Source organism: Mixophyes fleayi, chromosome 1, assembly GCF_038048845.1.
Source record: "Mixophyes fleayi isolate aMixFle1 chromosome 1, aMixFle1.hap1, whole genome shotgun sequence".
Taxonomy (NCBI): Eukaryota; Metazoa; Chordata; class Amphibia; order Anura; family Limnodynastidae; genus Mixophyes; species Mixophyes fleayi.
In genome coordinates, this window is record NC_134402.1 from 432,396,451 (window position 1) to 432,973,166 (window position 576,716).

At 41.6% G+C, this 576,716-nt stretch overlaps 7 protein-coding genes and 1 long non-coding RNA gene across 15 annotated transcripts; 5 read left to right on the forward strand and 3 right to left on the reverse strand.

The window, feature by feature from the left end:
• Positions 1-180,850: 180,850 nt before the first annotated feature.
• LOC142109692 (uncharacterized) lies at positions 180,851-341,550 on the reverse strand. Of its 2 annotated transcripts, XR_012680436.1 has the most exons (4): positions 340,989-341,550; positions 286,256-286,361; positions 193,850-193,917; positions 180,851-181,674 (listed from the first exon to the last, which is right to left on the reverse strand). It is a non-coding gene; the product is annotated as an uncharacterized LOC142109692 (long non-coding RNA). The 2 variants fall into 2 exon arrangements; XR_012680435.1 differs by lacking the exon at positions 286,256-286,361.
• RANBP3L (RAN binding protein 3 like) lies at positions 292,704-327,799 on the forward strand. Of its 3 annotated transcripts, none has more exons than XM_075184251.1 (15): positions 292,704-293,163; positions 308,324-308,382; positions 308,710-308,746; positions 309,179-309,256; positions 310,045-310,119; positions 310,848-310,919; positions 311,678-311,793; positions 314,213-314,304; positions 315,284-315,368; positions 316,886-316,985; positions 317,575-317,699; positions 318,827-318,947; positions 324,158-324,300; positions 324,860-325,058; positions 326,626-327,799. In XM_075184251.1, exons 1-15 carry the CDS (start codon positions 292,917-292,919, stop codon positions 326,667-326,669), a joined length of 1,593 nt encoding a protein of 530 aa, XP_075040352.1. In that variant the 5' UTR covers positions 292,704-292,916; the 3' UTR covers positions 326,670-327,799. The 3 variants fall into 3 exon arrangements, with proteins under 3 accessions (XP_075040352.1, XP_075040369.1, XP_075040361.1); XM_075184260.1 differs by lacking the exon at positions 292,704-293,163 and adding an exon at positions 300,528-300,573; XM_075184268.1 differs by lacking the exons at positions 324,860-325,058; positions 326,626-327,799 and adding an exon at positions 320,480-320,580 and having other exon boundaries at positions 324,158-324,245.
• An 8,437-nt stretch (positions 341,551-349,987) lies between the features above and the next one.
• NADK2 (NAD kinase 2, mitochondrial) lies at positions 349,988-375,549 on the forward strand. Of its 3 annotated transcripts, none has more exons than XM_075184281.1 (12): positions 349,988-350,464; positions 355,178-355,266; positions 357,578-357,666; positions 361,599-361,680; positions 363,603-363,686; positions 364,730-364,866; positions 366,440-366,521; positions 368,456-368,599; positions 371,510-371,565; positions 372,632-372,685; positions 373,305-373,428; positions 374,806-375,549. In XM_075184281.1, exons 1-12 carry the CDS (start codon positions 350,228-350,230, stop codon positions 374,942-374,944), a joined length of 1,317 nt encoding a protein of 438 aa, XP_075040382.1. In that variant the 5' UTR covers positions 349,988-350,227; the 3' UTR covers positions 374,945-375,549. The 3 variants fall into 3 exon arrangements, with proteins under 3 accessions (XP_075040382.1, XP_075040389.1, XP_075040399.1); XM_075184288.1 differs by having other exon boundaries at positions 349,989-350,464; positions 368,504-368,599; XM_075184298.1 differs by lacking the exons at positions 349,988-350,464; positions 355,178-355,266 and having other exon boundaries at positions 357,578-357,632.
• A 9,656-nt stretch (positions 375,550-385,205) lies between these two features.
• On the reverse strand, positions 385,206-398,184 carry SKP2 (S-phase kinase associated protein 2). The gene is made up of 10 exons (XM_075193734.1): positions 398,112-398,184; positions 395,083-395,339; positions 394,876-394,987; positions 392,991-393,134; positions 390,453-390,587; positions 389,343-389,441; positions 388,385-388,512; positions 388,190-388,241; positions 387,005-387,112; positions 385,206-386,858 (listed from the first exon to the last, which is right to left on the reverse strand). Exons 1-10 carry the CDS (start codon positions 398,117-398,119, stop codon positions 386,648-386,650), a joined length of 1,254 nt encoding a protein of 417 aa, XP_075049835.1. The 5' UTR covers positions 398,120-398,184; the 3' UTR covers positions 385,206-386,647.
• An 8,676-nt stretch (positions 398,185-406,860) lies between these two features.
• Positions 406,861-429,231, forward strand: LMBRD2 (LMBR1 domain containing 2). Its single transcript, XM_075184308.1, has 18 exons — positions 406,861-406,996; positions 409,600-409,830; positions 410,379-410,512; positions 412,706-412,816; positions 413,710-413,877; positions 415,264-415,474; positions 415,616-415,690; positions 416,057-416,170; positions 416,615-416,795; positions 417,265-417,446; positions 418,164-418,297; positions 419,069-419,174; positions 419,267-419,364; positions 420,300-420,403; positions 420,582-420,628; positions 424,538-424,643; positions 424,743-424,869; positions 425,190-429,231. Exons 2-18 carry the CDS (start codon positions 409,657-409,659, stop codon positions 425,254-425,256), a joined length of 2,139 nt encoding a protein of 712 aa, XP_075040409.1. The 5' UTR covers positions 406,861-406,996; positions 409,600-409,656; the 3' UTR covers positions 425,257-429,231.
• Positions 429,232-441,990: 12,759 nt separating this feature from the next.
• On the forward strand, positions 441,991-475,552 carry LOC142100636 (UDP-glucuronosyltransferase 3A1-like). Its single transcript, XM_075184320.1, has 7 exons — positions 441,991-442,503; positions 455,664-455,765; positions 461,054-461,168; positions 463,313-463,847; positions 467,160-467,391; positions 470,768-470,987; positions 474,193-475,552. Exons 1-7 carry the CDS (start codon positions 442,410-442,412, stop codon positions 474,467-474,469), a joined length of 1,575 nt encoding a protein of 524 aa, XP_075040421.1. The 5' UTR covers positions 441,991-442,409; the 3' UTR covers positions 474,470-475,552.
• A 7,108-nt stretch (positions 475,553-482,660) lies between these two features.
• CAPSL (calcyphosine like) lies at positions 482,661-500,623 on the forward strand. 3 transcript variants are annotated; one of them, XM_075184332.1, is made up of 6 exons: positions 482,661-482,727; positions 492,275-492,411; positions 492,542-492,719; positions 494,387-494,596; positions 497,997-498,100; positions 500,187-500,276. In XM_075184332.1, the coding sequence occupies exons 2-5, from the start codon at positions 492,275-492,277 to the stop codon at positions 498,096-498,098; spliced, it is 627 nt and encodes a 208-aa protein (XP_075040433.1). In that variant the 5' UTR covers positions 482,661-482,727; the 3' UTR covers positions 498,099-498,100; positions 500,187-500,276. The 3 variants fall into 3 exon arrangements, with proteins under 3 accessions (XP_075040433.1, XP_075040451.1, XP_075040442.1); XM_075184341.1 differs by lacking the exon at positions 482,661-482,727 and adding an exon at positions 484,103-484,168; XM_075184350.1 differs by lacking the exon at positions 497,997-498,100 and having other exon boundaries at positions 500,187-500,623.
• A 13,872-nt stretch (positions 500,624-514,495) lies between these two features.
• On the reverse strand, positions 514,496-549,803 carry IL7R (interleukin 7 receptor). The gene is made up of 9 exons (XM_075184361.1): positions 549,633-549,803; positions 538,796-538,928; positions 537,401-537,540; positions 534,407-534,561; positions 530,285-530,326; positions 523,095-523,287; positions 521,552-521,642; positions 518,828-518,903; positions 514,496-516,831 (listed from the first exon to the last, which is right to left on the reverse strand). The coding sequence occupies exons 1-9, from the start codon at positions 549,712-549,714 to the stop codon at positions 516,331-516,333; spliced, it is 1,413 nt and encodes a 470-aa protein (XP_075040462.1). The 5' UTR covers positions 549,715-549,803; the 3' UTR covers positions 514,496-516,330.
• Positions 549,804-576,716: the final 26,913 nt, after the last annotated feature.

Consider the following 576,716-nt stretch of genomic DNA (forward strand, 5'->3'; position numbering starts at 1 on the left):
TCCACCATTCTCTCCCAGATTGGAGGCTGCAGTTGCATTTGTGCAATAAATTAAAAGCATTTTTTTTAACAGTATATTTATTTTTTCTCACTATTCTATTTTTCAATTAGTAAGATTGGCCAATTATTGACTGGGGTCCTTCACTTGGATAACAATACCAAACTATTGCTCTTTAACCTTTTTGTGGGTCATTGGTCCCTTTGATGATCCGTTCAAAGCTATACCTAGAAAAATGTCAATAAGCACATAGACATAATGGGTCTGATTCATTAAGTAAAGTAAGGCAAAATAATGAGTAGGGTTTCTCATGGACAAGCCATATTACTTTGTATGGGGTGCAAATAAGTTTATTATTTTGCACATAAGTTAAATACTGGCTGCTTTTCATGTAGCACATAAACACATGATACCTTTATTTTTATACTGAAACTTAAGGTTGATCTAGGACATGCCCTACCCCAAATATAAATCTGTCCCCACATTTTAAATTTACCTCCCTCTCCAATGCAACATAGTTTTGCAGAGGTGCAAAGTTACTCCTTTTTTTTTAATATACTTTCCTTAATGAATCAGGCCCCACATGTGTATATTCAAAGTGTATTTTACATTCCACGAGATAAGAAGATGGACTACTGATTTAGTGCTGCAGGAATATTCCTACCTGATCTCCGTCAGCATACATAGGTTCTCAGCCTGGTATGACCATTGGCTGGTCTGCAGGCTGATATGGGAATATGAAACCAATATCCCTACTCTTATATTTAGACTACCATTTTAATTACAACATTTGCTTTTTTTTCCTACTGAAATACTTGTTTTTCAAGCATCATTTCTATGTTAAATGAATCATGAGATTGGACGTCTTTATTACATGTATCACATTTGTATATTTGAATGTGTTTTATTACACTGTCGTTTGTGTGCATAACAATGCTCTTTCCCATATAAATTATACATGGATAGCGCATTCCTTCTAAATATAGACTGATGACCAACCCCCACCACTTGGTATTCTATCTATCTATCTATCTATCTATCTATCTATCTATCTATCTATCTATCTATCTGTCTATCTGTCACATTATCTATCCATCTATTATCTATCTATCTATCTATCTATCTATCTATCTATCTATCGTTTTATATCTTACTTATCTCATATATATCTATATGTCACATTATCTATCTATCTATCTATCTATCTAGCTATCTATTTATCTATCTATATATATATCTATCTCTCTCATATCTATCTATCTATCTATCTATCTATCTATCTATCTATCTATCTATCTGTATAATTTGTCCTCTAATATCATCTGTATAATAGTAATACTAACTAGCTGGTCAGGTTCCATCACCTCACATGTATATTGAGGTGATCTATATACATGTGTTTGACTACATACCATTTGAATTGCTATGTTTGGGAACTGACTCTTAATTATATCACAAAGTAAAGATTTTTGGAGTAAAACTACTGTAAACATTGTGACTCACATTGTAACTCATTAAAATCATATCAATTGTTCACATACGTTGAATAAAGTAATGTGTTTGCTGACTGTAACAAACCACAAAGTCTCGTAAATTTGGACTGGACATAAACATGATATTTCCTCTACAAAGCCCCTAATTTCCTCTATTTTAATTGTCACTGAAATAAAACAGAATTAATAAAGCCGATTATTTTACGCCTAATATACAAAATCATATGCTTTAAGGGTTTATGTTCAACTGTTGCAGACATGTTGCAACAGTGATATTAATGCTGGCAGGAATACATAATATTTGTGGTAAGGTGAAGAAAGAAAAGACAGTCTGTAATGCTACAATTCTGCCGCCCTAGTGGCCTTTTCACAAATTCGGGCCTGACGAACCATCATGCAAACTACGTACTTCATGTGCAGTGCAGAAATATATTATGAATAATGTATAAACTCGGGGTAGGTAAATGTATACTTGTATTCATGTGCATGTAGCAGTGCTGAGACATTAGGCTAAATTTGTGAAATAGATTTGAAACAGCTGGTACTTCAGTAAAATAAATTAAGCTGATTTTAAAAATTAAGTCAACAGTTAGAAAAAATGTTTGTGAGGATTTTGTTTTTAATTATCATGTGTTACTAACCTAGTGCCTCACCTGCCTCTTAACAGAATGTAAATCTGAGGTAAACTTCCAAAATACCCTCTGTGTAACTGTATACTCATTAAAATGCAAATTACTCCTGTCACCTACATACAATTATGGCAGCCATTTTTTGGCCTGAATTATCATATATAAATGTGTGCCTATCAGTTCAATAGGAAGAAGAGCCTTCACTGAGACACATCTTTGGCTCCTAGTGGCTGCTTTCGTAAAATGGCTGCCTTCGTTGTGTATGTTTGATGACTGCACTTAAATGCACAGAAAACTACTGAAAGACTTGGGGGTTTATTTACTAAACTGCTGGTTTGAAAAGTGGAGATGTTGCCTATAGCAACCAATCAGATTCTATCTATCATTTATTTAGTACATTTTGCAAAATGACAGCTGGTATCTGATTAGTTGCTATAGGCAACATCACCACTTTTTCAAACCCGCAGTTTAGTAAATATAGCCCTTGATGCACTTTTATAATTAGGGATTATTGATCTGAAATTCATTATTGCTATGTGAATCACAGCACCTATGATAGACGGGCAAACACAGGATCTTGCGGAAACATATATGTTGTTTTTTGGTTTTTTTTGGACATGTAAAATGATTCAGAATAAGCCCTTGGAACTGAATTCCAAAGTAGTTACTAAACTATTAATGATATACTAATATATAATGATAATATACAATTAAAACACATACACATTTGTAGGGAATACTGCAAGAAATGCATAGTAGTTTATAATTCTTATTTTAAAAAAGATTATTGTTTTTGTGGGCAACATAGTAGATATCAGTATTACACCCCCTGCCATGTTTCTGCGCTAATTCCCATGATATGTATCTGTTTTTTAGGGCCCTACAATGTGATGTTCTAGTTAAACCTAGTTGAATATTTATCTCTGTTTTTTAAATAAAATTTACAATAGTTCCATTGCTGTAACTTAGCACACCTACCATAATACTGCTACTTTTATACTAAAGTGATTTTTATATTTAAGTCTGGAATGTTTTAATGTCCTTCTAGTGCTCGTGAGAGTATATGGTTTTTCTTATAATGCTTATATTGTTCTAAAGAACAATCAAGTAATGCAATCACAGCTCACCATTTACATAGATATTGTCTATATGAGTTTCTATATATATATATATATATATATATATATATATATTAATATCTCAATTAGGATACCATGCTGCTAAAAATCCCTGTGATCATATGAGACAGAGATAAAGATTTTACAGGATAGCTTGAGATATGGGCAAATACTGTTCCATCTTGGTGTTCAGAATTAACAGAGACTTATATAAAGAGATTACTATCTGGAACAGCTACATGATTAAAAAATGATGCATGAGATAGCTCCGCCCCTTCCTCACAATGGACGAGCTTGTATAAAGGTTCAGCGGGTCCAATATGGAGTAGACTTCTAAGAGGAACGAGCTCTCTCGCTGCTATTTTAAATAATATTTCTATTGTATATAGTCCCCTCAGTACCCATCCATCATGCTTCTCACTCCTGTTCCTGTGTGACTGTGTCTTGTGTTGCTGCACTGGGATCTAATAAAGCTGCGGTTGAATTGAACAGAGGTGAAGTCCTAACTCCACCTCAGTCCTCCACAATGGGCTCCGAGAAGATGACTCACAAAGAAAAAAAAAGAAAAAAAATCCTAAAACAATTAAAATTCCAGACTGTGAGATTCTTAAGTGGGAACAAATTGGTGAATGCTTTATCAAAGCACTGTATATTTAATACATAGTGTGGGTGATCTCACAAGTGCTGGCAATGCTCATAGCTAGTATAGGTGGCCATCATCATCATCAGCTATTTATTTAGCACCAATAATTACGCAGAGAACTCACATAGAATTAAGCTGGGTACACACTACAGAAATTTGGACCAACTTTTTATGCAGAGCGATTTTACATGCGATCGATGTTCCGATCGCTCGGTCCATGGACTGCATACACACTAGCCTTGTTTAGGACGATAAAGGGAAGAGCGGACCTCCCTTTAGCGACTTTTTACAGCCATGTTGTCGTGAGCAATGACTGTAATTTCATACTGACTGTTGTGGATCGGTCGGAAGTTTATACACACTACACAGCGGAAACGAGATTGGAACGAAATATTAAACGGAACGACCAACCAAATGAGACGACAATCTTCCATTTGGGCAGACTTTCGACCATCGTGTAACTGCACACACTGACCCGACTTTTGAACGAGAGGTCGTATGTCGGCTGATTTAGCCGATTATTGGATGAAAACTGTGTAGTGTGTACCTAGCTTAAGTCCTTGCCCCATTGGAGCTTACAGTCTAAACTCCTTAACATACACACAGAGAGAGAGAGAAAGAGACTAAAGTCAATTTAATAGCAGCCAATTAATCTACTAGTATGTGTTTGGAGTGTGGGCGGAATCTAGAGCACCCAGAGGAAACCCACGCAAGAACATACAAATTCCACACAGATAAGGCCATGGTCAGGAATCAAACTCATGACCCGAGCACTATGAAGCAGAAGTGCTAAACACTAAGCCACCTTGCTACACCCATGATTGGTTGTGTACCCTTCTTTGTAAAACACAAAAACTATGCATATTAACACATATAATGTAATAGAGCACCTAGAATGTAATAGAGTACCTACAATGTAATAGAACACATATAATGTAATTTAGAATTTTTGCATTGTGTTTTTTGAATCTTGAACCTTGAGCGTGAAGTACTTTTTTATTATTTAGAAGTATTATCTCAATAGTGTGTTATATAAGTTAAAAACACTCATCTTAACAAGAATGGTGACTCTCAGAGGCAAACGACTAACGTGAATTTGCTAAAATCAAATGCATTCGACATCGAAAGCAAATTGCGCAGTTGAGCTTTAAATGGAGAAAGCAAGCTACAAATTTCTAACCTGCAGTTCCAATCATGGTCTACTGGTGATTGTACCGCAAACATTTTCGGTGAAGTACGTTTGGATTTCTGATTGGTTTGAAAAGTTTGTGCATCTCTAAGGGAGTTGAGACATGAATATGATTTATTATTCTAGAATTCTAAAAATGTTTGTATTTCAGTGTCAATGTAAATGTAAAATGCAGCTGTAAATACCTTTCTCACATATACAACAGACATAACCGTTGAGGCTAATTTATCCCACAACACTAAGTATCACTGACCACAAAGGTATCCCTGTTTACTTGAGAGGCGGAAAAGCTTTTTATGTTGGCATACACTAACACACACTGAAAACAAGGGGTCTTCTGTCACGTGGGACACCCCCCCACCCCTCCCCATCTCCTTGTGTGTAAACAATTCACTTCTTTGTATCCACCAGGAGTTTTGGCTGTAGGCAGTGAACAAAGAAAGTGTATAACTAAATAGATGCTCACTGGGAAAATACCCGTAGAATTTCTCAGACATTACAATGGTCAGGAATATCAGTTTTACCTGTCCGGTATTAATGTATGCGTCATTCACAAGGTTTTTAAAAGTTGTTTTAACTCATACAAATATAGCACAACTATGTGTTCTAGCTTAGGATTATTCTGAGGCCAAAAAAATACACCTCAAAACAGTTATAGGACTATATTATTGATTATAGGACTGTTTTAGAGACTATATTATATCTCATTTTCAAAACCATAGTTGCTACATTAAGGATTTGAGCATTGATTTTTCCACACTTCGCTGGCTGGTTTTGGTCTTAAGAGTTCAATGAAGAATTTCCCCCCTATCGTTTTTGTTCTACCCGTAATTCCCCTAACATTTCCTTCTATCATTTTTATTCCGCCCAGGCTTCTACTTTTTTATAGCCCAATTAAACCACAGAGCAGAATATTGACATCATCACCATCCCAGCTATATTTACAGGCTATGAATTCGGAGAGATGCAGAATTTACATTTGCATTCTGCAGAGTGACGCAACAAAAGTGGAGCCTGAAGATTGTATGGGTGGAACTTTGCATTTCTGCTAAATGGTCTATTCTGCCGCAAAATTTGCTAAAATTTGATAAACATGAAATTTCGCTACCAACTTTGTTCATCTCAAGAGTATATCCTTATCCTGGTAGCTTGTGTACATCAGAAGTATGAATTATGGTAAAATAAGTATTGTGAACTCAAAAATTAACATACGAAATAAGTGAAATTTCCTCTAAACCAAAACAAACAGATTCCCTGGTGTTTATCCAAATCCATCAAGACACTGAATTTTAGAAATGTAACAATTATAGAATCCCTTTCAATGACTATAGAGATTTGCGCATATAGTCACGAGAAGGGAACATGTATCATGTTTCGGTTTGTTTGCATATGTTAGGGTTGGTACACACTACAGTGTTTTCAACCGATTACTGGGCAAATCAAACGATAAACGACCATTCGGCCCGATATCGCATTAGTGTGTAGGCTGCTACGATGAACGATTATCGTCCCAAAGTTCATCGTATCGTTTCATTTGATTTTTAAACTGGCCTAAAAATCTTTTTTAATGATGAAACGCTGTTGTTCCAATCCTGCAGTGTGTACGCACTCACGACCAGCAATGTCCATAGATCTCTATGGAGTGTGCAGAGTCAGGATCTTTTCAGCCGATGGTTATGACAAATGAAGAGCACAGATCTGAAGGAAAATCGTGTAAAATGTGTATAGTGTGTACACATGAATCAGCATGTCGATCGGGACTTATTTTTTTAATCAATGGTAAAATCGTTAAAGATATCACATCGGGAGAAATTTTGTATAGTGTGTACCCAGCCTTACCCTGTAACTAGATATAAAGAACTAAGGACAGGGATTCCTGATTCATTAAGGATCTTAACTTAAGAAACTTCTTATTTCAGTCTCCTGGACAAAACCATGTTACAATGCAAAGGGTGCAAATTAGTATTCTGTTTTGCACATAAGTTAAATACTGACTGTGTTTTCATGTAGCACACAAATACTTGATAGCTTATTTGTACACTGAAATTTAAAGTTGATATTTGTGTGCTACATGAAAAAACAGTCAGTATTTAACTTATGTGCAAAACAGAATACTAATTTGCACCCTTTGCATTGTAACATGGTTTTGTCCAGGAGACTGAAATAAGAAGTTTCTTAAGTTAAGATCCTTAATGAATCAGGCCCAGGGAGACCTTCTATATATAACAATGAGAAATAAGTTGCCACTATGCAATGAACAATAAAATCGGAATCATGAAGATGATGATGATGATGATGATCATCATCATCATCTCATCATCATCTTTATCATCATCATCATCATCATCTGTAACTTGCAATTAAACAATATCAATCTCATGTAGGATGTTAGGCAATTCATAAACAATATGTTCTAGTAAGATGACAATAAGTAATTAATAAGTAACAACAAAACAAAACACAATACGTTGCCATTGGTGATGACGGTAGACTTGTACTCAGCTACCTTATGTCTCCAGGTACTGTGGGACTCCCATCAGGCTTGTTGCAGAGACTGTGATTTCCTTCTTTAAGCATGTGAGATTATTTACAAGCAAGATAATTTGTCTGTCATTTAAGGAACTGAGACATCAGGGTTAATGGTTGTGTAGTAGTAGAACTCCACGAGACGTGTGGTGGGCGGGATTAGTTATGTAGTGATACAAAGGGGCGAGGATCCATGCTCCTGGTATGGAGGCACATGCTCTGCCTGATTAACTTTCAGATATGGTCATGGATTTTTTGTTTCAGCAGCCATGAACAATACAGCAGTGAGTATAAGGTCAAGTAAAGCCTCTTCTGGGCACTCATTTAAATCTGATTTGGTGTATCACCGAGCTATACATCTGAAATAACTGATGCATTTATCATTTGCGTAATCTGTCCAGCATTATTGTCAGTTATTTAATTTAGAGAAAGCAGGTTTTTAAAATAAAGCAAATAAAATGGAATGTATGTGCAGTATGCTTGAGTGACTGTACACATTGCAGATTACTGGGCTTCACCAGCCGTAGCTTAGCAAGAATCATTGAATGCAGCTTAGGTCTCCTTTATCCCTGTGTCCAAAACACCTAAAATACAAGCAAAATACACACTTATAATACACATACAAAAAGTGCAGCCTATAGTCCTAGGATGTAAAGTAATATAACGATGCTAGCACTTTCACTGGTTCACTGGGGAATCATTGCCACCGCGAAACAAGGACCAGGAGTAGCTCTTTGTAAATGAGCATAGTGTAATTATAGTATAGTACAGCACTCAAGTCTTGTATTCAGCATCTATGGTGCTTTGTCTAATCTGTAATGTTCTGTGAATACACCTATATATCATACCTACATTTCCTTTTCATCTCTCCCTGTTACCTTTTATTTCCAGGTTGTCGGGGCTCCGCCCCCTCTCTGTTGTTTCCACCCTGGCTTGATTCATGCTTCTATTACCTGCCCTCTTCTATTCTCTTTCCCTCATATCTGTCCACCTTGTCTATTGTCTATACCAGTGGTTCTCAAACTTTTTCAGTTCGTGGCACCCTCAGAGTCTCCATAATTTTTTCAAGGCACTCCTCCAAAATAATTAGCGAGCAGTCCCGTTTTATAAGTAGTTGGGTCAAAATAAAGTAATAAGTATTTAGGTCAGGACAGAAATACTTAATAAGTTGTTTGCAAAAATAACACACATAAATCCAAGGGAAATTAATATTTTTATGTATTTTTTTCAATTATATTTCTGTCAAAGAATAATTTACAGCTAATATTAAGAGGAATAAGATCATACAAAATAAAACAACAAGATGTAAAAATAATCATCACACTGTGCCCATTCACGATCACACTGTGCCCTCCTTCGTCCACACACTCTGTGCCCTCCTTCGACCACACACTCTGCCCCTCTTCATCCACACACTCTGCCCCTCTTCATCCACACACTCTGCCCCTCTTCATCCACACACTCTTCCCCTCTTCATCCACACACTCTGCCCCTCTTCATCCACACACTCTTCCCCTCTTCATCCTCACTCTGCCCCTCTTCATCCTCACTCTGCCCCCTGCTTCATTCTTTTGCTCCACCATTGCTGTATCCTATTACCATTCCCCTCCCCTTTCTTTACTTACCATACTTGGCCTTCTTTCTTCTATCTTTTCTTCTGTTTTCTCACCAATCCGGCGGCACTTGGGACCCAGCATCCTCCTCATTCCTGTTGCTTCTCACTGAATATGTCGTCATCACGCACGACATTAAGTGAGAAGTAAGGAGGGAGGAGGATGCTGGGTGCCGCCGGATTGGTAAGTATTTTTTTTTCACTTTCCTGGCCTCGGCGGCACCCCTGTGACAGCACCCCTGGGAGCCACACACTTTGGGAACCACTGGTCTATACTAGAGATGGTCACTGACCCCCTTGTTTTGGTTTTGGATTCGGTTTTGGATCTGGATTACCGTCGTATTTTGGTTTTGGTTTTGGTTTTGCAAAACTGCCATTGCGTGTTTTGGTTTTGGTTTTGTTTGGTTTTGTTTTGCTATTTTTTTGGAAAATCCATGTTTTTGGGCCTAAATTAACCCAATTTAGTGCTCCAACTGTTTTAGAGACAAGTAATCTAATTGTTGAGGTAATAAATCATCAAAAAAACAGTTTAATTCTTCGTTGGTAGGCCTATTCTACACACAAAACAGATTGTCTTCCTCTCCATCTATGCATATTGGCAATGCAGCCATCGTCTTTGAATGTATATTACACCCTACACTTATAGTTAAATATGTAAAGAAATGGAAAAAGCCAGTTTGGTTTCTGTCTCTCAAGGCCCCCCTCCACTTGTATAAAATACCAAAAAATTCAGCCATTATAGACTGTACAATATTAATTGACATGGAGAAAGCCAGTTTGGTTTCTGTCTCTCTAGGCCCCCCTCCACTTGTATAAAATACTAAAAAATTCAGCCATTATAGACTGTACAATATTAATTGACATGGAGAAAGACAGTTTGGTTTCTGTCTCTCTAGGCCCCCCTCCACTTGTATAAAATACTAATAAATTCAGCCGTTATATACTGTACAATATAAATTGAAATGGACAAAGGCAGTTTGGTATCTGTCTGCATCAGATCCTCTCTCCACTAGGAGTAAAATAGAAAACTATTCAGCCGTTATATAATCTAGAATATAAATAGAAATTGAGAAAGGCAATTTGGTATCTGTCTGCATCATAATCATCAACATCATCATTAGCGCCCTCGTCGCCTACACAAATCTCCCCCTCATCCTCTTCTAATTCCAAAGTGGCATCCTCAATTTGGGTATCACCGGCTACACTCGGGCTATTAAGGCACACATCAGCAGAATGCTCACGATTAGACATCCCACTGTTGGATGGACTCTCCACAGGGATTGTTGTCATTTGTGAATCAGAGCAAATATTCTCCTGTAATGCCTCACTGTTATCTTGCAGCTCGGCTTTGACGCGTAACAGTAGTTGTGCACCAATTGTAGGCTGGGTAACTTTTTGGGATCTGCCACTAATAGCCAAAGGTGAAGGCCTCATTCTCTCTTTGCCACTGCGTGTGTAGAATGGCATGCTTGCAATTTTTTTTTTATCGTCACTTAACTTTTGCTCAGTTACACTTCTTTTTCGCTTCAATACAGTAAATTTTTTTTTGGTTTTTGTTTTTTGCACTAATTTGAAAACACTCTGTTGTTTGACATCGCCTTGACCAGATGACGTACTGGGAACACTAACATCGGGACTGGTGACAGAACCTGGTTGCTCATTCAGATCATATGTGGACTGCTTTGAATCCATTCTGAGCGCAAACCACTGGGGAGTGCTAAAAATTATTTAGTAGATACTGCTGACAGATATGACTTTTGACAGCCAGAAATATTAATGCACAATTAGGGAGGACACCCCAAAAGCACTGAGGAGTGCTAAAAATTATTTAGTAGGTACTGCTGACAGATATGACTTTTGACAGCCAGAAATATTAATGCACAATTAGGGAGGACACCCCAAAAGCACTGAGGAGTGCTAAAAATTATTTAGTAGATACTGCTGACAGATATGACTTTTGACAGCCAGAAATATTAATGCACAATTAAGGAGGACACCCCAAAAGCACTAAGGAGTGCTAAAAATTATTTAGTAGATACTGCTGACAGTTATGACTTTTGACAGCCAGAAATATTAATGCACAATTAGGGAGGACACCCCAAAAGCACTGAGGAGTGCTAAAAATTATTTAGTAGATACTGCTGACAGATATGACTTTTGACAGCCAGAAATATTAATGCACAATTATGGGGGACACCCCAAAAGCGCTGGGGAGTGCCAAATATGAAGAAAAAATAATAAACCTCTATCCTCCTCTCTGCACTAGCGATTTTGGTTAGAGCAATTGCAAGAACAATATTGTATTCTCTGTCCCTGCTCTAATTAGCCTATGACTACACCCTGCTCTCTCCCTCTGTCAAATGGCGATGGATTGCTGTGGAGGCGTGTATTTATAAAGTTGAAGTATCGCGAGAACCGAGCCCCGAGATCCGACGACGTCACAATGACGTTCGGCCTCGATTTGGATTCGGAATGGGCGGGAGAGTACCGAGCTGCTCAGCTCGGTACTCGGATACCCAAAGTTCGGGTGGGTTCGGTTCTCGGAGAACCGGACCCGCCCATCTCTAGTCTATACCCTTTGTTTGCTGTGTTTGTTGCCTGTCTGTGACTCTCATTTATTTCCACCCTTGTCCCTGGTTTGCAGTCTCTCATCTATTTCGCTTTGGTTACGCCACGTGTCTCTTTGCACCCTTTCCCCTATGTGTGTTTATGAGGTCTCTTTTTCAGCCACTTTGATTGTTCTCCTTGCCTCTTGAATGTGCCTCTTTTATCCCAAATTCTTGCTTGTACCGCCCCTCTTTGTTTCTCCCCATTGGCTGCATCTGTTTTGTCCCTTATAGGGTCTTTTATGCCATCTTTCTTTGTCCCCTATTGTGTTTTGTCTTTCTCCCCTTGCTAGGTGGCTACCATCTAACATATGCTCTATTTTATGTATTCCTGTCCCAAGTCTTATTTTGTCCCTTCACCCTACGTCCTACATTTATCCCTGACCACATAACGACAGGCAATTCTTATGTCAGTATTTCTAATTATTATCACAGTGTTGTCTAGTATGTTGCTAATATTGCAAGATGATGCTCATGTATATTTACTAACATACCTATTTCCCTAATCTCCCATTCTTTGTAACACAGTACAGTGTTTTCAGCAGATTATCGGGCCAATCAGATGGTAAACGACTGATTGGCCCGATATCACAGTAGAGTGTATCTTGGAACAGTCAACGATTATTGTTCCAAATCACGTGAAATTGTTGATCGAGATTTTCAAGCGGATAATCTCGTTCAACGATGGAACAGTGTCATTCCAATACGCCAGTGTGTAGTGTATATGCACTAACGATCAGGGTCTCCTTAGAGTTTACCGCGTCACTATGTTTTCAGCAAATGACAGACGAAGAGCACAGATCTGAAGGTAAATCATACAAAACGTGTTAAGTGTGTACACATTATTGACATGCAGATTTTTTTTATCAGTCGTTGGTAAAATTGTTATAGATAGCACATTTTTGAGAAAATTTCTGTAGTGTGTGCCTAGCCTAAATCATACATAATAAAATTTGATACTTAAATTGGACCACTCAAGATGATTTGAGTGCTACAATTTAGCTGCATACTGCATAACCCGGAGTCTGCTCTGCCAGTCAGGTGTTCACTGGAGCCCCTAGTGGTGGAGACAGACTTGGCCGCAGACTGACAGAGAGTCGTGAAGTGCGTACCGGCTGGGGAGAACCCAGGAAAGTGGAGTGAGGTCCAGGCACGGGTCACGGGCCGGCAGCAGACAGCAAATCCAATAAACCAAGCCGAGGTCAAGGGTCACGGGCAAACAGGAAGGGCGAAACACGCCAGAGGTCGGGGTCACAAGAAGCACAGGCAGGGTCCAAAACCAGGCAAGGGGTCATGCACAGGTAATCCAGCAGAATATCACAGTATAGGGACAAAGGGCAGATCAGGTCAGCAAACTGGTAGCAGGAAGCTATAACCGGCAGTGAGTCTGCAGACCTCACTGCCTTAAGTACCAAAGGCCACCAATCAGAGCCTAGCTCTGAATCATGCACAGCCCCCTATACTAATTACCTTAATCAACCCACAGGCTGACCTGTCAGACATGCGCCCGGGTACTCAGCCTCCCGGAGCGCCTACAGTCTTTTTTCGGCGTCCGGCCATTGCCCTGGCAACGGTCGGCCCGAAATACCAGCCGGGACGTCGGAAGGAGGCAATGGGTGTCGCGGTGACCGTCTAACAGTACCCCCCCCTTGAGGAGGGGTCAAAGAACCCCGACACCCAGGTTTCCTAGGTAATTTTTTGAAGAATTCTTTTAAATGTTTGGCAGCATGAAGCCGTCTTCATGGAATCCAAGACCGCTCTTCCACACCATCCAAGGTAGTATTTTCGGAAATACTACCTGTGCCACGCGCTAGTCCAGGGAGGCAGCGGGAGATTAGGGAGGTTAATGCGTGGCTAAAAGATTGGTGTAGGAAGGAGGGTTTTGGATTCTTAGAGCACTGGGATGATTTCTCGGTCAGTTGCCATCTTTATTGTCGTGATGGATTGCACCTGAATGAGGAGGGGGCTGCAGTGCTAGGGGAGAGGATGGTTAGAAGGTTGGAGGAGATTTTAAACTAGGCTCCGCGGGGGGAGGGGCAAGCAAGTATTTATGGGATAGACATTGAGAGAAGTAAGGAGGAATTTAACAAGAGTAAAGGGGGTGGAGAGGGGGGAAAGGGAAGCATAGCCGATAAGGAGCGGCCCTTTTTAAAGCAAAAAGAAATACCTAAGGGAGGCAATAGACTTAAGTGTATGCTTGCAAATGCAAGAAGCCTGACAGGCAAAATGGGGGAGTTAGAACTAGTAGCAATGAATCAACAGTATGATATTATAGGTATTACTGAGACCTGGTGGGATGATACACATGACTGGGCAGTCAACTTGGAAGGCTATTCTCTCTTCAGGAGGGATAGGGTAAATAAAAGGGGAGGAGGAGTATGTCTTTATATTAAGCCAGAATTAAAACCAAGTATTCAGTAAGTTATATACGAGAATATTGGTGATAATATAGAGGCATTGTGGGTGGAAATATCCAGCGGAGGAAAAAGTTCAGAGAAGTTTCTGATAGGGATATGCTATAAACCGCCAGATATTAGTACGATTGAGGAAGCCCAACTTCTACAGCAAATTGAAAAGGCTACACAACTAGGTCAAATTTTAATTATGGGGAATTTTAATTATCCGGACATTGATTGGAGTACTGAGACCTGCGGTACAGCTAGGGGAAATAGGTTTCTGAGCACGCTAAAAGACCATTACATGTCCCAATTAGTTGAGGAACCAACTAGGAACCGGACTATACTGGACCTACTAATAACAAACAATGTAGACGTAATATCAAATATTCAAGTAAAGGAGCACTTGGGAAACAGTGATCATAATATGGTCTCATTTGAAATTAGTTTCCAGAAACAACAGTATAAGGGATCAACTAGGACTTTAAACTTTAAAAAGGCAAATTTTAATATGCTAAAGGAGTCTATAAAGAGCATAGACTGGGACAAAGCCTTTGAAGGAAAAAATATGGAAGAAATGTGGGCTGTCTTTAAAATGTTGTTGGAAACATACACGTATAAGCTCATTCCTATGGGAAATAAATGTAAAAGAATTAAGTCTAAACCAATGTGGCTAAATAAAAAGGTAAGGGAAGAAATGCAAAAGAAGAAGCGTGCATTTAAATTGTTTAAGTCTGAAGGGTCAGAGGAGTCCTTCCATAGGTACAAGGAATGTAATAAAACATGCAAAAAGGAAATTAGATTGGCTAAATTAGAAAATGAAAGGCACGTTGCAAAAGAAAGTAAGACAAACCCCAAAAAGTTTTTTAAGTATATAAATGGCAAAAGGATTAAAAAAGATAATATAGGACCCCTAAGAACTGAGATGGGTGAATTGATAAATGATACTAAGGAAAAAGCAGAGATATTAAACACGTTCTTTTCTTCAGTATTTACCAGAGAGGAACAAATGGCAGGAGTAATACATAAAAATGGAAATGAAACCATGCCATTAATTAATACTTGGTTGTCAGAGGAAGAAGTCCAAAGGCGACTGAAGAATATTAAGATAAATAAAGCTCCAGGTCCAGATGGCATACACCCAAGGGTCCTTATGGAGTTAAACTCGGAAATAGCTAGACCGCTATTCTTAATTTTCACAGATTCAATCTCATCAGGCTCAGTACCAAGGGATTGGCGAATAGCAGATGTGGTGCCGTTGTTTAAAAAGGGGACGAGATCACAACCAGAGAATTATAGACCTGCAAGCCTGACATCAATAGTGGGGAAACTACTGGAAGGTATTTTAAGGGACAGTATTCAGGATTACTTGGTACGCAATAAAATTATTAGTGGGAATCAACATGGATTTGTGAGGGATAGGTCATGTCAAACTAATCTAATTCGTTTCTACGAGGAAGTTAGTGGGAACGTAGACCAGGGCAGGACAGTAGATGTGGTCTACTTAGATTTTGCAAAGGCCTTTGATACAGTGCCACACAAGAGGTTGGTTTACAAAATAAGGGAACTGGGTCTAGAAATCAAAATTTGTACTTGGATCGAAAACTGGTTAGAGAATAGGGAACAGAGAGTTGTGATAAATGGAACATTTCCTAATTGGTCAAAGGTCTTAAGTGGAGTACCTCAAGGTTCCGTGCTGGGACAACTCCTTTTTAATATATTTATTAATGACCTTGGTGATGGTTTAGAAAGTAAAGTTTCTATTTTTGCAGATGACACTACACTCTGTAAGGTAATAAAATCAGAGCAAGATGTAGCTTCTCTACAGAGGGACTTAAATAAACTGGAGGATTGGGCGGCTAAATGGAATATGAGGTTTAACACAGATAAATGTAAGGTTATGCATTCAGGGATCAAAAACAAGAACGCAATTTATAAATTAAATGGAATTAATTTGGGAGAATCTATAATGGAAAAGGATTTGGGAGTGCTCGTTGATAAAGGGTATGGAGTCATTAGGTTATGAGGAAAGATTAGCCAGTTTAGGCATGTTTACTTTAGAAAAGAGGCGTCTAAGGGGAGATATGATTACTATGTACAAATACATTAGGGGTCAATACAGAGAGCTTTCATGGGAACTTTTTACCCCAAGGACCATACACAGGACACGTGGTCATCCCCTAAGGTTAGATAAGAGGAAATTTCAAAACCAGCAAAGGAAGGGGTTCTTTACAGTAAGGGCAGTCGAGATATGGAATTCATTGCCAGGGAAGGTTGTGATGGCAGATTCAATAGATATGTTTAAGAAAGGGTTAGACAAATTTTTAGCGGAAAGGTGTATCCAGGGATACGACCGTTAATTTAAAATAAAGGATAGTAGTGGATATAGGGTAAAAATTGGATTGCAATATTGAGTCTGGGGGGATTTTCAAAATTGAAACAGATGGGCGGTTGCCTACTCTGGATTAATTTCAAATATAAGTGCAGGATCGCAGGAGATCCAAAATAGGTTGAACTTTATGGACTGGTGTCTTTTTTCAACCTCATCAACTATGTTTCTATGTTACTATGTTACCTCGATTCTTCCATTGTACCAGAAAGTGCACCTGACCCTGTACCTTCTTAGAATCAAGAATCCTTTGAACAACAAATTTTCTAGGTCTGTTCCGACTCTGTCCATATGGACTTGGAAGCTGGGATTGACTTGGGTAAAGTACAGGTTTGAGCAGGGAACAATGGAACGTGTTGGGAATTCTCAACGACCCAGGGATTTTTAACCTAAATGCAACAGAATTAACCTGCTTGATGATGAGAAACGGACCGATGAACTTAGGGCCCAACTTCCTGCAACGCTGTCTGAGCCTAATATTTTTTGTAGAAAGCCACACTTTGTGGCCCACTTTGAAGGAGCAGGTGGTACGGTGGCGATCCGATTTTTTTTGTGCAGAGAATGAGGCCTGTCTTAAGGAGGATTGAACTTTTTTCCAGAGGACCTTGAGATCAGCGGCCGTGGAACGAATCTCCGGGATACCAGCAGATTTGAGGGAATATAGAGAATTGGACCTGGGATGAAAACCAAAGTTTCAGTAGAACGGAGAGGTTTGAGTAGATGAATGGGATGAGTTATTGTAGGCAAACTCTGCCCAGGGTAACAAGGAAGACCAGTTGTCATGAAATTCTGAAGTATAACACCATAAGAACTGTCCTAATGACTGGTTAACCCTTTCAGTTTCAGAATTTTTCTTTATATATGACCTCGAAAACGGATGTTATGTATAAGTGCCTCGTATGTCTTTTATAGACTCAAACAGTGCAGTCTGAGGGTAATAGGAAAAAAGGTAGATACCAAATTAGTATTTCAACCAACCAGAGACCCTTTTCATTTCAATCCCATATCCACAGATATCAGATTTCACCGTGCACAGACTAATAATTAGCCAAAGCACCACCACGCGTGCACCGTGTAAAGGAAATTAACTAGATCACTTACACATAGAAGTGAGTACGCTGGTTGAAACTGAATCCACACTGAATCACTTAGCCCAATCGCAGTATATGCAATGAGAAAAGTATACAAAAAAACTCTGGCATAATACCTTCGGGGTTTAATTCACATAATATAAAACACCACAATAAAAACACATCATATGCGGAATCCCAACATAGACAACTAATGGACTCGTACCGGACGTGAGAGAAGAGTCAGCGTGTAGATTAAATCCCGGGCAATCCCCGCTGAACGATCCACTCTCCTCCGGTTCGTGTAACACTGTTGATTAGTGGGTGGATCTGTGTCAACCGACGCGTTTCGACTCCGCCTCTGGGTTCTTTGTCAAGACATATGATGTGGTCATATATAAAGAAAAAATTCCGTGATTGGACTGATAAGAAGCTTTATATATGGATGTTTTGTGAACTTTGAACCTGTGGTGAACTTGTTATATGCGCCTTTATACCTATTGTATTGTATTGTTGATGTTCCATTGAATGAAGTGGCATTTATGAGGTGTTAGGCAGCTGTGACAGGGAGCACTTTTTTTGATTCACTTATTTATTTTGTATTGCTATCTAACCCTTTCAGTTTGCCCATTAGACTGAGGGTGGTATGCAGACGACAGACTAATCTTGATTCCGAGAAGGGTACAAAAAGATTTTCAGAATTGTGCTATGAACTGGGAACCACGATCAGAAACTATATCAGTAGGGAGTCCATGGACACGGAAAATATGTTGGATGAATAGGACGGCCAAATCCCGAGTGGTAGGAAGCCTGGTTAGCGGCATAAAGTGTGACATTTTGCTGAACCGGTCTACGACGACCCACATGGTATTGTGTCCCGCAGAGGGTGGCAGATCGACTATAAAGTCCATGGACAAGTGTGTCCAAGGTTTTGCAGGAATAGCCAAAGGGACCAACTGGCCTACTGGCCGAGTCCTGGGGATCTTATTCCTGGCACAAACCTCACAAGAGAGGACATGACTTTTGACGTCAGCAGACAATGATGGCCACCATACAGTGTGGGAGAGGATTTCCAATGTTTTATAAACTCCAGGATGTCCAGCAGTCCGACTATCATGTGCTTCAGCAAGGACCGCTTTCCTTAAATGTACTGGGACAAATAAGCATCCTACTGGAGTATTATCAGGAGCTAATCTTTGAAACCTTTGAAGCGTGATGCTCAGGTCTTGGGTTAACCCAGCATGGACCATGGAAGAGGGAATGATAGGCTCTGGATCTGTAACTGGAACATGATGTGCCAAGAAACTTCTAGACAGAGCGTGTGCTCGGACATTCTTAGAACCTGGTCGGTAGGTAATCACAAAATTGAAACGGGTGAAGAATAGCGACCAACGGGCCTGTCTGGGATTCAGGCATTTGGCCGACTGTATGTATTGTAGCTTTTTGTGATCCGTTATAACGGAAATTAGATGTGTAGCGCCTTCGAGCCAATGTCGCCACTCCTCAAAGGCCCATTTAATCGCCAACAGTTCCCGGTTGCCCACATCATAGTTGGTTTCTGCTGAAGAAAACTTACGGGAAAAGTAGGCACAAGGATGCAAACAATGAGTATGACGGTCCTTTTGAGATAAGATGGCACCAGCACCGACGTCGGAGGCATCGACTTCAAGAATGAAAGGTACTTCAGGATCTGGGTGTCTAAGGACTTGGGCAGATACAAAAGCTTCTTTCAAGGTTTCAAATGCAGTTACCGCTTGGGGCGACCAATTAGTTGGATCCATCCCCTTGCGGGTCAGGGCAACAATAGGAGCCACAATGTCACCAAAGCCATGAATAAACCTTCTATAATAATTGGCGAAGCCCAGAAACCTCTGCACCACCTTGAGATTATTAGGTTGCACCCAATCCTGGATGGCTTGGACCTTGGTTGGATCCATGGAGAATCCCTCAGAAGAGATTACGTATCCCAGGAATGATACCTTCTGCACCTCAAACTCCCATTTTTCTAGTTTGGCGCACAGGTGATATTCTTGTAGTTTCTGAAGAACTTGTTTGACGTGACCCCAATGCATAGGCAATGATTGAGAGTATATGAGATTGTCGTCTAAATAGACAACCACAAATTGGTCAAGGAATTCACGAAGAACTTCGTTAATTAAATCTTGGAACACTGCAGGTGCGTTGCTAAGAGCAAACGGCATGACCAGATATTCATAATGGCCAGAATGTGTGTTGAACGCCGCCTTCCATTCATCTCCCTCTTTGATTCGGATGAGGTTATGGGCACCACGAAGGTCGATTTAAGTGAAGACAGTAGCGCCTCTTAGTTGATCGAACAACACAGAGATGAGAGGAAGAGGATAGGTGTTCTTGACTGTGATGAGATTCAATCCTCTATAGTCGATACAAGGTCTTAGTCCCCCATCTTTTTTGGATACAATAAAACATCCAGCTCCTACTGGAGATTTAGATGGCCTGATGAACCCCTTTTTCAAATTCTCCTCAATATAATCCTGCATGGATTTGGTCTCGGGACCAGAGAGAGCATCCCTTGGGCAATTTGGAACCAGGAATAAGCTTGATAGTACAGTCAAAGTCTCGATGAGGTGGTAAAGTGTCAACAGCCTTTTTGGAGAACACATCCCAGTACTCATGGTATTGTGAGGGAAGTTGCTCCGGAATAGACTGAATCACTCGCAGAGGCAGGGTCAAGCAAGACTGTGTACAATAAGAGCTCCACTGGACAATTTCTCCTTTTGCCCAATCCACGACAGGGTTATGATGGGAAAGCCAAGGGTGGCCCAGGATCAATGGAACTGACGGACAATCGATAAGTAAGAAGGTCATTGACTCTGAATGGAGAGCTCCGATGTTCAGTTGCAGTAACGGGGTCTCCCAAGTAACCTTGCCATCAGGCAATGGACTCCCATCTAAGCCACAAATGGTAATGGCAGATTTAAGCTTCACAGTCGGAATTCCAGCGGAGCGGGCAAACTCGATGTCGAGGAAGTTGCCTGCAGCTTCACTATTAATGAAGGCCGACAGGTCCACGGAACGGGCACTGAAAGTGACTTGTGCGGGAATCAGGACAGCATTCTTTTGGGAAACAACTTGTAGACCTAAGTGGACCTTTCCCAGACATGCTCCTTTTTCATGTTTGTAAGGGTAAGAGCAGGAGAAGTGGCCTTTAATACCCCAATAAAGGCATAGGCCTCGTGACCGTCTTCTGTCCCTTTCGTCAGGAGAGAGGCGATACACCCCTGACTGCATAGGCTCCTCCTCCTCCGTGGGAACCAGGATAAATACAGATGAAAAGGAGGATGCCTCTTTCTCTGTCTTCCTCTCCTTGAATCTCCTGTAAATTTTAATGGCAAGTTGCATAAGGTTTTCCATCGAGGTAGGGGAAGAATACTGCACAAATGAATCTTTGATCTGCTCTGACAGTCCTAGGCGAAACTGACTGCGTAACGCTGGATCATTCCATTCACTGTCAGACGACCATCTGCGGAATTCAGCACAGTATTCTTCTGCAGGACGTTGTCCTTGCTTTAGAACCCGTAGATGAGCCTCAGCGGAGGCAACTCGGTCAGGGTCATCGTAGAGCAGACCCAATGCATTAAAGAAGGCTTCCAAGGATTGCAAGAAAGGACTAGACTGAGGCAGGGTGAAGGCCCAAGACTGTGGGTCACCCTGCAGGAGGGAGATGACAATCCCAACTCTCTGTTGTTCTGAACCGGAAGACTGAGGTTTCAGCCGAAGGTAGAGCTTGCAACTTTCCTTAAAGTTCCGGAACAGGGCTCTATTTCCCGAGAACCGGTCCGGCAAATTTAACTTGGGTTCATTGGTGGAACCGGAAATGGCTAGTGTAGTCCTGGTACAGGGTCTCAACATGACCCGCTAGGGCTTGAAAAGGAGACGATTTGGTTCCGCTTTCATCCATCCCAACTTCGTCATCCGGAACGTCTGCTTATGGGCGGTTATAATGTTAGAAACCCCCCTAGCCGATACTGCACAACCCGGAGTCTGCTCTGCCAGTCAGGTGTTCACTGGAGCCCCTAGTGGTGGGGACAGACTTGGCCGCAGACTGACAGAGGGTCGTGAAGTGCGTACCGGCTGGGGAGAACACAGGAAAGCGGAGTGAGGTCCAGGCACGGGTCAAGGGCCGGCAGCAGACAGCAAATCCAATAAACCAAGCCGAGGTCAAGGGTCACGGGCAAACAGGAAGGGCGAAACACGCCAGAGGTCGGGGTCACAAGAAACACAGGCAGGGTCCAAAACCAGGCAAGGGGTCATGCACAGGTAATCCAGCAGAGTATCACAGTATAGGGACAAAGGGCAGAGCAGGTCAGCAAACTGGTAGCAGGAAGCTATAACCGGCAGTGTGGCTGCAGACCTCACTGCCTTAAGTACCAAAGGCCACCAATCAGAGCCTAGCCCCCTGTACTAATTACCTTAATCAGCCCACAGGTTGACCTGTCAGACATGCGCCCGGCTACTCAGCCTGCCGGAGCGCCTACAGTCTTTTTTCGGCGTCCGGCCATTGCCCTGGCAACGGTCGACCCGAAATACTGGAAGTGACGCCTCGGTCGCCATAGCGACCACGGCCGCGACATCGGAAGGAGGCTGCCGCGACCGTCTAACACTTATTACCCCTTTTTAACTGTTATGTGATGTTATCTTCAAACGGATACACATCACTTATTTGTCGATATACTGCTGTAATCGCACATACTAACAAAGCATTGGTTCAATAATTTTTTTTTATTATCTAATCTGAAAATGTTTGCCAAATGTAATGTAGTATCTTTAAATGTTTACCAATGCCCTTTTTTGTTAGTGATCATTTGTGTATAAATGAAAGTGGATAAAGTGGATCTCCACCCAAAATTCAAAATATAGTACTAGGTGGAACTCAGTGAGTTAAAGTCAGGGACTTAGTGTACCAGCGAATAGTAAGCAAATATCTGTCTTTTATTTTAACTGACTGAATTCCACCCAATACTCAGCAGCGAGGTTATCACTGGCAGCATTTACCGGTCAGCTGCAAGGAATGGCGAGAAGCAGCAGTTGCTACGGAAACCCTGGGATAATGGAGCCTCTTTCCTAACCTCCGATGCACACACCGTCCAGCTGCTGATGCTGGGAAACAAAATAAGAAGGACATTTAAGCTTCTTCTGTGATATAGTGGCAATCCAATGTATCATGGCTTGGAAAGAGGACGTGAATAGTTTTATGAGCTCTTCCAGAATACATAATCTGTGTTGCTTCCATCAGGTGTTAGTTACATAAAGAGACCACATAACCTGTCCTGTGTCTTCTATTGGAAGTCTCAGAATTCCACAGATAAGTGGAAGGTAAGGAGTCTCTCTAGTACCCAGGTACAGCAGGATTCTCTCTTTTCTAATTGGTCCAGCAAAAATTGTACATGAAATTCCATTGGGAAAAGCATAGTTTTGTACTAGAGATGTAATATTCATATATATGACAATGATTACTTACACTGTAGATGGCTAAGGATGTAGGATATTCAATGCCCTGGCACGCACCAATTGCCTGGAAACCCCACCCTCCAGCCAGTAATCGTAGATAAGCTGGTACCCTTCCTTGGCATAAGTGTGGGGGGAGGGCTCAGAGGGTGGATAATAATCATTTAATAGTGGGTGGGAAATGTTAATTTATTAGTAGGAGACATTTTATTTCATGGTGAGGACTATTTAATTTAGTAATGTCTATTAATTTAAGGAGGTGTGATAACATTATTTCATTAATGCTAGGGTGGTTTGGGGGCTATTAATATAATGTGGGGCTGAGTCTAGGGAGAAGGAGTGCTATTTATCAATTGTGAATACCAATTGTTTAATATTGGGGCGGTTTTGAGGGGGAAGGTATATTTATTAAATGTGAGTACCATTAATTTAATATCAGGGCATGGTGGGGGGAAATAGATCTATCTACTAATTCTGAATGCTATCAATTTAATGTTGGGGCTAATTGGGGGGAAATTGGTCTATTTATTAAATGTGAATACTATTAGATCAATGTCGGTGCTGGTAGGGAGAAAATTGGTCTATTTATTAAATGTGAATACTATTTAATGTTGGGCTAGCTTTATTATTGATTATTAAATGTAGGTACTATTGATAAGTCAGGGAGGGGGGGGGGAGGCCTAAATGGATTTACTCACTGCTAGACTTTTCATATTTTTTGTTTCTCCCTTTTTTCAAAAAAGGGTCTCAACATTCCAGGATCCAGACAGGCAACAACTGAGCTTAAGAAACCAGGACTTTGCCCCGACTGCACCGATAGTTGGGATGTTTGTCCAGCTTCACACTGTACTGCTTGTTAAGGGCAAGCAACATGCACTACAATTAGATGCAAGCAGCTCGTCCTTAATGAGTAGTGCATTGTGAATCAGGGGAATTTATCAAGGAGTGACTTTAGCAAGTTGCCGGTTTTCTGCCAAATTTTTAGTCGAGTTACAAAAAGTCGAATTTATTTAATGTTAAACTGATGGAAAGTCGCTGGAAAGCCACGTTTGACAAATGCAACTTTCCACAAATCACTAGCTCAATGTTTTACATTTTCTGAATGCAAAGCGCCAGATGTATTAAACTGCGGTTCACTGGGAAACCCAACCAAAAACCTGCCAATCAACAGAGGCACCTCTGGCAGGCAAGATGGCACAAATCGCACATCTATGGGCTAATAGCGTTCAGGAAGCCTATAGTAAACTACACACAACCCCTTTCAATTGTTGCTGGGAATTGTTGATCCGTTTGGGAGTTTTCATTTCAAATAGCAGCAAACAACTTCAAAACTTTTCATATGTCCAGTTGCTGAAAACATAGTTGCTGAATGTTTTCACGGACAGACTCAGGTTTTCAGGAATGGATCCTGGAATTATGCAACCTGCAAATGTCTACATTAGCTTTGTTGGTAGATTTAAAGTCATAATTTTTGTGTAACCCCCTGTTTGATTGGTGGGTGGTGTTGGTGTTGTCTCTTACTGACGACACCAAAATACCAATTTTTAAAATATCTCCATCACTGAGGTCCTCCACATAACTGAGGAGGAGGAGAGATGCAAGAGGGGGGGAGGAGCCTCAGGCCCTGGACTCGTTCTCAGAGCAGGAATTGGTGCGGATGTTTCGTCTGAATCGCACAAACCTCTTGCAGCTTGAGAAAGGGAAACATTATTTAGAGCCTGTAACATCAAGGAGCTACGCCTTGCCTGGACTGCAAAAATTATTGTGTTGCCTTCACTTTATGGCCACAGACTCTTTCCAGTCTTTGAGCTCACAAGTGTTAGGGATTACACAACCAACATTTTCCAGACACTTAAGCCAAGTGTTAAGGGTTCTTATAAAACTGCTGGCGCACATATATCTGCTCCACCCCCCTCCACCAGGAGTCATGACCTTAAATTAGCATTTTATAGAGACTCAAGGATACCTAATGTCCTTGGAGCCATTGATTGTACTCATATTGGCCTGAGAGCACTTCACTTGAGGGCAGAGGTTTATGTCAACAGACATCATTACCACTCTCTGCCTCGTCTGTATCCTGCCTCTAACTCTTGCAACCCTATAAACTAAGGCTGGGTACACACTACAGTGTTTTCAATCAATTATCGGGCCAAACACATGATTAACAATCGGTCAGCCCGATATCGCATTAGCATGTACGCTATATTAAAGTTATTTTATCGTTTACCAATAATCATTGTCTATGCTATTTGTGTGGTTCCAAAGCACAAAGCGATTTATTAGCAAAAGCAAAAGAATAACAGTTCAGTAAATAAGTACAGCCGATACATACGCTGCGCTGTGCTGCGCCCTGTTGGATCCAGCTCTACAGTCATTCAGTCCTGAAGTCTGTGGTCAAAATGACTGCATGCTGGTCCCAGAGCCCCTACTTATATACACTCAGTGATACAGTGAAAACAATACAGATGATTTGGCATGTTTCCATAGGTTCAGGCTTCAGGAAGGTCCAGTGTAATGCAGGTCATTGGCCAGTTCAAACGATGCCATTCAAGGGTGGGGGGCAGCTCTCCAGAAGATGTATACTAATCTTTCCGCCAAGAATTAGTTCAAACTGATCTATTTACATTATACAGACAATACCATTCTGGTCATTTATTCCCTATATTCCATATCTAGCATACGCAAGGTGCGATCCTTTAGGCGATTGAACCGGACATCTGTGGATAAATAGGGGATTAGAATGATACCAGACATGATATGTTTCCTGTGACCTGAACCTTAGATCTCACTAACGTGTATATAACATTATTAGAATATTTCAACATAAACTCTGCTACATTTGTTCATAAATGACTGTGGATTAAAACTATTATAAATATAAAATATATATAAGTGAATGTGTAAGTGTAAGTGTATGCGTGCGTTATTTATCGTGTGATTGCGTCATGACACGTGGCGTACTAAACGCAATCGCACAGTAAAACAATATTAATCAATATACTTTCTTTCATCCAATTATTCGACTTTGACAGCTGCAAAGATGAACAATTGTCGTTCTAAAGCTCATCATATTGTTTAATTTACTATTTAAACTGGACTCAAAATGTTATTTAGTGATGGAGGAATGTCTTTCCAATTCTGCAGTGCATACGCACTCAGGAATGGCAGTGTCCATAGATCTCTATGGAGTGTGCAGAGTCACCATCTTTTCAGCTGATCGTTACGGCTGGTGAAGAGCACAGATCTGAAGGTAAATCGTGTAAAATGTGTATAGTGTCTACACTTGAATCGGCTGCTGATCGGGACTTTTTTTCTCCTGTCGTTTGTAAAATCGTTAAAGATGTCGCATCAGGATAATTTTTCTGTAGTGTGTACCCAGCCTAAGCATAGCAGTAGGCAGACTTAAATCATGCAGATTTCTGTTTGTTTAAATCAGCCATAAAGGATCCAGCATTTGTTTTAAAATCGCTGTATTTGCTTCAAGTCACCAGTGGTTTGGAGTATTTGGTCGCATATCGTCACCCATCGCTGGTGATTTTAGTTTTAATTCTCCAAATTGCTGCATCATAAATCCAGCGACTTGGAGGCTAAAATTACAAGCGATTTGCTGTGAGATGCGACTTGTTCAAACCCACAGGAAAAAAGCGACCTTTGATAAATTCTCCCCTATGAATTTGAGGATCATTTGCAAAAATAACACAGTTCCCCCTCGTGATGTCACACAAATACTTTTATGCCAATCGCACCTGGTTTGTACCACAATGCACGGATTTGTCAGGCGAGATGTCACGTTTTGCACAAGTTCAATAGTTATTCTCAGTGGCGGTTGGATTTGAGCAGTTTGGGCCCATATCGGTGGACTCATGTTGATGCTTAGTGGTGCGCAAAACAGGTAGAGCATACCTTCCAACTTTTCCGATTTCAACAGGACAGTCCCAAATTTAGGGCTCTGTTTGTCCCATGAGTGGGAATGCTGGGGGGAAGGGAGGTAACTGCTTTTCCCAAAAACTCCCCAAATCAAAATCTAAATTCAAACCTTGTTTCTACAATGTTCACTCAACCTTACTTTTAGACTCCTTATGGAACACTGCACTATAGAGCATAGCGTCTCTACACTAGAGTTTTATCCACTACAATTAAGATTTATGTGAGTACTCACACAAGTGACGATATAAGCACATATACTACAAAGGATATGATTATAACACTGACGATTGTATAAAGGACTAAGGACTGATTAGAAGCTGCATATTTATGCTACTGTTTTTAATTGATTACTATTTAATAGATCAGTTTTCATTGTTGTGAATATATACAGTCATTCCTTGCTTATTCATCCAATTGCTTCATTCAATGTGAGAGATGAAGTCGGGGGTATTGTTATCACTTATATGATTAAACTGAAAATACCAATTTTTGATCCTAGATGTTACATTTTTCAGCAGAACCTTTCGACGTATGTTGACCTAAACACTTTTCAGGGTGTGTAATGATGACATCACCAACCCTAATTTGGTGCACCCAGATTTCCTCCAGTGCATAGGTTGGTAGGGCAAAATAGCAGCATTTGCACCAGCCAATAGGAGAAGTTGGGTGGAGCGAGGGCATCCGTTGCTTTGTGAGCTATGCACTTAGTTTGGCGGAGCAGGGCAAAATGGCAGTTTCATTTTGCAGAGCAAGATTACTAAAATAAGAAAAAAATGGGAAAATTGCTAATTTTAGGTCTGTTCTCTGCTTTTCAGAAAGGTATACAGCCTTTCCACTGAAATGTGAAAACTGATAGTGGAAACAGAAATAGTGAAGTGGGATCTGAGCAGTGTATGATTTAATTAGTTAATTAGTTACTTTTGTAGCCTCATCACAAGGTAAAGCTGGGATAACTTCTAGCAGAATAAATATAGCATAACACCGTTGCATACCTGCTAATAGAAGTGGTATAGGATGTACTGCAATATAACCTACAGACCATCGGCTTGTCTGGCTAGACTTCTCCAAGCTCTTCCTTTATGGCAATAATGGTGTGCTGCGGGTCACACATGTCTTTGATCTTAACTTGCACTGAAGACATAGCATGTCAGTCCCAAAACTCCCTATAAAGACACTTAATGAGGGAAATGTGCTTGTCACCTGCCCAACATATGGACCAGATTATCCCTTGATATATTTGTACCTGGAAATTAATTTTCAAAATTGACCAACTGCACAAATTGCACTTTTTTTTTATTTATAGCTTATTAGATACATTTCTTGCTGTCTGTTCTTATTTTCTTCTCTTTATATGTATTTTTAAATTGGAGTATTTAAAATGCAAAAACATTATATTGTGATGAATTTAATGAAACATGTCAATATGGGACTTGTGGTCCACCTAGGCAGCATCAAACCTCATGTCTGAAGAAGCGCCTATCCCAGCAGACAGGTGTCCCTGAGATTTTAAAATGTTGTCAACTATGAATAACCTAATTAAAGTTGTTGTCTCTTCATTTTGACCAGTTCCCCACATGCAGCAAATTGGGGGGAGGGGATAATGTAATGCAAGAGTCTGAATCCATCCAATGCTCTACAATAGCGCTGGATAGAGATCCATATCCAGTGTTATTAAAGGGGATGAATCTATTCCTCCCACGCTTAATTAAATAGTCTGTTGCGTGGCTGGATGGTAATTAGTTTCATATATATATATATATATATATATATACTTTATAACAGGGCTGCGGTAGATAGTGTGATCTTTACTAACTAAAGGTCTGTGTTATAATATCATTATGAAAAGAATATTATTGTAGCTGTATCTATATGAACTCATCTCTAACGCGGCTTTTGAATAATAAAACTTATGCCACAATCTCATTGATTAATCTGCCGTGTGCCTGTATCTTTAGTAATTAATATTTTGTTTTGCTGTATCTTAATTTAATAATCACTTCTGTTGCTGTATCTCTATTACATAATATCATGTGGGATTATAGCTTTGCTATATAATTTCTACTGAGTGTATCTTTATTATATAATCTCTTGGGCGACTACATCTTTATTAAAATAAGTTTTTGCTTGACTGTAATTTTATTAAACAATGTCTTGTGTGGCTGTAGCTTCATGAAATTGTCTCTACTTTGGCTGTGTATATATTGTGTGGCTGTCTCTGTACTAAATAATTAAAATGTATCTTAACTAAATGTAGTTGGCTATATCTTTATTTAGTAATTTCTTTTGTGGCTATATCTTGGTTAAATATCCTCTTGTGTCGCTATATATTAACTTAATAATATTTTATGTAGAGATGAGCGCAGTGGTGCTGTGTCCTGTGCTCTGTCCTTCTGAGTTCAGTGGTGCTGCTGGGTCCTGTGCTGTGTCCTGTTCAGTCCAGTGGTGCTGTGTCCTGTGCTCTGTCCTTCCAAGGGCATTGTTATTTCCCCATTATTCCCAAATTATAAAAAATTTCAAAAAAAGTTATAAAAAAAATAACAAAAAAAGTAATTATAAAAAAAAAAAATATCCCAAAACAATCCTGCAGTATAAGTCCATTGGTACTGCTATATTACAAATTTCACTGATTCTGCAGTATAAGTCCAGTGGTACTGCTATATTACAAAGTTCACTCATTCTGCAGTATAAGTCCATTGGTACTGCAATATTACAAAGTTCACTCATTCTGTAGTATAAGTCCAGTGGTACTGCAATATTACAAAGTTCACTCATTCTGCAGTATAAGTCCATTGGTACTGCAATATTACAAAGTTCACTCATTCTGCAGTATAAGTCCAGTGGTACTGCAATATTACAAAGTTCACTCATTCTGCAGTATAAGTCCATTGTTGTTACTGCCATATTACAAATTTCACTGATTCTGCAGTATAAGTCCAGTGGTACTGCAATATTACAAAGTTCACTCATTCTGCAGTATAAGTCCATTGTTGTTACTGCCATATTACAAATTTCACTGATTCTGCAGTATAAGTGCAGTGGTACTGCTATATTACAAAGTTCACTCATTCTGCAGTATAAGTCCAGTGGTACTGCTATATTACAAAGTTCACTCATTCTGCAGTATAAGTCCATTGGTACTGCAATATTACAAAGTTCACTCATTCTGCAGTATATGTCCATTGGTACTGCAATATTACAAAGTTCACTCATTCTGCAGTATAAGTCCAGTGGTACTGCAATATTACAAAGTTCACTCATTCTGCACTATAAGTCCATTGTTGTTACTGCCATATTACAAATTTCACTGATTCTGCAGTATAAGTCCAGTGGTACTGCAATATTACAAAGTTCACTCATTCTGCAGTATAAGTCCAGTGGTACTGCAATATTACAAAGTTCACTCATTCTGCAGTATAAGTCCATAGGTACTGCAATATTACAAAGTTCACTCATTCTGCAGTATAAGTCCAGTGGTACTGCAATATTACAAAGTTCACTCATTCTGCAGTATAAGTCCATTGTTGTTACTGCCATATTACAAATTTCACTGATTCAGCAGTATAAGTCCAGTGGTACTGCTGTATAACTCCAGTCCCCCCCTACAAAAAATTTAAGAGAGTTATGCTGTCAGCAACAACACAGCAAACAACTCTGCCTTCTAAAGAGAAATTATCACAAATCCCCAAGGCGAGTCCAAGGGTGTTGGTGGTTGCGAAGCCTGACCTTCCCATCACTGTACTGGAAGAGGTGGCTCCTTCCACCATTTGCAGCACGCCCTCTGCATATGCTGGAAGGATCATCCACAGTCCAGTTACAGATTTGGCTAATGAAGGTGTAAATGTTGTACACCGGGAGGAGGATATTGATGTAGCTGGCGCTGAGGAGGATGTTGATGATTATGATGCAGACAGATACCAAATTGCCTTTCTCAATTTCTATTTATATTCTAGATTATATAACGGTTGAATAGTTTTCTATTTTACTCCTAGTGGAGAGGGGATCTGATGCAGACAGATAACAAACTGCCTTTGTCCATTTCTTTGTATATTTGAATTACTAGTTCTACAGTCTATGCAGGCTGCTTTTTTTATATTCAACTACAAGTGTAGGGCAGGGGGGGGGGGAATAGATAGCCACCAAAGTAACGTGGTCCATTTAATTTCACTTTCTAGCTTCACAGTCTGTGCAGCCTGCTTTTTTTATCTTCAAAGTATTTACAAGCCTTGCAATCTAAATTAACAAGAGGTAGTGACGTGCTAGAACTCCACCCTCTATATGCTGCAGAGGATGGAGGAGCATCAAAAGGCCATTCAAGCCTACACAGCCACCTACGACATAGGAAAAGGAGTGGGGATGCGCCTGAGTCAAGCGCACTGGAGAATGATTTCCGTGTTGTACAAGGTTCTGCAGCCATTTGAACTTGCCACACGAGAAGTCAGTTCCGACACTGCTAGCTTGAGTCAGGTGATTCCCCTGATCAGGCTTTTGCAGAAGCAGCTGGAGAAAGTGAGGGAGGAGCTAGTACACCATTGCGATTCCACCAAGCATGTAGCTCTTGTGGATGAAGCCCTTCGTACGCTTTGCCAGGATCCGAGGGTGGTCAGTCTTTTAAAGTCAGAGGAATACATTCTGGCCACCGTTCTCGATCCTCGGTTTAAAGCGTATGTTGTGTCTCTGTTTCCGGCGGACACAAGTCTACAGCGGTGCAAAGACCTGCTGGTCAGGAGATTGTCCTCTGAAGAGGACCGTGACATGCCACCAGCTCCACCTTCATTTTCATCACTGTTTGTGCAGTTCCAAAAAAGAGGAACTGCCATTTCTATTGCTACCTTCTTTCTTTCTGTATTTCCTGTGTCCTGTGGTCTGTTCTGCTAAGGGCATTGTTATTTCCAAGTTATCCAAAAGTTCTAAAAAAACAAATTTAAATTTATATAAAAAATTATAAAAAATGAATAAAATAAATAAATAAAAAAAAATAATAACACATTTTCCAAAAATAATTGTAAAAAAATATTACAAAATTTAAAAAAATCTAGCTTGTACTGCTATTTAAAAGTCTAACTACGATCATTCACTGTTGCTGTACCCAAAAATAATAGGTACTGCTATTAAAGTACAGTCCAGTGGTACTCTCCTGTGCCGCAGATAATTTGTAAAAGCTTTGCCGAGTGTGTGTAGTTATGTATCACAGGTTTTAAGAAGAGGCACAACACTGACAACCTGTTAGAGAAACTGAGGGAAATAATCTCTCTGTGGCTCACCCCACTTAGACTCTCCTGGGGATTCGAATAACTGCCATTTCTATTACTACCTTCTTTCTTTCTCTATTTAAAAAAAAAAAAAAAACCTGTCATTTCTATTATCAAATTGGGTACCGGGGCCACTCCACTACACAGTCCAGATACTTTTTTGGTGGAATTCAGAACAATTTGTTTTTTTTTATTATATTGTGGGGACCACTCCACTACGCAGTCCAGATACTTTTTTGGTGGAATTCAGAACAATTTGTTTTTTTTTATTATATTGTGGGGACCACTCCACTACGCAGTCCAGATACTTTTTTGGTGGAATTCAGACCAGTTGAGGGTTTTTTTATTATATTGTGGGGACCACTCCACTACGCAGTCCAGATACTTTTTTGGTGGAATTCAGAACAATTTGTTTTTTTTTATTATATTGTGGGGACCACTCCACTACGCAGTCCAGATACTTTTTTGGTGGAATTCAGACCAGTTGAGGGTTTTTTTATTATATTGTGGGGACCACTCCACTACGCAGTCCAGATACTTTTTTGGTGGAATTCAGACCAGTTGAGGGTTTTTTTATTATATTGTGGGGACCACTCCACTACGCAGTCCAGATACTTTTTTGGTGGAATTCAGACCAGTTGAGTGTTTTTTTTATATTGTGGGGACCACTCTACTACGCAGTCCAGATACTTTTTTGGTGGAATTGAGACTAGTTGAGGGTGATATATTGTGGCCCCGGTACCAAATTGGGTACCGGGACCACTCCACTATGCAGTCCAGAAAGCTACCTCGGTGAAACGTTTTGGACTAAAAACAATATTGTGAGGAGTGAGGGTGTTCAGAATAGACTGGAAATTAGTGGAAATGATTGTTATTGAATGTTATTGAGGTTAATAATAGCGTAGGAGTGAAAATAAGCCCAAAAACTTGATTTTGGAACTTTTTATGCTTTTTTCAAAATAAATCCGAATCCAAAACCTTAAATCCGAACCAAAACCTTTCGACAGGTGTTTTGCGAAACAAATCCGAACCCAACACATCAAGCAAATCCGAACCCAAAACACAAAACACGAGACACCAAAAGTGGCCGGTGCACATCCCTAATTTTATGTGGCCATATCTGTAATAAATAGAGTGTGCTGTAATTGTATATTTACTATATAATTTCACCTGTGATATTATCTTTATTATAAAAAAAAAACACTTTTGCTTATAAACTTTATTAAACAAAGTCTTGTGTGGTCCTACTCTTAAGAAATCATCACTATTGTGGGTCTTTATTAAATAAACTTTAATGTTGCTGTATCTGTATTATATAACTGCTTGTGTGCCTATATCATTATTTACCACTTGCTGATTTCCTTTGTCTATTGGAAGAGCAGTCGCCTCAGATCTGTGAACCCCAATTTTAAAATGGAACGCAAGAAATGTTTCTGACACCGCTGACACCCCTACAGGGGCAAACGCAGGATTTGTAGAGGGGGGTTTCCACACCACGCCGCCAGTGGGCGTGACCAGCATGCATGGGGGCATGGCTATAATATTAGACAGTGCTTGGCTGCTCTTCACTGTGTGAAGCGGGGGCAGGGTCCAGCCACCTCAATTATACAGTGCCCCAGGCTTGGAGGGGGGTTTCCAGGCACTAGGAACCCCCCCCCCCCCCTTCCTTGGTGTGCCTATACTCTAGTCCTAACTGTGAAGCTCATCCGAGGGATCCAGCGAGGTTGCCAAGAATCGTCTAATTCAGTTCCTGACACTCTGTACACAGTATATAGGGGTCAATTGAATTAGGAGCAATAGTTCCGTAGTTGTCTCACGCAGGGCTGTAACTAGGGCTGCACGATAGGGGTGACCGACCGATGCTGAAGGGGGGTGCAGTTTATGAATATTTAAAGTTCATTTGGTTAAAATTGAGGGCTAGAGGGGTGGCATTTTTGGTTTTCGCCCTAGGTGCTAAAACTTTAAGTTATGGCTCTGTTCTCCCGTTTTCTTTTGCCGCTCAAATTTTTAGTCAATTGCTGTAGTGATCACGTGACAATATATTCTTAAATACGCTCATTTTTGCGCACACCCTTAATTAAGCTTATTTTGTTGCGCGATCAGTACTGAAAAAATAACACGTGAAGCAACGACGGACAGTAGGCTCCTGATTGAATTGCCCCGATAGTGTTCAAAGTAAACCCATGAACTAGTTTTTTTGTACTAGTTAATCCCTATATGATAAAAAGATGTTTACCCAACTATAATACAAAAAAACATTCAAACCCATCTAATTTGCTAATGGAAAGTAAAAAAAAATAAAAAATTAAAAGGTTAATACCCACAAAATCGATGGAAGATGAAAATGCCAAAAAATTGTTTTGTCTCCTGGGGTGCATTTTTGACAGTGAAAGGGTTAAAGATGGAATGATCCAAAAGTATATAATGACAACTCTTCCGGTGTCCAGAAAAGCAAGTCCTGGGATAGAGCCACAATAAAGCTAATATAAGAAAACAGCAGTAGAAGTACACGTTGTATACTAAGAAAGTACAATTATACACTGAATCAAGGATAGACAAAAACATTCCAGAATTAAACTGTGAAAAGTTCCGTTATACGCAAACCACAGACTACTGTAGATTCAACAGCAGAACTTTGCAAGGATTCGGTGATACTGATGTTAGACAGTGATTAGAAGCTACTTGTTACTAACGATCATTTTGATAAATCATAACATAAACAATTATTACAGGAACTGTCCAGCAGTTGTAGCTACCCTCTGTCAGCAGTATAGCAACTGTCTCTTGCTGTATACATATGGATATATGTAGAGAATACCTGCAAAACGCGTGGTGTGTAATCATTTCTAAGTATAGCAAAAGAGGATTGTGCCCATGTCAGGATGAATCAGCAGTGTGGTCTAATTTGTCTTGGTTCTTGCATTGGGAATGCTTGGAAGAATGTATGTTGGGGCATGTAATGTTATATGAAGAAATCTTAAAATCTAACATATCTGTTTTATTAAACAGGGTTTCCACCTTCAGATTACTTGAACATGTGGATTTGGATACATTAGCCCACGACTTTGACTAAAAGCATTGCTTTCAATGTTTGTCTTACATTTGTGTTTTTAGCTATGTCGTAATATTAGAAACAAGAATTGCTTACTCTTATTGTAATGGTATATGACACAAAACCCATCTCTGTATACAATTATTTTCAATGCAGATTTCAGAAAACCCAGAGCAAGGAAACTAAATATCTTAGCCTGCTGCTATATTGACATGGCTAAAAATATAGAAATTAGTTAGAAAGAAAAAAAAACAGTGTATGTTGCAAAAGTTGTAGGAGGACACGTATAAGTTAATACATTAAAGTTATCTGAAGATGGCCAACTGTCCCTAATATTGTGTTCATATCTATTTAATGGTCTGTCATTTTTGGACACTTTAGGACTCATTACTTCACATTCTGGGCCTGATTCATCTGGACACGAATGTTCATTTTGTAAATTGTACTCAAGTACAAGTGGATCTTAAGAAATGCTTCCATTAGAATACAGGTATAAGTTTGCTCTGGTTATATGGTATTTGGCATATGCAGATAGACAGAACAGACTGTAGGATACTTACAATGAATATGTCCAATATAAAGTCCTATCAGAACGCATGGAAAAAAAATATTAAATATATTAGCTCTTAATACCATAATCATCAATAAAAAAAAAGTTGTTTTTCAAATACATAAATCAGGATGTTTTTACCGTGTACTGTACATACAATGCATATTTACAGTTTCACTTCCTCGCAAACACATGTGCTGGCATGGATACATGTCCGTCATCACTATCAGTCGGCACTTGCTCCTCCCATGTAGCTGGTGAAAGTGATACAGTTAACAAACACGTACCTCAGAGCTTGAATCGGACGAAAGTGCGTGCGCTCAACCTTGGCACACCCTTACTGTACATTGCCTACCGGCGTGCGCCGTTTCCCTGCCCCGTTCCGCCCTTTAAGTCGTGGGTAGTCGGGAGTGTAATTTGTTGTTGTGTTTGGACTTGAATTGCATGCAATTGTGTAGACTGGCGTAAAGTCCGTTTCTGAGCATGCCCTGAGCAATATCCCGCAAGCTACGGAACCCAATAGGACTTACGCCAAGCCCTCTATGTGTACTTTCATCCATTGTTTTCCAACAGATTAAACTGAAACACCTTTTTATTCAAAAACAAAAGAAAAAGGTACATGTATTTAGCTTTTTTAAATATATCTATAATTTTGAAACACAGAAATTACATCACAGAGAGTTCATCAATACAATTGGTTCATCTAATAATTTACAGACTGTATATGTAACATCAAAATAATTGTCCATTGTGCGTTCTTTACTAAGTTAAAAAAGTTGATTATGAAATGGGTTGTTTATTGGGAATTTGTTTTTTATATTTTTATGAGGAAAGGTAAGATAGAGAAAGGAGCAATAGGGGAGGAGAAGGGTAATCAGAGTACAAAGTAGGTAGCTCTGAAAGAGTTTATGGGTAGGGGGTAAGAAAGGGAGGAACAGGAAGCGAAGTTCTTATTGAGGGGCATTGAGTGGAATAAGCACCATGGACTCCAAGGGGTATTTTTACTAAACTGCGGGTTTGAAAAAGTGGATATGTTGCCTATAGCAACCAATCAGATTCTAGTTATCATTTATTAAGTACATTCTGCAAAATGACAGCTAGAATCTGACTGGTTGCTATAGGCAACATCTCCACTTTTTCACACCCGCAGTTTAATAAATCTAGCCCCAAGTATTGTGGAATTTGGTCAGGGTATAATTTTGTAAACTGGTAATATAATCCCTTGAGAAAACAAACTAGATCCAATTCATCACCTTTTGTTTGAGGGGCATTTGTCTTTTTTATAATTATAGACTATATAATATTTTGAGGCATTGCTAATGTGCACAATCAATTTGTCTGATAGTTTATTAATGGATCTTATGAGCAACAGTATTGAAGGATAATTTGTGTGGGATTCCTCCGGGTGCTCCAGTTTCCTCCCGCGCTCCAAAAACACACTGGTAGGTTAATTGACTTCTGACAAAATTAACCCCAGCCTGTCTGTGTGTGTGATTGGGAATTTAGACTATAAGCTCCAATGGGGCAGGGGACAGATGTGAATGGCATATATTCTCTGTACAGCGCTGCGGAATTGGTGGCGCTATATAAATAAATGGTGACGATGATATACACTCCTGTGACCTTTTCTATAATAATACCATCCCAGAAACTTGCTATCATGGGACAATCCAAATATCAAAAAAAAAATCCAAACAAACCACATTTTCACCAAAACTGGTTGGATGCATTTGGTTAAGTGTGTTTTTTTTGCATTTAAGTACTAAATACAGTAGACTATAGATTTTTCATGTCTTGTCTTTGATAGCAACATGAAATGAGCCATGGGAGAGTCAAGGGATGAAATGAAGGGATTGTGCTCAAGAGGTAATTTTTAATATCTACCCACCTCTCTCTATTGGGTTGTACCAAGAAAAACGTTGACCGAGATGTATAGTGGAATAAAGAGAGGCTAAATCCTCTATTGATTGTTGAGCATTCAAAGGTTTTATGGTCCCCCAACCCAAATAAATATCTGAGCTAGCTTAGATCCTTTTCCATTCTAAGATGGTCTTAGATTTGATCTTTATTGGTGACATTGCAAATTATTGAAGGGAAAGTATTATTATTATTATTATCATTTATTTGTTAGGCACCACAAGGTATCCGCAGCGCCGCACACAGTACTAACAGTAGACTATAAAGGGTGAAACCATACAGAACAATGAACAAAAAGTACCAATACTTCAGAAATTCGAGCCAGTCATATGCAGTAAAGACTGAGCGGAAGAGCAGGTATGGAGACAGGAGGGGAGGGGGCTCTGCTCATACGAGCTTACATCCTAAGGGAGGGTAAACAGACCAGGCACAAGAGGAGCCAGTTGAGGCAAGAGGAGAAAAGGGAGAACGAGCTAAGAGGAGGAGATGGGGGTTAAATAGATGGTTGGTAGGCTTTGAGGAAGAGGTGAGTTTGGAGTGCACGTTTGAAGGAGCACAGAGCAGGAGAGAGATGGATGGAACGAGGGAGGTCGTTCCAGAGAAGGGGGGCTGCATGGGAAAATTCTTGGATTCTGGAGTGGGAAGAGGTGATAAGAGTGGAGGAGAGGCGGCGGTCGTTGGCCGAGCGCAGGGAGCAGGCAGGAGTGTGAATGGAGAGGAGGTTAGAGATATAAGGGGCAGTAGAGTTGGAGAGAGCCTTGTAAGTGGTGGTGAGGAGTTTGAAAAGGATTCTGTAGGGGAAGGGGAGCCAGTGTAAGGCAAGGCAGAGAGGGGAGGCAGAGGAGGAGCGGCGTGAGAGGAAGATGAGTCTTGCGGCCGCATTGAGTATAGAGCGGAGGGGGGAGAGATGGGAGTGGGGGAGGCCAGTGAGGAGGAGGTTACAATAATCGAGGCGGGAGATGATGAGTGCATGGATGATTGTTTTGGCGGCATCGTGAGAGAGAAAAGGATGGATGCGGGCGATGTTGCGTAGTTGGAAGTGACAGGCTTGGGCAAGGGAATGAATGTGGGGGGCAAAAGAGAGAGAGGAGTCGAGGGTGACAACCAGGCAAGCGGAGTTGGGTGACAGAGGAGATGGGGGTGTTATTGACAACAATAGAGAGGTCATGGTGGGATGGGAGTCTGGGCGGAGGAAAGACAATGAGTTCAGTTTTAGAGATATTGATTTTGAGAAAGCGCTCGGACATCCAGGAGGAGATGGCGGAGAGGCAGTCGTATACCCGAGCGAGGAGGGTGGAGGAAAGATCAGGAGAGGAGATATAGAGTTGAATGTCGTCAGCATAAAGGTGATACTGAAGACCGAAGGAGGAGATGAGAGCACCAAGGGAGGAAGTGTAGAGTGAAAAGAGTAGAGGGCCAAGAACCTACGGGGAGAGGGTAGGGGGAGGAGGAAGAACCAGACGTGGATACAGAGAAGGAGCGATTAGCGAGGTATGAGGCAAACCAGGCATGGACAGAACCAGAGAGGCCGAGAGAGAGAAGAGTTTGCAGCAGGAGGGGGTGGTCCACGGTGTCAAAGGCTGCAGAGAGGTTAAGGAGGATGAGAACGGAGAAGTGACCCTTGGATTTGGCTGATAGGAGATCATTAGTAACCTTGGCCAGGGCAGTTTTGGTAGAATGGAGGGGGCGGTAGCCAGATTGGAGAGGGTCAAGGAGGGAATTGTCCGTGAGGTGCCTGGTTAGGCGGCTGCAGACAATTCGCTCAAGTAATTTGGAGGCTTAGGGGAGAAGAGAGATAGGGCGATAATTAGCAAGAGAGGTGGGGTCAAGATTGGGTTTTTTGAGGATAGGAGAGATAAGATAAAGTATGCCTTTTTGCAGATGACATGAAGATATGCAACAAAGTAGACACACCGGGAGGGGTAAAACAAATGATCGATGATCTAGGTAGGCTAGAGGAATGGTCAAGAGAGTGACAACTTCAGTTTAATGCCAAAAAATGCACAATCATGCACTTGAGAATCTGAAACCCAAAGGCTAATTATAGTATTAATGGCACTTTAATGGAAGCTACTAAGGAGGAAAGGGATCTAGGAGTCACTATTTTAGGTGACTTAAAGGCAGGTAAGTCATGCAACAAAGCAATGAGAAAGGCAAGTCAGATGCTTGGTTGCATAGGTAGAGGAATCAGTAGCAGACAGAAAGAAGTAATAATGCCACTGTATAGGTCATTGTTATGGCCTCATCTAGAATACTGTGTTAAGTTCTGGAGGCCGTATCTCCAGAAGGATATAAATACATTAGAGACTGTGCAAAGAAAGACAACTAAATGATGCATGGCCTACAGCACAAAACTTACCCGGGAAGACTAAAATATCTTAATATGTATAGTTTGGAGCAGAGAAGGGAAAGGGGAGACATGATAGAAACTTTCAAATACATGAAGGGTCTTAACAAGGTGCAGGAGGGAAACATTCTTCAAAGGAAGAGAAGTATTAGAACACGAGGACATGTACTGACACTGGGGGGAAGTAGGTTCAGAGGACATTTGAGGAAAAGTTACTTCACAGCAGGGGTAGTGGATAAGTAGAATAGCCTCCCATCAGAGGTGGTAGAGGCTAATACAGTAGAGCAGTTTAAACATGCTTGGGATAGACATAAGAATATCCTTACAAATAATTTAGCATCAAATATGGTTTGAAGTTACTATAGGTTAAAAAATAGGCAGAGTAGATGGGCCAAGAGGTTCTTCTCTGCCGTCAAATTCTATGTTTCTATGTTTCTATGTAACAAAAGTGATACGGCAGAAAACCAGAGTGCTTCTGTGTTCGCCCGACCGTGACTTGGAGTAGCTGCACGAAACACCCTTACTGTAGACTGCCTACGTGCATACGCCCACCCTTCACCTCAATCCCTCCCCGAAATTGTAGGCTGTAATAAGTGTCGCTTACGCTGGAAGAAGACTTGGACGTAGCTGCACTCTGTGCGTATATAGTCCGGTCTGGAGCATGCGCAGAGTGATGTTAATGACTCAGATCCATTGTGTGAAATGCCAAGATATTTACCTGTTCACTGTATCACCACTGTTAATTGCATTTATTATTTACAATCAAAGTCAATTGAGTCTGCTATTACCCCTTTGTATTCATACCCCTATACTTACATTTTTTTGTACCCCATAAATTGTAAAATAAAATAAAATATTGGAAATTAAAAATGACAAAACTTACTGTTTTTAAGGTTTGGCTCCACTCTAAAGATGATCCAGTATTATCATGTATTATATGACAACAGTAGAGATTTAGTATAATCAAGCTTTAAATGATTCTTGACTTTGGCTAAATTGCTAGTAATATATAATGATACAATTATCACATTAATAACATGATTCCTACACAAGCAGTGATGTACACAGACAATCTTCACTTACATAAAACAAAGTCAAAGAAAGTTGTCCAGTATTGTCTGTTATGTATTGGAACTGTTTCAATTGATGACTTGTGTTGTGTATTTCACGGTTCTTTTAACCTTAGCAGAAAATAATAAGAGTGACAAAGATGGCTCGATCTTTGCTTTTATCCTCTCCGTTGAAAGAACAAAGCATTTCAAAACAAAAAACTCCCTGTTCTCTGACCCTTAGCAAAAAAATAGTTCTGCTACCACTTGGTTTGCCCTTGCTGCTAAATTGTCCTCCCATAGGAGGTCTACAGCGACAGTCTTGCAAAAATAAAATGATTCAGTGCTCTATTCAGTCTCTATCTGTATTCCCCAGATAAAAGCCCCACAAACGAGGACACATTCAGCCGGCCTGGTAGGGTATCTCTTCCTTATAATAACCTCTCCCACAGTCCTAAGATCCAGTCATTCACTGCCCACTGGCACATTTTACGCAGTACAATAAAAGACTTTGAAAGTCCCAGCTCTCCGCTTCTCAATGGGAATCCAGAATTCAGGATGCACAGCTTCTCGTCAGAACAGAGACATTCTATTATTGGCCATAATGCAATCACCCAGTTTTGAGGATCACAGGCCTGTTCCACATCGTAGACTGAGCAGCTGTGTAAACAGCAACCTTCTTCAATATAATAAGCACTTGCAGTGCATATATATAAACTCAACGTGGTATCATAGGCACATCCTGTCACATGCATCTGTTACCTTATTAAGGCAACCTGGAAAATGATTGCAACAAATTAGATGCAATCAGGATTTTAAACAATTCTTGGACTGAAACATTTTCCTATGTACCTTTTGCTTGTTAAACTTTTCATAAGGTATGTTCATGCGTTTTGTATGTTTACGCAACTGCATGTCGATAGAAAACAGAAATTGCTTTTTATTCTGGTATAACATCTTTAACTATATCACTTCCTGTGATATATTTATGAGAGGATATTCAAAACTAAGGGGCTTGTTGTAGTTTGTGCTCTGAAGTTCAAATGTAAAGAGACTGTTTTATTTGTTATTTCAAAAATATTATTCAGTCTCTATCAATTTAGTGGGATAGCTATATGAAGTAGTAATCCCCATGACCATCCGCAATCTCTATGTGGTTTACCTGCATCACACTGTGGAAAATATTGTGGAACACTTTAAAAAATAAATCTCCCCATAAGTGTAATTTAATTTCCCTACGAATGAGCCTCTAATCTGCGGTTGTCAATGCCAGCGATCTACATGCAATCTCAGTACGCTACAGCTTGTGCTTAGCAATTTCATAATTACAGATGTTCAAAAATTTCGAACCAGGTTGGAAATTCAATTGAATTTTTGTTCTATTCCCATTACAATCACTAATTAACCCTGATTTAAGTTTGTGGTTCGCTATTTGCATTAAAATGATTGTTTTTCATCATCACCATCTATTTATATAGCGCCACTGATTCCGCAGCGCTGTACAGAGAACTCACTCACATCAGTCCCTGCTCCATTGGGGCTTACAGTCAAAATTCCCTAACATACACACACACACACACACACACACACACACACAGACAAAGACTAGGGTCAATTTGATAGCAGCCAATTAACCTAACAGTATGTTTTTGGAGTGTGGGAGGAAACCGGAGCACCCGGAGGAAACCCACACAAACACGGGGAGAACATACAAACTCCACACTGATAAGGCCATGGTTTTTAATTCATTTTATTATCACACACTATTTAAATTATATTTATCAATAATAGAAAAGTATTTCAGCCAGTTTTTAATTTGAACAGCGAGCGCAACTGTTTTCAAAGTTTCCCAGTTCGGTTTAAAGTTCTTCATTCACTGTTTGCAATTAAAAAAGGATAAAATGTGTCAGTTTAAGCAGGAAGATGGTCCAATCTGTTCAACTTTCTCCAATTTAGCTTAATTTTTTTTAACTCAAGCAAAAAAAATTGACAAAATCAGGCAAATTTTAATTTTTTTTAACTGATTTGAGGAATCAGTTTGAGAAATGAGAAGCGGCTAATTCAAGCATCTCGAGCCCAAGTTTAATTTTAACAAAATAAAAGACTAAGGACCTGATTTAATAAGGAAAGTTAAGCAAAAGTAAGTAAGTAAGGCAAAACCATGTTGCATTGGAGAGGGAGGTAAATTTAAAAGGTGATGGCAGATTTATATTTGGGGTAGGGCAGGTCCTGGATCAACTTTAAATTTCAGTGTACAAATAAGCTATATATTATTCGTGTGCTCCATGAAAAAGCAGACAGCATTTTCCTTATGGGCAAAATAATGAACTAATTTGCACCCCTTGCATGGTTTTGTCCAGAAGACTTAAAAACTTACTCAATTTTTTGCTTAACTTTCCTTAATAAACCAGGCCCTAAGTGATGTAAAACAATTATATTTAGATTTAGAGTCAGCAAAAACTTAAGAGTATTTATAAGGCACATAAAAATAGATTATTACTTGAAGATAAACTTGATGAATTTGCTGTTAACAGTAATTTTTGAATCGAGTTATGCTGATCTGGAGCATTTTCAAAATATAATTTAGCAGATTTCAATGCTCATATATCCTTTCTCTAAACATGATTTGTCATCTAAAATACCACTAAACTTAGATTGCAAGTCAATTTTGTATTAAAGTGTTACTAAGTGTTTTATCACAGGAATGTTTTTCAAATTTGAAAGTACTATCGAAATACTAGAGTAAATAGTAAATAGCACCGATGAGTGTGAGTAATGCTATGGGGACTCACATGGAGTGCAGTAAAATACATGAGAGGATGTACAAGGGAGTCAGACATTGGACAGACAATAGTTAAGAAGAGAAATGATGAGTGAATGGACCAGGATTTTGGTTGCTTGACAAGATTTGGAGAAGGACTGGATATGGGAGGTAAATCTGTGGGTTGAGTCAAAGGTGACTCCAAGAAAATGGGCTTGGGTGACAGGAGAGTGATGTTGTCAACTAACAGTGAAATATTGGAAGGGATAGCAACATTGACAGGAGGAAAGATGATGAGCTCAGATTTGGAGATGTTGAGTTTCAGGAAGCGCTGTGACAACCAGGTAGTTAAAGTCAAGAGACAGCTAGATTCCTGGGTTAGAAAGGTAGATTTGCATGTCATCAGCATAGAGGTAGTATTGGAGGCCAAATGATTGAATGAGTTGACCAAGAGAGGTGATGTAGAGAGAAAAGAGCAGAGGCCCAAGGACAGAGACTTGTGGGACTCCAATAGAAAGAGGAAGAGGGATAGGGGAAGAGTCAGAAGCAGACATGCTAAAAGAGCAGCCAAAGAGGTAGGAGGCAAACCAGGAGAGAGCTGTTTCACGAAGACCTAGGAAGTGAAGGGTGGTGAGGAGAAAGGAATGATCATCGGTGTCAAAAGCAGCAGAGAGGTCGAGGAGTACGAGAAGGGAAAAGTGACCTTTGGACTTCACTGAGAGTAAGTCGTTTGTTAGTGTAGTGAGGGCAGTTTTAGTTGAGTGAAGGGGACGTAAGCCAGGCTGGAGAGGGTCAAGAAGAGAGTGGGAAGAGAGAAAGTGGGTCAGACGATTGAAAACAAGTCGTTCGAGAATATTAGAAGCAAAGGGAAGCAGAGATATGGGGCAATAGTTGGAGAGAGAGGATGGGTCAAGGGAAGGTTTCTTAAAAATAGAGGAGATGAGAGCATGATTGAAGGCCAAGGGGATGATAGAAGAGGAGGAGAGAAGAGAAAGGATCTCCAGAACAGTTACAGGAGAGTAGGAGCCAAGGATGGCAAAGTGAGTGATAGACAGGACAGGTTGGGGGAGGCAAGTCTGACAAGAACAGATATCATTGTGGGTAGAGTCAATTTGCCTTTGAAGTGGCAAAGTCAAAAGCGGTAGAGAATTAATAGTAGCAAAGAGGCATCAGGATTTATTGCACACGGAGGAGACGAGGGATGTGAAATAAGTTTGTTTGGCAAGAGAGATGGCAGAATAGGAGGAGGAGAAGATGAATTTATAGGCGGTGAAGTCAGCAATGGTATTTCCTCCATTGGCATTCAAAGGAACGGGAGCACTTTTGGGCTGGGGTTTAGATTGGCGGGGGGAGGGGGTGGCGGGGGCTGCAGTATCAAGAGCAACAGAGAGCATGGAGTTGTAAAGAGAGACAGCAGCATTGGGACATGATAAGGAAGAAATGGGAGCGAGGAAGGGTTCGAGGGAGGACGCAAAGATGATGGGATCAATGCTATTGATGGGACCTAGAGTGCGAGCAACTTTGGGGGTGCCAGGGGGTAAGGTTAGAGTAAAGGAATGAAGATTGTGGTCAGAGAGGGGGAAGACAGAATTGGAAGAGTTGGAAATGTCACAGAGATGGGAGAACACTAGGTCCAGGTAGTGACCATCACGGTGGGTGGTGGAAGTTGTCCATTGGGAGAGGCCATGGGAGGAAGTGAGAGTTAGGAGTTCAGAGGCAGAGTTAGTAATAGGAGAGTCGGTAGGGATGTTAAAATCCCCAATATTAATAGTGGGAGGATCAGGCGAGAGGAAATGGGAAAGCCAGTCGGCAAAGTTATCAAGAAATTGGGAGGAAGGGCCAGGAGGGCGATAGATAACAGCAACATGAAGGTGAAGAGGAGAGAACAGGCGGATAGAGTGAACTTCAAAGAAGGGGAAGAAGAGGGAGAGGGAGAGTTCATGGGGAATAATACTGAATTCAGGAGACAGTAGAACACCTACACCAGCTCCTTGGCGGTCCCCAGGATGGAGAGTGTTGGAGAAGGAGAGACCCCCGTGGGAGAGTGCTGCAGGGGAAGTATCAGAGGGGGAGATCCACGTTTCAGAAAGGGCCAGGAGACCAAAGGTGTGGGAGAAGAAAAGGTTATAACTGGGAGTGAGTTTGTTGTAGACAGATCTTGCGTTTCAGAGTGTGCAGGACAGGGGAAGGTGAGTAAGAGGATGGGAATAAGGTTGGCGGGATTGGATGATCGAGGGGGACAGGGTGATATGTGGTGGAGGAGGAGCGACAGCGGATAGAGGGGATAGGCTTGAGTCTGTAGTATGGAGTAATGATGTCAGAAGCCATGTAAGGGAGTGGGTGGAAGTGTTGAATGGAGAGTAATAAGGTACAAGAGATGTAGTAGTTGAGACCTTGAGGAGTCATGAAATAGGAGAGTTTGCTAACGTCCAGTCCAGATCCAGTTCAAACTCAGTTAAAAACTCATCATATTAGTGATGGATGGCAGATAAAGCCTTGAGTGGGCTCAAAAAAACAATGAATGAATTAGATAGAAGACTGAAACAGCTGTTACAGGGCGAGGGAATGACTGACCAATTAGAGCAGCAGGCTGGTTAACCAGAGGGGATGTTGCAGTGAAATAAACTGACAGATAAAATGAACTTTCCTGAAGTGAGAAGGAAATAAGCTCATAGTTCAAAACAGAGTTCTAGAGGTGTGAAACTTGCAGCCAGTGAGAGATGGAGACATCAGGAGTAAAATAAGGAGTTGCAGGTGAATGCTGAATGTTGTCTTCGTGTAGCTGTGTTTCCAGGTAGAATGTTCCCCTACAGTCCAAGTCTTGTGGATGTTTGCCAAGATGGTGTATAAATATGTAACAAATATACACTGGCTGACACAGCCTCTGTCTGCTCAATAAGTGAATAAATCCCTACTAATAGCACATTACAAAGACAGTCAAAAATGATTAAGCAAACAAAAAATAAAGTAATTAATTACACCTCAGATTTGTAGAATTATCACCTGCTGTAACAGTGGCATTGGGTAGCATGTTCTTCTCCTTTTTATCTCCATATTAAGCTACATAAATTCTAATATGCTTAGACCTAAGCACACTTCCTAATGCAGCCACACTGGCTTGCAGCCATTCTACAATGATCATATCATACTTGCCAACTTTTCCTGGTTGGTTTCAGGGAGATCCCAGGGGAGGTGAGCATGCGGGGACAGGGCTTGATGAATTGCATCATTTTGGCACCGCCCCCTAAATGATTTCCACAATTTTGGCCAATTACATCAGGGGGAGGGGCTAAGATGATGCAATATTTGCCCTGCTCTCCTGGGAGGTCTCCCAGAAATGGCGGAGTCTCCCGGACATTTTGGGAGAGTAGGCAACTATGCGTTAAAGAAAAGCAGCTAATGAATCTCTAGAGACTGAAGTGTCTTTTACATTTCTGTCTCCATTACTGAAGTCATGTTGTCTTACCTGTCAGTCTTTGATTAAATCTTGGGGCTAGATTTACTAAGCTGCAGGTTTGAAAAAGTGGGGATGTTGCCCATAGCAACCAATCAGATTCTAGCTGTCATTTTGTACAAAGCACTAAATAAATGAAAGCTAGAATCTGATTGGTTGCTATAGGCAACATCCCCACTTTTTCAAACCCGCAGCTTAGTAAATCTAGCCCTTGGTCTCCATGAAAATGGCCACCTCCATAGGCATCAATACATGAACACAATTTCTGAACTGTGTCATCATGCCACAGATGGCGAAGCCCACCACAACTTGTACTGACTCAGCATCAGGGAGAATGCCAGACTCGTCAGGGAGTGAGGGAGATCACCCCTATTTCAGGGAGTCTCCCTGATATTCAGGGAGAGTTGGCAAGTATGGATTATATATGGTTAACCACATCAGTGACAGCAGTCAGACTCCCAATAACTCACAACAAAGGCTGTTGTGCAAGTATGGGATGACAATTACCATGAATTAAAAAAAACACTTTCTGATATTCAGCTTTAACACTGCTGTGCAGGTATGGGATGACAATTACCTGTAGATGAGAAAAGGATAAAGAGATTAGTCACTTCTCATACTCTCTGTGCCTGATGCAGATATAATAGTAACTCCGGGAATAACTTCGCATTAAGCTATATAAATTCTAATACACTTGTAACTAAGCACTTAGAACTAAGCACTTTTGCTAATATGGCATAAATAGATAAATAATACACTGACACATATTTTAACAAGACACTTTAATTGAATAATAGACTTCCTAAAAACTCTATGACCCTCCCGTTCAATTGAGGGCCCAGGCATTCAGCATCGCGACTCTGATTGGAGTAGTTCTTGTCATGTTCTTGGGTTTTTAATTTTATTCTCTGTGGACTATCAAAAAATACGTAATCATATTGTACTATGTTGAGATAGAAAATTATATTTTTTTGTAATAAAGTGACAGAATAGTAGTTTTGTGTTGTCCGTGTATTATTTCCTTATTTATTATATATGTGTGATAATGGGCAGGGGATGCATGTGTCTTTTTGTAGCGCAATCTGGCCAAGCCTTCGTAGTGTGATGCTGGTTTCCAATATAGCAGGGTGACCCCACACTTGTTCCTCTGATTTAGTAGAAACCACCCCAAGAAGATGGGTTGGTGCTGGTTGAGGTTTTGAGGGGGAACATGCTCTTTGTATTTTGCTTTGCTTTTCAATTTATTTACTTTCATAATGAATTATATAGCAGTTATCATTATCGACTGTCAAATGACACTCTAAATGTGTCCCACATTGGGGCTTACGGGGGTGGTATGTACGCCAGTTTGTGTAGCCTATCTTGCGTCAAATTGGTCTGCACTTGCCCAGAAAGTGGACGCATGCATATGCGCCTATGCAGACTTGTGCAGATCGCCACTTGCGTCCATCTGTAGCTGGAGAGACAGAACAGGCAAGTGAAGAAGTGTTGTAATGTTTGCAGAGTACAGTAAAGACATATTTACGCAAATACGGCTCATGCAGACCTGCAGAAACACGCAAATATGCAACTTAGAAGATGTTTCTTTTACACTTACTATATGGCAAATTGAAATACTCGCAGATGATGATGCAATAAGCAGCGACAGGAAATCTTCACTATCACAGGGTCATGATGTAATGTATCATTTGGCTGATCTGTGGGCTACACAAAGTCTTCAAGAGTGCAGGGCTGTTGTGTTCTCTGCTTCAATGGCAATTGATGCCAATACGCCTCACCTGTGACGTTCCCAATGTCATTAATCAGAAAGCTGAGCAGTATTGGACTGGTGAAGCCTTCGGGGTGTCCTCTGGGATCAGAGGTTTGCTGCAGCACAAGTAGGGAAGAAAGTTAAACGTTGCAGTTTATTTTAACCTAGAGAACTTCACCCAAAGCTAAATTGAAAACTTTTGATGGCGTTCTTTAACTGGTAAAAATAGGGAAGCATGAAAAAAATAATGGCAGAGTAAGTTTCATCAAATTAATCTATTTTTTTAACAATATTTATTTTGCCTCAACATTTCATGCTATAAGGTTTAAATGATAATAATAATAAAACAAACTAACAAGGAAACCCACATGTTTTCTGGAAAAAACACAGCCTATAATAATCTGAGATGAGCTGTACTATTTGCCTCTTTGTAAGATTCCCCATAGGAAAGTGACTTCAGTGGGTCATATTTCCCAGTAGCCTGTGACTAACCTCAACCTTTGACCTTTGTAGAATACCATCCCTGTATGTAAGAATGAATCACCATCCCAGGGCTACATCATCTGTTATTCAGATAAAATGCTTACTCTATGCTAATATTTGTCTATACTCTTCAATTACAATCTTGAGTAGAATCTAAATGCATTATGAGTTGTATTACATGCTTAGAACATAGCATAGTCATCATCATCTTAGAACATCAATCAAGGGTCATCAAACAGTTGCTGATTTATGAATCTCATCAGCCTCTAGCCAATGCACGATGCCTGTGAGAACACTTGCGATTCCATGACTCCTGGTTTGGAACTGGGACAGAAGTCTTTTGTGCAAGTAGAAAAAGTCAACTCATTCATGCTATAGAAACAGGCCTCCGAAGGTGGTGAATAGAAGACCAGGCTATATTTTATATACCATACTTAGGAGCCAATTTAAAGAGAATCTGACATCAGGTTCCAGATTACCATGTTTTCAATCATCCTCATCTTCCTCATCCGCAGCACCGCACAATCAACAAAAAAATAAACTAAAAAAATAGTAATGCACAAGAGAAACAATAGAATCAGTAAAAATTAATACTAGAGACTATATAGGTAGCAACTACATAAAAAGACACAACTAGAATAAAGAAAAATTACAAAGTGAATGAGGAGATAGGAGGTAGTGAGGGCCAAACTTGTTAGAGTTAACATTAAGAGGATTCAGGTAGTAAATGGAGATGACAGAGGTGGAGTGAAAGGAGCAGGTGGAGCGTAAGGAGGGAATTGTCTTAGGATGGAGCCAGGTAGACTATAAAGGTGAGTTTTGAGGGAGTGTTTGATACATTTGAAGTTTGGGGTGAATCTGATTGGGGTCTGGAAGTTCTAAATGTAGGAAGCAGCGTGGGCAAATTCCAGAAGGCGGGAGTTTAAGGTAGTGATAAGGGATTAGAGAGGCGAGGAACATTTACAGGACGTAATGGGTGAATAGGGGAGCATTTCTTGACATGGTTTGAGATGTAGGAAGGGGAGGCACTAAAGGGTGTATCACAACTATCGCCGCATCTCTCCTAGGTGTCCAGCGGCCACTTTTAAAATGATGGGTACTATCACATCTCGGTTCCGAGCGCCGTGTGTCACCGATGATGGTGGCCGTCTTGGTTTCAGGTCTGCGCATGCGCAGACTCATCCTGCTATTTGACACCTCTTCTCTGCCTCCATTTGCCAGTCCTTCAATCTGCTCACTATTTAAAGCACCTGTGCTGATACTCAAATTGCCTGTTCTTTGTCCATCCTGATTGCGTGTCGACGTGGCTCTTTGCTTCTGTCTACCTGTTCCTGTATTACTTCACCGCTACTCAGTGCTATGTTGCGAAGATGGAGGCAACAGGAATGGGCATGGGACTGGATATTGGGAATGAAATTGAGGACGGAGTCAGGGATGCCACCAAGGCAGCGTGCGTGGGGAACAGGGGAGAGGGGGACATCATCAAATAATTAACCTTTAGGGAGTTCAGAGGAGAGGATGTGACGCTAGGTGGTGCAAAGATGATAATTTCAGTTTTGAATATGTTTAGCTGGAGGTAGCATCCAGTCATCCAGGTGGAGATGGCAGAGAGATAGTCAAATAAATGAGAGAGGAGTCAAGGAGATTTCAGTGTTATTATCATAGAGGTGATATTGGAAGTGAAAGGAGTAGATTGTCACGGGCACTAGGAGTCTTTGCCCAGGATATCACCAGATGATGTACTTACCAGAGTAATATAGCTGGTACTATGGTTCTCTGGTAGCAGGGTGACAACGGAAAAGGAGAATAGGCAGATGGTGAGAGAATGCTCAAAGAAAGTCTATGACTAGCAGCAACTGGTAATGAGTAGATGAATGTACACGAGGAACCAGATGGACAAGTAAACGTGAGGAGAGTCAGTGGTCTGCGTACAGCAAGTTGTACCACTGTTATAGTGAGGAGGAATGTCCAGGAGTAGCGAGGAGGTAGTGAGAGTCAGTGGTCTGCGTATAGCAAGTTGTACCACTGTCTATAGTAAAGGAATGGATTCCAGGTGCAAGTAGGTAACGGGGAAGTCAGTGGTCTGCGTATAGCAAGTTGTACCACTGCTTATGTGAGAGGATACTAGAAACTGGTGTCACAGGGAAACAGGAGTCAGTGGTCTGCGTCAGCAAGTTGTACCACTGCTATATATATGTGAGGAGGGGCACGAGGAGATGAATGTAATGCAGAGGATACACGGGGCACACGGAACTTGATCCCACGATGATATCCACAATACAATAATAACTGACAAGCGCTGCTTGAAGTCTACAAAGTCACTAGAGCGATCCAGGTAATAGGACACAAAGTCAATAGTCACAATAGCTTCAGAAGATAGAAGACTCAAGAGATGAACACAACACAGTCCAGACGGATAAGCAATACAAAAGCAAAGTCAATGGAAGGTATGCATACCGCGGTTCAGGAGAGCAGGCTGTCAGTGAGACGTGCAGGGATGGCTAAACGCCGGCAGGGGGAGAGACCACCGGAGGATGGAAGCGGTAATCAGGTTGGTGCAGCGCACGGCAGGTAACCAGTATCAACGGAGCATACTCAGGAAGCAGTAGTAAGTAAAACTGGAAACATGATGAACACGGGAGAGTTGAGGCTGTCTGGTATCCGACAGTAGTAGCGGAGGCAGCGGAGGGAAGACACGCTGAACACGGGAGAGTAGAGGCGGTCTGGAATCCGGTAGTAGAAGCAGATAGGAATCAGTGGAGAGCTGACAAGATGAACACAGGAGAGTTGAGGCGGACTGGAATCCGACAGCAGTAGCAGATAGGAATCAGCTGAGTGAAGGCACGATGAACACAGGAGAGTTGAGGCGGACTGGAATCCGGCAGCAGTAGCAGATAGGAATCAGCTGAGTGCAGGCACGATGAACACAGGAGAGTTGAAGTGGTCTGGAAACCACAAACGTAGAAGACAGGAATCAGCTGGAGCTGAATACACGAGGAAACACAGGAACACCTTCAGAGGCTCATGGGGAATGAGACTCCAAGATCAGGCAACCAGGTAATGATCACAGGTGGTTTAAATAGGGAGGGTTGCCTGATCATCCAATCAATTAAAAGCAACAGGTACTGAAGGTTTAATAAGGACTGCACATGCGCAGACCATCTGGATGACGGTCCGGTGAGTGACAGAACCCCCCCTTTTAAAGGTGGGCACAGAACACCTGGAACCGGGTTTGTCCGGAAACTTGGAATAAAACTTCTTAAGAAGAGCTGGAGCGTTGAGATCTTCTGCTTTAATCCATGACCGCTCTTCAGGACCAAAGCCCTTCCAATGAACGAGGAAACGAAGAACTCCTGGCGAAATTTTTGCATCCAATATGTGAGTAATCTCAAAGTCCTCCTCTTGATGAACTTGAACTGGCCGAGGTGCTGAAGGAGGGACCGAAAAACGGTTGATGATAAGGGGTTTGAGCAAAGACACATGGAAGGCATTGGAAATACGAAGGTTCTTAGGTAGTAGAAATTTGAAACAAACTGGATTTATCACTTGAATGATCCTATATGGACCAATAAAACGAGGAGCGAACTTCATAGATGGGACCTTCAAACGAATATTTTTGGTTGATAACCATACACGATCTCCGATTTTAAGTGGTGGAATAGCCCATCTCTTTTTATCTGCAAAAGACTTATATCTGGCAGATGTCTTCTTTAAACAGGTTCTGACCTGAGACCAAATATTTTTGAAGGTCTGACAAACAGTCTCTACAGCAGGAACTTGGGTGGGAGGGAGGGCAGGAAATTCCGGAAAATACGGATGGTGACCGTAAACCACAAAGAATGGAGTTTTAGAAGATGATACATGATACATGTTGTTATGAGCGAATTCAGCCCATGGAAGCAAATCTACCCAGTTGTCTTGATTAGCTGAAGAGAACATCCTTATAAAAGTCTCAAGATCTTGATTGACCCTTTCGGTTTGTCCGTTTGATTGAGGATGGTAGTGATAATCGGATACCCAAGGTCTTACAGAGGGCCTGCCAGAATCTGGAAACGAATTGTACTCCTCTATCTGAAACAATCTCGGAAGGACATTCATGAATACGGAAGATTTCTTTGATGAAATAATCAGCCAGAGTAGATGAAGAAGGTAAACCGGTCAAAGGAACGAAATGTGCCATCTTTGAAAATCTGTCCACCACTACCCAAATAGTATTGCACTTTTTACTAGGAGGAAGATCAGTAACAAAGTCCATACTAATATGGGTCCACGGCTTGGAAGGAATGGGTACTGGTTGAAGCAAACCCGCTGGAGTTCTGCGGGGAGTCTTAAACTGGGAACACAATTCACAAGCAGCCACAAAATCTTTGACATCTCTCCTCATAGAAGGCCACCAGTAACTTCGAGAAAGAATTTCAAAAGTCTTGCGTTCACCAGAATGTCCAGAAAAACGAGAAGAGTGAAACCACGAAAGGATTTTCTTCCTAAGAGCAGGAGGCACGAGGGTTCTCCCAAATGGTAGCACCTTAGTGGAAGAAGCAGCCAGAGAAAACACATTTGGGATCTAATATAGAGTGGTTGGGACCATCTTCAACGTCTGAGGACGTCACAAAAGCTCGAGATAGGGCGTCTGCTTTTTTATTTTTCGCAGCTGGTTTGAAGGTTATGATTAGTTCAAAATGAGAAAAGAAAAGAGACCATCTTGCTTGACGAGGATTCAAACATTGAGCAGACTGTAAAAATGACAAATTTTTATAAACAGTAAAAATTGTCACAGGATGACGAGCTCCTTCCAACAAATATCTCCATTCCTCTAATGCTACTTTTATAGCCAACAACTCCTTGTCCCCGATGGTATAATTCTTCTCCGCAGGCAGAAGACCCCGAGAGTAAAAGGCACAAGGATGGAATTTTTGTTGCTCCGATCTTTGGGAGAGAATGGCTCCTAAACCAACATTAGAGGCATCTACCTCTAGGAAGAAGGGAAGCGTCTCATCAGGCTGTCGAAGAACAGGAGCGGAGGAGAAGGACTCTTTGAGAAACTGGAAGGCTTGAAGGGCCTCAGAGGACCATTGTTTAGTATTGGCCCCTTTACTTGTTAGGGCCATAATAGGAGATGCAATCGAGAAAAAATCTTGAATGAAGCGTCTATAGTAATTGGCAAAACCTAAAAAACGCTGAATTGCACGAAGAGTAGTTGGCTGAGGCCAATGTAATACAGCATTCACCTTTTCTGGATCCATCTGAAGACCAACTCCGGAAACAATATATCCCAGAAATGGAATCTGGGGCAACTCGAATGAACATTTTTCTAATTTGCAGATTAATGAATTTTTCCGGAGTCTGGAAAGGACCTCTGCCACATGTTGATGATGAGAAGGCAGGTCCTGCGAAAAGATCAATATGTCGTCCAGATAGACGACGACACAAACATATAACAAGTCCCGGAAGATCTCATTAATGAAACCCTGGAAAACAGCGGGGGCGTTACATAACCCGAAGGGCATTACTAAATATTCATAATGCCCGTCTCTGGTGTTGAAAGCTGTCTTCCATTCGTCACCGGACCTGATTCTAATTAAATTGTAGGCACCACGAAGATCCAACTTGGTAAAGATCCGGGCTCCCTTGATACGATCAAATAACTCAGTAATTAATGGAATGGGATACCGATTTTTGATAGTTATGGCGTTAAGTCCACGGAAATCTATGCAAGGACGTAATGACCCATCCTTCTTTTTTACGAAGAAAAACCCCGCTCCAGCGGGAGAGGTAGAAGGTCAAATAAATCCTCGCTGGAGATTCTTTTTGATGTACTCAGATGTAGCTTGAGTTTCAGGTAATGAAAGTGGATATACACGACCCCTGGGAGGAGTCTTGCCAGGTAGAAGATCAATCGGACAGTCCCACGAACGATGAGGAGGAAGACGTTCAGACTGAATTTTATCAAATACATCTGCAAAAGAAGCATACTGAGGAGGAAGTCCCGGTGAACAAGGTGAAATGGAGGATTGCTGTATTTTGAGAGGAACGACTTGAGAGAGGCAACGATGATGACATTCAGGCCCCCAAGACGTAACTTGAGGAGTGTGCCAGTCAATCTGGGGAGAATGACGTTGAAGCCATGGAAGGCCTAATACAATCGGACTGGTAGTAACAGGAAGAATTAAAAATGAAATTTCTTCCTGATGTAATACACCAATTTGAAGGGTTACTGGAGACGTACTCTGGGTGATAGGACCATTAATAATGCGTGATCCATCGATAGCAGTCACAGTAATAGGTATTTTCAAAGTAATCACTGGTAGGGACCATTGATTCACGAGGGATTTAGAAATAAAATTTCCTGCAGCTCCAGAGTCAATAAGTGCTTGGGACTTGAACGATTTGGTAGCAAAGGAAACCGTAACATCAAAAGCACAAACTTTTAATTTCGTAGAACATGGAGAGGACTCCAGGGACCCTAACTTCACCTCTCCAGAACTGGTTAGGGCCTGGCATTTCCCGATTTTTTAGGGCATGAATTGAGCATATGAGTAGAATGAGCACAATAGATACAAAGTCTATTTTTTACTCTTCGGTCCCTCTCCTCTGAAGTTAATTTGGAGCGACCTATCTCCATGGGTATCACCGGAGATGAAACTGGGCGAACTTGAGGACTTGAGCGAAGAGGTGCTTTAAATGAAGTTGTTTTTTCAGACTCTCTTTCACGAAATCTCATGTCTACACGGTGGCAAAGAGAAATCAAATCTTCTAGAGAAGTAGGTAACTCTTGAGTAGTCAGTGCATCTTTAATTTTATCAGAAAGCCCCTGCCAGAAGGCGGCAATTAACGCTTCAGTATTCCACTGAAGTTCAGAGGCTAATATCCGAAATTGAATGACGTACTGGCCTACAGTACGAGAACCCTGACGTAGACGGAGGATGCTGGATGCAGCGGAAATAACACGACCAGGTTCATCAAATATACTTCGAAACGTGGAAATAAATTTGGCACTATCTTGTAATAATGGATCATTCCTTTCCCACAGAGGGTAAGCCCATGCGAGAGCTTGTCCGGAAAACAAGGAAATGAGATAGGCCACTCTGGAACAATGAGTAGAGAAATTGTGAGGTTGAAGCTCAAAATGAACTGAGCATTGATTTAGAAAACCCCTGCATGTTTTGGGGTCTCCATCATACTTTGAAGGAGTAGGCAGGTGTAGCGTGGAAGCAGTAGACACCTGGGATGGCACTGGGGAAACGGAGGAAGGCACAGGAGCATCAACAGTAGCTGTGATATTTTGCGCAGACGTTCTTTGGGAGGCTAACGCCTGGCAATATTGCAGCAATTGTTGTTGGCGAACATCCTGTTCTTCAATACGGGTAACCAGATACTGCAGCATCTCTTTAGCTGTAGGTTCCGCTCCTGGGTCTGTCATGGCCTGATCTTACTGTCACGGCCACTAGGAGTCTTTGCCCAGGATATCACCTGATGATGTACTTACCAGAGTAATATAGCTGGTACTATGGTTCTCTGGTAGCAGGGTGACAACGGAACAGGAGAATCAGCAGATGGTGAGAGAATGCTCAAAGAAAGTCTATGACTAGCAGCAACTGGTAATGAGTAGATGAATGTACACGAGGAACCAGATGGACAAGTAAACGTGAGGAGAGTCAGTGGTCTGCGTACAGCAAGTTGTACCACTGCTATAGTGAGGAGGAATGTCCAGGAGTAGCGAGGAGGTAGTGAGAGTCAGTGGTCTGCGTATAGCAAGTTGTACCACTGTCTATAGTGAAGGAATGGATTCCAGGTGCAAGTAGGTAACAGGGAAGTCAGTGGTCTGCGTATAGCAAGTTGTACCACTGCTTATGTGAGAGGATACTAGAAACTGGTGTCACAGGGAAACAGGAGTCAGTGGTCTGCGTCAGCAAGTTGTACCACTGCTATATATATGTGAGGAGGGGCACGAGGAGATGAATGTAATGCAGAGGATACACGGGGCACACGGAACTTGATCCCACGATGATATCCACAATACAATAATAACTGACAAGCGCTGCTTGAAGTCTACAAAGTCACTAGAGCGATCCAGGTAATAGGACACAAAGTCAATAGTCACAATTGCTTCAGAAGATAGAAGACTCCGGAGATGAACACAGCACAGTCCAGACGGATATGCAATACAAAAGCAAAGTCAATGGAAGGTATGCATACCGCGGTTCAGGAGAGCAGGCTGTCAGTGAGACGTGCAGGGATACCTGAACGGCTGAACACCGGCAGGAGGAGAGACCACCGGAGGATGGAAGCGGTAATCAGGTTGGTGCAGCGCACGGCAGGTCTTGTTCAGTTTGACCACCTATATGTGTACCTGTATTGGGCAGTAGATCGGCATGCACCCACCTTTTGTACTGTATGATGCGATTGGCATGTTAAGAACACTGTACAGCAGTTTTGCACTCTAAACAACAGTTCATAGGTGGTCAAACTGAACAAGACCAAGTATCAACGGAGCAATACTCAGGAAGCAGTAGTAAGTAAAACTGGAAACATGATGAACACGGGAGAGTTGAGGCTGTCTGGTATCCGGCAGTAGTAGCGGAGGCAGCGGAGGGAAGACATGCTGAACACGGGAGAGTAGAGGCGGTCTGGAATCCGGTAGTAGAAGCAGATAGGAATCAGTGGAGAGCTGACAAGATGAACACAGGAGAGTTGAGGCGGACTGGAATCCGGCAGCAGTAGCAGATAAGAATCAGCTGAGTGCAGGCACGATGAACACAGGAGAGTTGAGGCGGACTGGAATCCGGCAGCAGTAGCAGAAAGGAATCAGCTGAGTGCAGGCACGATGAACACAGGAGAGTTGAAGTGGTCTGGAAACCACAAACGTAGAAGACAGGAATCAGCTGGAGCTGAATACACGAGGAAACACAGGAACACCTTCAGAGGCTCATGGGGAATGAGACTCCAAGATCAGGCAACCAGGTAATGATCACAGGTGGTTTAAATAGGGAGGGTTGCCTGATCATCCAATCAATTAAAAGCAACAGGTACTGAAGGTTTAATAAGGACTGCACATGCGCAGACCCTCAGGATGGTGGACGGGCACGGTTCCTGAACACAGGAGAAATGGCACTCACCGTCCCGTGAGTGACACAGATGAGTTGACCTAGAGAGGAGGTGTAAAGAAAGAAAACTAATGGGCCAAGAACAGAGCATTGGGAAACCCCAACAGATAGAGGGACAGTATGGGGAGCAGGTACCGGAGGAAGAGACACTGAAAGAATGATCAGAGAGGTAGGAGATAAACTAGGAAAAGACAGTGACACAAAGGCCAAGTGAAAGGTGTCCAGGAGGAAAGGATGGTCACCTGTGTCAAAAGTGGCAGAGAGGTCATAAAGCAAAAGCAGGGAGAAGTGGCCCTTTGACTTAACCAGTAGTAAATTATTAGTCACCTTGGTGAGGGCATTATTGATAGAGTGGAGAGAGCAAAAGCCCTATTGTAATGGATGAAGAAGGGAGTGAAAAGTGAGTAAGTGTGTTAAACAGTTGTAGACTGGTCATTCAAGAAGTTTGGAAAGGAATGGGAGTATGGATTTGGGGGAAATAGAGAGAGAGGCAGGGTCGAGAGATGGTTTCTTCACAGTGGCCTTAATGAGCGCGTGTTTGAAGGCAGAAGGGAAGATGCCTGTAGAGAGAGACATAGGTTGAAAAGGTGAGCTAGGTGACTGCAAGTGTTAGAGTAGAGAGAGTGGAGGAGGCTGGATGGAGCATAGTCGAGAGAACAGGTTTAGAAAGAAAAGGAAGGAGTGAGAGCACCTCAGAGTCCATGACAGGAGTTAAGGTGGACAGAGTGGCCGGGGGCTTTGGAATGGGCTGGGAAGGGGCAGTGGGAGGGGAGAACTGTAAGGAGATGATATCATGGCAGATGGAGTTGATTTCCTCCTTGAAATAAAGTTGTGGGCAGTGAGGGTGGGTGGAGGGGGTGGAGGCGTGGGGCAGAGAAGGGAGTTGATGGTGGAAAATAGGCGATGGGGGATTTTGGACTAGTAGGAGATAATGGCTGTGAAGTAGGACTGTTTAGCAAGAAAGATGGCAGCATAGTAGAATGACAGGATGAGTTTTAAAAGAATAAAGTCTGCGTGTGAGTAAAATTTTCTCCAGAGGCACTCAAACGATTGGGACCATCTTTGAAGGTAGCGAGTAAACTTGTAGTGCAAAGGTAGGGGCTTAGAATGACGGAGGTAAAATGTGGTGGCAGGGGTGGCTTCATCTAGGGCTGTGGAGACGGCGGAGTTGTAAAAGTAGACTGCTTAAAGGGTGGCAGAGAAGCAGGAGCGGTCAAATCACACAGGTTGCGTAATGTCTACACGGTTTAGGGTGCAGGAGGGGGAAATGGAGGTAGGGAGAGGTGGAGGGAGAGGAGGCTGAGATCAGAAAGCGGGAATAATAAATTAGGGAAGTCAGAGAGGTGAGCAAATATGAGGTCAAAGAAGCACGTGTGGGAGAAGAGGTTCACTGGATGAAACCATGGGCACATGTGATGGAGAGGAGTTTGGAGGTAGATTTACCATTAGGGGTAATAACGGGGATGTTGAAATCTCCAGGGATGAGGGTGGGTAGCTTGGAGGATAGGAAATGGGAGAGCCAGGCTGCAAAATTGCAGAGGAAGTGAGAGGTGGGGCCAGTAGATTACTGCAATGCGGAGGTTGTAAGGAGAGAAAAGGCGTATGGTGTGAGTCTAAAAAGAAGAGAAGTAGAGGGACAAAAGAAAAAATGCTGACGATGCATGGAATATCCAAACTAAAGACCTAACATTTGCAATATCTCCATTATAACCAAAACAGCTTATATGGAATTAATATATAGAATGTTAAAATATTGTATTTTGTCTGTATACCATACATCCTTTCTCTCACGAGCTAGGGAGTAGTCACTAGCTGGTATTTGCGCTGCTGAGCAGGGAGGTGCGGAGTCTAAAGCACCCCCGGCATTCACCATGGGACTCCCGTAAGGGAGTTTGGGCTTCTCTGCAAGAGGGTGCACAGGTCGCGGTTCTCCGAGACAACCACCAGCGTAGCGACAGGAGTGGATGGGCGTAGTCGATCAATCCGGGTCAGAACCAGCCGAGTAGTGAGGTACGAAGGGGAGATCCGAAGAATAGTCAGAGTGAGCCAAGAGTCAGAAAACTGGAACTAGCAGTAAGGTACCAAAACGTAATCCAAAGGGAAGTCAAGGAGATACCCGGGTCACAACAGGAGCAGAATCAGGATGTAGAACAAGGTGCTGGAGCTGGGGTGTGCCAATACTCTGGCACCCTAGTAGTGCCAGAGGCTGCTTTATAAATATAATGGTGAGTCCTGATAGGTGGGCAAGGTAATTGGCAGAAATACAGTTCATATATTTTTAATAAATAATTTTTTAAATGTTGGCACCACTCTATATGCAGTTAGAAAACTACATTTCCAAATATATTACATACATGTAGACAATAAAGTTCACAATTACTTTCTTTACAATTTTTCAATCTATGTAAATGGAATTTTCAATCAGTTAGGCTTAGTAGTGAATGATGTAACAAACTGAGGACAAGTAATGTTCCCATCATTTGATCAGTCATAGCTTAGAAAGTGGAGGTGTAGATTTATTAAACCTTCTAAAAAAGGAAACTGGAGGTGTTGTCAATAGCAACCAATCAGATTCCAGTTATCAAATACCTAGTACATTCTAGAAAATGATAACTAGAACCTGATTGGCTGCTATGGGTCACACCTACACTTTACCGTTTTAGAAGGTTTGATAAATCTTCCTGAAGTCTTAGTTGTTTCTGATAAATGAGACCAAATATAGACTAGATTTTAAGATCACTCTGGTTTTAGTTATTATAGAGTAAAATGGAACAAATCAGAATTAATATTGTACATTTGGTTATTTGTTTGGTCGCTTTTAAATTTCAACTCTTGGCACACACAATTTTACAGCATGATTTACACAGAAGTTTCTATTGTATGCCTAGGAGAGATGGGTGCCAAGAAATCATGCCCCACAAGGTGCTGGCAATGACATTATCCACTGAGCTACCTCTTTCTTGAGGTACTTTATATTCTACCAAACTTTTTAAAAATGTCCTGAGCTAAGCATGAACCTTTACATGCCTGGTAGTGTATGGGCAGGATCATGTGTGCACAGGAACGTAGGATCATGTATGCACAGGGGTGCAGGATCATGTGTGCACAGGAGCATGGCTGGTGCTACCATGTTGTGTGCCCACCTGCAAAGAATAAATTTGCACCCTCCCCTTTTCTAAATTTTTTGTTCTTTTAATATCTCTTTTTTTGTTAATGCAAATCATATCATACACTTAATAAAGAGAGTAATACAAATAAATACGTTAAACAGCAAACATGAATTTCAATATGAATAATAAATGAAGAATATGTATTCTTTGTAGTAAGATTTTAAATTTTTGGCTTATTAGTTTGGTTGTGCCCTCTCCTTCATCATACTGTGCCCCCTTTTGATCCCATTGTATCCTTCATCATCACCACACTGTGTACCCTTATCACACTGTGCCCTTTCATCCATCACCAATGTGCTCTCTCTCCCTCTATCACCACTGCGCCTTCTCCTCCTCCAACACAACTGCTGCCCTCTCCTACTCCACCATCACCAATGTGCCCTCTCCTCCTCCATCACCACTGCTGCCCTCTCCTCCTCCATCACCACTGCGCCTTCTTCTCCTCCAACACCACTGCTACCCTCTCCTCCTTCATCACCACTGCTGCCCTCTCCTACTCCACCATCACCAATGTGCCCTCTCCTCCTCCATCACCACTGCGCCTTCTCCTCCTCCAACACCACTGCTGCCCTCTCCTCCTCCATCATCACTATGCCCTCTCCTCTTCCATCACCACTCTGCCCTCTCCTCCTCCATCACCACTGTGCCCTTTCCTCCTCCAACACCACTGTGCCCTCTCCTCCTCCATCGCCACTGTGCCCTTTCCTCCTCCAACACCACTGCTGCCCTCTCCTCCTCCATCACCACTGTGCCCTTTCCTCCTCCAACACCACTGTGCCCTCTCCTCCATCAGCACTGTGCCCTTTCCTCCTCCATCACCACTACTGTCTTCTCCTCCACCATTACTACTGTGCCCTTTCCTCCTCCATCATCACTGTGCCCTCTCCTCCTCCATCACCACTGTGAAGTTTACTCCTCCAACACCACTGTGCCCTCTCCTCCTCCATCGCCACTGTGCCCTCTCCTCCTCCATCATCACTGTGCCCTTTCCTCCTCCATCACCATTGCTGCCCTTTCCTCCTCCATCACCACTGCTGCCCTCTCCTCCTTCATCACCACTGCTGCCCTCTCCTCCTCCATCACCACTGTGCCCTCTCTGCTATTTACTAACCTTTCTATGACCTTCTTTCTTTCTCTTCTTCTGTCTTCTTCTCTTTAGTCTTTTTACTCCTCACTGAATGTCAGGACGTGATGACGTCACACCCGACATTCTGTTAGAGATGCTCACTGACCCCCGTGTTTTTGGTTTTGGTTTTGGAACTGGATTACCGTCGTGTTTTGGTTTTGCCAAACCGCCCTTGAGTGTTTTGGTTTTGGTTTTGTTTTGCTATTTTATAAAAAATAACCTAATTTAGTGCTCCACCAGTTTCTTGGATAAGTGAGGAATTCTAAAACTGATAAATTATGAAAAAAGCAGTTTAATCCCTGGTAGGCCATCCATAATTCTAACACTTGCCTGCAAATTATACAGACAAACCTGGTTGTCTTCCTCCTCCATCTTTGACTATTGGCAATGTAGCCATTGTCTTAGGGTGTATATTACCCCCTCCACTTGTAGTTAAATAGAAAAAAGCAGCCTGCATAGACTGAACAATAAAACAAATAAATGGACCATGGTAGTTTGGTGGCTGTCTATGACCCTCCCCCCCTCCACTTGTAGTTAAATAGAAAAAAAGCAGCCTGCATAGACTGAACAATATAACAAATAAATGGACCAAGGTAGTTTGGTGGCTGTCTATGACTTCCCCCTTCCTCCACTTGTAGTAAATAGAAAAAAGGCAGCCTGCATAGACTGTAGAATTAGAATATTAAAATAAATGTACAAAGGCAGTTTGGTATCTGTCTGCATCAGACCCCCTCTCCACTAGGAGTAAAATAGAAAACTATTCAGCCGCTATAGACTGTAGAATGTAAATAGAAATTGAGAAAGGCAATTTGGTATCTGTCTGCATCATCCTCATCAACATTCTCATTAGTGCCCTCAACGCCTACACAAATCTCCCCCTCATCCTCTTCTAATTCCAAAGTGGCATCCTCAATTGGTGTATCACCGGCTACACTCGGCCTGTTAAGGCACACATCAGCAGAACTGCTGAAAGGGCCCTTCTTTATGGGTACACTAACAGAATGCTCACGATTAGACATACCACTGTTGGATGGACTCTCCACAGGGATTGGTGTCATTTCTGATTCTGAGCATACATTATCCTCTAAAGCCTTACTGTTTTCTTGCAGCTCGCCTTTCACGCGTAACAGTAGTTGTGCACCACTTATAGACTTCAAATTACTTGGTCTTGCTTGGTCACGAGTGAACGTACAAGAAGAAGGCTCAGTGACATTTTTTGATCTGCCACTAATTGAGAAAGGTGAAGGCCTCATTCTTTCTTTGCCACTGCGTGTGTAGAATGGCATGTTGGCAATTTTTTTTATTGGCACTTAACTTTTTCTCAGTTACACTTCTTTTTCGCTTCAACACGGTAAATTTTTTTGGGTGTGTTTTTTTTCCCCTGATTTAAAAAGACTATGTACTTTTACATAGGCTTTACCAGATGACGTACTGGGAACACTATTATCAGGACTGGTGCCAGCACCTGCTTGCTGATTCTGCTCATATGTGGACTGCTTTGAATCCATTTTAATGAGCCCAAAGCACTTGTAGTGCAAAAAAATGTATAGATACTGCTGATAAATATGACTTTTGACAGCCAGAAAAATTATTGTTTTACACTGGGGAATATGGGACACCCCAAAGAACTTGTAGTGCAAAAAATTGTAGAAATACTGCTGCTAAATATGACTTTTGACAGCCAGAAAAATTTGTGTTTCAAACTGGGGAATATGGGACACCCCAAAAGCACTTGTAGTGCAAAATATTGAACAGAGCAGAGGGGAGGGGAAGGAGGGCGCCACACCGCATACAGGTTTTTTTCATTTTTTTCTTTGTTTTACGTCAGCGGACAAGTGGGGATAGTTGCTTACTCTGCTTTCTGTGGTCCGCCGGACCTGCACAGGCGTGCAGGATCATGTATGAACAGGAGTACAGGATCAGGTGTGCACAGGAGTGCAGGATCATGTATGAATAGGAGTGCAGGATCATATGTGTACAGGAGCGCAGGATCAGGTGTGCACAGGAGTGCAGCATCGTGTATGAACAGGAGTGCAGGATCATGTGTGTACAGGAGTGCATAGGAATAACAGTCAGGCCACTTTATTGTAGATTTACTTCTGTGCTATATAAGCCAGACATATTCTCTTAAATGTGAGAAACTTACACTCCCACCCATGGACAATCACCTGTTAATCAGCTGTTAAAACATATTGTAAAATAGTTGGCAAGATAAAAAGGAGTCCCTGTGGAGTGGGAGAAAACAGTCTCATGTCTTGAAAAAATAATGCTAAGGAAACAGCGCTGAACATTAAAAGGACAGATAGAAATTTTATAAATAAACTCTGCAAATAAAATGCATATGATGTCTTTACAAATTATTATTATTTTTTTTACTGCTGTAAATTTTTATCACAAATCATATTGCCTGTCTAAACAAAATAAATTGACTCACAAATATATAGAAGAATTATATATATAAAATATTTTTAAGAAATTCTTAATCTTAATGTCTTAAAAGGTAATTAGTTATATACATATGAGGTATAATACCAATATTTGCACTGGACAGGCTAACCAAGACCCCCCTACCCCCTTCCTTTAGTGATAAAGTTATTTTGAGGTCAACAGATCATCCAAACATGCACAATAACTTGAATTATATCATCTGTGTCATTCCCCACTGTTGGGCCCTCTCCCATAGGAACTGCCCTGCTCCCATTTTTATTTTGTGATGAATGGGGGTGGGGCTCAGTGCAGCCCATCACCAACATGGAGAAGCAGTACCCAGCAGCTTCTCAGGCACTCACTGAGGGGCCAGCATGGTTAAGTAAAGACACCTAATGAGTGACTTTATCTCACTCTTTCAGTATTTTAAGCGCTCTCTAAAACCTGGCATCCCAGGCAAAAGCTCCTCTAGTGGTAGCGCCAGCCCTGGCAGATTGTCATTTGAATGGTCAACCATGCAAACTGATATGTTTGTATGTATCGCATAGAATATAGATTCTCAGATGCAATTGCTGTGGTTCCAAAGCACAAAAGTTTTATTCGCAAAATAGATTATAGGGCAAAGTATCGCATGCAAACGCTTGCGCAGTCGGCACCAACAAAAGCTTCAATCAGAACACTCTGGTTTCCAAATCCAGAGGTGAACAATTTATACACTGTACAATCATAAAAAGCAGTCACATCACAAAGTTACACAGTTAGAGTATTCAGGTCCACATTCATGGGTTGATGGGTCATGACCTCCCAAGAACTCGATGCCCCATTGGTTGATAACTCTGGTCATTGTACCTTGAGGAGGGGGTCAACTTTCCATGTGGTCTAGGTGTTCTTCCTCAGGCTCCCACCTTTAGACAAAGTAATATTAGTTATAATTATTGTTCGCAATGTGCGAACGCTTCATAAATACAACTGGAAACATTCTCAAGCGAATGCGAACAGAATGAGACCAACTCGGTGCCATTAACATGCTGGAAACATTGCTCAGCTTTTTCACTACATTAAATGTTATAATAAATGATAGAAATACATTATTAAACTTATTTACATGTACTATGATAATGATTAAGTTGCGTATTAATCGCATCGCAACCAATTGTATTGTACAGTAATTATTGATTACCACCTTTGTCCAATTTTTAAACTTCAACAAAACTACAATGCCAAGTCCAATTTAGTAGAAAAGTTACTAAACTGCAAACCTCCCAATTGTCCCAATTTAACCAGGATAGTCCAAATTCTAGGGGAAGGTCCCTCTTTGCCCCAATTGGACTGTTGGGAGATATGTACCACTTACTGGCACTAGCAGAAGTGGTAGCGCAGGGGTGTTTTAGGAGATGGTAGGGGGGCTGGTGGCGGTCTAGTGCTTCAGAAGTGCTAGACACCCCACTATAGGATGTGACATACCCCCAGTGTGACCACGTCCCCCCTTGTCCTGAATGACAAAGCTCAAATGTTAGGAGGTCTGAAATGGGGTGACATCACCTGTACCATCTTTAAAGTACAAAGTAAACATTAGCAAAAATATCAGTGGCTACTGTTGGTAAGTTTTTTTAATTATATATTCCAATTGTAAAGTGCTACAAAGTATGCTGGCACTATATAAATAATTGTTAATAATAGTAATACTATAAGCACAGTGGAGGCCTGAATTCATTGTTATCCAGGTTAGTTATACAAATTCTTCTTCTAAGGCTGGCATGTATTAGGGGATGTCCTTTTGTATTGTGTGTTTAAGAGAACATCTAACTGGTGAAGGGGGGTTAGTGCACCCACCGCTTCCTTCTGGAATGCAGGGACATGTGGAAGAGGTTAAATTGTTAGTATAACAATTGAAAATATATTACCATTTTAAAGAGGAAAAGACTTTGTTTCTCTAAGTGCTGTTCTTCCATAATCTTATATGCTGGATTTTCAATAAAAAAATAGAATTCAGAAAATGCAAATATACATAAAAATATTTGCATATTAAACCAGTAACAAGAATCCTGCAAGGACGTAATGGATAGCCTAAATAAATAATATTTTCTACCCATTTCCATTTGAAATAAATCAGCAAAATGATTAACGTTGCACAAATAACACAGCCTGCTATAGAGAGCGCCGTACTGTACATAAAGTATTTGTTTCCTTATACGATCAACTGATGATTAAACACAAAGTTAGTTGGTATCATTTCTTATTAGCTCCGGGGATCATTTGTATTCATCTTTTGAATACTTCTAGATGTTCTCAGGCTCTTTGATGAACTCTGGCGTTTGATACAATGATGCTCTCCCCTTTCAGAACCTGTCATGTATACAATGTCATTTGATCATCAGCTTCAGGCCATCCAGATCTCAGTCTACATTTTATCAGCAGCAGCAGTGATACATTAAGGAGAGGAGCAGACGATTTCAACATCTGCCCCAGAAATCTGAGAGGAAAGAACACTGTGTATGGCAAAATTAGCAGGATATAATGTAAAGCAACAAGATATCAACTTACATGGAAATATAAGATTATTGAGATGGGACAAGACGGAAATGGTTTGTGTTTTTAATGTAAAGTATTTTTTTCCCTAAAAGATACATGATATAATTAAAGGTTGAGAACATCTAAGGTCTTTAATTTTTTTTCTATACTATTGCAGCACTACACATTGAAATATTTATACATTTTGGCACTCGTTTTTCCAAATGTGCTCTGTTTTTCATTCTACGCACAGGTCCTTGTATATTCTAGCACACCCCACACATTTTTATATCTCCCTTGGCCAAATCATTGTTCTAAACTGATTCTGACTTGTACCTCAAGAGAGAACAACCCTGTTAAAGACGTTGGCTTCTAATAATCCACAATAGTACAGAAAGCATACAAAAGAGATAATCAATTGTAAGGCTGTCATATTTTTTAAAGGACACCCCAGTAGAATGAGGCTTGCTCAGTTCAAAAAATCCACCACGTGTCACTGTATTGTAGGTCTCCATATCAGTATGAATTCTGAAGTAAGCTAAATTCTTCAGACAATTCGCATGGACAAAAACTGAAACTAATGTGGATAAATGGGCCAATGGGATTCCTAATATCACAACACAACCTAGCTATTAGTATGTTTACTGTGACTGATGCAGTACAAACAGTTAAGCTAGGTACACACTACACGGTTTTCGTCCAATAAACACGATGGTCGAAAGTCTGCCCAAATCTACGATTGTCGCCTCATTTGGTTGGTCGTACCGTGTAATATTTTCGTTCCAATCTCGTTTCCGTTGTGTAGTGTGAATAAACTCCCGACCGATCCACGACAATCCTCTACGAAATTGCAATCATTGCTCACGACAACATGGCTGTAAAAAGTCACTAAAGGGACGTCCGCTCTTTCCTTTATCGTCTAAAACAAGGCTAGTGTGTATGCAGTCCATGGACCTAGCGATTGGACCATCGATCGCATGTAAAATCGATCGGCATAAAAAGTTGGTGGAAAATTCTGTAGTGTGTATCCAGCTTTAGTCAGTGCGGATTGGTAGTAAGTTGGATCATGAACTTTGCTTATCATAAAGCTATGCCTGAAATCACAATCTTCCCTGCATCTATTTGGCAGGTACTTGTGTGCTGATGGGAGACCCTGCTCCTTCTACTACCCAACTCTCAGTCTATGTTTTCCTGATTGCCTTTATCCCCTTGTTTAAAATAGATCCATATCAAATGTAATCCTGTTCACCTTTACACAGACACATAAGTGGACAGGTAAACAAAAATCAGCAACATTCTAATGATCTGATTGGCTACTGATTGTTCTGTCCTTACCCACTTCCAAACAACTCCCTTTCACCGGCCAAGCTGGGAAAATGCTGGTGATTGACTGATGGGTTCAGGGAAATCACAGAGACTCTAAACTTTAATAATTTACATTGGGTTGGTGCCTGTGTTTTTCAGGTGTATTTTTTAATGATGATGTTTATATTTTGTTTTGTATTTTTTGTTCTTCATCAAAATATTGCTTTTTATGATTTAACAAGTGTACAGAGGTTTACTCCCGCTCTCACAGCCCAAGTATTTTGGGAGAATGGCCATTTCTCGATTTTTGGAAACCTCCAGGTAAAAGGGTGACATTACTATTTTTGCACATATTCTAGAAAATAAGCAGAAAATATGTTGTAAAACTAGATGTATTGCTGGTAAAAGTACGTGCATCACATGATAAAGAGCTTTTGTACCGTGCTATGTTTAAGTTAAACAAGATAACAATCTAGTTAAGTCTTTTGCTTTCACCGTGAATTGGAACGGGTCATTAGTTTGCAGATCTACAGTATACAGAGTTTTGTATAATAATATTCATAGTTAATTAGCTGTTTAGCTTAAAAAATGCATATGACTATTTAATTCAAACCTTCATTGACAAAATCTCCAGATGATATAAAATTGGATCAAAACAACACAAACAAAACAAGAAAGCATTGTTCAGTTTGTCTTAAAAAGGGGAAAAACTCATTCTTGACTCCATGGGCTAGATTTACTAAGCTGCGAGTTTGAAAAAGTGGGGATGTTGCCTATAGCAACCAGTCAGATTCTAGCTATCATTTTGTAGAAGGTACTAAATAAATGAAAGCTAGAATCTGATTGGTTGCTATAGGCAACATCCCCACTTTTTCAAACCCGCAGCTTAGTAAATCTAGCCCCATATCTGCATTTTGCCACCTCCCTGGTTCACTACCCTATTGTGTGTATTTGAATGCCAGTACCTCTGTATGATATTTTGCTAAGCAGTCCATTACTTTCTAAAATGTATCTACAGTGTCTACCAATAGCAAGTATTCCGGAAGTGCATTCCAGAGTTCCACTACTCTTAATACAAAGAACCCAATTCACTGGTGGATATTAAATACTTTTTCAGCTATCAGGTATGTCATTGGGTCTGATTCATCAAGGAACGTAAATGCCGATTTTGTGTGTACATAATAGACAAATTTGATCTGCCCAGGCCCAGAACCAGATCATATGCAACTAAACGCAGCAATATTAAATTCATCTTCGTGCGCAAAGGACACTTACTACAGCTTACGATTTCTGGAAGGGAATGGGGCCTAACTCAAGCTCATGCAGCCACATCCGATTCAAGCTTTGGGCATCTAAAAAGTACTAACCCTTAGATTAAATGGTAGAGTTGTCAGCCACTTGCTATTTAAATTTATGAATGTCCATGGCGCTCTGTTTGATGACGTACAACTGAAGTGCCGGCATGCTGTATCTTCGCAATTTATAGCAGTCTGCATGGAGACTTGTCGGAAATGTGCTTTGAGTGTTTTCTCGTAAGTCTGTATTTAATCATTGTCGCTCTTCTTGTAACTACAATTTCTTTGTCTATATAGTGGTTATTATAAGTTATATGCACATCAGTAAAACATATGGTACAGGTAAAAGATATTGTGTCATGTGTGGTATCATATTAATCCCCTTTACATTTCCGACTGTTCGGTGCACTCTGCGAAGGGATCGTAGAATGCATACGCAAGTTATTAATGTTAGGGAATTATGGACTAGTAGGACTAGGAATCTTGGCGGGAAGATCGGAGCATATCCCCTGGAGAGATGACCCCCACCTTTGGATTCTTTAGGTTGAACTAGCCTATGATTTGCAACCCCCTGGACCTCCCTGAAACCTGGACCAATAGAAGCAAGCCACACCATCTGCATTGTTTTACTGTATCTCTGTTTGCATATAAGCAGTAGCTCTCATCTAGTGTTCAGTCATCTTGACCACAGACTTCAGACCTGAATGACTGTTCACTGGATCCAGAGCGCCTGCGATAAGTAACGGCTGTACTTATTATTATTTCGCTTGAATATATTCTGCTACTTTTTGAGAATAAATATTTGTGCGTTGGAAACACAAATCGAGATTCGACAATCGTTATTGGATAGCGACAAAACGCTCTTAACAAGATGCTACTTCTCCTTGAGCCTCCAGCCCTTCTCTTCGTTGGTTAATTTGCACCCTTAAATCTTCATCTGAGACCTTCCTCTGAATGGAGGCCAATGTGGGGGTTGATTCAAGTATCTTCTATGCTATGCATTGTTGAGATGTTTATGTTTTCTTTATTTGACCTGTTCTAACTTTGTACAGTTGTGCTTCTCTACATGTTTATTCAGTGGTCGAAGTGGAAATTTAGAAGCGGCAGTATGAAAATTGTAAAGAGAATGGAAGTGATTAGCATTTAATAGTTTTACAATGATGGCAGTAGGAGAAGTGGCGGTGTGGCATACCACTTCAACCACTGCCTGTTATGATATGACAATTAATGTCAACACTTTATATATCTGTTATTAAATGGTGATCACATATAGCATTTTTGACAAACAAGAATACTGATCCAATACAGGTCATTCAAAATCTGTACTTGGTAATTTCTTGATAGAAATTTTTCAGCCTAACCTAATTTCATTACACTCCACACAATATTGATTACACAGGAGAGGAGTACACTCTCCTCACCTTTCTATACTGTTGTCACACACCACACTCGCACACATCCTAATTTCACCCCGCGCCTGGGAACTTTTTCTGCAGCATGACTATTGGAGGACTTGGATCACCCTCTTTTTCGTTCCATAAGTGTCAGCAAAATCTTCCGACCACATAGGAAGCACAGATTACTCATTTTTATTTGAAGCTAAGTTCTTTATTCTTCTTTAAACTGGCGGGAAATAGCCTCACCTATATGGCAAGTGGTCCTAGCAGAGGTTTTGGACTTGGAGGGACAACAAAAATCCTCTAAAAAGGATGTCCCATTGAGCTTGCACAACATTTATCGCAACAAGTCTCCAAATATCTCTGACAATGTTTAATTTTTATGAAAAGTAAATTTATTCTCCTGGTGTCAATGTAAAATAACTTTAAAAGCAATTTGTGTTTGATTTATTTGTAGCATATCAAAGTTAGGTATAGATTTTTATTGTAAACACATAAAATGTTGCTGGGGTTCTAGTTTATAAATGACAGGTAATCATTTTCTATTTCATTATAACCCAAACCACTTAATTCTGCACCATTGTCCAAAGGATCACTGGAAATTCACATAAAAAAAATATTACTTCCTATATAATATATGATAACAATGTATGACAGCCATGGTGTATCTACCACGGTGAAACCACGGAGGAATTATATAAAGAGTATATCTTTCTCCTACATATAGTGAATGCAACATTTTGTGCAGTATGCTAATATAGATGACAACATGGACAATCAGGTCTCTGATGAACCCCGTTGTGTCGCTGTGGCCAGGTTGGTGTACAAATCAGGGCTCACTTCCTGGGCTTTTAGATGTTTGGTGCCAGAGCGAGCCAATCAGGGTGAGCTGCATCATAAAGTGGTGTCATGATGATGCCACGTGACACCAGTTTGCCGTCGGCAATTTAAGCCAAAGGGCGCGCTGCCATTGCAGTCAGTCATCGTCAGAGACAGAAATAGACAGACGGCTGAATCAAGTTGGCGCAGGAAGGAGAAGAAGCAAGCAGACGTCACACAGAAGAAAGAAGACCAAGAAGAAGGCGCGCAAGAAGCTACTCTGCCCCCTAAAAAAAACAAAATCAAGAAATGAAGAAGAGTTGGATGGTCCTGGAACCCTGTGGCTGAGCGGCGAGGACAGTGGCAGAAAGGGGGAGAAGACCCCTATGAGCACCCTTTCTCCCAGGTCCACACCCGCACCACTATATTCTCTTACAGCAGGTCCCCTGTAGGGCTCCAGGCCCTTGAATAATTCAGACACAAGGTCTGGGGGCAAGTAGGGGGCACAAGACTCATTAGGGATAGGAAGGAGCATCTAGGCAATAAACCCATAGGTAGCACTGGGCACTAGGTCCAAAGGAGCACATTAGGTCCTTGCAATTAGAGGGGCATTATGTCCCTGTTGTTAGCAGGGTAGTAGGTCCTCAATGTTTAAATCACAATTTAAAAAAAATAAATAAATAAGATTATTTCTATTTAAATCAGATGTTTTTTTATTTAAATCAGATTTTTTTAAAAATGACCAAGTAAACAAATAAACCAAGTAAAAACAATAATACAAAGTTCTTTTAAAATACTGTAATCAAGGCTGATGTGACCCAATTAGGAGCCAGAATGGACCAACTTGAACATAGGATAGAACTTGTGTCCTCCCACAACGACTTCATATCTGCTCATGACCTTCTGAAGGAAGAAGTTGCTGAGTCTAAGGACAAACTGGTGGATCCTGAGGAGAGGTCACGACGCAACAACATCAAAATTCAGGGTATCCTTGACTCTATCGCTAACTCAGACCTCTATGAATATGCCACGGACCTGTTCCATTAACTATTACCAATGGCCTCGACTAATTACCTTCTCATAGACCGTATCCACCATCTACCTAAATCCCAGAATGCCAAGGACTCAGCACCTAATAATACCTTATTACAGGTTCATTTTTACAGAACTAAAGAACACATTCTACAAGCATCTTTGCCCTTTTCTCCTACTCAAGCAGAACTGGGCAATCTACGATTGTATCCAGATATCTGCTGCTACTTTGGCCAAGTGCAGGTCCTTTTACCAGATCACGGCAGCCTTACAATCGGCTAATATCCAATACCGACTAAATTGCTAGTCCACAGGAATGGCACTTTTATGGTTATACCGCCCCCTGACAAGGCCATGGTGTTGATGAAAGATTGGAAAATCCAGATACAAGACCCAATTCCCACTCTAAGTCAACCTGAGTCACCAAGGTATGGTCCACAGTTACCACGTAAGACTGCTCCTGCTCGCTTCACTGGTTGGAGCTGAAGCGTTTTATACTCATTCATGTTGGTATTGATACAAACTCTGCATCCTCAAATTTGTCTGTCGCCTAAGGTAGATCAGTTGGGGAATCTCTCTACCCCGCTTCTGGACACTTTCTTCTCCTTCCCCATGAGGTACTTCAATATCCTCAACTGTAATGGTCTATTATGTGTTGAACTTTGGTTACTGCTGTTATGGTATAAACTGCTATGTTATTGATGTTATGCACTGCATTCATATGTTTTACTCTTAGACTTCACGCTACATTATATCTATGGCACAGAGTTATCATGTGACGAGCACATATATTTAATTGTATATTTAATGGTTTTGTTTAAATATCTTGCTCAGATTTCACTAGGTTAGAGTGCCCATGGTCCTGACAATCGTCCCCATACATACACTACCTTTCTGCCACTTCCTTTCCTTCATTAAGTGGCATAAGTGTTAGTTCCCTTTTGGGTACTCTCTCAGTTGTTTCTGTACTTTCACTCCAATCTTTTCTCACCTGTCCTTTCCTATCTTCTCTAATTTGTCGGAGACTGGAGGTGTACATCACCCAGATCAGATTTTTGGGTGCGTGGTCTTAACCAATTCTACGATCAAAGATAATGGTTACATTTGTCTCTATAAATGCTAAGGGATTGAACTCCCCCAATAAATGAAGAATTGCCCTCAACAGCTTTGCAGGCCAAAAGGCAGATATTATAACTATCCAGGAAACTAACTTATTTCTTCATTCCCCTCCTCAATTTCATAATCTTAAATATCCAACCTGCTATTCAGCCTCTGGTCTATTAAGCGTAATGGGATAGCAATTTTGATTAGTGCTAATTGCCCTTTTAAATTGGAGAAACAAATTACCGATAAAAATGGTAGATACCTGATACTGGTAGGAAAGATAGGTTGTAAGTTTATTACACTAGTCTCTCTGTATGCCCCACATTCCCATCAACTCCCCTTCCTTAGGAAATTATGTCAGGCCATACACAATGTAAATCTAAGAACGTTATTATGTATGGGAGACTTTAATGTAGCTCCTTACTACAAGCTAGATCGCTCCTCTAGCCCCTCCAAACAATATATGGCCTCTTTTGCTTCTATCCCCTCTAGCTTCTCACAACTCCTAGTGGAGTAAGATCTCTATGATGTGTGACGAGCTCACCACTCTGGAGAGAAGGATTACAACTCCTAGTGGAGTAAGATCTCTATGATGTGTGACGAGCTCACCACTCTGGAGAGAAGGATTACAACTCCTAGTGGAGTAAGATCTCTATGATGTGTGACGAGCTCACCACTCTGGAGAGAAGGATTACAACTCATATTCTCGAATCGACCTTGTGCTGTCTGACAAATGGTCCCTTCAGCGTGTTACAGATGTTAAGATCTTGCTCATAACCTGGTCTGATCACGCTCCTATTGGGTGGCAGTTGGAGCTTATTGCTGGAGATCACCCTCTTAGGCCCTGGAGACTGGCAGATTATATATTGTCTGACGTTTGTGGGGTTCGGATTATGCAGGATGCCCTTGACTCTTACCTAGAGACCAATAAACCTGAGGATACCTCAGTTTACACCCATCGGTGTGCCCTTAAGGCAGTCATGAGAGGAGCAGCAATTTAAGCTGCACCTGCAATTAGAAAAACGCAGTCCGAGGTACAGGCTTATTATGAGTCACAGTTAGCGTCATTAGAAGCCCGGCATAAACATACCCCTTTAAACCATAAGATTAAAGCAGATCTAAATGCTTTTTGTAGGAAAATTAACAATCAGTGCTTCTACACCCCAGGCAATAGAGCAAGCAAATTACTGGCTCGCAAACTTTGTGGAATGAAACACTATCAACCGGAATAAGGTTCTGCGTAATGCGCAAGGTACCTATATATCTAACCCCCTTGTATAACTTAAAAGCTGACACATCTCTGACTCAACCATCCGCTGAGTCTGTTAATAAGTTCCTAGTATCCATCTCACTTCCGTCTCTTTCCCCTGATGAGGCTTCGGCCTTTGTGTTCGGACTGGACAGACGATGAGGTCAAAGTAGCCATAAAATCCATGAAACGTGACAAGGCCCTGGACCCTAACTGCCTTACGCATGACTTCTACTCCTTCTTCCAGCTGGAATTGACCCCTGTCCTTACTACGTTATTCAATTCGGCTACCCGGGATACGTTCCTTCCTGCAGAAATGCTCGAAGCACAGATAATAATCATTCCCAAACCAGGCAAAGATCCATCCCAAAGCCATAATTATCGTCCCATAGCATTCCTTAACTCTGACCTCAAGATCTTCGCTAGGCTAAGCGCTAACCGACTAAATCCAATTCTACCCCAACTGATCCATTTGGATCAAGTTGGATTTGTGCCTGAAAGACAGGCACCAGACAATACAAGGAGAGTATCAAACATTATTGAGATACATACTGCTAGCTCTGTACCTCTGCTGCTACTATCACTAGACGCTAAAAAGGCATTCAACAGGATCCGTTGGGAATATATGTCAGCGGTCTTAATCAAATTTGGGTTTAATGGATTCTTTCTCTAAGCCATCTGCACTTTCTACACTACTCCGTTAGCCAGGGTCTTCAGCAATGGGTTCCTTTCCTCTTCCTTTCCGATCACCAATGGCACTAGACAAGGCTGTCCTCTTTCCCCGTTAATCTTTGCATTGGCTATGGAATCCCTGGCCACCAAGACCAGAATGACTGATGCCATTAGTGGGCCTATTATTGGTACCACCTACCACAAAATATACCTTTTTTTGCAGATGACATTGTGCTATTTGTTTTACGAGACCTGAGTCCTCACTGCCTGCATTATCCAAAATTCTACAGGATTACTGTAGGGTCTCTTACTATAAACTCAACACCTCTAAATCAGAGGATCTGGGGTTGATTCTCCCACAGGACTCTTTAAGGTCACTAACGTCATTATATAAATTCCAATGGTGTACTACAACTATCACATACCTAGGTATACGTATCCCCCCTGAATTCAGCTTCAGTCATCAAGTGCAATTACCAACCGCTCTTGAGATATTTTGATACACTCAACAAAAATTGGGTAGACTATGAAATCTCTTGGCTGGGGAGAGTGGCCGCCCTGAAAATGATGTTGCTCCCGCAGATCCTGTATTTGTTCCGCTCTATCCCCTACCTTGTTCCTGGATTTCTCTTACACAAATTTGACATTATAGCATTTCACTTAATTTGATGTAATAAATGCCCTAAATTGGAAGCTTGCCAACATGTGCCCCTACTAGACCAACTCAGAGATTAGCAGGCTCCTTCCCCTCTCAAGCCCTGGGTTGCCATTGAACACCATAATTATTTCCCATTCCCACTTGCAGACCTTCTTTGGTTAGATAAGCCTAGCAGGCCAATCCCTGTAACTCCTCTCTGGATTATCAAAGATTCCCTTACTGTTTGGCACAAGATGATGCTCTTATCTCCAGATTCTCTTCTACCTATCTCCAATCTTTCTATCATTGCCCTGTCACAACTGATTCCAGATCTCCGTCTAGATTTTTGGCATAGACAATGTAGGATCTTCTAGAGGGCGAATCACTTCCCCCATTTTCCTATCTCCAAGCTAAGTATGACATTCCAACCCATGATTTTTAAAAACACCTCCAGATTAGACACTGGATACAATCTTACCCGTCACATTCCCTGACATTGAAGCCTCCCCCGCATATGTAAGAATGTCATTCTCCTGTTCACATGCGGGTGGCATCTCAATATGGAACCAGACCCTTCTGTCCCCTGTTGACTCTCAGGATCTCCTGGTTCCAGCTACCTGTGATTCCGATTTGGGGATTACTATCTCAGCAGAAGAGTGGGAGAAAATCTTTCAGAATATTTATAAAATGTCCAAGTGCATTAACCACTTGAAGATGATGATTAAGATTATACACAAGATATATTTTACCCAAGATAAGCTTCACAGAATCTGCCCCTCAGTATCAAAACACCGTTGAAAAGAATGTGGTGATATTGGTACCCTAATTCATATTTTTGGTGCATGTCCCAAAATCAGATCACTATGGGGCGAGGTCTTCCACCTGATATCCCAGGTTACTAAATCTAATATCCTCCCTTGCCCTGCTGTAGGATTACTACAACTATACCTGCCTCATCTCCAACGCCATAACCACTATGTTAATAGTGGTTATGTTCTTTGCCTCTACCTCTACCTCCATCCCTCTCAAAAATTATTGTTAAAACACAACGTAGCTATGAGATGGAAACTATTGGCATCAGATATTCTACTTCTGTGTCCTCCCCCCTGATCAAGTGGTTCCCATGGTATGAATAATATTCAGAGAATCTGACCCCTCAAGACCCTTAGTAACTATTTTAGCCTTCTAGAGCTTTACTTTTCTGAAATCTACAAATGTTCCTCTTCTATATGCTGCATGCCTCTAAATATGTCTCCTCCCTTCCCCATTTGCTCCCCCTTCCCTTCCCTATCTATTTCTGGATTATGTTTTTATTTTTGTATGGTGTCTTTGTTAATTATACAAATCTCGAATATTATTGATTGTAATCAGTATACATTGTTATGTCTGTTTTCCTTTATCTTATAAATACAATAAAAAACTTTACAAGTTAAAAAAAAACATACTGTATCTTTAATATAGTCAATTTAAATGACTTGACAGTGTCACCAATCAAGGCATAACACAGCAAACTACACACAAATCACAACACAAACTGAAAAAGGAAAGAAACTGCGATGATGTTAAAAGTTACAATAGTTGGCAATTGCCTTGCCAGACTTGTAAATCTGAATGAGCCTACATATTAGGCTTATTGAACACCTTAAAAAGAAACATAAGTTTTGCAGCTTTGTCAGTACCCGAGCGGTTTCTCAGTTTTGACTGCACCAAACCAAATGGGGAAAATATTCTTTCTACTGAAACTGATGATGATGCTGCTGTTGTTAGCAATTGCTCTGCTGCTACCAGTGTCGGACTGGGGCATGAAGGGCCCACCGGGGAACTGCAATGCTAGGGGCCCACCAGAGGGGGTGTGGCCAGTCATCATAGAGGCGAGACTAGACGCTAGAGGGGGAGTGGTCAGCCCACGAAGGACAGCTAGCACCATAGTGTAGTATATAAAGAATGCAGTGTGTGTATAAAGAGTACACAGTCTGACCTGCCCCTTAGATTGGGCAGAACAGTCACCATAAATCGGTATTGTCCCACTAGACCAGGCTTGGCTAACCTGTGGCACTCCAGGTGTTGTGAAACTACAAGCCCCAGCATGCTTTGCCAATATATAGCAGCTTATTGCTGGAAGGGTGTGCTGAGACTTGTAGTTTCACAACACCTGGAGTGCCACAGGTTAGCCAAGCCTGCACTAGACTCAGAATTTTTGACAGACTGTCCTACCTGTTGTTGTCACTTTTACCACCTGCAGCTGCTGGTTTCTTTAGTTGCTGCTTGTCTGGATCTTGGAATGTTGAGGGCCCTATTTGGAAAAAATAATGGGTACATTTAGAAGATTCCAACCAGCCCTGGCATTAAATCAATAGGACCAACAATTAATACTTAGGCCTTCCTCCAGCCACAACATTAAAGTTATAGTATTCCCATTTAATAAACCTATTTCCCTCCCCCCAGACAGCCCCTGCAATAAATCGCATTTATGTATAATACGTATAATAAATATACCTATTTCCCGCAACCGTCACTGCCATTAAATAATTCATATTCACATTTAATTAAAAGCCCCCAAACCACCCCATCTTAAATTAAATTGTCCCACCTTCACCCTACAAAGAAAATAGCACCCATTATTTAGCTACCACCTACCACACACACATTACATTGCCACAAGCCCGCTGTGCCATCACACACACATTACTGTGCCCCTTAATCACCATGCTGGGCCTCCTTATGATCAGACTGCGCCCTCCATGCTGTTTTTGCCCCCCCTTCATCACCCTGTGTCATGCTGCTTTTGTTTCCCCCTTCTCCTGGCCCCCCTTAACTCTGCCATCATGCTCCCCCTTCACTCTGCCTTCATGCTCCCCCTCCACTCTGCCTTCATGCTCCCCCTCCACTCTGCCTTCATGCTCCCCCTCCACTCTGCCTTCATGCTCCCCCTCCACTCTGCCTTCATGCTCCCCCTCCACTCTGCCTTCATGCTCCCCCTCCACTCTGCCTTCATGCTCCCCCTCCACTCTGCCATCATGCTCCCCCTTCATGCTCCCCCTTCACGCTCCCCCTCCACTCTGCCATCATGCTCCCCCTTCACTCTGCCTTCATGCTCTCCCATCATGCTCCCCCTTCATGCTCTGCCATCATGCTCCCCCTCCACTCTGCCATCATGCTCCCCCTTCACTCTGCCATCATGCTCCCCCTCCACTCTGCCATCATGCTCCCCCTTCACTCTGCCATCATGCTCTCCCATCATGCTCCCCCTTCATGCTCTGCCATCATGCTCCCCCTCCACTCTGCCTTCATGCTCTGCCTTCATGCTCCCCCTCCACTCTGCCATCATACTCTGCCTTCATGCTCCCCCTTCATGCTACCCCTCCACTCTGTCTTCATGCTCTGCCTTCATGCTCCCCCTTCATTCTGCCTTCATACTCTGCCATCATGCTCCCCCTCCACTCTGCCTTCATGCTCCCCCTTCATGCTCCCCCTTCATGCTCCCCCTTCATGCTCCCCCTTCATGCTCCCCCTTCATGCTCCCCCTTCACGCTCTGCCTTCATGCTCTGCCTTCATGCTCTCTTCTTTCTTCCATTCCCTCACTTACCTTTTCTATCTGATTCTTTATTCTCTTCTGTCTTCTGTCTTCTGTCTGCGGCGCTCCTCACTGAATGTCGGGCGTGATGACGTCACGCCCGGCATTCAGTGCGCACGGAGCCAGCGCCGCAGACACGCAAGGTTTTTTTTGTTTTTTTTTGTCTTCAGTTACTCGCTCCCCCACCAACGAAGAGGGGAGCGATCAGGGTCGGGGCCTACCAGGGGATAGACCGGTCCCCCGGCGGGCCAGTCCGACCCTGGCTGCTACCATGATATTTTCCTTACCAGTTATAGTTTCTGAACCAATGTGCATTTTCCACCAGTCTATTGGTGCCACTGTTGACACAAGATCGTGGTCAAACAAAAGGTCATTAAACAGAGTTGCTTTCAACTGTCCTTTCTCTCTGAATTTGAAACACTGGTGTGGTGTGGTGTGGTGTTGGTCTTTCTCTCTGGATTCTGGCATTATCCGTTTCTTGTTTGGACTTGTCTGTTGCCTGTGCCTCTTTGTACCACATGAGTCATAGATAAATTAGGTCGGCAAGCAATAGCCATTGATACAGACCTTTTATTAGTAGAGCAGCTAATAAAAGGTCAAAGGATTATGGTCCATATTGCACAATATGCCAATTATCATTAAAAGCTTGTTAAACCCCTGGATTTCTTTAATGGTGATTTAAATCAATGATTTGTTTTAAAAAAAAATAATGCGATTTAAATCATGATTTAAATCGTGATTAAAATCAAGTTGATTTAAATTGGCACACCCAGGAAGGGTACAGGCCCTTGTTGTTAAGAGGGCATTAGGCCCTTGTTGTTAGGAGGTCACTAGGCCCTCTGTTGTAGCAGGACCGTGGTAAAGACCCTGGGTGAGTGCAAAGGCAAGTGGTCTTTAATTAGGTCCAAAAGGGCACCAAGTCCTTTGTTCCTTAAGCTGGGTACACACTACAGAATTTTCCACCAACTATTTATGCCGATCGATTTTACATGTGATCGATGGTGCGATCGCTCGGTCCATGGACTGCATACACACTAGCCTTGTTTTAGAAGATAAAGGGAAGAGCGGACGTCCCTGTAGCGACTTTTTACAGCCATGTTGTCGTGAGCAATGATTGCAATTTCGTACACATCGGTCGGAAGTTTATACACACTACACAATGGAAACGAGATTGGAACGAAAATATTACACGGTACGACCAACCAAATGAGGCGACAATCGTCCATTTGGGCAGACTTTCGACCATCGTGTCACTACACACACTGACCCGACTTTTGAACGAGCGATCGTATGTCGGCTGGTTGAGCCGATTATTGTACGAAAACCATGTAGTGTGTACCCAGCTTTAGTAACAGATCCAGGCAACAGGCGGAGGCCTACAGCGTAATTAGGTGCCAGGTGGATATTGGTAATTCCGCGTAGAAAAAAGCAGCCGATTGATGTGCGCTTATTCCGTATTGTAAGGCGAGGTGAGCCGATGAGCATTTGTGAGGTGGTCATGGGCAGGTACCATATTGAACTATATGCTGTTGTTGTTTCCTGTGCCCTCTGTCTGTCTACTGCAGTCTTCTCTGCTGTAGGCTCTAGGAGTCAGGCCTGGATCAAAGTTTGTGCTGAGGTGGAGAGCGGTTGGAGTGAGTACATGCGAGTGGAGGTCCCTGAGAGGAAGGTAGGACAGCTGTGTGGGTCTGTTCTGTTCTCATAGGGGCATCACAACATCACTGAGGCACGGATCATAAAGTGAGGGCACTAGTCCCTAGTGATTTGTGAAGATTAGTTCAACCCACACAATGATTACATATTATCATATATACTTCAAATTGGGCTGCCGCCACTTTGTAGGGACATAGCTCTGGCCAAATGTCTCATCATCAGGCTGGAACATATTGATTGATTATACATGTTTATTGTTTGCAGCAAGTGTATTTTCGTTCCAAGCTTTGGCGCTCTCAAGTAAACGTACATACAATGAGGATTACGTGACCGCACTTAGTCTGTCACATAACAATAATTATACAAGCACTTCTATTCGTGTTGGTAACAATAGTATGATCACATTAATTATTCTACTGCAGATCATATATTATATAAGCACTGCTGCTCGTTTGAGCTCTTATTCAGATGTGGCAATATTACCATCCCACTATCTGAGTGCAGTATGTTCCGCTATTGAGGCTCTCAGGCTCTGCCCTTTGTGGAGGATTGTCAGTTCTTAGAGATCTCCGCCAGCAAGTAAGTTAAATACTGACTGTTTTTTCATGTAGCACACAAATATCAACTTTAAATTTCAGTGTACAAATAAGCTATCAAGATCTTTTCTGAATTTGAGATGGCAAGTGAACCAGTGAAGAGTCCTACTGGAGACCGCAGAGTTGGGGGGAGAGAACTAACACCCAGGAAGGGTGTCAGAGGGAGACCAGGAATGCTCTGTAGCCTTTGGGCAACTCTGGCGAAATGTTAGGGCTCCCATGATGCTAGATGACGACCATTTAGGAAAGGGCTATTGAAGTGCCCAGTATAGTTCATGCCTATTGGGCCTACTGCTGGCCATACATTGGACCCTCCTACAGTCAGAGCAGATGTTTGTCAAGGCCAGTGTATCTGTGTTAATAGACAGGATGTATTAAGCAATGTTCCTTTTCAGGGTGTAGAACTGGCCCATTCACTGATCAGTGGAGGACCAGCCCCACAGGGGAGGGTGCAGTGCCGGCAGACATGATGGCCCGCACATATGCACCAATGTCAGGGTCTGATACAGCTTTGCTCACAGTGACATCACTGAGACCAAGGGAGCGAGAAAAAAGTGACGGTTAGGTGAGAGGAATGACAGGATACTGGCAGTTGATGTATAGCAGTTGGAAGAGGAGAAGGAGTACGGAAGAGAGGAGAGGAAACATGATTGAACAAGGGATACAGTGGTAATGAGAGAGACCAGCACTGTATAGAAAGAGAGAGTTCCATAACAGGAGACTTTATAAGCTGGACTGCTGTGAGCGATATGAACAGAGGAGCAAATAGAGAATGAGAGAGGCTGATAAGTACCCATGTTTCTTGTATTATTCAAGTGATTGGACTGAGCCATATTCGTTATCAAGATAGGGATAGTTAGTTATATCAATTGGACTTAATCAAATCAAGAGAAAGCAGCAAAAATGTTCTGTTATACAAGTAATATTTACAGAGAGGACATTGTCTTGCACTCCAGGCTGCAAACGGCTTTTTATTGGAACTGAAAGAAGAAGGGGCCAATATTCCAACTGGCTTGTGAAAAAGCTGCATATCCATAGAGATATTTATGTATTTGCTTAATGAGGACTGTATTGCTATTTTAACTTTATATAGAGGTTTAAAGTCATCTAGATAGATATCGTATATAGATTTATATCGATGTTTTAGTATAGGAAGTATTATGTAAGTGGTAATATACTAGAGAGATCTGTTTTAGGTGCTATGCACAAAATGTTGTAGTTTTTTGTTTGTTTTGGTATGATTATGCAATTGTATTGTTCACACTATAGTAGTATAATTTCATATTAAAGTAGAAAGACCAATCAAAGTGTGAGAATATTTCCTTTGTGTGTGCCTGTGGGGGGTGGAGCGTTCCTTGGGCTGTCTGGTGTTGCTAACTCCAGAACACTACCCCATGAAGAGCCTACAGTACTTACACCAAGGTGGAGGCACTGTGCAAAACTGAACACAAGGTAAAGAGTCCATTTGCAGACTGGACACACAAAGATTAGTACACACACCCTAACCAAGGAAAGGGGGTGTTACATGTACAAAGGAGTGCTGCCTCCTAGAGGCAGCCACCTAGACAATGCATCCTGACACATTATTTATATTCATTTGAAGTCAGCTATTTTCTGTCTCACCATTGATCCCAATTTTGACTAAGTGAATTGTAGGTAAAGAATGTTGAGTTTAATTGCCAGTTTTTGCTGTCTGACATCATTGTCTCTTTTCCCACTATTAGGTTATAGCATTTGATTAATGCTGGCTATTTACCATAGTTGCCATGGCGATTGTACACAAATAGAGTGTGAAAGGAATCCCACTGAAAGACTGGGAAAATCTGCTAACAGAAACACTCTTTTAAACCACTAAACTAAAAGAAAATACAAAAGTGTGTGTGTGAGTGTACATGCGGGTGTACTAAGATAATCTTGCTGATGCATTGAAATATTAATTGGGACCTTTAACATTTTGGGACTAAGGCAATCAGTTACCTTGCACTACAGAATATAAGAAATGCACAAGAAATGCTGTTTTGTTTTTTTTTTTTTATGGTCTGATTCTTAATTGAGGCACAGTCCACCTTGATTGAATTCTCGGAATGAGTGCAGGTTTTTCAATTCATATTGCACAGCACTCATACAGTGAGCCCTGTCATCTTCATCTACCGTGTGCGTGTGTATGTGTGTGTGTGTATGTATGTATATATATATATATATATTTTATTTTATTTTTTAATTTTTTTTCATACTGAAAAGATCATGACTCTGCACACACTATGGAGATCTGCCTACACAGCTGGTCGTGAGTGCTCACACACTTCAGAATGTGACCAACATCGTTTTGTAGTTTATAGAGATTTTTTTAAAAATAAAATAGTAAATAAACAATTGAAGGTTTTGACCATACAGAGAGTGGTGGAAGAAAATTCTAAGATTCTTTTCCAACAAATAATTTGTGTGTGAATACCTGGAGATGCTGCTACAGTGATCTTAGCACTTAGGTAATACTGACCCTCCGGTGTCATATAGGTAGGAACTATTGAAAGATATCAATGCTTAGGGCAGACCTGGCCAACCTGTGGCTCTCCAGGTATCGTGAGACTACAAGTCCCAGCATGCTTTGTCAATAGATAGCCACCCAACATCTGGAAGGGCATGAAGAGCCGCAGGTTGGCCGGGCCTTGCTTAGGAAGGGAAATGCCATGTCAGCTCTTTTCATACTGATGCTGCATTTTAGTAATAGTGGTACAGCAGAGCAAGAAAGTGAAGATTGTTATTCTAAATTTGATTTTATTTTATTCATTCGACTACGAAGGATCTGCAAGATTGCATAAGGAACAGTATGCACACCCCCCCCCCCCCCCCCGCTTTATCCAGGCAAGAAATCAGACTGCTGCCAGGCTGCCTATCATTTCAGAGCATGGCCGCGGAGCTATCAGCCTCTAGAGATGAAGTGAGTACAAGGTACTGCAGGGTGGGGGTGTTATAGCCTGGCTTTGTATGTTGAATTGTGTGTGTATGTGTATGGCATTATGTATGTGTATGGAATTATGTATATGTGACATTTTGTATGTGTATATGGTATTATGTATGTGTATGTATATGGCATTGTGCATGTATGTATGTGGCATTGGGCATGTAGGTATATGGCATTGTGTGCGTGTGTATGTATATGGCATTGTGTGCGTGTGTTATGTGTCTGGGGGGGTGACTTAATGGGTGATGTGGCAGTGGGTGGCGTGATGGGTGATGTAACTGAGAGGTGGCATGATGTGTCTGGGGGGTGACGTGATGGGTGTATGTGGCAGGGGGTGGCGTGATGCGTGATTTAGTTGAGGGGTGGTGTGATGTGGCTGGGGAGGGTGTGATAAATGTAATATTTTATTATAATGTATGTATTATATACTGCATGATCTGTGTTATGCGCAGTGTTCACTTATTGCTTAATTTTCCGTATTTACATTTTCCAACAGCTCCCAACATTCCAAGATCCATGCTGCAATAACAGGTAGGTGAGAGTGCCACCATTTTAATACATAATGGGGGAATTCAATTAGCCACAAAGTGTCTCCAGAACGTCCGCGAGACACTTTGAGGTGGATATTTGACAGAAATCTCCTCCCATTTTTCCTCGCACCTCTATGGGGTGCGATGGAAAATGAGCAGAGATTTCTACCATAGATGCTGCCAATGTGCGCTGTGCGATATCTGCATGTCACATCGCTTGCAATTGAATTGCCACCAATATGTCATGTCTAAAGAAGTGCAGCCATGCCTATGTTCACCACGCACATTATGTGACCACGCCCCTTTGGAGGGCAGCATACAGCACCCTTGCTGCTTGCCTGTGCAAGGGGAGGGTCCCAAAACATTTGCTGTACCGGGGCCCAAAATTTCTCTTGGCGGCCCTGCCTGTGGGGCCCATCACAGCTCTGTTCTAGGGTCACTACTATTTCCCGTATTTATAGAAACGACTTTATAGCCTGTTAATCAGCTCCTATCCATATGTACGTAGGTCACGCTATCTTGTATGTATGCAGCTCACTGATAACCAATTGTTTATTAGCACTGATAAAACAGTATCCATGTTATTTGGGACAGAGTTACACAACATTATACCTGATCTACTGGTTAGAATAGAACACACCCCAACACTTACATCAGTGTCTAAATATATAAATATCTGGGATATGGTTTGATCCTCGAGTTCCGTTTCCTTTGCATGTAGACAACTTCATATCCCAAATATTCCAAACTGATTTTGCTCTAAACAAACAAACCCTGTCTAACACCCAGGGCCTGAAAGTACATCTTGCTACTGATGCTTATGTCTTCATAGACTGTGCTGGTACTTGTAGTGCTCATATTCCATATGCTGGTTAGTAAACTTCCCCAGTGGGAAATGAGTAGTACTAGCTGTTATCGCGCATTTTTAATAAGAAGCTAATGGGGTCCTGCTCACCATAATATATGCAGGTAAAGTGCATGAAAGCACATATTTTAGTGCACTTTAAAGCATGTTTTTTGGTGCTTTTCACAGACGTTTTCTGCACTGAGCAGGATTCCATTCATTGAACTGAATGAAGCCCGTTTAGCCTTCGCTTCTCTTCCTTTGAACTTCTTTCTCAAGGTCATCTTTGAATCAATCTTGCTACCCATGGTTCGGAATTTAATTGAAGAGAATCTGTCACTTTTTTTGTAAAATCATTTTTTACACCGCCTGGGAGAAAGCACATAGACCCACTAAGAAACACTGAGAAACACTGGGAAACACTGGGAAACACTGAGAAACACTGGGAAACACTGAGAAACAGGGCACATTTATTAAGTTCTGAAGTGTTTGATTTTTCAGTGTTTTTCCCATACTTGCAAACATAGGCAAGTTGTTTCCCGGGAGGTCTGGGGGGCAGGTGGGTGTGCCGGGGCGGGGCTCGAAGAATCGCATCATTAGCCCCCCAAAACAGACATCACTATTTTGGACCAATTAAACCAGGTGGCGGTGTCACGCAGGGCTGCCAAGAGGAATTCAGGGCCCGGGTACAACAAATTCATGGGGAGTAAGCGCAAAATTTTTCATCAAATTTTTTTGGTGTGTAGTAATACATTCAGGGGCGTGGCAATGCGCCGTTGGGGCGTGGCTAGCCTAACGGCAGTGCAAATTTTTTCGGAGGTGTGGTTATGCATTTGGGGGCTTGGCAAATGCGCCATTGGGGTGTGGCTAGCATCGAAATCACTAGACTCTCAATTCGCCGGAGTGTCACATATGTTCAAGCACTCCTGACTTTCAGGACATCTACCACCACAGTGTAGTATACAATATTTTGTCCTTCTTGCTTAAATGTATTCCTTGTTGCTCCTCTGGTTAGATCAATTACACACAATATTCTGCTGTTGTTATTTTGTTTACAGCTGAGTTTCCTATGTGTGTCCACCTGTCCTCAATTACAAAAAAACAGACGTTACACATGACAGGTAAACTGTATTAGTATATAGTTCGCAAGTTAGTCCCCCAAGGTAAAATGCCCATTGGTTTGTTCTTTAGATTCACCTGTTATGAGATATTTGCCTATCGACGCAGCTCAGCATATTGCTCTTTACTTCAAGATATTTGTAGAGGATTAACAATCAAAAAACAAATCTAATGATTCAAAAATGTATATATCTGCTTTACATAGAAAAACCTATATCATTTTTCCATATTACATTCAAATGTCTCAACCCGATATTATTTATTTGCTTTTATTCTATATACTGTAAGGGGCTCTCTACACTGTGGACCTGATTCATCAAAGCCCCTATCTGCCGATTTCGAGCGTATAATCTGTAAATTTGAACTGCGCATGCCCAGAACTGAACCATATGCAAGAAAATGCAGCCACGTTCAATTAATCTTTGTACGCAAAAGGATACTTACTACAGCTTACAATATGGGACGGGGAAGGGGTGTTCACTCACAGTCAATGTACAATAAAGGCGTGCCAAACTCAAATGCACGCGGCTTGATTTTCTGCTGTATCTCTTTCTCCAGCTACAAGGCTAGTTTAAGTCCTGATTACTATTGACGACAGTCAGGTATGCATGCTATAACATGTGTTTGCAGTCAGGACAACTGTAAAAATATATTTTATGGTCAGTAGACATTAAGAACATCCTAATAAATGTATTTCATGGAAAAAAATACATAAATAAACAGGTTGTTTTATCACTAATGTCTACATTATTAACAGGAGACATTTATTGTTTTTTTTTTTTTCTTCTGTGCATTCTTATGCAAATTTACATTCCACATAGGTATTGGGCATATCCTCCGGTGTATTGTGAAGGAGAGCTGAGCAGGCCTACACCCAAATTCATCAGCGCACGTATCTTCAGATCTGCTCCTTGTTGAATTTTGGTGTGCGTACACCCGAATTAAAACAAACGCTCCGTATACGTGACTCGATGAATCAGGCCCAGTGTGTTTACATAGTGGTACATTTACACATATGTACAAAACAGAATGCTTAATTAAGTTGCAACCTGGCAATAGAAATCATATTAGATGTAGTCCAGTTATTTTATGGACTTTTACCACAAAACGATGTACCCCATGCTCCCAAAAGACTCATCATTTGTGATTTAAAGTACAATCCGCTGTAAATGAGTCAGTTCTCAGGTCTGAGTTAATGCAGCCTGGAGAACAATGGCACAGTGGTGTTAGTATGCAGATCAGAACATCTCCTACTGAAGAACACAACATTGATATTCCGAGCACATGGGGCCCCTGGCTCTAGATAAAGTACTGGAGTTCACTCACACAATGCTGCTCGTTAATCCTCTTTGTAATGGTCAATTTACATGTTAGAAGATCTAAAAGACAGGAAGTGCCTAGTTTGGCTGTGAGTTTTATTCTTTAATCCAAACCCCTCCATTGCTCCATTTGTAAAATAGAGAGCCTCTAAATTTACTGTTGGCTGTTATGAGAACTACCATGGGGGCTTTCAAACATCTCAGAAGAACGGCAGATCTGGCGACAAGAGGAAATATGTGAGACCCGGGATGAATATTCATACACTTCATACTTACAAAACAACCTTTCATCACGAACAAACAAGTGTTTTCATACAATGATTCCAGTGCTAGACAGAAACTCTGTTTTTTCATTACAGAGTTCAGAAAACACCTTTTGAGATGTTGTTTGTTTTTTTAATTTGTGGTTCTATTATTTTTTTTACTAGTAAGCAAAAAAAGGCTATACTACTGTGGACAGATATTTGCAAAGCGCAAAGTAGCTAAGTCGCAGGGTGGAATTCTTTTTGGTGATGTCGAGTGCTTCCATCTTGTGCGTCTAGAAAGTGCATGATTGTTGTGTTTACAGAGGAGCAGATGTTTGTACAGGATAATGAGAGGAATTGGGTGGAACGAGGGCATTCATTGCAAAGTATAAGGTAGGTGCAGAGCCTCGTTTTGCAGTGAATTTTGCTTTGTGAAGCAAGATTATTGAATTCAGATAAAGGGATTGAGTTGGCATATTTGAAATGGAAGCATTTTGCACCTTTCAGTTGGCCTTCAGCGTAGAAGAACTTTCTAAAGGTCCCCCATGAGGGGCGTACTGGGGGTACTAGGGGAAGGGGCCTGGAGTCACCTGAGAACCATCCTCAGACAATGACCATGGTGACAGTAAGAATCTCTTCCCTTCCGTGTTCTATAAATCACCACACCAGCTGGGGAAATCTGCTCCGCCCACACCACATGGGCAAACAGTTAAGGGATGATATGACCTGACGTCATACTCTTCCTGCGTCCGCTGTACAGTGAAAGGCAAGGAGTACTGTAGCTGATTGCATTGCTGCAATCTTTGCCTGCATTGTATCGGCAGTCTTATTTAATCTCACCAATCTGGAGTAGTCTCAAGGATTGTCAATGTTTAACTTTAAGTGGGCAGTTTGATGAACTGGAGTGAGTGGCTCACTGGACGATGTACAGTCTAGTAGGACCCCTCTGTCTCGCTGCCACTGCACCGGGTCGGTGAGCCACTCATGGCTCACCTTCCAGCTGTTTAGACATTTGGCGCCATGGACCATTTTGGCAGTTCGATGGCGGCAATCGACGGAGACAGACGTCGGGAGACCGGGGGCGCGGAAGGAGAAGAAGAAGACGACTCAGATAACAGAGGAAGAAAGAAGACGCTGGAGAGAGTGGAAGATGCTGTGGTCAGGAAACGAACAAAGAAGACGGCGGTTAGGCGGAAGCAGAGCTGAGAGCTACTCTGCCTCTTGAAAACCCAGCGGGATCAACAGAAGAAGATGCCAGCGATGGACCAGCGAGAGCCTGGCAAGAAGGGGAAACACTGGAGGAAGGCCATGAAGACGGTGGAAACGAGTAAGACCCTTGTGGGAGCACTTCACACTTCTCCCAAGCCCCCACCTGCTCCTCTGTTACCTTCTTTCTTTTTTATTCGGGAATAAGACCCGTGGGCACAATTCAGGCATTAGACCCGTGTCACACCAGTGGACACAAGGACCAGCGACAGTAGGGCTGATTAGTTGTGAAGACCCTTGAGTGGACACCATGCCCAACCTTTAGTTAAATAGTTTGGGCATAAGGCCCTAAACTTATTTAGGCATAAGGCCTTATAGTTAGCTGGGTATAAGTCCCTATAGTTAGATGGGCATTAGGCCCAAAGAGTTTAGCTGGGCACTTGGCCCTGAGGTATAAAGAGGCACTAGACCTCTGAGTTTAGGGGGTATCAGGCCCCTGATTGGTGGAGCAGGCACTAGGCCCTGGTAGGAAAGGAGGACAGTAGGTTCTTGTGAGTAGAGGGGCGTTAGGCCCATATGTTAGGAGGGCAGTAGGTGCTTGTGTTAGAAGGGTTTTAGACCCTTATTTTAGAGGGCACTAAGCCTGGATTGTTAGCAGGCATTAGGCCTGCATTGACAGAAGAGCATTAGGCTCTGATTAGCAGTACGTTAGATCCTCATGGTTAGGAGGGCTCTAGACCTTCTGTTGTGGTAGAACCCAGAAGAAAGACCCTTTGTGAGTATGGAAGTAATGGTCTTTCATCTAATCTGGAGGGGCACCTAAAGTCCTGAGCCCCAAGAGAGGTGGGCTTAAAAGCCGGGGTTCAGGCAGCAGGCGGAGGGCTGCTGAGTGGCTGAGTACCCTCGGACACTGGTGGCCCAGGGCAGGCAACGCAGCTAAGGGTGAGCAGATAAAATATCGAACCATAAGCTATCGTTGTTTTCTGTGCCATCTGTCTGTGTCCTTCCGTATATATTCCCCTGTAGGACCCAGAAGTCGGCCCTCAGCAAATTCGGTGTGAAGCTGAAGAGCAGCTGTGGTGGGTCTGAAGCAGATGATAGGTGGTCCATCATGAATAAGGTAAGACATCTATGTGCATCTGTTTCGTTCCCTCGCAGGCATTACACTAGCATGTGAGGAGGTCTAAATGGCATGTAAAAGGCATGTGGGGAGGTCTGATGACATATGGGTAGGTCTGATGGGCATGTAAGGGACATTTGAGGAGGTCTGTAGGGTATGTTGGGAGATCTGAGGCATGTAAGGGGTATGTATGGAGATCTGTGGGGCATGCGTGGAGGTCTGATGTTGTGTACGGGACATATGTGGAGATCTGGGGGGCATGTGTGATTGTCTAATGATATGTAAGGGACATATTTGTACGTCTGATGGGCATGAAAAGGACACATTAGAAACTTTGATGGGCATGTAAGGAGTACTCAACACTCTCATTTGCAGGATGTGCTTAGAGGACAGTATGGTGGCTTAGTGATTAGCACTTCTGCCTCACATCACTGGGGTCCTGAGTACCATTCCTGATCAAGGTCTTATCTGTGTGTGTATATTAGGGAATTTAGGCTGTAAGTTCCAACAGAGCAAACACTGATGTGAATGTACAGCACTGTCATCAATAGGGATGAGCGGGCTCGGATTGCAGAAATCAGAACACCCCCCGAACAGTGCAGATCCGAGCCTAATCTGAGCACTGTTCGGGGATTCCCGCCGATCGCAAAACTCAAAACGAGGCAAAACCTCATAATCCCGCCGTCGGATCTCGCGAGATCTGGATTCATATTAGTCCCTGCTGCCCGCCGCCATCTTCACTTGGGCATTGATCAGGGAAGAGGGAGGGTGTGTTAGTGGTGTCCTCTGTCCTGCTCATTCCTGTGGTTCTGTCCTGGTCAGTCCAGTGGTAGTGTCCTGTGCTCTGTCCTGCTCAGTCCAGTGGTGGTGCTGCCATAATTCCAGTGGTGCTGTCCTGTGTCCAGTACAGTGGTACTGCTATATAAGTTCACTGATCCTGCAGTATAAGTCCAGTGGTAATGCTATATAACAAAGTTCACTGATCCTGCAGTATAAGTCCATTGGTACTGCTATATAACAAAGTTCACTGATCCTGCAGTATAAGTCCAGTGGTACTGCTAGTCTGCTATATAACAAAGTTCACTGATCCTGCAGTATAAGTCCATTGGTACTGCTATATAACAAAGTTCACTGATCCTGCAGTATAAGTCCAGTGGTACTGCTAGTCTGCTATATAACAAAGTTCACTGATCCTGCAGTATAAGTCCATTGGTACTGCTATATAACAAAGTTTGGTAGGCCCTGTCGCTGAAATGATTGGTTTGTTAAAGTGTGCATGTCCTTTTTACGCAACATATCCAAGGACAATTCCATCTTGCACCTCTTTTTTTTCTTTGCCAGCTCGTTTTGTGGGGGTCCAAACAAACCAATCATTTCAGCCAGAGTTTTGTAGGCCCTGTCGCTGAAATGATTGGTTTGTTAAAGTGCGCATGTCCTATTTCACCAACATAAGGGTGGGTGGGAGGGCCCAAGGACAATTCCATCTTGCACCTCTTTTTTTGGCATTATGTGCTCTTTGGGGCCTAGCTTTTCAAACTGCCATCCTGTCTGCCACTGCAGTGCCACTCCTAGATGGGCCACGTGTTTGTGTCGCCCACTTGTGTCGCTTAGCTTAGTCATCCAGCTACCTCAGTGCAACCTTTTGGCCTAAAAACAATATTGTGAGGTGTGAGGTGTTCAGAATAGACTGGAAATGAGTGGAAATGAATGTTATTGAGGTTAATAATAGCGTAGGAGCGAAAAAAAAAAACAAAAAAAACCCCAAAAATCTGGATTTTAGCAGTTTTTATGCTTTTTAAAAAAAAAATCAGAACCCAAAACCCAAAACCTTAAGGGAGGTGTTTTGGCAAAACCCATTAGAACCCAAAACCTGAAGGTAATCAGAACCCAAAACCCGAAAAGTGGCCCATGCACATCCCTAGTCATCAATCATAAATGATGATGATGAGGGAACAATGGTGATTATTTAAGAGGAGATAAATGTGTCCTTGGGCAAAACAAAGATAAAGGGGTGTTTACTTCTTTGTACAGGGCACCACAATTACTGATGGCAGCCCTCACTTACCATGTGCACTTTGCCCAATGTATAAAAATAACAGCTTTAAACACAAGACATGTGGGGCAGGCGGGTTCCAGTCACCAGAATGCTCAAATCACATGATCTGTCATCTTCTAGGAATATCCCAGATAGTGTTCCCAGTAAATAAGCGAACACATTGTCATAGCTTTTGTGAGTACCTGCCTATGTTTTAAACATACTTGCCCACTCTCCAGAAATCTGGGTAGGTCTCCCGGACTCCCGGGGGTGCAGACAATTCTCTCTCATCCTGCCCACTTCCTACTGGGCAGGATGTAAGCCTCAACGACACGATTTATTGGGGAATTGTGTCATTTTGGTGCCGCCCCCCTATGAAAAAATGGCAATTTAGTGGCTGGGGCAGCGCCAAAACAGCGCAATCGGGCCCCACGACACCCCCTCCTGCCCTCCCGCCATGCCCCCCTCGGAGATCTCCCAGAATTAAAAAATTTAAAGTCGGCAAGTATGATTTTAATGAACATTGTTCTCAGCAAATGGCCACTGTCACTGGTCTTACTTAGTTTATGGCTCCAGTGTATTATCTTTACTCAGGTTTTGGATCAAGTGCTCCAGTGTTTTTCTGATCTACAATAACGTAAATGTAGAAAGTTAATGACCTGCGTTCCTCTGCAGTGTCCTGTGAAGCACTGGGTGAGTACCTTTAACCTTAATATTAATATTTTTTATTTTAGTTGGATGTGAGAAGAGATTATTATCAATTTTAGAGAGTAGTAATAATATGGTTAGATGGTCAGATTTATGTTAAGAAGGTTTTACATTATTATACAGCTTATTTTATGACTTACTCGTTTTTAAATTTAACAATATATTACATTTAGTGTATTTTAAAATTCTAGTTTTTATGTCTATTTCCTCATTTCTAATCTGCACACAATTATGAATTGGTTTGTATATTTTTGAGTACAACGTGCAGAATTTTAAGAATGATATTAGTTACTAGTTGCTACTTGATAACATCTTACATTTGTGAATGAGCAACACTGCGTGACTCAACCGAACTTTCTATTTACAATAAATCAATATGACTATAAAAAAAATGGTCTGTTGCAGGATTATTGCAGCAATTTTGTTTTGGTTTGTTCTGAATATAAGTATTTGCAAACCCCCCTATATAAACCCTGTGTTTGCCCTGATGTGATGTCTTCTCACTGACATGATTAATTTCACGCATAAATTGTAGTAATTTAGGCGAAAATCATTTGCGCAGTGCGCAACATCAGATTTTTACACTGTCCGCGAAACTAGAGGGTATATTTACTGAACTGCGGGTTTGAAAAAGTGGAGATGTTGCCTATAGTAACCAATCAGATTCTAGTTTTTATTTATTTAGTACATTCTACAAAATGATTACTAGAATTTGATTGGTTGCTATAGGCAATATCTTCACTTTTTCAAGCCCGCAGTTTAGTAAATATACCCCTTTGAAAACTTTAAAGTAGACATTGGCACAGTAGTCATCGTCGTTTGCCTTGCACATACTTGGAGGCATGGGAACAAAACGACTTCCAGTATGTGACACTGTTGTAGGGTGTGGACATATTTTCAGTTTGAAGGGTAAAAAAGTACAAAATACCTATAAAATTCCATGTGTAAGAAAGCATGTTTTTTAGAATGATAAAAGGGTAGTATGTACTAGCATGCATTTCTTTCATTTTATTATAACAGTTAGGAGGAATTTTCTGTATTATTTGATTAAGTTTATCAGGATTAATCTGTTAAAGATGCACATACAGTGGAGGCAGCCATTTTGTACCTTGAAGTAATGTACATGCGAATACGACCTATCAGTTACTAATGAATTTGAGTGTCTCAGTGATGCCTTACATCACTGCTTTTATGTGCCGTTAGCTATACCTCAGCCTCATTTTTACATTTTCCCCTTCCTAGATGGGAGGTCAGCTGGCAAGTGTGAGGGGGAGCAGGGTGATGCCATCTTGTCATCATAGCCACACCTCCTTTGGGATTTGTGACATTGTGTGGCGGGTGTGGGACTTAATGACGCGAGTCAAGTAATTCGGGAGAGTGCCTGCTCTTCCTGGAGTTTGGGAGGACTCTCCAAACTTCATGAGTCTCCTGGACATTTCAGGAGTAGGCAGGTATGCACTAGAAACCATAGTTTCTTGTGGCACCATACCACTGTCACTACAGTTACTTTGGTGTTCCTGTAGTGCTCCATATGTGTTCCGGTTTTTGTACATATCTTGTTCCATCCATATGTGCTTAACATACTTGAACGCATTGAGGAAGTCTACAGTGAGCTCCAAATGTTATTTAAAATGCCAGTAACAAACAATGGAAACATTTAGGGGGAATTCAATTAGCCACGAGGCACAGTGATGTGTTTCCGGAACAGTCCACATAGACACATCACGCTGATGTTTTTACTCAAATCTCCGTTGATATTACGTTGCATCGCATGGAGATATGAAAATAAAAGGAGTGGAGATTTGTTACCGTATTGGCAGGCACCGGGCGCAGCCGGACATTGAGGTGATGTCCAGCGGCACTTCATGGCTAATTACATTTATTTATTTATTTTTGTAAAGAACACGTTAACAGAAAATAATAATAATAATTAATAATTCTTCTTTATTATGATCCACGCACTATTCAATCATTAGTCTCTAATAAATAATCCAACCACTAATCAACCACACATGTTTGGTATTCTTATAATCGCTTCAAGTCGTAGAATACATTTTGAGGTACACATTGTGGGCTGAACTAATTGTGTGAAAGAAAGAAAGAATTGTGGAAATATGTATGGGGTCCGAGGAAAATTAAGCGGAGATTCCATCCATAACATTGGTGCGGTCTCCGCGGACGTTCTCGGAGATACATTGCACTGAATTAGACCTCCCCCATAAACTAAAATTACCCAAGTAAGATACCAATTGAAAGCTATATCTATGTAGATAAAGGCAATATAAAACTTACATGCATAGAAACAAAATGTTTCCCGGCGAAATTAAAACAGCGCTAAATAGTAATAACGATCCCAGCAAAAGTCAGCTGAAACCTATGGTGCTGAAAGCATGAAAGCAGCAGGTGTAATACTGCTATATAAAGACAGGTACAATACAATGAAAGTACTGTGATCATACATACAAGTGGGTGAATGCTGTAGGATTTTTGGTTTTCTATGGTTTTGTTGTTGCCGTTAGCAACCAATCAGATTCTAGCTATCATTTATTTAGTACATTCTACAAAATGACAGCTAGAATCTGATTGGTTGCTATAGGCAACATCTCCACTTTTTCAAACCCGCAGTTTAGTAAATATACCCCTAAATCTCTTCTATTCAGATATTTAAACTCCACCCATCCCCACTCTTTAAGGTTTGTGGCCCTGATTCATTAAGGGAAGTAAAGGAAAAAATGAGTAACTCTGAACCTTGGCAAAACCATGTTACAAATTATAATACAAGTGGTGCATTTTATTATTTTACAGATAAGGAAAATAATGGCTGTTTTTTCATGTAGTACACAAATACTTGGTAGCTTTATTTGTATACCGAAATTTAAAGTTGATCTAGCACAAGCTCTACCCCAATTATAAATCTGTCCCCACATTTTAAATTTACCTCCCCTTCCAATGCAACAATATTTTGCCAAGGTTCAAAGTTAATCTTTTTTTTTTTTTTGCTTTACTTTCCTTAATGAATCAGGGCCTGTGTGTTTGATAGATTGACACACAACCAGATACCTGTACTATTTAGTGTATTTTATGTACTTTTGAAATGCAAGTAGTTCTTATTTTTGAAATACTACTAACGGTGGTCATGTTATCTGTATTGTCGAAGCGCAATAATTATGTATGGCTTTCTTTTAAGTATTACACAATGACCAATAATAGCAAATATAACCAATTTTTTGGGGGTTAGCCAATAAAGGTATCACTCCTATAATACTTTAGTCTTTTTTGACACAAAAGTACTTAACATCACATACATTTAAAGAAGAAAAGGAATCTGCATATCTACCTGGCTATATAAAGGGTTTGTCCAGATTTTGACAATCCTCACCGTCGAGCTGATCTGCCCTGTTCATGGAACAAATAGAGGGGCCCTGTCTCCGGTATCACCAATCATTACCTGAGGGCAGGATTCACCAATAATCAAAATGTTACTCAGCTCACAGAGCATAAGGACTCCGCGTTAAATAGAGGTGAACCATGGAGAGGGAGGCAGGTCAGAAAGAGGGTGGATTCTCCAAAATTGAACAAACTCATTCAAAGACAGGTGCAATATAATATTTTTAATTCTACCCTAGTACTCATCACATTTTCAAACACATTAATGCTATAGGGTTGCGCAACATGAATTTCTATATGGTAGCATAACTCTACATTGTTGCTGCCGTGAGGGTTGTTCATACTTTTTTTAAATAAAATAAGCAAAGCTAGAATGGATCTCTTGCAATACGTCAGGGCAATATACTGCTACTTGGCAAAGCATGCTGGGAAGTTTGGTTCAACAAATCGAGCATGAGCATTAGTGTGCAGGTGGCTTACACATAAAGTAAAGAAAGACACCTAGAAAGTTATGTCTTTATTCTTTCAAATATCCAATAGCTGACTGGGCGTTAAAGAAGGAAAATATTCTGTGCTTTCAAGGCATTTTATTTAGCAATAATGTATCACACTTGTAGAGAATATGATTATAATGCAACTCTGGGATCAGCTTGGAACAAGTAACCAGAAGCATTTAGATAATAGAATTCTCCAGCTGGACACATGAATTGAGCTGTCATCTCTTCAAGGGCAAATTCATTCTTAGAAATAGAGACATGTCACCATGGAGGAAGTAGTCATGGAAGGGCTTCCCATAATGGACCATTCATACATACGTAACTAATAGCCATATTATGCCAGTTCCGGATTAATAAAACCCTCTCTGAATAGTGAATACCGTGAGTGGCAAGCTAGCTGAATGGACACAGTTTTACTAATTACTCTGCTTCACTTGATATCAAATAGTGAGAGACAGATAAAACAACAAGAGAGTCTACAAGTCTGACAAAAGAAGAACATGATGCACTTGCAAAGCCTGGATAAAGTGACAGGATGCTACAGAATGGACAGTACCCATGGCTTTCTAACGCCGTTGTCCGGTAGAGTAACATTCGTCTTCTTGGGACATTCTTGTGAAATCTTTCCGTCTTCCCTGTTAATCTGCCATATGGAGTCACTTTAAGACGTTAGTGGACTCAAACATCTCAAATGGGGCAAGAGGAGTAACTTGGGATTGTATTCCAAGAGTAATTTCCCAAAAGCTGTATAAAACAAACAGTCTTTCCAATAGCAACAATGAATCTACCTTAGGACCACTTTGATGCAAGGGGCCTTCCTAGGACACCAGGGGGGTAGGATAGATGCTATCTTGTGTGTAGTGTACTGTTGTGCCCCCTGTCCGGATGGACTAAAGGTGAATGAACTCTGCCTCTTTATTAATATGGTCCTGCTTGCCTAAATAGGGGTATAAGTGAAGGATGCTATATAATGCACAGTGACTGAGAAATGTAACTATTGTGCATCAAATTGATCTAAAGATAGAGAATATTTTGTTTGGATGAAGTGCACAGTCCCACGGTATACCGGTCACACCGTTCACATGTAGACCTGCCACCAGTCCAATTATGTAGAATGTATGTTGCTTGGTTATTGCCACGGAGCTTTTGGGGTCACTGGAATGCACTGTTAGTTCAAACAAAAATGTACTTAATGTATATGGTTTCCGTTAGAGTCAGGTGAATCTGCTGTCTTCTAGCTCAGGGATCAGGTTCATAAATTGCTCTGAAAACACATAATGGGGCATATCGCTCTTCCCTTCTCCCCCTTCCTCGACTCCGTCTTCGTCTCTCCCGTCTCATCCATGTGCCTGTCTGTCTTCCCCTCCCTTTAGATTGTTCGCTCCTTTGAGCAGGGCTCTCCTACCTCCTGTTTCCATCACTTTTAACTGCGCTCTCCAGCTACTCAGTTCACCTTCTCTCTTACCCTCTGCCCTCTGTCTCCTCTCGCTTCTCTCCGCTCCCCTCAGTGACTCTTTACCTGTCATCCGTGCCCACCCTCTTGGGCCATAGTTACCTGCCTATACTCACTTTTCCCCTCCCTCTCTTTCATGCTGTGCCTGAGCCCCCAGAGTTATAGTGCTTACTGTTACTTGTACTGTGCTGTTTCACCTTGTACTGTGCCATTGTTTGTCCTTGTATGGCGCTAAGGATACTTTGTGGCGCCCTATAAATAAAAATTGATAATAATAATAATTAATAATATTCAATTGTTTGTTTTCCGCGCCGTGGAAAAACTATTACTGTTAATACGGTAATAGTTAGCTGGATTTCAGCTCGCGGCTCAGGAAGCTGCGAGCTGAAATCCAGCGAGAAAATTACCGTATTAACGTCTTTTCCGCGCACTATTACCGTAATAAAGGTAATAGTGCGCGGACCGCGGGATTTTCGGCGTTTTCCGCCGACAATTGAATACGCCCCAATAAATCAATGTGACCATTGTAAAATATCTCCTGGGATCACTTAGAAGTGGACACATTTGCGCTCCGTACAGGTGGGCAGATTTTGAGCCTCTATGATACGATTCTCTGGGAATCGCGTAATTTTGTCACGTTCCCCGTTCCCTCCCCCCAGTGGTAAAATTACACATTTGCATCATCATGGGGGGGGGGGGGGGGGGGTCAAAATGCCGTGATTCGCTGAGCCCCATCCCCTCACCCCCCGAGAGAAGGAACAGGTTGGCAACTATGACATCAACCTATTTGTGCACAATATACTGTTGTAATATAGTGTTATATACACAAGAGAGAATAGTGTCTTGACAATTGTTAACAAATGCGCAAATGTCGTATTTTCCTTATAAAATGTAACTAAATACAAACCAGAATACAAATAACATTAAATACAAATATATGTTGTTTCCCCAGCAGTCTGAATGTAAATGTCATGACTTCCTATAATATAGCACAAAGCTAATGAAATAAGTACTCAGCTTATTTCCGTCAGCTGGAGGGGTCAATACGCAATCAGCCAATCAGAAGCGGCTACTGATCGTCACCATAATCATACACAAACAAAAAGTATCAATGATTAGTAAATGAGCCACCCTGTGTGTAATATCAGCATCCACATGCATTATGTACTGTACTTCCTAAATATGAGAGGAGATGCTGTAACATTTGAACCAGAAAGATCTATAGTCAAATGTAATGTGAAAGATGCATTGCAGAAATGAAATGTAAGCATTCTCCATAGCTTGCTATCTGGACCAAAGTAGTCCACTATGGGACTGGCGGACGCCCCCCTGCCCCTGCATGTTGAATATGTTTTATTGCAGTTTTCTGCCTTATTTTTTTTAAATACGGGGACAATTTGGTGCATATTATTAGTTAAACATTTCATTAGCAAAACTTTTAACCGCCAAGTTCTCATGTTCTTGAGGCACTGCTGAATATATATATACTGTGTATTTAGGGAGAACGAAAAGTTTCAGCTTTGGGTTGATTAAAGATGGAACTATTTCCCAAAACAATCTTGTGTATGCCCAACTGACTGTTGAATGGTAACTTGCAGGAAACAGATACAACTGACTAGTAAACGGTTCTAATAATAAAAACATGTATATTATTGTTTATTATCATTGTTAGTTCTCCGAATCATTCAGGGAAGTTAATGAAGTAACAGTCATTGTATTACTGATTGGTGGATTCTATTCCTTTTGCTCACATCCTTACTAGCCCCAGAAAGGAAATGAAAAAGCTCTGACTTCACAGTATCTCTCTCTGAGAAATGCTGACCATATACATACCGCACAGCATTTTAGTTTTAGTATCTGACAGCAGGACAAGGAGTGTGACAATTTTATGATAGGGGTGTGGCCAATCTCCCAGAGGGCCCCTTAGAATCCTCCCTTCCTTCCATAGTAACCAATCAGATTCTAGCTATCATTTATCTAGTACATTATATATTATTGGTAGCTATGGGTAACATCTCCCCCTTTCTTTTTTAGAAGTTTTAGTAACTCTACCCCACAGTCTTTCCTCTTCAATGTGCTTATTTCCCACAAGCACATGTAGGTTTATTTGACGGAAAGTAAATAATCGGTTATTATTGTCTGTTACAAATAGAGATGCTCAGGCTCGGTTCCTCGAAAACCAAACACACCCGAACTTAGGGGATCCGAGTCGCGCGCCCTGGGAATTGAAAACGAGGCAAAACGTCATTGTGACGTCGTCAGATCTCGGGAGTTTTGAATTCCTTTTTAAGATCCAACATAGCGAGTGGTGGGAGGGAGGACGGACCCCCATTTTTCTTTTCTGCCACTGCTGTGTTCCAATGTGTCCTAGATGTGCTAGGAACTGCCGTGTGTTTGTGTCATTGCTTTACCATCCAGCCAGGTCGCTGCAGTATTTGTCCGAAAGTGTATGAAAATAACATTGTGACCTGTGAGGTCACAAAATTGACTGCATATAACTTGAAATTAGTGCTATTGAAGTTAATAATAATGAAGGAACAAAAAAAAAGAGCAAAATTTTGTGATTTTAGCATATTTTAGGATTTTTTCTAAAAAAAATCCAAAACCAAAACACACGAGGGCGGTTTTGCCAAAGCCAAAACCAAAACCAAAACACAAAGCTAATCCAGATCCAAAACCAAAACCAGATCACGGGGGTCAATGAGCATCTTTAATTACAAATGAGGCTACTTAATAACATTTAGTAACAGTTTGCTGATTTTTCTTTAATTGTATTTGTTTGAGAACATAAATGTAACCAAGACTGATAAAAAATAACCTTTTATGTGCAGCTTTCATAGTCTTTTAAATAAGCTCTAAAATATAAAGTAGTGTTTTACCTTATAAAGAATACACCTATTTTGAAGAGAAAAAACAATTCTATTAATTATCTAAATGGTTGGAATAATTAAAATATGATTTTAAAATTGTTGTGTAAAACAAATATCCATTTTAAATTGACTTTTTATTTAATTAGAAAATAATACACCTCCTCGTTATGATTTTAATGAGTTGCATGTACCTATGTTTAGCCTGAAGGTACCACTATAGCAATTGTTTTTTTATAGAAAATATTTGGCCAACGGCTGTGTGCGCGATTAAATATGTGTCTTACAAAATTTGTTAATAACCTTTAAATCAGGGTTGTCCAACCCGCGGCCCGCGGGCCGCATGCGGCCCAGCACGCCTGTAAATGTGGCCCAGAAGGAGTTTTGGTTGTGGCAAGGGGGCAGCGCTGTTAATGGAAAAAAAATCCTGCAAAAAAAAGAAAAGAAAATACTTACCTTGCGGTCACGTCAGCTGGTACTCCGGCTCCCTCCCTTGTCTCTCCCCCTCCGTGCGGTGCTCGCAGTGAATGTAGGGCGTGATGTCATCACGCCCAACATCCATTGCGGAGCGCAGCACAGAGGAGTCATATATATATGTATATATATATATATATATATATATATATATATATACACACAAGTTAACCCGTGCATGATACTCATGCATTCTAGTCAAATCAAGCTACTTAAGGTGTTAAAAAGGTTCTTGTCATGCATTTGGGCCTAGCCCAGGCCTCAACCACCAACCACTCCCCACTGTCACCCCCGGCAACCACCAACCACTCCCCACTGTCACCCCCGGCAACCACCAACCACTCCCCACTGTCACCCCCGGCAACCACCAACCACTCCCAACTGTCACTTCTCCTTCAAGAAATATATATATATTTTTTTAAAATCTTTATAAACACTTTTAACAATTAAAAAATTAAATTAACAAATTAAAAACATCTTAGTATACCAAATTTCAGCCCTTTCTGAATTTTTTTTTCCACACACACTAAGAATTTAGTAGGTCAGTGTATAACTCCGCCCAGCAGGTGGCGCTGCAGCTTGGTTTTATTTTTTCCACACACACACAGACAGACTAACACACGCCACTAGACATTTATATTATAGATATCTCACTTTTTTTCTCATATATATGTGTTAACTATGTTTTCTATAGTTTTTTGGATGATCAGCTATCGTTATTGTTAGTGTATCTTATGTGCGGCCCAAACCAACTCGTCGTCTTCCAATGTGACCCAGGGAAGCAAAAAGGTTGGACACCCCTGCTTTAAATGATGTATCACACACCCTCAAGACACAGTTTTTAATGCGATCATTTAGAGAAAATGTTTTTTGATTCTATTTATTGATTTGTTCTTACACCCTTCCCTTTCAATATTTTAATCTTTTATAATATGTAGGTATCAGGGTAGCTATTCATGCAAAGGTTTAGTCTATGATTAAAATCTCCCCATTAAAAATGACAAACACATAAATATATTGATTTTGTACATTCTTATATATGGAATAGAGTAAATATTATACTATTATAGTCTCTTCTACATAAAACGTAAGTAAGTGAATTTCACATAAATAGTTTTTTCGAGATGGAAAAATAGAATGTCACTTAAAAACTTATAAATATGAAAAAAAGAAATGCTTTTAACCAGCATCTTAATACTGTTTTGTTTTTGTTCACATCTCGGCTATTGGCCTTTTGATGTTATGTTTGAAAAACGAGCGCTCTGTGAAAACAGTATTTAAATTCATGTCACCAAAGCACTCAGCTCACTGCAACAAAGGAGAGTTTAGCATTCTGGTGAGAGCCAGGCAGTAATACATTCTGCAGATATTAACTCTTCCTTATCCTTTTAAATGTTCAGATTCCCTTATATCGATATCACAAATCAGGAGAAACTATTTTCTTAATTAACAAAATTACCTTTTGGTGTGTGAGAGAGTTTAATCATCAATAAAGGGTACAACAAGAAAAAGTAAATTTCAGTTCTGAGCTCTTCAGTTTAGCAAATACTGTTGCAGATGTCATAATTTGTAATAAGGTCATCTCAACATAATGTGGGATTCATAGAGGACTGTATTTAAAAATGTTTGCCCCATTAAGCACTTTTCCTGTGCTTCCCTTCACCCCCTAAAATGTCCCATCTAGTTTAAAAATGTATTCTGCCAGTAAATTAGATCTGTAATTATTATTTTATGCAGCCAGTTATACATCATCATCAGCAGCAGCTATTTATATATCGCCATTAATTCCGCAGCGCTGTACAGAGAACTCACATCAGTCCCTGCCCCATTGGGGCTTACAGTCTAAATTCCCTAACACACAAAAACACACACAGACAGAGAGAGAGAGAGAGAAAAACTATGGTCAATTTGATACATCATTATTAATATTATCATAGTTGTTTTGTAAGGTGCCGCAGCGCAACGCAAACGCCAGACAGTGGGAAAAACAGGACATACATAAAATAGGGACAAATTAGACAAAATAAATACAGACATAGAGTACACAGCTGAAACAAAATATTGAGTGTTGTTAGGAGTGTAGATTGGGACAGTTGTGAGGGTGCTTTAGCATGGATAGTTTTTGTGGGTTTCAGGTAAGCTCTAATAAAGAACTGGGTTCTCAGAAAGGGTTTAAAGATTTGAAAAAAGTTGTTTTTGTTTGCATATATAAGAAGCAAGTTGGTTGTATGGACTTTGTTTCACAGAGATGCGTAAGACACCACAATCTTGCAACACTAGGAGCCTTCCATCCCTGAGTAGATGTCTTACCTAAGCAGCTATCCACACTTATCACCTAAGATCAACCTCCAGAATCCTGCTAACGGTTTTAAAATTCAATAAGAAACCTACGGGTTTTCTCATTTCTAGAACTACCTATTTGAGTAACTTGGATTTTATTAATGAGGACAGATGATTTTATTGCAGTGAAAGTAAATCAGCCCTGTCACCAGATCTTAATAAATAGACCCTTTCGTTTCAATACTTGTGGGGTTGGGAAGTACTGGTGGATGCAGAGATTATTTCTGGAAGATATAGCAAATACTTAACCAGATCCTTCTCTCTCACAGTAAGTCCCAACCCACTGGGTAGTGTAATTAACTCAGATAATACCTGCTCTGAAATGACCAGTATAAATCACTGCTATAGTAGTTCCCACCAAGCTATTGGTATGTTGAAGGTTTGTAAAATGTGACATCTATTTAGCATAAGGGAAGTTGAATGTCTGCAAGGCCAATGAATTAATACCATTTTCAGTTTGTCCCACTATTTTCAACTCCAGAAATAGAGGCAGACTCTGTGTAACTAGTCAGAATCTTGTATAAACACAACCTAAAGAAAACACGTTCCTGACCTGTAGTTGTATTTTAACAGCTGTCTATCTACAGGAGAATCGGATCTAGAAAAAAAATATCAGACCCTGCAGGCATGAGTGGAAAGGCCATCATTGTACAGGCCACACATTTCCAATGCTAAATAAATCCTCTCTGTATATATTTTCTTAGTCTCTTCATTACATAAGATTTATCTTGATCATGAATCTGTGCTGCCATAAACAAGACGTTTCAAAAACCTTTCTTTTGTCACTGTCAACAATATGTTCAGTATTTCCTTAATGGGAATAATAGTACAATTACACACAAGTAAATAACTGTATAAATTGTGAGTTCAGACCCCGTTTATTGTGCTTGTGAGTTTGGAAGCCATCATATTAGTTTTCATGATCATAACTCATACTTGCCCATACTACCGGAATTTCTTGGAGATTCTCGAATTCCGGCAAGGTCTCCCAAACTCCTGGGAGAGCAGACAATTCTCCTGCGCCCTGCCCACTTCCTAGTGAAGTGGGTAGGATGAGAGTCTCATTGACGCAATTTGTGGCGAATCGCGTCATTTTGCCACGCCCGCCGTGACAAAACGTCGCGTTTGTTGAGGGAGCGGGGCCAAAATGACACGATTTGCCATGACCCACCTCCAATGCCCCCCTCCCGGAGGACAAGAACTCAATGTTGGCAAGTATGGCATAAGTTAAGTCACCTTAGATTTCCGGAATCTGTATAAAAGGGCTCAGTTCAAGGTCTTATGTCTGTATTCGGTAGTGAAACTCCTATGTGTCTTATGGATACATTATTAGTATTATTATACTAATCACCTTAACATCTTTCTAACTGAAGGTGGCTAACACCGCTAAGACCAGGTCATTTTCATAACTTGTTCATGATATGTTCTTTGTTGGGTTTAATGGGAATTTATATCTTAATTTCTCATTATATCCAAGCAAACTTTGTAATTTTATTTTAAAAAAATACAATGGATATTGTGTAACATATTGAAATAGTTATCTTTTTATTTTCCAATTAGGCACAAATCATTACAAAATATATAATTTTCCATATTTTTTCCCATAGCTACAGAAGTGACATTTGTAAATATAAATATAGTACTTTGATATGATGTCAGTTAGTGGTAAGTGTACGTCCTCATGTTAGGCTGTAATTTATTCCAGAGTTCTGTATGTAGTAATCTGCAAGTGGCACGTTTCATTCTTTGTATTCTTCATAACATTACAGGCAAACAGATTTTACTGGGCATGTAGAACTATTCAGCCACTGTCAACTTAAGACCTAAGTGCTGTAAGTGATACAGTAGACCATAGCAGAGCTGTAACTTAAAATTTCAATGCCTGGGGTGAGGAGGGAAACTAGCCCTAGCCCTCAATTTTAACCAAATTAATCTAATATATTTATAAACTGGGCCCCCCCCTTCAGCATTGCGCCCTGGGTGATCTCCCCCCCCCCCCCCCCCCCCTCTAGCACAGCCCTATTTACAGCCCTGGACCATAACATCTTAACAGAACGCTTAAAACAGTTTTGTAGACTGGACAGTACAGAATTCAACTAGTTCAAGCTCTTCTTGACAGACAGATAACAAAAGAAATCATATTCTAGTATCACCAGTGGTGGAAGTGGGTGGCTTAGTGGTTAGCACTTCTGCCTCACAGCACTGGGGTTATGAGTTCGATTCCCAACTATGACCTTATCTGTATGGAGTCTGTATGTTCTCCCAATGTTTGCGTGGATTTACTCCGGGTGCTCTGGTTTCCTCCCACACTCCAAAAGCATACTGGTAGGTTAATTGGCTGCTAATAAATTGACCTTAGTCTCTCTCGGTCTGTGTATGTGTGTTAGGGAATTTAGATTGTAAGCTCCTGTGGGGCAGGGACAGATGTGAATGAATTCTCTGTACAGCGCTGTGGAATTAATGGCGCTATATAAATAAATAGATGATGATGATGATGGTATGCCGTACCACCCATTACATTTTTCATACGGCCACTTCTCAATTTCCACTTCGACCGCTGTATATCATATTACCACTGTTTTATGCTGTTTTAGTGCTTGGTTATATCACCAATGTTTGCAGTATATATGTTGCCACTGTAAAATATTATTCAACATCACCGTCTAAGTTACTATTGCAATGTCAAAAACACTTAATTCTATGAAGCTGATGCAGAGTTGGATGCAAAACTGGAGTAGCTTACGTTTGAAAAAAAGAGCACGCAAAATGAGTGTTTTTCTTTCCATAAGTCATCATCAACAGAGAGTATTTGCACCTTACATACACCTCTTAACAAGCATATATGCTCATACCTCCCAACATGTCAGTCCCCGATAGTGGGCCAGGGGTTGTGGCATGCCACAATGGGGGTCTGACAATGTCCTCAGAGGGCTGCCTAGCGCTGTAAAGCTCTAGACTACCCATTAGATATCTCCTTTACCCCAAATATTCCCAACCACAGGACAAACATGTCCCCAGGTGGGATAGATCCTTAAAATCATGACTATCCCACTAAAATTGGGACCATTGGGAGCACATAGGAACAGATGTGTGCACCCCCTTCCTAGGTATGTGCAGAGCGATTTAACACCAGATACGGGACAAAATCTGCCACACGTCCTGCATCAGCCCCTATATGTCCTTTACACCAAACTCTAGGGACTCTTCATCAATCACACATTCTTACCTATCTCTTAGGCAATATTTGATGAATGGTAACTGGTTGAAATTGACATTATGGTATAGGCAACATCTCTGCTTTTTCAAACCCGCAGTATAGTAAATATACCCCTGAGAGTACTTGATGCAATTCTCAGTATCACTTCTTATTACATATTGCATGGGTATCACTTCTCTTATTCTGCGTGTCAACAGTAGTTCTTAGTATCTGTTAATACTCTGTTGTTTAGATTACAATTTATACCTTTGCCTAATAGCAAAGTATCCAAACATCTCCAAGCATTCTTGCTAAAATAAGGGATGGTATAAGACTACTGGCTAACTGTGGTACTACAATACCTAGCTATCAAATACATTAGATCATTCCTGTGATCCTAAAACTCTTTTGAAGTATGCAGCAGGAAAATACATGAACAAGACGGCATGTAAATCAATCTAGCCTCAATTATTCAGCCCGCTTACACTGCCCTGAGGTGGATCAGGGAGGGTCTATCCTCCTGGGACTGCCAGCATTCATCCAAAGACATTGATATGACCCTCACAAGGTTATCTGAGGGACACAAACAATGACACTGGGCTGGAATTATGGTTGTTATGGCAATTCACAAGGATTAAGCAGAAAGTGAGCAAAGGCACTCCCGCCCCGGCCACCTTTCCCTCTTTGTTCCCCAGATATATCGATCTCATATCCAACTGAAAGCAAAATCTGTTTTGCATAGTTCCATTATGTTATTTTATTGCAAATATTACAATGGACAAGTACAATGGGTGCTTAGAAAGAAACTAAAAGTTTAAATTAAATCCTTTATAAAAGGAACATTGGAGTGAACATTATTTACTGAGAAAATGTTGAACAGCTTGTGCTAAATTAAGAAGGATATTGTGATGTGTAAGAGATGCTTAGTTCAAAAGATAATACCTGGTGGCACAGTAATTTATTTGGCTATTTTTCATGTTTTGGCCACAGGGGGGCAATGTGTCCTTGGATTTGACAGTCAATATCTAATTTAACCCTGGCACCAAGCCAATAGATTTCACAAACACTAATACCTAGAAATAAGCCAATATTCTCTGAGCAGATTGTTATTTATTTAGACATTGTTACATTTAAAGGATGACTCAGTGCTGTAACTAGAAGTTTTGGTGCCCTGGGCGAGACAGGGCACCGGCGCCCCCCCATGTTATTGGGAGTGTCATTTGACAAGTGGGTGTGGCCAACCTAATGTGGGTGTGGCTAGCACTTTACTGAAATAATTCATATATATATATATATATATATATATATATATATATATATATATATATATATATGTATAGTGTGTCATTTGATAGATGTGGACATAGAAAGAGACAGCTGGACTGGATGTACACAATATGTTTTTCTCATATAGCTCAGTAAATAAATTTTATTTTCTCATAAATTTTACCATAGCTGATGTATTGAAGAAAAGTATATTTTTTTTGCCATAAAACTGCAATATGTACATATTTTTCTTTTTTCTTTCACCAAACCATGCATCATGTCAGGTATATCGTGTTTTGTACATGACTCACTGCATGTCACTTAGTTGTCATAGCTTCATAGCTCAAAATCAGTTGTACCACAATTATTTTGCAGTGTGTGGTACAATCATTTATCTATATGTAAATAACATAACAGATTGAACAGTAATAACCTGTGTCACCATGATCTAAGCAGCCCTGTCACAAGCTGCCCCAGAAGAAAGATGGCGGTCTCCAAGTGTGCACGCCTGTCAGGGGAGCTGTCCCGGCGTTTCCTGGCCTCGGTGGACACGGTGCTGTTTGACTGCGATGGGGTGCTGTGGCGGGGGGACGAGGCCGTGCCCGGTGCACCCGAACTGGTTAACGGGCTGAAGCATGCCGGGAAGCGGGTGTTCTACCTGACCAATAACAGCACGAAGACCTGCTCCATGTACGCGGAGAAGCTCGGCCGCCTGGGCTTCAGGGCACAGGCCGGGGAGGTGTTCGGCACAGCCGTCTACCTACGGGACACTGCTCGCCTGCGGGGCAAGGTGTACCTAACCGGGGGCGAAGCCCTGAGCCAGGAGCTGGGGGTGGCGGGCATCGCCCACCTGGGCAACGGGCCGGACCAGGTCACCGGAGGAATGAAGGACTAGGCAGCGGAGAAGGGGGACCACGAGGTGAAGGCATTTGGAACGCAAACTGCGTTCCAAATGCCGAACTTCCTGTCAGTGGAACGCACATGCGTTCCACTGAGGGACTTAAGGGTTGAAGCTTATAAGTAAATGTCTCTCTCTGGAGGCAGGTAGCGGGTGGCTGCTGCGCCCCCTTGACCTTGCGCCCTGGGTGACGGCACCGCCCGCACCACCCTCGTTACGGCACTGGGATGACTACCAAATAACTCCCACTGCTCTAGTTCTCCCCTGGTTGCATTTCTATGGGCTAACACTGGGATTCATTAAGGAAAGTTAAGCAAAAGTAAGTAAGTAAGCCAAAACCATATTGCATTGGAGGGGGAGGTAAATTTAAAATGTGATGGCAGATTTATATTTGGGGTAGGACATGTCCTAGATCAACTTTAAATTTCAGTGTGCAAATAAGATATCAAGTATTTGTGTGCTACATGAAAAAACAGTCAGTATTTTTCTAATGTGCAAAATGGTTTTGTCCAGAAAACTTAAGTAAGAAAACTTACTCATATTTTTGCTTAACTATTCTTAATGAATCAGGCCCACTGTGTATATCATCATGATAGAGACTGTGAAATGTCTGCACTTTCTTGGCGGTATATTTACTAAACTGCGAATTTAAAGAGGTGGAGATGTTGTCTATAGCAACCAATCAAATTCTAGCTGTCATTTTGTAGAATGTACTAAATAAATGATAACTAGAATGAATCTGATTGGTTGCTATAGGCAACATCTTCACTTTTTCAAACCCGAAGTTTAGTAAATATACCCCCTGGTCTCTTAACCAGAGGGAGGAGCTACTTGGCAGCTCTACAGCTCAACAGGGTGCAAAATTAGACCTTCTATCCGACTCTAAATGAACTTATCAAACCTTCTAAAAAGGAAAAGTGGAGGTGTTGTCCATAGCAACCAATCAGATTCTAGCTATCATTTATCTTCAACTCCCTCCTCTCTCCCCCATCCTCCTGTCCCACTTTCCATCTCCACTGCTGACTGCCACTTTTTTCTCTTCCAAAATTGAGGCCATCAGACTGAACCTCTTCTCCTCCCAACCTTCTCCCACCAGCCTTATCAATTCACCTCCCTCCAACAAACAACTCTGGTGCTCCGTCTGCCCAACATCTGGTGAAGAAGTTTGCTCCCTTATTCTTTCCTTTCCACCCTCTATCTGTCCTCTTGATCCCATCCCCTCTCATCTCCTTCGTTTTCTCTCTCCCACTGCCTGCTCTTACCTTGCACACCTTTTCAACCTATCACTCTCCTCTGGTGTAGTACCCTCCTCATTTAAACACGCTCTTGCCAATTATCGCCCTATCTCACCTCTCCCCTATGCCTCCAAATTACTGGAGCGGATTGTCTGCAACAGACACCTCTCGGACAATTCCCTCCTCAACCCTCTCCAATCCGGTTACCGCCCCCTCCACCCCACCAAAATTGCCTGGCCAAAGTTACTAATGATCTCCTATCAGCCAAATCCAAGGGTCACTTCTCCCTACTCATCCTCCTCAACCTCTCCACGGCCTTTGACACCGTGGACCACCCCCTCCTTCTGCATATTCTTCTCTCTGTCAGCCTCTCTGGTTCTGTCCACGCCTGGTTCACCTCATACCTCACCAACCGCTCCTTCTCTGTTTCCACATCTGGTTCTTCCTCCACCCACTCTCCTCTCCCTGTAGGAGTCTCTCAGGGCTCTGTTCTCGGCCCCCTACTCGTTTCGCTCTATACTTCCTCCCTTGGTGCTCTCATTTCCTCCTTCGGTCTTTAGTATCACCTTTATGCTAACGACATTCAACTCCTAGATGTCCTTGCGCTTTCTCAAAATTGACATCTCTCAAACTGAACTCATTGTCTTTCCTTCCTCTAGACTCCCCTCCCACCATGACCTCTCTATTGTTGTTAACAACACAACCACCTCCTCTGTCACCCAACTCCTGTTCTTCCACTCCATCTTTACTGCATTTGCCTGTCTGGAGTCTCTGAAGTATTGGTACTTCGTGTTTATTGTTATGTACTGTTTCACCCTGTATAGTGTACTGTTTGTACTGTGTATGGTGCCGCGGAAATCTTCTGGCGCCTAACAAATAAACGATAATAATAACAATAATAATAATCTAATACATAGAAAATAAAAGCTAGACTCTGATTGGTCCACTTTTCCTTTTTAGAAGGTTTGATAAATCTACCCCTAATGCGGGGAGTCTGTGTTTCCCCAGCAGGGTTTATATGTGAAGCCTTGTACAGCCATGGGAGAAGGAGCAAGAAAAAGTTATTTAACACTATTTCAAAAAGACAATTAAGCACAATATGATTAGGTTAACGCCATAGTTGTCTACACTCCTGGAATGCCAGAGAAAGCTCTGGAGGTACACCAAAAAAGACTCATTGGCCTGCTAATTGTTTGGGGATGTGGTGGCTGGTGCAAACATTGCATGCTTTCCCAGTGAGAACAAGGCTGTAGTTTATTAATTTGCAATTCAATTTCACTGGCTTATTGGTTTAATTTATATTAATTACAATCACTGCAGCAATAGTAAACATTATATTATTTATGTTATGTAGAGGCCAGAAGCCCTCTAAAGCAGAGGCTGGTAATGCATACATAGATCCTTAGCCTGCAGTAATATTACTGTATTTTTCAGTTTTATCTACAACCATTGTATTTTCGACTCCCATGCTGCACGGACGTGCGCGCGAGCTCTCCACTGGGGTCCAAGTCCTGGGCTCCTAATTCCTATGAAGTAGCCCCAGCTATGCTCTGTTGCCTGCCTATCTCTACTCACCTCCAGCTGAGCTCCAGTGCCTGTTTGGCGTCGCTCTCCACGGGTCCCTCCGGCGGATTCTCCTAATCGAGCCCCCAGCTCTGGCCTAGCTGCATCCACCGATCCCACCTGACTCTCCATCGATCCAGCCTCAGTCTCCAGCCTCTCCTGGCCCTGCTGTGCCCACTCCTGAGGTCTTCTATTCGGCGGGTCTACTGATCCTCTGTCAAAGCCTTCTTCTGATGACTTCAACTCCTCTACCCAGCGACTTTCCTGGTGCCAGCTATTTTTTCGGGTCCTCCTGACGACCGCTGCACACTTTCGGTTGAATCCCCAGTCTCTGGTGCCGCACCTCTCCTCGTTGCTGCCACCTCTCAACGTTGCTGTTCTTCACTCCCTTGACCTTGTCTTCTCCCACCTATGCAGTCTGTCTAACTTCTTTATCTCCCCCTCTCCACTATCTGATCACCATCTCCTCTCATTCTCACTCTCCTCTACTCCTGCACCCCTCCCCTCGACCAAATCTACCCAGTGCAGACGCGACCCTAACGCCTTTGGTCCTGTAATTCTGTCCTCTTCTCTCAAAATTCTCCTCTCTCCCCTTTTTACCCTGACCTGCCACAATCAGGCGGCCTCCCTCTATAACCACACCCACTCCTCCACTCTTGATGCGGTCGCCCCTGCTCAGTCCGTCCACCTTCGCTGTTCCAATCCCCAACTCTGGCACTCCAAATTTACTCACTTCCTCCAAAAATGCACCCGTACCGCTGAATGCCACTGGAGAAAATCTTGCTCCCTGGCTGATTTCCGCCACTTCAAGTTTATCCTCTCATCTTACAGTTCTGCCCTCTCACTCGCAAAACAATCCTTCTTTTAATCCCTCATCTCCTCCCAGTCCTCTAACCCTCGCCATCTCTTCAACACTCTCCTGTCTCCTTCTAGCTGTTCTCTGGATCCTATTCCTTCTCACCTCCTACGCTCCCTTTCCCCCTCCACCTGCTCCCACCTCGCTCACCTCTTTAATCTGTCCCTCTCCACCAGCATCTTCCCCTCTTCTTTTAAACATGCTCTCGTCTCACCCATTCTAAGGAAACCCAATCTTGTCCCCAACTCACTCTCTAACTATTGCCCCATTTCCCTTCTCCTCTTTGCCTCTAAAATATTTGAGAGGCTCGTCTGCAACTGTCTCACCACCTACCTTTCTGAACTCCTGGCTAAAGTTAATAACGATCTCCTCTCGGCTAAAGCCAGGGGCCACATCTCCCTTCTGATTCTCCTAGACCTCTCAGCGGCCTTTGACACCGTTGACCACCCCCTCCTGCTTCACACCCTCCAGTCCATTGGCCTATCCGGAACCGTCCTTTCCTGGTTCACCTCTTACCTTGCCGACTGTTCCTTCTCTGTTTCCACCTCTGGGTCTATCTCCCCCTTTTCCACCCTTCCAGTTGGGGTCCCACAGGGCTCTGTTCTTGGACCCTTACTCTTTTCACTATACACCTCCTCTCTGGGAGAACTCATCAGCTCCTTCGGCCTGAAGTACCACCTTTATGCTGACGACACTCACTTCTACCTATCATCTCCTGATTTCTCTCCCTCCCTCCTCTCTAGGGTGTCCGTCTGCCTCTCTGCCATCTCCTCCTGGATGTCCTCTAAATTTCTTAAACTCAATCTTGATAAAACCGAACTGATTGTATTTCCTCCTTCTCGTACCTCCTTCCCCTCCGAACTTACTCACTGTCAACAATTCATCTATCTCTCCTGTTCCCCAACTTCGCTGCGTGGGTGTCATCCTCGACTTCACTCTCTCCTTTTCCCCTCACATTCACTCTCTTGCCAAATCCTGCCGCTTCCAGTTACGCAACATTGCACGCATTCAGCCCTTCCTCTCCCCTCTCGCATAATCTCTCATCCACTCTCTGATTATCTCCCGCTTGGACTACTGCAACCTTCTCCTTATCAGCCTCCCCCACTCTCATCTCGCTCCTTTGACCTGTACTCAACGCTGCTGCTAGGCTCATCTTCCTTTATCGCCATTCGACTTCTGTCTCCCCACTCTACCAAGCCCTCCACTGGCTCCCCTTCCCCTACAGAATCCTTTTCAAGCTCCTCACTCTGACTTACAAGGCCCTCGCCAACTACACTGCTCCCAACATCTCCAACCTCATCTCTATTCACACTCCATCCCACCCACTGCGATCAACCAATGATCATTGCCTCTCTTCCCCTCTGATTACCTCTTCTCACGCACGTATCCAAGACTTCTCCCGTGCCGCCCCCCTTCATTGGAACAAGCTCCCTCGCTCCATCAGAACATCCCCTAATCTGTCCAGTTTCAACGGACATTAAAAACCCACCCTTTCTTAAAAGCCTTCCAGTCACCTGCTTAACCACCCACCTGTCGGCTACCTCTCCCTCTCTTTCCTTCTTCCCCCCTCCTCGACTCTGTTTCCGTTTTACCTGTTTCACCCTTGTTTATCTGTCTGTCTACCCCTCCTTTAGATTGTACGCTCCTTTGAGCAGGGCTTTCTCTCCTCCTCTCCTCCTGTTTCCACCACTTTTAGCTCTGCTCTCCAGGTACTCAGCCCACCTCCTCTTGGACCTTCTGCCCTCCTCTCGCTTCTCTCTGTTCCTCTTCTTCCTCTTAACCTGTCATCCGCACCCACCCTTTTGGGTTCAGGTTATCAGCTTGTACTGAAATCCCTCATCCTCACCCTTTCTATCTAGCTGTGAGCTCCCAGAGTTATAGTGCTTACTGTTACTTGTACTGTGCTGTTTCACCTTGTACTGTGCTATTGTTTGTTCCTGTACGGCGCTACGGACACTTTGTGGCGCCCTATAAATAAAAATGAATTATAATAATATCTGGAGACATTCTTAAAATACTTTGCTATAGAAGTCTTTGTATTTATGTTTACATCACAATTGTTTATTTTCTATTCAAATGTGAAATCTCTGAATATGAAAAATAATCTGCAAAACCAATAGCAGTAGGCAGCTTATCTGGGCCAAATGTATATTCACTCAACTTTGCTGTTTGGTTACAGTCTTTATATAAAGTGGTTACTAATATTATTCTGAGTCCCCTGTTCTGTGCATTGGGTGGCAGGTGTATAAACAACCAAGCCCAGTTCGGACGTGCGGGGGGGATGGAAGTGTATCTCTGGGCTACTAAAAGTGGGCTATAGGGCCCAGCGAGTCATTTTATGAAGCTTTTCACGCGTACTGTATTCTATTCAATATTTATTTGAACCTCTAATATTTATGTAACCCCTGCCTAGCTGGATGGATGGGGGTGGGAACCTATTCTGCAGCACCCATGGCTCTTTGACCCTGCTGTAGCTCAGGCTCTCCCATCACACAATCCTGTAGGTTATTAAAGTAACAAACAGATGTCCCTGCACATAGATAACAGTAGGAGTGATGTAAATCAGCGGCAGCAGCTATAGCAATGCATAGTACCTCTTGTGAGAAGAACGACGGCCATCATGATCGAATGAATAAATAGGCTAGTAACAGTAAAATAAATTATTATTCACAAATGCATATTAAAAACTTTAAGGTACTTATCAGAACATAAGATATTTATAATAATGTTTTGATTATAGGGGAAATTTTCCCTATAATTGAATCACATCTTGTCTTTAAGCCAATTTAAAGTTGCATAAACTAGGGGGTAGAGTTATCAAACCCTCTAAAATGTAAAAGTGGAGGTGTCTCCCATAGCAACCAATCAGATTCTAGCTATCATTTTCTAGAATGTAATAGAAAAATGATAGCTAGAATCTGATTGGTTGCTATAGGCAACACCTCCACTTTTCCATTTCAGAGGGTTTGATAAATCTACCCGATAGTGAAAGCGGGTCTTTCAAAACTAGCAAATTTGCACAATACTCCATAGGCCTGAAGAGGCAATGGATTCTATTGTTCTTCCTTACCCTGCCACCACTAAAGTAAGATTGTAAGCACTGGGGAGGTAGCTGATAGGATGGAGTGTCATAATCAAACCATTTGCTGGGATCCACAATAGAGGACAGAGCCTCCAAATGTGACTATGCAATCAATAACCCCTTCCTCGGTCTTCCTCCTACCTTTCTTCCGCATATAATTAAGAACATACATTTCAGCTCTGTTTCCAATATTTAGTTTGTTTTTCCTGAAACGTAATGTCAGACATATGATTTCTGCTTTTATAAATGAATAAAATCTGTGCTGCTACTGTAGTTGTATTAAATGAAAAGAACTACTTAAGGACATTGTTTGTTTTCCCCTAGCTGCAGAGTGCATACAAAGTGAATTTGTCCATGTATACTTTTAAGATTGCATAGAGTCTACTTTACTACCAGCTGTTTTCCAGACTTTCATGAACGAGATATTCCGGGATCTCCTGTACCGCTTTGTAGTAGTTTACCTAGATGATATTCTCATCTTTTCACAGAATCTCCGATCTCACCGGAAACATGTAACTGAGGTCCTTACCCAGGACTAATCATCTGTTTTGTAAACTTGAGAAATGTCTGTTCGAGCAGGATCAATTACCTTTCCTAGGTTACATTGTCTCTGGCACTGGCCTACAGATGGACCCTGCTAAACTCAAGGCTATTATCGATTGGCCTCAACCTCTTGATTTGAAAGCCACAAAGCGTTTCCTGGGATTTGCTAATTACTATCACCAGTTTATCAAGGGATATTCTTTTATCCCATTACCTCTCTTACCAGGAAAGCGGCCTGTGCTAAGAATTGGACTCCTGAAGCTAAACAAGCATTTAAGGAAGCTTTTTCCTCAGCATTCATCCTGCAGCAACCTGATTGCCAATGCCCCTTCTTTTTAGAAATTGATGCCTCTTCCTACGGAGTAGGTGCAGTTCTCTCCCAACGAGACTCTTTAGGGAAACTTCACTCCTGTGGCTTCTTCTCCAGCAAACTTCTACCTGCGGAGAGGAACTATGGCATAGGTGATAAGTAGCCCTTACTGAATGGAGACATCTTTTAGAGGGTGCACAGTTCCCTGTGACAATTTACACAGACCATTAAAACCTGTTATACTTACAGATAGCTCAGTGATTAAACCCTTGTCAAACGGTGTTTTAAATAATTATGGGGCATATGTTCAAAGTTTTTTGTGGCCCACCACCACCCCCGGAAATATAGTTACCGGCACTCTCATTGAGTGTGGACAAGGGACTCAAACCAGTCAGTGGTACTGACTGGTCTAACTGCCCTTACTGTGCCTGGAGAGAGAGACAGAAATATGGCACCAGTTGTAACTGCTCTGAGTGCAGGGGGGGCAGTTAGTGGTCCCTTGACTCACGGGCCTGTGTGCACTACACCCATTATATTTACGCAGTTGCATACTACCAAAGAATGAGTGATATAAGTTTAATTTCTTCTTCACTATCACTTTCACAGTACACAGTAGCAATGTGATTACCTGACGATAAAATATGTAAAAATGTAGCAAATGGTCTGTGTCCTATAACAAACACAAACTGAAAGCTTAATTCTTGATTACTAATACAAAAATGTTTTCTTTTGTAATTGTATGCTGTGATGCGCTACCTCCACCTGCTGGCCAACCAATGCATTGGATAAAAAAATGTATTGGAGTAGTAGGAGTAAAATCAAAAACATGTTAAAGAGGTTTTCCAACTTCCTAAAACATATATTGTTTTAAGACCTTATAAAGTATGCTATCAGACAGAATGGAGCGGAGTATATATACAAACATATATTCAATATAAGGTCACATGAGAACGCATGCAAAGACATTTATATTATAAAATAAATGAACATCTCTAAACTCATTAATAAAAAATGGTTTAAAAGAAAAAAAATTTTTAAAAAAAATTAAATGAAATATAAAAATCAAGATGTTTTTAATGTGTACTGTGTATACAATTTGTTACAATAATACAATACAATTTATGGTCTATCCTAATGGCATATACATTTTCTGTGCTAGCTACTGGCACGCAGGTACTGCCCTGTAGCTGGTGCAAATGATACGTATGAAAACAAGCTTAAGAGAAGTCCAGGACTGGAATTATGGGTGTAAGTACGTTCTGCAGAATACATACCAGGCATATGTATATAAAAAGACCCATCAGAATGCACAGAAAAAACAATAAAATGATTAAATACATTAACACCCGTTAATAATGTAATCATACATGAAAAAACATTGAGAAAAAAGTGTTTGTTGTTTTCCAGTTTTTTATTAACATGGAATACATTTACCAGGATGTTATTAATGCCTACTGTACATAACATACATTTATTAGGACGTTATTAATGCCTTCTGTACATAAAATACATTTATTAGGACGTTATTAATGCCTACTGTACATAAAATACATTTATTAGGATGTTATTAATGCCTACTGTACATAAAATACATTTTTATGATGTTATTGAGCCACTCTACAATGTATTATGCCGTGATTAGTGTATACAAACTGTACATGTGGTGCCCCAAAGCCCCGTTGAACAGCACAGAGGAGTGCATAAGTGCTTTTAAAATGCAGGCTTACAAGGGGTTAATTGTGCTCCCGGAGACTTGTGCCCAGGAGTGATTAACAGGAAGAGGATGTGCAGGAAGGAGGAGGAAGTGAGAGTGGCATGGTAGGAGAAAGGGGAGCTGATGTGCAGCCGAGCAGAGAGGAGACTGAGCTGCTGCCGGAACAGGTGACATTGCCAGCACAAGCGGACGGAGAACGGCTGGGGACACGCAGTGGGGTGCCAAAGACAGTCTCCACTAACTGCAGAACCCTCTCAAGGTAAAACCTTAGCCTGCAGTGTACTGCACACACCCCAGTGTCAGAGGGAAGAGTGATGAGAGAATCTATCCAAAACTGACATTGCATTCTTGTACAAGGAAGAATACTGTTCCCCTTCTTGGGAGCTTTTCCCCCAGATCATACCTTTACACAGGCTGCAGGGAACAATTAAGACTGTCATTTCAGCTATATCCTGTGTGTGCTGATATCTGGTCCCTATCCCCTGTTTCAGAGCACATGTGCTAATAGAGATGCATTGACTTGTGAGAGAACAGCGCCATCTTGTGGCTGAACTGAGCAACAGTCCTGTATTTTACTATAATATTCAACCCAGCCTACAGATTTAACAGCTCCCCTTTTCAGAGAAAGTATAGGGACTTAACCGGGACTGTTAACCTTTCTGGAAATCTCTGCAGGACATTTGAATACTATCAAATTCCTGTGCACAGGTCGGCCCAGGACCGAGTGGAAAATATGGTAACGTTACCGGGGATAATATTGGTGCACCAAATGTTTTAGATGGATGTTAATGTTATGTGATTTATTGATATTGAAGGTGTGACATTCAGCGTTAGCGGTACCGCTGCGATTCAAGTTAACCCAGAGGGAATAGCACGGTACCTCAAACAGCTGAATTGGAAGGAGCCCTCTAGTGGGCGCGGTAGTGACCGTAAGAGTCTTGATGGGTTATTATTGATGGTTCTTGCATCATCACCAGTCAGATATCATTAACTTGAAAGTAGTACCTGTGATTACCAGTGTGCCTTATTAGACAAAGTGCATTGTAGATGTTATCGCTATTGTGCCTTATACTTACCAGGTGTATGTTATATGTTAAATGCTATTGTGCTCTATGCCGACCAGACGCATTATTTTGTCATTACTATTGATTGAGCTGAGGGGGTCAGTGGCGCGGTGTCTTACCAAAACTATCCTTACCGCATTCTCAATAAACCAAGTTGTTTGATCAATCCTTGTCCCTTTCATTGAAGTATTTATCTCCTGGCCACCGGATATCCGAAACAGAAAAGAACCTGACTCGTATCTGGAAGACAAGGTAAGGGAAGGATTTCCCATCAGTACTCAACCACTACATACAATGGTTCCTTACAAACACCTCTGTGCTAGATAATTGGCACCCAAGGCAAATCTTTAGCCTACCGCCCCTCCTCCCCCCAATACTCCCTTCCTTGTCCCTCACACACTAGACAGTTGTAAAATAAAAATAATAACTCTTACCTCCTCCTGGCTGGCTGGCAAGGCTGCAGTCCACTGATGTCTAAAGCAGAATGCTGTCCAGTCTTCACTGCTGCCCAGGAGCAAACGCAGGATATCTAGAGCGGAGAACCCAAATGCTAGATTTAATAATACAAAACAACTGGACATGACTCACCTGTTACACACTGACATGTCCCCTGCTGCCTAATATCTTTTCTCACATATGTCCATTAGCTATTCTCACTGCTATTCTGCCCCCTCATTTTTCTGTAGCCCTCTCGTTCTGCACCCTCATTTTTCTGTAGCCCTCTCTTTCTGCCCCCTCATTTTTCTGTAGCCCTCTCGTTCTGCCCCCTCATTTTTCTGTAGCCCTCTCGTTCTGCACCCTCATTTTTCTGTAGCCCTCTCTTTCTGTCCCCCTCGTTTTTTTATAGTTCTCTCTTTCTGCTACCCCTCCCCCGCTTTCTGTAGTCTGTACTTACCTTCTATGCTTCTTTTCTCACTTCTCTGCTTGTTTGATTGATCACGGCTCCTCACTGGCAGCATCGTGATGTCACGACGCTGCTGGAGCCGAAACCCAGCAGGACACACACTAAGATGCAGTGCTGCATTGTAGCAGCACCGCAAAGAAAAAAAAATAAAATGATAAAAGTCCATGGAAAATCAGTCGAAAAAAGGTGCCGGAACGCCATTCCGGTGCGTTCTATGACAAAAAAAGCACTGCATATAGGTTTTTTAATTCAAAGTGTATACTATGTCAGCTATCTATCAGTCTGCATATACACCTGTCCTGCAGTGGGTGCAAAAGACACAGCTGAAGGTGTGCACTTAGAGGGGTTTTCAGTTGTCCGGAAACCCCCCACTTATCCTTTCACCTTTTAACAGCCATTACTACGCCCACGGCCGCTGTACTGACTCTACAGAGAAGCGCAGCAACTGCTTCACTCGCATTTAAGTGCAATTCTCACCAAGATGGCTGAAACGAACTTGCTACTCATGCCCTCCTTCAATGATTCCAGCTCAGACTCAGTCTGCAGACTTCAGAGGCGAGTCGCACTTTGGCAAATGGAGACTGCCTACATATGTTTTATTGATATATGTATATTTAACCTTATGTTATACGAAAGCACAGAAAAAGTTTAGAGACAACTTAGCTATGTGGCTTCGCTGTGTTAGCAGTAAATATAAAAGTCGCATTACCCTATTTGTATAAAATATAAGACTGTAATGAAGTGTACACTGGAGAGATTAGTGCCTTGGCACTGTTATTCATAAATGCGAAATTCAGATTTTCAATATAAAATATATTTAAATAGAAACACAAATGCGAAATATAAATTAAATGCAAACATCTTTTCTACTTTAAAAAGCAAATCAGAATCTTCTGTGCTGAAGAAGTAAAAATGGAAATACCACTTAACTAATGGGAATAGAAAGCTGTCATTTCATATAATATAGCAGCCTCACTAATGAATAAAGTACTCTCAGTTCAATTAGAGGGTCAATCCACAATCAGCCAATCAGAAGTGGCTAAATAGGGCTAGTCATCATCATCATTTCATCTCATTGCAGCAGCCCTCCAGCACCATCAAGAGGTATGACTATCAACAGGTGCATATGCGCCTGCGTCCTGATATACTTCAGTTGTTCCCGTCACCCCCCTCATTCAGAACTCTGCCCACTCTTGCAATCCAGTAACACCAACACTCTCATCCATCTCATATTTCCTCTTCCCTCTCTGAATGTCTGACCAGTATGTAACAAACAAAACTCCATCTATGATCTCTTTATCTCTTGCTCATTCAATCTGATTGACATGACTGAAAATTAGAGATGGTCACTGACCCCCGTGTTTTGGTTTTGTATTCAGTTTTGGATCTGGATTACCGTCGTGTTTTGGTTTTGGTTTTGCAAAACCGCCATTGCGTGTTTTGGTTTTGGTTTTGTTTGGTTTTGTTTTGCTATTTTGTTGGAAAATCAATGTTTTTGGGCTTAAAATAACCCAATTTAGTGCTCCACCTGTTTCATAGATAAGTAATCTAATTGTAAAGCTAATAAATTATAAAAAAAAACATTTTAATTCCTAGTAGGTAGGCCTTCATTTATTCTACACACAAAACAGATTGTCTTCCTCTCCATCTATGCATATTGGCAATGCAGCCATCGTCTTTGGATGTATATTACACCCTACACTTATAGTTAAATATGTAAAGAAATGGAAAAAGGCAGTTTGCTTTCTGTCTCTATAGGCCCCCCTCCACTTGTTGAAAAAAACAAAAAATTCAGCCGTTATAGACTGTACAATATTAATTGAAATGGACAAAGCCAGTTTGGTTTCTGGCTCTCTAGGCCCCCCTCCACTTGTCGAAAATACAAAAAAATTCAGCCGCTATAGACTGTACAATATTAATTGAAATGGACAAAGCAAGTTTGGTTTCTGGCTATCTAGGCCCCCCTCCACTTGTCAAAAATACAAAAAAATTCAGCCGTTATAGACTGTACAATATTAATTGAAATGGACAAAGCAAGTTTGGTTTCTGGCTATCTAGGCCCCCCTCCACTTGTCAAAAATACAAAAAAATTCAGCCGTTATAGTCTGTACAATATTAATTGAAATGGACAAAGCAAGTTTGGTTTCTGGCTCTCTAGGCCCCCCTCCACTTGTCAAAAATACAAAAAAATTCAGCCGTTTTAGACTGTACAATATTAAGAGAAATGGACAAAGCCAGTTTGGGGTCACTCTGTCTATGACACCCTACCCTTAAGGAGAAATTACCCAAACAGCAGCCTTTCAAGACAGTACGTGATATGGAAATGCCACAAGTCCCTTTCCTCTTTGGGGGAAGATTGCACCCTACACTTACATAGAAAGTTTTAAAAAGATGTTATCGCCATCATCTTCAGCTTCATCCTCACCCTCATCAGTGTGTACGTCATCATCACAGACTATCAATTCATGGCCGCTTGAATCCGCCATTAGAGAACAGTCAGTGCTTGGATGTCTTGGATGGTGAAGGCCTTCCTCGTGGAAGATGTAGTTCATTTTTATAAACATCATTTTCTCCACATTTTTGGGAAGTAACCTTCTACGGTGATCACTGACTAAGTTCCCTGCTGTGCTGAACACTCGTTCAGAGTACACACTGGAGGGTGGGCAGCTTAAGTATTGCAAAGCAAGTTTGTACATGGGTTTCCAAATGGCCTGCTTTTCTTCCCAGTAAGGAAAGGGACTGTCTGACATTTCCATATCAACTACCTCTTGAAAGTAATCCTCCACCATCCTTTGCATGTTTATACTCGTATTGGATGGAGTTATGGGCAAAGTGACACATTTTTTTGAAAAATCCTTCAAACCAACCCAGATGTTAAATTGTTCTGGTCTGCCCCCTGCGTCTTCCCTGCTTCTTTTTGGGAAATTTAATTTTTTACGAGTAGCAGCAGCTTGAGAAAGTGAAGGAGGACACGTCGTAAAACCGAGGCCCAGTTCAGCGGCCAATTTGCTGAGCAATAGCTCCTTGCAGAAGTTCACATCTCGCTCATTTACAAGTAAAGACTCAATGTAGGTCTTAAACCTTGGATCAAGCACAGTGGCCAAAACGTACTGATCCGAGTTCAAGATCTTAATAATTCGAGGATCATTGTGAAGCTAATGAAGTACTTGATCGACAAGGCCAACACACTTTGCTGAATTGCTTGCTTTCAGCTCCTCCTTCATTTTCTCAAGCTGCTTTTCCAATAGTCTAATTAAAGGAATGACTTGGCTCAAACTAGCAGAGTCTGCACTCACCTCACACGTCACAACTTCAAATGGTTTCAGCACCTTGCACAGCACTCAAAGGATTCCCCACTGTGCAAGAGTGAAATACATTCCCCCTCCTTTCCCAATGTCATGGCTTGTGCAATATGCTTGGATGGCTTTGCACTGTTCCTCCATTCTCTGAAGCATGTACAGGGTGGAATTCCACCTAGTTACCACCTCTTGCTTAAGTTGGTGGCAGGGCAAGTTAAACTGCTCTTGGAGCTGCTGTAATCTCCTACATGCTGTGGCTGAATGCCTGAAATGGCCTGAAATTTTACGGGCCACCGAAAGCATCTCCTGCACCTCACGGTTATTTCGTAGGAAGCTCTGCACCACCAAGTTGATGGTGTGAGCAAAACAGGGAATGTGTTGCAAATCAACCAGCTGTAATGCTCGCACTATATTGTTGGCGTTATCAGAAATGACATATCCTGGGGAGAGTCCAAGTGGTATAAGCCATGTATCAATCACATCTCTCAGTTTGCGTAACAAATTGTCAGCTGTATGCCTGTTAGTGAAGCCGGTGATACAAAGAGTGGCCTGCCTGTGACAAATGTTACGTAGTGGTGTAAATGCTGCTGCTGTTCCTGCTGGTGAAGGTGAATGACCAACCCAGTGGGCTGTCACAGTCATATAGTCTTTGGTTTGGCCACTTCCACTTATCCACATATCTGTGGTTAAGTGGACAGTGGGCAGAATGGCATTTTTCAGCGCAATCTCTACATTTTTACACACGTTTTGGTATAGTTGTGGAATTGCTTTATGGGAGAAATGGTGTCGCGATGGAATTCTGTAACGCGGACACAAAATTAATTAACTGTGAAAAACCAGCTGCGTTTATTGTGGAGATTGGACGCAGATCTAACACTAACATTGCAGCCATGGCGTCTGTGATTCGCTTGGCGACTGGGTGACTGCTGTCATATTTGCTTCCCCCAGCAAATGATTGTTTCACAGTTAATTGCTGAAATGTAGGACTGCTCATTTTCTTGACCTGCCTCTGGGCTGACGATTCACCCCCAGCAGCAGCAACATCAGTAGCAGCAGTGGGACTAACGCTTTCTTCAGAGGAATCAATAATAGTGCAGGAGTCATCCAACTTTAATAAGTGGGATGCCGGGCTAACTCCGAGCGCTACTGAGGATATTGATGAGGATGGTGTGGTGGGTGTATTTTGTAGCCGTCGGGATGTCGTTGAGCGGAGGGTCTTAGCTGATGATGGAGTGCTTGTAATTTTTTGGGAAGAACTTTCAGCTTTTCCCAACACTTTGCCATAAACTCTCGTTAAATGGCGTAAAATAGACGAGGTTCCAAGATGGTTAAGGTCCCTCCCTCGACTGACTGTGGCTTGACAAACACTACAAATGGCTATACAATTGTTGTCTGGAATTGGGTAGAAATAATTCCACACATAAGAAGTGGATCTTTTTTGTTTTATGCCAAGGCATGACAATGGCCTTTTTCTTGTCACGTGCCAGAACTGCTGCCACTGGTGCAGGACTTACACAAACAACCTCATCCTCATCAACATCCTCATTAGCGCCCTCGTCCCCTACACAAATCTCTCCCTTATCCTCTTCTAATTCCAAAGTGGCATCCTCAATTTGTGTATCACCGGCTACACTCGGGCTATTAAGGCACACATCAGCAGAATGCTCACGATTAGACATCCCACTGTTGGATGGACTCTCCACAGGGATTGGTGTCATTTGTGAATCAGAGCAAACATTATTCTCTAATGCCTTACTGTTATCTTGCAGCTCGGCTTTGACGCGTAACAGTAGTTGTGCACCAATTGTAGGCTCGGTAACTTTTTGGGATCTGCCACTAATAGCCAAAGGTGAAGGCCTCATTCTCTCTTTGCCACTGCGTGTGTAGAATGGCATGTTGGCAAAAAAAAATTTTATCGGCACTTAACTTTTGCTCAGTAACACTTCTTTTTCGCTTCAACACAGTAAAAAAATATATTATTTTCGTTTTTTGGACTGATTTCGAAACACACTGTAGTTTGACATTGCCTTGCCCAGATGACGTACTGGGAACACTAACATCAGGACTGGTGACAGAACCTGGTTGCTCATTTTGATCATATGTGGTCTGCTTTGAATCCATTCTGAGCCCAAAGCACTTGTAGTGCTAAAAATTATTTGGTAAGATACTGCTGACAGATAGTAGTTTTGACAGCCAGAAATATTTATGCACAATTATGGGGGACATCCCAAAAGCGCTGGGGAGTGCTAAAAAATTATTTGGTAAGATACTGGTAATTTTGACAGCCAGAAATATTTATGCACAATTATAGGGGACACCCCAAAAGCACTGGGAAGTGCTAAAAATTATTTGGTAGATACTGCTGACAGATAGTAATTTTGACAGCCAGAAATATTTATGCACAATTATGGGGGACACCCCAAAAGCACTGGGGAGTGCTAAAAATTATTTGGTAGATACTGCTGACAGATAGTAATTTTGACAGCCAGAAATATTTATGCACAATTATGGGGGACACCCCAAAAGCACTGGGGAGTGCTAACAATTATTTGGTAGATATTGCTGACAGATAGTAATTTTGACAGCCAGAAATATTTATGCACAATTATGGGGGACACCCCAAAAGCATTGGGGAGTGCTAAAAATTATTTGGTAGATACTGCTGACAAATATGACTTTTGACAGCCAGAAATACTTATGCACAATTATGAGGGACACCCCAAAAGCACTGGGGAGTGCTAAAAATTATTTGGTAGATACTGCTGACAGATAGTAATTTTGACAGCCAGAAATATTTAGGCAAAATAATGAGGGACACCCAAAAAGCACTTTGAGTGCCAAATATTGAAAAAAAAACAAAAACTCCTCTATCCTCCTCTCTTCTCTAGCGATTGGAATCAGAATATTGTATTTTCTGTCCCTGCTCTAATCAGCCTGTGACTACAACCTGCTCTCTCCCTCTGTCAAATGGCGATGGATTTCTGTGGAGGCGTGTATTTCTAAACTTCAAGTATCACGAGAACCGAGCCCTGAGATCTGACAACGTCACAATGACGTTCGGCCTGGATTTGGATTCCTACTCGGCTCGGTACTCGGATACCCAAAGTTCGGGTGGGTTCGGTTCTCGAGGAACCGAGCCCGCCCATCTCTACTGAAAATAGCAATCCCCTGACAACATTTCTCTTTCTGCTCTCTCATTTGGGGGCTTGTGTTTTCCTTACACATTCAGACCTAGGAGCTGGCAAGGTGGAAACGTAAGAATCCTTTCCCTACTGCTCACCTCCGCGTGACCATTATCTTCCATCCTCCTGGTCTCATCTCTCAATTCCTTGATCAGTTCGCCACTTGGCTCACTCACTCATTCACTCATTTTCTCTCCTCCTACCTTCCCTCCCTCATCGTAGGACTTCATTATCCCTCTAGATAATCCCTGCAACAAAACTGAATCTAAACTGCTCTCTCTCCTCCTCCCTCAATCTCTTTCAATTGAACTCCTCTCCCTCCCACAGCAGTGGCCACTTCCTTGATCTGGTCTTTTCCCACATCTGTACTGTCTCCAACTTTATCTTTCCCCCACTCTAACTACCTTCTCCTCTCTTTTAACATCTCCCCACATCTGTCACCTTCCACATTCCCTAAAGTTACTCTCACCCGGCGTAACCTGTACATCATTGATCCTATCACGTTCTCCTCCTCCCTAGTCTCACTCCGCACCCCCATAACCACCCTTTCTTTGCCCAATCAAGCTGTATCCTTCTATAATCACACTGCTACCAATACACTTGACTGCCGCACTGGCTATCTCTATCAGCCTTCATTGGTCCCCATCTCAACTTGTGTACTCCAAACTTACCTGCTATCTTTAAAAATTCACTAGGAACCAGTGACCTCATTGAGGCATTTTAGTGTTGTCTACTGTCCATAGTAAAATGATAGACTACATTGTCCTGCTACAATCCTGCTGCTTACACCGTGAAGACAAAGAGTACACTGTAAATATCAGATGGAGGCCTAGATGTGATAAAGTATGACATTTATATGTGTGACCTTATTGTTGTAGGATGCTCCATACTGGTGATGACAGTGTGTATACCATTCCCCTGCCGATTCCATCCTCGGAGACTTGTCCATCAGACCTCCATCCGGAGTATGAAGAAAGATCTTGGTATCTGTCATCCTGGAACATCATCCTTATTAAGATCAAGTGACCCTGCTGAAATATAACGACGTGGGCGTCTTTATGTAGTCAATAAAATCTGACTCATGAATAAAACAGGGTGTGAGTTGTTTTATACATACACCTATTGCTTCTCCAGGTGAAAGATAGATCTGTGAATATAAAAGAAGGGGCATCCAATGGTGAAGTATATATGACAATATGTAGTTATTTTGTGGGATGAACCAATATATACTAATCTCTAAGGACTAGTGACATCACTTTGTGACCTGAACCTCAGTGATGTCACCATTTCCTAGTGAGCTGATTGGCCATGTTGTCATCTGTATTAGCATACTGAACAAAATGTTGCCTTCACTGTATGTAGGAGAAGGATATACTCTTTATATCATAGTAGTCATCCTTTAAACGTAACAATGTCTAAATAAATAACATTCTGCTCTGAGAATATCGGCTTATTTCTAGGTATTAGCCGCTGTGACAGCTAGTGGTTTGGTGCCAGGGTAAAATTAGATATTGACTGTCAAATAATTTTTCTTTATCTTGGTGCTCACACAATCTTAGAGGTAAATTTATAAAAGTGCAGGTTTGAAAAAGTGGAGATGTTGCCTATAGCAACCGATGAGATTCTAGCTGTCATTTTGTAGAATGTGCTAAATAAATGATAACTAGAATCTGATTGGTTGCTATAGGCAACATCTCCACTTTTTCAAACTCGCAGTTTAGTAAATTTACCTCTTAGACTTTGATTATTTGGCCCAATTGGGGTTTTGAGTTTGACAAGCCTGCTTTAGACAATAGTGCATAATAAATTAGTTTTGAGTATAATGAAATATAAAATGATGACCTGTCATTTATAACTAGAACCCTAGCAACATTCTATGGGGGGTATTCAATTGTTTCTTTTAACGCGCTAAAACAACAAAAAACGAGCGCTCGAAAAAAACTTCATATTATACGGTAATTTTGCGCGCGTAAACAGTTAATACGGTACTTACTCGCTGCCAGCGGGCTGAATTTCAGCTCGCTGCTCAGGGAGCTGCGAGATGAAATTTAGCGAGTAATTACCGTATTAACGGTAATATTTTTAGAGCGCTCGTTTTTTTTTGTTTTAGCGCGTTAAAAGAAACAATTGAATACCAATAAAAATCTATATCCAACTTTGTTATGCTACAAATAAACCAAACACAAATGGCTTTTAAAGTTATTTGACATTCCTGATACCCAGGAGAATAGATAAACTTTTCATAAATATTAAATATTATCAGAAATATTCAGAGACTTGGGGCTAGATTTACTAAAGGGTGGTTTGATGAAACCAGCAGTTTTCAGCCGTTTTAAGACCGCTGGATTTGCTAAAGTCCAAACCGCCATTAAAGCGGCCAAAACAGCCATCCAAAAGATATGGTCGTGATAGGCGAGATTGCTGAAACTGCATGCTGTTTGTGCTATCTGGCCATTTAGAACATAAGAGGAGGAACCATTGACATGTAAATTATGGGGGCAATCAATATTTATTGTTTTAGGGGCAAAATTAATTCATAATTAACTTATGGGGCAAATTTTATTTTTGATTATATTTGCCCCATAAGTTAATTATAAATGCATTTTGCCCTTTAATCAATAAATAATGATTGCCCCATAATTTATATGTGAATGGTGCTTCCTCTTATGCTCTGAATGGTAAGATAGCTCAAAAGCATGTGTGAGTTATTATTATTATTATTATTATTATTATTATTATTATTATTATTATTATTATTATTTATTTATAAGGCGCCACAAGGTTTCCGCAGTGCCAAACACAGTACAAACAATGGACAGTACAGGGAATAACAGTACAGAACAATAAATGAGTAATACCAAGACTTCAGATGCTCCAGGAAAAGCAAAAATATTGAGGTTGGAGCAGAAGAGAAGGTAGAGAGACAGGAGGGAGAAGGGCCCTGCTCATTAGAGCTTACATCCTAAAGGGAGGGCAACAGACAATCGGCACAGAGGGAGTCAGAGGAGGGGAGCAAGCGCACCCTTTTCAAAGGAGGATCCAGGAGATGAGAGCGAGCATGGAAAGAGGGTTAAGTGGAGGGCTGGTAAGCTTTGTGGAAGAGATGAGTTTTGAGTGCACGTTTGAAGGAGCACAAGTTAGGGGATAGACGGATGGAGCGTGGGAGGTCATTCCAGTGCAAGGGGGCAGCTCAGGAGAAGTCTTGAATTCTGGAGTGGGATGAGGTTATTAGAGTGGAGGAGAGGCGACGGTCATTGGCCGAGCGCAGGGACCGGGCGGGAATGTGGATGGAGAGGAGATTGGAGATATAGGGGGCAGTAGAGTGGGAGAGGGCCTTGTAGGTGAAGGTAAGAAGTTTGAAAAGAATTCGATAGGGGAAGGGGAGCCAGTGAAGGGCAAGGCAGAGAGGGGAGGCAGAAGAGGAGCGGCGAGAAAGGAAGATAAGCCTCGCCGCCGCATTGAGTATAGAACGAAGGGGGGCAAGGCGAGAGCGGGGGAGGCCGGTAAGGAGAAGATTGCAGTAGTCCAGCAGAGTTATCAAGTCAATTAGAAAGAGGTATTAGAAAAACCTGTATTTTTTATGGTGTTTTAACCAAACTTCCGTCGGTTTAGATGTTTGCAATCCGCCAGACATCGCCAGGGATTTTACATTGCAGCCTCAAACTGTCCTATAGTATTCCCAGGGTAAAATTAACATGTGATTGAGTGTGGTGCTTGACAGCAGTATAGCATCATTATCATCATCATCCGCTATTTATACAGCGTCACTAATTCCGTAGCGCTGTACAGAAAACACACTCACATTAGTTATGTGATCAACTATTAGCATTTTATACTCTCTTACTTATGACTGAAAGCAACTCCACTTCCTTATGACTGAAAGTAGCTCCACTTCCTCATTGAACAGTGTCAGCAGAGTTCAATCATGTGTTTTTTTATCGGAAGATTTTTATAACACAAACAAAAACGAAAACAAACACACAAAAAAACAACAACTGACATATGTTATGTTAACAAGCATTTGCTAATCTAATCAATGAATTGACATCAGTTATCCAGGTTAACAATATAGTCAGAGCCGTAACGAGGCCGGTGCGGGCGGTGCCGCCGCCCCGGGCGCAGTCCCAAGGGGGCGCAATGGCCGCCCGCACCTGCCTCTGTGTGAGGAGTGAAAAAAAAAAAAAATTAAATAGACCTCAGATTCAGACTGCCGGCCGCCCGGCGCATCCAAAATGGCGGCCGGCACCCGGCTCCACCCCTTCTGAACTCTGCCCTCTGCCTCAGCGTCTGATGTCATGACGTTGCTAGGCAGCAGAGGAGCAGAGAACCAGAGAGGAGCCAGGCAGCGACGGCTGGACAGGAAGAAAGAGGAAAAAGGTAAGTTTCAAAGCAGGGGAAAGGGGATGTGTGTTGCTATTATGGAGGGAGGGGAGGGGATGTGAGCTGCTATTATGGAGGGAGGGGGGGGGATGTGAGCTGCTATTATGGAGGGAGGGGAGGGGAGGGGGGGATGTGAGCTGCTATTATGGAGGGAGGGGAGGGGGGGATGTGAGCTGCTATTATGGAGGGAGGTGGGCATGTGAGTTGCTATTATGGAGGGAGGGGGGCATGTAAGCTGCTATTATGGAGGGAGGGGAGGGGAGAGGGGCATGTAAGCTGCTATTATGGAGGGAGGGGGGGTGTGCTGCTATTATGGAGGGGAGGAATGTGTGCTGCATCTTGCTATTATGGAGGGGGGATGCTGCTATGCTTTATGAGGGAAGGGGGGGTATGCTGCCATAATGTGTGAGGGAAGGGGGGGATGTATTAATGTGTGATATGAGGGTAGGGAGGTTAGGTGTCTTAGTACATGGGTGGGAGGTAGGCTATTAATTTAATGGTGACGTTTAGGTGGGGGCTAATTATTTAATGGGTACTATTTTATTTGTGGGGTGCTGGTGGGTCAATTAAATTTATTGTTGGGGCTTTTCAATTTAATGGTAGGGTCTATTAATTTCAGGTGAGGTATTTATCTGTTTTGCAGTCACAAGAATGCTCTCTGTATTGTATAGTGGTCATAGGAATGCTCTCTGTATAGTATGGCAGTCATAGGAATGCTCTCTGTATAGTATGGCGGTCATAGGAATGCTCTCTGTATAGTATGGCGGTCATAGGAATGCTCTCTGTATAGTATGGCGGTCATAGGAATGCTCTCTGTATTGTATGGCGGTCATAGGAATGCTCTCTGTATAGTATAGCGGTCATAGGAATGCTCTCTGTATTGTATAGCGGTCATAGGAATGCTCTCTGTATTGTATGGCGGTCATAGGAATGCTCTCTGTATAGTATGGCGGTCATAGGAATGCTCTCTGTATTGTATGGCGGTCATAGGAATGCTCTCTGTATAGTATAGCGGTCATAGGAATGCTCTCTGTATTGTATAGCGGTCATAGGAATGCTCTCTGTATTGTATGGCGGTCATAGGAATGCTCTCTGTATAGTATAGCGGTCATAGGAATGCTCTCTGTATAGTATGGCGGTCATAGGAATGCTCTCTGTATAGTATAGCGGTCATAGGAATGCTCTCTGTATAGTATGGCAGTCATAGGAATGCTCTCTGTATAGCATGGCGATCACAGGAATGCTCTCTGTATTGTATGGTGGTCACAGGAATGCTCTCTGTAAGGTATGGCGGACACTAGGAGGCTCTTTATATTGTATGTGTGTATGTCTGTGTGTATATATATATATATATATATATATATATATATATATATTCATTTCGTGCGATGGTGACAAGGGGGCACGATGGGATAAAGATGGCTCCATGGCACGGTGTGATAAAGAAGAAACTGTGATGGATGGCACAGTGGGATGAAGGGGCAGTGTGATACAGATGGTACTGTTACATTTGTTTTAATTTGTTTCAGTGAGTTTTATTTCAATAACCAATTCATTTTTTATACAGCTAGCATGTGATAGCTGCATTTAAAGTACTTTGATCTATGGAGGCTTATTACATAAAGATCCTTACAAAGCCAGACCGAGAAGAATGGGGAGGGAGGTGGTTTCAGTGTGTTCTAGAACTTGTAAAGAGCTAGCTACGCCCCCCACAGTAGGTTGACCACGCCCACTCGACAATTGACACTCCCACTTAGATGGGGGGCGCCGCTTCCCTATCTCGCCCAGGGCACTAAAATGGCTAGTTACGGCACTGAATATAGTAACAAGTTAGGTAAATAGTGAACTATAGGATATAAGCAGTTATTAATGGAAGGGCTGACATAATAACAGTTCTTCCAATACAGAGATTTGAAACATATATAGTTGTCAGTGAATAAACTAACAATGCATATAAAATAAAATTTCTGTACATTTAATAATATATCTCAAGACAACATATAAACAGGTCGATGTGCAGGATAATGCTAACCAGGGACCCAGAAAGAGAAGCCTGTGGATATACTAGTTAGGAGGCACATAAACTTTCTTGTTTCCACAATGTATTCTATACTTGGGGATATATTTACTAAACTGCGGGTTTGAAAAAGTGATGTTGCCTATAGCAACCAATCAGATTCTAGGGCCTGATTCATTAAGGATCTTAACTTAAGAAACTTCTTATTTCAGTCTCCTGGACAAAACCATGTTACAATGCAAGGGGTGCAAATTAGTATTCTGTTTTGCACATAAGTTAAATACTGACTGTTTTTTCATGCAGCACACAAATACTTGATAGCTTATTTGTACACTAAAATTTAAAGTTGATATTTGTGTGCTACATGAAAAGGCTGTAGTAAAGTTTTTGATACACACCCTCACCGCTGGAATGGAATATAATAATTTAATCCTACTGATAAAGGTGTCCCTTAGACCAAAGTTGCCCAGCATCTCCCATAAGTAGATTCATTTGACCGAGTCAAAAGCCTTGGCCGTATCATGAGACACCACCACTGCCCACGGCTCAGCCCAATGAACCAACTGGAGATGCATGAACAGGCGGCGTAGATTAATTGTTTTGGACTTTCCTGGCATAAATCCCGTCTGGTCTTGGTGCACCAATTGGCCAATAACAGAATTAAGAAATGTGGCAAGAACTTTGGCTCGAGTTTTGATAGCTGAGCTCAGGAGTGAAATTGGACGATATGAGTTGGGAAGTAAAGGATCCTTACCTATTTTTAGGAGCACAACTATCAATGCCTTGGACATGGAGGGGGATCTAGTGGAGTCAGACGAGGCGCATGGTTGAAGACAAGATATACTGCTGGGTCACCAATGGACTATAGGCCACATTGGGCCTCTGGGAACTGGGCAAATTATGGCCACAGTCCACCACCAGGGATGTGCAATATATGGACACACTGAGCCACCAGGTACTGGGCAATATATGGACACACTGAGCCACCAGGTACTGGGCAATATATGGACACACTGAGCCACCAGGTACTGGGCAATATATGGACACACTGAGCCACCAGATACTGGGCAATATATGGACACACTGAGCCACCAGGTACTGGGTAATATATGGACACACTGAGCCACCAGGTACTGGGCAATATATGGACACACTGAGCCACCAGGTACTGGGTAATATATGGACACACTGAGCCACCAGGTACTGGGCAATATATGGACACACTGAGCCACCAGGTACTGGGTAATATAGGGACACACTGAGCCACCAGATACTGGGCAATATATGGACACACTGAGCCACCAGGTACTGGGTAATATATGGACACACTGAGCCACCAGGTACTGGGTAATATAGACTACAGGAAATTAGCTCTGTATTTTACACTAAAGAGACTGGACTCTCTATGGTACAATCAATGAATGGTTCTGTATGGTACACTGAGGGATTGAACCTTGAAGTGCACTAATGCTGCTTTACCACTAGATGGCTGTAACATAGCAGCAATATATTGTGTGATAAATATGTAACATCAGTGGCATCATATGTTGATTTTTGTGTTAATTTTTGATTGTTTTCCCTGCTTTCTGTGCAAATATAAAATCCTATGCATCTAAATGTTTGCTATTTCTGACAAAAAGATATTGGCTTGGTGGGGGATTTCAGTATAGTGAAATAGTAATAACTTTCTTCATAAGGTGGAAAATGCAGAACTTGATGTGCTCAGTGCGGGACCTGTTGGCACCACTGTGTAGCATGTATTGCAAATCCCTGGTTACCATTAACAATCACACAAGGAACCCTACACAAAGGGCGACTATAAGGATTTCCCTCAAATGGTGCATCGTTCAATTAATAGTAATAACATAAAAACATATTTACATATGATATAACCAACACAAACTGAACAGATTTTATCAGAACTTAAGTGAATTTGAGCCCATTTTCGGGAACAGTATAAAATACAGATCCCATAATCTAGTGGTTAGTGTACAATGAAAATCCTATTTTCCGGTGACTAATATTCAATACAGAACCCATTCTCTCCTGGCTAGTCTGTAAAGCAAAGTCAATTCCTTGGTGAGCAGGGCACAATGTCTACCCTAATCTCCTAGCACCTATTCTCTTGTGACTACTGTCAGTACTGTTCCCATTCTCTGGTAGCTAGTGTACAATACAGAACCCATTTTCTTGTATATAATATGCCATTTGGACCACATTTTCTAGTGACTAGTGACCAGACCCCATTTACTGGTGCCTAGTGGACAATGCAGAGCACATTCTATGACAGCTAATATCCAATATCTAATATCTAATATCCAATATAGAACCTGTTTTCTGGTGGCTTATTAATAGTACAGACCCATTCAAATAGCATCCATTCTCTGGTGGTTGGTAAATAAGGCAGAACGTATTCAATTGCGAAGTATTTACCTTCCTCTGTATCTGGTATTCTAAACCCTTCCCCTGGGTTGGAGTTGCTATCACCTGGTACTTACGTTCTAAGAGCTCCATTTCTTTCCTTCATATAAAAGAAACAGAGCTGCTATCTGCCAATAATCTCAGAGACTGACAGCAGTTTAAGTGCTCAGACTGACCTGGTTTAAATGCTCAGACACATGAACCCCTAGGGCTAAAAGACCCTGCCTCCCATAGCAATGTACCAAACCCTTGAGACTAGGTAAGAGTGTGAGCAGAAGAGGAGCAGATGATTTAGCGATATGTATTTGCCATACACAGTATGTCACTGTCAATCTGGGAGCAACTTATCTCAGGAAACTTTGCAGTAGACAGAAGTAGGCAATTTCAGATGGCTACTGTAACCATTGGGGGATAGCTGTTGTAAAACTTTGCATCACACTGATGATGGGATTGTACTTGTGAGGGTATTGCTGGTGAACTCATGAGAGCAAACTGGTTTATTCAGACGTGGTTGAGTTTTTCTGGTGTAATTAATATGTAGAGTGCAGCGATGGTGCAGTCATTGATTTGGGAGCAATGCTGTTGAAATCAATGAGCACTGTTTAATGTAGTCAATGTGTGGTGTTCACTGTAGAGACCGGAGGAGGGACATGACTTGCAGATCATTAGAATGGTAGCTCACTAGTAGAATTCTGTCGCACTCTACTATCCAGGGGCCAAATCCTCCTCACCCCGGTGCAGGAGTCTCAACAATTTTGCACAGAGCAAGGCCTCATTGTGCCCCCTTAGCAGGGCCCTCTTAACAACACTTTAGGCCCCCGGGCAAAGCAGTGCACCATGCGGCGCTCGCAGTGCATGTCGGGCGTGACGTCATCACACCCGCCCGACATCCATTGCGGAGCGCAACGGAGGAGGAGACCAGGGAGGGAGCCAGATCGCCAGCTGACCGCAAGGTAAGTATTTTCATCTTTTTTTTTTCAGGTCTTTTTATTCTTGCGCTGCCTCTGACGGGCCCCCCCTGGGTTGCAGAGCCCTCGGGCACCTGCCCATTGTGCCCAATGGGAAAGACGGCCCTGCCCCTTAGCTGTTATGAGATGATGTAGGTGCAATGTTCCCTCAACAATTTGCCTGGTTTCGCACACAAGATGGCAGGCCAGGCTCAGCAGAAGGAAGCCGCTGACTTGAGTCTCTCCGCTGGCCCCAGCAGAGTCAAGACAGAGAGCACTGCCAGATCTAGCAAGGTTTCCACTGCTTTGGTAGCCACTGGCAACATTGATGATATTCCTATTGGCAGATGCCCATTAGATTGTAACTGGTGTCAGCAGATGTGAATAAGGAGGTTAATGCACACATTGTCTCTTAACCAGAATGTTGGTTTATTGAATACAGGATACAGGTTAGTGTATATATAGTAAAAAAGCATGTGGAATCAGGATAATACAGAGGGAGTTAAGTACTGCCCGTCCGTGCAGCACTGCGGCACTCATACGCAGTGAAGAAAGAGCATTATGCATGCACAGTGGACACTCAAGATGGACTTGATGGCACCGCTGATCCGGCACCCAACCACTGGATACCAGCGACATTACTCCTGGGCCTGAATTATATATTATTTTATTAAAAGAGGTTGCCAAGTTCTGTGCTGCCTCTTCCCACCATCTGGAGGGTTCACTGGCCAAGAACAGTAAAGAAGTGCCGAGCTATAGGGCAGGTGCAAATATTCGATGATGATGATGACTTATTGTAAACCATGCGCAGGAGCTGCTGATGTGGAGGTGGACGTACCCAAGATGTGTACAGCTCTGCCTATCGCTGTAAATATGTTCGTTTTCTGTGCCCTTTTTTACCCCCATTTACTCTCATTTTGCGGCCATCTCTGCGTCAATCCCAATGTCCGCTTCATTGGTTTCCCATGCTCTCGATGGTAGCTCTGAGATACTTTTGGCCGGGATGAATCCTCTTCCCGAACACCTGGTTGAAATAGAGCAGCCTGCTGGCTAGTGACTTACCGCTCCGCTTACTTATGTAATGGTTTGCTTCTATAGAACCATGACATTGTTTTTCACTTAGATATTGTTTGTTATTATAACATGTCTAGGATGTCGCCTAGAGTTTTAGATGTTGTTTGTATTCCTCTCGTGATGCATATAGCTTCTCTCCTTAGTTACTTGTTAAGGGTTACAACCTAAACTATCTTCTCTAGGGTGGGTGGAGTGGTAGACTGCTTTCTTTGGGATGAGACCTTACCACACCCTAAACTACATTAAAGTTTTATCTGATTATCTATCAGTTGGATAAATTATACTGACAGATACACTGGAGGAAGACTACCGTAAAATGTGTTGCTGATATGTGGGTTTAACTTAAGGCTGACAACTTAATTTGGTCAACACTTGGGGGTAAATGTACCAAACCTTCTAAATAAGAAACATAAAGGTATTGCTCATAGCAACCAATCAGATTCTAGTTGTCATTCTACAAAATGATAGCTAAATTCTGATTGGTTGCTAAGGGAAACACCTCCAGTTATCCTTTTTTTGATGTCAGTGGTAAAACTGAGCCGCTCAGGCTACTAAATATTGGGACAGATTGCTGCTAAAAGTCTACTATAAAATGAAAAATAAGGTTTTAGGTTTAATTCTACTAAAAAAAAAAAAACACTATAATATTGTGTGGTCCCTAATTTCTAGATAAAACTAGGAATAGTTACCAAAAGTATATTGATAAACGTGTGGATTTAAGTGACCCCTGGGGAGTCAGGCATTATTCAACGTGACACAGGATTCTAAGGCATTAATTAACTGCACACAAACATACATATAACTCTACAGACAAGTGATAGGAAATTTCCACAGCACATTGATAGCACATGATCATCCTGTTTACTGAAAATCGCTGCAAGGAGGTTTTTGTGTTTACACTGTACATTCTTCAGTAGGACAGATAACAGTGCTGCAGTCTGTTTTTTTTTTTTTTTGACAGATTCTAGATTGGTATCTCCTACATTCTCTTGACTTCCTGCTAACCCTGCAAATTTACCTAAGTAGAAATATTTCCCAATGTGTGAAAATGGCTGTATTGTATTTACAATCCATGCACCCAAACAAAGCTTGATTTGTCTTGGCGTAAGGTGACCACTCAACTCTTCAAATACAAGCTTCAAAGTAATATACTATAGAATGTTGTGCTGACATGATCCAGGCCTCTCCTGTTTGCTATTATTTAAAATGTGCATAGATTTATTATGGTGTGAGATCAAATTTAGAGATTGCTTGGACAATAGACTTTCGTTTACTATATTTACCCCCATGACACAGAAAACTTTCAACAATTATTGAATTGAATGTAGGAGAGTCCACTATAGTTTTGTGTTTCTTTTTTTAAATGAAAGCTGACACAAGAAGATCATCATCATCATCATCATTTATTTATATAGCCCCACCAGTGTATCTGTCAGTATAATTTATCCATCTGATAGATAATCAGATAAAACTTTCATGTAGTTTAGGGTGTGGTAAGGTCTCATCCCAAAGAAAGCAGTCTCTCACTCTACCCACCCCAGAGAAGATAGTTTAGGTTGTAACCCTTAACAAGTAACTAAGGAGAGACGCTATGTGCATCACGAGAGGAATACAAACAACATCTAAAACTGTACAGAGAACTCACTCACATCAGTCCCTGCCCCATTGGAGCTTACAGTCTAAATTCCCTAACATACACAGACACACGTACACAGAGAGACTAGGGTTAATTTGTTAGCAGCCAATTAACCTACCAGTATGTTTTTGTAGTGTGAAAGGAAACCGGAGCACCCGGAGGAAACACATGCAAACACGGGGAAAACATACAAACTCCACATAGAGGGACATGGACAAAGACATGGTTGGGAATCGTACTCATGACCTCAGTGCATGTGAGGCAGAAGTGCTAACCACTGAGCCACGGTGCTGCCCACAAGATACGGATACAGTTCCAGAAAATAGCACTTATGTGGTAGTGTAGCCAATTGCTGGGTTTCACTGACCTATACTAGTTGTCAGGGCCACCATCAGGGGGGTTCAGGCAGTATAACTGTAAGGTAGCCCAGTCAGACTAGGGCACCCTAGTCTAACCGCTATGACTCTGCTTCCCTGTGCGATGCAGACGCTCCCAGTAACTGATAGTCTGGGAGTGTGTGGCGCGGTGACTGGGGTGTGCTCCCAGTCTATCAGTGTCAGGAAGCCGCCACATCACCTCAAGAACAAGGTAAGTGAATTCAAGCAATGTATTGTGCAAAAAGGGAGGGGGACATGTATTGTGCAGAGAGAGGTGGGCATGTAATTGTGGTACCCCAAAGCCCTGTTGAACAGCACAGAGGAGTGCATAAACACTTTTAAAATGCAGGGCTACAAGGGGTTAATTGTGCTCCTGAAAACTTGTGCACAGGAGTGATTGACAGGAGGAGGATGAAGGCCCTGATTGGCTGGGGGAGTAACAGGAAGAGGTTGTGCAGGAAGGGAGAGAGAGAGAGCAGCATGGTAGAAGGAACAAGGGGAGGATGTGCAGCAGAGCAGAGAGAAGATAAGCTGCTGCCAGAACTGTGACATTGCCAGCAAAGCGGACGGAGAACAGCTGGGGACACGCAGTGGGGCGCCAAAGACAGTATTCACTAACTACAGAACACTTTTCAAGGTAAAACCTAGCCTGTAGTGTATTGCACACACCCCAGTGTCAGAGGAAGAGTGATGAGAGAATCTATCCAAAACTGACATTGCATTCTTGTACAAGGAAGGATTGTGAGAGCTTTTCCCCCAGATCATACCTATACACAGGCTGCAGGGAACAATTAAGATGGTCGTTTCAGCTATATCCTGTGTGTGTGTGCTGATATCTGGACATTATACACTGCTGCAGAGTACATGTGCTGATAGAGATTCATTGACTGTTGAGAGAACAGCGCCATCTTGTGGCTGAAATGAGCAATAGCTCTGCTTTCTACTATAATACTTAACCCTTGATGGAAACATCTGCAGGACATTGGAACACTCCCCAAATTCCTGTGCACAGGTCAGCCCAGGACTGAGTGGAAAATATAGTAACGTTACCGGGGATAATATTGGTGCACCAAATGTTTTAGATGATGTTAATGTTATGGGATTTACCTAAGCATTGATTTATTAATATTGAAGGTGTGACATTCAGTGTTGGTGGTACCGCTGCAATTCAAGTTAACTCAGCAGTAGATGCTAAAAGTGGAGCGCCTGACCCATAGCGAATAGCATGGTACCCCAAACACCTGAATAAGAAGTAGCCCTCTAGTGGGCGCAGTAGTGACCGTAAGAGTCTTGATGGGTTATTATTGATGGTTATTGCATCATCACCAATCAGGGGGTAAATGTATCAAGCTGAGAGTTTTCCGTTGGGTTTGAAAAGTGGAGATGTTGCCTATAGCAACCAATCAGATTCTAGCTGTCATTTTGCAGATAGTACTAAATAAATGATAGCTAGGATCTGATTGGCTTTTCAAAACTGCTGGAAAACTCTCAGCTTGATACATTTACCCCCAGATATTGTTAACGTGAAAGTAGTAACTGTGATTACCAGTGTGCCTTATTAGACAATGTGTATTGAAGATGTTATCGTTATTCTGCCTTATACTCACTAGGTGTATGTTATATGTTAAATGCTATTGTGCTCTATGCTGATCAGACGCATTATTTTGTCATTACTATTGAGCTGAAGGGGTCAGTGGCGCGGTGGCTTACCAAAACTATCCTTACCGCATTCTCAATAAAATCAAGTTGTTTGACCAATCTTTGTCCCTTTCATTGAAGTATTTATCTCCTGACCACCGGATATCCAAAAGAGAAAAGAACCTGACTCGTATCTGGGAGACAAGGTAAGGAAAGGATTTCCCATCAGTACTCGTCCACCACATAATGTGTAGAGGGAGGGGGGCATGTATTGTGTAGAGGGAGGGGGGCATGTATTGTGCAGAGGGAGGGGGACATGTATTGTGCAGAGGGAGGGGGACATGTATTGTGCAGAGGGAGGGGGACATGTATTGTGCAGAGGGAGGGGGACATGTATTGTGCAGAGGGAGGGGGACATGTATTGTGCAGAGGGAGGGGGACATGTATTGTGCAGAGGGAGGGGGACATGTATTGTGCAGAGGGAGGGGGACATGTATTGTGCAGAGGGAGGGGGACATGTATTGTGCAGAGGGAGGGGGACATGTATTGTGCAGAGGGAGGGGGACATGTATTGTGCAGAGGGAGGGGGACATGTATTGTGCAGAGGGAGGGGGACATGTATTGTGCAGAGGGAGGGGGACATGTATTGTGCAGAGGGAGGGGGACATGTATTGTGCAGAGGGAGGGGGACATGTATTGTGCAGAGGGAGGGGGACATGTATTGTGCAGAGGGAGGGGGACATGTATTGTGTAGAGGGAGGGAGACAAGTATTGTGCAGAGGGGGACATGTATTGTGCAGAGGGAGGGGGGCATGTATTGTGCAGAGGGGGACATGTATTGTGTAGAGGGAGGGAGACAAGTATTGTGCAGAGGGTGACATGTATTGTGCAGAGGGAGGGGTGCATGTATTGTGCAGAGGGGGACATGTATTGTGTAGAGGGAGACAAGTATTGTGCAGAGGGAGGGGGACATGTATTGTGCAAAGGGGACATGTATTGTGCAGAGGGAGGGAGGCATGTATTGTGCAGAGGGAGGGAGGCATGTATTGTGCAGAGGGAGGGAGGCATGTATTGTGCAGAGGGAGGGAGGCATGTATTGTGCAGAGGGAGGGAGGCATGTATTGTGCAGAGGGAGGGAGGCATGTATTGTGCAGAGGGAGGGAGGCATGTATTGTGCAGAGGGAGGGAGGCATGTATTGTGCAGAGGGAGGGAGGCATGTATTGTGCAGAGGGAGGGAGGCATGTATTGTGCAGAGGGAGGGAGGCATGTATTGTGCAGAGGGAGGGAGGCATGTATTGTGCAGAGGGAGGGAGGCATGTATTGTGCAGAGGGAGGGAGGCATGTATTGTGCAGAGGGAGGGAGGCATGTATTGTGTAGAGGGAGGGAGGCATGTATTGTGTAGAGGGAGGGAGGCATGTATTGTGTAGAGGGAGGGAGGCATGTATTGTGTAGAGGGAGGGAGGCATGTATTGTACAGAGAGATGGGGACATGTATTGTGTAGAGGGAGGGGGCATGTATTGTGCAGGAGGGGGCATGTATTGTGCAGAGGGGGACATGCATTTTGTAGAGGGAGGGGGGCATGTATTGTGTAGAGGGAGGGGGACATGTATTGTGTAGAGGGAGGGGGGCATGTATTGTGTAGAGGGAGGGGGGCATGTATTGTGCAGAGGGGGACATGTATTGTGTAGAGGGAGGGAGGCATGTATTGTCATCATCATCATTTATTTATATAGTGCCAGTAGATTCTGTAGCGCTTTACAATTGGAAACAAACAATACTGGGTAATACATACATACATACATAGAGGTAAGAAGGCCCTGCTTGCAAGCTTACAATCTATGGGATAATGGTTTGATACACAAGGGTAAGTGCTACATCATATTGAATTTTTGTCTAGCTAGAATGCAAAGGTTACAAAGTATTTAGTGGGCTGTATGCTCAGTCACACAACTATGTTGGTCAGAGGGTTGTTGTCTTGTGTTAGCTGTGTAGAGGATGGTAATAGGGTAACCTAGAGAGATTAAGTGGGTGGTAGAGGGATAGTATAAGCTTCTCTGAAGAGGTGGTTTTCCAAGAACGCTTGAAGGTTTGAAGACTAGAGGAAAGTTTTGTATTGTGAGGGAGTGAATTCTTTACAGTGGGTGCAGCCCAAAAAAATCCTGTAACCGAGAATGGGAGGAAGTTATAAGAGTAGAAGAGAGACACAGATCTTGTACAGAACGGAGGTGTCGAGTTGGGAGATATTTTGAGAAAAGTGAGAGAGTTTGTTCAGAATTTTGTTATTTTAGAATAGGAGTAATCACTGCATGCTTGAATAGTAATGGAAAGATATCAGTAGAGATCGATAGATTACATATTTTAATTAGAGGTGGATGAGCACATGAGACAATGACCTACCAATTTGTGAGGGTATGCAATCAAGAGGACAGGAGGTAGAGTAGGAAGATAAGAAGAGAGTAGAAGCTTCCTCTTCATTTCATGTGGGATCAACTGAAGAAAGAGTGTCGGAGGATGCTGGGAAGGAATTGAGCAGATTGCTGGTCAAGGGAGATGATACCATTTCAAATCTGATCTTATCAATCTTGTCCTTGAAATAGGAAGCAAGATCCTGGGCACTGATGATAGTCGGAGGGTTTGGGGTGGGAAGATTGAGAAGAGATTTAAATGTGTTAAAAAGATGAGAGATTGGAAGTATGTTTGTTTAGCAGTGTCCAGAGCATTTCGATAGGAGTAGTAGATAGCAGTATATGCGCTGAAATCATTAGAGATACAAGATTTACGCCAGTGACGTTCAGCTTTACAAGAAAAGTTTTTGTAGATTTTGTGTTACTTTAGTGTGTCACAGTTGACAATTAAGTCTACGTGGAGTACGAATAGTTGATGGAGCCACTTGATCAAGTGCAGTTGCTAGAGTTTGGTGAAAATGAGGAACTGCCATATCAGGGGAGGAGAATGGGGAGAGAAGGTGTTGGAGAGAGGTGGAAAACTATTGAAAATCAATAGAGTTAATATATCTGCGGAGGCTTGGAAGAGTTAGACACTAGGGAGGTTAAAGAACTGGGAGGGAGCGAGTAACTAATAAGGTGATGATCCATAAGGGGGACAGGAGTGTTAAGGAAATTAGAAACTGAGCATAGTCTAGAGAAAAGAGAAAACAGGATTAAGACAGTGGCCAAACTGATGAGTATCAGATTCAGTCCACTGGGAGAGGTCAAGTGAAGATGTTAGAGAGCAGTTTTGAAGCAGTATTGGAATGTGAATTAGCAATAGGGATGATGAAATCACCCATGATGATAGTGGGGATGTCAGAAGATAAGAAGTGAGGGAGCCACCCAGAGAAGTGTTCAAGAAATTGCTGGTGGGGTCCAGGGGGGCGATAGATCACAGCAACACACATATAGAATGGGTTAAACATTCTAACAGTATGTATTTTAAAAGATGTGAACGTGAGTGATGGGACACTTGGTAGAACTGTGAATGTGCACTGTGGGGAGAGAAGTAGTCCAACCCCCCTCCTTCTCTGCCTTCAGGTCCGGGGGTGTGGGTGAAATGGAGACCACCACGTGAAAGGGCTGCAGGTGAGGCAGTGTCTGAATGCGTGAGCCATGTTTCTGTTATTGCCAGAAGGTTGAGGTTGTTTGAGAGGAAGAGGTCATGTACGGAGGTAAGTTTGTTACAAACGGAGCGTGCATTCCAAAGGGCACATTTAAAGGACTTTGGAAGAGATAGGAGACAGGTGATGCATTTGAGGTTTGATGGATTTCGGTAGTGTACAGATATATGCATGTGGGAGAAGTGAGGGGGACCTGGATTAGGTGATATATCACCAGCTAATAGAAGCAGGGAGGAAGAAAGATGGGAAAGATGATTGTAAGATGTGTGTCTTTTTAAATTTCTGGCAACAGATCGAGGCTGTTATAACTATTGAATTTAAATAGGAAAACAGTTCATGAGTGTTAACTAGAGGTGAGTGAAGTAATGAAGGGGCAATGTGGACAGAGGTGTGTGTTGCAGGATGGGTGAGGGATGATATAGTCCTAAAGATAATGCCATGAAGGGAAAGCAAGAAAAATAATTTGGCAAACATTGGTATTTGGAAGGAAAATAGCAACAAATACAGGAATTAAAAAGAGTTACCTAGTTCTAATGTCCTGTGCAATCAGAAGTAGCAGAGTAAAGATGCTGCAGATGTAGATTATTTCTAGAGGTCTTCAATTGTTGTTCAATGTTTGTTCAACTATTTTGTTTAACTGCATTTTCTAAACGCTTTGTGAGAAAAACACACATTATATTGTGCAGAGGGGGACATGTATTGTGCAGAGGGGGACATGTATTGTGCAGAGGGGGACATGTATTGTGAAGAGCAGTGGGGGGGGGGGGGGGCTCTGCCAGATTAACTTGTACTGGGCCCCACAGTTTACAATGGCAGACCAGCCAGTTTTTATACAACAGATTGCCCTGCAAGGCTTCAGGAGAGGAAATACTGATAGCTGTAATTACTGGACATGGTGGCTGGAACAACTGATTTTCCATAATATATGGGATCAGGTATGCACTACTGCAGACCTGGGCAATCAGCGGCTCTCCAGGTGTTGTGAAACTACAAGTCCCAGCATGCCTTGCCAGATGTCAGCTTGATTTCTATTGACAAAGTATGTTGGACTTGTAGCTTCACAACACCTGGAGAGGCGCTGATTGTCCAGGCCTGTCCTACTGTAAGTGACAAAGGTTTTGGTATCCACAGAGGTCTGCAGGCTGAGTGCTTTTACAGTATACAGACCACAGAAGTCTAGGGTGCCTCCTAATATCTGGAGTCACCCTATTATTTCTTATAATGTTGTTCCTAATGAACTCATTCATTATAAGCACTGACATCAGAACTCAACATTTATCTGGATATTATTTTACAGAAATGTATATATTATATATTACTAAAACTTTGTTGCTTTTTTCCATGTTTTCTAGCTCTATTGTCTTTGGATGGCTGTTCTTGCACAAACATACAATAATAGAGTCATATCTGAGATGTTTTTTCCAAACAAATTATTATTATTATTATTATTATTATTATTATTATTATTATTATTATTATTATTATCAGTATAAGTGTCAGTATGGTTTCAAGAAGCACCAGTCCTTCCTAACCAATATGACTGTTTTTTATGCGGAAATTGTTTGAAACTTGATCTTGGTAGCGCAATGGATTTGCAAAAGTATTCAATACTTTTCCACATTCTAGTACATAACGTGAGAACACTGGACCCTGTATGTACATGAATAGAAAATTGGTTGAAAGATTAAAGATAAAAGACAAAAGATTCTTAAAATCTGAATACATTCAGATTGGTGTAAAGTTTTTAGTGGTGTTCCCCAAGGAATCATTATTGGGCCAATGTCCTGATGACACTGTGTTCTTTTGGTGTTATTAAATGCAGTTAAAGAGGGCTAAATGCATGTGATGTATTGGTTTTCACAAAGTTTGCTGCTTCTGTGTTTTTAGACCTTTTTGTCAGATGTTGCTATGGTATACTGAAGTAACATTACAAGCATTTCATAAGTGTTAAAAGCTTTTACTGACAATTACATTAAGTTTATGCAAAGAGTCAATATGTGCAGTGTTGACCCTTCTTTTTGAAGACTTCTGCAATTCGCCCTGGCATGCTGTCAGTCAACTTCTGGGCCACATAGTGACTGATGGGCGCCCATTCTTGCCATCAATGCTTGGCGTTTGCCAGAATTTGTGGGTTTTTGTTTGTCTACCCGCCTCTTGGGGATTGACTACAAATTCTCAATGGGATTAAGATCAGGGGAGTTTCCTGGGCATGGACCCAAAATGTAAATGTTTTGATCTCCGAGCCATTTAGTTATCACTTTTGCCTTACGGCAAGGTGCTCCATCATGCTGGAAAAGGCATTGTTCATCACCAAACTGTTTTTGGATGGTTGGCAGAAGTTGCCTTTGGAGGATGTTTTGGTATCATTCTTTATTCATGGCTGTGTTCTTAGGCAAAATTGTGAGTGAGAGCATTCCCTTGGCTGAGAAGCAACTCTACACATGAATGGTCTCAGGATGCTTTACTGTTAGCATGACACAGGACTGATGGTAGCGCTCACCTTTCCTTCTCCGGACAAGCGTTTTTCCAGATGCCCCAAACAATCTGAAAGGGAAGTGACTTTGCCCCAGTTCTCAGCAGTCCAATCCCCTGAACCTTTAGCAGAATATCAGTCTGTTTGTGTTGTGTTTCCTTTAGAGAAGTGGCTTCTTTGCTGGCCAATGATGACAGCACGTGTTTCCTTGCAGGTAACCATGGTTAACAGAGGAAGAACAATGATTTCAAGCACCAACCTCCTTTTAAAGCTTCCAGTCTGTAATTCTAACACAATCAGCATGACAGAGTGATCTACAGCCTTGTCCTCGTCAACAGTCTCACCTGTGTTAACAAGAGAATCACTGACCTGATGTCAGCTGGTCCTTTTGTGGCAGGGTTGAAATGCAGTCAAAATGTTGTTTTTGGGATAAAGTTCATTGCCATGGCAAAGAGGGAATTTGAAATCAATTGCAATTCATGTGATCACTCTTCATGACATTCTGGAGTATATTCAAATTGCCAGTATAAAAAGTGAGACAGCAGACTTTGTGAAAAATATTATTTGTGTCATTCTCAAAACTTTTGGCCATGACTGTACCTGTCATTATACCTGAAATAGTTATAGTATTTACATAAACATGTCGGAATACTGGTAATCGTAACAACGATTACCACTGCTTCTCTCCCCCATCCACCTCTGAAGACTTAGGCAGTTGTAATTGTCCTTTTCTGTTCGGAAATGAATGGCATGTAATTGCGTTAATTCGTTTATGGTCCGTTTCTGAGCTTGTGTAGCGCTATTTCACACAAGATATGCTACGTATATGGACGTATGTCCAAACATGAATCAAGCCCATAGCATCCAACTTATGGATGTGCGAGAAGAGAGCCTCTGATAAACTTGTGTCATGACACTTGTATGCCATCAAAAGCCTCCTTCCCAGTTTATATTACATGGTCATCTGCAGAAGGACAGAGAAGGTTTTAGTCCAATAATAAAACATAAATGCAGGAAGATTTAGAACTTTCTTGTCATTCTTATGGTTTTACTGCTATTCCTGACGAAATATTCCAAGGAAATATTTGGCTATGCAACAGAGATAATTGCTTCAAGATTACAGCTTGTCATGTTTACGGTTAAATCTCTTAGGCTGGCAGAAAAACCAGTTTAATTACAGTAGTTATGTAATTTGTTATATAATCTGCCAGACCAGTTATGTTAAGTAAACAGGTCACTCATGATATATTGACAGAATTTATTGTGACAATGTTTTATTCTGTGCATGCATCATGTTTTTATGGAAAAACAGAGGGTGAGAGTGCATCTACAGATCCATTTAAATAGTGATTAGCCTCCTACCTATATACAGTATAGTTTATGCAGTGTTCTCAGTACATATAAACGAACTATAATGTGATTTCTGGAACCCTTAACTGTAGGGGTCGTCAGGGCCATCTTAACAACATTATGGGCCCCCGGGCAAAGCAGTGCACCGGGGCCCCTAGATATAGATATAGATATAGATATAGATATATAGATGTATACAGATACAGATACAGATATATATATATATATATATATATATATATATATATATATATATATATATATATATATATATATATATATATATATATATATATATATATATATATATATATATATATATATATATATATATATATAGAGAGAGAGAGATAGATAGATGTACTTGCTCAGTGACCCTTGAAGGTTTTTTTTGCAGGTTTTTTCCTTTTGCAGGATTATTTATTCTCATTAAGAGCCGTGCCTATGGGGCCCCCTTGCCCGTGGGGCCCCCGGGCAGCTGCCCATCGTGCCCAATGGAAAAGATGGCCTTGGGGGTCGTGATAAACCACAAATAATCAAAATAAGCAGATTAGATGGGTCATTAGAGTTTTATGATTGTGGCTCAGTGGTTAGCCTTACAGCCCCTTGGCCTTGGGTTCAATTCCAACCAGCATGTTATCATAAAGAAATTTGTATATTCTCTATGTTCATGTGAGTTTCCTCCTGGTACTTTGGTTTTCACGCATTTCACTCTCCAGTTATGATACCAATGGTAACTTTGTCCCTCCTTCTGGAGAGAATGCCACCAACCTTAAGGCAGGGAGAGGTGAGACCCCCAAACAAGACAAGACCCAAGAATAACTGACTCTTTAAAAGGAAAAATATTTACAGGGGAGTAGGAAAAAGGGTGGAACTTATTAATTCAATACAATTACAAGATAACATTTTAAAACAATATCTAAAAAATATTTTTAAAAAACGCTATTAATTTATATTCTATTAATGTCCTTTGCTATCGCCACCCTAAGATAATGCAGCGATCCTTCATATATAGGCTTCCCCGTGCTTTGCAATGGGAGGTTTGCGCTGGGAGAAGACCGTGAATCTGTTTGCCAACGGGGAGCTACCACCAGTGATAGCGCAGTGGTAGCTGTTGATAAATAGGGAGAAGCGCTACCTCCGATGAAAACACCTGTTTTTGACCGAGATATTGCTTTTCTCCCTATAATAATCTAATAATAGACCCCTGAGTAACTGATTTGCTTGAATAATGTTCTCCTATTGATCAATGCTGCAGGATCATGCTGAAACTTTATAATTTAAGGGATCATTATAATAATGTGATTAACCTGAGCAGTAATGTGAACACATTTTAAAAAAAATATTTTGGGTGACGTATGACAAGTAAGAGGAGCACAGCGCAGTGCAGAAGTCACTTTTGCTTCTCATTAAGCCATGTTTCGCAAACAAAGATGGTTGTTTCACAGGCACACACATAATCCTTCTGGGTAGTGTATAGTTTTTAAGGTTAATAGGCAATATGTAAATATGTAAATTACCTAAAAGGTAGTCGATTGCCACACAGTTTCCAAATGGCACATCCTTCTTGACCATTGAAAACCATGAACGTCTCACGGAAATATTGGGAGTTATTTGTGTGCTTGATTGTGTTACTCTATAACATTATGGTTACATGATTGACCTGACTCTCTATTTTTAAAGATGGAAGCCCCTACCAAGAAGCTTCCAGCCCCTCTCATTCTTGCTCCACAGATATTATTTATGGCATTGGTAGAAGAGTCTGTCGTGGATGAAAGTTTATAGAATTGCCCCCAATTTGTAATCTGAAGTACTGAGTATACTTGTTAGTTGTGCTTTATTTACTTCTGTCTTATCTATCATCTGGTTGCTATATCTGATCTGTTTATCTTTTTATCAATCATGCCTCAATAATCCATGCTATTGTTTCATTGTTATTTATGGTAAACCTTATGCATCATTGAAAGTTAAACCATTACTTCTACCAAGATCTAACTTGCCCTTTATGATAGATTGACCAATTCAAGAACAAGCACTGAGGCAATGGAATGTATGATCATCAAGGTTAACTTGGGTTCCATGAAGAACGTCCAAGGGTGCTCCCCAGTACTGCAGTCAGGTCCACAATGCAAATTCCATACAATCTATAAACATAACATATAATGTTAATATTACACATGGTTACTGTCTATCATAACAAATAAGGAATTTTAGGAATCTAAAATAAATGACTCAGTTACTGATTTCAACACCAACAGTTTAGTAATACTGGAAAATATAAATACTGATATAGGCTAAAACTTTTACCACTTGTTTTAACGTTGCTAAATGATAACAACATATAATTTCACCTCCAGTTTACAACTGTAAACAAGGTATGCTGCCAAAATCTGCAAAGAGTTGTTCACTCGGGTTATTTGGTGAGTTAGTTACATCATTATTGGGAAATGAAACACATTCTCCCTGATTCATTAAGGCAAGCAAAGCAAAAAAGAAAGAGTCAATTTGCTCCTCGTGTTACAATGCAAGGGGTGCAAATTAGTTTATTATTTTGCACATAAGAAAAATACTGGCTGCTTTTTTGTGTAGCACACAAATACTTGACAGCTTTATTTTTACACTAAAATTTAAAGTTGACCTAGGACATGCTCTACCCCAACTATAAATCTGTCCCCACTTTTTAAATTTACCTCCCCCTCCAATGCAACATGGTTTTGCCACAAAGCAGTAAACAGGTTGTTTCAGTAATGTCCTTGAATTTACTGACTGAGATCAATGCAACTGTCTAGATCTGGAGCAGAATATTTATCTGCAATAGGAAATCCAATAAGTTTCCCAGCTTCCCTAGATTAATACAAAAAAATGACCCATACTTTTTTCCTAGACTAGTCAAAGTACTCACTTGTACTGGGTCCTTTGCAGGAGGTTTAACGGACCTCTAATGCAGAGGTGCAGAAAGGAGGTATTGAACGCACTGACTCAAATGAGAGAAGGCTTCTAATTGGTTGCTCACAGCAATCATCCAGTCGTGAAATTAACGCCAGTACATTACATCCCTTTTAACTCTCAAGAGTCCTGGGGAACTGGGAACTTCTTATAACACATTAATCTGTCAAAAGGGAAAAAGTGGAAACTATATTAAACTATGTGTAAAGGATTTCTTTATGCATAAACTCTTACTATAGATATCTCTGTGCAAATAATCTTATTTCTCTGCATATCTTGTATGACAATATGAGTTATAATGCCATGGTGTTTACTCAGAGAAGATAACATTACATATGTACAGGAATTATTGTCCCATTTGCAAATGATCATGAGATGTGCGATAGAAATCAGTAAGTAATACTTATTGAGCAACGCATTTCGCAGACTTGTAAGAATTGTGTTTTAAAGGCTACAGAGTCACACAAAACAAATACTGCCTTCAAAATCAGTATTAGTATTAGTAGATAGGGTTAAATAATATAGAGATAAGCTAGATACAAGTTGCTGCTTACAACAGCTTGGAATGTGATTATGAATGTGTTTTTTTCTAATGGTTTAACTATTGCAGTTACTAATGCTGCAGGAACTTTGTCAGACACCATTGTAGCCAATGAGAACTTTGTATGATTCAGAAAACTGATAACAAAGGATAATGATAAAGAAAGTATAAATGTATTGGTATGGTTTTCTATGTAGAAAATAGAAATGAGGCCACGCCTCCAATTTACTGAGGCCACCCCCATCTGCACACGCCCCTTCCAAGTGATACCACGCCCATTGTCAAGTAGACCATGCACCTTTCGTTCCCTGGAACAGTTAGAATCTTAGAAATTCAGCATTTCTACACAGGAAATAGAGGCTTAAACCTACAGCTAGGAATTATCATTAGTGACAGGCAAAATGGACATGTTTCTGCCTTTGTGCCTGACTTCCTGCTGAGAACACCTTATGGACATAGGGTGGTTATATTCAGTAAATAGAAATAGTCTCAAATCTACATTAGTTGAGACACCTTGCTTCCATAACATGTGTTCTTAACATGCACCTGTCAACTTCACACAGTGGCCTCATGTATGAAGCACATTTGATGTGCATTGCAAAACACCTACGTTTTGCACCAGCGTGCCCCGGAAGGTGTGCCCAATGGAGAATTGTACCCAGTGGTGTACTTTGCAAATGTGTAAACCTCACCTCCTATCACTTTAGTTACACCCCTTTTAATGAAATAAACTGTTTGATGTTTCTTCTAAACTACTGCTCTGGTTAGCCTGGGTTATGGTCTACACAAATCATGAGTTTATTTCAATAATCCCACTCCATAAAGGAAATCTCATTTCTGCAATGCTCCGCAAAGATATGTGTATGGGTGTCCTACTCCTTACTTAGAGATGAATGCCCCACTCCTCCTCAGTGCCTGTTCTGCTCCTCCGCAAACTCCGACATCGTGCTCCATCAGCCTGTGCTCTTTGGGGGATATCATGGTACAATAAGACCAAAGCTAGTTCTGCACTGAGCGGTGAACTCCTTGCTCTTCATAAAATGCCTCCAGTGTAGGTAGATATTTGGCAGGCAGAACCAGCGGCATCACTGAGGGCAAAAACTATTATAGGGTTCATTCTTATAAATGCTAGCTCAGCTACCTGGCTGCATCCACAAGGTATCTCAGTCTCTGGTTTCTCTTGCACTGATGGACTAAAGTCCAATGGTCCTTCTTCTATGTAGACAGCAGCTGCACTTTTTAGAAAACTCTGTTCCTGCAAAAATTCTTGCATTCCTGAGTTCCCCCTTACTTACATCGCTGGAGCCACTCCATAATGCCACCAAAACAAGTATGATTTCTCCTGTAAAAAAATGTGTGCACTTAATAGGTAGGAGATGACGACTTTCACAATAACTGCTTAAAACATTTTTTTTAATCTTCTTGAGACCCATTTCTCCAGCAAAAACTGGTGTTTTAGTCAGAGTTGGGGCTTCTCCTAATCTATTAAGGGGTTAACCACTGGTGAAGACTTTTGCCGGGTTTCTTCCAGCAAAATCTTCCCCATGCAGAGCAATAGAAAGCCTATTTTATCCCACTCTTGTGCCTAATGCTCCCATGGCACGGCATGTCGCTGATCCGCCTTAGTCCTCGGAGTTGAAACTTTTGAATCTCTGTAAAAGCCGGCAGCTTGGCCCACAATTCCATGCGCTTCCCCCTACAAACGAGTGTATGTGTACAAAAGTTTGATTGAAGCAACTTTGCATTCAATTTTCTCCTTCAACTTTTTGGATCCCAAAAAACCAGATGCAGATTTGGTGATTAAGAGAAAGATTATTATTGACAAATGAATGGGTTGCAAATCTGCCCGATTAATCTCGAGACCTACATCTCTACATTTGAAGAACTCATCTGAACTCAAGTTCTAAAACTTCAAAAAGCCCTTAGACAGCATAATGCTGGAGACATAAAACTGTATGAATGTCTGAGTTGTATTGTAGTTTTATCTTGTGAAAATCTGGATTGGTCCAGTCTTCTGGAGATGATGCAAGTCACTTCTCTTTGCTGCAGAATGGCCCTACCAATGCCATTTTTGACCAAAATGTACTCAGCTGCGATTTATTCAGCGATTTGAAATCGATGCAATTCGAAACATATCGACACCAAACCGCCATATGTATTCTACTGCGTGTTTGATAGTGAAATTTAAAATCGCTGTTGATCTCTTGCGATCTGCAACATTTTCCACACAACCACAAAAGCATGAAATCGCTAGCATTTTGTTTAAAAGTCGCAAGTTTTAAAAGCAATAATCATTTCTGATTGGTTGCAAGCTTAACATTGGAAACTGATTTTGACCTCATCAACACTATAAAAGCCTAAAGTCTATTTCCTTATATTAGTTGATAGGGGTTGTACAGTGGCACACGCAGGGGGGGTTTCTGAGTCTCTAGAAACCCCCCCTGCGCTAACTAAGTGGCCACTGTCCTATACAGTAGCAGCGGCGCTGTCAAAGAAGCGTCCGCGGCGGTGCTGTATTGTATACAGCACCGCCGCAGATGCTTCTTAGACAGCGCTGTGGCTGCTGTATAGGACAGCGCTGGCGAAACATAGCTGCTGCGCATGCGCAGCAGCTCTCTCTGGGTTGTTGTTTTTTTTTGGGTCGGAGGGGGGAAACCCCCCCCCCCCCCGACAATCCTCCGTGCGCCGCTGTTGTAAGAGTTACAGTAGTGGAGAGAGGTGAGTGGTGAAGAGTACTGTGAGATTTATTTTGTGTACCTGTTGTGTAGATTTTGTGTACCAGCAGTGCAGGCTGACTTCATCGCGACGTCTGTCAATAGAAATTTAAAGCGACAACGTGGGGACCTCTAAGGTTAAGTGTTTAAACATTTAACCAGACATTGCCGCTTTAAATTTCTATTGACAGACGTCGCGATGACGTCAGCCTGCAGTGCTGAACACTTCTCCAATCGGACTCACTTGCTGTCTGCTTGGTGCTCCCATCTGAGATCTCCAGCGTCGGGTTGAAGGTAAGTTTGTTTATTTTCCAATTGTTTTTTTCATCATTTCGGATTTTCTTTGCAGGGCTTCTCCATGTCGGAATACTGGTAATCGTAAAAAAGATTACCACCGCACGAGAGATCCTAGAACGGATAAATGTCAGGGACACAGACAGGCCTCTGTCCTAACCTAAGGATGGTGAGTAATGTCTACATTTAATGTATAAAACCCTTTATGCAAACTTAATAATCCAACATGGAATTCAGAAGCCTGACACGTATAAGATAACGTGATAATTTAGACTGTAAGCTCCAATGGGGCAGTAACTGATGTGAGTGAGTTCTCTGAACAGCGCTTTGGAATTGGTGCTATTTAAATAACTGATGATGATTATGCCATGTGGATGGCATGTTTTTGTTTCACAGCTTCAAAATAATATTTAAATGAAATATATTAATATCAATCATTTCCCAAATTTAAACACACTATTTTATCTCAAACACAGCCAACGTCACCAATCGCTCAGGATGATGATGAGGAGTCATTAGAAGGTGGATACACCTAGGAAAAAAAACAACGTTACATATTTACTAACACTGTCATTGCACATTTTCCAATAGACATAAACATGTGTAATGACAAGTTAGACCTTAAGCTGAACGCACATAAAAGCATCTGTGTCACGAATCAGGCACTTACCTTAAAGGGTTAAGGGTTAAGTCTGGTAACATTCTGCAGCCTATGAATGCAGGGGGGAGGGACTTGGCTGAGTCTATATATGCTTCCTTCAATGTGGGTTTTTCCTCTTTACTTCACTAATCTCCTCCCGCCCTCCCGATTATTGTAATGTGTTAACAATATTCTCTTTTTCCTATGACAGAAGAGGCACACTTGGCAGGAGAGCTCTCAGCGGCTAATTCACACAGTGCTATCGCTGATTGACTGCACGTCACTGCCCCCTTCGAAGCACCCTGGCTCTTGATACCTTTCTGGGAGGGACCCCTTGACCTGCCCCGTAGGCAGGCGCGGGCTGGCAAATTTTGTCCAGTGGGGCGCACAGGCGGCCGCATCACATGACGTGGCCGCATCGCGTGTCATGTGAGGCCCAAACAGCGGCTAGACTGAGCGGCCCTGGGGCCTGCCCCCCGGCCCAGCCCACCCCTGCCCGTAGGGGTCAGTCCTTGTGAGCCCAGAGGGGAGTAGTCATGATGACGCAAGATTTAGCACGGGCCAATCATAAAGGACTAGGTCCTCGGACCAGTGGTTAGTGCCTGTGGCCATACACTGTTTGGTTTTGCTATTAGTCGTTAGCTCTCTGAGCCACCATATTTTTTAAATTAATAAACTGTGACCTGTTTTTCCAAAATCAAGTTCTCAGTGTGTTTATTTTATAGATAAGGTTTTAGGGTTTTAAGTTAATGGGTAAAGAGGTTTGGGGCAGTGAAGAGGGAAATCAACAGTATGCAGTGTAATGGTTTTGAACAGGTAATGTTGAATACTACATTTTTTTATTTATTTGTTTTATAAAAGGAACATCACAACTCTACGTGTCTCAAGAGTCCGAGATGGATTCTGCAGAAACAACACCAGCACCTGACATTGCAGACGAACCAGAAATTATTCTGGTTATGTGTAAATCATTTCTCAGAAGAAGTTGAGTCTGGTTAAGTCTGGCGAATCTGCACCATAGATCCTTCCTGAAACTGCTCCCCCCAAACCAGCTGAACCAGCAAAATGTTCCAAATTTGGCAACTTCTATTGAGCACTTTAGGGAAGTACAAAACAATTTGCTTACATTCCATCTAGATTCACTAAGAGGAATCCAAAGACAGCTCACTAAAGGGATGAAATATTTGTATTACATCCATCAGACACAACTGCGTACGTGTACTACTTCTGAATCAATTGATACCAGCCTTGTGCACATAAATACTGCAATTGATAGTCTTACTGGGGCAGAGAACTCTCTGGCAATCTTGTTTCGGCCTGTGCCCAAATGCAACATCTACTCATTTCCCCCGTACCTGTGTCATCATCATCAGGAGACAGCAGCCAGAATACCGCGCCAACAACATCAATGCCACCTACTCCACAATGTTCGAGTGTTCGTACCAGCGGAGGAAGATGGCCATCAACCAAACGTTTCAAAGATACAAAGGCCACCGATAAAAGAAATAAATAATTATCAGTTAATGCTGCTGTTGTAAACATTTGTGCATTTTTTTTTCAACATCCATTTCATTATGTAATAAAAGTGCTAACGTACACATTCAAACATTTTGTTCTTACAGTTACAATTAATATTTATAGTCTTTCTTAAAACTGGTATTTGCAGTTGTGCTTAACGTTCAGATGATTATTAGGGTTATTATGGTATAAATATTATTAAAATCTGTGTATTTTCTTTAGCCAATTAGGTTTTATTTATAAAATATACACATACTCTGTATTAGGTGGCGGAGGTTGAAGTCTCATTGTAGTGTGCTTATGACGAAGATTCTACAATAATAGATCCAAAGCAGTGAATACATCGGAATGACAAGTAATAAACTTTTTTCATTATTGCTAAACCATACTCACCAGAAAACTCAGTCTTTATTAGCCTTCCTCTGACCTGCCTCCCTCCCTCTGCATTCTCAACATCAGCTGGTGTTATGAGCTCCCCTGCTTCTTCACTGTCTACTGTCGGAGGTATGAGTATATCTTGGTTAAGTACCAAATTATGCAGCAGACAGCATGACAACACAATATCAGTCACTTTAGCTGGGGCAGAGAGAAGCACACCACCGGATTAATCAAGGCAGCTGAATCTGGTCTTCAATAGGCCGAAGGTACGTTCTATCACACCTCTAGTGGCTGTGTGTGACTCATTATATCTGTGTTGTGCAGGAGTCTGTGGATTCAACAGAGGTGTAATTAACAAGGATTGACACCCATATCCTGAGTCACCTAGAATGACACATAAATAAATATAATTAAAAAATAAAAAAAAAGATCAAACATCAATATGATACATTTTGGAATATATTATGGTTGAAAGTGCATGAAGGCATGAGGGCTGACTGGCACAGGATCTGGGCATCATGGCAAGAACCAGGACATCCTGCAACAACACAATGATTTCATCTTTGCATCACAGGCCACCTGCACATTCATAGAGATGAATGGTGTCTGTTGGTATAGACGTCTGGCCTATGACGAGGTGGTCTCAGCCCAATGTGTGTGCAGTCTATAGCCCCCAAGACATTAGGTTATTCTGAGAGCCTATAGAAAGCTACCTTCAACTCATGCCATTCAGAATCCTGGCGGGTGAAGCATATATATGTGTACAATGGTTTGGTAAGAGCACTTAACACTACAGATAAGTGCCTGGAGAGTGTTGCCCGTGTGAGCCCTACAATCTGGGAGCACACTGACTGGAAGGAGCCTGTGGCCAAAAAATTTAAACCACACAATAATTTTTGCATCCCAGTTAAGACTTTGAAGCGAGATGTTATTGGCTCCAAATCATCTCTCACTTGCTCATACAGCTGCTGAAGGTTTGTTCTAAGAGGGAGTCCAGGGTCACATGGTCTGCGCAGCCTGAGCGGACTCTGGCTCTGTTGTTCTTCCTCTCTTCAAAATCGCAGCTTCATACATATGACTATTTGTTTTCTTAAAATAGCAAAAAGCTTGGATGGTGATTTGTAATGTGCCGATATTGGCAACATCGGTTTACTGGCGATTTTCTATCAGTTCACACTTTCATACATCTGGGGTTGGCAAATCACATAGTCGTGAAATAACAGCTATTTGGTTAAATCGCAGCTTGATACATTTTGCCCCGGATGTTCTAAAACTGCCCTGTTAGCAGCAGAACAATTATTGGCTGAACTGATCTCAGTGTTGTGAAAGTAAATGTTTTTATTGAATAACTACCCAGTGTTAGGAAAAACATTCTGGCAGAAAAAAAATGTTTCTTCTCGATTCCTTTCAAAGTATTACAACACCGGCCATCTGCAACTAGTTAAAACCAACTTTGACATGGTTTTACACAAATAAGTTATATAAATATACTGTCGCCTGGGGGTCATGAATGCTTGAATATTAGCACAATATATTAGGCTTATTTAAAGGGCAGCTACCACAAATGAGAAAAACAAAATAAAGATATAATACAGCAAAATAATAAATGTTTCGGTCTGGTCGCTATTGAATAATCTAAAAAAAAGAGTTGCTCTAAGCTCCTAGTCTCATGGTATACCTAGCTTGAGAATTATCATTAGCCTGTTGTTGGTGTCTTATTTAATAAAACCTAACCCAACCGCCCAACCAAAATTTCAATGCCGAGTATAACTGTTAATATAAGGTTAGACAAAGTAATGTAGAATTCAAGATCCAGAGAAGATGTGCATCCATTGACCTCTAAAGAAAATGATCCCAAAAATTAACCACCAGCTATAATTTATATTAGATCCATTGGCTATCTGGCTCCAAGGATTTGTCTAGAGCTGGGCTAATTTTAAACAATGACCAAATTGAATAATGCATGCTTTTTCTGTGATAAATTGATAACTAGTTTTTCATATTTCTCATAGTTGCCCCTTAATAAAATGTATTTGGTGCCTTCAAGGGAAAATAAAATTGAATTATTATTATTTTTAGTGCATAGAACATAGTATATTTCCATACCATAACTTCTAAATTTTTATTTTGAGAGGTCAGGGGAGTAAAGATAGATTTGGGTGTCATTATGCTACTGGTGGTACCAGAGGCCAAAAGTGTTGATGAGGTCACTAAGTGAGGAGGTGTAGAGGAAGAAGATCTGGCCAAGAATGGATCCTTGGGCAACTCTAAAAGGGGAGTTGGGTGTAGAGACCAAAACGGAGCGGTTGGTGAGGAAAGAGGAAAACCAGGATAGGATGAGAGGAGATGTCAGGACATATTGGCTCAATTTTGGAGGTGAAGTGGGTGGCAAAGTCGAGAGTAGCGAGCGAGAAGGGAAGGGCAGGCGTGCGGAGGGAGTTGAAAGTGGTAAAGAGGCAATGAAGTTGGAGGATTGGGAGGAAATGAGAACCTTGAAGAAGAACTGTTTAGCGAGTGATGAGGCAGAACTGTAAGCGGAGAGAATGAACTTGAAATGAAGGAAGTTAGCAGGAGAGCGTGACTTCCTCCAGAGCCATTCCACACTAAGGGAGAATTTTTGAAGCTAGCGAGTAAATTTGGAGTGCCATGTTGAGTCGGAGACAGACAAAGCCGATCATTACAGCCAGGGTAACATAGTCAAGCACAGTGGTACGGGTGTAATTTTAGAAGGAGACAGCCTAATTGGGGCAAGAGAGGTAAGAACAAATAATGTCAACCTTAAAATTTCCATTGATTATTTTCGAGTTGACCCTAATGTTAATCACATCGCTCCTTGTGACATATCAAAACTATTTTGCAATTGTTTGCATAATTGCTAATCCCTATATTTGCAAGATGTTATTGTAGCAATATTCACAATTCCCCAATACAGAAAAACATTTTTTTGCACTTAACACAGCTGTAGTACATGAATTTATTTTATTTTTTAAGATAATATTTTATGGAAGGTTTTAAGGATAAATGGAGACAGGGGGGGGGCTAAAGAAGATAAATTAGGGAGGGTGGGGGGGTGGGTACTATTAATGCATGGCATAATCCAGAAACAACAATATATATTGTGTATGAACTTGCACTGGTAAAAAGTGTGATACATCAGGAGTTAGACTAGTTCATGTGAATGGTGTAGCAACGCTGGCCCAACTCGCCCTACAGTGTAGTTCCGCCACAGAAGTACACATACTATACCACCTTCCACTACAACTAGGCATCTTAATGTATCTGCAAAAGTATTGAAGAATTAACAACAAGTCATCATCATCCTTTATTTATATATTGCTACATATTCCACAGCGTCGTACATCCGAAAGTACAAAAGTGCATAATAAAAATTTAAATACAAAAAGGGTACAATCAATACAAAACAATACATAAACACAAGACAATGTATGGATACAATTAAGTGCAATAACACGAACATGAATGTGAGAAGCTATCACAGTAAAGGCAGGATACAATACACAGAATTACAGCATGTGGTCAGCAATACAATGTTCTTAAGAGACGATGCCACACAAGCACATGGCTCAATAACATACCTTATAACCAATGCAGACATCTAAAATAAATCAAAGGAACTGCACAAACATTACTACCTATCTTAACAGAGCACAAGACATGACAGATACATTCAAAGAAATAGGTTTCAGCACTCATAGGTCTAAACTTCTATAATGAAAACAAGATACTATTTCTAACCAACTGAAAAATATATATATATATTTCTCAATTTAACAAAGTCAGCTTCAAAACAAAGAAATGAGAGAAACACTGGAACATCCTAAAAAGTCCCTTATACATAGACCCCTTGATACCATACAGATCACAATCCCAATTGTAAAGCGCTACAGAATTTTCTGGCATTCTATAAATAAATGTTGATGATGTTGATACTGGTTCCTACCCACCTCAAGACCCTTAATAGCCCCCAAAAAACACACAGATAAAATTTTAAATCCTAAAGGATATACCAGCTACATTGACAGCAAAGTCTGCAAAAAAAAAAAACATCACTAAAAATGCAATAACTTGACATACACAACAGTTGAAAAAATAATCAAAATCAATAAAAGTATGACCTGCAACTGCACAAACATAGTCTAAATAATAAACTTTCCATGGAACGTTCAATACGTAGGCTTCACAGAAAGACCACTAAACAGTAGAACGCTAGAACACATGAACGACATACAAAAAATAAACTGACATAAAACCTAAACACTTTAAAACAATACACAACAGTAAAGTTGACAACATAAACTTCAACGGAGTAGATATATAAAAATCATGCTGGTTTCTTGTTGCAGTTAACATCTTGTCTTTAGTAGTGAAATAGTGGAGGCATAATACAATATTTCTAGGAGGCTGGTCTACAGCTGCCTTGGGGCTAGATCTCATTGTGAGCAGTCTAGTACGAAGGATTCTGTTGGGACTTCCAGGCTATCTGTTTGAAGAGGTCTTAGAGAAGTAAGAGAAGAGGGCAGCAGCTTTTACAAACTCTGGCTGCTTAAAGTGGCCCTGTAAAAAGTTCTTGAAGTGGCCTTGTGTGGGCGGGACCAAATCAACTGTAGGTGGGGCCAACACAAAAGTAGGCAGGATTTAGAACTACTGGAATATGGTTGTAGTAACATTTAGGAAATCCTAGATGTGATGACTTAATAAACATTGGGTCATTACTAAGGCAATGCAGGGGACAGGCTGCCAGCCCTGTGTTATAAAAATACTAACACATCCTTCCAATATTCATAAAAACATATCCTACTTTGCCTAATAAGTTTAACTATTGCGAAACATGTTGGCACAATCGTATCTGATCAGTCAGAGCAGCATATGAGCACCTCAGCCCACTGTTGCATCTTTCCCTGACATCATGACCTGCAAACTACCAGTCAACGCTCTCTCTTTTATAAAACATGTACTGTGTGTGTTTCAAAAAATGCATTAAAAATAATCCTTATAATAAATGGATATCCAGTGTGATCACCACAAAGGTCAAAATACTTCAAGCATCTGCAAGAAAACACTTATTTAGTAACAATTGTGTATGAGCCCTAAATGTGCTCAGTGATTGGTGGTGGTTTGAATTAATAACAGTGCAGGGAGGGTTGGCAGACAATGGTATAAGTCAGGGCCACCTTAACTACATTATGGGCCCCGGGCAATGCAGGGGCCCCTAAATAAATATATATATATATATATATATATATATATATATATATAATAGTGTGTGTGTGTAAAAAAAAAATATATGTATTTAAAAAAAGTGATTATATATAATCACTTTCTTTTACATATATATATATATATATATATATATGCATACATACATACATACATACAAGGCAGCGCAAATAATTGCATATTCTGCAAACGATCCCATGTAGCCTCTTGTATACACGTCCAAACTGTAAAACCAGGTGTTCATGCAAGAAAAATAGGCACAAATAAGTTTTGTGTCTGCATTTTTTTCATTTCCCCGTGCAATATTATATATAAGCCGTGTAAATCCACTTGTATTCTGTGCGTATAGAAATGCTGATCAGCCAGGACAGGTGCTGAAAAGATATCCTGATCTTTGTGGTGTGATTTACTGTATCTAGATGCCTGCTTATGCTGTAAGATGTAAGTTAATATAATTTGTGCTTTAAGCATAAATATATATGGGGCCCCCTTAACTTACCTTAAGTCCGATCCCCTTCTCTTCTTTTTTGCGCGCCGCTGAGTCTCTTCTGCGCTCCTCCGTGCTGTGCTTGCAGTGAATGTTGAGTGTGACATCACGCCCAACATTCACTGCGAGCACAGCATGGAAGAGGGGACTAGGGAGGAAGCTGGATCGCCGCTGACCTGACCGCAAGGTAAGTATTTTTTTTTCCCAGGAATTTTTTTTACAGCGCCTCCTCGGACGGGCCCCCTTGCCCGCAGGGCCCCCGGACACCTGCCCATTGTGCCCAATGGAAGAGACGGCCCTGGTATAAATGAAGGGGAGAGCTATTCCAAGGGTTTGCTGGTGATAAGTGCAAAGGAGGCAGGATTAATGATATTGTCAGTGCAATGGGGTCTGGTCATATGTTCAACAAAGTGATCTGAGAATAGGACCAGTGCAAGGTAAAGGACAGGAAATGGGATCAATGCAAGAACCACTAAAGCATCACCAGAGCTGGAATAAGGCTCTGGGGGCCCTGGGGCACTTAAAACAGGGGGCTTATCATATTTGTACATTTTAGACAAATACACAAACAAAGCTGTGTGCACTATTGTTAGTTGCTCTCAGCTCTGCCTTCACGAGCAGTACAGTGTGAAGTAGGACATATATCCCAGCTGTCCTTGTTGTCAGATAAAATCCTGAGTAAGCAAGACAGTCACCCAAAGTGGGGACTGTCCCAACACATTCAGGACAGTTGGCAGACTGTCCTGCTCTCTCCAACTTGTTCTTGTCATGGGTGTCAGAAGTAAACTAGAAATTAAAGGATCCTATTCAGTCAGTTTAGTTTGCTGCTACCTGCTGCAGAGGTGCAGCATCTAACATGGCACAAGTGTTCACCAGGGATCCCTGCAAGTAGGTATGGGCTTCTCTGCAGAAGTCACACAGGCTGTGGTCCTCTGGGCAGGTACCAGACATGACTGGCAGGTAACAGCAGGTATAGATGGCCATGGGGTAGACAAAGTGGTATTGCACAACAGGAAGAATCGAGCAATACTGGCACTGGACCGATAAGGGATGCTGGCACTGGAGAATCAGGATAAGGATTCCAGGCGCAGGAACACATGTGCTGGATACCTTGAGACAGGGAGACCAGGATAAGGTACTAGAGGTAATACTAGCAGGATCACCAGTAAATATACACCAAACAGGGTCTGGCAATACAGACACAATCACAGACTAACGATCTAGCACCTCTAGGGCCCACAGAGCAGGTTTCAACAGGGCCGTAACTAGGGCTGTGCAACAGGGGGCGACCGCCCAGGGCGCAACGCTGAAGGGGGGTGAAATTTAGGAATATTTTAGGTTAATTTGGTTAAAATCGCAGGCTAGGGGGTTGGCATTTGTCTTCCTCGCCCCAGGCACTAGAACTCTAAGTTACAGCTCTGGGTTCCAATACCCATCTCACTGAGCAAGAGGTCAGATCACCAGTGTGAGCTGCAAAGTGACCACAGTCTCAAGCACGGGGCGTGAGAAGGATACCAAACCGGCACCACCGGAGAAGAGCCTGCCCAGCGCAGCCACTAGAGAGCAGTAGAACGGCCCGCCGGATCCCAGTAAGTGCGGAATATCTGACGCATGACACTGAGCATGGCGAGTCACAAGCAGATTTGGAGGTTTGCTGTGGGATTGGGCCCACTTTTTACTTTTTCATATAGAAGGAAGCAGTGTATGACTGGGTTGCTTTGCTGTTTACTTTAAGATCTTGTAAAAATGCAGGACTGATCTGAAAGAAGAGATAGGGCTGACATTGGGAATTTTTAATGTCATTTAGGGTAAAGTTGCACACTTAGATGACATTCACGTTATGTTACATGTGCGCTCGACCCCACAGATCAACTAATGAGTCAGGAATCTCTGACAAGGAGACAGTGGTAGGCAGTGCTAAGGTTGAGCTGAGTGTTGCTACTGAATGCTTAGAAATAGCCAGTACATCAAAGTATTGTATTGTGTAGGTCAGTTTCACTCAGTATGATATCAATTGTTTGTTGGTGGGCACAGGTGCAGTAATGAATCCTGTCAGTAATTTAGTGCCAATGCCATGGTGCATATGTATAAGTCAAGTCCCAAATAGTCTAGGGCAGCGGTTTCCAAAGTGTGCGCCGCGGCTCCCAGGGGTGTCTCGGCGCTATCACAGGGGTGCCGTGGCCAGGAACAGAAAAAAAACAACTTCCCAATCCGGCGGCGCCCGGGACTCAGCATCCTCCTCTCTCCACGCCCGACATTCAGTGACAAGTGGCAGGAGTGAGGAGGATGCTTGGTCCCGGGCTCCAGCGGATTGGTAAGTTTTTTGTTTTTTCTCTTCCTGGCCCCCGGGATGCAGAGGGGGCAGAGTGAGAGGATGCAGAGTATGTGGGTGCAGGGGGCACAGAGTGTGTGGAGATGAAGGAGGGCACAGAGTGTGTGGAGATGAAGGAGGGCACAGAGTGTGTGGAGATGAAGGAGGGCACAGAGTGTGTGGAGATGAAGGAGGGCACAGAGTGTGTGGAGATGAAGGAGGGCACAGTGTGTGTGGATGAAGGGGCACACCGTGAGTTAGCTGTAAATTATTCTTTGACAGAAATATAATTTAAAAAAATATGTACAAATATTCTTTTCCCTTGGATTTATGTGTATTATTTTTGCATACAACAAAATTAGTATTTCTGTCTTGACCTAAATACTTATTACGTTTTTTTGACCCAACTACTTATAAAACGGGACTGCTCAGTAATTATTTTGGAGGGATGGCTCAAAAAAATTATGAAAACTCTAAGGTTGCCGCGAACTGCAAAAGTTTGGGAACCACTGGTCTAGGGGGCATATTTACTAAACTACGGGTTGGAAAAAGTAGAGATGTTGCCTATAGCAACCAATCAGATTCTAGCTTTCATTTATCTAGTACATTCTACAAAATGACAACTAGAATCTGATTGGTTGCTATAGGCAACATCTCCACTTTTCAAACCCGCAGTTTAGTAAATATACCCCTAGGTCTGTCTGAGTAAATTAGTGGTAAAGAATGCAGGGGGAAGACACTCTGGAGATTTAATAGTATTCACCTACAATACACACTTTCTCCTCTTAGTATCTCTCTCTTATCTGTTCCAACCCAATTCCACCTACATACAACTAACATAACTAGACCTCTATATTCAGGCCTCCTGGGCATTCTGGCAACTAACACCATCCGCTTCCCCAATCCAATTCTTCTTTTTCACCAACCACCATAATGAGCCCCAATTCCTGTGTCACACCACTTCAGCATTCACATCCAAGACATCAAGCAAATCTATAAAGTGTTCCATGACAAGGGAGAGCTAAGGATCACTTTGTTGTAGGATTTACGTTGATATATGTCCCACACTTAGGACCCCCTGGCTGCATGTTACATCTTCAGTGAGACAGGAGGCACCCAGTATTCAAATAGCTTATAACTACCAAAAAATGGAGCAGCCAATGAAATGGGAGTAAAAGTGGTTGGCGTATCCAAACCAACTTGCCTCTCTGTAACGTATTTATCAAGGCAGGCTCTCTTAATAAATCCATTTTTATAACAGAGGAAGGATTTCCCTGAGGAAAACGAATTACCCAATGAAGGAATCCCACAGCCTACTTCTTGCATCAGACCTACGAGTATGATATTGTGCCCTGAGGTGTCTCGGTTCAGCAGCCTATAAAGAACATTTTAAAGGGAAAATAATGCAGATAGCCCAATGATCAAGACCAAGGTAACCCACTATGGACCGGCCAGGGGGCCCGATGCCCCCCTGCCCGCCAGCCCAGCCAGCCCCTTTTCTCCTGTGTACTAGTGTGTCTGTGACAAGTATGGGAGTGTTGGAGGCGCACTTTTGGAGCAGACAGCCTTTCAGTTGGATTGATTCATATGCAGATTAATAAAGAGAACAATAAATAAGGTTCTCTCTACAGGACAACCTAAGCTCAAACATGACACATTTTGAGAGGTCCTTTAAATATTCACAGGTGAAGCAATAGATTTGACTGAGATAATAATCCTCACAACCTCTTGTGGTTACTTATAGACCAAAGTTGAAAAACCCAACCATGGACTACCATCCGCATCACCCATTGCCAATATAGGCCTCACTCTTAACAAACCATACCATGCCTCAATTCATCCAATCACACCCATTGCATATAATGTGACATCCTTTTTGTGACAGACCACACCCCTCTTTGTTGCAAAGAATCAGGACTGTTGGAAGTAATGTATTTTACCAATTATCTGCTCCATTTTTCTGACTGATTTCCCATTTTGAATAAACTTCGATGAATTAAATAATTAATGGAAAAACAAGTCACTGAAATAAAAAAAATCTGTGCGAAAAAGGGAGCAAACAAACCGTAAAGTGGTGATTAACATATTAACAATGTTTATCGAGGTAAATGTGCATTATCCATAGCAACCAATCAGATAATAGCTTTCATCTGTCTAGTGGGAATTACAATGAAAGCAAATGTCTGATTGGTTCCTATGTTTTTTTAATGTAGATTATCCCTTTTGAGCAGTGTTGTTAAAGTAACCAGATAATAGCCCTATTTATTTTAACGATATTCCTATGGAAAAAAATAATTGTGAATAAATTCATAATTAGTCTGGTGCTTCTTTTAATGTCATCCTGAGATGACATCAAGAGAGCAGTAGTGCAAGGACCGCCCTGCTTCTTTACAAATAGGCTGCCCCACACAAAAGCCTAAAACTGGCGGAATTAACTTCCTTTATATATAGGAAGAAGGGGGGAAAAAAGTTTATTGCTGGCAATAGGGATTTTCGCCCTATTCACACCTCCTAGTGACTGAATGCGTCGCCCCAGTACTAGGAACCCGAGGAGACACACAGGGAACAGTTTCTTAGCAACATAAGGCTGGTTTGAGCACAGGAGAAGTGTGTAAGTGATTGTGAAGTCCAGGGACCCAGGACAGAGGGGAGGAAGTCCCAGGATCCCTCAGCAAAATTGTCAGCTGGTCCATGGTCTGGTGCTACGAGGGGCCAAAGTACATCATGAGTGAATATGAGTGACATGGAAAAGTTTTGAGGGAAAAATTACACAGAGCGAGGTTGCATATTCAGAAAGCCACAAGAATGGGAAGGAATCAAGATAATAATAAAGAAGGGGTCCTGATAGAAAAAAGAGGTGTCGCTGCCAAAGCAGTATGGGCCAATTATTAGTGGTAGCACTGAGGATGAGCCATATAGAACACTCATGTCTAGAGAGGGGAGAGCATGTAAGAGACCCTATGGAGAGAGTGGCGGCAGTATTTAATGTGACCCAGGGGGGCAGAGAGGACACCAGAGAGGGTGAGTGAAGAGGCTGCAAGAGGACACTAGTAAGAGTGTCAGAGTTACTAAGCAAGGCTGAGAGTGCACCGGAAAGAGAGAGTGTCAGAGCCTGTGCAGAGTCCAGTGAGTGGGAGAATCCCAGTAAGGACAGAGAGAGCACAGCAAGCATCATCATCATCGCCATTTTTTTTATATAGCGCCACTAATTCCGCAGCGCTGTACAGAGAACTCATTCACATCAGTCCCTGCTCCATTGGAGCTTACAGTCTAAATTCCCTAACATACACACACACACACAGACAGAGAGAGAGAGAGAGAGAGAGAGACTAGGGTCAATTTTGATAGCAGCCAATTAACCTACCAGTATGTTATTGGAGTGTGGGAGGAAACCGGAGCACCCGGAGGAAACCCACGCAAACACGTGGAGAACATACAAACTCCACACATATAAGGCCTGTTATAGTACAAGGGATAAGTTCCCCACAGAAGAGAGGTGATCATGAAGTGTGAATGGAGATGATGTACATATTTATTTTAGCGTTATTTGCAACTCAAGTATCGTGTCGGAGTGAAGAGGATTGTAAATAAATAATTTATTTTTCTACACATCGTCTGGGGCCCAGATCATTGAGACATCTCTTTTCCCTGCACCCTAAGTTATCACACCTGTGTCCCAATTGATATTGCTGAAAACCTGCACAGGGGACCTGTGGTGATGTATACCCAGGCCAGGGAGCTGCCCAGGGCAGAGGAAAGTTCAAGTGAGGAACTGCATTACTCAGCTATGCACCCCAGGACCCCACACACAGTGACAGGAGGTTACATTTAGAGTTAGTATTTTATTGTATTAATTAGGACAGATTGTTTTGTGATTGTAATACTGTTGTGATTCGTATATGGTGGATTGATGGAAGGAAAGCAGGTGCGATATTGTCACATAAAACACACCTCTTTTTCACATGTGTTTTGCTTTGTGCAGTTGTGTAATTGAAACTAACACGTCCAGGTTTCTGAGCTAGACTAGTTCCGTCCACATTAACTCAGAGAATAGCCAGTTCACACCAGCTGGTGTCCTACACCATCTATAAATCCGCAGTGTGAGCGGATCTATCCGGTGATTATGGTGATAAGGTGACCTCTTTAAAATGTATCATTATGAATTCCTGAAGTGCACAATAGACAAAAAGTTACCCTGCAGCAATCCAAATTCCTTTTCATCAGCTCTAAGATCTTCACAGAAAGCTATAGAAAAGGGAATTAAATACACGTGTTGGAGATTCTAAATGAATTTGATCTGTAATTTTGAAACAACATTTCTGCTGTTTCCTATCAGGATGTAAATAATCGTAACTAACTCTCAGGGCTAGATTTACTAAGCGGCGTGTTTAAAAAAGTGGGGATGTTGCCTATAGCAACCAATCAGATTCTAGCTTTCATTTATTTAGTACCTTCTACAAAATGACAGCTAGAATCTGATTGGTTGCTATAGGCAACATCCCCACTTTTTCAAACCCGCAGATTAGTAAATCTAGCCCTAAGTCTGTAGAGCTGTACAATATAAATCCTTTCATGCGGATACAAAAAAAACAGCACACCTGTGTAAGGACAATATGAATATGAGTAATTAATACAATATTCTAGACAAAACATTGCACTCAGTGCCAGTGCTAAGGCTCCTCATTCAAAGTTAGCACAATCCTGTTTTAGTGTAAATAATGTATGTCATAACTGTTTAGCTAACTTATTATACATGGAACATAGTTTTTGATACATTTCTTTCTGTGACTTACTATTTTCATTTTGACACATCTCAGCAACAAAGTCAGTAAAAAGGGCCAGATCAATGTTTGGACGAAACTTGCACCTAAGTTGCGGTTTAAAAAAGAACACGGAACTTGAGTGTAGTTCCGACCATAGTGGATCTCGTGATACGTTTCTAATTGAATCTGGGTGGAAGTACACCCTGTCTAAATGCTCTGTTTAAACGATAATTGCCGTATATAGACAGAAATAACAGACTACAGTATACGCACAAGCGTATGTGCAATATAAGGTTACATCAGAAAGCATGAAAAAATATGATATTATAAAATAAGTAAACTACTCCTGCCTAACAGTACAAACATTAAAAACATAAATAAATATGCTTTTAATGAGTACTGTATATACAATGTATTTTTATAGTCTATCTTCCTTGTATGTTCTGTGCTAGCTAAGGGCACGCAAATATTTCATTTTTAAAGCAAAGATAATGCTGTGTCAGTTATCACTATCAGTCGGCACTTACACCTGCACTGTATCTGGTGCAAATGATACGTCTGAAACCAAGTGTACTTAGGAAAAGCCCAGGACTTGAATCTGCCGTATCTCGGTGCACCCCCACTGTATATTGCCTACGTTAGTCCCTCTACCATTCCGCCTCTCAAGAGTAGGCAGGCGTGTCATTGGGGTTAAGACATGAATTTCATGCAAGTGTATCTGAGTTATTTCAAGCAAGACACAGCATGCAAATGGATGTTCTAAGATGAATCAGGCCTAAGGTGTTTATTTCACCTATAACTCAAAATGTTATTTTTTTTTTCAACAAAAATGTTGCCACTTGTGAACAAGCAAACTTGTGTGGTTTCAAAAGATTCTTCATCCGATTGGCAAAAAAACAATTTACACAAAGATCTGACCACAGGACTGATAATAATGATTTCTGGGATGTTGCAAAAAGTCATCCCCTGTCATGTCCCAAACCCGCCAACACTCTTACCTGAGTCCTGAGTGCAGGGCCACCGAGAGGGGGGGGGAGAGCGGGTACTAATTACCCGGGCCCGGGCATGTCAGGTAATTTTTTGGGGGGGGGTTTTTGTTATTTTTTTTTGTGTTGTTTTTTTGCGGCGGGGGGGAGGGGGGGCTCGGTCGTCGTTGGGGGGAGCAGGGTAGCAAAAAAAAAATATTCATACTCATGTGATCACGGCGCCGGCGTCCCTCCACTCTGCTGCTCTCTGCTCCATTCAGACTGTCTGAATGCCGGGTGTGATGTCATCATGTCACGCCCAGCATTCTGACAGTCTGAATGGAGCACAGAGCAGCAGAGAGGACCAAGAAAGAAGAGAGAAGAAAAGAAAAAAGGTAAGTAAAGTGAGGAAAACGGGGGGGCCTGGCATTGAGGGGATAAAAAACAAGGGGGGGCATGGCATAGAGGGGTTAAAAAATGAGGCGGGGGCTGGCATAGAGGGGTTAAAAAATGAGGGGGGGCCTGGCATAAAGGGGTTAAAAAGCGAGGGGGGGCCTGGCAAAGACTAGTTAAAAAACGATGAGGGGTCTGGCATAGAGGGGTTAAAAAACGGGGGGGGGGGGTGGGGCTGGCATAGAGGGGTTAAAAAACGATAGGGGGGGCCTGGCACAGAGGGGTTAAAAAACAGAAGCCTGGCACAAAGGGGTTAAAAATACAGGGGGGAGCATGTCACAGTGGGGTTAAAACACAGGAAGGCAGCATGGCACAGTGGGGTTTAAAAATGGGGGCAGCATGGCACAGTGGGGTTAAAAAAATGGGGGCAGCATGGCACAGTGGGGTTAAAAAACAGAGGGGCAGCATGGCACAGTGGGGTTAAAAAACGGGGAAAGCAGCATGGCACAGTGGGGTTAAAAAACAGGGGGGCAGCATGGCACAGTGGGGTTTAAAAACAGGGGCAGCATGGCACAGTGTGGTTAAAAAACAGGGGGGATCATGTCACAGTGTGGTTAAAAAACAGGGGGGCAGCATGGCACAGTGGGGTTTAAAAATGGGGCCTGCATGGCACAGTGGGGTTAAAAAACAAGGGGGGGGCTGGCATAGAGGGGTTAAAAAACGGGGGCCTGGCACAGAGGGGTTAAAAAACAGGGGGGAGCATGGCACAGTGGGGTTAAAAAATGGGGGGGAGCATGTCACAGTGGGGTTAAAAAACGAGGGGGGCAGCACGGCACGGTGGGGTTTAAAAACAGGGGTAGCATGGCACAGTGGGGTTAAAAAACAGGGGGGAGCATGTCACAGTGGGGTTAAAAAACAGGGGGGGGCAGCATGGCACAGTGGGGTTTAAAAACGAGGGAAGCATGGCACAGTGGGGTTAAAAAAAGGGGGGCAGCATGACACAGTGGGGTCAAAAAACGGGGGGCAGCATGGCACAATGGGGTTAAAAAACGGGGGAGGCAGCATGGCACAGTGGGGTTAAAAAATGGAGGGGAGCATGTCACAGTGGGGTTAAAAATCAGGGGGGCAGCATGGCACAGTGGGGTTAAAAAACAGGGGGGAGCATGTCACAGTGGGGTTAAAAAACAGGGGGGGAGCATGGCACAGTGGGGTTTAAAAACGGGGTCAGCATGGCACAGTGGGATTAAAAAACAGGGGGGCAGCATGGCACAGAGAGGTTAGAAAATGGGGGGCAGCATGGTACAGTGGGGTTAAAAAGGGTGGAGGCATGGCACAGTGGGATTGAAAAAGGGGGGGAGCAGCATAGTATAGTGTGATGAAGGGGAGCCAGGTGAAGGGGAGGAAAACGCAATGGAGGGCGCAGTGTGATCATAAGGCATGGCGATGATGAAGGGGCACATTTTTGTAATGTTGGAGCTGGAGGAAGGCATAATTATTAATCGTGGGTGGTATTGATTTAGTGCCAGAGTTGTTCGGAATTATCTAAATGTAGCCATTTTTTTCCAAATAGGGCCCCCAGCATTCTAGGATCCAGACCAGCCGCAACTAAAGAAACCTGCAGCCACATGTGGTGAAAGTGAGAAGAACAGGTAGGAAAGAGCAGGACAGTATGTGAAATGTTGTGGCAATTTTTGGTGAGTGTTGTGCCCAATGTAAGGTGCAGGCCAAGACTGAACTCTTTGTGTACACACTGCATTCTTTGTATACTACACTGTGGTGCTAGATGTCCTGAAAGACAGGAGTGCTTGGACATATGTGACGCTCCGGCGAATTCAGAGCCGATTGATTTTGATGTGTTAGCCATGCCCCAATGGCGCATGTGCCACGCCCCCAAATGCATGACCACACATCCGAAAAATTTTGCGCCGCCATAATTTTTTTTCCCCATACTCGACTATAAGGGGGGCCCCATTAATTTGTTGTACCTGGGCCCTGAATTCCTCTTGGCAGCCTTGCCTGAGCGTTCTTCAGCTGTAAGACAGCTTCACCGCCAGGCTGTTCCTCTTCTTCTTCCCCCTGCATTATTTAAGACACCTGTGCCCATGGATAGGTCCCAGAACTTCATGTCAGTTTAGCTTCTGCTTCTCTGTCCATTTTGGCTCCCTTTGCATATTACTATCTATATCAGTGCAGTCCTGATATCAGTCACCTCAAAGTGCGTTCCTAGTATCAGTCATATCAGCATATATAAGATATCTATCATCATCAGTGTATTCCTGGTATCTACCATCTACAGTGTATTCCTGGTATCTACCATCTACAGTGAATATCTACCATCTACAGTGTATTTCTGGTATCTATCATCTCCAGAGTTTTCCTGGTAATAACTCCATCCACCAGCATACCCATCCACAATTCCTGTCTCTTGTGGTAGTTCCTTCTCCAGGGTACTTTCTGAAAGTCTGTCACGCCTGAAAACCATTCGGAGGGCCGCAACCTACGTGGTGATAGCAACAAACACCAGACCTTCTTGCGGGTGTTCCTGGTGAAAACAATCATCTCATTAGACTGTGTGTCTTCAGAACAGATAATGTCAAATCAGGCAGATTGTCTCAGAGTCCACCAGTGTATACCCGTGACACCCAACTTATCCTCAGGTCTTGTGTTATAATTTTAATGGTACTGATTCTGCGCCTCTAGCCTCTATTTCAGCAGAGAAGCTAACTTTGTGGTGTATTCTGAGAAACATAATATAAAGCTTTACACACAAAAAAGTGCCACATGTGATAACAATAGACCTAATGTATTCTTAATAGCATAGTAGGGCTAAACCAATCAGTATTTTAGGTGAAAAACTGAAGCATTTAGTTTAACGGAAGCGGTGGTTCTAAAAGGGTTGGAGGTCAGACTTTATACGACATTGGCACTTTTGCACAGTGCACCTCTGGAAATTGATCTGTTTTACATCAAACCTTAGCACAATTCTAGTTTATGGTGATGTTTCCATAAAACAAAGAGCAGCTTGATGTTCATTTATTTTTTTTTATTGATTTTAGTGATTTTTTTCGTTTTTTTGGGGGGGGTTTTCGCGGAAGGAAGAGGGGTTGGGTCCGACTCGCTTGTTGGTGGGGGGAGCTGGACAGATTAAAAAAAAAATGACATACTCACGTGATCGCGGCGCCGGCGTCCCTCCTCTCTGCTCAGTTCACACTGACTGTCGGGCGTGACGTCATCAAGTCACGCCCGTCAGTCAGTGAGGAGCAGAGAGAACCAAGCAAGAAGAAAGAAGAGAAGACAGAAGAGAAGAGAAGAAAGAAGCTAACAAAAGGTAAGTAAAGAAATGGAGAGGCAAGGGGAGGAAAGCAGAAAGGGACAGTGCTATAAAGAAGGGGGGAGGCACAGAGTGAAAAAGAAGGGGGGGAGGCACGGAGTGAAAAAGAAGGGGGAGAGAGGCACGGAGTGAAAAAGAAGGTGGAGAGAGGCACGGAGTGAAAAAAAAAGGGGGGAGAGGCACAGAGTGAAAAAGAAGTGGGAGAGAGGCACGGAGTGAAAAAGAAGGGGGAGAGGCACAGAGTGAAAAAGAAGGGAGGAGAGGCACAGTGAAAAAAAGGGGGAGAGAGGCACGGAGTGAAAAAGAAGTGGGGGAGAGGCACGGAGTGAAAAAGAAGGGGGAGAGAGGCACAGAGTGATAAAAAAAAGGGGGGGAAAGAGAGGCACAGAGTGATAAAGAAGGGGAGAAAGCAGCATGGAGGGCACAGTGCGAGCATAAGGGGGCACAGTGTAGTTGTGATGAAGGGGCAGATTAATGTGTGTGTAATGGCACAGGGGGCTTGTTGCAATGTAGTGTGTGAGGTAGGTGGTGGCTAATTAATGGGCGCTATTTTGTTTGTAGGGTGATGGTGAGGCAATTTAATAGTGGGGACTATTAATTTAAGATGGGGTGGTTTGGGGGCTATTGAATGTGGGGTTGAGTTTGGGGAGAATGAGGTCTATTTATTAAATGTGACTATGAATTATTTAATGGCAGTGATGGTTGCGGGAAGTAGGTATTGCTGGGGCTGTTTGCAGGAAGGGAAATAGGCTTGGTTATTAAATGTGAATACTATTATTTTAATGTTGGGGCAGGAGGAAGGCCTAATTTTTAATATGTGGGTGGTATTAATTTAACGCCGGGGCTGGCTGTTATTTTCTAAATGTACCCATTTTTTTTCCCAAATAGGGCCCCCAACATTCCAGGATCCAGATAAGCCGCAACAAAAGAAACCTGCAGGTACAGGTGGTGAAAGTGAGAAGAACAGGTAGGAGAGAGCAGCAGAGTGTGTGAAATGTTGTGATTCTAGTGGGGTAATCCCAATTTTTGGTGCCTGTTCAATGGTGTACACAACAATGCAGGTAGGAGGGTGGGCTAGGCATGTCCCATGGGGGAAATAGCTAAGCTCCCAATTGTATGAGCACACCCATCAGCAATTTTTTACATTCTCAACTATAAAGGGGCCTCATGAAGTTGTTGTACCAGGGCCCTAAATTCCTCTTAGCTGGCCCTGACAGTGCCTGGTAAGAAAGATAGAGGGATTTAAACAATCCCTATTTGAATTTTTGCCCATGGAAGTGGAATAAGAAAAAGGAAGAAAGTGTTGAGGGGAGGTGAAAAATTAAGGTTAAAGGGGGGTATGTTTCGGACCTTGCATTAGGGCCTGGAGCACCACTATTATGCCACTACTGGTCATGAACATTGCATTTCATATTTTGACCCAACCATCAAGCTATCTGTGATTTATTTGGCCAAACATGCATATATGCAATAGCCTATATATTCACATTATGGCATCAGTCTGAACATCCACATCACAATGTAAAGCAGCACACACATGTAATTACTTTATCTGTCTTATCACACTAGTGTAATATTTTCCCCTCTTTTTTGGGGGGTTGGAAAACAAACATCTCTTTGCCAGGACTAAGTTAAGTAATATTTTTTAAATATGTAAAAATCTTAGTATACTTACAATGTAAATCTTATCGAGTTTTGGTCAGGCATATGTGTTTTAGGGATGTCATATATGTGTTCATTTTTTATTTTTCCAAATAATTATAACATTAAACAAGCAGAGAGATGACAATTGCAGATCATGTATTCATCTTAAATCTTACATTATTAGTTTTTATAGTATAGGAATTGGTTAGCTGAATTCACACATGTAATATATTTACACTTTTGTTTTTGTTTTTCTTTCATATAGAATGTCTGACAACAATTGTATTATTCATTTTGAACTCACATACAGCAGCATTGAAGGCACAGGGTGAGTTAATTCAAGTCCTGTGTAAGCCTCTTTGGGATGCCTGATAAAGAGGTGAGAAGTCGGTTCAGGATTGCACCTCATGTCAACCTGGAAACTGATGATTGTGCAGTGTGACCTTAAGCCTATGATCAACAGCCATACGGGAATACCACAGCTGACTAAATTTATGCATGTGTTACATTTCTGTGTATCTGGGTCATTCCAGACCACAGAAGCTGTGGCAGCAGGAATGTCATAGACTGAGTTTAGTCATGCACATAAGCAGGTCTTGCAGGCATTCCTGGCGCACCTCAAGCAGTTTATTCATTGAATGAGGAACTCCTGTTATCGATAAAGCAGTAATTTTACAGCATTGCTCATGTTCTGAATATCATAGGAGCAGTGGATGCTACACATGGAGCCCTTGCACCACCAGCATGAAATGAACTGATTTATCATAGCCTAAAATATTATTATTCCATCATTGTACAGGCTATATGTGATGCGTCTCCCCTTATCCGTAGCATCCATAACCTGGGTGTCATGACTCCTTCATGATGAGACAGTCTGTAATTTGGCACAGCTTAACAGAGATGCAAGGCAAACAGTGGTGGTTACTAGGCCAGTGCATCACATCATAACTCTAAAATTTGGTACTTTTTTACCTTTATATGTAATTTTATGCAATAATGCTCCATGTACGGAATCCAAGTATTTTATTTTCCAAAATGCTGGAAATATTTAACATACAGTGCTCAATTTTAGAGTAAATAATAACCTCCTTATTGTGTGCTTCTGACAAAAGCAGCAAAATACAAAAAATATTAAGCATCTGTATGAAGCTAGGATTGAGCCACACACTGGCCGTATGTGAAAAAAAATGTTTATTCCACATGTAGGAGACAGCGCCTACCCTCTTTATTAAAGAACCATGATTTAGACTTACTAACAACTGTTGCTTCTAGAGTTTGAGGACCCTAACCTTCTGTTTATGTGTTTTAGAATTCCAGTGGGAAATTCTGGTGCAATTAGCTATCTCTCTACTGTGAAAAGAGTTTATCTGTGAAGCAGACTGTTCATCTATTTGCACATTTAGCATTTCTGTTTCTCACTCTCCACTGGTGGAACGAAAGGTTGAGAAGATGTTGACTTCAACCATGTTTCCTAATTTTTACCGACTTCCTTTTGGGACAGAAATGCTGTATATGTCCACTCCTTCTTTTGTTGTATGGTAGAGCTGCAGAGTTAAGGTGCATTTACCTGAACTAGTTAGCATGTTGTTTGTAGGGGAATTCTTGTGATCTGCTGTTTACCACAATATGTTTCCTGACTGTGGCTCCTTACTCCTCTTTCACAACCAGCCTCAGAGCAACAATTTGAATACTATTCAGCACATACTTCCATCAGATCGGCCATTGATCGAACATTCGGTCTGCTTAAAGTCAGTTTTTGTTGCCTAGATCGGTCTTTAGGAGCCCTCATCTATGTGCCGACAGTTGTGTGGGACATTATTGCACTGTGTACTATATTTCATAATGTTGCTATACAGAATGCGGTGCATATTGAGGAGGTTGACATTGTGTTGGAGGCACCAGAAAATCCTGGTCTTGAGCCTTCCTCAATGGAAGAAAGCCAGAGTGTGTGAGTCGCTGTTATCCAACACTTCAGTTGTACGTATTACTTCAAATGACCTATTGAGAAAGGAAAATACTTCATTATTGTCCTTCTAATTGTTACAAAAGCATCTAACACCTATCAAAACCATGTAAACCTATATGGTAATACAAAGGATAAGCTTCCTGTCATTGTCTACACACATGGCCAGCGTTCTGAGCTAAAATTATGCTCAATTGTATTGTGCAAAATAACATTTTAATGTATGTTGCAAAATCATCAAAATTTGTGATGGAGTCCATACAGTTTAACCACTGCAACCTAACCTATCTAGTGTTCTGTTTTTAAGGTTTAGTAATTTGCACGGTAAATGCTTTAGATAAGTCAATATTTATGGATAATTTAAAAATGACAGCATACATTTGTAATGCAAGTGTTCAAAATAATATGCTTACATTCATTCTCACTACTCCTATTCTTTTGACACCAAAAGTTACTCTAATTTTAGAGGCAAAGAGGTGCTTAAAAAAAAAATTGCACCTACATTTATAAATGAAATAGCTCAATCTCGGACTTTGACAGACACCCCTCTGGGACTAGAAAATTCTTCTGATAGTTTTGTACTTAACTGTAGAAATCTTGCAGCGACCCTGATAGATCGGCAGCTTTGTCTGTAAAGTTTGAAAAAAATATATATATTTCAATACAAAACAAACAAAACACTTCTAAAATTGTTACAGGAACAGTTTGATAAATATGATTCTTAGACTTTGCTGTGCTTAATATTATTTTTTTATGTATTTATTTTATTAAACGAAAAAAATGGGTTTGACCAGACCAGCCTGTCATATCCAGCATCAGTGGCAACCAAAAAGGAGAGAAAGTATTGTACTCTACCAAAAGTATTTAATAAATGTAAATAAATTGAATGAAAACTGGGGAGTAAGAAAAGGTGTAACCACATTGCGCAAACAAAAATACATTGTCCTTCTGCACGCAACAAATGCATTATTATTAATATTTTAGCTACTTCAAGCTATACCCAATATTGAAATAGGGAATTTTAGTTCCACATATTGCAATACATGTTAGGTTGACCAACTCACAACAAAATATTTCCCTTTTGACCAATCCTACGCTAAATATAAACATGACCTGTCCAGAATCAGGGATCCAAAAAGATTGTCAGTGGGCAAAAGGAAGGCAGCCACATACTGTACTGTAAAGATACTGTACTGTACTGTCCCCACTGCTCCGGCTGTTCGTCCATCTGATCCCTGGTCCGTTTTGCCTGGACCCTCCTGCTCCTGAACGTTGGTCTTCACGAACTACTCCTGGACCCTCCTGCTCCTGAACGTTGGTCTTCACGAACTACTCCTGGACCCTCCTGCTCCTGAACGTTGGTCTTCACGAACTACTCCTGGACCCTCCTGCTTCTGAACGCTGGTCCCCACGAACTGCTCCTGTGAATACCTGGAACTCTCCTGAACTCTCCCGGTACCTGCAGCCCTCACGAACAGTACACTATACACTATAGTTCTTGTATTTCATTTCACCATACCAACTATCCATTTATTTAATTTAATCTATTTTATTTATAATCTATTTATTTTATTTTATTTATTCCACCTCTTATTTTATTTTATTGTTCCCCACTGCACGCGGTCTTAATTGCTTAGATCTTGATTTCATTAATTTCACCATACCACCAATCTATTTAATTTAATCTATTTATTTTATTTACTCCACCTTTATTTTATTGTTCCCCACTGTACATTGTCTACATTGCTTAGATCGTGATTTCATTCTCCTCCACTTTACATTGTTTTATTGCTTTGCCACTGCTCTCCATTTACATTGTCTACATTGGTTACACTGCTTTGTCCCTGCTTCTAATTTGCTCTGTTCCACCTCGGCTCCCTACCGCTGCCCTCCCGGCTGTGCTCCTCCCTCTCACCTCCCCCGCTTCCTCCGGCCGTTCTCTTAATCCCCTACCTCTCATCATGCCGCCTCGCTCCTTTCCTATACCCATCCTCTCCCCCTACCCCCACCAAGGGCCCAAATCTCTCAGTCCCATCTCTCACCCCTTCCCTCGCTCCTTCAACCCTGACAATCTCATTCATATCTCCCATTCTCCATCCCTCCCTTTTTCGTGCGCCCTCTGGAACTCCAGGTCTGTACGTAACAAACTGTCCTCCATTCATGACCTCTTCCTCTCTCACTCTCTTAATCTTCTTGCCTTAACCGAAACCTGGCTCACTTCTTCTGATACTGCCTCCCCTGCCGCTCTCTCCTATGGCGGCCTCTCTTTCACCCACTCCACCAGACCAGACAAGCGGTCAGGTGGGGGAGTGGGCTTCCTCCTATCCCCTAACTGCACTTTCCGGGTCATACCCACTTTACCTTCCCTCTCCTTCTCCTCCTTTGAAGTCCACTCCATTCGGCTCTTCTCCCCCATCCACCTCCGCATCTCCGTCATTTATCGTCCCCCTGGCCCTACCTCTCTTTTTCTTGACAACTTCGCCGCCTGGCTCCCCCACTATCTTTCCTCTGACCTGCCCTCCATTATACTGGGTGACTTTAACATCCCTATTGACAACTGCTCTGACCCAGCCACCATCAAACTTCTCACTCTTTCCTCCTCCCTTGGCCTCACTCAGTGGACCTCCTCCCCTACCCACTGTCTTGGTCACTCCCTCGACCTTGTCTTCTCTCACCTCTGTGATCTCTCTGACTTCTCCAACACGCCCTTCCCACTCTCTGACCACCATCTCCTCTCCCTTACTCTGTCCTCTGCCCCTGCTCCCACCCCGCCTAAAGCCACCCTCACCAGGCGCAACCTTGACGCCATCGACCCCATCTCCTTCTCCTTGATACTCTCCTATCACCCCTTCCCTCTCTGGCCTGCCCTGATCAGGCGTCCTCTCTCTATAACCTATCTCTCGCTACTGCCCTGGACACCGTTGCCCCGGCCTCTTCTATCCGCCGTCATCGCCTTATTCCCCAACCCTGGCACTCCAAACTCACCCGAAACAGGAGCAGCATATACATATAGTTATCCAGGCTATACTTCAAAGTACCTTTATAATAGTCTTTCCTGTAGGGCATACGACAGTTTTAACTCTCTTTTTGTGTGTTGACACTCACGGCAGTGTTTTAGCCAGCTGGCCTGAACACCAGGAGGGAATACTGTTGTCAATAACTCATGTCCTTACTTATATGTACACAATTGTGTGTTACCATTTATGACCATAATACATTGGTACTGTTTGTTGGATACACCCGCTGCCGATGAGAAACAGGAGCAGCATTTACATATAGTTATCCAGGTTTTACTATAAAGTACCTTCATAAAGTCTTTCCTGTAGGGCAAACTACAGTTCTAACTCTCTTTCACTGCAGTGTTTTAGCCAGCTGGCTTGAACACCAGGAGGGAAAGACTGTTGTCATCAACTCATGTCCTTACTTATATGTACACAAACGTGTGTTACCATTTTTATGACCATATGTATCCAGCTCAGCTGGATCTGATCTACTAGATTAGTTTTTTCCACCTCCAATAAATACAAGTTTACCGGCTGGTTTATTTGCTTCACCAATTTTCTGTCTCACTCCTTTTTTATATTTTATTTGTTATTTAATTTTTATTTTTATTTATTTATTTATTTTTCCATCCTCATCCTCTCCTTGGTTTCATTCCCTTCCCCCCCCCCCCCCCCCCCAATTTTTACAGCGCCGGGGAACCTTTGGCATTTGTACTCTAGGGGTTGGGACCAATCCCCTTCTATCTAATCCCCTGGCTGCATCCATTCTCTTTTGGGAAACGCAGAGTATCCACATATATTTATGCTTCAACATTTGCTCACCCGGGTAGAACAACAAGACGTGGGTCAGCGACAACTTCTTCAGTGTTTCCAAACAGAACAGAATAGACTCTATTCAAGTTGCTGCTTCTACACCTCCTCTGGTTATTCCGGCACCCAAACCTCCTGTTCCTGAGATTCCCACTAATTCCAACTCTACTCTCCGGATTCCGTCCCCTTCTAAGTTTGATGGGGATCCCAAAATCAGCAGAGGTTTTCTCAACCAGTGTACGATTCAATTCAAATTACAACCTCAGAACTTTTCTGCCCAGAAGGCTAAATTTGCCTATTTAATATCCTTGCTTTCTGGCCAGGCCTTGGCTTGAGCTTCTCCTCTCTGAGAGCGTGATGATCCTCTCCTTTCTGACAGTGCTGCCTTTATAGCTACATTTCGGAAAATTTTTGATGAACCTGGCTATGTTACTTCTGCAGCATCAAGTATTCTTAGGCTCCATCAGGGGCCACGTTCTGTGGCTCAATATATCATTTCTTTTTGCACTTTGTCATCGGAACTGCGTTGGAATATTGACACCCTGGTGGCTACCTTTTGGCAAGGCCTGTCCGATAAAATCAAGGACGCCCTTGCCTCTCAGGAATTACCAACTACTTTAGATGCTCTAATTTCCCTGTGTAATCGTGTGGATCTTCATGTCCGAGAGAGAGCCGCGGAAAATGTCATCTTGTATATAGGACAACATCTCGCTACTTTTCTCCAACTCCTGAGGAGGAACCAATGCAATTAGGAAGGACAAGCTTGACTGCGGAGGAGTGCGACCGAAGATTTAAAAATAAATTGTGTATATATATTTTCCCGATCCAGGGCATAAGCTTAACAACTGTCCCAAATGCCAAAGCATAATTTATTCTGGAGAGGTCAAATTAGGCAATATTAAATCCTCTCCTTAGTCAACCTTACCTACAGTGTGTTCTTTCCCTATTATATTGTATGGCCCTTCAGGCCCTATTCATTCCTACGCCTTATTGGATTCAGGAGCTGCTGGGAATTTTATTTCTCTTTCTCTCGTGTCTCAAGGTTCATTGGCTACATTCTTCCTAGAGCATCCTGTATCTGTTACTGCTATTGATGGATCCAGTATTCCCAAAGGTCTTATTAAGAGATGCACTCAGCCTATTCTCCTGCAAATAGGAGCTCTACATAAAGAGATGATGTCTTTCCATGTTTTACCATCTTCAACTAGTCCAGTCATCCTGGGGCTGCCCTGGCTCCAATAACATTCACCACAGATGGATTGGACCACTTCTCAAATCTTATCCTGGAGTTCAAACTTTTTTCAAAATTGTTTTTCTCGTGTTCATCCCCTGGGCTCTAGTAGTATTTCGTCAGAAGTCAAATATAATCTCCTTCCAAGTCAATATTTATCATTTCTGGACTTTTTTGACAAAACCAGTTCTGAACACCTTCCTCCTCATCAAGCATGGGATTGTCCTATTGACCTTCAACCTGGCCAAATCCCTCCTCGAGGCCGGGTGTACTCTTTGTCGCTGCCAGACACTCTAGCCATGTCCGAATATGTTCAAGAGAATCTCCGATGTGGATTTAATAGACCTACTTCCTCTCCTGCCGGGGCCGGATTCTTTTTTGTTAAGAAGAAGGATGGGTCTCTCCGACCATGTATTGAATACAGAGGTCTTAACGCCATCACAATTAAGAACCGATACCCCATTCCACTCATTACTGAATTGTTTGACCGTATAAAGGGGGCCAAAATATTCACTAAGTTAGACCTTAGAAGATCTTATAATCTTATTAGAATTAAAGCAGGCGATAAATGGAAAACAGCCTTCACCACCCACGACGGCCACTATGAATACCTGTTGATGCCCTTTGGTTTATGTAATGCCCCTGCGGTGTGTCAGAGCTTCGTTAATGAGATTTTTAGGGACATCCTTTATAGCGATGTTGTTGTATATCTAGATGACATCTTGATTTTCTCCCAAAACATCCAGTCACATTGCCTCCATGTGGCGGAGGTCCTCTCACGACTTTGCAAGAACCAACTCTTTTGTAAACGTAAAAAATGCTTGTTTGAACAATCCCAGATATCATTTCTTGGCTATATAGTCTCTGGCACAGGACTAGAGATGGATCCGGAGAAAGTATGAGCTATAATTGAGTGGCCTCTTCCCTTGGGTTTGAAACAGCGTTCTCTGGGATTCTCCAATTATTATAGACGCTTTATCACAGGGCATTCTACCATTATGGCACCCATTGTGTTCCTCACTCGGAAGGGTGCTAACCCTAAATCCTGGTCTCCGGAGGCTCTAGAAGCCTTTAAGTTCCTTAAAGAAGCATTCTCTTCAGCACCAATTCTTTAACAACCCAATACGTCTCAACCATTTTTTCTCAAAATTGATGCCTCAAGTATTGGAGTAGGTCTGTTCTTTCCCAAAAGTCTCACCTTAATCAGTTTCATCCTTGTGCATTCTTCTCCAGGAAATTTCTACCAGCAGAAAAGAATTACGCTATTGGCGATAAAGAGTTACTTGCCATCAAAATAGCTTTGGAAGAGTGGCGTTATCTATTAGAGGGAGCTAGATATTCTGTCACCATTTGCACAGATCATAAGAATCTTTTGTACTTACAATCTGCTTAATGTCTAAATCCTAGACAAGCTAGATGGTCCCTTTTCTTTTCTCGCTTTGATATTCGGATTACATTAAAACCTGGAGAGAAGAACAAACGTGCTGACACCCTATCTCGGGCTTTCATTTCTGATAGTAAGACTGAAGAGATAACTTTTAGCCCCATCCTGGATCCCAAGTGCCTACTAACATTTGCTCTGACTCCTGTCTGTTTACCACCACCCGGGAAAACTTTTGTTCCAGCTAATCTTCGAAGAAAACTTCTGACATGGTTTCATTCCACCCGCTTTTCTGGTCATACTGGAGTACGTAAAACCACTGAATTGGTTTCTCGAAATTATTGGTGGCCAAAACTCCACCTTGATGTCAAGGACTTTGTTTCCTCATGTGATACTTGTTGTCAACATAAGTCTTCCCGTCAGTCACCTACTGGACAATTAATTCCGGTGCCTATTCCGGATAAACCATGGATTCACCTTAGCATGGACTTTATCACAACCTACCCCCTAGTAAGAGATATAACACCATCTGGGTTGTGATAGATCAGTTTTCTAAGATGGCTCATTTCATTCCACTCATTGGCCTTCCTTCCTCTTCAGTTCTTGCTATGCAGTTCATTAAAGAAATATTCCGGTTGCAGGGTTGCCCCGCTGAAATTGTTTTGGATCGTGGAGTCCAGTTTTTGTCTAAATGGCGAGCATTAAGTAAAGTTCTTGGCATCCAGTTAAATTTTTCATCGTCCTATCACCCTCAGTCTAATGGGCAGACTGAGTGTGTAAATCAAGATTTAGAGACCTTTCTCAGAATGTTTTCTACTGCAATTCAAGATGATTGGGTAGATCTTCTACCTTGGGCTAAGTTCGTACACAACAACGCCCTTCACGAATCAACTTCTGCATCACCCTACTCAATTGTGTATGGGACCCATCCATCCTTTCCTAGGTTTACTTCCTTCCTGCCCACCCAGGTTCCTGCTGTTGATCTCGTTCAACGTAGATTCGTGTCAATCTGGAACCAAGTGAGGAGCTGTCTCAAGAAATCTTCCAAATGCTACAAGTTTGTGCCGGATAGGAAATGTCAGGCTGCACCTGCTTTCAAGATAGGTGACAAAGTATGGCTTTCTACAAAAAATATTTGTTTCAAAACTCCTTGTATGAAGTTTGCTCCCCGCTTTATTGGTCCTTATACCATTTCCAAAGTCATTAATCCAGCATCTGTCAAATTATCGTTACCAGCTGCTCTTCGAATTTCTAATTCTTTTCATGTCTCTTTGTTGAAACCGCTGGTCATCAACCGCTTTTTGTCTACCCATACTTCCTCTATAGTACCCAAGGTTTATCTGGACTGTGTTGCTGTTCCACGGGTTATACCGCTCAAGCTGCACCTGTCTCCGCTGTGTTGCTCCTCCATGGGCTATACCACTCAAGCTGCACCTGACTCTGCTGTGTTGCTGCTCCACAGGCTATACGGGCTATACCGCTCAAGCTGCACCTGTCTCCACTGTGTCACTGCTCCACGGGCTGTACCGCTCAAGCTGCACCTGACTCTGCTGTGTTGCTGTTCCATGGGCTATACCGCTCAAGCTACACCTGACTCTGCTGTGTTACTGCTCCACGGGCTACATTGTTCAAGCTACACCTGTCTCCGCTGTGTTGCTGCTCAACGGGCTATACCGCTCAAGTTACACCAGACTCCTTCAAGTAGCTGCTCCACGGGCTATACCGCTCAAGCTGCACCTGACTCTGCTGTGTTGCTGCTCCACGGGCTATACCGCTCAAGCTGCACCTGTCTCCACTGTGTTGCTGCTCCACGGGCTATACCGCTCAAGCTGCACCTGTCTCCACTGTGTCACTGCTCCACGGGCTACATTGTTCAAGCTATACCTGTCTCCACTGTGTAGCTGCTCCACGGGCTACATTGTTCAAGCTATACCTGTCTCCACTGTGTAGCTGCTCCACGGGCTATACCGCTCAAGTTACACCAGACTCCATTGAGTAGCTGCTCCACGGGCTATTCTGCTCAAGTTGCACCAATCTCCATTATCGTACTGTCTGGATCATCTATTCTGCATCCATCCCTGTGGTCAGGCTGTACTATAGGTTGTATCTCTCAAGCTGCTTGATTTCATCTACCTCTGTTGGCTGAACTGTTCATGCTGCATTTGTCTCTTATGTGTCGCTGTGTTACGGGCTATTCCACTCAGGCTGCACTTATCTTTATTACCCTGCTGGCTGGACTGTTAACTGCACCTTTCTTATCATGCTGTCATACTGTGGTCCCAAATACCTAAGCTGCACTTGTCGCTACCATTCTGCTGCTGGACTATTCATGCCACTACTATTCTTATTATGTCATTATACTGCTCAGCTGTATTTACTCCTGTTACTCTGCTAGTGGAACTGTTCTGTTCAAACCTCTAGTCATCATTAAACCGCTACTTGAATTGTTCATCCTGCATCTGTCTTCACTCTGCTACTTGGTTGTAGAGCTTACACCCCAATTATCTCCAGTGTGTCTGCATACCTCTTACATCTACTCCCCTGGGATCTCGCCTGACACTCCTGGTAGGGACCGCGACCTGCGGACGGACGCCGCTAAGCCCAAATCACCTTGCGGTGATCACTGGTGAATACCAACCATCCGTTAGACTCCGCGCCATGCTGGGAATAGCGCCAAGTTGGGCAGGTCCAAGAGTCCAGTGTACCAAACTGTGACAATGCTTTTTTTTTTTTTTTTTTAAAAACAAAGTAAAAATCTTAAAAAAATTCAACTATACTTTAAAAGTTGATGATGATAAATGGCGCCTCGATTATACCGCTACATCATGATACGCTGAAAGCTGTAAAAGTATCTTCATGCTGATGCATTTACATGTCTATTTTGAGTTGCAAAAATGTTAAGATATGTGCAAAGGGCCAATTTTGCATCATGCATTTTACGTAAGCATTTTGGATACAAATTTGTCAAAATTAAAGGAAATACTAAAATAAGTACAGACACAATTTATCAACAATGATGGATGAGCTCTGTATTTATGGCATATTTGATTCTTAATAATTCATATTTATTAAGGGCAATGTGATCCTCCACTACTAGAATCGCTTCTCAGTTGTCCCCAGGACTTAAGCTCGGGTAGTAGTAGATGTTGATTTACAATTGCCTGGTGGAGTGGACAGAACAAGGTAGAAGGTAGTGATAACATAGATATTATAGTGCTGTATACTGAGAATCAGACTGGCAGTGTTTAATGCATAAAACAGACAGGCTGAGGTCACGGGTAAAAGAAGACAGCAGTTCCTTTAGACAAGCCAGGGGTCAGGGCAGGTAGAGATATGTATGCAGATCTGTTTAAATAAGCCAAGGTCAGTAGTAGGAGAATATAGAGAATCCTTAGAATAATCTGGGTTAAACACAGAAATCAGAACAAGTCAGGATATCAGGCACACTAGATCTAGCAGAAACTATCACCAGCATTGGTATGATGACAAGAAGAGGTATATAAAGGCAGCAGGATAAGACTGCAGTATGATTAGCTGCATGAGTGACACTACCAGACTGGGAGCTGAAGAAATGCTGGTTGCTATTTACATAGCAAGCAACTGAATCACTGAGGCGTTGGCTGCATGAGCAGAGAGGGCAGCAATGTGGTAGTTAAGTAACAGTTCAGAGTGCAGATACAGAACTTAGAACAAACACTGCCGCATAGGAGGGAAATGCTGGTGCTTGATTGGACATGCAGTGTAGACCACCACATGCTAAGATAAATGAGGGCCCACTCCATCACTGGTGAAGTGCTGGTTAAAGATCTGACAGGTGGCGTAGAACATAGGGTTCCTGGATATATGTGAGCGCAATCCACTGTCACTTGACGGGTACAAATCAGATATGCAGCGTAGGCCTCTTAACAATATTGTATATTATCAAATGTATTATTAAAAATGTAATTTTCCTCCTCTACAGATACTCCACATGTTGATGAACCACCTGTCCTAAGAAGTGAAGAAGTTTCCCCAGGCTTACCTGAGGAAATCTATCAGCAGATGGGTATCATTCTGTTTGCCCTAGGCCAGACAATGGAATATATAGACCTATTTATGATTTTATTGTAGTTAGTTTAGCGCTGATCACCTTTTTTCAGTTAAAATTTAAATAATTTATGGTTATTTTATCATCATTTATTTATATAGCGCCACAAATTCCACAGCGCTGTACAGAGAATATGTGTCATTCACATCAGTCCCTGGCCCATTGGAGGGTACAGTCTAATTTCCCTATCACACACTCAGACACACCCACACTCATGAGACCCAATACATACACATTAAGTTGCTAATCATCAAGCTAAAGAAGAGTTTATTCTTTCCTAATGGGGCAGTTGCAGAACATTGGCAGTACACAATACATAGACAATAAGGTGCAAACAGTCAAGGTAAAATGGTGTTTCTTAGCTATAACACATTTTGCAGTACACCTGACATATGCACTATTAATGTGGCATTACTGTATTCATGAACAATATAATGAAAGGAATGGTGTCTATCCTGCGAGCAGTCTTTATTGAGAAATGCAGTATATTCTCCACTCTAGATTCCAAAACAGCCATGCTTTACACTAGACGCACCCCTGTGTATGTTTGATGTACGCCTGACGAACTCCTTGTGAGTATACTAGTGTTGTACAGCTGGACCAGGCCTTAGGTTAGGCACTTGCCTAGGGCGCCAGGCTCTGGAGGGCGCCACAGAACTGGAAATTAATTTTAAAACTGTGCGGCGACCGCTGACCATACCTGTCACGGCCACCGCACAGCATTCAGATGCATGGGGAGGGGGGGGAAGAGGCTATTGCTCACCACCGCCGCCTCTCTGCTCCGTCTTCTCCTCTCCACTCACTAGTGTCAGTGAGTGGAGGGGAGGAGACGGAGCAGAGAGGCGGCGGTGGTGAGACAAGGTAAGAAAAGATGGGGTGAGGGGGGAGGAGGGAGGTGGGAGGAGGGCGCCGATTTTTGCGGGGGGGGGGGGGAGAGGGCGCCAATTTTGCCTAGGGCGCCATGGACCCTAGCACCGGCCCTGAGCTGGACGCATCTGGAGACTGAACATATGCATGTGAAATATGCTTTTTTCTTTACAGGGGCCTTTTTCCTGCGTAGGTTGTGAGCGCCTATGCATCCAGCTCTACATAAGCCCCACAATGATAATCACAACATTACAGGTAAGATTTAGGCTAACCCCCCATTCTGAACACATATAAAAGCAAGTTTTTTTCGCTGGCTTTTTCCTATAATACCAGAACACTACTTCACTCAGGGGAGGGCTGGCAAATTTTCACCTGGGAGGCAAAACTCGACTCAGCAGCCTATTATCAACATTTTAATGGGAAAAAAAATGACGGTGGCCCAGTAACCCAGCCCAAGGTAGCCCACTATGGGACCGACCCGGGGGGGCAGATGCCCCCCAGCCCAGCCTGCCTATGACTTCACTCCTCTTAAACAAATACTTAATAGTCTAAAGTCTATCTATTAACCAAAGTCCCATGTTTTAACTTAGAAAAATATTTGCCAATACAATGGGAAATTTACAAGGAAAAAGCTAACTCCTCCCAAAACTAATACGTTAGTAGAATTCTCCTTTTACAGTAATGAAAGTTAGGGTCATGTCAAACAAGAGTTTCACAACTCTGCATTCTTCCACTTAGAAAAACACAGCTTTCTGCTGTCCAAGTACAGACACAGGCTGCTCAGTTAGAACCCTACCACATTATAGTACTTGTTTCCTTTCCAGTTACATACCTTAAGCTCATCAAAAACTGACACAGACACTTGCATGGATGCATATTGACCACAGCCTTATTGATTTCCTAAATGGAGAACGCAGTTAGCATCACATGTTAATAACCATAAATAACAATATGACTCTGCAATTAAATAACATTAACTCCAACTTACATAACCACTTTATAACATACTCTTACTTAACTTTTCTTCTTTCACTACTAACTGCCCCAAATGTGTGGAGGCCCCAGAGATCTGTCTTTAACCACTATCATAATTATCTGCTCGAGAAGTAAACCACAACAGCACCATCATCCCCTTGGGATCTTGCCCTTGAATGAACCTCTTCTGTAACAATTACACCCCTGGGACCTTACCTTTGGGGGTACCTTTTCTATACCACCTGGTTCAACTTACCAATGAAGAGGTACCCAACATAAACCAACAGCAAGCTGACTTTAACCTTCCAAAACTGTTTAGATAGCCACCCACCACTCACTTTCTCCACTCGTTCATGGATCCCCGAATATCATATGTCTAACTTTAGTTCCATCAGATGCACCCCCATCACTGTTAAAAATACATTCTTGACCATTTTCCAGCTGAATGTGCCTGACCACCACGCCCCTGTTATGCGTCACAAATTTCCCCATCAGCCTGTTAATTTTTATCTTGGTCTGACCCAAAAATTTATGAGATCTGTTCTGCCACCAGCATCTCCTTGCCATCATTTCTGACCATACCTCTATAGTGCATACTTGCCAGTTTTGCATACTTGCCCTCCGAAAGATCCCGGAGGAGGGATGTGGTGGGAGGACAGAAGGGTGAGGGGTGCAGTGACCCTACCCCTGCAAATAAATTGTCATTTTGTTGCGGGGTAGGAACCAAAATGATACGATTCACCATGAATCACGTCATTGAGGCTCCTGGCGGCCAGGATGAGGGAGAATTGCCTGATCCTCCAGGAGTCGTAAAGACCTACCTGGAATTCGGGAGTCTCGCGGACATTCTGGGGGAGTGGACAAATATGTTATAGTTCTGCACTATAGTGCGCCTTGTAGTGCTACCCGATAGTAAGGATGGATGTGTATTTTCATTGGGGTTTGGGAACAGGTTAAAGGAGGACCTGCTAGAGTATAAGGAAATTTAGATCATGTACAAAGCAAAACAACAGTCAAAATAGGAGCATTCTACCATAAGTTGGTATTTGCATTGTGCTCAGTGACATAGAACAGTTTCTAAACAGTTTTCAATCAGAAATATAGTACATGTAAGGAGAACTCTGCAATGAAGAAAGAAATTAAACCACTAATTTACTGAACTGTCATATTGCTGCTTATCAATAATACATGGCTAGGGGGTTCTGAAAATCAATTTGAAAACCCCTGTTCTTTTAGTCAGATGTCGATGAGTTTCCTGTTAATAAAGACAGGATTTAAAGGCTGCAATATGTATAGTATAAGTGCGACCTATTTCTGTTTGTGCCCTTTCTATTGTTACCTGCAGGCTGAATCTTCCAGTAGGCGGCACAATGTTAGTGATTACATCACTGTAATCACTATCAACGCCGCAGTATAAGAGATAAAGTTCCACATTCCAGGATTCACGCATCTTCATTGCATCATAAGATCAGTCTCACAAATGAAACAGTGTTTATTTTCTTTTGTGGATCATAAATGCTTTACTTAGAAGTCACTCTGTGCCCTTTCAGTAGTTGTTTGGTTTGAATCAGTAGGCAGCACATTGATTTCAATTACAATCATTAGTTTTTAAGGCACCACAAAAATCTGCAAGTACAGCATATTACAAAGACATAGAGAACCAACAGGCAAAATGCTGGACATTTAAGAAGCGTAATACAATACAAAAGACATAATAGTCAAGGCATAAAAGAACAAGCAAGAGGCAAAATACAACGATGCAGAGGTGGACATTAGCAAGCAGTCAAGAAGGCAGCAGGAGGGTGGGTCCTGCTCATCTAGTGTCGAGGGTTGATTGCAAGACAAAAGTGGGATGACATGGAATGATAATGCTGTCATAGGGAGATTGGGCCAGCAAAGGTGGAACTAAGATGAGAACTATTAAGCTTTTATGAACAAGTGGGTTTTAAGGAGAGTTTAAAACATTGGAGGCTGCTGGATAGTCTGATTGGACATGGCAGTGTATTCTATAGGTGTGGAGCAGCATGGGAGAAGTTTTGGAGGTAGAAGTATGATGTGGTCATCAGTGGAGGGGGTTAGGTGCTCAAATGAATAAAGATTGGAATTGATTGAGGTGGGAGTAATGCATTTATAGACAAGTCGCACAAGTAATTTGGAGGCCAATGGGAGGAGAGAAACTGAGCGGTAGTTATAGAGGCTGGTTCAAGAGAATGTTTTTTGAGGGTGTGTGAGACAAGTGTGTGTTTAAAGGATGAGAATATTCCAGTGGTGAAAGAAAGTTGAAGAGCAGGGCTGGTTGCTGGTAGGCATTGGGAGAGAGTAAGCGGAGACAGTGAAAGGGGTTGGGGTCAATAGGGCGGGGAAGATGACAGAGGAGCATGGACCTCGTCCCCTGAGACATCATAATCATTTATTTGTAAGGCTCCACAAAACTCTGCAGCGCTGGATGTGATTCAAAGGTTAAAGAAGGCCCTGCTTGTGAGAGCTGACCATCTAGAGGCAGGACGGAAAGAACGAATGATGTGTTGGGAAGAGGGGAATGGGTGATCATCATTTATCTATATAGTGCCACCATATTACACAGGGCTTTACAGAGATTATTTAATTATTCACACCAGTCCCTGCCCCAGTGGAGCTAGCAATCTATGTTCTGTAGCACACACACAGTTTGTCAGCAACTATTACCCTACAAAACTGTTTTTGGACTGTGGAAGGAAACCCATGCCAACACAAGGAGACACAAGGAGACCATACAAACTCCAAACAGATATTGTTGTGGTTGGAATTTAACCTATGGTCCAGCATTGTAAGGCAGTAATGCTAACCATTGTGCCACCATGTAATCACAATGGATTCCTCTGTTTCCTACCTTCACGATCAGACTAGCCATTAAGGTCACTTGAAAAGCGAGGACCCTCCAGCAGCAACAAACCTAACTTGGCTCCTACAGCAGCCTCAATAAATGGAAAATATGGGAAAGGTGATTCATAGATGTCAAAAAAATCCTTAAGCAAATATTGCCATGTTGCAAATTAATATTTCAATATTAAAAATATATGACTTTCATGTCAACATTGGGCCATTAAAGGTGAATGTATTGGTGCACTCTGTATATTCCAGCCTGCCCTTGATTATCCTTATAAATATATCTATATACTGCAGCAAACCTAATACTCTACTATTAAGAGACAGCAGTCATGAAACGCGTTAGTGGATCTATCAAGACCTGCTTCCTTTCCAAATCATTAGCATATATATTTACTTGAATAATGTAGTCTGTTTGCATATCTCTACATGCTTCCCACCTTATCCAGTCGTATTAGTGAGCCAGTGACAAGTATGGTAAGTGGCCAATGAGCCTTTCAGTTGTATTGATCCATATGGCGATTAATAAAGAGAACTATAGATAAGGTTCTCTCTACAGGACAACTTCAGTCCCAACAGGTCATATTTTAAGGATTTCCTTAAATGTTCACAGATGAAGTAATCAATTTGACAGGTACAATGATGCTCAAAATCTCTTGGAGTTACTATACCTGGAATAAATTTGAGTGTGTGGACTACCTTCCAACATCATCCATTTCCAACTTAGGCTTCACTTTGCACAAACCATACCATGCCTCAAGTTGTCCTAATCACCCCATCTCAAATTAGGTCATTATCCTTTTGTGACCGCCACAAAAAATTAGGACTGTTGGGAGGTATGTATTTTACTAATGATCTGTTCCATTTTTTTTCCACCATTTTGTTCCACCGATTTTTCATTTGAAATAAACTTAGCTGAATCAAAGAATTTGTCACACTCCGGTCCCGCAAACGGGTTCCTGTCTCGTTACATGCATCTCAATGATCTGGAAACTGGCATGTTCTAGCGTCAGGCTCACACCATTCATTTATCTACTGTCAGATCTGCGCAGGTGCAAGGTCTGTTGCACTTCAGGACCTCCTCCCTCGTTCTCATTGGCGAAGTGTTATTGGAGCACTATTTAAACCTCTTGGATTCACCTGTCTGATGCCTGTTCTTCAAGCTCACTTCCTGCAGCCTGTGGTTCTGGTTGCTGTTCTCCTTGTGGATTGCGTGTACTTCAGTCTGCTCTCAGTTCGTGGCCTGTATTCAACTATCGCTGCTCCAGTATCTCTATTTCCATCTCCAGAGTACTTCATCGTGACAGCCTCAGTTCTCTCATCGCTACCTCTCAGAGCCGCTACTACTTCTGTGACTCCTCAGCTGTTGTCCCGAGTTACCTCCGCTACTTCAGTCTGCTCTCAGCTCGTGGCCTGTGTTGAACTATCGCTACTCCAGTATCTCTATTACCATCTCCTGAGTACACCATTGTGACAGCCTCGGTACTCTCACCGCTACCTGGCAGAGCAGCTACTACTCCAGTGACTCATTAGCTGTTGTCTACTATTCTTCTATGTTGCTTTTTCCTCAGTGACCATCAACATATATTACCACTGTTCCTGTGTCTCTACCACTTACCTGCTGGTACCAGTGTTACATCCTGCATCACCTGGCTCCTCCACATCGTTCTGTTGTTCACTCAATCACGGGACCATGACCTGCAGGTTCGGTGCCGCTAAGAACATACTTCCTTGCGGGGTACCTGGTGAAAACCACCTGCCTGTTAGACTCCGCGCCCGTGGGTGGGCCTAGCTATGTTCAGCAGAGCCTAGGGATCTATTTCCATTATTGCCAATTGTGAGAGGATTAACGGGAAAATAAGGAAATTTGAGTGAAGAAGAGAGCAAACAAATCATAAAGTGATATTTATTAACAATGTTTAACGCTGTAAAGAGCAGTATCTTGCAACAACCAATCATCAAATAGCTTCCATCTGTCTGTGTTGGCAAATAAACAAAATAATATTTATTTTGTGGCTGCGGGGCAATAACCCTTTTTATTTTAAAAATATCCCTATTATTTTTCACCCCAGTGCTTCTGTTAATGCCATCCTGAGATGGCATTAAGGGTACAGGTATGGTATAATAACTACCCAGATTCTTCATAAATAGGGTCCCGCATACAAATTCATGCCTAACACCAGCTGAATTATCTCTCTTCATATATAGGGCGAATTGGAAATAAAACTTTTTTGCCAGCAATAGGGATTTTCGTCTTAGGATAAATCAGCCCATTAATCTTTTATGTTTAGATGTAATTTTTGTATCAGTAAGAAGAGTTTGTATTGTGATTGTGATACTTTGTGTTTTGTCTATGATGGATTGATAGAAGGAAAGCAGGTGCGATATTTCCACATAAATCACACCTCTTTTTCACAGGTGCTTTTCTTTGTGCAGGTGTGTACGTGAAGCTATTACATCTTGTTTTCGAGCAGTGTTAGACTAGTTCTGTCCACATGAACTCAGAGAATAGCCAGTTCCCACCAGCTCATGTCCTGCTCTATCTATAAATCCTCAGTGTGAGCAGATTAATCTGGTGATTATGGTTATAAAGTGACATAGGACAATGACATGACCTCTCTAAAATGTATCTTTATGAATTGCTGAAGTACACAATAGAGACAGGAAATTACTCTTGAGCAAACTAAATTCCTGTTCTTTGTTTCAGTAACACAAATTAAAGTTCTTCACTGAAAGATATCCAAGGGGAATTAGTCTTATACATGGTTTGGAGATTCTATATTAGAGTGACAAATTATTAAGCAACATTTCTGCTGATTGAATTTAGTGTAGAAAAAAGTGAAATTCATTTTCTAACACTCAGGCTAGCCTGTATTTCTTAAGATACCTGGGGTTAAATGAATCAAGGTGCCATTTTGCAAATCTAGCGATTTTCTCAGGAGAGTTGAAACTCGCAGATGTATGAAGCTTAGATTTCATGTAAAATTGCCAGAGATGTGTTTCTGTCAAAATCGCTATTTTCAAAATCGATAGAGATCAAAGTCCAGACTGTTTGCCATTCTAGCTATACAAGTCTCAAATGTATGAAGCTGCGATTAAGCAAACTCTCCTGAGTTTGCTGTAAAAATAACCAGATACAACTCGCTGCTTGCTAGCAGCATGATTAGCAAACACATTACTGTTACACTGTTCTGCCTATACAGCCGGAGGTCCGGCAGCTGTCAAATGTGTAAAAATAGATAAAAGTTAAAAAAAAAAAAAAAAAAGTGTGGGGTCCCCCCACCCGGCCACTATTAACCCTAGTGCTGCCAACATACTGCTGGTTACGTAAAGATCAGGGAAAAAATGTGCCTGGGGTCCCTCCGATTTTCACATAGCCAGCACTAGTCAAACAAGCTGGGGTGGGTGGCACTATAGCAGGGGCACACGCGGCAGGGGTCCCCCTGCCATAATGACAAACCAACCCCAGGCTGTTCAGCGCTGGGCTGGATTCCATAGGGAGTGGGGTCCAGTTCAAGACTGGACTTTGGAATTACAAATTTGGTTGGGACATGGTTTTCAAGCTTTTTTGGAATAAAAACTGCTGACGAAAGAAGAAGAATTCTGATTGGTATTTTGTTTTCTCATTTCTAATAAATAGATATGGTATTCATGAGGGTGTGTATTGTTTTTATTGGGGGTTTTTATTATTTTTATTACATTTTAAATTTACAGTTTAAAACAGGGTGTGGTGGTTTTTTTACCTTTTTTTTTGTGGAAATACAGGTCTCAGCCAGCCCTGGGTGTTAGGGCATGTTGGCATTTGTGGTTCTCCAAGTGCCAGCATGCTCTGGCTGCCATGGGTATGCTGGTGCTTGTAGTTATACAAGCATCAGCATGCCCACACTGTTTATGGCAGCCCTGGCTGGCAGGGACTTGTAGTTCCACAAAACAAAATGGCGTCTGTTTATATTTTTACATTAACTCTCGCTGTTATTACCCTACACCCACCGTCCAGGGGTGTAGGAAGAGCCCTAGTGCTTTCAGCACTGGGCTGGCTGTCCCTAGAGGGGGGGCACGCTAGTTTTTTTTCGGTGGACCCCACTCCCTAGGGATTCCGGCCCTTTGATGAACAGCCTGGGGTTGGTTTGTCATTATGGCAGGGGGACCCCTGCCGCGTGTATCCCTGCTATAGTGCCACCCATACCGGCTTGTTTGCCTAGTGCTGGTTATGTGAAAATTGGGAGGACCCCAGGCCTTGGTGTCCAATGGGAGCCACTAAAGTAGAATAGCCTTGGATGTACTGCCTACAGTAATTGGTGAAGCCCAGGAAACATTGAATGACCTTGAGATGGGAGAGGCCATTCCATGATGGCATGGACTTTCTCGAGGTCCATTTGCAGTCCGGCACCAGACATGATATAACCCAGGAAAGAGGTTTGAGTGGTTTCAAACAAGCATTTCTCGAGTTCTTAGAATAGCCAATTAAAATGAAATGTGGACAGAACCTCGGCAACATGACGACGGTGAAAGGGAAGGTCTCGTTCAAGAAACTCTGAAGGACTGCAGGAGCATTACAGAGCCCAAAGGACATTACCAGGTGTTTGTAGTGGCCATCTCTGATGTTAAAGGTGGTCTTCCACTCATTCCCCTTTCGAATCCTGATCAGGTTGTGGCTAAGGTCCAGCTTGGTAAAGATGCAAGCTCCCTTAATGCGGTCAAAGTGCTTGGTAATGAGCAGGATCAGATACTGGTCCTTGAGGGTGATGTATTCAATACAAGGGCGTAGGGTACCACCCTTCTTCTTCACAAAGAAAAAGCCAGCTCCTGCTTAAGAGGTAGAGGACAGGATAATACCACGCGTGAGATTCTCTTTGACATATTCTGCCATAGCCTGGGTTTCTGGGACAGACAGAGGATAGACGTGACCTCTGGGTGGTGTCTTGCCAGGTAGAAGGTCAATGGGGCAGACCTATGGGTTATGTGGTGGCAGAATTTCTGAACAACCCTTATCAAAAACATTGGCAAAGGAAGCGTACTGAGGAGGAATCAATGTCCCAGGTCTCTCGGTAGAGGAGGAGATATGTAAAGGTTTGACCTGTACTAGACAGCAAAAATGGCAAGAAGGTCCACAGGCTAGAACTTGGGAGAGAGTCCTATCGATTTGAGTTGAATGTAGTTGGAGCCAGAAAAAGACCCAGGATGATACGACTGGTGGTCTGTGTAAGGACATAGAAAGAGAACTTCCTGAAATGCATAGCCCCCACCTGGAGGGATAGAAGCTCAGTCCATCTTCAGACATTACCGTTGCAATCCGACTTCCATCAATAGCAGTGTTGACTACAGGAGTAGGCAAGGAGACAGTCGGTAATGACAGGAGTTTCACCAAAGAGGAGGAACTGAAATTCCCAGCTGTTCTGGAGTCAAAGAGAGCGGAGAAGCTCTGTGGTTCAGAGGGTCCATGAATAGTGACTGGAATGGCACAGGTGGAAGACTTACAAAGCATTCGGGAGGATTTAACTGTCCCCAGCTTGACCTCCCCAGAGCAGTTTAGGACCTGGCATTTCCAGGGCGCTTGTGGCACGTAGCCAGAAGATGTCCTGGTTCTGCGCAAAAAATGCAAAGATTTTTGGAAATCCTCCTCGGAAGTACTAGTAGCATGGAAACATGGTGCTAGCTTAAAGGAGGAGTTCTAGAGGGGTTCTCTCTCAGAAGACCTTTCTCGAAAACGGATGCCAAGACTGTGACAGAGAGAAATTAGTGCATGAAGGGTCGCGAGCAACTATTGAAAAGCAAGGACATCCTTTATTCGGTCTGCCAGCCCCTGCCAAAGGCAGCCACTAGGGCCTCGTTGTTTCACTCTAACTCAGAGGAACGTGTACGGAACTGGATCAAGTACTGGGAGAGTGTACGGGAAACCGGACTGAGCCTGCGTATATTTGAGATGGCAGAGGAGACGTGCCCTGGCTAATCAAAGATCTTCAGGAAGGCTAAGATGGAGGCAGCACTATCCCAAACTATGGGATCATCCCGCTCTCAGAGTGGGGAGGACCATGCCAAGGCCTGACCAGAGAGCATGGAAATAATATAGGCGAGCTTGGACCAGTCTGCGGGAAAATTCTGCGGAGGCAGCTTCAATAGAATTGAACATTAATTGAGGAAGTCACGGCACGATTTGGGGTCGCCATCAAATTTTTTAGGAGAATCAACCGCAGAGAAAAAGATGCAGCTATAGGCGCAGACGCAGAAGGTTCAGGTGCTGCTGGAGAGGGGGCAGGCAGGGCAGCCTGAAGGGTGTCCAAGCAGGTGGCTAAGGCTTGAAGACGGCCATGGGGACACACTTCACCCCGAGCTATGACAACCTGTATGTGGGTGACTTTGAGGAGTCCCACATGTGAGGGGACGAGTTTGGGGCGGACCTTGTCCTCTATGGCCATTATGTAGTTGACTTATTTATTATAAGGAAGGGGGGTGAAGCATGTGCACTGGCATTTGTTAATTTTTTGAACACTAATGATTATAATGTTAGTTTATGCACATATATCATGCCACACAGATCGAGTTCCGTGATTTATCCCTCTCGTCCACGGATGGGTCCATTTCTACCTCTACCTATTTCAAAAAGCTAGATTGTAACAACTATCTACATTATTCCAGTTCACACTATTGAAGTGACAGAAAAATATTCCAAAGGGGCAGTTTATGTGTCTTCAAACAAGCTGAGGTTATGACAAAGTATTTCTTAGAACGAGGATATCCAACCAAACTCATATGTCAAGCACTTGGGGAGGTAAAAATATGGTATGAACAGAAGGGTCCTTTTAGTATCTAAAACTGGGTACACACTACACTGTTTTCGTCCAATAATCGGCTCAAACAGCCGACATACGACTGCTCGTTCAAAAGTCGGGTCAGTGTGTGCAGTGATACGATAATGGAAAGTCTTCCCAAATGGACGATTGTCTCCTCATTTGGTTGGTCGTACCGTTTAATATTTTCATTCCAATCTCGTTTCCGCTGTGTAGTGTGTATAAACTTCCGACCGATCCACGACAATCCTCCGATACTTCCTCGACCTGTGGGGCGTGTGTATGTAAATTTTTTTATGTCTGTCCCAGTCCCACGAGGTGCGGAATCCGCACATCACAGGCTTGTGTTTTGTATCGATGTATATTGCACCTGTCTGGCTGCAGACCATTACACGTGTATAAGGCACGTGAGTTATTACCCTTTACGTCTATGTCGGCAATGTATTCATATTTACTCTTTATACACTTATACCTTTATAACCTATTAAAGTTATATTAACCTTTATTAACTTATAATTAGAGATGGGCGGGTCCGGTTCTCCGAGAACCGAACCCACCCGAACTTTGGGTATCCGAGTACCGAGCTGAGCAGCTCGGTACTCTCCCGCCCATTCCGAATCCAAATCGAGGCCGAACGTCATTGTGACGTCGTCGGATGTTGATGAGGATGAGGTTGTTTGTGTAAGTCCTGCACCAGTGGCAGCAGTTCTGGCACGTAACAAGAAAAAGGCCATTGTCATGCCTGGGCATAAAACAAAAAAATCCACTTCTTATGTGTGGAATTATTTCTACCCAAATCCAGACAACAATTGTATAGCCATTTGTAGTGTATGTGAAGCCACAGTCAGTCGAGGGAGGGACCTTAACCATCTTGGAACCTCGTCTATGTTACGCCATTTAACGAGAGTTCATGGCAAAGTGTTGGGAAAAGCTGAAAGTTCTTCCCAAAAGAATACAAGCACTCCCTCATCAGCTAAGACCCTCCGCTCACCGACATACCGACGGCTACAAAATACACCCACCACACCATCCTCATCAATATCCTCAGTAGCGCTCGGAGTTAGCCCGGCATCCCACTTAAGGCTGGATGACTCCGGCACTATTATTGATTACTCTGAAGAAAGCGTTAGTTCTGCTGCTGCTGTTGCTGCTGCTGGGGGTGAATCGGCATCCCAGAGGCAGGTTAATAAAATGAGCAGTCCTACATTTCAGCAATTAACTGTGAAACAATCATTTGCGAGGGGAAGCAAATATGACAGCAGTCACCCAGTCGCCAAGCGAATCACAGACGCCATGGCTGCAATGTTAGTGTTAGATCTGCGTCCAATCTCCACAATAAACGCAGCTGGTTTTTCACAGTTAATTGAGGTTTTGTGTCCGCGTTACAGAATTCCATCGCGACACCATTTCTCCCGTAAAGCTATTCCACAACTATACCAAAAAGTGTGTAAAAATGTAGAGATTGCGCTGAAAAATGCCATTCTGCCCACTGTTCACTTAACCACAGATATGTGGACAAGTGGAAGTGGCCAAACCAAAGACTATATGACTGTGACAGCCCACTGGGTTGGTCATTCACCTTCACCAGTAGGAACAGCAGCAGCATGTACACCACTACGTAACATTTGTCACAGGCAGGCCACTCTTTGTATCACCGGCTTCACTAACAGGCATACGGCTGACAATTTGTTACGCAAACTGAGAGATGTGATTGATGCATGGCTTATACCACTCGGACTCTCCCCAGGGTATGTCATTTCAGATAACGCCAACAATATAGTGCGAGCATTACAGCTGGGTGATTTCCAACATATTCCCTGTTTTGCTCACACCATCAACTTGGTGGTGCAGAGCTTCCTACGAAATAACCGTGAGGTGCAGGAGATGCTTTCGGTGGCCCGTAAAATTTCAGGCCATTTCAGGCATTCAGCCACAGCATGTAGGAGATTACAGCAGCTCCAAGAGCAGTTTAACTTGCCCTGCCACCAACTTAAGCAAGAGGTGGTAACTCGGTGGAATTCCACCCTGTACATGCTTCAGAGGATGGAGGAACAGCGCAAAGCCATCCAAGCATATTGCACAAGTCATGACATTGGGAAAGGAGGGGGGATGTATTTCACTCTTGCACAGTGGGGAATCCTTTCAGTGCTGTGCAAGGTGCTGAAACCATTTGAAGTTGTGACATGTGAGGTCAGTGCAGACTCTGCTAGTTTGAGCCAAGTCATTCCATTAATTAGACTATTGGAAAAGCAGCTTGAGAAAATGAAGGAGGAGCTGAAAGCAAGCAATTCAGCAAAGTATGTTGGCCTTGTCGATCAAGTACTTAATTCACTTCACAATGATCCTCGAGTTATTAAGATCTTGAACTCGGATCAGTACGTTTTGGCCACTGTGCTTGATCCAAGGTTTAAAACCTACATTGAGTCTTTACTTGTAAATGAGCAAGATGTGAACTTTTGCAAGGAGCTATTGCTCAGCAAGTTGGCCGCTGAACTGGGCCTCGGCTTGACGACGTGTCCTCCTTCACTTTCTCAAGCTGTTGCTCGTAAAAAATTAAATTTCCAAAAAAGAAGCAGGGAAGACACAGGGGGCAGACCAGAACAATTTAACATCTGGGCTGGTTTGAAGGATTTTTCAAAAAAATGTGTCACTTTGCCCATAACTCCATCCAATATGAGTATAAACATGCAAAGGATGGTGGAGGATTACTTTCAAGAGGTAGTTGATATGGAAATGTCAGACAGTCCCTTTCCTTACTGGGAAGAAAAGCAGGCCATTTGGAAACCCATGTACAAACTTGCTTTGCAATACCTAAGCTGCCCACCCTCCAGTGTGTACTCTGAACGAGTGTTCAGCACAGCAGGGAACTTAGTCAGTGATCGCCGTAGAAGGTTACTTCCCAAAAATGTGGAGAAAATGATGTTTATAAAAATGAACTACATCTTCCACGAGGAAGGCCTTCACCATCCAAGACATCCAAGCACTGACTGTTCTCTAATGGCGGATTCAAGCGGCGATGAATTGATAGTCTGTGATGATGACGTACACACTGATGAGGGTGAGGATTAAGCTGAAGATGATGCTGATAACATCTTTTTAAAACTTTCTATGTAAGTGTAGGGTGCAATCTACCCCCAAAGAGGAAAGGGACTTGTGGCATTTCCATATCACATACCATCTTGAAAGGCTGCTGTTAGGGCAATTTATCCTTAAGGGTAGGGTGTCATAGACAGAGTGACCCTAAACTGGCTTTGTCCATTTTTCATAATATTGTACAGTCTATAATGGCTGAATTTTTGGGTATTTTATACAAGTGGAGGGGGGCCTAGAGAGACAGAAACCAAACTGGCTTTTTCCATGTCAATTAATATTGTACAGTCTATAATGGCTGAATTTTTTGGTATTTTATACAAGTGGAGGGGGGCCTAGAGAGACAGAGTGACCCCAAACTGTCTTTCTCCATGTCAATTAATATTGTACAGTCTATAATGGCTGAATTTTTTAGTATTTTATACAAGTGGAGGGGGGCCTAGAGAGACAGAAACCAAACTGGCTTTTTCCATTTCTTTACATATTTAACTATAAGTGTAGGGTGTAATATACATTCAAAGACGATGGCTGCATTGCCAATATGCATAGATGGAGAGGAAGACAATCTGTTTTGTGTGTAGAATAGGCCTACCAACGAAGAATTAAACTGTTTTTTTGGATGATTTATTACCTCAACAATTAGATTACTTGTCTCTAAAACAGTTGGAGCACTAAATTGGGTTAATTTAGGCCCAAAAACATGGATTTTCCAAAAAAATAGCAAAACAAAACCAAACAAAACCAAAACCAAAACCAAAACACGCAATGGCGGTTTTGCAAAACCAAAACCAAAACCAAAACACGACGGTAATCCAGATCCAAAACCGAATCCAAAACCAAAACACGGGGGTCAGTGACCATCTCTACTTATAATTGTGAAGTACCCAGAATAAACCACACAGTGTTCAAGCAACATTTTTATTGCAGGAAAAAGGTAGCAAAATTTTAACACACACAGCTGTCTGAAAGATCCGCATGAGAAGTGAGCGCGCCCATACCAATCAGAGCGCAGAGTACTGCAGAGTATTATTTTTAGTATTTAGTATTTTTAAAGGTACTACTGGTTTGTGGCAGAACAGGTCTTGATGTCGCTTGGGTTTCTATTCACTTTGATTTCTTTATCTACGATACAAGGAAATAAAAAAATGTTTACCATTTAACTTCTAATCTGTAATTTATATTCAACGACATAAATACTCTCATTTTCTCACCTTTCACACTGCTCGAGATCAGTTTATATTTTGGTCCCTGTGGCGAAATCGCAATAATAGCGGGCCTAACCTCAATACATTCTGGAAAACAGGCGCCATTTTGGTTATTATAACGGTACAGGTATGTGCCCAAAGCATTTAGTTGTCTACACATGTTCACTGAAATATCTTTGTGAAGAACTTCTTAAGTATATTTTTTCTTTTCAATTTTTTCTTGTTTGATAATAGGTGTAACATTAGTGGTATCAGTGGTATCTAAACAGGTCTTCTCACCGTTAATTCTTCATTCTGACATAAAAAAAATTAGGTTACAAATTAGTTTACATTGCTTTATGTGACACTAGAATGAAATAAAGTCCTTCTAGCAGGTACACTACATGTGCTACTGACCATTTTTAATGTCGTTGTCATCCTGGTCCAGTACTTTTACCATCATCTCCACCTCTCTTGGGCTCATTGGATTTGCTCTTTGCTCTTCTTGAGTATCTCCATTCCCCACCTTAACTTTTCCAACATTTTTTGGCCCTTCCAGCACCATCTCTGACTCTGTCTCCGTCTCTGTCTCCATAGCTGCAACCCACACTGACACCTTCTCCTCACCCGCAACCCAAACCGACATCTTCTCCTCACCCGCAACCCCCACTGACACTTTCTCACTCGCCATCTTTTGACGCTCCTCGGCGCCAAACAGGCTCCTCTGTCATTTTATACACTCAGACATGGGCGTTCGTTTCTGCTGTGTATCAATCAGCGATGATGCATGCCGAGAATGGAGCATTCCATTACATACGAAGGGATTTTATTATTAGGGAATATTCATTGCATTGCACTTTAGCAGTTAAATGTTTTTCTAAATTTAATGTATATTACTAAACTTCTATTTTATAGAAATGAATGAAGAGACAGTGTTGCCTTCTCTTTTTATGCAGCTTTGGGTGTTAACTATAGCAAAAGCTCTGCCCCTTTATGCTAATGTCTTTGGTATCTCGTTACATTTCCCTCAAATGTCGCTGCAGTGTGTACGAAATTAAAATCATTGCTCACGTCAACATGGCTGTAAAAAGTCGCTAACGGGATGTCCACTCTTCCCTTTATCGTCCTGTATGCAGTCCATGGACCGAGCGATCGGAACATCGATCGCATGTAAAATCACTCGGCATAAAAAGTTGGTCGAAATTTCTGTAGTGTGTACCCAGCTTAATAAGGAAAAGAAAACTAGAACTAGTACAATTATAGATGAGAATCAGGGGTGTAGTACTACTAGTAACAAAAAGAAGACCGATACTGATCTAGATTGGGCATTCCTTTCTAAATACAATAAATCATCCTTTAACATTAAAAGGATTATCTATTCTAATTATTCAAAACAAGACCCAATGTTGAAATAACTATTCACAGAATATCCGATAGTGATGTTTAATTGGCCCCAAGTTTTTTGAACTCTAAAGCAGATCCTTGGGAATGAAATTATTAAACAAATATGATCAAAATGATGAGCTGGTTGCGAATAGTGGAAAAATTTAATGGCTTCCCTTTATTTCTGATGATTGCTTCAGGTGTGGAGGGCTGCGTTGTATTACATGCAGATATATATTGCAAACAGAGTTTATTCCATCAAGACTATGTCTGGTGACAACGAATATAACATCAGAGGATTTATTAACTGCAATTCCATGTTTGTAATTTATTTGCTCAAATGCAGTTGTAACCTTATATTGGAGGAACTACCAGAACTTGAAAGATGAGATTTAATGAGCATAGGCTGAATATATTGAACGGGGTTAAAACACATAGTGTATCATTGTGTATCTAGACACTTTGCTATAAGGAACAATTGTAACCTGGATTGTGTTTCAATTACTGGAGTTGAGCTAGGGAAAGCTACCCCCAGTGAATACATTGTCATCTATAAGCCTGAACGAATCACTTGAGCTTAATGAAATTGTTTGATAGGGCTGTGCATAGTGGGAGGTTCATAGGTTCAATATATATATACACACACACACACACACACACTATATATGTGTGTGTGTGTTTTGGAACTGATTGCTCTGATAATCCTGATTTTTATCTATTAACTACGGAAGAAGACAAGCAAAATTTCTATAGGTGTTGATCTGGAAGTTGAAGCTGTTCTGTCCATATACTTATCACAAAGTAAATGGAATTAATATAATGATATTTGAGTGATTGTCTTTCATTCTATAGGTCTCTTTAAGTTGATTTCTTTCTTCTCTATGTGTGTTGGTCATTACATCAGAAGCCTAATAATGCACTTCTGACATATGTGATTAAAACGAGATGCATATGAAGGTTATTCTAACAATAGAATTTAATATCCTGCTGCTTTGATCTATTTTCCAATCAGAATTTATTGTGTATGAGTTGCAGATTTATATAGAGAATATTTATAAGAAAGATTTGTATATTCCTTATATTCTAAGGATACTTTAGATGTATACTGGTTTTTATTGCATTATATTGTAATGTTTTTTTTATTTTTCATTTCTATTTTTTATTATATATGGTTTTAAATTAAATATATTTTTTATAATATAAAATAAGACTTTATATATACACATCAATTATAGTATTAGTGTCTCCTTATATAATTCATGGCTATATTCTTATTTTAAAATAAAATCTAATAATGTGTATATTGGTTTGTATAAATGTAACAAACAGTTGTGTTCTGCGGACTAGTACTGAATAAATTGTTTAAGGTGTAAAGGAAACCAAGTAGCATACGCTGGGTAGATAGGGAAACATATGAATGCTATGTCTGTGAAATGCGTCAGTCTGTTTTGCTAGATGACTACTTATGCTGGAAAGCTCTAATTCTTATTGAGAGAGTATTGTCGGCACTGCTGATGACCTGGTTTCATTATTGAAGTTGGCTGCATTTATATGTATACGCTGCTGATTATACGGAGCCAACTTGTGGAAGTTGTGTGGAGCGAGAGCGATTTCATTTCCGCAGAGTTCGAATGGCTCGCGGCAGCCAGCACGGCTTTACTGATTTTAGGATGGTAAAACCAAATCGGACAGTTTCTAGTTATGTGGTAAGAGACCGGTTACCTTCTCCCTAACAAAGTTTGGTACTATTGAACATTCCTCTACATCTTTGATATTAATCTTGGCTAATATCTTTGTTCAAGGAGCCTGGGTTAACGTTATCTAAACAGGATTTCCTTATATGCGCAGTGGAATCATCAAATCATACTCTCATATTGTTTTGGCCATATTAAGCGCCAGATGGTTAATTTCTCCTCTTTAAGGCTTGAAGACACTGGAGGAGTTGAAGTAGCGTAGCATTTTGCTGCAATACCCATCCAACCAGGTGCTCTAACATGTCCTTAGCAGAGGGTTCTCGTTGGGGTCCATCCCTTATGGCCAGATCTTACTGTCACATACACAGATTTAGATAGGACCTCGGGGTCTGCTTGGTTTAACACTACCCACAAAGAGGCGAGGAGTCTAACGGAGGGGAGGTTTACACCAGGCATCCCACAAGGGAATACGGACTTCGAGGCTCCCTGACCGCAGGTCGCGATCCTCAAGTGGGTGACAAGCAAGACCAGGTGGAAAGCCCTGCGGCTAGGGTCTGAGAAAAGGGAGTCACTAGGTAGGAGTAGTATACAGCAGATATTAAGGAAAGTTAGGAAGGAGGTTCTGGAGTGTACAGGCGTGCACCAGTCTGCAGAGAAGGGTAGCACTGAGGTCCTAAACAGCTGGGAAGCCCTCATGCAGGATCTGTAGAAGGCGCGATGATCTGCAGGAGGATCCAGACAGCAAAGAGAGGGAATACAAGAGCCAGAGGAAAGAGCATCCTAACAGGTAGTGAGACCTGAAGATCTGGCACTTAGGAGCTGGTTTATATAGAGGGATCCTAGCAGGTAATTAGTCAATGGACTAAATGAAGGAAGTTATAAAACCCAGGTCTGCGTATGCGCAGAAAAGCTGGCAAGATACCACCTGCCAGCAGGGAGCGCATCGCTGATACAGAGAAGAGAGCGGCTGCAGGAGGGGACAGGTATATGACACAGAGTTCGTTCAAACGGGTGGAGGTCGGAAGTTTACTGGAAGAATTCATTGAGCACCAGAGGTTTGAGTAGGGAAATATGGAAGGAATTGTGGATTCTGATGGAGGGAGGTAAATGAAGTTTGTAGGTCACAGGATTGATAACCTGAATAAGGGTTAGGTATGGTTTAACGATGACGACAATTCTGACAAGCTTCGGACCTACAAAAAAAATCCGATTGCATAAAAAAACAAATGCTATAAAAACAGACTTACCTGAAAACCGAAGCTCCAGATGTCCGATAGCACCGGCATGCTGACAGGAACTCATTCCCAAGACACAGGTCTCCGACAGTTCAGTTTGACGTCAGCGCAACCTACATCAATGTTAATTTAAAGCAGCAATGTCTGGACACCGCAGGTTAAGTGTTTAAAGACTTAACATTTGAGGTTGCATCCAATTGATCATTGCCGCCACCTTTTCTGGATCCATCTGCAGGTCTCAACCAGAGACTAGGTAGCTCAGGAAGGAAACTTGAGGACAGTTGAAAAGGCATTTCTCCAACTTACAGTAAAGATGGAGGAGACAAACGGGAGAGAACCTCCTTTACATGTGAGTATTGGGAAGATAGATCTTGTGAAAAAATTCAAGATAGATGTCAAGATACATGACCACTGATTGATACAGCAGATCTCAGAAGATCTCCTTAACAAAGGCCTGGAAAACTGCTGGGTCATTGCAAAGGCCAAAAGGACATGACAAGGTACTCGTAATGCCCATTCCGGGTATTAAAGGCAGTTTTCCATTTGTCCCCTTGACATAAAAGGATGAGTTTGCCTCCCGAAGATCTAGCTTGGAGAAAATCTGAGGCGGTCAAATAACTCAGAAATGAGAGGTAGGGGATACCGTTTTTTTACAGTGATGGCATTCAATTGACAATAATATATACAAGAATGGAGAGTCCCATCCTTTTTCTTAACAAAAAAGAACCCTGCTCCTTAGCGAGAAGAGGATTTTCTGATAAACCCTCATTCCAAGTTCTCGGAAATGTATAGCAACATGGCTTGGGTCTCAGGAAGTGATGGAGGGTATGTCCTTCCCCTAGGGATCGGTTTCCCAGGAATAAGGTCAGTAGGGCTGTCCCAGAAACGATGAGCTGGCAATGTTTCCCAAGTAGTCTTGCTAAACACATCCCAGAAGGAAGCATAGACAGCAGGAAGGGTAGGTTCTGAAGAAAGATTATGGCAAAAAGTGTGAGGCTTGAAAGCCTTAACAGGAGTAAGGCACTCTTTACGGCAGTAAGGTCCCCAAGAGATAATTTGTGCGTGGTGCCAGTCGAACTGAGCGGGCTCTGAGCCAGAGCAACCCCAGAATAACAGGATTAATGGACTGAGGCATTACCAGGAAGTTCATACACTCTGAATGTAAAACTCCTACCATCAGCTGGACAGGATATGTAATATTTTTAATTGAGCTGTTGGAAACACGGTTATCATCGACAGACATCAGAGATAGCGGTTGTGGCAAGGTCTTCACAGGCAGATGTAGTCGAGACACCAGAGCGGCGGAGATGAAATTGCAACAAAGGCAGAAGTCACAGAGAACCCACTGGGAGTGTCAGACATCACAAAATCTGAATTTCTCGGGAAACAGGGAGAAGGTTCCCGGGCTCTTAGATAGGCCTCCCTGACACCAGCTAGGAGAGGTTATTTCTCGGTCTCTAGGAGTGATAGTCAAAAGATGCCCCGAGTGACCACATTAAAGACAAAGACTATTTTTAAAACATCTCTCACGTTCCTCAGGAGTAAGACATGAGTGTTCCATTTGCATCGGCTCCTCTGGAGCAGAAGCGGGATTCTGAAACCGGGGAGCCGGAACCGGGGAGCCAGGCGAGAGTGAAGCGACAAGACCGATCTCTCTCCTGAGTACGTTCTCTGAAACGTAAATCCACTTTGATACATAGGGTGATAAGAAGGTTAAGATCGGAGGGCAATTCTCTGGAGGCTATCTCGTCCTTGATTTGATTGGTAAGCCATTACCAAAAGGTTGCCACCAATGCCTCATTATTCCACTTCAATTTGGATGCCAAAGAACGGAATTGGACTGCGTATTGCCCCACTGCTAGAGTACCCTGATGGAGGTTCAGCAAGCTGGAGGCTGCAGAAGAGACACGACCTGGCTCATCAAAAATCTTACGGAAGCTTTCAATGAAAGTAGTGGAGTTTTGCAAGATTGGATCATCTCACTGCCATAGTGGAGAGGTCCAAGCCAGCAGTTGACCAGTGAACAGAGAAATTATAGAAGCCACCTTGGCTCTTTCGGAGGCAAAACTCTCAGGATTCCACTCAAACTGAATAGCGCATTGACTAAGGAAGCCTCTAGACTTCTTAGGGTCTCCATCGTATTTTTCAGGAGGAGGAATATGAAGATCTTTAGATACAGTGGCTGTCGAAGCAGAGGAGGAGACCATAGCGGGCGAGGATATTGCAGAGGCTGATTGAGAGCTCTACAAATAATCCAGGCGGGATATAACACCCTGTACACATTGTAGTATCTGGGACTGGTCCGACTCTTGTTCTACCCATTGGGCCAAATGGAGGAGCAAATCAAGGGCTGACGGTTCACCTGTACCATCCGTCATTGCAGAGTATACTGTCACACAAAGGCAGGTAATGAATGATAGCTACTTGCTGGGATTGGCACTACTGAACTTGAAGGTTCGGAGTCTAGCACACCCCTGGTCTTCCCCAGTGACCTCTGTAAGGAGGTATGGATTTTTCCGCAAGGGATGCGCGGGTCACGTTTCTCCAAGACAGTTAACAGCGAAGTAGTAGGTGAGTAGAATAGTCAGTCAGTCCGGGTTCAGGCCAAGAGAGAAGCTGTCACACGCCGTCCCTGTGTCTCATCCTCCGCACAGGGACGGGCGCTTTCCTCCGATGTCAGACGGCCGGTTGCTAGGTAACCGGTCGTCACTTCCGGGTCCCGGCAGCCACGCATCCCGTTGCTTAGCAACAGGACGCGATCCAAAGTATCCCGCGGTGGTGTTCAGCGTCACCGCCGCCGTAGGCAGCCCTGCCCCCTGTCTCCCCCTATAAAAGACTGACTCTGACACATGATGGGTGCCAGAGTATTAGGTCCCATCCTTGCTCCAGCTTTCCTGTTGTCTGCTATCTGTTTCTCCAGTGTATTACCCGGCTTGTCCTGACCATTCCTTCTCTGTGCTCCCTGTTAATTGACCTCGGCTTGTTATTGACCAATCTCCTGCGCTTCTGTTACCTGACCCGGCTAACTCCTGACTACGAATATTGGACTCTCCCCGTGGCAACTATTGATATCTTGGTTCCGACCCGGCCTGCCTGACACCGCTTCCATCCTTGCTTCACTGGTTGCTCCCTCTGAGGACCGCGACCTGCGTGTTTCCGCAGCGAAAACCATACTTCCTTGCGGGGGTTCCTGGTGAAGACCTGGAACACGTTAGACTCCGCGCCTCTTTGGTGAGTAGTGCCAAAACCAGTAAGAAATACTCTTGAATCGTGACAGATGCGAGGTACAGAAACAAAATCCAAAGGAATAGTCAAACAAGCCAGAGGTCATATAACAGGAGGAGTAGTACAAAGCTAAACGTGATCCAAAGAGAGTAGTCAGGGGAAGCCAAAAGTCAGGAACCAGAATCAACCAAAAGAAGTCAGCACACAGGGAGACAGGAATAGTGAGTACTGGAGACCAATTACTATGGCACCCAAATGGTGCCAGACCCAAATGCTCCCAGAGCCTTCCTTAAATAGGGAGAGAAGCACAATACTTAATGGCGGCAGTGATGTCATCAGCCACTACCGGGTTCAGAACCGTGACTCGTTGCTAGGCAATGGAACACACATGTCCAGAAGGAGGAGGAGGCAGACAGCCATCCCTGTGAAAGCGGAGAAGGGCGGTGCTTGACAACAAGCATCATGTTGTGAAATTTTCTGCAGCACATTTACATGAGTTTCAATAATAGAGACTGGACCTGGTTTGCAACATAGAGATTAACAAATATGAACATTTGATTAAAGGCATTCCCTTCAACTAGGAGGCTCTTCCCCTTCCCAACAGGACCTGTTCAACTGAGCTTAACTGTAAACGTTTATAGATAAGAACCACTACCCCTTTGGATTTACCATCCAAATTATTATTTTAATAAGCTATCAGGAAGTGGAGATTGCTCAAGGATGGAGTTGCATTCTGTTTGATGTTTCCCGAACAAAAACCAGCTCTAGTGTTGGGTATATCATATATTGCAGACTCAGCTCCAGTGAGCTATGTTCTGCTCTTTATGATTCATTTTTACATGTACATGTGTCAATTGACCTTTATATTCCATATATCTATTCATGATCCCTGTGTAACCTGTCACAATTGATCAAAATGCAAATGATGGATTAAAAGCACCTGGGTTATATTTCAATCAAATCAATTGGGATGCTTTAAAAAGTCCAAAGCTGCCTGATTGTTACATCACTGTGTCTGCTTTTACACTATGGGTGTTTTTGTGTGCCAAGATTACTGCTATGCAAGCGCAGATTTCGACTTTGTGTACACACAGAAGAATTCATGCAGACAATGGAAAATAAAAAACTCCAAAAAACATACTGGTAGATTAATTGGCTGCTAACAAATTGACCCTAGTCAGTCAGTCAGTCAGTCAGTCAGTCTGTCTGTCTGTCTGTCTGTCTGTCTGTCTGTCTGTCTGTCTGTCTGTCTGTCTGTCTGTCTGTCTGTCTGTCTGTCTGTCTGTCTGTGTTACGGAATTTAGACTGTAAGCCCCAATGGGGCAGGGACTGATGTGAGTGAGTTCTCTGTACAGCGCTGCAGAATTAGTGGTGCTGTATAAATTAATGATGATGATGATGATGAATGGATAATGGATACATTATATGTTCGTGGAAGCACAGAGCTTTCTCAGAGAACATGCAGGGTGAATTGTTACATCTAGAGATACTGTAGTAACAATTAAGATTTCCTATAGGAAGACACAGGCACAGCTAATGCACAGAAAGCATTTGGCATCCATTTATATGCGCCAGAAAACAAAGTAAGTTAAAAGCTCAGGATGAGAAACACAAAACATTTATGAGACAAGCACAGCCCACTGCCCCTTGTATCCAGGATTCTTTTTTAATAAAGCCGTCAATCTGCCCGTTTAAACAGCATTTCCTACTAGCAGATCCTGTCCAGCCAGGTTCCTCCACACCATTACTCCTCTTTTTTTAGTGTGACTAATGTGAATGGAATTTAGGCAGGGTGGTTGGCAGAATGTTTTTCTTCAGAGTTTGCTATTTAAATTTACTATTCTGTTTTATGCATCACAGAAGTTAAATACCTAATTTAAGAAAATAGAATAGCGCTATACAGTTACTGGGACTATTCAACATAAATATAGTAAGAGTGGATGAACAATGCAAAAGAGTGAAAAAATCAGCACCTATGAAAAAATAGGAGGTGATATACCGCTATAGGTGCAGCATGGTGGCAGAGTAGTTAGCATTGCTATCTGACAATGCTGGGGTCATGGGTTTGATTCCAACCAGGGCCTTCTCTGTGTGCAGTTTGCATGGGAATAAAATATATTCCAATTACTTATAACCACACCTATTGCATTAATTTATTTCAGTGAAAAACAAGCGATCATAAGAAGGGCGATTTTCTGATAAAATATATGCTGATAATCTGTAATCACACCAACTGCAATATTTATTCAAGTGAAAGAGACAGTATTTATGAGACAGACATTTATCTGACTCTATAATTATAAAGTGTATAAAGTATAATCTGTGATCATACCTAATGTGGTACCCATGTCTGTGAAAAACAGGTGTTTATGAGACGGGCAATTTTCTGGCTTTAGAAGTATACAGCAATTTGTTACTGCACCTACTGTGGTCCTAATTTTCAGTGAAAAACAGTCTGGGTGACTACAGATATTGTGAGATGTATGCGACATCTGTGTAAATGAACAAATATGTGCTCTATGTAACAGTGTAGGCAGCAATGTATGTGAGTGTATCAGAGAAAATATTAAATAGGCAGAGTTGTACATGAGTAAAGATTCACTAAAGAGACACAGGGAGATGATTCTCCTTTTATGCTCATTTCAAGGGGTAAATGTATTAAGTGCTGATTTCTGCAAGTTGCCGTAAATCGGAGACTTTGCAGGGGAAATTTAAAGCGGCAATGGCTAGTAAAGGCAAACTTGCCTTTACAAACTTGCTTTTCCCCTGTGGGGGAAAACCGGAGCACCCGGAGGAAACTCACACAAATACGCGGAGAACATACATGCTCCACACAGATAAGGCCATTGTCAAGAACCAAACTCATGACCCCAGTGCTGTGAGGCAGAAGTGCTAACCACTAAGCCACCATGCTACCTATACGGGGCATTTTACTTTTTATCTGCCAAAACTCATCCAAATCAGGGTCAAGTGGCATAATTATTTGCTGAAAGTAATTTGTATAAGTAATTTTAATAGAGGTCAAGGAATGTAGGCACATGGCTCATGCATCTGTACAGCTGTCACAGTCCCATTTCATACAGAGGTGGGGCGAGGGAAAACAAATTTGTTGGTGTGTATATACATTGGGCAGCACAGTGGCCTAGTGGTTAGCACTTCTGCCTCACAGCACTGGGGTCATGAGTTTGAATCCCGACCATGGCCTTATCTGTGTGGAGTTTATATGTTCTCAATGTGTTTGCGTGGGTTTCCTCCGGGTGCTCCGGTTTCATCCCACACTCCAAAAACATACTGGTAGGTTAATTGGCTGCTATCAAAAATTGACCCTAATCTCTCTCTCTCTGTCTGTCTCCCTCCCTGTCTGTCTGTGTGTGTCTATATTAGGGAATTTAGACTGTAAGCCCCAATGGGGCAGGCACTGATGTGAGTAAGTTCTCTGTACAGTGCTGCGGAATCAGTGGCGCTATATAAATTGATGATGATGATAGGTACACTGCACAAAACTAAACATGCATTTTTATTTATTTTTTTACATCCTGTCTGCCTGCTGTAACTTACCTCCATACATCTGCTTAAACTCAAATTTGAATGGGCAGCACGGTGGTTTAGTGGTTAGCACATCTACCTCACAGCACTGGGGTCTTCTTCAATTCCCAACCAAGGCCTTATATGTCTGCAGTTTGCATGTTCTCCATGTTTCCTCTCACACTCCAATAACATACTAGTAGGTTAATTGGCTGCTATCAAATTGATCCTAGTGTGTGTTAGGGAATATATAGACTGTGAGCTCCAATTGAGCAGACACTGAGTGAGTGATTAATATCCTCTGTGAAATTAGTGGTGCTCTATAAATAAATGTACCCTTGAGTAAAAAATGATTCTGTAAATTGTTCTTAAGTTTATCTATACAGGAGATAGGAGACTGTAAACGTGTCAATCTGCTGAACTCTGTCTTTATCATAAAAAAAATCCTTGTTTGTTTGGTAAAGGAAAGTATATTAGCAATAAATTCTTCAAGTGCTATATATTTTGTTTTTGAGCCATTTGGTTGTTTCATTGACTGTCGTATAAATCTTACAAGATATTCTGTTTGCCTAAACTTTTAAACCTGCTGATGTCACAAATAGAATGTTTGCAGGAGAGTGGGGTGATCAGTTAGCTGTAGCTATGTAATTAGTCACAGATACAGTATAGATAAGGTTCTGTCTCCATCCAATTGGCTTTTTCCATTCTGTGCTACAGATTACATAAGAGGTGCTTACAGTTAAATAAAGTGGAAAAATCCACTTTATTTAAGAACTTTGCTATATCCCCTCCCACCCCAAAAAATTGTATTTTGATGGTTTTTCTTCCCTCAAATATATCCGAGACTTCTGCGGATAACTTCATGTTTACGAATTGTTGACCTTCTGCATGTTTTGAGACTTTATTGTGTAAACTCACCTTTAGAAGATTCCTGGAAAGGAAGATAGCTCGGTGACTCATGCAGTTGATGTGAGCAAACACAATCAGGATTAAGTGAAGAGAAGATTGAAGCAGAAGCAGAGGAGATATGAATCAAAATTAAGATATTAAAACATTGAATCAATCAAAAAATAATTTTGGCTTATATTTTTTCAGATGCAGTTTTTATGACCATTTAATTATCTAGTGCCAGCACATTAGGCAAAAGAAACAAAGAAGGCCTGATTCATTAAGGGATGCAAAATGAACATAAATAGCATTTTTTTTAAACTCATCCTCAACATTTATTTATATAGCGCCACTGATTCCGCAGCGCTGTGCAGAGAACTCACTCACATCAGTCCCTGTCCCATTGGAGCTTACAGTCTAAATTCCTTAACATACACACACACACAGACACACACACAGACTAGGGTCAATTTGATAGCAGCCAATTAACCTACTAGTATGTTTTTGGAGTGTGGGAGGAAACCAGAGCACCCAGAGGAAATCCACACAAACACGGGGAGAACATACAAACTACACACAGATAGGGCCATGGTCGGGAATTGAACTCTTGACCTCAGCGCTGTGAGGCAGAAGTGCTAACCACTGAGCCAACCGTAAACGCACGTAAATCGGGCATACTCACGTCTGTATTCAAAAAGGAGCGGATGTAAAGATGCGTCTGTTGTTGAATACGTTCAAGGTCCGCTCTGCTCTGCTGTGGAATATAAAGTCACAAAAGAACACACAAAATAAATTCTATTAATGTCACCTGTTAATAATATAGCTATTAATTACAAAACATTAAAAAAAAATGTTTGCCTTTTATTGACTAGATGCATAGCCCTTCCCTTCCTGGTACACTCTTGAAACGTGGGCAGCACGATGGCTCAGCGGTTAGCACTTCTGCCTCAGAGCACTGGGGTCATGAATTCAACTCCTGACCATGTCCTTACCTGTGTGCGTGGGTTTCCTCCGGGCACTCTGGCTTCTTCCCAGACTCTAAAGCAGGGGTCAGCAGCCTTTCTCTATCAGTGCACCGACAAAATTCTTTTCAAACCCAGGTGTGCCAGTTGCATATAAATCTCTCTCTGTAATATATGTATATATATATATATAACAATTTCACAATTATTTCTTATTTTATCACACGAATATCATTATAATAATAATAGTAATGCGACCCACAAACATAGGGACTGGTTTTTCATGTAGCACACAAATACTTGATAGCTTATTTGTACACTGAAGTTGATATTTGTGTACTACATGAAAAAACAGTCAGTTTTTAACTTATATGCAAAACAGAAAACTAGTTTGTACCCCTTGCAGTGTAACATGGTTTTGTCCAGGAGACTGAAATAAGATACCTCTTCATTTAAGATCCTTAATGAATCAGGCCCATGTTCATGTTATGCCACAAAATAATGCCCTCAGATCATATTATGCCTCAAACCTGTGCCCCCCAGTTTTATGTAGGGGTGTGCACCGGCGACTTTTGGTGTCTCGTGTTTTAGATTCTGATTTTTTTTGAAAAAAGCATAAAAAGTTCAAAAATCAAGTTTTTGGGCTTTTTTTTCACTCCTACGCTATTATTAACCTCAATAACATTCAATAACAAGCATTTCCACTAATTTACAGTGTATTCTGAACACCTCACAATATAGTTATTAGTCCAAAACGTTGCAACGAGGTATCTTTTTGGACTGCGTAGTGGAGTGGTCCCCACAATATAATTTAAAAACCCTGAACTTGTATGATTCGCACCAATAAATGTATCTGGACTGCGTAGAGGAGTGGGTCACCACAATATAATTTAAAAACCCTGAACTTGTATGATTCGCACCAATAAATGTATCTGGACTGCGTAGAGGAGTGGTCACCACAATATAATTAATAAAAAACCCTCCACGGCTCTGAATTTCCCCCAAAAAAATTCTGGACTGTGTAGTGGGGTGGCCCCGATACTAAATTTGATACCGGGGCCACAATACCTCCTCCAAGTTCCAAGTGTAGTGTTTATAACATATTAACACTACACTAATTCTAGCACGTCAAACCCTCTTGTTTTAAATAATGACAGGGCATTTAACTTTTGATTAAATTTTTTGAATTTGTTGACATTTTCTTTTACTTTTTGAACATGGCAAACGACTATTGAATGGTCACATAATGCCAAAAAAATAGTTGCAAGATGGAATTGTCCTTGGGCCCTCCCACCCACCCTTATGTTGTTGAAATAGGACATGCACACTTTAACAAACCAATCATTTCAGCGACAGGGCCTACCAAACAACTGTGGCTGAAATGATTGGTTTGTTTGGGCCCCCACACCAAAAAAACAATTCATCTCTCCCTGTACAAACTAAACAGGCTCTACTGAGGAAAGATGTCGTCCTCATCCTCAACCTCTGATTCCTCTCCCCCTACAGTGTGTACTTCCTCCTCCTCACACATTATCAATTCGTCCCCGCTGGACTCCACAACCACAGGTCCCTCTGTACTATCTGGAGGGCAGTGCTGTACTTCATTGAGGAATTGATTATTCATTTTTATAAACATCATTTTTTCAACGTTGTGAGGAAGCAACCTCCTTCGCCGCTCACTGACCAGGTTCCCCGCTGCACTAAAAACTCTTTCCGAGTACACACTGGAGGGGGGACAACTCAGGTAAAATAGAGCCAAATTATACAGGGGCTTCCAAACTGCCTTTTTTTCCTGCCAGTAACAATATGGACTGTCTGACATGTCTATTTGGATGGTGTCAGCAAAATAATCCTCCACCATTTTTTCAATTGTGACAGCATCCAATGCAGCGACAGTAGACATGTCTGCAATGGTTGGCAGGTCCTTCAGTCCGGACCAGATGTTATCAGCATCCCCGCCAGCGGCTCTTTTAGGAAAACTGTGCTTTTTCCTCGCAGCCATAGATGTGGAAGAAAATGAGGGTGGAGCTGTTGGCATGTCACGGTCCTCTTCAGAGGACAAGCTCCTGACCAGAAGGTCTTTGCACCACTGTAGACTTGTGTCCGCCGGAAACAGAGACACAACATACGCTTTAAACCGAGGATCGAGCACGGTGGCCAGAATGTATTCCTCTGACTTTAAAAGAGTGAACACCCTCGGATCCTGGCAAAGCGTACGAAGGGCTTCATCCACAAGAGCTACATGCTTTGTTGGATCGCAATGCTTTACCAGCTCCTCCCTCACTTTCTCCAGCTGCTTCTGCAACAGCCTGATCAGGGGAATGACCTGACTCAAGCTGGCAGTGTCGGAACTGACTTCTCGTGTGGCAAGTTCAAACGGCTGGAGAACCTTGCACAACACGGAAATCAGTCTCCACTGCGCCTGACTCAGGCGCATCCCCACTCCTTTGCCTATGTCGTAGGTGGCTGTGTAGGCCTGAATGGCCTTTTGCTGCTCCTCCATCCTCTGCAGCATATAGAGGGTGGAGTTCCAGCGCATCACAACCTCTTGTTTGAGGTGATGGCAGGGCAGGTTCATGGTTTTTTGATGTGCCTCTAGTCTGTGGTAGGCACTGGCTGAATGCCGAAAGTGTCCAGCAATTTTGCGCGCCACCGCAAGCATCTCCTGCACACCCCTGTCACTCTTGAGGTAATGCTGCACCACCAAATTAATGGTGTGTGCAAAACATGGGATGTGCTGGAAATTGCCCATATTTATTGCCCGCACAATGTTATTGGCATTGTCTGACACCACAAATCCCCATGAGAGTCTAAGTGGGGTAAGCCACTTGGAGATAATTTCCCTCAGTTTCTCTAATATGTTGTCAGCATTGTGCCTCTTATTAAAGCCTGTAATACACAATGTTGCCTGCCTTTGCACGAGCAGCCATTTTGTAGATGCTGCTACTGATGCAGCTGTTGCTGTTGCTGCGGAAGGCGATGCATCTACCCAGTGGGCTGTCACAGTCATATAGTCCTTCGTTTGCCCAGAACCACTTATCCACATGTCCGTGGTTAAGTGGACAGTGGGTACAACCACATTTTTCAGAGCACTGAGGACACTTGATCGTACTTCTCTGTACATTTTTGGTATCGCCTGCCTAGTGAAGTGGAATCTCGAGGGGATTTGGTACCGGGGACACAATACCTCCATCAACCCTCTAAATCCCACTCCACTGATGGCGGACACCGGGCGCACGTCTAACACCAACATTGCAGTTACAGCCGCAGTTATACGCTTTGCAATAGGGTGACTACTATCGTATTTTGTGGTCATGGCAAACGACTGTTGGACGGTCAATTGTTTTGTGAAAGACTTAGCGGTCTTACGACTTCCCCTCTGGGAAGATGACCGACTAACAGCAGCAACAGCAGCAGTGGCAGTAGTAGGCGTACCGCTGCAAGATTCCTCGGATGAATCCCATATTGGAGAGGACTCAGTCTGGCTGCTGACTTGGGCTGCAGGACTGAATCTGATGGAGATTGTGGAGGAAGTTGACGAGGAGGGTGTTGCTGGTGTGTATCCAACTGGACCACGGGATTTAGGTGTCCCTGTACAGATGACGGTCCTAGCCCCAGTTCCTGAACTAACCACTGAACTATGAAGGTTATTCAGGTGACGTATAAGGGAGGATGTCCCTAGGTGGGCAAGATCCTTACCCCTGCTTATTTGAGCTTTACATAAGCTACATATGGCCATACATTGGTTGTCCGGATTTGGATAAAAATAACTCCAGACCGAAGAGGTGCATTTTTTGGTCTTCTGACCAGGCATGAAGATGGGCTTTTTCATCCCATGGACATCAGCTGTTTCCCCCCCCTGGTGCCTCATTTACAATAACCACATCACCATTCTCATCATCAAGTTCCTCCACAGCGCCAGCTACATCATCAATAGCCTCCTCCCGAGCCACCTCCTTCCGTACAGTGATGGGAAGGTCAGGCTTGACAACCACCAACACCCTTGGACTCGCCTTGGGGATTTGTGATAATTTCTCTTTAGAAGGCAGAGTTGTTTGCTGTTTTGTTGCTGACAGCATAACTCTCTTCAATTTGTTGTAGGGGGGGAGGAGGAGGAGGGCTAAGATCCTTGGGTGAAGATGGACCACTAGTCATGAACACGGGCCAGGGCCTAAGCCGTTCCTTGCCACTCCGTGTCGTAAATGGCATATTGCCAACTTTACGTTTCTCCTCAGATGATTTTAAGTTTCTCTTTTTACTTTATTTTGAGAACATGGGCTTTTTGGATTTTACATGCCCTGTACTAGGAGATTGGGCATCGGGCTTGGAAGACGACGTTGATGGAATTTCATCGTCTATGTCATTACTAGTGGCAGCAGCTTCAGCATTAGGAGGAAGTGGGTCTTGATCTTTCCCTACTTTATCATCCAAATTTTTGCTCTCCATTATATGTAGCACAAGATACTGCAGAATGTGTGAACTTGGTAATATTGCAGTACCAATGGGCTTATACTGCAGGATTGGTTTGGCAAATTTTGTTGTAATTTAATTTTTTTAACATTTTTTTGGGGTATTTTTTTTTATAAATTTTTTAAAATTTTTTAAACACTTGGGAATATTGGGGAAATAACTATGCCCTTAGAAGTACAGAGCACGGGACACAGGACCACTGGACTGAACAGGACACAGCACACAGGACCCAGCAACACCACTGAACTCAAAATTGACAGAGCACAGCACACAGCACCACTGGACTGATCCTGCAGAACACAACACAGCACAGCACAGCACAGCACAGCACAGCACAGAACTAAACAGCACAGCACGAGATCTACCAGAACAGAGGACCACCTAACACACCCTCCCTCTACCCTGATCAATGCCCGAGTGAAGATGGCGGCGACTAGCGGGGAATTTATAGGTTCCGAGTATCGCGAGATCCGACAGCGGGATTATGACTCCGAGCCTCGGTTTCAATTTTTCATTTGGCGCCAATACCCGGATCTGTCTCGGATCCGACTCGGATCGGCAACGTTCGGGTGGGCTCGGATTCAGGAAATCCGAGTGCGCTCATCTCTAGTTTTATGCCACGTTTGTGCTCCCAGTTTTTTTCGTCCCTCATAGTTGTGCCCCCAGCTAATGTTATCTCTCATACCTTACATGATCTTCCGTTCCACTAAAGCACCCGACGATGACTGAAGGAGAGCTGCTGCGAATGCCCAACAGCACCGTTTAGGCCATCTTTGGGTGTTTTAATGAGGCAGTAGCACAGCTCAGGGTGCCAGATGGAAGTGGTCCATGTGCCATGTCCGGCATGCATTAAGGGTTGATGATCCCTGCTCTAAAGACATACTAGTAGGTTAATTGGCTGCTGTCAAATTGACCTTAGTCTCTCTGTCTGTGTATGTGTGTTAAGGAATTTAGACTGTAAGCTCCAATGGGGCAGGGACTGATGTGAGTGAGTACAGTGCTGTGGAATTAGCGGTGCTATATAAAAAGCTGATGATGATGATGAAATTGTAGGCTGTAGTAAGGGTTCTTTGTGCTGAAACATGAATTGGATGTTGCTGTGTATAGTCCGGTTCTGGACAGACTGATTTAACGGAAAATACAGCATATATCGGCCCAGAATATTTAATCATTCACATCAGTCCCGGTTGACCAATGGGGTACGGCCAATGGAGCTGTCAGAGTGGGGAAAGGATGTGCATGGATGGTAATGAGATTATTGATTACAAAGCGGCCTGTGGTACCACTAACTCCCCCCCAATCCCCCACACCGAAATCCTCCGAGGTTTTTGAGGTCAGTTCTGCTGTGTTACATGTAATACCTAAATATTACATATGGCTCCGCACTGCTCCAAAAATGGTCTCTATGCACACTTGTACATAAAGCTCTTTATTCTCTACCATATACACACTAATAGTAACATACCTATGAAATATAGGAAAACACTTATTCAGTGAAGTAATAGAACAGCTAATGGTTTGCTGCGGATTATTTTACCTTTCTTTTTCTAATATGTGTAAGTGATCTGGCAGAGGGAACATTATTTCTCTGCCTGTTTGCAATTATTAAATTGAGTGGGAGTGGCAGAGTGTGAGAGGGAATGAAATATCGCATAGACATAGAGCACTCGCTTCAAGTTACAAAGCATCTTTCAGACATTAGTCATTTGCCAAGGAAGAAAACTAACGAAATGTATTACTTTTATGATAGGAGCACAGAAGCTGCTTGTGTTATCATTAGGGTTCCCAAGAATATGGAATACAGAAGCAAAATCCAGCTAAAGCGTGCAATTTTACACTTAGACAAATTGTGTGGGCGTGCAAGGGGCGCAAATATAATTCTGTTTTTGCATGCAGGAAAAATACTGCCCATATTTGCTAGTAGCACACAAATACTGGGCAGCTTTAATTTTAGCACAGCGATTTAGAGTTAAGCTAAGATGCAACTCCTTCCCAACTCTAAATCTGTCCGCACATTTTAAATGTATTTTCTCTGCAGCACAACAAGGTTTTGCCAAGGCGTAAACTTACACCTCCTAGCTGTACATACTCCTAACTCTAAATGAAGCCCTATAGTTTAAAGATTTTTGGATGGTAAAAAGAAAGGACTGTCTGGGAGACCCAGGGCACAGGGACACCTAGAGGGGGGAACCAGGTACAAAGTACTGGGGCCCAGGCCTGCCTGTGTTGTGGGAAGGGCCACCAACCTGGTGTGGCCATACCCCCTTCAGGGCCTATGGAAGGGGTCCCAAAAAGTTGCTGTAACGGGGCCCAAAAGTCCTCTTGGTGGCCCTGCTAGGGCCTATAGGGGCACTAAATGTTATATGTCCATCTTTATTCTGTACTTTTCAAGCCAAGATAACTGGCTTTTGTAAAGGATTGTCCTAAATGAAGGACAGCTCTGGATACATTAAAGCATCTATATGCATAATAATCTATTTGCACCAGTGCAACAAGTAAATCACAGCAATGAGAAGTTATTTGAGTAAGCAGGGTATTTAAATAATCTACAAGCTATTTTGCACATTGCACTGTACAAAAGCCTTTTACTTTAACACCAGCAAGGAGGTGGCATTGAGACCTTGTTTCACTTCGCTGCTGCTTGCACAACTTAAGAGCACAAGGGGCCTGATTCATTAAAGAACTTAAATTAAGAAGTTTCTTATTTCAGTCTCCTGGACAAAACCATGTTTCAATGCAAGGGGTGCAAATTAGTTTTCTGTTTTGCACATAAGTTAAATACTGCCTGTTTTTTCATGTAGCACACAAATACTTGATAGCTTATTTGTACACTGAAATTTAAAGTTGATATTTGTGTGCTACATGAAAAAACAGTCAGTATTTAACTTATATGCAAAACAGAAAACTAATTTGCACACCTTGCATTGTAACATGGTTTTGTCCAGGAGACTGAAATAAGAAGTTTCTTAATTTAAGTTCCTGAATGAATCAGGCCCAAGATGAGCATTGCTGCTGGTACGGTATAATTAGACCAAAATACTAATACCAACGCCACAAGCACGACATCTGAAAAAAGACAATACCCATTGTTATGTCGAAGTCAGCAAATTGGATAAAGTCATTCAATCCTGAAGTCTAGCGAACTTGGTTGTCTTTGTCTGAATAGATGCGTACGGTACGCTACGACGTACAAGGGCACGCTGCGGCGTGAAAGGGCGTACGCATCCACTACACGTGGCAGCAACAGTAATTGGTCTTTTACCATACATTCGCACATACACGCATACTTATAAAATAGTACACATTAATGGTAGTTGCAACACATAGTCAGTTATGTCGAAATATAGTAGTATTTATATGTTATATCAGAGTTACATGCATATTAGTGAAATACACGGAACAGGTTGAAGGAATTACATCATGAGTGGTATCATAATGAACCTCGTTACATATCCTACTGTTTGGTTCACTCTGCGAGGGAATCGCAGAGTGCATACACAAGTTATGAATGATAGGGAATTATGAACTACTTAAGACTAAGGAATCTTGGCGGGAAGAGCCGAGCATACCCCCTGCAGAGATGACCCCCTCCTTTGGATTCTTTTGTATGAACTAGCCAATGATGACGACCCCTGAGACCTTCCTGAAACCTGGACCAATAGATGCAAGTTATACCACCTTCATTGTATTACTGTATTTCTGTGTGTATATAAGCAGCAGCTTGTGATCCAGAGTGCAGGCATCTTGTCCCCAGACTTCAGGATTGAATGACTGCACTGGATCCAGAGCGCCTGCGATAAGTAACGGCTGTATTTACTATTACTTCGCTTGAGCATATTATTCTACTTATTGCGAATAAATCTTTGTGCGTTGGAAACACAAATCGAGGTTCGACAATTGTTATTGGTTAGCGACAATACGCGCATAACAGTTATTTGTCTGATCTAATTAAAGCTGTTAATTGAAGGAAATCAGGAATTATTTAGATTAATGAGGGTAGAATCCCAAAAGAGGAGGTAGACAATGCTTTTTACTCATTGGCTTGTGCGCCGGGATGCACAACGCACTAGGAACAATGGATGCCCATTGGGCCTTCAACTTGCATTGGGTGCAAAGTAATTATTATTATTGCTGTTGATGTGAAAGGGATCACAGTGTCGTTCAATGGGGGAAACCGAGCATACATAAAATAGGGATATAGAAAGTGGATACAATAAATGCACATGTCTAAACAAAGGGTAGGGAGCTTACAACATGGTGGGAAATGAGCACAGGTGACAAGATGAATGAGTGAAGATTTGAGTGGAGGTTGTGCAGGCGCGGGCTGGCAAATTTCAGCCCGGGGGGCGCACAGGCGGCCGCATCACATGACATGCGATGCGGCCGCATCGCGTGCCATGTGATGCGGCCGCCTGTGCGCTTACGCAACCGCATTGCATGTCATGTGCCGCTGGTAATATTTAGCTAATATTGCATTAACAGGGAAGGGGGGCGGCCGGCCCAAATAGCAGTTAGACTAAGCGGCCCGGGGGGGCGATGCCCCCCTGCCCAGCAGAGAGAGGGTTGGTCACACGAGATAGTAGGACACTGGAGAGGTCAGGGGAGCAGTGGCAGGTTTGGGGGGCAGTGGTATAGATTGGATACTGGAAGCAAAAATACCAAATTAGTTCTCCAAGAGAGGAGGTATACATGTGCTCTATTTCAATCTTCTTCTTATCCTGGACGGATTCTCAAAACAGGTCATTTTACAGTATACATCGAAAAATATATTTCTATTTAGCCATATACAACCACCACCATCCACAGTTGCCATGAACGTTATTGGTTAAGATGAAAAGGTTCTTTTGTTAGTCTAACATCCCCAGGGGTTCACCTGCAGACATTGCATCAATAGACTTGTGATAACAATGTTTAAGCAGATGTCTATGACCTCATTTGTTTAACCCGTTTTCAAGATAACATTTTTCCTAGAAAATCTTATGGGCTACAACTAAAGTTAATATTTAATTTAGAAGAAAGGGGAGAACATCCCAACATATCACTGAATTGCAAAACGGGAATGGCTGAAATTCAGACACAATTTTCATCTTATTATTTTGTCTTATCTGTTTGTTTTTTAGCTGTTTACCTGTTTAGCAAAGCTAATTACAGAGAAATAAGTGACAGACACAGGTTATTTGCACTGACGGAGGTATCCTGATTTTGTAGGAATGGTTTTCAGGCTGCTACATATCCCTGTAGATACTAATAGAGAACAATGAATAATAATAGTAATAATAATACTATTATTATTATTATCTATTTTGTCCACTTTCCTTGGAAACTTAAAGGACAAGTTCACTTAAATAAAACACTGTAGGTTCTATTTATTAAACAAAGAAATGCCCAAGGGGTCGCCGCTAGCGATAATACTACCATCACTGGAGGGAATATCAATATGGAGCCTATTTCACAAAGCTTGCGGTGATACAAGTAACGAGACAATCCTTCTTCTGTAAATGCCATCTCTTGATGGGGATAGCAGAATAAATTCAATGAAAAAAATGCTTTAGAATTTACATAAAGTAGTTGTTCAGTTTTCTATTCTTGAAAAATATTTTGTAATTTTTTTAGATTTTTTAAACTTTTTTATTTTCACTTAGTGCATTGAGCCGGCTAGACGACACACACAAGCACATAATATCCCCCAAGACTGGCTCAGCGAAGGGGTAAGTAAAGATTTACCTCTCCTGGGGCCTGATTCATTAAGGATCTTAACTTGAGAAACTTATTATTTCAGTCTCCTGGACAAAACCATGTTACAATGCAAGGGGTGCAAATTAGTATTGTGTTTTGCACATAAGTTAAATACTGACTGTTTTTTCATGTAGCACACAAATATCAACTTTAAATTTCAGTGTACAAATAAGCTATCAGGTATTTGTGTGCTACATGAAAAAACAGTCAGTATTTAACTTATGTGCAAAACACAATACTAATTTGCACCCCTTGCATTGTAACATGGTTTTGTCCAGGAGACTGAAATAAGAAGTTTCTCAAGTTAAGATCCTTAATGAATCAGGTCCCTGGTCAGTATCAACGAGTATCGCTTAGCTGCTCTGGTGATATTTTATTGCCAATAGGTGACTAAGCAGCGATAGAATACCAGCTCCATCACCATTTATTAGTAATTAGACCCATGTAGCTTTTATTTAATAATAAATAGTTTTGCCTGAAAATAGTGCGATCACAAGCACTGATGGAAGTAGTTTTTTTTTTTGGGGGGGGGGGTTTCATTTAACCACTTAGTTTAGGATAATTTTATTACATAAGACTCTAAAGATTAACCAACATCCTATGTAACATTATGCAATAGGTATTATTTATTTTATGATAACAATTTATGTAAATCGCTGTCCTGTCTTCCAGGACTCTCCTTCTTTATCTTTCTGTTAATAACACTTCCCTCCTTTCTGTTCTTCAAGTCTAATGCCTAGGGGTCGTGCTCAACTCCCTCATCATCGTCATCATTTATTTATATATCAAATTCCGTAGCGCTTTACAATTGGGAACAAACACCGTAATAAAACAATAATGGGTGATACAGACAGAGAGGTAAGAGGGCCCTGCTCACAAGCTTACAATCTATGGGGACTCCTCCTTCTCCTTCTAACTTCTCATTCTGTCCCTCTCAAAATCCTGTTACTTCCACCTCTGGAATATATCCAAGACAGTGGTGGAACTACCATTGGTGCAACAGGTACGGTGCACGGGGCCCATGGAGATAATGGGGCCTGCTGCATGGCGAGGGTCGGGCCCCCAGTTCCCTCCTCTGTGCCTCCCTGCACTGGGGCCCACAGCTTGCTACTTCTGCCTCTGATCCAAGATATGACCCTTTCTCACCATGGAAGCCACCAAAACTCTTATTCACTCCCTGCCATGATTACTGTAACCTCATTCTCTCTGGTCTACCTGACTCCCGCTGTCCGCCTTATTTTTCTCTGCCATTGCTCTATCTCTGCCATCCCTCACTGTCAGCCGCTACTTTGGCTCTCCATGACCTACAGAATTAAATTCAAACTCCTCTCCCTCACCTTCAAAACTTTCAATCAATCCCCCCCCCTACATCTCCAATCTCACCTTTACCTAAATTTACTTACTTATATTTTAGGCATTGTGATTCATATAATGCACGCTGTATCCCATACATTCCAGATAACAAATACCATACTTGTAGCAGCTTTGATTGTCAATGCAAACCATAATGGATGAACAGAGCAGTGAATTGACACATACAACATACCTATAATTGTTTCTGCTTCTTAATGGTATTACTGCCTCAGGGTCACTAAAGCTGTAATTGTCAATTAACTGCACTCTCCAAGCCTCCTACATAACCGTCTAGATATAATACCCATTGGTCATGTGACCGTCCTACACCAGAACTGACAAATTACAGTGACAGCATCACTGCTGGTAACTGCAGCTGTGCGTCCCAGTAAGGAGAACTAGAAAGAAAGGGATGTGCGTGCCGGGATGAATATACTATAATCTTATTTGTTTGCAAAATGCCACATATTTTTTAGATATATCTAGCATACATATACATACATACCCTGATTCATCTTCAGATGTAATCTGAATGCAACTTACGTTTAAAAAAAAAAAAAAGCACGTAACTTGTGCACACGTACACCCAATTCAAATCCAAGCGGATCTCAAGATACATTTCCATTTTAATCTGGATGTACTTACGCTCTGCCTAAACGTTACTCGCCGCATGCAGACAGACAGAACTAAGAGCAGGATACGTACATGCATATGTGTAATATAAAGTCAGGACGCTTGGGAAAAAAAATATTCTGTAAACTAAATGAACAATTCTTAATACTATAATCATAAATATAAATGTGTTTTAATATATATATATATATTTATATTTAAATTAAATACATAAATCGGGATGTTCTTAATGCGTACTGTACAGAAAATGCATTTTATAGTCTCTTATTTGCAAACACACGTTCTGTGCTATCTAGTGGCACACATACTTGTAGTCATCACTATCAGTTGGCTCTTACACCTGCCCTGTAGCTGGTGCTAAAAAACAAGTGCTTAAGAGATACCCTGAACTTAAATCGGCCACATCTGCCTACTCTCCTGCAATTTGCGGGAGCTCCGGAATTTCTGGGAGTCTTCCCGGACTTCCGGAAGATTAGGCATCCTCCTGGACTGTGATGAAGGCGGAGCTTAATGACACAAGTTTGTTTCAATAAACTCCGCCCCCTGCTATGACATACCGTGATTTTTGGCATTCCCTAGCAGAGGGCAGCACCACACCCCCTCCTACCCCCTCTCATATGACCTCTCCTCCAGGATCTCACGGAGCAGAAGATTGAAATCCGACAAGTATGGCACACACTTACTGTACATTGCCTTTGTCTGTCCATCATTCCCACCCTTGTTCCACCCTTAAAGTGGTAGACAGTCATAAGTGTCATTTGGGTGTGGATATGAATTACATGCAATTGCTTTCATTGGCATAAGTTCCATTATGGCGCATGAGCAGAACTATTTCACGCAACATACACCACGCAAATGGACTTCCGTTAAAAGATGAATAAGGCCCAAAATATATAAATGCCCAATGTACATAGCAATTGTGTTCTATAAATAAATACTGTTCAATATTATCTGCTATATTGTATTCCTCAAGGATTCAAAGTTTTTGTTCTCTCCTACAAAGCACTCTGTTATCAATCCTTTAGTTTCTATGGGCCTGATTCATTAAGCATCTTAAATGAAATGGTATCTTATTTAAGCCTCCTGGACAAAACCATGTTACAATGCAAAGGGTGCAAACTAGTGTTCTGTTTTGCACATAAGTTAAATACTGCCTGTTTTTTAATGTAGCACACAAATACTTCATAGCTTATTTGTACACTGAAATTGAAAGTTGATATTTGTGTGCTACATGAAAAAACAGTCAGTATTTAACTTATGTGCAAAACAGAATACTAATTTGCACCCCTTGCATTGTAACATGGTTTTGTCCAGGAGACTGAAATAAGATACCTCTTCATTTAAGATCCTTAATGAATCAGGCCCCATATTCCTACTCGGTCACATTCTCTGATCTGCCAAAGACTTGTACCTGTCATTCTCCCTTATTACCACCTTATTTACATCTATCCACCATTCCTGCCCCCAAGAGTTCTATACTGCCCCCAAACTCTGAAACACAACAGGTTTTCAACTTTAACTACTTGGCATACTAGGGAGTAAATGCATGACACTGTTTCTTCATACAACGAGTTGTCCAGGTATCTTGGTGCAATGTAATGGTTAGGGTTCCTAGGTAATAGCCAGGATCCATAAAAAGTGGTTCTTAGTCGAACACTATCCAGTCAAATTATATCAACCCATCCTCTGCTTGGGTGAAGTCATCACCAAGCTTTCCGTACAGCAAGGGGAGCCCCTGGGTTTAGTAACATCTAGAGAGGCTCCCTTAGGCAAAACATGGCTACTTAACAGTAGTTCCCAAGGCTCTTGTTAGTGTGTTAAAGCAAAAATAGATGGAAGTCGCTTTATGGTAAAGCATGGCTACTGTTAGTGCATTTTTCTATTTTTTTATTTGTAATTACAAAATGAATTAATATCATATGTATGCCAATATTTTACCAAAAGAGAGTATAATGTGTAGAGAGGTATGGGGGTGCCGATGAGGAGGGGGTCACCTGGTAAGCCAAGGGCACCTCTCGCGACCCTGTCCTCCCTAAACATGCCTGTAAGGGGAACAAAAATCTCCACCTGTAAACTAATTTACTAAAGAATCCATTAGTTAATTCAAATTAAAAAATCCAGTCATTTCTGTCAAAAAGACAATTTTGGACCCTGACAAGTTGATTTGGAAGGAAAAAAGACCATTGTAAAAATATAATGTCAAACAGGTCCAACTGTGAGAAATGAGAAAATGAAAATATTTACTGCAAAACTCTATGTAAGAGATATTGATTCACGTAAATTTATTTTGCACTTACAACTCCGCTGCAGTCTCAGTATTTACTAACTGGGAGCTGTACTTTTAAGCTCATTTTTCATACGGTGAGGGCAAACAAAGGTGTCTATTTATCATAGGGAGAAGAGCCCTAAAGCTGGTAAAAATGGGTGTTTTCACCAGAGATAAGGCTTCTCCCTATTTACCAAGCCCCAAAGCCTGCAATAGCTTTCACCAAGTATCACCGGTGAGTATCTTTGCTAGTCACCTCCTGCGATAGTTTCCCCATGCAAAGCCTGGGGAAGCTTATTTAAGAAGGATCGCAGCGGTACCTTATTTAATTAAATAAAGCATTTATTTTCCATCTAAAATTATTTTAAAATTCTTACAATTTATTTTCTAATTTAATATTTTTTTAATTATGCTTGAAAACACTTTAAAAAAAAAATAAAAAAATTGAATCTTCTACTGAAAGCCCAAGACCATGACCAGACCACGTGAGACCAGCAATGAGGTGTCAATCGTGCAGAAATTATCCGAGTGTCCAGCGCAGAGCTAAGTCTCTGCTTACTGGTGACCTCTTGATGATAAATAGCAGTGATAGAAGAGTTTCTATTGCTGCAAAATGCGTAGATACAAAATCTCTTCTATGCTGCTATTTGTTAAATAGACCCCACAATATGATGGTAACACCTTTTGCACTGATGAAAATACAACGCTTAAAATTTGCTGTTATGTATTGTTAAACCGGATTGATTGTAGAAATAGCAATAAAATGGAAATATATGCACAGTGCTGATCTTTTAATCCCTGTAGCCATTGACCTCAAGTCAGTTGACTCAACTAAAGTTGTTTTTCACATCAACATTAAAAGCTACTCATGACAGAAGATGTTCAGCCAATATAAGCTGACACACCTTGCAAACGCTTAATGGAAAGTTTTAACTCTCGGGGGCGAAGAAAAGAAAGCTGACATATTGTTTAATGGCCGCCAGCAGGATGTTTCACAGGCTGTCTCTAGCTTTGTTCATTGTACCTTATTACAACCTGTTTTCTTTGCGCATTGAATGAGTCATCTATTTACTATTTTTTGCTAGAATGCTATGAAATTCCTGCACAGCCGGAGAGAACTGGATTGTTGCTCTGTGTTCTTATTCTCTGTAAAAGGAAGGTATTATCGGAGAGTTCAAAGGAAAACGGTCTACGATTTGGGTTCTCGCTTATCTTAAAAACCCATGAACGTGGGTCTATTTATTATAAAGAAAAAAGAGCTGGCAATGGGGCTTCTCCTTATCTATCAACAGATAACAGATTCACGGAGAGCCATATTTAAGAAATACAGCCGCAATCTTCCTTTCGCTATCGCCATCTCAGGATGGTATTAGCAGAGGAAATTAATACAAAAATACTTTATGTAGTTAAATAAAGCATTATCTGTAAAAGGATTGGGCGCAAAAGCTGGTTCATGCATGAGTAGGTGGACTCACGACTGTCCGGTAAAGCGGTAAGCCAGTATCAACGGGCAGCTGAGCACTAAATATCGGCAATTAATTTCTATCACTGTGATAAGTGACGATACAAAATCTTTGTTATCGCTACATCATAGTAAAGAGGTCAGTTAAACATACCATTTACTCACAAACCACACTTACCCCAGCTAGCAGGACTGTGGTGACCGGCCAGGACCCCAAGTGTCACGGTCCAGAAGGTTGGATCCTACGGTTTGCCTAGATTTACACTACTCAAGTAAGTCGCAGAGTCTAACGAGGAGACGGTATTCACCAGGGACCAGCCGCAAGGCAATTTGGCCTTTGCTGCGTCTATCTCGCAGGCCGCGGCCCTTACCAGGAGTACCAGGCAAAACCTCTAGAGGAACACACAAGATGGTCAGCAATAGCAGTCCACACGTAGAGGAGAGTAGAAGAGATTGGTGGGTGCCAAGAGAATGGTGGCGAAGGACTGAGTGCGGTGTCAGCTCTGCGGACGACAGGTTACCACTGGGATAGCAGCAGGAACACTAGGGGGTAAATGTATCATACTCCAGTTTTTTCAACTCGCGGGAGTTCGGCGAGATGACAGATAAAATTTAAAGCGGCGCTGCCTTGTAAAGGGAAACTTGCCTTTACAAGGCAGCGCCGCTTTAAATTTTAGCTGTCATCTCGCCGAACTCCCGCGAGTTAAAGAAACCGGAGTATGATACATTTACCCCTAGGAAGTGTCAGTACTGAAGTAGCAGGTTACCACTGGAATGGAGGTGTAACGCAGAAATAAAGTGTCAGTTCTGCAGATGACACGTTACCACTGGAATGGCGGCAGGAACACTAGGAAGTGTCAGTACTGAAGTAGCAGGTTAACACTGGAATGGAGGTGTACCGCAGAAATAAAGTGTTAGTTCTGTAGTCAGCAGGTTACCACTGGAACGGAGGTGAAGCGCAGAATAGAATGTCAGCTCTGCGGACGACAGCTTACCTCTGGGATGGCAGCAGAGACACTTTAGGAAGTGTCAGTTCTGAAGTCAGCAGGTATCACTGGAACGGAGGTGAAAGACCAATTAGAGTGTCAGCTCTGCAGTCAAACAGGAACAAGGGAGCCACGTGTAGCACCAAGAAGGTAACATAACGAACAGGCACCAAACATCCAGGGGAGGTGCCTTTTAAAGTCTGGAGCCAAAATATTCAACCAATGGGAGAGGAGCAGAGGAAATGAATAGAATGCGCAGACTCAAAACGAAGATGGCGGTGGTCAGGACTGAGCGGATGGATGGCGGAGACAGGTAAGAGTGCCAGGGAGCCAGTGTGCAGCCCGATCGCCCAGCATGTGACAGTACCCCCCCCCCCCCCCGCCCTTTAAAGGTGGGCACTGCATGCCTACTGCTGGGCTTCATGGGAAACTTCTTATGAAATCTTTCCAACAAACGAGCGGCGGGAATGTCAGAGGCATGCAACTAGGAGCGCTCCTCGGGGCCGAAGCCTTTCCAATCCACCAGATACTTCAGGTCACCTTTGTAATATTTGGAGTTCAGGATTTGTTTGAGTTCAAACTGCTCCTCCTGATGAACTTTGGGAATGGTTGAAGATGGCACTGATGAGAAACCGGACCAATGAACCATGGAGCCAATTTCATATAAGGAACCTTGAGACGTATGTTTTTAGTGGAAAGCCATACCCTATCTCCAACTTTAAAGATAGGGAGTACTCGACGTTTGTTATCCGCGGATAGTTTGCAGCGACTGGAGGATTTCTTAAGACAGGATCTTACTTGAGTCCAGATGGAAAGAAAATTCAGGAGTAACGTATCGGCAGCAGGAACCTCAGTGGGTGGGAGGGATGAAAATTTTGGGAGAGGAGGATGATGTCCATAAACCACGAAAAAGGAAGAAGTGGTGGTGGATTCGTGAAAAGCATTATTGTGGGCGACTTCAGCCCAGGGTAGGAGGTCCACCCAGTTGTTTTGATTGGCAGTAGAGAACATTCTGAGGTAAGTCTCTAAGTCCTGGTTCACCCGCTCGGTCTGCCCGTTGGATTGAGGATGGTAAGAGGAGCACAGACTCAATTTAATGCCCAACAATTTGCAGAGAGACCTCCAGAACTTAGACACAAATTGGACGCCTTGGTCCGAGACTATTCCAGCTGGACAGCCATGCAGACGGAATATTATTATTATTATTATTATTATTATTATTAATAATTATTATTAATTTTTATTTATAGGGCGCCACTAGGTATCCGTAGCGCTGTACAGGGACAGACAGAAACACGATACAGGGTAAGACAGCACAGTACAGTTAACAGAAATCACAGTAACTCAGAAGCTCAATGAACAGCTAGATTAGAGGTGAGCGCCCCCAGCGGGGTAGAGACAGGGGCCGGAGGACCTCACGGAGGAGAGAAGGAGCTGGAGAGCAGAGTTAAGGTGGTGGAGAACAGAAGGAGAGGAGGCCCTGCTCGGAGGAGCGTACAATCTAAGGGGAGGGTAGGACGGACGGAGACACAATGGTAGGAGGAGGGAATGGGGAGAACGGAGGCAGAGACGGAGAGGGGGGGAGAGGAGAATGAAAAGGAGGGAAGTAGGAGGGGGACAGGAGAGGGAGGGGGGTAGAGGGGAGACTGGGAGGAGGTCAATGGGTGGGGGACAGGAGGGCTTTAAGGAAGAGGTGGGTTTTTAAGGCCCGTTTGAAGCTGGACAAGTTAGGGGAAGTTCTGATGGAGCGGGGGAGCTGGTTCCAGTGGAGGGGGGCAGCGCGGGAGAAGTCTTGGATGCGAGCATGGGAGGAGGTAACCAGGGGGGAAGAGAGGCGGCGGTCGTTAGCCGAACGAAGAGGGCGGGATGGAGCGTGAATGGAGATAAGGTTGGAGATGTAGGGAGCAGTGGAGTTGGAGAGGGCCTTGAAAGTAAGAGTGAGGAGCTTGAACACGATTCTGTAGGGGATGGGGAGCCAGTGGAGGGATTGGTAGAGGGAGGGAGACAGAAAAGGAGCGGCGAGAAAGGAAAATGAGCCGAGTGGCTGCATTAAGTACGGAGCTAAGGGGAGCGAGATGAGAGCGGGGGAGGCCAGTAAGGAGGAGGTTACAGTAGTCCAAGCGGGAGATGATAAGAGAGCGGACAAGGGCTTTAGTGGCATCTTGGGAGAGGAAGGGCCGAATGCGTGCGATGTTGCGCAGCTGGAAGCGGCAGGATTTGGCGAGAGAGAGGATATGGGGGACAAAGGAGATAGAGGAGTCCAGGGTGACGCCGAGGCAGCGAAGTTGAGAAACAGGGGAAATAGAGGAGTTGAGAGCAATGATAGAAAGGTCGGAAGGGCAGGGGGAGTGAGTGGGGGGAAAGACAATAAGTTCGGTTTTTGTGAGATTGAGTTTGAGGAATCTAGAGGACATCCAGGAGGAGATGGCGGAGAGGCAGGCGGACAACCTGGAGAGGAGGGAGGGCGAGAGATCGGGAGAGGAAAGGTAGAGTTGGGCGTCATCCGCATAGAGGTGAATTAATATCTCATTAACAAAGTGAGATGTCAACAAAGGAGAGGACGGGAGATCAAGGAGAGGGATGAAATGGGCCATTTTGGAGAACCGATCCACCATGACCCAAATGGTGGTACAATTCTTGCTAGGTGGAAGATCACAAATAAAATCCATACTGATATGGGTCCAAGGTTCCTGGAGAATAAGTAATGGAAGTAACTGGCCGTAAGGAGGCTGGTGCGAGGACCTGTGTTGGGCTCAGACGCCACAGGAGGAGGAAACGAAGTCCCTGACATCGGAGTGAAGACTTGGCCACCAGTAACTTCTAGACACCAGTTCGGTGGTCTTACTAATCCTATAGTGATCGGAGTAATGAGTAGAATGAAAATAATACCTGGAAAAATGCTGTATTTGAAATATTTTTTTTCTATTAATAATAATATTTTCAGCTTAATTCTTACTTTTTTCTACATTTTTAAACATCTTTATTTTGTTTTCATTAACTTTTTAGTATAAACTGGAACTTGAAGCCCAAATCATGGCTTCTAGAACCACTGTTCAGTGCTTCTGTGTAGGCATGACCAATTCACACATGAAGACACCTATTAGCTCTGCCAGCCAGTATCACTTGGGAGTTGAATAGCACTCAGGTGCCCTGGCAACATTTTAGTAGCAAATTGCTGCGATACAAGTTTTGCTTTAACTAAGATAGGCAACGGTAGAAAAATCGGCGTTATTGGCGCTTTACTACCCAACAAGAGCCAACTAGTTATGCGGGCGGATCAACGCCATGCCTTCCCAACTGCATTCACACAGACTTCTGCCCAGGACCTCGGTCTAGTGGGTACTGTAAACCCCATCCATTACCAGTCAGAGGATCACCCACACCTGCCCCGAGCATAGATTTTTATACACCTGGCATTTGCCACCCTTTTGCATCATAGGTACTGGGATCAGAGGCATCATTGGCTGGGCTTATATAGAGGGCAATGGCTCTAGTGGATGTAATAACCTTTCTAACCCCAGGGGCTGACAGACAAATTGAATTCTGGCAGGTAAGTACACAGCACTAACCCATGAGCAACGGCCCATCCTTAAAATATAGCTTTAGGCATAGAAATTAGGAACTGATTTATCAAAGGGCATAAGCTACTTTGCTGGAGACAACAGGTGTTAACGCCAGCAAAAATCGCTTGTTTTCACATTTTCTTATATATTAATGGGGTTAACACTAGCGATAACCCCCATGGAAGTAGCCTATTTATCAAGAATCAAGGCAGTACACCATGTTCTTAGAACAAAGCATTTAATTTAATGCACTATTGCTTCAATTATTTTAAAATTATAAAAAGGCATGGTACTTGTTACTTATACAGGCGCCATCACAGCTCACCGGCCGCTTCTTCCGCTTGATCCTCTGTCTTCAAATCTACCAAGTTAAAAAACACTGTACATGCCCTTACCTAGATCAAAACTAATGTAATCATTTTCTGTCTTCTATCCCAAGATGTCTGCTGTGTAGGGGTGGTTGGTTAAAACGCAAGAACCCTGCTTATGGAAGACTGCTACTGCCAAAAACGCCTTCCACTGAATGCCTTGGGCTGACATCCAGCCAGCTACTGTCACGGTTACATACAGGAGTACAGCTAGGAGCCACGAATATGGTGAAAACACTCTGTTTATTTGCAGAGAAGTATAAATAGCAGGTAATCAAAAGTAGTAATAAATACCAGGTGCAAGCTGATCCAGGAAGTAATATGAATGTCCAGAAACCAGCAGGTACACAGCTAATGCAGGGAAGCAGGAGGTATGAACAGATTCCAAGCAGCATGTAACCAGAGGAGCAAGGCAGGCGGAAGAATCCACAGGGTGCAACAACAGGAAATTACATCAATAACCAGCAATGTGTGCTGGGAGTGACAGGTATAAATAAGGAAAAAGAGACCACACCCAGGTGCATGGGATAATTAGAGAACACAAAGGTTAACCCCTAAAGCACAAGAAATGCACAATAGCAGCACCTCTGGACATCAGAGGTACTGCTGCAAACACATAAAAAGAACAAATACAAATAATAAAGTCCAAAAGGTAGGAGCTGCCAGGCGGATTGTGACAGCTACATAGATTTGATCTCAGCCTATGTACTGTGTCATTCACCATTACAGCATTAGTCCTAAGGGACCAATGCTGTAATCAGCGGAGGGCTAGCTAATTTTAGCACGGGGGGGTAAGACTTGCCTCAGCAGCCTATTAGGAACATTTTAAAGTAAAAAAAATTCATGTGGCCCAGTGACCCAGCACAAGGTAGCCCACTATGGGACCGGCATGAGGGGCAGATGACTCCCTGCCCTCCAGCCCAGCCAGCCCCTGGCTGTTATCAGGGCTGTCTTTCCCACTGGGCATGATGGGCAAGTGCCCAGGGGCCGCACAGGCAAGAGGGCTCCATAGGCAGGTCTCTTTCTTGGTATTAAGGAGCGCTTTGGTCTGTCTCCTATCACGTTTCCATAGCAACCAAGTTTCCTGGCGGTCTAGGAGGAAACAGGAAGTGGGGCAGGACTCCAATGTCCGATTTGTGCTACTGCACATGCCCAGACCCCCGAAACCGGAAGTTCGGCTTTGCGCCGTTCCTTCCATCAAGACAGTAGGGGCTCCAGTGGACTGCTTTGCCCGGGGGCCCATAATGTTGGTAAGATGGCCCTGGCTGTAATAGTTAAGGAGGCGGCCACATAGTCTAGGATCAATACTAACCGGCTGGATACTGGCCCAAGGCATTTAATAGCAGTTTGGTCCTGGGGATGCAATTCCATCTGCCTCTGGCCCAGTTAGCCCCTACTCCTCGCCCCTATTTCCTGCTGAGGTAGGCTCCGTTGAACTTAGAAATTAGTCCTGGTAAACATCAATCAATGTTTTTTTTCTCTTGAATTTCATCTAATTTTAATTAAATGCGAGAGGTGAAAGAGACCAATCATAGCTTTCAGTGAGATGTCACTGGTTAGATTTGATAAAAAATATCTGTCCCCATAAAATGACTGCCTCTTCGTTGTGTAGGCAACAGCACACTAATTTGGCAATACAGCCTCATAAAAAAGTACAAGCGATTAAGTATCTGCCGGTCCAAAATGATTAAATTCAATGTATTAGATTTCCAGCATAATAAAATAAAATACCTTCCATATCACATGGACGGGTAAATTAATAGCAGCCGAACAGAGTTGGTGATCCTTGAAAATATTTTTTACTGAAAATTTAGCTAAACTGAACTGTCAAATTTTTAACTGACACATTATGATGATATATATTCAAATTTGTTCGGAATTTAAAAAAGATGTTGTATTTATTTACCAAAAAGTGTGGGCCCAGGATTGTAAGTAAGAGTTTCAGAACTCCATATTCTCAAAACCATGGGGCATATTTACTAAGCTGTGGGTTTGACAAAGTGGAGATGTTGCCTATAGTAACCAATCAGATTCTAGCTGTCATTTTATAGAATGTACTAAAAAAATGATAGCTAGAATCTGATTGGTTGCTATAGGGAATATCTCCACTTTTTCAAACCCGCAGTTTAGTAAATATACCCCCATGACTGTGACACTTCTTTGTGTATTATTATCGTGTCAGGAAACAATTTTTCCTTGCTGACAGATGAAGTTTGCTTCCTTTATACTGACCACCTATAAATTGAATGATGCCTTGCAGCTGAGTGGTAAGCACTTTCAGTAATAGTTTTTGGTACAACATTTTTGTTGTTGTTTTTCATCTTGTACTATTGTTCATTCATTGTCACAAAAGTTTTCTTTGAATACCTGTAATGGTATAAAGTTGTAGTATACTACAATAACAAATGAAGGTGTTAGGTTTGTCATCACACAGAGAGAACAAAATTCGAGTATTGTCATTCAGTTCCTGATTTCACCCTCCTGAATGCTGCATACTGTCTTTTTTTTTACCCAAGCACGACAACAAGGGTTAACGCACCACACAGCGAGCTGTGTTCATGTATTACAAAGGGGTGTGTGAAAGCATAACACCTACAGGGCCGCCCACTGTAATCCTGGGCCCTCTGTCTCTGTTAGTGGCAGATGCAGCCTTTGCAAGGCCTGCTGGTTCAATCTGGATTTTGCAGCCTGGGACCGCCCAAAAAGTAAGACAACAAACCACAGGCAGATCAGCCCCCCCCCCCCCCCCCCCCCCCCCAGCCTCCCCCTTCACTTGGCACAGTCCCAGTACGTGATCCACAGCACAATGACTGTTAGTTACGTTGTACACAACAGCCTAGTGCAGCAATGAAAAAACAGTCTCTGTGCTGGGAAATAAAATAACAGCGTGACTGTCTTCAGAAATAAAACATATACATATAAACATACACACACACACACACATTACATTCTTCTAGAGCAGTGGTCAGGGAACAGGGGTAAATTACCCCAACTGGGGTAAAAATGAAATTCCTGGGGGTAATGCTGCAGATTCACATGCTGTCAGTTGGATTGTAGACTCCTTTAAATGTGAAATTGCTGTTGTACCAGAAGAGCCTCAAGGGTTGGCAGAGGCACTTCTTGAGCTTCGATGCAATAATGAACCACGTATTGCATTTGAAAACAAAGCAGATCTGTCATATTTTTGGATGTCAACAGCTGCAAAAACATTCAAAATTGCACGAGGAGGCAGTCAAAAAGTTGCTGCCTTTTGCAACAACCTATCTTTGCGAACACGGATTTTCCACTCTAACGAACATACAAGCAAAGCAGAGAAATCGATTGGACGCTGAAGACTGTATCTAAATTGCTCTGACACCAAAATGCCCCAATACTGATGCTCTCGTATCAAAAATAAAGCAACATCATTTCTCCAAAACCTGAAGTTTTGAAGTTGAAGCTTTCAAAGAGATTTTGAATAGATTCAATAAAATTGATAAAAATTTTGAATTCCAATAATTAATAATATATGATTTCCTTCCTTTTAAACCAAGGGGGTAATGTCTGCGTATCTAAATATATTTTGGGGTAAAAGGTAAAAAAGTTCCCTGACCCCTGTTCTAGAGCAGTGGTTTCCAAACTGTTGTAGCTCATGGGACACTAAAGTAGCTATAGAGCTTACTGCGGAACTCCTACTTATCATATTCTATAATACCCCCAAAGCTGAGCTGCACATTTTTGGTACCTTAACTAAAAATATATATATATTTAAGTAGTAGGTAAAAAGTTAAAAATAAAGCTAAAATACCAGTATTAATTTGTCTTTTAAGTCCCTTGTTAGGTGTTGTCATGTGCTTCTGTGGAATGCTGGAGAAAACAAAGCATTGTGAAGCTAGGTATGGAACTTTCCGCACTGCGTTTGGTGAGTCATCAGTCGTGGTACAAAGAATCTTGTGGAATGAAGCAGCGGAAGATTGTCTACACGCTAACAGTGGTGGAATGGTTAGTATCAAGTGTCGCCACACAAATTTTAATCCATACTTTAAAATTTGAGACACTTAACATATAGTTTTTTCACCATTAAATATTTTTGACTCGTGGAACTCCTTGGCGGAACCTTAGGCATAACTATTTTCTATGGAATGCAGTAAATATTTGAATGCATTTTCTGTGTCTTCCAAGGGCTGGTTGGGCATTCAGTCCCTGCTGTCTTCTCTTCTGTATAGGAGAATTTCACTGTGTATTTGCACTAGAAATTCTGTATGTTGCGCTTGGCTGCACAAGTGAGAAAAGTCCAACTGACTTTCATTTGTTTGTTTTTGCTAGATTATTCACCAGACAAATTGCATGATGTACATGGGAAAATCTGGAAAGTGTGAATGTGCTGAAATGGTTTCATCATCATCATTACCATTTATTTATATAGCGCCACTGATTCCACAGCGCTGTACAGAGAACTCATTCACATCAGTCCCTGCCCCATTGGAGCTTAGAGTCTAAATTCCCTAACATACACATACACAGAGAGAGAGAGAGAGACTAGGGTCAATTTTGATAGCAGCCAATTAACCTACTAGTATGTTTTAGAGTGTGGGAGGAAACCCACGCAAACACGGGGAAAACATACAAACTCCACACAGATAAGGCCATGGTCGGGAATTGAACCTAAGACCCCAGCGCTGTGAGGCAGAAGCACTAACCACTTAGCCACTGTGCTGAATAATATATTTTTATTACTGATGCATCTGATGAAGTTTTTCAGACAGGTATCATAGACTTCTTTTCTCTGCAGACTTCAGGTCCAGATGGAAATGTTCATAGTGGTAAAAATGTCACACCTATGTTGTGGAGGCATCTCTCAAAATTGGAAGGTACATACATAAGGAGTACAGCTTTTGAGTGGGACAAATTTTGGGCCATCCAAGCGCAATATGTATGTTTCTGGTACTCAGGTAGGCACTGTGCTATCTGATTTTTCCGGTTCTTGCAAGACCACCAATATGTATTAAAATCAATCCAAATGTGGATGCATGTGAAGTCAACGTTAGGTTTTACTGTGCAGTTCTCAGTTGACTGATAAAAAAACGGAGCATTGTGGCCATGTCTAAACAACTTTCCACTTCCTCATTATTGTGGATAGGCGCCAGAGGAAAGTGGAGACAGGAGGGTTTGAGGTTTAAATAGAGATATGTAGCAAAAAAATCTGTTTCTGATTCACTGCAGTCTTGTCCCTTGTTTGCTTGTTCTCATTACTGCATGCAGTGTTATTTTTCTACATCCAGAGAGAGTTAGGGACAAGGGACATTAAAGTGAAATGTAAGTGACATAATAGTGAGAAAGTGAGATAGAGGATAGTATGTAGGATAAGAGTGATAGTGATGATACCCAAGGCATGAAGTGTCAGCTTTTGGGAAACAACATTAAAGTACTGTCTGAATTTATAGCAACTGACAGACCTGTGCAGGTCGTGTTCACTAAACAATGGATTTTTATCAAAAAGAGTCTTTTCTTCATTGAGCAATTGTTTGTGCTTTTCACGCTCTACAGCCAGACTAAGCCTCTCCTTGCACTATACAAGTTTCTTTACAGACTCTATTGATGAGTACAGTTCTTGCTGGACCCTGGCAAGCTTTTGTTTTAAAACATATGTTTATTGTTCTTTTTCTGTGCTATCTTTTTAAGAGCTCCTACTGCTTTTCCCTTTACTTCATACTTCAATTCTTGCAACGCCTGCAAATCATTTTTCAAAGATTTAAACCCCACAATTTCCTGCTCTCTCTGCTGCAATCTCTTTGTAGCTTCTTTAAGAGCCTCCACTGCTTTTCCTTTTACTTCATAAAACTCTTGCAATGCATGCAACTCATTTCTCAAGGACTCAAAAACAACTTATTGGGCTTCTGTCTTTTCATAATACTTTTGCTTTGAATTCCACACTTTTACAAGAGATCGCATTTTTTCTCTAAACGTTTTCTCGAAGAATTCATACTCTTCCCTGGCTACATAATCTGACCCAGATAACACCAGGATTGTGCAGGGAGCATGAGATTTTCCAACTTCATTTCCACTCTGCAAACTCCCGTACAGGTTTTCCAATTTTTTGCTGCTGGGACTATATTTCAGACACATCTGTTTGTAAACTTTCTTTTTTACATCTTTTATTCTTTTTCTTGCCCATATTGGCTGAAGTAAAGACAATTTGTACTGGAGGAAACTACTCTTTGTTCTATTGCAGCCTTTAAAAATAAAACTTGATGTTTGCAAATAATTAGCACTTTCCATTGGCAATTAGCAAAACAGGTGGTTTATCATCCCACACAGGCAAAGAGCATACTTCTGTGCACAGGGTTTTTTTTATGGACCACATCCAACTCACAGCTCAGTGAATAACCAAGGTATGGCACTACAACAACCAGCAATTTTTTCAACTTTTGCTTTCTTTGAAAAACAAAAACAGGTGCTGAACAGTCAGTTCACAGTAAAATTTCTCGTATCTTTAGATCTACAGACTAAATATTTGCTTTCTCTGCAACACAGCAATCTCTCCACTGCAACTGACAACTTCATAAGAGTTTGGTGTGGTATTCAATACATTTCACTCACCACCATTGCATGTTGTTGGCTGGGTGGACAGCTGTGCTTTGGCTGTACTTTGCATCCCACTTCTGACACCACTTGTGACACAGGCACCCCTCTGGTGATGCACACGCAAACAACTTCTTGCTTTTTACCTTACTTTAATGTCCGAATGGCAAAGTACTTGACAACATAAAGATTCCATACACTTTCTTGTGACACCAGCGCTAAACTAACAGAGACCATCTCTCTAGACGCCGGTCGACTTGTTCATCATCGGTCACCAAGCATGGTAGCAGAATACAGGGTTTTTTATACTTAAGTCTCCTCCAACAGCCTTAGCTTGATGGACAGGTGACACTCCCATCTTGCCTTTAAAAGAGAGTTCTCTGCAGGTGTTCTGTAATTGCACTTCCCTGCAGACAAACCTTGTCAGCTTTGCTGTTAGCTGTGGAAAAGGCACTTTCGAACCATTCCAAAAACATGTAAGTTAATCACACTCTACCACCATTCTGTTACCCTCATGTCCTCCACCTGTTTTTCTCTAAACTAGGTACACTGCTGTATAAGTGTGTAATGCTTACAGTCTTGCTTTGCAGACTGTCAGCGGAATAGCTAATTCCGCTCTTAGAGGCCTGCGGAAAAATCACTCCCTTTGTCACAGTATGCAATCTATAATTGTTGTAACCTTATAAATTTTCTTTCATAAATATTATAAAATTATTCAAAGAATGTAGAAATCAATGTAAACAGGCTAACACAGGTTTGTGCAGTAATATGCCGTGTCTATTTTTTTAATATCAAGTGTATATTCAAATATTCATTGGGGGATATTCAATTCGGCACGAGGTGTCTCTGGAACTTATGCAGAGACACCTCGCGCCGATACTATGGCAGGAATCTCCACTCTATTTTTCTCGCACCGCATAGAGGTGCGCAGAAAATTAAATAGAGACCATAATTGCCGACAATGTGCACAGTCGATAATTCCAGTGATGTTTGCTCACCACGTTGCCAGCAATTGAGTCTCCCCCATTGACCCTCGCACAGAGAACACTTTACAATTTAAGCATATCCAAACATGGATAAGGAAAAGGCAAGTCAGCCCACATATAAAATAAAACTGTCAATAACATAAATATGTGGCTAGAAAAACATTCCTTTACATAGATATACATTTACAGAACCATCATGGCAATATGCTAGAGACTTTATAGCAGTAAACTACTTAAAAACCAGTCAATGCACACTACATAGGGCAATAAGGACACCATGATCATCATGCCATCAACACTGTTTCAGTTCCACCTGCCACTGAGGAAACTTACATGACAAGTCACCAGTCACCAGTAAGGAAGCCTGGAGGGCCTGTTGTTGATCTGCAAGCTGCAATTTTGCATTTCCGTTGCCCACAAAGGAACCTTATGCCAGACCAAAATCGACAAATGTGTTGATGGGGGTTATGATACAGGTGTCAACAAGCATATGCTGAAAACCATATAACTATTGTCCTTCCACCACCATGAAACCAATCTTTCAAACACGGAGATAATAATATTCCCACCAGCCAAGAGTAGCTGCCTACCTGACATCTCAATTTCTGTTGACAACGCAACAATAAACAATACTCCTCAAGCTCACTGCCTAGCTGTCATCCTTGACTCAGATCTGTCCATTGTACCCCACTTCCAAATCCTGTAACATAAATCTAAAAACATTTACAGAATTGGTACCTAACTACACAAGGCACTGCTAAAATGACTTGTACTACTAATCTCCTACATTGACTACTGCAATTCCCTTCTTAATGGTCTTCCCCATACCAGACTTTCATCCCTACTATCTAACGTGAAGGGGCTAGACTAATTTTCCTCACAAGACGTTCTACTGCTGCTCCACTCTCTCTCCTTACTTGCCTCAAAATATCTCCCAACTCGACCCTCCTCTATGGTGTCGGAGAGGCATCAATATAGAAATTCCAGATTGGCGCTTGGTGATTGTTGTTTAAACCTCAGGTGTACTTTTGCTACTGGCAAATAAAGAAGCTGTGTGTCATCAGCATAGAGGTGATAGCTAATTCTAAAGGATATTATGAGACAACCAAGAGACAGATTATGAAGGGGATAGAGCACAGACTAGTTCCAGTCCCTGAGGCATGCCAACAGCTAGATCCATAACAGTTGAAGGTGACAGTTTTAAAGGAGACACTAAGGAACTGATTTAATATGGGCATAAGTGCATATGTGGCACATAAAATTGTGACTTGCATGCATCATTAGCTATGCGTCCGCAGCATATCTATCCCACATTCATACGTCTACGTGTTGATGATGATGACAGCACCAGCATGTGTATTTAAACTGTTAAAAGAACAAATAATTTCAGGCTTCCCCTCCAATGAATAATGAGCACCAGTGCGGCTAATTACCACTAAACCAGGGAGAGAACCAGCACCAGGCTAGGACCAGCCGGACCACTCTCACTATAACAGGGAAAATCTGTCATAGTGGGAACCAGTCCCACCTCTCTCCTGGGGGTAATCCATCCCCACACTAGGTGCTGTTCCTGCCACACGTGGGGTGGCGGGTGTTGGTTATACTTTTTGGGGCGCTCCTTTTTTTTCACTTACTGACCAGTGTGAATATACACCATTCATCACTATCAAGTTGATGTATCTTTGCTCCGGGCCTCATCTATACACTGGATTTTACTTTGAACATACCTCTGGAACTTAAAATACACATGTTAAAACACCACTAATCTACATACCAATAAGTTACTTGATTCAGTACAATCAATGACCAGTTTCATAACAACAATTTCTGTCCAATGACCTGCGTTAGGCTAAAAGGGAGAAATCTATACTAATTTTCTCGGACCTTATAGCAACATATGACATAGTACATTACTCTCTTCTCTCACTTCTTTTCTTATTTCTACTTTACAGCTTCACTTAGAGTTAAACGTAAAGATGATAGTTATGACAGAACAAAGTGTAACCCCTTGTCACTGTGTGTGGTGTTAAGGTGCATAGGTTAGGAAGTGCACCTCCCTGTCTAGCCCTGGTTCGCTCTTGGGCATGGGTGTAAATGCAGGTTTTTTAACAAAGATTCCTTGAAAGTGTTGAGGGACTGGTGCAGTACAATAAAAGTCACAATAAGTTGGATACCAGACTATCTCTCACGCCGCTCCTCCTCTGCCTCCCCTCTCTGCCTTGCACTGACTCCCCTTCCCCTACAGAATCTTTTTCAAACTCCTCACCACCACTTACAAACCTCTCTACAACTCTACTGCCCCTTATATCTCTAACCTTCTCTCCATTCACACTCCTGCCCTCTCCCTCATCTTTATTTACATTCCTCTTCACTCCAGATCGATACAAATAACACTAGATTAAATATGTACAGCTCCATTCTCACTCTTGCGCAGATCTTGAACATTTCTCAAGATGCAAATAAGACCGTTCACATCTCCTCAATCCTCCAGCACCATTCCTTAGGGTACTCACTAAGATGATGATGATGATGAGCAAAATATTTCCCACATTCATGCAGCTTCTCTTTAATGCATGCATGCAGCTCTGACAACTTCTCTGTGTATTCTAAACTGCATCTCTGCCCCTCTGTGTCTTTAGTAATCACCTATCCGTACATGGAGACTCCATATGGCAAATCCTCACTGCTGCCAGTCTCCATCTTGGCTCCACACTGCTTTGCCAGCAACTTCTCTCTCTCGCTCTCTTCGGGACTTCTCCCTTTTTATCTCTCAGGGGCCCTTTGCTGATATGGGGACTTCTTTCCCTCTTTCAGGATTGCTTCACTTGCCCCTTACTGCAGTAACCACGTGCCAACAACTCCTGATGGCTTACTGTTTTGAGCACCCTAAAGATGGGGATCCCCTTTTATGTATGCCCCCTCAGGTGTTAACTAACTAATTTGTTCCACACTGCATAAGCTGCGCATCCCCCTTGCCAGCAATCCCAGGGGAGATTGGGACCTCCTCCTCCCCCCGGGTCTCCAGCTGTCACATTTCTCTTCTTGTGGCTCTCTGAACTTGGGGATTCCTTCCCTTCCCCTCTTTATACAGCCACACACTGGGGTAATTTTTCTCTCAAATATGTCCCATTTCACTCATATTCTCTCAGTTATGATGTACTTTGGCCCCTTGTGGCAGCAGGCCATAGACGCACCCCTGAATTTGCCAGTGGGGATCCTGAGACTTCTTCCCCTCCGCCACTCTCCCTCCAAATGTTTCCTCAGTTCATATCAGCCTTATGGTGCTACTGTTCCTGGGTTGTCTCCTTCGGGGGTAATCTTTTTTTTACAATTACCACTATTCCGGCATGGAGAAGCCCTACAAAGAAAATCCTAAATTATGAAAAATCCATTGGAAAATAAACAGACTTACCTTCAACCCGACGCTGGAGATTTATGATGTGAGCACCAATAGAAATTTAAAGCGGCAATGTGGGGACCCCTAGGTTTAAACACTTAACCCGACCTTGCCGCTTTAAATTTCTATTGACAGACGTCGCGATGACGTCAGCCTGCAGTGCCGGAATCACTTGCTGTCAGCATGGTGCTCCCATTGAAGATCTCCAACGTCGGGTTGAAGGTAAGACTGTAAGTCGGAAAATCAGTAAAATGTACCCAACCCATCTGTAAGTCGGAAATCGGTAAAGCGTACCCAACCCATCTGGTGCTGGTGCCACACATATAGTCCCTGGGAAGTGTGAACAATGCCAGAGGGAGAGTTACACAAGAAACAAGTAGCAGCATGAAATTTATTTAGTTGTTCAGCAGCTCGGCATGGAAATATTTTAGCTGCAAAAGCTAAGTGGCGGTCAAGGTGATAATGAGAGAGAGATGCTGTAGCCAGAGCCGGATCATCCATTAGACAACCAAGGCTCCTGTGTAGGGACACTGGACACTGAAGGTCCCCAATTAAATTTTATCCCATTTATTTGTGTGTTTTTGGGCAAACAGAAGGGGGTAAGAGGCCCAAACCAATATATTGCTTAGGGCCCATTGGGGTATTAATCAGACTGTGCCTGTATAAAGGGAGGTTTCGCATGGTTTATGAAAGAGATAAATTAACTATTTTAGGATGGGTGATGCAGTTGGTTACAAATATTTCAAGGTAGCTGAGAAAATAGGGTCAGCACTGAATGCTACACACTTTGAGGAGGATAAGATACACACGGCTTCCTCTTCAGTAATGTGGGCAAATGAGTAGAAAGTAAAATCTGGAAAAGTGGGTTAATAAGGACAGATGGAATTTATCTTTGAGTATATTCTATGTTGTTCAGAAAATAATCTGCAACCCATGGGGTGGACTAAGTAGCAGGGCTGCCATCAGAAACTGTGGGACCCCCCCCTGCCCTCCTTTCCCACCACCCCTCAGGCCTGGTAGATGCAGAGGTGTAGCGTGGAGTGTGCTAAATTGACTCTGCCCCCCTCTTCCCCATATGGCTCATGCCCCTCAGACCATCACTCATGCTCATTAGACCTCTCCCCAAGCCATCATGCCCCTTACATGATCTTGAAACCTCCACACATGCCCCTTATACGCTCATTAGATCCTTACTTATGCCCCCTAGACCTCCCCGCATGCCCTTCAGACCTAGGAGAAGCAGTTCACAGTTGGGATCTTTAGTGCAGGTGGGTCCCCCAGTCAGTCCAGGCCCCTTACAACAGTACCACCTGTACCCTCCTGATTGCAGCACTGCTAAGAAGAGCTCCTGTGCTAGGAGGGGGTCAGAGTATATAATGAAAAACAAAAAAAGAGTTTCATTGGATTTATGTTCTTCAGAAGCAATCTGAAATCTATTGACCTTGATTGTGAGCAGAATGAAAGCCTGACAGGATCAATTTGTCATTGTAATCGAGAACATCTGAAAGAGATTCGGAATTTATGTAGAGGTGGTATATTATAAAAAAAAACAAAAAAACATTGGATCACTGAACTGGTTTTGATTTTCACTACTGGAACCTCACCACTAGCCAAACAACTTTTATACAAAGAATGAAATAATCTTAATGGCCCGATCAAAGGCTTAACTAGATCATTGGGGTTCCTATAGAATAATACTGAACAGGTCCCAGGATTTATAGGACCCTGAGCAGAACTAATCCATAGGGTTGATGGTGGTCACATTGCAGGGAGCTTTTATCAGTTGGCTTACATAAAATGACAAAGCTCTTCTGGTCTACTTGTTTTGTGTATCGAAGTAAGGTCTTTGTGTAACCAAGGACCTACATTCTTCAATGACATGACATGTACTGACTAAAGATTCTGTAACTACTGGTCATGTCAACGTATTGTAAGAAGTCCAAATGGCTGCAGGCGCAATTGTGGGGAACAATGAAAGTGGACTACCAAGCACCAGTTCGGACAGGTTCAGTGTGACGGCTCAATATGGTAGCTGTCAATCACATTGAGTATATGTGAGCAAGACGGCTCTAGGCCAAAATAACTGGGATTGTAGAGGAATTATTTTGACTAAGAATAGATACATAGGATAACAGAAAAATGTATATTTAATCTACACTGAATATATATACATACCTAGTACCACGAGAGGTCAGATGCGATTGTAGGCAGCCTCTGTAATATTTTTTTATTATTGTGTACATATATAAAAAATGTTCTTCTTAATTAAGAATAATTCATGAGATAATCTGTGAATGTGCTACCCCAGTGATCAGGCAGTGTGGTCACTTTTTTGTTTTGCTCATTACTGTGGCCAGGAAAAATGTCATAACGCTGCTGTTAGCAAGTTCTTAAATTAGAACTTCATTCAGCGGAATATTTAGTCACCACCAGGCGGAATGAGGAAGGGAAGGGCGGACAAGCGTAGGCCGAGTACAGTAATGTAGTTCTGGACACACGTGTACATATGCCTGTCAGTAGGCGTATAACTTGTGGGTGATGGAGGGCACTGACGATGACGACAATCCACATTAGCTACCCACCTCTGATGGGCTGATGCGTCTTGACCCCTCCCACTGATTAATTTCTTAGACTGGCCATTATATTGGGGCAGCACGGTGGCTCAGTGGTTAGCACTTCTGCCTCACAGCGCTGTGGTCATGAGTTTGACTCCTGACCATGGCCTCATCTGTGTGGAGTTTGTATGTTCTTCCCATGTTTGCGTGGGTTTCCTCCAGGTGCTCCGGTTTCCTCCCACATTCCAAAAACATACTAGTAGGTTAATTGGCTGCTATTAAACTGACCTTATTCTCTCTTGATCTGTCTGTGTGTGTTAGGGAATTTAGACTGTAAGCTCCAATGGGGCAGGGACTGATGTGAGTGAGTTCTCTGTATAGCGCTGTAGAATTAGTGGCGCTATATAAATAAATGATGATGATGATACTATATGAAGTTGTGGCTGTCTAATTGCGTTACTTAAATGATATTTCTATTTGGACTGCAGTAGGAAACATTCCCATTTGGTTCCAGTAGAAGGAAACAACAGATGTTTGTATTTAATTGAATTCATTTTCACTTTTATTTTAAATTTGTGTTTGCATTTAATTATATTTTTATTAATAATAATATTTTTATTAATAACAGTCCAGACACTTTTCTCTCTTATGTATATGACATGTCCTTACAATGTTATATTGTGTAGATACAGGGTAATACAGTTTTCATACTCTATTGCGGTGCACAACTACACACACTTGTTGCTCCCTACACAAACCTGGTGCATATTCTAGTGTTGTAGAACTGGACGCAACTTGAGCATATGTTAATACAATTTTTCCTGCGTGCTTTTTTTCTGCGTACGCTCCGAAACAGAATCCGCTGGATGAACCATGTAAACAAACAAGAGGTGGGTGCTTTCATACTGCAACTTTAAATGAGCTTTTAACGGATAATTTCACAAAACCTTCCCTCACTCCCGCCAACTCCCAAATATATTGCCAACAGGAGTGTGCAGGAGCAAATGGAGCATCAACAAGCAAACGCAAGACATAGAGGCTCCGCTGGACCGAGGGAATGTCAGAGTCCATGCAAGTAAACCTTTAGAACCAGGTTTTACTTCTGATATTCCATCCAAAACTAAATTTTCTTTTTTTTTTGGGTGAAAGAGAACACTGACAAAAGTATGTATATCCTAGGACATTAGATAACTTACTGCTCCAAATGATGTTGTTCAGTCAAGCCTGTTGTTATATAAGTAAAAAAAAATGGACTGACCTTTTATGAGGCTATCGAAATGCTCTGGACACTGCTAAGCAAACATATTTCCAATCTCTCATCTCAGCTCAGGCTCCTAACCCCAACACATTTAAATCCCTTCTCAACCCTCCCACCCCAAACCTTCAGAGTACTATCAGTGCCCAAGAACTTGCGTCCTACTACAGGGACAAGATTGCTAAAATTCAACATGAAATGGTATTCCTGCTTCCTTGACAAACAACCAACTCAATTCCTTCCCGCCACCCTCTGATAACCTCCCTTCAATTTATCCCAGAAATGAATATGAAGTATCTACTCTCTTCTTGTCTTCCTACTCTACTAACTGTCCTCTTAATCCTATATCCTCACAAATCAGTAGACCTCTGTCTCCTGTGCTCATCCCAACCTTAACTAATCAATCTCTCACTCTCTCGTGAATATTTATATTCTGCAGAAAACAAAATTCTGCCCCAAATTCTCTCTCAAATTACTGTTCCATCTCTCAGCTCCCATGTCCATCTAAGGTTTTTGAGAGAAATGCCTACACTCACCTCACATGCTTTTTCCTCACACAACCTCTTCAGTCAGGCTTTAGTTCCCAATACTCCATAGAGACTGCACTGACAAAGATTGTCAATGATTTGATCACTGCTAAATATAAAGGCCACTACTCACTTCCAATTCTCCTGGTTCGCTCTGCTGCATTTGACACTGTTGACCAATCCCTAGGTCTTCAGGACACTGTCATATCCTGGTTCTCATACCTCTCTCTACCTATCTAATCACTCTTTCAGTGTTAATTCCTCTGGATCCACCTCCTTTCTGCTTCCTTCACTAGTTGGCGTACCATAATGCTCAGTCCTGGGTCCTCTGCTCATCTCTATCTATTCCACTACTCTTGGAAAACTAATAAGTTCCTCTGAATTTCAGTATCATCTCTATGCGTGTGATACACAAATTTAGCTATCCTCTCTGGATATCTCACTATATGTGTTAGCCAGCGTTACTGACTGACATCTTGGATGTCCTCTCACCAACTCAAACTTAATCTTTCAAAAACAGAGATAATAATATTCTCACCAGCCAACAGAAGTTACCGACCTGACATTTGTATTTATGTTACAACTTGACAATAAATCCTACTCCACAAGATCGCTTCCTAGATGTGACCCTTGATTCAGACCAATCCTTTGTTCCCACATCTATATCTGCATCCTGTAACATATATCTAAAAACATTTCCAGAATATACACATATCTCACAAGAAACTGCAAAAATTTTAATTAATACCATCCTTTCTGGTCTTCTACAAATCGGACTCTCACCCCTTCAATTTATTTTACTCGCTACAGCTAGATTTATTTTCCTTTCAAACTTTCTTCCACTGAAGAGCCGATCTGTCTCTATATTGGTTGCCTGTTTATTACCAATACTTCTGGTAACAAAAAAGACCGCCAACAAAATATCTCCCAAATCGACACTTCCGTTCTTCACAAGATCTGCATCTCTCCTCAACACTCATCATTACACTCATTACAAATGCGATCATTGATGCTGGTGTAGATAAGATGCTTGCTAACAATTGGATAGATGCTACTGTGGTTAAGTCTGTGGAGTTAGATAACAGCAATGTTCTAACCCAGGCAATGTGTTCAGAAATAAGGGTACATTGGAAAAGAGAAGAAGGGCAGTGTGAAACTGTGTGCTCCTCTGTGCTTGAACCAGCAGTACCCAGGGTTGTAGAGAATGTTGGGGAGCCACATAGACATGACCAATGGGAATTAGCGGGTGGGAGTAGTGCCGCTGTGACCTGCAGTCAGAATCTTCACCACTTAAATCGCAATCTGAGTTGTGAGCGTTCACCTGAATTGTCTGAGAGTGTAGGCTAGTAAATGATCTCCTGTCTCTACAGACGCCTAATGGCCCAGAGGGAGTAGCTGTGGACCCCAAAACCTCTTTACTCTGCTGCATCTTCATATATGACATAAAATGGGAACAATCCAGACAGGCGCTTCACTCGGGTATGCAGCTACGTATATGTATACAGAATATCCACTAATATTCTAAAACATAATGTAAACAGAAAATATGATAACATAGTCTTGTGCTCTCCTTTCTGTACAATAGGGTGATCATAAAATAGGATCCACTCTCCTAGAATGATTCTCCAAGTGATCAATAATGATGAATCACAATGCCCTTAAAAGAGAGTCACATACACAAAAAAAAATAATAACCAACATAGTGCAGTATTTCACGATCGCAACAATCACATAGGAGTCCACCACCATTACATAGAGGTCCTTCACTCTTCACCGTGAGATACAGATGTATGTCCAAAATTACACCAGTGCTTTTCCGTGTATGTTTACGGATATGTGCAGAAAAAATCACCTTCTCAAACTGAAGTCCTGTTGGTCTGCTTTTTGATTATACCATTGACCAGATCTCCAATCTAGCTGAGGCAGATTTGCTCCTATCATTTTCGAACTTTTCTTTTCATAACCCTTCTACGTGATGTCATCTTTTACTTAGCCTTCTTTATTCTATTTTATTCTCTTTTTCTCCTATCTTTTTTTTTTCAAATTCAGGCTCCTCTCTGAGCTGCTCCTCAAGGCTTTGAAAGTGTCTTTTCCCACAGATACAGCAGGCTGATAGGGTGTGTCTGCATCTTCATATAGCTAAGGTCCTGAGGAAGGGAGGTGCTCTTTTACACAGGGCCACAGAGGAGACTTAGATAGTGTTAGCCATGATAGATTCCCATGGGAGGAACCCACGTCTTAGCCCTGTACATACCATAGGAAGTGGGGAAGTAATAGTGTATCCCAATGACAGGGAATGTTGTAAATGGGAAGTAGGGCAGAGTAGAAATATGTATTCTGTTGTGCCAGAATTAAGTGCTCCCCACATAGAAGCGCAGTGTCAGGAGTCCTAGGTCAATATTCACTCAGGTTCTAATTTGGGAAACATGAGGTTTAGGGGTAAAATGCACACTCTGCCAGGGTTGGTACAGGAGAACATGATGTAAGCCTAGGCAAGCCAGAAACAGTGGACAGAAGAGGGGTGGAGGATGCACTGGACAAATGGATTATGAAGTATTAGCTGCAGTAAGGACAGGGGTAACCAATCCCCTGTAGTATAGGGAGTCCAGATGCGCTCAAATACTGGTATCAATAATGGGGTGTGGTACAAACCAAGGGTGGGTGGGATGTAGATATACATCCCACCCACCCTTGTTTTGTACCACACCCCATTATTGATACCAGTATTTGAGCGCATCTGGACTCCCTATACTACAAGCCAGAAACAGTGGTATGACCACAGTGCCAGGGAGAGAGCTTACGGAGTGGGTCAGAAGGTGTGGGTAATAGCCAATCAGACCCAAAATAAACTAAGGACTGCATGAGAACACCCATATCTTATCCATCAATGCCTAAATTATGTCAACAATGTAGTCATTGTACAGGATGTCAGTAAGAAACATAGGGTTTTTCATGTTAAGCTGTTGAAGGACCATTATGACAGGGATGTTTGCGCCCGGCCAGTGTGCAGTTTGCCAGTGGAGGGTAAGAGTGACATGCGAGTGGAGCTAGTAACTGCAGCAGCAGGAATACACCGGAAAACCTGGCGAGACCCATCTAGCAGCTCACAAGTGGACTCTGGGGGTTCTCTCGCCAGGGGGGTTATAAGAGATGGACTTGGGCAATGACCTGTCAGTCAATCCCCATGCCATGTCTTAAAGGGGGGAGGTGTAGGGGTAAGGGCCCAAATAAAATATTACATTGATAATATGAATATACATGATTTTCCGTCAGACAAAATTGTTTAAAAATGTTTGGTTAATCAGCCCATGGGGAGGTTATTAGGTTAAGATCAGGCATTCTTTCAGGAAGCTCACTTAACATATGCAGATCACAGCCATGCATTCCCTCTGATCATTCATGTCCTTTCCTGCTTAGTGTAGACTGTGTAATTAAGGCATTGTAAAAACAAAGTAACCACTAGGTGTAAGGTGTAAATTAGAGAAAGCCATGTGCCAGCCAGAGAACCTTTTAGGACAATATAAAATATAAAAAACATTAACTTCAAAGATCATGTCTTCATATTTCATGTTTTGGGAAATCAGTGTGTCAATCTGTACTTAAGGGTAAAACCACACAAGGATTATAAAGTGTAGATAACAACTGTACAGGAAAACCACAGTAGTCAAATATATTTTGCAAATATATTTGATAATGTTATAATGTGATATGTAATGTGTGGGAGGTTATGACTACCTTATTGAAGGGGGAGGTATGTCTCTAGGATATGTCTGAGAAAAGTTATGGAACGTCAAAACCTTTAGATTATTTTTGGACAAACTATAAATGACATCCAGCGGACATTTCCTGCCCCACATTAACATATACACTACCCCTCTGAATGCCCCCCTAGTGAAACCAGCGAAAATACCCTGTGTGTGAGAGGAAAGTAAATGTTGATGGTGAAGAGAACAAAAACCATCATTATCCACCATTAACGTTATTGTTCCATCTAACTTTTTCTTTACTAGCCTGATTTTAATTTGTTTACCTTGTAAAGATTTATTGACTCCTCCCCTACCTCATATTGTCATATCTCATTGCTCAAGTCTGGCATTGTCCCAAACATTGACAAACATTTCATCAACGCTATCCTCAAAAAACCTCACCTGACCTCATTGTGTGACTTGTGCTTTATTTACTCTACATTTCTGTTTTACAGGTAACAACTTTCTCAATATACACCGTTTCTGATTATGTTTTTCAATAATAGCACAAAATATGCCAACTGTTTATTTAAATATTTAATATTGTAGAAGTAAATGGTGTAAAGGTACATAGATAATGGATCAGTCCTGCATGTAAAACCAACTAATGAGCACCTCCTCCCAAAAAAGACAGACACAGAGATGGACGAATTTGTGGGAAAGCACACTGATGCCCAGACCTTTAGCAACAGACTGACCTTTGTTTCATCATCTAACCGCTTCATTATTGCCAGTTGTGGCTGGATCACTTATAAATAACTTATTTGTAGCTGAACCACATAGAAATAACTTATTGTATATATTTGTTTTAATTGGGAGTACAGTGCACCTCTATATATCATTGCAAATGTACTTATCATTTTATATTGGAATGTGTGGAAATGTATTGTCTTCTGAGACAGTGTGTCATGTTTGGGTTTTGCATGTTAATTAGACCTTTTAATCGCTTAGTGACCAAAAACGTCTGTTGAGCCTGAAAGACAGGAGGAGGTAATTATACTTGCTGGTAGTTAAATTGCGTTCAAAGCAAGATTAGAGAAATTTTATATCTTGATGGTAAACATTCAATAGAAAACCTCAGACGTAGTGGCGCTGCTACCTGCAATGTAAAAAAAAGTGTTAAACCCCTCCAGGCTCATTTATGTGCATGTTGCATGAAGCTCCTGGATTGGTTAGAGGGGCAGGAGGCTGGATTACCTCCTGCCAGAGTATCTGTGTAAATCTGTATAAAAAGCACCCTGTTTGACCATGTATTAGTATTATACCATCTGTACATTCTGGGTATTACTAGTACCTCAAACTTGTGTGTAACTGTGCTTTTTAGGACTTCCTAAATAAACATCACTGCTTTGATGCCTACTAACCTGCTATAATTCCTGTGACCTACAGATTAGAGTCAATCGAATCCTTTCTCCGACTGGAACCCAGCATCTAATACCAACGCTCTGCCCGCTACCCTGCAGCTCTGGCCAGTGTGATAGGCCAGGGGGAACCATCCACAGCAACCCTGATCTGAAGACAAGAGGTCAGGTGTAACAACAAAAGGGGGTACACTAGCATCGAGAATTACCCAGAAGGATGCAGTTCTAGGTGCCACTAAGGAGCTTAGTGGTGGCAGCAGCAAAAGCCCCTCCTACTGCAGCTAGAGGGCGCATTTGTGATATAGAAAAGAAGACGGTGGCAAGGAGAGCCCAGCCGGTCCCCAGCAACACAACAGACAGGGTGGCATAGAAGGTCCATCCTGTCACACCAGTAAAATACATTGACTTCTGTTGAAAGAATAAGAGTTGGCGGAGGTTTGGATGATGGAGCTGGACAGAGAACGAGAGGTACATGGTGGGCAGCAAAAGCCGGCTGGGGTGGCAATAAAAGTTAATACGGACCTACATTGAATTGAATGAAATAAATAATGGCAACAACTTTATTTTATATTATAATATAAACACTCATGGAGGCGGCAAGACCACCTTACCATCCAACCGAGGAGTCAATTATTTGTGGCACCCCCTGGTCCTATTAATGTTACCCTGGCCATACTCACCTTGAAAGAACATCTCATGAACTTCATCGACACAAACTAAGACAGCAGATGACTTCCTGCCCAGTGCCAATATCCATACTAGCTGGAGCACTAGGTGCCTGCAGGTAGAGGAACATTTTGCACTGGGTACACTTCCCCTCACTTCCTCAGTGCTTTACAGAGACTATTCGTACATTCACATTGGCCTCTGCCCCAATGAAGCTTACAATCTATGTTCCTTCCCACACAGACACACACAGTGTAGAGGGCAGATGAACTGTGGGAGGAAACTGGATCACCCAAAAGAGACCCCCGCAAACTGAAGAGAACATGCAAACTAACTCCAAGTAGTCAGGCCCAGGGTCACAATTGAATTCATAACCCCAGCGACAGCAAAGCTAACCGTTGTGCCACCGCAATTATTATTTAATACCTTTTTTTATTTTAAACAATCTGACAAAAATAGAAAAATTGTCATATGCAAGTAGACATGATGTTTTAACCTTTGCAAATCAGTCAATTCTGATATTCCATACCACAAAGCACAATGAGGGAGCAAAGCAACCAGTACCAATGTTCGTTGTTGTGTGACCAAAGAATTGCAAATGAATTAGCGTAGTAATTATGCTAAATGATACAAAGCAAAATTCAGTATTCAATGAGTTAAAATATCACACTCCTCAGAATTTCACAGTAAAGCCAGTTAGAAAGTAGAATAATTTCTATCTGGGTATATAAAAGTAGAATTTTCTTTTAATAACAGAACAATAGTTTATGTTTTCTTCTGCCTTTAAAGGCTGTGGAAGTTTTTCATTTTTTTTTTATTAGTTTCTTGTTAAGTTTTGCTGTTTGCACTTAGATGAACTAGCACTTAAAGCTAGAGATACAGAGATAGAGATAGTGATAGCAGAAAAGCAGAGGTGAGTGGAAATGTACTGAAAGTCTCAGAGAGAGGAATAATTCATAGCTTCAGGTAGAAGTCTGTTTAGTGTCGCTAACCCTGCCAGCAAAAATGTCACGTAGCTGATGCCTTTCTTTACACGGATAAGGGTAATAATATCAAGAATCTGCTGGTATTATGATTGTGTGTAAAAATACACTGGTGTCTTTTAAGTGGACCTGTCATCAATGCACAGTGGAGGCAGACATCTTGTTGGCTAAACCAATATCATCATCATTTATTTATATAGCACCACTGATTCCGCAGCGCTGTACAGAGAACTCGTTCACATCAGTCCCTGCCCCATTGGAGCTTACAGTCTAAATTCCATAACATACACACAGACAGACAGAGACTAGGGTCAATTTTGAAAGCAGCCAATTAACCTGCTAGTATGTTTTTGGAGTGTAGGAGGAAACCGGAGCACCCGGAGGAAACCCATGCAAACACGGGGAGAACATACAAACTCCACACAGATAAGGCCATGATCAGGAATTGAACTCGTGACCCCAGCGCTGTGAGGCAGAAGTGCAATATTCATTACAATGCAGCCTCTCCATAACGTGGGGCATGAGTCTATTAATTCAATAGGAAGTAACACAAAGTGCCTCGTGCCTCACTGATATCACTAGCTCCTACAAAAATGATAGTTTGCATTGTCTTGAATATCGGCTAATGCAACTAAATGACTGCCTCCACTGTGCGCAGGTGACGGGTCCACTTTAAAAAGAAATCAAAGTAGAACTTGTCCTGCTGACTGAATGTGTCATTTATAGCCTACAGACCCAACTACAGTGTCAGTGTCCATCTGACTGCTTACATTACCAGAGTACTTCTAAATCAGTCCCCTCTCACTCTTTGCATATAGATGTCATTGGCATTTGGCAGGAAATTCCAGCATGAAGTGTAGGAAACAATAGTAGGGAGTACTCCTCCTCCAGGAATTTGCTATATATACACATATTTAAGAATACCTGAAGCCATCGGAATGTTGGGAAATAATCGAATTATCTATGACATCATAAGATCCAAGAATCCAGCTATTAGTGGCACAGTGTGTGTGATCCTTTATTACTGCTAGGAACTTTGTTACTTTTTGTTGAGGATTTTATACAACAACAAACTGACAAACCCACTACTTCATGTTTGGATTTACTGATTTTACAATTCATGATGTCTGTGTCTGTTACCAGGTCGAGCAGTGGGCAGAGAAGGGGGCTCCGGCAGGACAGACAAGCATAACCTGACAAGCAGCTTATTATTTGGGAATTGCTGGGGACAAGCACTGGAGGCACCTGACTTCTAAGGATAGGGGTGCATTTTTTTTTAAAAAAATATATATATATAAAACAAATTTGTTTAATTATATAGGGGGGTCAAAATATGACCAGTATATGGGGAAAATACTTTAAAGCGAAATATGATTATAAGTAGTTGTAGTTAACAAAATGTCATATATAAGTTATATGTTATACATAATATTGTTTATGTGTGTATATGTTTGCTTGTTTTAATACATTTAATTAATTTTTATGTTTATTAACTAATGGAAATGAGGCTCCAAATCGGCCTACTCTGATATTTTTTACATAATTTCAGGGATAATGAATTTTTAGCACAACAATAAACCGTTATAGTTATAGTTGTAATGGGGGTAACAGTAACCTTAGTGAGAAATAAGAATTTACTTTGAAAGAGACACCTTTCGACCCTCAATGATGTACCTACTGGGTTTTCTGAGCATGAGTAAAACAAGAGTGGAATCAGAATTTCACCTCCACTCTGCTTCACCCTGATTGGGGCTCATCAGTGTAGTAAATTAGAAAAAACAAAACAGTCTGATATCAGAGAATTATGGCTTATTTAATAACACTGTGCACATACAAATATGCTGCTCTCTGTAGCACCCTATCAGATATTAATTTGTTTTATTAGTCTAACTTGACCAAGACTGAGACACTTATGTTCTAGCTGCTCTGTGCAATTGCCTCACAGTCCACCATAATAAGTCATAGTTGGAGCAGTGATGTAGAACTTATATCTAAGAAGACAGTTTGTTTTGTTAGTATAGACAACACAATAATGACTGGTGCCACAGGCCACTTATAGACCAAGTGACCAGGACCTTTCAAAGTGCTAAAAGTTTGTTTTTCCGGATTATTGGAGCTGCAGCTGTTTTTACTGCTGCGTCACTCCATCAGTCTCAATGGCTACAATAATAACTATCTATTATTACCACTTATCAGCTGAAAGTTAGACATACTTGTCATCTTTGTAGCTCCAGGATCTCCTGGATGGGAGGTCAAGTGGCAAGTGCTGCCGTTAAGGAGAAAGTGATGGTGCAAGTTGCATAATTTTGGCGCCACCCTTGCAGCAAAATGCGTCACCCCAAAATTTACACTGGTATGCTGTTTTGTCCCCAACCCTCCTCTGAACTTCCCTCTGTACTATGCAACTCATTACTATTTGTTCTTTGTTGAAAGTGTGAAGAAACAAAAAGAGAATAAAGAAGGAGGGAATGATGTTTTGTTGTAATTGTTTGAATTTTTATGAATGTCCTGGATCCTTCTCTAGGCAGCAAGTGTTAGGTACATGCAGCTCAAAATACTGGCTCATGTTGTCTCCATGCAGAGTGTGACAAATTCTGTGTGAGATGCAGAATTATAAAATGCAAATTCACGTGTGTCCAATTGGAAGTCACCCCTGTGGCTGGATCACGTAGGCATAACTTATTGTAGAATTTATTAAAGTTAGTGGCACAGGCGCCAATTTATATAATTGCAAATGTACTGATTTTTGATACTGTGTATTAGAAATGCACTGATTTCTAATGTACTGATTCCTGATGCAATTGGCATGTGTGTGAAGGAAATGTGTTTTGCAACTCTCTGAAGAAAGGACCTCATGTTAATCTCATGCTAATTAGACCTTTTCATCTCACGCAGCCAACAGGTGTTTTTAGCCTGAAAGCACAGGAAGGGGGTAGTTACCTGTATCCTGCCTTGTTAGAAAGATAGAAAAACCACATGAATAATGCTAACAGCAAGTTTTAGGAAATCACAGATTCATGTGAATTTTTGTAAGATAAATTGTGGTAACTCCACGTCTAGAGAAATATCACATCCTGATGTTAAATTATCGGATGTAACATAGTAACATAGTAACATAGTTGATGAGGTTGAAAAAAGACACCAGTCCATCAAGTTCAACCTATTTTGGATCTTCTGCGATCCTGCACTTATATTTGAAATTAATCCAGAATAGGCAACCGCCAATCTGTTTCAATTTTGAAAATCCCCCCAGACTCAATTTTGCAATGTGATATACTCAATGTGATATCAGACGTTTCGGTGCCTGGTCGGATCAGGGGGCTGGACTATCCCCTGACAACGTGTCAGAATCTGTATAAAAGGAGCTCTGTTTTACCATGTAATGTATCATTTTCCATCTGGATGATCACTAGTATCACAGGCTGGTGTGTACAAGTCCTTGTCAGGACTCTTGAACAATAAACCCTCAATGCTTGAAGATTCTGCCTGCGACTATTACCTGCTGTATCCTGTGACCATCAGATAAGAGCTTACACTCTAATCCATTTCCCGGCTGTCCAGTGTTGAAATCAGCTGTGTCAACGCTCTGCCCGTTACCCAGCAGTCCTGATCCATAGTAAGTGGTCAGGAGGTACCAGACAGCCCACAGCAAATAGGCATTACAGCAGCTATACCAGCTATCTGAAAAATATGCGGTTCTGGGTGCCAGAAAGGAGTCCTGTGGTGGCAGCCAAATTGTCCTACAACTAGTGCAGTTGGAATTCGCAGTCGGCGAGTGTCTGGTGGCAAGGAGATACCAGTAGGAGTAGTCAGTAACAATCTATTACTGATGGTGAGAAGGAAACCAAGATAAACTGTGCACGAAGGACATCTCTCCGTTCCTCCTTCCCCCTACACACTGGGTGGTGAAGTAAGCCCACCCGGTCACAATCCCCTTTGAGAACAAACTAATGAAGATTTATGGCCTTAGCTGCCAGATCCTGGAATGAGAAGGAAATACCAAGTATCTCGTATGAAGGATTTACTGTCTATACATTAAGCAAAATAATATATGAATTCAAGTCTTGATTTACGTGCATGATGGGCTAATATACTATGAACAAAAGGTGACATTGCAAAAAATTTGACATCAAGGATTTGGGAAATGTCACTTATTATCTAAGCACACAAATTGAGAGTGATCCAGATGGAAGTTTTCAATTGAATCAGGAAAACAATAGTCAGGAAATACCAATCTGTTCTCGAGTGGAAAAGGAAGTGAAAAAAAACTTGCATGGAACATAAATAGTTAAAGGGCATAAAAGGGGGAGACATGGTAAGCAGATACCCAACATTACCGAAAGGCCATCAACAAACTGTTATTCACATGTACAATATGGAGACCAGACAAGGTATCTGGAAGGGACTAATAACAGGAAATTGAGATTACCAGCAATACCAATGACAAAGCTAACCTGTTATCTACAGTAGATGCAGACTGGGCTGGTGATGAAAAAGACTTCGAGTCAACAACTAGATTTTGTTTTCAACTTTAGAATAGTACAATATAAAGGGTGAGTACAAATCAAGCAAGGGCAGTGCTTTCATCAACTAAAGCTGAATACATCACTCAGGCTTGTCAAGAAGCTATCTGGTTACGTCAACTCTTGATGGACTTAGTGAAGGTCATGAACACATACATCTGGAAGAGCATCGAGCATGGATAAAGTTTTTGCAAACAGACAAAATGGACCCAACGACTGAACACATTAATGTGAAGCACCATCTCTAGAGGGACTCACGAGACAAAGGCATTGAACTGCAATGCTGGGACTATGATGGTAAGAAGTGGATGCATCGACCAAGTCACTCCTCAGAGAAACAGATACATTTTGTGGAATAATTATCAGGTTTTCTCCTTCCTGTTCCTGCTTATGCTCCCTCTGTTTAGATGTGTTACTGACAAGTCATGCTAGTCTGTTTATCCTGCATACACCAAGACCAGCTGATTCCATGCTCCCCAAGGTGTGTTGAACTGTCGTCATTAGCAAGGAACCTGAACTTAAAGATCAGTATTATAAGAATAGTGTTATCTATAGCCCAGATAGCCAGAGACAGACTACATGAGATAATCATAAAGTGAAACCTGGCTGATCTTTAAGAAGCATTATGGATGTGCCCACATGATGCTAAAAATCAATAAAACAGAGATCAAAATGTGGGCCTGCAGTGCAAATGATATTTTGTAATGCCATGCGACTATCTTTGCAAGTGTTGATTTTTACATGTTCTCAGAGGTTCTATGTATCAAACTTTAGTCTATTCTTTTTAATTAGAAATGTTGCACCTTCCAGGGGCATTATTAGGTAAAATGCATTAATAGGCGCAGTTCTACCACTATAATAAACGAAACAGTCAGATGTACGATAGTGACACGTAATTAGACAGTCCTTATCGATATCATCTCATGACTTATTATTTATCATCAATATTTTTATTGAAACTTTTCAAAAATATATGGGGTACAGAAAAAAGAAGAAAGAGGGGAAATCACACAAGGAGGAACACAGGGGGGGGGGGAGAAGTAGTCACTCAGTTGAAGCAAGGCCCATAAAATCAGCAATATACAAACAGAAGAGTGCAAGTATACATTAAAACACATTAACCTTCATTTTGACAGCCTAAAAAATACTCCCAGCATGGCAGGGGTGCCGGAGAGTAGTATGTTCGTTGGGCTAGGGGAATTCTATGAGGGCCACTGGAGAGGGGAATGGTGGGCAGTCCAGGGTGTCTCGGGGTGCCCCAGGGCCGTCTGTGACATATTCATGCCACCTAAACCATCTCATAATGGGAGCTGATGCAGATGTGGAATACGGCATGTCTATTGTTTCCATCTCAAAGCTGTACTGAATCTTAGAAATGATTCGGGTAATAGTAGGGGAGGCAGGGGACTTTCAGTTTTCGGCCACTGTCGCTCTAGCAGCTATCAACATGTGCCCCAAAAGATATCGGTCTTGTTTAGGAATGGAAGTCGGGTATACATGAAGAAGAGCTAAGGCGGGGTCAGGAGCAACAATGGTTTTTAAAACAGTGGAGATCAGGGTAAATACCTAGCTCCAGAGCGGCTGAAGCACTGGGCATGTCCAGAAGACGTGAAAGACATCAGCTACCCAAGTACAGTGGCGCCAGCAGAATTTTGATTCGTTTGGCCAGATATTGTGCTTAAAAATACCCCAAAATGCAATTAGTGCACAGAGAATAACCTAGACCAGATTTGAATGAACTTGACTAAGGTACCTCTAAGTAAATGAATATAGCAAAGATGGGGAGGACACAAATCAAGCATTTTCTTCCACATTTGAAATGCAGAGATCTCAGAAGACATCCATTGCTGATTATATGTTTGTAAGCATAATATAAAGTAACATGTACTAGGGGAACATTAAAGCCTGTTGCCAAATGTAGATTATTACCAACAAAAAGACAAATAAGAGAGTCTAAATCCATGAGAAAGGGAACCATAGAGTGAATATTCCTAATAACTAAAGATGGGCGGGCTCAGTTCCCCGAGATCCAAATCCATCCAAATTTCACCTAGCTCGGCTCGGTACTCTCCCGCCCTTTCGGAATCGAAATCGAGGCAAAACGTCATTGTGACGTATTCGTATTTCTGAGCTCGGTTCTCGCGAGATTTGAAAAGCATAAATACCTGCCTCCACAGCAATCCATCGCCATTTGACAGAGGGATAGAGCAGGGTTAGGTCAGTGGCTATAAACAAGGGGGTGGGTTGCGCTATCTTGATATGTGTAAAGCAGCCAAAGATTAGAACCTGCAAATGGACAGGAGGGAATCCCTACCCTCCCAAAAAGGGGTATGACGTGGTATATCAGGTTCTGGGCGCTAGAAGTAAAACTTGTGTGGCGAAAAGAGGAGTTATTGTTATTTATTAAACATTATAAAAAGTGATTGCTCCGGCCGGAGCCAATGTTGTTGCAGCAAAGACAATATGATACCAGTACAGAGATCAAAGAGGTACATACATGTATGGATAAATGGTGAAATGAAATCAGTCCATGCACATAAATGTCCGCTCGGTTTGTGAACCAGTGTTGCAGATTCTCCAATTTATCAGTAAACAGATGTCCTTTCAGCCCTGTTAGAGGTGATATTGAGTCAAATGTCCCAAAAAGGTACTCACATTAATGGAGTGCACTGAGCGGACCTGGAGGTCATGTCCATGAAAATTTGAATGAAAAGGAAAAAAGAAAAAAAGAAAAAAGAGGAAAAAAAGGAAAATGTCCCAAAAACAATATATATGTGTAAATCCAGGGTAACTTACTTGATGTCGCTCGGTAGAAGGTGAACGCTGAGCGGGGGTCCCTCCTATAGACTTGAAGTGTCTCCTGTCTAGAGTATGTACAGCAGTACAAAGTGCAGACACAAGCCCTGTGTTTGTCCGGAGGTAGCGTATACCCGCTGGATGTGTCCCTCGTAGACAGCTGTTCTGCGGGTTGGGGTTGATGTTACTTGGTAGTCGATGTGCGCTGAGCGGGGGTCCCTCCTGCAGACTGATAGCTTCTCCTGCCTTAAGTTTGTGTGATGATGCAGGGCACAAGCACACAGCCTGTGTGTGACGGGGGTGGCGTGTAAACGCTCTATATATCCCTCGCGAGCAGCAATTCGGCAAAGTGAAATAAGCAGTCCAGGGTGCTGGAATGTGAAGATTGAAAAGGTAGGCACTTAACAGTGCTATGTGGTTCCGTGTGATTGTAAATACCAACGCGTTTCGCTCGTAGCCAGAAAGGCAGTGAGCTTCCTCAGGGTTTGTTATAATGGAACTGGTCTTCCTTCCAGTTTTTATAGTTTCCAGATATTTTCAAATTTGGCGGCAGCAATCTCAATTAGCTGGGCGTCGGTTCAGCTGATATCATGGAGGTGTGAACACCTGATAATTGGATTGTGCACAAACAAAAGATGAAATGCTGCCAAATGCTTAAGGTTTGAATGGAATGGAGTATAATACACCACTAATTGAAGGTGTCTATAAATGATCTTACATATTATGCGGTGTATGGACAGTGCATGGCTGTTAGTTATTTGCAATGAAATATATACTGATATAACAATAATGAGGAGTAAGCAGTAATAAAACGATTGAAAGAGGTGGTCTGTTGTTAGCGATGTGTCTGGTGTATTACAAGCAATAGTCTCTGGTTTAAAACGTCTTGATATGTTAAACATCTAATATATTAGAAAAACATCTGATATGTTTAAAAACAAATACAGTTGTTGGGACAGTACACTTTCCCAAACAATTTTGGATGGTATCAATAGACAATGTGATGTACACAGGCAGGGATTTAGATGACAGTATAGGAAAGCTAATGAAGCTATTACTAAAAGTAATAATGGTATTACTAAAAATGTCTGTTACAGAGGATGCTTAATACTAAAAAAAGGGGGGGGGGGGGGGACGATAAACCCGGAAAGGTGACTAACTCAACCCGATGGGATGAATGAGAGGCAGGGGGGAGGAGGGGTGGGAATCTCAGGATTTTAAGAAATAGCCCAAATCAAAATCTATATTGAGTCCCTTTGGAGTCAGGGTTTTCAGGTAAAATATCCACCTGGCTTCCTCCTTTGAAATAAGGGATACATAGTCCCCGCCCCTCCAGGGTTTAGAGACTTTACAAATCCCTATATATTTTAAGGCAGTATGATCATGGTTGTGGTATTTGAGAAAATGAGCAGATACAGTATGGTTCTCTGATTTGTTTTTAATGTTCCGTATGTGTTCAGAGATACGGATGTGCAATTTCCGGATGGTGCGTCCCACATACTGGAGGCCACAGGGGCACTCCAGTAAGTAGACTACACCTATGGTGTCGCATGTAACCTTGGTTTTGATTTGGAATGACTCCCCCGTGACATGGGATCTAAAAACAGTAATGGGTTTTAGTCCCCTCTGGTTAGTCATAGTGCAAGCCTGGCACCTGTGGCAAAAGTAGAAACCCCCACTATTCTCTTTAAGCCAGCTCTGTTTCTGTTTTTGATCTAGCTCCCCCTTTGCAGTGGGGATACAGCATTTAACTAACTTAGTGTTGAGGGAGTCAGATTTCCTATAGATGATCTTTGGATGTTCTGGAAGGATGTCCCTCAAGCGGTCGTCCATTTGTAGTATATGCCAGTGTTTCCGTATGATTTTTTCAAAGTCCCTATGATTGGAGCTGTACTGGGTAATGAGTGCTGGTGGTAATGTGCCATCTGCATCCGTGGTGATTGTTTTAGATAAGAGAAGAGTTTCCCTATCTGATTCTTTAACTTGTTCAAAAGCCACGTTAATGATGTCCTTGTCGTAGTTCCGTTCGAGGAACCTTTTAGTCAGGATTTTGGACTGGTCCTCATAGGACGCTAGATTAGAGCAATTTCGTCTAATGCGGGTGAACTGGCCTTTAGGTATGTTGGTAAGCCATCTTTTCAGGTGGCCACTCGTTGCTGGAATATAGGAGTTACAGTCCACTGGTTTGAGGAAAGTCTTAGTCTGGATATGGTTGTCTACGATGGCTATGTCCAGGTCTAAGAATTCCACCCTGGTGTCGCTGATCTGGGCAGTAAACCGGAGGTTAATGTCATTGTTGTTGAGATAGCCCAAAAACTCTTGGAGCATGTCCATGGTACCCGTCCATATGCATAGCACATCGTCTATGTATCTATGCCATTTTAAAATGTGTGGACTGTATGGGTTGTTGTGCCAAATGGTTGTGTTTTCCCAATGTGCCATGAACAGGTTCGCGTAACTGGGCGCGAATTTTGCGCCCATAGCGGTTCCGCGAACCTGTTCATAGTAGCCTCCACCAAACCAAAAGTAATTGTGGTGTAGGGTGAAATCTATGGCTTGCATGATAAAATGAATTTGCTCCGAGGGGATGCTTGTCTCTGTAGAAAGGATTTGCTGAACGTACTCACAACCTACTTTGTGATCTATGATGGTGTACAAGGAACATACATCGCATGTCATGAGTAGGTATCCATCCTTCCAATCTATGTTCTGTAAAACTTGTAGGACATGTCTAGTATCTTTTAGATAACTCCTTTGGTTGATCACTGCTGGTTGCAGGAAGTTATCAATATAACTGGAAAGGTGTGTGGTGAGTGATTCTATACCAGAAATGATGGGTCGGCCCGGTGGGTTAGTAAGAGACTTGTGTATCTTGGGTAAACAGTAAATGACCGGTAACCTTGGATGTGGATTTAATAAATATTGGTATTCTAATTTGGTGAGTATGCCCTTCTCTAATGCTCTGTTTAGAAGGGTAGTAAGTTCTTGTTGATATTGTTGTGTTGGGTTTCCAGGCAGGGTTTTGTACGTGGAGGTATCTTGTAATTGAGTCTCCAATTCAGTGAGGTATGTAGTACGATCAAGGAGGGTTATGCCACCCCCTTTGTCGGCTGGTTTGATAACCAAACTTTTGTTGCACTGAAGGTCTTTCAGAGCCTTCCTTTCTAATTTGGTGATATTATGTGAATTATACTTAGGTTTGGTGTTGAGCTTGTCTAGATCACTCTCCACCAATTTCTGGAAAGTTTCCAGATAGGGGCCTTTGCAATGTGTAGGAAAAAAGGTTGACTTATTTTTGAGTTTGGTGTGTTGGAATTCCTCGACCTGTTTAGGTACATCTATTGGCGGGGTGGGTTTATGGTTGAGAAAAAACTTTTTGAGGGTCAGGTTTCTGATAAATTTATGCAGATCTATATAAGTCTCGAACTTATTGAGTGGCCTGTTAGGTGCAAATTTCAGGCCTTTACTTAATAGATCCGTTTCAGATTGGGTGAGTTCTTTACTGCTTAGGTTGAATATACCAGCATTGCCTATTTCCATTTTGGTTTTATTACTTATTTCTTGGCTTTGGTTCTGGGCCTTGCTCCTTCTCTCTCTATGTCCCTTTGTTCCTCCCCTTGTTCCTCTTGAGATGGGGATCTTTCTTTTCTTTTTCTGATGCCCGTTGGGCTCATCGGTTTTTGGGTGGTGCCCTGGGCAAGTGTTAAAAAATGATCGATCAAATCATCTGCGTCTGGCTCTTCTAATTCGGTGTTGGCCTGTTGCGGCTCAATGTGTTTAAGTTTGTCCAATAATGTTGACTGATCTTGGGAGAGGAGGTTGCGTGCTTCCTCAATACCTCTCCTATATCCCTCTTTCACAGTCTCCTTGTGATTGGGTTTCGCCTTCTTAGGAGGCTCTATGGAGGGGCCCCTAATTGGTCCCAAATTTCGCTGGTCTAGTGGTGGGTATACCCTATCCGTGTCTATATACCTCGGTGGATGTTTAATGAGTGGAGACTTTTTGGACTGCGCATGGTAAGGTCTCCTTAAAGGCGTATGCGAAAGTTGTGCATTCGAGTAGCGTGATTTAGATTTCTTCTGCAATGAATTGAATGCTGGTGGCCTAATTATTGGAGGGGTATGGTAACCATGTTCTAGATCCTTAAGATCTCTCTGAAACTTCTTCTCCTTAATTTTAATTATATCCTCCTCAATGCTTAATAGTTTGTTAGTAGTAAGTCTCTCTAAATTGGTGAAATCCTCAAGATGTTCAATAGGTTTCAGTTTCTCTCGTATAAGGTGCAATTCCTCATCTATTCGTTGGAGAGAGGAGGTTCTATTGTTAATGATTAGGTGCATAAGTGAGACAGAACATGTGTCTAATATGCTGTTCCATTGTTTGAGGAATTCCTTGTCCTCAGGCACAAAGGTGGGGATCTTCTTGATTCTTAAACCCCTGGGGATGATGCTGTTCTCAATGTATTTGGTGAGTGTGGTGGACTCCCACCAGTATTTTATTTCTGATGTGAGGAGCTTTTCATAGCGAATGTAATAAGAACAGAAATTGTTATCATCCACTTGGGGAGCTAAAACTTTTTCTTTTTTAGAGAAAATATCCTCCGCCCTAATGAGTCTATTGACTCTAGTGTTGTTTATCATGCCTGGTGTAGATGGATGGTATGGGTCGTGTAAGATGCTGCTAACCGCTACCCAGGGATTACAATAACAATGGAGATAAACAAGGGGGTGGGTTGCGCTATCTTGATATGTGTAAAGCAGCCAAAGATTAGAACCTGCAAATGGACAGGAGGGAATCCCTACCCTCCCAAAAAGGGGTATGACGTGGTATATCAGGTTCTGGGCGCTAGAAGTAAAACTTGTGTGGCGAAAAGAGGAGTTATTGTTATTTATTAAACATTATAAAAAGTGATTGCTCCGGCCGGAGCCAATGTTGTTGCAGCAAAGACAATATGATACCAGTACAGAGATCAAAGAGGTACATACATGTATGGATAAATGGTGAAATGAAATCAGTCCATGCACATAAATGTCCGCTCGGTTTGTGAACCAGTGTTGCAGATTCTCCAATTTATCAGTAAACAGATGTCCTTTCAGCCCTGTTAGAGGTGATATTGAGTCAAATGTCCCAAAAAGGTACTCACATTAATGGAGTGCACTGAGCGGACCTGGAGGTCATGTCCATGAAAATTTGAATGAAAAGGAAAAAAGAAAAAAAGAAAAAAGAGGAAAAAAAGGAAAATGTCCCAAAAACAATATATATGTGTAAATCCAGGGTAACTTACTTGATGTCGCTCGGTAGAAGGTGAACGCTGAGCGGGGGTCCCTCCTATGGACTTGAAGTGTCTCCTGTCTAGAGTATGTACAGCAGTACAAAGTGCAGACACAAGCCCTGTGTTTGTCCGGAGGTAGCGTATACCCGCTGGATGTGTCCCTCGTAGACAGCTGTTCTGCGGGTTGGGGTTGATGTTACTTGGTAGTCGATGTGCGCTGAGCGGGGGTCCCTCCTGCAGACTGATAGCTTCTCCTGCCTTAAGTTTGTGTGATGATGCAGGGCACAAGCACACAGCCTGTGTGTGACGGGGGTGGCGTGTAAACGCTCTATATATCCCTCGCGAGCAGCAATTCGGCAAAGTGAAATAAGCAGTCCAGGGTGCTGGAATGTGAAGATTGAAAAGGTAGGCACTTAACAGTGCTATGTGGTTCCGTGTGATTGTAAATACCAACGCGTTTCGCTCGTAGCCAGAAAGGCAGTGAGCTTCCTCAGGGTTTGTTATAATGGAACTGGTCTTCCTTCCAGTTTTTATAGTTTCCAGATATTTTCAAATTTGGCGGCAGCAATCTCAATTAGCTGGGCGTCGGTTCAGCTGATATCATGGAGGTGTGAACACCTGATAATTGGATTGTGCACAAACAAAAGATGAAATGCTGCCAAATGCTTAAGGTTTGAATGGAATGGAGTATAATACACCACTAATTGAAGGTGTCTATAAATGATCTTACATATTATGCGGTGTATGGACAGTGCATGGCTGTTAGTTATTTGCAATGAAATATATACTGATATAACAATAATGAGGAGTAAGCAGTAATAAAACGATTGAAAGAGGTGGTCTGTTGTTAGCGATGTGTCTGGTGTATTACAAGCAATAGTCTCTGGTTTAAAACGTCTTGATATGTTAAACATCTAATATATTAGAAAAACATCTGATATGTTTAAAAACAAATACAGTTGTTGGGACAGTACACTTTCCCAAACAATTTTGGATGGTATCAATAGACAATGTGATGTACACAGGCAGGGATTTAGATGACAGTATAGGAAAGCTAATGAAGCTATTACTAAAAGTAATAATGGTATTACTAAAAATGTCTGTTACAGAGGATGCTTAATACTAAAAAAAGGGGGGGGGGGGGGGGGACGATAAACCCGGAAAGGTGACTAACTCAACCCGATGGGATGAATGAGAGGCCGAATTGCTGCTCGCGAGGGATATATAGAGCGTTTACACGCCACCCCCGTCACACACAGGCTGTGTGCTTGTGCCCTGCATCATCACACAAACTTAAGGCAGGAGAAGCTATCAGTCTGCAGGAGGGACCCCCGCTCAGCGCACATCGACTACCAAGTAACATCAACCCCAACCCGCAGAACAGCTGTCTACGAGGGACACATCCAGCGGGTATACGCTACCTCCGGACAAACACAGGGCTTGTGTCTGCACTTTGTACTGCTGTACATACTCTAGACAGGAGACACTTCAAGTCCATAGGAGGGACCCCCGCTCAGCGTTCACCTTCTACCGAGCGACATCAAGTAAGTTACCCTGGATTTACACATATATATTGTTTTTGGGACATCTTCCTTTTTTTCCTCTTTTTTCTTTTTTTCTTTTTTCCTTTTCATTCAAATTTTCATTCAAACCTTCATGGACATGACCTCCAGGTCCGCTCAGTGCACTCCATTAATGTGAGTACCTTTTTGGGACATTTGACTCAATATCACCTCTAACAGGGCTGAAAGGACATCTGTTTACTGATAAATTGGAGAATCTGCAACACTGGTTCACAAACCGAGCGGACATTTATGTGCATGGACTGATTTCATTTCACCATTTATCCATACATGTATGTACCTCTTTGACCTCTGTACTGGTATCATATTGTCTTTGCTGCAACAACATTGGCTCCGGCCGGAGCAAATCACTTTTTATAATGTTTAATAAATAACAATAACTCCTCTTTTCGCCACACAAGTTTTACTTCTAGCGCCCAGAACCTGATATACCACGTCATACCCCTTAGGTCAGTGGCTGTATTAGTGCAGTGACAGAGCAATAATTAGACACATTATTGTTTGTATTCTATACAATTCTAATATTAATACCAATTATTAGAGCAGTAAGAGAGGAGGATAGAGGAGGCTTTTTTTTCAATTTCTGGCACTCCAAGTGCTTTTGGGGTGTCCCATATTCCCCATTGTTTTACAGTAATTTTTCTGGCTGTCAAAGTCATAATTGTCAGCAGTATCTATCTAATTAAATTTTTGGCACTACAAGTGCTTTGGGCTCATTAAAATGGATTCAAAGAAGTCCACATATGAGCAGAATCAGCAAGCAGGTTCTGTCACCAGTCCTGATGGTAGTGTTCCCAGTACGTCATCTGGGAAAGGCGATGTCAAAGTACATAGTCTTTTTAAATCAGGCAAAAAAAACGCACACCCAAAAAAATTTACTGCGTTGAAACTGAGGAAAAGTTAACTGCGATAAAAAAAAAAAAAATTGCCAACATGCCATTCTACACACGCAGTGGCAAAGAAAGAATGAGGCCTTCGCCTTTCTCTATTAGTGGCAGATCCAAAAATTTTACCGAGCCTTCTTCTTGTACGGTCACTCTTGACCAAGCTAGACAAAGTAATTTGGATTCTAAAAGTGGTGCTCAACTACTGTTACGAGTCAAAGCCGAGCTGCAAGATAACAGTAAGGAATTAGAGAATAATGTATGCTCTGAATCAGAAATAACACCAATCCCTGTGGCGAGTCCATCCAACAGTGGTATGTCTAATCGTGAGCATTCTGTTAGTGTACCCATATAGAGGGGCCCTTTCAGCAGTTCTGCTGATGTGTGCCTGAACAGCACAAGTGTAGCCGGTGATACACAAATTGAGGATGCCACTATGGAAATAGAAGAGGATGAGGGGGAGATTTGTGTAGGCGACGAGGGCGCTAATGAGGATGTTGATGAGGATGAGGTTGTTTGTGTAAGTCCAGCACCAGTGGCAGCAGTTCTGGCCCGTGACAAGAAAAAGGCCATTGTCATGCCTGGGCATAAAACGAAAAAATCAAATTCTTATGTGTGGAATTATTTCTACCCAAATCCAGACAACAATTGTATAGCCATTTGTAGTGTATGTCAAGCCACAGTCAGTCGAGGGAGGGACCTTAACCATCTTGGAACCTAGTCTATGTTACGCCATTTGACGAGAGTTCATGGCAAAGTGTTGGGAAAAGCTGAAAGTTCTTCCAAAAAAAATTACAAGCACTCCATCATCAGCTAGGACCCTCCGGTCACCGACATCCCGACGGCTACAAATTACACCCACCACACCATCCTCATTAATATCCCCAGTAGCACTCGGAGTTAGCCCTGCATCCTACTTGTTAAGGCTGGATGACTCCTGCACTATAATTGATTCCTCTAAAGAAAGCGTTAGTCCCACTGCTGCTGCTGTTGCTGGGGGTGAATCGTCAGCCCAGAGGAAGGCCAAGAAAAAGAGCAGTCTTACATTTCAGCAATTAACTGTGAAACAATCATTTGCTAGAGGAAGGAAATATGTCAGCAGTCACCCAGCGAATCACAAACGCCATGGCTGCCATGTTAGTGTTAGATCAGCGTCCAATATCCACAATAAACGCAGCTGGTTTTTCACAATTAATTGAGGTTTTGTGTCCGCGTTACAGAATTCCATTGCAACACCATTTTTCCCATAAAGCTATTCCACAACTATACCAAAAAGTGTGCACAAATGTAGAGCTTGCGCTGAAAAATGCCATTCTGCCCACTGTCCACTTAACCACAGATATGTGGACAAGTAGAAGTGGTCAAACCAAAGACTATATGACTGTGACAGCCCACTGGGTTGGTCATTCACCTTCACCAGCAGCAGCATGTACACCACTACGTAACATTTGTCACAGGCAGGCCACTCTTTGTATCACCGGCTTCACCAACAGGCATACAGCTGGCAATTTGTTACGCAAAATAAGAGATGTGATTGATACATGGCTTATACCACTTGGACTCTTCCCAGGATATTTAATTTCTGATAATGCCAACAATATAGTGCGAGCATTACAGCTGGGTGAATGCCATCACATTCCCTGTTTTGCTCACACCATCAACTTGGTGGTGCAGAGCTTCCTACGAAATAACCGTGAGGTGCAGGAGATGCTTTCGGTGGCCCGTAAAATTTCAGGCCATTTCAGGCATTCTGCCACAGCATGTAGGAGATTGCAACAGCTCCAAGAGCAGTTTAACTTGCCCTGCCACCAACTTAAGCAAGAGGTGGTAACTAGGTGGAATTCCACCCTGTACATGCTTCAGAGGATGGAGGAACAGCGCAAAGCCATCCAAGCGTATTGCACAAGCCATGACATTGGGAAAGGAGGGGGGATGTATTTCACTCTTGCACAGTGGGGAATCCTTTCAGTGCTGTGCAAGGTGCTGAAACCATTTGAAGTTGTGACCTGTGAAGTGAGTGCAGACTCTGCTAGTTTAAGCCAAGTCATTCCTTTAATTAGACTATTGGAAAAGCAGCTTGAGAAACTGAAGGAGGAGATGAAGGCAAGCAATTCTCCAAAGTATGTTGGTATGTCGATCAAGTACTTAATTCGCTTCACAATGATCCTCGAGTTATTAAGATCTTGAACTCGGATTAGTACGTTTTGGCCACTGTGCTTGATACAAGGTTTACATTGAGACCTACATTGAGACTGCTTCAAAATGAACGAGATGTGAACTTTTGCAAGGAGCTATTGCTCAGCAAGTTGTCCGCTGAACTGGGCCTTGGCTTGACGACGTGTCCTCCTTCAGTTTCTCAAGCAGCTGCTGCTCGTAAAAAAATAAATTTTCAAAAAAAGAAGCAGGGAAGACGCAGAGGGCAGACCAGAACAGTTTAACATCTGGGGGTAAATGTATCGTACCACGTTTTTTTCAACTCGCCGGGAATCGGCAAGTTGACAGCTAAAATTTAAAGCGGCGCTAGTTTGTAAAGGCAGCACCTGCCTTTACAAGCCAGCGCCGCTTTAAATTTTAGCTGTCAACTCGCCAATTCCCGGCGAGTTGAAAAAACCAGGGTATGATACATTTACCCCCTGGGCTGGTTTGAAGGATTTTTATAAAAAAAGTGTGACCTTGCCCATAACTCCATCCAATATGAGTATTAACATGCAAAGGATGGTGGAGGATTATTTTCAAGAGGTAATTGATATGGAAATGTCAGACAGTCCCTTTCCTTACTGGGAAGAAAAGCAGGCCATTTGGAAACCCATGTACAAACTTGCTTTGCAATACCTAAGCTGCCCACCCTCCAGTGTGTACTCTGAACGAGTGTTCAGCACAGCAGGGAACTTAGTCAGTGATCGCCGTAGAAGGTTACTTCCCAAAAATGTGGAGAAAATGAGGTTTATAAAAATGAACTACATCTTTCACGAGGAAGGCCTTCACCATCTAAGACATCCAAGCACTGACTGTTCTCGAAAGGCGGATTCAAGCGGCGATGAATTGATAGTCTGTGATGATGACGTACACACTGATGAGGGTGAGGATGAAGCTGAAGATGATGACGATAACATCTTTTTAAAACTTTCTATGTAAGTGTAGGGTGCAATCTACCCCCAAAGAGGAAAGGGACTTGGGGCATTTTCATATCACTTACAGTCTTGAAAGGCTGCTGTTTGGCCAATTTCTCATTGAGGGTAGGGTGTCATACACAGACTGACCCCAAACTGGCTTTGTCAACTTCAATTAATATTGTACAGTCTATAACTGCTGAATTTTTGAGTATTTTCTACAAGTGGAAGGGGGCCTATAGAGACAGAAACCAAACTGCCTTTGTCCATTGCTATTAATATTGTACAGTCTATAACGCCTGAATTTTTTTGTATTTTCGACAAGTGGAGAGGGGTAAGAGAGACAGAAACCAAACTGCCTTTGTCCATTTCTTTACATATTTAACTATAAGTGTAGGGTGTAATATACATCCAAAGACGATGGCTGCATTGCCAATATGCATAGATGGAGAGGAAGACAATCTGGTTTGTGTGTAGAATTAATGAAGGCCTACCTACCAGGAATTAAACTGTTTTTTGGATAATTTATTAGCTTTGCAATTACATTACTTATCCAAGAAACAGGTGGAGCACTAAATTTGGTTATTTTAGGCCCAAAAACATTGATTTTTAAACAAAATAGCAAAACAAAACCAAACAAAACCAAAACCAAAACCCGCAACGGCGGTTTGGCAAAACCAAAACCAAAACACGACGGTAATCCAGATCCAAAACCAAAACCAAAACACGGGGATCAGTGAGCATCTCTACTAATAACCTACGACCAGAAGCATTTAATATAATGACAAGCACATAAAAGGTGTATAAACGGTCCCTTAATTTGGCTTGATCATTGGGCACTCACATTTGCTGATCTTCAAAGTACATAACAAGAGCACAGTTATATTGGTGTTAGCTGCCTTTTTAGCTTACACACATTGTAAATGCTATTTCATATACATTATCCATTCCTCCTTGAATATTATTGCTCCTGAGAACTTGGGCTTCTTTGTACTTGACCAAAACGTCAAAACAGCCTCTGTATGTCAATGCCAGTGTGTGCCCTTGCAGGAATGTGCTTAATGATGTTGATATAATAAAACCTTCTATTAAACACTTGTTGTCACAGTATCCGCTTATCTGCATAGACAATTATGTATAAAAGGTATGTGTATATTTACCTTTATAGCCCTAGTTCACATAAAGGTGACATTTCAGTTCCTTTTTACTAAATGACAATATTCACCTTTCTGCCAGTTATAAATGCAGGTATTTTTAAACATATGCAAATGTGCTAACAAGGCAACGTGTCTAAAAATTGACTCCACTGTCAAGAAAACCAAAATTTTCACCAAAACTTGAAATACATTTATGTAGCCGAACTGGTGGCATGAAATTCATTTTCTTCACCAATTTTAGCTACAGGGATGGGAGTTAAGATGGTTACAAGCACCACTGTGGTCCTCTGATTATTAATACCATTGCAGGATGCACACAGGAAAAAATGCTTTATTATTGAAACATATATATCATTAATTGTTTCTATTTTTCGACTTTAATATTAAATTTTACGTTGAATCTGAATTTGGAAGACCTGGGGGTAAATGTATCAAGCTGAGAGTTTTCCGGCGGGTTTGAAAAGTGGAGATGTTGCCTATAGCAACCAATCAGATTCTAACAATCATTGTGTAGAATATACTTAATAAATGATAGCTAGAATCTGATTGGTTTTTCAAACCCGCCAGAAAACTCTCAGCTTGATACATTTACCCCCAGGTCTTGGCTTCTGGTTCCCATACCCAAGCCTGCATGACGGGTCAAACATGGTAAGTAGTAAAAATACTCTTCACGCTGTCAAACGGTATCACCGGGAGCTGAACAATGCTCAAATGCCCTATTGACATTTTGTTAATAAATTGCCTGATAAAATATTTTCGATTGCTGAAAAGTCTATTAATTGGAGGGGTATTAATAAACAGACCCCTTAGGGCAGCACGGTGGCTCAGTGGTTAGCACTTCTGCCTTCAGCACTGGGGTCATGAGTTCAATTGGCCTTAGCTGTGTGGAGTTTGTATGTTCTCCCCATGTTTGCGTGGGTTTCCTCCGGGTGCTCCAGTTTCCTCCCACACTCCAAAAACATACTGGTGGGTTAATTGGCTGCTAACATATTGACCCTAGTCTGTGTGTGAGTGTGTTAGGAAATTTAGACTGTAAGCTCCAATGGGGGCAGGGACTGATGTAAATGAGCTCTCTGTACAGCGCTGCAGAATTAGTGGCGCTATATAGATAAATGGTAAAAATAGTAGTCTTATTAGGGTCCATTTTCTTTTGACAGTGAGGAAAGATTAGGAGCGTTCTTATGTTCAAAGGGGGTCTTAATTTTAATCGTTCTCATTTCATGTACTTTTTGCACAGAAACATGTGTTTCAGCAGTATTTCTATTTTTTTGGGCAAAAATGACTACTTGCGTATTATCAGGAACAATGCATCCCCTACTGCGAAATACAGAGGATTGTGGAAGTCATGAGGAGTTCGCAGTGGAGGATGGGTTATATCATTTTCTGGTGGATATAACTTTCTTCTGCTATTATAGGGAGCATATGTTTCTAATATTTTTAGTTATTAAAGCATAAGGTATTAATGACAGTCAGAGAACAGATGCAATATATATGTCAGCAGTCCGTGTGACTGTATATCCCCCCCCCCCCCCCCCCAGAATTGATTTAAACACAGACCTTGGAGACAAAGTTACAAAACTAAACAAATTGGTCTTGCCTGATGCCCTATTGTATTACCAACGGCTGTTCAGTATCATAAAAGTAAAACAATAGCTAATATTTTCGAGAAAAAAAAAGTTTCTCTTAGAAGAAAGACCATGGGGTAAATTTATCAAGCTGAGTTTTCCAGCGGGTTTGAAAAGTGGAGATCTTTCCTATAGCAACCAATCAGATTCTAACTATCATTTGGTAGACTGTTCTAAATAAATGATAGCTAGAATCTGATTGCTTTTTCAAACCCGACGGAAAACTCTCAGCTTGATATATTTACCCCCATATATTATATACATTGCATATTATTGCCCACACTTTTAGAGAACTTGTATCTGTATCACATATATATATATATATAAGCCTAGTGGCGTGTGTTAGTATGTGTGTGTGTGTGTGGAAAAAACTACCGGGTGACAGAGTGCTCAAGCTGCAGTGCCACCTGCTGGGCGGAGTTATATACTACACTGACCTACTAAATTCTTAGCATTATCTAATATATAAAAGTCTAGCGGCGTGTGTGTGTGTGTGGCGATGAAGATGACAAGAACCTTTTTAACACCTTAAGTAGCTTGATTTGACTAGAATGCATGAGTATCATGCACGGGTTAACTTGTGTGTGTATATATATATATATATATATATATATATATATATATATATATATATATATATATATATATATATATATATATATATACACACACACATACACACACACACATAAATATGTAAACACACACTAAGGTACTGTATGGACACAACTTGACAGAAGGAGGAGGGGGAGCTGTCCAGGTGCTGGAGTCTGGGGTTTTTCCCCATGTGGCTTTAATTCGGCCCTGCTCCATGCAACCACCTGAGTTTGCCTAATGGTATCGCTGGCTCTGACCATATCTCCCAATATCCCAGTATTGTCAGCACTGTCCCAATTCTCGTACGCTTAGTGGGACTTTGAGTACCGTGGTTGGATGGATCTGGTCTTATTTTGGGCTGATCGGGTCAGAGCCCCTTGAGCTGTAATAATAATTATTTCGGAATGAACAGTTACAGCACTCTCACAAAGCAGTCAGCTTGTGAATAATAACCCTGCAGGTCCTTCACTTGCCTCATTCATCTGTATCCAGGCACCAGACCATTGATAGAAGGAGAACTACAATTATATAAGTAGCAGAGTGCAATTATTGGGAGTGGAAAAGGCTGATTGTAAAAATAATGATCTGCACTGGGCACTGATGGGTAACATGTGGTGTCACTGTTAGCATTGTGTTTAGGGCACTGCTTTTATGCGTTTGGTAATGTAGGGTATAATGGTTGGGCACTGCCTGTATATGCTGGGCACTGGAGTGATTGCAGTAGTTGCCCGAGTATGAATTTGCCCCCAACCAATAACCGGCATACAACATTGATTCCCTTCTGGGGCACATACAGAATACAAAGCTCATTGTGATAACTGGTTTACAATATCAAGCCCAATGTGTTAAGCAGCTACAATACATAATATCTTACCTAGCAGTAACAACATGCAGATTAATAAGCTCAGTAAGGCTGGGTAAACATTACAGAAAATGTCTCCTGATGCAACTGGAAGAACGTGCCGATCATATGTACACACTATACACGTTTTACATGATTTACCGTTAGATCTGTGCTCTTCCTCTGTCATAACCTTCTGCTGAAAACATGGTGACTATGCACACTCCATAGAGATTTTTGGACACTGCTGGTCGCGAGTGCGTACACACTGCAGAATTGAAACAACATCGCTCCATCGTTAAACAAGATTTTTAGTTCAGTTTAAAAATCAAATGAAATGATACAATGTGCTCTGGAACGATAAAACGTGATTGTTTGAGCGTACACACTAATGCGATATCGGGCCAAATGGTCGTTTATCATGTGATTGGCCCGATAATTAGGTGAAAACCCTATAGTGTGTACTCAGCCTAAGATACCCAGCCCAGTTATATACCCAGTCGTAGTAATGTCCAATAGCATATGTAGCAGTAGTAATGCCATATTTGTATGCCAGAAGTTATGCCCAGTGATAGTCCTAATAATAAGCAGAGTTGAAATAATGCCCAGTAATATGCACAGAAGTAGTAATGCCCAGTACTATGCACACAAGTAGCAATGCCCAGCACTATGCACACAAGTAGCAATGCCCAGCACTATGCACACAAGTAGCAATGCCCAGCACTATGCACACAAGTAGCAATGCCCAGCACTATGCACACAAGTAGTAATACCCAGCACTATGCACAGAAGTAGTAATTCTCAGCACTATGCACGGAAGTAGTAATTCCCAGCACTATGCACAGAAGTAGTAATTCCCAGCACTATGCACGGAAGTAGTAATGCCCAGTACTATGCATGGAAGTAGTAATGCACGGAAGTAGTAATGCCTAGCACTATGCACACAAGTAGCAATGCCCAGCACTATGCACACAAGTAGCAATGCCCAGCACTATGCACACAAGTAGCAATGCCCAGCACTATGCACACAAGTAGCAATGCCCAGCACTATGCACACAAGTAGCAATGCCCAGCACTATGCACACAAGTAGCAATGCCCAGCACTATGCACACAAGTAGCAATGCCCAGCACTATGCACACAAGTAGTAATGCACAGAAGTAGTAATGCCCAGTACTATGCACAGAAGTAGTAATACCCAGCACTATGCACACAAGTAGTAATACCCAGCACTATGCACACAAGTAGTAATACCCAGCACTATACACAGAAGTAGTAATACCCAGCACTATGCACACAAGTAGCAATGCCCAGCACTATGCACACAAGTAGCAATGCCCAGCACTATGCACACAAGTAGTAATGCACAGAAGTAGTAATGCCCAGTACTATGCACAGAAGTAGTAATGCACGGAAGTAGTAATGCCTAGCACTATGCACACAAGTAGCAATGCCCAGCACTATGCACACAAGTAGTAATGCACAGAAGTAGTAATGCCCAGTACTATGCACAGAAGTAGTAATGCACGGAAGTAGTAATGCCTAGCACTATGCACACAAGTAGCAATGCCCAGCACTATGCACACAAGTAGCAATGCCCAGCACTATGCACACAAGTAGCAATGCCCAGCACTATGCACACAAGTAGCAATGCCCAGCACTATGCACACAAGTAGCAATGCCCAGCACTATGCACACAAGTAGTAATGCCCAGCACTATGCACACAAGTAGTAATGCCCAGCACTATGCACACAAGTAGTAATGCACAGAAGTAGTAATGCCCAGTACTATGCACAGAAGTAGTAATACCCAGCACTATGCACACAAGTAGCAATGCCCAGCACTATGCACACAAGTAGCAATGCCCAGCACTATGCACACAAGTAGTAATACCCAGCACTATGCACACAAGTAGTAATACCCAGCACTATGCACACAAGTAGTAATACCCAGCACTATACACAGAAGTAGTAATACCCAGCACTATACACAGAAGTAGTAATACCCAGCACTATACACAGAAGTAGTAATGCCCAGCACTATGCACAAAAGTAGTAATACCCAGCACTATGCACACAAGTAGTAATACCCAGCACTATGCACACAAGTAGCAATGCCCAGCACTATGCACACAAGTAGTAATACCCAGCACTATGCACACAAGTAGCAATGCCCAGCACTATGCACACAAGTAGCAATGCCCAGCACTATGCACACAAGTAGCAATGCCCAGCACTATGCACACAAGTAGTAATACCCAGCACTATGCACACAAGTAGTAATGCCCAGCACTATGCACACAAGTAGTAATGCCCAGCACTATGCACACAAGTAGTAATGCCCAGCACTATGCACACAAGTAGTAATGCCCAGCACTATGCACTCAAGTAGTAATGCCCAGCACTATGCACACAAGTAGCAATGCCCAGCACTATGCACACAAGTAGCAATGCCCAGCACTATGCACACAAGTAGCAATGCCCAGCACTATGCACACAAGTAGCAATGCCCAGCACTATGCACACAAGTAGCAATGCCCAGCACTATGCACACAAGTAGCAATGCCCAGCACTATGCACACAAGTAGCAATGCCCAGCACTATGCACACAAGTAGCAATGCCCAGCACTATGCACACAAGTAGCAATACCCAGCACTATGCACAGAAGTACTAATACCCAGCACTATGCACAGAAGTAGTAATTCTCAGCACTATGCACAGAAGTAGTAATTCCCAGCACTATGCACAGAAGTAGTAATTCCCAGCACTATGCACGGAAGTAGTAATGCCCAGTACTATGCACAGAAGTAGTAATGCCCAGTACTATGCACAGAAGTAGTATTGCACGGAAGTAGCAATGCCCAGCACTATGCACACAAGTAGCAATGCCCAGCACTATGCACACAAGTAGCAATGCCCAGCACTATGCACACAAGTAGCAATGCCCAGCACTATGCACACAAGTAGCAATGCCCAGCACTATGCACACAAGTAGTAATGCCCAGCACTATGCACACAAGTAGTAATGCCCAGCACTATACACAGAAGTAGTAATGCCCAGCACTATGCACAGAAGTAGTAATACCCAGCACTATACACAGAAGTAGTAATGCCCAATACTATGCACAAAAGTAGTAATGCCCAGCACTATGCACACAAGTAGCAATGCCCAGCACTATGCACACAAGTAGTAATGCCCAGCACTATGCACACAAGTAGTAATGCCCAGCACTATGCACACAAGTAGTAATGCCCAGCACTATGCACACAAGTAGTAATGCCCAGCACTATGCACACAAGTAGTAATACCCAGCACTATACACAGAAGTAGTAATACCCAGCACTATACACAGAAGTAGTAATGCCCAGTACTATGCACAAAAGTAGTAATGCCCAGCACTATGCACACAAGTAGTAATGCCCAGCACTATGCACACAAGTAGTAATGCCCAGCACTATGCACACAAGTAGTAATGCCCAGCACTATGCACACAAGTAGTAATACCCAGCACTATGCACACAAGTAGTAATGCCCAGCACTATGCACACAAGTAGTAATGCCCAGTACTATGCACAGAAGTAGTAATACCCAGCACTTTACACAGAAGTAGTAATGCCCAGAAGTAGTAATACCCAGCACTATGCACACAAGTAGTAATGCCCAGCACTATACACACAAGTAGTAATGCCCAGCACTATACACAGAAGTAGTAATGCCCAGCACTATACACAGAAGTAGTAATGCCCAGCACTATACACAGAAGTAGTAATGCCCAGCACTATGCCCAGAATGGCTGTAATTAAATTGCCCTTTAGATCATGCTGTGTTTGCTTTGTCTCTTGCGGGAGCCTTCGTCATACACCTGAATATGTGCTGGTATTATGGATGCTCCCAGTTAAGCGTATCTAGCTAGCTGAGTACGAGCGGTTTGGTGCATGTTTGGTTACTATTTAAACCTGCTCAGTCACTTAGCTGGAGCCCCAGCAACAGGTCTTGTACTTTCCATTGTAAGGGTGTTATTGTGTCAGATCCCAGGTGTGGTCCTGACCTGGCTTGTTCTGACCTTGGTAATTTGCTTTTGACCCTGACCATGTCTTATAACCCATTTATGAATCTATGCCACTCGCCCTGATGACGCACTTACATACTGACTAGAACCAGAACTGTCAGCCCTGACCTCGGCCTTTACTTGTCCATCCTTTTGCTTAACTTGCAGCTACCTAGCAAGACTGGCCTGGGCTCCCATTAAACTGGCTGCTCAGGTTAGACAGTGCAAATCCCTTGTGGCATAATAATATTTTCGACATTTTGTTACAAAGGCCCAGTAAAAAATACATATGTGTAATATTATGCTCATATTAATGCCCAGTAGTATGTCAGGAAGTAGTAATATGCTAGCCATAGAAATGCCAAGTAATAGGTCAACAGTAATGCCCGCAGTGATATAACAACAGTAGAAATACTATGCAATATGCCAGTTGTGATGCCCAGTAAAATGCTAATACTAACCACAGCAGTAGTTATTGCCCACGCCTTCTATTCTTTCTGCATGTTTCATTGCTATCATCATCATTTATTTATATAGCGCCACTAATTCCGCAGCGCTGTACAGAGAACTTACTCACATCAGTCCCTGCCCCATTGGGGCTTACAGTCTAAATTCCCAAACAAAAACACACACAGATAGACACACAGACTATCCTCTGTTGTTCTGCTCTGGCACACTGTGTCAGCTCCAGATGCAAAGACATTTATAGTCTGTGTCTCACCAGCTTTGAGCCTTTGGAGTTCTCCATGGCAGTGAGACTATGCATGTAAGAATCACTGCATCTGTCCTCCTGCCATCTTGCCATAAGATGCTGCTGAGGCAAAGTGCTCGCCTCATTCAATACAGATGTACCCCTGACTGATTATAAAGTGTAGGGTACTGGTGGTATAATATGATGAGTAATACAGGTGTATGCTGGGTTCTGTCTGTAAAATACGTCGTGTTTTGTTGACATGTGCCAATATGCCACTTCACTCAGACCAGAAACCAAATGGATTCTGCACAATCACAGCGGCTAAGTGTAAACAACGTTCTTCCGTTTTGCCCATAAAGTGCATTTCATTTATTTGAAAGTCTGACATGTATGGCCTCCATATCAGAGGTTAGTAGTACAAGATCAATAAAGTCACGCCTAGCATTGCTGAACCTTTATATGCTTTGTCCATGCCACCTTACATGCTAATGAAGTGCTATGTAAAACTGTGGAAACGGTTTGCCAATGCAGATTATTTCTAATAAGCATTGTAATGTTGACATTGTAGCTGGATAAGAACTTCTGCCTCGGGACATCACACCCCAAAATTCTGATCATACCACATTTTGTGTACTATATCGCTATTTACATCTAATGTTGACAACAGAAGTGCTCTAACAGGACTTAACTATGTCAAAAACTTGAATACTCTGATAATTTTTTTTACAAGATTTTAATAGTGTTTTATTGGGGGAGGGCGATCAGTCAGCCTACACATTCATGATTACAGTAGTAAAATTGTCTGTTGGATGAAAAATTAAACATGGTGTTATGTGAAAAACAAACTCCAACCAGAGCTGATATTAGTATTTAGACAACTAGATACATGTCTAGGACAACATGGTTTAGGGGGGGCATAATAGAAATCGTTTTATCACAGCGCTGGGATCGTGAGCTGATTCCCGACCATGACCTTATCTATGTGGAGTTTATATGTTCTCCCCGTGTTAGCGTGGGTTTCCTCCCACACTCAAAAACATAATTTAGACTGTAAGCTCCAATGGGGCAGGGCCTGATGTGAGTTCTCTGTACAGCGCTGTGGAATTAGTGGCTCTATATAAATAATAGATGATGAGGATAGGAATTAAACATATCCTGTAGAGTCTTGTGTAAGAGAGCATAGTGCATCTAGACCCGAATTCATCAGCGCACGAATCTTCTGACCTTGTTGAATTCAGGCGTACGCACAGCCGATTTGTTCCTTTTAAAACAAACGCACGTTGCACTCAGTGTGCGTTCCTTGATGAATCCGGCTCAATATGTTTAATTTTTAAGCATTCGAAATGCATGAATGGTCCTCTTTTATATTACTATTTACGGTTTATGGGCCCGATTCAGTAAGAAAAGCAAAGCAAAAAAAAAAGATACAACTTCAAAAATAAAGCTAGCAAGTCTTTGTGTGCTACATGAAAAAACATCCAGTATTTAACTTATTTGCAAAATAATAAACTAATTTGCACCCCTTACATTGTAACATGGTTTGTCCAGAATACTTACTGCATTCTTGCCATATTTTCCTTAATGAATCAGGCCCTATAAGGCTAGAATGTACTAATCCCACCACAAGGTGCTGATTTTCTCATCTGATGTTAAATAAATAGATAAGGTATTGGGGAATACCGGGATAAACTGGCTGAGACCTGGTCAGAGAGAGAGAGAGAGAGAAAGCGATTGTCTGTATGTACTAAGAGAAACATGATCTCCTGGGCTTCCAAGTACGACGGGGGCGGGGCATCCAGCCTCATCTGCATATCCCCACCCCTAACCATATTTTATTCAGCTCCCAGTCACTCTGACGCCACTTACTAGTACTGCACGTAGTCTCCTATTAGAGCAGCTTGGTTTAGCTTTGCCCTGGCAGTGGGGGGATCACTAGTTATTTTAGCAGAGGAATGAGTCAGAGGACTGGATCGCTTTGTTCCTGTGCAGACTTGGAGCTAATCTGCTGTTCTGTATTTACTGGACCCCAGTGTTCCAAGCAAGCTGCAAAACTTTGTTCTATAGGTTTGAATAGGTCGGTATGAGAAATCAGCAGACTGCTATAATCAGAGAGAATGCTTTCTACCCTGAGATAGAGCCTCTGTGCAGCGGTTCCCTAGCTACTTCTAGACACTTAGATAAGAGAGCTGGTACCCCCGGGGAGGCCGATATGTGTATTATAGCTGCTGGAACAGGACCTGCAAAACACCCTGTCAATCATCTGCCAGTCAGGACAATCAGCAGCTCTGCATTCAGCCTCCCAGAGAGTCAGCAAGACTACGACAGAGGTGAGTCCATTGTCAGGGATGTGTCATTCATGCCAGTGGTATCACATGTATTCATGTGCCTATAATATTCATGTGCCTAGAATGTGTTCATGTAGATGGGTAACATGTTAAATGTAAACTGTGACACGTTTGTGTATATTAGTCTTGTGCAAATACAAGGCTTAGCATGCCTTGCTGTGACTGTGTGAGAACTGTTAGCTGGAGAGTTATAGATCTGTTCTAGACCTAAGGTAGCTGCAATTTGTGGTTTACTAGCTGTGGTGGAACTACAAGTCCCAGCATGCAATGCCAGTCTGAAGCAGAGATGTGACTAGAAAAGTTTAGTCTGGCAAGATTTGCTGTCACTTGTAGTTCCACTACTGATACAGCTACAAGTCTATTCTAGTCCAGTCTGATATTAAGACTTTAGACATTCCATATTATAAAAAAGAAGTCATAACATTTCTTAATTCCAGACTTTAATTTGACTTAATATGATGGAAATAGTGCACTTGAAGATGACTCCAAGGAAGTAAATTTGCATGTATAGCCTGGGAAATGTAATGTCTACACTTATAGTGATACAGTTTGTCAGAGTATTCTGCAGGCACAACCTAGTTAAGATGATCTCCTATGCTACTTGCCTATGAGCAATCCCTTTGTGAATCAGCGAGAGATTATGGCCCTGTAATTCATAAAGTTGAAAGCCTCCTTTGGTCAGAGGGAAGGAGGGACAAGAACTGGTAATGGTTGCAGGAGGCGTGACTGTTAGAGTTTTAAAACGAAACTTGCAGAAAAGAGGAAAGGTAAATTCAAAGCATTTATCATGTTGGAATGCAGGGGATGTTTTGCAGGTATGTGGAAACTTCTGGTATTTGAAATATGTCTGAGGCTTGGCTTAGGCTTTAAATGCATATATATTATTGACTTCCCTAATAAATATATACAGTACACAAAGAAATATAATATAACACCTTAAAGTAAATATAAACATAAGAGTAGTTAATATTAGAGATGGGCGGGTCCGGTTCTCCGAGAACCGAACCCACCCGAACTTTGGGTATCCGAGTACCGAGCTGAGCAGCTCGGTACTCTCCCGCCCATTCCGAATCCAAATCGAGGCCGAACGTCATTGTGACGTCGTCGGATCTCGGGACTCGGTTCTCGCGATACTTCAACTTTATAAATACACGCCTCCACAGCAATCCATCGCCATTTGACAGAGGGAGAGAGCAGGGTGTAGTCATAGGCTAATTAGAGCAGGGACAGAGAATACCATATTGTTCTTGCAATTGCTCTAACCAAAATCGCTAGTGCAGAGAGGAGGATAGAGGTTTATTATTTTTTCTTCATATTTGGCACTCCCCAGCGCTTTTGGGGTGTCCCCCATAATTGTGCATTAATATTTCTGGCTGTCAAAAGTCATATCTGTCAGCAGTATCTACTAAATAATTTGTAGCACACCTCAGTGTTTTTGGGGTGTCCTCCCTAATTGTGCATTAATATTTCTGGCTGTCAAAAGTCATATCTGTCAGCAGTATCTACTCAATAATTTTTAGCACTCCTCAGTGTTTTTGGGGTGTCCTCCCTAATTGTGCATTAATATTTCTGGCTGTCAAAAGTCATATCTGTCAGCAGTATCTACTAAATAATTTGTAGCACACCTCAGTGTTTTTGGGGTGTCCTCCCTAATTGTGCATTAATATTTCTGGCTGTCAAAAGTCATATCTGTCAGCAGTATCTACTCAATAATTTTTAGCACTCCTCAGTGTTTTTGGGGTGTCCTCCCTAATTGTGCATTAATATTTCTGGCTGTCAAAAGTCATATCTGTCAGCAGTATCTACTCAATAATTTTTAGCACTCCTCAGTGTTTTTGGGGTGTCCTCCCTAATTGTGCATTAATATTTCTGGCTGTCAAAAGTCATATCTGTCAGCAGTATCTACTCAATAATTTGTAGCACACCTCAGTGTTTTTGGGGTGTCCTCCCTAATTGTGCATTAATATTTCTGGCTGTCAAAAGTCATATCTGTCAGCAGTATCTACTCAATAATTTTTAGCACTCCTCAGTGTTTTTGGGGTGTCCTCCCTAATTGTGCATTAATATTTCTGGCTGTCAAAAGTCATATCTGTCAGCAGTATCTACTCAATAATTTTTAGCACTCCTCAGTGTTTTTGGGGTGTCCTCCCTAATTGTGCATTAATATTTCTGGCTGTCAAAAGTCATATCTGTCAGCAGTATCTACTCAATAATTTTTAGCACTCCTCAGTGTTTTTGGGGTGTCCTCCCTAATTGTGCATTAATATTTCTGGCTGTCAAAAGTCATATCTGTCAGCAGTATCTACTCAATAATTTTTAGCACTCCTCAGTGTTTTTGGGGTGTCCTCCCTAATTGTGCATTAATATTTCTGGCTGTCAAAAGTCATATCTGTCAGCAGTATCTACTCAATAATTTTTAGCACTCCTCAGTGTTTTTGGGGTGTCCTCCCTAATTGTGCATTAATATTTCTGGCTGTCAAAAGTCATATCTGTCAGCAGTATCTACTCAATAATTTTTAGCACTCCTCAGTGTTTTTGGGGTGTCCTCCCTAATTGTGCATTAATATTTCTGGCTGTCAAAAGTCATATCTGTCAGCAGTATCTACTCAATAATTTTTAGCACTCCTCAGTGTTTTTGGGGTGTCCTCCCTAATTGTGCATTAATATTTCTGGCTGTCAAAAGTCATATCTGTCAGCAGTATCTACTCAATAATTTTTAGCACTCCTCAGTGGTTTGCGCTCAGAATGGATTCAAAGCAGTCCACATATGATCTAAATGAGCAACCAGGTTCTGTCACCAGTCCTGATGTTAGTGTTCCCAGTACGTCATCTGGCCAAGGCGATGTCAAACAACAGAGTGTTTTCAAATTAGTGCAAAAAACAAAAACCAAAAAAAAATTTACTGTATTGAAGCGAAAAAGAAGTGTAACTGAGCAAAAGTTAAGTGACGATAAAAAAAAAATTGCAAGCATGCCATTCTACACACGCAGTGGCAAAGAGAGAATGAGGCCTTCACCTTTGGCTATTAGTGGCAGATCCCAAAAAGTTACCCAGGCTACAATTGGTGCACAACTACTGTTACGCGTCAAAGCTGAGCTGCAAGATACCAGTGAGGCATTACAGGAGAATATTTGCTCTGATTCACAAATGACAACAATCCCTGTGGAGAGTCCATCCAACAGTGGGATGTCTAATCGTGAGCATTCTGCTGATGTGTGCCTTAATAGCCCGAGTGTAGCCGGTGATACCCAAATTGAGGATGCCACTTTGGAATTAGAAGAGGATGAGGGGGAGATTTGTGTAGGCGACGAGGGCGCTAATGAGGATGTTGATGAGGATGAGGTTGTTTGTGTAAGTCCTGCACCAGTGGCAGCAGTTCTGGCACGTGACAAGAAAAAGGCCATTGTCATGCCTGGGCATAAAACAAAAAAATCCACTTCTTATGTGTGGAATTATTTCTACCCAAATCCAGACAACAATTGTATAGCCATTTGTAGTGTATGTGAAGCCACAGTCAGTCGAGGGAGGGACCTTAACCATCTTGGAACCTCGTCTATGTTACGCCATCTAACGAGAGTTCATGGCAAAGTGTTGGGAAAAGCTGAAAGTTCTTCCCAAAAGAATACAAGCACTCCCTCATCAGCTAAGACCCTCCGCTCACCGACATACCGACGGCTACAAAATACACCCACCACACCATCCTCATCAATATCCTCAGTAGCGCTCGGAGTTAGCCCGGCATCCCACTTAAGGCTGGATGACTCCGGCACTATTATTGATTCCTCTGAAGAAAGCGTTAGTCCTGCTGCTGCTGTTGCTGCTGCTGGGGGTGAATCGTCATCCCAGAGGCAGGTGAATAAAATGAGCAGTCCTACATTTCAGCAATTAACTGTGAAACAATCATTTGCGAGGGGAAGCAAATATGACAGCAGTCACCCAGTCGCCAAGCGAATCACAGACGCCATGGCTGCAATGTTAGTGTTAGATCTGCGTCCAATCTCCACAATAAACGCAGCTGGTTTTTCACAGTTAATTGAGGTTTTGTGTCCGCGTTACAGAATTCCATCGCGACACCATTTCTCCCGTAAAGCTATTCCACAACTATACCAAAAAGTGTGTAAAAATGTAGAGATTGCGCTGAAAAATGCCATTCTGCCCACTGTTCACTTAACCACAGATATGTGGACAAGTGGAAGTGGCCAAACCAAAGACTATATGACTGTGACAGCCCACTGGGTTGGTCATTCACCTTCACCAGCAGGAACAGCAGCAGCATGTACACCACTACGTAACATTTGTCACAGGCAGGCCACTCTTTGTATCACCGGCTTCACTAACAGGCATACGGCTGACAATTTGTAACGCAAACTGAGAGATGTGATTGATGCATGGCTTATACCACTCGGACTCTCCCCAGGGTATGTCATTTCAGATAACGCCAACAATATAGTGCGAGCATTACAGCTGGGTGATTTCCAACATATTCCCTGTTTTGCTCACACCATCAACTTGGTGGTGCAGAGCTTCCTACGAAATAACCGTGAGGTGCAGGAGATGCTTTCGGTGGCCCGTAAAATTTCAGGCCATTTCAGGCATTCAGTCACAGCATGTAGGAGATTACAGCAGCTCCAAGAGCAGTTAAACTTGCCCTGCCACCAACTTAAGCAAGAGGTGGTAACTCGGTGGAATTCCACCCTGTACATGCTTCAGAGGATGGAGGAACAGCGCAAAGCCATCCAAGCATATTGCACAAGTCATGACATTGGGAAAGGAGGGGGGATGTATTTCACTCTTGCACAGTGGGGAATCCTTTCAGTGCTGTGCAAGGTGCTGAAACCATTTGAAGTTGTGACATGTGAGGTCAGTGCAGACTCTGCTAGTTTGAGCCAAGTCATTCCTTTAATTAGACTATTGGAAAAGCAGCTTGAGAAAATGAAGGAGGAGCTGAAAGCAAGCAATTCAGCAAAGTATGTTGGCCTTGTCGATCAAGTACTTAATTCGCTTCACAATGATCCTCGAGTTATTAAGATCTTGAACTCGGATCAGTACGTTTTGGCCACTGTGCTTGATCCAAGGTTTAAAACCTACATTGAGTCTTTACTTGTAAATGAGCGAGATGTGAACTTTTGCAAGGAGCTATTGCTCAGCAAGTTGGCCGCTGAACTGGGCCTCGGCTTGACGACGTGTCCTCCTTCACTTTCTCAAGCTGTTGCTCGTAAAAAATTAAATTTCCAAAAAAGAAGCAGGGAAGACACAGGGGGCAGACGAGAACAATTTAACATCTGGGCTGGTTTGAAGGATTTTTCAAAAAAATGTGTCACTTTGCCCATAAGTCCATCCAATATGAGTATAAACATGCAAAGGATGGTGGAGGATTACTTTCAAGAGGTAGTTGATATGGAAATGTCAGACAGTCCCTTTCCTTACTGGGAAGAAAAGCAGGCCATTTGGAAACCCATGTACAAACTTGCTTTGCAATACCTAAGCTGCCCACCCTCCAGTGTGTACTCTGAACGAGTGTTCAGCACAGCAGGGAACTTAGTCAGTGATCGCCGTAGAAGGTTACTTCCCAAAAATGTGGAGAAAATGATGTTTATAAAAATGAACTACATCTTCCACGAGGAAGGCCTTCACCATCCAAGACATCCAAGCACTGACTGTTCTCTAATGGCGGATTCAAGCGGCGATGAATTGATAGTCTGTGATGATGACGTACACACTGATGAGGGTGAGGATGAAGCTGAAGATGATGCCGATAACATCTTTTTAAAACTTTCTATGTAAGTGTAGGGTGCAATCTACCCCCAAAGAGGAAAGGGACTTGTGGCATTTCCATATCACATACCATCTTGAAAGGCTGCTGTTAGGGCAATTTATCCTTAAGGGTAGGGTGTTATAGACAGAGTGACCCTAAACTGGCTTTGTCCATTTTTCATAATATTGTACAGTCTATAATGGCTGAATTTTTTAGTATTTTATACAAGTGGAGGGGGGCCTAGAGAGACAGAGTGACCCCAAACTGTCTTTCTCCATGTCAATTAATATTGTACAGTCTATAATGGCTGAATTTTTTAGTATTTTATACAAGTGGAGGGGGGCCTAGAGAGACAGAAACCAAACTGGCTTTCTCCATGTCAATTAATATTGTACAGTCTATAATGGCTGAATTTTTTGGTATTTTATACAAGTGGAGGGGGGCCTAGAGAGACAGAGTGACCCCAAACTGTCTTTCTCCATGTCAATTAATATTGTACAGTCTATAATGGCTGAATTTTTTAGTATTTTATACAAGTGGAGGGGGGCCTAGAGAGACAGAAACCAAACTGGCTTTCTCCATGTCAATTAATATTGTACAGTCTATAATGGCTGAATTTTTTGCTATTTTATACAAGTGGAGGGGGGCCTTGAGAGACAGAAACCAAACTGGCTTTTTCCATTTCTTTACATATTTAACTATAAGTGTAGGGTGTAATATACATTCAAAGACGATGGCTGCATTGCCAATATGCATAGATGGAGAGGAAGACAATCTGTTTTGTGTGTAGAATAGGCCTACCAACGAAGAATTAAACTGTTTTTTTGGATGATTTATTACCTCAACAATTAGATTACTTGTCTCTAAAACAGTTGGAGCACTAAATTGGGTTAATTTAGGCCCAAAAACATGGATTTTCCCAAAAAATAGCAAAACAAAACCAAACAAAACCAAACCCAAAACCAAAACACGCAATGGCGGTTTTGCAAAACCAAAACCAAAACCAAAACACGACGGTAATCCAGATCCAAAACCGAATCCAAAACCAAAACACGGGGGTCAGTGACCATCTCTAGTTAATATATACATGCACTAATAAAAAAAAAACAGCATAACAAAACTAATAACAATAATACAGCTAAGGTAAAACTCTGAGCCAAACATTAATAAACTGCCACTTGTAAGGGACACACATATCTGTAAAGACCACCATATAGAAGATAGCTACATACAGAACATTGACTTGCAGGTTAATCCATGTTTTAGGTATATGAAAAACAGATACATTTCCTCTCAAAAAGATACATAAACTTTCCTCGCTTGTAACTGACACATTACTTCCTGTGTGCTATGCCTACCTAAGCATATTAATTCCCCAAAACTTTGTATTACTACAGTGAACCTGTTACCTACACACCATGGAGCAGCCATTTTGTGGGCGGGCCCACTGCTCACCAGATTGCAGTCTATTAAGTCACTAGGACCTAGTGATGTTATTGGTTCCTAGTTATTGCTTCCTAGTATATAGGTATCCTGTATTGGTTTGGCACACAAACTGGCAGCTTCCACTTTGTGTGGGTGACAGAGACACGGTACGGTGGCCTATATGGACCAAATGATGGAGAGTATTCAGTCAGGTAATCTAAGCAGAACACCACATGTGGGTAGATTCAGAAGTTTAGAGCCTGGACCAAAAGGTCCAGAGCCTAAGACAGCCTAATTGGCTATCCAAATTGCTTCCTGTGTATAGGCAGAGGAAGTCCAGACTTTATCCAGTGTTATTTCATTACACTTGTTCTAATATAACATGTCTTCCTTTTCTATAGAAGGACCTTTTAGATCATTGATAATATACAGTGCATGACACTGCAGGCTCTGCTGAGTTACTGTATTGCTGTGCCCATGCTATATCCTCCCATTCATCTCTGTACACCAGTGATGGCTAACCTGTGACACTCAAGGTGTTTGTGAAACTACAAGTCCCAGCATGCTCTGCCAGCTATCAGCTAGCTATCTACTGGCAAAGCAAGCTGGGGCTTGTAGTTTCACAACACCTGGAGTGTCAGAGGTTAGCCATCACTGCCTTACACTCATGGCTCTACACCTGATGATCTGGGATGTCAGAGAGCCAGCTGGATCCACTAGAAACTGGTTTAAAATATAATCAATTTATAAGTACAATGAGTTTAGTCAGAACCAGCAAGTTGTCTGCTGTACATCTCAATAACCCAGTAATAATTAAGTGATATGGACCAATTAGAAAGTTCTGTGACACTTACAAATTTAATTTACAATATTTTTACTTTACATTTTTGTTCTATATAATCTTGTTTCTAGTTTTGCAACTCAGCCTTATTCCTTTATTGCTACAGTTTTAGATTCTAAATATTCATTGCACCTTTTGTTGTCTTCAGTTAAATAGTGAAAAAAAATTTTTTTTTTTGATGACTGAACATTTTAAAAAAAAAAATAATAATAATTTGTATTTGTTTGTTTTTTACTGCACTGCCTGTAATTAGTTTAAATGAATAGTTATACAAATTATCAGCTTCAGACATACTTTACTTTTGTACTATTAGAAACCTGGAGGTTTGGTATGTTGTAGCTAATTTAAATGGAGCAAAATATTTTGTTTAAAATAAAACAAGTACTTCTTACTAATAACATTGTAATCTTATGCATGCCGTACACAATGTAACATGAACACATATGTGAGCATTTAAACAGTGATGTAGAGTGAAGGTAACAGGTGGAGCTATGTAAGAGGCAATAGCTGACACATGTGACATGTGTAATGTGTTAACAAACTTGTATTGACACTAGAATATGTTATCAGTTGGTAAGTATGGCAGAAATCTCATACCGATCAGACCATGTACATGATCTCTCCCTACAGGTTTGTTCCTTGCTGTCACAGAAACATTTGAGGGAATCCTTAAAAACAAAAAAAGTAAATCTCCTCCTGGACAAACCATGTCACAAAGCAAGGGGTGCAAATTAGTTTGTTATTTTGCACACAAGTTAAATACTGGCTGTTTTTTCATGTAGCACCCAAATACTTGCTAAGCTTATTTTTATACTGAAATTTAAAGTTGATCTAGGACATGCCCTAACACAACTATAAATCTTCCATCACATTTTAAATTTACCCCCCCCCCCTTCCCCCACTCCAATGCAAGATGGTTTTGCCAAGATGCAAAGTTACTCCTTTGTTTTGTTTTAATTTCCTTAATGAATCGGGCCCTGAGTGTTTTGGATATTTTTAACTAGCAAATGAATGAGACGTGTCTTAGACGTTTGTATAAAAGTACTGTTATTTTAGTAAAAAAAAGTTATTTGAAAGTAAGTTATACATATCTCTTTATCCAGAATAAAACGTATAATCAATGATGGTAAACAAACTTGACTATTTCATAGTGTGATAATATTCTACACCTGCTTTTACCACTTATTTTCTTATTCCCATAACTTGGCTGAAATAAATAATGGTAAAGGCATCTGAACATTACTCAATTTAGTCCAGATGGATCACTAGGGATAATGGTGCAGAATATTATATAATGGTTCAGGTTGGCAATGTTGCATTAGAAACTGACAATCAATATAGCACACATATTGATTAAAAATAAGAGGGGGGCTTCAATTAGCCGCGAAGTGCGTCGTGGTCATTCCGGAGACACTTTGCGGTGGAGATTTAACAGAAAATCTCGGCTCATTTTTTCCTCGCGCCCCATAGAGGTGCAAGGAAAACGGAGCGAAGATTTTTACTGTAGCACGAGTTGGGATGAACACAAGTGTTGACATTTGACACCTCTGCACAAAACATTGGAGGCCAAACAGTATTAATATTTCACAACTTGATATTGTATTGTAGTGGGTAAACCGTTATGCATTGAGCTGCATTAACTACACATTAAAACTGAAAATTTATACCAAGTATAGATTTTAGACTTTCAAGAGTGCTTGTTGTTTGCTTATTTAGGGGTGGGGTCCGTTATCTGTGGGCTGGACCAATATGCAGCCTTTTAAATTTGCTATAAACTCTTTTTATATCACTCATTTGTAGTGAATCAATAGGCTGCGTACCTTTTTTAATATTGGTTCAGCCTTCAAAATGGCACAGTGAGCCGATAACACACTTAGGGCAGTGTGCCATCTGCCTCCCTTGGCATTGCAATTCGATGACACCCATGGCATAGAATCCAAGGGAAACTTTAAGGTTGTAAAAAGCAGAGTCGAGTTTATTTTAAATGGTTTACAGTATGTGTGCTGTTGAGTAATCTCTTGCTAGCGTTGCTACATAAGTAGTGAACTAATTACAAGACCTAGCTGTCCAGTGGAGTGGTTGCATCTCCTTTGTTTTCAGAACACTGCATAAATTGATAAGGAAGGATATTTATGTCTACACCATTATCTATGGTGTTTTTTGTGTTGATATTTAACCTATCAACAAATTAGCTCATAGCTCAGTGATGTCGTCGCTTCGTGAACTGATTCATAATTGATAAATATTGGTTCAGCCCACAAATTGGCTGTATTCACTGCCTGTAGATGGATAACATTTACCTGAAAAAAGTGCTACATAGAAATTCAATTCCCCCTGAAGTAGCGCAGTGTTAAACCTATTACCATTAATACGGTGATTTTAACCCTGATTTCTGTTCATAGTTCACCGAGCTGCGAGTAAAAATCAGCATAAATGATTACCGTATTAATGGTAATAGTGTGCACTATTACCGTAATAACGGTAATAGTGCACAGGCCGCATTACTTTCAGCAGTAACGCGCCCAATTGAATTCCCCTCTTGGTGTTGCTTAAGGGCGAAGTGCTAAGCTGTAAAATAATTTATGTTCTGGCAGATTAACCTGTTGCTTCGGCTGAGAAGTTATATACATCAGAATGGTGAATCCCAATAAACTTGCATTACCTGGCAACACCTGACTCCATTGCAGGCAGGAAAATGGGCTCCGTGCTGTATCTTGGGGGACGCTATGTTCTGGCAGGATCTTCTTGGCTGTGTATCAGTGGTTTAGTGGCACACTTACTACAGGCATATAACTTTCCCATGAGGTTAGGGCCAAAAATAATTCCTGGCAGGCTGAGTTTACAGTGGATTTTGTTTATCTTGATGGCATTCCCTGTGACACCCGTCCAGACCACACAGTGTTGATAATGCATGTGATAGTGTCCCTTTTATCTGTCCATGCTGAAATTCATGAATTCATTTAGAACACATTTCTATCCGGTATCTGTTTTTCATTAGGAATTCACAAGCACTGCATGGACCTCTAGTTTTTAAGCCTAGATACCAGATTCATTGCCACCTAGTTGTTAAATGTAACTAACCTGTTCCTTACATCTCCGGAGTTCCAGGGACTGTTCCATGCAGCCGGTTTTCCTGGAGCCTCTCAACACAACTCTTCAGTTTGTCACTTTAAAATGGGTGTGGGGAACCAATCAGAAGCTGCAGCTTCTTATTGAATAGTCTTCTCAGTCACATGTTTCCTTTGCAGCATCAAACACCCCCTTTTTTTTTTTTTTTTTTTTTTGGGCTGGGGCTTTGAGAGGAACCCGCAGGAGGGGAAGGTGCAGTTTAGTAACATTTAAGATAATCTGGGTGATGCAGATTTAGAATGGTCACACCTACTGCTGCATGGACCGTTTGTAGCCACACCACCTGCAGTATTGGCCCAAAGAGCTGATATCTGATAATAATCCATTAAAATTTGATGACCTCATTATCATAAATGTTGATAGCTAGTGGCCTGTATGTACAGCCATCTTCTGTCAATCAGTGGTAACGATCTAGGTACATCGGTGGCTAAGTGGTTAGCACTTCTGCCTCGCAGCACTGGGGTCATGAGTTCAATTCCCAACCATGGCCTTATCTATGTGGAGTTTGTATGTTCTCCCCGTGTTTGCATGGGTTTCCTCCGGGTGCTCCGGTTTCCTCCCACACTCCAAAAACATACTAGTAGGTTAATTGGCTGCTATCAAAATTGACTCTAGTCTGTCTTTGTGTGTGTGTGTGTTAGGAAATTTAGACTGTAAACTCCAATAGGGCAGGGACTGATGTAAATGAGCTCTCTGTACAGCGCTGCAGAATCAGTGGCGCTATATAAATCTAAATTACCTTTTAAATATTATTTTTGTTTGTTTTAACCAGAATGCAGCCAAAAAAGTAATAAAAAAAAAAATTGCGTTTGACTTGGGGAAATAATGACTAAAACACCTATTCTACAATGAAGCCTCCAAATTTAAATTTACATTTTTTTTTACACTTATATCTTCACTAATTAATCGCTATATCTCTGTGAATTTTGAAGTGAACTAATTGTTTTCCTGACTGAAAAATTCACTTTAGGTTCTGGACTGTCCTATAATGAGCATCTATGATCTAGTTATTTCTATTTAAACAACACATGTATTCCCTCCAAGTCTGACCCTGGGAATTTTGCTCACACATTGCAAAATAATTCCACATAGTCTTGGTTTAATAGTTTCTTTTCTACAATTGGACAATCTTTCTTTTTTATTTCACTGTCTTTGTATCACAGATCTATGTGTAACTATCCTGCTTGGTTAAATTTATAATAATGATACAAATATATATATTTGAATTGACTTAACCTGTTATGTTTGTTTTTATTCTATGGCTTGTTAAAGGAATGTTTACATATATGAAGAAACTTTGTTGACGATTCCTGTATCTTTCCACTTAAAAACAAGCAGTGTGCAATGAGGCCGGTCCTGCATTCTATGATGGCAGGGGGTCAGTTAGCCAATCGTAAATGTTATTTAGGTAACCTCCCTGAAAAGCACAATGTGGTTACTTTACATTCAAACAGTAATCAATGGTCCTGCTTTGATTTTCTTTAAAAAATTTCCACACTGAAAACTGTCTACATCTGACATCCTAAGGAATAGATTCATGAAACTTTCTGAATAGGAAAAGTGAAGGTGTTGCCCTTAGCAACCAATTAGATTCTAGCTATCCTGTTCTAGAATGTACTAGGCAAATGATGGCTAGAATCTGATTGGTTGCTATGGCTAGCACCTACAATTATCCTTTTTTTAGAATGTTTGTTTGATAAATCCACCCATAAAGCTACAGACATTACTGGCTCGAAATACACAATCAGTAGTTCCTAAATTATGTAATTCCCAAACGATGTAGAGTAACACTGAGCATAACTTACTAAAATTACTCTACAGTGCAAATGTGTCCTGAAACCATATCAATATTTTGCCTCTAGTAGGACAGCCTCTCAATAATGACAACATTTTATGTTAAGGATACAGACACAGTCTAGTACAGGCCTGGCCAACAAATGTGTCTCTCCTGACACATTGTTGGCCAAACTACAAATACCAGCATGCCTTGCCTACTGTTGGCTGGATATCTGCTGGCAGAGCATGCTGGGGCTTGTAGTTTCACAACGGCTTTAGAGCCACAAGTTGGCCAGGACTGTTCTAGTAGAGTAAAAAATACAAAACAGACTATAGTGTCTTTATTCTACGCAGTTTATCTTTGTGGCAGCATGATGGCTTAGTGGTTAACGTTTCTGCCTTACAGCACTGGTGTCATGAGTTCGATTCCCAACCATGGCCTTATCTGTGTGGAGTTTGTCAGGTCTCCCAGTGTTTGCATGGGTTTCCTCCTGGTGCTCCGGTTTCCTCCCACACGCCAAAAACATACCAGTAGGTTAATTGGCTGCTATCAAATTGACCCTAGTCTGTGTGTGTGTTAGGGAATTTAGACTGTAAGCTCCAATGGGGCAGGGACTGATGTGAGTTCTCTGTACAGTGCTCCAGAATTAGTGTTGCTATATAAATAAATGATGATGAGTCATTATACTCACATCAGTTATTTTATTCTCACTACTTCAGTGCATCTTTCTTTGCTTAAAAAACTAAAATAATTTAGACCTATAAACCCCCTTTAACACTAGACAGAGGACTGGTGTCCTTGACACTAAATCCAGCTAGGCTTATTCTATATAAGCAAACCTTTAAGGAGGATATACTATAAATGGTATGTCATCATGCTCCATGCTGGTATCATTTGGGAGTGTAGTGACCTTTCTCGCTATGACTGCACCACATGACTCAAATTAAGGTATCTGTCACATAGCAGTTGTATGCAAACACCTGAAACTATACCAGTGCCCTTGGTTATAGGGGTATAATTTGCATGTTAATTATCACTTAATTCTGCAAAGCTCTGGTTGATCAAGGCAGGACCCTGAGTGCGACACTGGGTTATAGGACGGTTACTGTATAATTGTGAGCTCTTGGCAGTCAGCTCTTTGGACTACGAGTGGAGCACAGCCCAGGCAGCTGAGTGAGTGTTGTCCCGCAGCCAGTTACAGTACAAGTCTTCTCTCTCTCTCTCTTGATCCTGTTATTTGTTCTAGTATTACATCTGCCAAGAGCAGTAAACCAGTCCAGCCCAGTCTGATCCAGTGTGTGTTTGCATCACGCACCCTCCCCAGCCAGCCCTGAGCTGCTGTTCTCAGGCTGGCTGCAAGTAAGAGCTGGAGAATGACACTGAGTGTTTGTACAGTAGTCATTAGTGTAATATCTATTTACTGCTTTGTCATTTGTGTAATCGGGTGACTGGCTCAGAAGCGTACCTTTTAATAACAAAATAAGAGGTAGGAGTCTACGTGATGGTGCTGAAAAACAGGTTCATAGTATGCAGGGATTTATTGGTAGTTTCCAACAGAGAAATTATCAAACGTGCCTCCTTCACACCTCAGAACCATTTATTAAACATCTATATATTGTGCATCATTTGTGCTGCAAATATGATTGTGCTGAAACTGCAGTTGGTCCATATAGACAGAGACTAAGGGCTAGATTTACTAAACTGCAGGTTTGGAAAAGTGGAGATGTTGCCTATAGCAACCAATCAGATTCTAGCTTTCACTTTTGTGCATTCTACAAAATGACAGCTAGAATCTGATTGGTTGCTATAGGCAACATCTCCACTTTTTCAAACCCGCAGTTTAGTAAATATACCCGTAAGACCCCATGGGGCCCCAGGCAATGTACTGGGTTTTTGTCACTGCTCCATTTTTTACAAAAACAAGACACACCAAAACATGTAATCTGGTTAGGGTAAGCCAGGCACCTCAGTGCCCGTTGGCTGCCTAATGGGTGTTCCGGCAATGCTTATAGAGCGATATGTTGCACAGGTATGCAGTTTGAAATCAAGTTGCTAAATTTAATCTTTGTTTTGTAATTCATTCCTGCATGCGGTCATGTAAACATTTATACATGCTCTGTTTTATTTATCGCTAGTGCACAAAGCAGATAGCTGTTCTATATATAAACCAATGCGTTCATGCGGAGTAATGTCTCACATGCTTCTTGTTTTGCAGATAAAGCTTTAATTGCCCAGCCGGTATTTGTTCTCGAAAAGAAAGAGCGTCCATTTAAGGTATACTTTCGTTCGCGGTTCGTGAAATAATCAAAAGTTAGAAACCTGAACGTAACAATGTTGGCAAAAAATTGAAAAACATTTGAAAAAAATTTTTTAATATTAAATGGAGCCGTATTTAACAGATAAGACGGGTGCTTCTCTATGTTGGCGCTGTTCAATGCTTTAATGATGACCTTAATAAAATTAGTTGTCACTTTGTATAATTTGTACCCATTAAAGTCTTAAGATTATCCTTCCATATATTGCTCGCAGGTAAAACACTGCTTAGATATTCATCAGATAATAAAAAGTTCTCACTGCCTATTTTTCTACTTTCACATGTAGAGACAAGCTGGAGATCTGGTTTTGAAAGGTGAACATGGTAAGTAATAATTCCTTAACGATCACAGCATTCAGCAGTAACAGAGCCCTGACCTCTGGGGAAATCAGTATAGAGAAAGTTATGTCGCCAGTATTTTTACTATAATGGTAATAAGTTCTATAATCCATATAATAGAATGTTTGATTAGTGATCGAATTGCTTCAGCATGCATTAGGAACACTTGGGTGTTGATATATTTACTGTGCCTCTGGGCCACTGACGGATGTTCTATTCCAGCATTCCCTGTATAAAATGGTAATTTATATATAGTGAGCAGAACTGAGATGTACCGGTGAATTAAGTTTATTATAATCTGGCTAATGCTGACCGTTCTTAGGTGGTAATGATTTTCTGAAGTCTGGTTTTGGCTTTCTTAAAATAAAAACTATGAGCGTAAATGACGCAACTAAACGCTACGTTTCATGTATGCAGGTTTCTGCGTATATCCTGAGAAGAGATTTCGATCATCTTCATTCACGTGTAGGCCGACCCACTCTTCTACTGAGACTGGTAAGATATTTGTATCTCTCCTTATTAAAATAAGGACTGTAGAACGAAAGCTTATTTGTTTTTAGAATATAAACAACTGTTCTAAATTTTTATAAGTTACATTTGTATAGCAGGTATTAAAATGTTTTTAATACCATGGTGTTGATGGCAAAAAGCTGCTTTCTTGTGAATATTGGACCAGCTTTCACTAAGTTTTTATTGAATATAGTTACATGGTAAGATTGGGGGGGGACACAAGTCAGTCAAGCTCAACCTATTATATATCAACTAGCTGTCTTCATCCAGAGGGAGCCAAAATAAAACACTAATGAGTCAGCTGCCCAATTATCCTCACTATGCCGAAATAAAATCCTATGTGACCCCTTAACTCAACCTTTGGATCAACCGCTCCAATAATGCTTTTTAATAATCATAGCTGGAGATTCCATTTCTTGTAAGAAGGTATCCAGTATCGGTTTACTGAATTGGCCATCATCTCCTCACTTGCTAAAGGATTCCATAGTCCTAACCTAATTAATAAGGTGCCTATCTCTGGACCTCTGGCGTTCTCCTATGTCCTTGTTGACGGGTGCACAACACTTGTACAGTCAGGCCACTTATGACTTAATATGTATCCTCTGGATGCTTAATTTAATTGTACATTTTAAGCTACTTTGATTGTGAAATATATCATCTAAGTGTAGATGAGACGGTTCCATATTTTAATAAACTCCAACTTGTATGACACCCGGTGCTCATTGACAGCTGTTGTTTCCCTCCTATAATATTTGCTGTTACACTATTTTCAGGTAACGGCGCCTTGGACAAGCGAGTCCGTTCATCTTCATTTAGTTTCCTGACAACCTTCCCTCCTAGTCAGCCAGGTAAGAGCCAGCAATCCTTATTATACCAGCATGATGAGCATTGTGTGCGAGCCTCAGGCAGTCTCAGAATGGAATTTGATTCATCTGTGACGGCTCTGGTTTATCTGCTAACCGTACCGCCGGTGGCGGTGGGGAATTCCCCGGTCACCAAGAGGAGGTTTCACCCTCACAATGCCCATTGTACCTATTGTTAGTAGCAATGGTGGTATATAAATGTTATTTTTTATATTTCATTGACATGTCAATTTAATATTTGCAGGTAATCAGTAATAAAACATAATGTAGCAAATGCTATAAATGCGAACGTCAACAAATGCTAACTTGGATTTTAATGTAAAACTTTTAACTTAACTTCCCTTGTAAACCTATGAGCTCTGCTTCCTCCCCCCCCCCCCTGCTCCTGCCCTCACACATTGATGCTCCACCAATATCATGGTTTCCCCTCCCCCCCTACTGTGTGGATTCTCCCCCATGCCTATATACCTAAATTTTGCCACATGTGTTGATTCTCCCCCATTTGGGGTTTGGGCAAAGTTTATAAAAATACCTACGTCTGTCAAGCTGCAAGTGTGTTGGCAGCTTAATTGATTAATTACCAGCATCAGATAATTACTTAGTGTGGTCTCACTAATGCAAAGATGGTAAATGTTTCGGGTCTTTTTGTTAACTTTAAAAATCCAGATCAAATAACTCTATCAAAACTCATCATTTGTATTATTTCTTCACAGCACTAAAGAACAATGTGTTTATGTCTCCCACGCTGCTGCAAGAGCGCCCTAACCCAAGCAGCGCGGACTGTGGTATGTACAGAACTCTTCTCTGCTCCTTATGTTCCTCTACCCTGTTCATGTTCTCTACTTTCCTTTGCCCAATCGGCAACCAGGGTTCTGTTCTAGAACCTCAATGTGTAACAGGTTCTTTATCATAATTTATTTGTCAAGAGACCAAAATTAATTATTACAGTAAATGGGAGTATGCATTAATGTATGTAATGATCGCTGTGTATAGTCTGGGGACCTGTAAATATCTAGTACAAATTTATTTGTATTTTTTAAATCCTGTGGCTCTAGCACTTAATTGTGTGTTTATGCTGTCTCAATATAGAGAGAACTAAATATACAATCATGTTTATGCCCCATCTCATTAGGCAGACTACAGCGTGTGTGACACTTGAGCCATCTCTTATCTGTTGTGTCTTTCAACAGGTGATTGGCGGAGTCCGTTACCTACATAGGGATCGTTGATCTGTATGGAGAATCGCTGACACAGTGCACACTGCAGACTTAATGCAGATGGCGGAAGAGGAAGGAGGAAATAGGATAGGCTCCATCTCTCCTGTCATCTGCTCTGCTAGTCTGTGTACACTGAGTGTCATCTCTCTGTATGGATCAATGGTATCTGTGTCTGTCCCTCCTCTATTCACCTGTCAACAGAGGGGAGATGGAATAAATGAGCTATGTATGAACATTATTTGGCTTTATGGTGATTAAATGTTACTGTAATTCTCTTGTATATGAGGCTTCAAATGTGAATATTGTCCATTATATCCTATTGTCAGGATGTCTGCACTCCTGGACAGTAATGAAACCAGCAACCTTGCAGCCCCCACAAGTAACTGAATGTAAAGATGTGGAGAACACAGACACTGGGACAAGATGTCATCTGGAAGATGAGGTACCATGATTGTATCTATAAAATAGACAATACTGTGGCTTGATAGTTTACACACAGAGGAGGCATCCATGTTTGTGTGCCTCGTGCCTCGGTGATTTCACTAGTGAATTGAGTGTCTGCATCCTCATGAATACTTATTATGCCCCCAATATATTTACTTTCATTGGACCTGATTCACTAAGGCATACATAAAGAGCGCAACCTGCACATAGTATTTATTTAGGTCTCGCATACTCCCGAATTCATGAAGGCACGAATCACAAGATACGTGCTTTTAATGTCTACTGAACATACTGTAAATTTTTACAGTTGCTCATGATTACAAACACATGTTATATCATGCATACGTGACTGTCACCACTACTGATCAGGACTTAGACTAGTCCTGTAGCTGGAGCAAGAGATATGGCAGACAGACAAGTGACTTTGAGATGGCCAGAGCTGGACGTGGCTGTGTGCACTGGAGTTTTGCACACCCTTACTGTACAGTGATACGGCAAAACACCCCTTCCCGCCCTGTTCAGTTCCTGACATCGCAGGCTGTAGTAAGTGTCATGTGCATTTAAAGACAGAGCTGACAGCGCAGTGTTCACGGACATACTTCCTGGATCTGGGCTTGCGCAGTGATTTTGCATACAATACACTCAATCGGATGCGCACCTTGATAAATCGGGTGCTCTGAAGAAAAACACATAATTAGAAATGTAAATATTGGTTTAAACTGTTCTGAGTGTCTGACACATAAAACGTGCCAGTTTCACAGAATTTGTGTAGTTATTTTTGTAAGTATCTGGGGAGGACAGGGACACTTCTTTTTTTTTTTTTTTTTTTTTTTTAAACACTTACATTTTGGAGGGGCCAGATCTGTGCAAAGGGGGCCAGACTCGTGTCTCCTCTGCATCTCTCTAGCAATATATCACTCTTGATAGTTGTCTAATGGTAGCTAACAATAGATCACTATTATTAGTGATCTACTTATATAGACGTTGCCCCCTCAGCTGCAGGTAGTGCCCCCCCCCCCCCCCCCACATACATCAAAATATACAGCAGGCAGCTGGGAATTAGGTGAAAGGTGGACATTAATATTATTTTTATTATTATTATTATTGTTATTATGATCTAGTGCCACATAGTCTGCAGTTCTTTTCAAATCAGCACAGTAATAAAACTTAGCCGTGTAATAATAGACAGTGGTAAGGGGACCCTGTTCACAAGCTTACACACTTTAGTAAAACAGGAGTTTAATACATGAGGGTAAGTGCTACATATTGCATAATAGTCCAGTCAGATTACAATGGGATATAGTGCTTAGTGGGCTGTATGATCCAGTCACACAGTAATGTTGGTTTGGAGGTCAGAGGGTTGTTTCAGTATAGGAGAATAAATGTAATTTTGAGTGGTAATCTGGTAGGATGGCAAAGGGAGGTTAAGTAGGTGATTTGGGAATTTGCGAAGTTTGTTTAAAGAGTGGGAGTTTTCAGGGAATACATAAAGGTTTGGAGGCTTCATTCTTGTGGTATGAGGGATAAAAATCCTCTGAGCTCCTTAATTTTAAAGTAAAATAGTCTGATCAGTGGTTAAGAACATTGTTGAAAGTATTTATAAAAAATGTACCAATGTTACACACTGCTGGTTAGAGAACACATTCTTAAAATTACAGTTTAATAACTTTTATGCATAGTGCTACAAAAAAAAAAAAAAAACTTATGTGGAGAATTTATTGCAATCCCAGCAGTGTGAGATAGCAGCAGTGCCACTTCTTTCAAAACTCAGGTTGACTGCAAATGCGACCAATTTACCATTCCGAGCATTTTAGGAATGTCTATACAGAGAGCATTCCAATGAGTTATAAACAATGCAGTGAGCATTATAGTGACCTTTATGCAATGCAAGGAGCAGTCAAGTGACCTCTCCACAATACAAGAACGTTCTAGTGACCTCTGTACAAGGCAGAAAGCATTTCCACATTGTCTCTGGCATGTAAGAAAGTCGATGATGGGAAGTTGTCATAACCAGCAGACCGCACTCTGAGTGGTGGCCAGTTCACCAATCAGAGTGCTGGAAGCTCTGCACATCCATCATGATTGGTGCAGTGAGCAGTGCTCTGCTACAGTTAATTGGACTGTACAGTCGAACAGTTGGGTGCCTGTGAATGGGAGGAACAAGCTTCTTCTGCACTGATGCTTTGACACTCCGTTGCTGGGGACTGCAGATAGATAGAGATATCTCTATCTCGCATAATGCCACAGCATACGCCCGCTATTTGCCTTGTTTTCAGAGTTAAAACAAAACAAATGTCTGTCTGCCATTTAATTGGATGTCTTATACCGCCGTTCAGGTTCATATGGATAACCTTGATGTGTATCTTACAAATGTGATTAGAGGTTAATTATTTTTTTTTGCCTTTCTTTTTATATAGACATACACAGAAAAAAGCAACCCTTCGGAAAATAATGCTGCACAGTCAAAGTCTTCCTATGAATCTGCATTTATTTTGGGCAGGGAAAACAGGTAAGAGAGAACATCATCTTTACAGAATTACTTGTTTTAGAAATGTTACAATAGGAGAAAGCATACCTCGGTCAAAGGCAATTCATTTAGCAATGTGACTAATGCTTTGTAATGATCTACTTAATATCAGAGACGTGTATCTGATATCTCTCAAATGGAATGACTGGTATATTATTGATTAAGGGCTCGTTCACCACTGAATCACTGTCTTCTAACCAGTCTGTGCTGGATCCTTTGTCTACAGACAAATCACACAGCATTGTATGCTTTGATAGATGGGATCAGACAGTCACTATTATAACAATGTATTACCACCCTTCTAACAATGTAACAAGATACAATCAAATAATCTTTTAGACAAACAAAGCAGGGAGCAAGATGGTAATTGTACTAGTTCCCAAATGTACCTATACATATATTTCAAACATCTTAAAACTACCATACTCCATTTTTGTTACAGCTGACACTTTAATAAAAATGTTAGAGATAAGACTGTTTGAAAAGAAATTGGGGGATGAAGGTTAATGTTTTGTGGGTCAAAAAAAACTGCAGGATTTTACATAGTGAACTTTTAATGGGTACTTGTATGCAATATTTATCAATGGCAATATACCGCTTACTAACTGGACACTTATGAAAAACTGGAGCAGAGCAAGTATTAGCAGAATTGTTTTTGCGTCTGTGCAGTATTTCTAGAAATGTTGCACCACATGTATACACAGATGACCTTTTTTCTTATTTAAAAGCCTTCTGTGTGCCCTATCCTAAGTCTTGGTGTCCATACTTGTATGCCTTTTGACGTTTGTTGCCTTATACAACATAGACCTACAGACTAAACACGTACATGTTTTGGGTTAAAAGTACGCCCCTTATCCCCTAAATATCCAAGTCTGAATCTCGTATTGTTTATGATTGTGGATTTGCTGTGGTTCTGGTTGGTCTTCCTACAATCCTCTCGCTGTTCTCTCTCTCTTTCTAGAATGCAGCCTTTTGAACAAATGTTTACGCCACAGAAATACAAAGCAGACTTTGTCTTCGGAGAGAACATGGAGAAGAGAGTCACGGTGAGTTTCTGCCTTAGGGAGACACCAACACTGAAAAATAACCCATTTTGTTTGTATTTTTTTTTTTTTTTTTAGGAAATAAGATGTTATAGTTAAAATATCTAAAAAAACAAAAGAAATAATAATTTGATGCACAATGTAAAGTGTGATGGAGAAGGCAGGTTCTTCCTCTGTGCATGGCCTGTTAGAACCTACAGATCCAGGTATATTTGCTGTACAATGAAGATATTAAACATCTTGAATGTTTGGGTGATCTTTTTGTAGTCATATGATTTAAGCTGTGAGAATAGGACAGTGGGACTGTACTGAATGGTGCAGTGTTTAGACTGCATGATGGGCAATTCGAGGAAACATCTGAGGGAGACTCTCTAAAGATCAATTTACAACCTCAAAAAAATGTGCGGGTGGAGTACACTTCTGCTTGTTCAAATGCTCCCAATTGTCTGCCACAAGAGGCTCATCTTCATTCCAGTATTGCCCTCGCCATAAAGGCACAAACTGTTGCTGCGTCTTTAGGTCTGGCTGGAAATGCATATGGTGGATTGAAATCTACGTTATTATGTTCTACATTTATATCTAAAATACAGAGCCACAGTTTGCATGAACCTGATTTTGCTCAGCCTAATGTCTCTCGTATTGGGCTATATGGTTGTGTTGGTCCCGGCAGAAAACTGCAAGGGACCAGCAAGTAGCGATGGCCCAAAGTCTTTGTTTGATTAAGCGTTCATAGAAAGACTAACTCTGTCCTGAGTGCCGAGAGCCTGGATCACTGTCTAACGTCAGCACGTGTGGGATTGGCAAAATTGGATGGGAATCAGAAGTTCAAAGTTTGGGTGGAGAATTGGAGCTTGTTAGTGCGACTAGTGGGTAGCGGTAATCTTCCTACTGCATGCCGGATAATAGTCCTATACATTTCAGTTCAGCCATGATTCCGCTTGGGTCGTTTTGAGGCTACTCATGCTGCAATAACGGCCAGTTGCTCTGATGTTGGCTGTAATATTTTGGCGCTTTTTACCTTTTGGCAGAATTTGAGGTCAGGTAACTGGCTCTAAATTTGGATTTCCCTGAAATGTTGTGCAACAATTTTAATTTCCTGCTTAAGGTATGGAAATTTTGGCCTGCATTCAGTTTGATATTTTTGGGAGTATATTTTTACTAAACTGGAGGTTTGAAAAGGTGGAGATGCCTATAGCAACTAAACAGATTCTAGCTGTCATCTTGTAGAATGTACTAAATAAATAACGAGAATCTGGTTGCTATAGGCAACATCTCCACTTTTTCAAACCCGCAGTTTAGTAAATATACCCCTTGGCGTTTATTCTCATAGGCCATGTTTGACTCCTGTGTTGCAGCAAGGAACATGCACCGAGATTGTCATAACTTCTCTTTACACGTATTGTAGACTTATCCGGGCTCCATGGAAAAGAAGAGAGCGGAAAACTACTGTGTACTGTATATAAAACCACATGCACTTATTTTTAGTGGAGTGTAAGATAAACTATTCACTCTATTTTTAGATTCCCAAGAGACCGACACCATCGCAAACCAATGCACACCAGTGTAAGCGAGAATCCACTTCAACCAGAGTATCGTGTAACAGGAATTGGCCTTATCAGAGTAAGACATACTTTATGTATATTCTGTACTACAAAAGGGGTGTGGGTATGTTTTACACTTTATATTCCAGAAAGACTATTGGTCATTGCAGTGTAAATACACATTATTCTCTGCCTATGAGAATTTTGTGAAGTTTATATATTGTGTACTTCCACAAAAGGCATTTTGTAGTCTAAACTAATATTCACAAACTGCCCCCTGCATAGTTGCCAATTATTTTCTTCAGACACTTAGCCGCTGTATGACATTGGTCTCAGTGGACCTTGGAGAGTTACAATCTGTGCTGTTGGTCAGTATTTAAAAGATAAAAATAAATGGGGAGGTTATTTTGGGACAAATACTTAAAACTTTGGAAAGTTCATGTATATTGGGGATGGCTGGCAACTATGGTCATACCTCAGTGGTGTCGCTGACTTGCAGTGGATTGATGACCTCCTTTTCACGAATGTTGGTTTCATTAAAACAATGGTTGCCTCTAAGAGTAGGAGATGGGTACACTCTAATGTGAGTGGGATTTGCTTGGTCAATAGCTAACAAAAAAACTTCTATCCATTCGCTGTTATAAGGCTGATTTCATGTTGCTTTGCAGAGCACCGATCGCATAAAAGCCTTATAGAGTCGGCAGAGGCTTACACTTCCAGGCCCAGACAAAAGTATGAACTGGATCAAGTTGAAATTATCACAGGAGAGGAGTCGGAGCGTAATGTGCTGCAGGTGGGTCACTATCCTACTCTAGGTTTCATCATTTATTAGTAGGGCTCCACAATACTCTGCCCAACAGTCAGGATTACAAATCGTGTATAAAATGGAACAAGTACATACAATAAGACTGGTAGGGGCGGCCCTGCTTGTGAGACCTTACACTCTAGAGGAAGAGTAAATAGTTTTTAGAACAAACAGGACTTCCAGTTTAACCTGACACCTGAGATTATATAATATATATATATATATATATATATATATATGCTTAGAACAGGGTCTATCAGATTAGATAACCGTACCAGAATGGTGTTCATTAGCTTTAATTTGCTTTACGTTATTAATGCTGTGTCTGAGGGAAAACCTATATCCCTTGTTAGTTTTGTACATTATGTATTGTATGAATGGCACTAACCATGAATAAAAGTAGATCGCCTTGATACAATTAGGGTAAAGTGTTAGTGGATTTAAAGACAAAGCAGACATTTAGCATCCTGTCAGCAGGACCTTGCATTCAGAATTCTTTCCACTGCAGAAATGATAAAGGGGCGCAAGCAATTCAACTAGAAGGCTTCAGTGAGAACACACAAATGGCTTATTTAATGAAGGAGTGGTGGCAGTACCTAGTGGCATCAAATGTATTAAGTGTCAAAAACCTAATGGTGGAGGAGACTTTGTTTTGAAGTAAGGGATACCTGAAGCTGGGTGGTCATGATCATGCATAAATCAGTTTGTAAAGTAACAATGTAAATAAACTGTTCCGCCCCCATCTAAAATGTTCATATTTATTTTTCATTTTATTTCCAACCCCATAGCAAGTTTTAGGGGGTGGGGTAGGAGCAGCTTTGGGTGCTGTAGTTTGACCTCCCATTGCCCCCATTCTACTATTCTAAGCTTGCACTGAAGCCTGCACAAGTGTAGAGCAGCCTTGTTGTATTTTTACTGCATTTGCTGTCAGATTAGTTGTTGCAGGCAGGGATGGGACTAGCACAGTTGCAGGGAGGGCAGCAGCCCATAAGTCTGTACTCTGATTTTAGAGTCTCTTTAGAGCTACCATGTACAGGAGATTTTCAACAATATGCAATAATTTGCTTCCATTAATAGTCCATTCTAAATGTGTTTTTTTTTTTTTTTTGTTTCAGGTTAATTGCAAGCTCTTTGTTTTCAACACTGACAATCAAACCTATACAGAAAGGGGACGTGGATACCTAAGACTCAATGACACAGCTTCCGATGGCAATGGACCATTCAGATCCCGACTAGGTAGAGCTTAGCATTAGGAGGGGGTAGACGGTTAGAGCCACATTCCTTTGTTTAGGCTACATATCATACGATGGAGACCCATTCTTGCAGTGAAACAGATATTTGCGCAGCCTGCATCATAGTTGGTAAAAACTGTGACATCCAAGTGACCTCACGTTTGCTCAGGCAATAACGTCATAAAATGGTTATAGAAACCTATAACCTCCTGTGGATACACCAGGAGTCTAAATTATGGAAAGATAGACTTTGGCACATATAAAGATCCTGAGAGGCTGCGTTGACATCATACCTGCCTACTGTCCAGGAATGTCCAGGAGACTCCCGAGTTTCGTGGACTTCTCCTGGAAGTGTAGACCACACTCCTGGATCCCGCCCAATCTGCTTGTCAAGTGGGCGTGGCTTGATGACTTATTTGCTGCAGATCCCCCTCATCATGGCCTCGCCCCCTGATGCGCAGTGCTCATTTAAACATATGAGCTTTTGGCAAATATCTGGTCACATTATAGTCAAACCCACCAGTCTGACTGTCACTATTGTAGTATGCAACATACTTTGTACTTTACCACAGAGTACAATAAAAAAATAGTAAAAACTGGCTGATCAATGCCAAGACAAATCTCCTGCTGATTTTTATTTGCCTGCAAACATGGCAGCAACCGTGTGGGCACAACACGAAACTGCAAGTGTTAAAAAAATGCACCAGCACTTCCCATACCAAAAAGTCACAAAGGTGCTTATTTCATAAGTAAAGAGCACTCTAGTTCTGTAACCCATATTAATCAATCATATATTCACTTAAAACAGCCTAGTGGAGCAGTGGGCAACAGGCAGCATGCCGAGTCTGCACCAGTGGCCGCCCAGCTTATCAGAACGGCAGAAGCCATCTCTAACGTCACGTGACCTTCTCTGGCTGTGCATGGCGGTCACATGGTATACCCGGAGGAGGTGGGAGTGCAGTGTGCTCTTCCTCCTTTCTTTATGCTGCATCCCCCACCTTTCACGTTGCCCCTCACTGGTCTAGTGTAGATGGAGTAAATGAGTTGTCATTGTGGGTTATAGTTACTTGCACCTTTTTTATTGATTCAGCCCTAAAGTATTGTAGATCGTTCCCTTGGCAACTGGATTTGAAAACATTGGTCAATTTCGGTGTTACCAAAGTTATTTCGCTTAAGGTTTATTTTCTAGCTGCCCTAACTGGTATTGTAACGGCCCCTGTTCAAATAGTATTTTACCTCTGTAAATATTATCTCATTTCAGACACGTCATTAACTTTTCCAAAATTCTAGATGCACAGTCCTAAATGAATAAAATAAAAGCAATACACGCCTAACCTTTCCTTGGTTACATTCCTTACAAGAAATGTCATAGGATTAACTGTGGAAAATGACCAAAGCACCACACCCTTCCATGGTCATTCGGTCATTTACCATTGGGTTATTCTACAACTTTTTTTCATAACGGATGGCTGATTCCAAGACCTCCAAAATTAACTTCCTGCTGCTTTAAATCCTATGTCGGCTTTTTCTACCCAGTGACTTGCTGTACCAGACATATCGACTCAGCATGGTGGGGGCCTCTGGCAGCAGAAAACTCCTGCCAGGTAGCAGGAAAAAGGTGGCAGCCCAAGGGAGAGGTAAAAGGCATTTTTTGTTTTGGCACACATGGAAAAATAAAATTGAGAGAAGAAAGTGAGGCTTAGCTTACCCAGGTACATGTATGCCCATTTTGAAATATTAAAGTCTATAAAACTTTACTGTGCTTCTCATATATATCTGGCTTCTGCTCCTATAATAGTCAAGAAGGGGTTGAAATTTATAAATGGGCACATTAGGTTTATTCTTACGAGTTCCAGGAGGAGTGAAGCACCTCGCCCATTACCTTAATCTTGCGAATCGTCAACCTAATAAATCTGTATGGGTTTAATTTATAGCTCCACTGGGTGTAGCAATGATGAAATCTGGCCCATGACAAGGTAGAAATAAGGGCAGGAAAGATTAGGAACAGTGGAATAGGAAGAACCGGAACAAATAACTGGATAACGGAACATGTTTGTATATTTTTTTTATGCTTGTATTGTCTTTGTTCCATTGTGTTATTTGGATCACAAATTTACAAACTGCCTCCTATATGTCAATGCCAAAATTGTTACATTTAAAGTATGAAGAAGAACTCTTTATTTATATAGTACCTTTCTCCCAATAAAACTCAAAGCACTTTGTTTATTTTTATTGGGCGTGCTTTGAGCAGAGAGAACATACAAACTCCACGCAGATAGGTCCATGGTAGGACTCAAACCCAAGACTACAGTGCTGTGAGTTAGAAATGCTCTGATTTATGTAGCACCACTAATTCCGCAGCACTGTACAGAGAACCCCCTTCACATCAGTGCCTGCCCCATTGGAGCTTACAGTCTACATTCCATAATATAGACACACACAGACAGAGACTAGGGTAAATTTTATTAGCAGCCAATTAATATACCAGTATGTTTCTGGAGTGTGGGAGGAAACCGGAGCACCCGGAGAAAATCCACGCAAACACAGGGAGAACATACAAACTCCACACAGATAAGGCCATGGTCGGGAATCGAACTCATGACCCCAGTGCTGTGAGGCAGAAGTGCTAACCACTAGGCCACTGTGCTGCCCACATTTCTGCTGCTTGTAATTGTCCAGAGGCCTCCATAGGCCATCCTATTGTGCTGTAAGTTACTGCTTATTATTCATCTTCTTTTGCTGCACTAACACACAAACTAGGCTCACCAGATCAGAGAGAGGTCGCTTATAGCTGTGTTCTAGACATAAACTACAATCCATCTTTCTCTACTCCAGGGGATACCAAGATAATCAGCCTCTTGTCCTTGGGCCAGTATCTTGCTATTCTCCCACTGGTTTCTTATCAAATGTTTGCACATTCCAATGTTTCACTCCCAACAGTTCAACTTAAATGTAGTGAGCGTCTATCAAATACTTGAGTTACCCTCGAGCTATGTACATTTACATTTTGTACAGAGTAGTGTCCATTGTATAGAAAATGTGTAAAAATCTCTAGGATTAGGCATTTTGATGCCAGTCATTGTGATGGCTATGCATGGAATGAAACATTTTCCACCTAGGAAACACAAAGTTAAATGTCCCTGTTACAGTATATAAATACTTCAGTACTGCGGCAGTCTTTTTGGCCGGGACACGCAATGGCATTAGTGTGTTTTTATAAGCCTGTTAGTAGTAGTTTATAAGTAAGTGATCCAAAGAACAGTGTGTAATGTGACTCTTGATATTGATATGTATTACATGTGCTTTTGTGGTTCTCAGACAATATGATCTAAGACTTCCTGTTTCATTTAAAAAAAAAAAAAAATTAAATAAATTGTCTTCATATACAAATGCTTGCTCACGTGCAGAATACATGCACTTGTGTGCATGCATATTTATAGTATAGATCTAAATTATATGAAGGCAAGTGTGCAGCTTATTTTATGGACTGTGCATGTAATTTGGAATTATGTTTCCCAGATTTTAGCATCAAAACTAAACAGTTTGTTCAGCTTTGGCCAACTCCTTCCTCTTTTTTTTTTTTTTTTTTTGGTAGTAATCCCTTATGTTTAGCATACGGGTGATTGACTCCATGAGAAATTGTCCCCATGGTTAGTGTTGTCCAATTAGTGTGTTGGCAAATCAGTCCAGAGCATTCACTACACAACTCCTCTACCATAATCCTGAGATTTTCCACTGGTTTCAGTCCTCCAGTCTACTGAAGCATTGATAAAACACAACAGGCATATTTTGATATATAATATATAGCAATAAACAAAGAAATCACTCATTCATTTAAGCACAAAACTTCTGAGGCTCCTGAATCTCAACCTGTTGGTTATAACCATTCATCAAGGTATATCAATCCATTTTAACTACCAGGTGCCCAGGACGGAATCTGTCCTTCATTTGGAGGGCTATGTCCAAAGGCCAACATCCCCCTTACGGATTTTGGGACGGATGCTGAGTTGGGTGTACACCCATTTGCTTAGTGTAAAATGCAAATTTGTACTGCGCTGGCGCAGAGTATGCATACGCTTTTGTCCATGTGTGGACGCATCTTACACTTGCAACTCTTTCCGCTTAGAGAAGTGGGCCGGGGGAAGGAAGGGGCGGGTAAGCATACGCCATGTGCAGTAAAGCGTATTTATGTAAATGTGAATGAAGCAGACTCGGAACAGCCATATACATGTGCTGTATGTATTGTGGCTGCTGAAGAGCTGGTGCAACAATCTGTACTGTTGATAATGATTATCAGCACAGACCTTGCTAGTTTTAACCCCCCCCCCTTCCCCCCCCAAAAAAAAGAAAACGCTACATGCTCGTGCAGTTTGGGGGGGTGGACAACCAGCACTAGGCTATGACAGACAGGGCTGGTGACATTATAAACCTGCAATGTGGGGTTCCCCTGCCATAATGTCAATGAACCCTAGTCTGTTTAGCACAGGGCTGAATTGGGACTTCAAAACTTTTGTTACGTTTAATATTTATTATATTAATCTATTTTTATTTTTTTTCATTGTTTTTGGATGGTGCACTATTGGTCCAAGCAATCCCTGGCAGACCTAAACTCTCCAGTATCCTAATTTTAGGGACAACCATTTGTTTGCGGTTGGCATACATTTGATCAACATGCATAAACATTGTGGGTTTTGGCTAAAGAACCAGTAAACCTAAACTAGAAGTTACCTTATAAAAAAAGTTCTGTTGATGGAATTCACAATTTTATATTCCACATTTCATCCCATGTACAGTAGACTTGCTATACGGAACACTATTGACAAACACTAGTCATCCTGTTCTATGGAGTATCTGACAGTAAAAAACATTATCTTGTGCTAAGCTGCATAGCAAATGTATGATTCAATGACAAATATCCCGAGTTCTGCCATGGGAACTCTGACATATATCCATCTGTGCATGTTAACATATCTTCTGTCGGTAACTTGTATGTTGGGTTTAGTGGTTTCTGTAAATCATGAATGTGGCTTTTGGTATAGCTCAGCTAATGTTTATAGATAATTATATCTTGGTCTCCGATATTAATAATTGGTCATATATATTGATTTTATTCTGTTAAATGGCTTGCATCTGCACGCCAACAAGACTTAATACTTTTTGTTTTACGTCCATATGTAAAAACTGAGCACATCCCTACATGCTGTTCTGTTTTAGTGATGCGAAACCATGGAAATCTGAAACTGATCTTTAACAGCCAAATCTTTGACGAAATGAAACTAGAGAGAGCTAACAGGAAGTGTGTGCGCATCGCGGCCACGGACCTGGCTGACGGTCACATCAAAATATTCCTTCTACAGGTGAGAGCAAATCCGGTTCTTATACTCAATAGCGCTATAAAAGGTTTTTGGGGCCAATTAAAAGATTATTATTTATTATTATTATTATTATTATTATTATTATTATTATTATCATCATTGATCATGTGATTCGCATTGTTTCTCAAGGCTGAGATGCACTTGATTATATAGAAACAATTTTATTCTATTTCGTGCTACAGTGTTATCCTCTTATCTAATGAGTAAATGTTTTTGCCTTCATAACTTACATCCTTAGTATGAAGCAAATTAATGCAGAACTATGCTAGAAGACTAAACGTTTAAAGGTTTGTTTTAATCCTAATGCAGACAGACATCATTTAGAGGACATACTCCTATGTTCCATTAACGTGTGTGTACAGTAACACAGGACTGCAGTCTTGGCATGTTTGTGTACTTGATAATGGACTGGATTATGGATTATTTGATGGAAAATTGGACCACGGCCCTGCTTCCTTGTGCATGCACTGTAAACAGCGAGTATGGATGACGCTAGTCTGTATGAGAATAGATTTTCCTTACATGACCCTGTATTTTTCAGACAAGTGTAAAGGATGCCGGCAGGCTATATGCAGCTATTCATCATCGACTTGTTGCGTGGAGGAATTACAGGGCTCAGAAGCGAGAGCAGAGCATCCCAAACACTGAGGATGAGGCACCATCACATTTACAGCTGCTCGACAGTGACAGTGAGGACGAGGAAGGTGATGAAACGACACTCTATCCCAGCAAGATCTCTGGTATGACGTCTAAAGTCGCATGATAGAAGGATTACTGAGTGACACTAGTGTCTTTCACTGCGCTAGGCTGCAAAGCGCAGTGGTCAGAAATAGGAGCACTTACATGCTCTCTTCCTCCTGATTTTAATGTAATATGAAGTGATTCATAGATGAGGATTTATAGTTTTGCATGTACTGCTATTGATGGGTAGGGAAAGTGTTGTTTAAGCGATATACAATTATATTAAGTTTAGGCGTTCCTTTTAAGTTGCATGTTTCACCGAATCACTAAATGAGAAGAAATAAAACTACAGAGAAATTATAGGCCTCAATCTTGTTCGGAAGGAAGTCCGTTTGTATAGCGCATCCTGCGTGAAATAGCTCTCCACATGCGCTGAAACGGACCTTATACCAGTGAGCGCAATTGTAATTCGTATCTGAACACAAATAATATGACTTCAGAGGCGAATCATGTGGTCGAAGGTGTGAGATGTAGGCAATGTACAGTAAGGCTGTTCCGATGGAGATGTGGCTGATTCAAGAATTATCACCTGCACCCACTGCAATGCCGACTGATAGTAATGACTGATACAGCATAGTTTTTTTTATTTAAAAATTACACTGTACCTTTTATTTTTATGATTTAAAAAAAAAAATGTATTTGCTCTAATGTGAACTTTCATTGTACATATGCTTATGGCTGTACTTGTGGCTGTACTGCTGTCCGTTCTTTGCCTATACAGTACTTAAATAAATAGGTGCTCTAAGGTCATTAACCATGTATATGCTAGTTATCTGCTGCTCACACCAGGCAATCTGCTGAAATTGCTAAACATAAATAGAATATATAATAAAATGGAGGAGCGCTGATAATAGCAATTTTATTAATGTTCAAAATGTATAAAAGTGTCTATTAGACAACAGTACATAACATGCAAAACTAAAACAACTATTGTTAGGCATATAATAAATCCCTATAATCAATCCGGATTGACTGATCAATATTATACAGTATAATATAGCCAGTATTCTATTTTCTAGCTGGTTATAAAATTAATATTAGCTGTATTATACAGTATAATATTGGTCAATCCGGATTTTTAGTTTTGCATGTTATGTACTGTTGTCTAATAGACACTCTTATACATTTTGAACATTAATAAAATTGCTATTATCAGCGCTCCTCTGTTTTATTCTATACAGTACTTACTGTATGTAATAACAGAGTGTGTACTTTCACCCAGATTCAAATTGAAATGAATATTCAGCTACAGGTGGAACTACACAAAGTGTGTGTGTGTGTATGTGTTTTTGTTTGTCATGCAAGTTGCTTTCAGACATGAATCAAGGCCCTATTTGAATATGAAAGCACTAGATACCGAAATCAGAATTAATTTTTTTTTGTAAATCGAAATTGTGAATTTCAATTGCCTTTTTAATTTACAGTAGGGGACAGGGTATGATGGATGTTGCAGTTATTAATTAGCTTGTGAGGTTTGCATACATTGGTAGGAAATGACTGCATGACAGTTATTGACTCTCTGCCTCAGTCTTGCACTGTAATGAATGAAGTCTTAATCCATTTCAGATCATCGCCAGTGGATCCGGAGACAGCCTGTCCTGTACTCCTGACAATCAGCCTTCGTTCCAAGCATTTCTGATCCTTGCGTCTTAGTCCAGTAACCACACAAAGCGGCAGTTCTTCTACCAGAATGACATTATCAAACTGGAAATTTTAAAAACCATTTTTTCATTCAAGTTCTGAAATCATGAACTAATACAAGAAATTGCTAATGCAAGAAGTACTGAAATACCAGCAGAATTTGAACATGGACAAGCTGTTTAGTGCCGCACCATACCTGGACTACTACATGCCATCCTGACTAGTTCAATGAGACTGATTAACATACATATTAGGACTTTACAAATATACCTCAAGAACAATTATTTTCAGCGCATCTTGCTATATGTTCAGTGGATCCATGAAAAAAACTGGTTTGTTCCCCCCCCCAAAAAAGTTGTGTTTTTTTTTTTCTTTTTGTTTTTTTACTTTACAATTTTCTAATTTTCCTTTTAAAAATAGCGCTAGTGTAATCACATGCCTACATCAGGAATCCATTGCATGTGCATGCAGGGATTCAAAACAGTAGAAATAGTTCAAGGATCGTGCATCATATTGATGGCTAGATCAAGTTTACTTTTTATAAGAACTGTGTTTTCTTACTTTGTGATGTTAATATATTACAATATATTTGACACAATTTATTTGGTCACAATGGCCAAGAGTAATTCAAGGTTTGAGGGCTAATTTTTTGGCTAAAATGTAAAGTTTAATATATATATAATCTAATGTGTATTTAAAAATTTTCAATAATATATATTTCTATTTTATTAAAGGTTGTTATATGGTAGTGTAATATAAAGTTAATCTATTTAAGAGTTTGCTTGGAATGCTTATATACAGATTCTGTTTACATGTAAACTGAATTTCACGTTATGTTTTATTTTCTTACACTGATGTAAATTAATTCCCCTCCTTTTTTATTTTATTCTAAGATATTTGTGCAGATGTGTCAGTAATTTGGGGTGTGTAGACACTCTCTCATTTTGCAGGCATGGATTGTTTTTTACAATACATTTTGCTTTCTATATGTAACAATTTTGTTACATTATGACTGTGAAGAGCAAGAAATGTTCCAAGTACACAATGTGGGGGATAGGCTTACTTTAGTAGAAATAATAAAAATACAATATTAAAACTATTTTTGTTTTTGCCTTTTATTCCTGGTGGTTAAGCAAATGGCTAATTGACGTATGAAACAAATCGCTAAAGACCAAAGCCGGATTAAGGAAATGGAGGCCCCTGGGCTAAGGGTACTGTGAGCATCCCCCCCCCTCCCCCCCCACACCTGAGCGCTTACCGACTTTCGTTCTTCCATCACTCCCTGTAGTGCTTCTGCGGCGTGCAGGAAGCTCCTTACTGAGGACATCTCGTGAGACTGACTCAGTCTCCCTCTCACAAGATCTCCTCAGTAAGGAGAATACTACAGTGACAGCATAACATTTGCTGTTAGCTGCCTGCCATTCTTCTTGACCAGTCTGAGCCAGGGGGTGGGGACGCACCCGACCCGATGACTGCCGGCGGGCCCCCCAGATGCCCGAGGCTCTAGGGCAGCTAGACCTTGGGTTAATTTGGCCCTGCTAAAGACCATTGTTTTCTCTGATCCTATCGGGGGGACCCTGCTACCATGGGGTTGTATGAGGGGAGTGGAGTTTGGCACTTAACTAGTTAACTTGTATCATGTTGACAAACCCCTCTCCTCTGCAACCCCCATGTAGCCTCTACAGTTTTAGTTGAGTGCCCAAGGGAGTTGGGCTTACTTATGCTAGGTGGTTTATTTCTTATAGTTATAACTATTTTATTGAACTTTTTTTTTATTTTTTTATTTATATTCCTTATAGGAGTGTGCTCTATCCTATACAGAGCACACTAGTTCCATGAAAGGGGGCAGCTGTCAGACAGTGAGAACAACACAAGTGCTGAGGATCGACTTCATACTGAGAAACAAGACTGGTTTAGGATCTACCGAATTACTATCTCTGTTCAGCTGTGGGATCCACAGCTCAACTGTGATTGCGGCTGCCATTTCTGTTTGGCTCTGCACCCAGCTGTTAGTATCCTGGACTTCGTGTCAGAGCTACAGAAACTGCCTATTAACCCCAGCCAGGGGGCAGTAAAGTATCCTTCACCTCTTCAATTGCCCTGCACAGTTGGGATCAATTGTTACTTTACACTCTCATTACCTACCTTAGCTAAATAATACACATTAATTCACATCTCTCCATCGTGCACCTAATCAATTTACACTCTCTTATTCACTGTCACTACACTTCTCTTTTAAACAACTCTTCTTTCTCCATCATCCTATTTCTCCCTCTCCTCCTGTTATGATTTTACCTTCACTACTTCCCTCCTCATTAGTCTGCACATATAAACTGTTTTGTCTCCTGCACTCACCAGCCTATATAAACAGAAATAAACCTCACACCCACCAATCCTATTTGCATGTCCTATGCTTACTGAAAGTTCTAAGGGTCATTTCTCCATTCTTTTGACACTGTTGATCACCCTCTCCTCATATACACCCTATACTCCATTGGCCGTTGTGACACAATTCTTTCCTGGTTCACTTCCTACCTATCAAACTGCTCTTTTAGTGTTTCTAACTCTGGTACATCCTCCCCTCCACTCCCATTATCTGTTGGGGCTCTGTTCTTGGACCTTTACTTTGTTCATTGTACACCTCTTCTCTTGGGCCACTAATTCACTCATTTGGCCTCCAGTACCACCTCTATGATGATGACACCCAAATCTATATCCCTTCCCCTGACCTCTCTCCTTCTGTACGATCTTGTGTAATCAACTGTCTTTCAGCTATCTACACATGGATGTCCCAACACTACCTAAAGCTCAACATGTCCAAAACAGAGCTTATCATCATTCCCTCCTGTCAGTCACCACCTGCCCTCTAATCTCCCTCGCTGTCAATAACACCACAATTTCCTCAGTCTCCCAAGCCAGCTGCCTTGGTTTCACACTTCACTCTACCCTCTACTTTATTCTGCAAATCCAGACTCTCTCCCAGTCCTGACGACTCCCCCTTAAAAACATAATATGCCCTTTTCCTGCTCAACATGCTACCAAAACTCTTATGCATTCTCATCATCTCCCGTTTTGACTATTGCAACCTCCTGCTATCTGGCATTCCAGATACCCATATACCCACACTTCAATCCAGCCTAAATGCTGCTCATCCTCCTTTCTCATGGCTCCACATATGCTGCACCACTTTGCAAATCCCTACACTGGCTCTGTGTCATCCAGAATCAAATTCAAATCACTTACATTACCTACAAAGCCCTCATCAACACTACCCCCTTCATACATCTCAAGTCTCATATCAAAATACACTCCCTCCTGTCCTCTTAGATCTACCTCTGACCTGCGCCTTGTCTTGTCTCTGGTAACAACCTATCACTCCCGCCTACAAGACTTCTCCCGTGCTGCTCCCAACTTATGGAATTCCATACCATGCCCAATCAGGCTTTCCCACAGCCTTCAAATCTTTTTACGCTCTATGAAAACCCATATTTTTTTTTTTAGAGCTTATCTTATCCCCGATAATACGATGCACACTAATACACCCTCACAAATGTCCCAATCTCCACTCTGAGCCACATTCACTCCTCTTGTTTCAGCTGTGCCCTCTTTCACTTGGAATGGAAGCTCTCTAATGAGCACAGTCCTCCATTTTCATGTCTGCATTTATTTTGATTTGTATGTCCTGTCCTCCCTACTGTATGGAGCTGCAGAGCACTGTGGCACTGACTTAGCAAGGCTTTGGGCCCAGATTGGTTTGTATGGGGACATCACTGCTGTACCTAGTGACCCTTGCCCAAATACACTTGCATGCATGGGGTCAGATGCTGGGGGTCCAGCTTCAATGAAGTGCAAGGACAGTTGCTGTCAGTCACTGCCGTACAGTGCACAGCAAGATGTGTGAACTCTGCAATGGACTGGACCAGGGATTTAAACCAGGCTAGTTCTGTCAGATCAGGGGTAGATCCTGCGGGCTTATGCAACAGTCGGCTGTCATCCTCACAGACTGTGCACAATGCATCTGTGCTTTGATGTCCGCTGCAATCTTGCATGACATTTTACACTGGTATAAAAAGTCACTGAAGAATTCAAGTTATTAAACATTCCAGTACACAGGAGAGGTTGGAGTTTGAAGCACATGTTTTAAACAGAGGTCTTTTAGACGAATACTGAGCAATTATTGGACAATTTTCCAGTGTATGCCATATAAAGCTGGGTACACACTACACTGTTTTCATCCAATAATCGGCTCAAACTGCCGCCATACGACCGCTCGTTCAAAAGTCGGGTCAGTGTGTGCAGTGACACGATGGTCGAAAGTCTGACCAGATGGACGATTGTCGCCTCATTTGGTTGGTTGTATCGTTTAATATTTTCGTTCCAATCTCGTTTCCGCTGTGTAGTGTGTATAAACTTCCGACCAATCCACAACAGTGAGTACGAAATTACAGTCATTGCTCACGACAACATGGCTGTAAAAAGTTGCTAAAGGGACGTCCGCTCTTCCCTATATCGTCCTAAACAAGGCTAGTGTGTATGCAGTCCATGGACCGAGCGATCGGATCATCGATCGCATGTAAAATCGCTCTGCATAAAAAGTTGGTCGAAATTTCTGTAGTGTGTACCCAGCTTAACCCCTTTTGATTGCGTGGGTGACGATTGGTGCGAGTTGAAACTGTTGTACTTTGAATTCGAAGGTCATCTTGAATCTTTTTGACAATTAGCTTCACAAACTAAACAAGTGGCAACAGGCGCTGCCTCTCTCGGAGCTGATTACCAAGTAACGACATCCAGCGTCTTCTCCCTTGTGCTGCCGGCATCTAGCCACTTGCTAGGCAGTAGCAGTTTTGATGGCATTGCTGAGACTTCAAGGGGTATGCCTATTTTTTTCAGTATATTTGGGACAGCATAAAATAGAGCAATCCTAAAAAAAAAATGCATGTCCATTTAGTCTTCTCAGAACTTCAATGAAACATTTGGCTAATAAATTGGGGGGGAATCTATTTTTCATTCATTCTCTCCAAGACCTACACAACACTCCAATTTGCACTGACTAGATTTATTGAATTTGTGCCATAAAAAGATAATGAAAAACAGGTCTAAGCGAAAAAAAGCAATGGACACACTGTTGGCAGCCAAAAAAGGAGTCCACATTCAGACCATGCTATACAGAGTAAATCTAGAAAGAGAATACACTTGTAACACCCGTTAAGGGGTTTGTAACTGTTTGTGTGTTGTTTGTGCAAATTTACCTTGCGTGGGTTTTCTTCACCTTGATAGACGTTAGCAGCAACAACTTATTTTCCCATGCCACACCAGAGAGAGGTCCGAAACGCCCAATACACAATGATGACACAAGTAAAAGAGGATTTTTGTACTTACGTTAAATCCTTTTCTCTGATTCCATCTGGGGGACACTGCTACCATGCGGTTGTATGAGGGCACATGGAGTTGGCACTTTAACAGTTAAACTGTTAATGTAACTGTTGACAGAAGCTCCTCCCCTCTGCAACCCCTGAAGCACCTCAGTGTAATTGAAAAGCCCCAAGGAAGGGAAACAGAATAGCATGCAAACAACAAAAGCAACAGAAGAGCGAAGGGCGGGAACGCAGTGTCCCCCAGATGGAATCAGAGAAAAGGATTTAACGTAAGTATAAAAATCCTCTTTTCTCTTTCATCCAATCTGGGGGACACTGCTACCATGGGGACATTCTGAAGTAGCCCTTTGAGGGAGGGAAAGCTCTGTCAATCTGTCTTGCAAAGCTTTGTGGCCAAAACTTGCGTCATGAGACACAAAAACATGAAAACGGTAAAACCAGGTAAAGTGTGGACAGAGAACCTGGTTGGCGCAAGGCAGAGTTAATCTGCCAATGCACTGTTGTGCGCAGGCCAAGAGGTTCTCCACAGAACTGAGGAAATGCATGGCGACACGATCAAGTACAGGCCGATCAGAACTGATATAAGCCTGCCTCACGGGAAACATTATCCACCTAGCAGCAGTTTGTTTTGTAGGCAGCCAGTCACTGTTGTGAGGATCATACAAGAAAAGGGAATCCGACCTCTGCATAGTGGACGTCCTGTCCACAAACATTCTTAGAGCATGGACCACATCCAATGACATTAAAGATCCCTTATCATGAAGAGGCAGTCACCTCCAGAAGACTGGGAACACAATCTCTGGATTAAGATGAAAACCAAATCACTTTTGGTTGGAAGGAAGGTATCTTGCAAAATACAGCCCTGTCAGTATGGAATCCCAGATAAGTTGAGCAACAAGAGAGCCCAAAGTCCCGAAACTCTCTGTCACTCACCGGACCGTGAGTGCCTCTTCCCGGACATTTAGGAACCGTGGCCGTCCTCCATCCTGAGGGTCTGCGCATGCGCAGCCCTTTCCTATACTTCAGTGTATGTCCCTTTAACTCAATTGGCAGATCAGGCAACACTCCCTATATTAAGCACCTGTGGTCAACACCACGTTGCCTGATCTTGGAGTCTCATTCCCCATGAGTCTCTGAAGGTGTTCCTATGTTTCCTCGTGTATTCAGCGCTGCTGATTCCTGTGGTTTCCAAACCACTTCTACCTCTGTGGTTTCCAAACCACTTCTACTACTGTGGTTCCCACACCACTTCTACCATCAACTGTATCATCGTGACTGTGAGCTGATTCCTATCCGCTGCCTCCGTGCACTACAGTCTCCTATACCACTTCAACGCTATTATATTCCATAGTGACTGTTTGCTGATTCCTATCCGCTGCCTCCGTGCACTACAGTCTTCTATACCACTTCAACGCTACTATATTCCATTGTGACTGGTTGCTGATTCCTATCCGCTGCCTCCGTGCACTACAGTCTCCTATACCACTTCAACGCTATCATATTCCATTGTGACTGTTTGCTGATTCCTACCCGCTGCCTCCGTGCACTACAGCCTTCTCTCCTTATCCACTCACCTGTTCATCATCAAGTCTGTGAGCTGATTCCTAGCCGCTGCCTCCGTGCACTACAGCCTCCAGCTTGCAACTCGCCTGTGTTCATCATCGTGACTGTGAGCTGATTCCTATCCGCTGCCTCCGTGCACTACAGCCTCCAGCTGGCAACTCGCCTGTGTTCATCATCGTGACTGTGAGCTGATTCCTATCCGCTGCCTCCGTGCACTACAGCCTCCAGCTGGCAACTCGCCTGTGTTCATCATCGTGACTGTGAGCTGATTCCTATCCGCTGCCTCCGTGCACTACAGCCTCCAGCTGGCAACTCGCCTGTGTTCATCATCGTGACTGCTAGTTGACTCCTATCCGCTGCTCCTGCGCACGTCAGCCTCATCTCATCTCTTCCGTGGGTCCGCAGAGTCCTGCTGCCGCTGCCAGCGCTATCGTCCATCTTCTGCTGATCCGCTCTCCACGCCTTCCTGTTTCCCGCTGGTCTCTACCCTCCTGTCAGCATTGGATTCGTATCTCATCAGCTACTCCTCTGCTAGATCATCTCCATTCTCCTGGGTCCTCCATGAGTCCAGTTCCATGTGTTACTGATTCCTGTGGATTCGTGTCCCTGTTGGTCTACTTACCTGTGCGCTGCACCTACTAGACCCCTGCCTCTTGCATCCAGGGACTTCTCATCCTGTCGGCCTCCTGCCGCCCAGGTATCACTACATTCCTATCTGACTGCCTTCTGAACCACGGTATGCATACTTCTCATTGACTGTGCTGGTGTATTGCATATCTTGCTGGACTGTGTTGGTTCTCCTCTGGAGTCTGCTATCCGCTGAGTCTATTGCCATCATTGACTGTGTTATCTTGTGCTGGATTACTTCAAGAGACTTTCTATATTTGCAGACCTGTTCAGTCATATATATATATATTGTGCATATTACTGTGGATCGTGTTTAATGTGCCCGTGTACATCCTGTGTTGCAGTCTCTCCCCGTACACCTCCTCACATATATATTCAGTGGTACAACTTGCTGAAGGCAGACCACTGATTCCTGTTCCGGTATCACCTGTTCCATTCCTCTCACATAGCAGTGGTACCACTTGCTATCCGCAGACCGCTGACTCTCATCACCTCCTTGTTTCTGTTGGACATTCCGCCTCACTATAGCAGTGGTACAACTTGCTATCGCAGACCACTGACTACCTCCACTTGCCCTTGTCCATACAGTTCCTCGTGTATTATTACCTCCATATTACCAGTGCTGCTAGTCATAGACTTTCCTGAGCATCTCGTCATCTACTATTGCCTGTTCCGTGATCACCCTGCTACCAGAGCACACTATTACCATCTACATTGCTCTGGTAAGCTTACCACCTGGTGATCCCTGGGTAAAGACTCCTAGTGCCCGTGACACTCTCACTGCAGAAGCGATGTAGAAGTCATCTTTACCAACTGTCGTGCAGTAAGTCCGCATAACAGGCTTGACATGGCCAATCGGATACAATCAGGATCACTGAAATTCCGCAGTGTCTGAAGTCATATCATGTTCATGACATCCACCGTGCACGCCAAGGGGTCTCTGGTCCTGAGCAGAACCTGGGCACCTAGCGATTTCGTCGAGATGCCATGAGGGCCACATCCGAAGGTTCCCACTTCTGGACCAACCATTGAAACACCTCCGTGAGTAGAGACCACTGCCCTAGCAACACGGTGTGTCTGCTTGGGCAATCGACCTCCCAATTATCTACACCCAGGATAAATATATATTGCAGAATTTGCCGGGACATACATTTCCACCCAGAACAATATCTGGGGAGTCTCCTTCACTCGGCTCCAACATTCCTATGACTATTATCCAGGGCAAAGGGACAAACGGGCCACACAATGGCCTAGTGGTTAGTACTTCTGCCTCACAGCACTGGAGTCATGATTTCGATTCCTGACCATGGCCTTATCTGTGTGAAGTTTGCATGTTCTCCCCATGTTTACGTGGGTTTCCTCCAGGTGCTCCGGTTTCCTCCCACACTCCAAAAACATACTGGTAGGTTAATTGGCTGCTATCAAAATTGACCCTAGTCTCTGTCTGTCTGTGTGTGTCTATATTAGGGAATTTAGACTGTAAGCTCCAATGGGGCAGGCACTGATGTGAAGGGGTTCTCTGTACAGTGCTGCGGAATTAGTGGTGCTACATAAATCACCTGACTGGGTCACCGTCAGGTGACCCCCGCCTTCAACCAAGGAATTGGCGCATTCTGGGAGACAACTGGAGCGTCTGAGAGGCCAGCCGAAGATGGGATCCCAACTAGTTGAACAAGAGGTCCCACTGAACTATGCAAGAGTGGAACCGTATGGAAACATTTCAAAGGTATCTCACCCATTAGTTTTATATATAGTAGGATGTAGACCTGAAGAAAATGCACCTTGTTCATTGGTAGAAACACCCTCTACAATCTGGTATAAAGGCAATGAAAAACATCCTCTGACAGGGGACCAACTTCTATTTTTGTCAATTTCGGTTCCAGCACTTGTTTGAACATCGAAAGATGGAGCCGGAGTGTCTGATCCGAGTTAGCCTTTACTAAAAAATTATCCAAGTATAGACTGATGCAAAGTTTATGGGACATAACCGTGCTGCGATGACCACCATGATATTTGTAAAGACTTTGTAAATACTTATGGTCTCTACAAGGCACTTAAGGAGCCTTGGGAAGGCCTAACAGAATTGAAAGTGGGAGTCCCCCACTGCAATCTGCGATGGGACAAAAGGAGTCATTTGGCTTGTGAACCAGGAAGAGGTTTGAATAGAAACTTCTTCTCCTTTGTCCCTCTGGGACCTGGCAGATAACTCCAGCATTAATAAGAGAAGTCATTAACTATCTCATAGCCAATCTCTTTACTTTGTCTCGTGGAGTGGTGGAAAAGAAACGGCGAGGTGGCTGATTATGGAGGTCTATCATGTCGCCACATTGCATGAATTCCGTAATCCACCGATCCTGAGCGGAAACCGCCCATTAGTTCAGGAACAAAAAAAAAACATCCACCGACAACAGCCGCAAGGTGAAGAAGAACCCCGGCAGGTTGCAGGCTTTTCAGGGTTCTTAGGCCCTGGACACTTGTTGGAATAGGACAGTCTGTCCTTCTGTGACTGGTTCCTGGACGTGATTGGCTTACCTCTGTAAGACTGCCCACAGTTTAAAAAGCCACTCTGACGGGGTAGACGAAAGGAATTAAAACAAGGTCCTCGTGGCTTCTGGACATTAATAGGGAGGAAGAAACTTTTTTCTCCTGTAGCCTGACTTATGATGTTGTATAGCTCTGTACCTAAAAGAACAGAGCTGACATAAGGAAGAGATTCCAAGGACTTTTTGGATTTGTTATCTGCATTCCATGAACACCACCACAAAATTCTTTGATCTGTAACTAATGATGCAGAGATGGAAGAAGACACTAAGGCTGCATTCCGGGCTGCCTCAGATATCCTGAGGCTTCGTTCAGATGCAATGCCAGAGGGAGCAAATCAGATATCTGTAGACTATCAACAAGCTGATCTGCCCAGGTCTCTATCTCTCTAGCCACTTGTGTGGAAGAAAGCATGGTCTTCAAAAGAACTTTCTATTTTATGGTGAGTGCTATTTTTACAAGTAGCCGAGCCAGGTACAGAAAGAGTGGTACGGCATGCCAAGCGTTATAGGTGTATCCAGCTTATGGTACCTGTTCCCATTGGGCCATCTCACCCAGCCGAAGTGAAAAGAGGCTTGGTAACCTACGCGGTACAATCAATTTTCTGTCTAGCCGTTTCCATGCTGACTCAATGAGATTCGTCTGCTCTTCAGAAGGAGTAAGGCAGACTACACACCTCTTCAGCCTCTTTCTCACTTTGGTCTGAATCAGAGACCACTAAGAAAGGATGAGCAGACTTATGCCTTTTACAGGAAGTCTGAGTTTTCGTGGACTCAAGAAATGTATTTAATTTTTCAAGTTTCTGTACCAATGAAGTAGACCAAGAAACTTCCACCTGGATTTGACCCTGGGAATCAAGGAGAGTTGATAGGACAGACTTCCCCTGCAACCTTTGAAGATGTCGTAAGGGCAGCTGTCTTAGAAGCCTGCACTGGTACATTTTGAAGTAGAGTGATAATTGCATCCACTGCGAGTATCTCTGCAGGATGGGTGTGCAACTGAAATAGCGTCGCCACTGACTGTCCCAATGCAGTCGCCTATGCTGGATCCCCATCTGAGGGATGCCCTTGTGAGCACCCGTCTTAGCCATCTGCATCACAGTCCACACAAACTGACTCAAGATCCTACCATCCACTGTGTTAGTTTGGTTTTACATTTTGCAGAGGTGAAATATTCTACCTTTGTTTGTTTTACTTTTGTCAGACATGTCTTCGCAATATTTATGATGCAACAGAAATAAGTAACCTGCAACTCTATATCAATAGTCCCAGTTACACTTACACTACATTTATTTATTTTGAACTTTTTAAATATACAGTTATGTGTCTATATAAACACACATATATATCTCCTAACTCTACAGGGATAAACCCAGAGTTGTACTCCAACACAATTTGTGTTAATATACATAATGGAAAAATCTTCACAATAGAAAGAATCTCAACAGTATGACTATCTATGTGAAGGAATTAGTAAAAGTATGTAAATATTCTACAGATATCAATTTGTACAAATATGTGTATGATAAAACTGAGGTAAGGTCTCATCCCTCCAGAACCAGGTCTAGGGCAGAGTCTGAGGTAAAACTGCTCAGAAGTTTGTTTAACTGTCTCTAACTGTCACTTCTCCTGCACTGGCTCCAATGGATCATACCAATTTGTGTAGGGGGAGCAGTCCTATGTGAACATGACATGCTCCTCCTCAGGTTTTAACCACTATATATGTGTATAATAATACTTGTATCTGTCAAGTAAAATGTATATGTTATTATTAAAAAGGAAAACAGACAGGCCATAAACAATCACACCACAGAGATAATAGATCGTAGAACCACTTTTGGTTTGACCCTGGCTAATGCCTCAAAACAGTATGGAAATTAATATCTGGTTAATAAAATGAACGTCTCAGAATAATTTAACTGAACACTCATGTAAAATACTGTCTCCATTAACTTTAGAGCCCTCTATAATAAAACTCGAAACTGTAGTTATATTGAAGAGGGAAGGAGCCAGCCGCTGTAATCTAATAGCTGATGTGCCCGTCTTCTGTGAGGGGAGCAGTAAACTGTGCTCCTCTCATTTAGGTGTTGTGGCGGGAGCTCTGCTCTCACTCCCAGCACTGTTTGCGCTCTCATTTTTCTGGCCAGTGAGAACCAAGTTCCCCCCTCCGCCTCAGCAGGGGACTTGGTATCTCCATGTAATGGCCGCTCACTGATCAGGGCACAGCGCTCGATGCCTGAGGCAGCGCGGACCTGTCAGGAGAAGTGTGTCACTTTTATGGCTGGTGAGATCCAAGTTCCCCCCTCCACCTCAGCGGGGGACTTGGTATCTCCATGTAATGGCCGCTCACTGATCAGGGCACAGCGCTCGATGCCTGAGGCAGCGCGGACCTGTCAGGAGAAGTGTGTCACTTTTATGGCTGGTGAGATCCAAGTTCCCCCCTCCGCCTCAGCAGGGGACTTGGTATCTCCATGTAATGGCCGCTCACTGATCAGGGCACAGCGCTCGATGCCTGAGGCAGCGCGGACCTGTCAGGAGAAGTGTGTCACTTTTATGGCTGGTGAGATCCAAGTTCCCCCCTCCGCCTCAGCGGGGGACTTGGTATCTCCTTGTAATGGCCGCTCATTGATCAGGGCACAGCGCTCGATGCCTGAGGCAGCGCGGACCTGTCAGGAGAAGTGTGTCACTTTTATGGCTGGTGAGATCCAAGTTCCCCCCTCCACCTCAGCGGGGGACTTGGTATCTCCATGTAATGGCCGCTCACTGATCAGGGCACAGCGCTCTATGCCTGAGGCAGCGCGGACCTGTCAGGAGAAATCAGTGTCAGTCAACACGCGGCTGTCACTGCCTCTAACTGAAGAAATCTTCCAGCGTAACTGAAATGGATGGAGCGGTGCTCCGTTTAGTCCTATGGGTGTAAGTGCTGCTTACAGCACTTACCCCGTCCTAAGTAAAAATAAACAATAATAATAATAAATAAAAGAAAATCTATTTTAACTAACAGCAAGTACTGCAGAGCAGTACTGAGAACAGCCCAACTCTTTGGGCACTTAAATAACACTGATGAGCTACAGGGGTTGCAGAGGGGAGGAGCTTCTATCAACAGTTTCATTAACAGTTTAACTATTTAAGTGCCAACTCCATGTGCCCTCATACAACCCCATGGCAGCAGTGTCCCCCAGATTGGATGAAAGAGAAAATAAAATAAAGGTATATTTATTCTATGGGAACCCATTCATGAAGTCTAACCTCTTTCAAGTAAAAGGTTAAAGTCACCCAACACAACTAGTAAGATAATTGTGGCATACACAGTATCACATTAAACAGCAAAATACAACATGCAATATTTAGTTTCCAATTTAACAGTCAGCGTCTACTGGAGGTAACTGCAACTTTAAAAGGCAATCCAAACTATTATTACTTCACAAATATATGTAGTTATAGTTATATAGTTATATTATACTTGTATTATAGTTGTCTTTTCCCTGGCCAGGCTTTGATGGTGCACATAAATGTTAATTAAAACTGTTTGCAAGCTTTTTAAATCCTGAACTGGAAACACTGTATAATCGGCCTGTCCTGAATTACGGGTAGATCTCCCGGACTCCGGGGGGAGAGCTGGCAATTCTCCCGCATCTGCCACCTCCTAGTGAAGTGGGCAGATTTCAAGCCTCCATGATGCAATTCTCCAGGAATCGCATCTTTTTGGCCCGTTTGCGTCATTATGTCACAGGGGGTGGGGCCAAAATGATGTAATTAGCAGAGCCCCGCCCCCTCACACCCATCTCCACACCGAGACTCCCGGAGGCCAATCTTCAAAGGTTGGCAACTATGGTTTTACTGATGCATTGCAGGGGCAGCCAGAGCGGGCATTCCTATTAGGCGCAGCTCCTGATTCTTAGCTGGACTCGGAAATACACAACTCACTGACTCTTGTGAAGATGTATTTATCTTAAAGTATTTCGCTGGATGACAGAACAAAATGGCTGACTCTGTGGGTCTCTAATGCTGGACTGTCTCTAACTCCTCTGCCTTACAGCTCTTATTCTAATATCAATGTTTTGCAGTTTCTGTCACTGTTCCCTGACAACCTCCTTTCTGGGTAGGATAATTAAGTCTATATAAGTTGTCTTCTCTTACTGTATCCTTATGACTCCGGGTTACAGTGAATATTCAGTCCTACCTGACTGCTTCAGGCTGTACACCCAGTCCTATAAAACAGCTTTATCACACTCTTCAGGTTTCTCCTCAGCATACAGGCTCCATTACCCGGCTTCCGGCTCCTTCTCCCACTCTCTGGCAGTTAACCGCTGTCACCATGGCAACGGTGATGTTTTCTTACTCCGGTGGCTCTCACAGAACTCTCCTCCTTTCTCAGCAAGTCACATGATTACATCCCACAAACACAGTCAGCTACTGTCACCATGGCAACGGGTGCCTCTCACAGAACTCTCCTCCTCTCTCAGCAGGTCACATGATTACATCCCACAAACACAGTCAGCTACTGTCACCATGGCAACGGGTGCCTCTCACAGAACTCTCCTCCTCTCTCAGCAGGTCACATGATTACATCCCACAAACACAGTCAGCTGCTGTCACCATGGCAACGGGTGCCTCTCACAGAACTCTCCTCCTCTCTCAGCAGGTCACATGGTTACATCCCACAAACACAGTCAGCTGCTGTCACCATGGCAACGGGTGCCTCACACAGAACTCTCCTCCTCTCTCAGCAGGTCACATGGTTACATCCCACAAACACAGTTGTCCATGTACTCTAAGTTATAGGGTTCCTCATCTTACTTAAGTGATATCATCATCATCATCATCATCATCATCACTTATTTATTTATTATTATTAACATCAGTCCCTGCCCCATTGGAGCTTACAGTCTAATTTCCTAACACACACAGACAGACAGAGATAGAAAGACTAGGGTCAATTTTAATAACAGCCAATTAACCTAATAATATGTTTTTGGAGTGTGGGAGGAAACCCACGCAAACACGGGGAGAACATACAAAATCCACACAGATAAGATCATGGTCGGGAATTGAACTCATGGCAACGGGTACCTCACACAGAACTCTCCTCTTCTCTCAGCGGGTCACATGGTTACATCCCACAAACACAGTCAGCTGCTGTCACCATGGCAATGGGTGCCTCACACAGAACTCTCCTCTTCTCTCAGCAGGTCACATGGTTACATCCCACAAACACAGTCAGCTGCTGTCACCATGGCAACGGGTGCCACACACAAAACTCTCCTCTTCTCTCAGCGGGTCACATGGTTACATCCCACAAACACAGTCAGCTGCTGTCACCATGGCAACGGGTGCCTCACACAGAACTCTCCTACTCTCTCAGCAGGTCACATGGTTACATCCCACAAACTTAGTCAGCTGCTGTCACCATGGCAATGGGTGCCTCACACAGAACTCTCCTCTTCTCTCAGCAGGTCACATGGTTACATCCCACAAACACAGTCAGCTGCTGTCACCATGGCAATGGGTGCCTCACACAAAACTCTCCTCTTCTCTCGTCGGGTCACATGGTTACATCCCATGTGTTAGATGTTAGCACTGTGAGGCAGAAGTGCTAACCACTTACCCCCATTCCAGATATATATAGTCCTTTTTATGGAGTCACTAGTCCTTAGTGGGGTATCACATGACAATTGTGATTTTGCTAAGCTGACGCCATCTTGTTGCCTTATAGCCATTTTGTTCTGTTATAGCTTAAAGACAGATTAGATGCACCTGTTTTGTAGGAGTAATTCATTATTTGCAAGGCTATGCTTATAACCTTGGACATACCAGACAGGAGATAAGCCAACCCCCCTGGGGAGTTTTCCTGTGTGATAATGAGAGAATATAGTAACATCTGTGTAAAGGGAGCATGAGTGGTTAAAACCTTTTGGGGCGTATTTTTCTGTAATACGTGATTTTTGCTATATAGATAGGAACTTATAACTAATAAAGCAGAGTTTATTGTACACTCAAACCATGCAGTGTATTTAATTCTCTCTAGCTGATGAGCTCATAACTGATAAACTGACACTTACAGATGAACAATCTGATTTAGATTCGACACACATAGTGAGAGATATTGCTCTTTCATTAACCATTGGGTGCAACTCCCTTTTATTCATTACTGGAAATATCTGAAACGTCTCATTTAGAAATTAAAATATAAACTTTATTATTTCATGTTAAAATAAATGTAAAATGCAACTCCCTGGCATCACTTTAGCTGCCACCACTCACAAACTGTGTCTTTTTGCGGACGACATTTTGCTGTATGTGACTAGCCCGGAGACCTCACTTACACTTTTACATGATTTGCTACAGGAATTTGGAAGGGCCTCCTATTACAAATTAAACACAACTAAAATGGACGCTCTCCCTATTAACTTGACAGAGCCCCTTCTGGGTCGCCTCAAGACGGCCTTCCCATATTCTTGGAGGTCCCTTTCCATGCCCTTTCTGGGAATCATGATAACCCCACATTTTAGATTCCCTCTTGGAGGTCAACTATGGTCCACTATTGATTCAGTTAAACACTCTGGCAAAAGCGTGGCAACATTATGAGGTCTCCTGGTTAGGCAGGATAGCCGCGTTTAAAATGTCCCTTCTCCCCAAAATGATGTATTTATTTAGGACTTTGCCATTTAGGTGGCCCAAATTCTATATTGACAAATTACGTAACTTACTTACCTCTTATGTATGAAAAGGGAAGCCTCCTAAACTAGCTTATTCAATTATGGTACGCTCAAAAAAGACCGGGGGCTTAGCCTTGCCGGATTTGGTCAAATACCAAGACGCGGCCATCTTAGCTCAGCTCTGAGACTGGTCTCTCCCGGGTTCCCCTAAATCCTGGGTCGACTTGGATAGAGGCCTCAATAGTACATTCCCACTGGCTGACCTTCTTTGGATTCCCAGGTCCTGGAGACCCCCTCAAACTACCCTCCCACGTCTCACGTGTGATGCACTGACGACCTGGGACAAATTCCTAAAGACCTCTAACCTTGTCACCCTCCCTACCTCTAATCTTTCCCTCCTTGCAGTATCGAAACTTATTCCCAACCTAAACCTCTCTTTGTGGTATTTAAGGGGCATCACTAATCTCAAACTGCTCTATTCTGACTCAGGGCTATTACCCTTCTCTGAATTGAGGGTCAAATTCCACATTTCTAACCAAGAATTTTACAAATACCTCCAGGTTAGGCATTGGCTACATTCCGTGCACCCACGGGGCTCCTCCCTACAACACCCACCAGCTCTCTTTTTATCTAGACTTTCAACTGGCAGTAACAAAGCGGCTATCTCCTTCTGGTACACCCACCTCAACACAAGTCAGCACCCGATAAAAGCCTCTTCCCAGCTAGCCTGGCAAAATGCCCACAGGATGTCGAGGTGTTTGAATCACTCGGAGATGCTTTACAAGTTACTTTACAGACTCTACATGACCCCCGATAGGTTGCATAAGCTATGGCCAGATCAGTCCAGGACCTGTTGGCGTGGATGTGGAGAGACGGGGGATATTTTTCATGTTTTTTGGAGTTGTCCAGTGGTCAGAGACCTTTGGTCAGAGGTGTACACCTTAATTTCTAAAGTTATTCGAACTTCGATCACTAGTACACCAGAAGTTGCTCGCTTACATTTCTTTCCCCCACAAGTGCTATTGGGGGATCGGTATGTCATAGGCCACATTTTTATAGCTACCCAGGCAGTGATTGCCCAAGCCTGGAAATCAGCCAAGCTGCCTTCCATAGGCAAGATATTTTCTAAGGTTCAGTTAAGCTGTGACATGGAAACGCTGGGAGTCCCTTACTCTTCCTCTGCCTCCTGTCCCCACATCATATGGTTTGAATGGAATAGCTGTGTAGCCAAATCCTCAGCCCTGCCGCCTATGGGGGAACCCCGTCTAACTCCCCACAGTAAAATCAAAGGGCTACTATCTTTGTTGTTGCTCAAACGATTTGTAAAATCTGTAAAATGTTGAGTGGTACTGTTTCATGTGTATTGCCTCCCCCTCTACCCTTCCCCTTGATTTCCCCCCCCCCCCTCTTCTCCCTTGTAATTTACAATATATGTTTTTTTGTTTGTTTTTTGTTCCATGTAACCAAAAGGAAAAAATTTAATAAAATCATTATTGTTAAAAAATTTAAATCAATGTAATATAAAAACCAGCGAAATATAAAAGTGCTGGATGCACTTAATTTGTCTCCTATGTATTTATTGAGGATTTTATACCTAAATCAAGGAGGTTGTATAGTCAGAGTATTTGTTTTAAATTTGTCTCTAGGAATAAAATTCCTTCAAGAACTAGTTGTTAGATTCTATAATAAGAATCTTCCTTAAATATCTCCGTCCTAATTTTCATTCAATCGAACCTTTGTATAGCTAGTTACAATGTTGAATCTTATGATTTATTTTGCAATACAAGAAATAATTGATTCACTATCTCCCAAGCATTCTGTTCTTCCTGGGAGTTTGGGAGATCTAATACAATAAGCAGATCTAAACGGAGAGTCTTTAGATTAGTTCCTAAAAATTCAATGCTGAATCAGCTAAGTCTAGCTCATTTTATGTTGCTAATAACGGCTTATTAGAACATGTATCTAAAGATATAAAATCGTTATCTCTAAGTATTTGTAGCGATACAAGAGTGGACAGATTTGCTGTCTCTCAGACCCTCCATTCTCATTCGGGGTTAGGGAGAATATAGTATAATGAGTAATTCTACTAATGAACGGAGAATCCTCTGACTGCCTCCTAAAAGCGTAATATAGATCAAAGCCTCATTCCTATTAGGAACATTAAGGAGACACAACAAATTCCACTTGGTATTCAAAAACAAGAAGCACTGCAAATATTAGAGGAATTATTAAAAGAAGCATCACAAGGAAGTGATTCATCAAGAGATGTAGATAGAATTATATCATTCAAAAAGAAATCTACTTTCTGCCACAACCCAATAATATGTCCTCAATCATCAATATATATATTAAATTAGTCTTGAAAAATCTGGATATGTTGATAAAAAGACAAAACAAGAGCAGCGCTATATTAAATCATGTTATTTCACTTTTTTCTTATTATTACTGTATGTACCTTTTCACTTGCACTTCGAAAGATCACCTTTTTGATGCTTTGTGATTTTATAATATTATTAAGACCAGATAATTTTTTACATTAGCATTATTTTTATTATCATAGAATGATTTTACACAATACGAGTGAACAACAATAAGATCATACTTTTGATGCTTTGTGATTTTATATTATTATTATTATTATTAAACAACTATTTAAATAACCTTTAGTGACAAATATGATAGAATTTATGCAGGGACTGGAAAAGGATCTCACTTAAATACTTTAAATCCAGATCTCTGTTCTGTGCATTCTGAAGGAAAAGAAATGGACACAACACCCACATAAAAATATGGCACTGTCTTTTTGCATAGCATCTCTGAAGATCTGTTTTTCAACATGTTCCAAGACTCAAATAAAAAAAGACAGTAACATCTTTAGATCCTACACTGGTACTTCAGGTGTTGATGAAGACTCCCTTCGAACCTCTTGATTCTATTTTTTTTAAAATTATTAAACTAGAAAGCATATTTCCTTATAGCCATCACATTGGCCAAGTGAGTATCAGAGCTGCATGTGCTAGGGCATCAAAACCCTATCTAGTTTTTCATCAAGATAGATTGGTACTAAGACCAGATACCACGTTTCTACCAAATGTGATCCCTGCCTATCCCCTTAGTCAGGATATTTTGTTAACAAGGATTAAGGATACAGACAGGCCCGGCGCTCCCATTAGGCAAGGTTAGGCACTTGCCTAGGGCGCCGGGCTCTGGAGGGCGCCACAGATTAAAAATTTCTTTAAAACTGTGCGCCGACCGCTGACCATACCTTTCATGGCCGCCGCACAGCTTCACATACATCCACAGGGAGGGGATAACGGACTATTGATCATCACCACCGCCGCCTCTCTGCTCCGTCTCCTCCCCTCCTCTCACTGACTGTTGGGCTGTGACATCATCATCACGGCCCGACAGTGTCATTGAGTGGAGGGGAGCAGAGAGGAGGCAAGTTAAGGTAAGAAAAGACGGGGGGGGGGGGGGGGTGCCGATTTTGAAAATGGGGCGGGGGGCGCCAATTTTGAAAATGTGCTTGGGCGCCAAGGACCCTAGCACCGGCCCTGGATACAGAGGAGAGATGGCATAAACCTGATGTAGTCAGAAGTTAGCAGAGCAATTTACAGAGGACACAACACTGTCCTTACAGCCCTCCCAAAAATTAACTTAAGCCATAAAAAGATTAGTAAATTGGGTGAAAATTAACTACTTATCAGACCAGAAATGCATAAGGCTTATTCATTATCCCATAGAATAGGTATCCTTCCTGCGCCCCTATAGGAAAGGGGGGAGGGATGGGGATTGCAGCCCGATTCTCTTGGGAATACCCACTTAAATTCCCAAAATTACAATAAATAGAACAGAGATTCGGAATAAGGCGCGATTGGGAAGGTAATGAGATAGACAGGTTTTCTGAGTATCACAAAGTGAGTTGCATCAATGGTAACATATATAAAAAAATATAAAATAAAAATAAAATAAATGTAGCAAATTGTCCACAGTCACAATATAATAAAATAAATAAGATCCCAATATACAATCTTTTCAGGTCATCTGAATGCAATTCCAAATGATCCCTCGATATGCTCCCATCCGTTCCTCCCAGGGTCCACCATATAGTTCACATATATATGGAAGACAAGAAGGAACAAGGGTTTCCTTATAGTGTAGTATTCCAATATAGAATTAAATAGTGCAAATAATAATCAAATGCACTTACATTTAGCAAAAGTAACAATCCACATCAAGGTATCTTTCACAAACGATAAGACTCCTGCTAACACTCTAACATCACGATCATATACCCATACAGTCTTCCAAGTTCAGTTGTTTCAATGCCCAAACGGAAGGTAAAAGAAGAAAAAGTCCCCAAATGGTGTAGTATTCCAATAAAAGATGCGTTTAATAAACAACAATAAAACTTACACTTACATTCTGTAGGAATAACTGTGCACATAAGGGTGTCTTTCAGCGCAGCTAAACTCCTGCTTGCACGCTGACGAAGTCCGAGTGACGAAACGCGTAGGGCTCCAATGAGTGTTGAGATTGGTTACTGGGACAACAGAACCCGGAAGTTGTGATAGAGATACGATCGCAGTGCAGCGTGCAAGCAGGAGTTTAGCTGCGCTGAAAGACACCCTTATGTGCACCGTTATTCCTACAGAATGTAAGTGTAAATTTTATTGTTGTTTATTAAACGCATCTTTTATTGGAATACTACACCATTTGGGGACTTTTTCTTCTTTTACCTTCCGTTTGGGCATTGAAACAACTGAACTTGGAAGACTGTATGGGTATATGATCGTGATGTTAGAGTGTTAGCAGGAGTCTTAACGTTTGTGAAAGATACCTTGATGTGGATTGTTACTTTTGCTAAATGTAAGTGCATTTGATTATTATTTGCACAATTTAATTCTATATTGGAATACTACACTATAAGGAAACCCTTGTTCCTTCTTGTCTTCCGTATATATGTGAACTATATGGTGGACCCTGGGAGGAACGGATGGGAGCATATCGAGGGATCATTTGGAATTGCATTCAGATGACCTGAAAAGATTGTATATTGGGATCTTATTTATTTTATTATATTGTGACTGTGGACAATTTGCTACATTTATTTTATTTTATATTTTTTTATATATGTTACCATTGATGCAACTCACTTTGTGATACTCAGAAAACCCGTCTATCTCATTACCTTCCCAATCGCGCCTTATTCCGAATCTCTGTTCTATTTATTCATTATCCCATTTATGCCCACTGCCATGTTCCAGTTCTGGAAAAGACCATTACGGTTAGTAATATAACTTTTCTGTTTTCTGTAGGAGGGATTTTGTATCCAAAACACTAAGGGGCATATTTAACAAATAGTGATAGTGCACTATTGTGCACTTACCGTAAAATCCATGGCCCTCTGTGTGTCCCGCATATTTAAGAAAGGTGCATCGCAGCAGATATCGTGGATATCTGCTGCTTTGCATTCTGCTTCGTTTTTGGGAGCAGTCACCATTCACTAGTATGGCGACTGCTCCCTCTCGCAATGTAACAAGTTCCGAAAAATTGTTTTTTTTCGGAAACATTAACATAATTGAAAAATTTCAGTGCTGTCAGCTCTGCTCCGAAGAGCAGAGCTGGACAGCGCATGTGTGGAGGGATCACATGATCCCTCACTGTCACTCACCGCTCTGTCAGTTGCAGAGACAGAGCGGAGATCTTTGTGTGCATGTGCAGTTCTTCGATTTGCACATGCGCAATTGCAGTAAGAGGAGAAATGAAAAGGACGAGAGGGAGATCCGGAGACAGCGCGTTCCGAAGAGGCGGGGTAAGTATGTTTTTTTTATCACAGAAACAGCAGTTTATCTGAAGTGCTGTTTCTGTGCTGGGTTGTACATAAATTTGAGAAATAGTTCAATCCTTATCAATGCGATAAGGATTGAAAACTATTTTTCACTTTATGTGAACATTGATAAATGTGCTCCTAAGTGGGTTAATCATTAACCCAAATGCTGGCAATGTAGACAGTACTGATGAAAGTAACAGCTCCTGCAAATAAATGTTTTGGTTTTTTTTTTTTGCATATAGTGACTAAAGAGCCATAACGACTGTAACATAGGCTGATCAAATCAAATATTAAGAACTGAAGTGAAAAATTTAAAGCATTATTAAGCACCCTCTCCTACACCAGACCATGCCTTGCATTTCTTTTTTTTATTAGTACTGAGGAGAAACTGTTTCCCACCACAGAACACCAGAGAAAAATAACACCAGTAATCATATAAATTATGTTACTGCTAAATGGGGAATATGTTCAAATAGATTGTATTGCGAGATTAACAGTAGGGAATATTTACTAAAACTTGAGGTGTGGCAGAAAACAACCAATCAGATTCTAGCTATCATTTTTAGTCCATCCCAGAACAATAATAGCTAGAATCTGATTGGTTGCTAGGGGGACAACGCCTTCACTTTCCTTTTTAGAAGTTTCACAAAATCTATCAGTGTGTCCGCCTTTAAGACGCCATATTTCTGGAGTCTATGAGCTTCACATTGGTCTCTGGGAAAATGGCAGGCGTCCCATAGGAGAGCATTGGTTTGTACTAGAGATCGGTTGCCTTTACGCAGGGACAGGGGGTTGTCATCGCCCAGCCATCCACCGTACGGGTCACTCCACCCTCCGGGCATCGGTAGCGGCGCGCGCAGACAGAAAGTGCCCAGGGTGCGCGCGGGGAGACAGGTGTCCGGCGTATTCTGGTGAACCGGAGCGGAGGTCATGAGCTCGTGCCGGGCTCTCCTGTGCTCGGCGCGCTCCGGGGGCCTCGTGCACCGGGCACCCGCCAGGCGCGCGCTCCCCTCGAGAGGCGCGTCCACGGCGCCCCCCAAGGGCCCCGGCAAACCCGAGGGGTTCAGACCCAATAGAGTGGCCGTGGTGACCAAGACCACCCGGTATGAATTCGAGCAGCAGAGGTACCGCTATGCGGGGATGTCCGAGGAGGAGCTGAAAATGCTGGTGAGTGTGTGACCATGTGGGGCCCCTGACTATGACCTGATGAGGGCTCCTATCTGCAGTCTGGGGGCCACTGCCTGTAATCTGATGAGGGCTCCTATATGCAGTCTGGGGGCCACTGCCTGTAATCTGAAGGGGGCTCCTATCTGCAGTCTTGGGGCCACTGCCTGTAATCTGAAGGGGACTCCTATCTGCAGTCTGGGGGCCACTGCCTGTAATCTGAAGGGGGCTCCTATCTGCAGTCTGGGGGCCACTGCCTGTAATCTGAAGGGGGCTCCTATCTGCAGTCTGGGGGCCACTGCCTGTAATCTGAAGGGGGCTCCTATCTGCAGTCTGGGGGTCACTGCCTGTAATCTGAAGGGGGCTCCTATCTGCAGTCTGGGGGTCACAGCCTGTAATCTGAAGGGGGGTACTAAATCTTCTGAAGAGGGGAGGGGTCTTTCCAGCTGTGAGGGGGGGGCACAGGCTCTGAGTCCTACCTGCTGTCTGGTGGGCCACTGAATATCTCCTGAAGGGGTATTTCCTGCTGTCAGTGGGCCATAGGCTCTAATCCAAGGGGGGTCCTGTCTGCAAGGAGTCAATGGCTCTAAATGAGTGACAGGGAGGGTCTGGTCCTCTATGCAATCTGTGTGTCACTGACTCTAGTCTGCAGGGACCTCCTTCCCGAATTTTTGGGCACACCAGCTGTGATGAATTGGAAGTTACCCTTTGTGCCTGTCTCAAATCTGGGTCTATAGTGCTCTATTAGATTCTAGCCTGGGGAAAAGTGAATGAAATAAACATTTGTTAGTCTCAGTATAGAAGGCGCTATACATGTCATCTATTTGCCATGAGCCAATATGTTTTACTCCCAATTTAGAAGTATCTAACTCAAGGGGCAATAAATGTTTATTGTTGTAGTATGATAGTTGCTATTTTACACTCCATTCATATATTGCAGAACATACTAACATGGTGCCATGGCTAGCAATGGCTAGATCTATAGTATATATAATATCAGGGGCTAAAAAAAAATGTGTTTTTCACCTAGCACTGGAACAGGATTGTCTATACAGCCGCCTCCTCCAGTGCTGGGGCTGAAAAGAATTAGAGGTCATTCTTGGCCTTCAGAACTCCCGAGTATCACTTTGGTACAATTACTACAGCCAGAGCTGTACTTTCATGTTTGTCCCAGTGATGTTGCAACTAGTTTTTGTGTACAGATTGCAGATCTGGCACTACTTGTATGCTGTAAAGGCCTGTAATGGAGTCTGCAGGGTCATGCACAGGGGGTGAGGTGAGGGGAAGGGGGGGCACAGAGCTGATGGTTAAGAGCTGAGAATGAGTCATTTCAGCTGGATAATAAAAGCCATAAAAACTATAGTTCCTAAAGTGTTATACACTCCAGCTAACCAGCATTATACCTAGTGGTATCATATGGCCCACTAGGCACTCTTTTGGTCCAGCATTTTAGCTGAACCAATATGCAATGTGTGGAATTTGACCTCATGTGTCAGACTCCTATTGTCCTATAGATTGTAAGCTTGCGAGCAGGTTCCTCTTACCTCTGTCTGTATTACCCAGTATTGTTTTAAAACTGTGTTTGTTCCCAATTGTAAAGCAATACGGAATTTGCTGGTGCTATATAAGCAATGATAGTGATAACCAGGATGTTACACTCCGTAGCCCTTTAAACGTGGTTGTGCTTTTATGGTTTGCTTGGCCTACAAATATAATGATCTTTATTTTTATGAACTTCGTTTTGCTTCTCTATAGTACTCTTGCGTCTCCTTGAATTTTCTTATGGTAATATTAAAGGGTAGCTGCATGTAAAAACAATTTTGTTAAGTGGTTGTTACCCCTCCCCCAAAGTACTGTAGAACTCGACCTAGATGTAGTTCCTAATCCTCTTATCTCTTCATTGACAGCAATGGGGGAAATGCAAAGTGTGCTGTGATAGTTTATAACACAGACATGGACACCGTACTTGGAGTTTACACTGTTCCCTGTTGTTTATCCAGGGCCAGAAATTGTTGTAGTGCCATAGGGAGTGAGTAATCACTCAAACTGTGAGGAGATTTGGTCTACAAGTTAGGGTGATGGGGGAGGATGTTCTCTAAAACAATTTTTAGCTGGAATTATCCTTTAAACTTCTGCTTTTGAGTATTTCCCTGGGTGATAGTTTGTACAGTGATATTGGGTGAGGGGTCACCCAATGCATTGTCTCTGCCTGACAGAATGCAGCCAACCAGTCTCTATAAGGCAGTGATGGGCAACAGGCGGCCCCTAGTTTTGCTGTGGCCCTCTGAGCCTTCACCTGTGGCCCCCAGCTCCTTCCTGGTTTTTTGTTTTTTTTTTTTTGTTTTTTTTGTCACATTTGTTTGTTATAGCTTGAAACACTTGTTTAAAATGCCTGCTGATGTTATTACTGATTAAATGTATTTTAATTTATTATTGAGATTAAGGGTACTGTGCAACCCTTTTGCAGTTTATTGGTGTATCCGGTTGCTCGTCTTTGCTATAAGACTGCTGATCCTAACATGATTATGAGCTACTTCTCTTTTTCTGGTGTCTTTTTTTAGTTTTCTGAATGTTAATTATCAGCATTTTTTAAATTTGTATAAGGAAAAAGTCAGAACAAACTGTATATGTACATATTTCCAACCACTTAAAAGCTAATCTATGAAGTGTTGTCGCTTTAAGACATACAGCAGAAAGATGTTGACTCTGATTACGTGATGTGGATTGAATACAAATCCTTTTCTCCAGTATTAGCTGCTACAGTAGGTCATGTTTAGTGATAATTACAAGTTGTACCTTCCACAGTTCTAGGACAGATATACCATATCCTGTTTCAATACATGGCTGTTTCTTCTACATCTAAATACATTTTGATTAATTTTGTTAATTTATCAAAAAAATTCTTAATAATCTTAAATAACGTGTTCTTATGCCAGTGACCATACTATAATACAAGCCTGGATAAATGCTGGTCACCTTGGCAACTACGAAATAATCCCTGCCCTGGTGACCTGAGAATATTGGATTGCTGGCTCACTTACATCACTGTCCAGTGGTGATCTCCAGCCTGCACTAGGGACAGCTTCTTACAGCCTAGTGTGTCAGGACCTTACCTTACATGAGTTTACTGCTTCTGCCCCTGTTGCCCCATCCTGTTGGTCACCATGGGCATGAAGGGGCTCAGCGATTTTCCTTGGCTTCACTTCATTTCAGCAGCCAGTAACCGCAAGTGCTAGGTCACTACAAAAGGTGCCCCCCCCCCTCTGCTGTCCTGGCCAGATGGCAAAACGTTGTAGTGACAATGACAGTCATGCTGGTGCTTCAAGCAGAATGAGTAGCCACCTATTAGTATGTGCTGACAACCCCATGTAGTAGGTGGGAAGGATGCCGGGGGCTGCAGCCAGCACAGATAGGTACTTTTTCTGTCTGCTATAGGAAGACGCAGGGCAGTAGTGGTTAATGTGTCGGACATTACTTATATACGGTATGTTGGATATTACTGGGTTATTTTGTTGGGCACTGCTGCTCCGTGTTGAGAATGTGTTGGGTGCTGCTGGCAGACCCACCCCAAGACTGGCCTAATAATGAAGGCAGAGAGCAGATCATCTATTTCAGTCTCTTGAAAGCCTTACAAAAAAATGACCGTTTCAATATTATGAACTGTTTTCAAAATCAATCAAAGACAATAACAATCTAGTATACAGAGGACCAGATAGTGAGAGAGCAGAAAGGCGTATAACTAGGTAAGAGCTCTCTTGGTCAAGATAAAGTGACATTATTTTGAAACATTACTTATTTTAAAATAAACACTTTACAAAAGAAAGGTATTCCAACATCACAGCTGGTTAACATCTGCCAAGGCATCTCTGGACTTTCCTTGTACCTGCTGACCCAGAAAGCAGGTCCATTGCCTGGATACCAGCCTGGTATTGCTGTCGTATTTCACCCAAAACTGAAACTTGCGATTATACAATAAAAATCTGCTTGTTCAATGATAATGTCACTAGGACAATATATTAGTGTCTAATTATATAAGTTAAGGACGAACTCCACTAAAAACGTAAGATTTTAAATCAACTTAATGAGCTCCATCCAAAGCAAATAGATGAGTGTTCTTGCCTGCGGCGTGCTGTTCAGCAATCTGCAGGAGTATCTGAAGCCTACCAAGGCTCAGTGATGGTCTATACTGCTGCCAACCTATTTCGCACAGGTAGCAGAATTATGGATGCCTCTACCCTAAGAATGCACTATTCACATGCAAAGAGAAAATGTACAGGAGAGAAACATCAGCAACACCACAGCCTGCTTAGCAGAGCAACACTAGTTTTAAAGGCTCCACCGTGGATCAGATCAACAGTTAACCCTGGGTTAGTAACACTACTATTTTATATTAAAATATAGGAGCTGATTCAATTAGCAGTCAGGTGCCGCAGTAGCATCACACGGTGTGTTTTCATTTGATACTCTAGTAATGACCTTCATAGAGGTGTGAGCAAAGAAGAGAAGTTTTCATTACCATAATTGCCCGTAACAGGTTAGTACTGCACCTCGCAGCTAAATGAATGGGCCCGTAGTATTGGGAGGAGTTCACCATGTAAAGTTCTGAGTGCATGAAGTCCCAGAAGCTTACGTTCGTCTGACCTTGCCAAGAATATGTGCACAACTTGTAGTAAGACGTTCACATACACTGCTATGTAATCTTTGTTTGTTTTACAGCTTGCATTGAAAGGATCCAGTTACAATGGCCTGTTACAGCGACACAATATTCATTCAGAAAATGTTGAGCATATTGTACAAAGTTTAAGGTATGTTGTCTTTTGGTTCCTACCTAACATTTGTAAAATTACTTTTGCAAAAAGTTAATGACTGGGGGTGTACATTGTGTGTGTGTATATATATATATATATATAAACAAAATACAATAGATAATACAGCGCGTAACTCTAGGTAGACAAATAAGTATGGATTAAATGTCTCTTTAGATAAACGAAAGTCCTATGTTCAGGCGGCTGCCAAATCCCCACAAGGCCAGATGGTGTACTGGATAAAATCTAAAACAAAATAAGCGGGAGGGGGCGCCACATAGTATAATACTGTATGTAACAATACAGACTAATATACCAAGTAGTAGAAATAAAGATCACCACGTGGGTACAGACACACAGGTTGAAGTGAATCAAAAATAAGTGCACTCAAGAGTACCAGCACCATGCAAATATAATATGCGTACCAGATATAAAATCTTTAAGGCTTATCTGTTAGTATCCTGTATCATCAGGAGCTCAGGTTTTTCTCCCAAGTCAGTGTTGTCTCACACAGCGATAGGGGTACAGAGCTGGCACTGTATGGCTCTAGCTTGTGATCAACATAAGTGCGAGAGAGGTCAGGTGACAGAAACTGATTTAAACCCAGTCAAGCAGATAAATGCAGATATCCAAGCAGGTGGCTGTTAGTGAAATAATTCTCCTCTTCAGCATCCATTCAATGAACATCATTTGAACACAATGAAGGTTTTTGAGAAATTCAGGTGATTAGTTATGTGAACAATCTTAGGACAATTCTAAAAGAAGAAGACAAATTTGTAGTTACGTAACTACAAATTTGTCTTCTTCTTTTAGAATTGTCCTAAGATTGTTCACATAACTAATCGCCTGAATTTCTCAAAAACCTTCATTGTGTTCAAATGATGTTCATTGAATGGATGCTGAAGAGGAGAATTATTTCACTAACAGCCACCTGCTTGGATATCTGCATTTATCTGCTTGACTGGGTTTAAATCAGTTTCTGTCACCTGACCTCTCTCGCACTTATGTTGATCACAAGCTAGAGCCATACAGTGCCAGCTCTGTACCCCTATCGCTGTGTGAGACAACACTGACTTGGGAGAAAAACCTGAGCTCCTGATGATACAGGATACTAACAGATAAGCCTTAAAGATTTTATATCTGGTACGCATATTATATTTGCATGGTGCTGGTACTCTTGAGTGCACTTATTTTTGATTCACTTCAACCTGTGTGTCTGTACCCACGTGGTGATCTTTATTTCTACTACTTGGTATATTAGTCTGTATTGTTACATACAGTATTATACTATGTGGCGCCCCCTCCCGCTTATTTTGTTTTATATATATATATATATATATATATATATATATATATATATATATATATATATATATATATATATATATATATATATATATATATATATATATATATTTTTTTTATTTTTTTCTCTGACCGGTCTGAGTTTCACAATTTAAATTGCCTTAATTTCCCAATTAAATGTAGATATTTGTTTAGGTTGGCAATGGGAGATACAGCTTTTATTTAGTAACAGTGTCATATCCAAATTGCATCTCATTTTAAATCCAGTATAAGGGGAACAATTTAAAAGAAAAGCCCATAGCTCTCATGTAATTTGTGGAAACCTTTGCTTTGCTCTGTGCTGCATTCAAGGTCTTCCAAAGGGTGATCTAATATTCTGAATGAGGAAAATGCTGACTTCAACCTCTGGATTCACTTAAAATTCGATCTGCTGCTTTCAGGGTCCATCCAGCGTTTGAAATGAGTATCGTGTGTGCTGAGAGTTTCTACGCAGGAAACCCTGATGAGTCAGAAGACTGATCTGCCAGCAGCTAGATCCGGGTTACACTGCATCTTGCAGTGCTGATAGGCTAGGCTCAGATCTGACTCTCGGGCCTCCATTAACATACATGTACCCCAGTTGGTCATAAGTATGATTTACGATGCAGAAGCATGGACCCAGCATTAATGGGTTTCCCCTGAAAAATGTTACAATGAATTGCCTAGTACCTGTGAGCATTATCGTAAAATAACAGTACTTTCCTACAGCCATCCCCGCTGTGTGTTCAAATGGCCATGTCCATCTGCCGCCCTGGTACAAGTGATCTCATTGCATGGGTGAAAGCTTGGCTTCATTTTGTCAAGTCATGATACAGCATTTTGTTTCATTCACCCCTATTTCTATAAATGTCACTGACTGTAAATATATTTAAAAAAATGTGCTCGGGGGAATGGAAACAGTCCACACACAGAGAATAGCACCATGCAAACCTGCACGCTTACTAGATCTCTCTGCTTCTCTCTGAAGGAATGAAGGCATTGATGTTCTGGTGGTGAAAAGAAGAGACTATGACGAGGAGACGGTACGATGGGCTGATGCCATTATCTCAGCAGGAGGTAGAACTGAGAAGTTTGCTTCTTAAAATGTACTGCAGACCCTAGTGTTAAATCCATGCAACAATTGGCTGTTTTGCTTTATTAGTGTTTAACTAAAACTGACCTGATCATTAGTGATAGATTGCAGGCTATGAATGTGTAGAGGAAGCCTTATGGCTTGTCCAGGCCTTGGAGCAGAGCAGAAGAATATGAAATACTTAGTGTGAGAGGATGGAACGCCTTTGCCACCCTGTCTGTTGTTGCAGGGAACTGGCTGGGTTTACTTTGCTACCTACCCCTTTCGTTATTCCGAATACGCCCCTCCTGCCGCAGTATTAGGAGCCTGCGGCCACCACTGGACTCCTTTATGGCGCCCAGAACCACGTTCCATCTGGGTAACTGTCACTGCTAGTGTACTTCCGTGCTGGTACACTTGTTCTGGTACCCCTGACTGCTTACTATGGATCAGGGTGCTGTGGATTGATCCCCTTGGCCTATCACACTGACCAGAGCTGCAGGGTAGCAGGCAGAGCGGTGGTACTGGAGATCTGGGTCCAACCTCAGAAACAGCCGGAGGATGAATTAGATTTAGGGTCTAATCCAGTGTTGACTAACCTGTGACACTCCAGGTGTTGTGAAACTACAAGTCCCAGCATACCCTTCCAGCAATAAGCTGCTATATATTGGCAAAGCATGATGGGACTTGTAGTTTCACAACACCTGGAGTGTCACAGGTTGGCCAACACTGGTCTAATCTGTAGGTCACAGGAATACAGAAATATTGAAGATGTTTTCAAGCAGGTCTTTGAAGCAAGTGATGTTTATTTGCTCTCACACTGGTTGAAGGTACCAGGTGATCAGGTCAGATGGAACATCAGAATGCTACATTTCAGTGTACAAGATAGTGCTTTTTTTTTTTTTTTTACTGTTTTGGACACAGGCTTTTTTAGAATCAGGCTGCAATGTGTTTACACAAACATGGATTTTATATGCATTGCATAGCTAACAATATTTATGCTTATCTGTGATATCTTGAAAAATTCTGCCCTGCATCTTGTTTTTAAACACAGGAAATCTAGTAGCAAGGTCTTAATTAACCCTTCCTGTTTTCAAGTGGACCCTGGCACATCAAAAGGCCTGATTAGCATGAGACCTTTCTTCCTGCAGTAGTAGAATACACATTCCCGAAGAAAGGTATATTTAAACAACTAATTTCCCCACATCACGATACATAAAAAACTTTCTAAACATCAGAAATAAGGCATTTCTTTTAGCAAGGTTAAAACAGAAAAAGCTAATTTTCTACCCGGGTCTCAGAAATAGCTATTTCCTATATCAAAATATACACAATATCAAAAATAAGTGCATTGGCAATTATATAAATAAGCGCCCTGCGCTATTTCCTTTAAATAAATTTATACTATAAGTTATTTATAACTGATCCAGTCACACTTAGTTATTGTATAAAAGGTTCTGCTCAAAAACAGCTGACCAAAACTACCTCAGATGGAGGATTTGGGGCAGGGGGGGTGGCGCACACCGCATGGTGACTCCTCCTCTGGGCCTGCTGTCTGAAGGATGGCCACACAAAGTGCCCAAGAGGTGGCAGATGAGGAGAAAACCTTAACACAGAGATCCCATAGTGTTATAAGTACTTAATGAGATTTCCCGTAGAACTCCGTGTATTATACATTTGTGTCTGCTGCTGGAAATGTTGGAATTGACACAGTGATGCTGACACTTTACAGAAAGAGTGTGTGTGTGTGTGTGTGTGTGTGTGTGTGTGTGTGTGTGTGTGTGTGTGTACAGCTCCATTAGCATTATTTGGATTGTCAGAGTTCAAGTGCTCTTAACAGGCTTTAAGAACACTTATATTAGCCCCCGTGTGTCCTTAGAGAGTGTGTCTAACCAACGATAAAAGGAGAAGAATATATCTACAAAATTAGAATATGGCCTTTTTGGTTCGTGTGGGGGGTGAAGCACACAAATGTGGATTTAGCATTCACTCCCTTCATTTATATAGAATAAAACTACTGTGGTTGAATAATCAATTGTGTTTAATCTCTAATGCTCCTCTGTCAATACATTGTAATGCATAGCTTCAGTGGATGCATCATGACTCTCTGTTCCATCTAATACAACCTTAGAGCTAACACAAAGCAAGTGTAAACATTAGACTGTAATATATTAAGGATGGACATGAGTGTTAGAATTTCAATCTTCATAAATATTAGTTAATTGTAGTAGTCCTTTGTGCTAATTATTGATTGAGCTTATTTCCTACTGTAAATATGTTTTAGGATAATGTCACACAATAAATCCGCTAATAGTCCAGATTGTCAAACAAATGTACCAAAAATAACAAGTTCAAAAGTGACAAAATAATATAAACAACAAATTTACATAACCACAACCCACAAAATGACATAATTACGTAAGGGAAACCGCTTGGAGAGAGGGCCATGCTCGTGAGAGCTTATATTCAAGAGGGGATGGGCGGACCCCGAGAGGGTAAATCTGAGTAGGGGATGCGGAGGCATTGGTTCTGTCTGGGTCCTAATAAAAAAAATAATTAAAAGATGCTGAATTTTTCACATTTTTTATATATAGGGAAAATTACTTATTTCAGTTTTCCACCATTTCTGTAAAAAGAAGAAGAAAAAAAAATATTAAGATGCACAAAAAGTTGTTTAAGTACATGCAGATGCGTTTGTGTGGGGAAGGATATCGGTAGACTAGTAAAGGAATAACCCAGGTGCTGCAGGTCCCATATTAGAGAAGCAGACCACTCTTCTGGTGTACTTAAATAATGATAATATGAAATATTTTTGTTTGCCTCGCCATCGCTGCGAGCCTGTTATGACTGATAGACACCGTTATGTTTATGCAGGAGTGTCTGCGTAGTAACCTGACAATAAAGCAGACTGCCCCGTGGCATGTCTTACCATTCTGTGTGGTAGCTATAGCCGTCTAAGGCTGCTGCAGTATGCTGCTTCTGTTGGGTTATTCTGTGCTCCTGCGTAGTAACCATGACCATATCGGGCTCACTAAAGCAGTGAAGAGGAGGCCAAACACTAAATAATAAATTATACTTTGTCATACTGTTGAAGCTTTTGCACCACTCAGAAAATCACTCTTTTTTTTTTTTTTTTTTTCTTTTTTTTTTTTTTTAAAACGCCCATGTCACAGAGCCTATAGGATGGTGACGGATGATGTCACCTCCCCGTACTAGCTTAAAATGCTCTTATTAATCCTTCCCCCATCTGTCCTCATGAGGTGGATGCTGACTCCTGGGATCAGGTTATGGTCCTGTTCCCTATATATTATAAAGACGGGCAGATATAATTAAAAATGTGTTCTCCTAAAGCCGACAACCCCCTTAAGTTCTTTCATTTATATTTGTAGGGAAGTAACGAGTACACAATCTTTGTCTCGCGCAAATATATAAACTTCACCAGTCATGGTATTCTATTACCTGTACTGTGTTTTTACTGTTTTCCCCTGTTCCCTCTTCTCTGGAAGAAAAAAAAGCATGAAATACCTCTGTGCTATACCCAATTGCCGAATGTTGGCTGCGGAGACGGACTAATGCTTCCGCTTACAGGCAGCGGAGCTGTGACCTGGGAATGGGCACAGTCTGTCTTTGCTGCCAACATTCTGCTTTTGCATGTAGCATGATAAAGATACTTCATACTTTCCCCTGTGAGGAAAAAGCAGAGGGTCTTATATCTTTCTAGGTCAGGCATAGTGCCTCAGTGTAAAAAGAGAAACAAGAATGAAAGAAAGAAAATGTATTATAAATGCAATTACCAAGAGCAGGCTCCACAACTAGCAGAAAAATAAACACAATCAACCCTGTCTCATTTAGTAATGGGTATTAGCTAGAGATACTGTCTATGTTAGTGCACGTGCTCAAATATTGCTACTCATCTGACCAGAACCTTTCCTTCTAGGGGATGGTACGATGCTCCTTGCTGCAAGCAAAGTGCATGACAGATTCAAGCCGGTGATTGGAGTGAACACTGATCCAGTGAGGTAACATCAGCCTTTTACATGGAGCCCCTACCACAGCTTAAATAGGGTATAGCCCTTCATGTCAATGGTTCTAGGCAAAGTTTTGCATAAATGAAACGCATATAGGGGCAGATTCAGTTCACATGCGCCTATTGCCGGATATTACTGTAAGAAATCTCCACTCGTTTTTCTGTGAACCGCTATGGGACGTGAGGAAACCGCTGTGGGAAGGGAGGGAAAAGGAACTGAGATTTATGTAATAGCTCTGACTGTTCTGTAGACACATTGTGTCACCTCGTGCATAATTGAATCTGCCCCTAATAATACTAAACTAACTTAGAAAAATGTGCTACTGTAATGTTAGTGTAAATGGACATAAACACAAATAATAAATGCACAAATATAGAACTATCTTAGTAGAATGTGGGATGCTTTCTACTAATGGCATTCGCAAAACTAAATGTAAAAGTTTCCAGAACTTACCAAAGCTCTCTCTCAAACATTCTCCTGACTTGAAGAAACTGTGGCCTGGAAATCTGGGAATGAGACCTGGGGGTAAATGTATCAAGCTTAGAGTTTTCCGGCGGGTTTAAAAATTCAATCAGATTCTAGCTATCATCTATTTAGTACATTCTACAAAATGACAGCTAGAATCTGATTGGTTGCTATAGGCAACATCTCCACTTTTCAAACTCGCCGGAAAACTCTCAGTTTGATACATTTACCCCCTGTTCTCTTCTATTAGTTAGTTTTAGCTGAAAACTTCCTGGAGATTCTAGTTGCCTGCTCTCATGGGGGAGGCTAATTGTAGTTATCACATTCTCAATCATCGTTAAGAGGTTTTTAAAAACTACTGTCTCTCTTTCTCCCAGACATTGGTGGTGGTTTCTGCTCTTTGATCTCCATAGTTTGTGTGATCGCAATCAGTGAATCCCTCCAGTCCTGAAGTGGGTATAGGGATCAGGCGTATCTCGAACACTGCTATTGTCCATTAATGATATACTAGGTCTGGGGTAATGTCACTGTGTCACTCCCTACCTCCCACCTCCATTTCAGGATGGACATCACCTATAACTCTTGTTATGGTTTGAAACCGTCTCCCACGCTGCCCCCCTCCACTGGAACAAGCTTCATCAGAACATCCCCCAATCTGTCCAATTTCAAACGGGCTTTAAAAACCCACCTTTTTCTAAAAGCCTTCCAGTTTCCCTCTTAACTACCTACCTTATCTTCTGCCTCTCCCCTCTTCTTCCCCCTTCCCTAATTCAGCCTTCATTCCCCTTCTCTCCCTCTCACCCTTGTCTCTGTCTGTCTATCCCTCCCCTTAGATTGTAGGCTCCTTTGAGCAGGGCCATTTCTCCTCCTGTTTCCACCACTTCTAACTCTGCTCCCCAGCTACCTAGACTTCCTAGTTGAGGACCTTCTGCCCTTCGACCCTCTCGCTTTTCTCTACACTACTCTGTGGCTCTTCCTGTCATCCGCGCACTCCCTCCTGGGCTCAGGCATATGCGGATTTTCCCCCTGCCCCTCTCTCTAGCTGTGCTTTGAGTTACTGTGCTTATTGTTAATTGTACAGTGCTGTCTCACCTTGTACTGTGACATTGTTGTTCTCTGTACGGCACTACGGACACCTTGTGGAGCCATATATATATATATATATATATATATATATATATATATATATATGCGCAATATTTTAACATTTACGGTATTTTGTCTGTTTATGATAGGTTTGTTTTTAGTAATTTCATTTAGATGTTTTCAAGTGTTTCTATCTTGTGTAGTATACAAAGAGGTCAAGTTCTATTTTGATTGTTTATACAACAGTTGTAATGCCCTGTGATACCTATTTTCCACTATGCATTGTTTTGTGTTTGTGTGTAATGTTATCCAAACTGAAGTCCTTTTAATAAGTATGTGTATATATTGGTATTTCCCCCAAGGTCTGAAGGACACCTTTGCCTACCAGTGCGATACACTAATTCCTTCCCAGAAGCTCTTCGCAAACTTTATAGCGGTGAGTTCAGGTACGATTCCTGACATACTTCTAGCAGGTTTCTATGACCTTGATGTGTTCAGTGAACAGAAATAGACTATACCTCTGTAGCACTGATACATTCAACACGTTGTAACATGGTTTAAGGTGAATTTAGTGTTTTATTCATTGCAATGCACATTTTTTAAATGAACTCTACAAAGTGAACTTCACAAGTTCCTAACGTGCTCTCACTTCACTGTTGCTGAAATAACACCCTGCAGCAAATGTTTCATTGTAACAGCTACATAGCAAGTCAGACACAAGGAGAAGAACTTAAGTTGTACAATATTTGGTTTATACTCTTACATTAAATTAATGGAAAGTTATACTAGAAAATCTCTCCAGCAATAGGGTTAATTATTGGAGAGCATTCCGGTGCCTGAATAGTAGAACAGTCTGAAACTCACATCCTCATACCTCACACCTGTTAGCCGGGATCCTAATTGTGGTCCCCATCCAAGGAGAGGTTTTCTACTTCCCCCTTCTAGTTTTACTTCCTTTGTCTTAAAGTTCACCTATCTTCTAGACCAGGGTTTCTCAAACCCAGTCCTCAGGGCTCCCCAACAGTGCAGGTTTTCCGGATCACATGTGACATAATTAGGACCACCTGTGGATCTGTTACAATGTGTCAGTCAGTAATGAATACACCTGTGCTCCAGCAAGGAGATATGGAAAACCTGCACTGTTGGGGAACCCTGAGGACTGGGTTTGGGAAACCCTGTAATCTAGACAGAGGAGGGGTAGCTGTTTTGTTTTGAGTCCATACACATGAGATCATGGGGTTAGTGTCACTATTCCTGCTCTTGGTGAGAATGTTGTCTACTTTGCCTCAGTAATGTTATTAGTTCCTAGTGTATTGGTAGTCTGCGTTCTCTTAAACGTTGGGTCATCTTACAGAATGGCTGACTATACTGTGTAGATATACATTGTCCCTTACTGTGGTCACTCATTCTAAGGGCCTATTGGATGTACTGTATCGTTTGTCGGTTCTTGTGAAGGTGTCCACAGAGAGTACTTTTATTTTCTGGCTAGGTGGCTGTGGCGTCAACGGATTAGACTCTACCTGGAAGGCACCGGTATAAATCTGACCCCCGTGGACTTACACGAGCAGCAGCTGAGCCTGGAACAGCACAATAAGGCCCATCACCATGGAGGTCAGCAAGACCAAAGTAAGGTGAATGTAGGTTTCAGTTACATTACTAAAGCTAAGAGTTTAATTGTATATTACATTCCCTGACCTGTACAACTACCACTGAAACGTGCAAATTCAGATCCACATAACCCTGGAGGTTGCAGTGTACTCCCCTAGTATGATGTATGTTTCTCTAGAGAGAATTGAATGATTTCAGATCAAGCGGGGGTGTGAAATGTGCTGAGAGCTGCCCCAGTGAGACCATCAGGCTAGACACATGGGAGCCAGCCATTCATGGCCGGACACACGTGACATAAGCCCGCTCTGTGCAGTCAGCTAGTGTGTTTGTTTCCTATGATTTAACTAGCTGAACTGACAAATCTACGCTCAACTTCCAATAATACCACATTGCGGAGAAATGGAAGGGTTTCTTATAGTAGTCTGAAAAGGCAAATATATTCAGTGTATAGGAGATGATAAACACTTCCCAAATCAATTGTATTGAGAGTCTTTGAGATACGTTATGGAAACATAGCACAATGGAAATGCAAATCCACTGTGTAGGAGAAGATAATTGTTGCCCCGTCCCCCATTTGTTGTATCTCAGGTTACAATTGAAAATGATCAAGTGTGTTTTTCTTTGCGTGCATAATTTATCTTTTTCATTTGTGTTCATACTTGGTTGTTAAGCACCAGTGTCAAAATAAATATTCATTAGACAGGGCAACATTTTGACATGCTCCCTGCTTTTAGTAACTGTGTCCAGCGTGAGTGCTCATCCTGCTGTTAGACACACGAGACCCCAGAGAGAGAGAACTATGAAAAGTCTGCTGCAAACATTAGAGCCTATAAACCATTACATTAAAATGCTCCATTCCTTGGTGGTAACAGATCCTGTTAGACAACTTAATAAAGATTCTCCAGGACCCCCTTCCCTCTTGCAATATGTATTTCTTGGGATGTTCTAGCTGTGGTATAATGTAGAGCTCCGTTAATATGTTGTATTAGTATTTAATAGAAAAGCACAGAGCAAAGTTATCCAGCTCTTGTCCATATGCATTTAAATCATAGGTGTGTTTAATATATTAATCTTTCTTGTCTCGCTCGAGAATAAAATTGTGTATTAATCTGTGTTGGCACGTGGCCTCTGTTTAGTGTTTGATTTTGACTTCACTTCTTCTTTCTCCTCATGATTTGTCATTTTATATTGCAAGCAGTGTTCTCATTGTTGTGTAAACATTAAAATAATGTTATATGTATGTATTACGCTGAGAGTGATGCGGAAGATGTGTTTGGTTCTATTTAATAGTGTACTTAGGGTTGTATAATTCAACAGAGCTTGGAAGACTGTTAATCTTTAGTGTCTACACGGGCCATGGTGCTGGAATAATGTATGACTCTAATTTATATGATTACTGTTACCTATTTTTTTGTGTTTGAAATATGGCACAAGTCTGCCTAAAACATTACTGTGACGCTTTATTTTTGTAAGATTACAGGACTTTTTATTTTAAAAGTACAGGACAAATTATCAGAAGGAAGATGTGTATAAAAAGATCATTTTGATGATAATTCACCTTTAATTACATAATGGTTTTACATTTATTTAGCATCTGCAACAGTGTCTGGGCCCCACCTTTTGCCTGTTAGAGCATTAAATGAGATATTCATCGGCGAGTCTCTGTCATCAAGGTACTTTTTATTATTATTATTGTTCCTTGCATTAGACTAATCAAGATTTATTGGCCTCTCTGGGTTACAGCAGACAGGTGCTATTTGTATCAGGATTCTTAAGTTAGAATGTGTTATTGACCCTTCCACCAAACATTGACCTCCGTATAATAGGAGAACATTTTTATTTGCACACAGCTGAGCTGCCTGTTCCCAGCCTGCATGGGTACGAGTTGACCTATCCAATACACAGTAACGTGGTGTACTGTGATAACGTTCCATTGTACAGTGCTGGCACGTATCACACTGTAGTGTATCAGGGAGGCAGTGTCTGTGCACTGCTAGACTCACTGGCTAGGAAAGACAAATTATTATAAATGAGCAGAGGTAGTCAATTAATTTTAACTGGAAAACCACTTTAAACTTGTTACCGGTATTTACTGTCATGTAAGGAAAAGCTTTTTTATTATTTTTGTTTAGTCATTAGCCATAAAAGTTGTCACTTTATGTTGTATTGCTTCTGTATTTGGCCTGCAGCCTAACGCTATGCTTTACCTATGTTAATACTTTACATGATGGCAATTTTTGTTTCTTCTATATAATTGAAAGCTTACGTTTTCTTGGCTGTCCCTGCAGACCACTGCGTTGTTTCTTCCCCTCTAGGAGGCTGGACAAGACATAGAAGTCTTTAAGTTGACTCCTCCTACCTCTAGACACTCAACCCCAAGGGATACTCCCTGTAGGGTAACTGAAATGGTGCATGGTCTACAGCACAAAACTTACCTGGAAAGACTCAATGATCTTAATATGTATAGTTTGGAGCAGAGAAGGGAACGGGGGACATGATAGAAACTTTCAAATACATCAAGGGTTATAACAAGGTGCAGGAGGGAATCATTCTACAAAGTAAGAGAAGTATTAGAACACCAGGTCATGCACTGACACTGGAGGGAAGTAGGTTCAGAGGAAATGTGAGGAAAAATTACTCCACAGAAAGGGTAGTAGATAAATATTATCTCCATGGGCCCCGGTGCGCTGCACCAATGGTAGTTCTGCCACTGTACTCAAACAAGAAACATATTCATTGCACAAGCTGGAGAAAAATGCCTGCCACCAGCAGAAATGTCCACACTCCAATTATTACCTCTACACAAGGTCTTTTTCCTGTTCTTGCAGCCATTGTGACCTTTATTCACTATTCCATATAAGACCTTTTCATTCATTTTCTACAACACATGATCAAAAATGACAGGGATATGTCAGATCATCCCTCTATCAGACAGCACTTACTCTGAATTATTCTTAACAAATAACATAATAACTAAGTCTCGATCGCTGAGGATCAATGATGAACCGACTGACTTCTAAAGGTCTGATCACAGCAGGATTCCTATCTTTCAATAAATATCCTGGAACTAAAAGCGATGGTCCTGGCCCCTGCTGCACTGGACAAAGCAGTATTTGGATCTTTCATGGTGTTTTGTGTACAGTCCCATTCTTTAAAGACTGGTTTAATTAAACGCAGGGTGTAGAGTTTGGAAGACGTGTTGGTTTAAAGCTTCTATCCTATGGATTGTTCTGCCTCAGTGGTGGTAGAACAAATGCCCCAGTCCTTGGCACTGACACATTACAGTCCTCCAAGGATAGGCTTTAATTGGGTGAAAAAACTAAGTTCCTTCTACCTGGCTATTAACAGAAACTGCTTCTCGCTCTTTGCTTTACAGTCCTGTAATTGAAAGGATACTCTATACAATATTCCATATGTAGGCACTTTGTTTTTGGTAGGTTTAACACTTATTAACACATATAAACTGCCCATTTCATAATTTCCCATTGCTTTGAATGGCTTGCTCTGCCTCTCCTCTGACTGCAGCGCTGAATGTAGTATGATATCCGTATATACGCCACTATGAGGTTTGTACACCTGATAAACACTTATGTTCTGTCTTATTCAGGGTGAACTATAAATTCTGCAAACCACGTTTTACCTTCTCGCTTCATAGGGCCTCCTACTATGAGATCTCAGTGGATGATGGTCCTTGGGAGAAGCAAAAGAGTTCGGGACTGAATGTTTGCACGGGGACGGGATCAAAAGCATGGTAACTAAGTCTCCTTATTACAAACCAGATTACCATTAAACACTCATTAAACCATGCCTGGCCGACTTGTGGCTCTCCAGGTGTTGAGAAAATACAAGTCCCAGCATGCCCTGTCAGCTGTCGTCTGGCTTTATGCAGGCAAAGCATGCTGGGCCTTGTAGTTTCACAACACCTGGAGAGCCACAGATTGTTTAAAGCAGACCTGGCCAATCTCCAACTAAAACAAATACTGTCTAGATGTGTTCACACATGTCCAGGCATCTGTGTGCTAATCCAGCCCATGTCCGTGTATAGTAAGAGGTAATAGCAGCTGCAGTATTGAAGACCCTGGTTCTCACAATTTCTGGGTAATGTAGAATTTAAGAATCAGGTTTGATAATTCCAGGTGTTGGCTTAATGTATTATTAGCCTCCAGAGAGATGCATCCATTGTTTAAAAAACTCCCATAAGTTTGTGGATGTGGTGGCTTTCTGTCTTATTTCATTCACATCTGTCTTATAAGAACTTACTGGAGAAGATTCACACATCATATTATGGCCCGTTTGGTACATGTATAGTTTACACGTGCACAATCTTGCCATCTGGCAGTCTTCCCATCATGTGTTCATATTTGGCAGCCATACACATCTTGCTGGACACACTTCTGAGGATTTCTCTGTATTGTGCAATGTTATTTGGCGGCTGAAGTGGTTCAGTTAGTCCTGGGGTGCAGTGCTGGGAGTATGAAGGTGTGAATGTGCAGCTCTTGGCACCTACGTACATTTTACTGAATATAAAGCGTAAGATTGCTTTGCTGTCTTACTGCATTCTGCTCGCTCCTGTGAGGCTGTTTAAAGTACATAGATTTGTATTCAGGTTTGAATTTGTTTTCCAGATTGAAAGTAGTAAGTTACAGGAGGGTTTCTTAGTAATGCTGTAGGGGAAACTGTCCATAAAATGAATAATGCTGGTAATTGCTTAGTACCTCTGCTGCTTTGCAGCTAGGAACTGTTGGAATTACTGTGCCTGCTACGCATGAGATTTGGCAAATAACATATCTGTAATATGTGGTTACTGTTCTGTTACATTCCAGTCATATAGATTTGTTTTGGGTCTGTGGTGTGACTGCATTTTGCACATAACTATGTTGATAAATAATAGACTCTGGTAACTACCAAAATAAAAGAAACACTTGAGTAAATTTGCAAAGTTTATTGAAAGTAATTGCTCTCATGCAGGTTGTGGATCCTGAGCTAATTAAACAATTATTATCCCATCATAATTAAGGTATATATTTACTCTAAGTATTATATACAAGTCCTGGGCAGACCTAGTTTCCCAATATTTTGGCTACAATATTGTGAGACCGAGAGGAACGTTGAGAGACCGATGGTCGTAGGGACACATTTCTCGGAAACCAGTGTAGGATGAGGAGGGTATAAACAACTCTGTACTTATCTGCGGCATTGCTGGTCCTCTCCTCCTGGTCACTGGAAGGGGGGGTGTTTTCATCAATGGAAGACATTGCAGTATATATCTCAGGAGCAGGTAAAGGTCTCATCTTGGTTGGACCCAGGGGGAGCCCACGTTTCCAGGGGGCGTCACAAATTTGTTTTGTCACAAGTGATGCAACAGACCAATAACTGGAGAAATCAGTGGCTACTATGGGATGAGTGGTTTGTTTTTCAGGATCCTGTGCCTGCCACAGCCTGTCTTCCGGTGCACTGGCCTCTAGATTGCTTATAGCCTGCCAAAGTTGGATGTCCACCTCTGATCCAGTGTTCCCAGGGAGCACAGTTGTAACTGACCTACCAGGACTGTCTCATGTTCACTATCTCGGTGGGGGGGAGTGATTTGGTCTTTTTACTCTGCTCTTTAGCTGACCTAGCATGTGATAAGTTAGGCTCTTATTCACTCTAGAGGGCAGCAGGGTATTACTTCCAAGGTGTGGCCATGTCCAATTACCAGGAATTCATGTCCAAGGAGACCGCAATCGTTGTTCACAGCTATGTCTGCCAAATGCTACACTAATTTACCCCCTTGGTGCTACCTGCATGTCTCTGTAGTCCCAGGTGGAACTCTCAGGGGCCAAGTCCTCTTATTCAGTCTGCTACAGACCTGTTGAGTTCATATTTAAGGCCTGTGGTACCGCGTTCACTGAAGCACAAGTGTTCACCTCCCAACAGCCTAACAGGCTGGTGTAGGTGATTGACCCTTAAATGAAATTGAAAGTGAAATTAAGGAGGAAGATGGTACCTCTATAATTCGGTAGCCCTTCCAGAATGAGTCTCTCCCTGTGCCTGATTCATCTGACACTATTATTATAACAGGGCCATACGCTCACCCCTAGAATGCAATCCTGTCACCTCATTTTCCCCACAGATCATCATCATTTAGCACCCGGAGGAAACCCACGCAAGCAGGGGGAACATACAAACTCCTTACAGATCAGGCCGTGGTCGGGAATTGAACTCATGACCCCAGTGCTGTGAGGCAGAAGTGCTAACCACTTACCCATCGTCCTGCCCGTGCTACAGCTCTTTAATTAGTTGGTGTCAGGCAAATTGAAGAACAGATAAACCAGGCAAATGCTTTTATGCTTCACAACACTTTGGAGCCCTTGAAAAAATTCGTAAATTCCTAGGGCACAAGGTAGATAAAGAGAAAAGTGTTCTCTATGGGGGCGTGGGGAAGATGAGGATGGTTGTCCATGTATAAATAGGTACGATGAGCCGCGATATGAAGAGCTTAATACTGCAGTAAACTTCAGATCTACACTTTGAATAGATGAATTACAGCCCTCTCTCAGCACTGTGCTACAGTATGTTTCAAAATACTGCATTTACATCCTAGGCTTTGAGTGTAATAGAACTATCCTTTGTATTGATAGCAGGAAATGGGGTATCAGTGTGTTTATTTGCCTTTTTATAGGTCTTACAACATAAATAAGATGGCTCCCCAGACTGTGGAAGAAATACTTAACATTGGTGAGTGAGATGTTTGTTTATTGTACACGTTGGGACTTGTCTGATAACACATTGATGGATTACAGCACATTGCTGTTCCTTGTAGACATTCACTCTCATCAGTGCTGTAAAGTCGAACTGATAGATGTTTGGTTGCTATAGGTAACTGCATATGTTTTACAGTGTAATTATTTATTATTGACCTTTATTATTTATTATTGGTCATATTACCCTGCGATATTGCACACCAGAATGGGTGGTCTCACACTGGGTGAATGTCTCACTAATGGCAGCATCCTAAAAAGCTAATGTTAATGTCATACATGTCTGTGATGGTTATAACCACACATGTAGCTCAACTCGCCTATTTTTATTGCCAGTGCCACGTCACCATTGGCCATGCCCGCTCCCTCATTTTGGATCTCTTGTAGAACACCCACTATTGCCCCTGAACCTTGGCTCATTTGAGTAACAACCGTTCTTTCGGCCTGAAGTCACTCTTATTTGTCTAAGGCTGGGTACACACTACAGAAAATTTCTCCCGATGCAATATCATTAATGATTCTTCTAAAAGTCCTGATCAGCAGCTGATTCCTGTGTACACATTACACACGTTGTACACAATTTACCTTCAGATCTGTGCTGCTCATCTATCATAACCATCGTCTGAAAAGATCCTGACTCTGTAAACTCTATGGGGATCTGCCTACACTGCTGGTCCTGAATACAGACACACTGCAGAATTTCCTTCGTTGATAAGAGATTTTTAGTCTATTTATAAAATCAAATGAAATGATACAATGTGCTTTGGAATGATAAAACATGATCCCGGGAGCGTACACACTAATGCGGTATCTAATATAAGTCGTTCTATCGTGTGATTGGCACAATAATCGGGTGGTGCAAAACCTGTAGTATGTACCCAGCTCTAGTGTGGGAGTTTGATAACCTGGAGACACATAATAATAATGCACCAGTGAAGATGATTACAGGTTCTTTTACAACCAGGAATCTGGCCGCTAGACAGACACACATTCTGTATCTCTGCTTCCACTTTTGGTATGGTCATGTGTTTATTGTTTCTTAGTTAACAGCCACAAGAACCTGAACTTGACTTTGGACAGTGGCCTAATAGAGAGAGGTAAGTGTAATGAATGGTAATTATATATAGTCAGAATGTGTTTATAATACAGTGTGTTTTATATTGAAACTTAAATGTCACCTTTTGAAATCCTGCTTAGATTGCCACTCAGTTGTTACTGTGTTCTCCCCAGAAGATTTTGCCAGCCAGGTGGCATTAATAGTCTGGTGAGAGCAGTTGTAATACTTTGCAATAATAAATGTTGGAGGTTATTGCCCGCACCTGCCAGGACCGGTCAGACTGGTGGTCAGTGGTCTAATACACACTGCTGGCTGTAGAGCTCATAGTGCCTGTTATACTAGGAGAAACAATGGTTTATTCTATTAAAATAGCACTCTGTTGGGCTCCCAAGAGCTGGTGGTAAGGTAAGTAAAACCAGCCAGGTGGAGCACCCAGGAAATAGGTGCTGGGGAGAACACTGCACTAGTTCTTTGTGAATTGGTAAGCTGCCCTCTCATGTATATTGATTTAGCCCATACAATCTGCATTTATACTTTATGTAAGTTGTAAGGTCTAGCAGTGACATACAGTGCTGGTACAGGGATTCTGCAGTGTGTTACCCATCATTTCCTTACACTTCCTACAGAGCTAAATATTTCTCATCTTGTCTCTTCTGCAGTAACAAATGAATACAATGACACTCTAATATTCAACCCTGAGGAGCAGAAGATGTTTTTCAGCGTGCGGGAACCCATTGCCAATAGAGTTTTTTCAAGTATTTGTCAGCGTGGTTTTACTTCCAAGTAAGTGTTAGATCAGAAGTAGCCGTGGGCATTTACCTTGTTGTTTACTACAGAAACACAGTATTATAATTTGACGTGTAGTAGAGAAAATGGTTTGGAACACTTTAATGCAGTGTCCAATATGGTAACATTTTAAATCAAAATAATGTCATGAATTTTTTGTTGCTATGTTTTTGATCTGCAGATTTAGACAGTGGTAACAGCGCCATCTACTGGTTACAATAGAAAATGTTTTCATCAACTCTCTCTTTGACTAACATATAATAATCATGTAAAAGATCCTAACCTACAATAATATTCGATATTTAAGACCATAATGTTCTGCTGTAAGTCTTATTACTGGGACATCTGATTTACTTGAGGTTTTTACATTATACAAGTTAGTTTTCTATTATATCTCTACACAGTCTATGGGGAGACATAGACAAGTTTATTTTATTATTGGTTTATTCAGGGCTTCAGTGACGACCTACCATAATCGTATCATAATCCCAGTTATTGCTGTCCCTGTTCTCAGCTATTGTAATGTTAGAGGAGTAAAATTTGCAGGAGGATGTCAGGGTTGGGTAAACTTTTGCAAATTAATTCCTGAAATGGGGTTAGCAATACCTTTTTTATACATACCGTGCTAAGCCCGCAATTGAAATATTATTACATATTCATCTCTCAATATTTCCTTAGGGAAAATGGGATTCATTTTTGCTTTTGATATGTGCAGCGAAACTATTAACATTTTGCTAAAACACTGGTAACACTCAAACATTTCTTTCCGCTGCACCAACACACATTTTACTAAGGTGCCCCCTCCATCCGACCATAGCCTGAGGGTTGTCAAATGCAGCCGTTTTTTTTTTCAGGCCATGCCGGTTCTGAAATACACAGCAGCATATGAATTAGTAATTAACCAGTGTAAAGACTTGGTAGAAGGGGCATGGTATTTGGAGAACCAATCACAAGATGCAGAGCTCTGGCTGAGGGGAGAGGGCACCTTTAGTAAAATGTTTGATTAGGTGTTGTTGCAACTTGAACTGTGCTAAGGAATAGTTCGGTAAGACCTGACTTCAACTGTCCTCATTATTAATTCATAAACCGAATTCATAAATGACCTAAGACTAGATAAAATAGTTTTATACTTGTTCCACCATAAGCAGATTCGGCCTGCGAAACTGCCCACTTTCAGGTGCAGTCTACCATGTCTGCTGAAAGTCAAAAAATGGCTAATTACAAAGAATAGGTACTGTAGCACTCTGGACAGTGACTGTAAATCTAGTGATATCTAAAGGTCTGTCAGGGTGTGGTAACTTGTATACGCATGCAGATATCATAGTAGCTCTTATAGCCAAGAAAATAACGTGCAATGCCCTTTTTATTTTGTAGGGTGTGTGTGCGCTCTCGGTGTTGGGATGCTTGTATGGTTGTCGATGGCGGGACATCTTTTGAGTTCAACGATGGAGCGATCATAACAATAACTATGGATGGTGATGATGCTCTGTGTACAGCGCTGCTGGATGAATGAACACCATGCAGACGAGAGAGAAGCTTCTACTGCAGGAAAGCACCTAATGCTGCCAGACCTCCAATCCTCTTCCTTGTTACCTCCTATTCTCAGGACACTAAATAGCGTGTAGGAACGGTTGTGGATTCTGAGAAGTTTAACAATTTTATTTTTATTATTTGACACCTGTGAAAAAGTAATGGATTGCTCCTGGAAGAGTCTTCGGTTTGAATTATTTTGCAGTTCAGACAGCTTAAACGGCATTCTAGGTGTTTGTTACAATATGTGAAGCCGAGATCACAGATGGTGCGACACTGGACTGTCTGGGTTTCTGTCCTGCCGCACAACCTACTAGCCACACTGATGCCAATCCTACATGACTGATGTAACCCGTATTCTGGGGACTGTTGTACATTTGTAAAAAGATACACCATTGCCACATCTAATGCAATTTTGATAGCTTGTTTATTTTGCATCATGCTCTTTTTAGCTGTTTTAATTTTTTTTTCTATTATTTTTTTTTTTCTCTAGCAAAAACAATCATTGGACTTTGGGACTGTTGTACCATTGTACCATCTGACTTGAACTGCTGTTTAAATCCTGCTTATAAATATACATATAAGAAATACTTGCTCATTTGTATGTTCTTTGAAATGTTGTGTGTTGTTTTTAATAGTTTATAGAAGGTTTGTTTCCTCCCCCCACGGTAAAAGGTCTCCCTTAGGATTTATGCATGTAAGGGGCTATATTGATCAATTGGGTTATGGTGATGAGGGTTTGGATGACTGTACTTGTCTATGATGTGACTGTTGCTGTTGCACACCTTTCTAGTCTGCAAGTAAAGCTGGAGAGAGGACAGTCCCACTAATTCACAAATAAGATTTTCTTTGCAGTCCTGAATACCAAATATCCTAAGCAGTTCAGCTGTTCAATGCTATACCCCAGAAATTTGCAATGCCCCTCATCTATATTCTGTTTGACTGGATTACAAATTGTACAATGTCGAGTAAATATCGCACAGGAGGAAACTACTTGTAAACAGACTGCATGATTCCATTGTTGATTAGAGGAGCACATGTAATATGCAGCAGAAGCAATGATGAGGACATGCTCTGTCATCAAAAACAATCATTTTTATAAGGGCAGCAATTACAGAAGCAGAAGTAACAAATCCATATATGACAGTACATGTCTTAAGAAATAACAATCTCCTACATTTCTGGCTTAAGCATTTTTTTTCATTATTGACCTACAAGTTACCATGCTAAAATGGATTCTAGAATTCCCTCCTTTCTTTCATCCTATCTGGGGGACATTTCTGCCATGGGGTTGTATGAGGGGAGCGTGGAGTTGGCACTTTAATAGTTAACTTGTTTAATGTATCAATGCTGACAGATCCCTCCGTTCTGATTTGATGATCGAGAAGACAATAACAAGTGGATGACATAGGCTGAAGGCATATTTGAAATTACGGGCTCATGTGTTAAATAAATGACATGCCAGAACAGACAGGGTCATAGAACAATGCTGGACTGCCCTAGTTACCTGTAATAATGGCTAGTGTAGAGTCAAGTGGAGACATCAGAGATGTTCAGAGGGGTTATTGTTGGGACATGTGCAGGAGGTTCAGTGACCAGACATGTCAATTTGCCAATGTTTCACAAGCAACCGTGTCTAAGATCATGTTGCCATGAAATTCTGAGGGGGTAAAACCTTATTAGCAAAGGGCAGTGTGGACAGAAGTGTATACTCCAGACCCGTTTGGTGCAATAATTCTAAGTGAAAAGCAAAGCCAAGAAACTACGGCAGATCAACTAACTGCAAATTTCAACCTGTGTGCCAGGAACTCTAGGAATTCTAGCTAGGACAGCATAGTCTGGTTGTAGTGCATACACCACTCCTCATACATTGCAATGAATGTTCGAGTTTAGTGATGGAAAGAGCACAGGCAATAATGGGCTACAGTCCAGGGGAGGGATGTTGATATGGAGTTATCATTCAACATGTTCTTAACAAAGAGATGAGTACATGTGTTGTGCCAACTGCAAGACCTCTACAGCTGAATGCTCATTTCCAACAGTAAAGGTCTAATTTGCTTAGAAGGCAAAGGTGCATTCTAATCGGTCTTAATGGTCATCTTCACCCAATGCTGCAGCATCTCTTCCCGATTGGAAGGCTGTGTTTTGGGTTGATGCTGCACAGCCACAGGGCATGTGCGGTTGGCCAGTGGTTTGATAAGCATGGCACTGGCCTCAGTTACCAGATCTGAACTGAGACGGTGTTTTCTACCATCACCAGGTAGCAGTGATTTTTTTTTTTTTTGGGTAGAAAAACGGTGCTAAATCTAACGCAATGTCTAACTCTAAGTGATTTTACATTGGGGCAGCACGGTGGCTCAGTGGTTAGTGCTTCTGCCTCACAGCACTGGGGTCATGAGTTCAATTCCCGACCATAGCCTTATCTGTGTGGAGTTTGCATGTTCTCCCCGTGTTTGCGTGGGTTTCCTCCCACACTCCAAAGACATACTGGTAGGTTAATTGGCTGCTATCACAATGCACCCTAGTCTCTGTGTGTGTGTGTGTGTGTCTCTGTGTGTGTGTGTGTCTCTGTGTGTGTGTGTGTGTCTCTGTGTGTGTGTGTGTGTGTGTGTGTGTGTGTGTTAGGGAATTTAGACTGTAAGCTCCAATGGGGCAGGGACTGATGTGAATGAGTTCTCTGTACATTGCTGCGGAATCAGTGGCGCTATATAAATAAATGGTGCTGATGATGATTGATTGGTGTTTCTCTTGCACAGACAGTTGGGGTACACTGCCGACCATGGGATATAGATGGTGCTGTGGGAGTAAAGGCACTAAAAGCTTGTCTAGCCTGCTATCCTTCCCTCTATGCCCCCTCTGGCCGGATATCTCGGGGGCTTTTTTTTAATAGTGCCTACTAAGAACACATTGGTTTAGTCTTTTAGGTTTTTCATAATTTTGTAATTAAAATAGCAGAATTTCTGCCAGTGATTCCCTAATAGTGAAGCCACAGCATTAACAAAGTGTCCATGTTGCTTTAGTGCCCCCCATTTTGCATAAACATACTATGGCCAAGACGCCTTGGTGCTCCTATAATTGGCCCGTTTCATGAGGCTCTGATATGGCTTCTCAGAAGATTGTTTTCCATGTCATTAGCTTTTACTCCGTCTCCAGCGGGAATATCAGTCGGTAACAATAGAAGAAAAAATAGTATTATCCCGATCACTGTGAAAATAAAGTTGCCAAGGAGTTGCTGCTCCAGAAGAAATTATTTTTTGTAGACCTCTAACCTGGCAATGGGCTACCTAAGTGGAAATTACAGTGCGATGTCATTTAAAATTTATTCTAGTAATTTTGGCACATTGAATGATATGAGGCTCATTACGAAGTCCTTCCGGCAGAGGCTCAGCCGGCCTCTGTTTGCCGAAGCCCAGTATGTGTTCTGACATAAAACAGCTGGTTATTGAGATGGCTGTTGCTGTATGTCTACAACAAGGGGCAGATGCTGTCTTAGGAAAGTAGCACATACAAAATCACTTTTTAATATCTAAGCGCCCTTTGGTGGCAGACTGAGAACATGGAGTAGTAAGTTTAAAAGTTTGGTTTTCCTTTCTGGATTTAGAGTGCCTTTTATCCTCGCTACCCTTGAGCCATTGACGTTCTAGTTCAGTGTTGGCTAACCTGTGACACTCCAGGTGTTGTGAAACTACAAGTCCCAGCATACCCTTCCAGAAATAAGCTACTATATATTGGCAAAGCATGCTGGGATTTGTAGTTTCACAACACCTGGAGTGTCACAGGTTAGCCAACACTGTTCTAGTTTGATACTGACGTAAGAGGTAATATTGAAGATAACATATAATGTGTGTATATAAGAGCACTTTAAACCAGTAGTGTGACTTAGAGCAGTCTCCAAATTCAGAACTGGGATTACCCGTACTTCTTTTAAGACTGCAGGCAATGTATCATCATGTGACTTGTTATTCTTATCTCACTTTTACTTCTCAAGGCAAAAGGAGGATGATGACCATCGCAGATGGTCTAGACAAGAGTGCTTGCAGACAAAATGTTTTGCCAGTATTGTACAAATTTGATGTCACTCTCCCCTGTCTCAAATTAACTTTTCACCTTCATGGAATGAACAAAATATCTTTTGTTTAGTCCATTGAGACAAAGCCAAATATTTGTGTCTGTCTTGAAGGAATAGATTCCTGAAGACTCTACCAGGAATAAGTCGCCAAGCAGACAGAACAGACTGTGATCCCTTGGAGGATGTGCAATATGTTTTGAAGGCGGAAGAGGCTACAATAAATTCCCATTATCTATGAGTTCAATTTAGAAGATGCTGAGTCTCCGACCAATGCAATTATTGAGAACTTGCATTTAAATAAGGAAGAACCAGGTCTGCGTTTGGAAGATGATGTTTGATTCTGAGGAGATCATTTTCAAATCTGGTGCATAAGCAGAAGGGTGCAGTACAGAGTACTCCCTTTAGTCTTGGCTTCTCTATCCAAGGACCTTCACAAATATCCTTCAGGCCCATCTCAAACTTAAAGGTATCCTACATTTTTACTTATCTACTAAAGCTCTTCAAGTTTGGATAAATAGCTTTTATAGATAAACATTTCAGAGGATTTCAAAGTGCCTACAAGAAAACTTGATTAAAAGGTCAAAAGACCCATTATGTCTGTTATAATTGTCCCATTATGTCTGTTATAATTGTTCATATACTAGGAAACTTAAATCTGTACAAGACCTCACATATGCTTCTAATGCTGATGGTGAGAAGTAAAGAAAGGGACGTTTGTAAGAAGAATGTCAGTGATTGAATGCTACACGCCACAGCTCTAGGCTGAGATAATTGGCGATTACATTTTGCATGCCAGCAACGTGGAGTCAGATAGTCCTTTGCTCGGGACATGACTTTTGTTACTTCTGCCATCATGGTGTTGCTGCCTCCTTGACGACTTAAGAAGTCTACATTCGTCTTGTCTGAGAATATCCTGAGATTTTTGTCTTGTAAGAGAATATGAATATGTTGAATTGCCTTCTAGTCTGCTCTCATTTCCAAAATATTTAAATGTATCTTCTGGAATCAGAATGGGAGACTTCTCATTCTTTAGTTTTGGTTCGCCACCAGTTGAGGGACTTCCTAGTGGTTCTTTTTAATCAGATGACTTGATCCAGAGAGGTTTGTTTTGTAATTGCACTGAACTGAAGGTTTTGCATGTGCCAACTTGCCCAAGGAAGGATGCCGATGGTGGAGAAGAACATTCCTAGAAGGCAGAGACCCATTCGTATTGGAATTTGTTGAATCGGTAGCTGACAGGCCAAGGACTGGATCTTGATGCATCTTTCTTTAGTTAGAGACACATTGTTCGTCATAGTATTGATCTAGACCACCGGGAATTTTATTTGGGGTTGGCACGAGTGGACTGGTTTATAAACCAGCCGTGTGTCTGCAGAAAAAGATGTTACTTGGGTTTTTGTTCCCCATCACTAGGATTTCGTCCACACAAGGCCAAAGAGTGACTCCCTGCTTCTTTAGTTTTGCTGTAAGTGTATTTAATAGCTTGGTGAAGGTCCTTCTGGATGCTGCCAGGACAAAGAGTTTCTGACCAGAAAAAGATTTGTTTAAAAGCTTGCTCCCTTCTCTCTTCCTTCCATGTTTGTAGACTGATGCATAACACTTCCAATTCCACTGGAGCTCAGGGGGTTCTGGATTTGACAAATTAGTTCTTCTTGCGGACATTATTAAATTTTTATTTTGTATCCTCTCCTAACAATGTCCAGAACCGACTCATCTTGAACAGAATGCGTTCAGATTTTTGTATAATCTGTGATTCTGCTGCCCACTGAACCAATGAAGGCTGAGCCAAGCGATAGTCATTAAAAAGCTTTTTGACCTGGTCTCCAATGTGTAAGCCTGAATCACTTGTTTGGAGGCAATAGCACCACATTGTCAAATGTTCTCTTTCAAGTTTGTAGCCCCACCCACCCTTAAAATGTTGACGAGAGGAAGCAAAATTATACTTAGAATGAGCATACATTCTAGGCTTTTCAGGTCAGACTGGCGGTTTTTCCAACTGATCCCATTACCTTATGAAAAAATGCCTTCACTTACCTAGTGCCCAGGAATATATATTATTATTTTGAACCTGAAAGAGGGATGTGTGGACCCTTTTTTTTGGGGTGTGCCATGGACCTGTTTGGCAGTCTGTTGAAGCCATTGGACCCTTTCTTGTCTCCCACCCACACCGTCTGTGATTTCGATTGGTGACAGTCACAAGTGCTGCTCATACTACTGTGGATTGCTGACTATATTCAAAATGGAAGGAAATACTAAATTTTAGAGGTTAGTGAAAATAAAGTTGTACATTTTGTTCCCCCATCTGCGTTCACAGACCCCAGGTTAAGAACACATGATCTAAGTGCATAATACAAGATATTAACTTTAAAGTGTTCTTATAGTTTTTCTATTACATGTTGCACAAAAGACCCCTTCATAATCCACAGGTGTAATTTGTCACAGGATCCACCCTGATGCTGAACTTTATTATCTTTCTTCCCTTCTTCAGGCTCTGAAAGGAGTACTGAGAAGAGTATTACTAAGAACAGTTCACAATATGAAGCACCTGGACGTTCCTTGGATGGGTGATGATTGGGAGTGGACTACTGGTAACACATATCCAGCGCCTTCCTTGAGAATTCTATGGTGACTGCAGGGAACAGGGGTATGCAGTGCACATGTATACACAAAGCACCCACGTCGGCATGTCAAATTGTTTTCCATAGCTGCATTGTAGTTATTTTGTAACTCCAGAATTATTGGCACTCTTCATGGAAATGAGCTAAAATCAATATATGAAACAAACCACACAAGCCATGAGCGATTGGTCGGGCGTAAAGAAAGTGGTCAGCTGCATAGTTTTTGTATTTCCACTGTCTTTTGGAACCATAAGTTTCCTATTGGGTTAAAAATCTGGAGACCGAGGGCCATTGTAAAACTTCTAAAAACTTTGTATTTTGAATTTCGTGTTCCCACAAACATTTTGATGTTCTAGTGTTTGAGGCCATTATCTTACTGAAAGGTCCACCCACAGCCAAGTTTCAGCCTGCTGGCTGAGGTAGACAGATTATGGCCTGTTATAGTGACACGAGCCCCTGTACCACGAGCAGCAAAACAGCCCCAAAGCGTGAATGATCCACCACATTTCACAGTGGGTATCGGGTGCTTTTCTTTGTATGCAGTTCCCCTTTCTTCTCCAAACGTGACATTGGTGTGCCTGGCCAAAAAGATCACGTGTTCTCTCATCTGAGCACATGACAAAGTTACCTTTGTAGCTCCAATGACATTCTGCAAAGTTTAGGGGCTGCATTGTGTTAAGAAAAGGCTTCTTACGTGGAAGTCTTCCAAAAAGCTTCTGGCCACGGAGGAGGCGTCCGACAGTGGATTTTGACATTTTAAAACCCCAAGATTCAACTAAACAGATCTTTGGGGTCGTCTTTGCCTCTTACCATCCTGTACATGTGGGCAGTATGCTCAACTGGTCCTTGCCTTTTCATTATCACCGATTGGGCTTAATGGTAATTTCAACTGACTAATTTTTTTTTGTTGTATATATCCATTTCTTAATTTGTGTAGGTCCACAACCTTTTGTCTTATTTGAGTTGCCAGCTCTTTAGTTTTAGTCATGTTGTTGGATGACAAAGGGATTTCACGTGTGTGTAACCTGATATTTATAGCCCAGGGAAACATGAACTGGTCATATCCAACAATAGAGTTCCTGGAGACTAGATGCAATAAAATATTATATGTACGGTTTATTTTATATGATTGTTTGTGCCCAATTTATTGAGGGGTGGCAATGATTCTGGAGTTATCTTATTCACTACCTTGTATGACAATATTGCCACTCCCTCCCCCCTTCGACCAATTAAGCACACCCCATCCCCCTCCCCCCAATAGTCCATTGAGAATCCAGTTTAAGTGCAACGTTGCACAATAGACTGACAGATTTTTTTTTATTGCGTCTATATTGCACAGCTTAGAGGCCACAGTGTTTTTAATAAGTTCACCATCTAATGTCACTGCCTTGCTCTCTACCATATCACTAGCTATTATCTTGGTGCCCTCCTTATATACCAGTCATTGGGAAGAAATAAAAAAAAAAAGTTTTTTTTTTTTTTTTTCTTTAAAGCCACTTAGCACTTAGGTTGAGTTGTGCGTTTAACGTTTTACTACTCATTTGATACAATTATTGACTTAAATTCTGGATTGTTTTTGTTGTTGTTGGAAGACTATAGTACTAAATATGTAATTGTGTTCTTCACAGAAAAAAAAAGAACCACCCACAAATGCATATACAGCGGGTGAAATAAGTGTTGAACACATCAATATTTTTCCTCAGTAAACATATTTAATGTGGCTATTGTAATGAAATTTACACCAAATGTCAGCAACAACCCTTGCAATCCACACAAGCAAGGAAATCAAACCAGATATGTCCATAATTTAAGTTTTGTGTAATAATGTGAAATGATACAGGGAAAAAGTATTGCACACGCTTCCTGAAATGTATTTAATACTTTGTACAAAAGCCTTTGTTGATAATGACAGCTTCAAGAAGCCTCCTCTATGGAGAAACTAGTCGCATACATTGCTCAAGTGTGATTTTGCCCCATTCTTCAACGCAAATAGTCTTCAAATCTTGAAGGTTCTGTGGACGACTTCTATGAACTCTGATCTTTAGTTATTTCCATAGATTTTCAATTGGATTCAAGTCAGGTGTTTGGCTGAGCCATTCTAGCAGCTTTATTTTCTCTCTGAAACCAATTGAGAGTGTCCTTTGGCTGTGTGTTTGGGATCATTGTCTTGCTGAAATGTCCACCCTCGTTTCATCTTCAGCATCCTGGTAGATGGCAGATTTTTTTTTTTTTTTAGCAAGGATGTCTCAGTACATTTTTCCATTCATCCTTCCTTCAGTTATATGCAGTATGCCAGTACCGTGTGCAGAAAAACAGCCCCACACCATGATGTTCCCACCTCCAAACTTCACTGTTGGTATGGTGTTTTTGGGGTGATGCGTATTACCATTTCTCCTCCAAACATGATATGTATTATGGCATCCAAAGAGTTACATTTTGCTCTCATCTGACCACACTATATTCTCCCAGTATTTCACAGGCTTGTCCAAATGTTGTGCAGCAAACTTTAAATGAGCTTCAACATGTTTTTTCTTTAGCAAAGGACTCTTGCGTGGTGAGGGTGCATAACTTATTGTTTTCTTTGATACAATTGTACCTGCTAATTCCAGGTCTTTCTGACGCTCTCCACAAGTGAAATCTTGCGAGGGCCACCCGTCGTGGTCGGTTTATGGTGAAATTATGTTCTTTCTACGTCTGAATTATGGCCCCAACAGTGCTGCTCACTGGAACATTCAGCAGTTTAGAGATCCTTCTGTAACCAGTGCCATCAGTATGTTTTGCAACAATAAGGTAGCAAAGGTTTTAAGAGAGCTCTTTGCTTTTACCCATCATCAGATGTTTCTTGTGTGACACCTTCGTAATGAGACACCTTTTTAAAGGCCATCAGTTGTAGCTGAACCAGGTGGCAGGATTGCTTTCTAATTACTGACAGATTCCACCTGGTGCCTTGGCTTTCCATGCCTTTTTGCACCTCCCTTTCTTCATGTGTTCAATACTTTTTCCCTGTGTCATTTCACATTATTACACAAAACTTAAATTATGGACATCTATGATTTGATTTCCTTGCATATGTGTATTGCAAGGGTTGCTGCTGACATCTGGTGTAAATTTCATTACAATAGCCACATTAAATATATATATCTACTGAGAAAAATGTTGATGTGTTCAATACTTATTTCACCCGCTGTACATAATCAAGTATTTAAGTAATGTAGAATACTGCTACATGTTTTAAGTTTCCTAGTAACATTTTCTGCAGGACTCCAGGCTATTTGTTTCATAACAGGGGACTTACATTAAACAAAGCTACAGCTACTCATTGACCACACAATATTGGCACATGAGAAGCCTCTAATACACATTGCACATGAACATTTAGTTTCTTTTTGCAGGATTATAAAGCAGCAGTTACATTCCCGCTAGACTCTCATTAGCGGATGTATGTTGCTGATGATCGAATAAATGCCTCATACCTCGGTTGGCCTCTACCACACTGCCAGTGACACTTAAGCCTACCCCTCCTGTCTCATTAAGCCCAATATGGAAGATACAACAACTTGGTAAAAACAAGATCTTTTGCCTTCATTTAATGGATACATTAATGCTTTAAACTCAGTCGATAAACATATTTCCTTCCCCAACACATCACGTCATCTGGAATCCAATCATCTCTCTCTCAAACATAGTTTAAAATAAAGTTACACCAAATTGCAAATCGTTTAAAGCAGTAATCTATTCTTTTCTGGCAGAAAAGCAGACAAAAATAATGCAATAATTTCTAACAAAAAGAAAACTAACAGGTAAGCAAAGAAAAAGGTGATGATTGTGAAAGAATAATTACACGTGTAAAGATCAAATGTCATGATTAGAATGTGTTAGTCCCAGAAATAAAATATATTAAAAAAAAAAAAACCCGCTAACAAATAAGAACCTGTGTAGTCCCATCATCCACAATGTGCAGTATATAATATCACCTGAGACTAAGGAAAACCGGTGGAACCAAGAAGGGACTGTGAACAATATATTGTTCATGCAGAGATCCAGAGTTTCTGTAGATTATAGCATTATTTTCTCCACCAATTAATGTCAAAATGATGATGTGAACCCATCAGAGGTTTCAATCTCAAGGACTAATTTCTTTGTTCAGAATGACATTAAGACGTTCGGTACATACATAGATTTGATCACAAAGGCAGTGTTACACTTACTCTGCTAATACAGTATATATTCTTTACAATAGTTCTACGCGAACAGGAGAGAAGTGATTGTTAATAAAGTCCACTTTGGCTCCCCCTGGTTGCAAAACAACCAAACAGGATCTAACCTGTAGCCCAGCAGTTCCCAAACTGGTGATCTCACAGGGGTGCTACAGCCAGGGCCAGTGGTAAGCAAGGCCGGGGGACTGCTTGGTAATTATTTTGGCTTAGGGGTGTCTTGAAAGAATTATGGAGAGCCTAAGGGTGCCTCAAACTGAGAAAGTTCGGGATCCACTGCTGTAGCCTAAATATTTTACCAATATCAGCATCTCGCCTAAGGTAGGTAAAAGAATAAAGGAAAAACTTTCATGTTAAATCCTAATATATACACACACAAATAAACGTAAATGACAGGACCAGAGGATGCTCACCAATATGCAACAGTAACTGATATTCTGGAATATAAAATAAATGTTCCTGTAGCTTTCATGATGGACATAAAACCAGGTATAAAATCTATTAGCTTCTGAAACTGCGACAGCACCAAGTGACACATCTTACTCATGTATCTACAGCGAGCTTATTGTGTAATGCAACACAGACCAAACACAGGATCAAACATAGTAATACATTTCATATTGTGCAGTATTGCACATCAGCGCTACATAAAAGCTTCTCCTTAGTGGTTCCTTAATCATTATTGTTTGGCTAAGAAACGTATAGTAAATCACAGGTAACAGGCAGTTTGTTGTGGTCATAAAATAATTCAAGTTTCTGGATTTCTATAGCAGCGATTTCTCTTCCTAAGAGTCCACGTCCTTTAGTGACAACTTGCATTTCATGCCCCAAATGTCCCTGTTCTTCCTGGTGCCCGTGCTGGGCCTGGCGACGGTACTGAAGTAAGAACAGTTTATCTTAATGTGAGGGAGCGATTCTTTCAACAGTTGTAATGAGCTGTCTGTCACTATACCGAACACACTGAGCGTTTTCAGGGGCATGTGTTTTCCCAGCTCGCTAGAAAGAGAGAAGATCTTCGTCAGCGACACAAACTCTAACACAGACATACGGAAACTAAACAATTAATTGCCGTACTGCACAAATAAGCCGATAATGCATTTGTGAAATGCACAGAATACATATATATTAAATAAAGCTCTTACAGCAGAGATGCAGGAGAAATCTGATAGCAGCGACTGAGTCCGATATGCTGGAGACGGAGGAGCAGGTGCAACATGGACAAGCAGTCGGAGGTCAGCATCACACTGTCGCTGTGGAGAGACAGACTTCATTAGACAGATCCCCCGAAAACAGATTCATATTTCTTTATCGCTATTCTAAGACTGAATCGTTGGCCCAGATTTACCCATCGCAAACAAAACCTGGGACAGCTTGTAATCTGGCGCAACCCTGCGCCTTTGTATGTATCCATTATGTGTGAGTGACAGCAGCGATAATAGGAGCAGAGACATGAACACAACAAGTACATTACATATCACTTATGGTTAGTACTGATTTGTGGCTGTCTATCACTATGTGTATTACTATTGGTTGGTTCTATTACTTATTCACTGCAGTATCTTCTCCCCTGAATGTTGCAGTTGGTAATAATCAAACCTCACCCACAAAGGAAGTATAAAGGAACCATATGCTCTTTATATTATATACGTCTTATGGTTGTTTCACCTTCACTTGACCTTACAGGGGAATAGTCCACATGGAAGGGTCAGAATATTTAGTATTTGTACTTGAATCCTGCTTATTTTTATTCAAATATCTGGGCAATCACCTACCTATGTGACATGGGATTGTCATCACTTCTGGACATAAATATAAAGGACAGAAACAGCCTAAGTAATGATGTGTGTGGTTATTTCTTACAAAAAAAAAAACCAAACAGCGACAGCAAAATCGTCTTTGAGAATGGAGTCTGTGTTTACGGTTTAATAAATATGTGTAAAAGTATCTTGCAATAAAGTTATGCTTTCCCGATATAAAAATCTGAACATATATCTCAAGGAGGTACAGGAACATATTGAGAACCAACAGAGTGCCGACTGACAAAAAGTTTAAAGAACCTCTTACATAGCTACAGGGGCAGGTGCCACTTCTTTTATAAAGTGCAAACACATTATAAAGCACTAAATTATAAAGACAGCTCAAAGCGGTATTTTAAATTGTACGTTACTTAGACACAAGGAGGCAGCAATATTGTGCCTAATTATTCTCACTGGTTCCTAATGAACTGAGCCTTGTGAATATTTGTATTTCATATAGGAATATTTTGCATCGCCATTAAACAGCCATACACTGGGCTAAACTTCACTTTATAACATTGTGCTTCTTACCTCAGATCTAAACTTGTAAGATCAGGACAGCGTTGTACTATAGACTCCACATCTACAATACAAATAAGATGGTTTAGATTGCGGTGCTTTATATGTAAGCACAATGTCCTATTAACAGACTACAACATAATAAGCATTTCTATAGACATGACTGCTGTCAATGGTTTCCTAGAAGAACAAATACATTATATATACCAGCTATATCCAGGTTCTGCCGGTATCCACTGATATTCAGCTGGATTAAAGTTCTGGGGAAGTTATCCACTGCAATCTTCACGTGGTCCACGGTGAAGTCACACCAGGACAGGTTCAACTCTTCCAGCCTGACAATTTATACAGAGAAAAATCAGTAACAAAAAGACAAAATTAACATTCTCAGTGTAAGGATGTGAACATACAAGTGCTTACTAGGCGCACATTCTGCCACAGCTTCCATTACTATTAAAATAGGGATAACCGATCCCTATAATAAACAAGCAGTCATACGCAATGAAATACTTGATGCTGCAAAAATAAAGCAGCTGAGCTGTTTGCTCTTATATTGATGCGTGTTAAATGGGCATTTATTATACATTTAGTGCTACAAAGTGCAATGCTCACATGATTATCAATCATCGTAATAGGAAGCACAGAAAGGGAAGTGGGAAAGAAGCTTCCCCTTACCATCCAAATAAAGAGCATGCAGTTTAGGGTATTTTGGGGTTGAGTGGCCCTAAATTGGTTCTCTAGTTAGTATGAATGACACCCTCCTCCCATAAGTTTATTTTTACGTGCCAAGCTGACAATTAGAGTGGTGTGCAGCTAGTACCAGCCTACATGAACATGATTCCACGGGTCTGTAGACCGGAGTTTCCATGTTTCTCCCTACTGTAAGATTCTATATTTGATAGCACATTATCATGAAACTTAGTTGGCTTGCAGGCAGCTGAGCTATGTGTAATGTCTGAACATTGCATGATCAGTAATAATTTGAAAACAGGGACAGTTAAAATGAGTCTCATAATTTTTTTATTCCGGATAGCGAGCCAGCCAGGATTAGCTGTAGCAGTGCTCTCCAGCCTCCCCCCAGGTAAGGATGCAGATTCCTTAACTACATGGTGAATGTTGTCAGCACATCCTGTGTGTGAGCTATAAAGAGCGAGATTTGTCTTACTCGGTGCAACTCTTCAACATCTGTCTGAGCGATTCTGCAGAGAACCCGGAGCAGCCACCAAGGTTTAATCGTAGTAGATCGGAATTCTGAGCAATGGCGCTGGAGAGAGAAAAGGTCATTGTCATCAATGAATTCTACATCTGGCTTCAACTTTTGGGAAAAATTGTAAATTCCACTCAAACTTGGAGGTATCTGGATTATAATGCTATATATGTAATGTCTTGTAAAAGAAGGAAATCTACCAACATCAGTTCCAACATTGTATAAAGTCATTTCAAAATACCATCACCACAAGTTTCTCCTCTTACTGTCCACCAAAATGCTTTGGTGATTCTACCCTGTGGTTCCAAATATGTCTGCTCCCAGCCAGCAATAGTAAAAACACACAACTGGCATATTGTAAATAATACAAAAGTTGGGACGATAACACAAAAAAAGAAAAGAAAAAACACTTATGCGGAATTTATAAAGTAATCCAAAGCGTTTTGGGTATTTTTGTAGGAATAAATACCTTAGTGTGACGTATGCCTATTAAACATATGATGATGTGTTTTACAAGCACTTATTGCTGGCATTATTCTACTGTATGCAATAAAAAGGTATAATCCATCTGAGAAGGTTTAATCAATTCAGAGCTAGTAAATCACAGCCATAAAAGTTATTACCAGTAATTACTATACACACATATATAGGCAGCACGGTGGCTCGGTGGTTAGCACTTCTGCCTTACAGCACTTATGGCCTTATCTGTGAGGAGTTTGTATGTTCTCCCCATGTTTGCGTTGGTTTCCTCCCACACTCCAAAAAACATACCGGTAGGTTAACTGGCTGCTAACAATTTGACCCTAGTCTCTGTATGTTAGGGAATTTAGACTGTAAGTCCAAATGGGACAGGGACTGATGTGAGTGAGTTCTCTGTACAGCGCTGAGGAATTAGTGTCGCGCTATATAAATAAATGATGATGATATATGTAGCCAGCTAAAGGTCTTATACTGTGTCAAGTTATGCAAAATGTCAGTTTTCTTAATGTTTCAAGAACCACTGTATATGTACCTAGTAGGTGTTATTACAAATATGTTCTATGCGTTGATGGCAGTGCGGTCTCTTACCATAAGATGTCATCAGTAAGCTCCATGCCTTCCAGGCTCAGATTGTGCAGCCTATGGCAGAGAGAGATGATGCTCCGCAGAACGTCTGTCGTTACTGTACAATTGGAAAAGTCTGCATGTTGGAGACGTAGAGGCCTACAGGAGACATAATAAACAGCGTTACATTAAATTTTTCCAATGCTGCATAAAGTGGTAAGAAATCCGGCAACAAAAAACTGGCAGCCTTAACGGAAAACTTTTCCTGCATGATTTATCGAATAGACCACTTAATACATTTATATATACAGATGTACAGAAATACTACTGTAAACAGACGTGAAAACAGCCAGTTTAAAGTACCATCATTGTTCTTGCTGTCTTTCCAGAGAGGACTTTCTGCTATGGTTGAGTGGTAATTTCCTAGGGTGCAACTCCATTAATCCCTGCTGTCCACCTCCATCACTCCCTGCTGTCCACCTCCATCACTCCCTGCTGTCCACCTCCATCACTGCCTGCTGTCCACCTCCATCACTGCCTGCTGTCCACCTCCTTCACTGCCTGCTGTCCACCTCCTTCACTGCCTGCTGTCCACCTCCATCACTGCCTGCTGTCCACCTCCATCACTGCCTGCTGTCCACCTCCATCACTGCCTGCCGTCCACCTCCATCACTGCCTGCCGTCCACCTCCATCACTGCCTGCCGTCCACCTCCATCACTCCCTGCCGTCCACCTCCATCACTGCCTGCCGTCCACCTCCTTCACTGCCTGCCGTCCACCTCCTTCACTGCCTGCCGTCCACCTCCATCACTGCCTGCCGTCCACCTCCATCACTGCCTGCCGTCCACCTCCATCACTGCCTGCCGTCCACCTCCATCACTGCCTGCCGTCCACCTCCATCACTGCCTGCCGTCCACCTCCATCACTCCCTGCCGTCCACCTCCTTCACTCCCTGCCGTCCACCTCCTTCACTCCCTGCCGTCCACCTCCTTCACTCCCTGCCGTCCACCTCCTTCACTCCCTGCCGTCCACCTCCTTCACTCCCTGCCGTCCACCTCCTTCACTCCCTGCCGTCCACCTCCTTCACTCCCTGCCGTCCACCTCCATCACTCCCTGCCGTCCACCTCCATCACTCCCTGCCGTCCACCTCCATCACTCCCTGCCGTCCACCTCCATCACTCCCTGCCGTCCACCTCCATCACTCCCTGCCGTCCACCTCCATCACTCCCTGCCGTCCACCTCCATCACTCCCTGCCGTCCACCTCCATCACTCCCTGCCGTCCACCTCCATCACTCCCTGCCGTCCACCTCCATCACTCCCTGCCGTCCACCTCCATCACTCCCTGCCGTCCACCTCCTTCACTCCCTGCCGTCCACCTCCTTCACTCCCTGCCGTCCACCTCCTTCACTCCCTGCCGTCCACCTCCTTCACTCCCTGCCGTCCACCTCCATCACTCCCTGCCGTCCACCTCCATCACTCCCTGCCGTCCACCTCCTTCACTCCCTGCTGTCCACCTCCTTCACTCCCTGCTGTCCACCTCCTTCACTCCCTGCTGTCCACCTCCTTCACTCCCTGCTGTCCACCTCCTTCACTCCCTGCTGTCCACCTCCTTCACTCCCTGCTGTCCACCTCCTTCACTCCCTGCTGTCCACCTCCTTCACTCCCTGCTGTCCACCTCCTTCACTCCCTGCTGTCCACCTCCTTCACTCCCTGCTGTCCACCTCCTTCACTCCCTGCTGTCCACCTCCTTCACTCCCTGCTGTCCACCTCCTTCACTCCCTGCTGTCCACCTCCATCACTCCCTGCTGTCCACCTCCATCACTCCCTGCTGTCCACCTCCATCACTCCCTGCTGTCCACCTCCATCACTCCCTGCTGTCCACCTCCATCACTCCCTGCTGTCCACCTCCATCACTCCCTGCTGTCCACCTCCATCACTCCCTGCTGTCCACCTCCATCACTCCCTGCTGTCCACCTCCATCACTCCCTGCTGTCCACCTCCATCACTCCCTGCTGTCCACCTCCATCACTCCCTGCTGTCCACCTCCATCACTCCCTGCTGTCCACCTCCATCACTCCCTGCTGTCCACCTCCATCACTCCCTGCTGTCCACCTCCATCACTCCCTGCTGTCCACCTCCATCACTCCCTGCTGTCCACCTCCATCACTCCCTGCTGTACACCTCCATCACTCCCTGCTGTACACCTCCATCACTCCCTAACCCTGCCATAGATAGAATTACTTTCAGGTGAAGAGACCACCGAGGGCCACGCATATCTGCCTACTAAGGGGAGTCCTTGCAAGACCACAATAAGGAAGTTCCCTGCAGCTGAGTCAGATGGGCCACCTGTCCTGTGTGAGACCTGGACACAATTTGTACTACCAATGTTTTACATATATCCGGTCAACCAGCGACTGGGACTGACCCTGTACAGGCAACTTTACAGTCAAAAGAAGCTGTAATAAACAGATAATTAATATTTCAATATAATGTCTGGCTAAATAAGGGTTAAATATCCCCAACTGTTTTTTTGTTACACAGGATTTGTTGCGGTTTCTCACCTAATAGCTTTAAACAGCGGTTCGCCAATGGAAGACCTGGGGCAGCGCAAGACAACAACACCGCGGGGCAGCAAGCTTCCGATGATTCCGTCTGTCAAATATCTGGCAGTCAGATCCAGGCTGTGCCAAAGAGATTCATCACACCTATGGGGAGGAAGATATTTTATTCATACAGTGAATAAAAATAAACACAAGCACAAGTAGATTAAAGGTTATGCAAGTTGTATGAGCAAGAACCATGGAATCCCTAGAAATAAAGGTTTCAATTTCCCATTGAAGAGTCTTTCATGTCTGCTTAGACAAGATGACCAACACAACTACAGTAAAAGTATGGTAAACAAATCAACATGAAATGAAGCTATAAAAGCAGTCCCAGTCACCAATAGAAGAATAATAATTATACAGATGATCAGTGTTTCACAACTCCAGTCCTGAAGTAAACTCCAGCAAGTCATATGTTCAGGACTTTTCTGCATCATGCACACGTGATTTTATCTATTTGACAGGGTTATTAATTATCCCACCGGATCCCGGAGAGAACATACTCAGACGTGGGTACTTGATGACCAGAGTTGAGAAACCCTACAGGGTATTTAGCGCAAACCAGAGTCTCCCAATCCCCCTGCTCGGACTATATATGCGGGTCTGTTAAGAGATGTACAGCATGAAGACATGCCAAAAGGGCAAACGCTCAATTGTAAAGATACATACAATGTATACAATTACATAATACATACACACAAACAGATAACACATTCACATATAATATATAAACCAACAATGATTAATCTTTCCCTACTACCTATTATTTTGCATTGGGAAAGCTGATGAATGGAGAGAGAGAGTACACAGGGGTGGGACAAATATATTCATTGACAGTTTACTGGTTCTTTAAAATAAAATCTGTTTTACAATTCCTTTATCTCTCATGGATTTAGGCGCTACATTGTCACATTAGATAGATATTACTAGGGCTGCACTAGTTATGGAGGTATATTGTTTGTATTGCATAATAATTATAATAATGACATGTTCCTTTCTCAATTATACGCTTATAATTGTATTTTTCACAACTATGGTTTAATTTAGATTAGCAGAATTTACTAAATCTTATAACCTTGCAGCACCATACAGTAGGAAAACAGGACATACATAGAACAGGGACATGCAAGGCAGATAAATAAATATGTACAAGTTGAAAATGTTGGAGCCTCATTTAAATTAAAGCAAGAGGCAGGCAGAGGGTCACAAACTATGAGTGACATGGCCAAGTAAGCCCCTTTTAGACATACCGGAATATGTTTAGCTATAGGCAAACAAAGTCATGAATAAGTTATCTAGTTTTGTTTTGCTAATGTACCAAAATGTACAATCGCCACTAAAACACCTCTGCAGATAATACAGAATATGCTGTTACTGCCATTGTGTCTATATTATACTATTGATTAGAAAGAGCTAAAAACTCAGCTATTTGTAGGAGCGCTTTAAATTGCTGCTACAAACCACCTGTGTCTTGGTCCTTTTTGTCGTTGAGAAAGCAGTTAGCAAGATTAGCGCTTCCCATAAGTACTTCTGAAATCAATCACTTTTTTTCTATAATAAATATGCAAAGTCCACTGTATTGCTAAATTATAATGGCAACAAATGTGCAGCACATGTATGGGATCCCCACACTGTCCCTCGCATTCCTCTAGTCATTACATTACCCAGCAGTGCTCCTCGCAGTGACAGGAGGAGTATTAGGTGATTATGTGTGTGTGTATATAACATTATCATCATTGCCTTTTTTCAGTGTCTGTTTTTCGGGACGTTGTGAATAGCGTGTTTCTGTATAATAGATATATCTATACTACTATCTTCTCATCCTCTTGTATTAAGCACTCACGTTAGTCTGCTCCACCGTTTACAAACCCGCGATATTCTCAAAAGGTCAGTAAGGCGCATGTAGGAAAATAAGCTCAGGAGTAACTCATCTGGCAGCGAATCCCAGGATACTCCTATGAGGGAAAAATTATATAGGTGATAAAATGTTCATAGAACGTGACAACAACCAATACACAGTGTGGAAGATGCTATGCTAGACAACGTGTACCTGGTGGACAGGTTCTGCCGGTCCTGGGACGTCTGGCGATAATAAATAGGTCCTCCTTCTCTTTCTTTTTCTGCCGTTTCTGAGGTGGGGTCATCTTTACAATCTGGTCCTGAGGTGTGTTTTCTGTGTCCTGTGGATCTTTCTCCATAGGTGTCACCCCCATACCACACAGCAGGTCTGAGCTCTTTTTCATGTCCCATGACCAGCTGAGGTTCAGGGTATTCCTGCTTGAAGCAGGAATCTCTTGTAGATGTCTCCTACAGATTAACACAAGTTACGTTACAGACAGACTCCTTTTCCTGTGAGAGTGCATCACAAAGCATGTTTAAGTCGCTGAGAAGAGCGCAGTCCTTCCTGCTTCCCAAAAGCATCAGCATCTCTATATGATATGACATACTGTGAAAGCACTATACAACTTAAATGACCCAATGTGAGGGTATCCATTCCAAAATTTTCCAGCCCACCTGCAACAGGACAAAAAGTCGTTGGAGGGGCTCAGGTACGAACTTTCTCTTCTGATACCTGGTGGAAAGGGAAGATTAAATCTAACAACTATATATAAATATGGATAGACTTGTCTTTGGACACAATTGGGGAAATGTCTTCAAGGGAAAGCTCTTTGGATGAGCCCTTAGAAGAATTTAGTATCTGTAGTTCTAAAGGAAGCAGCATAATTGGAGTGATTGAGCAAGGGAATCTGACAGCCATTGCAGGTTAAGAAGACATTTGTTCTTGTCCCATGATTGTAATTTGGCAGCTGCCATACACAGTGAAGCAGAAATTAAGTTCTCGCAGATGTAACCAAGGACATTCATTCACCTTTATGGTTCATGCAGTGCCTGTACAGCCTGACCTTTGCAGGTGCTGAATGAATCCTAATTAGAAAAAGAATGTTTAAAAAGAATGTTTATGGGGATTCCAGCACTTGAAAAAAGGTCAAGTTTGTGCTGAAACTCCTTTTATCAGTGAAATAATTCCATCCATCCACAGTGCTGTACGGTGAATGTAAATACACTCAGGCAGAGAGGAATCAGAGCCCCAACACCAATACCCTAATAATTATAAAATGTTCAACTTGCTGGCTTTTTGCCTTTTGTTCAGTGCTAAGTATGACACAATAATGAAATTTCCAAAAAGTGGCAAGTTTTCCTTTTCGCTAGTATATAGATTCACATGTGGTTTACAATAATAACTATTCCAACTTTATGGACAGCAAACATAACACTAATCACTTTTCCAAGCTGCTCAAGCTGTTGGAATAAATTACAGCTTTTAGCACCATTAACATTTTTCCATAAGAGTAAATGTAACATTGTCTTTACTTAAAGCATTTTCTGGTTGATTTTTTGGGGGGGCTGCATCTCCCCCGCTCCTTTTGATCCAGCATTACTTGGATCTAAGTTTTAATGGCGGAGGAGATCCAAGCTGGCTCTCCCCTACTATTGGGCCTTCACAAAACAGACAATTCCTAGTGTCCTCCCACACAATGTCAGAAGGACTATCATTATCAGTCAAAGGAAACATAGGTCAGCTTAGAGAAATTACCAATGTAAATGTGCTATCCTGTAGCATTTCTTTATGCTCTCTAGTTAAATTATCATCATCTTATATACAAAACAGAAAAGACCTAAGAGCATTAATGTTTTGAATGGCAGGAGGCATTTTCTTTTGCTTCTATCAATGTTGTTGTTTTTATGTAACAAAAGAAGAGCCATGGGTAATAATGAATGTTAGTTTTGTTAAATGCTTAGATGTTGTTTTACAAAGAAGTTTTTATTTTCGATAGGGAATGATAGCTACAGCTGACTGGAATTTTGATGGAGACCCCTGCAGCCCCGTCATTGGCAAAACTTATTTTAAGACCATAAGTCAAGCAATATTTTTCTTGTTAGGTGAATCTTTTTGTTACAAACCTGAAGCTAGGACTGCACTATATTGAGGATTTAGTCAGTATTGAATGGTGATAGAAAACTTTGTGGCATATTTAAATAACAATGAGTTTAATATGAGGTATATATATCAAGAATAGAGCCAAGATCCACAGGGTTTCACAAAGCATGCGTTAGACTATTAAACAAGTATTATTGTGGCCCTATATCTACCACCGCAATACTTGGTCAGAAGAAAAAAAATAATTTTCTTTGAATATAGCATTTTTCTAATTGTCAATATTTTTACCTCAACTCCACAGCCGTGTGGCCTTAACAAACAGCTTAATATGAATATTTTTCTTAAGTGCAACCATTTCCTGTAGAATACAGAGCTCATAATTGAAACAGTTTTCTGGTTTAAGGTTCATAGGCAAATAGTGATTAATATGTTGGATGAATGATGAGAAGACTTTGAAATACATTTAATTCCTACACTACAATTCCATTTGGACAAAGCAGCAAAATGCTGATAAACAGATGTCAATGCTCATTAAGGTCAGTGCTCAGTAAGTAGACTCCAATCTAGAATCACTTTTGTGCTCCCACAATATGAAGAACTCAAAGCAAATGATTTTCCACAAGAAGTCCATCACTTCATAACTATACACCGCCCTATGATAAGAATGCTGTATCTCTCCAGGTGTTGGGAAACTACAAGCCCCAGCATGCTTTGCCAGTGGATAACCAGCCTTTAGCTGGCTTGGCATGCTGGGACTTGTAGTTTTAGAACACCTAGAGAGCTACAGCTTGGCCGGGCCTGAGAAGTGCAGTTTACTCTCCATGAAGTACATTATACCACCTCCCCGCTCATCTTGTCAGTAAGTTACACTGACCATCTCCCAGTGGTAGGTACAGCGCCGGGCCGGCACCATGGGACATACACATGGATGTGTGGAGAAGCGCTTGGAACGCTGGGAGTTGTAGTCCACACACGGCTGATACATACAATGTAGAGCGGGATGAGAGAAGGGCTTCACAGCTAGAGGCACCAGAAGTCCCAGCATGACCAGCCCTCCCGTTAGTATAACACACAATATACACAGTTATGTGACCGCCCCCCACAACACCACGTCTCCCCGGTAGTCCCGGTGTTGTTACCTGTGCATGATCTGCGCGGTCGATGTTCTCCCTTTACGAACTTCCCGCGTCCTCCTCTCAGCACGTCCCGGCGCGATGACGTCACCGGTGCTGACTGCGCATGCGTCGCCTGCTACAGTTCATTTGCAAACGTCACCCTTAGTGTACTTTACTTGCTCTGTGTGTATATGTACCTGTGTGTAAATGTACATTGTGTGACTGCTCTGTGTGTATATGTACCTGTGTGTGCATACATTGTGTGTATATGTACTTGTGTGTGTACATTGTGTGACTGTGTGTATATGTACCTGTGTGTGAACATTGTGTGACTGCTCTGTGTGTATATGTACCTGTGTGTGTACATTGTGTGACTGTGTGTATATGTACCTGTGTGTGTACATTGTGTGACTGCTCTGTATGTATATGTACCTGTGTGTAAATGTACATTGTGTGACTGCTCTGTGTGTATATGTACCCGTGTGTACATTGTGTGACTGTTCTGTGTGTATATGTACTTGTGTGACTGCTCTGTGTGTATATGTACCTGTGTGTGTATATGTACATTGTGTGACTGCTCTGTGTGTATATGTACCTGTGTGTAAATGTACATTGTGTGTATGTGTACATTGTGTGACTGCTCTGTGTGTAAATGTACCTGTGTGTACATTGTGTGACTGCTCTGTGTGTATATGTACCTGTGTGTGTATACATTGTGTGACTGCTCTGTGTGTATATGTACCTGTGTGTGTACATTGTGTGACTGTGTGTATATGTACCTGTGTGTGTACATTGTGTGACTGCTCTGTATGTATATGTACCTGTGTGTAAATGTACATTGTGTGACTGCTCTGTGTGTATATGTACATTGTGTGACTGCTCTGTGTGTATATGTACTTGTGTGACTGCTCTGTGTGTATATGTACCTGTGTGTGTATATGTACATTGTGTGACTGCTCTGTGTGTGTATATGTACCTGTGTGTAAATGTACATTGTGTGACTGCTCTGTGTGTAAATGTACCTGTGTGTACATTGTGTGACTGCTCTGTGTGTATATGTACCTGTGTGTGTATACATTGTGTGACTGCTCTGTGTGTATATGTACCTGTGTGTGTACATTGTGTGACTGCTCTGTATGTATATGTACCTGTGTGTAAATGTACATTGTGTGACTGCTCTGTGTGTATATGTACCTGTGTGTACATTGTGTGACTGTTCTGTGTGTATATGTACCTGTGTGTACATTGTGTGGCTGTTCTGTGTGTATATGTACCTGTGTGTGCACATTGTGTGACTGCTCTGTGTGTATGTACCTGTGTGTAAATGTACATTGTGTGTATGTGTACATTGTGTGACTGCTCTGTGTGTAAATGTACCTGTGTATACATTGTGTGACTGCTCTGTATGTATATGTACCTGTGTGTAAATGTACATTGTGTGACTGTTCTGTGTGTATACATTGTGTGTATATGTACCTGTGTGTAAATGTACATTGTGTGACTGCTCTGTCTGTGTATATGTACATTGTGTGACTGCTCTGTGTGTAAATGTACCTGTGTGTACATTGTGTGACTGCTCTGTGTGTATATGTACCTGTGTGTGTATACATTGTGTGACTGCTCTGTGTGTATATGTACCTGTGTGTGTACATTGTGTGACTGTGTGTATATGTACCTGTGTGTGTACATTGTGTGACTGCTCTGTATGTATATGTACCTGTGTGTAAATGTACATTGTGTGACTGCTCTGTGTGTATATGTACATTGTGTGACTGCTCTGTGTGTATATGTACTTGTGTGACTGCTCTGTGTGTATATGTACCTGTGTGTGTATATGTACATTGTGTGACTGCTCTGTGTGTGTATATGTACCTGTGTGTAAATGTACATTGTGTGACTGCTCTGTGTGTAAATGTACCTGTGTGTACATTGTGTGACTGCTCTGTGTGTATATGTACCTGTGTGTGTATACATTGTGTGACTGCTCTGTGTGTATATGTACCTGTGTGTGTACATTGTGTGACTGCTCTGTATGTATATGTACCTGTGTGTAAATGTACATTGTGTGACTGCTCTGTGTGTATATGTACCTGTGTGTACATTGTGTGACTGTTCTGTGTGTATATGTACCTGTGTGTACATTGTGTGGCTGTTCTGTGTGTATATGTACCTGTGTGTGCACATTGTGTGACTGCTCTGTGTGTGTGTATGTACCTGTGTGTAAATGTACATTGTGTGTATGTGTACATTGTGTGACTGCTCTGTGTGTAAATGTACCTGTGTATACATTGTGTGACTGCTCTGTATGTATATGTACCTGTGTGTAAATGTACATTGTGTGACTGTTCTGTGTGTATACATTGTGTGTATATGTACCTGTGTGTAAATGTACATTGTGTGACTGCTCTGTCTGTGTATATGTACATTGTGTGACTGCTCTGTGTGTAAATGTACCTGTGTGTACATTGTGTGACTGCTCTGTGTGTATATGTACCTGTGTGTGCATACATTGTGTGTATATGTACCTGTGTGTGTACATTGTGTGACTGCTCTGTGTGTAAATGCACCTGTGTGTACATTGTGTGACTGTTCTGTGTGTATATGTACCTGTGTGTGTACATTGTGTGACTGCTCTGTATATATATGTACCTGTGTGTGCGCATACATTGTGTGTATATGTACCTGTGTGTGTATACATTGTGTGACTGCTCTGTATGTATATGTACCTGTGTGTAAATGTACATTGTGTGACTGCTCTGTGTGTAAATGTACCTGTGTGTACATTGTGTGACTGCTCTGTGTGTATATGTACCTGTGTGTGTATACATTGTGTGACTACTCTGTATGTATATGTACCTGTGTGTAAATGTACATTGTGTGACTGTTCTGTGTGTATACATTGTGTGTATATGTACCTGTGTGTAAATGTACATTGTGTGACTGCTCTGTGTGTATATGTACATTGTGTGACTGCTCTGTGTGTATATGTACATTGTGTGACTGCTCTGTGTGTATATGTACATTGTGTGTCTGCTCTGTGTGTATATGTACATTGTGTGTCTGCTCTGTGTGTATATGTACATTGTGCGACTGCTCTGTGTGTATATGTACATTGTGCGACTGTTCTGTGTGTATATGTACCTGTGTGTGTACATTGTGTGACTGCTGTGTGTATATGTACCTGTGTGTGCATACATTGTGTGTGTGTATATGTACCTGTGTGTAAATGTACATTGTGTGACTGCTCTGTGTGTATATGTACATTGTGTGACTGCTCTGTGTGTATATGTACATTGTGTGACTGCTCTGTTTGTATATGTACCTGTGTGTAAATGTACATTGTGTGACTGTTCTGTGTGTATATGTACCTGTGTGTGCATACATTGTGTGTATATGTACCTGTGTGTATACATTGTGTGACTGCTCTGTGTGTATATGTACCTGTGTGTGTACATTGTGTGACTGCTCTGTGTGTATATGTACCTGTGTGTGCATACATTGTGTGTATATTTACCTGTGTGTAAATGTACATTGTGTGACTGCTCTGTGTGTGTATATGTACCTGTGTGTGTACATTGTGTGACTGCTCTGTGTGTATATGTACCTGTGTGTGCATACATTGTGTGACTGCTCTGTATGTAAATGTACATTGTGTGACTGTTCTGTGTGTATATGTACCTGTGTGTGTACATTGTGTGACTGCTCTGTGTGTATATGTACATTGTGTGACTGCTCTGTGTGTATATGTACATTGTGTGACTGCTCTGTGTGTATATGTACATTGTGTGAATGCTCTGTGTGTATATGTACATTGTGTGACTGCTCTGTGTGTATATGTACATTGTGTGTCTGCTCTGTGTGTATATGTACATTGTGTGACTGCTCTGTGTGTATATGTACCTGTGTGTAAATGTACATTGTGTGACTGCTCTGTGTGTATATGTACATTGTGTGTAAATGTTCATTGTGTGACTGCTCTGTGTGTATATTTACCTGTGTGTGCATACATTGTGTGTATATGTACCTGTGTGTAAATGTACATTGTGTGACTGCTCTGTGTGTAAATGTACATTGTGTGACTGCTCTGTGTGTATATGTACCTGTGTGTACATTGTGTGACTGCTCTGTGTGTATAAGTACCTGTGTGTACATGGTGTGACTGCTCTGTGTGTATAAGTACCTGTGTGTACATGGTGTGACTGCTCTGTGTGTATAAGTACCTGTGTGTACATGGTGTGACTGCTCTGTGTGTATAAGTACCTGTGTGTACATGGTGTGACTGCTCTGTGTGTATAAGTACCTGTGTGTACATGGTGTGACTGCTCTGTGTGTATATGTACCTGTGTGTACATGATGTGACTGTTCTGTGTATATATGTACCTGTGTGTGTGTATACATTGTGTGACTGCTATGTGTGTATTTGTACATTGTGTGTATATGTAATTGTGTGTGTACATTGTGTGACTGCTCTGTGTGTACATGTATCTGTGTGTACATTGTGTGACTGCTCTGTGTGTATATGTACCTGTGTGTGTATTCCAAAAAGAAATGTTTAACACCTATGACTGGAAATTAGGGAAGGTTGTACTATGTACATGTTATGTTACCGTTTATTGTGTGTACGTCTGTATATTGTGTGCAGACATACATTTTGAGACACTGTATTTGGTGAAATAATCTGTGTGATATGTAGCCCATAATACCAATAACCACTAACACTACTGTTCTTGGTTCAATGTCTTCGTGTGCCTGTTTTCTTTAAAAACTTGTGGGTGAAATACAGATATATAGGGTAAATCCTTTGAATGTGTTCATCTTGCTCCTAAATACAGTGAATAAGTAATCATTCTTCATGTTTTTAAAATACAATGTTATGTGCAGCTGTGGGTAATAAACTGTTTTACTTTAGTTATTTTGCCAGTGGGATTTATTGGAAAATAAATTCCGTGCATACATAATGGTGATACCAATGGTAAACATTCACACAGACAAAAATAGTGGCGAAAGCAGGGTGTCTGTCACATGTAATTAAAAGTTGTAACCTCTCTTACACTGGGCATAATGGGACATGGTAGCCATGCCTATATTGACAATTTTTTTTTCATTCAGTTTCCCATTGTAACAAAGTGTATTATTGATATTACAGTGATACTGTTTTACATTGTTCTTAAATAGAAGCCAGGTGGGTTATGGGTAATGGTCCAGTTTCAGGATACAGGTGAGGGGATCTTTTCTCTACAGGAAGTCCTGATCAGCTGAGAGCTAGTTCTGGCTGAAAAAGCTCTTTTGAGGGGTTAATGCTGGGAGTGTCTCTTAATCATCTTGGCCTTGCCCCCTAATTAACCTGTCACCATTGTCTCAGACTGCATTCAGCCAAACACCTTGGTGTCAGCCCAGAAGAGACCAAGGGGTATATTTACTAAAGTGTGGGTTTCAAAAAAGTGGAGATGTTGCCTATAGCAACCAATCAGATTCTAGCTTTCATTTATTTAGTGCATTCTACAAAATGAAAGCTAGAATCTGATTGGTTGCTATAGGCAGCATCTCCACTTTTTCAAACCCACAGTTTAGTAAATCGAGCCCCAAGAGGTGTATTAGGTTGAGAAGGGACAGCCATTCTCAGAGGATCCCACTATCTAAGGTCCCCACTGACTCAGTCCCTGGGAGCGTGGGAAAACTACAGGGTATAGAGGAAAGATGAGAGGCAAGGCAGGGAAGCAGGGGCGGATCTAGGAAATTGCTATACCCGGGGCGATGTAGGGGGGGGCGGGGGGATTTAGGCCCCGCCCCGTTTCTAAGCTGCCGGCGGCTGCACAGTATGTGCAGGTCCGCTCGGCAGTGACAGTGTGCTGTCCCGCTGCTCTGATTGTGTTTAAAACACAATCAGAGCAGCCGGGCAGCACACTGTCACTGCTGAACGGACCTGCACAGTGTGCAGCTGTCAGCAGCAAGACCCTGGTAGGGAAGGCGATGTTCTTTTTGTTTTGATCCTGGGAAGAACTCCAGCGTTGAAGTCTAGGCTTCTGCTGGCCTGAATACAGAGAGTGTCAGGCCGTGTGGCCTGGATTCAGCAAAGTCAACACATCCAGGTGACTGAAGCTCCTTAAGCTAGTGGAGTAAGGGACAGATAATGTGGTAATCCTGCCTGGCATTTATTTACTGTTTGTATATAGAATTCTAGTGATTGTTTTTATTGCAACAAATTTACTGTTGTACCTTTCTAACTGCATTTCACTTAGTGATAATAGGATCCCTAGAAGGTACTGTGTATGTTTCCCTGGCATATTATGGCATCCATGGGTGACCAGCCAGCATGAAGTGGATATAATTGGGCCAAATAAACCTGGTGTCTTCACACTGATTGCTTTGTTATATGCATTAACTATGACTGGGGGACATTTATGAAAACTTTTCTGTAAGTAGCTGTAGAAAATGCAGTTTTTCTTTTGCATCCTAATCGTTACTAGAAGAATAACATAAGCAAATTGGTTGCTATAAACTACACCATTTTATTTTATTATTTATTAATAACCTGTAGAACTTCTTCATAAATCTGTGCCTCACCAGTGTTTTGAGCAAACGTGTTAACAGAGAGTTGAAGAGCAATACAAATAGCAAGCTAGCTCAAGAACAGTTGATTCTATTTAAATGATTGTTATATTATGTAGTTTCTAAGTATCTGCCATATCTCAGATTGATGTCTGAAAACGTAATGATGAGGATGGTGGATCAATCTTCCAATCAACTTCAATGGCAACCAAGCAGGTTCCTGGCATCATAAAATGCATAATCAACATTCATATTATTATGAATTTAATGAATTTTTTCTTTTGTGTCATACTGCTCTTGCTGATTGGTATGGCTTTATGTTGTGTCATAGAACGCCATATGGCATTTGCACCTGTGACTTGTGAAAAACAAGCATACTAATTACACTAAAAGATGCATACACATATAGTAATGCCTGTGGAGAGACCAATCATAAAATCTGGGTCCCTGTTTACAAATCTTGCAATCTTATATCAAGGGAATCATGCAACTTAATATTGGCCATATAGAATACACATGCTTCTTGTATATATTGTATAGTAAACACAAAAATATTGCATGTAAACTAATTGTACAGCGTGTGTATTCCATATATGTCTGTGCTACCAGGGATGTCAGTATCCACTGTATCACTGTTCTGTGTGCCTTCTGCCTACCCTACTCTACAAATCACGGGGCTTTTCCCAAATACCATGAGAGGTAGTGTGCTCCTTTGTTTAGCTGTCATTCTCCAATTATATCACTTTTTTTTTAAATTAAGCTGATAGGGTTAAAGTAGGATTTTCATTTAGGGTCACTTTAGAAATTATAACAAATCTTGGTTGACATGGGGGAAACTGTTCGTGTCGGGATATAGTTATTTTAGCCTACTCAGGCTGTAACTCTGGTATGATGGTGTTAGATCTAAAATTCTGATCCAAGTTTGCCTGTGGTGTCAAGTATATCTGGAAGCGCTTCAATCAGCTGGAGAGAATTGACACAGACCAATTTCTGTATACAAGGAATATTCTCTGTTTATTGATACAAAGATACAAGTTTTTATAGTCTACTGAATATATGAATCCTACGTCATAAGCATACAATAGTCTATGGGATGCGCTGCTGATTAACTATCTCACATATTCTTGAGGTGTTTACTTTCTCCCCCTTCTAAGGACAGATGAGTCTATTGTTCTTATCTCAAGGGGGCTGGAGGTTAATCTTCTATATGCCATGTCCAACATCATGGGCACAGCTACCGCACTACGAGCTGAAAATGTAACTACCTATTCCATATTTGCCTACTTTCAGTAGGCGACGTCCAGGAGAGTGGCATGTCTAATGGGTGTGAGGGGGCGGGCCAAAACGATGCAATTCGAGGTGCCCCGTCCCCTCACGCCCATTAGCCACGAGTAAAATGACATTTTATCGCGGGGGCGAGGTCAAAATGACGCGATTCTCAGTGAATCGAGTCATTTTAACAAGGGAATTCCGGGATGCGGGAGATATGCCAGCTCTTGCGGGAGTCTGGGAGACTGACCCAAATTTCAGGAGTCTCCCGGACATTCCGGGAGAGTTGGCAAGTATGACCTATTCACATATCTTGATACATAACTTCAGGAGTCCTCTGTCAGCTTAACCTCAAGGCCATGGGCTTACATCTTGTAAATCTGCATATCAGCAGAAAAAATAATAATCTCTTTTAGCAAATAATATTTCTATGCGAGTTACAAAAAATGGCTGAACAAAGGCTTTATGAGGCCTTAACAAAAAATCATATTTAACAATGGGATGGATTTTCCTTCAACCCTGGTATTACATGTGTACATGTCCTTGATACGTGTCAGTAGCACTTTTTCTGACTACTGCCTGAGTCTATAGTTTATTGAGAAGTTTAACTAAACACAAACTAAATTTGCAATCCAACATTTTGCCCTAAATACGCAATTGACTTCGCTTAATCTCTATGTGAATGGTCACAATGGTGGCTCTCCACTTGTTATCCAGCTACACTCCCAGTACGTCCCAGAAGCTGCAGTTTTGCTGTGGTTTGTAGTTCCACACCACTTGTACAGGCATACTTCTGTGAACTGCGGGATCCTAGTCAGGGCTACGTTTTGTTTACAGCGCATAATCCATAACTTTGAAGACGCCAACAAAATGGCTCCAGCATAGGAGACAACACAATAGAGATATATGCAACTTGCAATGAACGCGGGCGCTGTGTATCGCTGAAGGGCGGAAGTTGTCCGGAAGTGACGCAATGAAACATCGTTTCTTGTCTTGTCAGCTGTGTGTTCCTGGGCCGCAGACCCGGCATAGAGGAGAGTGAGGAGGGAGCCGGTGATGTGTCCTGGGGACCCTGTGTGAGGAGAGGAGCTGTAAGTGTCCCCTCCATCTCCCCATGTGTCCTAATATCAGCAGGTTTCCTCTAGTTATAGCGTCTGTGTCCCCATCTGTGCATTGGGTGTATGGATTGGGGTCTGTGTCCCCATATGTGCATTGGGTGTAATTATGTAACTCTATCACTGAATGTCTATTTTGGAGGAACTGTCTTTACCCGAGTGTCCCTCTTTTGTATTTGATGTGTAGATAAACTCCCTCATTGGTTTCTAAAATAATGTGATTTACACTGAATATTATGTGGTCTGTCATATGTACATAAAGTGTCTTTTGTAAATATGGGCATTGTAAAACATGCACAGTTGTTCTGTCTGGTAAATATTCCCATGTTTCATATGCATCGGTAGATGTAATATAAAATGCACTTACCATGTCTGATTTTAAAAATGCTCATAGATCTTTCAATATGCACATTAATCCAGTCTTCATGCATATTTGCAAAACATAGATTCAGGATCCTTCTTTCATGCACATGTGAAAGGGCTCTTACTACTGTGCAAGACTGCTGCAAAGATGAATTGGACAACATTTCCTAATCAATGGAAAATCAATGCAATGTAAAGGGACAGCCAATGACATTTTCTTAAGATCTTTGAAGATGTTTGAAACATAATATGTATTTTATTAGTACAAAAGTAAAGGGTAACAATGAGTTTTTGATATATAGGTTGTTACATTTGTAAGCTACCGATCAGATATTTGCTTTAATTGTCTAATGTAAAATATTTTATAATTGGTTTATTTAGATTATGGTAAGTTAGCATTTTTAGTTAGTAACCCCCATTTAGTCCCTGTAAGTATTACCACCCTTTCTGTCTTGTGACATTATGGTATTATTTTAACAAACTATAATTGGAAAATCAGTGGAGTGACGTGAGTCTTGAGATGTCACACCATAATCTGTTTACTTTAATTATTGTGATTCAGCTCATGTACTTCCTGTTACCTTTTTTGATTTATACATGTTGAAATATTTATGATTTGTGATCAGTTAATCGTAGTTTAGCAACAATCATGTAATTGTTGTATTAATGTTTATGTTGGTTTGTGTTTGGGGCTTTTTAAACCATTGAAGCAATAGTAGTTGCTTGACTTATCACTGGTTCCTGGTGAGTTGATAGGCTACATTCTCATGAATGTAAATTATTATAACTTAGAGATGGGTTGGCCTGTAATCTTTATGATGATGACTGGCGTATCTTTTGTTACACTCAGGCCTGCTGTACACTGGGGTTTAAGTTGCATGTATCTTAAGATGATACAACTTAAAATACGGATGTAAAAACACAAGTGTCAGCACAGTGGCTTAGTGGTTAGCACTTCTGCTGCACAGCGCTAGGGTCATGAGTTTGATTCCTGAACATGTTCTTTTCTGTGTGGGGTTTGTTTGTATGCTGTCCCCGTGTTTTTGTGGATGTGCTCCGGTTTCCTCCCACACTCCAAAAATATGTTAGTAGGTTAATTGGTTGTTATTAAATTGACCTAAGTCTCTCTTGGAGGTATATTTACTAAACTGCGGGTTTGCAAAAGTGGAGATGTTGCCTATAGCAACCAATCAGATTCTAGCTCATTTATTGAGTACATTCTACAAAATTACAGCTAGAATCTGATTGGTTGCTATAGGCAACATCTCCACTTTTTCAAACCAGCAGTTTAGTGTGTCTGTCTCTGTGTCTGTCTCTGTGTCTGTCTCTGTGTCTGTCTCTGTGTCTGTCTCTGTGTCTGTCTCTGTGTCTGTCTCTGTGTCTGTCTCTGTGTCTGTCTCTGTGTCTGTCTCTGTGTCTGTCTCTGTGTCTGTCTCTGTGTCTGTCTCTGTGTCTGTCTCTGTGTCTGTCTCTGTGTCTGTGTATGTTAGTGAATTTAGTCCCTGACAATGGGGTAGAAACTGATGTGAGTGAGTTCTCTGTATGGCAATGTAGAATTAATGGCGCTGTATAAATAGCTCATGAAGTGTCTATGTATTTCTGTGTCTACGTTCGGACACAGTTTTTTTAGCTCAGCTGTAAATTATGCAGATTATCCTTTAACGTGTCTATTATTATTTGTTCTTTTATGTTTGAGCAATCGCTAAATAATTGAACAGTATTTAACTCCACATTCTTTATAGCCTCCCATTTATGTGTTTGCTGATTTAAACAATTTGGACATAAATAAACCCCTTGTTTTTTTTGTCTTTGTTTTATAAAATGTCCTATGAGTTTTCCAAACCATGAACAATGCGTTGTTACATCTGTTATAAATCAGGTTTGAGTTCTAATGAGAGATTTTCGAATGAAGCTTAGGTTGCTTAGTGCTCTGTATTATGTGTGATAAAGTAGACCAAGCAGTAAGCAATGTATGCAGACTTGGCTACTACTGAGTAGTATGGTAATCTGGAGTAAGAATAAACATGGATCCAGTGCTGTGTGCGCATTGATTCATTAGAGGTCATTTCTGAAAGCAACAAAAGCCCTCTCAATGTATACGCTCTTTTATGATGTCAAATGCCCCTTTCATGGAATGTTATAGCAGACCATTTTAGTCCCTGTCCCTTTAGTCTCTTCCTTTTGAAGTAACTTTGTGTTACATTGATCTCTTCCAGCTTTGAACCTGAACTGTAATCCCGTATCCCCCTCCTCTGGTTAGAGAGTTGGTAACCATGAGCGGAGCTGCCCTTGGAGTTGAGATCGTATTTGTGTTCTTTCTTGCTCTCTTCCTCCTTCACCGATTTGGTGACTTCAAGAAGCAACACAAACTTGTGCTGGTGGCCACACTCCTAGCCTGGTGCCTGTGCTTCTTGATTGTGTTTATCATACCGCTGGACGTTAGTACGGTAAGTTATCACATCTGTAAGTCGTTGCGGTGATTTGTAATGTTCCCCAGTTTTGGACAACCTGTCTGTAATCTTAACTATCTAATAGGGAGACCATACCCTACTGCTAATTCAAATTCGCTCAATGAAATAAAAATGAAAATGGTGTTCGTATTAACTTGGCCTTATGCGATGACTTGACTGTTCTCTTAAAAAGAAAGCTAAACTGCACTTGACTGTTTCTTCCCCATTGAGCACCTGTTTATTCCTGCTACAACTATCCAGTATGATATTCTCCTTGTATGTGTCTATAGCTGCAAGACTTCTATTCCCTGAGAGCCAGGGGGAGTAAGACTGCGTTCAGTTGACAGCTCAGGTCACTGTAGTCTTTTCAGTTCTATTCATTTCCCTTCACGTTTTAGTATACTGGTATGGGGTGTGATTGTCAGTGTTGGGAATTGTAACTATGTTATAAATGTGTTACCTTAACATGGAGAGAGAGTGAGGAGATAAATGATGCGTACGCATAGTCTTTATTATATTGATAATGAGTCATTTTATACTTTCAGACGATCTACAACCGATGCATCGCCAGTAACGCCGCCACTCTCGCCCCCATCAACGTGAGCCAGTTGACCACTACCACGAAAGCAGCAATTACTAATGTCTCTGCACCTCACTTGGCCAGCACCCAGTCATTAAGGTATACCTATATATATCGCTGCAGATGCAAACAAGAGTTCCAGCTCATGTATTTAAAGGTTACTGATGTTTGGCATTGCATGTAACCTTAATACACACTATTGTCATAGTCTGCTAATTCAGACCGTGGAAAGTCTCTGCAGCTTCCCTCAAAAGACTTAGACAGGAAATTAGTTAGGCATATTTAAATGGCCCTCCCCTAAAACCACATGATGAAACCATTATTTCAGATATCTTCAGTTCTATTAAGCACATAACGTCCCTAGATATATTTGTGTATGATGTTGGTAGTTATTTTATACAATGGATGTGGCACATTAAAACTATGAAAATATGATATGTTGTATTTTGACAATCCTCCTTTAGTTTGTTGTGTTGTTAGAGTTTATGAACAAAGACCCCTGGCTAGAATGTAACTTCAGAGTGTACAAAGGTCAGTTTTGTGGTAGAAGGTCGTGAGTGGCTGTGTCAGAAATCTTCTTAGAAGCCTGATTGACTTATCGCTTACAGGTTCACTAGACATGTAACAAATAGTCAGCATTTTGTAGGTATAGGTTTCCAAACAATGCTACTTTCAGTAGTGTAGCTAGTCAGGTTTTATGTATTCTGTATACTCGTAACGGCACAGAAGTTGGAAGGCCTTTATTCTGTACTGAAGCTGGCTATAGACTTGTTTTTAACTTTGTGTGTGAATGGAATCTCATCCCACCCCACCACAGGATCTCCAACATTTTGCAGAATCATTTGGCTAAATGTCAGGTATCTGTTTGGGAGCCATGTACCACCTGTAAAATATTGTATATGATTTCTTCTTGATGCTTGAGCATGTGCAGCTTTTCACCAGGTTCAATGTAATGCAGCACCGTTCCTCAGGGTCCAGAATCTGCCCTGTACCCTCTTCCCATTTGAGCTCATGCAGGTTATTTGGTGTTTGGTTCGTTATAAGTAGGAGTTGCTGTATCGTCAATAACGGCCCCTTCGAGGGCGCTCAGCTGTGGTGTAACAGTATCAGCAGGGAGTTCTTGGTGGTGGCGGCATGATGAGTAGAGGTGTTTGAGCTGTAAGCAGTGGAAACAAATAACTGGAATTGGTTAGAGAGAAGTGCTCACGAAACTCCAATACCTCTCACAACGGGATGAGATGGATCAGTAACTGTATATTATGCTTAGTCCAGCTAGCAATTTGTATTGGATGAAGCCCCAGTGTTGTTCCACCAAGGGTTCTGTGCATGCCTAGAGCGCAGATGGTAGAGTTGAGCACATTGATACAATATTGTCAAAGAAAACATTAAAGTGGAAAGCTGTTTAGCGAGCGTGGGCCTTTGCTGTGGAGAGAGCCATAGTAGGGTGGATAATGGAGGACATGTCGAACAGATCTACTTCTATCCCGGAGGTGACGTGAAGAATGTCATAGTACCTTCTGTGAGATGTGCAACGCTAAATCAGGGACTCCCAGACCTCCCTCCTTGGAATGCATAGGAAGAAGGGACGCCTACTCGATCAGATGAGAGGGCTGCTTATCTTATGTTAAAGGATCACTAAACCTAAAATACATGTCTATTACACAAGAGCTGCTAATAGTGTCACATATATATATATATATATATATATATATATATATATATATATATATATATATATATATATATATATATATATATATATGTGTATATGTGTGTGTGTGTCTATGTATATTAGTTCAGCAAGCTTCATCAGGGAAGATTATGATGAGAGCTCAGGATTGTGCCGTTTTAAACACATGAAAATAAAGAATTATTTTGCCCGGAGTTCTGAAGTATTGGTACTTTGTGTTTATTGTTCTGTACTATGTCACCCTGTATGGTCTCCTGTTTGTATTATGTACGGCGCTGCGGAAACCTTGTGGCGCCTAACAAATAAATGATAATGATAATAATAATAACCAAACCAACATAGTGACGAGACATGCCCTGCAGGACGCATACTGGACGTCCAAATTGCACTTTTGCTATTAGAAAAAGAGCCCTTAAACTGTTGCAGATATCATGTGTGTAAACATATGCAGATAAATTAAAACGTTTATCTATTGAATGCTGCTATTCTTCACAGGTATCATGTAACTGATACAAAGTTCCTGCCAATACTCTGGTCATAAATCAGTTATATGACCATGTCCATGTACTAATGTCTGCTGCTGTTCTTGTGTTATCTTCCAGTAATGAGAATGAGTCACCCCGGCAGTGCTACAAACCCTGGAGCTACATCCCAAGGGGCATTATGCCAATCTTCTGGCGTGTGGTGTACTGGACATCCCAGTTCCTTACTTGGTAAGTGTCAGTGACACAGAGATATGTCCTCTACTAAACATGCCGCCACTTTGTAATTGTCCGTATCACCATGAGGCTTATTGACCATGAGTCAGATACCACAGATGTGCTGTTTACTCAGTTATTTAATTTGCTGATTAGTCCTAGGCTGTAGCCATATACAGCATGGTCTTAAATAATGCTATAATAGCTTTGTTTCTCATGATTATTTCTACTGTAGAATGTAGTGTGTAATACACTCCTTTTTAATAGACTAATTTTGGTTTTTCATTGTACACATACCTTTAAATTTCCATATCACTTATAATCTCTTGTAATGATGAAGCTTAAAACATATTCAAAGAAGTTAAAGCAAAAGAATACATCCTTCAAACAACTATTATAGGCTTGTTTGGTATTCATCCAAATGCCATCCTTGTATGGCTAGTTCAATAAATTAAACAAGAATATTACTTTAATCCATTAGAATGCAGACTATCATTTCGCTATAACTTTATGGTTTTCGTAGACTCTAGAGCAGTGTCTGCTAACCTGTGACACTCCAGCTGTTGTGAAACTACAAGTCCCATCATGCTTTGCCAATATATAGCATGTTATTGCTGGAAGGGTATGCTGGGACTTGTAGTTTCACAACACCTGGAGTGTCACAGGTTAGCCAACACTGCTCTAGTGATTGATAGTCTACACATGAAATACTCCCTTCATGTGTGCACTTCAACAAGTTTAGAGTCGCCTCGACTTGGCTTTGTATTAAGACAGAGATTTACACACCATTCTACAGATTAAAATGTTGAGGAGTAGATGCTATTTTTTTTTTTATTAGTATTATTATTTCTAGTAAGAACTTGTCTGACATTTAGTTGTCTGATCATTAAGATGTCTGCATTTTGCAGGATTCTGCTGCCTTTCATGCAGTCGTATGCGCGATCTGGAGGCTTTTCCATCACAGGCAAAATTAAAACCGCTCTGATTGAAAATGCCATCTATTATGGCACATACTTATTAATCTTTGGAGCTCTGCTAATATATGTGGCCGTGAACCCGAATTTTCATCTTCAATGGTGAGTAGTTCTTACTGCAGTGATTTCTTCCTTTCGGTGATCCAAAGTTTTTTTTCTGTCTGTTTCACAGACTGGTTCTTTTATTTAATTAAAGGTGTCATTGGTTTTTCACCTTTTAATTTGCACAAATTAATAAACCTGTGGCATATGTTCTACAGAGAAGAATGTCTGGATTTATTACAGTGCTTGTCGTCTACACACACAAGAGGCTGCTATTTTGTAAAAAAAAATTGTTATTGGATCCTATGAATTTATAGGCTGTATGTATAAAAGTAAAAAAAAATATTTATTTTAGTGGTTAAGTTCAGAATAAAAGGATAACCGTGTAGGCAACAGGCACACTTAATATGAATGGAATTTTGTTTTGCTCTGATGTACAGTTATAGGGGATGTACTGTTGCCATAATACTCTATCATCTTATTTAACACATTCAATTCCGAGAGTCTGAAGCAGCAGGTGTACCTGGCTTCAGAGATTCTAAATGGATGGGAGCTTTTCATGATCTCTTCACGTCCAACTATTCTTTGCTCTCTCCATCCATGAACACTCGTTGCATCTGTTTTCTCCTGGATATAAACCACATCATGAATGGCTAAGCACTTGCTTAGTAAGGCTCATACAGTTAAATAAAACATGGAATACAGCTTCAAATTTGTGACCACACATAAAGCATTTATTTATGAACTATCTGCTTTCAAAGAGATCTTGGGCCAATGACTCAAACCAGTGAAACTTTAAATGCTTGACACTTCTTTGGAGGGACATCCTCCTCTGTACCGTGGAGCACAGCAGAGGGTGATACACCCCCTCCATCAACTCCAACCTGGGTGCAGCCATGAGTGGTCCAGAAACTGTTCCAGAAGCCAGACAACATATAGGGAAGAAAGTATTTTAATACACAACACACCGATGAGCCATACAATAAAAGGCACTGTTCATTGTTCGCCTGACATTCCACTGCAGTTCTGTTAAAGCCTTTCCTCCCAGCTCCATTATAGACATCTGAAGCCCCTCCAGCATCTTTAGGAAGAAGTGAAACGGCTGAGAGGCCAGTCTAAGTGTATAAATCCCCACACTGCATTACTGCAAAGCAATCCTGGCGCTCACTTCCTGACCATTGCTGAAGCTCCTCTCTCCTAACATGACAGCTTTCTGCAGAGGAGTGAGAACAAGTGCGATGGGCATATTTAGTGAAGTCTAAACAATTAGTGGCTTTACTTGGTCTTTTAAGAATTTAAAATTTGGGATCATAAGAATATTATATTCCAACTGCTTTAAATTGAAAAGCAAATCCCACCATCTACCTTATTTGATGTTATTCACCAACCATTTCATCTACTGTGCTGGGTTAATCTTGTCTGATTTTTCACTGTTCGCTCTTTCAGGTATCAATTGCAAACTATTGGGATAGCGGCAGCCAACACATGGGGTCTGTTCCTCCTGGTCTTGTTGCTGGGGTATGGTCTGGTAGAGATCCCTCGCTCTCACTGGAACGGAGCAAAGAAAGGCTATCTGCTCATGAAAACCTACTTCAAAGCAGCCAAACTAATGACCGAGAAAGCAGACGCTGAGGAGAACCTGGAGGATGCTATGGAGGTGAGGCCAATACAGTCCGCTACTTCCTATACTTGTCCTGGATGTATAATGTACATCTTGGTACCGCTTTGGAGAACAATCAGTCGTTCATTCTTACAATGTCTTTAATCTGTTCTTTTTTTTTTTTTTTCTTCCTTACAGGAAGTCCGTAAAGTGAACGAGTGTATTAAATACAACCACCCCTTGCGGAAATGTGTTGATACCATTTTAAGGAAGGTAAGCGGACCGCATGATGTAAAGTTGCAAATGGTACTTGAAATGGTTTTGAGAGTGACTTAATTTAATCTTTGGGCAACTTTAACCGTATTGACACGTACTGGCTTCCATTCAGCACTGTATCATATAAATCTTTTACAACTTTTTGCATAATGTTTGGCGAAAGCTCAGGAAACAAAACATATGATTTCAAATACCTTCTATTCCTATATAACGTATAATAGGACAATATGTTTGAGAGAAGTAGTAAGATGATAAACTAAATATTGAGATTGTCCACAAATGCTTCTGTGCACTTGGAATACACTGAATAAGTACTTTGTACATGTACCTCTCTGTTATTACATTCACATGTGATCTTTCTAGTGTCCCACCGTGTACCAAGAGAAAATGGGAAGAAACATGGATGACTACGAAGACTTTGAAGAAAAGAACATAAGCTATCCCAGTGAGAAGACGTTGGTAAAGCTTCATAAACAGGTAGCGTACCTTTGACGTAGCGTTTCCTAATGGAACGAGTGATTGGCTGCCCGGAACTTCACTGGAGTCGGAGGCTGTCATTTACTGGTGTCCTGTCGGAGAGATGAGGTTCCCGACAAGACGGATATAATCGTAGGGCAGGCTGCAAGTTATATAAAAATAAAAAAACTTAAAGGTTCTCTGTCATATATAAATAATGCAGGCAGCCATTTTGTGTACTGAACCAATGTTTGGAAAAATGCAAATTCATTTGTAATATGTATCTAGGGTTCACATATGGTAGACTAATATATGTAGGCATAGATAGATAGATACTGGAATTCTCCTTTTATACGACTGTGTTGGCTTTTGTAAATAACTTATCCCCCAAGTGCTGTCTATAGTCATACCCCCTACTGACCTTGGCATGATATAAATCTGCCACTAATGTTTCCATCTCCACAGGTGAACTATGCTGTCCAAAGACATAACCGGACCCAGGTTCAGTGGCGCATGCTCCTGGAACAAGCCTTTCACCTGGAGGATGTAGCCAAAAATGAGACGAGTGCCACAAGGCAGTTTCTACATACCTTCCCTCAGGAGCCAGACAGCTGGCTCACCCGGCACTTCTACACCCCGAGTGTTGGTATGAACCATGGCAAACGGGCACGTCTTGTTCTACCCAATTGTGATGCTAGGGTGTAACATGGGCTAGTTGTAGACTCACAATTAGAGACTGTCATAGACATGTTTAGTATGTGATACACAGATATATTTAAATTGGAAAAAAATTAGATAAGATCAACTTATCAAAGTCATATATTTTTATTATTTTAGAGGAATGTTTAATTTGACCAGATTTTGTTTTTAAATTGTAATTTTAAATATGAGCCATATACATCAATAGTACATTGGTATCTGGTGGCTGAGTAACAGTGAATAATAGTTTAACAAGTATACGTTGAAACTTCTGAACGTCTGTCAGACTGGAAGGGGGTATTATGCTGTGACCAGCAGGCAAGAAAACGGGGGGGGATATTTTATACAGAAGTACTATTTTTAAAAGTACAGGAATTGGCTGTATACAGATGTCGGCATCTCTCCTTTCCCCACAGAGTGGTACTGGGAGTGCCTGTTCCGGCCCTGGTGTTCTCGGATCCTGGCCGTTGCGCTGGCTCTATTCTCCGCTGTAGTCGTGTGGTCCGAGTGCACGTTCTTCAGCACGCACCCTGTCTTGTCTCTCTTTGCTGTGTTTATACAACAGGCCGAACGGACCTACAACTATATTTATATTGAAGTAAGGAAAAAAGGTTTTTTTGTTTTTCTGGTTTGGGTGGGGGGATCTGCACCCTGAAAATATTTATTTAGGGCTTTTATATTTTGTTTAAATGGTTCCTGATGATGGTTTAACATGATCCAATAGGGTCTGAAATCTCTTTTGAAAAGTGTTTTATTCATAGTTAGTGCAGGCCGCCATGGTGTAGCAACGGAGACGTTTCAGACGTTTATCATAACTGGAAATATTTAAGAAAAAGTAGTGGTTGTAGTGGGAGAGAGATCAGTACTCATAGCTGACTTCCTGCCACTAATTGCATGGAAGGACAGTGACTGATAACATACAAATAGCTTGCTCTCGGCTGTACAGCACGTTCTGCCAATGTATGGCAACTTTTACATATAGATCTGTTAGTAGGGTCATTGTGAAATATGTAGGTATTTTTGTAAAGCTTCTGCTATGTTGGCTCTTTAATCAATGTATCAGTCAGTACTGCAGTAGTCAGTGTAAAATGACTCTGGGAATGATTTACCAAGAATTGTGCAGTAATACTCACCATCTTATACTGTCTATTCTCACTGTAATGATCACAACTGGTTGGTTGCTATGGGTACTGCGCATCTGCACACTGTTAGTGACTCGTGCTATATGTTTGACTGGTAAGAATTGCACAACACAGAATCGCACTAATGAAATTCTCCATTATGCCTTAGTAACGCTTTGTGTAATTGCTTTTAGGTGGCCTGTTTCCTCACCATATTCTTCCTGAGTATCTGTGTTTATTCAACAGTCTTCAGGATCCGGGTGTTTAATTATTATTATTTTGCATCGCATCATCAAACGGATGCATACAGTCTTCTGTTTAGTGGCATGTAAGTACAATGCACTGCTTCCTGGCTGGTTATCGTCACCAGTCCTTCTATATTAACACTCAACCCAAAAGTTGTGGTTGTAAAACTATTGTTTCTGTTGTAGTATTATAGTAGAATCTTTCTCTTCACTCATCATGTGTCTTGAGCATAGGAATTAGAGCCGCCCTCTTCAATCCTTGTACTTGGCCTGGTACAGAGAACTCATTCACATCAGTCCCTGCTCCATTGGGGCTTACAGTCTAAATTCCCTAACACACACACACACACGTCAATTTAGATAGCAGCTAATAAATTCCCTAATATACACATGCACACACACACACGTCAATTTTGATAGCAGCTAATTAACCTACTAGTATGTTTTTGGAGTGTGGGAGGAAACCGGAGCACCCGGAGAAAACCCACGCAAACACGGGGAGAACATACAAACTCCTCACAGATAAGGCCATGGTTGGGAATTGAACTCATGACCCCAGTGGTGTGAGGCAGAAGTGCTAACCACTTAGCCACCATGCTGCCCCAATACTTGGCACATAATACTAGGTTAGAACCTTCCTCTTCTTAGACTTGTATAGTATTGTTTCATCCTCCCTCATTCCTTTGTGTTATTAGTGAGTTGTATGTTTGAATGGTCCTCACCATTCTGTGTAGAGAATTGTATACTAGGACCCTTCTCTTTGTTTCTCATACATAGAGCTGTGTAAGAACATGACTTTTATCTCCCTGTGCTTGGAGCACAATGTTCTTTAACAACCACTTTCCATCTTTCAGGTTGTTCTGCCGTCTGACTCCTCCATTGTGTCTGAATTTTCTGGGCCTGACTCACATGGACGGGTCAATTTCTCACCAGAATACGGAACAAACTGCCTACACATCAGTTAGTACATACAATTATCCAGAGCACAGTAAGATAACATAACTGTAGCAACTCCTCTTTTTCATTATTTTGTTTTTCTTTTTTTTCCATAGATAATGGGATCTTTAAAAGTTCTGCCGCTTATAGCTGATGGATTTTACATATATTACCCCATGCTGGTAGTCATCCTTTGTATTGCTACGTATTTCAGGTAAAATTATGCCTTATGAAATCCTATGGTTCAGTGCTGGTAAAGTATATGCTTCTCTGACCGACTGTGTTGAAAGATGGGGTATCCTCAAAGCTTTCACCATTCAGTTAATCTGTTTAGATGAGTTTTACCTTTGGCGTTCTGTGGATATGCACTGTTTAGTAAAAACAGCTCATAGGTTTCATTAGCTGCAACATCTCCAACATCACGAACGACAGCAGAAAAAGAAAAAGGGGGAGATTCAGTTCGGTGCTATGTGTCTCCAGAACAGTCCATGGAGACTCTCTGCTCATTTTTTCTTGCGTTCCATAGAGGTGTGCAGAAAAATGAGTGGAGATTCCATACCGTAATAAGCAGCGATTGGCACATCCGAACATAAAGGTGATGTTATACGGCACCTCTCGCTGACTCTGCCCCCAAAGAATATTTCCCTCTTGAAGTCAGGAATACTCTATGGCTCTGACTCTGTTTCCAATAATTATGTAAACGTTCTAGTTAAGGTAAAACAAGAAAATATTCACTCATTGTTTTGGATAAATGTTCTTCCCTTTGTAATACAATGTAAGCGTACTACTGTTTTTTTGGGGGGTTTCCTTGTGTGGTAACTTGTCTGAATGTTTGATTTAGTAAATAATTATACAGAAGGGAATTGAATTGAACTTTTATTCAGAAGTAGAGTAAATCTCTTACACACAGCCAATGCTGTTTTTTTCATGGGCTGAACCAAATTCAGCTCCTTAGTAATTAGTGATGCCACTAATGCACAAGGAACCATTATCCTGTATGCCTCAGTGATGTCACTGGTTCCTAGTGAATTGATGAGCTGCATTCTCCAGAATATTAATGAAGTGTGGGTGACTGATACAATGTAACCGGTGATTGTCTCTTGCTGCTATATAATCATTGCTTTGCTGCGATCTCTCTTTGTGTCTCAGCTTGGGCACCCGTTGTTTGAACTTACTTGGCTTTCAGCAGTTCATGGGGGACAACGACATGACGTCTGACCTGACTGATGAGGGAAAAGAGTTAATTAGAAGAGGTATGTTCTTCTCAAAGCTGAAAACGGAAGTTGTAATGTATATTACACTCAAGTGCTGGTTATGAGACCGTTATTTACCATTTGTTAAAGAATAGTCCGCAGGTCATGTATTTACTTCCACACAAGGTCATTCATTTTAAGACCTGAAATGAATAGTTTGTTGCTTCTTTCATTCTAGAGAAGAGAAAACGTCAGAGGCAGGAAGATGGTGAAACGCGCAGAAGGGTAAGATGACTTGGAGTACTGTTATTTGTTTTAGGTATCTTATTTTTACAGCATTGTATTTGTACTCTGAGCTTAAATTGCTATCCTACATAAGGGGGATGTTTAGAATGGTCTTCCATTTTATATATTATCTAATTCCAGGAAGTTCAAGGATGGACGACACATGCATTATATTACAAGGTGTACACATAGGCGATGTGTCCACCAAATAAAAGATCATGCACAAACTACCTCCCCTCTTCCAGCACACTGGGAAACGTGGGGGGGAGGGGAGAAGACGCAGTGGGTCCCTCAGGTGGCTCTCTCTTACTAGAGGCAACCATTGGCATACTTAGGGGGCTGGGTCAGGTAGGGATTACAATAAAGGTGTAAGCCCCTGCTAGGGTCTGTGTTGGTGGAGGGGGCTGTCCTGCTGCCAATCCAGTGCTGGGCCCTGGGGGGGTGTTTTGTTCCTATCCCTGCACTTCTTTCCTTGTGGTCTCTCGCTCCTCGTGTGCAGACACCAGATTAGGCAGCCATTGTCCGCCCTTGTCTGTTCCTTGTCCTGTAAGGTAACGGGTTGTGGGGTGTTTTTTGGGGGGGGGTTTCTCAGTGGTTTGTCCCTTAGACTTTTGGGGCTCTTTGGCTGTATAGTAGGCTCACTTTCTGTGCTTTGATTGTGTGCTGCTTGTCTTTCACTGTGTTTTTTTATTTCATTGCGTTTTGTCCCATCTGTGTATAACATGTCCGATAGGGGGAGATCCTTGAGGGTTAAGGCTGGGGTGACTTCTATGTTGAAGTTCACGTGTGCCGTCTAATGCCAAGTTGCCGTCCAGATGGTCAGGCATGGACGCTTTCTGCACAGCCTGCCAGTCTGGAGATTGTATACATTGTGCACCATGGGGTTCTGGTTCCGATTCGGTGGAGCCTGGTTGGTGAGGTCTCAATCAGTGGGCGGTCCTTATCCAAATCCTCCTGCCTCCGTAGCAAGTGGAGTGGGTTCTGTTTCTGGATCGCTAAATCGCTAAACCAGGGTCCGACTGTGGTTGTGGTGTCTGAAGAACCGGCCTGGGTACATGGACTTGCGACTTCGGTACAGGGTTTGGTTTCCGTTTCTTCCTCCTTGGAGAGGATGTGGCAATCCGCTACGCCATCCTCCTGTTGTAAATGCAGGCAGGTGGCGGCACCACTGCAGGGAAATGATTAAGATTCTGACTGTTCTTCCCAGGAGGAAGGCAAATTAGTGGTTTATTCTGATGTGGAAACTTCTTTTGTGGAGGAACTGACTGTCTGGGTGTAGAGTATTTGATACGGGCTGTGCGTCAGATACTGGAGATTCCTGAGGCGGTAGTCCCTGAGACTGTGGTGCCCTTTGATTTTTCCCTCTTGGTCTTCATTGGATTGTAGGTTCCAGGTTTCTCGTCGGATGCTGTCTTGCTATCCTTTTTCCCCTGAAGTTCTCGCAAAATGGGAGGTTCCTCCACAAGTGGACGGTCCAGTTGCGAGGCTGGCTAAGGTCACTACCATCCCTTCTCCCAACACAGCCACTCTTAAGGATGGTGCGACCGTAAGATTGAGCGTGTCCTTAAGTCCATTTTTGTGACAGCCGGGGCTTCCTTGTGGCTGGCTTTGACGTCAGCCTGGATCGTCAAAACTGTAGAACGCTAGTCAGAACAGCTGTCTGATGGTTTGTTGGCTGGGAGACCGTCTTCTGAACTGCTTTCTTTAGTGGAACAGATTCAGAGAGTTACGGGTTTCTTGGGATCCACGGTTGGATTCTCAACTTCAAGAAGTTCAAGTTGACTCCGACCCAACAGATCTTTTTGGGACTTTAATTCAACACTTGACAGTAACGGGTGTTCTTGCCCCCGGACAAAATTCAGGCTTTGCAGAAGATAAGATCTCTGTTTGCTGTCAAATAGACCTCTGTACAGTTCTGCATGAGGGTTTTGGGCAAGATGCTATCGACTTTCAACGTGGTCCAGTTTCATGCACAGGTGTTCCTGTTGATCTTTCGGTGAGCTGAACCTCATGTTCAGGGGGTCATGGCAATTTTCATCCCAGGGGTAGAGCATTGGGAAGCAGATTATCTCAGCAGGTAGACTCTGCATCCTGGCAAATGGTCCCTCCATCTGGAGGTGTTTCGGCAGTTGGTAGTCAAGTGGGGTCAACTGGACATTGCGGTTCAACCGAGGAGACGCCATTATGTCAAAGTCCAGCTCTTCTGCTCCCGGGCCAGAGGTCCTCTGGCTGTCTCCGTATTCTGGTGGCGCCGTAAGGCCTCGGAGGGCTTGGTGCACGAAAGTTCTCTCCATGGTGGGGGGAAAGGCGTACTTGTTCCTGGTGTCTGCTGCTGCGAACAGATCTGTTAAGTCAAAGACCTGTTTTATCATCTAGGTTTAGAACATCTGCCTTTAACGGCATGGCTGTTAAAGCCATGATCCTTCGAGCTAAGGGTTTGCCCGAGTGTGTGGTGCAAACCATGCTTCGGGCTTGCAAACTGGGTTCAGCAAAAAAATACCATTGTATCTTGAAGACATATATTGCCTAGTGTGAAAGGAAGTGGTACCATACCTCCTCTTTTTAGTTGTCCAGATTGCTTATGTTTCTGCAGGATTGGCTGGATGCTGGTCTGCGTCTTAGTTAAAGGGTCCGGTGTCTGCTTTTGGCGTTCTTTCAAAGAAGACTTGCTATCTTGCCTGATGTTCAAACTTCAAGAGGTACTTCATGTACAGTCATTGTATGTTCCGCTTTTAAAACCTTGGGATTTAAACTTGGTGTTAAATGCTTTACAGCATTCTCCGTTTGAACACTTGGACACGGTGGATTTAAAGTTTTTGACTTGGAAAACTGTTTTCCTCTTGGCCATCTCGTCCACTAGAAGAGTCTCCTCTTATTTTTCATGAAGATATGGCAGTTCTACAAACTAAACCTTCATTTCTCCCTAAGGTGTCGTCAAGATTCCACATAAATTAAGACATTGTCATTTCTGCCCTGTCGGTCTTCGGAGAACGAATGTTCTCTTTGTTCTTTGGATGTAGTCTGTACTTTGCGTACGCATGTGCTTAGGACTCGAGATGTGCGCAAGATGAAGGATCTTTTAGTCCTCTATGATGCACACGAGAGGCTAGCCAGCCTGTAAGGTGTCTATTGCTCAGCGGATTACGACTGTAATCTGTCAGGCTTATAATTGGGCTGGACAGCTTGTTCCTGAAAATCTTTGGGCTCACTCTACAAGGTCGATGAGTGCTTCCCGGGTGACACGGCTTGGTTCTCGACTGAGTAGCTGTGTGCAGCAGCCACCTGGTCTTCTGTTCACACGTTCACTCGGGGGGACAGATGTTTGCATCAGGGGATCCGTTTCTTCTGAGCATTTCCATTGGTTTTTTTTTGGTTTTTTTCTGGTGTCTTTATGTGGGACTTGGTTAACACAAACTAGCTTCTATACAGGAATTGGGGTATAGCTAGGACTAGTGAACAAAGCTCTTAAAGTGCCCATGGCCTGTCCCCACTACCCTATACCCAGTGTCCCCCAACAGACTAAGTGGAACAGAGTTTTTGTAGTTACTATTCAGTCCGTTTGTACTATGCTGTTGGGTGACGCACAGTTTGGCCTACCCAGGAATAGCTGGGTCTTCTGTCATCTGCAGCTGCTGTTTTCTTTTGAATTTGTCTTCTTGCTGGGCTAGCTTAAATTGTATAGAAGTAGGGGAGCGTATGTGAAAAAGGGAGTGGAGTCAGGTTTTTAAGATTTAATCCAGTTTCCTTAATATAACCATGAATATAACCCCTGCATCATCAGAGAAGAGAATGTAACAAATCCAAAAATCTCCCATTTTTGCATATGGGAGCAGCTACATAAGTGTTTTCTATACACTCTTTGTATCTTTATTATACATGGATATTTATTTGTATGTGTTTTGGTTGCAGGAGTGGAAGGAGCGGTACCCCAGTAACAGGGAAGACTCCAGTCGTAATAGAAATGTCAACTCTGAACAGGCGGAGCCGACTTACACAGAAATGACCACAAGCCGATGTAAGAGCTGCTGCTATTGGTTTGAGTTTTGACCATTTCACCTAATTTTGCCAATTCCTTTTCAACTATTTTCATTAACTGTAACTGTGTTTTTTCCAGCATCAAAGTACACAAGGCCTAGTAACCGGACAGAGCGGGACCGGATAGAACTCTTACAAGATGCAGAGCCGCTAGATTTTAATGCCGACTCTTTTACAGATGATCCGCTGGATGCAGAATCTGGGAGGCAAGTCAAGTGTGGGGCTGTTGGCAAATAGTGAATTTGTAAAATGGGGAAAACAAAGACCAATCCTCGCATACATTACATGTCCTTCCTTTTTCTAGTCAATCTGAGGAGCACTGCTAAGGAAAACCAGGGACAGTGTCGGGAGGAGGGGACATGGGTTTTTACATTTAACTACTAGATTTTAGGCACGGTGCTGCAAATTATGAATATCTTCATATCTTTACTAACATACAGTTGTTTTTTTTTTCTTTTGTATTTTTATTATTTTTCGCAATGTTTTTAATCATTCGCTTTGTTTTCTGCACATTTTCTATGTTTAGATATCAGCCGGCTGGACGCTACTTATCCATGTCTAAGTCAAACAGCAGGATATTTGATGATGTATAATCCTGCGCGGGACCAGGCGACTGAACGTTCCAAGCACTAGAGAACTCCTGTTCTTTTATATCCTGTGCCTCGTATGTGCAACGTGGTAATAAATGCAGGATCATAATCTACGCTAACATAATTAGCATTTGCATATCGGTGCAGGAACGTCTGCGTTCGTATGTATTTAGTTACCACAATGGACTGACGTTTGTATAAAAAAAAGCATGCACGTATTTATATTAAAAAAGAAAAAAAAAATGGTAGATCCAGTTGGTGTCTGCACAACAGGAAAATAATGATGGATTCAATTATTGTATAAAACTTTAAATCAATCACGCTCATTTGATCTGCTGTCGCACAATGTGGTAATTGCTGTATTGTCCGTTAACAGCTGCTGCTTTATTTTTTTTCTATTCTCACGTGGCTTCAAGGGCACCTGTCTCCTACATGCTGTGGATGTCCCATTTTAATGGCTGAATATCCGTGAGAATGCAGATGATCTAATCGCTGGTCCCTACTGATATTGTGGATTGTCTGGAATATTTCTTCAGCCAAGATGATTGTTGGCTCCACTCTGTAGGCAATAGATGCACTTTATATTGTTCCTGTATCTAATCAACTGCACAGACCACGTACCTTCATAACTTGAGTAAAACATATACAGGTATGGGGTCCGTCATGCAGAAATGGTCTAACGTCAGTAAGACCAATAATTGCTAAAGTTTGTACTGATCTGATCACTGAACTCTTCATTCTGCACACTGTCCTGCTACACAATGTAACCTGGTAGGGAACAATAGGGGACAGTGTGGAGAAACACAAGGGTAACTTTTAAATATAATTAAGTATGTTTTGGACCTGTTGCTCCAAATGATGGGGGGGGGGACCTTCATCTAGAAAACCACAGAACCTAAGAATTCAAAAATAATAGATCCCATTTGAACTTTAGATTCTTTTATTGTTTTACTTGATGCTCCTTCCCTTCAGTATTTTCAGCTGTCCGTAGTATTAGAATGTTACCAGCAGCACAGATTATTTCGGTACATACAACTTCTTCGTGTCTGTGGAAGGGTTTAGCCAAATTTGAGTATAACAGAAGCCTCCAGTTCATACATCCTGCTCGCTTAGAATGTGCAGATATCACTGTTGCTACTGCAATGGTTTTGGAGACTCACACTACAGATAACACCGTAAAGAGGAGCAGAGAAAACATTAAAATGTTGAAATCTAAAATGTAATTGTATCCATGAGCAATTAATAGCTACACATAATGATCACTCAAGGTAATATGCATTCTCAAGCTACAGTGACAGGGCTATTTGTAAACTGCTGAAATACTTGAATACTTACATGAAAGTGTGTATTTAAATTAGAGTACTCTCAATGGTTCACTTGTGTCAACCCCCCAAGTACTGTATTGCTCTCAGAGCTGGGTACAATGTCTTCTACCCCTTACTGTATGGAAGACTTGAATGACAATGGCATTGGGCGTTAAGTGTATTTCTGGATGTCCTGTCAGAATAAACATGACAGAAGATTCTGTGGCGATGTGTCCACTTTATTGATGATTGGAGAGAGAAAAGAAATCCAATGTTCAGATGAATGAACAGCTTGGATTCACATTTGTAAAGCACAAATCGCATGAAGGCTTCGGTGTCGCTGGAAAGAGGTCTCCCATGTGCCTGCTACAGTGCGTCACTATATGCATAAATATTATACTGAGCAACATTTATAGATTTGGTTTATTTATCATTTTAATATTGTTAATGTGCAGAATGAAGGTTTTATTTTATTTGTTCATGTTTGTCATTCAGCCGTATAGGCTATTTGCACTATTTGTATTGTACTATGGTTGGGGTTCTCCTGTGCCACTACAGACCTCTAATTCTGAACGTTTTACTGAAAATCTAGACTCCGGGTGCATCCAGGGCTAATCGGAAAAGATACACAGAACAGTCTGCGATCTAAAGGATCGCAAAGTGTGGCTTTTATGTGTTTGGTTTTAAAACCAATTAGTTTTCTCTTCATAACATTTTGTTGATGTGTTAACACTAACCATATATTTACTGTTTGGTTTTTTGGTTTTTTTATTTGTAGCGTAAATATTGAGATGAATGTATGATTATGATGTACACCTCTGCCTAAAATTTACAAAGGTGTTACTTGGTTAAACTCTGCGAGCTCTTGGTCCTGTCCCAAGGTCCCTTTCTCTCTTTCCAATCCTGCTGATCTTGGGGTAGGTGGTCAGAGGCAGTTTAACCTCTGCCAGTGGCACATTGATTTGAGTTAAGTTCACTGGAAGATAAACCCAGCTTCTGTGCTTCTCTGAATAGTGATCTTACACTCTAGGGTCTCTCCATTAACGTAAAGGTGAAAGTTCAAATAGCTTGTCTTTGTGCACCTTAAAAAAAAAAAAAAAAAGGTTCATGCAGTAGAAACACAAGTATGATTGTACAAATTATTGATGCTGGATTATCTTTAAGATTTACATGGTCTTAATGTATACTGTGCCTGTCAATGGTAGCTGTAATACATCTCCCAAAATGCTTTCTTGTTAGTGGACCGTGTGCAGAGCCTTCTGGGAGTTGTAGTTTAAGAAGACCTGACAAGGGGTCGGGTTGTCTTGGCCTGTTGTACAGCTTAACTCTATAATAACTCTCCAAAATAAATGTGGTCTGTCACCTGCAAAAGCTACACCGGAGTGTCTAATCCTTAGACACTGTTCATTATTTTTTGCACTTTTGCGTTTTGTGCTTGTTCTGCATTAAAAATTAATTAAACTTGGAGGATCAGTGGTACAGCGAATTGACAAGGATTTGCTGACTATTTTCTCATTCGGATGACCAATGTCACTTATCTGACAGCCATAGTAGGCTGTTTGGTAAAAAGATGATTACTGTGCAGCTGATCCTAAGCGGCCACCCAACAGAATATTCCTATTGTTAAGTAATGGTATAACTTAAATGAGGAAATTCAGTTTTGCACAATCCCATCTCTTTCAGGTCTGCAGCAGATAGGGGTGGGTGTTTTCTGCCCCTGTAACCAGAAGGCAGTGGCAGGAATCTGGGGCTATGGACCGCTCCTCCATCAGTTTAATGCATGTGGGAGCAGTACAGAAAGGGTGTGCTTATCCAAAACTGGTCATTTCTTTTAAGCCGGAGGTTATCCGTAGAACTTTTGTCATTTCAGACCTGGAAACCTTATTGACTACTTGATTTCTAACAGCCTATTTCATAGTATCTAACTTGATAATGTATTTGGCACATTTTGCCTGAACTAGAGTAAATCTCATCATTTAAATTACTTTGCAATGTTTTCTTATATGCAGGAAAATGACCCCATATTTCTGGGGTAATTTTTTAATTTTTTTTTATATTTTTTTTTTTCAAAGAACGAGTTAACTATAAGCCCTGCAAATAGATGTATTTTAGCTGCCTCCTGTGAAATAATCCAGTGTGGTGATTGTATTATGAAGTGGGTATATAAAATCTCTTTCTAACCTCAGTCATTGTTGACTTACACCTGATTGGAGGAGGCGTTACAGGTAGCCATTAGTTACCCCCTTTTAAGTTGGGGAAATTTTTTTTTTTTTTTTTAATATGAGCTTGGATTTCATATGGGATGTAAATATTTTCTGTTGTAAGTAAGAGTATAATTTTTAGGTAACATATCTAATTATTGACTAAAGTAATGGCCGAATCATACCGTTACGAGTGACATCTCTTGTGTCTTAAGCACCAGGGGATCACTGCAATTTGATGTTGCCGTCTGAATCGTCATGTAATACAAAAAGTGTGATCTGAAACTCTCTTGGCCTTTAATGTTCATGCCGGTGTGAAGGATTTTGGGCTCTTTATTGAGAACTTTCTTTAAAACTGTTAAATTATTTGGTGTTGTGTTTTATATCATTCCTATGCTGCTTGTGAACAGTTTGTCATGAAACAAGCGGTCAGGCTATTTGCATGAAATAAACACTGTATATAGAATACTTTACACATGGTGCATGTTGTCATTTTGTATGCGTCATTTTCTTATGTCCACAGCTTGCACGTGGGGTCTAACACTCCAGCTTGTTGAGCCAGCTACACACATTGTGATAAATGGTGGTGATTATTGTTCCAAAGCCCATTGTATCGTTTGATTGTATAAACAGACTAAAGATCTCTATGAATGATTGCAGAAATGGAACATCATGTCTATGCACTGACGACCATCAGCGAAGGCAGATCTCCATAGAGTTTAGAGTTACGATCTTTTTAGCCATTGGTTATGACCGATGAAGAGCACAGATCTTCAGGAAAATCTTTTTAGAACGTATATAGTGTGTACACAGGAATCTGTATGCTGAGCAGGACTTTCAGATGTTGGTAAAATCGTTAACGATATTGCATCAGGAGAAATTGTCTGTAGTGTGTACCCAGCCTAAGACATTAGAATGGTGCTTTATTTTATGTGACGTTTTACTATTGTCTTAGGGCTAGATTTACTAAACTGCGGAATTGAAAAAGTGGCGATGTTGCCTATAGCAACCAATCAGATTCTAGGTTTTTTTTTTTGTACAATGTACTAAATAAGTAACTAGAATCTGGTTGCTATAGGCAACATCTCCACTTTTTCAAACCCGCCGTTAGAAAATTTAGCCCTTAGTGTTAGATCAGAGTCAAATGGGGGGGATTCAAGTCTGTGGGAGTTCCATTGCCCCACAGTTCTGGATACTATGGTTTCGAAACAGCTGATTTTTGCTTGCACCTCTAATAACTTACTGTCTGCTACTGCATGTCCTACAACGTTTGCCAACAAAGAGTACTACTAAAAAGTAAATTGCAAATGTGAAAATCTGTAATAAACCATAGCAAGCAATCAACAATTAGCTTTGATCTCCCTAGCATACAGTAGATAATGAAATAAAATGTTGCTACACATTTTACTATTTGAGCAATGTGAATAGCCTTCACTATCCCAACTGTCACTCATACCTCCTGTGCCATCTCCTCTCAACCTTGCCGGCATGATAGTACTATTTTCATAGTACCGACAGTGGTCAGGAACTGACAATAATGCAGCACAATTGACAATTCCACAATTATTATCTTTTATTTAAAAGGCGCCACAACGCTTCCGCAGTGCAGTACAGAGGTGGTCAGAACATACAACAAGAGTACATATAAAGATATAAGGTAATGAAACGCTAAAAGACAGCTTCGTTTATATACAAGTTATGTTCAAACTGACTATTAAAATCAACAATATTTACTTCATAAAGCTCATTGATCTAAAAAAAATGAATGGTTGCAAATCAAAACTAAACAAAATGCATAAAAAAAATTACAAAAACATAAATGTAATACAATACACCAAAAGTCAAAGCAAAAATATGAGGTCTCCCAAATATCACAATAGATAGATGGAAATGTCCCAAAATATTGAAAAAAGGTCCAACCGTAGGTTAACTATCCTAATCCACCAAATATGTCTGGACCGTATCTGTCCGGAATGAAGGGAAAAGAGTTCCAGTGATAGACAAAGTTATGGGGGTATAGACGAAAAACGCCCCACGTACTTGCGATATGGTGAAGGCAGAATGTAGAATCTCTGTGTGATGAGCTCCTAGGAGGATTAGCTGGTACCAGTTTATCCTTTTAGTGCTTGATTACCTTTTATCTTTATACCTGATACAAGTTTGAAACATCTTGTTATATCCTCTAGCAGCTTGGACAGGACAAAAGGTGTGTTCTCTGGTTCAGTGCGCATATCATGTTCCATTGTGTATTAACAAGATTACATTACTACATCCATCATTTATTTATATAGCGCCACTAATTCCGCAGCGCTGGACAGAGAACTCATTCACATCAGTCCCTGCCCCATTGAAGCTTACAGCCTAAATTCCTTAACACACACACACACACACACACACTCTGAGACTAGGGTCAATTTTGATAGCAGCCAATTAACATACAAGTATGTTTTTGGAGTGTGGGAGGGAACTCATGCAAACACAGGGAGAACATACAAACTCCACACAGATAAGGCCATGGTTGGGAATCGAACTCATGACCCCAGTGCTGTGAGGCAGAAGTGCTAACCACTAGGCCACTGTGCTGCCCCATACAGATGAGAACTATGGGTACAGATAAACAGTAATACATGCATGGATGCAATTTACAGAAGAAATCACAGCATACAAAACAATATAGCATAAGACCAAACTGGAATACAGAGTAGAGGATCCTGCCCATGAGACATATTCTAGAGGGTTGGGGGTAAGGAGAGTCAAAAGGAGCAAATGGGAACAATGGTTCACTAGAGGTCTGCAAGATACTGAGGCCAGGATGGTGCAAGGGCCTAGGTGGTACAGAAGCCTGGAAGGTGCAGAGGCCTATCTGGTAGTGTCCAGGATTATGATTCCAGGGTGGTGGCAATGTTATCAGTAGTGCAATAAGTAGTAAAACATCAGCAAGGCAACACTATGTATTTACTGCTTTTAATCTACCGCTCTTGTACTGCATTGTCTTTACTCTTCTACTGCTCTACAGTAACATTGATTTGCCAAAGGCACTGGGTTGTTCCCTGTATGTTCAAATGTGTCATTCTAATGTGCATTTCCTAAAACTGGTGCATGCTAAGCTATAGTTGGGATGAATACAAACTAGCTACATCTGTGCTAATTGGTCAGCTGAAAAAAAAACCCTATTGACTTAGGCTGGGTACACACTACAGTGTTTTTATCAGGCCAAACAAACGATACCCGACCGTTTGGCCCGATATAACAGCAGTGTGTACTCTCCAACAATAAACGATTACCGTTCCAAAGCACATCGATTCATTTCATTTAATTTTTAAGCCGAACTAAAAATATTGTTCAGCGATAGAACGGTGTCGTTCCAGTTCTGCAGTGTGTATGCACTCAGGGTCAGCAGTGTCCATAGATCTCTATAGAGTGTGCAGAGTCACAATGTTTTCAGCAGATGGTTATGACAGATGAAGAGCACAGATCTGAAGGGAAATCGTGTAAAATGTGCTTAGTGTGTACAGATGAATGGGCATGCTGATCGGGACTTTATTTAATCCGTAAACTTGTTAAAGATATCGTATCAGGAGAAATTTTGTATAGTGTGTACCCAGCCTTAAGCTAAATAAGAGCCAGGCCAGAATGATGTCATAAACTACACTTCACTGATCAGCAGCCTAATACAGGTTGTAACAATAGATAACAAATTCCGGTTACCGGTACATACTTTTAAAAACTACAGATGTAAAGTTCCAAACTTAATGACGCCATTTGAATGTATTTTTAGAATAATATAGAACCTCTGCGTTATGTAATTAGCCTTCATAATGCAACATATAAGATATATAAATATATCTAAATTATTAGCACAGTGCACTAGTTTATGTCATTGCGAATGTACTGATTTTCATTACAGTGTGTTGCACTTTTGTATAGGAAATGTGTTTATTTCTGAGACAATGCCATGGGAGGAAATTCGCTTTTTGTTTTGTAACTTCTGAATTTAGATTAATCGTGCAAATTAAGTCTTTTCATGTGAAGTGACCAACACAGCAGGAGATCGTTACCTTTCGGTCCTGTGTAGGTTTTCATCCTGTATCTTGGAACCTATCTGAACAATGTAGACTCAGGATGCAAGTAATACAGGAAACTGAACGTCATATTTTAGGAAATCAATTGGTGTAAATTTTGTTAAAGCTTAAATTGTGTTAGCTCCATGGTTAATAGATATATTACATCCTAATCTTAATTATTAAATGTGATCTATCAGTTTTTACGGAGCCATCAAGGATCAGGGGGCGGTGTTACCCCCTGCTACCGTGTCAGAATGTGTATAAAAATGGAACTATTTGCTCATGAAATGTATTATACCATCTGTACTTTCTGGATAGCACCTCAAACTAGTGTATGTAACTGTCCCTTTCAGAACTCCCTGAGCTAATAAACATCGCTGCTTAAGGGACCAGCTTTGACACCTGCTGTAATTCCTGTGACCTACAAATCAGAAGCAATCTAATGCGTTATCCGGCTTTTCTGAGGTTGGGACCCAGTTTCTAGTACCAGCGCTTTGTCTGCTACCCTGCAGCTCTGGCCAGTGCGATAGACCAGGGGGAACCATCCACAGCAACCCTGATCTGATGGCAAGAGGTCAGAGGTACCAGCCCAGGTGTACCACAGCAAGGGAGTACCCAAGCAGCAAAAGTTACCCAGAAGGACGCCGTTTCTAGGTGCCGCTAAGGAGCCTAGTGGTGGCAGCAGCAAAAACTCCTCCTACTGCGACAGGAAGTGCGCATTTGGGATAAAGAAAGGGGAAAGGCAAGGCAGGACTAGTAAGTACCCAGCGACACAACTGACAGGGTGTCATTGGAAGATCATCATGTCACACCGTTATATACTGGACCCTTCTATGGTAATTATGGTATATTTCATATCAAGCAATGATTATAATAAATAGGGGCCGTGTGTTCTTTAAGTTGTTTCATCAGCTCATAAACATTTTCAGTCACCTTGACGTCCAAGCTACATTCCCTGTTCTTGTTTCAAAATAAATTTAATTATTTATAATTATATTTTTACATAATATTCATTTATTTGTTAGCAGTTGGCTTCTGTCATCTCCAAAAAATAAATATTACTAATCCAAGAATAGTTTTCCATAATGCCATTCCCAAACGCATGGGAAATATACCACTTACATTATATTCTCGTAATGTATCCCACGTTTCACAATTATTGCTTTCACTTTCCACATTCATCATGGATCATAATTTGTTTCACTCCTCAGCACTCACTAATGTGCTGCATGATCGGTTATTTCCCTTTTTAACTGATTAGTTTGGTCCTATTTATCCTGCTCATATCAGATCTCTTCATCAGCAGTGTTTAATGTTCTCTTAATGTGCTCTTCTATCATCATCTCTCTCCTTGACCTCATCCCCTCTCACCTATTCTGCTCCTTCTCTCCCAACAGCTGCCTCCACCTCTTCAACCTGTCCCTCTTCAACACTCATCTCACTCAGTCTCAATAATTGCTCCTTCAACCCTACCTCTCTTTCTAACTACTGTCCAATCTCTCTCCAACCCTTCACCTCCAAATTACTTGAGCAGCTTTTCTATAGCCACTACACTCTGACAACTCCCTTCTTGACCTTCTCCTGTCTGGCTTCCACCCCTTCAACTCTACAGAAGCCACCCTGGATTTCACAACACAGTCTTCTCCTGGTTCACCTCCTATCTCTCTGACCGCTCCTTCTCCATTTCTACCTATGACTCCTACCCTCCCCGACTCCCATTGGGTTGCCTCAAGGCTCCTCATCCCCTGCTCTTCTCTCTGTACACTTCCTTCCTTTGTGAACTAATCAGTGCCTTCGGTCTCCAATACCACAGCTTACTCTGACAATACCCAAATATCCCTCTACTGTGGGCCCAGTTGTGTCTCTGCCATCTCCCCCAGGATGTCCCAATGCTTTCTCAATCTAAACATGTCCAAAACTGAACTCATTGTATTACCTCCATCTCAAATCTCCACCTCAGCCTCACTGTCGAAAACACAACGATCTCTTCTGTTTCCAATGTCCGCAGCCTGGGTGTCGTCGTCGACTCCTCCCTCTCCTTCACTATCCACATCCAGTCCCTGTCTTGCCCATGTCTCTTCCATCTTTGCAAAATTACCAGGATTAGACCCTTTCTCTCCCCTGACGCCATCAAAACCCTTATGTACTCTAGTCATCTCTTGTTTTTACTATTGCAACCTCTTCTTATTTGGCTTATCCTTCACCCATCTTTCTCCTCTTCAATATTTACTTAATGGTGCTGCAAGATTGATCCTTCTCTCTTGCCACCCTGCTACTGCCCCCCTCTGCCTCCCTTCACTGGCACCCTATTCCCTATAGAATCCAATTCAAACTCCTCCTCCACTGGAAATCCAATGACCTCTGCTCTCACCCTACATCTCCAATCTCGTCTATCTCCAGTCCTCTCCTCACAGCCAGTGACCACCACCTCCCTCTCCTCTACCTACGTCTCACTCCCGCCTCCCATGCTGCTCCTCACCTCTGGAATGCTCTCCTTTAAACACACTCTAACAACTCGCATGTTCATCAAATCCTATCAAGTATGATTCGGGGCCCATCTTTCAATTGTACCCTTTCCCCCCAACATCTTGTTCCCTAGCCTCTGCTCTATATCCTATTATCCTCCTCCAGTTTTACTGTTTTATGCCTCTTTATGCCCTCAGCCATATCCATACCAACTGGGCGACTTGCTGTCTGCTATCCATGTTACCATTGTAAATTGCCTTTTGTAATGTTACTGGTAGTATGTCAGCCTCGTTTTCATTTTGTCACATGTATTACGTGCTTCTCGTGTTATGTTTACGCTTGTTCTATTATGCTCCTTGTTCTATTTACCCCTTACAAGTACTGCAGAATTTTGTTGTGCCATATAAGTAAATGATGATGATAAAATTAATAGCAGTGAATAAAATAAGAATATTCTAATATAAAACATTGCAATAGAGATAAAAGATGGAACTATCTGTCACCAATGAATTAAAATATTGGCAAAATAATCATAAATGTTAATAATAATAATAGCTGTATCATAGCTATCTCTCTTTCAAAAACAAGTCACAATCTCTTATCAATAAGTACATGCACTAAGCTGTTAAAGTGACATTGGAATGTTTAAATTCATACAGGGTTCATAAATTGTCCAAAGTCCAGCATTGCTCACAATTCCATCTATTATTCCAAACTGGTCAGACAGGGTCTAGATCCTGGTTACAATCAATCTCTCACTCTACTCATTTGCTCCCAGCATCCAGTTACCAAGTTACCATAAAAGGAATTGTAAATAAAGAGGACTGGGCAGAAATGTGCAAAACATATGGAACTAATCTTATTGCAGTTCATTTCTGCTCTCGCTTCCTATCAAGCTTCACTACGCATCCAGGGGTCAGCGCTAGTGGCGGATCCAGGAGGGGGGGGGGGCGATCGGGGCAATCGCTCTCCCTAGCAGGGGCTTGCTGCCGGCGGCTGCACACTATGTGCAGGTCCGCTCGGCAGTGACAATGTGCTGCCCGGCTGCTCTGATTGTGTTTTAAACACAATCAGAGCAGCCGGGCAGCGCATTTTCACTGCCGAGTGGACCTGCACATACTGTGCAGCCGTCGGTAGCCTTAAAAGGCAGAAAGGGGGCGGGGCCTAAATCGCCTCCCCCTAAATCGCCCGGGGTAGAAAATCTTTCTAGATCCACCCCTGGTCAGCACTGCTCATCTCCTGCAGCTCAGACTGGAGGAATTCTGAGACCTCCATTGAAATCTTAAAGTGAATACAATCCAAAATAAAGATGATAAACAGAACATCCATGGAGACCTGCTTATTCTATTTTACTGCATATTCTGTGCTTCACTTTTATTTCATTAACATTTATTTGTGTAGCACCAGCATATTCCATAGCACTTTGCAACTGGCAACAAGTACTGTAATAAAACAATACTGGGTAATACAGACAGTGGTAAGAGAGCCCTGCCCGCAAGCTTACACGCTATAGGACAATGGGAGTTTGATACATGAGGTTAAGTGTCACTAGCTACAGGAGGAATTCCAGAGCAGGGAGGGCTGGCAATTGTTAAACTTGACTCAGCAGCCTATTTAAAAAAAAAAAAAAATGCAGAGACCCAGTGACCCAACACAGGGTAGTCCACAATGGTTCCAGACGATTGGAACAGAGCAAATGTAGCCCCACTGCAGATAAGTGGAAGTAAGGAATAGACAAGCAGACCAGTGAGCCTTACATCAGTAGAAGGGAAAGTTATAGAAACACTCTTAAAAGAAAGAGTTGTAGAATATCTCAAATCCAGTAACATACAGAATCCCAAACAGCAGGGGTTGGCAGGCAGAGTTTATGGAGGACAAGCACATAGCACTGGCCCATAAGTAGCGGCCCATCCTTAAAGGGTAGTTTATTTACTAAACTGCAGGTTTGAAAAAGTGAAGATGTTGCAACCAATCAGATTCTAGCTGTCATTTTGCAGAATGTACTAAACAAATGATAACTAGAATCTAATTGGTTTCTATTGGCAACATCTCCACTTTTTGAAACCCGCAGTTTAGCAAATATACCCCCTGCTCTCTCCTACCTGTTCTTGTCACTTTCACCACCTGTGGCTGCTGGTGTCTTTAGAACAGTTGCTGCTTGTCTGAATCCTGGAATGTTGGGAGCCCTATTTGGGGGAAAAAAAACCATAAAATTTAGAAGACTCCAACCAGCCCCGATGTTAAATCAAAATAACACCCACGTTTTATAATTGGGTCCCCCTCCAGCCAAAATATTAAAATAATAGTATTCACATTTCATAAATAAATCTATTTTTCTCCAACTAGCCCCGACATTAAATAGCATAAAAATGTAATAAATAAACCTATTTCCCTCCCTCCAAACAGCCCCAGCAATAAATTAAATAGCATTTATGTTTAATAAATATAACAATTTCCCACAACAATCCCCGGCAATAAATAATTCATAATCCCATTTAATAAATAGACCTTGTGACAGGATGGACCGCCTATGCAACCCTGTCTGTTTTTGCTGGGAACCGGCTGGTCTTACCTTGCCATTGTTCCCTTTCGTTATCCCAAATGCGCCCTTTTGCCACAGTAGGAGGGGCTTATAAAGGCTGCCACCACTGGACTCTTATACAGGCATCCAGAACCTTGTTTCTTCTGGGTAACTGACGCTGTTAGCGTATCTCGTTGCTGGTGTACCTGGGCTGGTGCTCCTGACCTCTTACTGTGGATCAGGGTTGCTGTGGATGGATCCCCCTGGCCTATCTCACTGACCAGGGCTGCATGGGTAGCAGGCAGAGCGGTGGTACTGGAAAGCTTGTGTCCAAACCTCAGAGACAGCCGGAGAACGGATTAGATTTAGGGTCTAATCTGCAGGTCACAGGAATACAGCGATACTGAAGATGTTTTCAAGCAGGTCTTTGAAGCAAGTGCTGTTTATTTGCTCACACTGGTACCAGTGATCAGGTCAGATGTTGAAATCAGAAGAACAAGTTTCCAATACAAGCTAGTGCCTTTTATACAGTTCAGACACAGGCTATTTTTTTAGCATCAGGATATAACCTATTTACCAAAACATAGATTTACATGCATTCCAAAGCTATCAATATTTACACTTGGCTATGAAATTCTTAAAAACCTTGCTGTGATATCCTGTGTCTCATTTCAGAGGCAGGATACATACTAGCAAGTCAAAAGGTCTGACATGAATACCTTCTTCAGACAGTCGCTGAATACACATTCCCACAGAACAACAAAAACCCAAAACAAGCCACTTCCCCACATCACAATACACCAATGGCTTTGTAAACAAAGGCTCATTGTATCAGATATATACATCATCATCATCATTTATTTATATAGCGCCAACATATTTCGTAGCACTTTACAATTGGGGACAAACATAGTAAACTAATAAACAAACTGGGTAAAACAGACAATACATCAGACATAATGCATTTCCTCGAGAGAGGCTAAACAGAAAAAACACAATTTCTACCCTGGTCTCAGAAATAACGATTTCCTATCTCAAAATATACACAATAAAAAAAATAAGTGCATTGGCAATTTATATAAACAAGTTAACCCGTGCATGATACTCATGCATTCTAGTCAAATCAAGCTACTTAAGGTGTTAAAAAGGTTCTTGTCATGCATTTGGGCCTAGCCCAGGCCTCCTCAGGGGAAGAGCGTTACTTCCCGACGCAAGCGCCCTTTTTTAATGTGGTTTTGTCCACATGTCACCACCTCATCATTTTTCTCCATCACCTCATCCTTCATCTTCATCGCCACATCCTTCATCAAGCTACTTAAGGTGTTAAAAACTCCCCACTGTCACCACCGGCAACCACCAACCACTCCCAACTGTCACTTCTCCTTCAAGAAATATATAGGTCAGTGTATAACTCTGCCCAGCAGGTGGCGCTGCAGCTTGGTTTTTTTTTTCACACACGCCACTAGGCATTTATATAGTAGATAAGCGCCCTGCACTATTTCCTTTAACTAAATTCATACCATAAGTTATTTATATGTGATCCAGCCACAGACCTCATTTTCCTAAAACAGCCCCACAATCAATTAATAGCTCCCAAACCACCCCAGCATTAAAGTAAAGGTCCAATCACTCCATCTTAAATTCATAGCAACCAGTATTAAATTAAATTTCCCCACCATCACCCCACAAATAAAATAGCACAATAATTACCACCCACCTGCACTCCACAGTTAAATTAAGACCCCCCTCCCTCACACACACACTGCATTCATTTACTGGCCCCCTCACACACACACACACATTGATTTAGTATACTGGCCCTCTCTCACACACTACATTCATTTACCGGCCCCCTCTCACACACTACATTCATTTAGTATACTGAGACACACACACACACACACATTAATTTAGTATACTGGCCCCCTCACACACACACGTACATTTAAAATACTGGCCCCCTCACACACACACACTACATTAATTTAGTGGCGCACACACACACACACACTTAAATATGCTATAATACTTACCTAGCTTCATCCACCTGCGCGCTGAGTAGTTTCTTCACACATGGGACAGCACCTGTCACGTGGTGCGCGTCCCACTTGACAAAAATAGAGAGCATATCACATAGTAGAAGGGAGGGAGGGGGGACGGATCATTAGGATCCGCAGCCAATCGGAGAAGGTGGCTGGTCCTGGGGGAGGGGCCAGTCAACAAGTACAGACTAGAGACTGGCCCAAAATCATCTTTTTTTGTCCGGCCCGGGGAGCATATGCCCCTCTTCCCGTCGGCCCATCCTGTCCCTGCCAAACAGTATGGATTTTCCTAGGGGGAGATCATGTCAAACAAATTATTGACTTTTTTGACTGGGTGACTAAAGTAATAGTTCAAGGTAAGGCCATAGATGTAGCTTATCTAGATTTTAGTAAAGCTTTTTACACCATCCCACATTGCAGACTGTTAAATAAACTCAAAAGCTTGAGATTGGATTCTAAGATGGTTAAATGGGTAAAATCTTGGTTGCAGGACAGAAAACAGAGATTATTATTATTATTATTATTATTATTATAGTAAATGGAGTGCATTCACAGGAGGGGAAGGTTACCAGTGGAGTACCCCAAGGATATGTACTTGGACCAGTGCTTTAATATCTTTATTGGTGACATTGCAAATGGTTTTGAAGGGAAAGAGTGCCTTTTGCAGATGGCCTAAAGATATGCAACAGGGTAGACACACCTGGAGGGGTTAGACAATAGACAGTAGACAATGGTCAAGAGAGCAACAACTACAGCTTAATGCCAAAAAATACAAAATCATGCACTTGGGCCTCAAAATCCCAAAGGGTAAATATAGTATTAATGGCGCTATATTTCAGGTGACTTAAAGGCAAGTAAGCAATGTAACAAAGCAATGAGGAAGGCAAGTCAGATACTTGGTTGTATAGGGAGAGGAATCAGTAGCAGACAGAATGAAGTAATAATACCACTGTATAGGTCATTTTTACGGCCTCACCTAGAATACTGTGTTCAGTTCTGGAGGCCATATCTCTCCCAGAACACCACATAGCTGGGCTCCATACCAAAATTTACATAGGGGCAGTCCATCGCACTGTGGCCCCTGCTCTACTTGCACCTTTACTATACATGCTCTGTGCTGATAGTAGCTTCAGGCAATAGTGGAACTACTGGCGCTGTAGCTATGGGCCTGCCACATCCTCACCAATGGAGGTAGTTTCGCCACCAGGCCTTGATTATCCAATAGGCAGACTAGGCTGCAGCCTAGGGCATAATGCTTTTGGTTGGGTGCAAGATATTGACACGTAGATGTATAAACGGAAACTCATTTTAAAATATAAGAGAATAGTTGCTATCTAAGATAAAAAGAAAACATGGAAGAAAAATGTAGTAAGGATTTAATCTTGACATATTCCCATGGTACAGGCTGAAGACAAAAGACCTCATTTAGAGTCGACGCAAAGTCCGTTTAAGAAGTGTAGGAGTGGGAGTGTGCCACAGCTTGGTAGGGTATTACGAGTAGCAAGCAACCCCAGTCGCGTCCCACTTGTAATACCCTACCGAGCTGCGAGCAGTTCCTGCAGCTAGCTAACCGCTTGCGCCACCTAATTCCTGCCGCACAGCTTTAGCGCTTTTTTGACGTGCGTTGCATCTGTGCCTCACTGCGACTAGGATGTATTTACATGGTCACGCCTTCACAATTCTGTGTTCCGCCCATTCTCTCGTAGTGAGACGCAAGCTGTCACCAGTGTTAATTGCGTCCAAGATGCAGGCGGATTTGGGGCTTTCTGCACATGTGTGATTGTGTTTTTTTTTTGTTTGCGCCTAAAACGGACTTTGCGTTCGACTCTAAATGAGGTCCAAAGAGTCCTCCTTGGGGCGGGAGCATGGACGTAAGCGAGTAGGAGAGACACGGATGGGGACAGGTGCAGGCGCGACAGCCCCTCCCCCTTCACCCTCAGTAGCGCTTGTCCACACCTCCGTTCTGCTATACGGTTCTGATTTTAATGAAAACAAAATGATGGGCAAAGATGTCCGTGACCCTTTTAAACAGCCAAGTGGAGCTGAGTTTCTTAAACACAGGAACATAGATATTGGTTAGCGGGTGAACGAAGACGGATTTTAAATTAAGGATGAGTTCATTTTTACCTACCCATTTTAGCCTGAAGTGGAAGGCGAGGGGCGTGTTAGCCTAGGGCAGCCTGAGCCCTTAATCAGGCCCTGTCTACCACTGCTCCCTCGTCTGATCTCCAAAGCCTGCGGAGGAGGGAAGCGCTACAGATTGGTTTACCGGGGGAAAACAAAACAAGAATGAAGAGTAACAGGTTGAGCTGGGTTCAGTGATCCACTGATAAACCATGGTGAACTTTTTGACAATTTCTGTTCTAAAGCTTCCAAGTTCAGTCAAGTTTACACTGTAGTTGTCTCCTAATAACAGCAAGCCGTTAATTGATCACACCCATTGTGTTGAGTTGTCAGGCATCCAGAAGGGGCGTGGCCTAATCTTAGACACTTCCAGAGAACTCCAATCACTGCTCTCTGCATACTTTGCACAAGTTACTGCATTCCTAGAGGAAAGAATGGCCGGAGAGAGGAAGCTTTGTATCTTCCTTTTCATTACGTTACAGTTTCCCCTTCTGCAAACAGCCAAGATCTTAACAATATGCTTCATAGGTGAGTAATACTATTTAGCATATATTGAAATTATAGCAACACAAAGAACACTGTTAATTTCTGTGCTTTACTAACTTTGCAGACAGATCACATGAATGATGGACTCTTATACAGCTGAACCACAATTCATAAGTCTGCTGTTTACTTTTATTATATATTTAAATGGACAGTGGGGAGTAAATCTGTAAAATGATTATAATAGCAGGTATAGTGCTAAACTTACTACTGCAATAGTAGTTAAAGCTGTGTTGGTGTCTTAAACAATAAACGTATCGAGGACTGATGTTATGACTTTTAACTTTCATCGTCCCAGCTCCTATCAATCACAAAACATAATTACCGTAAGCACCGATTCTGGATAATTGAGTGATTGTTTTCACGTCTGCACTTATTTTGTCTACCTTGTATGTCCCTGTTTTTTGTATGCTCTGTTTTCCCTCTTGTGGTGCAAATAATAATAATGTAGAATTTTTTAAAATTCTTTATTTTAGGATCTGTTGTTTTTTTTCCTTTCTATGCAGAAAAATTGACTTTTGAACATCATAAAAAAAAGTCTTATTGCAAACAGTGTTAATAATCAATAAACTCGTACAAAGTCCACATTAAAACAGGTTTTTTTCTTTTAATATCTCTACAATACAGGGCTTGTAAGTTTTTGTTAAAATGTTTATTTTTCTGACCAATACAAATGTAGTAGCTAGTAGATGTTATTTTAATGATAATGTTTATGCTTACATGTATTTATATACATTTATATGTATTTATATGTTTTAAAATTGACATCTTTAACAGTGCTGTCCAGTTGTATTGTCCATATGATTATAAACCAGCAGTGCCCAACACAACCGATGGCAGCAGATGTATGTGCCCATTTACACACAGACGCTTGAATTGTATACGATTAAATGAATATATCTACATCTGACCTGCGCCTTGTCTCGTCTCTGGTAACCACCTCTCACTCCCGCCTACAAGACTTCTCCTGTGCTGCTCCCCACTTATGGAATTCCCTACCACACTCAATCAGACTTCCCCACAGCCTTCAAATCTTTAGATGCTCTTTGAAAACCCATCTCTTTTTTAGAGGTAACCTTATCCTCGATAACACTATTCACACTAATGGACCCTCACAGCTGTCCCAATCTCCACTCTGAGCCTCACTCGCTCCTCTTGTTTCAGCTGTGCCCTCTTACACTTCTAATGAGCAGTTATTAATAACGTTATTAACAACGATAGTGAGGTTGTGGTGGGAGGGGAGTCTAGGGGGAGGAAAGACAATGAGTTCGGTTTTAGAGATGTTAATTTTGAGAAAGCGGGAGGACATCCAGGAGGAGATGGCAGAGATGCAGTCAGATACACGAGAGAGGAGGGAGGAAGAGAGATCAGGAGAAGAAATGTAAAGTTGAATGTCGTCAGCATAAAGGTGATACTGAAGACCAAAGGAGGAGATAAGGGCACCGAGGGAGGATGTGTAGAGCGAATAGCAAACATAAATATAACATATTAAGTTTGGTCAAAGCATGATCACGTCTACAATATATTTGTTAATTATTTTCTAGCTTTTATATAAAGCATTTTCAAAGACATGGGAAGAGAGTAAAAGCTGGATCCATACTAAATATACACAAAATGCTGGATTGACACTAAATTCACACAAAAAGTTGGATCCACACAGAAAGCCCGATCCACACTAAATTCACACAGAAAGCTGGATCCACACTAATTTCACAGTATTTAAATGATATAGAATCTCGGAAGTTATAGAAAAGACTATTTTAGTGAAAGAGTAGTACATACATGCAGCCTCGGACTGGCCCGCCGGACAGCCGGTCAATCCACCGGTAGGCCCAGCGGGGTTGAAGCTCCGCCCCCTCCGTTGTTAGGGCGGAGCTTGATGTTGAACTTTGTTTAGATGGCGGCGGCGGTCACATCTCCTGTAACCACACTACCGCGCAGATGCAGAGAGCCCAGGCGCGGTAGTGTGTTTTTCAGCAGTTTGAGCAGGGGAGGGGGACGTCCTGATATCAACATACTGATCCAAGGTCAGTTTGGTCATCATAGGTTCATACAACACTGGACGCAATAGACCACGCCCCCTCTGACGCTGCAGAGTTTCCCCGGGTTATCTGAAGCCCAGCCAGTTTGGTCGTGGCTGGGATACAGAAGCTGGATACTGCCGTTTGATCGAGGAAACATATGGACTGAAAGATACCTTTTTAACATACAAAATGTGAGTGTTTTTAACCCCATGTTTTAACTTAATAAATAGAGAACGTAAAACACCATGAGATCTTTCTCTGTTCTCTCCCTGGTCTCCCATATGTGCACTCTGGTGAGGAGAAGAAACAGGTTTAGAGGGGAGTAAAAGTACATCGTGGTGGTGCTTTTTGAAGCAAGAGGACACATTATTCAAATACTGTATGGAATAGAAAAGGTCACATTGATGTAAGTTTACCATCTGGGACATCGGTATAGGTGGAACTAGAAGACCAACATCCTTTAATGACTTTGGGACCGTTTTCCCCTTGACTTATTCATTGACCCAATCCTTGTGTTTCTTTACCCTTCCCCCATTTGCGCCCGTCCTTTGATATTTATATTCTCTTTCATACAACACTGGCAGCATACCAGCATATATGGAATAAATGTGACAGGCTTTGGATGGGCTGTATTCTGTTCATTTTTTTGTTTTTTAAAATTTCCCTTCTCCACAAGCATTCATTGGTGAAGTACGCAACCGTAGTAGCACTGATGCTGTGTGTATGGTCTTTGACGAGTGGCATATTCTGTAAGAGTCCTTAAAAAATAATTATAACAAAGAGTCATTTTAATAATCAGACTGTGTATACAAGATCTGGCAAATGAAGGGAGCTTTTCATGTAGTCTAGTATTCCAATTGCATCCAGTTGAAAATATAATCATTCAGGGTTGTATAATATGTTGGTCTATATTGTATGTTAGTGTAGAAAGGCACATGCATAGGAGAACATAATTATATTTATATATTTTTCCTTTTGCCTATTGTGCATTCTTTTTGATGGTTGTCCTGTTTAGAATTTAGGGGTGATATAGTGAAAGTATTATAGGCATATATCAACCGTATTTAAAATGAAATTAGATGGATTTCACTGAGATTTGTTGAGAATTACAATCACTTGTTTTTTTATGAATTGACTTTTATTCCAGGACATGTCACAACAACAACAACAGGTTGGTAACCATTGTACTAAAAAATTAATTGTGCAGTTTATGTCTTCTAATTGATGATGTTATTATTTGGTTTGTGTAGCCCTTGTAATGGCTTTTAATAAGCTCAATACATGATGGGCAATAACAACATATGAGGCGAGGGTTGGAGGTAACCAAATGATGCACTTATCATAAGTAACTGTCTTGGTGCATTAGGAGACGACAGGAGCTGGTACTGGAGTTTCTTCCAAACCACAAGTGTTTTATTAATGGGTCCCATGTAGTTCCCTACCAGTAGAATGGGCAGGGTCTAATGCAAAAGGTGCACATTTAAAATAGTGCTATAAGTTGTCCTCCATGGCCTGACCACACCCCCTTTACTGGCCACACCCACTCCTAAAGTTGGCCACACCCCAATATAGTGGGCCCCTATCACTGAATTCCCCCGGTGGGCCCTTCATGCCCCAGTCCGACACTGCATACATGGAGCAAACACCCAGTGGAATAAACAACAGTAAAATGATTTATCATGCTTGGGAGAAACACAAGTCTATCCCAATAAACTATTAATAAACAATAGGAAAGACATTTACACACAAATAAAGAGGTCTGGACACACTTGTGCAGCCCTTTCCAAAAACAAACAGGTGATGATGTCTGGATCACGTTTTCTACTACATATATAATATTATTAATAGTATAACATAGATAATGTGCTTTACTGTTTTTTTCCCTTTGTAACTAACATAAAATAATAAATGCGACGTAAAAATAATCTCAAACTAACTTGGCTCCACTGCTGGATGAATCACAGTAATCCTTGCAGCTGTAATTCATCAGATCAGAGGGTAAGTACAGACTAAACAGCAGCAATTACAATGGACTATCTCCAGTTTAGACTGCAGTGTAAATAGTATGTAGATAAATCAGGGTTCCTTAATAAAAGCCCATTCCCAGTGTGCTGAGTGCGTGAGAACACAGACCCTCCCTCAGTCTTAGGTTACATAGTCACTGCTATGTATCAGTGCCTGGGAAGCAGTCAGTGTCACGCACATGGAAATAGTGCATGTTACCTGCAACAAAGACCAGCTTCACATACCAGGAAACAAGCTTGTCTACAAGATCTGCTGAACTGTCAATCAGTGCACCTCTGTACATGGGGAAATGTCACCTACTCCCCACTTCAGTCTGCTAGAGTTATTTACAGAGACATTACACAATAGCACTGGTCTGAAGGTCATTCTTCACTGTATGTAGGGGTATAGCAGGCATTTACAGAAATATCTCAGTTACACTCACGGTAATCCCACTAACAAAACAAGTTAAATTGTCAATTATTTGAGATGCTCTTCTATTTATTTATTTTTTATAACAAAAGTATTTTGTAGGGAGTCACATATAACTGCATAGCATGGTAATTAAATCACTTAAACATCCTTGGTGACCCTTTCAAAGTGCTTAAACAGAAATACCATTAGGCTGTAAATAACTGGTTTTTGTAGACTTTGTACAGAGGCCTTTGGACAGATCACATGGATGTCAGCAGCTTAATGTATATGGCTTCCTTTACACGTGCAATGTATAGTATTTACTTTATACATTAATTAACACACCTGGAATTACATATATACAGCAGAATGTATAATACAAAATTGAAAAATAAACATCACATATATTGAATACTGTTAATACGCATCAGAAATACTCACGTTTTTAGATCATTTCAAATAAATAATTGGGGTTCTCCTGTAATAATGTGTACGGACCGTACAGTCTTTTCTTTTTCACCCATATGTATATTTTGCGGAATTATGGAGTGCCACAGGTGTCATAAATAATTATAACCCCCATTAGCCATCAAATAGTATTGTCCAGTTAATATAATGATATGTTCATATTTTCTCCATAATATAATACAATAATAATATTGCCCCCTTAATATAATGAGAGATTATATTTGCCTACAAAAGTTAACTATAAATTAATTTTGCCCCTTAATAAATAACAATTGCCCCTATGATTTATATGTCAGTGGTTCCGCCTCTATTTTCTAGCTGTTTGATCATATTAAAAATCGGGATAGCGATTTGGAAAGTGGTGTTTGTTAAAGTGGGTTTCAGAACCTTAACTTGTGGTTTGACCTTTAGTTAATGCGGTGGTTTTCATTAGAGATGAGCGCACTCGGATTTATGAAATCCGAGCCCACCCGAACGTTGCCGATCTGAGTCGGATCCGAGACAGATCCGGGTATTGGCGCCAAATTCAAATCGGAAACTGAGGCTCTGACTCATAATCCCGTTGTCGGATCTCACGATACTCGGATCCTATAAATTCCCCGCTAGTCGCCGCCATCTTCACTGGGGCATTGATCAGGGTAGAGGGAGGGTGTGTTAGGTGGTCCTCTGTCCTGCTATATCTCGTGCTGTTCAGTGCTGTGCTGTGCTCAGTCCAGTGGTGCTGTGTCCTGTGCTCTGTCCTTCTGAGGTCAGTGGTGCTGCTGGGTCCTGTGCTGTGTCCTGTTCAGTCCAGTGGTGCTGTGTCCTGTGCTCTGTGCTTCTAAGGGCATAGTTATTTCCCCAATATTCCCTTGTGTTTAAAAAAATAAAAAAAAGTTATTTAAAAAAATACCAAAAACTAATTTAATTTTTTTTTAATTACCACAAAATTTGCACAACCAATCCTGCAGTATAAACCCATTGGTACTGCAATATTACCAAGTTCACACATTCAGCAGTAAAAGTCCAGTGGTACTGCAATATTACAAAGTTCACACATTCTGCAGTATCAGTCCAGTGGTGCTGTGTCCTGTGCTCTGTCCTGCTGAGTTCCGTAGTGCTGCTGGGTCCTGTGCTGTGTCCTGTTCAGTCCAGTGGTGCTGTGTCCTGTGCTCTGTGCTTCTAAGGGCATAGTTATTTCCCCATTATTCCCAAGTTTTTAAAAAATAAAAAAAAAGTTATAAAAAATATATATAAAAAAAAAAAGTAATTATAACCAAATTTGCAAAACCAATCCAGCAGTATAAGCCCATTGGTACTGCAATATTACCAAGTTCACACATTCTGCAGTATCTTGTGCTACATATAATGGAGACCAAAAATTTGGAGGATAAAGTAGGGAAAGATCAAGACCCACTTCCTCCTAATGCTGAAGCTGCTGCCACTAGTCATGACATAGACGATGAAATGCCATCAACGTCGTCTTCCAAGCCCGATGCCCAATCTCGTAGTACCGGGCATGTAAAATCCAAAAAGCCCAAGTTAAGAAAAAGTAGCAAAAAGAGAAACTTAAAATCATCTGAGGAGAAACGTAAAGTTGCCAATATGCCATTTACGACACGGAGTGGCAAGGAACGGCTTAGGCCCTGGCCCGTGTTCATGACTAGTGGTTCAGCTTCACCCACGGATCTTATCCCTCCTCCTCCCCCCCCCCCCCTCCAAAAAATTGAAGAGAGTTATGCTGTCAGCAACAAAACAGCAAACAACTCTGCCTTCTAAAGAGAAATTATCACAAATCCTCAAGGCAAGTCCAAGGGTGTTGGTGGTTGTCAAGCCTGACCTTCCCATCACTGTACGGGAAGAGGTGGCTCGGGAGGAGCCTATTGATGATGTAGCTGGCGCTGTGGAGGAACTTGATGATGAGGATGGTGATGTGGTTATTGTAAATGAGGCACCAGGGGGGGAAACAGCTGATGTCCATGGGATGAAAAAGCCCATCGTCATGCCTGGTCAGAAGACCAAAAAATGCACCTCTTTGGTCTGGAGTTATTTTTATCCAAATCCAGACAACCAATGTATGGCCATATGTAGCTTATGTAAAGCTCAAATAAGCAGGGGTAAGGATCTTGCCCACCTAGGAACATCCTCCCTTATATGTCACCTGAATAACCTTCATAGTTCAGTGGTTAGTTCAGGAACTGGGGCTAGGACCCTCATCGGTACAGGGACACCTAAATCCCGTGGTCCAGTTGGATACACACCAGCAACACCCTCCTCGTCAACTTCCTCCACAATCTCCATCAGATTCAGTCCTGCAGCCCAAGTCAGCAGCCAGACTGAGTCCTCCTCAATACGGGATTCATCCGAGGAATCCTGCAGCGGTACGCCTACTACTGCCACTGCTGCTGTTGCTGCTGTTAGTCGGTCATCTTCCCAGAGGGGAAGTCGTAAGACCGCTAAGTCTTTCACAAAACAATTGACCGTCCAACAGTCGTTTGCCATGACCACAAAATACGATAGTAGTCACCCTATTGCAAAGCGTATAACTGCGGCTGTAACTGCAATGTTGGTGTTAGACGTGCGCCCGGTGTCCGCCATCAGTGGAGTGGGATTTAGAGGGTTGATGGAGGTATTGTGTCCCCGGTACCAAATCCCGTCGAGATTCCACTTCACTAGGCAGGCGATACCAAAAATGTACAGAGAAGTACGATCAAGTGTCCTCAGTGCTCTAAAAAATGCGGTTGTACCCACTGTCCACTTAACCACGGACATGTGGACAAGTGGTTCTGGGCAAACGAAGGACTATATGACTGTGACAGCCCACTGGGTAGATGCATCCCCTTCCGCAGCAACAGCAACAGCTGCATCAGTAGCAGCATCTACAAAATGGCTGCTCGTGCAAAGGCAGGCAACATTGTGTATTACAGGCTTTAATAAGAGGCACAACGCTGACAACATATTAGAGAAACTGAGGGAAATTATCTCCCAGTGGCTTACCCCACTTAGACTCTCATGGGAATTTGTGGTGTCAGACAATGCCAGTAACATTGTGCGGGCATTAAATATGGGCAATTTCCAGCACGTCCCATGTTTTGCCCACACCATTAATTTGGTGGTGTAGCATTACCTCAAGAGTGATAGGGGTGTGCAGGAGATGCTTGCGGTGGCGCGCAAAATTGCTGGACACTTTCGGCATTCAGCCAGTGCCTACCCCAGACTAGAGGCACATCAAAAAAGCATGAACCTGCCTTGCCATCACCTCAAACAAGAGGTTGTGACGCGCTGGAACTCCACCCTCTATATGCTGCAGAGGATGGAGGAGCAGCAAAAGGCCATTCAGGCCTACACAGCCACCTACGACATAGGCAAAGGAGTGGGGATGCGCCTCAGTCAAGCGCAGTGGAGACTGATTTCCGTGTTGTGCAAGGTTCTGCAGCCATTTGAACTTGCCACACGAGAAGTCAGTTCCGACACTGCCAGCTTGAGTCAGGTCATTCCCCTGATCAGGCTGCTGCAGAAGCAGCTGGAGAAAGTGAGGGAGGAGCTGGTAAGCCATTGCGATTACACCAAGCATGTAGCTCTTGTGGATGTAGCCCTTCGTACGCTTTGCCAGGATCAGAGGGTGGTCACTCTTTTAAAGTCAGAGGAATACATTCTGGCCACCGTGCTCGATCCTCGGTTTAAAGCGTATGTTGTGTCTCTGTTTCCGGCGGACACAAGTCTACAGCGGTGCAAAGACCTGCTGGTCAGGAGATTGTCCTCTGAAGAGGACCGTGACATGCCAACAGCTCCACCCTCATTTTCTTCCACATCTATGGCTGCGAGGAAAAAGCTCAGTTTTCCCAAAAGAGGCGCTGGCGGGGATGCTGATAACATCTGGTCCGGACTGAAGGACCTGCCAACCATTGCAGACATGTCTACTCTCGCTGCATTGGATGCTGTCACAATAGAAAAAATTGTGGATGATTACTTTGCTGACACCATCCAAGTAGACATGTCAGACAGTCCATATTGTTACTGGCAGGAAAAAAAGGCAGTTTGGAAGCCCCTGTACAAACTGGCTCTATTTTACCTGAGTTGTCCCCCCTCCAGTGTGTACTCGGACAGAGTTTTTAGTTCAGCAGGGAACCTGGTCAGTGAGCGGCGAAGGAGGTTGCCCCCTCATAACGTTGAAAAAATGATGTTTATAAAAATGAATAATCAATTCCTCAATGAAGTACAGCACTGCCCTCCAGATAGTACAGAGGGACCTGTGGTTGTGGAGTCCAGCGGGGACGAATTGATAATGTGTGATGAGGAGGAAGTACACACTGTAGGGGGAGAGGAATCAAAGGTTGAGGATGAGGACGACATCTTGCCTCAGTAGAGCCTGTTTAGTCTGTACAGGGAGAGATGAATACCTTTTTTGGTGTGGGGGCCCAAATAAACCAATCATTTCAGCCAAAGTTGTTTGGTAGGCCCTGTCGCTGAAATGATTGGTTTGTTAAAGTGTGCATGTCCTATTTCAACAACATAAGGGTGGGTGTGAGGGCCCAAGGACAATTCCATCTTGGAACTTTTTTTTTTGCATTATATGACCAATCAACAGTCGTTTGCCATGTTCAAAAAGTAAAACCAAATTTAAACAAATTCAAGAAATTAAACCAAAAGTAAAATGCCCTGTCATAATTTAAAACAAGAGGTATTGACGTGCTCTAAAACTACTGTATTGTTGTTTATATTTTATAAACACTACACTTGAAAGCTTGAGTCTTTCAATGAAAAAGTAACTGTCCATTACACGAATATTTGCAACAGGGACAATTTTAGGGTTAAGAAAGTCAACTAATAACACTTCGACGCTGTCTGTCTTTATAAACACCACACTTGGAAGTTGGAGGAGGTATTGTGGCCCCGGCACCAAATTTACTACCGGGGCCACTCCACTGTGCAGTCCATATTTAGGTGTATCAGATATTAAACAACGGTGACAGTTGATGCCCAATTTTTAAATTATATTGTTGGCGCTGTAAAAAATTGTGTTCCGGGCACACCACACTACGCAATCCATACCCTTTTTTGGTGGAATTCTGACCCGTGGAGGGTTTTTTAATTATATTGTGGCCTCGGTACCAAATTGTGTACCGGGGCCACCACACTACGCAGTCAAGATAGATAGATGCGTATCATAGATAAAGTACATTCAGTGGTGTGGGGCAAATTGAAAAATATTCAAAATGCACTGACATTATCAAAAACAAGAGGTTTTCACACGCTGAAACTCCAACATGTATATGATGGAGAGGATGGAGGAGCAGCCGTATGTGCAGTGTAATGCAGACCTGTTGAAGGTTTTTTTTATATATTTTATTGTGGTGCCTAGTGCCCACTACTCTACGCAGTCCAGATACTATTTTTGGGTGTAATTCTGACCTGTTGAAGGTTTTCTATATATTATATTGTGGTGGCCAGTGGCCAGTCCTCTATGCAGTCCAGATACTTGTTTGGTGGAATTCAGACCAGTTGAGGGTGTATTTATTTTATTGTGGCCCCGGTATCAAATTGGGTACCAGGGCCACCCCACTACGCAGTCCAGATACTTGTTTGGTGGAATTCAGACCAGTTGAGGGTTTTATTATTATATTGTGGGACCACTCTATACCACACTACCACTCTATACCACTCTATTTAATACTTTAATTCTATTTAATATTTAATTCCCATAAAGAGGAACTGCCGCTTCTATTTAATACTTTAATTCTATTAGTAGTTACCATAAAGAGGAACAAAATAAACCAATTTTACCAAAAGTATAATATGACTTACAAACACTACACTTGAAAGATGGTGCCTTTAAATGAAAAAGTCAGTCTTCATTGCACGACTATGTGCAACAGGGACAGTTTTTTGGTTTACAAAGTCAACCAATAACACTTTGACCCTGTCTGTCTTTAACATACTTGATGGGATCTCAATGACGAATGGTCTGTACCATGTTTGGAGGAGGTATTGTGGCCCCGGTACCAAATTGGGTACCGGGGCCACTCCACTATGCAGTCCAGATAGAGGTGTATCAGATATTAAACAACGTTGACTGTTGCTGCAAAAATTTTAAATAATATTGTGGGGAACACTACACTACGCAGTCCATAAACTTTTTGGGTGGAATTCAGACCTGTGTAGGGTTTTTTAATAATATTGTGGTGACCCCCTCCTCTACGCAGTCCAGGTACATTATTGGAGCGAATCATACAAGTTCAGGGTTTTTAATTTATATTGTGGTGACCCACTCCTCTACGCAGTCCAGGTACATTATTGGTGCGAATCATACAAGTTCAGGGTTTTTAATTTATATTGTGGTGACCCACTCCTCTACGCAGTCCAGGTACATTATTGGTGCGAATCATACAAGTTCAGGGTTTTTAATTTATATTGTGGTGACCCACTCCTCTACGCAGTCCAGGTACATTATTGGTGCGAATCATACAAGTTGATGGTTTTCTTATTATATATATTGTGGTGACCCACTCCTCTACGCAGTCCAGGTACATTATTGGTGCGAATCATACAAGTTGATGGTTTTCTTATTATATATATTGTGGTGACCCACTCCTCTACACAGTCCAGGTACATTATTGGTGCGAATCATACAAGTTCAGGGTTTTTAATTTATATTGTGGTGACCCACTCCTCTACGCAGTCCAGGTACATTATTGGAGCGAATCATACAAGTTCAGGGTTTTTAATTTATATTGTGGTGACCCACTCCTCTACGCAGTCCAGGTACATTATTGGTGCGAATCATACAAGTTCAGGGTTTTTAATTTATATTGTGGTGACCCACTCCTCTAAGCAGTCCAGGTACATTATTGGTGCGAATCATACAAGTTCAGGGTTTTTAATTTATATTGTGGTGACCCACTCCTCTACGCAGTCCAGGTACATTATTCGGTGCGATTCATACCAGTTGATGGTTTTCTTATTATATATATTGTGGTGACCCACTCCTCTACGCAGTCCAGGTACATTATTGGTGCGAATCATACAAGTTCAGGGTTTTTAATTTATATCGTGGTGACCCACTCCTCTACGCAGTCCAGGTACATGTTTTGTTGCGATTAAGACCAGTTGATGGTTTTCTTATTATATTGTGGGGACCACTCCACTACGCAGTCCAGAAAGATAGCTCGTTGCAACGTTTTGGACTAAGAACTATATTGTGAGGTGTTCAGAATACACGGTAAATTAGTGGAAATGCTTGTTATTGAATATTATTGAGGTCAATAATAGCGTAGGAGTGAAAATAAGCCCAAAAAATTGATTTTTTAACTTTTTATGCTTTTTTCAAAAAAAATCCGAATCCAAAACCTTAAATCCGAACCAAAACCTTTCGCAAGGTGTTTTGCAAAACAAATCCGAACCCAAAACATCGAGAAAATCCGGATCCAAAACACAAAACACGAGACCTCAAAAGTCGCCCGTGCACATCCCTAGTTTTCATCAAACTGCCCTTTAGTAAAACTATCCCCAGGCGTCTATAAGGTGTAATGTTTCTAGAGCAACACAAACAATACGTACTGCATACGTGTGTATTTATCCCTTATTATAATCAAATAATACTCAACGGTGTAAGTTGGCAAGACCCTCCATGACGCATTAATATTTTTAGCTGGCAGGAAGTTCCCTTTAAAATACACCATCCAACATAATCGTCTGTCAAATTCATTTATTTGGGAAAACTTTCTAACCTAAAGCACTGTTAAAAATTGTAAAGTAAAATCCTGATTTAATATTCATATTGCCAGCAAATGTAATCATAAGTACTGTTTATGTGATGAGAATTTTATTAGTATTGTAAGTAGTGAACAGTATTATTTTTTACTATAGATGTCCTTTAAACCTTGCATGGGAAATGACACCCCTGATAAATAATTATTCCCATCCATTATCCACGGGTTCCTATAGCACAGGACACTGATTGATAAAATGCGATATCACATCGAGAGAAATTTTCTGGAGTGTGTACCCAGCCTTACACCATGTTTTGGCCATCAGAAGACACATAAGTTAAATTTAAATAAAACATAACACAGATAAAATGGGGATCACTAAGATTTACTATGTTATTACAAAATCTGGATGTGTCGGGGGGGCAAACAAGGATGTATATTAATATCTTTGTGTTGGATGCCTAAACATGTTGTCCTCACATTGTTACTGGGAATATTTCATGTTTCCGATCATCTCACTGTTAAATGTTTCTTCCTTTCTCCTTAGGTGGAAGTCATTACCTCTTGCTGGATGAAATCTCCCGGATTCTACATAACAATGGCCATGACGTGCGAATGTTCCTCCAGTTTGGGGAGGGGATGCTTCCAGGTCAGATGAAAGTACAATAGGTTATAGTAGTTTTTACTAAATAGCCCCATAGGTGTTGCAGTGAGAAATAAGAATAGATAAATTAGATGTGGGATGTGCCCAAAAGACAAGACCAAAGACTACATTAGTGAAGCCCATACTCATTGACAAAACACAAGGGGTAACTATATAACCCAGTACCACAAAGAGTGTTTAGGTTTTCTCAAGACAGCAGTACAGAGGAAGCATTGAAAATGATCTCAGAAAAAATTAACAGCTTGGCTTTGTGTTATGGCCAGGATAAGAGTTTACTCAGCTGCCTTTGTGATACTGGCCCAGAATGGCAGCACTGGGCATACCTGAGAGAAGAAGATGTCCCAGGATTGACTGTGATTTTTACATTATCATCATCATCATCATCATTTATTTATATAGCGCCACTAGTTCCGCAGCGCTGTACAGAGAACTCACTCACATCAGTCCCTGCCCCTTCGGAGCTTACAATCTAAATTCCCTAACACACACAGACAGACTAGGGTCAATTTGAGAGTAGCCAATTAACCTACCAGTATGTTTTGGAAGTGTGGGAGGAAACCGGAGCACCTGGAGGAAACCCATGCAAACACGGGGAGATCTGTCCTCCTCACAGATAAGGCCATGGTCAGGAATTGAACTCATGACCCCAGTGCTGTGAGGCAGAAGTGCTAACCACTAAGCCACCGTGCTGCCCCAACTATCACATCCTAAATTGAGTTGCCTTCTTTGACCTCCGTTATTCTATGTACAGTGATGGATGTCTGCAGGTGACAGGTTCACAAGTTGCACTGTGCCTGAGGAACTGGTTATTTTGCCTGTTTTTTGGTAGTCTGAAGTACTGTTTCAGTGTCCCATTTGTGACCCGGATTGTCTTCTGACTCTCTTTGCTTGTGACCTTGACCTTCGGCTCATTTCCTGACATTGAACCTATATTGATGGCCCTGACATTTTGTCCGTGTCACGAAAAAGCATCAACATAGGACGTACCTGCTAAGATTGACTCAACTGAGCTGCGAGGCTCATGGTCTAACACACCCCTGGTTTTCACCAGGGAACCCCACAAGGAGGTATGAGCTTGACTGTGTGGGACCTGCAGGTCGCGTCCTTCAGACAGTCCTTAGTGAGGTTCAAAAAGAACAACCCGGCGCTGTATCACTAAAGTCTTGTTAATTAAACAAATTGTTATAGGTCTGCTGCCACGCATCTGATAAGAACCTGTGAGTTCTAAAAGCAATTATGTAGTAACTAGAAATCAGCGCTGAGACAGCAGGCAATACCTATATAATAAATAAATGAATCCACGTAATGAAAATTAAAAACACATTTATTATATAAAATATGAATATACATAAAATATGAATATCAGTGCACTGATAATTTCACATCTGGTCAAAATATGAAGATAAAAAATCTCATAATATAAATTCCTCTGTGTATCCTTCAATAGTCTTTAGCCTGTCATGAACCGCGGCGGTATGCCGCATCCTGGCGTGATCTAGCAGCCGGGCGCGAGCTCTAATTTCTATGCTCTGTTTTTATTCTTTGGGATTATCCATATTGCATAGATGTAGGAGGGTGTAGGGACATCCTCCAACTCCAGGGGGAGCTCTCATATGATTTAAACTGGTTCATTTATATTTTTATACATGCTTCCTGGTTATGTTATTACCTATGCCAGTTCTAGCTAGTAATTAATTAGCAGCCTCCTGAGGCTGATTGTCAGCCCTGTTCTCCTCTGTCCTGATTGGCTCTCAGTACTATTTAAGGCAGTGAGGTCTGAGCTTCACTGCCAGTTATAGCTTCCAGTTCCCTGTCTGCTAACCTGCTCCTTTGCTGTTTGGTGTAAACCTTCTGGATTGAACTACTATGTATGACCTTTGCATGTTTCTGGACCTTGAACTTCTGCTTCTGACCCCGACCTATTGCTTGAACCTGGATTTTGAACCTCTGCATGTGACCCCAATCTTACGCCTGTCTCTGGACTCAGAACCTGTGCCTGTGACCCCTGACCTTGGTTTGTTCCTTGGATACGTTGTCTGCTGTCGGCTGACCCTTGCCTGGACCCCACGCTGCTGTCTGCCATAGCACTCTCTTCCTGGGTTCTCCTTGGCCTGTACACATCTCACGACCCTCTGTTTGTCTGCAGCCAAGTCTGTCCCCACCACTAGGGGCAACAGTGAACACCAGACTTCAGAGCAGACTCTGGGTTTTGCTGTACTGCCTGGAGGGGTTCCTAACATAAGCCGTGACAATCATTATAATATCTCTGATTGATAAAAGAGTTGTCGAAAAATATACACTGATCATAGTATGGAATAATGGTATATTGTGATGTGACTAAGTCACTATTAGAAATGTTAGATACCAACAGTGCATACAGAATGTTCCGTTTTATAAATCCTGTGATAATCAGAGATATTATATTATGATTGTCATGGCTAAAGACTATTGAAGGATACACAGAGGAGTTTATATTATGAGATTTTTATCTTCATTTTTTGAGCAGATGTGAAATTATCAGAGCACTGATATTCATATTTTATGTATTTTGTTTTATGTTGTATAATAAATGTGTTTTTATTTTTCATTACTTGGATTCATTCATTTATTATATTGGTATTATCTTCTGTCTCAGCGCTGATTTCTAGTTACCACATAAGTCATTAGTGAGGTGACTGGTGAGAATACGTAGAGACGTCAGACAAGCCTGGTCAGAAGTCTGTGTGGCCAGAGCAAGTACAGGAAAACACAAAGTCGTACCAGGAATGGGTGAACAAGCCAAAATCAAAAATAATAGAAACCAGAACCAAAGGTCAAAGGGCAGGCCAAAAGTCAAAACCGGAACACTAATCAGGAACTAGAAGTTATCCTCAGAAACACTAGGTCTGCCAATTGATACTCAGGCCCTGGGGACGAGTCAGGGAAGGGTTTATATAATCCTGTTAATTACGAGGGACGTTCAACATGAAGGTCGACTGCCCTGCCATTTCCTAGGGCAGAGATCAACAGGAAGAGGCATCCCATTGCAACGAATGATGCTGAAAACTCCGCCAAAAGATGCATTGGGTGGGAGAAGAAGAAGGCGTCTGTCCTTGCAAGTGAATCGCAGAGCAGGGGCGATGCCTGACGTGAAGTCTCTTTCTGTGATTTACTGATTGTTTCAGCCATTTGTTTCTACTCCCTTCTGGTGTTAGTCTGTCCATCTCCTCCCTGCCAAAGTCCATGGTGAGGACCCATTTAGACTATGCGCTGCATTTGAGCCAGCTCCACCTGGTAATTGCACAGTGTGTCCACTCCCATTTTCTGTGCCATCTCCCACAGTATGTGAAAATATTCTTATTTTATTCACATTTTATCCAACAGATCTTGGAAGTACCTTGGTGAAGCAACTCAGTCGAAAGAGTACATGTGTCTCTTTAAAACAAGGGGTCTTTTGTTTTCCTAAGAGACTAAGGGGTCTATTTACCCAGGGCCTGAATATCCAAAAGGCTGACTAGGCTGCAGCCTAGGGAGCGAGGTGTTATAAACCCCACAATCAGCAACTACCATTAGCAGTCGCCTTTCCTGGAACCACACTGTTCACTGATACTTGAAGGCCCTTGGACTTGGTCCCAGTAGTGTACAGTTGTTATTGGTTGTGAGTGAGGTACAATCAGGGAGACTTGCAACTATGGAGCAACATGCAGATACAAAAGAAAATGGTCAATTGGCAAGTCGGGTCAGAGGACAGGAGAGGAACACAAAGTCAATAAACAGGCCTGGAGTTCCAGGGCAGGCAGAGAACCAACAGCAATGTCTAGTAAACAAAGCCAAGTTCAAACACAGAAATCCAGCAGCAGCGGCAGCCGTAATCTACTCTCAGGATAAAGCTGTTGGAACTAGTCTAAGTAAACCTAACACCAGTAAGGTAGTAATGGCAATGAGTGTATTCATGAAGGTCCTGACCAATCAACTGCTGGATAGAAATCATGTGAGCAGAGAGTGATGACTGCTCAGCTGTTAAGTAATGAGCAGTAATGAGTCTAGCAAGAACTAGTAATCAGCTGCAATGTGGAATCCTCATTAGCAGCTCAGGAAGCAGAGGAGTATTGCTCAGCAACAGACACACAACAACTCAGATATTTAGCAAAATCTGGAATGGATTTCTGAGACATCATCATCAGCAGCAGAAGCTATTTATATAGTGCTGAGACAGAGTAGAAAACAAAACACAGAGCAGTGAAAACATAACACAAGGCTTTTGGGGGTGGACGCAACATTTTTGAGGAAGCAATATTGTGACAGGGAGAGCTATAAACTAAACTTAATTTTCAAATATAAGAGAATAATTGGTCTTCAAAGTAAAAAGAAAACATAGACAATGTAGTAAGGTTTTAATCATAATGTATTCCCATGGTAAAGGCTAAAGACAATGGTGCATATTTAAGGAGGTCCGGCGCTCGCAATTACGCGCAGATGCAGTAGTTCCGTTACTGCAACACCGCGGAATTCTGTGCGCACCTCATAGGGTTACGAAAGGAAATTGAATATACCCCCATGAGTCATGCATGGGTGAGTGCTGGAGGATAAGTGAGTAGGAGAGACAAGAATGATGACAGGTGTTGGAGTAACAGATCCCTCACCCTCAGTACCACTCATTCATTCCTCTGTTCTGCTATACATTACTGATTTTAATGAAAATGAAATGAATGACAAAGATTGCCATGACCATTTTAAAAAGCCAAGTGTAACTAACCTTCAAAAAGCAAGGGAACATAAACATAGGTGATTGGAGGACGGGGGTGAAGGAAACCGGATTTTAAATTAAGGCCGAGTTATTTTTTTTACCTACTGCGTATTAGCCTAGGGCAGCCTGAACCATTAATCAGGTCCTGTATTTACCAAGACTCCCACCCATGACAATATATTCTTTCACTGCTTGTTACAGCGATAGAAAATCCTTTATCAGACAATTGGAAACCCAGATTTTATCTTCCAGTTCTAGAACAGGAAAAATGCTTTTATTTTACTAATAAAGTATTTTTTTTCCCTATGGGCACCCCCAGTTAATGCTGTGCCTGGCGTTAGCAAACCAGAAGACAGTTTAGACACCAAGGTGATAAAAGTTATCCATTTCACTATTTATATTGTAAGAACCTTCATTAAGATGCTTACAGATGGCATTGTGGCATATGTATTATATAATCCATTTAAAATTCAACACGTCTGTCATTTTAGATCACTTAATGTTTTAGTCATTTTATTGATAAGTTGCAATGTAAACATTTTTTTAGGTTACAAGTTGCCGCCCAGCCCTTATCCAGTCTCCACTTATTCACTTGATGAGAAATATCTTAAAGAATACAAAGAACATTTTATAGAGAATCAGAAAGAATTTCTTGTTGGCAGGTATGAAAAAAATGTCCTTTCTATATTATTGTAGTTTTATTAATTTGTGAGTAATTGAATAAAACACTAAGGGCTAGATTTACTAAGCTGCAGGTTTGAAAAAGTGGCGATGTTGCCTATAGCAACCAAACAGATTCTAGCTGTCATTTTGTAGAAGGTTCTAAATAAATGAAACCTAGAATCTGATTGGTTGCTATAGGCAACATCCCCACTTTTTCAAACCAGCAGCTTAGTAAATCTAGCCCTAAGATTTTGTCTGTATCAACTTTTTTTGGCATGCCAGGCAAAGATTCCTGGTTCTTGTCTCTTTTCCACTCAGTAATGGTCTAGAGAACACAGTAGGATCAGGTCCATGTATAGCTTTGTGAAATACTTTTTGGCATAATAAAAATACTTATTAAATATAGAATTTTTTTATGAATTTCTTTTGGGCAATGCAGTGAAGCCGGTTCCAAAAATGACTGATCTTCTGTCTGGTGTTCAGGCCTTCCTACAGGACCCCAGACGTCTTCTGAGTGTGTGCCATGTTCAACTCACTCCTACATGCTTATTCTGGCAAGCCAACCATGGGGCCTTCTTCTGTGCTCCATAACTAATGGGAATGAGGTCTACCTGACCAAGGTACATATTTAGAGAGGGAAATAGTCCTTCCCTCTGGCATATTAGGATCTCCCTGATTGATTTACACCACAAACATGGACCCCTCTTGGATGAGACCTTTACAAACCAATAGATCTGAGCCACACATAATCCATTCGGATTATAGGTCTACACAAGAGCTCTGTTCTCCAACCACTGCCGAGGCAGAACTTATAAAGATGTAGGAAAAGCTCCCATCCATAGACCTGGCCAAATCACGCCAAATATGTATTATGGCTAAAGTAACCGATATAGATATATGCTCCCTGATTTTCAGAGCATGCTACTCCATTTAATCACCACTTGTTCTTTTTTTATTTTTCTTTAAAATGTCTCCTTATAGGGATCTGTCATTCCTACCTAAACTCATTTTTAAAATACCAAGTAGGCCTTTTTTTTCCAGAGAGTTTTATTTTTGCAAGGTCATGTACAAATACAACTGACATTAAGAGTATTCTCATACAACAATAAGAGGTAAACAATAACTACGACCAGCGTAACAACATAACACTCTATGTTGGAGGTAACGGAAAAAAAAATTAGTTGCGTTGAGGCATAGAGAAGGGGAGAGAGAGGAGAAGAAGAAAAGAAGAGAAGGGGAAGAGGAGTGGAGTGACTAATTCCAGAATGGGTTAGACGAGAAGAAGATAATAAAAAGGACAGAGAAAAATTCAAAGTCAAGAGAAGGGTGAGCGAGCTTGAAGGAAGGAGAGCCATGGGTCCCATACCTTGGTGAAAGATTTGGAGGAATTATTAAGAATTCTAGTCATATAATCCATGCGTTGTACTTGCCAGACTCTGTTGATCATGGTCTGAAGGGATGGGGGAGTCTGCTGCTACCAGTACGCTGCAATTTAGCAGGTGACCGCCGAAAGATCATGTCTAACCAACTTCTTCTGATATCTAGTCACCGAGGGGGCCCCTAGAGGTAAGAGGAAAAATTTAGGCTTCAAAGGCACATTGACCTGGAGGACAGATTATATCAGGTGTTTGATGTCAGCCCAAAAACGTGACAATTTAGGGCATGTCCACCATATATGGGGAAAGTACCCTCATGAGAGCAACCCCGCCAGCAATGGTCAGAGAAGTCGGGGAGTTTATAGTATAGCGTAGAAATGAGGCCTTTCGTAGAGGAGTGGCGCCGACAGAGAGTTTCAAAAGTAATAAGAGGGCGGGGGGAAAAGTGAAGTTTAATTGTGTTGTGAAAATGGTGGATTTGTAAGTATTGGTAGAAATATTTTGAGGGGATGTGGAGCGAGATTGAATATCGGTAAATTGAGGGAACACTGCAGTAGACGTGAGATCATTGAGATATTTGACTCCTCGCGGTAGCCATGGTTGGAATGTTGGGGGTGACACCTGAAGGGAACTAAACATCCAGGGGATTAAACAGCCCTTTTTTATTATTCTGTCAAGGTTATTTTTAGGGACAGATTATTATTTGATGTTAAAGTGGATAACAACTAGTAGCATTGACATTTTTATTTATATACCTTACCTTGCAGACGTGGACTCCAGTCCATCTTAACATTTCTGGGCGAGCTATCCTACCAGTGCAACGTCACATTACATCAGTCAGATATCTTAAAGTTCTTGAAGAATGAACAATTTGACATCGCAATAGTAGATGCCTTTAATCCCTGCACTTTCCTGGTCTCTGAGAAGTTGGGAATCCCATACATCGCATTCTTTCCCGGGATCTTCGGCAATGCCTTACGGGTGGGAATACCGACTCCCCTGTCCTATGTACCATTGTTCCAGTCTCAGCTCACCGACCGCATGGATTTCTTTGGACGTTTGAAGAACACTGTAACATTCTTTGTGTCACACATAATAGGGAAAAAAATTGATTCAATATTTGACAATGTGATTGAAGAACATTTTCCTGCTGGGTCCAGACCATCCATAGCGGACCTTCACCTGAAAGCCGAGTTGTGGCTATACAATGTAGACTTTACTATTGAGTTTGCTCGGCCACTTCTGCCTCACGTTCAGTATATTGGAGGGTTATTGGCCAAACCTGCAAAACCTCTATCACAAGTGAGTATTATTTCTCTGAGCATCTTAAAGTAGTACTCAAACATTTATATAACTTATTTTTTTTATTTTCTCTACATGAATTTTCCCCCACCTATATGTGCCACTGATTAATGTATTTTGCTCGTAGACTCCCTTAAGGCTAACAATTATGTGATGTTATCTAAACTTTCATGGGTTCTAAGTAGAGATGATATATCCCTTACAGTCTGGTATCAGGCATCTGTTCTGTTTGCAGCCAATAGATTCACAAATATTTTATTACTATTACAAATAAACAATTATGTTTTAAAATGCATTTTATTGGTATATAAATGTGTGTTATATCTATTTACACTTATTCATTTTTATTGCTTTTTTAAGACTTTTTTTACTTGAAGATTAGCACATAACAAACATAATAAGAATTTATAGATTGTAAGCTAGCAAGTAGGACCCTCTTACCTCTCTGTCTGCCTGTAATATCCAGTATTGTTTTATTACTGTGTTAGTTTTGTAAAGCGCTACGGAATATACAGGCGCTATATAAATAAATGCTGTTATTAATGATAATAATAATAATAAGCAGGGTTGCCATCAGAAATTGTGGGGACTGGCACAAATGAAAGAGGCACGGCCTCCCCCCCTTCTATGACCATTCCCACCTACACTCGGTCTAGTGGGCGCAGACCTGCAGCATGGAGCCATGACATTTGTAGCAACAATATGCCCCCCAAGCTTCCCCCATGCCCTTTACATGCCCTTAAGAAATCCCCACATGCCATCAGACCTCCCCATGTGCTCGTCACACCTCCCCACATGCCCATTACATGCCCCCTAGACCTCCCCACATGCCCATTACATGCCCTTTATACCTCCCCACATGCCCATTAAATGCCCCCTACACCTCCCCACATGCCCATTACATGCCCTTCACACCTCCCTACATGCCCATTACATGCCCCCTAGACCTCCCCACATGCCATTCACACCTCCCCACATGCCCATTACATGCCCCCTAGACCTCCCCACATGCCCTTCACACCTCCCCACATGCCCATTACATGCCCCCTAGACCTCCCCACATGCCCATTACATGCCCTTCACACCTCCCCACATGCCCATTACATGCCCCCTAGACCTCCCCACATGCCCATTACATGCCCTTCACACCTCCCCACATGCCCATTACATGCCCCCTAGACCTCCCCACATGCCCATTACATGCCCTTCACACCTCCCCACATGCCCATTATATGCCCCCTAGACCTCCCCACATGCCTTTCACACCTCCCCACATGCCCATTACATGCCCCCTAGACCTCCCCACATGCCTTTCACACCTCCCCACATGCCCATTACATGCCCCCTAGACCTCCCCACATGCCTTTCACACCTCCCCACGTGCCCATTACATGCCCCTTAGACCTCCCCACATGCCCTTTCTCACAGAGAGAGAGACTTGTCCATTCATGAACACAGCACAGATACTGAGAGAGATATCTTGTACATTGCACTGACTGTGGGAAAACTTTTACTAGTATTAGCACCAGCCCAGAGATTGCCTTTGGACCCCACATAACAATATCTACCCCATATGTTATAAATAATACCCCACTCTTAACAATAACAACAATAATAACACGCTACATATTATAACCCCCCACATAACATTAATAACTCCATGTAACTTACCTATATCCTGGGGCAGGTGGAGGCAGCCACACAGCCACATGTAGAGAGGGGAGGGGTGGAGCAGACCAGACAGAGTAGAGGAGGGTAGGTAGGAGAGAGAGGATGACTGGGATAGATAAGAGAGGCGGAGGACGGGAGACAGAGGTGAGGGGGCAGAACTAGAAAGGAAGGCAGCTCATTAATGGGTGTTCCCAGGGGAGGAGCCAGCCACCAGGTAGGAAAAACATTTATAATGGGGCCTGCCCTCTTTAGGACAGAGCTGACCCCGATAATGCCGTGCAGCTAGTGGCGGATCCAGGGGGGGGGGCCATCGGGGCGATCGCCCCCCCCCCCTAGCAGACACTTGCTGCAGACGGCTGCACACTATGTGCAGGTCCGTCCAGCCGTGACAGGCAGGGACAGTGTGCTGCCCGGCTGCTCTGATTGTGTTTAAAACACAATCAGAGCAGCCGGGCAGCACACTGTCCCTGCCTGTCACGGCCGGACGGACCTGCACATAGTGTGCAGCCGTCGGCAGCTTAAGATGTTAGAAAGGGGCGGGGCCTAAATCGCTTTCCCCTTAATCGCCCCGGGTCTAGTAGTTTTCTAGATCCGCCCCTGCGTGCAGCCCCCGCTCGTAGACTCCCTATGAGCGGGAGTCTACTCATTCTGAATGATCCCACTCAGAATGAGTCAGGGCCCCAACAGATTATTGTAAAAAAACCTGGACCTCAGACATAATGGGTTGATGAGATATAATGGGTTGCATAAAAACAAAGTGGTTGAAGTCATATCACAAAAACGTAATGCACTACCAACCGGAATACTTGATTTACAATTGCTGGTCAAATTTTAGTGGGATGGAATTAAGTAACAAACAAATGATAGGTAAAGGTTAAAAGGGCAATATTCTTCTTTTGTTTTACTTTTATACAATTTGGTCTTGAAGATTTATCTTGTATTCCACCTATTTACCCGAAGAATGGAGTGTCCAGTATTATTCCTGAGTTCAGAATAAGCAAGGGTTCAAAAGTGTATGATTTTGACAGATTTGGGGGTCCTAAATTAACTATGAAACAGAACCATAGAACATTTCCTTATTTGATAAATTGAATCGCTAACATTTAATTTAAGATGTTTTTAAGTAACCTCAGGGTTGGAGAGACATTTTGCAAAATAGGGAACAGACTTCTGGGAAATTTGTAAACAATTGTGAAAATATCAAATTATGCAATTCTACACTGTGGTCCTCTCTGAGAGAGATACCCGTGAGGTGGATCCCACTGGGACTTTCAAATTTGGTACTGTCAATGAGATGACACTGCATACTTGTCAGTCTATGCAACAATCTCCAGTCTCTGGTCCTTTATCCAGGAGGACTGTATAAAAATTCTGGGCCTTGGCTTTGGGGAAATGCCGTGGTAATTATCTCGTTTAACAATGTGAAATGTGGAACTGAATTAATAGCTGGATGATATTTGTTGTGAGCTGTCTGTGCAGGAGCTTCATAATTAGGTGGAAAGGTTAAAATATGCTACATTAACCTGAGTCTTTGTAATAAATTTAGGATTTAGAAAAAAGTTGGACGTGATAGATTTGTTTCTTTTTCAGTCCTCCAACTGTATATCTTGTGTAACATTTTGTTATTTTATGTTTGTGCAGGAATTGGAAGACTTTATAACAGAGTCCGGGGAGTCTGGTTTTATCGTTGTAACGCTCGGTTCTATGTTGTCCTCAATCCCTCTTGTGGAATTTGTAAAGGAGATGAATGCTGGACTAGCTAAAATCCCACAGAAAGTTATCTGGAGATATCAGACATCACATTGGCCAGAAGAAGTAGCACTTGCTCCTAATGTGAAAATCGTGGATTGGTTGCCCCAGAATGATCTGTTAGGTGAGAAACACAGATGATATTGATCTGTATTATGTTTTTTGAATGCATACATATAACCCCCAGTCATTGCAAAATGAGGCTGCAGATAAAATTTCTCACCTTCTTTGTGCTACTGAAGCTCCCTTTACTGATCAGCCTGAGTCTGCTGTCATAGAAAGCAGCCTAGCGTTCTCACCAATCATAGTCTTCCTTTCGGTTACTATGGGCCTGATTCATTAAGGAACTTAAGTAAGAAAACTTACTCAAATTCTTGCATACGTTTTCTGGACAAAACCACTTTGCAATGCAAGGGGTGTAAATTAGTTTATTATTTTGCACATAAGTTAAATACTGGATGTTTTTTCATGTATCACACAAATATCAACTTTAAATTTCAGTGTACAAATAAGCTATCAAATATTTGTGTGCTACATGAAAAAAACAGCCAGTATTTAAGTTATGTGCAAAATAATGAATTTACACCCCTTGCATTGCTACGTGGCTTTGTCCAGAAAACTTAGCTAAGTAAACTTACTCAATTTCTTGCCTAAGTTCCTTAATGAATCTGGCCCTAAGACACCAAACATGGCCTGATCACCAGAGGGAGCTTCAGTAAGCCAGAGGAGGCGAAAAATTGTTTGCAGTCCTAATGCAGCTACATGGTGCTTTGACAAGGGAGGTGCCTCTCTCCCCCAGCAGCAGGCCCTGTAGGAGCTGCACCCCCTGCCACCATGGCAGTTCTGACCCTGAACTAATGATTTTCAAATAATTATCCTTATTCCTAAATGCCAGCTTCTATCCAACTTTGCAAGTTTATTGTCTAAATGGACTATTGTAATGACTGAATTAGGGTTTGTAAAAGAGAAGGGAGTATTAAAGATGACTAAAAACTCGCTTGACATAGTTGGGTGTATACTCTTACAGTCGAAAATTTGTGTTAAAACAGATTTTTACAAGGTTATTTTCACTATAAGGCAGCAGCCTGTGGCTTAATAAATAAACGGCTGTATATTCTTCATGCAGGAATTATGTTTTTGAAAACACACATATGTTGCAGTACAAAAACATATAAGGACATATTTGCCATTGGTGAGATGAGAGCTTTTTTTTTTTTTTAATAAATGCAAATGTAGATATATTTGTCAGCTGCAAGATCTCTATCCGTACCCAGCATGTACACGTTTGTAGTTTGAAGAGGATAGATGAATGCTTTGTTTTAAAGTCCAAAGAACAAATGTGTTAATGATTGAAAACAAATACTATATTCATGGCACATCCACTCTGTAAATCTCTGCTTCTTTTAGGTTAGTTAGGTTGGTTTATTTATTTGTTTTTTCATATAAAAAGAAGAAACAATACCAAAACAATGGCGCTGTAGCAAATTATCAATAGAAATAAACAAAAATGTCCAAATGTGAATCTCTCATAAAACACTTCCCGTGTGCAGGCAGCAGCCAGTCCTCCTTGAGCCAATCGGTGTAAAACGGAATGATCTAGAAACAAAGTGTAAAGAGGAGGCGCACAATAGTGTAATATTGTTACAATACAAGTAACTTTTAGACCAGATTGGTCTGAAATAATCCCCTACTACCAATAGAATAGATCTATGGTCTTAATGTGATATATAGTACATAAACACCAACCACTCGTGTAGTGAATGTGCGTACCAGATAAATAATCTTTAAAGCTCATCAAATGAAGGGAACATCCTGGATGTAGCTGATCATATATCCTTCAGGATTTCCAACGAGCCAGTAGATATCTCAAAGATAATGAAACCACAGGTGTAATAGCTCAAAAATACAATTTATTGAAAACACAGCATCTACTTACATATCAAGTAGCTGGAAATCAGCCTGGCTGTGTACACATAGCGATAGGCAATAAAATGAAAGTCCAATAATAAAATCCAAGTGTACAGATAAGTTCTCAACGCGTTTCGTCTGTTAGTTGTCAGACTTCATCAGGAATACTCTTACAGTCGAAAATTTGTGTTAAAACAGCTTTTTACAAGGTTATTTTCACTATAAGGCAGCAGCCTGTGGCTTAATAAATAAACGGCTGTATATTCTTCATGCAGGAATTATGTTTTTGAAAACACACATATGTTGCAGTACAAAAACATATAAGGACATATTTGCCATTGGTGAGATGAGAGCTTTTTTTTTTTTTTAATAAATGCAAATGTAGATATATTTGTCAGCTGCAAGATCTCTATCCGTACCCAGCATGTACACGTTTGTAGTTTGAAGAGGATAGATGAATGCTTTGTTTTAAAGTCCAAAGAACAAATGTGTTAATGATTGAAAACAAATACTATATTCATGGCACATCCACTCTGTAAATCTCTGCTTCTTTTAGGTTAGTTAGGTTGGTTTATTTATTTGTTTTTTCACCTCCCCCCGCGGGAGATCCCAGGGGGGGGGATGCAGGTGTCAAGTGCGTTGGTCGTGGCGACGCAGTTTGCTTCATCGCGGCCCAAACCACTTCAGTAGTAGTTCGGGAGGGTGGCCTTCCTTCTATGGAGTCTGGATAATGTCCCCAAAATTCGTGAGTCTCCTGGATATTCTGGGAGAGTAGACAAGTATGACATTAATCAGTCATAATCATCTATGACACCAATTTCCATAATATTCGGTTATCGGTGATTACCACCGTGTTCTTCACTGTACGAAGTTGTTGAGAGATTGGGCAGATTTTACAGATCTAGCGATCGAAACTAATGACCACCGGCCCTATCATCATCATCACCATTTATTTATATAGCGCCACTAATTCCACAGCGCTGTACAGAGAACTCATCCACATCAGTCCCTGTCCCATTGGGGCTTACAGTCTAAATTCTCTAACACACACACAGACAGAGACACACAGACTAGGGTCAATTTGATAGCAGCCAGTTAACTTACCAGTATGTTTTTGGAGTGTGGGAGGAAACCAGAGCACCCAGAGGAAACCCACGCAAACACGGGGGAACATACAAACTCCTCACAGATAAGGCGTTGGTCAGGAATTGAACTCATGACCCAGTGCTGTAAGGCAGAAGTGCTAACCACTAAGCCACTGCGCTGTCCTATACATTTTTCATCTTACTGGCAATGACTGATGTGATTATCAGATGACCGGATTGTCTAATCAGGACAATCGAAATCTAGATGAAGTCTGGTTGGACAGAACCATCACATGGTCATTTGAAGCAACAAAGGTCCAGTTTGTCCAAAAACTACCAAATTGCCCATTTGTATTGTAGCGAATGTGATCAGTATTTAGTTCCTCCTTTATAATTTTATATTTCTATCTTTGAACAATCCCTGTGTCCTCTCTGCTCTCTCTTTCTATGAACTGTTGTTGTTTAAAAACTCCAAAGCACAATTTAAATGTTATGATTTTATTACAGGACACCCTAAAGTACGTCTCTTGGTGACACATGGAGGAATGAATAGCTTGATGGAGGCGGTGTACCACGGCGTTCCTGTTTTGGGGATCCCTCTTTTTGGGGACCAGTATGAGAACATGGTCCGAATTAAAGCGAAAAACATGGGAACATCTATTCCTCCTGAACAACTTAAGTCTGAAAACTTTGCACAAACTATTCTGGAAATAATACAAAATAAAAGGTACATGTAAATATTAATAATTAGTGTTGTGGAAATATCACAAAAAAGGAATTTGGGTGTAAGGTGATCAGAGAGATTTGCTTTTATTATTTTTAAGCAAGGTAGATCCATCTAAAAGAGCAACATCTACCAGTAGGGGGAGCTGTTCTCCCCATTGAAATAGAAACAGTTGTTGATAAGTCATAATTACAGAACATACAAATCCACATTTGGTAATAGATAATACCAGCTAAGATATAATTTGACAATAACATCTTGCAAAATTTTAATCGAAGGCATTATTTCAAAAACATCTGATACAAATAAAATAACTTGATAATTTGTATATATCCTAAATTCTATTAGTCAAGGAGATTATTAAATCAATTGCCTAGTTTAATGAATTGTTCATGAGTATACAGTGAGCTTGCAATTTAATATATTATTTTTTTTCAATTGCATCTATGAAAGTTTAATAATGCATGCATTTAATAACGCACATAAGTTGTCCTTTACCTTAAAAAAATATAAGGGGCTCAGTTTCCTGGTTGCGTATGTGACGAGTTTGCCATGGGTGAATGTGTGATATGTACGATCACAGGACACTACATACATTACCTATACAACATGACTTCGTATACCTTTTTGGGTACTTTTAATTAAGTTTATTTTTTAATACTATCATTTGTAGAAGCCTCAGCCTAGGAAACTCTGCTTATTATAGCTAAAGGGCCGTTTTAATCCTTCAAAACTGAATGTAGTTTACATCTCTATGACCGAACCTATTTTCATTCTGATCTGGTATCAGCAGTAATCACTTTTCATTTCCTTAATCTACCAAAGCAAATTCTATTTTGTATTTTTTGTTTTCTAGGACATATAGTTTTCTCTTGGTAACATTCTGAAACAGATATATTTTAATGTTAGGCCATTAGCTAGTGAATAACAGACAAAAATCACGAAACAAAAATACACTTTTCCAAAATTCTCCCCATGCATTTGTATCTGTGGAAACAGGTAGGATATTACTAACTCTGAATCCTGAATACAAGCTCTGTTTGGGGTGCGTGAGGAGTGGTGTTAAGAAACACTGGTGTAGAGAAAGCATACAGGCAGCATAGAAATGTGTTTTAGTAGTAAATGTAATAAATGCAAAAAGTCACATTTCCTTATAGGACTGGGGGGTGTTCACGCGGAAGTTGGGGCATTAGAGATGCCCTACTGCTGCATCTTTATTTTGGTGTGCACGTAACATTTGGAAATGTTACTTACAAAGCGTAAATGGTGCATCTAAATAAGACAGGCGCCAAGAATGTGCCTTGCAACAACACCGCACACAACTATTTGCTGTTGGTAAGGTTGCATATATTGTAACTTAAAATACATATGTGAAAATGCGTAGTTTACATCCAACCATATATCAGTCCCTTATTGTCCAGAAGAAAATAAATTTACTGTGTATCACTCATCTTACAGCATAGTTGTCTACTCTCCCGGAATGTTTAGGAGACCGACGGACTTCCAGGAGAGCAGCGTAACCTCCTGCCTGCATTCTGCCTGCTTCCCTAGTGAATTGGGTGGGGACAGGGCTTAATGATGAGATTCACAGCGAAACGCGTCGCCCTGCACTCACCAAATGCTTGGGCTTAATGACGAGATTCACAGCGAAACGCGTCACCCTACACTCACCAAATGCTTGGGCTTAATGACGAGATTCACAGCGAAACGCGTCACCCTACACTCACCAAATGCTGGGGCTTAATGACGAGATTCTCCTGAAAGGGAGATGAAAAATGTGGAAAAATAAGTCATAGTGGGATCATTACTTTTGGCTCCACTGTTAATAAATTTAAGCTCATTATTTCCATTTGTATCACCCAACAGGCACATCAACAGTGGATATAAAAAGTATACAAACCCTTGTTGTTTGTGATAAAAAGCCTGAAATCAAAATAAATCATATCAGACCTTCCAACTTTCATGTAATCTTGCAACCAAAATTCAAGTGTAAAGCAAAAAAACACTTTCTAAGAAAAAGCAGCGAAAAAAAACCCCACAATAGCCTAGTTGCATACGTCTGCATTATGGTGAGGTTTTTCATTTTTACTTATTTTTGCAAAAAATTGTCTCTTTGATTTTCACTTGAATTTTGTTGGTTGCAAGGTCACATTAGTGGTGGAAAAAGGTCTGACGTGTTTTATCTTGAACTAACCACTAAAGTAACACTGCACCAGATTTTCTTTCCTTTAAGTAACATTCCTTAATTTTATAAAGATCCAAAGCACAGATCCAAGTCAACCAATGAATGGCTTCAGAAAAGGGAGATCAAAGTCTTGGAATGGCCCAGTCAGATTTCAGACCTCAAAAACAAACTGTGGAGTGCGGGGCTTCGATCAGAAATTGTGGGGCCCAGTACTAATTAATCTGGCAGGCCCCCCCTCCCTCTTCGACGTTCATGCCCCCTCCCTCTGCATAGTACATTCCCACCTTCCTCAATCACAATAAACTCACCACTCCCCCTGCCCATCACAATAAATGTTCTGCGTCCGCCCCCATCACAATAAATGCTCTGCAGGTTTTATATTAAATATTTACCATCATGATATAGCATTTTCTCTAGTTTTGTTTTTAAAGCAATTTAACTTGCAAAATTCACATTAATCTGTGATCACTTGCTTCCTGAGTCTTACACACATAGGATATCTACCAGCAGCAAGTCTAATTACCCCTCCTGTGCTTTCAGGCTCAGCAGACGTGTTGGTCACTAAAGGTCTAATTAACATGAGATTACCTGTATCCAGACAGTTGCAAAACACATCCCCTCCACACATATGCTTACTTGGGAATTCCTATAGAAAAGTTACAAACCCCAAACATGACATACTGTCTCCAGAAAGCAATACCTTAGAAATCAGTACATTCTAATACACAGTATCAAAAATCAGTAGATTTGCAATGATCTAAATTGGCACACTGTGCTAATAATTTAAATATATTAGTACAATAAGTTATTTTATAAGTGCTCCAGCCACAGTAAGAGTACTACCCTGAAAGTGATTCAAAAGGTGGACATTTATGAAAACTGTTCTACTAAGAAGGAAGTGTTGTCCATGGCGTATGATTATGGTTTTCACATTATAAACTCGTGTAAATTAATTAGTTGACAGCAAGAGCATCGATGTCAGATTAACAACCTAAGTAACGATGTTTCTCTATGTGTCCACAGCTACAAAACATCAGCAATGAAGCTGAGTGCCATTAGGAAATCGCTTCCATTTCCTCCAGACCAGCAGTTACTACGATGGGTGGAGCACATCGTTCAAACAGGTGGAGGCGGCCATCTTCATCCCTACTCTTATCAACAGCCCTGGTACCAGCAGTGCCTGCTGGATGTCATATTATTTGTCACGGTCTGTCTCACTGTGACCGTCTACCTCATTGTGACATTATTCAGGGTTCTCATTCAAAAAATATGTTCATCTGGAAAACAAAAACAAAACTAACAAAATGCAGCTGTCGATCTCAAAGTAGCTTCTGTACCAGGGTTTTATGGCGACTGAGGGTGTGGTATATGTTTATGTCAGTGAGCTGGTACAGACTTACGGCTTCTGAAAAACCACCATGAAAGAAAATAAAACGGGAGCAAATGCCATTTAATGAAATCACACGCTATGACCGGTCCACTGTAAGTATTATACTGCATACTGGTCATTGGATGTTCTACAAAATAATGTGATGGTCAGGGCTGGATTATGGGAAGGGAGGCCCCCGGGCTAAGGCTTCTGTGAGCCCCCGTGAGTTTACCTCCTTCCGTTGTTCCACTCCCTGTAGTGCTTCCGCGGCGCGCTGTAATCTCCTTACTGAGGAGATCTCGTGAGATTGAGATTATGACTCAGTCTCACTCTCACAAGATCTCCTCAGTAAGGAGACTAATGCGCGCCGTGTAAATACTACAGTGACAGCAGGCAGCTAACAGCATAACATTTGCTGTTAGCTGCCTGCCATTCTCCATGGACAGGTGACAGTCGCTGCCGGGGCGGGGACGCTCCCGATCTGATGAATGTGGGATGGCCCCCCAGCTGCCTGAGGTCCCTGGGCTGTAGCCGCTTTAGCCCTATTGTTAATCCGGCACTGGATGCGGTGTACAAAGTAAAATTTTATGTATTTTCTATCACAGCAAATCCCATCGATTTCAGTGAGAAAAAGTTTGATAACAACCTGGTTGATTGCCGGGTCAAGCGAGCTGAATGTTTTACTAAACACTGCTTCATCTGCACAATGGCCAGAGTTCAAAACATTGTTTATCATTGATATCTATCCATATCTAGGTTTTTTTCTTCATACAATTCACCACAAATGATTTTTAAATAGTTGTAATAATGTATTGTGCATATGGCCTGACAGACGGATGAGCCAGGAACAATAGGTGACAGTACTTCCTAAGGATTGTATATGCTGCATTAAATGGCTGGGTCCATCGTGTGAAGGCAATGGGTATATTTTAAATGAAATACATCTAATGTGAATCTGTTGGCGAAATGCTGGCACATGAAGGATTATATAAACAATAAATCATATTTTGGTAATCCGTGTCCTTTCTATGCATAGAAATAATATTAAGCACAATAGACATGTTACACAAGAAAGTTTTTAATTATAAATTGCTGTCCAGAGACATGCGGAATGGAAGAATGGATGACATGTTTAACTCAAATGTGAGTCGGAAGTGATCAACGTGAAAAGTTGGAATTCTGTTTCATACTTTCCAACTCTCCCTGAATGTCAGGGAGACTCCCTGAAATAGGGGTGATCTCCCTCACTCCCTGAAGAGTCTGGCATTCTCCCTGATGCTGAGCTAGTACAAGACGTGGTTGGCTTCGCCATCTGTGGCATGATGACACAGTTCAGATATTGTGTCCTATGTCCATGTATTGATGCCTATGGAGGTGGCCATTTTCATGGAGACCAAGGTTTAATCAGGTAAGACAACATGACTTCATTAATGGAGACAGAAATGTAAGACACTTCAGTCTCTAGAGATTCATTAGCTGCTTTTCTTTAACGCATAGTTGCCGACTCTCCCGCATTTCTGGGAGACCTCCCGGGCTCCCGGGAAAGCAGGGCAACCTCCCGGTTCTTGCCCCCGCAAGAGATAAGTAGCCCCCTGTTGTAATTGGCCAAAATTGTGACAATAGTTTAGGTGGCGGGGCCAAAATGATGCGATTCATAAAGCCCTGACCCCGCACGCCCACCTCCCCCGGGATCTCCCTGAAGCCAACGAGGAAAAGTTGGCAAGTATGAGTGTCTATCCTTGCCACCTTTACCTCATCTAGAATGATCAGTGTTTCTTAAACCCAGTCCTCAGGACTCCTAACAGTGCATGTTTTCCATATCTCCTTGCTTTAGCACAGGTGTATTCATTACTGACTGACACATTGTAACAGATCCACAGGTGGTATAATTATTTCCCTTGTCACCTGGAAAACCTGCACTGTTAGGGGTCCTGAGGACTGGGTTTAACACTGATCTAGATGAAACCACCATTCATCTAACTGTAAGGCTTGACCTTGTGTCTTCTAATAAGTATTTTTTAATCTACTGCTTTATTCTTATTATAAATATATTTAATTCCTCTTACTGTTCTTTCCACTCTCCTGATTCATTATTCCTGTGACTTACGCACAATTCGGTGTCATTGGTACATTATTTTCATCCAAGTTGTTACTCCTTTAAAACAAAACAACATTGCTTTTTTCCCATCTTGATTGTTCTCTCTATTTTTTATCTTTATCATTTAAGGCCATTTTTAACATTATCTCGATATGCGTTACTGTATCTTCTGTTTTTTTTTTTTAAAAGGCCTTTATATAATACAGGCATAGCTGTTTAATGGTTGCCCTTGGATATGACACATAACTGTTCTTTGGTTACAGTTGTATCCAATGCAGGGAGCACGTGTCATATCCAAGGTAAAGAACTGAAAAACAATGAAGCCTGGACGATGTATGAGGCTTTAGTGAAAATCCCACAAGACAGGAAGATCAAGTGATGTAGTTAGCAAAATATACAGGTGGCACGTACAAACCAATAAAGTTGTCTGAATTCAAACGAACCCTTTCGATTTTTTCATTTGTACAGGGCTTTCCATTTATAGCGCCATTTTTGCTAAACACGGGTGTATTCTCTAGACACAAGTAGAATAAAAGTATTAATTCCATTATATCTCACCCTCTTTAAACCAATGTTGTCTTGTGTCTTAAACTGGTTGCATAAAGAGGGATCACTGTATCGATGTAGAATTTAGTTATAGTTATAATACCCTCTTGTGACAATGTTATTTCACAGGACACCATAAAATCCATATTCTGGTGACACAAGGAGGTCAGAATAGTGTGATGGAGGCTGTGTACCATGTGTTTCTATGGCAGGAATTCTTCTCTTTGGGGACCAGTTTGACAACCTAGGGCCTGATTCATTAAGGATCATAACTTAAGAAACTTCTTATTTCAGTCTCCTGGACAAAACCATGTTACAATGCAAGGGGTGCAAATTAGTATTCTGTTTTGCACATAAGGTAAATACTGACTGTTTTTTCATGTAGCACACAAATATCAACTTTAAATTTCAGTGTACAAATGAGCTATCAAGTATGTGTGTAGGACAAAAAATAATTAAACGATTAAAGCCAAATCGTGAGACAAGATATAGAAACAAAGAATTTGAATTAGATAAGAACCGCTTGGCCCATTTAGTCTGCCCATTGTTTTATTAACCTATGGTAACCTCAAACCCCATTTGATCCTGTCGAAGTCGTATAATTGGATGAACAAAAGTATATTGGTTAATATTGTTTTACCGTGCGTTTGCGATCAGTATGCCACATAACACGTGGCATGGCGCGATGACGCGGTAAAATACGCACACACACACTCGCACTCTAACATTTAGTTATTTATAACTCTCTCCCACTCTAAGCTCCTTCAAACGGGCACTAAAAACCCACCTGTTCCTCAAAGCCTTCCATCCTTCCTCCTAACCCGCTCTCCCCTCCCTCCTCCCTTCCCCTCTTCTCTCCTTTACATCATCTGGCCCCCTTTGTACCTGAGTCTTGTTCACCCTCCCTTAGGATGTAAGCTCATTCGAGCAGGGCCCTCTTACCTCCTGTGTCCTTACCTACTCTTCTGCTCCGTCTTTTCTGCATTAGCCTGCTTGGAGCTTCCAAAGTTTTGGTATTTTTGTTTACTGCTCAGTAATATTTTACCCTGTACTGTCTATTGTTTGTGCATTGTACGGCGCTGCGGAACTCTTGTGGCGCCTAACAAATAAAGGATAATAATAATAATAATAATAATATATCGTTCATATTTAAATTGGTTCCATTCCCCAGTGATTTATGAGCATACAGTATTAAATGTATTATTAGTTTATATATTATGTTTATATGTACACTTTAGTTTTATTTAAGGTTCAGGTTACAGGAAACATGTCATGTTTAGTATCATTTTAATCCCCTATTCATCAGCAGCTGTCCGGTTCATTCGCCGAAGAGATCGCACATTGCATACTCTACTTAGCGATGTTAGGGAATAAATGTTAAAACTGTTACTGACTGTGTATTGTGTATAGACTAGCTTATACTGGTTTCTGGGCGGGAGAATCATCTGGAATGTTGACCCTCACCCTTGGAGGGGGTTGTTTGAACTAGTCTATGACCTGTTTACACTGGACCCTCCTGAAGCCTGGACCTATAGAAGCATGCCACGTCATCTGCATTGTTCTCTCTGTAATACTGAGTGTATATAATACAGCTCTAGCTGGTATTAGCCCTTTCTGTGAAGTAGTTTTTCCTCACATTTCCTCTGAACCTACTTCCCCCCAGTGTCAGTGCATGTCCTCGTGTTCTAATACCTCTCTTCCTTTGTAGAATGTTTCCCTCCTGTACCTTGTTATAACCCTTGATGTATTAGAAAGTTTCTATCATGTCCCCCAGTTCCATTCTCTGCTCCAAACTATACATATTAAGATCTATTAGTCTTTCCGGGTAAGTTTTGTACTATAGACCATTCACCATTATAGTTGCTCTTCTTTGTACAGTCTAATGTATTTATATCCTTCCAGGGAGTAAATGCATTAGACAGCGCTTTTCGCAACTTGACGATATTCGGCGAGTTTGACAGCTAAATTAAAAAATGTGTTTAAAGGCAAATCTTTACTCCCAGAACTGAACACAGTATTCTGAGGCTGTACCTATAAGTTTTGTGCAATGGGGTGACTTGGCACCAGAATACATTATAGAGGTGGCGAGTCCACCCATTGCCGCCTTAAAAGCGCCAATCACACTCTGAACACTGTGAATGACGAGCTTAGCAAGCGCCAGCTTTTGTGTATTCCCAATTTAGAGGTGACTATAACTGGCTATACCTGGTATCAGAGATACTGTACATCTAAATTATGGTATGTAGAAATTTACTCACTGTTGCACTGATTCTAATCGTCATTTTTATGTCAGTGTCATTGTTGGCGCCATTACTGTCATTGGGAAAGTGACTTCCACCGGGTTTCACCTCCATACTGACATCACCTTAGACACAGTTGCTTGTGGAGCATTAGCAACAGCTGACCTGGTCTTGGTCTTGCCAAGCAGACCCCAGCAGGCACCCCACTTTCAAAGTCATTGAGGTCTCCTCTTAGACCAGACCTGGCCAACCTGTGGCTCTCCGGGTGTTGTGAAACTACAAGTCCCAGCATGCCCTGCCAGCTAACGACAAGCTATCTACTGGCAAAGAGTCACAGGTTGGCCAGGCCTGTCTTAGAGCCATGTTAGTCAAAATTATAGGCACTCAATGCAGACAAGCATTTTATACAGAATCCTGAGAATGCCAGGATGTAATATGTTTCCTTAAAGCATGAGCAGCACCTTTCAATATGCTTGGTGTCCCATGGTGTTCCTGAAGATAAATATCTATGAGATAAATGAATAGATAGATATGAGCTAGCATGCTGGCACAGTGGTTAGCATTGCTGTCTCACAGTGCTAGGTCATGGGTTCTTATTCCAACCACGGAACTATCTGTGAGGCGTTTATATATTCTCCCAGTGTTTATGTGGGCTTCCTCCGAGTGCTCTGGTTTCCTCCCACAGTCCAAAAACATACTAGTAGGTTAATTGGCTTTTGACAAAACTGACTGACTGTAAGCTCCAATGGGTGAGGGACTGGTGTGAGTGACTATATATTCTCTGTACATTACTGCATTATATGATTGGTGCTATGTAAATAAACAATAATAAATACATGGATAGATTCAGTACAGGAACTACTGTGAATGCTACAGGGCCCTGTGGTGATGATGGGGGGGCCTGGCACTGCTGGAGACCCCCTCACCCTGTGGGGGAAGCCTTGCACCCATTGCTGATCCCACATCACAAAAGAGTCATTCATTTTGCAGGCAAAAACCTGGGTCAAGCTGCAGTATGAAAGGGGTATTAGTGGTTAGCACTTCTGCCTCACAGCACTGGGATCATGAGTTCGATTCCCGACCATGGCCTTATCTATGTGGAGTTTGTATGTTCTCTCCGTGTTTGCGTGGGTTTCCTCCGGGTGCTCCGGTTTCCTCCCACACTCCAAAAACATACTGGTAGGTTAACTGGCTGCTATTAAATTGCCCTTAGTCTCTCGGTTTGTGTGTGTGTAAGTTAGAGGATTTAGATTGTAAGCTCCAATGGGGCAGGGACTGATGTGAGTTCTCTGTACAGCGCTGCGGAATTAGTGGCGCTATATAAATAATCAGATGATGATGATAACACTTATAGGGTATTGACATACCTTCCAGTATTCAACTCCTCCGGATTGAGACACAATCACTCCTTCTATGAAAAGGAGGCGTGATCGTGTCACGTTGGAGTGTTTTCACACCATGTGCGATCATAATGCTTCTGAAGTGCTAGGCTGTTCCCCCTCAACACTCCCCTCCCCAGAAATAAAGCTGGATAAAAGAGGGTGGGGGTACCAGGGGGTAGGTGCTCAGGGGAGGGCTGGCAAATTTCAGGCCAGGGGGCAAGACTTGACTCAGCAGCCTATTAGGAAAATTTGAAAGAAAAAAAATACAGGTGGTCCAGTGACCCAGCCCAATGTAATGGGACTGGCCCGGGGGGGGGGCTGATGCTCCATGGCCCAGCCGGCCCCTGTACGTGCTCCACTCCCCACCCACCCCAGTGCCTACCGCCAGAGACAGCTATTTACCTCAGACATTTTTAAATACACAAGTCTAACGTGAGTTCACAGACTCCTCGGAGCGCTGGCTGAGTGTTCCGAGGAGACTTCAGGCAGCCCCACAATGCAGAGCTCAGAGAGGAAGTTAGGAAAGTTATTTGACAGGGCTCTCTGAAGTCCACGGAAAAGTTATTTTTATATATGTAACATTCCTAGATTTTATTTATATTAATTAAAGTCATGTACCCAGTTTAGCGAAATATTAAAACTAAGAGCGCAGAAAAGTGATAATGTGAATGTCAGTGAATTAAAACCCTTTTTCACCCACTGGTCATTGTACGGTGTATATAATTCTGGTTATTATGCTCCAAGTAGTGTTTTTATTTATTATTCAGAATTGAATAATATTTAGCCCTGTTCAGAATTTTACCCACGACTACAGTGCTGCGAGACAGCAATGCTAACCACTGTGCCACCGTCCTGCCAGACTATATCATTGTAGTAAAACCATGAACAACTTGATTTTCCCCTATTTTTTCTGATATGATACCAAAAGAAGTCCCGCCTCTGCTTAAAAACATACATGCGACATTATAATTTTACTCTCCGGGCACTGCAGGCGCAGAGGGTTGTGGTGCGCTGCGAATAGCATCATTTTGTCCCTGCCCCCGTGAGTAAATGATGTGATCATTTAATTGGAGGGGTGGGGGCACAAAATTACACGATTTGCGGCGGGCTGCATCATCAAGATCTCCCCTCCTGCAAAATGCAGGGGAATAGTCTGCTCTCCCAGGAGTCCAGGAGACCTCCTTTGGAATTCGGGATTCTCCCGGGCATTCCAGGAGAATGTATGCTTTCAAAATATATAAAATTAACTTAGGTGATCTAATAAATAAAAGATATTTCATTTTAAATGACATATCGCAAGGTGTGAAAAATTGATCTGTTGATGAAGAGGTGAAAAGCCTTTTCTTTAAGGGGTTGTGGACAATTAACAGCTATGATGTGATCACATATGAGATGCATTTAACAACTGTATTTCACTGGATTTGTATTTGCAAATAGACACACCTTAGTGTTACCTGAATGCAATACACACTATAATGTAATGCAGTCTAGTATAAACCCCTGTAGAAGAAAAAATAATCCCACAAAAACAAACTATTCTATCCAAAGAAAGATTATATTGTAAGAAGTCCCAGCATGGCTAACACTGCTGTAGAAGGGGTGGAGATATCCACCAATCACTGAGCACAGACTGAGTTTACAGGGCCATGTTCTACTCCTTTGTGAGCTGTCATCTGAAGCCATCTCCATGGCAACCCTATTATGTGTACTAACCTCCAGCAACAAGCACAGGTGGGGCGGATCCCACCAGACAGACAACAGCTTCCACCAATCAGCGTGCAGAATTCTCTACGCTGAACCAATGAGCTGGGGAGTAGTCTGTGTAAGGGCAACTCCTCCACTTGTTGAATTAAAGCTGCGTCCATAGTAGCAGGTGAATACTACAGGCTGCTGCTAGGAGGATCCCCATCCCGAACCTCTAAGGTGACATTATGCATATGAATTAATCTATACATTAATGCACAACTGTCATTTGACTAACTAAACTTTTTCTTTCTGCATCACTGAGTTCCATATAGATGTTATGTAGAAAGTCCTGCAATCATCCGCATACATACAGCTAGTATTTGTATTAATTAAAGAAAACAAATCCCTGATATAATGTTTGCATTAACATGACATTAAGTGCATAGTTACGTCTGTATTGGAATATGGTGTTTATTTATTGTTTATTTATTGTATTGTGTTTTGGAGAGCAAAACAATACACAGATATAGTATGTATAATATAAAACCTGTACTTACATGAGCGGAGATGATGCAGTTTATTTGGTGTGGAATTGACCCAGACCCCAGGGAATTAATATGCTATATTGCAATAGAAATACAATGTTTGACTGCAATGTGAAAGTATTTTAGCGCTGAAAACGGGGGCATGCATTTTTCCAATGCACATTATTATCATTTATATATTATAGTCCTTTATTTATATTACACCTACATATTATACCTCACTTTACAGAGACTGGTGAATTATTCACATAAGTCCCTGCCCCTGTGTAGTTTATAATCTGTAGTCTCCACTACACAAACACACACAATGGGGCTTATGTTAAATTGAACGCAATTTGCGTTCTTGGCGTCTAAGGCGCTTTTTTTTTACTTCTGGGCAGGCGCGCAAAGCAAATGAGGGGTTTGTGCACATGATCAGATATAAAAAAGCATACTATGCGCTAAGAATGCAATTTGCGTTCAATTTAACATAATCCCCAAAATATTTAATATCATCCAAAACCAATTAACCAGAATATTTTCTGGACTATGGGAGGAGACCAGAGTACATGAAGGAAATATATGTGAATATGGGGAGAACATACAATCTCCACAGGCATAGGAGCAAATTGAATTTGGCGCAATGTGACGCGATATGTCTCGTGACATTTTTCCTCGCGTCCCATAGAGGTGCGCAGAATAATGAGTGGAAATTTGTTACTGTAATAGCTGATAATAGGCGCATCTGAACGTTGAGGGGACGGCAGCAATGCTAACCACTCTGTCACTGTTTCACCTAATATATATGTTTAATTATATACGGTGATGTGAAGAATACAGAGGAGATGTAACTACTATAAGGCCCACCTGCCTCAAGGGTATCCTGCTTATGTCCTTGGCAGTTGTATAATTTAACAATATACCCTGTGCTGTACTGCTTTTTGTTAATATCTGGTCACCTCCACCTTATTACTTACACTGGAGCAACAAGTACTTAGTAACCTATTATTTAATCCTTTAATAATATTTAAACAAACCTATCAATCAATAACCGGGATCCGGCATAGCAAATAGGAATGGAAACTGGATTATATGACTGTTCAAAATAATCAGAACAAAGGCTCCACTGTTCAGTTTTATTTGCTATCAGCAAGGTAATATATATTTATTAAATGAGGTGCTGTATATGATATTTATTAGTATGTATCTGTATGAATATGTTTGTACTACAGAGAAGCACAAGCTGAACTGTTTTTTGCAGATACTGATCATGCACATACTGTATTTTACACAGATGGGTGTTTTGTAGGAGGTCTGAGGTGCCACATGCCTCTTTTAGGCAATAACAATAACACCTAATACACATTATATTGTGTTTCCTATTAACTTCTGTGGGCAAAAATATCTGCAAAACATGGATATCTATTTGTATTCTTATAATTCTAAAGTTAATATATTGCATACTTGCCAACCTTTGGAAACGTAATTCCGGGAGATCCCGGGCAAGGGGGCGCGGTTGGAGGGCGGGAGGGGCGGGGTGCGGCGGATCGCGTCATTTTGGTCCTGCCCCCCACTACAAAATGCCGTTTTTTTCCGCTGGGCCACGGCCAAAATGATGCATTTCACCGCGAATCACGTCATTTTGAGGAGCAAGTTGCCGAATGCGGGATAGTTTCCCAGACATTTCGGGAGAGTTGGCAAGTATGATATATTGGTGTATGTCATGTGTGTATATTTTTAATCTTTATATGTACTTTATTGTTATAACATGTATTGCATCTAAACTCATGTTAGGGCCTAATAACTTGTCCCTAATATTGCAGCCACTAAGCAGAGTCACTCTTAATCTGGGTACATCCTGCAGAAAATTACATCAGATGCTATTTCTGTAACGATTTTACCAACGACTGAAAGTCCCGATGAGCATGCAGATTTATGTGTACACACCTACATGATTTACCTCCAAATCTGTGATCTTCATCTCTCATTATCATCTGCTGAGATGATCTTGACTCTGTACACACTTTATAGAGATCTGCCTGCGCTGCTGGTCGTCAGTGTGTACACACTTCTACATTTGCCGAACATTGTTCCATCGTGGATCATGGGTTTTAGGAAGTTTATAAATTAAATCAAACATTACGATGTACTTTGGTGCGATAAAACATAATCATGTGATCATGCGATATCTTACCAAGCGGTCGTTTATCGTGTGATTGGCACAATAATTGGGTGAAAAACCTGTAGTGTGTACCCAACTTTACTCCTTACTGTGAGCTCTGTGCTGACGAGATCTGGCAGAAACTCATTTATGAAGTGTAAAACGATCAGTGGGCGGAGCTAGCGTTCTTTGCAGTAGTTTTATGGAGTGTTAAAACATAAGATTTCAATTTGGTGTGCGAGTATATGGAAATAAGCATTTTAAAAATCTTCATTTACCAAAAAGTGCCACTAGTAATAAAGACACTTCCGATGTCCCCTCCCTGTCATAATTAATTTAAACTATAAATAAGGCTTTTAAACTCAACAGTATTTTAGGGGGAAGAAATGAAACGTTTAATTTAATGAAATAGGTGGTTCCAAAGTGTTAGGAGGTTGGACTATTATATGATATATACAGTTTTGCACAGTGCGTCTCTGGAGATTTCCCTGCCCCCTCCGCTAACCTAGCTACACTTCTACCTTGTGGAGGCGTCTACTAAGATTATACAATATAGTTGTGTGCTTTCCCGGAATGTCTGGGAGACTCCAGAATTTCTGGAATTACTCTCGGATCCAGTCCAGTTTGGAAAGTTAAATGGAGGAGACAGGGCTTAGTGACACGATTCACGTGACATCGTGGCCCCACCCCTGCGGGTATGGGGCAAAATGGTGATGATCAGACAGGGGGCGTGGCTTAGTGACACAATTCTATAAGCCCCGCCCCACACGTCCACCTGCCCCTGGACCTCCCGGAAAACAAATTGAAAAAGTAGACAAGTATGGCATAAAGTAGATGTGTACTGCTGCAAAATCAAGGCGATTTTGCACTTCTTTTTACACTCCCATTCCAGTGCTGGTGGTGCTGGAGGTCTACAGTTACAGTCCCCATCAGAATAACGGAAACGTGAAATGATACAGATTGTGCACTAAAAGTATAACTAACCATACACCTTCATCTATATAACGCCACCAATTCCGCAGCGCTGTACAGAGAATATTTGTCACTCACATCAGTCCCTGGCCCAATGGAGCTTACAGTCTACAGTCCCTAACATACACACACATACATTATTGTTAATGTGATAGCGCTGTGAGGCAGAAGTACTAACCACTAAGCCGCCTAGGCAAAATACCCTTTTGGGGCCTCTTCACCTCTCTGTTTGTTAAAACACACACATAAAAGCGTTGTAGAGTAATCCAGGCCCCTCAATACCTTTGCTTTATGATTTGAGCTTTTTGTTTGTGTGGGCCAGAAATCATTCTGCTTGATGTATTTTGATTGGATTAGCAGGAGACTCTGGTCTGCCTATGATAACTTTGGTGTGTATCTGCAATCACTGGCCGTCTATAGTGTATGTGGATCCTGCCGTTCAGTACCCTCACAGCGTGACCTCAGTCTAAATTGTCAGTCACAGAATGATTAGATCGTTGCTTGTGTAGCCTCCATGCGATTCATGTTTGTAGGTTATTAGTTTGTTAAGGACGGAGACAAGTAGTGAATGACATATGTTGTAGATAATGAGACAATGTATGATCTGGATGGGAGAGACACATGGTGCCATACAATAAAAGAACACACACATACCAATATAATTAAAACATATAAACGTATGAATATGGCACAGGGGGTAAATACACAACTATCATTATCATTACTATCATTATTAATTGAAGACATATAGTAAACAAGGCCAGTGTTCTCCCCAGATAATTTTGCCAGCCGGGTGGCATTAAGAAATAGCCGGGTGGAGACAGTGTAATACTTTGCAATAATAATGAAAAATGTTGGAGATTATTGCCCACTCCTGCCAGGACTGGTCAGACTGGTGGTCAGTGATTTAACAGACACTGCTGGCTGTAGTGCTCACATATTATTATTATTATTATTATTATTATTATTATTATTATCATTTATTTGTTGGGCGCCACAAGTTTCCGCAGAGCCTTACATAGTACAAACAGTAGACCATACAGGGTGAAACATTACAGAACAATAAACACAGAGTACCAATGCTTCAGAAACTCCGGGCAGACATATGGAGTAAATACGGAGCAGAAGATTCGGTATGGAGACAGGAGGGGAGAGGGGCCCTGCTCATGCGAGCTTACATCCTAAGGGAAGGTGGACAAAAAGGCACAAAAGGGAGGCAGTGATACGAGGGAGAAAAAGGGGCAGGGGAGAGGGGGGAGAACTGCAGAGTAGATGAGGGGTTAAGTGGATGGTTGGAAGGCTTTCAGGAACAGGTGAGTTTTGAGTGCCCGTTTGAAGGAGCACAGATTGGGTGCGAGACGGATGGAGCGAGGGAGGTCATTCCAGTGCAGGGGGGCAGCTCGGGAGAAGTCTTGGATTCTGGAGTGGGAAGAGGTAATTAGAGTGGAGGAGAGGGGACGGTCATTTGCAGAGCGCAGGGAGCGGGCAGGAGTGTGGATGGTGAGGAGGTTAGAGATGTAGGGGGCAGTAGACTGGGAGAGAGCTTTGTAAGTGGTAGTAAGGAGTTTAAAGAGGATTCTGTAGGGGAAAGGGAGCCAGTGTAAGGCATGGTAGAGAGGGGAGGCAGAGGAGGAGCGTGTGTGAGAGAAAGATGAGTCTAGCAGCCGCATTGAGTACAGATCGGAGGGGGGCAAGATGGGATAGGGGGAGGCCAGTGAGGAGAAGGTTGCAGTAGTCAAGGCGGGAGATGATGAGTGCGTGGATGATAGTTTTGGTGGCGTCTTGTGAGAGGAAGGGTCACATAGTGCCTGTTCTAATAGGAGAAACAATGGCTTATATTATTATAATAGGACTCTGTTGGGCTCCAAGAGCCGGGTGGTAAGTAAAACCAGCCGGGTGGAGCACCCGGGAAATAGGTGCTGGGGAGAACACTGAAGGCTCCAACAAGCAGTATTTTAGGAGAAACATAGGAAAGTTGCAATTGAGTAATGGACTGGTCCAAAAGTCATAATAGACAGTCTTGCAAATAGTCTGCACGAAGGAGTGCGCACTATTCATCGGTTCATCTATGACTCTTTATGGCTGATATTGCAAATGAAGTGCTCTGTGCATATGAGTTTGACGAAAAAACAGGTTACAAATTATACTCCTCAATAAAGTATATTTCCAATTTGGACATACTAACCTTTATATACATTTATATATATATATATATATATATATATATATATATATATATATATATATATATGTTATTTAAATTTTTTAAAGGACATGGAAACACATTTTAGGTTACAATCAATTTTCTGCACTGTTATATTTGGTAATTTGCTATAGAAGACCATGGGGTAGATTTATCTAGGTGCGGGTTTGAAAAAGTGAAGATATTGCCTTTAGCAACCAATCAGATTCGATTCTAGTTATCACTTGTTTAGTACATTCTACAAAATGACAGCTAGAATCTGAGTGGTTGCTATAGGCAACATCTCCACTTTTTCAAACCCGCAGTTTGATCATACATGCCAACTTTCTAAACTTCCCCCTGGGATCTCAAGAGAAGTCAGAAGTCTCAGAAGTCATGTGACAGGGGGTAGGAGGGGACGTGGTAACGTTCTTGCATCACTACAGCCCCGTCCCCACTATTACGCAGGGCGCAATGACATGATTAAGCCCCGCTCCTGCCATTCAATGCTGTGAATTTCGGCAAATTCGGGGGAGGTTTGCCTACCCTCCTCGGAGTTCACGAGGACTCCCAGAAATTCAGGAATCTCCTGGGAATTCTGGGAGAGTAGGCAAGTATGAGTTTGATAAATTTACCCCCTTGTGTTTTCTTTTATTTCGCAGCAGTATAAGTTTTGGTTTTGTTTCACTATCATACATTTATTCATTAATTTTTTTACATGTTTAACAAGCAGTGAAGATCCCCATAGACCTCTATGAGGAGGCAGCAGTTCTCAATTTATTAAGCTGCGAAAGACAAAGCTTTTCGCAGCAAGGAAACGCGTTACTTGTCTTTTACACCTCACCTGTGAAAGCGTTCGGCTGCTGGTGAGTAGGAAGAAATGTTCTTGGAAAAGGGGGGGTGTTCGCTAGGGCTCCCAGAGTAGCCCCGCCATGGTAAATAGTGGTGCTACCTAATTATATATCGCTGCGATTTGCAGCATATGCTAAAAAAAACTCCATAGTTTATAAGAATTTGTGCTGCGCGCTCCACTTATAAATATATGTTATTGTAGCGCTGACCTACTCCTCACACTCTTCCCCACAAGCAAAAATTAAGTTACATGTTATTCAGGAATAAATTAAAGTGGAAGATAGCTGTGAACGTGGGAGGAGATATTTTCCTGTGCACAGCAGACTTGCTGTCCAGAGTGCCGAAATTTTCCCAGCGCAGTCCACATCCTAAAATAGCCGTGACACGAGCAGATCAAAGCACGTTTGGGCAGACTGGGAGGTATAAGCTAGTTTTCATTCTTTTAAAATCATGAATGTTAATCTTAGGAGGTATAGGCATACTTGATTACTCTTTCGAATTTTCCGGACTCCCGGAAAAGTAGACATTGTCCCGGAGGTGATGGAGGCGGGGCTTAATGATGCGATTTTGTGTAACTAAGCCCTGCCCCCTGCTATGAAATGCTGTGAATATCGGCTTTTCTTAGAGGGGGCGGGGCTACGGTGGCGCCCCCTCGCACCCCCTGTCACATGACTTCTCCTCCAGGATTTCCCGGGAGGAGAAGTTTAAAAAGTAGGCAAGTATGAGGTATGGCTGGCATACTCATCTACATAGCAAAGACAAAGAAACATAAAAATAATCCCCCATTTGAGTACCAACATTCCCGAATGAGAAATCAGGACAAAGCGGACCATGCCCATTTCAGGTGAGACCACACCCCCTCCCAGATTGGCCATATCTTGGGACTGATGTCAGTAATGATCTTAAGTTCTGGGGAGGTATGGAAACCTTTACATATATGTTTGTGAATGTTTTTACTAGCTCTTTTATAAAAGACAAATTCATTTTAGGGCATACTTGCCAACCCTCCTGGAATGTCCGGGAGACACCAGGATTCCAAGTGGGTCACCCGGACTCCCGGGTGTGTATGGCAGTCTCCCGCATCAGCCCACTTCTTAATGAAGTGGCCCCCACTGTAAAATGATGCGTCATTACGTCACGGGTGGGGGGGGGGCGGGTCCAAAATGACGCGATTTTCGGGTCCCCGCCCCCCCGCATGCCCACCTTCCTCCGCCAGCTCCCGGACGCCAACTAGAAGAAGTTGGCAAGTATGTTTTAGGGTTAGTGGTATATATGTATATACGATAAAACATTACAAAGTGGGCATTCACATCTGCTTATGTATGAGTGGAAACTACCGAGCCCCTTCTAAACACAATAGTCCTTACTCTCTCATCATGTGGTTAACGTTCTAAACCTGTGATTTCAAAATATATGGTACAATATAAGTAGCAACTGACTGTGCTTATACCTCCCCTGGTTCATTACTATGCAGGAATCTGAAACTTACAGCAGCTCTCCAGCCAAATGATTAATGTCACCTCACCCGCTTATGAACCCCCCACATAATGAACATTATGTTCTTTTTTTATGTACACAGCCAGCGATCAGCGATTGAGCAGTGTGTAGATATTGTACACCACAATGCTCTCTGCTATCTGCCTGTATGGTAACATAGGTGACCTGTCTCCAGCCCATATTTTCATGCACCTTTAAAACAACTGGTTGAGTTCTAAAGCGACGATATACTCGGGGTATCATGAAAGTAGATGGGGAAAGTGGTTCCAGTGCCACACCATAACAATCCACTGTCTGGAGACTGAATGCAGCATTTTGAATCTCTACAGTTTGGCAGGGGGACAGTGTACCCTATTACCTTTAATGACAATGCCCTAAGTTTCTGCTGTAATGCACTATCACATATAGCACAGTACAGTGAAGTAGAGAGGCAGCAGACCGGCATGGAGGAGAACCACCATATCACTACTGTGCAGACTGAAGCTGGATCAAGTGTCAGCACACCTCCTGTTTACAGCTGGATTTACCTCTGATTTAGGTGTATATAGAGATATTGGCCATTATGTGGCAGCGTGAGCAATTATGAATTTGCTGGAGAACACTGTTAAATGCAAGAGTTTTCAAGCAAGAGTTGTGTTTGCAAACCAGAAGCGATATATCCCCAGTCACCACCTAAAGCAGTAATTACTGTGGTGTATTCACTATATTGTGATGTAATTATATAAATATACAATGTTTTCCAGACAATAAGGGTCGTTTTCCAAAATGCAAAAAAATAGTAGTTCTGCAGCACAAATGCTAAATAAATTGTGCCATTTTTTTCAACAAATGTGTCCGATTTTATGGGAAGTGTAACGATAGTGGCATATCTAATAAAGATGGTTCCTCTCATGCATAAGTTGAGCAGTTTTCTGAGGGCTGTTCCTAAAAGCAGAATACGGACATGCACCTCGTTATGAGGTGGACAAATAGGAACATTCGTGCAAAATGAACAGTCCTGCACATCCGCATATTTTATGGTTCCTAAATGACACAGCTTTCAGGGGATCAGGGTACAGACGCTGTCTCCTGGGGTAGACCGGGCACTCTTCCACACCGCTGCCATAAAAAGTCACAGCCGTCCCATGTTCTGGTAGGACTGGCCTCAGCTGCTTTTATGACCAAAAAGCAGTGTTCTCTCTTTATGTCAGTCAGCCTCTCTCATTTTCCCAGTTAATGAGAAAGACTGACTGAGCAGCCTTTTAAACTACAGTTTGCATGTGCAGCTATTAATTAGTCTGCTGTCTGACTGGCAGGTCAGAAGACCTAAAATGGGCCTAATTAATGGAGGCCGTCCCTCTCTCACCATTCACTCCAAGGAACCCTTCATCTAGCTCTTACTTCATCTGGCTCTTACTAGCCTAAAACATTGTGAAAACTATCTTTCCAACATTAACATTTTTCCATGGAGTTTAAAACACTTAGGTGGGAAACCTTGGACACATACAGTCCATCAGTGACTTTGACAGCGTTTGTGTCACAAAGCATTTTTTCTTTACAGTTACTGCCTTTTCCAATGCTATTTTGTCATGAACAATCCGTCTCTTTGTCCTGTAGATGGCAGGTACTGCAAGACATGACCGAGAGATGTCCATGCAGGCGAAGAAGAGCCTGCAAACCTGTTCAGATCCTGTGGAGAAGCTTCGTCTCCAGTGTCTCTCGAGGGGCTCTGCTGGCATCAAGGGCATAGGGAGGTGAGCTGAAGACACAATGCTGAGTAGCTCATTCACTAGTCATAAAACAGTCTATACTTGTGTACCTTGCTACACTAAAACAATGGAAATGATTCATTGTGTTGTGTCCGTCTAACACTTGTTTCTACAGAGTATTTAAAATCATGGACGACGATAACAACAGGAGCCTTGATTTCAAAGAGTTTCTAAAAGGACTGAGTGACTATGGCGTGATGATAGACAAAAACGAAGCACAGGACCTTTTCTCCATATTCGACAAAGACGGAAGCGGAACAATCGACTTTGATGAGTTCCTGGTGACGTTACGGGTGAGTCACTTTGGTGAAAATAAAGGTGCTTTCCACTTTCATTTAGTTTGTAATGTCATGACGTACATGTCCGTGCTGTATCCCAACTAGACCTTCTCTGGGCAAGCCTCTTCCCCCCCCCTCAGTGCAACCGAGAGGTGGCAATTATAAAGAGTAAAAATGCTCTCTCTTCCACTTTTTTCCTAAGTAGGTCCCAAATATTTAATGTAAATTGCATGGGAGGATGTACAAGCCAACAAATTAAATCTGAAACTGGGAAATATTTCTATGGAGGATATTTTCATTAGCTCTGAAACTATGCAGGTGGAACGGATACACCATCTGCATCATTAATTATAATAAAAACTATATAAAGTTCTGGCATTATATCGATGCTTTATAAGAGGGTGCCATATAACGCAGTTAATATATTTTAGTGCATTTTTATGCCAAGAACATTCATGGTGGTATTGGGGGTGTCTTAAAGCGGGAGTGCTTTATATTTAATTTGAACTCAAATGGACGGTGAAACAATGAAACTTAACACAATATAAACATAATTTTATAAAACATAATGCATGGTTGGCTTTTGTATGTTGGTAACAAGAACCAAATCCCGTTGGTGTCACACGCACCTGGCTCAGGTAAGTGACACTTTTTTCATCTACTTTACATTTATGAAAGGGCACCAACGGGAAAATCCCTGGTGATGTAGATGCCAATAGGATGGAATTGCACATTCTGTCTAGGTAGAAACGCTTAGAATATTCCCAGTTTGTGATTCCGCTCTGTGAGACGCTATGTAGTCATTCTGACGACCGTGAATCTTTCCCCAAGAAAAGTACCTAGTAAAATTATTCCAATGATCCGTGGCTGTCCCCCCCAAAAAATACCTAGTAAAATTATTCCAATGATCAGTGTCTGTCCCCCCAAAAAAAATACCTAGTAAAATTAATCCAATGGTCCATGGCTGTCCCAAAAAAAATTACCTAGTAAAATTATTCCAATGGTCCATGGCTGTCCCCAAAAAATTACATAGTAAAATTATTCCAATGGTCCATGGCTGTCCCAAAAAAAAATACCTAGTAAAATTATTTCAATTATCCATGGCTGTCCCCCAAAAAAAATACCTTGTAAAATTTTTCCAATGGTCCATGGCTGTCCCAAAAAGAAAATTCCTAGTAAAATTATTCCAATGGTCCATGGCTGTCCCAAAAAAAAGCTACTTAGTAAAATAATTCCAATGGTTCATGCCTGTCCCCAAAAAAATACCTAGTAAAATTATTCCAATGGTCCATGGCTGTCCCAAAAAAAAGCTACCTAGTAAAATAATTCCAATGGCCCATGTCTGTCCCCCCAAAAAATGGCTAAAGTTCAGTGGGAAACAATAAAAAGTGAATAAAATATTAAAATATTTATTGTGTCATTATAACTTTAGGTGCGTGGTTTTGGCCACATTGAATTTATATGTGGCTTGGTAATGGCGATGCAGCTAATACTAAGCTTATCGTTTTTTAATATTCAATATTTCATGAGATTAATTACATTGTAGCTTCTTGTATTTTTATTTCTTATAATGGTGAATCCTCACTGAATACAATGTACTGTTTTGAATGATTAGGGTACACTCATTTTGAGTGTACCTTTATATGGTACAATATCACTGATTTCCAATCATTTTCTTCCAGCCACCTATGTCCAATGCAAGAAAAGAGATCATTTTACAGGCATTTAGAAAGTTGGACAAAACGGGAGATGGTATCGTGACTATTGAGGATCTAAGAGGCGTATATAATGCAAAATACCATCCAAAATATCAAAACGGGGAATGGACAGAAGATCAAGTTTTTAGGAGTTTTTTAGATAACTTTGATTCTCCTTATGATAAAGACGGACAGGTTAGTTACAACACATGATCAACTACTGTTGCAAACATCGGTTTCATCTAACTAGAAGGTGTCTTGTTTCAATTGAAAAAATCAAATATATATGTTTTAGATAGTATAGCTTGACTCCCTGTCTGCCTCTCCCTGTCACGTGCTGTTGTACTGTGGTAAGATATATGGCTGAGTTAGTCCCCTCTTATTTATTACCATTGGTTAATTCCTGCTAGAACAGACTAGGAACTATTTTCCTGCAATAAAGCTCATTTGCTAACTGCAGAAAATGCCAATCCCCGCTGCTTCTATGTTTCTATTCACTTATTTCAAAGGGCACGCTGACTTTCCTGTCCTTGAAACTGTCCCCCGAAAATTTTCTAGGCACGTTTGTGGACCAAGCTAAAAAATGCACATGGTAACAAAACGTCACTTCAGAGCCCATCTTGTTACCAGCTTAGGTTTAATTAGTCACGACATTGGCTTTGCATTTATTTCATGTGTCACTTTTGTGTTGTTTGAAGACTACATTGATCTTAGCGCACCTAGAAAGGCAGTTTTTTGCCAACTTGCGACCGGAAGGTGCGGAATGCCTCCAATTATCTAAGCATAGGATAAAGCCCAATCTCCAACACCTTCATTGTGGTCAAAAGTCCTATTGCAGAGAAAATGGCTTAAGCAGGTAACACTCCTGTATAGGTGCTTTATTCACCCTTTTGTCATATTTAAATACGGACTTCCCACAAAACAAAATCTCATTTTCGCATCTGGATACAAGAGTAGGTAAACTCATTTGCCTAATGCTTTGTCAGCAAACATTGATACCCCTGCAGTCATTACCATTACGGTCCACAAATCTACACGCTTTACTGTAATATTGAGTGCACATGTGCACAAGTAGGCGTGTGATGTCACAAGTGCCCTGCACTGCACTGTTTTACTCTTGCACTTTCGTAAATGTGCTTTATAGTTTTAAAATTGGTGTGAAAGAGACATAAAGGAAAGACAGTTGCAGAGTGGTTAGCACTTCTGCCTCACAGCGCTAGGGTCATGAGTTTGAATCCCGACCATGCCGTTTTCTGTGTGGAGTTTGTATGTTCTTCCCGTGCTTGCGTAATTTTGCTCTGGTTTCCTCCCACACTCCAAAAACATACTAGTAGGTTAATTGACTGCTATTAAATTGACCTCAGTCTCTCTCTCGCTATATAATTAAATGGTGAGAATAAGAATGAAGACAAGACCATCACAAAGAAAAAAAATCAGGCGATACTTATGATATAGACTGATGATGAGTGTAGCTTATTTTAACTAAGTTAAATGTATATGTTGTTTTTATATTTTTGTTTTCTTTTTTTCTCCTACTTGTAAATAATATGTTCCTTTCTTTGCACTGTGATAAGCTATGGTACAGAATGTGCCTGTGAAAGTGAATTTGCATTGCTGTTTTTACTGATATCATAGTGGGCAGTGGTCAAAGTGGAAATGTAGAAGTGGCGGTATGGAAAATGTAATGGGAATGGAAGTGAATGGAATGGAGTTTTACACTGAAGGCAGTTGGAGAAGTGGCGGTATGGTATACCAATGTATACCCCCACTTCCACCACTGATAGTGGGCGATCGAGGTACCAGGATAAATGACAAGAGAGCTGTCAGAGCAGTTCACATGGAAAGCAGTGTGTAGACCTGCACATTACTGATATTATAGGGAGGGAAGAGGAAAGACAGAGAGCTGCCAGAGCAGATCACAGGGGAGAGCGGTCTGTAGACCTGCACATCACTGATGTTATAGGGAGGGAAGATGAAAGACAGAGAGCTGTCAGAGCAGATCACAGGGGAGAGCGGTCTGTAGACCTGCACATCACTGATATTATAGGAAGGGAAGATGAAAGACAGAGAGCTGTCAGAGCAGATCACAGAGGAGAGCGGTCTGTAGACCTGCACATTACTGATATTATAGCAAGGGAAGATGAAAGACAGAGAGCTGCCAGAGCAGGTCACAGGGAGAGCGGTCTGTAGACCTGCACATTACTGATATTATAGGGAGGGAAGAGGAGAGACAGAGAGCTGCCAGAGCAGATCACAGAGGAGAGCGGTCTGTAGACCTGCACATCACTGATATTATAGGAAGGGAAGAGGAAAGACAGAGAGCTGCCAGAGCAGATCACAGGGGAGAGCGGTCTGTAGACCTGCACATCACTGATATTATAGGGAGGGAAGATGAAAGACAGAGAGCTGTCAGAGCAGATCACAGAGGAGAGCGGTCTGTAGACCTGCACATTACTGATATTATAGGAAGGGAAGAGGAAAGACAGAGAGCTGTCAGAGCAGGTCACAGGGAGAGCGGTCTGTAGACCTGCACATTACTGATGTTATAGGAAGGGAAGAGGAAAGACAGAGAGCTGCCAGAGCAGATCACAGAGGAGAGCGGTCTGTAGACCTGCACATTACTGATGTTATAGGAAGGGAAGATGAAAGACAAAGAGCTGCCAGAGCAGATCACAGGGGATAGCGGTCTGTAGACCTGCACATCACTGATATTATAGGGAGGGAAGAAGAAAGACAGAGAGCTGCCAGAGCAGATCACAGGGGAGAGCGGTCTGTAGATCTGCACATCACCGATATTAGACAGAGGTCTGCCAGAGAAGATCACAGTTGCAGGCCTGCACATTCGCCTTAGAATGTGATATTTTTGTGTGGGAACGCAGCTCTCCCCAGGGTATAGTAGATACATGAAAGCGTAATGAGACACAATTTTGTGTTCAGGACGGTTGCGGAAGTGTCCAGCATATTATTACAGTTTGTGGGAGATGTTTTACAAACATGCACATTATTCTGCCATGAGTGTTTGTGTGTTGAATGCAACTCTCCTCAGTGTATATAAATGTGTGAAGGGGTAACAAAATTGTGTGACAAAATTACACTACAGTGTGTGGGTGAGAACTTCACCCAAATCTGGGGGCAAGTGTATCAAGCTGAGAGTTTTCCGGCGGGTTTGAAAAGTGGAGATGTTGCCTATAGCAACCAATCAGATTCTAGCTATCATTTTGTAGAATGTACTAAATAAATGATAGCTAGAATCTGATTGGTTTTTCAAACCCGCCGGAAAACTCTCAGCTTGATACATTTATCCCTTGGTCTTGCTTCTGTGGACAAGTGTTGGTGTCCGTTGTGTATGTTTTGGAAGAAATAGGCATATATCACACGTTACTTTTCACAACATTAATATAGACTAAACAAGAATGTCTTATTTCATGGTAACATATCCATCCACTCTAATCTTTCATAGTAACACACAATGTCATGTAACCTATGTTTATTTTCAGCAGCCTCTTTCGTTTTTTATATGCGGAATTTCTTCTGCAATCGGAAATGTTTGCAGAAAAAAGGTGTTTGTTTATGTTTTATCTTCTAACCGTAACAGGTCACCCCAGATGAATTCACAAACTACTATGCTGGTGTCAGTGCTTCGATCGATACCGATGTTTACTTTGTAACCATGATGAAGAACGCCTGGCGACTATAAGCGTATGGTTTTTAAATAACACCAGATATGTTCGGGTTATATCACTAACGTATGACATCACTGAGCTAATTTTATTGTCCTATCGGTTACAATATAAGCAACGTACACGCTTGTGTGATAAATAACCACTCACTAATTTTACTAACCTTTACCAAATCATTATTGGTTGTAATTGTTGTATTCAATTGCAGGTTAACTCTTTTTGCTTCAATCACTTCCTCGGATTGGAAAAATACTCCTGTACTTTCAGGAACGATTAAACTGTTAAATTACAGAATGGTTTGGTTATTGAGCTAAGACTTCATGGGCTCATTCTATACCAGACCTGATCACCCAACATCAGGATCTGCCTCCAATTTTACCATAGATGACCAAATTGAACAGATTTGTTCATTTGGTGCTCATCCGCTCTGATCCCACGGGTCGCCACTGCTATGTTTGGCGGGTGGAGGCAAACTCATAATCATTGCGGTCATTGGAATGTGGATTTAAATTCTTTTCAGCTATTGTTGCTAGCTTGTGGCTCAGTTGGCCAACAGAATAAGCACATGCTTTAGACTCTTTACTACTGGTTTCTAGGCAGAAAATAAAATCATCTATAATCATCCGTAATGACATCATCGCTAAGATAAATAAATATTCAGTCATTTCAGACTGATTTTGAGTTGGATGTGATTCCATTTGCACCACGTAAAATGCGATTCACTTAACATGTGTCACACTGCGCATACACACAACAGTTTCAGAATCCAGACGATAATGTACTTCAGACTGCATTCCCTAGTGTATTTCTCCAAATTTTTTCAAGAAAGTCTTGACATCAACATCTGGGGGTAAACGTGTCAAGCTGAGAGTTTTCCGGCGGGTTTGAAAAGTGGAGATGTTGGTTATAGCAACCAGTCAGATTCTAGCTGTCATTTTGTACAATATGCTAAATAAATGATAGCTAGAATCTGATTGGTTTTTCAAACCCGACGGAAAACTCTCAGCTTGATACATTTACCCCCTGGAGTTTGCAAATGCAGCAATATCTTCTTTTTAACACTGTTTTTATAAACATTTTTCTAACATATAAAACAGTTAATAATGATTAAATAACATAATTAATCATTGATCATTTTTTTTTAAATAATAAATCATAAATAATTTAATCATTTTCGGTTATTTTATTTTGTTTACGAGAACATGCAGATTTTGTATATATTTGATAATGGAGTGCCTGCTTTTGGAGAAGGACCATAAAATTCACCCCAAAATAGATTGCATGACTGCAGTATTTGTGGTAGAAGTAGGGTCTATGAGCACCCTATTGCTGAAGGGTGTTTCAAGCGCTCAACAACTAAATCTAAAAACTGAAAGTTCTATATTGCATGACAGTAACAGGCACTATCCAATCCTGTTTTAAATTACCATTGCAGCTTTCTTAAAATGTGTATTGGAGTATTGATTCTCCTCTCCATCAGTGCCAACCATATACCACACATTTTACACTGTGGTCAATGTTGTGCTGATATAAGACAAAAAGCACTGGTCATGCCCCTGTCCCAAAAACAAAAATCTGTCCCAAGCGTTGTGATTGCATAGGCAGCCTCTGGCTTGTGCACTGCCTTGGAGTGATACAAAATAGAGAAGCACCCCCCCCCCCCCTCGCCGTCCTAAGTAGCTGTTTGTAAATATTCTTATTGTTTTTTTCCTAAAATAATGCCTAATATTTTTATCACTTATTCTTTCTTTCACAGGCTTTTCAAATCTCCAGCAGCTATTATTGTATATCATATCTTTTAACTATATCTTGGTGATGGGTCTTTTATTGTCTTATATGGTTATTGTGTATATTCTTAAACCTTTTTCTCTGGCTCTCATTCCCAGGCAAAGCTAATTGTAATGCACCAGAGTTACCCAGTCTAATTACTAAATTCATGTCAAAAGTTATTTGCGAAGCTACAAAGCACTCTGTTATTCTGTGATTCATTTACTCACACACAGGCTACGTTTAAACTCTCTCAGTAAGGCTGTATAATGGTCCTACTAAAGTTCAATCATCCTCATACTTGAGACTAATTTTGTGTTTTGCACCTCTCGTTCCAGGTTACAAAAGATGAATTTTTGAACTATTATTCTGGAGTTAGCGCCTCGATTGACAGCGATGTATATTTTGTACTGATGATGAAAAATGCCTGGAAATTGTGATATATATATATATATATATAATTTTATTTTTTTAATAATGTGTTTTGTGAGTTTTGTTGGTTTGCATATACATTGTATAAGAAACCTGGAGTGGTGGAACCCTCCGTCCAACCAATATTTATATAATATGATTTTTTTTTAAATGGATTTTGGCGGGAAAAGATGCTGCAACCAACTTTATACGTCACACCACAAATCTGGACAAAGACTTCCATTCACCTGGGTAATTTGGACTTGCTCTGTTTGACTATACATTTGTCTTGTGGATGCTAAATCTGTTTTAATATTGTTTCAGCTTGTTTCATAGTAAAGAGAAAATATACCCCCTGCTTACATCCAAGGACTTTAATTGGTGTTTACTATACTGTACCATAGTAGTCAGTATTTAGACTTTATGGCTGTACAGGATTATAATTACTTTCACTGATGTATAGGGTGTGTAGAAGTCATGGAAAACACATGAAGTACATACTCTTAGTACCAATAGAAAATGGCTTAAAGTTGGGTTGATACCCTTGGCCAAGACTCATTCTTTTTTGTGATAGGTGAGGACATTCACCAGTAGTGAGGCGTGCCTGGTCGAAGAAGGCGAAACACTATTGGACGTCTGCAATCATGTGATCGCCTCTCATCCAATAACGTAATGTTCTCTCAGACCAGATACGACTCTTTGCTTCTGAGATTCCTGGCCAATCACAATAAATTATACAATTTGGCCAGAGGTGTGCTTCCACTTTAATTAAAAAAAGGTATTTTTTTAATACTTATTTATTGATGGTCTAAGCTGCCTTACATATTTGTGCAACGTGTTTATTTTGCCCCTTTAAAGAGAATTTCATATAAAAATGCTGCCCCTTTAAGCCTCCCTCTACAAGTACTGGAACATTAGGGATCTAGTGCAAGGGTCAGTAGTTGATTAACTTCCATAATTCTCCAGGCTCCCAGTCTGGCAAAGAAATGGTTCTGTGCAAGGTTATCAGGTGGAAGGTTGTTGGACGAGTTATAGGAATGGGATCGCCACTTGAATGGTTTAACAATGTTGTTTAAATTCACGGTTGATGTGATTGACCAATGACAGTTGTGCTTTGTACAATTTATTTATTTAAACTGAGTTTTTGTTGGTGCCCATTATCTTTTGTAGTGATCTCTGTCTGCATATGAGTAACGGTTGTCAGCAATCACTACATATGCTGACACTATAAGACAATGGGCTAGATTTACTAAACTGCAGGTTTGAAAAAGTGGAGATGTTGCCTATAGCAACCAATCAGATTCTAGCTGTCATTTTGTAGAATGTACTAAATAAATGACAGCTAGAATCTGATTGGTTGCTACAGGCAACATCTCCACTTTTTCAAACCCGCAGTTTAGTAAATATACCCCCAAGTCTGCTTTTTATTCTGTCCGTGAGAAAAATAGGTTATTGTTTGTGGCACCCTGTTCTAGCTTCTCTGCTAGAACCACCTAATGTATTTATTGAGGTTTCGTTAATGCGTCACAAAAATTTGTAGCTGTTGTAAAACGTTCACAAAATTAAAGTGAAAAATATTCGCAGCCTCTTGTATAACACTGATATCATTGTACAGAGGTTGAGTCGGATTTAATAGAAAAAAAATAGGTGATACTCATATAGTTTTGTTTTTAAAGACCACTAAACCTTAAAATTTTATATCAGAGTAACTTGCTACATTGCTCAATCAAGTGTCATTTATGTCTTAAATAGGTTATGAAGATGAGACAACATTATGGGGTATATTTACTAAACTGTGTATTTGAAAAAGTGGAGATGTTGCCTATAGCAACCAATCAGATTCTAGCTGTCATTTTGTAGAATGTACTAAATAAATGACAGCTAGAATCTGATTGGTTGCTACAGGCAACATCTCCACTTTTTCAAACCCGCAGTTTAGTAAATATACCCCCAAGTCTGCTTTTTATTCTGTCCGTGAGAAAAATAGGTTATTGTTTGTGGCACCCTGTTCTAGCTTCTCTGCTAGAACCACCTAATGTATTTAGTGAGGTTTCGTTAATGCGTCACAAAAATTTGTAGCTGTTGTAAAACGTTCACAAAATTAAAGTGAAAAATATTCGCAGCCTCTTGTATAACACTGATATCATTGTACAGAGGTTGAGTCGGATTTAATAGAAAAAAAATAGTTGATACTCATATAGTTTTGTTTTTAAAGACCACTAAACCTTAAAGTTTTATATCAGAAAAACTTACTACATTGCTCAATCAAGTGTCATATATGTCTTAAATAGGTTATGATGATGAGACGACATTATGGGGTATATTTACTAAACTGCGGGTTTGAAAAGTGGAGATGTTGCCTATAGCAACCAATCAGATTATAGCTGTCATTTTGTAGAGTGCACTAAATAAATGATAACTAGAATCTGATTGGTTGCTATAGGCAACATCTCCACATTTGAATGTTCTTATTGCATTGGTAGAAACAATAAATGTGTTTTCCTATGTAAAAGCACCATAAAAGTATAAACGGCTTCCCATGAAAGTGTTGACCAACGTCCAATGTACGGCTGGACCTGTAACCATCAAGTACTGACCTCTGTAAATTTGAACTCTCCACCCCTTCAATGTCATGTAAATATCTCGCCCCACAACCCAAAATCTCATTTTGTGGGTGCAGTATGAGATGCTCTTTTTGTGTTACCCGCATGCTGCAAAAACGCCCCCATATTTAGCCAGAAGGTGTAAACTGTTTCACCCACCGGCAGACGCTGTAATTTTTACACTTCTTCTAGACTTGGGATCATCTGCTCGAAAATAGGACCGTGACTTAACAAAACATAATTTTTACTTCAGACCCACATGTTTGTAGCTTTGTAAAAGACTTTTAGTAAATGTATTTATTAAAGGATATTACAGAGACGCTGTCAGGATTCTTGCCTACAGAATCCCTGGCCGGTGTCTCCCCCAGATCCTTACGTGCCTCCATGTCTTCCTATGTTGTGCAGACATTGGGGTTTGCCCATCTTGGCTGCATCGTCAGGTTTGCAACCATTTTGCAGGCTGTTGCTATCCTACAGGCAATGCAATGATTCAGGACACGATTGTCTATCCGCAAGTCTGCACATCCTGTGCATATTTATTTGCGTACATCAGACAGAAGCGTCCGACACTCCCTATATAAGATGGTGACCGGCCACCAGCAGGTTGCCAGTTTATTGAGCTCTTTTCCTTAAACCATCATTCCTGAAGTTTATTGATTATTTGTGCACGACCTCGGCTTCCGTCCCAGCTCTGACTCCCCGGCACCATCTGACTCTTCCAGCTCTCGCCCCCTGACCACCTTCTTGAGTGTTCTATCATTGCTTCATTAACTACCGACCATTGGAATCCATCTCAGCCTGCACAGGTACCCAACCTAAAATCTCAGCCTGGCTCAGGGCCTTCAGGCTATTGAATCCACCTTTATCTATACATGTGTCAAACTTAATCTTTCTAAAACAGAGTTAATAATATTCCCACCCGCCAACAAGAGCATACCTGACATTTCTATCTCTGTTGATAACATGACCATAAATCCCACCCCACAAGCTCGCTGCCTAGGTGTAATCCTTGATTCACGCCTATCCTTTGTTCCCCACATTGACTCTATATCTAAATCATGTTACATACATCTAAAGAACATTTCCAGAATCCGCACATATCTCACACAAGACACTGCTAAAACCTTAATTCATGCACTAATCATCTCCCGCATTGACTATTGCAATTCCCTCCTTACTGGTCTTCCCAAAAACAGACTCAAACCCCTAAAATCTATTTTGCATGCTTCGGCAAGACTGATTTTCCTTGCAAATAGCTATTCCTCTGTTGAATCACTCTGTATGTCTCTACACTGGCTGCCTGTCTTCTACCGAATCCAATATAAAATACTTTTACTAATCTACAAGGCCATCAACAAAGCTGCACCAACATACATCTCCTCTCTTGTCTCAAAATATCTCCCAACTCGGCAACTCCGTTCTGCAAAAGATCTGCGTCTCTCATCCACCCTCATTACATCCTCCCATTCCCGGTTACAGGACTTTTTTCGGGCTGCACCCACTCTATGGAACTCTCTCCCTCGCACAATAAGACTCTCCTCTGTTCTACAAACTTTCAAGCGTTCTCTGAAAACCTACCTATTCAGACAAGCTTATAATATTCCTCAACCACCATCTTAACCTCACTACCTTTAGCCTGTTACACAATTTCACACAAGACAACTACCCCCGGACCAACATTGTTGTGTGACGGGATCATTTAGCTTATGAGTCACCCTACCTTTGCAGTCTGGCTGGGCCAAGATGCAAAATGTATACTTAACCTCATGTGTCAATCTCCCATTGTCCCATAGATTGTAAGCTTGCGAGCAGGGCCTTCTCACCTCTTTGTCTGTTTTACCCAGTTTGTTTATTAGTTTATTACGTTTGTCCCCAATTGTAAAGCGCTACGGAATATGTTGGCGCTATATAAATAAATGATGATGATGATGATGATGATGATGTGTTTACCCATAACTTCAATCTGACTCGGGGCCTTACAGAATGAACTGGAAACTTTCTGTTGGTTGGTCACCATCCTTTATGGGGAGAACATATTATTTCTGATGTGCGCAAAACTTTGCATGCAACAATATCGCCATTTGCAGACTTACGGGAACTCTGTGCGCGAAATAAAACTCATTGCATCGCTTGTGGCATGGCAAGTACGCCATCTTTTAAAATGGTTGCCTACCGAAGGTAGGGCTAGGGACATTCATTCTGCGATGTCAGCACAACATAGGAGATACGTGGAAGCCATGGGGAAGCAGGTAAGGATCTGAGGGAGCCAAGGATTCTGGAGGCAGGGATCCGGGGAGACATTCAGAGACTAAATGGCTGAGAAGAGAACAATAGCTTGCAGTAAGTTACATAATAAAAGTTAAATTCAGTGTCAAATACCTCAACCTCTGTAATGCTATTGGATTTTTTACATATACTGTATGTTTGTGAACGTTACAGGGTATTTTTGTTTTTTTGGATTATCTTGTATATTTAGGGGGGTATTCAATTGTTAGCAAGATTTTTTTTTTTCCCCGCAGTGTTAAAAAAAATCAATCTCCCGCGGGTTTTTGCCACCAATACCAACCGTTTTGAGTTAGCGCTGCGGGAAAACTCGTGCAATTCAATTGAAAAAGAGTGAACGCTGCCCCCGCGCGTTAAAATTTGTGTTTGCGAGATTTTAGGGGAGTGAAGAGGAGTTTAAACACTGTCATGTATAACACAAAAAAAAGGTTTTGCATACATTTCCATACAAGTAAAATATATGGAGTCTCCGGTGCTAATTGGTATATGAACAAATAAAACAATAACAACAAATGCAGCAGATCAATAGAGGAAATGCCAATCCTCTAAAAACACACATATAATACAAAAAACAGATTGCGCAAATGATGTTTATATATAAAAGTATGTACATATAATAAAAACCAGACAGAAAATTCAGCTATCCAACAAACTGATTCTCAACTGGATACATATGTAAACAATAATAGAGTATTACAAATATTAACACATATATATATATATGTGTTAATATTTGTAATACTCTATTATTGTTTACATATGTATCCAGTTGAGAATCAGTTTGTTGGATAGCTGAATTTTCTGTCTGGTTTTTATTATATGTACATACTTTTATATATAAACATCATTTGCGCAATACATTTCCATACATTAGATTGCATTACACATTGATACACATTGATAATATCTACATTACAGTACTTTCTTTTAGCATATTTTTTTATTGAACTATTTTTTACCATACAATCATCTATACCATGTCAAAACACATTACTACATTCATATTTGTACCAAAAACATACATAAATGTAATTAATTAGTGATTTTATTTTTTATTTTTTTTTAATTTATTTTTTCATTTCAATATTTTTTCACAAGAAAATCAACTTACACAAGTTAGGCATTAGTGATAAACATAAGTTTAACTTTTTTTCAACATTTTTACATGATTTCAAATACTTTTCAGAGTTTTTTTTTTTTAACACACCCCAAGGAGGTGCGAGATAAAACAGCATATTTGCCTGTTGTACCCACCGCGTTAAAAAACAATTGAATAGCTTTTAGTGCGGCTGCCTCTCGCACACCCTATACTTTCAATAGACCTTCTACTGGAGCGCGAGAGGACCGTTTGATGAAAAAAAACGTAGTGTTAAAAATGGAATTGAATTGCGAGTAAAGTTAACCCGCTCGAAAATGATAAAAAACAGCATTAAAATGACTGAACGCGGTAAAAAAAACAACAACTCGCTGACAATTGAATAACCCCCTAAGTAGCCTTCTACACGTTGTGTCTGGGATTGTTATCTGGATCAATGCCTTTACGTGCCAAGTACTTATTGCAAGTCATTGGCTGTAAACAGGGACACTTTTTCTCTTGAACACATGCTCCTGCTACATGTTAACTATCACAAACCTTATTCACATATGTTACTGTATGATTCATGTTCTTCTTCAACCGTGGTTGTCAGGATAGAAGTAATTATTGTTTAATTTATTTTTTCATGAATTTCCTCAGTGAAAATTAATCAATATTGATAAAAATTTCCTTTTAATTGTATTCTATAACCAACATCTGCTACCATTATTGTAAATGATTGTTATAAAGTATCAATCATTGACGTTTGTAATGCAAAGTTATAAATGATTATATAAATGATATAGAAGTAAGTAAAGGTAAAAGGTTATGTCTCTGTCCATCACGTTCATCCTTTCATACATTCTAATTGTGTTGATCTAGAAGAAGGCAAAACAAGCCCTCGATGAGACAGTTGCCAATTTAGCCTCATAGCAATGCAAAATAAATCCTTCCTGATCCCAAAAATGGCAATAAAATACATTCTCTGGATCAGTCACCCCTATAATGTCCTCTACTAGGTACAGGTAAATATCCTGTTTCCTGAATAAAAAATGGCATCCAGTCTTTTTTTAATTCTGTTTGTTAATACATCAAAGAACCTTCCTTATCTCATGGCGAAACTGTCTAACTTACATTCATAATTGAAAACTGTAGATTCATGTTTGTATGTAAGTCTGCTTGCGTGATGTAGCTCTGCACATGCTGACGCCAATGAACACAATTACATACAATTCATGTCAGAACGCAAATGATGCTTACGACTGCCTATGACTTGAAGGGCGGAACGCGGGTGGGATGCGGTGGATGAACGTAGACAGTGTACAGCAGTGACCCCCCCAGGACCTATTTCCCCGCTGCGCCAACCAGCTGTTTTTACTTGCCATCCGGCTCTTGGAACCCGAAGGAGTCCTATTATAATAGGACATTGTTTATCCTATTATAATCAGCACTGTGTGAGAGGATGGAGCATGTGTGGCCAGTAATAGAACCATAGATCATTGACATCCATCACAGTCCTAAAATCATTTTACACCCAATAATGTTTGTGAAGATAGACCAATTTCTTAGTCCTCCAATTCTAGTGAATGTCAGTGTGACTGCTCAGCTCTACAGATCAGTGATTGCCCATCTATTGTGCCAGTGGTGCTGATATTTTTATGCAGTCTCACAAGTGGCCCTTGGTCCGTCAAGGGGGCTGCATTTTTTTTTTTGTGAAGAACCATCAGATCACATGATGAGATCAGGGCACCAGCAGTTTCTCCCCACCTTTATTTTCACAACTGTAGCTTGAAGTTGACCCATAGTTTTCTTTTATGCATTGTCTTTATATGATGCACCTTCTCTTTTACGCAAGTTTTTGCCTCAATTAGATTTAGGAGCAAACAGGGGCAGGCTGGGCTGGGGGGTAGGGGGGCATCTGCCGGTCCCATAGATGGCCAGCTTGTGCTGGGTCACTGGGCCAGCTGCATTTTTTTCCTTTAAATGTTCCTGATAGGCTGCTATAGTTGAGTCTTGCCCCCCAGGCTAAAAGTTGCCATCCCTCCCCAGGTAACAAATCTGGCAAGGGGTGTAAACCTACACCAGGGTAAAACATGTTGCCATGCAAGGGGTGCAAATGTTGTTTTTTGCATGCAGGGAAACACTGACTGCTTTTGCATGTAGCACATATATACTGGACAACTTTATTTTCAAACAGCAATTTACAGCTGAGCTAGGACAATTCCCAATTTTAAATCTGTCTGCACATTTTAAATGTGCCCCCTGCACTTCAACTTGGGGGCTTATTTAGAAGTAGACACACATGTGTTCAGAAAATACTTAGGAACAAGGCACACTTAAAAAACGTATTTGCGTGCATATATTCAGACGCATCTCAAAAGGCAGCGTTTGCGGCAGGTGTTCTTTTAGCGTAACACATGCACATATTTGTGCCCCACGATAGCGAAGAGATTGTTTAGAGATGTGGCTGGACAATGTTAGTAGTAAATGCTAAAGTCTCATTACCCTATTTGTACACAATATACTGTAACAAGGAGTCATATACACAAGAGAGAATATTGTTTTGACAATTAGTAATGTGAAAGTTCCACATAGAATGTTATAACGTACACATTTTAAAAGAAAATTAATGAAATACAAAGATCTGTTGATTTCAACTTTAAAAATCAAACAGAAATCTTCTTTCCTGCAGACGTCCAAAAGAAACATCAGTTAAGTAATGCTAGTAGGTTAAATACCTAAAGAAAACACTTGGTCTGAATGTCCTCTGATGAAATTAGCAGCACGTTAGAGAAACGGGTCAGTAAAAAGAAAGCAGCGATCCTGGAGCTTATGCAGTTTTGTTCTAATTTATGGGACTTGACTATTTAGTGCTGGCGGAGAAGATTTTTAAGCGAGTGTGGAAGCGGCATTGTTAATTTGGAGACGTCTGATGTTACAGTGGAGAACACCATTCAGACTGTAGGCTGGTAACTACTAATGCAATATTTCTCAAGTGACGTTGCGTTGGAACACTTGCGCTGATATTATATTGAGCATGAACATATTGCCTATCCAATAGTTGAAATTACCAGCACTCTAACTACATAGACCAGTCGGTCCTCATGCAACAATTTAGTTAACCAGGAGACTAATACTAACTATTTGTGGCTGGATCACTTATAAATATCTTATTGTATAAATTTATTAAAATTAATAGCGTAGTGCATCAATTTATATCATTACAAATGTACCTAATTTTGTATTGGTATGTATTTTAAATGGAAATCTATTGATTTCTGAGACAGTATTTCATTATTTGGTTTTGTAACTGTTCTAAAGGAAATCCAAATTAGATATATGTGTGGAGGAAGTGTATTTTTGAAACTGTCTGAAGGCAGGTAATCTCATGTTAATTAAGCCCTTTCATCTCAGTGACCAACGTGTTTTTTTAACCTAAAAACACAGGAGGGGGTAATTAGACTTGCTGTTAGACTTCCTATCTCTGTAAAGCTGGGTACACACTACAGAATTTTCCAACCAATCTGTTATCTACAAAGATTGTGCCTATGACTGAAGGTCCGATTGGTCGGGCGATTCATGTGTACACACTGTACATGATTTACCTTCAGATCTATGCTCTTCATCTGGTCCCCTAGTCGTTTAGAGAATTACAAAAAGGTATTCATTCATTAACCACCAAAATAAACTTTGACTTTTCCACAATGTCATTATCAGTTTTGTTACCTTCTGTGACTCTGAAACAAAATATTCAGTTTCCGAACGAACGGATGAATTATTCCACCTACAGCACTCTACATTTATTCACCAGGACAGCAGCTAATGTTCATTGCCGGCATCGGCTGAAAAGATCATGACTCTTAACTCTATGGAGATTGTGATCATGAGTGCATACACACTGCAGTATTGGAAGGTGATTGGAACAATCTTATTAGATTTACAGACCAACCAAATGAACCGACTTTGGAGCAACTATCGGTCATCGTGTTAGTGTACACATTACTGTGAAATCGGGCCGAAGGGTCAGTTTATGGGTGTTTGGCCTGATAATCGTCTGAAAAACCTGTAGTGTGTACCCAGCTTAATACTCAGGATATCACAGATTGATGTGAATTTCGTTAAAGCTTAAAATTACGTTAACTCCAAGTCTGGAGAATATATCACATCTTGATGTTAAACTATCTGATGTAACCTCAGATGTTTTTATGCCATTGCCAGGCTATGTGTCCAAAACTGTATAAAAAGAGCACTGTTTGTCTATGTAATGTATCATTTCCTCTGTAACTTCTAGATGTATCTCAAACTGGTGTGTAAAAGTCCTTGTCAGGACTCTTGAGCAATTAACCATCACTGCTTGAAGATTCTGTCTGCAAATATTACCTGCTGTATCCTGTGACCAACGGATAAGACCTGACACTAATCCATTCCCCGTCTTTGCTGTGTTCAACCCAGCATCTATGTGTCTACCCAGCAGTCCTGATCCATAGCAAGCGGTCAGGAGGTATCAACCAGTCTACAGCAAACAAGAATTGCAGCAGCTATACCAGCTACCCCAGAAGTAAGCGGTTCTAGACGCTGCAAAGGAGCCCAGTGGGGGCAACCGAATTCTCCTACAACTAGTGCCCAGTTGGCATTTGCCATTGTCGAGTGTCTGGTGACACCAGTAGGAGTAGTCAGTAACAGTTGGTTACTGCCGGTGAAAAGGGACCCAAGATAAACTGTGTAGGAAGAACATCCCTCCTTTCCTCTTTCCCCTACAGACCTGGTGGCGAAGTAAGCCCATCTGGTCATACTATTTGTTTGCTTAAGAATCTTGTGTGTGATTAGTGGGGGTTAATTCAAGGAAGTGATCACATGACTCTGTGACCCTACTTAACCAACAGACAGAGGCTGTGTCAACCTTGGTAGGTTGTGTTAGCCAGTGTCTATGTATTTAGCAAGTGTATAGACAAAATGATGTAGCATGATAAGAGTTTGACAAGGAGAACAGGAGGGGAATATTCTACTTGGAAACACATCTACGTGAGGAGAGCATTCACCAATCACTTGTAAGTCCTGTTAACCTGCACCTCATGCACCTGCATTGTGCACGGCCTGGACACTCCCTGTCAACTGTTTCTCAATCTTTATTCTTACAGTTGCAGTTATATTATGACTTGTTGGTTTCATTTATGCTGTTGCTTGTATTCCCACCTTCAAAAATCACTTGCTGCTCCAGTTACTCTGACTCTCTAACTGGCTCTCTAGTTCCCCTTTTCCCAGTGATCATACCCAGCCTCCTCAGTGTGCTTTCCATTTTGTCTAATGTTGTTTGACTAATGTTATATATATATAATGTTATATATCCACCTCTAGATGTCACTATTAAATCTAACTGTATTTTAATCATCCATTCCTCATCTCTATAGTCCCAATTACTTTCCGTTCCCTTACTTATCCTATTACCTCTTTTCTTTCACTTTTCTCTCCTGCTACCTCTGCACTTTGTCCCTTCACTCACATTCTCCTTTATCACCATCACCTCACTTCTAACCTCTCACCGTCCTTTCTTCTCTGTCATACTTTCAATTGTCTATTTCACGCTTATCTCTAGCATTATTATAGTTTACTCCTTTTCTCTTTTCTGTCCTCTTCCTCAATTTCCCTTGTCCAACCTTCCTATATTCTCCTCTCTCCTCCCTCCTCTCTCTCCCTTCCCATCCTCCCTCTTACTCTCCCTCTCCTCTGCTCCTCTGCCCCTGATTTGATTCACTGCCCCCTCACCCATCTTTTCCTCTCTACCTCCCATTCCCCCGTCACCCTCTCTCCCTTTAGTCCCTTTTGCTACTCTTCCCTCTGCTTCCTTCTGTTCCTACATACCCCTACCCTCATGTTTTCCCTGGTAAAGCTATTCCCTCGCCCCATCTCCATTCCTCTCTCCTCTCCCACCTGTTGCTCCCCTTCATCCTGGCCCGCTGACGGGTCCTCTGCTAGTCCTGTCCAATTCCAACCCACTCTCCCTGTCATGCCCCTCACTCAATAGCATACACACCCATTGCAGTCTAGCAACCCCAACAACCTCATCCACTTTGATCTCTGGAATGCCAGGTCAGTCTATAACAAATTGACCTCTATCCATGATCTCTTTATCTCTAGATCCTTCAATCTGCTTGCCATCACTGAAACCTGGCTATCCTCTGAGGACACTACCTCTCCTGCTGCTCTCTCTTCTCCCACACACCCAGACCTGGTGACCGGTAAGGTGGTGCCATTGGTATACTTCTTTCACTCTGCTGCTCTTTCCCTCTCTTTCTCCTCATATGTGGTACACTCCATCCGTCTCTTCCACCCAGCCCACCTCTGTGTTGCTGTTATCTACCATCCTCTTTGTCCCATCTCTCAGTTCCTTGATCACACTGCCACCTGGCTACTTCATTTTCTCTCCTCTGCCCTCCCCTCCCTCTTCTTGGAGGGAGGGAAGGACAGCTTCTCGAACGAGTTGTTCACAACCATCTAACATCCTTTCTCTCTTCTCATTCACTTCTTGACCCACTCCATTTTGGTTTCCGCTCTCTCCACTCCAGCAAAACTGCCCTCACTAAGGTCACTAATAACCTTCGCTTCGCTATCTCAAAAAGGCACTTCTTCCTTCTTATCCTTCTTGACCTCTCTGATTCCTTCAATACCGTTGACCACTCCCTCCTTTTGAAAACTCTCAAATCTATAGGCCTCTGTAACACTGTCCTCTCCTGGTTTTCCACTTACATCATCAACCACTTCTCTTCAGTCTCTACACCTGACTCCACACCACCCCCTCTTCTCTTACCTGTTGGGAGCTCCTCTAATCAATACCACCCTATTTGTGTCTCCCCCTTTCTTTAGAATGCAAGCTCTCACCAGCAGGGCCCTCTTTCCTTGTGTTCGCTTTCTATTATTCCATCACCCTCTGTACCTCTTGGCCTGCTTCCCTAGCCCTGTTTTCTTAAGCCCAGACCTACTTCTCGCTGGTTACTACATCACTCTCACTCATTGCCCGGTAAATAATGTGATCTACATTAACATTTTATCTGTATATTTGTTTATTCGGTATGTCTGGTCTTTGTATTTTGATCTTCATGTATCATGTAATGTGTAATTCATCACTCCTTCCTAAAGACCTTTTGTGATACCTTATAAATGAACGATAATAATAATAATATAAATATGTTCTGATCTTCCTTATTTTCTTTTATTTCTTTTCTGGGTGTGCCATAGCAATATCACGCATTGGATGCAGCATTTCATATATAATTCAGGGCTCCTGCGGCGAGTTTAACTGTGCCTGTGGATTCTGTAGGTGGCTATTTTGTATAACATAAACACAGTGCTGTTTTTAACATTTCTGGGTATGCAAATCATTTCTAGGATGGCCAATTCCTTGCCACAAGCTTGCCATACTCCTATTTTGTCTGACAATTTGGTATTTTTCAACCAAATTGTATATAATGGTCAAAATCTGATTGGATAATATGTGATTAGAGAGAAAGTCAGAGGGCAGCACAGTGGCTTAGTGGTTAGCACTTCTGTCTTACAGCACTGGGGTCATGAGTTCAATTTCCAACCATGGCCTGTGTGGAGTTTGTATGTTCTCCCATGTTTGTGTGGGTTTCCTCCGGGTGCTCCAGTTTCCTCCCACACTCCAAAAACATACTGGTACGTTAATTGGCTGCTAACAAATTGACCCTAGTCTGTGTGTCTGTCTGTGTTATGGAATTTAGACTGTAAGCTCCAATGGGGCAGGGACTGATGTGAGTGAGTCCTCTCTACAGCGCTGTGGAATTAGTGGCGCTATATAAATAAATGGTGATGATGATGATGATGAATGTAAAATCCAGTTGGTCTGTGTGTTCTGGTATCCAACAGGAAACGTGTTACGATCTGTTTGATTGTGCCACCCACTGAATGATCAAATCTGTCAAGTTTGGCTTTCCATTCGTGTGGTCAAATTGGACACAGATTTGGCTGTTTAACGATTTGGCATTGTTGTTCCACAAATGGGTAAGTTTGCTTGTCCCCAAAGCTCTTACAGATAACAGACATTTGCTTGCAGATAAGAAAAAAGTTGATGATCAAGCAGATGGAGTTGGACCGTGATTGTCCCAGCGTCACGTCGCACTGTGGTTGCCTTACCCTACTGAGCACTTGTTTCCATCAGTGGCTCGAGTCCTGCTTGCTACGCCACTCTCTCGGGCACAGGATCAGCACTTGAGGTGTACTTTTTTTTACCACTATATTTAATAAACATCACACATATTAATTCTCTTAAATTTATATATTTATGTCAATGAATAAAATCATAAATAATTTCATTTTTAAAATGATACATTTTATATCTTACTTTCATTTGCAGATTACATTCATAATATGGTGCAACACATTTTTAGCAACAATATCAGTACACAAAGTACCCAAAGTAGAGGTATATGATCAATCATTAAAACCGCTGTAGTCCATAGTTTGCAGAATAAGCATAATATATATATATATATGTGGACCAAGCAGAGACCCGTAGAGCAGCAATTTCTTAAAAAAAAAATAAAGAAACACAGAAATAATATAATGTATGTGTATATATATATATATATATATATATATATATATATATATATATTTCAGAGATTCAAAGCAGTAACCTATAATTTAACCACAGCACTCTAGGATTATAAACTCTCCTGCTGTTGTCTGCCTAGCAGCTTTGGTGTATGCAACTGGTTTGCAGCTCCAGCTTTAAAGAAACAATATCTTGGCACAGCAGTATATACAACATAGCTCGATAGAGCTGCCAACTTTTTTTACAAAAATTTTCCACATATTAAACCGGTGCATCTAAGTATGTCATAAGTAGTACTGTCTCCATGGCCCACCAACTGCCCACAGACCAAACAAAATGACCCTTTCCGCTTACTGGAGGCTGCTTCATGCAGTCGGTTTTTCACCGTGGCTCCCGTGTTCCAAAAATCTGGGGGCTGTGTGAAGCTGTGGAGGGAGGGAGGGGGAGCTAACCACACAGAGGTTGGATCTTATTGGTCCTCGCACCCCCTCTTTGCAGTCATATTAAAGTGATGAGCAAAGAAGATTTGTGGGGTCCAATACTACAGAAACATAGGAGCCCCTTTAAAAAATGTCAGTGTGCTGTCTGGGGGTCCACTAAGTGGGAAAATTACTACAATCTCCATCATGTCAGAATTAGAATATAATGTGTTGGTTTTTGCTTTTTTTGCATATTAAATACACTCCTTTAATAAAAATGAACTTATAATGCCTCACAAATAAGCATAGGTGGTGAGAATGACATCTAACATGACAAATGTTTTTTATGTGCTGTTGGTCAATACTGAATATTGGGACATTTCCAGGGACTAACCAGACACTTAATTGTTTTTTTCCCATGAAAGTCTAAGGTGTACTAAATTATATTTAAGAGTTAGCCGTCACTACACCCACATGGAAAGATGCTGCCCCCCCCCCAGCTTTTTCCCCCAACATTGCATTTCTTAGCAGCGCTCCTCATAATGTCCTGCAGAGGGAGACACTGGGTGATTTTGACTGTGTGTGCGCAACTTCATCACCAAGTAGCAGCAAATATTGAATCTTATTTTTCTGGTTTTCAGGTAACATTTCTCATTTTTGTACTTTTTGTGTAATGCATTTCTAGAACATTTGCCCCAATGCCAAATACTCTGCCTCTTAAAAAGGACAGGCAGGGCCAGCAAGCTGACATGGTCGCGTAGGGTACCAAGGTTTAGGTATAATGTCACTCATTCAGAGTTTTTATTTTTCCCATGTCACCACCACACTGAATGCCAGCCAATGACGTGGAGTAGAAGCAGCAGCCGACAACTACATACCTATGAAAATGCCGGCTGCTTCTCATCCATGTTGGCGATTTTGCCAATGCCCTGCATTCAGTCTGACACAGAGGAGCAAAAGATGCCCCCATTGCTCCATACAACGTAAGAAGTGGAGAGGGGTTAGCGCTGCAGCGCATGATGGGGGGCACCAGAGGAGGGGCACCTAGGGTGCCCAGGGGGCAATCATGATCCCTGGGAACAGGCAACATTGTATGCAACATTAGACACTACTTTTGGGTACCTATTTTACAGCAGTGCTTGGTGTCTTAAAAGCTGACATGGCAATATAAATATCTTCCCAGCATAATACCTTTAGTCCATTGTTTGACTGTTTTACTGTAGCCGAACACATGGGTCCTGTCCCAGGACCTGACATTACTGGACAACTGTCATTTGATGGAGTACAGTTATCAGGCACATTAGCACTGGACGTCAATGCATCATTAACAGAATTTACAGCATTCTCCAATGTATTGTCTCCAAGTGTCTCACTAGCATTCGCATGGTTGGAAAGGTCTCCGCACTGTTCAGTATGAATCGTAGTAGTAGTGAAATCTCTTCTGCTGCCCTCTGCTGGAGATGGGGTGTTATTGCCATCATCAGCATCAATTGGTTTTTCTATATGGATGTCAGTTGTACTGAACTGAACATTGTCTTCTGTCCTGACCACTGCTTTCATATAATCTACTTTATGAATGGGCATGTTCTCAAAATAGTCAGGATTAAAACTTATGTGAAGATCCTGTATGAGAAATAATAATAATCATTGTTACATGCTATACATACGCCAACTAACCATATACTATCAACGATTATCCATACTGTACGGATGTAATACACTTTATCTAAGCATATTCTGCAGTACAGTACATTTAAACATTTCTGTGTGAAGACACAAAACATCTTTAGACTGAAAAGTTATTTAAGTGTCTAAAACATTCCATTATCCTGTAGTTCTGTAATCTGTCCACCCACCTGCTCTGCTAAATGATTGGATAGGCGGCTATGTTATCGTCATAGTTTACATGCCAGCCTGTAAGGAGGTTTACAGAAACCTAGGTGAAGTGTTTTTCTGACACTTTATTACTTTCATAAAGCTATATTTCAGAGGTGCCCAAACTCAGTCCTCTAGGGCTACCAACAGGTCAAGTTTTCATGACTTCTGTCTGTAGAAACAGGTGGGATAATTACTGACCCAGCCAAACAGATTAACTCATGATTAAAGAAATCCTGAAAACATGAACTGTTGGTACATTTTGAACACCTCTACTATATTTGCTTGCAAAATAATAATTTAAGATTTATTATTACTATTATTATTATTATTAAAATTGTTCTGTGGAGAAAATCTCTAAGCACTGATAGAGGCAATTACAAAATCATATTGCTTCTTGTACTAGTTGGGGAGAGATTTTCATTGTCCCATTTGACACAAATGGCAATGACAGCCAAGTGGTCCAAGTGGTGAGTACAGGAACATGATTCTTGGTAACTGGTCATGTGATCCTTACACAGACTATACACGCTGAACACTGTATAAAATGCAAAAGCCCCAAGAACTTCAGCATTATAGAATGACAGCCCTGTGACATCACACTGTGTCCTCACCAGGAATAGTGCCTAGGAGCAGTGAGACCCACTGAACAGCAGATGGCAGTAGAGTAATCTTAAAGGGAGTGCCCAGTCTATGCCAGTCATGAAGGTGAGCATATTGCAACCCTCAAATTATTAGGTGTGGCTAAGCTAAATGGTGGTTGGTTAAAATAATATTAGCTGAAAAACAGAATTGTGACTATACCAGCATACAGGACACAAAGCATAAGAACCAACGACAAGTGAGGCCATAAGCCGAAAGCACTTAAAATCATGTGTTTATGTGAGTGTCAAGCACTTACCCATTCGGGGTTAAGTTTTCTGCATAGCCAACCAAAATTTATCCACTGGGAGGTGTTCTGGTCTCCACTATAAATTATCCTCCCAAAGGATGCTGGGTCTCTTGTTTCCTGCATCTTTTAGATACCTTCCTTCCCCCCACCCTTCTAGGAGTTTGATAGGTTCCTGACTTTTTAAAACAATTTTCGGCGCGTTTGGCGGGAGAGCAGTGCAGTCGGTGACTAACCAGAAGGTGCTACCGCAGATTGGCCGCACGTCTCTGCCCCATTCGAAGTAACATGGCTCTTGGTCCTTTTGTGTGGAGGATCCCTTGACCTCCTTTGTGTGTTATTTTAGGTCACGTTATGGTAACACGCATACACACGAGGGTCATTAATGTGCATGAAAGAAGAGACATTAACGCTATGCAGTTTATGACGGGATATAGGTCCCCAGGTTGCATCAGTGCCAAAAGAAAATGTTGGGTTATCAGAGAATTTCCTGTTTATTCCCAGGTGATTTTCCTTGTGGTTTTTGACTATATTGGGAGAATTCAATTCCGGCGGCGTGGAGCGCGGATATCGCGCCGCGCACATTGCCGGCAATTATAGTAGAAATCTCTGCTCAATCTCCGCTCAGTTTTCCTTGTGAAAATATGAGTGTGGATTTATGTCAAATCTCCGCAGCGAAGTGTCACATGGACCCTCCGAATAGACTTGTCGGCTAATTGAATTCCCCCCTATGTTGTAATCACTTTCATTTCTAAATTCAATCATTTGTTTTGCTTAATTCTCTCGGAACACTTATTCAGCGGATGAACAAACTGAGTGTTCCACAACTGATCAGCAGAGCACTGAGATACACACCTTTTTTGGTTTCTTGCATAATTTCTCCAGCGTACTTTTGTGATCTGGAATTTCCGGCCACACCAGAGGCTTTATACTAGAAAAGCAAGATTTACAGTCAATTGTTTGGTAATATACATATGCATTTTTAGTGCTACATAAGTAATTCAAGTATATCTTTTCCTTTTTTTTTTTACAAAAAATACATACCATTCTATTCAATTTTATTTATGATATTTAATAGGACTGTCATTCAAATTGTGATCACATCATAGCCATGGATCCAAAAACTTTCAGTGAACATATTGCTAGTAGGTGCACTTTAATCCCAAATGCCATTTATACGGTTATTAGAAATTAATTTTATAAGACCCAAATATGGAATCTCCTGGATATTTATAAACGTGCATTAAAATTGGAAGCCGCGCATCAATATCCATTGACCCTGGATGTTAGCGACACCCTAGGGCAGTAATGGGCAAAAAACGGCCCGCGGGCCAGATCTGGCCCGCTTAGAGGTTCTATCCGGCCCGCCAATATTTTAAAAAAATTCATTAAAATATGCATAAACTTATTAGGGCTGACCCTGTGTGTCAGAACCTTCATTTTTATGCCTTCCCAGCTATTTCCTCCATTACACTTCATCCTGCTTCCTAAAAGGACACTTCGTATGTCAATCACTCAAACACCTGCCCGCCCCCCAATGGCTGAAAGTTATGTGAGAAGAGATGGGCTGGGCCATATACTAAGGTGGATTTCGATTGGCTGCTTTGTTGTCAGTTAGTGGCTCACCAGAAAGACGGATCTGCAACAAGCTGCTGAAATAAGTGCTGTGTCTGTACGATCGCTGCATTTATAGAGGTAACACTGCTATATAACACCCTCCGTCCCATTCAAAAAATTTGTATTATATATTTCGATATTTGAGTTTTTTAATAAATTATATTGGCCCGCCCAAAGTTTTTCTTTTTTATTTGGCCCGCTCCTGAAAAAGTTTGCCCATCACTGGCCTAGGGGATCCAATAGACACTCTAGTAATCTACAGAGAAAGCCAGTGTCTCTTACTTTCTAAATGATCACTGTGTACAACTCATGCAGAAGAGACAGACACTTCCATATCAGAAAGGGAAATGTTTGGAATTGATTAGATGATCTCACTAAGGCTGGGTACACACTACAGAAAATTTCTCCTGATGCAATATCATTAATGATTCTACCAACAATTGAAAGTCCCGATCAGCAGCCGATTCCTGTGTACACACTATACACATTTTGCACAATTTGCCGTCAGATCTGTGCTCTTCATCTGTCATAACCATCGGCTGAAAAGATCATGACTCTATAAACTCTATGGAGATCTGCCTACACTGCTGATCCTGAGTGCACACACACTGCAGAACCAGAACGACATTGTTCCATCGTTGGACGAGATTTTTAGTCCATTTATGAAATCAAATCAAACGATATGATGTGATTTGAAGTGATAATCATTCAATGTTGGAGCGTACACACAGTCAGTGATGGGCCTAATAATTAGGTGAAAAACCTGTAGTGTGTACCCAAGATGCTATAATGGATCCCACTGAAATGGATCTATTAGTAACTGCCATCTATGTTACTAATAGATCCTATTTACATTTGATTGATATAGCTGGCAAAATAAGGACACTGATAGGGATCTTATGTGAGTTTTTAGTGTTTCCGTTGTTTAAAATACAAATGTAAAAGAAAATGGTGAAAAGCACATAATCAATATCTCTAAATGTGTGATAAAAAGACTATACAATTGTGAAGTGTATTAATGAGTCTGTACTAATTGCGTAAAAAAATTAAAAATATTGGTAAAATCGTGAAAAATTAATCCTATTTTTATCAATTTTTACTTATGTTCCCCTACTATATCATAGGCAAACGGAGGGAGGGGGTGCCTAGTACCTGGAATTCCCCCTCCAAACCTGGGACACTTAATAAATGAGGTGGATGGACCCTGCTCCCTCTTCACACAGCTCTGCTTGAAAAGGGAGAGCTGTGTGCACCTAACAGTAGTGCACACAGCATTGCTCATGTATATTATAGGGCTAGGAAGAGTTGGAGAGCAGCCAAGCACTGTCTAAAATTATTGCCAGACCCCCATGCATGCTGGTCACGCCCACTGGTGGTGTGGTGTGGAAACCCCCCTCTACAAATCCTGCGTTTGTCCCTGTATATATCCCCAAACAACAATGCAAGTAGAACAATGAAATCTAAATATTTCTAATATTTGATTGTTCCAAGGTGTGGGTGTTTCAATGATGATGTGTGATGCGAAGGACTTGGTTTAGACAGTATAATGGATAGTTTAGTGGATGGTTCCTGGTGGTGTGTTTATAGGAGAAGGAATGCATTGTGTGTCTTCAAGTTGGACAGATCTGGTCATTTGCTGTTTGTGCAGAAATACTGGTTTAGCCAGTGAGTCTATTTGCCCCCTGGTGAATTATCTATAGCTGTATGATCTGTCTTCTCATTGGTTCTAGCTCCCCTTTCGTTTGCAGTCCCACTGGCTGCATTTCAGAAATTGAGTCTTGACAGCTGTGTAGTGCTCTTGTAGAGATACTTTGGATTTTTGCATATATGCAAATCCTAATCAAAAGAACTGATATAACAGCATTTAACATTTTTCTTTTTTAAAATTAATTATGGAACACAGTCTTACTTTCTATTAAAATGCATAGAATATAAATAAAAGCAGTTCTCCTTCTTAATTACCTTCTTTTCCAAAACACTGTCAATAATATGGCTATTGTTACCAGGAAAAGTACAATAGTAGTACTTAAGATGATCACAAATAAATCCCCTTCTGCAAAAAACAAAAAAATATATACATAATAACAGGTTTCACTTCTATTGTACTGTATATGAGCAAGTTCATCCATGCCAGCAGGGGGCAGTACACCAAACAGTCCATATGCATCACAATCAGTAAAAAGACAAAAGACAACTTCTAGAATTCCAACACTGGAAGTTGTGAGCCTGTAGGAATTCAATAGATATTGAAAGGGAGTACTTAAAAAGGAAGTGTGAGATACACAACTTTATTATCAGTAGGTTGGACTGAGGAATGCTTCATATACTACGCATATGTGCACCTTATATAGAGTTGGACTGGTTAAGCATACCTCCCAGCCATCCCGATTTAAGAGGGACAGTCCTGATTTGAGGGCTCTCTCCCGTTATCCCAATCGGGACAGCTTTGTCCAGTGGGTTTGGAAATTTGTGAGAGGTGAATGGGTGCTGCATGTACTAGTGCACACGGCAATGGAGGTGTAAGGAGCAGAGGGTAGGACAGTACAGGGCAGCCTCACACCCCAAAAGCACTAGGCACGCTCCCTGGTGTGTGGCCATGCCCATCATGACATGGTCACACCCCACTGTGCCATAGCTATGCCCCCTGCCCCGATGATGGATTCCCAAATTTTGGGAGGTATGGTTACACATAGTATACTCTTTATTTAGAGTTGGCTGTAGTTACACATAGTATACTCTTTATTTAGAGTTGGCTGTAGTTACACATAGTATACTCTTTATTTAGAGTTGGCTGTAGTTACACATAGCATAGTCTTTATTTAGAGTTGGCTGTAGTTACACATAGTATACTCTTTATTTAGAGTTGGCTGTAGTTACACATAGCATAGTATTTAGTGTTGGCTGCAGTTACACATAGCATAGTCTTTATTTGGAGTTGGCTGTAGTTACACATAATATACTCCGTATTTAGAGTTGGCTGTAGTTACACATAGCATATGCTTTATTTGGAGTTGGCTGTAGTTACACATAGCATAGTCTTTATTTGGAGTTGGCTGTAGTTACACATAGTATACTCTTTATTTAGAGTTGGCTGTAGTTACACATAGCATACTCTTTATTTAGAGTTGGCTGTAGTTACACATAGCATACGCTTTATTTAGAGTTGGCTGTAGTTACACATAGCATACGCTTTATTTAGAGTTGGCTGTAGTTACACATAGCATACGCTTTATTTAGAGTTGGCTGTAGTTACACATAGTATACGCTTAATTTAGAGTTGGCTGTAGTTACACATAGCATACGCTTTATTTACAGTACAGGTGGTTGTAGTTACCCATGACATATGAGTGTTGCAACTGTGATTCGACACACAGTTGCCAAATGAAGCAAAGGCCATCTGGTCTGTGATCCTATTAATTACATTTTATGAAAGGAAATACAATATGTTTGACACAATGGACACCTTGTTAGCTACTAACACCCATGTGCAGTACACTTATCTTACCTGATTCCTCTGTCACTGGTTCTACTGTAGTTTTAATTTCGGTTTCAGTTTCAAAGTGGACTGTTCTACTCCATGCGCTCCAAGGTCCATCAAAGAAATTCCCGCCAGGCTTCGATCTAACTCTTGCCTCATACTTTGTAGAATAGTTAAGATTCCTCTTTGAAACCCACAAGTCATTTGAAGTCTTAAAACACTAAGAGGTAAGTGAGAAGAACATGTTTAAAATGCATATGTTGTACCTACACAAGACTCTCCTCTGAGGGTCTTCAAACCCACTGGCTTTATTTATTAACAGAACGTTTAGAATCAGATATTTATTACATTTATTTATTTTTAAATAAAATATTTTAATAACAATGTGTGTTGGTCAGAAACCCATAATTCCCTCTGAGCAGTATACAAAGGTATACCCTTAGCTAGGCACCATGTGGGATGGGGAAGATTTTGGGGGTGTTATTATTTTTCACCACTGAGCTCCCCACCCCACCAGTTTTGGCAGAAAGAGAAGGTTTATTTTTTTTTCCTCAACCATGCACAGGACAAAAGAGAGAAAGGTAAAGGTGGGTTTTGGTAGGGACCCCCAGACACAGCCCAAGACGGACTAAATACAAAATTAGGGCACTGAGGTGTGCCGCCATGTACCAACACTGGAAAAAAAAAGTAAATACAAGTGAATATGTCTTGGCGCACCCACTTTCTAAATCACTTATTCAAACAAATAAACGATTCATTCCAAACAAGCAAGTCCAGATTCTCACTGTATAGTCTATTCGACCTTGAAAGGAGACGTCTTACTATCAAAGGTGAAATCCATGGGCGTGCCAACACATATTCACTTGTATTTTCTTTGTAACAGTCCAAGGCAAGGCCGGATTACATTCTGGTTTGGGCTCCCGTCCCACCTTCATTTGGCAGAAAAAGCAAGACATAAAAATGGGTTGGGTAATCTGGGCCCCAAAGTACACACTGGGCCCTATGTGGGGGCCTAGGTTGCCTAATAATAATTTGGATGACCCTCCTTAGCCATACTTGGCAACTGTTGTATTCTCAAAAGTGGCAAGAGCAGGGAGGGGTGTAATTTTAGCCTTGTCCTTGGGACTGGATTTTGCCAATGGGCGGGGCCAAAATGTGAATCGCGTCACTAATTCTAATGTCACCATCGCTGCCACTTCACTCGGAGGTAGGTGAGATCTGGGAGCAGGGCCGGACTGGCCATCTGGCACTTCTGGCAAATGCCAGAAGGGCCGATGGCCAGATGGGCCGGTCCATATGCCCGCCGAGCAGCAGCACTCTGCGCGCTGCTCGGCGGACGGAGAATCAGTGACTGCCGCCTACGCGAGCAATCACATGGGACGGCACATATCACGTGGTGCCGTCCCATGTGATTGCTCTCATAGGCAGCAGTCACTGATTCGCCGTCCACGGGCAGCGCGCAGAGTGCTGTTGCTGCTGTTGGATGCACAAAGGTAAGTCTCTACAGTTAATCCGAACAAGATAAAGTAGAACTGACAGTTAGAAATTTATCTTTGGGTGGATTTGAAGGCGTTTAGCTAGAAAACAAGAGCGCAGTTACCCTGGTGGCGTTTTCTGGATCTGATTGGTCCATGATGGTGGTAATGTCCCAGTGCCGCACTCCTACCTAGACTTATCGCGGGGGCTGTTTCAAACAGATCAAGTGGGAGTAGACAGCCCTCCCTCATAAGTTTCCCACTCATACAAATAAGACTAGAGGGTTCCTCAGCATTCTATTGGCCTGTTTAAAACCGGACGACCGGTAAGTGTAGCGATGACTGTGACATGGGAATGTTGGTGATCTGGGACAGAATGTTGGTGATCTGGGACACACGTGAACCACATCCGGAAGTTGTGTGCTCTGTTTTTTTGTTTTTTAATTTTAACTTTTTTATTTTGCTTTACAGTTATACAAAATAAGTGTACAAATGTCACTTCCACTCTAACTGCTGCAACTTCTTTAATAAGTTCTGAATCTTTTTGACCCCATGAAATATAAAACTTTATTTCGGACAGTGTGTAATGACAAGATAGCTGTAGACTTGCAAGAGTAGAATATAATACCAATCTGGAGACTCTTCCTAATAACCAGCAAGTAGAACGGTTGTGTTTTTATTTATTTTTTTAAATAGTGAAATAAAATAAGAACAAACTCTCTGGATTCTTACTTGACCAGGTTCACGTGGAGATCAGAGTAGACGCCACACTTGAAGTTATAGCTGAATTTTATACCTTAGTATGAAGTGGATGAATTAATAGAATCTCTTCAGTTTTCTACAAAGTAGAAGTGTCCCGTCCTGTCCATTTACTCACCTCTGCCGTGGGTGGTGAGTAATGTGATCGGCAAATATCCCTGGCTGACAGCATCATTCATTCACCGACTGCAGAGGCAGCGGAAGATTTGAAAAAAGGACTAGTTACAGCACTTCAATTGGAAGTGGCACCTGTATAATTACAACTACAACCTGATCTTATTTTGAGCCAGTCAGTCACCAAGATCCTCAATGGTCAAGTGGGGGCAGATTAAGGAAGTGGGGATGGGTTTTATGCTACGAATGTTCCAAAGCCTACATCATATGTCATGTGACTGTGGTTGCCATAGAAATCACATGGCATGTTGCAATCTGTAAATTATTTAATAGCGGTTTAAACTTAAATTTTATTTTTCTGTTATTATAAAGTTGAGAATTTCTTCAACATTTTGCAGCCATCCTCCTGTGTTACAATGTGTCGAATGTGCTTGTGTATCTGCACTAGTGGGCAGCACGGTGGCTTAGTGGTTAGCACTTCTGCCTCACAGCACTGGGGTCCTGAGTTAAATTCCCGAACATGGCCTTATTTATGTGGAGTTTGTATGTTCTCCCTGTTTTTGCGTGGGTTTCCTCCGGGTGCTCCGGTTTCCTCGCACACTCCAAAAACATACTGGTAGGTTAATTGACTGATGACCCTAGTGTGTGTGTGTGTGTGTGTGTGTGTGTGTGTGTATCTATGTGTGTGTTATGGAATTTAGACTGTAAGCCCCAATGGGGCAGGGACTGCTATGAGTGAGTTCTCTGTACAGCGCTGCGGAATTAGTGGTGCTATATAAATGGATGATGATGATGTGTGTGTGTGTAATATGTCTGTGTGGCAAATAGTGTGTGTGTGTGTGTGTGTGTGGAAAATAGTGTGTCTGTGTGGCTATAAATTTTAAAAAGTGGGATGCGCCACAATATATATGCATCAAGAATAAAAAATACCCTTAGATGGCAGACTATGTATAATTCCAGTTTATTTTATAAATTTCCAAAAATGTACATATAAATAAAGATATTAAAAACAATTGTATGTGATAATATAAAACAAAACAAATAAACCTGGAAATGAATATTTAGTGACTGGCCAGTACACTTAAAAATATAATAACCTCATTATATGAGTATGACAGTGTGACATCAATAATCCAGAGAAAGATATAATCTATTGATTCTGGTAACAAGTGTAAAACATGTGTATATCTGTATGTCTGTGTGGCCCCATGTTGCTATAGTGTGTTTTTGGCCATGTTCACATAGTGTGCGTGTGTGTGCGCGTAGTATTCTAATATAATATGTGAGGGAAGGGAGGATCTTAATATAGTGTGGGAGGTGGGCTATTTAATGGTGGAGTGTAGGTGGGGGCTAATTATTTAAGATGATGTGAAGGAACCTTGTATTTAATGCTGGGGTGGTTTATGGCTATCCGTTGAATATGGGGCCGATTTTGGGGAGGAGGGCTATTTATTAAATGTGAAAATTAATTATTTATTGCTGGGGATGGTTGTGGAAAATGGCTATATTTATTCAATTTTAATGCTATTTAATTTATTGCTGGGACAGTTTGGAAGGAGGGAAATATGTTTGAGTAAATGGGTATACTGTTAATTTAGTGTTGGCTGGGTGGAGGGAAATAGGTCTACTTATTAAATGTGTATATTATTATTATTGTGGGGACTGGAGGGAGGCCTTATTATAAAACGTGAGTGCTATTGTTTTAAGCTAAAGAAACCAGCTGCTACAAGTGGTGAAAGTGACCAAGACAGGTAGGAGAGAGCAGGACAGTCTGCCAACTGTCCTGAATCTAGTGGGGCAGTCCTGAATTTGGGTGAGTGTCTCCCTTCGTCATGATTTGGTCCGACTGCAAGGACAGTTGGGAGGTATGTCCCGCTTCACAACATACTGCTTGTGAAGGCAAAGCTGTGTGCTTCTAACAGTAGTGCCTGAGTATTTGTCTAAAATGATAAATGTAATGTATTAATATAATGTATGTATCAATGCCCCATGTTGGCCACACCCACAACACAATGAGGTCACGCCCTGTCCTGCTGGAACTGAAGTGGGCCTGTGTACTTTAAATGCCAGGGCTGATTTTTAGTCCCAGTCCGGCCCTGTCTGGGAGAAAGACCTGCTCTCCCGGGGGTCTGGGAGAGCTACCTAAAATTCTGGAGTCTCCCAGACATTCCGGTAGGGTAGGCAAGTATGCTCGTAGCACAGGGGGCCGAGTAAAACTACTGACTACTGGTGGTATTATTGCAATTTCCAAAAATACATTTTAAGGAATTATGTTAAGGTTTTGGTCATTATAAACAAATGAAAATGGAGATATTACCTATGATGACAGCTGTCAACCTTTAGCAATTTGGCTTTATATTAGTCTTTCTTTAAGTAATATTTCAGCACAGTGGCAGATTATAGTAGATTTATTTAGGGTAGTAGCCCAAATGGTCATAAGCGGCCACATATTATCCACATTTTAAAATTACTATTGCAATTATGATCTTTACAAAAGATAAAGTAAGTGTTTAAGAGCTTGATGTATATTTCAGTTAAATTGTTAAAATGCTACTGCTGTTTCTTGCAAAATACCTAGAGCATGAGGCTCATCATATATTAAATACCGTGAGCTAAGGGGGCTAGAAATGTGTTTTACATTCAAAAGTGTTCTTTAGTGGATATTAAATATTTATGACTATTTCAATTGGTGCTCAGGCAAAAAAAAAAAAAAAGTTGTTTAATTGTTGGTGAGTGGTCAGGATGCAAGTTTTATTCAGCATGAAGCTCCCCTTAACAGATAAACAGCCAAGAAGTAACTTTCTATTCATAAGTGCTCAAAGTTATTTTCATATCTCCACCTAGTGTCATAAACTGGTAATACACCACATTAATAAAAAACTGAGGTAAATTCACATTTGTTTCTAAGTATTATTTATAAACAAATAAACTAAATGAATTATCACCTTTATTAAATAGTGCAGCAGTAACAATACATCTAAGTGAAGTTCAGATGACAGAGAAGGCTGCACTTCTGGAATGTAATCGCTCAGGGCACGGACAGGGTCCTCTCTACCCTTCGTCTCATGTCTGTCTACTGTCCGTCTCCCTCGTATGTCTTTGTTATGTCTTTTGCTAGATTCCTTGTGCGCATCCACAGTTTTACTCCCACTCATCTGTGCTACCTATGTGTAGCTGCTTCATGTATTTGTGATTTTGCTCACTGTATTAGTTATGTCCTATCAGGGGTGGACCTAGACTTTATTTTTAGGGGGGGATGATTTAGCATATATACGCCCCCTCCATTCTAATTGGCTAGCTCAGGTTGACCCCGCCCCACCCGTGCTTGTGCTGCTAAGGGGGCGGGGGGGGGGGGGGGGCTCGTCCCCCTCCTGGATCCGCCACTGTGTCCTATCTGTATTTGTACGAATGTCCGGCACTAAGGAATCTGTGGCACCTTATACATAAATAATAATAACCCTTATACATGATTTTCTTAAGGAATACAAATTCTATAACATAGAAAAACCTATTAAAGTGGAAACAAATGTTACAGAAGACACCGTGTACATGTGAAGGAACATATCTTTTTGCACTGTTAGTGAGGAAACGATGCTGAAGGTGATACATTTTCTTGTTTAAGGATAAAAGGGGGTCTCAGCAGTTAAGACTGCCGCCGTGGTTATGACCTAATCAGGATACTAAGGAAAATAATATATAAATGTGGTCATTATCGCTACCATGGGTTATTTAGGTAAAATGGTTCCAGCAAATCCCTGTGTGTAAGGAAACAAGGAGTTAATGTATATTGATGTATGCCTGTCTGGTTGGATTGTTTACTCAGAGATGCCCAGTGGGTCAGTCAACTATGGTTTATTGCAAATAATGCCAGTCATCCAGTGTTGTAATGCTCTGCAGTGCCACACAAAGTGCCAGCCAGTGACATGAAGGAGAAGAGTTGCCCCAAAATGTCACTGTTATACTGGGAGTGTGGCACTTGGCTATGATGTCACACTCCCAGTCTGGGGAACAGAAGATACCATGCAACACCCGGGAGGGGGTGTCCTGTGTGCTTGCGCTGGCCCTGCACACTCCTGCCATTCAGTGCTGAAGAAAATCCTGTATTGCTGACTTTGATTTCATCAACTAAGTTGCACCCCCATGGCCAACGATTTGTGACTCGTTATACCCAAAGCCTTCCTGTAGCTAGGTAGAATATATATGTATCATTTTTTATCATCATCGTTTATTTGCAGGGCGCCACAGATTCGGTGGCACCTGACATAGTTGACATAAAAGACATACATGAGAACAGAAAGCATAACAACAGGTACGTGGATACAAAGAGCAGAATAACAGAAAGCACGGATGCAATTATCAGAACAAATCGCAGGCATGCAGGAAAAGTCAGTATCAGAAATGGGTACAAAATAAAGACTGATATAACCCCCCTTTAAGTAGAAAACGTGCCCAAACACTTAGAGGCTGATTTAGTTTTAGGCAAGTTTTGCCTGGGTGCAGAATTTGTGGGTAAACAAACCATGTTGAACAGTCAGGGGGGCAAATGCAAATACTTTTTTACATGCATTTTTTGACATACATTTACATGGGTAAATACTGCATTCTCTTGCATGCCGCACACATATAGCAGGCATCTTTAATTGTACACTGCATCTTAGTGTTATGCTGGGACATAACCCCATCACATCACTGAAACATCACTTATCTTCCCTGCATCCCACAAGCTGGATTTGCTATTGTGTTTAAATCAGCCCCACAGTGTGTATAATTTTATAGTTAATTTTCCCACTAAAATTCAGGATATCCGCACAAACTAATTGTCTGATACATGAGCATTACTTGGACAGGAGGGACATTACTAATACATACCACCTTAGGAATTCCAGTTTCATGTTTTTGTTCCTCACAGTCCTGTAACATATAAATGATATATTGAAACAGATAAAGAAGTTTTCATGTAAATGTGACATGATTCTATTTCATGAGACTTTCTCAAAAGTTAATTAAATGGAACATGCCATGTTCTGTGTAAGGGTTAAACAGATGTGCTTTTTATGTGGCTGTATACCTTCAATGTACAGTCATGGCCAAAAGTTTTGAGAATGACACAAATATTATTTTTCACAAAGTCTGCTGCCTCAGTTTGTATGATAGCAATTTGCATATACTCCAGAATGTCATGAAGTGTGATCAGATGAATTGCAATTAATTTCAAAGTCCTCTTTGCCATGACAATGAACTTTATCCCAAAAGCAACATTTCCACTGCATTTCAGCCCTACCACAAAAGGAGCAGCTGACATCAGGTCAGTGAATTTCTCGTTAACACAGGTGAGAGTGTTGATGAGGACAAGGCTGGAGATCACTCTGTCATGCTGATTGAGTTGTAATAACAGCCTGGAAGCTTTCAAAGAAGGTTGGTGATTGAAATCATTGTTCTTCCTCTGTTAACCATGGTTATCTGCTAGGAAACACGTGCAGTCATCATTGCTTTGCACAAAAAGGGCTTCACAGTCAAGGATGTTGCTGCTAGTAAGATTGCACCTAAATCAGCCATTTATTGGATCATCAAGAACTTCAAGGAGAGAGGTTCAATAGTTGTGAAGAAAGCTTCAGGGCGCCCAAGAACGTCCAGCAAGAGCCAGAACCATCTTCTAAAGTTGATTCAGCTGCAGGATTGGGGCACCACCAGTGCAGAGCTTGCTCAGGAATGGCAGCAGCCAGGTGTGAGTGCATCTGCACGCACAGTGAGGCGAAGACATTTGGAGGATGGCCTGGTGTCATGAAGGCCACTTCTCTCCAGGAGAGACATCAGGGACAGACTGATTTTCTGCAAAAGGTATAGGGATTGGACTGCTCAGAACTGGTGTAAAGTCATTTCCTTTGATAAATCCCCTTTCAGATTGTTTGGGGCATCTGGAAAAATGCTTGACTGGGGAAGGAAAGGTGAGCGCAACCATCATTCCTGTGTCATGCCAACAGTAAAGCATCCTGAGACCATTCATGTGTGGGGTTGCTTCTCAGCCAAGGGAGTGGACTCACTCACAATTTTGCCTAAGAACACAGCTATGAATAAAGAATGGTACCAAAACATCCTTCAAGAACAACTTCTCCCAACCATACAAGAACAGTTTGGTGATGAACTATGCCTTTTCCAGCATGATGGAGCACCTTGCCATAAGGCAAAAGTGATAACTAAGTGGCTCGGAGATCAAAACATCGAAAATTTGGGTTCAACGCCAGGAAGCTCCTCAGTCCTTAATCTCATTGAGAACTTAGTTAATCCTTGAGAGGCGGTTGGACAAACAAAAACCCACAAATTCTGACAAACTCCAAGCATTGATTAGACAAGAATGGGCGGTCATCAGTCAGTATGTGGCCCAGAAGTTGAATGACAGCATGCCAGGACGAATTGCAGAGGTCTTCAAAAAGAAGGGTCAACACTGCAAATATTGACTATTTGCATAAACTTAATGTAATTGTCAATAAAAGCCTTTGACACTTATGAAATGCTTGTAGTTTTACTTCAGTATATTTTAGCAACATCTGACAAAAAGGTCTAAAAACACTGAAGCAGCATTTGTGTCATTCTCAAACTTTTGGCCATGACTGTATACTGTTGTTTCTACTTGAATGATGTAATGGTGGATGTCCGAGGGGCGCTACTAGGGGGAGGAAGACAGTAATCATGATCTCTAACAGAGCTGTATAGATCAAGCGGAATGTACTGGGAATGTAGAGCATACAGACGTGCAGTTAATTATGGGTAAATGCGCCTATTTGTCCGCCTCTGGAAGAAGTAAAATGATCTCTGATAGTCCGGCCTAAAATTGCCTTTCATCCCCTTTATTTAAAATTTTATTTTCTTCTCATCGTTAAACCCTCATTTGTGTCTTAAGAGTGAAGAGACATCAGGGGGTAAATGTATGAACCTCCGGATTCTTCAACTCCGGCGAGTTCAGCGTCTTCAGCGCTTAAATTTAAAGCGGCGCTGCCTTGCAAAGGGAAACTTCCCTTTACAAGGCAGCTTTAAATTTAAGCGCTGAAGACGCTGAACTCGCCGGAGTTGAAGAATCCGGAGGTTCATTCATTTACCCCCAGGATGTTAATTTATATATCACATTTGTCCATTTTAATGTTTTTATTACATTGGTATTTGTGCACATCAAAGTGTATATAATCTCAAATAAAATGAGTTTGTTTTGCATAAAAATACATACCATTGAAAGTATAGTACAATTATACAAATATATGAACAATATGGAGACCAAGTTAGGAAAACAACTCTGTTTCATAAAGCTAGCAAAGGAGTGGATCAGGCTCCAAGTTGGTTCCCAGAACCAATCAGATTCTCGTTATTAATTTATAGAATGTACTAGATAAATGACAGGTAGAATCTCATTGGTTGCTATGGGCAACACCTCCACTTATTGTTTGTAGAAGGTTTGCTAAATCTACCCCTTGGTGTGCCAGAATAATGGAACACTGACAGTTACAGACCCAGCTTAAAAGAGTAGCACCATTAGTTTGAATGTTTATATACTGAGGGGGAGGGTTCATGGTAATGTAATGGGCATGTGAAGAGGTCTAATGGCATGTGTGGAGTTCTTTTCTAACACCAGCTATTTCATTTAACCTAGGGCAAACCATTATATTCAGTACCAGCAGGACCAGATTTACCATTGGATCTGTGCCTAGGAAAGATTGTTTTCAAAAGATGTGTTCTCTAATGGCATAGCAACATGGATAGAAACTGCAGCAATGGCCATTGCAACCCCAATATCATACCTCCCAACTTTGCTGTTCCTTGAATCTGTGCAGATGGGAGAAGAGGGACCACAATCACAATGGAGGTGTGGCCACATCAAGGGGATGTTGTGACCACTTCCCAGGGGAAGTTCCTAGTGCTTCTGAAGCGCTAGGCTGCCTCCAAACACCCATTCATTGTTGCGCCCAACAGGCAGGTGAAAAGGGCATAGCTCCCAACTTTCAGATCGGTGCGGCAAAGATGTCCATGGGCAGGAGGATGGGACAGAGCCCTCAAATGGGGACTGTCCACCTACATCGGAACAGTTGGGATCTACGCAGTATGCTATACCACTCTGTACCCACAAAGGGAGCCACTGTAAGTGGTGAAACGCGTTTAAGACCTACTTACACTAAGGTTGCTTGGTTCTTTCCCTCTCTTCATGTCCAAGGAAGCAACAGCTCAGCCAATGTAGCAGTTACAGCAGGATTTCTAAAGAGGAGGCACTGTTCTAAGACAGGGGCACTGTTTTGTGATATCCCTGCACAGCAGTTCTGTGAGAATTCAGAACTCCAATATCTTCTACACAGGCTCTATTAGCGCATCCGCAGTCAGTGGTTAAGTGCATGCGCTAGGTGGATTATATGTGGTGTTTGTGTAGTTGTTGTTAGCGGGGCGAAAAGCCAAGCTCAGGCTCAGGTTTTCCTCACCTACAGACAGCGCCTGTTTAACTGCACATAGGCAAACCGAGGGCGGGGGGGGGGGGGCAGTTTCCTAGTGCCTGGACACCCCCCTCCAAGCCTGAGGTGACTGGACCCTGTCCCAGCTTCACACGGCTCTGCTTGAAAAGGGAGTGCTGCATGCGCCTAACAGTAGTGAACGCAGCATTGCCCATGTATATTATGGGGATAGGAAGAGTTGAAAAGCAGCCAAGCACTGTCTAAAATTATAGCCCCCATGCATGCTGGTCACGCCCACTGGTGTTGTGGTGTGGAAACCCCCCTCTACAAATTCTGCGTTTGCCCCTGCTTTAGTATATTTTAATTTTGTTTTTGACCACCAGAATATCCCAATCCAACTCTCCCCTCTCATATTTAATAATTTGTAAGAGGTTATGCACTATCTAGGCATGTCAGAGCAATTTCACGCAAGATACTCAACGCAAACTGGCGTGCATACCACTCTCCGTACGCGCCAATGTATTCATCAATCTAAACCAACATAACAGTTTAACATCTTACTTACTGGCCATTCTTCTGCTTCATCGCGGAGAACAACTTCATGAATCAACTTGTCCGTTAGATATTCATGGCCTGTGTAAGCTGATTTTATATCGAATATATATTCCTCTGAGTTATAATTATAATTGATGAACAGATTCTCTGGAGGTTCAGGGATAGCTATTTACAAAATGAGAAAAACACAGCAAATTAATATGACACCAACAGATATTTAAATGAATATATTTAGTTTAAATATTTGTATTCCTTTCATTTTATTATTATATTATCACCGGTTGGATTTTATATGAAAATCAGAAGGATGAATAAAAATGAAAATGAAGAGGTATTAGCAAGGAGTAAGAATATCGTGAGAGAAAGAAAGGGATTGAGGGCACATTTTTTTTTATATATAGATTACAAGGGCAACAAAATAGTATAACAAAACAATACGTTTTGCCTTTAAACCCATTGGCGTTTTTAATTATGTTGGCAGAGTCGCTGAATATTGGCGGTTTGCTAGAAGCACTGCTTGATATATTTACCTCCTTATGTGATAGGTGAACGGTGCCCACACCCAGGGTAATCAGCGTGCATGTGCAGCAATTACTTACACTGATTATGCAAATTGTTGAAATATGAGATTTTCCTCAGGGAAAAGAAAAAAATAGAATATTGGGATATTGTAAAGAAAATCACTTAAATGACAGAGGAGTATCTGCCAAATCTGCACTCACATAAACAAATCAGAGGAAGAACGTGTAGGGCCTGATTCATTAAGAATCTTAAATTAAGAAGTTTCTTATTTAAGTCTCCTGGACAAAACCATGTTACAATGCAAGGGGTGCAAATGAGTTTTCTGTTTTGCACATAAGTTAAATACTGACTGTTTTTTCATGTAGCACACAAATACTTGATAGCTTATTTGTACACTGAAATTGAAAGTTGATATTTGTGTGCTACATGAAAAAAAAACAGTCAGTATTTAACTTATGTGAAAAACAGAAAACTAATGTGCACCCCTGGCATTGTAACATGGTTTTGTCCAGGAGGCTTAAATAAGAAACTTCTTAATTTAAGATCCGTAATGAATCAGGCCCGTAGAGAGTAATTTAAGTAGAAGTCTTTATCCTCTCATTGGCAATTATAACAATCTTTTATGCAGGATGTAGTCTCCGATTATGTGCGTAGGAAGGATGAACAAAATATTCCTTTAGTGTAATAAGTTATATATTTAACAGCTGTTACATTGTAAGTGTAAATATTGTTTGACTTTGCAATTCATTTTGCTTTTCTTTCATTTTGAGATACTTTCCATGATTTTTGAGACAATGAAACAGAAGATAAAGAAATAACTTTTTATCTATTGATTTGGAACTTTAGTGTGTGACTATTCTAAGGCAGGAACATTATCAGCCACCAATATAAAACAGCCACTGGTGACTGATATGTTGGGCAGCTTCTGGTGGAATGTTATGGTTGGAATAGGGAGAATCAGTGGAAGGAGGAGATATGAAATTAAAAACTGTGGCAGAAGTTGGTGGGTTTGGGAAAACCATTAGGAAACTGCATGTTTTCTATAAAAAAAAAATTGTGGCGCCTTTAGAAAAAAATGATATACATACCCATACATATCTATATATCTATATCGATAGATCTATATATCTATCTATCTATCTATCTATCTATATATATATATATATATATATATATATATATATATATATAGTTATATGCCTGGGACGCTGGGTCACGGGAGAGGGGGGGCACAGCACCTGTGGAATGTAGAAGCCTGTGTAGAATACATTGTACAGCCGCCTTCTCCTTCCGTTACCCTTTTAACAGCAGGAATAACAGTAGTGACACTGACGTCATTTACTGCTACCGGGTTCTTCATTCATCGCAATTGTTGGATATCATTTTTTACAACAGTCAGGATTATAAGTATGTCGGGAATGACAGGTTCACCCTCAACATGTCAGGGTAAGTCTTGTCGGAGTTTTCATCATCGATATACTGACTACCACCACTGTGAAGCCTAGCAAAGAGGGCTAATTCCGGCAGGAGGAGGCACACAGTACTTATCCCCACAATGTCCTGGATCCTAGAGACAGATTCCTGCTCCACCCATAACTTTTATTAACTGAGCCTTAGCTTTTCCCCAGTGACACACCAATGGGTGTATCCCCATACCCTGCTAGATCTTTAGCCCTTAGAGAGGTGCATTTTAGCTATGAACACAACCTCAGCTTTCAATTTCCCTCGTGCTTAATTCAGCCCTCAGTTTTTATTCCTACTGTTTTCACCTTTTTTTTTTTAACTTTTCTATGTTAAGAAGATGACGAGGGAGGAATGGCAGCCATCACTATCTGCTGTTCACAAAAAAACTGCCTTGCCTTCAGTTACAAAGCATGTACAGCTGCACTTTGTTAAACCAACAGGAATTTAATACGAAGTCAGGATATAGGTAATAAGTTAAGTATCAGTTTGACTTTTGATGTAGTATAGAATGCCCTCATCCTAAAATTGACAGCAGAGAAATTGTGGGTTTAGTTCCAGTTTCATAAAAGAGTTTCATCTTTGGACACAGAAGAGTAAGATAGCACCACTGAGACACATTATTAAACATAAAAGCAAATATAAAGCTTCATTTTGAGTTAAAATTTCTATCTATATATATATATATATATATATATATATATATATATATATATATATATATATATAATAAGCTAACGCTGCTCCTCACCTTTATAAATACACACACAAAACAAACAACAAAATTTGGTAAAATGTTTGCAAATTACTCTTTTGTGTACTTGACTATTCCTACTGACTAGATTTCCCTAATTTCTTGGGCTTATTTTATTTAGTTTATTTCCGGTAGTTAATTCCGCATTCATGGGATAAATGAAGCGCACAATTTAACCTTTACCAAAAACGGGTCCAACATGATCTTATTCTTATTTTTTTCCGTCATTTTGATGGGCTTTTACTTAGTGTAGAATAAATCTCTTACCGTTTTTGAATATATTGTATTCCTTACAGGCACTGTAACTTCTCAATTTCCACATACAAATATTAACAGTCGGTAACCCTGAATTCACTGTAAAAGTTCCATTTTCTTTCTGAGTTACCCACGGGGATTTTTCATTTTTGCTGCAATGAAAAATATATGCCGTAATATGTAACAGGAAATGTAGTGCTTAAATATATGACATAGAGTACCTTTAATATTAAATTGTCTCCTAACAACTCTCACGTTCAACTGATCAGGACTAAGACTAGCCCTGTAGCTGGAGCAAGAGATACGGAAGAAAAGCAAGTAAATTTGAGATGACCAGAGCTTGATTCATGACATTGACTACAGGCAAAACGCCCCTCTCCTGCCAAGTTCACACCCGGAAATCATAGGCTGTCTCGTGCGTTCAAAGATGGAGCGGACAGGGCTGCGTTTACTGGCGTAGGGGGCGGTTCTGGCCATGCACAGAATTATTTTGCGCACGATACGCTCAAATTCACAGATACGTGTCTTGATGAATCAGGCCCTATGTGTTCAGTGTTTAATACTCTACATATCCAGATCACTTAGTTTCATGAGAATACGATTTACCCATTTTGTTGCAAAATCGGCCATTAGAAAAATGAAGACGTATGAAATGCACAAATCACAGGGCTACATTGCAGTTCATTCAAATGTCAGATATGGAAACTCTACTCAGACATCAAACTAGCATTTACCTTTTATATTTGCATTGTCTTAGGTGTTGGCCAATGATATAACATGGATTGGAAAGTTACAATATCATAAAGTTCTCTGGAAAATCTATGTACACTGTTCCCCACAATCTGATCACTTGTTAAAGTATAATAATACAAGTTAACCTGTGCATGATACTCATGCATTCTAGTCAAATCAAGCTACTTAAGGTCTTAAAAAGGTTCTTGTCATGCATTTGGGCCTAGCCCAGGCCTCCTCAGGGGAAGAGCGTTACTTCCCGCCGCAAGCGCCCTTTTTAATATGTGTTCATGAGGTAAAATTACCTCATGAAAATGAGTTTGAGCCCTCAACTCGTAAATTTAGCCTTTACTACCCCTCCCACGGGGGGAAGGGTGGATGATGGAAGTTAACTGACTTCCCTATTCTAGTTTTTTTTGTCAAATAATGTCAGTATACCAAATTTCAGGTCAATTGGATGAGTCCTTTCTGAGAAAATAGTTTTTTCCACACACACACACACACACTAACACACGCCGCTAGGCTTTTACTTTTATATATTAGATAATGCTAAGAATTTAGTAGGTCAGTGTATAACTCCGCCTAGCAAGTGGCGCTGCAGCTTGTTTTGTTTTTTTCCACACACAGACTAACACACGCCGTTAGGCTTTTCTATTATAGATTTTCCATACCTACCGAAATTTGAATAAAATGTCACTTCTGTTCTCTGAAGGTATGTTGGTATTGCAAAAAACTTTTATATCACCTATACGTAACTTGGTGAAACACTGGAATTCCATCCCAACTTCTCCTTCAGTCTCTTCATCAACTTAGGGAAGATAAATATATCAGTTACAAATTCAATACCTTACCCTAGATTTTGTCACTTTATGTATAGCTAGGCCAAACACTGTACACATTTGATATTTTAAAGACCCAACTTTTTTTTTTAACATGACAATTACTATATTAATAAGCCTCCCTTGCTTAAATACATAGAGTACTACAATGCTTTATCACCGAAATATCGGTGACCCCAATGTCTGAGCCCCCACTCCAGGCACTGATGAGAAGCTCTCAGTGGAGGACCCTTTGCTATTATCATTATTATTATTATTATTATTATTATTATTATTATTATTATTATTATTATTCTTTATAAAGCACCACAAGGGGTATGCAGCATACATAGGTGGTTTGAACAAACAACAAAAAATAGACAGATACAAAACCAACAAAACTACATAACAACAAACATTGAAATGTCATAATTACAGCCCACAAAAGTACATAATTACATAAAGAAAACACTAGGGCAGAGGGCTCTGCTTGTGAGAGCTGATATTCTACAGCATAGAAGTGGAGGCTGACAGCCAATCGAAGTTCTAGAACCCAATCTATTGCGAAAAGCATCTCTGCACAGTTCATACTTCCAAACGATTATATTATAACAATGGCAGCTGGATGTCTTTAATACCCAAATCCAACTCAGATACATCATGCTATTACTTACAGAATGGAAATAGACGAACAAGAAACATAAGACACTGAAGTGTTCAATCTGGCTTGTTTGTACTGTATCTAGACTATTTTTAAACACATGCAGACGCTGTAATACTAGATATATACATATTTTAAGAAAGTTGGATGTCAAATGTGTACCAGCATTAGCAGTTCTCAATAAATGGGGAAATATAACAATATGCATTAGTCAGAAGTATGTCTGTCACTTGCATGTATGTGAGGAAGGTGCTAAATTAATTGTGGTTTGTTCAGTTCACCCGCATGATATCAGACGTTACACTAGCAATATTTAGCATAAAATCACAGACTATGATGAAATGGCTGAGTACACATCTAGTTTAGTCTCTACTGAGCTGCAATATTCTAGGATTTATCACTAAGACTGTACAAGCAGTAGATCACCAGATCTCCTTGGTTCCCCCGAAACTGGGAGAAAAGTCATCTGCATGGGAGGGCTGGTAAATTTTAGCCCGGGGGGGAAAGTAAGACTTGACCCAGCAGCCTATTAGGAACATTTTAAAGGAAAGGAAGTGCAGGTTGCCCAGTGACCCAGCCCAAGGTAGTCCATTATGGGACCAGCCCAGTTGCCCCCCTGACCAGCCTGCCCCTAGTCATCTGGATCTTAAAAATAAAAGTCCCCAAAATCTTTTTGGTGAAATGAAGAGAAGTACAAACAGCGTTACTTTTTCAGGGGGTTTGTGGCTTCTTTGTCAGAAGACACCTTACGCTCTCTGAAACAGTGTTGTTTGTACTTTAATGAGATCCTGGAATAAGTATGGAGGTTATTTTTTTTCACTACGTTTGTGTGTGGAGCCATCACATTTCTTCAATGTATGTACAGCATACTTGCCACCTTTCTAAAGTTGGCTTCCGGGAGCCTGCCGGGGGAGGTGAGCGTGATGGGGGCGGGACTCCAAAATTCCCCTCATTTTGGACCCACCCCCGTGACGTAATGACCCAAACGCGTCATTTTACAGCAGGGGGCGGGGACAAGCGCCGCGATTCCCGGTGAGTCGCGGCGTTTTGTAGCTAATTCTGCCCACTTCACTGATCCAGGAGATTGCCACACTCTCCCGGGAGTCCGTGAGACTCACGCGAAATGCGGGAGTCTCCCGGACATTCCGGGAGAGTTGCCAAGTATGATGTACAGTGTGGCCTTAGACTATTGTGAATATATATATATAATGTCAGCTACAATGACAACAAAATATATATGGGAAACTAGTTAGGCCATAGATTACATTCTTCTTGATAGTACTGACCTATTGACCTAGATTCCTTAATTTATTTTATTTTCTGGATGGACCATGATTTTAATTATGATTTCACAGTCTGTATGGTATTTGAGTAAGTATTAAATATTTTAAAGATACGTATTTAAAACTTAGTATAAGAGTAGAATGGAGTGGTCAGGTTTGGTCAGGGTAGTGTTCTATGTCTGCATAGATAGTAATACAATTATATTATGATTATGTCCAGTGATCAGGTTATGTTGGGTAGATATAGTGTCCAATAACTGTAGGGAATCTAAAAGAATTGTATCATGATCATTCCATGTTGGATAGCGTAAGATACTGTAATACCCTATGTCTATACAGAGTTTAAAATATTGTGCTATAATCATTTTCAATGACGATCTAAATTTTATGTACCACTTTTAGATACAGGTTCAGACCTGGATTTTGCTGGGGAGATGGCTGGTTAGTGGTTCTGGATTTCAGGAGGTCTGGATTGCAGCCATGTCAGGACAGATGTGCTGCAGGTCATTGTTGCCAAATCGAATTGCTTAAGCATATACAGAGAAATAATTGAGGTCAGGGTAGGTAATTGGAAGACTTAGTTGGTTCAGAAGGCCTGGTTATTAACTACAGTCAAACAGTGAGGGCCAACATACTCAGGAGCCATAAACAGAGCCTATAATTAGGCAGTTAGGAAGCCACAAACCTCGATTTATACAGGTCCAAACAGGAAGAAGATGGTTTTCAGGTGACTGTGTCAGCCATCTTAGTTGAGGGCAGACAACCTCACTGTATTCACATCTGCCTTGCAGGTTAAACCCACCTCCTGTGCTATGCTTCCTTGTCAGTGATAGAGTTTACTCTGGACTCCTGCACAGCCTGCTCTCTGAGATTCTTCAGTTTACTGGTTTCTACTTCAACTCTAGCTCCACTAACTTGGCAAACAGCATATAAAGACTTTAGACTCTTCAACCTTAGCAAACATCATATAAAGACTTCAGACTCTGGACCTTGGCAAAACTACTCCAACTCAGCATTCTGACATCGAGCTTGCTTTGAATTCTCTTTGTGTGTATCGGAGCTTAGAATTGCAAATATATAACATATTATCTGCTATAGAATATTGTCTGCTGGCTGGTATATCTTTCTATATCACTCTGCCTGCTGATACTGCACTGAGGGGCTCTGGGCTCTTCTCAGTTGTGCCCGGGTTTTACTGCTTTCAAGTGATCAGGAATATTTGATACTCTACATAACTAAATTTGCATCATGTGAGTACTATGTCTGTGTCTGTTTCCACTAGCTAAAAATTTATTATTCTGTGTGAATTACTACAGACTACCAGTATCTCTGGAGATCTTCCATTACAGCTCTCAGAATCAGCCATTACTCTAGACCAGTGGATCCCAAACTTTCTCAGGTCGAGGCACCCTTAGGGTCTCCATAGTTTTTTCAAGGCACCCCTAAGCCAAAATAATTACCAAGTAGTCCCCTGCCATGCTTACCACCGGCCCTGGCCGCGGCACCCCATGGAGACGTGGCACACAGTTTGAGAACCACTGCTCTAGACATTGTTCTGTGTTTATTTATCAGTAGCAAGCTGTGTTTTCTTTGTTTTTGATCATTGGCTACTCTGGATGTTTTCAGTGTATGCAAATAAACTTACAGTTATTTGATCTTATCTTCTGCTTTTATTTTGTATTAAATTACCTAAGAGGGACTGAGAGACTAGAGTTCTGAGCAGATTAGTTTCACATGTGTTAGAAAGGATTGAAGAAGAGAGGCAGTGTCCTGAGAGTGTTGCTGTGCATTAAAGCACAATTATGTTGACGTTTGCTGTCTGGAGACCTAATGCTGTCTGTCTGTCTAGCTATCTACCTATCTATTTATCTATAGACATTGATTCTCTGCACTCACCTAGTACAAACTAGAGTGCAAGAGAGAGTTGCTCACATTGTATAAACAAAAAAAACATTGATTTTCTGCACTCCCCAAACACACAATTAATGCTGTTCTAACTATTTTTCAATTTTAAAAACAGGGAATGTTAGTTCCACATATTTCCATATACTGTATGCTTAGCTGACCAACTCACTGCAAAGTCTTCCCCTTCTGGTCTGTCCTAACATGGTCAATTACTATGCTTATTATCTGGGTGGAATCTTACCTGCACACAGCTCCTCCCCAAGCACTAGCAGCCATGGTACACCTGTGGACTCACCTGACACAAGTTGAAATTGATTCCTGTAAAGATCTAAAAATGGGTTGCAAGAGAGCTGGGACCTTACATAGTAGAGATGTGCACTGACCCCCGTGTTTTGGCTTTAGATGTGGTTTTGGTTCTAAAACGTCTTCGTGTTTTGGTTTCGTTACTGGTTTTGCCCAAAAATCCTGAAAGGTTTTGGTTTTGGATCTGAATTTAATAAAAATTTGTGAAAAATAGGTAAAATCATGTGATTTTGAGATGTTCTCCTACATTACTATTTATAGCATTAACAGCCATTTGCAGTCTATTTTTTAATGATCTCTTCACAACTGTCCAATTTTTTCATCAATTTTGGCCAAAGTCTGTAACGAACAGGCTGAAATTAGTGATAGAGTAGCGGCAAAAATACATGGCAGTTTAATAAATGATAGAATCCCTAGCGGCACAGCAGTGTGCATAAAGTATCTACAAGTGGATTGAGATTAAAATGTCAATCTCAATTTGTCCTTTTGGCCAAGCTCAAATGTAGTATCTGACCTAGTACGGTTGGTTCTGCATGCCCTGAAAGGGCGAATCTCCTTGGTCTGATGCCGGAAGGCCGGTGGTGTTTGGAGCCCGAGGTGCCTGTGCCTCCGGGGGAAAGGGCCCGGAGGTGACATGAAAATGCAGTGGTGGTGGGAATGGAACCGGGACTGGTGGGATACGATGAAAAAGGTGGTGTGCCTCTGTCATCTTCATAGCTCTATCTCATTAAAATAGTCTTGTCTCGCAAGATGAAATCTCATGTTTGGTGCAAACGTAGCCGCCCAACATTTCTCAATGGCTGGTGCAAAATTTTTGTAACCTTGTAGGCGAGGCCATTTTGTCCTGCAAATCCACGCATTTTCCCATAAACCCTAATGCACATGCACAAAAGTAGGCACGGTAACATCACATCATCTCATGACTAGAGCGGAGCTGTAAAATACTTTGATTTAATTATAAATAAGTGGTTGTTTAATGGAGTCATCCATGCATATGTATACATGAATAAATGTAATGTATGCAGCTTGAATACAATAGTATGTACATAATAGTTTGCTAAGTGAGGGAGTGGAAGGTGAGAATGTGGTAGAACGTGAGGAGATTGTGGTGGTGCATGAGGGACAGAGAGAGGGAGAGAATACTGCTGGACCTGCAATGGCTGCATTAGTGAATGAGCCCAGGCGTTGGATCCCCAGCCCCCGTCTGTACCGCACATGTCAGTTGATATGGGATACACTGAGGATTGAAGATGGACCCAAAGGCATGAATGGACTTTCGCATGGGAAATAGGATTATATAATAAATATGTAATGTATATAAATATATATGTAATGTACAGTATACAAATATGTATATAAATGAACTTATTTATGTTATATTACTGAAGTGTAAGTTGTTTGGGGTATATTGTGTTGTGTTGTGTAGGGTTTATGTAGGGTGGGGTGCAGTGTATGGGGTGTGAAAGGATAAGAAATTAATTTAATTAGATAAATTAAACTACAAAAAACAATAGTGTAAGGAGTGTAAGGTGTAATGTAGAAAGACTAGCTTAAGCTTTGCCTAGGGTGCCGAGCAACCTTGCACCGGCCCTGCCCTAAAAGTGTCCCTATCCCTAACCCTGCCCCTATCCCTAACATTGCCCCTATCCCTAACCCTGTTCCTATCCCTAACCCTGCCCCTATCCCTAACCCTATATCTAACACTATCCCTAACTCTGTCCTATCTCTAACCCTGTCCCTATCCCTAACTCTGTCCCTATCCCTTAGCATATAAAAATATTGTTTACATTTGATTTGTCCACCTAATCCTACTGTCCATCATGTGAATTAGTGAACTAACAATGCCGTCAACACCTGAATTGCTGACCTAATGGTGTTGACTTTCTGAATTTTGACCAAATGAATGCCTAGTTGCTTAAATGCATAGCATTTTACTGTTACACAAGATGATAGACCAAGGCCAACATGTAAAAAAGTGCAAGATGGAATGGTCCCTGGGACCACCCACCCATATGTTAAAAAGGAACATGCACATAGTTTAATAAACCAAGCACTTCAACTACAAGGACTGTCACTTGTATGGCTGAACTGCTTGATTTGTTTGGGCCCCCTCAAAAGAGAACATTTGGTGTTGGTGAATGAACTGGACAGAATAGATAAGGATTTTAACAAATTACTAATGGGCATTTGGCTTACAGTGGTCATCTGCCTCTACGTCTATCATCCTCATCACTGATGTCATGATCATCATCATCACACATATTAGTTCATCCCCACTGAAATCTACAGATTCTGTTTGTAATTGTCGGCAAAAATGGTATTCCTCATACAATTTGTAGTTCATTTTTATGAACACCAGTTTTTCTACATTTTTAGGAAGAAGTCTCCTCCAACAATCACTCACACTGTTCCTGGCTGCGCCAATCAGTCTTTCCGAGTACACACTGGAGGGTGGACAGCTTAAGTACTACTACTACTACTACTCATCCTCATATTTCCAAATGGTTGAGGAATTTTGGAAGGAGGCTGCTCTCTAATGGCAGTGTCATAATTTGAAAGCTCAGACTCATATATAGCACTCATGGACACCCTTAACCTCTCCTCAGAATTCTGTAATTACCCAAGTTGTTGTTCTGCCTCAGCGTTAATTTTAGGCACTGATTTGACTGGTTTGTAGGAAAAATTACAGACCTACACTCTGAGTGACAAGATGGTGCATGGGAAGTTAAGGAAGATGCATGACCGTGTTGAGCACTTTGTTTTGGAATGGCCATTCTAGTACTACTACCAGTATCAGCAGTAGCAGGACCCCTATTAGTAAAAAGTGGGCATAGTCTGAGCCTTGTCTTGCCACTGCGATTGGTGTAGGAAATGTTAGCTAGTTTCCTTTTGTTTTGGACAAATTACCACATTCATCAGAAACGTCTCTCTTACTCATGATCCTTCCAACAAGAGCTGATGTTTTCTTTGAGATTGAATGCGACAAATAGTGTTTGGGTTTTAATGATGCTTTCGTCAAGTGTCTACCCACATTACCTTTTTCTAGTAGAGGTAGTAACAGTAAAAGTACTACTACTGCCAGTACTGGGGCTGGGATACTTCTGATCTGTACAATGATCCATGGTTGCTAAGAGGAGTAATGGTACTTGAACAAATTGGAGCTACTTTTAGTTGGCTGCCACCACATCAGGGGAACGCCCAATAAGATAGGGAAAGGAGGAATTTTATCTTACAATCCTTATAACAATTCCTATGTACTTCTAATTTAGAAAATGAGTTCTTATTTGTTAACAATCAAATTTTGTATATTATTGGGGATTATTATTATTATTATTATCATTTATTTGTTAGGCGCCACAAGGTGTCCGCAGCGCCGTACATAGTACAAACAGTACATAGTCAAAGACAAGAACAAACTGTTTTTTTGGGGTGTGTGGCTGCACTGACGCGCACACGCAAACACCTTTTTTTCAATATAACCCTAACCCTAACCCTTAACAACTTCACAAGTATTGAAAAATAGAAAAAGTTTTAGAATATAGGAGTTTATTGAGGGGTTCTGCTGATGACCCTCACACACAAACACTATTCTTTTTAATAAAGATCTCACTGAATGACCCTTAATAACTTCACAAATATTGAAAAATAGTTTTTTTTTTTAGAATATAGGTTTTTTGGGGTGGGCAGCTGCAGTGACGCTCACACGCAAACACCATTTTTTAATATAGATGTCACTGAATGACCCTTCTGTGGACTAAAACAATGTGCTAATGAGAGAGGTCAGAGGAAAATAGCCAGATGGTAGGGTGAGAATTTGGTATAAACAACATAAATCCATGGCGTCATCATGCCTTGCGTAAACTTTACAGGCTGCTGGTGGTGGTGGTGTAATAGTGTGGGGAATGTTTTCTTGGTACACATTAGGTCTCTTAATACCAATTTAGCATGGTTTGAAAAACACCACCTACCTGAGTATTGTTGCTGACCATGTGTATCCCTTTATGGCCAAAGTCTACCCATCTTCTTATGGCTACTTTCAGCGGGATAACTTGCTATGTCATAAAGCATACGTCATCTCAAGCTGATTCTGCAAACATGAGTTTAGTGTACTCCAATGGTCTCCACAGTCACCAGGTCTCAATCCAATAGAGCACCTTTAGGACGTGGTGGAACGGGAGATTTATTACATGAATGTGCAGCTGACAAATCTGAAGCAACTGCGGGATTCTATCATGTCAACGTGGACCAGATTCTCCAAGGAATGTTTCCTGGACCTTGTTGAATCCATGTCACAAAGATTTCAGGCTGTTCTGGGGCAAAGCTGTGGCATACCCGGTATCATAAAGGTCTACCTAGTAACGGCTCCACTGAGTGTATATATGTAAGTCTTTAAAAATGCACTAAATTTAACAAGCCCTAGAGTAAATCTCTGAAATATAAAATACATTTTAACATTTAAAATGCACATATAAAAGTCTGAATGTGGTAATGATAGAACACTATCTATGCAAATCAACTTTAAGTAACTGAAATAGACATTCACTGAGATGCTGGCAACAGGAAGCGGGGAACTAGAGAGACGATCAAGTTCCAGGGTAGGTGCTGCTTAATATGTGGATGACAGTAACAGGTGGGGGTGGGGGTAGGCACATTGGTCTGTATGGGTCGCATAGCACTGTACCCCTCATGCTCCACTGACTGCAGTCCTGGCATTCTGTGCTCATCTGCCCAACAGCACAGAGTTGCTGAAGTTTTCCTGTCAGGTACCACCTATTCATTTTTTTAATAGTGTTATGCACTCTATGCTATTCATTAATTTTATACATCTGGATGTCTGAGTTGTTTTGAGGCTATGCAGTAACAGTACCAATGATTCAGTGGGTATCACAAAGGAATCACCACACGCGGAGAGAGCATGCTGACAAATGGCAGTTTTAAGAAACGACAGACAGAGCATGAACGCTCCATGTTGTATTCATTTTAAATCCTGGATTTGTTGAAGCTGCCATAAGTACTGTAACTTTTCCTCAAGCCAGGAAACGAATGCAGAACATTGTAATGTACAAAGAGAAAATGTTAAACTACTCATAAGTATGTACCCTTAGCAAATTAGCTAATAAAGTCATTCATTCATTTCAAAAACAGGTATTGAATAATTAAAAGAAACAAAATAGTGCAACTAAATGCAAAACATGAAGACTCTTGCATAATCACACATTTAAGAGTTATCTGTGTGATCATATTCAGTGAGATCTTACCCCAAGGTACACAAAATTTTTTAAAGAATGCAATGCAATTGAAAAATATCTTTTAGAATTATGATGATTTAAGATTGCTGACTTTGGTCATCCAGTACTTTAAATCAATTGTAATTGAACAATTAAGAGGTTATAAATAAGTGACCCCTCTTTGGCACATGTTCACTATATCAGGTGTACCATATTTATATTTGTGTGTACTGTATAGTGGTTTTAGTTAATATTAAGTAGAATTCTTAAAGAGCAATTCCAAACCAAAATTATGTTGCCAAATGAAAATCATTATGAAATACTTACTTGTATTAGGACTTTCAAACCTGAGAAATGGACTGCCTCAACCATTTGTCAAATAGTTTGTGAATAACAGACCTTCCACAACAATATTTGTAACTATCTTAACAAATAGTGAACTGTGCTGACTGTCCCCATGGTTTCAGATGTTGCTAAGGATTGTCAGTTATTCTCTACTTATCTGTCAAAGTTCAGCAACAGTGTGTTACTCATCTTTCAACAGCTCATTTCAGGCATCAAAATCAAATGTCAAGTATCAGTACGTTTTAATAACTAACATGATGCAGTCATTTTTGAGTGAATAAGAAATATACCGTCTTAAGGAAAGAGTAAAGTGTACATATTTGGTACAAAAAAAACCCATACACCTAAATACTGTGGAGGTAGCCATTTTGTGGATAGTTCATGTATAGCTTTACAGCACTAAACACTTTGGGCCTGATTCATTAAGGATCTTAACTTAAGAAACTTCTTATTTAAGTCTCCTGGACAAAACCATGTTACAATGCAAGGGGTGCAAATTAGTATTCTGTTTTGTACATGAGTTCAATACTGACTGTTTTTTCATGTAGCACACAAATACTTGATAGCTTATTTGTACTCTAAAATTTAAAGTTCATATTTGTGTGCTACATGAAAAAACAGTCAATATTTAACTTATGTGCAAAACAGAATACTAATTTGCACCCCTTGCATTGTAACATGGTTTTGTCCAGGAGACTTAAATAAGAAGTTTCTTAAGTTAAGATCCTTAATGAATCAGGCCCTTTGAGCTTATTTTATTCGTACAATACCTTCACCCAAATAAAAGTCATTCACTGTGACCAAACTAAGAGCCCCCACCGAACAAGAAAAATGTATGATTCGTAAAGTTACAGGTTAATTAATGGAATTGTCTGGGTGGGGCATAACAGATCATGCTATTAACTCTGAGATTACAAATGAAAAGTATTAAAACATCAGAAGGCAGAAAATAAATGAAATAATATTTACTGTGTGTCTCATTAGAGTCTCCGCTTTGCTCCATCGACGCGTGGACCAGCAGGAAGATAATTCCTAGTGCTGATATGTGCATTATGCAAGCAGTACCAGAGAAATGATTATCTCTGCTCTAACACTGCCTCTGCCTCCTCTGTCTTTACCACAAGATCGTACATGTATTAAGCACTTCTGAAGCAACCACAGCCAGGAGGAAATGAAGAATCTACCAATGAGGTTATAGAACTAAAGAAGAAAGTACCCATAGAGTAGTTGTGAATACACTGATAGAAATTGGTGTAATGTGGTCAGAACCTCCTCATTGTTACACAATGGGAGGTCTGAGAGACAATCATCTCTGTCTTCTGTGAGACTTCTGCTAAGATTCATGATATCAAGTTTTGCAGAGAAAGTTGTGTAATGTCTTATCCACAGATTTCTGCAGCGCATTCATGATGATACAATACAAGACAGAAGTGTTCTGGCCACCAGTATGTTTAAGGTGGAACTTTTGAAATGGTCCAGATTGTGGACAGCCCCTTTAATAACCGTTTGGCGCTGCATGGGTAGTTTTTCAATTTTTTTTGCGGGCACAAATCTCTGATATTCATAAGCAAATTCACCAATTTAAGTACGTAGCTTGCTGACGTGTGCAGAGCAGGGCCCTCTTAACAACATCCTGGGCCCCCGGGCACAGCAGTGCACTGGGCCCCTATATATATATACATATATATATATATATATAAAAAAAAAAAATGATTATATATATGGGCCCTGCAGCCCAGGGGGGCCCGTCGGAGGCAGCAAAAAAAAAACCAAAACCTGGAAAAAAAAAAAGACAATACTTACCTTGCGGTCAGCTGACGATCTGGCTCCCTCTATGGTCTCCTCCTCCGTCGCGCTCCGCAATGGATGTCGGGCGGGCGTGATGACGTCACGCCCGACATGCACTGCGAGCGCCGTACGAAATACCCTTTTGATAAAGTCTATTGTGGACGAAACGCGTCAAGGAGGCAGTATTCTTTTCTGTGTGTTCCAGCCAGCAGCGGAGAAGGAGTTTCCGGTTCATACTTGGAATAATTTGGAACTTTCTGTCACAGATAAGCCTGCTTATATTTTATCCAATGTACGGGCATTTTATTTGTCATTTTGGACTGTGCCATGTCTATTAAATTGTATTATTTTTTATGAAACAACGCACTTGTCATGAATGTACTACACTATTGTGTTGCTATTTCCCTTTGAGCCCTAGTGTGAAATCCAATTGGAGGCCAGTTCTGAATTCAAGTGGAATACCATAAAGATGTGCAATTTATCATCTGCAATCTGGTACGGGGCCAATCTGGAATAATTATTTCTACACTATTTAATTGGTGATAATACACTATGTTTGGCGCTTCTCTTTTTTCTACTTTTTTCTATAGGTTTACATCTGCAATTTGATGTACAAAAGTGAAGCAGCCTACTGTATGTGTTTTTATATGCTTATGAGCACGTTTGTTCACGTGTTGTTTTAATCTACACTGAGCGCCGTTGTCTTTTTCACTATTTTATATATATATATATATATATATATATATATATATATATATATATATATATTTATTTCGTTTGCAAACTAAAGTTTGCAAAATCGACACACTAAAGGAAGGAGCACAATTCATCAAACAAATCTGCAGTAGGAAATGAGGCCTGAATGTTTGTTGAGAGTTTTGAGTTTTCTCCTTCAGAATAAACCTCATCAAAGGAATCTACAAACTACATATTTACAGCACCAGACATCAGGAATGTTCTGATGCTTCCTACAACACAAACATACAGACTTATTGACTGTTTTTTGCAAATATGCTTCTTGTCAATATTAAAGCACATATTGATGACAGTACAGCACAACATAATTAGCAAAAATGACCCATCCTCACAAGATGGTAGCATGTGGCTATGACATTCTGGATAATGGTTATATTTTGCTGATCCATGAGTGAAACGTCACATCAAAGTCCAGCGTACTTCTACTAGCTACTTCATTTGTTTCAGCATTTACGTTTCTTACCAAATGATCGCTCGACCAAACCTCATTAAACCATAAGAGTCGACATTGTTATTGTCTTTTTACATGTATAATTTTTCCGTGTTTGAATGTTTTTATTAAGGGGCAAATTAAGGATTTCTAGAGGGGTTTTTCCAATGTTTGCCACAATAAATGTTCAGTTATCGCCATCTCAGTATGGAGATAACACAGAGCTGTATCTAGAAATGTTAGCGCCTGGGGCAAGAAAAAGAGCTGACAATCCCCTCGTGCTCAAGTTTAACCAAATGAAACAATAATATTAGTTTCTCTTCACCCCCCCTTTAGCTTGTGCCCTGAACGGTTGCCCCTATTGCACAGCCCCAGTTACGGCAATGAGATTACAGACTAGTATCATTGAAAATATGCTTTATTATTTTGAACAAAGTACGTTTTTTTTAAGGAATGAAGATTTTCAAATATTTTTTGAAAAAATCTAATCTAAATTTTGAACTTTAAAAATATGTATTTTTTTCTACATTAGTGGAACAGAAAGACAAATATAGTTAGTATAGTTTACAGCTATAACAAAGCTAAATAAATTCCTGGAGTAGGGAGACAATTACCTCATTACTAACAGCCAATCACCTCTCCCCAAAAATGCTGTCTGCTCCTGGGATTGTGTCGTGTGCGCTGTCCCACTCACGCTCCGTCACATGATCCTGAAGAAATCACATCCGCATCCCTTCATTCTCACTGAACTCATTGCAGTCAGCTTCAGTACCCTGTGCCCGTAGGTGGTGATTTGAGTGTGAGGGGTGGGGTCTTGCTCATGCTCAAAATGACTTGGTATGTTGAAACATTATGATTGCCCCTCACTGGAGATAAGGGGCCTAGCCCAAACCCTGAAACTTACAGTTGGCATAATGTAGTCAGGCAGGTGATGTTCTCCCGGCATCTGCCAAACCCAGACTACCCCATTGACTGCCAAACAGAGAAGTGTGATTCGTCACTCCACAGAACACGTTTCCACTGCTCCACAGTCCAGTTTCGGTGTGCTCTACACCCCTCCATCCGACGCTTGCTATTGGTCTTGGTGATGTGAGGCTTGCATGCAGCTGCTCGGCCATGGAAACCCATTCCATTAAGCTCCTGCTGCACAGTTTTTGTGCTTATATTAATGCCAGTGGAAGTTAGGAACTCTTCAGCTATAGAATCAGCAGAACGTTAGTGGCTTTTACGCATCATGTGCCTTAGCAGTCGTTGAATCCGCTCTGTGATTTTACGTGGTCTTTCGCTTCATGGCTGTGTCGCTGTTGTTCCCAAAAACTTCCACTTTATAATAATATCAGTTACAGCAGACCGTGGAATATCCAGCAGGGATGAAATTTCACGAACCGTTTTGTTGCAAAGGTCACATCCTATCACAGTAGCAACCAGGGCCGGATTTACCGCTAGGCAACCTAGAGTCAGGGGAGGGGGGGGGGGTTCGGGTGCCGCTCGTCGGGTCCCGGCAGCCTCTTCTCCTCTCAGTGTCTCAGTGATAGAGTGATAGAGAGAGGAGGAGAGGCTGCCGGGACCCAACGAGCAATCACGTGACTCTTTTTTTTAAAATCTGGACTGACCGAGGAGGAGCAGCGCGCCGGAGAAGAAAGGCAATAGCAAGTTAAGTAATACAACGGAGGGACAGAGGTGGTGATGGTGAAGGGGCACAGAAGTGGTGATGTTGATGGGCACAGAGGTGGTGATGGGCACAGAGGTGGTGATGGTGAAGGGCACAGAGATGGTGATTGGCACAGAAGTGGTAATGGTGAAGGGCACAGAGATGGTGATGGTGAAGGGGCACAGAATTGGTGCTAGTGATTGGCACAGAGGTGGTGATGGTGAAGGGCACAGAGGTGGTGATTGGCACAGAAGTGGTGATGGTGAAGGGCACAGAGATGGTGAAGGGGCACAGAATTGGTGCTAGTGATTGGCACAGAGGTGGTGATGGTGAAGGGCACAGAGGTGGTGATTGGCACAGAAGTGGTGATGGTGAAGGGCACAGAGATGGTGAAGGGGCACAGAATTGGTGATAGTGATTGGCACAGAGGTGGTGATGGTGAAGGGCACAGAGGTGGTGATGGTGAAGGGGCACAGAATTGGTGATGGTGATTGGCACAGAGGTGGTGATGGTGATTGGCACAGAGGTGGTGATGGTGAAGGGCACAGAGGTGGTGATGGTGAAGGGCACAGAGGTGGTGATGGTGAAGGGCACAGAGATGGTGATTAGCACAGAAGTGGTGATGATGATTGGCACAGAAGTGGTGATGGTGAAGGGCACAGAGGTGGTGATGGTGAAGGGGCACAGAATTGGTGATGGTGATTGGCACAGAGGTGGTGATGGTGATTGGCACAGAGGCGGTGATGGTGAAGGGCACAGAGGTGGTGATGGTGAAGGGCACAGAGGTGGTGATGGTGAAGGGCACAGAGATGGTGATTAGCACAGAAGTGGTGATGATGATTGGCACAGAAGTGGTGATGGTGAAGGGCACAGAGGTGGTGATGGTGAAGGGGCACAGAATTGGTGATGGTGATTGGCACAGAGGTGGTGATGGTGATTGGCACAGAGGCGGTGATGGTGAAGGGCACAGAGGTGGTGATGGTGAAGGGCACAGAGGTGGTGATGGTGAAGAGGCACAGAGGTGGTCATGGGCACAGAGGTGGTGATGGTGAAGAGGCACAGAGGTGGTGATGGTGATTGGCACAGAAGTGGTGATGGTGAAGGGCACAGAGGTGGTGATGGGCACAGAGGTGGTGATGGTGATTGGCACAGAGGTGGTGATGGTGATTGGCACAGAGGTGGTGATGGTGAAGAGGCACAGAGGTGGTGATGGGCACAGAGGTAGTGATGGTGAAGGGCACAGAGGTGGTGATGGTGATTGGCACAGAGGTGGTGATGGTGATTGGCACAGAAGTGGTGATGGTGAAGGGCACAGAGGTGGTGATGGTGAAGAGGCACAGAGGTGGTGAAGGGGCACAGAAGTGGTGATGGTGATTGGCACAGAAGTGGTGATGGTGAAGGGCACAGAGGTGGTAATGGGCACAGAGGTGGTGATGGTGATTGGCACAGTGGTGGTGATGGTGATTGGCACAGAGGTGGTGATGGTGATGGGCACAGAGGTGGTGATGGTGATTGGCACAGTGGTGGTGATGGCGATTGGCACAGAGGTGGTGATGGTGATGGGCACAGAGGTGATGGTGAAAGGGCACATGTGATATTGTGAAGGGGCAAAAGTGACAATGAAGGGGCACAGTGTGATGATAGAGGGACAAAAGTGACAAGAGCACATACTTGGATTTATGCGTATTATTTTTGCAAACAACTTAAGTAAGTATTTCTGCCCTGACTTCAATATTTATTAAGTTGTTTTGACCCAACTACTTAAAAAAACGGGACTGCTTGGTAATTATTTAGGGGTGCCTTTTTCTGCAGCAGGGTGGCCTTGCTCTTTTCACATGTTAGGTACGCCCCCAAAGATGCAAGCCACGCCCTCACCTCCTTTGGCTGCGGCGGCACATGCTTTCATATCTACTTAACTATAGGGGTATATGGTAGGCATGCGGCGGCACATGCTTTCACTTCTACGTAACTATAGGGGTATATGGTAGGCTGCAAAAATATAGTGCTATGGATTGTTTCAGGGAGGGGGCCCAAAAACAGTATCCTGCCTAGGGCCCTATGAGGTCTAAATCCGGCTCTGGTACCAACCCTGAAGTCACTGAGCTCTTTGGAACGACCCATTTTGTATCACAAATGTTTGCAAATGGAGACTGCAGGGCTAGATGCTTGATTTTATACACCTCTGGCAACCGTTCTGATTGAGACACCTCAATTCAGTAATTAACAGGTCTGGCCAAATACTTTTGTCCATATAGTGTATACTTCAAGCATACCAGTCATGCAGTTTAATATAAAATCTAACTTACAGCCATATTGCATGGTATGTCTTCGCAGGATACTTATGGTAATAATTTGTACTCATTTTTACTCACAACTCATAGAAGTAGTTGCGCAATGTTTTCAGTACTATAATTGTGGTAAATGAGAGCATAAACATATCGCGTGAGGTTCCTACGGATATACGCTAAATGAATCTGAGCCTCAGAGTACAGTCTAAGTAAAAGCCTAATTGCAATATCAAACTACTAACATATTTACAATTCTTGAAAAAATCAGTTATCAACTGCACCCTGTACATCCTGCAAAAAATGCCTTAAGCACTGTTCAAATTACCTGTTGGTGTGATCTCAGAGGCGGAACTAGCGATCTGTGGGCCCCGGTGCAGGGAAGCGGAGAGGAGGGAACCGGGACCCACAGCTCACTAGTTCCCCATGCAGCGGGCCCCATTATCTCCATCACCTGCTGCACCAATGGAAGTTCCGCCACTGAGTGGGCTATCCTGTGGGCTTAAGATTCTGGGTACTAGTCTCATGTGATCATTCATATGCAATATGTTGACACTTGGCAGATTTATTACATGCTGATGATGTCACAGACAGTTTCTTAGGAGCACAGAGAGCATGTACATTGTACACATGCCGCAGTCGTGTATAAAGGTGATTACAGAACACATTGTAAAGCTGTAAAGCACAGTGCATATAACATGCTTATGTTGTCGTTTCAGTTATCTGCTTAACAGTCAGTTATAGGTAACGAATTTGCCAATAACCATATTCAAGGGGATGTACACTGACATCACAATGCTCCTTCGTATGAAAACCTCAAAAACTTGAAATTTCAATTCTTCTTTAAACAAGGTCAGCAACTTATGACCAAAACAAAATTCATGATGATACAATACAAGACAGAAGTGTTCTGGCCACCAGTATGTTTAAGGTGGAACTTTTGAAATGGTCCAGATTGTGGACAGCCCCTTTAATAACCGTTTGGCGCTGCATGGGTAGTTTTTCAATTTTTTTTGCGGGCACAAATCTCTGATATTCATAAGCAAATTCACCAATTTAAGTACGTAGCTTGATGACGTGTGGAGAGCAGGGCCCTCTTAACAAAATCCTGGGCCCCCGGGCACAGCAGTGCACCGGGCCCCTATATATATATACATATATATATATATATAAAAAAAAAAATTATTATATATATGGGCCCTGCAGCCCAGGGGGGCCCGTCGGAGGCAGCAAAAAAAAACCCAAAACCTGGAAAAAAAAAAAAGACAATACTTACCTTGCGGTCAGCTGACGATCCGGCTCCCTCTATGGTCTCCTCCTCTGTCGCGCTCCGCAATGGATGTCGGGCGGGCGTAATGACGTCACGCCCGACATGCACTGCGAGCGCCGTACGAAATACCCTTTTGATAAAGTCTATTGTGGACGAAACGCGTCAAGGAGGCAGTATTCTTTTCTGTGTGTTCCAGCCAGCAGCGGAGAAGGAGTTTCCGGTTCATGCTTGGAATAATTTGGAACTTTCTGTCACAGATAAGCCTGCTTATATTTTATCCAATGTACGGGCATTTTATTTGTCATTTTGGACTGTGCCATGTCTATTAAATTGTATTATTTTTTATGAAACAACGCACTTGTCATGAATGTACTACACTATTGTGTTGCTATTTCCCTTTGAGCCCTAGTGTGAAATCCAATTGGAGGCCAGTTCTGAATTCAAGTGGAATACCATAAAGATGTGCAATTTATCATCTGCAATCTGGTACGGGGCCAATCTGGAATAATTATTTCTACACTATTTAATTGGTGATAATACACTATGTTTGGCGCTTCTCTTTTTTCTACTTTTTTCTATAGGTTTACATCTGCAATTTGATGTACAAAAGTGAAGCAGCCTACTGTATGTGTTTTTATATGCTTATGAGCACGTTTGTTCACGTGTTGTTTTAATCTACACTGAGCGCCGTTGTCTTTTTCACTATTTTATATATATATATATATATATATATATATATATATATATATATATATATATATATATATATATATATATATATATTTCATTTGCAAACTAAAGTTTGCAAAATCGACACACTAAAGGAAGGAGCACAATTCATCAAACAAATCTGCAGTAGGAAATGAGGCCTGAATGTTTGTTGAGAGTTTTGAGTTTTCTCCTTCAGAATAAACCTCATCAAAGGAATCTACAAACTACATATTTACAGCATCAGACATCAGGAATGTTCTGATGCTACCTACAACACAAACATACAGACTTATTGACTGGTTTTTGCAAATATGCTTCTTGTCAATATTAAAGCACATATTGATGACAGTACAGCACAACATAATTAGCAAAAATGACCCATCCTCACAAGATGGTAGCATGTGGCTATGACATTCTGGATAATGGTTATATTTTGCTGATCCATGAGTGAAACGTCACATCAAAGTCCAGCGTACTTCTACTAGCTACTTCATTTGTTTCAGCATTTACGTTTCTTACCAAATGATCGCTCGACCAAACCTCATCTATACCTAAATAAACCATAAGAGTCGACATTGTTATTGTCTTTTTACATGTATAATTTTTCCGTGTTTGAATGTTTTTATTAAGGGGCAAATTAAGGATTTCTAGAGGGGTTTTTCCAATGTTTGCCACAATAAATGTTCAGTTATCGCCATCTCAGTATGGAGATAACACAGAGCTGTATCTAGAAATGTTAGCGCCTGGGGCAAGAAAAAGAGCTGACAATCCCCACGTGCTCAAGTTTAACCAAATGAAACAATAATATTAGTTTCTCTTCACCCCCCCTTTAGCTTGTGCCCTGAACGGTTGCCCCTATTGCACAGCCCCAGTTACGGCAATGAGATTACAGACTAGTATCATTGAAAATATGCTTTATTATTTTGAACAAAGTACGTTTTTTTTAAGGAATGAAGATTTTCAAATATTTTTTGAAAAAATCTAATCTAAATTTTGAACTTTAAAAATATGTATTTTTTTCTACATTAGTGGAACAGAAAGACAAATATAGTTAGTATAGTTTACAGCTATAACAAAGCTAAATAAATTCCTGGAGTAGGGAGACAATTACCTCATTACTAACAGCCAATCACCTCTCCCCAAAAATGCTGTCTGCTCCTGGGATTGTGTCGTGTGCGCTGTCCCACTCACGCTCCGTCACATGATCCTGAAGAAATCACATCTGCATCCCTTCATTCTCACTGAACTCATTGCAGTCAGCTTCAGTACCCTGTGCCCGTAGGTGGTGATTTGAGTGTGAGGGGTGGGGTCTTGCTCATGCTCAAAATGACTTGGTATGTTGAAACATTATGATTGCCCTTCACTGGAGATAAGGGGCCTAGCCCAAACCCTGAAACTTCACAGTTGGCATAATGTAGTCAGGCAGGTGATGTTCTCCCGGCATCTGCCAAACCCAGACTACCCCATTGACTGCCAAACAGAGAAGTGTGATTCGTCACTCCACAGAACACGTTTCCACTGCTCCACAGTCCAGTTTCGGTGTGCTCTACACCCCTCCATCCGACGCTTGCTATTGGTCTTGGTGATGTGAGGCTTGCATGCAGCTGCTCGGCCATGGAAACCCATTCCATTAAGCTCCTGCTGCACAGTTTTTGTGCTTATATTAATGCCAGTGGAAGTTAGGAACTCTTCAGCTATAGAATCAGCAGAACGTTAGTGGCTTTTACGCATCATGCGCCTTAGCAGTCGTTGAATCCGCTCTGTGATTTTACGTGGTCTTTCGCTTCATGGCTGTGTCGCTGTTGTTCCCAAAAACTTCCACTTTATAATAATATCAGTTACAGCAGACCGTGGAATATCCAGCAGGGATGAAATTTCACGAACCGTTTTGTTGCAAAGGTCACATCCTATCACAGTAGCAACCAGGGCCGGATTTACCGCTAGGCAACCTAGGCACCTGCCTAGGGCCTAGCGGCTCTCGGGGGGCACAGCTGGGGGGGACAGGAGCAATTTTAAAAAATAATAATTTTGGCCCCTCCTCCGACTCGCAGCACCCCCCCCCCGCAAGAGTCGCGCGGGGGGGGGGGGGGGGGGTGTGCCGCGAGTCAGAGGAGGGGGGGGGTCGGGTGCCGCTCGTCGGGTCCCGGCAGCCTCTTCTCCTCTCAGTGTCTCAGTGATAGAGTGATAGAGAGAGGAGGAGAGGCTGCCGGGACCCGACGAGCAATCACGTGACTCTTTTTTTTTTTTTTTTAAATCTGGACTGACCGAGGAGGAGCAGCGCGCCGGAGAAGAAAGGCAATAGCAAGTTAAGTAATACAACGGAGGGACAGAGGTGGTGATGGTGAAGGGCACAGAGGTGGTGATGGTGAAGGGGCACAGAAGTGGTGATGTTGATGGGCACAGAGGTGGTGATGGACACAGAGGTGGTGATGGTGAAGGGCACAGAGATGGTGATTGGCACAGAAGTGGTAATGGTGAAGGGCACAGAGATGGTGAAGGGGCACAGAATTGGTGCTAGTGATTGGCACAGAGGTGGTGATGGTGAAGGGCACAGAGGTGGTGATTGGCACAGAAGTGGTGATGGTGAAGGGCACAGAGATGGTGAAGGGGCACAGAATTGGTGATAGTGATTGGCACAGAGGTGGTGATGGTGAAGGGCACAGAGGTGGTGATGGTGAAGGGGCACAGAATTGGTGATGGTGATTGGCACAGAGGTGGTGATGGTGATTGGCACAGAGGTGGTGATGGTGATTGGCACAGAGGTGGTGATGGTGAAGGGCACAGAGGTGGTGATGGTGAAGGGCACAGAGGTGGTGATGGTGAAGGGCACAGAGATGGTGATTAGCACAGAAGTGGTGATGATGATTGGCACAGAAGTGGTGATGGTGAAGGGCACAGAGGTGGTGATGGTGAAGGGGCACAGAATTGGTGATGGTGATTGGCACAGAGGTCGTGATGGTGATTGGCACAGAGGCGGTGATGGTGAAGGGCACAGAGGGGGTGATGGTGAAGAGGCACAGAGGTGGTCATGGGCACAGAGGTGGTGATGGTGAAGAGGCACAGAGGTGGTGATGGTGATTGGCACAGAAGTGGTGATGGTGAAGGGCACAGAGGTGGTGATGGGCACAGAGGTGGTGATGGTGATTGGCACAGAGGTGGTGATGGTGATTGGCACAGAGGTGGTGATGGTGAAGAGGCACAGAGGTGGTGATGGGCACAGAGGTAGTGATGGTGAAGGGCACAGAGGTGGTGATGGTGATTGGCACAGAGGTGGTGATGGTGATTGGCACAGAAGTGGTGATGGTGAAGGGCACAGAGGTGGTGATGGTGAAGAGGCACAGAGGTGGTGAAGGGGCACAGAAGTGGTGATGGTGATTGGCACAGAAGTGGTGATGGTGAAGGGCACAGAGGTGGTAATGGGCACAGAGGTGGTGATGGTGATTGGCACAGTGGTGGTGATGGTGATTGGCACAGAGGTGGTGATTGGCACAGAGGTGGTGATGGTGATGGGCACAGAGGTGATGGTGAAAGGGCACATGTGATATTGTGAAGGGGCAAAAGTGACAATGAAGGGGCACAGTGTGATGATAGAGGGACAAAAGTGACAAGAGCACATACTTGGATTTATGCGTATTATTTTTGCAAACAACTTAAGTAAGTATTTCTGCCCTGACTTCAATATTTATTAAGTTGTTTTGACCCAACTACTTAAAAAAACGGGACTGCTTGGTAATTATTTAGGGGTGCCTTTTTCTGCAGCAGGGTGGCCTTGCTCTTTTCACATGTTAGGTACGCCCCCAAAGATGCAAGCCACGCCCTCACCTCCTTTGGCTGCGGCGGCACATGCTTTCATATCTACTTAACTATAGGGGTATATGGTAGGCATGCGGCGGCACATGCTTTCACTTCTACGTAACTATAGGGGTATATGGTAGGCATGCGGCAGCACATGCTTTCACTTCTATGTAACTATAGGGGTATATGGTAGGCTGCAAAAATATAGTGCTATGGATTGTTTCAGGGAGGGGGCCCAAAAACAGTATCCTGCCTAGGGCCCTATGAGGTCTAAATCCGGCTCTGGTACCAACCCTGAAGTCACTGAGCTCTTTGGAACGACCCATTTTGTATCACAAATGTTTGCAAATGGAGACTGCAGGCTAGATGCTTGATTTTATACACCTCTGGCAACCGTTCTGATTGAGACACCTCAATTCAGTAATTAACAGGTCTGGCCAAATACTTTTGTCCATATAGTGTATACTTCAAGCATACCAGTCATGCAGTTTAATATAAAATCTAACTTACAGCCATATTGCATGGTATGTCTTCGCAGGATACTTATGGTAATAATTTGTACTCATTTTTACTCACAACTCATAGAAGTAGTTGCGCAATGTTTTCAGTACTATAATTGTGGTAAATGAGAGCATAAACATATCGCGTGAGGTTCCTACGGATCTACGCTAAATGAATCTGAGCCTCAGAGTACAGTCTAAGTAAAAGCCTAATTGCAATATCAAACTACTAACATATTTACAATTCTTGAAAAAATCAGTTATCAACTGCACCCTGTACATCCTGCAAAAAATGCCTTAAGCACTGCTCAAATTACCTGTTGGTGTGATCTCAGAGGCGGAACTAGCGATCTGTGGGCCCCGGTGCAGGGAAGCGGAGAGGAGGGAACCGGGACCCACAGCTCACTAGTTCCCCATGCAGCGGGCCCCATTATCTCCATCACCTGCTGCACCAATGGAAGTTCCGCCACTGAGTGGGCTATCCTGTGGGCTTAAGATTCTGGGTACTAGTCTCATGTGATCATTCATATGCAATATGTTGACACTTGGCAGACTTATTACATGCTGATGATGTCACAGACAGTTTTTTAGGAGCACAGAGAGCATGTACATTGTACACATGCCGCAGTCGTGTATAAAGGTGATTACAGAACACATTGTAAAGCTGTAAAGCACAGTGCATATAACATGCTTATGTTGTCGTTTCAGTTATCTGCTTAACAGTCAGTTATAGGTAACGAATTTGCCAATAACCATATTCAAGGGGATGTACACTGACATCACAATGCTCCTTCGTATGAAAACCTCAAAAACTTGAAATTTCAATTCTTCTTTAAACAAGGTCAGCAACTTATGACCAAAACTATTTGAACAAAGGATCTAATATCTGTGACCTACTTTGCACCATGATTAGATGTCTGAAGCTTGTTTCACATGCTACAGCAGTTTGTACTGTTAGCATTTTAATATCAGTAGATTTTCCAGGTACTATCCTGTAGACATCAGCACTTCGTCTGTATCTCTTATTTAGGCCAAGTGAGATCAATGTCTAACAAGGAACAATGTAGAGGAGAGCAGCATAATAACATTCTAAGCGTGTACTACAACACTACTCTTCTTCAGGGCCGTAACAATCGGTGGGGTGGCGGCGAGCAGCCCAGAGTTTAGGGTGGCACGTCAATGCCAGTTCACCACCCCCTCTGAGGCCACCACATAGATCATGGCGCTTGTGACGGACACGTGCTCAGAAACGGCTCCGAAATTTTTCTATGGGGGATTCAGCTTTTATTGATCTAGTCATATTTATACAAAAGGCAGAATTGAGCTTTCTAAAACAGCACAGTACAACTTCTCTTTGTACTCTTTAGCTGCAAAATCTGTTGACTATAATACATGTTAGACATGTGTAATGACAATGGCTTGACCTATATAGTAGCAGACATCGCTCAATGCTACTAAACAACTGTTTGGTTATATAAATACAAGCTGTCATTATCCGCTCAATGTCAAGAAGATGATAATGGGGTCATTTAGTGTTGGACCTACGCTAATTGGTCAAAAATGCTTATATTGTTTTGGGGGAACAAAGGCTCGGAGAAGAGTAGGGTGAGTGCACTAAAGGCGTATTCACGTAAACTGCGACACAAGTAGACAGCGGAGCATCCGCAGATACCACTTTTAGGAGGCCTATCTTTTGCTTTTTCTAATAACTGTTAAGACAATATTCTATCTTATATATATGACTCTTCATTACATTATTATATTGGGCATAAATATTGTATTAATAGGGTAATGTGGAGTTAGCATTTAGTACTAACACCGTAGAGCCACATCTATTTGCTACTTCTGCGCTATTGTGCACCGAAGGATGAATACGTAAATGACACTGATTTTGAGCTCGGCACATGTTGAGATGCCTCTGACTCATCATATGCATGTAAATACACTTTTTCTATACGTGCGTCTATTCCCTAATTACATTTGGAGCGCTAATGCGTCCAACTCGAGCCATAATATGAAAAGTCACCACCAGAATGATCTTCTATTGCAAAGTGCACATACACATGTGTAAATAGAATACATAAGATTAATAGAGCTTGATTTGGGTGCTAAAGCAGGTACGTCACCTACACTCAGTGCAGGCAGCTATTCTGTGGGTTGAGCTGATGTTCATGTGAATGCAACCTATCTGTTCACTAGGAACTAATGACATCGCTAAGGAACGAAGCACAAAGTGGTTCCTGGTGAAGTGAAAAGCTGAACATTAGTAAGACAAGGAAGATCTCCGCCACCGCTGTATAGGTCATTGGTACGGCCTCATCTAGAATACTGTGTCCAGTTCTGGAGGCCATATCTGCAGAAGGATATAAATACATTAGAGACTGTACAAAGAAGGGCAACTATAATGGTGCATGGTCTACAGCACAAAACTTACAAGAATAGACTAAAAGTTTTTAATATGTATAGTTTGGAGCAGAGAAGGGAACAGGGGACATGATAGAAACATACATCAAGGGTTTGAACAAGGTACAGGAGGGAAACCTTCTACAGAGGAAGAGAAGTATTAGAACACGAGGACATGTACTGACACTGGGGGTAAGTAGGTTCAGAGGAAATGTGAGGAAAAACTACTTCTTAGAAAGGGTAGTTGATAAGTGGAATAGCCTCCCATCAGAGGTGGTAGAGGGTAATAGAGTAGAGCCATTTAAACATACTTGGGATAGACATAAGGATATCCTTACAAAGTAATAAGGGTTTGAGGTTACCATAGGTTAAAAAATGGGGCAGACTAGATGGACTGACTTATACAAACCTTGTGCTGACTCACTTGAGTCACGTGAAACCTCAAACGTTGGAGCCAGAAGAAGTATGGGGAAGGAGAAATGTCAGGTTAAGTACTCACCAGTATCTCGTTGGGCATTACCGTTACTGGTATATATATATAACATTTATAGCGGCATCACTCCTCCTGCCAGCAATACTCAGTGCATCTCCTGATCCTATCTGCTGGTTTACAAGCCCCTAGTGAATATTGTCACTGCCGGTGGCTCACAATACCGTTGCAATTTTAAAATATGCTGTAGCTGTTCCTCTGTAGTTCCAAACTGTATTAAGTAAAGTAAAAGAAAATGTAACATGCTATCCTTTGGCGTAGGCTGGGGGTGCATCTGAAGCCCCCTGAATTTAGATGAAAGCAAATCCATTCACTAGGAACTAATGACATCAGCTGCATTAAACTCTTTTACAATTAGTGAAAATTTTTTAATTAAGAACTGCAGGATTTGGTGTAGTATTTGTACCATCCCTGTGCCGTCATTTCCACAGTTACAAAGTTCTGGCATTTGTCATCTTAAACTGACTATCATAGCGACAATAGCGGCCGTACCATCCAATTGTTCTGTACCGTGATACCAAACAAAGCGTTTCATTTATTTCTTCTTGCAAATGTGGCAGTGAATGTTATGCCGGCAGCAATTATTTCCATAAGTGCTGTTGACTCCACCACATTGTGTTGTGTACTTCTTTGCTGCTTGTATACATGTTTTCATTTTGATTATCTGTTTTGTTTTTCTGCAATATAGGATGTTATCTCCTTTCCTTTCCACGCTTTCTAAAAGCAGGAAGTGGTTTAACGTGAATTGGCTGCTGAATCTCATTCACTTTGCAACGCAAAATAATTTCTTAAAGTCTTAAATGTTTGTTTTTTTTTTAAATTTACATCTCTGCACTACTTTTTTTAAATGATTTTGCAAAAGATCGGACCATTGTGGAATTCATCAACATGCGGTGCAGTTTAAAAAAAAGGCACGGTATGCCTGTCAAACCAATACAACCCAATACTCACAGCAACCAGGCATTGATCAATAGCATTTGGCAATATTTAACACAAAAACTTACTGGATGGTTGCCATGATTTTAATAAAATTTCAAAAGATGCTATACTATATATTATTTGTCACTTGCATGAATGCACGTCATGTACAGCTTACTATAGACAGACATATATATCTATTACCCAGCAAGAAACGCTGTCTATAAAATAATCACACTGAAAAGAGCATAATTTAGAAGAATGAGGACAGATATCGAGAATTGTTTCTAGCATACAAAAATATGATTGTGCACTGCATTATGGGAAACTTTGGTTCATGCACATTATGCTCTGAAAGTGTTTGCAGTTGTCTAAACATTAGAAAAGAAATGTACTAAGTGTTGCATATAGCATTAAAAACAGTAGAACTTGTACTGTGCAGCAGTGTATTAGCAGAACGGTTAGTGAGAATTGCATCCATCATACAGCACAGAAGAAGTGATGTTGTCCATACATGCAGAATAATACCATTATTAAATCTACCAGAAGGAACAAGAGAAGATCTATTGTGATTTTGATACTGTTCATTATATGTTCATACAGAATAAAACAGATAAATAGAATTGTATCCGGCCGCCTCGGAATTATAACCAATATAAAGGTCAAGAGAAGTGGTACTGTGCAGTTCTTAAGTCGTATCTTGCATGTTTTTAAACTAATCAGGAAAATAATGCGAGAAATAAAGATGTGTTGTAAGAAATGATCAGTGTTTCAATAATTGGCACTTCTTTTTTTTATGTAAGCAATTTACAAAAAAAACTATTTAGATAGATGTATACAGACATAACCACCTTATAAAACGTAGCACAAGTATTATCTCATTAAATATGATTTAAAGTAGTAGTAGATTGTAGTAGTAGATTGTAGTAGTATATATTTGAACTCTGACAAATCAAATCCTGAAAGTCATTTGTATTTTTTTTTGCTTTCCTGTATTATTCATTATTCTCTGAAGTCTCTGTTCAGAATTCTTACAGGAACACTAAGGGCTAGATTTACTAAAATCTAGCAACCAATCAGATTCTAGTTATCATTTATTTAGTGCATTCTACAAAATGACAGCTAGAATCTGATTGGTTGCTATAGGCAACATCTCCACTTTTCAAACCCGCAGTTTAGTAAATATACCCATAAGTGTGTTTCACTGACACCCATGGCTGTACCTGGAAAGAGTTTACTTAGAAAGGGCAGAGTGGGAAGAATAGGAGTCAGAGTAGCAATTTATGTGAAAGAAAACAGAAAATGACATCAGTGTTTTAGTTCCAGGGCTTAGGTTCACCTAATGGTAGCTCCGACCATATTAGTAGGTTTAGGGGAAATTTGACGATAATTGTCTTCTAGTGATAGATAACAGGTGCCTAGCGAATGCTATAGTTCCTTACACTCATTAATTGTTTTCCCTTCTGCTAATTTAAAGTTATGTTCTTTCTGCTGTCTGGCAAATACATGCGGGGGAAGCTGTTTTGTATACTTCTAGTCAATTGACTTTCACTTCTTTGTGTTTGACATTTTTTGTTATAAATTGATTAAGCAACTTTCCATTTTTAATTTTGTAGCATTGCTAAGTGTGATCTATAGGTTCTTTGTGAGTCCTCTCATTAGCTGTGTGGCGGATTGAGGCATCATCCTGGCAGGATTTGCTCTCAATTTCCAAATTTATGTGTTACCCAAATTTGGCACTTTCATTAATTGCACTGGTAGAAATACCTTAGAAGCGGCGGGTGACTTACACATGCACTTTTAAATTAATGCAACTAAGGCTTCTGCTTGTAATTTTCTTTAAATAATATTTTTTGAATTATAATATTTGAAAAAAAGCATTTTGCTGTAAATATTTTTTATCATTATTTTTTTTTTTAAATTAGTTTTCTTTTTTGCTGTGTGGCAGGAGACGGTAGGAGAACCTGATTCATTAAGGAAAGTAAAGCAAAAAAAATGAGTAACTTTGAGCCTTAGCAAAACCATGTTGCAATGCAAGGGGTGCAAATGAGTTTATTGTTTTGCACATAAGGAAAATTATGGATGTTTTTTCATGTAGCACACAAATACTTCATAGCTTTATTTTTACACTGACATTAAAAGTTGATCTAGGACTAATTATTAATCTGTCCTCACATTTTAAATCTACCTCCCCCTCTAATACAACATGGTTTTGCCAAAGTTCAAAGTTACTCATTTTTTTGCTTTACTTTCCTTAATGAATATTTTATGTAGCCCATTTATTTTACCCTAAATGCAAACACTTGTTTTCCAGAGGGAAAAACAAATTCACCTTTTCTTTTTTTAACTGTATGAAACATGCAATATTGGCCCACTTGAGCATGAAGCCCAGCCACTTTAATGGATAGAGCTCAAATGGAGCAAACTAGTGTCATTCCAGCATAAATCATTTCTACATATCTTTGTCATCTCATTTTTTTTATCATTTTTTTTTCTTCTTGATGATTGTAGGTATATTATAATTATTTGCCAATATTTGTGCTATAGTTTTTTTTAAAGTTGGTCACCTTTTCTGTATCTCTGTGTTTTACACTTTTTACAGAATCGTGCAGATATTTTGCAGATTTTCATTGCAAATTACTGATTTTTTAAATGTATCTTTCTGACAGCAGAGATAACAACGTTTCCCATTGAATAAAATGACTGAATTTATTATTGACTGGTACCAAATCTATGTCAAATTATCTAAAAAAATCGTCCTTGAAGATGCCATCGAATGATGAGTTAAATGCGCAACGTGATGGACCTCTGCATTGCGTCATTTTGAGCCCATAGGTCCAGAATTGGAGGAAATAGCACATTTTGGCCTTTGTTTGATATTTTGGTATTGATTAGTGTAAGATTCCTTTTTGCCATGTGGTGTCCAGTATTGGTTAAGGTCATAGATGATTTTTTTTCAGCATGTCGGGGAATAGGCTGCTTCCATTTCGGTTGTCCTGCATAAGAAAAATAAAATGCAATCTATAAATTAAATGGAATTAATTTGGGAGAATCTATAATGGAAAAGGATTTGGAAGTGCTCGTAGACAGTAGACTTAGCAATAGTGCTCAATGTCAAGCAGCAGCTGCAAGGGCAAACAAAGTATTGGCATGCATAAAAAGGGGCATAGATGCAAGGGAAGACAGTGTAATTTTGCCACTGTATAAATCGTTGGTAAGACCTCATCTTGAATATGCAGTACAGTTCTGGGCACCACTCTATAAAAAAGATAATTTGGAACTAGAAAGGGTTCAGAGAAGGGCGACAAAATTAATAAAGGGTATGGAGTCATTAAGTTATGAGGAAAGGTTAGCCAGTTTAGGCATGTTTACTTTAGAAAAAAAGGCGTCTAAGGGGAGATATGATTACTATGTACAAATACATTAGGGGTCAATACAGAGAGCTTTCATGGGAACTTTTTACCCCAAGGACCATACACAGGACACGTGGTCATCCCCTAAGGTTAGAGGAGAGGAAATTTCACAACCAGCAAAGGAAGGGGTTCTTTACAGTAAGGGCAGTCAAGATATGGAATTCATTGCCAGGGAAGGTTGTGATGGCAGATTCAATAGATATGTTTAAGAAAGGGTTAGACAAATTTTTAGCGGAAAGGTGTATCCAGGGATACGACCGTTAATTTAAAATAAAGGATAGTAGTGGATATAGGGTAAAAATTGGATTGCAATATTGAGTCTGGGGGGATTTTCAAAATTGAAACAGATGGGCGGTTGCCTACTCTGGATTAATTTCAAATATAAGTGCAGGATCGCAGGAGATCCAAAATAGGTTGAACTTGATGGACTCGTGTCTTTTTTCAACCTCATCAACTATGTTACTATGTTACTTCACAAATTACAATTCTGCGGAAACACATCCAACATAATGACTAGCTCAAAAAGAGCAGCGCACAGTAATATCATGTCTGTGGCACTTAATCTCGTGTATCTAACTCATATATTCCTATAGATTGTGAGCTTGTGAGCAGTCCCTTCTACCTCTTGTTAATACACAGTCCGAGGAGTAGGAGTCTAAGAAGAACCGGGATTTTCCGGGATCTACACCTGCAGGGGCATTGAGGTTGTTTTCTCCGATCCATTCTGAATCACCGTGAGGGGCCCCTACATCACTACCAACCCTGTTACATCTGAGGGTAAGTGAACAAACTTTTTCAACTACTGGGATTGCATACGGAATCTTTTCTTGGACTAGATTTGGAATCCACAGGATAAAGTGGATTCTCCTGTTGGATTCAGGACTGTGCATATTAATATTAACTGTGAGTTTGAAATTGGAGCCCTGTTGGGCATTATTACTTCTATTTCGCAAATTGTGTGTTGTTGTTTTTATGCAAGTATATGGGCAGCACACTGGGGTCATGAGTTCTAATCCCGACCATGGCCTTATCTGTGAGGTGTTTGTATGTTCTCTCCATGTTTGCATGGGATTCCTCCGGGTGCTCTGCTTTCCTCCCACGCTCCAAAAACATACTAGTATGTTAATTGGCTGTTAACAAAATTGACCCCAGTGTGTCTATATTAGGGAATTTAGACTGTAAGCTCCAATGGGGCAGGGACTGATGTGAGTGAGTTTTCTGTACAGCACTGCGGAATTAGTGGCGCTATATAAATGATGATGATGATGAAGTATACGTATGTTTTTATTGATGCCAGTGCACTGGAATATTCTGTATTGCTGTCATCATGTCCCAACCTATTGACTTATAGTGCGCCGTGGGATTCTGTTTTGATCTTACTATATATTGGGAGATTTTCTGAAACTTACTCCCTTATTCCCACACTGGCAGCATATCACATTATACATTGCCCAGAGCAGCTCTGTTCTCTATTTATCTTTATTGCAATACAGTCTTAATTTATTACTGTTCCAAAAAGGACATAGCTATGATATAAGGGTAAATTGAGGATGTCCATTAGAATTAAGGCTGAAAGTCATTAGAAGAAATTTGGCCATTCACAGTACTGGAAGTAGTTTGCAACTTGTTCATTTCAATATGTGTTCTAATGCAAGTGAATGGCGTTTGACCAATGTCCCTGCCTTCACCACTGCACTGCTTTCAACAACGGAAAAGCGAAGAGAACACGAAAGCGAAGAGAAGCGGACTTCTGGAGCTATGTCCTCCGCCATCTTTTCAGCTGTTCTATTCAGTATTGAAACATCATACAAGCACATTGATTGAACAATCAGCCAGACATTAAGGGCCAGATTCATGTTCGGATGCAACTTACACACAACTTTTGTTTAAAAAAAAAAACAGCACGGAACATGTGCGTAGTTCCGAACGAACAATACTTTTCAATTCAAATCTGTGTATAAGTGTGCTCTGTCTAAATGGTACCTGCTGTATGTAGGTACACACAGGGCTGCCATCAGAAACAGTGGGGCCCACTGGGCCATCTTAACAACATTATGGGCCCCGGGGCAAAGCAGTGCACTGGGGCCCCTACCTACACAACCGCTCGCAGGAATAAAAATGCAAATTATCGATAAAATGAAGCTAATATTTATTGTTACCTGCAACAAAATCAGTCTTTAAACATTAAAAAACATGCTGTACAGCAGAGATTAATCCACATAAATGTTTTGTTTTATTATAAACAAAATTATTATAAACTATGAATAATTTATTATTAATCAAGTGTTCAACACAAACAAAATTATTCTGCTATTTGTCCCCCTTCATCTTGTTTCTGGCCTCCTCCTGTATCAGACTCTGTGCCTTCCATTATTCTCCTATTTATCCCCCTTCACTTACTTTTCGATCGTTTTCTTTTCTTCTGTTCTCTTTTCTTCTTTTCTGTTTTCTTTTTTCCTCGCTTGCTGTTTCTCTGTTGCAATGTGGTTCTTCTTGGTGTGCTCCTCACTGAAAATGTCGGGTGTTATGACGTCAAGCCCGACAATCAGTGTGAGCGCAGCATGGAGGAGGGGAACAGGGAGGGAGCCGGATCGACACTACAAAAAGGTAAGTTTTTTTCCTTAAGTACTTCAGAGCCCTGCCTATGGGGCCTTTATACCTGTGGGGCCCCCGGGCCATTGCCCAGTGTGCCCAATGGGAAAGACAGACCTGGGGCCCAGTACAAATGAAGCAGACAGGGCCCCCCCTCACCAACCCACCCCCTCACCACACACAAACACATATAGGGCCTCCTCTGCAAACATGCCACACTCACACATATATAGTGCCCCCCTCTGCCCACATGCCACACACACACACACACACACACACACACACACACACACATATAGGGCCCCCTCTGCCCACAAGCCACACTCACACACATATAGGGCCCCCCTCTGCTCACATGCCACACACGCACACATATAGGGCCGCCCTCTGGCCATATGTCACACACCCACACACATACGGTCCCCCTCTGGCCATATGCCACACATGCACACATATAGGGCCGCCCTGTGGCCACATATAGGCTACCCCCCCTCTGGGGACAGACACACACACACACATGCACACAAACACATAGGTCCCCCCCGCCCCCTCTTGACACACACACACTTATTTTATTGCATCGAGAGGACCCATGTCTGGAACATGGCATATAGGGACACCCCTTTCCTAATACCCTGTCGAGAGAACAATCATACGGGTATGTGTAGGAGCGGATTGTCACCAGAGTTACCACATGAGATTTACACTTTGACTTTGCATAAAGTACTGATACGGACTACAAGATGGGGAAAGGGTCATGTATTTTGACTGTCTGAGGACATCCACATGACCGCTTACACCGACACCTAGCCATGGAGGCTACAGCCTTGTTCAACCACTTTGCATCATTTAAACAAGTTTGATCCCTCTTTAAAGCTGTTATGCGGTTCTTTATGTAGAATTTTACCCCCGACCAGTTCCAATCCTTCAGTATGGATGGTTCAACCATGAGGCACGCAACACAGTGTCGCTTTCCGGGCACTCGGCATGTCTGTATAAACCTTATCAGGTATTTCTCCACAGCCTGGATCTCCTCTCTGTCCCAGGATTACTTCCGCACTTCTTTGCAACCTGAAAGGAAGTAGAGTGTTCCATTATGGCTCCGCAAAATACAGAGATGGCAAAGTTCTTCTGCCAAGTAAAACTGTGTGCTACACCTACCTGTGGAAGCCATGGCTGGGCACTGGTCCCGTGTTGCCAGGTCCATACAGCGCCTCTCTTCTGACGTGGAAGTGTTGACTAAACGCTTGGCTACTTGTTCCTCTGTCACGGGGGATTGCTCATCATCCGACATGTCGCTTTGTAGCTGGACCGGTTCTGAAAAGAAACATATGTAAATGACCGAGGTAAAAGTCAAAAGCATACATCAGACACCAAATTTTCCACTTACCGTACGGATCAATGTGCATCTCGTCCAAATTCTTGCATTTAAATTCAGCCAGGCTACCACTCTAGAGAGCCATTAACAGTTTGCTGATCTTGGCGAGTTGGAGGGTATCTTCTGGGAGGCGGTAATACTGTTGATGCACCCTGATGTCGTGCCCAATAAAGTCTGCAAACTGATCCAGTTGTGTGTCGTTTAGGTTGAGGACCTTCAAGAGAGTGGTAATGAGGCATGTTGCACTTGGACTACTTAAGAGTTTTCAAGGCAGCCGATGAGATCAACTCATTCCATCTCGCCTAATATAGCTTTCTGAAATTTTGTGTGTGCAGCCATTTATCATGGTTCGGCACTCCACATTACTCGATATCTTTTGCAGGCCGTGCCTGACCTTGAGTGTCAGTGAGGGCATCTTAAATGTACCTGTCCCCTCGTCATACCCAGCTACCAGCTTCACAGCGTCTACTACATGCAGAAAGTTCAATGGGGCAGTAAAGTCTTCCATCCTCTCCAAAGGGGTAGCTCTTCTGGCCTGTAGTAGTAGCCTGCTCATTTCTCTAAGCTTCTGAAGGATGTACTCGTGCCTGCCAACATCTGATCCGACCCGGTGGAACAGATGCTGTCCCATCTGTATGAATCATCGGCCATTTTTTGACTGCGAGTAAGACTTCATCCTGGGTCATGTCATTCAAGAGCTTCCAAAAGCCACCACTGATGCCTAGTGGAACAGGCTGAGCAAAGGCGCACCGTGACTGGACTGAAACTCCTTCAGGTTAGCTTACATCTCTTCATGTAGGTATTTGCTTGCAAACAAGCCCTGGCAGGCTACACAGTGCATGAAGCCTTTAGCATCCATCTCTTTGTCTGGAAGTTTGCATGGGACCAGAATTCCATGGCCTGCCCTCATTGTCTCAAAGTTGTGTGCAAAGTTTCCCCTATTGTTTTTGCATGCACCTTTTTTTCGACTGCTTGGGGAATTTCAGGACCCAGGCTACTTCAGTCTCATTGCGGTGAACATGTTGCATGTGCCGGGCAATTTTAAGAGGGGATTCTCACAGTACAGGCAGTACTGCTTTTTGTTATATGGCCTAGAGCCATCAATGTTTCTGGATAGCATTTGGACAGAAACGAGTCGTCTCTCCGACCCCCTGTATTTAAAACACGGCTGCCAGAAGGTCGAGAAGGTTGTACATAGAACTCATCTCTGGGTACCTGCACTCTGCTGCGCTGGTGGGCAACGGGGCATCTCCGCTGGTATCTGAACCGCTCACCTCTGAAGTGTCAGGGGCATACTGGTCTCAGCTGCTCCCCGGCTATAGTCTGAGCTACCGGTGGGGTCTGTCATGCTTCACTGTCCCCACTTTACCTTCAGCAGCAGACGGATTCGGCTGTGTATTTACCCGCTTGGTGTATAAAGCGCCGTCAGGCTGCCGTCACTTCCTCCTCCTGCTCCTGCTATGCATTTGGACGGTATACTGGCCTCTGGTTGTGGGATGCTCACACACTCTCCCCTCCACATTGGACACACGCACACATTTGTTCTGACAAATGTGACTCACAGGGACATGCCAGATTATTATGCTGAGCATATCAGCAAGGTCCCCTGCATTGATTAGCCTTGGGAAGCTTTGCGGGAACCTCAATTTTTGTCCACACTACGACTCAGGTCCCCACAGTGTTGGTGTGTAAACAGGTCAATGTCCCCACGATCATATAAATACAAATACACACACACACACACACACACACACACGCCATCATATTACCCCCTTCTTCTTACCTTTTTCTCAGTGACAGCACAGGAACTTGAAGATCTCCAGCATGGTGTACCATGTGACAGCTGCAGTCATATGACCTGTGATGTCACACCCTGACCGGATCTAGCTACTACCTTATGGAGATGTGATGCAGGCAGACAGTCCCTGTAGGGGCTGTCACATCGCATAGTACTCACTGCGGGGGCATCATTAATTCATAGAATATTGTACTACAGCCTGTAGTACAATATTCTATGAATGGATGATATGGGCAGCATGGTGGCTTAGTGGCTAGCACTTCTGCCTCACAGCAGAGTCATGAGTTTGATGATGATGATGATGATGAGTATTATGCAGCCTTTGCAGGGACAGGCTGTCTGCATCGCATTCCCACTAGACCACCAGGAGTAATAAAAAAAGAAAAGAAGTGGTCTGCAGTTCATCCGGGCCCCTGGTGAACCCGGGCCCCATGCATTAGTACCCCCCCATACTCCCCTGATGGCGGCCCTGGGCACACACAACAGACTGCAGTAGACACACAAGCCTCTGTGCACTATACGGTCAGAAAGCATTAAATTAATATATATTATAAAATAAATCCCAACTCTGAACAGTATATTTGTTATTAAAAATATGGATTTAAAATGTACATTTTTTTTTTTAACATTAAGGTACGTTTCAGAGCTTGCGCAGAGTTATTTCCTGCAAGATAGGACACACAAAGGGAGTTAAGTCCGAACATGAATATGCCCCTAAATTACTGAACTTTTATTTACAGTATGCTCACTATGGGCCTGAGTGGTTAAAGAACGCATCTGCCGGTTTTGTGCGTTTTGTTTGCAAAAATAACGCTGCGCATGCTCGGAACTGTATGATACGCATCAGAACGCAGCCACGTCTAAGTCAGCGTCGACACTACACACACAGCACTTACTACAGCCTACGATTTAGGGGAGTGAATGGGTTGGGAAATTCACGTGGGCGATGTACAATTAGGGCATTCCCGTGCAGCCACGTCCAAGTCACACTCAGACGTACACAGATGTACACTGTTTTTCTGCCGTATCTCTTGCTCCAACTGAGGGACTAGTTTAAATTCCGAATACTAGTGCTGACAGCTGAGTATGTATGGGAAAACGTATATTTACAATCAGGAGCAACTGTAAGAATGTATTCTATCATAGTAGACATTAAGGACAGCCTAATACACTGATGGGAATGAGTTCTCTGTACAGCGCTGCGGAATCAGTGGTGCTATATAAATAAATGATGATGATGATGTTTTCCAAGGGGAAAAAATAGATACATTTTTTTTTAAATTCCATTTATATTCATAAATTATTATATTATTGACCGGTAACATTAATTGATTCATTTTTTTCTTTTGAGATTTTATGGTCCACATTGGTATTGTACGTATCCTGCAGAGTCTGGTCTAGTAAAGCAGAATAAACCTAAACCCATAGTCATCACCGCACGTATCTTTAGATCCGCTCCTTGTTTACTTTGGGATTACCCAGTTATGTGCAGTTTAAAACAAACGCACAATGCGCTCAGTATGCCGTACCTTAACGACTCCGGCCCTATATTTTTATTTTTGTTATTATCGCTTTATTTCCAATGAAACATATCTTAATATGATAGTCCCATTTTCCAGTAACTAAAATTGACTATAGAAAGATTCCTTAGAGCATATGTTAGTACTGTATACATACTATAAGTATTTATGAACTATGGCATCATTTTATAATTGTTTTTTTTTACTTTATTTTTCAAATGTAAATAACATTTTTGATATTCATTATTTCAACTTATTTTTTATCTTATTTTTCTTATATATTGTATAATTTATAAATTATTATTATTTTAATCGTTTACACTTTTATCTTTAATTGTATATATACATACTGGTT

Excerpts from the sequence above, each read along its gene's own strand:
- RANBP3L (XM_075184251.1), top strand. The coding sequence starts at position 292,917 with ATGAGAAATCAGCAGACTGCTATAATCAGAGAGAATGCTTTCTACCCT. Across the intron at positions 293,164-308,323 it reads TCAGCAAGACTACGACAGAG|ATAAAGCTTTAATTGCCCAG; the intron begins GTGAGTCCATTG and ends CTTGTTTTGCAG. Across the intron at positions 308,383-308,709 it reads AGAAAGAGCGTCCATTTAAG|AGACAAGCTGGAGATCTGGT; the intron begins GTATACTTTCGT and ends TTTCACATGTAG.
- NADK2 (XM_075184281.1), top strand. The coding sequence starts at position 350,228 with ATGAGCTCGTGCCGGGCTCTCCTGTGCTCGGCGCGCTCCGGGGGCCTC. Across the intron at positions 350,465-355,177 it reads AGGAGGAGCTGAAAATGCTG|CTTGCATTGAAAGGATCCAG; the intron begins GTGAGTGTGTGA and ends TTTGTTTTACAG. Across the intron at positions 366,522-368,455 it reads GGCGAGTCTCTGTCATCAAG|GGTGAACTATAAATTCTGCA; the intron begins GTACTTTTTATT and ends TGTCTTATTCAG.
- SKP2 (XM_075193734.1), bottom strand. Across the intron at positions 394,988-395,082 it reads CGGCAGAACCTGTCCACCAG|GAGTATCCTGGGATTCGCTG; the intron begins GTACACGTTGTC and ends TTTCCCTCATAG. Across the intron at positions 388,513-389,342 it reads ATGTTGAAGAGTTGCACCGA|GCTGGAAGAGTTGAACCTGT; the intron begins GTAAGACAAATC and ends ATAAATTGTCAG.
- LMBRD2 (XM_075184308.1), top strand. The coding sequence starts at position 409,657 with ATGAGCGGAGCTGCCCTTGGAGTTGAGATCGTATTTGTGTTCTTTCTT. Across the intron at positions 419,365-420,299 it reads TGTATTGCTACGTATTTCAG|CTTGGGCACCCGTTGTTTGA; the intron begins GTAAAATTATGC and ends TTTGTGTCTCAG. Across the intron at positions 424,644-424,742 it reads AGAAATGACCACAAGCCGAT|CATCAAAGTACACAAGGCCT; the intron begins GTAAGAGCTGCT and ends TGTTTTTTCCAG.
- LOC142100636 (XM_075184320.1), top strand. The coding sequence starts at position 442,410 with ATGGCCGGAGAGAGGAAGCTTTGTATCTTCCTTTTCATTACGTTACAG. Across the intron at positions 461,169-463,312 it reads AAAGAATTTCTTGTTGGCAG|ACGTGGACTCCAGTCCATCT; the intron begins GTATGAAAAAAA and ends CTTACCTTGCAG. Across the intron at positions 470,988-474,192 it reads GAAATAATACAAAATAAAAG|CTACAAAACATCAGCAATGA; the intron begins GTACATGTAAAT and ends ATGTGTCCACAG.
- CAPSL (XM_075184350.1), top strand. The coding sequence starts at position 492,275 with ATGGCAGGTACTGCAAGACATGACCGAGAGATGTCCATGCAGGCGAAG. Across the intron at positions 492,720-494,386 it reads AGTTCCTGGTGACGTTACGG|CCACCTATGTCCAATGCAAG; the intron begins GTGAGTCACTTT and ends ATTTTCTTCCAG. Across the intron at positions 494,597-500,186 it reads CTTATGATAAAGACGGACAG|GTTACAAAAGATGAATTTTT; the intron begins GTTAGTTACAAC and ends CTCTCGTTCCAG.
- IL7R (XM_075184361.1), bottom strand. The coding sequence starts at position 549,714 with ATGCACATATCAGCACTAGGAATTATCTTCCTGCTGGTCCACGCGTCG. Across the intron at positions 538,929-549,632 it reads AGACTCTAATGAGACACACA|TTGATGAAGAGACTGAAGGA; the intron begins GTAAATATTATT and ends ATCTTCCCTAAG. Across the intron at positions 523,288-530,284 it reads AAACTGGAATTCCTAAGGTG|TGTTTTAAGACTTCAAATGA; the intron begins GTATGTATTAGT and ends CTTACCTCTTAG.